Here is a 436526-nt window from a genome sequence, read left to right as displayed (position 1 = left end):
TCTCTCTGTAGCCTTATTCTAACTCCCCACTGAGATGGGAATGGTCCCTGAAATAGTCCCAGTGGAAATAATGCGAGGCAGCAGTGGGCTTGCAATTGGTCTGCACTCAGAAACAGTGATGAATAATCCATCGGACATAGGGAGAGAGGTGTGTGGAGGAGGGTGCTGAGGAGGGATGACAGGAATGCACAAAGTCACATACACAATGTCTTTGACAAGGGAAATCCATCACTGTACACACTCTCCCTCAGTTAATGTTTTTTCTTCTGTATCTGTACCTGACAAATATTGTGTTACTGTTATAGTGTTTGTTTATTTGGGTAACTGTATAAGGATTGCTTCAAAAACAACATTGGTCAGCTCTTTAGCATCAATTACAAAGTTGTTCATCTGAAAATTTGAATAATGATAATTCATTTTATACTCTGTAAAACATATTCACTCAGTGGGACAACATAACAGTGCAATAAAGCGTTATACCGTACTTACATCTAGTGTACTATTTATTATATGTTCCTTTATATATTCATCTGCACTGACTGCAGTCTTTCATGACACACAACTCTCATAAAAAAAGTATCCTCAGCATCTCATGATTTACAACTTTGAATGCATGTACTTGGAAATATTTGAGTAATAGATTGTTCATGTTTAATAATAGCCTGTCTTCGGGGACATCCATTCTGCTTTAATAGGTTGAATATTTGTATAAATGAGAACTTCTCAAAAGATAAGGTACTTACAGAGAATTGCTTAGAAAAGGATTGTTCACAATATTACATAACGGTTAGTTAGCACTTTGCAAATAACAGCGTTTCCCAAACTAGGGGTGGAGTCGCCTGATTTGAAAGACGTAGCGATTGGTTCATAGAACCGCTGTTATTTCAGATGTGGCTCTGTTGAACTTTTAAGGTTTCAAATATTATGACCCTGTCACTGAAAGATAATACTCTCAGGAACACTGGTTGTAGGTGTCCTGGAGTGCAGGCAGTGAGCACCCAATGATGCGTTGGGCTGAGCGTACAACCTTCTGCAGTGCCTTGCAGTCAGCGGTGGTAGAGTTGTCCGACCAGGCCGTGATTCAGCCCGACTGTAAGCTCTTGATGGGGACAGGGCGAATTTCTTCAGTCTCCAGAGGTTGAAGAGTTGTTACCGTGTCTTCATCATCATGGTGTTTGTGTGGTTTGACCATTTCAGCTCATTGGAGAGGTGTACACAGAGAAACTTGAAGTTTTTGACCATCTCCCTGTTGAGGAAGATGAGGGCGTACCCAACCTGGTTCCTCCTGAAGTCCACAATCCACAAATGTTTTTTGCTGACGTTGAGGGAGAATTTGTTTACCTGGTACCCCACCATCAGAGTGCCTACAGTACCTCCTCTCTGTTGGCCGGCTCATCGTTGTTGGTAATGAGGACCTACTCCTGTTGTGTGGGTATATAGGGAGTACAGGAGGAGACTGAGAACGCACTTCATGATGGATATCATCTGGGCTGGCAGCCTTGTGAGGGTTAACACACTTGAATGACTTGCTTACGTCCTTGTAATTGACTGCAAGAAGCCCAGATAGATATAGTATTTCACAAAAACACAATAATTTCAATTCTTGATTACATTGGTATATGACTACATACATCTATTTATGTGTGGGAACATTTAGGGAACAGATGGTCGTTGATATGGGCGATATAAGAGCTGGTACCATCAGACTTTTAGTTCTAACTTTTAAATGCTATGGCAGGGTTCTCCAATAGGTGGGCCACGGGCCAAATTCGGTCCGCAGGTGATTTTATTCGGACCCCCATGTTTTCACAAATTAATTGTATTTTTTTTAAATGAATAATTATCATTGTTGGACATTAAAGACTAAAATCACCAGGAAATCAGCTCAAATTTAATTGAGGAAATCTGTTCAAGTATTCTCACACATAAATAGAGGTGATTATATAGTGTCCCAATTATAATCAAGAATTTTTGTCAAAAACTATATCTGTTTATGCTTCTTGCAATCAATTTGCTCAAGCAAAAAAACTGCCACCGCCTGATTGTAATTGGGGAACACTGCGCCAGTAGTGTATTTTGAGCCTCATATTTTTAGCAAAAAATAAAATGTAAAAATAAACATTTTTGGGGGGAGATTTCCTGTTTTGTATGTTATTTTGGCATTAATACGTGTCACATATCAGTTTGCAAACAATGTAAAAAAATATATATATATAATTGAGTTAATAAAGCCGCATACAAATATGGTGTCTTCTTTGTTTTCTTGAGTAAGGCAGCTCCAAAATGCAGGTGTTTCAGTGCTTTCTGCAAGCCAGCAGAAAATACATAGAGTCTAAGGGTAGAGCTCGAAAATTCAAGCCCCTTGGGTGCTACCATAGAGATAGATTAGAAGTGCCCATCCAAGAAGGCTCAAGGTCATTGGCCACAGATAAAATTATGTCAAATCACGTGATATCTACAGTAGCTAGGATAGGACTGATCATGTCAAATCAAACTTTATTTGTCACATGCGCCAAATACAAGTGTAGACCTTACCATGTAATGCTTACTTACGAGCCCTTAATTAACCAACAGTGTAGTTCAAGAAGAGTTAAGAAAATATTTACCAAATAAACTAAAGTAAAAAATATTATACAATTATAAAAAGTCACACAATAACGAGGCTATATACACGGGGTACCAGTACCGAGTCAGTGTGCGGGAGTTAGTTGAGGTAACTTGTACATGTTGGTAGGGTGAAGTGACGATGCGTAGATAATAAACAGCGAGAAGCAGCAGTGTACAAAAGAAATGGGAGGGAGGGAGAGTGGTCAATGTAATAGTCCGGTAACTATTTGATTAATTGTTCAGCAGTCTTATGGCTTCGGGGTAGAGCTTGGGGCTCCGGTAGCGCTTGCCATTCGGTAGCAGAGAACACAGTCTATGACTTGGGTGACTGGAGTCTCTGACAATTTTATGGGCTTTCCTCTCACACTGCCTATTATATAGGTCCTGAATGGCAGGAAGCTTGGCCCCAGTGATGTACTGGGCCGTATGCACTACCCTCTGTAGCGCCTTACAGTCAGATGCCGAGCAGTTGCCATACCAGGCGGTGATGCAACAGGTCAGGATGCTCACAATGGTGCAGCTGTATAACTTTTTGAGGATCTGGGGACCCAAGCAAAATATTTTCAGTCTCCTGAGGGGAAAAGGTTTTGTTGTGCCCTCTTCACGACTGTCTTGGTGTGTTTGGACCATGATAGTTCGTTGGTGATGGACACCAAGGAACTTGAAACTCTCGACCCGCTCCACTACAGCCCCATTGATGTTAATTGGGGCCTGTTCATCCTGCCCTTTCCTGCAGTCCACAATCAGCTCCTTTGTCTTACTCACACTGAGGGAGAGGTTGTTGTCTTGGCACCACACTGCCAGTTCTCTGACCTCCTCCCTATAGGCTGTCTCATCGTTGTCGGTGATCAGGCCTACCACTGTTGTTTCATCAGCAAACTTAATGATAGTGTTGGAGTCGTGTTTGGTGTTCCTTTTGTCCAGGTGGGAAAGGGCAGTGTGGAGTGCGATTGTGGATCTGTTGGGGAGGTATGCGAATTGGAGTGGGTCTAGGGTATCCGGGAAGATGCGGTTGATGTGAGCCATGACCAGCCTTTAAAAGCACATGGCTATCGATGCGAGTGCTACGGGGCGGTAATCATTTAGGCAGGTTATCTTCGCTTCCTTGGGCACAGGGACTATGGTGGTCTGCTTGAAACATGTAGGTATTACAGACTCAGTCAGGGAGAGGTTGAAAATGTCAGTGAAGACACTTGCCAGTTGGTCAGCACATGCTTTGAGTACACGTCCTGGTAATCCATCTGGCCCTGCAGCTTTGTGAATGTTGACCTGTTTAAAGATCTTACTCACATCGGCTGTGGAGAGCATTATCACACAGTCATCCAGAACAGCTGGTGCTTTTGTGCATGCTTAAGTGTTGCTTGCCTCGAAGCAAGCATAAAAGGCATTTAGCTCGTCTGGTAGGCTCCCGTCACTGAGCAGCTCGCCTCTGGGTTTCCCTTTGTGGTCCGTAATAGTTTTCAAGCCCTGCCACATCCTATGAGCGTCAGAGCCGGTGTAGTAGGATTCAATCTTAATCCTGTATTGATGCTTTGCTTTTTGAGAGCGGGATTTCTTATAAGCATCCGGATTAGTGTTCCGCTCCTTGAAAGTGGCAGCTCCAGCCTTTAGCTTGAAACAGATGTTGCCTGTAATCCATGGCTTCTGGTTGGGATATGTACGTACAGTCACTGTGAGGACGACGTCGTCGATGCACTTATTGATGAAGCCGATGACTGAGGTGGTATACTCCTCAATGCCATTGGATAAATCCCGGAACATATTCCAGTCTGTGCAAGCAAATCAGTCCTGGTGCGTTGCATCCGCGTTATGTGACCACTTCCGTATTGAGCGAGTCAATGGTACTTCCTGATTTGCCAAATGGAGGGCGGGGGAGAGATTTGTATACATCTCTGTGTGTGGAGTAAAGGTGGTCTAGAGTTTTTTCCCTCTTGTTGCACTTGTGACATGCTGGTAAAAATTTGGTAAAACTGATTTGTTTGCCTGCATTAAAGTCCCTGGCCATTAGGAGTGCCGCTTCTGGATGAGCATTTTCTTGTTTGTTTATGGCCTTATAGAGTTGGTTGAGTGCGGTCTTAGTGCCAGCATCGGTCTGTGGTAGTAAATAGACTTCTACGAATAATATAGATGAGAACTGTCTTGGTAGATAGTGTGTTCTACAACTTATCACGAGCAATACCTAGAGACTTCTTTAGTATTAGACATTGCGCACCAGCTGTTATTGACAAAAAGACACACCCCCACCCATCGTCTTACCAGACATAGCATCTCTGTTCTGTGGGTACATGGAAAATCCCGCCAGCTCTATATTATCCGTGTCGTCGTTCAGCCACGACTCGGTGAAACATAAGATATTACAGTTCTTAATGTCCCGTTGGTAGGATAATCGTAATCGTAGGTCATCAATTTTATTTTCCAATGACTGCATGTTAGCAGGGTAGAATGGATGGCAGAGGGAGTTTACTCACTCGCCTACGGATTCGCTATACGGGCTCAAGGCGAGACCCAGATGCAGACACACGAGGCAGATGGGTAGAGTCTGTGTTGTTTATTTATAATCCAAAAGGAGTAGGCAAGAGAATGGTCGTGGACAGGCAAAAGTTCAAAACGAGTTCTGAGTCCAAGAGGTAAAGAGTGGCAGGCAGGCTCGATGTCAAGGCAGGCAGAAGGGTCAGGCAGGCGGGTACGGAGTCCAGAAAAACAGGCAAGGGTCAAAACCAGGAAGACTAGAAAAAGAGAATAGAAAACAGGAGCACAGGAAAAACACGCTGGTCAACTTGAAAACATAAAAAACGAACTGGCACAGGAATGACGGCAAATGACGGCGATTTGGGCATGTTCCCGTGAGAGCAATATATACTTCTCATCAGACTCGTTAAAGGAAAAAGCGTCTTCATGTTCGTGGTGAGTAATCGCTGTTCTGATGTCCAGAAGTTATTTTCGGTCATAAGAGACAGTAGCAGCAACATTATGTACAAAATAAGTTTTAAAAAGGCTAAAAAACAAACAAAATAGCACAATTGGTCAGGAGCCTGTCAAACGGCAGCCATCCTCTTCGGGGCCATCTTAGTCAACATCATACTTTCAAAATTCAAAAGGCACTCGCACATCTGAGCTACCTTTTGTTGCAGGTAAAGTAAATAGGTTAATAGGTAAAGCCTATTAAAGAGCAGTGATACTATCGGCCTCACGGCCTTCGACAGAGCTTTTGTCATTTTTATTAATTAGCACCCTTATGTAGACCTAGCCCCACCCATATCTGTTCCATGCATCGAATGGGGTAGGAGTCGAGGGAAAACAAATAAGTGCTACCAAATATAACAATATGCATTTCATAAATATTTTAATAAAGTGTGCATATAAAACGTATTAAACACACATGTAAAACCACAATGAGGACATCGACCTACCAAGAAACATCTTATTTAAAAAAATCTTAGCTCGCAGTCATCATCGTGAATCAAGTCGACAATCTACTGGCAAATCCTTTTTAATCCTTGTCATATGAAGAGAAATAATGAAGAGAAATTATAGATAAATGAATCAGTGCTCATTGGCCATTGGACATAAACATTACACAACAAATTGAAAATTCAACAATGAGTGGTTTGGAAGGAATCAGTGGCTAACTGCAAGCACTGCAAAGCAATCATTAGTTTGCTATTCAGTGGAGTCTAAGATTAAGGGTCTCTTTTCCTAGTTTAAAATTCTAAACATTCAACATTGACCATGCTGTCAATGAAGCATGATTTGTGCTGCACTCAAAACAACTGTTAACTCGGAACTGCAAAATCAAACTTTAGTGAGTTCAAGACAACTGGAAACTCTGGAGAACTGGGAAAATACAACTTGGAATTGTAAATCCAGAACTCAAGCCTCTTTCTAGAACTACGACCTGAAGATCACTGACGTCATCATGATTCAACCTTTTTTTTGTGAGTTCCCAGTTGTCTTGAAAGTGCCATAAATCCAGAGAATGGCAGACTTTGATGACAAAGTTTGATGACAAATTTGCCCACGAAGTACCGCTGCGCCACCTTCCTGTTCAAGTGAGCACAGCACAACAAGGTGAGTCCAAAATGTATTGTATGCTGCTGCATAAATGATGTAATATGCCAGGGAGATATATATACTGTAGCTAAGAAAGTAATACTAAGTGTATGTTGTGTAGTAAGCTGTTAGTAGTCCATGTGCCTCACCCTAATAATTTGGTATATTTTCACCTATTAATTTTGCCTACTGTTCTGACTTGGTGGTGCACAAGTAGCCTATAACCTGTTTTTGAGAAATGTAATCATCGAATATTGTAAGAACTTTCATTGTCTGCTTATATGCCCCCTTCATTTACGTTTCTGACTTTGTGTACAGTGAGAACACTGCAAGAACGGCCCATGTTCTGAATTCTGTTGCTGTACATTTCAAAAGTGATGAACAAGTAGGTATATTGACTAAGTCTGTTCTAGCTCGCTCATTAATGTGTTCTCAGCTGATGTAAGAAGGGCTTTATAAATAAATTTGATTTGATTAATCAAAATTACGGATTGCTTCTTATCCGCTTCTCGTCCCCTTATGCCATAGTTTGTACATCTCAATTGTCAGTAGAAACCAGATTTGTTTAAAGCAAGTCAACCATATCAGCTATGTTTTTTTAAAACTGTTTCGCTGCCAGACAAGGCTCCGCTGATAGCCAGGTGTAGCAGTGGTAAGGTGTTGGGACTCTGCTATTGGGACAGCTTTATGTAGGCCCTAACAGTTTGTGGGCAGCGTTTGTCACCATTATAGTGCAATGAATGTATTGTTTAGTGTTGTCTAGTGGCTTTGCTGGCATGCATCCCACTTTTATTTTGTAGCCCCACCAAGATTTACATGCTAAAATCGCCACTGTACTGCGCTGCGTTATGGGCTACCAACTCAGTTCCAATTGCATCTGAAACTTGATATAGAGACATTGACATAAAGCTTAAAATTAATGTACTATTTTTTGTTATTTTTTTAGTTATAGTGGCTGACACGCACTCCCCCCCCCCCAGTGGTCAAATCTGGGGTGGTTCCATATCTATATCTTTTGAGGGTACATACTGTACATCTACCTCTGCAAAATTTGGTGCTTATATCACAAAGTCCACTTTTGAGCCAACATTTTTACCACTAGTATACAAAAGAAAAACAATTAATTCCTCCATATTAACACTGAAATCATGGTAAATTGTAGGGGGGATTGTCAGTAAATAGTTGTGCTTTTAGGGTTAAGTGATATACACTGCTCAAAAAAATAAAGGGGACACTTAAACAACACAATGTAACTCCAGTCAATCACACTTCTGTGAAATCAAACTGTCCACTTAGGAAGCAACATTGATTGACAATAAATTTCACATGATGTTGTGCAAATGGAATAGACAACAGGTGGAAATTATAGGCAATTAGCAAGACACTCCCAATAAAGGAGTGGTTCTGCAGGTGATAACCACAGACCGCTTCTCAGTTCCTATGCTGGGCTGATGTTTTGGTCACTTTTGAATGCTGGCGGTGCTTTCACTCTAGTGGTAGCATGAGACGGAGTCTACAACCCACACAAGTGGCTCAGGTAGTGCAGCTCATCCAGGATGGCACATCAATGCGAGCTGTGGCAAGAAAGTTTGCTGTGTCTCTCAGCGTAGTGTCCAGAGCATGGAGGCGCTACCAGGAGACAGGCCAGTACATCAGGAGACGTGGAGGAGGCCGTAGGAGGGCAACAACCCAGCAGCAGGACAGCTACCTCCGCCTTTGTGCAAGGAGGAGCAGGAGGAGCACTGCCAGAGCCCTGCAAAATGACCTCCAGCAGGCCACAAATGTGCATGTGTCTGCTCAAACGGTCAGAAACAGACTATATGAGGGTGGTATGAGGGCCTGACGTCCACAGGTGGGGGTTGTGCTTACAGCCCAACACCGTGCAGGACGTTTGGCATTTGCCAGAGAACACCAAGATTGGCAAATTCGCCACTGGCGTCCTGTGCTCTTCACAGATGAAAGCAGGTTCACACTGAGCACATGTGACAGACGTGACAGTCTGGAGACACCGTGGAGAACGTTCTGCTGCCTGCAACATCCTCCAGCATGACCGATTTGGCGGTGGGTCAGTCATGGTGTGGGGTGGCATTTCTTTGGGGGGCCGCACAGCCCTCCATGTGCTCGCCAGAGGTAGCCTGACTGCCATTAGGTACCGAGATGAGATCCTCAGACCCCTTGTGAAACCATATGCTGGTGTGGTTGGCCCTGGGTTCCTCCTAATGCAAGACAATGCTAGACCTCATGTGGCTGGAGTGTGTCAGCAGTTCCTGCAAGAGGAAGGCATTGATGCTATGGACTGGCCCGCCCGTTCCCCAGACCTGAATCCAATTGAGCACATCTGGGACATCATGTCTCGCTCCATCCACCAACGCCATGTTGCACCACAGACTGTCCGGGAGTTGGCGGATGCTTTAGTCCAGGTCTGGGAGGAGATCCCTCAGGAGACCATCCGCCACCTCATCAGGAGCATGCCCAGGCGTTGTAGGGAGGTCATACAGGCACGTGGAGGCCACACACACTACTGAGCCTCATTTTGACTTGTTTTAAGGACATTACATCAAAGTTGGATCCGCCTGTAGTGTGGTTTTCCACTTTAATTTTGAGTGTGACTCCAAATCCAGACCTCCATGGGTTGATAAATTTGATTTCCATTGATAATTTTTGTGTGATTTTGTTGTCAGCACATTCAACTATGTAAAGAAAGAAGTATTTATTAAGAATATTTCATTCATTCAGATCTAGGATGTGTTATTTTAGTGTTCCCTTTATTTTTTTGAGCAGTGTATATAGTATATTTTAATTTACTACTGTTTGTTTGAGTGATTATGCCTTGGACCTCTCCCTATAGACGAAAGAGGGGAATGACAGGATGAAACTCACATATTAACAGAGGATGGTTCCCATAAAATTTTAGTTCAGTGCCCTTGCTTTGCTTGGAAGTTTAAATCAGGGCAGAAGAGCGATCAGCCCAAAAAATGCTCCTCTGTTCTTCTGTCTGCTTCGCTAGGGAAGTCGCCAGTGCCATTGGACAGGACAGGAAATAGGATTGGAGAGCAGAAATAGAAGCGCACACACATCACAATGAGATGAGGGGAAGACAGAAGAGTACCAAATCTACCAACTCTGTCTCGTATTCATTATATTCCTAGTGCTGTCCAATTGCCAAAAGACAGATACACAGAGTAAGAATGATCATCATGAAAATAATTGAGCGAGAGACAAAGAGTCAGTTGAGCTTTTAATATAGCTGCTTCTCTCTCCATGTTGATAAATAATGCAAAGCAGTCAGCAAATTCGGATTTAACGGATGATATTGACCTTTTTGGAGCGGAGGGGAGTGGTATAGACAGAGGGAGAGGGAGGAAGACAGAGGAAGACGGGGGAGGATGTGGTGGTCTGGTGGACATTGCTATGCAGGAGAGAGAACAGGAGTGGTCAATACTTTTGGGATTGAGCAAAGAATCTTTGTCAGGCGGATAGGGGCAATCAATCAGAATTTTAAAACTGTAAACCATCCATCTATTATTCAGGTCTCTGACCACATCAGAACCTGAGAAACACCAGGGAAAAAAACAGGGTAAACTATTCACTCTCTCTCTCTCTCTCTGCAGGATGCTGTATAGGTTAAGATAGAACATTTATCGTTAGGGACTGCAGTCTCATTTCTAATGTCACATCAGATTGTTTGTGCCCTTTAACAGGCTGTTTGTCAGTGCCGATGGTTTACCACTAGTCCAACACAATTCATAACATTCATTGACCCTATAAAAATATAGGCTTTGCATTGCCTTGCCCAGTTGGATGGGAAATTGTTTATCCAAAAGTCACTCATGTAGCCAGTTGAACAACAGCTCAGCAAAAAGCGTGAAGTATAAAAAAATCTTTAATTTCATCCTAAAAGTTTAATAGGGAAACCACAGATGAAGGTTTAGTTACCATACTCTTTGGGAAAACCTTTAGCGATAGTGGTCTCAACCTAATGTAGCACATGTATATAGCGCCATTCTGTGGATCTATCTGGTAAAATGAAAAACCATAGCAATGTTATTAGGTTATAATTCCCAATAAGCCTAATCAGCATGTAGGCTTAGCTAACCTATTCTGGTTTTGTTGAGCAACATTCTGAGTTATAGGCTATAGGTCTTTACACCAGATCACATTTCAAGTAGCTGTGACATAGACCTTGCAGCATCAAGAGAAAACAAAATTCAGAAATAAATGGAATTACCCACCTCAACACTTAATAATATAAAATATTATGAGAGTTAGTTAGCAAGACAATAACTTCAGGTATGCCTCTGCTTGGACAAATGCAAGCTAGCCACACGTTTTCCGTTTGCTACGCTGTGCTGATCTCCGCCATGTGGATAGAGGGAAATCGCCACACAATGCTACACATAAAGAAACATATCCATATCCCATATCCCTTCGGAAAGTATTCAGACCCCTTGACTTTTTCCACATTTTGTTACATTACAGCCTTATTCCATAATATATATATTTTTTTTTTATTAACAAAACTTCCTCAAGCTCAACAGTGCTAAGAAAGTGAACAATTATCATCATCTGGGGAGTGGAACTGTGTTTTTTATTGCAACATGCTTGCTGTTGTTAGCCATCTCTTTGAAAATAACTTGTGTGTGAAACATTATTGCATTTAAAGTGGAACTGACAGCATTTTAGCAACATGAAATGTTATTAATATCTGTTAATATACACCCCCAGGAAGAATATTAAACTTTTAAAATGAAATTCTGACGAGCGACTACTTAGATATGGTCAATTTCATATTTCAATAAATTCTTAGAATATATATGTACACTAAGGCATTTCTGAAAATTCTGTAGCAATATAGAGTAGGAAAGCGGCTGTGCGTTTGGACAATTAATAGACACTGCAGTAAATAAAACCAAATAAAACCATCCAGGATCGGTCTACATAGACCGGTGCGCTATAGCCAATCAGAGCTACAGTAGGCCTTTATACAAACAAGCCATTTCCCACATGGGCCTGCCATCCTTCACTATAAACTGGACTGTGTGTTTACAGGCAGTTGCAACAGTGTGACTTAAGATAATTAGAACGCATACTCCAAAAGCCACAAAATACACCTGAATAGATTTCTGCAAATATGTAAACCCCCCCGGAGTCCTCTTACATTTGGGAACTTTACAGCCCCATTGATCAAACAACCCTGAAAAGGTAATCTCTCTCTCCCTCAGCTATGAACATCAAGATCAACAACTAATGCTTTGTGATTGTGTAGGCTACTTTGTGCATGATTTCTCTTTTGATAAATTGAGTAATGGTATACCTCCACTAAACGACTTTGATACGCATCAGTCGAGATTAAGAAGTGAGTATACGCAATGCCCACTGAAAAAAAAGGTTATACTTGTGTATAGCCTCCACTACACCACTGACCCTTTGTGTTTTACAAAGAGCGCACTTTCCTACATGAGTACGCTGGTATTATGGTTCCTGTCCTTTCAGAATTCACAACCTGTCACACACTGGAGGCCTATAGGTTCGCCACTGCGCAAACATGTCTATAATAGATGTGAAGGCTGTTAAGCTACTGTTTCATTATATTTTAAATTAATGTTTCAAGAAAGGAGTGTAGATATTTATGCGCTGACTGAATGGAGAGTACATATGTATCAGGCACCGAAACAAGACAGAGACACTCTATGAGCTCTCCAGACCTAATACAACACTGCTTGTATACTAATGTCTGTCTCCCTTGTATCAAAACCACAATTCCATAACCTCCAAACAACCCAATGGGCTCTGTATCTGTGCGTGTGTAATAAAATCAAGTATTGGATTCCTGCTCCGCCTCCTCATTCCTCTCATATCCTGACTGATGTACCATAGCGGTAGCAACAGTCCTGAGCCTAACTTACAGTCCAACTTAGGTTAATCCTTTTCTTCATGGTTCTTCATCGTGGATAAGACTGCTGCCATGGAAGCAGACAACCTACCAGATGTAAATGTAGGAATCTTCCCCAAATGCCATCAAAACACACACAGATCAGAGGTATGAAGAACTCTTCACCCTCTTTCAATACCAGTTACTGCTAGAGATGTTAACAGACATCAAAAGTAACATATGACAAGACCCAGCATGCAAGCATCCAGACAATACAGGCAAACAACACAAGCCTGCAGAAAAATGGCGACCTCCTGGAGTAGCAGGTACAGTGGTCATCACCCCCATCAAGTTCCCATCCTGTTCAGCCTTTGGTTCCTCCCAGCCCCCCTCATGTAGCCAGCGAACCAAACTCTACCAAGCATGATTCTCTTGCGCCGATCCAGGGAGCCACCAATCTGGGTCACCTATCAATGTCCGGTCTAAGATGTCATCCCAGCTCCAGCAACCAAGCAACCTCCTTTAGTGGCCAGAGAGCCATGACCTCCAGGCCTTTCTCCTGTGGCAAGAGTGCTACCAATTCCAGGTCTACCATCTCCAGCGTGCCACCTCCGGTCCTCCACTCTCCAGTGGTCAGCATGCCACGCCCTGGCCTTTCATCTACAGTGACCAGTGTGCCCTTCAGGCTCCTCTCCTGTGGCAAGTGTGCAACCTCCAAGATGCCCTCTGGTGGCCAGCATGACAACCCAGGCCTTCCTCCTCCAGCTGGCAAGACAAACACTTCACCTTCCTTCTCCTGTGACCATTGGAGCATGCCGCCCTACTCCGGAACCTCCACCCTTGATGTTTTGTGGGACAGCCAGGGACTATCGACCAACTCTCCCTACGGCTCCCTGATGGGGTGGCCTTTATAGCCTTAGACCCGGTAACCAAGACTTCCTACCCCATGTCCGCCCAGTGGCTCACCTGCTCCGTCTTCGAATCCATCCCAGACCTTCCATCCACCCTCGGTTCCATGACCCTTCTATAAATAAGGCCTGACCTCTGCGATTTCCCTTCAAAAATAAAAGTCCTGCAATGAAGATGGTAAATTGTACAAATCGTCGAAATTCATAACATTTTGTTAGCAGTCTTAGAATTTTATTTAACAATATCAAAAAAGGAAAAAAAAGTTAATAGGCTTAAGAGCAAAAATAATATTATAGCATGGATTATATTTTTAACAGCGTTAAAAGTAATGTTAATTTAAGATGATAGCTCCTTGAATCTCTCAATTAATCAGAGACGATAAATGCTGGCAGGCAGCACTGCCGCAAAAAAAGATGTTGGCTCTTATATGGCAATTACTTCACTCTCTCCCAATTCACTAGGGGATACAAGTACTATTACACGTTATAACGTTAGATTAGACAATGAGAATGAATGGTGCTAGTCAAGGAAAAACTGAGGACAAATACACTTGACTCTAAAGTATAATCTCAGCTAAAGCCCAAAACATACAAATCAACAACCTATAAATGTATTGATAAAAGTTAGTTTGTCCTAGAGAGATTTAAACAGTTATCAAAACGTCACGCCAAGGTAAGCCTACACAAAAGTGTTTAAAATTCCCTATGGGAAAAATGAATGGTGGAAAAACTATTGGAACCATTTCCCTGTTTGACTGCTAGGTTTTACGGATATTATGACTCATAATGTGGTACTCTATAGGCCGTTGTCATTAAAAAATAATGATAATAACAATAATCTAATGATAATAATATTAACAGTCATAAATATTGCACCGTACATAATCAATTGTATGTCTATAGAACCAGGGTCCAGCCTATTCACTAGAGTCCCTAGCATACAAAACAGATGAGTTTGCTTGGGGCCCCTGGATGCTATATCCCTGGACACCATGGTACAAATACAGCATTCTACAGGAAAAACTATTGATTGTGTCCATAAAACCAGGGTCCAGTCTGCACTTTTGTACTGTCTGTCACTTTAAGTCTCTGCTGAATGACTAATTCAGGACTGTATCATAATTAATTACAAAGGAATAAATTAAATATTTTAGATTGCTCTTTGTTTTCTTCCAGTATTAAATAAAACGCCATTCCATACCAGGCTTGCACTCTTGGCTTGCCCTATTATAGAGGTGCCATAATACCAGGTGATTAGGCACAAAGCTAAATGCAAAACAATTGAAACAATGTGACCAGTAGTGTTATTAACTGACCCGCATGGCTGTAAATGACCTAAATTATCCCAATGACGATGAGCAGGCAACCACGTGACGCAAAATGACAAGAGTAAACGCGATTGGTCGACAGTCTGCTGGGCGGCACGCTAATACATGATATGTTTCTCCATTCAATTCCCGCTGGGAATCTTATCTCCTCCTTTTCTAACATCTCTGCTTGTTTCTACCCGAGGTAACGCGGTTGCTAAACTAGTCGTCACGCAATGGAGTCGAGAAACCGGCCTATTTTTCTCGAAAGTACGTAATGTCACGATTTGAACGCTGAACACTATATTACAGAGGACAAGTTAATTATCTAAAATCCTGGAAAATATTTGTATTGTTGAGTTTTTTTGTTCGTGTTGGGTTTTTGTGCTAACTCTCAATTTGACTCCTTGAGGGAGAGCTTTCCTTGTCGGTGTGTACCCAGAATGCATCGCGTAGTCCATTGACAGTGTACGGGCAACATACACAACACAGTGTGCGTTATTACGATTCCCAATCTCCTGTTGCAACCTGGTCTCAACAGTATTTCGTATTGTTCTGTAAATCGGAGATTCGTACGATATGTATGGTGTATATATTATTTGTGGGTATACATCACCCATTTCATATGATACACTACATGACCAAAAGTATGTGGACACCTGCTTGTCAAACATCTCATTCCAAAATCATGGGCATTAATATGGAGTTGGTCCCTCCTTTGCTGCTATAACAGCCTCCACTCTTCTGGGAAGGCTTTCCACTAGATGTTTGAACGTTGCCGTGGGGACTTTGTGCACGGGGGCATTGTCATGCTGTCAGGCTGAAACAGGAAAAGGCCTTCCCCAAACTGTTACCACAAGGTTGGAAGCACAGAATCATCTACAATGTCATTTTATGCTGTTGTCTTAAGATTTCCCTTCATTGGAACTAAGGTGCCTAACCCGAACCATGAAAAATAGCCCCAGACCATTATTTGTCTTCCATCAAACTTTACAGTTGGCCCTATGCATTCTGGCAGGTAACGTTCTCCTGGCATCTGCCAAACCCAGATTTGTCTGTCGGACTGCCAGATGGTGAAGTGTGATTCATCACTCCAGAGAATGCATTTCCACTGCTCCAGAGTCTAATGGCAGTGGGCTTTACACCACTCCAGCCGACTCTTGACATTACGCATGGTGATCTATTCTGTGAGCTTGTGTGGCCTACCACTTCACCCCGCTGTTGCTCCTAGACGTTTCCACTTCACAATAACAGCACATACAGGGCTCACAATGGATCAACATGCGCAATGCCAAGTGTCAGCTGGAGTGGTGTAAAGCCCACTCCAGCTAGGCTCCTTATTCCATAAAAAATCTGCCGTTTCCAGCTACAATAGTAATTTACAACATTAACAATGTCTACACTATATTTCTGATCAATTTTGTTATTTTAATGGACAAAAAATTTGCTTTTCTTTCAAAAACAAGAACATTTCTAAGTGACTCCAAACTTTTGAACAGTAGTGTATCTGGGATCTAACCCAGAAATGTAGTTTATGCCTATAGCACTGCGATGCAGTGCGTTGTGCCACATTGAAAGTCACTGAGCTCTTCAGTAAGGCCATTCTACTGTCAATGTTTCTCTATGGCGATTGCATGGCTGTGTGGTCGATTTTATACACCTGTCAGCAACAGGTGTGGCTGAAATAGCCAAAGCCTCTAATTTTAAGATGTGTCCACCTTTTCAAATCAAATCTAATCAAATGTATTATATAGTCCTTCGTACGTCAGCTGATATCTCAAAGTGCTGTACAGAAACCCAGCCTAAAACCCCAAACAGCAAGCAATGCAGGTGTAGAAGCACGGTGGCTAGGAAAAACTCCCTAGAAAGGCCAAAACCTAGGAAGAAACCTAGAGAGGAACCAGGCTATGTGGGGTGGCCAGTCCTCTTCTGGCTGTGCCGGGTGGAGATTATAACAGAACATGGCCAAGATGTTCAAATGTTCATCAATGACCAGCATGGTCCAATAATAATAAGGCAGAACAGTTGAAACTGGAGCAGCAGCACGGCCAGGTGGACTGGGGACAGCAAGGAGTCATCATGTCAGGTAGTCCGGAGGCATGGTCCTCCAAGAGAGAGAAAGAAAGAATTAGAGAGAGCACACTTAAATTCACATAGGACAGGAGAAGTACTCCAGATATAACAAACTGACCCTAGCCCCCCGACACATAAACTACTGCAGCATAAATACTGGAGGCTGAGACAGGAGGGGTCAGGAGACATATATGCTGTATGTTACGAATTACAATTTGTATTAGATGTAACGAATTTGCTAAACGTATGATATGTTACGAATTCTAGCTAGGTGGCTAACATTAGCTAGCTTGCTAACATTAGCTAGGCTAGGGGTTAGGATTATGTTTAGTAGTTGGCTAAAAGGGTTAAGGTTAGGGTTAGCTAACATGCAAAGTAGTTGCAAAGTAGATAATTATCTAAAATGCTGAAGTTGTCCATGATGAGATTCAAACTCGCAGTTTTTGGGTTGCTAGACGTTGACGTTATACACCTGACCAGCCACCCTACTTTTGTTTTTGTTTTATGTAACCATACCAAACATAACATACTGTATCATACTTTGAAATTTCCCGGATTAACTTTAGTATACTACGTCTAGTCTATGAGACCAGGCTGCATCCAAAGTATATCTGAAACAAACCGAGGAGGTCGTACTTACAAAGAAGTTTACAGGGGAAAAAGGTGGTCCCACAAAAAAAAACTGTTTTATGAAGCAAACTACCGAGCACTTCAATCTGCTGTTTTGCCACCGCCTTTACCCGCGAAATAAAGCCATAAACTTGTTTCAATTTACTCCGAATGTTATCAGAGACAGACGATTGAGTAGTATGCTATGTTTATTATCAACTGGATTCAACTTTGAAAAATCCGAACCAAAAAAATGGAGAGAACAGCTGAGTCCTGTTGTGGAGTCTTGCTGTCGTGTGTAGCTAGCTAGCTAACTTGGATATAGCTACGGTGAGATTTTGTTGTTTTGATGCTTCAGAGTCCAGAACAATATGAAATGTACTAATACATGGGTTTTGTTAACCAACAGTTTATGATAAAGGATAAATGTCCCTTTTTAAAACAATCAATCAAGATAAAGTGGCATGGCTGTCAACTTACTCACGACCTTTTATCTCGCAAATTGTTTAGATTCCTACCACAAACAAATGTACTAAAACAAAACTTTTAGGCCTACAGTTTTAGTGTATGCTACAGAGGAATAGGCAACTATCGTCGGCATTTAGGTTTGCTACATTCATCATGGCGGACAAAGTAACCTTGTTGGCTACACCGCCCCAAATTATACAATGCAGCCACAAACTGCAACAATGTAAAATTTTCCTCAAATTGGGTTGGATTATAGATTTGATACATGGCGGCTGTTGCCAATGGCACGATTTTCCTAGTTTGCAAGGCCAGTATAAGATGTAGCCAGGCCATAGAGAAAGCTAGAAGACTCTGGTGCCCAGAAGCTGTAGGAACCTAATATGCCACAAATTACTTTTTAATTTCAATGACAGTTATATGTATGAATCTGCTTTTTATATTAATCACATGTATTTACAGGGTTATGTATTAGTTTCTAGGGAACAACGTGTTTCAGAAGTAGCTAAAATTCATATAGGCTGTTTCTCAATCGTTTTTAAAAATCAGATTTTCTGGTACTCCTAAATTGTATGTTGTGCTTTTTAACGTTGGGAGCACCAGTGCTACATATGAAAAATGTCCATTTAGAGCCCTGCTCGTGAGCAAACCATCCATAACTGCAGATGGCAGTAAATCGCCAACCTTGGCTTTATACCTGTTCAAAGAACACACTACAGGTGTATGCACCCTTTCAGTTTGTTTGTCAACTCATTGAAGTAGTAGAAGAAGAAAATGTACTATTTCAAAATTGAGATGTCCTCAATGGCGCTGCCATGCTCCTACAGATGCTATAGTGGGACAGATCCAATAATGTGACGTCTGAGACAAACCTAAAGCATAAATGTAAATTAAGCTGGGGGGGCCAGTTGATGGGATGCCTGAATCGTTATTTAGCCGTATGTCAATACATGTATGCAGACTTTCTTATCGACATTCTTGGTATGCCCGATTTTTATTTAGAATCTTTACCAGAAAAGAGTTGATTCTACTAACATAATTCTTATTTTTTTTATTTTACCCCGTTTTCTCCCCAATTTCATGGTATCCAATTGTTTAGTAGCTACTATCTTGTCTCATTGCTACAACTCCCGTACAGGCTCGGGAGAGACGAAGGTTTAAAGTCATGCGTCCTCCGATACACAACCCAACCAAGCCGCACTGCTTCTTATCACAGCGCGCATCCAACCCGGAAGCCAGCCGCACCAATGTGTCGGAGGAAACACTGTGCACCTGGCAACCTTGGTTAGCGAGCACTGCGCCCGGCCCGCCACAGGAATCGCTGGTGCACGATGAGACAAGGATATCCCTACCGGCCAACCCCTCCCTAACCTGGACGACGCTAGGCCAATTGTGCGCTGCCCCACGGACCTCCCGGTCGCGGCCGGTTATGACAGAGCCTGGCCACGAACCCAGAGTCTCTGGTGGTACAGCGCCCTTAACCACTGCGCCACCCGGGAGGCCCTAACATAATTCTCGATTTAATTTTTCATGCCACACCACTTCTCAGTTTAGGTAGGAAATGTGATGCATTTCCACAGCACACAAAATAGGCCTATGTGCTAGGCCTATATGCTACTAGGCTATATTTGGTCAAATCAGTCATCTTTTAGGGTGTTGAACTTGGTATTGAACAATGATTTATTTCAAATGTATCATAACAAATATATTTTACTCTGTATTCTTTCTTTCAGAATTTCCCAATTTTCATCAGTCCACTTCTGTGTGGAGAAGCTATTTTCTGAGTGGCCTGCCACACTGATTGCCATTGATAAAGTTGGTTCAGTGGGCCACTGCAGAATTTTGTCAAGAGCATTGGCTGTCTGCTGTGTCTTGATGCTCTTCAGTGCCTGGTTGTTACATGGGCGATGAAGATGTCCTGCTGGTCAGGATTGTGATGTGATGGGGTGCAGGACGAGCAAGGTCCTCCCTGAGCCACCTGGAGATGTCCAGCTAGACTTGGTCAAAAAGGTGGAGCCTCCTAAGACCGACATCTACAAACATTTCATCCGAGACGACGGCAGTGGGAGTAAAATGGGAGGGGAGAAAACAGGCTCTCTCTCTCCACAAGCCCAGGCAGCTTTCCCAGCTACCCGGGCATCCCCGGGTACAGGCCAACCAGATGCCTCAGACCCATGCAGAAACAAGGTAGCCAAGTACAGAGCCAAGTTTGACCCACGGGTCACAGCCAAATATGACATTAAGGCCCTGATAGGTCGCGGTAGCTTCAGCCGGGTGGTGCGAGTGGAGCACAAGAGCACGCGTCAGCCCTATGCTATCAAGATGATCGAGACGCGCTATAGAGAGGGACGTGAGGTATGCGAGTCAGAGCTGTGTGTCCTGCGTCGTGTACGCCACACTAACATCATCCAGCTGATGGAGGTGTTTGAGACAGCTGAGAGAGTGTACATGGTGATGGAGCTGGCTACAGGAGGAGAGCTTTTTGACCGTATCATCGCCCGTGGCTCTTTCACAGAGCGTGATGCTACACGTGTCCTACAGATGGTACTGGACGGGGTCAAGTATCTACATACACTTGGCATCACCCACCGTGACCTCAAGCCTGAGAACCTGCTCTACTATCACCCTGGGGCGGACTCAAAAATTATGATCACTGACTTTGGGCTGGCCAGCACTCGTAAAAAGGGGGATGAGTGCTTGATGAAGACCACTTGTGGGACACCAGAGTACATTGCCCCAGAGATCCTGGTACGGAAGCCATACACTAATGCTGTAGACATGTGGGCTCTGGGTGTCATTTCCTACATTCTGCTGAGTGGAACCATGCCCTTTGAGGATGACAACCGCATGCGACTCTACCGCCAGATCCTCAAAGGGAAGTACAGCTTCTCTGGGGAGGTAAGCATCTATGACCTCACACACTCTCTTCATCCATTTAGTTTCTGATTCTTACTAATTTGCTTTGCTTCTCAATAATTCTACAACCCCTATCGAGCACTCCTCCCTTGATGTATTGAGTGCACACTATCTCTCAAAAAACCCTCCTTTTCAGCGGTTACATTTGCTTACGGTTGGCTCCATGTGAACTATAATCCTGATGCTGTGTTTTAACATTTAGAAACATCAATAGTCATTCCTTTCAAACTGGTTTTCGAAACATATGTTGATATTCGGTTATTTGTTGGTTTGTAATTATTTGAATTCCATTTTTTTTCTGTGGGATCAATGCACAGTTTATTTAGAGATAAATCAGATCAAGACGGAACTGTGCGGAATATGGCTGAGCGAGGACATGGATAATATACAGTTGGCTGGGTTTTCCATGCATCAGCAAGACAGAACAGCTACCTCCGGTAAGACGAGGGGTGGTGGTCTGTGTCTATTTGTCAACAACCACTGCTGCGCAATCTCTAATATTAAGGAAGTCTCCACACTATTTACCAAGAGTTTTCATCTATATTTTTCGTAGCTGTCTATTTACCACCACAAACTGATACAGGCACAAAGACCGCACTCAACAATGCTGTATAAGGACACAAACAAACAAGAGAATGCTCCCCCAGAAACAGTGCTCCTAGTGGCCGGGGACTTTAATGCAGGGAAACTTAAATCCTTTTTACATCATTTCTACCACAGGAAGAAAAAAAAACTCCATACCATCTTTACTCCACACATAGAGATTTTTACAAAGCTCTCCCTTACCCACCATTTGGTAGATCTGCATAATTCTATGCTCCTGATTCCGGCTTACAAGCAAAAACTGAAGCAGAAAGTACCAGTGACTCGCTCTATACAGAAGTGGTCTGATGACGTGGAAGCTAAGCTACAGGACTGTTTTGCTAGCACAGACTGGAATATGTTCTGGGATTTATCCGATGGTAATGATGAGTAACACCACATCAGTCTCCGATTTCATCTATAAGTGCATTAAAGACATCGTCCCCACAGTGACTGTACGTACATATCCTAACCAGAAGCCATGGATTACAGACAACATCCTCACTGAGTTAAAGGCTAGAGCTGCCGCTTTCAAGGAGCGGGACATTAACACAGGACTAAGATTTAATCGTACTACACCGGTTCTGATGCTCGTCGATTGTGGCAGGGCTTGCAAACTATTACGGATTACAAAGGGAAACCCAGCTGCGAGCTGCCCAGTGACATGAGCTTACCAGACGAGCTAAATGCCTTCTATGCTCGCTTCGAGGCAAGCATCACTGAACCATGCATGAGAGCACCAGCTGTTCCAGATGAGTGTGTGATCCTGCTCTATGTAGCCGATGTGAGTTAGACATTTTAAACAGGTCAACATTCACAAGACTGCAGGGCCTGATGGATTACAAGGACGCATACTCCAAGCATGCACACATACCACCCCAACAGATCCACAGATGACGGAATCTTTATTGCACTCCACACTGCCCTTTCCCACCTGGACAAAAGGAACACCTATGTGAGAATGCTGTTTGTTGACTACAGCTCAGCGTTCAACACCATAGTGCCCTCAAAGCTCCTCACTAAGCTAAGGACCCTGGGACTAAATACGTCCCTCTGCAACTGGATCCTGGACTTCCTGACAAGCCGCCCCCAGGTGGTAAGGGTAGCCAACAACATCTGCCACACCTCAACACGGGGGCCCCTTTGGGGTGCGTCCTCTCCTGTAATCCCCATTCACTCACAACTGCGTGGCCACACACGACTCCCAACACCATGAAGTTTTCCGATATCACAGCGGTGGTAGTCCTGATCACTGACAATGATGAGACAGCCTACAGGGAGGTTGTCTTAAACCTAGCAGTGTGGTGCCAGGACAACAACCTCTCCCTCAACATGAGCCAGACAAAAGAGCTGATCATGGACTACAGGAAAAAGGGGGCCGAGCACGCCCCCATTCACATCAACGGGCTATACTGGAGCGGGTCGAGGGCTTCAAGTTCTTTAGCGTCCAAATCACTAACACACTATCATAGTCCTAACACACCAAGACAATCGTAAAGAGGCCTCAACAAGGCCTTTTCCCCCTCAGGAGACTGAAAACATTTAGCATGGATCCTCAGAGCCTCAAAGTTCTAAAGCTGCATCATCGAAAGCTTCCTGACTGGTTGCATCACCTCTTGGTATGGCAACTGCTCGGCATCTGATCGCAAGGCGCTACAGAGGGTAGTACGTATGGCACACTACACCACTGGGGCCAAGCATACTTTCATCCATGACCTCTATACCAGGTGGTGTTAGAGGAAGGCCCATAAAATTGTCAGACTCCAACCACCCTAGTCATAGACTGTTCTCATTTACATTTACATTTTAAGTCATTTAGCAGACGCTCTTATCCAGAGCGACTTACAAATTGGTGCATTCACCTTATGACATCCAGTGGAACAGTCACTTTACAATAGTGCATCTAAATCTTAAAAGGGGGGTGAGAAGGATTACTTATCCTATCCTAGGTATTCCTTAAAGAGGTGGGGTTTCAGGTGTCTCCGGAAGGTGGTGATTGACTCCGCTGTCCTGGCGTCGTGAGGGAGTTTGTTCCACCATTGGGGGGCCAGAGCAGCGAACAGTTTTGACTGGGCTCTGCTACTGCATGACAAGCGGTACCGTAGTGCCAAGTCTAGGTCCAAAAGCCTCCCTATCAGCTTCTACCCCCAAGCCATTTGACTGTAAACAGTTATTCAAATGGCTACCCGGACAATTGGCATTGATATTTATATATATGGAGCACATTGACTCTGTACCGGTACCCCCTGTATATAGCCTTGTTATTTTATTGTTACTTTTTTCTTACCTTAATTTATTTTTCAAATTTAGCAAATATTTTCCTCCACATGGAGCCTCTGACTGAGTCCTTTGCTGCTATAACAGCCTCCACTCTTCTGGGAAGGCTTTCCACTAGATGCCACGAGCATTAGTGAGGTCGGGCACTCATGTTTTGGCCGATTAGGCCTGGCGCACAGTCAGCGTTCCAATTCATCCCAAAGGTGATCGATGGGGTTGATGTCAGACCTCTGTGCAGGACAGTCCAGTTTTTCCACACTGATCTCGACAAACCATTTCTGTATGGACCTCGCTTTGTGCCCGGGGGGCATTGTCCTGCTGAAACAGGGAATAAATCCTTTAGACTGTCATTGTATGCTGTAGTGTGCAGATGTTCCTTCACTGGCACTAACAGGCCTAGCCCGAACCATGAAAAACAGCCCCAGATTATTATTCCTCCTCCACCAAACTTTACAGTTGGCACTATGCATTCGGCCAGGTAGTGTTTGAAGGGGTGTCCACATACATACATGTATGTATATATGTAGATAATTTTGTGCCTAAAATACGCGGTTAAATACATTTAAAATAATAATCCTAATCTTTTGCATCTCTCAAATATTGGACAGAAACTTCAGAACAAACTTCCTTTGTAAAACGTTTTCTTTTTTACTATCTGTTGTTTTATGTAGTGGACCTGTTTTCAATGTGTTTCTATGGGCTAATAGCAGTAATGCCAAATTCAATTATTTATTTGTCTATACCTTAAGGGGTCTTACAATTCCAAATCAAATAATTTGGTATGACCATCTTAAAACAATTCCATTTGATATAAGATACGTTCCTTTTGTTTCCAAAACCGAATCGATTGTGATACGTTAAAACGTTCTGAACGAGCGTCTGGGATCTTAACAATACTCGCCAACCACTGTTGTTCACTTCATACTGAATGCATTACATACAGTTGCTAATGTGTTAGCCTGGGTTTAATTTTAATCGAAAACATGTCTATGTTTTTCTGGACTGTGCACAATTATTTCAAAACAAACCCCCAACGTTTCTTTGTGATGTTAGGCTGGAGTTCCTGGCAGCAACTGCAGTATGTGTGTGCGCGTAAGGGCCTTCTTTGAATCAGACAAGTTCAGCTTCTCTCAGTGGGGGTAACATACATGGGTGTAGCTATGCTTCATTTTATAAAGGCCAAACTTTAATACACATAAGTGAATTTGTCCCAGTACTATTGGTCCCCTAAAATGGTACAAAGAGTGCTGTAATTTCTAAACGGTTCACCCGATATGGATGAAAATACTCTCAAATTAAAGCTGAGTCTGCAATTTAACCTCACTTCAACCTAATTCTATAATTTCAAATCTAAAGTGCTGGAGTACAGAACCAAAACCAACAAAACATGTGTCACATTCCCAATACCTTTGAAGCTCACTGTATAACTATGTTGTATGATTTATGAATGGCAAGGATATATGAGATCAACTTTTCATTCAGTTCGACACCTTTTGTAAACAAGTCAAGCTTGCTGTTCGTCAGTCAAAGCACAGTAAATAATCTATGCGCCACCACTCCGTGGCTGCATATGAAACATGGCAAGGTCCAATGGTAGCCTTTTTTTCTCGCTGGCCCACTACTGGCTCAGACATGGTGTAGTTCTTAAATGCAATGGGGTCATGCAGTGCCGATAGGTTGGCACGCTTTCTCTATATATTTGGTTATTAGGATATGTATTAAAAAGTATGGATGGGCGCGGTTATTCAAAAATCTGAATGGACATTAGTATTCATTTTTTAGAAGAAATACAAAATATAGGACTATTTTAACAATGAAAAGGCTTTGTCTAAAACATAAAACAATTATGTGACATTGCTACATAGCCTACAACAATAGACCATTACATTCCACATTTTTATAAAACAACAGTTTTATGACAGTTTATTATGAGTAGCCTACACACGTTTTGCAGGGTATGGCTTGTTATTGTCGGTCAGTCATTGCAGCACTACAGTCAGATGCTACATGTGTAGCAGTTAAGTGGGAGATCCATAATCAATGCAAAATGGAATAAACATTCCGGAATTAAATTGGCTAAATGAGAATGTGTAGTCTTCAATGATCAACCAACGGTTAGGCTGTTTATGTGAATGGAGTTGTTGTAGACAAGGATGGGGAGTGCAGCAAAATAGCCTCAATTAGCTAGCCTAGCGTCAATCTAAGATCTAAAGAGGAATCAACTGGCACGGGTTACTAATATAGCTAGGATTATACCTTTGGCTGCTGGACAATAAAATAACGTTGAAAACCAATATAACATGAGAAAAATGCTGTTTTCAATTATATATTAAAAGTGTTTATGAAATCATTCCCTCAACATTAATATGGTTGTATTTTGGCTAGGCTACTTTGAAACGAGTTAAGACGTGCTTCATGGTTAACTAGTTTCAAAATGCTGACCACCTCCGCTCAGATTCAAGGATGAGTGGTGTGCGGAACAGGCATGGTCCTTCGCTCTCCACTCTTGTGACCATTTGAGCTGAACGAACTGTGCATCGAGTATGTCGACAGAATCAAGCCTTTAGATGTTAATATTTATTATCTTTTGTTATATTTATCAAAAATGACTGGCGTTTAGCCTATATTTATACAATTAAGTCTCATTAAAGTTTGGCTACATTGTCTGGCGCCTCCCTCATGTCAGTATAAGTTTGGACATAAGTAGGTAAAATACGCACATAGGCTTTTTATTTATTTAATTTTAATAGTTATAAGAACAAATTCTTATTTACAATGATGGCCTACCCCGGGCCAAACCAGGACGGCACTGAGCCAATTGTGCACTGCCCTATGGGACTCCCAATCACAGCCGGATATGATACAGCCTGGATTCGAACCAGAGACTGTAGTGACGCCTCTTGCACTGAGATTATGTGCCTTAGACCGCTGCGTCACTCAGGAGCATTTTTTGACTTTAAAAAAAATGTACTTGTCCATTTAGACATCTTATATCTATATTCTTCTTGTCCAACAATGTATTTTACTTGTATCTGACCAGCGTTATTGTCGAGCCCTGTTATGGGACATGGAAATGTATGCTCTATCCCACCGTGTAAAGAAATTTGACTGCTCATACACTCAGATACAGAGGTACCGAGAGGCGGGACAGACAGCAGACTTCCCTGTCATTGCTCACTTTGTTACTGATAGGCGCCTGTCCTCCTATCAATAGAACACTAGAAGATGCATATTGTTCATTCTAGCGGGGGAAGGCTCCACATTCTTTTTTCTGACTACCGAATTGAAAAGTAGCATAGTTCATTTAAGTACAAAAACTGGCGAGTCGGCTGTAAAGCCGACAGCCGGCGCTAGTGGAAAACACTGCGTACAGTATAGCAGTGTTCAACCGCAGCTGCTTTACATTCTGTTGCCCACCTGTATGTATTGTTCGCTATAGTTATGTCCCAAAATTCAGCAGGTATCCACAAGTGTGCTAGAGAAATGGACTCTGCCACTTGATTACTTTCACTGAAAATGGATTTGACCCCCCCCACTAGTACATCATATAAAGCCTTAATTCAAACCATAACAAATTTTGCAGTTCCTCAACATTTAAAGCTCTTTTTCCATCTCTTCCTCCCTGCTCAGCCATGGCCCAGTGTGTCCAACCTGGCGAAGGACTTCATTGACCGTGTGCTGACAGTGGACCCCAGCGAGAGGTTGACTGCAGGCCAGGCTCTGAAGCACCCCTGGGTCGTCAGCATGGCTGCTTCATCCTCCATGAAGAACCTGCAGCGCTCTATCTCCCAGAACCTCCTGAAGAGGGCCTCGTCACGCTGCCACAGCACCAAGTCTGCCCAGTCCACACGCTCCAGCCGCTCCACCAAGTCCAACAAGGCTCGCCGTGCTCGGGAGAAAGAGCTGCGTGAGCTCAACCGCCGCTACCAACAACAATACAATGGCTGAGTAGTAGTTACATGGGCTGTAATTTTGACAAACTTGTAATGTTGCAGGTCTCATTGAGACCACAAGCAGGGACTTATCAGCAGTGGCCTAGAACAGCACTTCAGCTCAGCAATAACTTCAACATCCATCCTAGGCCATTGTGCCACTGAGGCAGTAAACAAAACATCCTCAGATTTCACTATTTTTCCTAGATTCCTATTTCCTCAAGTTTCTTTCCTGTCCTTGTGTGTCTCCTCATATTTATTTATTGTTGTCATGATTATATTGTTTCCGTAGAAATGGTCACTTGAAGCTGTCCATCTAAACGGATCTGTTGAACAGAATTCAAGGTAATGAAGGTTTAGGAAGGGATGTTGAAATGCTTTTCCAACACTGATTCCTAATTATTTGCTGTGAATTTATTATGTTACAAGAACAGTGAGTTACTTGTTTTGGTGGAGATCTATATCTGATTATATCTTGATTTGGACAAAAAATACGATGATACTTTGTGCTAAAACACAAGTATGTCAATGAAGGCCAAAATAAACATTGATTTATTTAATTTTGGTTTAGAAGTCGTATATCCAATCTTATTGTATCCCGACCAGTTGCTTTCATGGATTGCAAATTAAGTCTCTTCCTTGCCAGGATTCAGTTTTTGCAACCTGTCCATTCATGATTTTTTTCCCCAATTCGTTCTGGGATTCTTTTTTAACTGTGAGCTTGAAAGTCTGAGGGAGGTTGACTGGAAACTAAATAAGGACGGATGATCCAGCGCTTTTGCATCTGTTGTTGTGAGGATTGATTAGGCTGAAACATTGTCCTGTCTCTGCACTCTCCTGCTCCTGCTTTCTGAGATGGACAGCATTGTTGTAATGAAGTATACACGTCAAGTGATGTGTAATTTAACAAACTGATGGAGAATAGATCAAATAAATGTCTAACTGATGGAGAATAGTCCAATGGTTGAAAGCTCAGTATTCATAATTTTTTTTGTATCAAATATTTCTTTCCAATTTGTTCTGAGTAATGCAGACATCTCATGTTTTACTGTATTTTTTATTTTTTATAAATATTTTTATTGAACAAACTATGTAGTTTGACAACAACTAAATTTGTGCTGTGGTAGATGCTTTGCCAGTCGTAAAGCCCACGGACGGCTGTTGGGAGGAGAGACCAATTCAAATCTGGCCTTTCTGCACTATTGTCAAGTCTTAATCAAGAAAAATGACCATAAAATTATAGGATTGAAAATAAATCTTATAACTATTGCTTTGGTCTTTTAAATGGAACTCTTCAATGTTTCAGAGATTTTATTATTTTGGGTGTACCTTGTTATAGCCTGTGAATGCACTTATTTAAGTAGTGGTTCAAGGGACTGATCTCATTTAACCCACAGTACCATTTTGAGGGGTCATCCAATAGTGTTTTGAGGGGATTAATCAAAATACTTATACCTCTGTTTTTTGTTGACAGGCTTAATTGTAGGTTTTGTATATTAATTACACATGCTCTTGTTAGTTAGCTCCTTTTGTAGTTATCTTTTTGTTCTCCCCAACCAAGACACCCATATTAAGCGATCGGTTTGATTTTGTCATATAGACTATGTACTTTTGAGCAATTTCCGGTGAGAAGCGCTGGTATTTTAAAGTTAATTTTTCAAAGATACTGGAAATCCAACAGAGCCGTATCAGCTTACCTCAATCTCTCATTTGGTAATTCTATAATGTTACATTATTCTCCATCTTCACTCAATCGGTCCTACTGCTGTTATTGTTTTTTTTTTTACTTGTTGCACAGTAATGTGCAGTGGTGTCTTCCCCCCACATACTTGGCCAACTGCACCCTCCCCCTCCCCCCTTTTGTTCTCTGAACAGCCTCAAGTTGTCATGGCATGGACTCTAAAAGGTGTTGAAAGCATTCCACAGGGATGCTGGCCCATGGTGACTCCAATGCTTCCCACAGTTGTGTCAAGTTGGGTGGATGTACTTTGGGTGGTGGACCATTCTTGATACACAAGGGAAACTGTTGAGCATGAAAAACCCGGCAGTGTTGCAGTTCTTGACACAAACCGGTGCGCCTGGCACCTACTACCATACCCTGTTCAAAGGCACTTAAATCTCTTGTTATGCCTATTCACCCTCTGAATGGCACACATACACAATCCATGTCTCAAGGCTTCAAAATCCTTTATTAACCTGTCTCCTCCTCTTCATCTACACCAATTGAAGTGGATTTAGCAAGCGTCATCAATAACGGATCAAAGCATTCGCCTGGTCAGTCTGTAATGGAAAGAGCAGGTGTTATTCATGTTTTGTACACTCAGTGTATGTGAAATGCAGCACACATTGGTACCATGCATTTTCAACGCCACAGAACGAATAATGCCATGGTTTCAGTCACTTGTTGATTGATTGTTTTTGTAACATCAATGCCTTTTATTTTTAACAAAGGTTTGGTTTTAATGCAAACATGGAATTCAAAATTATTTTTACATCCTGAAAAAACTGTCTAGGCCTGAAGTGGAGAAAATTGTAAAGTGTGTAATGTGTGCCAAGTCAATGATTAACCAAATAGTATTTGCAAGAGATCTTGCGGAATGTAAACATATTTTCCGAAAGTGTTTCCTTTCACCTGTTCTATCTGTATGACACATGCTGTTGTCTTTTTCGGAAGTAGCCAATTCAACACTGTTTCCCGAATGCAATTGTTTTTAATGTATTTTTTTTATGTTGTTCATTTGTGTTTAAATGAGTGATAACACAATGATTCTTGTACATTCAGTTTTTTTTAAATGGTGAACTGGTTCAGTGAGTCATGTTTTATTTGAATATGACAAATAAACAAACTCGAACCTGACAACTTTTTTTGTACTAATTAAAAAAATGATAATTCTTAGTGATACATCCTTTGAAAAAAGTACCAGCCATATGTTCATACCAATTTGAAAGGAAAGATCCCTTTTTTCCCACTGTGTATCATATGCTTTGTCATGTTTCCCAGTGTTTTGATGGATTTGGCATCATTATGGTCTTTCCCCTATGTGAGCCCTATGCATTTTTTGTTTGGAAGTCCTAGTAAAATACACTACATGACCAGAAGTATGTGGACACCTGCTTGTTGAACATCTCATTCCAAAATCATGGGAATTAATATGGAATTGGTCCCCCCTTTTCTGCTTTAACAGCCTCCACTCTTCTGGGAAGGTTTTCCACTAGATGTTGGAACATTGCTGTGGAGACTTGCTTCCATTCAGCCACGAGCGTTAGTGAGGTTGGGCACTGATGTTGGGCGATTAGACCTGGTTCGCGGTCGGCGTTCCAATTCATCCCAAAAGTGTTTGATGGGGTTGAGGTCAGGGCTCTGTGCAGGCCAGTTAAATTCTTCCACACTGATCTCGACAAACCATTTCTGTATAGACTTTGCCTTGTGCCCGGGGGCATTGTTATGCTGTAACAGGAAAGGGCCTTCCCCAAACTACTGTTGCCACAAAGTTGGAAGCACAGAATCGTCTAGAATGTCATTGTATGCTATAGCGTTAAGATTCCCCTTCACTGGAACTAAGTGGCCTAGCCCAAACCATAAAAAACAGCCCCAGACCATTATTCCTCCTCCACCAAACTTTAAAGTTGCCACAATGCATTCGGGCTGGTAGCTTTCTCCTGGCATCCGCCAAACCCAGATTCGTCCGTCGGACTGCCAGATGGTGAAGCGTGATTCATCACTCCAGAAAACACATTTCCACTGCTCCAGAGTTCAATGGCGGCAAGCTTTACACCACCCCAGCCGCCGCTTGGCATTGCGCATGGTGAACTTAGGCTTGTGTGCGGCTACTCTGCCATGGAAACCCATTTCATTAAGCTCCCGACGAACAGCTCTTGTGCTGATGTTGCTTCCAGAGGCAGTTTGGAACTTGGTAGTAGTGAGTGTTGCAACTGAGGACAGACGATCTTCAATAACAGAACTTACAGTTGACCCGGGGCAGCTCTATCAGGTCAGAAATTTGACGAACTGACTTGTTTGAAAGGTAGCATCCTATGACTGTGCCACATTGAAAGTCACTGAGCTCTTCGGTATGGGCCATTCTACTGCAAGTGTTTGTCTATGAAGGTTGCAGGGCTGTGTGCTCGATTCTATACACCTGTCAGCAGCGGGTGTGGCTGAAGTTGCCGAATCCACTCATTTGAAGGGGTGTCCACATACTTTTGTATACACAGTATAGTGTAAATGCCACCAATATGACAAAAGGGTTTTGCTGCAATGTATGATTAAGTGTTTTCCTTATGTGTGGATCTTGTTACATGTTTAATTCAATTAACTGAGAAGTTTAAATACTTTTCACAGACACCAGGTTCTGTTTTCATTTATCAAGTTGTGTTGATGGGTATCGTATTTAGTGAAGATATTTTACAAATGGGCTCCACCACAGTCAATAGGCTGCTTACAGTGCAGGAAATTGAGCCACTGGTATGTTTAAAGAGGACAGACTATAGACTATGGTAACTTGTTATTCAACAACCCTGTCCTTAGATAGCCTTCTAATCAGATTTAACACCTACTGTCTCTTACTCAATTCCAATCAAAGCACTATTGAGAGAATTCTGTCTAGCTGCATCACCGTCTGGTAAAACAACGACATGCCCTCGACCGTAAGGCTCTACAGATGGTGGTGCTGGCTCAGCACAGCCATCGAGGACGTCTACATCAGGCAGTGTCTGAGGAAGGCCAGGAAAATCTGCAAAGACTTCAGCCAGCCCAGCCATGGACTGTTCTGCCCACTACTGTCTGGCAAGCGGTACCGGAGCATCAGGTCTCAAACTAACAGGCTCTGAGACAGCTTCTACTTCCAAGCAATAGGACTATGAACAGCTCATCAAGAGCTGACTACCTCACCCATCTGTACTGACTCTACCTGCACTGACTATATACACACTACCCACACATCCACAAACACATATACTAATACTCCCGCACCCCTCTACACACACACAGGACTACATTACACAAATGCCACCAGAATCCCTTTCATTGATTGGTACTGATACTGACCTTGCATATAGTGCATATTCTAACATGTATTTATTGTATTCTCATGTGTACTTTTTAATTATTGTGTGTATTTCTTTTATATGACTTCGTATAACTGGATTGTTGAGGATCATTGCATCTAAAAATCCAAGATGCTGTGAAATTGTGAAACTGCTTTTATCTCATTTACCAGTTGCTGTGAATCATGCTGCATGTTAACTTGATAGACTAGTGTTGATAAGTAGTTTAAATGTAGCCAATAAATAATTTCGATACAGTGTATCTGTATGTGATGGTGGTGGACTCTGCATTCTGCATCCCTGATCCCATCGAATATGCATAAATAGTATACAGCTGTAGCCCCGCAGCAGCCTGTGACTAAAACTAGCCTGTCCCGAATATCATGGATATATTGGAACTAGTGGATATATGGAGGCTTAAATAAACTGACCTAGTGAGATATACATGGCGGAGGCTCAATCAAGCTAGTCATATCGACTACTTATGGCATTCTCGCTGGTATCAAACGTTTAAAAGTGTTAATAGGAGACAAAATGCGGTTGGACCATCAAATAATTGGCATATACATAACGCTTACAGAATTTTTACATGGGAGAGGCTATTGAAAATGTAATCAAAGCCTATTGGATGAGAACTTGTTTTTAATAAACATATATGTACGGATCTCGTCGGAATGAGTGGACCAAAGCGCAGCGTGGGAAGTGTTCATGATTCTTTATTTACTCAAAACAAAAGACTCACGAACGTCACGTTATGCAGGCTTCACAGAGCTAACAAAAAACAAGAGCCCAACAAACACCAAAAGGAGAATGACAACTTATATGTGATCCCCAATCAGAGACAACGATAAACAGCTGCCTCTGATTGGGAACCACACTCGGCAAAAAAAAACAAAGAAATAGAAAACATAGAAATAAAGAAACTAGAATGCCCACCCTAGTCACCCCTGGCCGAACCAAAATAGAGAATAAAAGCCTCTCTATGGCCAGGGCGTGACAACATAAGAATCTCTAACTGACTTTTTCCAACATAACATAGGTACAGCAGATCCTCTTGTTGTATGGGACAATTGTGCCTTTAGAGGCCATGCAATTCAATACTCATCTTTAAAACAAAAGCAATTTAGGTCAAAAGAGTTCATATTAACAAAAGAAATAGAAGGACTAACAGTACAGATACAGTAGATAGCAATAAAAACTGTGCCATAGAGGCACAGAATAAGTTAGAGGGAAGACAAAAACAAATGGAGGAACATATTCAAGAAAGATCAAGTGTAATATCTTATTCAAATCAAACAAACTGGATGCAATATGGGGGAAAATGCACCAAATAGTTTTTTAATCTTCAACAAAGATATGGCACCCAAAAATGATTTATAGAAACTTGTTACAAATGATGGAGTCACTCATGATTCACCAAACAATATTTTGAAAGAGTACTTTAAGCATATATTTTTCATGAATTATATGGATTTTTTTTCTATTTATAATGTAAAATTAATATCTGTACAGAAAGATTCATGTGAAGGCCAAATTACAGAGGGGGAACTTCTTGATGCAATTAAAGCCTTTAAGTCCGGCAAAACTCCAGGGCTGGATGGCATACAAGTTGAGGTGTTCCAAACCTTTTTTGATGTACTTAGAGGACCGTTATTAGCATTTTAACCACTCCTATAAACATTTTAGATGATCAGATACTCAACAAGAAGGTCTGATTTCTTTACGACTGAAACCGGCCCCAAGTGGTAAATATAAAGACCCATTTAAAAAAATTGGAGGCTCCTTACACTTCAGTGTTGTGATGCAAAAAAATCTGGCAAAATGCATAGCGCATGTAATTAAAAAGGTACAGTATTGTTGGATATTATTCATCCTAATCAGGCAGTTTTTTTTTACATGGACGATACATTGAAGATAGTATAAGACAAGTACTGGAAACAATAGAACACTATGAAAAATCCAGGAAACCAGGCCTGGTATTCATAGCTGACTTTGAAAAGGCTTTTGATAAAGTACAACTGGAATTTATTTATAGATGTCTGGAATATTTCAAATTTGAAGTTATGTATAGTAACCCTAGATGTAAAATATTAGTATTCAACTGTTAAGAGGAGTAAAACAAGGTTGTCCACTATCGGCATATATATTTATTATGGCCATCGATATGTTAGCTATTAAACTCAGATCTAACAATAATATCAAGGGGCTAGAAATTCAGGGCTTAAAAACAAAGGTGCCATTGTACGCTGATGATTCATGTTTTCTTTTAAATCCACAATTTGTATCCTCCCACAGTCTCATAGAGTATCTAGATACTTTTTCTAATGTCTCTGGATTACAACAAAATTATGATAAGTGTACTATATTACATATTGGATCACAAAAAAATAACACTTTTATGTAGTGTACCAATAAAATGGTCTGACAGTGATGTGGAAATACTTGGAATTCATATCCCGAAAGAAAGAAATGATCTCACTACAATACATTTGAATAGAAAGTTTGATACCATCTTGCTACCGTGGAAAGGAAAATACCTGTTTATTTGTGGAAAAATCACCCTGATTAACTCTTTAGTCATATCCCAGTTAACCTATTTGCTTATGGCCTTGCCTACACCTAGCAACTTGTTTTCTAAATTATATTTGGAACTGCAAGCCAGACAAAACTAAACGGGCCTATTTATGTAATGAATATGAGTTCGGAGAGCAGAAATGATAAAATATTAAAGCATTAGACCTCTCACTAAAGGCTTCAGTCATACAAAAATGATACGTTATAACTTTTGTAGCATATTAGTAAGAATGTCTCACCCCTTGTTCAATAATGACCTTTTTTCCTCTATTCAGATGGGAACCTCGCACTTTCGGTTATTTGAAAATGAAATAATCTCCAAAATAACACTGTTATTTAAAAGGCCAGCATCCCTGAGTTGCATCTTCACTGTTGACGTTGAGACTTGTGTTTTACGGGTACTATTTAATGAAACTGGCAGTTGAAGACTTGTGAGGCGTCTGTTTCTCAAACTAGACACTCTAATGTATTTGTCCTCTTGCTTAGTTGTGCACCGGGGCCTCCCACTCCTATTTCTATTCTGGTTAGAGCCAGTTTGCTAGGCCAATAAAGAGTGATACAAATTTGTACTTCAGTTAAAGTTGGCTTCTTAGCATTCATTCCCATGGTTAACAACTGTACTGCAGAAATATAACTTAGATCACAGAGAATAGGTGTGGTGGTGGTAGCTGCAGAGAAGGTTTTTATTGCAGAAGAGTTACAAAGTTTGTTGAGCGAAAGAGTCCCTTCCCCCAGGCATTCAGCCTGGAGTAGGATCAGTTAGGGTCAAAGAAGTGGAATGGGGTGGTGTTTTTTATTTACATTTTGTATTTTTATCAAATAGTGGTATATAGGTGTAGGGTTAGTTGGTGGTGCAATAGCCCCCCTCTACACATTTTGTTTTTGTATCACAAAATGTAACGTGATCGACCACACACTCCCGCACAGTAGGTGGCAACATGCACAAACAAATGTGCGAACGCCATGATGTGTTGTTGCAGAATGACGATGGTTAGCTAGCGGAAAAAAACATGGTTAGCAAGCTAGCTGAACGTTAGTGTTCTGCGGCCGTGAAGTTATTGGTTTTGTTTGAGACCAAGCCAGTTACCTCACCACAAAACGTCATACAAGATTATATGAAATTGCATTATTCATGCTGGCGTCAACCACGTTAAAGGTGAGTAGCTAAATCTGTCTGCCAGGTAAAATTATATCTAAGCTAGCAGGATACTGGCTGGCGTACGCATGTGTTGAAATGTAACGTTAATAGCTAGTCTTTTAACGCTAGGTTAGCTGCGTTTCACAATACGAGATAAACAGTGGTGTGTTGACATTGTCGGCTACTGTGGCTAGACAACTTGCTAGTTAGTAATCTAATTGCGAACAAGCTAGGCAATTGAATGTATTTTATCAACATGCTACAATATCTGACTATCTATACAGCATAACACTACCAACAGCGTGTTTTTTTAACGAGTGCGTTTAGCTAGCTAACGTTAACCGGCTAGTTGCTTTGTTAGCTAACTAGCTAGCTTTTTGGGGGAGGGGGCTGACTTGAACACTACCATTATTAGCCAGCTATCCATTATCATGATGATGCTAATAGAGTTAGCTAATAAACAACAACAAAATATAGCTAGATAGCCTGTGTTGCTTGACAATATATTAAGGAAATCTCCCAAAACGTTTGAACTAGACAAACAACACATTGTTTGCTAGCCTAATGTTAGTTATACTCACACTTGCCACTTTATTTACATCTGCTTCTTGTTATAGCTAGCTAGCATATCAAAGATTGACGTTGATACAGGTAGTATATAAAATGTCATCACATTGGAAAATGCTCAACTAAGCTGTACGTTACTAGTTGCCCATCAATCTATTTTTTTTTTATCGAACAACTTCACCATAGTTATGTTGTTGAAAATAAGACTGGTGTCCCGGTTCATTTGCTAAGTAAAGTTCGGAGTCATATGGTTTATATATATATATATTACACACACGCATACATTTATTTTTGGTAACCATGTTAAAGGGGGTTGATCTGCTGTCCAGAGAGGTTTGGTGGCGTTTTCTCATGTCAACGTTATGTTGACACAAGTGGTCCTGTCAGACTTTACAGCCCTAATTTACATCCGCAGACCATGTTCCCAGCCGGAGTCAGAACTAGTGGTTTGGTTTGGATCTCAGAAAGGCACATCTGGTGTGCACAATGGGAGGGAGCTGTCCATATTTTTCTGGAAGAGAGGCTACCTTAGTGCCACTATCTAACTGGCGTGTATTCATTACGGAAAACGTTGGGCCAGTAACCGAAAGGTTGCTGGATCGAAACCCCGAGCTGACAAGGTAAAAATCTGTCGTTCTACCCCTGAACAAGGCAGTTAACCCACTATTCCCCTGTAGGCCGCCATTGTAAATAAGAATTTGTTCTTAAACTAACTTGTCTAGTTAAATAAAGGTTCAATTTAAGAACCAAATGTTAGCAAACAGAGCAAAACAAGAGTTTCTATGGGACAAATTCAGGTGGAAACCTGACATTGAATTGCATAGAATTCTACATCGGTCAGAAATGAGGTTTTTAGAGGTCGACCTCTATAAGCCAGAATGTTGAATAATGTACACAATATAAAAATAAATGCATGCATACTTGCGTTTACATGGTTTCTGTGCAAACTTATAATGCGCTTTGAAAAGTTGATGTAATTATACTTTCCTGTGGATATGTTGTCTCACATTCCTACCGCCAAAGGAACAACTGCACGGACAAGAGGTGAAATATACTCTTATTCAACATTCAGGCTTGTAGAGGTCATGAGAGGAAACTTTCCTGATTCAAATGCTAATTTCTGCCCGATGTAGAATTCAATGCAATTCAAGGTAAGTTTTTCAGGCAAGATCTCTCTTTGTTTAGTTCCTTGTTTCCTTTTAAGAAATGTTTTGCAACAGAATCTGCTGAATGAATACACCACTGGTCCATGCCTCAGGCCGTCGGAAGGATATTATACCCCACCTGTCCAGGGTCTGTTATTGATGGGGTGGGGTTTTAAGGCTGCCCCTGACCTATCCTAATGATTGCTGATTTTCCCCCTTGGGGCCAAGCCTTTGTGGCTGAGTTTGCGTGTTTCGGCATTCCTCCAGATTTATAGTAGACTCTGTGCGAGAGTGGAGGTCCTCTCCCTGAAAACGGCAGTGAAAATGGTTAAAATCCATTTGACCAACCCATTCTGAATTTATGTTGCCTTGTAACTCAATACTGAAATTACATTGTAGACACTAGTTACCTTCCAAAACTACATAGAATTGAAGTAGATGGATTTGATTAGGGAAGGGAAAGCATCAAGTTGCTGAAGTATGTGTGCATTAGGCTAGATTTGATTATGTCCTGTTAATATGACAGTGTCTTCCATTTCATTCCAGGTATTTGAGGAAAATATCTGCAGTGGAACTCTAGGCCAAACACCCACCTTCCTCATCAGCCTTTGGATCTCCTCAGTGTGTAAAAATGTATCCTTTGATAGTCGCCTGGCTGAAGGACTGATCTACACGCTGGACTTCAAAGATGGAGAGGAAACGCAGAAAGAAATGAAAAGATCAGGCCGTGTGCAATGAAGACATCTGTGAGCTTTGGGCACGAACTGCTCTGTTGATGGATGATTGCCATATCAGCATTATTTTTGTCTTGTCATATGTTAAACAATTGCCCCTAGCTGCTAGGAAGCCTGCTCTGGGCTTGGAGGGATAAAGACTATTTCTGATGGGTGGTGAACAGAAAATAACTGCTTGGACCATGACCTTGGTGCGTATATGTTTCTCGCTACTAGTGGCCCTGCTATGTGGCAGGTTGCCTCTAGTGGGGACAGAGGGAGGAGATGGGACCGCATCCACCTCCACTTCATCTCCCAACCCTGATGGGAATCACAGTTCCAACTGCTCAAGTCTCACTGTGAAGCTGGAATTCTCCACCAAAGTAGTTGAACATGGTAAGTGCTGTTGTCTATTTGTATTTTTCAAGCTTTTACTAGAACACATTTAAAGCATTGTGAAAGTGTAAACAATAATTGAAACAGACTGATGGATGCATATTTCCTCTGTCAGCCACAGTATGTTTGAGAGATTTTTAGGTCACACATGATTTGTTTAAGATGATTGCCATTTATGACATGCAAGTCAAGTGTATTTTTCTCTTTTATGGTGTTTAATGAATTACCACCCATCGACCACAGACCAACAACACAATGTGAGCCTTTGCAGGATGATCACAGTCAAGCTTTTCTACACTACTCTACCTGGCTGGAGATGCCAGGCTTGGCAGGCAAACAGTGTTGGGGTATTTAATGGCTGTTGTCCCAGAGAGTACACAACCACCCCTTTTCCCCTCCTTCCTCTTAAAGGTCCAGTCAGAGTAGTCTGTCTGGATGCTTGTCTTTGCAGCCCTGCTGTGGACAAGGCTGACAAAACGCCATGCCAGAATATAACGTGATAGTTATTGTCCCCTTAATATTGGCCTGCGGCTGAATGTGTCCTTTGTGCTACAGCACTTTTTACGAATTCCTAGTGACCCAGTGAGAGCCGTGCATTGTGAAACAGTGCGAGAGGTCATCATGACAGAGTGGTGGGGCTAAGGGGTCAAGATTATTTGAAGGACCTTGTGCAGAGTCAATAAGGAATTGTTTTGTGTTTTTTATGTCTCTGCTGTTCCAACACATACAGTACCAGTCAAAAGTTTGGACACATCTACGCATTGCATGGTTTTTCTTTATTTTTTTTAACGATTTTCTACATTGTAGAATAATAACGTAGACATCAAAACTATGAATCATGTAGTAACCAAGAAAGTTTATTTTATATTTAAGATTCTTCAAAGTAGCCACACTTTGCCTTGATGACAGCTTTGCACACTCTTGGCATTCTCTGAACCAGCTTCATGAGGTAGTCACCTGGAAAGCATTTCAATTAACAGGTGTGCCGTAACCTGTGAAACCCCCTTCCGCTAGCGGAACCCCTCGCCAACAGCCAGTGAAATTGCAGGGTGGCAAATTCTAACAACAGAAATTTCATAAATCAAATTTCTCAAACATAGAAGTATTAGGCATCATTTTAAAGATACAATTCTCATTAATCCAGCCACAGTGTCTGATTTCAAAAAGGCTTTACAGCGAAAGCTCCACAAACGATTGTTAGGTCACCACCAAGTCACAGAAAAACACAGCCATTTTTCCAGCCAAAGAGAGGAGTCACAAAAAGCAGGAATATAGATAAAAATTAATCACTATCCTTTGATCTTCATCAGATGACACTCATAGGACTTCATGTTACACAATACATGTATGTTTTGTTCGATAAAGTGCATATTTATTAGAGGTTGACCGATTTAATCGGATTTCAAGTTTTCATAACAATCGGAAATCGGTATTTTTGGACGCCTATTATTATTATTTTCTTTACACTTTTTATTTAACTAGGTAAGTCAGTTAAGAACACATTCTTATTTTCAATGACTGCCTAGGAACGGTGGGTTAACTGCCTCGTTCAGGGGCAGAACGACAGATTTTTACCTTGTCAGCTCTGGGATTCAATCTTGCAACTCTACGGTTAACTCATCCAACGCTCTAACCACCTGCCTCTCATTGCACTCCACGAGGAGCCTGCCTGTTGCACGAATGCAGTAGAAGCCAAGGTAAGTTGCTAGCTAGCATTAAACTTCTCTTATAAAAAACAATCAATCATAATCACTACTACACATGGTTGATATTACTAGTTTATCTAGCGTGTCCTGCGTTGCATATAATTGATGCAACGCTGGGGGATGAATTAACAAAAGCGCATTTGCGAAAAAAGCACAATCATTGCACGGCTGTACCTAACCATAAACACCAATGCCTTTCTTAAAATCAATACACAGAAGTATATATTTTTAAACCTGCATATTTAGCTAAAAGAAATCTAGGTTAGCAGGCAATATTAACCAGGTGAAATTGTCACTTCTCTTGCGTTCATTGCACGCAGAGTCAGGGTATAAGGCTCGTATTTCTGTGTGTTATGTTATAATTAAGTCTATGATTTGAAAGAGCAGTCTGACTGAGCGATGGTAGGCAGCTGCAGGCTCGTAAGCATTCATTCAAACAGCAGTTTTGTGCGTTTTGCCAGCAGCTCTTCGCAAGCACAGCGCTGTTTATGACTTCAAGCCTATCAGCCCAATGGCTGGTGTAACCGATGTGAAATGGCTAGCGGGGTGCGCGCTATTCCCCTTGCTCTGCACGGTCCGCGGCTTTTGTGGAGCGATGGGTAACACTGCTTTGAGTGTGGCTGTTGTCGATGTGTTCCTGGTTCGAGCCCAGGTAGGTGCGAGGAGAGGGACGGAAGCTATACTATTACACTGGCAATACTAAAGTACCTATAAGAACATCCAGTAGTCAAAGGTATATGAAATGCAAATGGTATAGAGAGAAATAGTCTTATAAATACTATAATAACTACAACCTAAAACCTCTTACCTTGGAATATTGAAGTCTCATGTTAAAAGGAACCACCAACTTTCATATGTTCTCATGTTCTGAGCAAGGAACTAAAACGTTAGCTTTTTTACATGGCACATATTGCACTTTTACTTCTCCAACACTTTGTTTTTGCATTATTTAAACCAAATTGAACATGTTTCATTATTTATTTGAGGCTAAATAGATTTTTATTAATGTATTATATTGAGTTAAATTAAGTGTTCTTTCAGTATTGTTGTAATTGTCATTATTACAAATACATTTTTAATTTTTAAAATCGGCAGATTAATTGGTATTTTTTTTGTTGGTCCTCCCAATAATCGGAAGTTGGTATCGGCGTTGAAAAATCATAATCGGTCGACCGATTTTTTTATATCCAAAAATCTTACTTTACATTGGCGTGTTATGTTCAGTTGTTCCAAAACATGCAGACACATCAATTTACAGAAATGCTCATAATAAACATTGATAACAGATACAACTATTATACATAGAACTTTAGATAAACTTCTTAATGCAATCGCTGTGTCAGATTTCAAAAACTTTACGGAAAAAGCATACCATGCAATAATCTGAGTACGGCACTCAGAGCCCAATCCAGCCAAAATAAATATCCGCCATGTTGTGGAGTTAAAATGAGTCAGAAATAGCATTTATAAATATTCACTTACCATTGATCTTCATCAGAATTCACTCCCAGGAATCCTAGTTCCACAATAAATGTTTGATTTGTTCGATAAAGTTCATCGTTTATGTCCATATACCTCCTTTTGTTAGGGCGTTTGGTAAACAAATCCAAACGCACGTGCAACTCCAGCGGACAGGTCGGACGAAAAGTCAAAAAAGTTATGTTTCTACGACCAGTAATATATCAAACGAAGTATGGAATCAATCTTTAGGATGTTTTTAACATAAATCTTCAATAATGCCCCAACCGGAGAATTCCTTTGTCTGTAGAAAAGCAATGGAACGCGAGGTAACTTTCAGATGACCGCACATCACGAGCTCGTGGCTGCTGGCAGACCTCTCACTCATTCCCCTCATTCAGCCGCCCTTCACAGTAGAAGCCTGAAACAATGTTCTAAAGACTGTTGACATATAGTGGAAGCGATAGGAAGTGCAAGATGACCAATATCCCACTGTATCTTCAATAGGGGCTGAGTTGAAAAACTACAAACCTCTGATTTCCCACTTCCTGGTTGGATTTTTTCTCAGGTTTTTGCCTGCCAAATGAGTTCTGTTATACTCAGACATCATTCAAGCAGTTTTAGAAACTTCAGAGTGATTTCTATCCAATACTACTAATAATATGCATATATTAGCATCTGGGACTGAGTAGCAGGCCATTTACTCTGGGCATGCTTTTCATCCAAAAGTGGAAATGCTGCCCCCTATCCCAATGAAGTTAAATGTTAATATGTGGAATGTATTTCCTCCTTATTAATGCGTTAGAGCTAGTCAGTTGTGGTGGTAAACAGAAGATGGCCCTATTTGCCAAAAGACCAAGTCCATATTATGGCAAGAACAGCTCAAATAAGCAAAGAGAAATGACAGTCCATCATTACATTAAGACATGAAGGTCAGTCAATCTGAAAAAATTAAAGAACTTTGAAAGTTTCTTGAAGTGCAGTCACAAAAACCATCGATTGCTATGATGAAACCGGCTCTTATGAGGACTGCCACAGGAAAGGAAGACCCAGAGTTACTGCTGCTGCAGAGGTGACACTGTCTGTGATTTTTATTTAGATTTCAAGGAACACTTAACCAGCATGGCTACCACAGCATTCTGTAGTGATACACCATCCCATCTGGTTTGGGCTTAGTGGGACTATCATTTATTTCTCAACAGGACAATGACCCAACACACCATCAGGGTGTATAAGGGCTATTTGATCAAGAAGGAGAGAGATGGAGTGCTGCATCAGATGACCTGGCCTCCCCAATCACCCTACCTCAACCCAATTGAGATGGTTTGGGATGAGTTGGACTGCAGAATGAAGGAAAAGTAGCCAACAAGTGCTCAGCATATGTGGGAACTCCTGTTGGAAAAGCATACCAGGTGAAGCAGGTTGTGTGAATGCCAAGAGTGTGCAAAGCTCTCATCAAGGTAAAGGGTGGCTACTTTGAAGAATCTCAAATATAAAATATATTTTGAATTAACACTTTTTTGGTAACTAAACTCAGCAAAAAATAAACTTCCCTTTTTCAGGACGTTTCATCCAAATAACTTCACAGATCTTTGTTGTAAAGGGTTTAAACACTGTTTCCCATGCTTGTTCAATGAACCATAAACCATTAATGAACATGCACATGTGGAACGGTCGTTAAGACACTTACCGCTTAGACTGTAGGCAATTAAGGTTACAGTTATGAAAAATTAGGACACTAAAGAGGCCTTTCTACGGACTCTGAAAATCCCCAAAAGAATGATGCCCAGGCTCCCTGCTCATCTGCGTGAAAGTGCCTTAGGCATGCTGCAAGGAGGCATGAGGACTGCAGATGTGGCTAGGGCAAAAAATTGCAATGTCCGTATTGTGAGACGCCTAAGGCAGCGCTAAAGGGAGACAGGACGGACAGCTGTTTGTCCTCGCAGTGGCTGTGGGACAGGTACAGGATGGCAGCAACTGCCCGAGTTACACCAGGAACGCACAACTCCTCCATCAGTGCTCAGACTGTCCACAATAGGCTGAGAGAGGCTGGACTGAGGGCTTGTGGGCCTGTTGTAAGGCAGATCCTCACCAGACATCACCGGCAACAACGTTGCCTATGGGCACAAACCCACCGGTCGCTGGACCAGACAGGACTGGCAAAATTAGCTCTTTACTGACGAGTTGCAGTTTTGTCTCACCAGGGGTGATGGTCCGATTCACGTTTATTGTCGAAGGAATGCGCGTTACACTGAGGCCTGTACTTTGGAGCGGGATCGATTATGGAGGTGGAGGGGTCCGTTATGGTCTGGGGGCGGCGTCACAGCAGCCTCGGACTGAGCTTGTCATCATTTCAGGAAATCTCAACACTGCGTTACAGGGAACACATCCTCCTCCCTCATGTGGTACTTTTTGTCAACCAAGACTGTTCTTATTTGCTTTTATTTCTCAGATTTTTGTTATTTGCTTCTGCTCAGTGTTTTGTGATAATTCCAAAGAACTTCATGGTCTAGTTAATTGTTATTAAAATTGTTTGTCAGTCAGAATTTACAGGGCTTTGTAGAAAAGTTGTATCTCTATTGCATTGAAGATGGCAGAGGAACTGGTAGTACAATGCAGCACTGTTTTCTTGTTATCGGAGAGAGGTGCAGAGTTGAAGGGTCACTGGGAGTTTAAAAACAAAACTAGAGCAGTGATGGGCAACAGGCGGCCCGCGGATCAATTTCCAAACCCTCCCCAAAATACAGTTTTTTTTGGGAGGGGACTCAAGTCGGTTACTGTAGAATACACAAGATGAAATTTTGAAATTTGGATGTGAATCAGCAGTTTCTCTCATGTCATTCACTAATGGTCACTTAATTAGCCCGTGTCAGCTAAATATTTTTAGAATGGTCAGTTAGTGTAGCCAGCTATCTAACCTTTTAATAATCATGGTTGAATTACTGATTGGGGCGCCCCCATTGATTTTGTAAAGGTGTCTTGCATGCTTCCCAGCCGGAAGAGTTTGTGCATATATTATGACAACATTTTGACGTTTTTGTTAGTTTTTCTGGAGGCACCCTGAAGTTTGGAGCCAAAGTCTATGCCCCTTTGTCAGTGATTGGTTAACAGTAGGGATTCTTCAATAAAGTCTGTCATTCAACGAGAGATTACTTGTTTTTGTAAAATTGTGCCACTAAGATCTCCTCTGCAAAAAACGTCAAAATTAATGACAGATTTCTTGAGTTATCTTAGATTAATTCTGACCATTTTGAGGAAGTGTATGCTGGCTATGGCGTCTCAATTGACAAATGGTAGTATTGCCACTTTTTTTCTCGTGTTTCAAGCGAAGGTCTTTTGATGCTAGAACCGCCTGGCCTTTCAGCCTATAAGTACCCACTAGAGAACGTACCTGCATATCCATTAGATGCATATCAACCTGCAAGGTGTAGCATATCTAAGCAAATCTAATCTAGCAAATCAATGCTTGATAAATAGTGCATAAACTATTATAAAATATTATAAAATATTAATTACATATTTGTGGAAATGTATAAATAACAATAGTTATTTGTTTTAATAGTCAAGGTTTGGTTTTGTATAATTCTACGAAGTCCTAGAAAAACAAGCCTATAGCCTATTTTAATTCCCCTTACAATAAAAACATTACAGTGTAATTCATTTGATCAACTTTATTCGTGGGTTTGATTTAGTCATTAAAGTCCAGTTACAGCTTCTTTTGACAAAGTAGAAAAAGATATGATCAGCCAGGTGCATAGGTGAAATTATTCTGTATTCCTAAACAAAGGCACCAGTGCATGAACAATTGTAAAGGATGAATTGTATAAATAAATAGCATATTTTAATTATGTTACTAGTTTTTGCCAAGTAGCTAGAGCAATGCTGCTGCACGAGTGGTCATGTGCTGAATTGATGGACAGCACGGATATTCTTGGTAAAAGTCAAATTTGGAAATAGAGCTGCACCTCTTGAATTCAGTTATTTGACAAAGGTAGGCGTAACAAACTGCACAATATACTCTTTCTGAGACCTGTATAGAAATCTCAATTTTACCTGCATGTGACTGAAGGAGGATTTGATAAAGTGATGATCCTTTCCCTGCATCTGTAAATTACAAGGTGCGCGTGCCCATCTCTTCATGTACAATTTAAGAACTGAGGCCTAATGTTGTCACTCAACAGATTGTCAATTTATTCTTGTCTATAGGCTAATTTGTATGTGTGAGATTAGTTTCGGTGTAGTCTCGATGGGCCGGCTGTGTATGTGTGAGATGAGTTTCGGTGTAGTCTCGATGGGCCGGCTGTGCAGGCTGACTGGCATCATTTGTTTCCAGCTCATCAACTTGGATAGAGTCAAGGATATGTTTTGCATTATTCTGAAGGCCTTTTGCAACACAGCATGTTTATTTTTCCATTACAATACATTCCATTAGTAAGAGTTACAGTAAATAGAACAGTCCTGTAACAGCTTCTTTTTACATAGTAAAACATAAAAGAGAATGCTATCAACCTCTAAAGCGCACGACATAAAAGAGAATGCTATCAACCTCTAAAGCGCACGGTCAAATGAACAAGCGCAACGCTGATAGATAGGCATAACACAAACTCATCATTACACTGTCTTTCTAAATTGAATTAACCTCTTCACCCTCCTTATCATTCAGTTAGGCCCAATTTAAATACAATTTTGAAGTACGGTGCACAATTTTCAACCATTTGTCAGAGAGAGAGACACATTAGCGCCTGGCTGGGTACCAACATCCTACAGCACATTGTCTTGGCGGGTTAAGTTTGGAGTAGGTGTGAAACAACAGCTAAAGGCTCTAAATACTTTTGATTTAAAAAAATCTAACATGAGCAGTGTAAAATACAAACATTTAGGAATAGTCAGGAAAAGAACAGGACAGCTTTTTTGGGGTGGGCTGATTTAAATGTTATTTTATTTACAAAATCAAATGTCAGTGGCCAATGCTGTTTCTAGTGTAAAGGGAGTATGCGAGCACACTCGTTCGGTTCAGCTAGCTGACTTCGGCTAGGTGCCAGCCAATCTGAAGCATGCTGACGCCTTAAGTCTATCTCACTCCGATATCATATTAATATGGCATAAGTAATGGCAAAATGTGTAGAATTGTAAGAAATTAGTTGTAAAAAAAAATGTCAATCTTCTCGCTGCCCTATGGCAAAAGTTGTACAATTGTGTTAAACTTGTTTTAAAAAGGCAACATTTTCTCTACGGGGGGCCCAAAAGGCTTGGGCAGGCCCTGACTGCATGTGTAGGTACACAGCCCTGTGAGCCACTGGTGAGTAGAGATTTCTTTTGTGGCCCCCGCCGCCATCAAAGTTGCTCATTCTAGAGACAAGAATATTACAATGACTGCAATGTACAAAAATCTCAGGGATTACCAATGGAGTTATTCCAGTTTTACCTTTATCTCTCTCCCCAAATGGCAATGCCACATAAATCTGTTGACATGGAATCTCCCACAGCTGGCAGCGCAACTGCCATGGAGATACTTAACGATTACCATGTTCTCTCCTCTTTCTACAGAATACATTGTGGCGTTTAATGGCTACTTTACAGCCAAGGCACGCAGCCACTTCATCAGCAGTGCTCTGAAGAGCTCCGAGGCCTTGGACTGGCGGATTGTGCCCCGGAAGAACCCAGCCAGTGACTTCCCTAGTGACTTTGAGGTGGTGCAGATTCGCCAAGCCTCTCACAGCAGCCTGCTCACCCTGGAGGACCACCCTTACATCAAGAGGGTCACGCCCCAGCGCAAGGTGTTCCGCACACTCAATTATACACCCGACTGTGAGTCTCTGTCTTTGCCTCTTTATAGTCAAATATTTACACATGTTTTGCTCAGCCCTGCTTTTCTTGTTTTAACTGATCCACATATTTTATGCTTTTGTCTTCTAGATGGGTTGGGTGTTTAGAAACAAACCCGACGCATGCGCAACTATGGGGCAAAACAGACAGGACTGGCTTAGATTGTAAACTATATTTTGCCTCCGATGTTTATTGAAAACATAAATAAAGTTACGCAATAAGCACTTGTCTCTCAAATACATCGTTAGACGTTGGTTAACCCGACGCATGCGCAACTATGGGGCAAAACAGACAGGACTGGCTTAGATTGTAAACTATATTTTGCCTCCGATGTTTATTGAAAACATAAATAAAGTTACGCAATAAGCACTTGTCTCTCAAATACATCGTTAGACGTTGGTTAGCCAGCTAGCAAATTTTTGCCTTATTAGCATATGTGACATCAGTCAAAACACCTCAAAACAAGACATGGATCAAATGAGCTGAAACGAGCCACTTATTATTCACCACATGGCAGTTTCTTGTTATTGTTGCTAGCTATCAGGCCATTCAGAACCATAACACACGGCCTTCTGCCCTTTGGAAGTGTGCATATCATTTTTGTGACTTTGTCAGCTAACCCGTCTCTGGACCATCCCCATATCCCCCATACGTGTGTTGCCTTTCAGTCACGTTTGACCACTCCCCCCAGTCTCTCCCCCTTGTAGACTCACCATCTTATTGTCCCTAGATTGAAACTGTTTCATGAAACTGTTTGATCTCACACACGTCTGCTCACCAAACTGAACCCCACACACTGACTGCTTTGTCAGAGGTAAATGAGGTGAATATTTTATCCCCGCTACACAATAGCTGTAGTTTGGTCAGTGTGTCTTTGTAGTGCTCCAGGCCGTTTCAGTGCTCTGTTCTTCTGTGTTGTTTGGACGCGTTAGACGTTTAGTAGGGATCATATATCTTGCAACACACCCCCTGAGTACTAACCAGCAGTAGGGCAGCTCCAGACTAGTGGGGGTCTGGCAGAAAGGAGAGCTCTGTTTGTGCCTGCGGGTTGGTAGAAGCACTCTCTCCTAGGATGAAAGAGTGCTATGTCTGGGCACTTTGGAGCCCCCCCTCCACCCCAGAGTATTTTTTATTTAACTAGGCAAGACGTTTAAGAACACATTTTTATTTAAAACATACGGCCTACACCGGCCAAACCAGGACGACGCTGGGCCAATTGTGCGCCGCCCTATGGGACTCCGAATCACGTCTGGTTGTGATACAGCCTAGTTCAGTTCCCACTCACCACCATAATGACCATGCTACACTACAAACCAAGTACCACTCACTGCCACCAATTTAAACATTATCTAATTGATTTGGGGTATTGGAAATGAACTAACTTAAAATTATCTGAATTTTACAGCTTGACTGCCCGGCTTCATTTGGAGGTGGTAATAAATATGATTGGCCATCACTATTGGAGTGACTGTAGGAGAATTGCGGAGTTTAATGTACACTGATCAAAAATATAAATGCAACATGTAAGGTGTTGGTTTCATGAGCTGAATTAAAAGATCCCAGACATTTTACATACGCACAAAAAACTTTCTCTTATTTTGTGCACAAATTTGTTTACATCCCTGCTAGTGAGCATTTTTCCTCTGCTATAAGACAATCCATCCACCTGACAGGTGTCATATAAAGAAGCTTATTCAACAGTGTGATTGTTACACAGGTACATCTTGTCCTGGGGACAATAAAAGGCCACTCTAGAATGTGCAGTGTTGTCACATAACACTGCCACAGATGTCTCAAGTTTTGAGGGAGTGTACAATTGGCATGCTGACTGCAGGAATGTCCACCAGAGCTGTTGCCAGAGAATTGAATGTTAAATTATCTACCATAAGCCACCTCCAATGTTGTTATAGGGAATTTGGCTGTACGTCCAACTGGGCTCACAGCTGCAGACCACGTGTAACCACGCCAGGACAGGACCTCCACATCAGGTCTGAGACCATCCACCCAGACAGCTGATTAAAATATGGGTTTGCACAACCGAAGAACGTTGTGAACAGAGTGCCCCATGGTGGGGTTATGGTATGGGGCAGGCATAAGCTACAGACAAGGAACACCATTGCATTTTATCAATTGCAATTTGAATGCACAGATATACCATGACGAGATCCTGAGGCCCATTGTCGTGCCATTCATCCGCCGCCATCACTTCATGTTTCGGCATAATAACGCACAGCCCAATGTTGCAAGGATCTATACACAATTCCTGGAAGCTGAAAAATTCCCAGTTCTTCCATGGCCTGCATACTCACCAGACATGTCACCAATTGTGCATGTTAGGGGATGCTCTGGATCGATGCTCCGCCAATATCCACCAACTTCGCACAGTCATTGAAGTGGGGCAACATTCCACAGGCCACAATCAACAGCCTGATCAACTCTGAGGCAAATGGTGGTCACACCAGATACTGACTAGTTTTCTGGTTCAAACCCCTAGCTTTTTTTTTTAAGGTGTCTGTGACCAACTGATGCTTATCTGTATTCCCAGACATGTGAAATACATAGATTAGGCCCTAATTTATTTATTTCAATTGACTGAAATCCTTATGAATTGTTGCATATTTTTTTTCAGTGTAATTAGACTTCATAGAGGAGCCATCAGCAGCTCTGTCAGTGTCACTGAGCAGTTGCCAGTGAGAAGAGGACTAACTGTTACTGCCGTAGGGCCATTTCACATGATTAGATCAGCGGTGCTTGTTAATTGCCCACCACCATCACCCCACCACCCCACCACCATCACCCCACCACCATCACCCCACCACCATCACCCCACCACCATCACCCCACCACCATCACCCCACCAACATCACCCCTCTCTTGACTCTGATTATTGTAGTGGTCTGGTCGCTGTTGAGTGAGCTATCTGCTTTTGAACCCAATCATGTTCAACAACCTCATGTATTCTGCATGATAAACTCAGTACAGTAGCTAATCATCATCCAGATTCAGTCAGAAATCACTGTTTGGCGTATTCTGTAGATCTTTGATTTGAAATGAAAACAGCAGATTGCTTCACTGCATACAGGATCAAGATATTCCACATCACATTGGGAGCTATCCATCTCGCTCAATATTGTGCACACACCAATGTATAACTGAATGTTTGTTTTGCGCTCCTGGGCTTTACATTGATTGTGTTTTTTAAAGATCTTGTTCTTGATGTTTTCCTCTCGTCATCCCTTCTTTTCAGTGCCGGATCCTGGGGCAACCTGCAACAACGACACCCGCTGGACCCAGAAGTGGCAGTCGTGGCAGTCGTCCCGTCCGCTGCGCCGGACCAGCCTGTCTCTGGCCTTCGGCTTCTGGCACGCCACGGGCCGCCACTCCAGCCGGAGGCTTCTGAGGGCCATCCCCCGACACGTGGCCCAGATATTGCAGGCAGATGTCCTCTGGCAGATGGGATACACCGGTGAGGACAGACACTGTGTGTTTATCTGGTTGTCTATTAGTGTATAAACACTTGTAGGCTGCAGGTAGCCTGGTGGTTAGAGCGAAAGGTTGCTGGATCGAATCCCCGAGCTGACAAGGTAAAAATCTGTTGTTCTGCCTCTGAGCAAGGCAGTTCCCTGGGTGCCCACTGTTCCCTGGGCGCCAAAGACGTGGATGTCGATTTATGGCAGCCCCCCGCACTTCTCTGATTCAGAAGGGTTGGGTTAAGTGCAAAAGACACGTTTCAGTTGTGTGTTTCTGGGTTTACACTAACATGTCTACTGTAGCCTGCATGTTTCTAAATATCTATATTCTTTGTGTGTAGGTTCTGGGGTGAAGGTGGCTGTTTTTGACACAGGACTCAGTGAGAAACATCCACATTTTAAGAATGTGAAGGAGAGAACCAACTGGACCAATGAAAAGACACTTGATGATGGTAAGATAATGCTCTGGTCAAGATTTCTGGTAGTGCTTAGTGATGGGATTTGCTTTTGAGGAGGAGTGGATGTCTATTTGTGCTACATTACACTACATTTGGTATCTTTTTCTCTCTGCAGGGCTGGGTCATGGTACCTTTGTAGCAGGGGTCATTGCCAGCATGAGAGAGTGTCAGGGCTTTGCCCCAGACTCTGAGCTTCACATCTTCAGAGTATTCACCAACAATCAGGTGTCATACACCTCTTGGTTCTTGGATGCCTTTAACTATGCCATTCTGAAGAAGATTGATGTCTTAAACCTCAGCATCGGCGGTCCAGACTTCATGGACCACCCCTTTGTTGATAAGGTGATTAAAAGAAGATGCCCGAAGCTGTCTGACGCCGTTAACGTGTTTCCCACTCTGAATTGATCAAAATGTGTGTTTGTGTGTGCCAGGTTTGGGAGCTGACTGCTAACAGGGTTATCATGGTCTCTGCCATTGGGAACGATGGGCCACTTTATGGGTATGTTCTGACCTTGGGAGGAGAGGTGACGGCCTAGAGGACGTAGTATTGATTGGTGCAAGATACTGATTAGTTTGAAGAGCTATTATGAACCAAATATATGTAATCAAAGAGTTTTTACTGATGATACTTTATCCCTGTGTATCCTAGCACCCTCAACAACCCAGCGGATCAGATGGATGTGATTGGGGTCGGTGGGATTGATTTTGAGGACAACATTGCCAGGTTCTCCTCCCGGGGGATGACCACTTGGGTACGTCTCCCTCAACCCACAGCATAACCCTGAGTACCTTCTCACATGTCTTATCTCAGTGTATTCTTACCTTTCCCAGTCAGTGTAAACTGAACTCTGTTCCCCAGCCTTCCTGTTATCAGTCCCAGACTAGACATCTAACCCTGTGATCTGCAGCCCCCGTCTTTGCCATAGAAAAACACTGAGCTGGAGGAGTTCAATGTGCTCTGTGCTCAGACCTTGAAGCATGTGGCACTTCATAGCCTGCATTTTGTGGGACATATACTGTAAATGAGGAATGCAAACATTGTAGGATTTGTCCCATGTTCTCCTCTGTCACTCTTTCTCCCATACTGCCTCTCTCCCACTCTTTATTCAACATGATTCTGTCTTGTGTTTTAGGAGCTGCCTGGGGGGTATGGCAGAGTGAAGCCTGACATCGTGACCTATGGCTCTGGGGTGAGGGGCTCAGGGATGAAGGAGGGCTGTCGCTCTCTCTCAGGGACTAGCGTAGCGTCACCTGTGGTGGCAGGAGCTGTGACCCTACTGGTGAGGTAAGTCATTTCAACGACTACCCTTACAGCTGCATCAGCGTTGTTAAAAAATATATATTCCATCAGTCACCTAAGCATATGGCTTTTGAAATGGAAGGAGCAAAGGACACAGTTCCCAGGATGGCTGTGGAGGTGCAATGTTTACATAACCAGCGAATGTGTAACTTTGAGAAAACGGTGTTGTTGCTTGCTCTAACTCCACCACCCTTCCTGGCTGTCTACACCTCCCTTTCCCCTGGCCTCGCCCTATCATATGGTCTTATCTCACCTCCTACACAAGCACGCACACGCACTCACTGGAGATAACACTGTTGTTCCAGATGTTTTTCATGGTCTTAATCTCAGCCATCTTTGTGAGAGAGTTTCTGCTTTTTATCTGGGAGCAGAATAACGTCACCCCATAAATTGCACACCTGATACGGTCTGCCTCAGGTATGGAACTCTCAAAGTAATTTGCTGTCTTAAGGATTGGCTGTTGCAGGCCATACTGAAGCCATTATTACTTTAAGTGAAATGCTGAGACCTGGCCAAAGGGTGAACATTCTTCTGTAGTCTGCCAGCAGTTTACTGTCATGTTATGTTGAACAATAATTACCATTAAGATGTACATATCTCAATGGGTTTTCATACATTTTCTGTGTTCAAACATCAGCTAGCTTCAGCCCAGTAGCATTAAAGCATCCAATTGATAAGGTGGTCTAGTTCTTCAGTTTCTGAAATAGACCTTACTCAGCAGCATTTCTCTAAGAGACCATGAAAACCTAATTTGCAGTGTTAGTGACAGACTAAGAGTCCGGAAGGGCTGATAAATTGCAACAGTCTTCAGGTTCGATATGCAGTTACAGTTTAACGGCCAGACTGTACTGTCTGTGTATAAGTGGTCTGATGCTGTTGTGTTTCCCGTGGACTCTGTGATAAATGAAACGTCAATAGATATCCTTCACTTCAAAACAACAAGGACACAGACATTTAACAGAATCAATCTACTTTCCCTCCAGGAAAGGAGCTGACACACTTTCACTTTCTCTCTACACTTTTTATGTAGGTCTCTCTTAAGATCCAGACATAGTTTAATCCAGACTTCTCACGTCTCTTACAAATTGGTTTATTACACCTATCTCCATCTCTCTCTAAAACAACATCATCCCTCTCTCTTTCTCATAGCAAGCTGTTGAGTCAGATGGCCGCTCTTGCTTCATATGCCCTGTCTTCATTGAAACATAATGTAAAGCTAATGTAATAGTTGTTAACCCAGCCGTGTCCCTCCTACAGCACGGTGTTGAACAGAGAGCTGGTGAACCCAGCCAGTATGAAGCAGGCTCTGATCGCCTCAGCACGGAGGCTCCCTGGAGTCAACATGTTTGAACAGGGCCACGGAAAACTAGACCTCATCAGAGCCTACCAGATCCTCAACGGCTACAAACCCCAGGCCAGGTATTACACACACTCTTTACGCTCATCATCATAACACGCTCATCATCATAACACACACACTCTGCACGCTTGTCATCATAACACGCACACTTTGCACGCTCGTCATCATAACACGCACACTTTGCACGCTCGTCATCATAACACACACACTCTGCACGCTTGTCATCATAACACACACACTTTGCACGCTCGTCATCATAACACGCACACTCTGCACGCTCGTATCATAACACGCATACTCTGCACGCTCGTATCATAACACGCACACTCTGCACGCTCGTATCATAACACGCACACTCTGCACGCTCGTCATCATAACACGCACACTCTGCACGCTCGTCATCATAACACGCACACTCTGCACGCTCGTCATCATAACACGCACACTCTGCACGCTCGTATCATAACACGTACACTCTGCACGCTCGTATCATAACACGCACACTCTGCACGCTCGTCATCATAACACGCACACTCTGCACGCTCGTCATCATAACACGCACACTCTGCACGCTCGTATCATAACACGCACACTCTGCACGCTCGTCATCATAACACGCACACTCTGCACGCTCGTATCATAACACGCACACTCTGCACGCTCGTATCATAACACGCATACTCTGCACGCTCGTATCATAACACGCACACTCTGCACGCTCGTATCATAACACGCACACTCTGCACGCTCGTCATCATAACACGCACACTCTGCACGCTCGTCATCATAACACGCACACTCTGCACGCTCGTCATCATAACACGCACACTCTGCACGCTCGTCATCATAACACGCACACTCTGCACGCTCGTCATCATAACACGCACACTCTGCACGCTCGTCATCATAACACGCACACTCTGCACGCTCGTCATCATAACACGCACACTCTGCACGCTCGTCATCATAACACGCACACTCTGCACGCTCGTCATCATAACACGCACACGCACTGCACGCTCGTCATCATAACACGCACACTCTGCACGCTCGTCATCATAACACGCACACTCTGCACGCTCGTCATCATAACACGCACACTCTGCACGCTCGTCATCATAACACGCACACTCTGCACGCTCGTCATCATAACACGCACACTCTGCACGCTCGTCATCATAACACACACACTCTGCACGCTCGTCATCATAACACGCACACTCTGCACGCTCGTATCATAACACGCATACTCTGCACGCTCGTCTCATAACACGCACACTCTGCACGCTCGTATCATAACACGCACACTCTGCACGCTCGTCATCATAACACGCACACTCTGCACGCTCGTCATCATAACACGCACACTCTGCACGCTCGTCATCATAACACGCACACTCTGCACGCTCGTCATCATAACACGCACACTCTGCACGCTCGTCATCATAACACGCACACTCTGCACGCTCGTCATCATAACACGCACACTCTGCACGCTCGTCATCATAACACGCACACTCTGCACGCTCGTCATCATAACACGCACACTCTGCACGCTCGTCATCATAACACGCACACTCTGCACGCTCGTCATCATAACACGCACACTCTGCACGCTCGTCATCATAACACGCACACTCTGCACGCTCGTCATCATAACACGCACACTCTGCACGCTCGTCATCATAACACGCACACTCTGCACGCTCGTCATCTTAACACGCACACTCTGCACGCTCGTCATCATAACACGCACACTCTGCACGCTCGTCATCATAACACGCACTCACTTTACATAGTATTCACTTTACAGTCAAGTCACATCTAATGTTAAATGTTCACTCTTTTTTACTTTGAAAGGTTCTAGCAATGTCCAATAATCAGAACTCTAACCTGATCTCATGTTGATTTGATCCTGTTCTGTCTTTAGTCTCAGTCCCAGCTACATCGACCTGACTGAGTGCCCCTACATGTGGCCCTACTGCTCCCAGCCCATCTACTACGGTGGCATGCCCACCATTGTCAACGTCACCATCCTCAATGGCATGGGCGTGACTGGCAGGATTTTGGACAAGGTACTTTTATATAGAAGGCTTTGTGTCTCATGTCAAAACATGAATATACATTTATCTGACATGCTGTTTCTTTCTTGTGCCCTCCAGCCCATCTGGCAGCCTTACCTACCGCAGAATGGTGACCACATTGATGTGGCAGTCTCCTATTCGCCAGTCCTCTGGCCCTGGGCTGGATACCTGGCCGTCTCCATCTCTGTCGCCAAGAAAGCTGCATCATGGGAAGGGATTGCCCAGGGTCATGTGATGGTAACCGTGGCCTCGCCTGCTGGGAATAATGTGAGTAACAACAAGGATCTGTTTCACATAGTTACCTTCTCACCTTTCACTGTTTTTATGGGATTTCTGTAATATCACACTGACATCCTCTTATGTAGATTTGTAACCAGAGAGCATCATACAGTTTTTTAAAAAAGAAGCTATATTTGGATACTACTGTTAGAGTTAGCATGTGTCCTGGGTCAAAGGTCAATGTTCTGACCCTCATTATTTTCTAATTCCTCAGTCTGAGGTGGGTGGGGAGATGACCTCTACGGTTAAACTGCCAGTCAAGGTGAAAATAGTCCCCACTCCTCCTCGTAGTAAGAGGGTTCTGTGGGACCAGTACCACAACCTGCGCTATCCGCCTGGCTACTTCCCTCGTGATAACTTGCGCATGAAGAATGACCCGTTGGACTGGTGAGTTCTTCGGACAACTATTTACCTCAGTATCATTTTAGTTTTAAGAAAAATTATATTATATTATATTATATTATTATATTTAAAGAAGATTTGGCTATTTCAGGTGTACTGGCTGTTTGGGGTAAGTTGCCGTCTGTAGTGCAACTCTTAAAACGTGCCATAAGAGCAATTGGTGTCTTGATGTTGGTTTTGTCTGAATCATTTGTAGGAATGGAGATCACATTCACACCAACTTTAGGGATATGTACCAGCACCTGAGGAGTATGGGTTATTTTGTGGAGGTCCTGGGTGCACCCATCACCTGCTTTGATGCTAGTCAATATGGTGAGAGTATTTTTGCTCTTTGTCAGTTGATTCTAATCTAAAAACAAGTTAAAGTGGGATATGGCTTACAGCAATAATTCTAGTGCCTCTGCATGCATAGCTTATTGTTTTTCTCTGTCTGGTCTCGGCTGACATCTCCTGTGTGTTTAGGGACATTCATGATGGTGGACAGTGAAGAGGAGTACTTTCCAGAGGAGATAACCAAGCTGCGGCGAGACATTGATAAGGGACTGTCTCTCATTGTCTTCAGTGACTGGTACAACACCTCTGTCATGAGGAAAGTCAAGTTCTATGATGAAAACACCAGGTAGGTATTTCAACCCCACTGTGTAGCTCCCATTATATTCCCCTCCTGATCTAAATTCTTCATTCAAACATCAATGGACCGATGGGGCATCATGCCTTGTGATTATAGGGGGAGGCGGCAGGCTTGAGATTAGAGAAGTGGACCAGCAATCTGAGGGTTGCCGGTTCAAATCTCACTGGGGTTCGGCCACCCACTGTCGATGTTCCCTTGTGCAAGGAACTTACCCCCTAAACTTCTCAGTGGGTGCTGCCCTCTGCTCCTCCCTCTGCAACGTAATGTGCGTTAGTGATGCGTGGGTTGACTCATAACCCGCAGTCCCTGTAGTTATATTGTATTTCAACCACATAAAATATTCCCCTCAGGCAATGGTGGATGCCAGACACAGGGGGCGCCAATGTGCCAGCTCTGAATGACCTGATCTCTGTATGGGGGATGGCCTTCAGTGATGGGCTCTATGAGGGAGACTTCACCATGGCAGACCACGACAGTAAGAACACCCTCTGACACTCTTACACACCCTCATTCACTTGCTGTGTCACTCATTTTGAAATACATTGTGTAAATCTAGAAATTAATCAGATTAGATGGATTACTTCATGATATGTTATTTAGTGTAATGTTTAAACTCTTCTCTCTCAGTGTATTATGCATCAGGGTGCAGTATTGCAAAGTTTCCAGAGGATGGGATTGTGATTGCCAAGACCCTAAAGGATCAAGGTATATAACACACACTCACTGCCACAACACACCTGGCAGCTGTTACCATGAGGATGTTGCTGATTATTCCCCCACCCCTCCCCTCTCAGGTTTGGAGGTCTTGAAGCAGGAGACTGCGGTTGTGGAGGGTGTTCCCATACTGGGAATGTACCAAACACCATCTGAAGGGGGAGGTCGGATAGCCCTTTATGGAGACTCAAACTGTATAGATGACAGTCACAGGCAGAAAGGTAGAGAATCCACCTGCTGTTTCCCTTGTTATCTATTAAACTGTTTCTGAAATAACGGTTCGAACTCCTCTTCTGTGATCAGTTCGTGTCTGATTTTGACCATTGATGTGTGTTCCCCCCATAGACTGCTTCTGGCTGCTGGATGCTCTTCTGCAGTATACCTCCTACAGCATGACTCCTCCCAGCCTCATCCACTCCAACAGCAGGGTGACTCCTCCCACTGGCACCGACCGTCCCTTGCCAGAGAGACTGGAGGGTAAGGCTAACACTAGACCTTCAGTCATTGTAAATAAGAATTTGTTCCTAACTGACTTGCCTAGTTAAGTAAAAATTAAAACTAAATTGCTATGATGGCTAATACAGTACCTTTATTCCTCTCTTCCACAGGTAATCACCTATATCGCTACTCGAAGGTATTAGAAGCTCACTTGGGAGACCCAAAGCCCCGCCCACTCCCTGCCTGCCCTCACCTGTCATGGTCCAAGCCACAGCCACTCAATGAGACTGCACCCAGGTGTGTGCCAAATCACCTGTCAAAGTCCCTAACTCCTGTAGTGTTAATTTCCTTCTCCTGACTTTCCTCTCATTCTCTATCAAACAGATGGAGAGATTATGTTGAATAATGCCACTCTTTCTTAACTGGTAATCTCCTCAATAATGTTTAACCATGTATTTGTACTCTCCCTGGTTCTATTTGTTATCAGTAACCTATGGAAGCACCAGAAGCTGCTATCTATTGACATGGACAAAGTGGTGCTGCCTAATGTCAGAAACTATAGACCCCAGGTCCGGCCTTTGTCCCCTGGGGAGAGTGGAGCCTGGGATATCCCTGGAGGTAAGAATATATACCAATCAGAATGATCACTGACTCCAAATCACCTTACTGACCCATTTTGGGGAAAGGGGAAGTGCAGTTAAAAAGGTGATATTTCTTGTTTTTATACTTTTTCTTTTCACACTGAGGTCGAAGTAATACTTAGAAATTGTGAAAATGATTATGCCCTTTTTGTGTAAAAGCTGTTTGAAGAAGATACATGGAATTTCAGCCTGCTCAGGTGGGATGGATCATGACATCACAATGTGATCTGATTATTCTGACCAATGACCAGTAGTCTTTTATTTGCATATGTATCCGTCTACTTTGGAGGGGTAGGCAGTCTACCAGTGGTTCCCAACCTTTTTTGGTTACTGTACCACCAACGGAATTTTGCGCAGCCCGGAGTACTCCTGAAGTACCCAATCATGTGCATTTTACCAGTAAACCTATAGTCTCATGAGTCTTCTCAAGTACCTCCTGTGGATAGGCCAAGTACCCCCAGGGGTCCTAGTACCTCTGGTTGGGAACAGCTCAGACAATCCTATCCACCAATCAGGTCTGTGTATGTAAATGTATTTAATTGTAAAAATTAGGCTCAGAAAAATAACACATTCATTTGCAGTTATTTTCATGAAATAAACTGTGATTTATTAGACATAGTGATGATTTTTAAAAAAATAAATTAAAAAATTAAAAACTGCACGGGCTAAAATATGCACACAAACAGTTTGCATATTTTTTCAGTCTTGTCACTGTTAATCATTTTTGACAATCATCATGTACCGCGTGATGCCTCTGTGTGACTGACACTCCTGTTTTCTCCCCAGGTATAATGCCAGGCCGCTACAACCAGGAAGTGGGCCAGACCATCCCCATGTTTGCCTTCCTGGGAGCCATGGTTGTGTTGTCCTTCTTTGTGGTGCAGCTCACCAAATCCAAGAACAAGCCCAAACGTCGGAAACCAAGAGTCAAACGTCCAACGTACCTCCAGCAGCAACAGCAGCAACAACTGGCACCAACAGGCAAAAACCCTACAGTGTGAGACTGCCTTCCCAACCACCACAGACTATTGGGCCACAGCACACAAGGCCCAGAACTCTGGAAGACTAGCCTCCACTGAGGTGTTGACTGCATGTGTGCTTCTGCCTTTGAGTTGGGGCTGGTAGATGGCTGATTTAATGAGCAGTGTTTGTCTGACTTTGAAATGTGCAGCCAAACAAGGATGTTTCCCACAGGACCTCACCTCTTTCGCCTCTACTTTTCACAAGAGCTTTTCATTCCACTGACCAAATGGAGTTTGAATGAAACGTGTCTGTCCACTTTTTGTATTTATTGAATCTGTGCGTCATCCCCTGATTGGTTTCATCTTCCTCAAGGTCTTTTAAAGTCAGATTAGATGAACTGGATTGAAAACAAATTCTGATGTTTTGAAATACTTATTTGGAACTTGCTTTTTTTCTCTTTCTGTTCAGGTGATTATGGGTTGCTTAATTTGTTAATTCTTTGTTTTTATATTTTATATAATGAGCCCTGGTGAGGCATTCTGTTAAAGTCCAACTGTCATTGAAGTAGCTTTGGCAAACCTTTTCAAATATATCATCAATTAAAAAGCGTTAGCCTTGGGTCCCTTGTTCATTGTTGTATTGTGTGCCATTCAAAAAACACACAGCTTTCTCCATACTCTTCTAATGTAATTAATCTGTTAAAGTATATTGTGGAAAGCCACGGCATGCAAGACAATATGTCTAAATCTAGCAGGCGTTGTCAGGCTTTCAACAGTGTTCTAATGTCGAGATGACCCACACCATCTGTTGTCTATCTACTGCCTTCACCCCAAATGAATGGGAAAAATAGTCAGCATCTGAAATGATAATTCAATGGTGTATATCTTTCACATTCATTTGGGATTGAGCCGTGTAGCTGGGTGACTAGGATCTAATGTAGCATACAACAGATGGCTATGGACAGGGACCAGGCTTCAGGGGTGAACTATTACACATTTGTGGCAACTGAAGATTTATTTGGGACGGCTGTTGTTGATGGCACTGTTCTACAGCTAAAACACAGGATTAATGGCCTTGTCATGATCTAGCATGAGTGGTTCAGAAACTAACCTGATCAAATAGAGGTATTCTAAAGTGGAATATTCTTGATCAATGATCATATCAAATATTTTACCATAAAGTAAGTCATGGTCAAACACTATTCAAAGGATAACTCAAGTTGGGGTCATTGTTAGATATGAAAAGAGTGAATTCACCTGTTCTGACTTTCTACAGTGCTGCATTTTGATGAGTGTTTCTCATATCAGAATTTCAGTGTATGATCTTAGCAGTTTAATGGTATGGTAGTAATGCCATACTAGAGTTCCCACTATAGCCTCAAATTCCATTAGTTGTCTGAGGATCAGTCTCCTTGTCGACCATTTTGTCACCTCCTTGGTTGTGAGGTGGACTAATTCCATAAAAGGTGATGAGGGCCGAACGGTCCTGCTAAAGACCCAGCCTGATCCACTTTTTAATGGGGGTGAACAGCCTGTGAAAATGTCACTGATCCTTCTGATGACAGCCCACAATGTATGCTAATTGCCTGGAGAACATGGGAACTGACCCTGTAACCAGTTATCTGTGGTTAAATGGATTTTAAAAATATTTTCTTAAACGAGGTCACATGCCCCTCTTTTCCCTTGGAAAGTTCCCAGCAGCCAGGAAAAGGAGCCAACGATTTCTCCTCCTGACATTGCCGAATGTGACAGTCAGCAAACCTGTACCTACAGGCTTCACCACCACCACAGACCTGGCTACCCACACCCACCCTAGTGATGTATGTTGGGGAGAGTGGGGTAAGTTGAGCCATCTCTTGTTTCTAGGAAACTATACAAACTGAATGTGACCTAATATTTAGGAAACCATCGCATGAAGTGTGAATGAAACCACATGGAAAAAGTGGTTAGCAAGTTGGGGCCAAAGATCGTATTTTCACAAAGTCAAATGAATTTGGGTTATAGGTTTCATGATGCTTGTCTATTTTTATTTAACCTTAATTTAACTAGGCAAGTCAGTTAAAGAACAAAATCTTATTTTACAATAATGGCCTATCCCGGCCAAACCTTCCCCTAACCATTTATTTATTTAATTTCACCTTTATTTAACCAGGTAGGCCAGTTGAGAACAAGTTCTCATTTACAATTGCGATCTGGCCAAGATAAAGCAAAGCAGTTCGACACACAGCGACACAGTTACACATGGAGTAAAACAAACATACAGTCAATAATACAGTAGAAACAAGTACGATGTGAGCAAATGAGGTGAGATAAGGGAGGAAAAGTCAAAGGCCATGGTGGAAAAGTAAAACACTGGAATGGTAGATTTGCAGTGGAAGAATGTGCAAAGTAGAAATAAAAATAATGGGGTGCAAAGGAGCTAAATAAATATAGTAGGGAAAGAGGTAGTTGTTTGGGCTAAATTTTAGGTGGGCTATGTACAGGTGCAGTAATCTGTGAGCTGCTCTGACAGCTGGTGATTAAAGCTAGCGGGGGAGATAAGTGTTTCCAGTTTCAGAGATTTTTGTAGTTTGTTCCAGTCATTGGCAGCAGAGAACTGGAAGGAGAGGCGGCCAAAGAAATAATTGGTTTTGGGGGTGACCAGAGAGATATACCTGCTGGAGCGCGTGCTACAGGTGGGCTATGGTGACCAGCGAGCTGAGATAAGGGGGACTTTACCTAGCAGGGTCTTGTAGATGACATGGAGCCAGTGGGTTTGGCGACGAGTATGAAGCGAGGGCCAGCCAATGAGAGCGTACAGGTCGCAATGGTGGATAGTATATGGGGCTTTGGTGACAAAACGGATGGCACTGTGATATACTGCATCCAATTTGTTGAGTAGGGTATTGGAGGCTATTTTGTAAATGACATCGCCGAAGTAAAGGATTGGTAGTATGGTCAGTTTTACAAGGGTATGTTTGGCATCATGAGTGAAGGATGTTTGTTGCGAAATAGGAAGCCAATTCTAGATTTAACTTTGGATTGGAGATGTTTGATGTGGGTCTGGAAGGAGAGTTTACAGTCTAACCAGACACCTAGGTATTTGTAGTTGTCCACATATTCTAAGTCAGAGCCGTCCAGAGTAGTGATGTTGGACAGGCGGGAAGGTGCAGGCAGCGATCGGTTGAAGAGCATGCATTTAGTTTTACGTGTATTTAAGAGCAATTGGAGGCCACGGAAGGAGAATTGTATGGCATTGAAGCTTGCCTGGAGTGTTGTTAACACAGTGTCCAAAGAAGGGCCAGAAGTATACAGAATGGTGTCGTCTGCGTAGAGGTGGATCAGAGACTCACCAGCAGCAAGAGCGACATCATTGATGTATACAGAGAAGAGAGTCGGTCCAAGAATTGAACCCTGTGGAGACTGCCAGAGGTCCGGACAGCAGACCCTCCGATTTGACACACTGAACTCTATCAGAGTAACCTAGATGATGCTGGGTCAATTTTTCGCCGCCCTATGGGACTCCTGATCACGGCCGGTTGTGATACAGCCCGGGATTGAACCAGGGTCTGTAGTGACGCCTCTAGCACTGAGATGCAGTGCCTTAGACTGCTATGCTACTCGGTAGCATACAAAACCAAATTAGATAGTTTTTTTCATAATTTGGGGTCTATAGAACCAGGTATAAACAGAGCTTTAACATGCAATCTTTGTCCTGATCTTGTCCACATTCTGATTGTGTCCACATTTTCAGACCGGTGTGGTCACATTTTTGCCGACCAGTTTCTTGGGCTTAGTAGCCTCGTGCAGAGAACTTGTCTCACCATTTGGCACATCGAAACAACATCCTTGTCCCAGACATCTGGTCAAGAATTGGAAAACAAAGGGATATTGAACAGAGATCTACTGTATATCCGAATCAGTGGAGGCTGTTGAGGGGAGGACGGCTCATAATAATGACTGGAACGGAGCGAATGGAATGGCATCAAACTGTTTGAATTTGATTCTGATTCCTCTCCAGCCATTACCACGAGCCCGTCCTCCCCAATTAAGGTGCCACCGACCTCCTGTGATCTGAATCTAGGCATACATTTAAGATATACAATATACCACACCCATATTCCATTAGTTAAACTTTGACCTACCAGCACTTACCCCAAAGCCACTTACCCTGCCTCTATGCTCAACTTAACACATACCACAAGTTGTGTCGAAACCTCTTTATCCAGGGGGGGGACAAGCTATATTTTCATAACTGTTATGAATTCTGATTATTTCCAGGGATACACAACATCCTGAAATATACACTATCTTTGTTCAAACAAATACTATATTTCCCTAGTCGTAGTGACGCTAAATGTAAAAAATGGCTCACTGTCCCCTGTCTGTAGTGCTCAAGGACAGGACTTACATTCCATGAGAGCAACATTACTTTTTAAACCATGATTTGAAGCTATACAGTTAAACAAAAGCATGATCTTTATAAGTAATTCTTCAAAATCAAGGGGCATATACAGTGCCTTGCGAAAGTATTCGGCCCCTTGAACTTTGCGACCTTTTGCCGCAAGATATAAAACTGTATTTTTTTGTGAAGAATCAACAACAAGTGGGACACAATCATGAAGTGGAACAACATTTATTGTATATTTCAACCTTTTTTTTTTACTGTTGTGAAGTTTAAAGCCGGATTTGGATACAAAAAGATTTCCCAAGCTTTAAACATCCCAAGGAGCACTGTGCAAGCGATAATATTGAAATGGAAGGAGTATCAGACCACTGCAAATCTACCAAGACCTGGCCGTCCCTCTAAACTTTCAGCTCATACAAGGAGAAGACTGATCAGAGATGCAGCCAAGAGGCCCATGATCACTCTGGATGAACTGCAGAGATCTACAGCTGAGGTGGGACACTCTGTCCATAGGACAACAATCAGTCGTATATTGCACAAATCTGGCCTTTATGGAAGAGTGGCAAGAAGAAAGCCATTTCTTAAAGATATCCATAAAAAGTGTCATTTAAAGTTTGCCACAAGCCACCTGGGAGACACACCAAACATGTGGAAGAAGGTGCTCTGGTCAGATGAAACCAAAATTGAACTTTTTGGCAACAATGCAAAACGTTGTGTTTGGTGTAAAAGCAACACAGCTCATCACCCTGAACACACCATCCCCACTGTCAAACATGGTGGTGGCAGCATCATGGTTTGGGCCTGCTTTTCTTCAGCAGGGACAGGGAAGATGGTTAAAATTAATGGGAAGATGGATAGAGCCAAATACAGGACCATTCTGGAAGAAAACCTGATGGAGTCTGCAAAAGACCTGAGACTGGGACGGAGATTTGTCTTCCAACAAGACAATGATCCAAAACATAAAGCAAAATCTACAATGGAATGGTTCAAAAATAAACATATACAGGTGTTAGAATGGCCAAGTCAAAGTCCAGACCTGAATCCAATCGAGAATCTGTGGAAAGAACTGAAAACTGCTGTTCACAAATGCTCTCCATCCAACCTCACTGAGCTCGAGCTGTTTTGCAAGGAGGAATGGGAAAAAAATTCAGTCTCTCGATGTGCAAAACTGATAGAGACATACCCCAAGCGACTTACAGCTGTAATCGCAGCAAAAGGTGGCGCTACAAAGTATTAACTTAAGGGGGCTGAATAATTTTGCACGCCCAATTTTTCAGTTTTTGATTTGTTAAAAAAGTTTGAAATATCCAATAAATGTCGTTCCACTTCATGATTGTGTGCCACTTGTTGTTGATTCTTCACAAAAAAATACAGTTTTATATCTTTATGTTTGAAGCCTGAAATGTGGCAAAAGGTTGCAAAGTTCAAGGGGGCCGAATACTTTCGCAAGGCACTGTACTGGACAAATTACTGGATATATTCGACTGGCTGTAAGATCATCACAACTTTACAACATTTGGTTATAGTTTTGTATTTCGAAAAACATCATGGGCTACTTGTTGCTGCCTTGATTCACTTGAGGCCACCAGTGCAGATCAACTTGGGTCACTCAGGTCAACAAGCTCTCAATTAGATATTTATTCATGCTTCTCCAAATATATAATTTTGAAGTTGCTCCAAATGTCAAATGTCAGTGTTTTTTGACACCCCGGGTTGACAAATGTTTTTTAATTAAGTGTCCACCACTGGGATCGAATATACAGCCTTCTGGGATTACACCCATTCGCCACCCCCACCCATAACGCCCTATCAAAACCCAAGCCTACTTGATGGTAATAGTGCTCACTGTTGCTCCTTGTGGAATTTCCCGATGTCCTCAGGATGTGAATAAGCATCCAATTTCGAAGTCACTCTTGAGTGATCTGCCTGACTCATATCACCTATCTGAATGAAATATTGAATATTGAGCATTGACAGTTTGTTCACGTGGTAATTCATAAAGCGTAGACTCTTTTGAAATTGGAAACAAGTGGAGCATTGTTATCATTGGTTTGAAAACTTGGGAGACACCTCCACTTTCAACCCTCTCTGCTCCAGCCTACTTTCCAGTTCATGTTGAGCATATTCATGTGAATACCACCTGGCACGAGTTGCATAGGTTTTTCAAAGAGTTTGGAGCAAGTCTGACCAAGCATGGAAGAGTTGGCGAGAGAAAGCATCAGCTTGCTGGCCAAGCCCGTGCTCGATACAGATGGCCCAAGACTTGCATGTGTGGAAGCAGTTTTCCTCATGCTCAAATCTGCGCTTGGTGCGGGACTTCTCAATTTCCCTTGGGCTTTCGAGAAAGCCAAGGGAATTCACACTGCAGTCCCCGTGGAAATGGTTAGCGACTTTAGTGACCCCAACCTGGTCTCAGAGCATTTCGTATTATTCTGTACATAAATCCGAGACACTGTATTTTGTATGATATGTTAAGTTTAGTATGGTTACATAAGACAAAATGTTACTTAAGGCAAAATTGAAAGTAGGGTGGTTGGATGGGTGGACGTATAACATGAACGTCTAGCAACCCAAAGATTGCAAGTTCAAATTTAATCGCAGAGAACTTTAGAATGTTACCTAATTAACAACTTTATAACTACTTACTACTTTTGACCTACTTTCCAACTACTTAGCATGTTAGCTAACCCTTTAACCTAACTCCTAAACTTATAAACTTATATTGTATGTTTTGAACATTTGTAACATATAATTCGTAACATATCATATGAAATGGGTGATGGACATCCACAAATTAATACATACCATACGAAACGTAACATATCATACTAAATGTACTGTCTCCGATTTACATACAGAATAATACTAAATGCTCTGAGACCAAGTTGCTGACCCTGGTAAACAAAACATGTGTAGCCTATATTCCTGTTCTATAACTCAATTACAACCATCTCTCTTTTGAAGAACATATCAAGACCATTTCGAGGACAGCTTTTTTCCATCTACGTAACATTGCAAAAATCAGAAACTTTCTGTCCAAAAATGATGCAGAAAAATTAATCCATGCTTTTGTCACTTCTAGGTTAGACTACTGCAATGCTCTATTTTCCGGCTACCCGGATAAAGCACTAAATAAACTTCAGTTAGTGCTAAATACGGCTGCTAGAATCCTGACTAGAACCAAAACATTTGATCATATTACTCCAGTGCTAGCCTCTCTACACTGGCTTCCTGTCAAAGCAAGGGCTGATTTCAAGGTTTTACTGCTAACCTACAAAGCATTACATGGGCTTGCTCCTACCTACCTCTCTGATTTGGTCCTGCCGTACATACCTACACGTACGCTACGGTCACAAGACGAGGCCTCCTAATTGTCCCTAGAATTTCTAAGCAAACAGCTGGAGGCAGGGCTTTCTCCTATAGAGCTCCATTTTTATGGAACGGTCTGCCTACCCATGTCAGAGACGCAAACTCGGTCTCAACCTTTAAGTCTTTACTGAAGACTCATCTCTTCAGTGGGTCATATGATTGAGTGTAGTCTGGCCCAGGAGTGGGAAGGTGAACGGAAAGGCTCTGGAGCAACGAACCGCCCTTGCTGTCTCTGCCTGGCCGGTTCCCCTCTTTCCACTGGGATTCTCTGCCTCTAACCCTGTTACGGGGCTGAGTCACTGGCTTGCTGGGGCTCTCTCGTGCCGTCCCTGGGGGTGCGTCACCTGGGTGGGTTGATTCACTGTTGTGGTCGGCCTGCCTGGGTTGCCCCCCCTTGGGTTGTACCGTGGCGGAGATCTTTGTGGGCTATACTCGGCCTTGTCTCAGGATGGTAAGTTGGTGGTTGAAGATATCCCTCTAGTGGTGTGGGGATGTGCTTTGGCAAAGTGGGTGGGGTTATATCCTTCCTGTTTGGCCCTGTCCGGGGTGTCCTCGGATGGGGCCACAGTGTCTCCTGACCCCTCCTATCTCAGCCTCCAGTATTTATGCTGCAGTAGTTTATGTGTCGGGGGCTAGGGTCAGTTTGTTATATCTGGAGTACTTCTCCTGTCCTATTCGGTGTCCTGTGTGAATCTAAGTGTGCGTTCTCTAATTCTCTCCTTCTCTCTTTCTTTCTCTCTCTCGGAGGACCTGAGCCCTAGGACCATGTCCCAGGACTACCTGACATGAGGACTCCTTGCTGTCCCCAGTCCACCTGGCCATGCTCCTGCTCCAGTTTCAACTGACCTGAGCCCTAGGACCGTGCCCCAGGACTACCTGACATGAAGGCTCCTTGCTGTCCCCAGTCCACCTGACTGTGCTGCTGCTCCAGTTTCAACTGTTCTGCCTTATTATTATTCGACCATGCTGGTCATTTATGAACATTTGAACATCTTGGTCATGTTCTGTTATAATCTCTACCCGGCACAGCCAGAAGAGGACTGGCCACCCCACATAGCCCAGTTCCTCTCTAGGTTTCTTCCTAGGTTTTGGCCTTTCTAGGGAGTTTTTCCTAGCCACTGTGCTTTTACACCTGCATTGTTTGCTGTTTGGGGTTTTAGGCTGGGTTTCTGTACAGCACTTTGAGATATCAGCTGATGTACGAAGGGCTATATAAATAAATTTGATTTGATTTTGATTTGATCACTAACCATCTCCTCCTGTTTTTAAACTTAAATCAAACCAATTTAAACAATCCAATCTACTCTATCTCTACTAAATCCCATTACATTTACATTTAAGTCATTTAGCAGACGCTCTTATCCAGAGCGACTTACAAATTGGTGCATTCACCTTATGACATCCAGTAGAATAGTCACTTTACAATAGTGCATCTAAATCTTAAAGGGGGGTGAGAAGGATTACTTATCCTATCCTAGGTATTCCTTAAAGAGGTGGGGTTTCAGGAGTCTCTGGAAGGTGGTGATTGACTCCGCTGTCCTGGCGTCGTGAGGGAGTTTGTTCCACCATTGGGGGGCCAGAGCAGCGAACAGTTTTGACTGGGCTGAGCGGGAACTGTACTTCCTCAGTGGTAGGGAGACGAGCAGGCCAGAGGTGGATGAACGCAGTGCCCTTGTTTGGGTGTAGGGCCTGATCAGAGTCTGGAGGTACTGAGGTGCCGTTCCCCTCACAGCTCCGTAGGCAAGCACCATGGTCTTGTAGCGGATGCGAGCTTCAACTGGAAGCCAGTGGAGAGAGCGGAGGAGCGGGGTGACGTGAGAGAACTTGGGAAGGTTGAACACCAGACGGGCTGCGGAGTTCTGGATGAGTTGTAGGGGTTTAATGGCACAGGCAGGGAGCCCAGCCAACAGCGAGTTGCAGTAGTCCAGACGGGAGATGACAAGTGCCTGGATTAGGACCTGCGCCGCTTCCTGTGTGAGGCAGGGTCGTACTCTGCGGATGTTGTAGAGCATGAACCTACAGGAACGGGCCACCGCCTTGATGTTAGTTGAGAACGACAGGGTGTTGTCCAGGATCACGCCAAGGTTCTTAGCGCTCTGGGAGGAGGACACAATGGAGTTGTCAACCGTGATGGCGAGATCATGGAACGGGCAGTCCTTCCCCGGGAGGAAGAGCAGCTCCGTCTTGCCGAGGTTCAGCTTGAGGTGGTGATCCGTCATCCACACTGATATGTCTGCCAGACATGCAGAGATGCGACTTACTTGACATGTAATTTCATGTGCTGGTGAACCTTCTGAAATTGAGTGTTGGTGATTTTTTGGGGGAAAGGTCAAATTATTTCCAGTTTTTGCATTTTATATAGAATCAATATCAAGAACACCAGTCATTCTCTAGACTAGTGTAATAACTGATATTCACCTCTCTCTGACATTCCCTCTGGTTATCCCTTCCTCTCATCACTTTTATCCTTCATAGGCCTACTCTCTAATTCACTGATAAATAACATCTCTCTTCTCCCACTGAGCAACCTCTTGATTGTATTTTTATCCCTCCTCTGCCCCAGGTGTCCCCGGTGTTCCTCAAACTTAGCCTTCTCCCTAAGTTTGTTTTACTCACTGCTTTAGCACACTCTGCTAACCCTGATGTCCTTGCCGTGTCTGAATCCTGGCTCAGGAAGGCCACCAAAAATTCAGAGATTTCCATACCCAACTATAACATCTTCCGTCAAGATAGAACTGCCAAAGGGGGAGGAGTTGCAGTCTACTGCAGAGATAGCCTGCAAAGTAATGTCATACTTTCCAGGTCCATACCCAAACAGTTCAAACTACTAATTTTGAAAATTACTCTCTCCAGAAATAAGTCTCACTGTTGCCGCCTGCTACCGACCCCCCTCAGCTCCCATCTGTGCCCTGGACACCATTTATGAATTGATCGCCCCCCATCTAGCTTCAGAGTTTGTTCTGTTAGGTGACCTAAACTGGGATATGCTTAACACCCCAGCAGTCCTACAATCTAAGCTAGATGCCCTCAATCTCACACAAATCATCAAGGAATCCACCAGGTACAACCCTAACTCTGTAAACAAGGGCACCCTCATAGACGTCATCCTGACCAACTGGCCCTCCAAATACACCTCCGCTGTCTTCAATCAGGATCTCAGCTATCACTGCCTTATTGCCTGTATCCGCTACGGAGCCACAGTCAAACGACCACCCCTCCTCACTGTCAAACACTCCCTAAAACACTTCTGTGAGCAGGCCTTTCTAATCGACCAGGCCCGGGTATCCTGGAAGGACATTGACCTCATCCCGTCAGTTGAGGATGCCTGGTCATTCTTTAAAAGTAACTTCCTCACCATTTTAGATAAGCATGCTCCGTTCAAATAATGCAGAACTAAGAACAGATACAGCCCTTGGTTCACTCCAGACCTGACTGCCCTCGACCAGCACAAAAACATCCTGTGGCGGACTGCAATAGCATCGAAGAGTCCCCGCGATATGCAACTGTTCAGGGAAGTCAGGAACCAATACACGCAGTCAGTCAGGAAAGCTAAGGCTAGCTTCTTCAGGCAGACGTTTGCATCCTGTAGCTCCAACTCCAAAAAGTTCTGGGACACTGTGAAGTCCATGGAGAACAAGAGCACCTCCTCCCAGCTGCCCACTGCGCTGAGGCTAGGTAACACGGTCACCACCGATAAATCCATGATTATTGAAAACTTCAACAAGCATTTCTCAATGGCTGGCCATGCCTTCCGCCTGGCTACTCCAACCTCGACCAACAGCTCCACCCCCCCGCAGCTCCTCGCCCAAGTCTCTCCAGGTTCTCCTTTACCCAAATCCAGATAGCAGATGTTCTGAAAGAGCTGCAAAACCTGGACCCGTACAAATCGGCTGGGCTTGACAATCTGGACCCTCTATTTCTGAAACTATCCGCCGCCATTGTCGCAACCCCTATTACCAGCCTGTTCAACCTCTCTTTCATATCGTCTGAGATCCCCAAGGATTGAAAAGCTGCCGCAGTCATCCCCCTCTTCAAAGGGGGAGACACCCTGGACCCAAACTGTTACAGACCTATATCCATCCTGCCCTGCCTATCTAAGGTCTTCGAAAGCCAAGTCAACAAACAGGTCACTGACCATCTCGAATCCCACCGTACCTTCTCCGCTGTACAATCTGGTTTCCGAGCCGGTCACGGGTGCACCTCAGCCACACTCAAGGTACTAAACGATATCATAACCGCCATCGATAAAAGACAGTACTGTGCAGCCGTCTTCATCGACCTTGCCAAGGCTTTCGACTCTGTCAATCACCATATTCTTATCGGCAGACTCAGTAGCCTCGGTTTTTCGGATGACTGCCTTGCCTGGTTCACCAATTACTTTGCAGACAGAGTTCAGTGTGTCAAATCGGAGGGCATGCTGTCCGGTCCTCTGGCAGTCTCTATGGGGATGCCACAGGGTTCAATTCTCGGGCCGACTCTTTTCTCTATATATGTCAATGATGTTGCTCTTGCTGCGGGCGATTCCCTGATCCACCTCTACGCAGGCGACACCATTCTATATACTTCCGGCCCGTCCTTGGACACTGTGCTATCTAACCTCCAAACGAGTTTCAATGCCCTTCCGTGGCCTCCAACTGCTCTTAAACGCTAGTAAAACCAAATGCATGCTTTTCAACCGATCGCTGCCTGCACCCGCATGCCCGACTAGGATCACCACCCTGGATGGTTCCGACCTTGAATATGTGGACATCTATAAGTACCTAGGTGTCTGGCTCGACTGTAAACTCTCCTTCCAGACTCATATCAAACATCTCCAATCGAAAATCAAATCAAAAGTCGGCTTTCTATTCCGCAACAAAGCCTCCTTCACTCATGCCGCCAAAATTTCCCTAGTAAAACTGACTATCCTACCGATCCTCGACTTCGACGATGTCATCTACAAAATTGCTTCCAACACTACTCAGCAAACTGGATGCAGTTTATCACAGTGCCATCCGTTTTGTCACTAAAGCACCTTATACCACCCACTACAGCGACTTGTATGCTCTCGTCGGCTGGCCCTCGCTACATATTCGTCGCCAGACCCACTGGCTCCAGGTCATCTACAAGTCCATGCTAGGTAAAGCTCTGCCTTATCTCAGTTCACTGGTCACGATGGCAACACCCATCCATAGCACGCGCTCCAGCAGGTGTATCTCACTGATCATCCCTAAAGCCAACACCTCATTTGGCCGCCTTTCGTTCCAGTACTCTGCTGCCTGTTACTGGAACGAATTGCAAAAATCGCTGCAGTTGGAGACTTTTATCTCCCTCACCAACTTCAAACATCTGCTATCTGAGCAGCTCACCGATCGCTGCAGCTGTACATAGTCTATTGGTAAATAGCCCACCCATTTTCACCTACCTCATCCCCATACTGTTTTTATTTATTTACTTTTCTGCTCTTTTGCACACCAATATCTCTACCTGTACATGACCATCTGATCATTTATCATTCCAGTGTTAATCTGCAAAATTTTAATTATTCGCCTACCTCCTCATGCCTTTTGCACACAATGTATATAGACTCCCCCTTTTTTCTACTGTGTTATTGACTTGTTAATTGTTTACTCCATGTGTAACTCTGTGTTGTCTGTTCACACTGCTATGCTTTATCTTGGCCAGGTCGCAGTTGCAAATGAGAACTTGTTCTCAACTAGCCTACCTGGTTAAATAAAGGTGAAATAAAAAAATGAAAAAAAGAAATCAGTGGCCTGGTAATCCTGGGCTACTCCTCCTCCATCAGTGGTCAGAACACATACCAAGCTGTGGTGAAGGATGTGTATGGGCCTGCGATCGGGCAACTCTGTGAGGTCGTGTTCTCTTCAACCTCTTCATGATCTCTGTGGCTTTCCTGGTCATAGTAACGGACCAGCTGGAGAAATGTGAGTCATCCCCGTGACCACATGACTCTCTGAGATCTCTTGCTGAATTATGTTATAGAAAATTCCTTCCTGAACTATTTCTTCTGGAGCCTTTGAAATCATCTGAGTTTGTTTTCCCCCATCCTTCTCATTATGTAATGATGCTCATAGGAAATGGGTTAATGATATAGATTGTCAACATTATAACTGATACATGTTTCATGATGTCATTTATGTGTTTGTGTTGATAACTGGATTACATGAAGCAGACATGCCATTCCACTGGTAAACAGACCCGCATTTTGTCCTTATCCTCCTGTGTGTCTTCCTCATCCTCCCTCTCTCCATCCCTAAAGAGATCAGTATTCAGAAGTACATCAGGTGAGGTATTTATGGGCAGTTTAATACGGCATTGCAAAGACTACTTGGTGCATAACATTTCAATATTGACATGTCTGTTGCTGCCATATTCAATATCATGTTATACTCAAGCTTTTCCCCCTCTTTGAAGTATTTTAGGTACTCTGGCCGCTACATACCTAACAGTGGCCATCGTTCTGAAATATCACACGAGAGGAACGTGAGGTGCACATATCCACCCTCTACAGTAGTGGGTGAGTGCTTGTAATCCCAATTAATATGAGTAATTTCTATCTTTGTTATATAATCAGAGGTGAACAATAGATAGGAGTTTATGATAGGTCTATGTGCTAGGTAGAAAAATGCTGTCAAAGTTAAATGTAGCCTTTTATGCATCTAGGTCTGTGAGATCAGGATATAAGATGATATTTTAATAAAAGTAAGTTCTAAACATTCTGCTCTTGTTAAAGGTAGTTTAATTTTCAACAACATTTTGACTATTTGGGATTGAAGTCATGGCCATCAGCCGCCCACACATTGTAATTTGTCAGTGTGATTGACACACGAACTGTAAAAGACTGACATTGCCTCAAAGGTCAGACCAGGTACTTCAGAAAAAGCCTTTCCATAGTTTTGTTGTTGGCTCTCTGTAGAATAAGCTCTATGCCTTCGATGTTCAGCGTTATCCCGACCATCTGCTTTGGCTTTCAGGTGAGTACGGCTTAAATCATGTCTGGTTTTCAGAGGTTACTAGTGAGGTTAGATCATTTTCTTTATGAAGCCAATGCTTAAAGGTCTGGCATTTACCCCAAATTCTGGTCAATTGAGGAGCTGTCTGGAAACCCATCACAGTCCAGTCGAGCCTCAGGCTATCCTGCTCTTTAAAATGGCTAAGGAGAGCTGGTTCTCTGTTCAATATTTGAACATAGGTAAGATTGAAAATAAGTGTTATTTTCCACTTTTCTTCCAGAGGTAGTTTCTTTGTAATCTTCTGAGTAACCAAGGGAACACAGGAGGATGATCAGAAATGCAATTAAAGGGCAGTGGGAGAGAGAACTAGTGTTGTACGAACCATCCTGATCTCTCAAGCTTACATTCTATTTAGCTATCGGTTTAGCGAAACCAAACTTAAGCTTGCGAGATCAGGATGGTTCATACGAAGCTAAAAGAGGCCCACAAAGCCCAGCTAGCTGAGCCCCTGCACCCTCAGGCTGATTGATTACTTAGCTGGAGAAGAAAAAGGAATGATGGAGATCCTGAAGGAAGGTGGGATGGAGGAATGTTGGAGGAACATATTGATGAAACCTGGGAGAACTTTGCTTATACAATGTATACTTTTGCATTGGAAGCTTGTCTCAGCTCATGACAGGCTTTGACGTTCTATGAGCATTAACAGCTTTGGAGCCCCATACTATTGATTGCTTCTCTGGCTCTTACATTGAGACTAACTTGACACCAGAATGATTCAAAGGATTAATTGTTGGGGCTCTTTTTCCTGTGAGAACTGTCTGTGAAAATTAGAGCTATATGAGTGACACAAGTCTCAGTCTCAGGTCTATGTAGCCATGTTTATCTGTGCTTTGCATTCTGAATCTGCCATGTTCTGTTCTGTATCATTCTGTGCTCCAGTGTCACAAGGCTTGCACAGCCATCTACAGCAACATGCAGCAGCATGGAGAACAAAAGCCTGTCCCACTGGGTGTTCATCTCTGTGTTGTCCGTGTTCTTCTGCCTGCTCATCTACTCCCTAACTTGTGAGGCTCATCCTTTCAATACTCTATCTGATAGCACCAAGTGATTGTAGTGAACACAGCGACTATACGACTGCACGCTCTTAGAAAAAAGGGTTCCATAGTAGAACCCTTTTTGGTTTCAGGTAGAACCCTTTTGGTCTCCATGTAGAACCCCCTGTGGAAAGGGTTCTACCTGGAACCAAAAAGGGTTCTTCAAAGAGTTTTCCTATAGACCCAGTCGGTATTAGATATGACGTCGCAGCACTGCCCGCCTGTGGGGAAAACAACCTGTGGTTACCAAGGTTACTACTTTGACTCACAGCAAAAACATGACCTTTTTCAAACTCAATTTTCTTGTTGTCGAATTGTTTTACTAAATTACAAAACTACATTTTAGAGAAGTACCACATATCTAAAGGTTACTTTTCAACATTTCCTACTCCCTCCTGTTCTCGCCACTTAGAAAAAGGTAATATTGCAGGGCTTCCCTCATGCCCCTTTTCATGATAATGCTAACAGCCAAGTGAGTGAGTAAAAACAGTTTTTGCAAAAAGGTTCAATGCAGATGTGGGTAGCTATTTCGTTAACATCTTTAGCAGTTGTATGGTTTGGGGTTTGATGCTGTTCAGGGTTCTGTTGGTTCTAGACTTGGAGCAATTAGGGTTAAGTGCCTTGCTCAAAGGCACATCAATAGATCTTTTTTTTTACCTCGTCGACTGGGATTCTTAACAGCGACCTTTCGGTTACTGGCCTTCTGTGAACAGTATATCGATATTCGTCATTGTATTGACATGTTTGTCAGAAGTTTTAAAAAAAGAAGAAAAGTTGAATAGGAAATATGCTCTGGCACTTGTTTCGCTTGTCTTCATACATGTCGACTGCATGCTTTCCCAGAAATGTAAAGCAATCAAGCAACAGATTCATGGCTTATTTCAGTATTACCATTTTATTGAGTTGCATCACTCTACATTATCTAGAATTTCAACAACGTTAAGACTAATTATAGTACTTGCATCCCTGCAATAAGTCTCTACACTCAAAGAGAGAAAGCCATTTTACTGAAACATACATAAGTATAAGAATTAGTACTTCATTAAACATTGCCATAAAAGTGAATGTTCATTCTGTATGGCATTTTCTATTCATATATATTTTTGTTTCGTCTGTCCTTTATAGGAATACTATAAAAGAAAAATAAGAAACGCACAAAACCCATTGAAAATAGCATGGCTAAATACTACAGCAAATAAGTTACTGGACATTCATTTGAACATGCACTCAAGTGAGGGATAAGGAGAGAAAAAATTGATTGCACAGTTTAGGGAACAGCCAGGAATGTTCTAGAAATAGTATTGGCATTTTTTTTGTCTGGCTGGCTCTGACCTGTTCATACAGAACCCAACAGAAACAACGGATAAATAGAAAACCTTTCCAGTAGAATTTCCCCATGTCTGTCAACAAGGGATCCATGCACTTGCTCCATTCTGTAATACTGATGCTTAGGCTAATATAATGACCAAGGCGTGCTATTCATTATTGATTAATATCACAGGTGCATTAACACTGAGAAGTCCAGGGTTCTCTCAAGGTAAAGTGTAATGTGGCCTAGCACCAGAGATTGAACTGGACATGAGTTCATTCCATTTCAGTGGTGGTCCTAGTTATGATCAAAGGCAAGTAAACAAACCGTTTTATTTATTTTACAGTGCACAAGGACCGTATTTGTTATTACTTGATATTATCTGAGAATGTTATCCTGGGGAGGGAGAGTTTGATATTCCCCCATTGGTTAAGGACAGGCTTGCCATGACCTTCATGTGCTTACAGGACAAACAAAAAAATTCAATGGCAAAGTAGGTGAAATATTCCGCCCTCTAAAGGTTGATCAAGATGAGTGATTCATACATTATTCTTTATAGATAACATTCATATTTTGATCATTTCTAATACTCTCATACTTTATATATCTTAATCGCTATATTCCATTTATGTACATTGTGGTTTTTGACTAGGTCTCTGTTTGATCATGTTGATTTCAAGTTGGTGAAATTGGGGTTGGACAAAGTCGTCATGGTCCTAGATGTGCACAAGAGGTTCTTCTCTAACTGGGCTGGTGGGTGAACATTCTGATATATTTTCTGCTACTATCATTTTGCTTGATAGGTGTGTAAACATCTCCTTTTTGCTCAATTGCAATGAACATTGTGATTGTAAGATGGGGCTGTGCGTTAGATGTTTAAAATCTAATTAGTGTGTGTTTATGGGAAATCCTACCTAGGTACCCACTTACAACCTCAACCATATGCTGATGTTTAAGGCTTGAGATTGTGTTGGTCAAAAAGGGAACTGCTGCAGCAAACCAAGTTTTGCTACTTGTAGTAATTGCTTTTTCTTAATAATTTTGCACTGTATCACGAAAGACATCAATACAAATATAATTATAATATAACATTTTTTCATATAATTTTACTAGACTTTAACAGCTAATATATCCAGTGCTGATTCATACATGTACTTTTAACACAACGGAAGAAACAACCTTAACTGCTTGATAGAGACGAATGTTGAGCGTTCTATTAGTCTACCATTAGCAGTAGCAGGTTCATGTCTTTAGTCAAAATGGATGACATGCACGAGAGCCTCAAAAGCAGGTTAACAGTTCACGTCATTTCTACCATGACTTGAGGGTGAATGATATGATGAAGAAATGCATTGGATGGAGGTAATCTCGCTTTAATGCACTGTTCAATATTCACTGCAATTGACGCATTCCATTTTGCCTCAATATCAAACAGACACTGTGTAAACATGTACTTACAAAAGAGAGAAAGAGAGGGGTTGTGAGGGTGAGAGAGAGAGGGTGAGGGAGGTTAAGGTGGAGCTAAGGATGGTGGGTGTTGCAGACTCAGGCAATCTGGCCCCACCCCTGTCAGTCTCTGCTCAGGCTGCACCAGGCGGCTGCAGGGAGAGAGACAGAGGGGGAGTTCAGTTAAGACACAAGCAGCTCAGGAATACAAAAAAACAAGTCTATCATTAACACACTCACACATTGACACTCATCTACTGTTTCTCTGCTCAAATGTGATAATACACTGTGTAATATAATTCAAATGTAATGTCATACATTTTCAGGTTTGTATGGGGTAAGTCTATGACATAAGGCCTTATGCATTCATGCCAATAACAATAAGTCCACAACAATAAATATCAAGGTATGTGCTTTCCCTGACTGCTCCTGCTCTACATTGAACACATCTCTCCCCAGTAGGTTCCCTTGCAATTAAGGGCTCCCCATCCATCCCAGACACATGGCACTATGCCAGCATCCCTCTCCAACCTGGACTCAGAGCATTTCGTATTATTCCTACGTATTTCCCAAGACACTCCATTTAGTACAATATGCTACGTTTTGTGTGGTATGTATTAATTTGTGGATGTCCATCACCAATTTCATATGATTACAATTCATATGATATGTTACGGATAATAGGTAGCTAATGGTAGCTAATGTTAGCTAGTTTAGGAGTTAGGTTAAACGGTTAGGGTTAGGGGAAGCATTAGCTAAAAGGGTTAGCTTTAGGTGAAGGGTTAGCTAAAATAGTTAACGTTAGGAAAAGGGTTAGCTAACATGCTAAGTAGTTGGAATGTAGCAAAAAAGTAGTAAGTAAGCTAAAATGCCAAAGTTGTCTGTGATGAGATTCGAACTCGCAACTCTTGTTACTACGCCCACCCATCTACCCCGACCAACCACCCTCCTTTTGTTTTGCCTTATGTAAGCATCTGTCTTATGTATCCACAGCAAACGTAACATATCATACTAAATCGAGTGTCTCGGATTTATGTATAGAACAATATGATATTCTCTGAAACCTGGTTGCCCTCTCAGGAGACTAACCTGGCACAGCGACAGTGGACACAGCCTCGGGCTGGCACAGAGTGTCCACTTTAACATGTTGAAAGGCCTTGGAAGATGCAGTCTGGAGGTGTCTGAGGACAGAGGTGGAGGGCATAAGATCACACAAAGACAGACGAGGACATATGCACGCTCACTCACTTCTTCAGTATGCCCCATAGATTATATTGTGATTGTGATCAGTAAAATATTAATGAGAACATACAAGATAAAGATGCATTACAGCCTCAGCACATCCCCAAAATCATCAATAAGTAATTATGCTAGCCTTATTCTAGCTGTAGCTAGATTACGCTACTGCTACTCTCTGTTCATCATATATGCATAGTCACCATATCTACATGTACATACTACCTCAATCAGCCTGACTAACCGGTGTCTGTATGTAGCCTCGCTACGTTTACAGCCTCGCTACTGTATATAGCCTGCCTTTTTACTGTTGTTTTATTTCTTTACTTACCTATTGTTCACCTAATGCCTTTTTTGCACTATTGGTTAGAGCCCATAAGTAAGCATTTCACTGTAAGTATACCTGTTGTATTCGGCGCACGTGACAAATATACTGATTTTAATTGATTCTTGCTGCTGTAGAGTCACATACTGTACATCTGGTGGTCTGTGCCGTTTAAGATGGAGGACAATTCTTTTTTGTTTTTATTACAGCATATTGGATGACTGTCATTCATATTCCATTCACCCAGCTCAATGTAATGTCGATAGGTTTAGGCTACTACATTATATTCAAATTTTCCCTATACCCATCATGAGGTTGTTACAACCTAGCCTATAAATGAAAGTTTACAATATACTGTAGGTGCACACATGTCAAGATATTTTTTTTATGTGACAGACAGTGACACATGGACAGACAGTGACGTATTCAATACTGCCTGGCACACTCTTTCTTGCCTGCATCTAGCTGATCTAGGGTGTAATCATTAGTACAACCATTGCAAACTAGAGTTTCTATTGGACAAATTCAGGTATATTTATCCCTGTTTCATTCTGTTTGCTTCTGTTTAAGAAACGTTTTTCAACAGAATTGGCAGAATGAATACACCCCTGATCACACGTAAACACAGTTCACTTTCATAGCAGCCATGTTGTATTCCTTCTCGCATTTACGCACTCTCCTCCTCTCACCTTTTCCCTTCACTTGTGGACTTCAATGCACAACACATCAGCTGCGTGTGACCAAGCGAAAAAACCTTTCCATGCCAAACCATATAATAACCGCTACACACAGCCTACATTGTTGTCACCATATTAGCTAAAGTAACGTCATAGTCAACATAGCTAATATAATTAACGTGTTACTAAACATGTTACAGTCATTTGTACAGTATACAGTTAATAAGCAGTTTAGCAGTTACACCGGTGGGCCCCGGTGACAATAAATGAATAAAACCAAAAGCTTACCCTGACTTGGAAAAATCATAGTATTGTTTTGGATAGTCACAGTTAGCTAGCTAACATACATCCCTCTGTTTGAGTAGGCTAAACTGTCTAGCTGCATTTGCTTGCTAAGTAAGTGAAAGTGAAAATGAAAAAAAGACTAAATATCTCTCTCTTGCTTCTCCTTCATTTTTTTCAGAAATTAATTACTGTTTTTCTCTCTCTTTTGAGTCAACTACTCACCACATTTCATGCACTGCAGTGATAGCTAGCTGTAGCTTATGCTTTCAGTACTAGATTCATTCTCTGATCCTTTGATTGGGTGGACAACATATCAGATCATGCTGAAAGAGCTCTGATAGGTTAGAGGACGTCCTCTGGGAAGTTGTCATAATTACTGTGTAAGTCTATGGAAGGGGGTGAGAACCACGAGCCTCCTAGGTTTTGTATTGCAGTCAATATACCCAGAGGAGGACGTAAGCTAGTTGTCCTCTGGCTACACCATGGTGCTACCATACAGACTGCTTGTTTTTTCAGTTTTTAAAATTCTATTTAACCATTATTTAACTAGGCAAGTCAGTTAAGAACAAATTCTTATTTATAATGACGGCCTAGGAACAGTGGGTTAACTGCCTTGTTCAGGGGAAGAATGACAGATTTTTACCTTGTCAGCCATTGAGGCTACTGTAGACCGGAATAGCAGAACAGTGTATTTTATCAGTTATTTTGTGACGTGAATATATTTAATATAGTTTTATCTAAAAATTATAACTTTTTAAATGTTTCACTATTTTTATTTTTATGAAATTCACTGTGGAGGATGGTCATCCCCTTCCTCCTCTGAGGAGTCTCCACTGACCTCTACTTAACCAAAGACTGACTCCAGATGTTACCTTAGAATGAACAACAAAAACACTAAGCAACGATGGCTCTTCTGTATTCATCCACCCAATCATGTAAGAAATACAGACACAGTGCATAGTGAGTCTACACATCCCTTGCACAGTCTTCAAATTTCGCTGCCTTAAAATAAAATAAAAATAATAATTAGGTTTTTGTACTCCACACTTCCAAAGTTTAAGAAAAGGTATAGGATATTTTCCAAATTAATGATTTACATATTTTTTTAAAGGATGTCTTGATAGCATATGTCTTCACATCCCAGACTTAATACTTGGTGGAAGCACCTTTGGCAGCCATTACAGCTGCGAAACATTTTGAATAAGATTCTACCAACTTTGGGTGGTGGACAATTCCTGATACACATGGGAAACTGTTGAGCGTGAAAAACCCAGCTGCGTTGCAGTTCTTGACGCAAACCGGTGTGCCAGGCTACCATACCCTGTTCAAAGGTACTTAAATCTTTTGTCCTGACCATTCACCCTCTGAATGGCACACATACACAATCCCATGTCTCAATTCTCTCAAGGCTTAAAAATCCTTTTTTAACCTGTCTCGTCCCCTTCGTCTACACTTATTTGAAGTGGATTAAACAATTGACATTAATAAGGGAACATAATGTAGATTTCATCTGGATTCACCTGGTCAGTCTATGTCATGGAAAGGGCGGTGTTCATAATGTTTTGTACACTCAGTGTATATCTATTGTTTTTGTCAAAATTGTTCAAGCTCAGTAAATTTGGTTGGGAGTCGTTGATGGATAGAAATATTCAAACTTTGTCTCTGGAATGAGACTGGACTATTCAGGGACACACAACACCTATTGGAAAGCAATTCCAGTGCGTCTTTGGCATTAACATGTGTGTAATTTTCACGCTAAAAAAGAAAACTATCCCAGGGGATAGGTCTCTACAAGACTGATGCAGGGTTTCCTCTAACCTTTTTATCTGGCCTTTGCTCCTTTGATATTTATTTTTATCCTATCCCACAAGCATACCCATAACATGATGCTGCCACCAACAACAAAGTCATCCATTCTGTTTCCAACAAGGCCGCTAAGTAATACTGCAAAACAACCCGGCAAAGACACTTTTCGGCCTAAATGAAAAACTGCAGGCTTGGGGCACATCCAATACAACTGCAATTTCAAGTATTGTGGTGACAGCATCACGTTACGGGTATGCATGGGGAGTTTGTCAGGATCTAAAGAAATATGAAAGCAGCAAAGCCTAGTCAAAACGTTAGAGGAAAACCCACCTCTGTCTTCTGAAAACCTAACCCTGGGATATAGTTTTATTTTTCAGCAGGACAATTATAATTTTCAATGCCAAAGACAAACCAGAATGGCTTTTCCAAGCGGTGTTGAGTGTTCATGAGTAGTCCAGTCTCAGTCCTGACTTAAAATCTGCTTGAAAGTCAGAGACAAGGTTTGAATATCCATCATCCATCAATGAGCTTGAGTAATTTTGACAAAAACAGTGGATAAATGTTGCCCTAAGAGTTGTGCAAAGTTGGTCAAATCTTATTTACAATGATTCACAGATGTTATGGCTGCCAAAATATTAACTCTGGGGTGTGAAGACATACACAATCAAAACGTCTTTGTTTTGTTATATTTATTCCTTTGGAAAATGTTTAATACTTTTTCTTTAACTTTGAAAATGTGTAGTAGGTTGTGTACATCGGTAGAATTTTTGTATTTTATTTTTTTATCCCTTTTTAGATTACGTTTTAAAGCAGAAAAATGTGAAGACTGTAAGGGGTGTGAACATTGGACCTATGGGATTATAAAAACACCAATGAGTCAAGGTTCAGGAGATGTGGGAGAGAGAGGAACGAGGTCAAATCTGACACATATCTAGGTCTTACTTTTTCCACTCCTCCTCTCCATCCCAGAACTCATACACCACGAAGGAGAGTCCATCTGGCAGCCGCACTGCAGTCACACTGAGAAAGAAAGGAATAAAAAGAAAGATAGTAAGACATTGGAAAGTCAATAATGGGCAATGGACATTGGAGAACTATGAAATATCCTCATAGTTAATTGCCAATAAGCATATGTGGTAGTAGTTATGTGTGGTAGTTAAGCAAATAACCACTTTCACACCACATAAACCATAGCAGTAGACACCCATAGTCACTTGACTTCAGCTCCACTCACTTCCCACCCATTATCTTCCACTGGAGGGCAGTAGTGGTTCAGATGGATGAGTTGTGCCTCGGGTTTAGTGCAGTAGAACAGTTCTACTGTATGAGCTGGGTTTTATAATGGCTTCCATCACAGTGGAGCTCACAACTCCACTGGAGAGACTCCTGACATGTCTTATTGACCCGCTGAATGCTTCCATTATGGCTAGCAGCTCTCTGTTGGAGGTAACATCTATATTAGACCACTACATTGTTTCATTTGACGGGCAGATGCTGTGCAAGGCTCAACAATCACATTAATCAAACCAAAGAAAAATTTTGTCCAAGTCAGTGTGTGTCCATCTAAAAGAAAGCTGTGGACAGTGGGAGGTTGATTGAGTGTGCGTCTGTGCATTCATTTGTGTGCTTCCTTCCCATAACTTAGCCAGCGTTTGTGTGTATCTGAGACTGTGAGTTAAATGACTAAAAAGGAGGACATATTCTTATGGAGTTTGACAGGATGTATTAGTACCATATATAAGCACTTATAGTAACCAAGAGTAAAGAGATGAGAGGGAGGAAAAGAAAGTGTCAGACCTAGATTGTGGTGGTGTGAGTGAGACTAGAAAAGAGACAAGAAAATTGCCTATTCAGCAGCAGCAGTAGAAGCAGTACAGACTCAGAGCCCAATTCCTCAGTGATAAATTATTCACCGTCCCTACGTGCATTATGATGAGATTACAAAACGCTGCTGACAACATGCGGCCCATTTCCTGGACTTGGCTCCAGGGAGTCGCTCTGAAACGAACTGTAGAGCAACTAGTCCTTTTGAACTGAGTCTTACACGGCCTAAGAATCTGCTGCTACATTGATTCGCATGATAGGAAATAAGATACATTTGTACATTTGAAGTTGGAAGTTTACATACACCTTAGCCAAATACATTTAAACTCAGTTTTTCACAATTCCTGACATTCAATCATCATACAAATTCCCTGTCTTAGGTCTGTTAGGACCACTACTTTATTTTAAGAATGTGAAATGTCAGAATAATAGTAGGGAAAATTATTTATTTCAGCCCATTTGCGACCAAGCTTTAACTTCCTGACTGATGTCTTGTGATTTTGCTTCAATATATCCACATCATTTTCCTTACTCATGATGCCATCTATTTTGTTAAGTGCTCCAGTCCCTTATGCAGCAAAGCACCCCCACAAAATGATGCTGCCAACCCCGTGCTTCATGGTTGGGATGGTGTTCTTCGGCTTGCAAGCCTCCCCCTTTTTCCTCCAAACATAACGATGGTCATTATGGCCAAACAGTTCTATTTTTGTTTCATCAAACCAGAGGACATTTCTCCAAAAAGTATGATCTTTGTCCCCATATGTGCAGTTTCAAACCGTAGTCTGGCTTTTTTATGGTGGTTTTGTAGCAGTGGCTCCTTCCTTGCTGAGCGGCCGGTTATGTCAGGTTATGTCGAGGTACTTTTGTACCAGTTTCCTCCAGCATCTTCACAAGGTCCTTTACTGTTGTTCTGGGATTGATTTGCACTTTTTGCACCAAAGTACATTCATCTCTAGGAGACAGAAAGCGTCTCCTTCCTGAGCGGTATGACGGCTGAGTGGTCCCATGGTGTTTATACTTAAAGTACTATTGTTTGTACAGATGAACTGGGTTCCTTCAGGCATTTGGAAATTGCTCCCAAGGATGAACCAGACTTGTGGAGGTCTACAATTATTTTCCTGAGGTCTTGGCTGATTTAATTTGATTTTCCCATGACGTCAAGCAAAGAGGCACTGAGTTTGAAGGTAGGCTTTGCAATACATCCACAGGTACACCTCCAACTGACTCAAATTATGTCAATTAGCCTAACAGAAGCTTCTAAAGCCATGACATAATTTTCTGGAATTTTCCAAGCTGTTTAAAGGCACAGTCAACTTAGTGTATGTAAACTTCTGACCCACTGGAATTGTGATACAGTGAAATAATTGGTCTGTAAACAATTGATGGGAAAATTACTTGTGTCATGCACAAAGTAGATATCCTAACCGACTTGCCAAAACTATAGTTTGTTAACAAGAAATTTGTGGAGTGGTTGAAAAACTAGTTTTAATGACTCCAACCTAAGTGTATGTGAACTTCTGACTTCAACTGTACATGTCATCTTCTCTACAAAGCAGTTATTGATAAAGAAATATCCTCGCTTTGACAGCAGTGCTGTAGTGTACTTGGAGGTTTTGTAGTAGGCTACCTCAGAGCAAAAGATCAGAGGCTCTGTCCAACTAAACCCAGCTTTCTCTAATCTGCTCAACCCTATTTTCCACTCCATGGTCCCTTGTCACATGGAGATTCCTCCTGGTTGATGATGGTTGTGGCGAGGCAGAGGAGAACAGCGTGTCTAACAGGTTTATCCAGCGGCCAGACACCTTTCCCAGGTCTGATTGCCTCTTCAGCCCACATGCAGCACATCCTTTCTCTGTCAGATGGATTCTCAACCATTACTAACCTGCACACACCAGCACTCAGAGGCTCTCTGTCTCTCCCTATCTCCCTCAACCAAGGTCACTGTAATGTTGACTTATTTGTACTCTTTATTTCCTCATATCTATTCATGTTCTCTCCCCTGAGCTTCCTGCCATTATACCGGGGGATGGGTTTAGTACCTTGCTGAGCATTGTGACAAAACAAGCATTATGAAGGCACAGCCCATCACTCCAGAGATGAATATGAGGATTTGTAAAGGCATGACACCATCGTGTTAATAGAGAAATGTGTCAGTGCAGAAGTCACTGGAGTCAAGAATCAGTCTCTCATATTAAATTGTGTATTGAGGATTGCTAAAGTACTTGAGCAGGGTTCCACAAATAACCAGTGAGGTTGGGAATAGATCAGCCATAAATAAAACACACACAGCAGACAAAAGGCCACTATTATGAAAGATTGACAATGACAGATAAAGGGAAATAGGTGGACCCACTGGAAGCAGTCTCTTTGGGCAGAGACATTCTTCAGGTACTGCTTCAGGGCCTCGCAGAACTCTCCCAGCTGCTTCTGGGATACCGCCATCTCCTGACGAATCAGGTACAGAGACTGGGAAAGAGAAAGACAAAGGAAGAGAGAGGGGTTGAGAAAAAGAGGTAGATAAAAACAGAGAGAGGGAACAAAATCCATTATATCGTGTGATGGGAATGCTCTATGGAGTGCTTGCAGTGTGCCATATAACCATGGTATTGCAGATTACCATTTTTGCCAGGGCAGTTGCCAAAAGAAAGTCATGTTTAAGGCTAATCCAGCAATATCAAGTAGGATATTCCCACTGAATATCAGCATTAGGAAAGCGCTTAGGCATATGAAAGAGAACTGATTATTGTCATACCCCTCTCTTACTGTATAAACAAAACTAAATTGCATAATGTTTGTGCTATCTTCAGGTTTAATGTGTTATATCTAGGGACAGTTCATAATTTACTGGGGTGAGGGGGGTCCAAAATAGGGGAGGGTTGTCTAATATCCGGCTTTGCTGATAGCTAATTTATTGATGAAAAGTGTACTTACTTTGCCAGTAATATTTGGTTGTCCCACCAAGCTATCTTTTTTTATTTATGGGATCAGCAGTTTAATACGGGTATTCAAGTGTTATACAGTTTGTCCACAGTAAAGGAACTCCTCAGTACTCCTCTTTGATTGATATTGTCTCTGACAACAAGCTGCTGCTGTTGAAGCTGGTTGCCATGGAGTCATTTCCGGGGTCAGCAAGGCTGGATAGGGTAAGGGTCAGGGTGGCTGAGGTCTTAGAGGCCTGCTGGTACAGCTGGATCTTCTTGGTAATCTTTCTCTCCTTGGCTCACCTGTTCTGGAACCAGATCTGTACCTGTCTCTCTGAGAGGCTTAGGCCCAGGGCCAGCTCTGTCTTCCTCCTGGTGGTGATGCAGCGGCTGTTCTGGAACCAGATCTGTACCTGTCTCTCTGAGAAGCTGAGGCCCAGGGCCAGCTCGGTCTTCCTCCTGATGGTGATGTAGTGGCTGTTCTGGAACCAGATCTGTACCTGTCTCTCTGAGAGGCTGAGGCCCAGGGCCAGCTCTGTCTTCCTCCTGATGGTGATGTAGCGGCTGTTCTGGAACCAGATCTGTACCTGTCTCTCTGAGAGGCTGAGGCCCAGGGCCAGCTCTGTCTTCCTCCTGATGGTGATGTAGCGGCTGTACTGCCACTCCTTCTCTAGCTCTAGGCACTACTGGTCTGTGTACACCACACTGTACTTTCCTTGCTGGGCGTCTTCCCTCCTGTACTGGATGAATGTACATTGTGTCTGATTCAGTCGTACAAGTTTCTTCTCGTGAGTTGAGTGATGGAAGAGCTCCCGGCCCCGGAGGCAGGATGGATGTCAGATCTGGGGAATCACACGGTGACCACTTCTCCCGTGGAGATGCGAAGTAAGTGGATTTCCCCACTTCCCTGTCGTCTGGAAATGCGGGTCATTGATGCATGTGACGTCATGATAACCACTGAAATCTGTATATTGCATTAAGTTCTGACTGTTCAGGGTTTGAGTCGGGTGTGTCACAGAATTTGAGTACTTTCCTGTGTCTTTATCCAGCAAGTAACTCATGTACATCTCAATGAATGAACTCCTCTGCGCATGGTAATCAAAAACATTATAACACCAATTCTTTAGAAATTCCTAGAAATCTATCTATGCGACTTGACCTCCTGTAACCTACGACGCACCTGTTGACGCACCTTACCCCACTTTTAATTATTATTATTATTTATTTTTTAATCAACTAGTGGGTGGATCAGCTTTAATATTGTAAATAGATTGTGGCTTCTATCAATGTAATTGTCTGCATAATTTCCAATGTATATATTTATATACAGTACCAGTCAAAAGTTTTGTTTTTTCTTTATTTGGACTATTGTCTACATTGTGGAATAATAGTGAAGACATCAAAAAGACTCCTTGGGAGCAATTTCCAAATGCCTGAAGGTACCCCGTTCATCTGTACAAACAATAGTACCTTAAGTATAAACACCATGGGACCACGCAGCTGTCATACCGCTCAGGAAGGAGACACATTCTGTCTCCTAGAGAAGAATGTACTTTGGTGCGAAAAGTGCGAATAAATCCCAGAACAACAGCAGAGGACCCTGTGAAGATGCTGGAGGAAACAAAAAGTATCTATATCCAAAGTAAAACGAGTCCTATATCGACATAACCTGAATGGCCGCTCAGCAATTAATAAGCCACTGCTCCAAAACCCGCCGTAAAAAAGCCAGACTACGGTTTGCAACTGCACATGGGGACAAAGATCATACTTTTTTGAGAAATGTCCTCTGGTCTGATGAAACAAAAATAGAACTGTTTGGCCATAATGACCCTAGTTACATTTGGAGGAAAAATGGTGAGGCTTGCAAGCCGAAGAACACCATCCCAACCGTGAAGCACGGGGTTGGCAGCATCATGTTGTGGGGGTGCTTTGCTGCAGGAGGGACTGGTGCACTTCACAAAATAGATGGCATTATGAGTAAGGAAAATTTAAGTGGATATATTGAAGCAACATCTCAAGACATCAATCAGGAACTTAAAGCTTGGTCGCAAATGGGACTTCCGAATGGACAATGACCCCAAGCATACTTCCAAATTTGTGGCAAAATGGCTTAAGGACAACAAAGTCAAGGTATTGAAGTGGCCATCACAAAGTCCTGACCTCAACCCTATAGAAAATGTGTGGGCAGAACTGAAAAAGCGTGTGCAAGCAAGGAGGCCTACAATCCTGATTCAGTTACACCAGCTCTGTCAGGAGGAATGGGCCAAAAGGCTACCTGAAACGTTTGACACAAGTTAAACAATTTAAAGGCAATGCGACCAAATACTAATTGAGTATGTGTCAACTTTTAACACACTCGGAATGTGATGAAAGAAATAAAAGCTGAAATAAATCATTCTCTCTACTATTATTCTGACATTTCACATTCTTAAAATGAAGTGGTGATCCGAACTGACCTAAGACAGGGATTTTTACCAGGATTAAATGTCAGCTATTGTGAAAAACTGAGTTTAAATGTATTTGGCTAAGGTGCATGTAAACTTCCGACTTCAACTGTATCCTGAGGCTGCAATTATTGTAGCTGGGGTTTTTAACAAAGCAAATTTAAGGAAAAGGCTATCTAAATTCTACCAGCATATCGACTGTAGCACTGGAGAAACACTGGACCATTGTTACTCTAACTTCCGCAATGTATACAAGGCCCTCCCCCACCCTCTTTTTGGCTAATCTTACCACAACTCCATTTTACTCCTCCTTTCCTATGGGCAGAAACTCAAACAGGAAGTACCCGTGCTAAGGACTATTCAACACAGTTCTGACCATTCGGAATCCACGCTTCAAGATTGTTTTGATCACGCAGACTGGGATAGGTTCCGGGTAGCCTCAGAGAATAATATTGACGTATATGCTGATTCGGGTGAGTGAGTTTTTAAGGAAGTGTATAGCAGATGTTGTACCCACTGTGACTTAAAACCTACCCTAACCAGAAACCGTGAAGAGATAGCAGTATTCGCCAAAACTGAAAGCGATTACCACCGCATTCAACCATGGCAAGGCGACTTGGAATATGGCAGAATACAAACAGAGTAGTCATTCCCTCAGCAAGGCAATCAAATAAGCAAAATGCCCGCTTTGAGGATAATACAGTGCCACCGATGTGGCCCGCTACAAAGGTCTGGGGTTCTCCTTCTCTGTGGCCGACATGAGTAAGACATTTAAACGTGTTAACCCTCGCAAGGCTGTCGGCCCAAATGGCATTCCTAGTTGTGTCCTCAGAGCATGCGCAGGCCAGCTGGCTGGTGTGTTTACGGACATATTCAATCTCTCGCTATCCCAGTCTACTGTCCCCACATGCTTCAAGATGGCCACCTTTGTTCCTGTACCCAATAATGCAAAGGTAACTGAACTAAATGACTATCGCCCCATAGAACTTACTTCTGTCATCATAAAGTGCTTTGAGAGACTAGTCAAGGATCATATCACCTTCACCTTACCCGTCACCCTAGACCCACTTCAATTTGCTTACGGCCCCAACAGATCCACAGACGATGCAATCGCCATCACACTGCCCTATCCCATCTGGACAAGAGGAATACCTATGTTAGAATGCTGTTCATTGACTATAGCTCAGCATTCAACACCATAGTACCATCCAAGCTCATCATTAAGCTTGAGGCTCTGGGTCTGAACCCCGCCCTGTGCAACTGGGTCCTGGACTTCCTGACGGGCTGCCCCCAGGTGGTGAATGTAGGAAACAACATCTCCACTTCGCTGATCCTCAACACTAGGGCCCCACAAGGGTGCGTTCTTAGTACCCTCCTGTACTCCCTGTTCACCCACGACTACATGGCCATGCACGCCTCCAACTCAATCATCAAGTTAGCAGACAACACAACGGTAGTGGGCTTGATTACCAACAACGACGAGACAGCCTATAGGGAGGAGGTGATGGCTCTCAGAATGTGGTGTCAGGAAAATAACCTCTCACTCAACAAAACAAAGGAGATGATCGTGGACTTCAGGAAACACCAGAGGGTAGCACCCCCTTGTCCACAGACAGGTCAGCAGTGGAGAAGGTGGGGAGTTTTATGTTCCTCGGTGTGCATATCACTGACAAACTGAAATGATGCACCCACACAGACAGTGTGGTGAAGAAGGTGCAACAGCGCCTCTTCAACCTTAGGAGGCTGAAGAAATTTGGCTTGTCACCTAAAACTCTCAAACTTTTACAGATGCACAACTGAGAGCTTCCGGTTGGGCTATATCAGCGCCTGGTACGGCAACTGCACCCCCCACAACCTCAAGGCTCTCCAGAGGGTGGTGAGATGTGCACAACACATCACCAGGGGCAAACTACCAGCCCTCCAAGACACCTAAATCACCCGATGTCACAGGAAGGCCAAAAGTATAATCAAGGATAACAACCACCCGAGCCACTGACTGTTCACCCCGCTACCATCCAGAAGGCGAGGTCAGCACAGGTGCATCAAAGCTGGGACTGAGAGACTGAAAAACAGCTTCTATTTCAAGGCCATCAGACTCAAAGCCATCACTAGCACAGAAAGGCTGCTGGCTACATACAGACTTGTAACCATTGACCACTTTAATAAATGGAACACTAGTCACTTTAGTAATGTTTACATATCTTGCATTACTCATCTCATATGTATATACTGTATTCTATACGATCTATTACATCTTAGCCTATGCCGCACTGATATTGCTCATCAATATATTTATATATTCTTATTCCAGTTCCTATTTAGATATGTGTGTATTAGGTATTTATTGTGGAATTGTTAGATATTGCTGCACTGTTGGAACTAGAAGCACAAGCATTTCGCTACACTCGCAATAACATCTGCTAACCATGTGTATGTGACAAATAATTGATTTGAGTTGATTTACTAAAGGACACCAATATGAAGAAGAAACTTGCTTGGGCCACGAAACACAAGCAATGGACATTAGAGCGGTGGAAATGTGTCCTTTGGTCTGATGAACCAAATTTGAGATTTTGGGTTCCAACCGCCGTGTCTTTGTGAGACACCGAGTAGGTGAACGGATGATCTCCGCATGTGTGGTTCCAACCGTTGAAGCATGGAGGAGGTGTGATGGTGTGGAGGTGCTTTGCTGGTGACACTGTCTGTGATTTATTTAGAATTCAAGGCCCACTTAACCAGCATGGCTACCACAGAATTCTGCAGCGATACACCATCCCATCTGTTTTGCGCTTAGTGGGACTACCATTTGTTTTTCAGCAGTACAATGACTCAAAATACACCTCCAGGCTGTGCAAAGGCTATTTGACAAAGGAGAGTGATGGAGTGGTGCATTAGATGACCTGGCCTCCACAATCTCCCAATCCAATTGAGATGGTTTGGGATGATTGGACCGTAGAGTGAAGGAAAGGCAGCCAACAAGTCTTCAGCATACGTGGGAACTTCAAGACGGTTGAAAAATCATTCCTCATGAAGTTGGTTCGGAGAATGCCAAGAGTGTGTAAAGCTGTCATCAAGGCAAAGGGTGGCTACTTTGAAGAATCTAAAATCTATTTTGATTGTTTAAAACATTTTTAGTTACTACACGATTCCATATGTGTTATTTCATGGTTCTGATGTCTTCACTATTATTCTACAATAAGAAAAACAAAAGAAAAATGCTGGAATGAGTAGGTGTGAGTAGGTGTGTCCAAACTTTTGACTGGTACTGTATATGCAAAGGTATGTGGACACCCCTTCAAATTAGTGGATTCGGCTATTTCAGACACACCTGTTGCTGACAAGTGTATAAATCGAGCACACAGCCCTATAATCGCCAAAGACAAACTTCGGCAGTAGAATGGCCTTGCTGAAGAGCTCATTGACTTTCAACATGGCACCGTCATAGGACCTGTCCAACAAGTCAGTTCATCAAATTTCTGCCCTGCTAGAGCTGCTCCTGTCAACTGTAAGTGCTGTTATTGAGAAGTGGAAACGTCTTTGAGAAATGAAACCTTTGTTCCCAGTTGCAACACTCATTACCGAGTTACAAACTGCCTCTGGAAGAAATGTCAGCACAAGAACTGTTCGTCGAGAGCTTCATGAAATGGGTTTCCATGACCGAGCAGCCGCACACAAGCCTAAGATCACCATGTGCAATGCCATCACGCTACATCATCTGGCAGTCTGATGGACAAATCTGGGTTTGGTGGATGCCAGAAGAATGCTACTTGCCCCGATGCATAGTGCCAACTGTAAAGTTAGGTTGAGGAGGAATAATGGTCTGGGGCTGTTTTTCATGGTTCGGGCTAGGCCCCTTAGTTCCATTGAAGGAACATCTTAACGCTACAGCATACAATTACATTCTAGATGATTCTGTGCTGATAACTTTGTGGCAACAGTTTGGAGAATGCCTTTTCTTGTTTCAACATGACAATGCACCCCGTATACAAAGTGAGGACCATACAGAAATGGCTTGTCAAGATCAGTGTGGAAGAACTTGTCTGGCCTGCACAGAGCCCTGACTTCAACCCAATCGAACACCTTTGGGATAAATTGGAACGCCGACTGAGAGCCAGGCCTAATCGCCCAACATCAGTGCCTGACCTTACTAATGCTCTTGTGGCTGAATGGAAGCAAGTCCCTGCAGCAATGTTCCGAGATCTAGGGGAAAGCCTTCCCAGAAGAGTGGAGGCTGTTATAGCAGCAAACGGGGGACCAACTCCTATTAATGTCCATGATTTTGGAATGAGATGTTCGACTAGCAGATGTCCACATACTTTTAGTCATGTAGGTTATTAACACAAGAAAAGCTGGGCATCTAGAAATCCTGTTCTGAGACAATGCATTCTAACAGTCAATAAATACATTTAATATAAAGTGCCTTCAGACAGTATTCACACCTCTTTGTTATGTCAAGCCTAAAACAAATCACATAATAAGTTGCACGAACTGCAATAATCGTGTTTAACATGATAACTAATCTCTGTACGCCACACATAATTATCTGCAAGGTCCCTCAGTCGAACAGTGAATTTCAAACACAGATTCAACTACAAAGACCAGGAAGGTTTTCCAATGCCTCGCAAAGAAGGGCACTTATTGGTAGATGGGTAAAAATGTAAAAAGCAGACACTTAATATCCGTTTGAGCATGGTGATGTTATTACTGTCACTTTGGATGGTGTGTCAATACACCCAGTCACTACAAAGATACCGGCGTCCTTCCTAATTCAGTTGCTGGAGAGGAAGGAAACCGCTCAGGGATTTCTCCATGGTGACTTTAAAACAGTTACAGAGTTCAATGGCTGTGATAGGAGAAAACTGAGTTTGGATCAACAACGTTGTATCTACTGCACAATACTAACCTAAATGACAGAGTGAAAAGAAGGAAGCCTGTACAGAATAAAACAAATATTCCTAAACATGAATCCTGTTTGAAGGCCAGCATCCTGGAGTCGCAACTTCCCTGTTGACGTTGAGACTGGTGTTTTGCGGGTACTATTTAATGAAGCTGCCAGTTGAGAACTTGTGAAGCGTCTGTTTCTCATACTAGACCCTCTAATGTACTTGTCCTCTCGCTCAGTTGTGCACCGGGGCCTCCCACTCCTCTTTCTATTCTGGTTAGAGACAGTTTGCACTGTTCTGTGAAGGGAGTAGTACACAGCGTTGTACGAGATCTTCAGTTTCTTGGCAATTTCTTGCATGGAATAGCTTTCATTTCTCAGAACAAGAATAGACTGACGAGTTTCAGAAGGAAGTTATTTCTTTCAGGCCATTTTGAGCCTGTAATCAAACCCACAAATGCTGATGCTCCAGATACTCAACTAATCTAAAGAAGGTCAGTTTTATTGCTTCTTTAATCACCACAACAGTTTTCAGCTGTGCTAACATAATTATACAAAAGGATTTTCTAATGACCAATTAGCCTTTTAAAATTATAAACTTGGATTAGCTAACACAAAGTGCCATTGGAACATAGGAGTGATGGTTGCTGATAATGAGCCTCTGTACACCTATATTCCATAAAATAATCTGCCGTTTCCAGCTACAATAGTAATTTACAACATTAACAATGTCTACACTGTATTTCTGATCAAAATCATGTTATTTTAATGGACAATTAAAAAAAAAAAAGTATTTAAAAACAAGGACATTTCTAAGTGACCACAAACCTTTGAACGGTAGTGTATGTTTTGGAATGTGTTATCCATAGGGTATGGAATATGATGGGGGAGAACTCAGAGGGAAATTACAAAATTACACCGTTACCATGGAATCTGGGGAATACCCCCCCACCCCTTTTCAGGCCTCCATCTCCCCTTTCTCAGCTAGCCTTGCTCCCTTATCGATATCCCTCACTGTAATCCAGCTCAGTAAATCATTCCTTAATTTATTCAAACACATTTGCATATATTTTTATTCAGCTTTTCTTAAAACCAGATTAAAGGGCTCTGTCTTGGAGTGTTGATAAAGGAACCATACAGTGCCTAGAGGGACGATTCCCTTCCTGCAGTGGTACATCCCTTCCCACCATACTACACTCCAAATGAGCAAGGAGAGCTTTCTCCAAGGACTCTCTCTCTCTCTCTCTCTCTCTCTCTCTCTCTCTCTCTCTCTCTCTCTCTCTCTTGTCTCTTTCTCTCTCTCCCTGTGTCTTTCTCTCCATCCCTCATGGCACAGTGGTTATATCGACAAGGGCCATGATTTATATTCAGGTCTGCCAATCTGAAATAACGTTGTGTGTGGTCTAGGAGACTATTAACAACTGTGAAACAGCATTCTAAACCCTTAAACTTCTGACAATACACGAGAGCAACGAAGCATTCATTCTGACTCTCTCCAGATGGAGATAGTGTATGAGCACTAGTCACTCTCACAGTGAGCAATAACTACAGCTCACTCCCTCCAATGCTCCGATCCCTCACCACATTGCTGTTGAGTTTCACATTCTAGACCAAACAACTGGAGAGTGGATGAAAACGTTTATTACCCTGCTGCACTCAAGATTAAATAGGTCTGTCAGAAGTAACAGTGGTGCTACACACAATGTCCATTGTGCTGGCTAAAGTCAGGTCAGATAACTCTGGTCTGCAGCACTGGTCTGTCCCAGGTACATTATATCACTGAACTGGGTAATGGAACAAAAAATAAGTGTGCTCTGTTCTGTCAGGTTAGGCTATAGACTGGCCTTGGTTTTCCTCTCTGTAAAATCAGATAAACCCGTAAGTAATATGCGTTACCGAGTGCTACTTTAGGGCATGCACCCCCCAATTGTATGTCAATCAATGTTTTACCACATTGCCACCCACTCTAGGATAACATGTATAATACCTAGCAGTTTCTCAAGCAGGCAATCCATTTGTAAAATGGGAATGTTTGTCTCATTCAGAAAACAGCAAGAAAACTAGGCCAGAGCATGATTAGCTGTAGCACAGTAAGTTGGAAGCATTTTATTAAATAGGGACTAAGGCATGTCAAAGAGGTAATAATCAGACCCCAGTCTCATATATGTGTGACCAGGGGTGCTGGAGAGGAGGCGGAAATTACTGGAATGATTCCGTTTTTGCAGGGGATGGATTTGCATTAAGAAACATTGCATAATACACATACAGTAATGTACACATACAGTACCATATCAGTATCAAAATGCCATACAAAACTCCAGCACCTCCACTGTACATGCTTTTGTAAAAAACAATACTCTTGGCACTATCTTTCTATTCTTGATCGTATGCTGAGCTGATGGCTCACTTTCAGTAATGTTCACAGCACTAAGAGAAATCCTGCTGAGAGTACGGTGGGTCAAAAGGTTCATTCTTCTCTCCCACTTTAAGAATACCCATTGGGCTACCAATGTGCCCCTATTGAGCTTTGGGCGCACGGGCGCAGATGCAGCCCCACACCAGTCAGACCGTCCAGCTGACAGGTGAAGCCTGCTCTAATCCTGTTTGTCAGTGCAAATGATGGCTCTAGACACTAACAAGATTAATGGGTGAAAAGGAATAATTCAATTTGCTCTGATCCCTCAAGCATCAATAAGGCAGAAGACATTTGGAGGTAGGTTACGGGTGTCTTGGTTCAGGAGGAGCTGCCAGTGCACTGCTGCAGTAGGATCCTAGGAGCGAGTGGAGGCCGGGGAGCTGCACTGATGCTCAGTTAGACACACCAGACCAGATGTATTTTTCATCAGAGCCATCAGACCTATGATTGTCCCTGTGTGAACTGCCATCTCTCCATCTTACTCATACTGTCAGCTCTACAGGCCACTGCCTCCACATCTCATACAGTCATGCTGCTGAGGGAGAGATTTATAAATATATATATTAAGATAATCTATTTCAATAACCAGATGGAGAAACTTTGGCCTCTTTAATAAAAGAAAAATTATGAAAGGGTCATAAGAGCATAATACCATTTGGCATTTGGAGAGTATGCTTGTCGCAGACTACACAAACTGTAAATAAACATTTGAGTGTCTTCGATTTTGGTGAAGTACTTTATTTGATATAAAGAAGTTAGCTATACTGCAGGAAACAGTCCAGATTGTTTAGCAATTGTTTATATGGAAGCATAAGGCCATGCCAACAATATGAACAGACTATGTGCTTGCCCTAAGGTTGCAGTGTAAAATAACCCCCCCCCATGGGAGACACTTAAAATACATATTTTGAACTGAAGCACTGAATCTGACTACGGTACATTGATAGCAAAATATAAATGACATGCACTCATGCTCTTCATGCATGGAGACGAAAAGCAACTTTTAGACATGATTGAAATGGGAAATACATTTGAGATAACCTTGTTGGCTGCTTTCTACTGGAGAGGAGTTGGATATGAGATCCCAATGATTCCCTGTGCATGCGGGAAAATTCAGAATGGAGATGTGTCTATGGGGGGGTTGTGAGGAGTAGAGAGGGATGGAGCAGCGAGTCCTCCACAGTGTCACTGCTGTACAGTGTTCCCCTACTAGGCTCTCAGGCATAAAAATGCTACTTACTGCGCTGGCTGTGCCATCAGTGTCTGTTAGCCTCTGATGCAGGTCAAACCAAACTGTCTGCAATAAGAACCAAAACACAAGAACCACAATTGCATTAGCGTTAACCCTAAGCAGCACTGGAACAGGGGAACAGAGGAACCCTACTCTGCACTGCATAAACCCCTTTGGGCAGGTTTTTCACCTCACATTTCTTATTTGCAACTGTACAGAAGAATGTTTTAAAATTTCAATCCAGTGATTTCCTCTCTAGACTGTCACAACAGACTGAAGACTTGCTTTCATACTGTTCTGATGACTGACCCCGTCTCTCTCGCTCTCTAGAATCTTCACAGTAGCCACCAGTTGCAATGATGACCGCTTGGAAACATTCTTGGAATTCTCTCAACCAGCTTCATGAGGTAGTCACCTGGAATGCATTTAATTAGCAGGTGTGCCTTGTTAAAAGTCCATATTATGGCAAGAACTGGTCAGAAGAGACTGCGCAAATCAGGCCTTCTTGGTCGAATTACTGCAAAGAAACACCAATAATACACCAATAATATGAAGAGACTTGCTTGGGCCAAGAAACATGAGCAATGGACATGAGAGCAGTGGAAATTTGTCCTTTGGTCTGATTAACCAAATTTGAGATTTTGGGTTCCAACTGCTGTGTCTTTGTGAGACGCAGAGTAGGTGAACGGATGATGTCTGCTTGTGTGGTTCCCACCGTGAAGCATGGAGGAGGAGGTGTGGGGGTGCTTTGCTGGTGACACTGTCAGTGATTTATTTAGAATTCAAGGAACACTTAACCAGCATGTCTACCACAGCATTCTGCAGTGATACACCATCCCATCTGGTTTGTGCTTATTGGGACTATAATTTGTTTTTCAACAGGACAATGACCCAACACACCTCCAGGCTGTGTAAGGGCTATTTGACCAAGAAGGAGAGTTATGGAGTGCTGCATCAGATGACCTGGCCTCCACAATCACCGAACCTCAACCCATTTGAGATGGTTTGGGATGAGTTGGACCGCAGAGTGAAGGAAAAGCAGTCAACAAGTGCTCAGCATATGTGGGAACTCCTTCAAGACTGTTGGAAAATTATTCCAGATGAAGCTGGTTGAGAGAATGCCAAGAGTGTGCAAAGCTGTCGTCAAGGCAAAGGGTGGCTACTTTGAAGAATCTAAAATCTAAAATATATTTTGATTTCCTTAATACTTTTTTGGTTACTATATGATTCCATATGTGTTATTTCATAGTTTTGATGTCTTCACTATTATTCTACATTGTAGAAAATAGTAAAAATAAAGAAAAATCCTTGAATGAGTAGGTGTGTCCAAACTTTTGACTGGTGCTGTTATATATATTTTTTATAATATACATGTATCAGATGAGAAAATTGAGAAAAATATCAAGAAATTCAACAATACACTCCTGGAATACATAAACACATAATCACTGTATTGCTCATAAACCATGAGCAATATATTCATCTGGTTAGGAAGTGAATACAAACTGCAGTAACTAAGGTAGTCATGAATTCTACTTTTATTGCTGCTTTATGACCCCTTCATTACAGTTAACAATGGAGTTCCCTTCAAACCGTCAAACTACACCCCTGCCCCTATAATGGATTGTCACTGTAATGAGAGAAAGGCTTGCTTTCTATTTGAACAGACATCTGACTTGAATAATGTGACATGCTATATCGTTTAGCAAGCTAATATACTCACATAACTGTAGAGGAAAATGTTTCACTGCAGAGGGTAGTTATCACAAAGGATAATGTGGAAGGGCCTAATATTGCATGTGTAGACACTACATTTAATATTGCATGTGTTGACATGAGCGATCAAGAGCTCAAACAAGTAATCACAGCGATCTTAATCAGAGATGTAAAGCCCAGAAAAGGCACCACTGTATTGGAGAGCTACATTTCCCATCTCCCAGTCTTAAATCCAATCCAAAGTAGTGATAGGAGAACATGGGCTGGATCAACTGAGTCAAGTAACAATGGCATGAGCAATGCAGTCACTGTGTGTCCTATTATTCTGAAGTCTACAGCAGGCCGCATACGGACCACAACTATTGAAAACTGAGAAAATGTCACATTCTGTGGTGTTTCTGAAGTTACTCTCTGCTTTCCGGTGGGAGTGGAGTGAAACACTGTATTGTATAGCAGAATCCTTCCCACAAATGTCTTACTGAGTGCATAATGGTGCATGATGACTCAACGCAGATGTGTATCAATGTGAGTTTGAGATCCTGGAATTTTCTTTCATACAGAACCAAATACTGTAGCAATACGAGGGCTGCTTGTGGAAGAAAGCGGGCTGGTGCTCCAGTTGCCACGGTAATTGAGACCTTTATAATGACACAATGGGAAAAGGAAATTATGCTTCTTGAAGCAGCAGGCAAGCATTCTAGACAAGAGCACATCTGAGATGGGCCTGAGGTCACCTCTGGGTAAAATCATCCTGCAGATAATATACAATGACTAGATGGGACATGGCTATGAAAATCAGGGCCTTCAGTGTGTGCAAATTAGGCACATTGTTTAGGACTAGCAATTTAAAGCATATGTCTGCTTGTATGTGAAATCAAACCAAAAAAGTACATTCACTTGTGTAAGATTGGCTTTTTCCGTATGGAGATAGCACACAGAGATAGCTGAGGGAATTACTACTTTGATCTCATGAGGCAGTAGACAACTCAATTTGTGCGATGCATGTTAGTCATAACTGCATCCAGTAAACAAAATTCTCGCTCTGTTCTAAACCATTTTGTAATAATTGTTTTCACACCTGGGAATTTGAACAGTCCCTCTCCTATAACATGGATAATAAGCACTTGTGGCAAACAGCCCCGCCCACTGCTAATACATCTTTCCTGTGAGGGAACGTTTGTCTGCTCCCACCACAAACGTACAGTACAGTTAACTGCTTCAGGATCGCGCCTAGCACTGTGACTTAGAGGGTCTGCCTGGGAAGACTCAGAAATCCTCCCATTTAGGAATCTTTACTGGGATCTGACAGCTCCTTCCCTGTTCTCTAAGGGGTGCTTCATCGAGCGTGGAATAAACCCGTTCAGCTATTCTTAGCTGCAATAAGAACTTGCCTGCCTGCCAGAGACAACAGAATTAACTGGGGACTCCATTAGTCTACCATGCTCGCTGCCTACAAGACATGGGCAATGGGGAGAGACAAAGAGCAGAGCAGAGAGAGATGGATAGATAAAGAAAGAAAGAACAGAGAATGAGAGAGAGAGAGAGAGAGAGAGAGGGAGGGAGACAGAGAGAGCATGAGGAAAAGAGTAGGGGGAGGGCGAGCTAGTGAGTGAGAGGGAGAAGAAAGCTAGTGAGTGAGAGGGAGGGAGGGATAGGTGAAATAAATAGCTAAACATATTACAATAGTTCGTCAAGGCTCAATAATTCCTTCCTTTGTCTTTTTCTTTCACATCCCCCACTGGGGGAGAGAGAGCAGTAATAACCAGAGGAGAGGTTACTGGGTTTACAGTAATGCTTTCCTCAACACAACCTGAATCTCATCTCAGGTCCCTGTGTTTCTCTCAGCATAATTACTGGGAGGTACAGATGAGATGTGTTGTTGGAGATGTGCTAAAGAGGCACCATTGTATTTGACATTTTAGTAATTTAATGAGTTACAGGAGCAATTTAGGGTTTAGTGCCTTGCTCAAGGGCACATCGATAGATTTGAACCAGCAACCTTTCAGTTACTGGCCCAACGCTCTTAACCCCTAGGCTACCTGCCGCCCTGAAATGTGCTAGAGATCGGCCAGCCCTGTATTCTGAACATTCTACAGCGCAAGTTGCGCCAAGTATCTTATCTATTGTGTGGTGTTATTACTGCTAATGACCTTCATTGGGAGACCCATATTGATAAAGCAGATTTTGATACGGCAGAGGTGAGTTAACTAGCTGAGAACTGAGGCTGTGTTGAAGAAGCCAGTCATGACATCAATGAAAAGTGTGACCACACCACATGTGACTACTTACCAAAGCCAGGACAGATTACCTTTGTACCTGAATTAATGTAGAGTAGGGTGGGGGGTTCTTACCTTGTTCTCAAGGCGTCCAATCAGCTCAGCCAGTCGGTTGATCTGTGCCTCCAGAGTCTCTTTCCTCACTTCCACCACCCCTGATTAAACAGAGCACACAACACCTGACGCCAACACACTCCCAGCATTCAACACATTTTATGATAGCAATCATTATACAGATCCTTTTCTCCATAGTATATGAATATTTGACGGAAATAAAGAGTTCCAACCAGGTCTGATAAATAGGCAACTGCATTTGTTAATCAGGAAAAATCATGTCTATTCAAGGTTTGAAGTTGAAATATATTCACAGTGCCTCAGAAGAGAAGGGTCTTTATTGCTTGTCAGCTTTGTTTAGAAAGCAATAATACATTGTATTCTAGCGCACCTGGCTCTAGTCATTAGCTTTGCCGTTTTAAGTCACCCTGGATAGTAGTGTGTGCTGTAAAGGCCAGTAGAGTCAAATACACTTAGAAGCCCTGGAATAGGAGGCTTCATTGAGGCATAAATAAATATGAGACAACAATATTAATCATTCCATTCTTCTCCCCTCTATGTGATGCCACACAGCCAATTAGTGGTGGAAAATGGGCTTCCTGCTCTTCAAAATCATCACCTCTCGAGGTGCCAAGCCAATTAGAGGATGACACTTCCCCCTGTGTTGATGAGCCTACCAGAGAACCACACAGCTGAGGGGGGCTGCTGTGTTTTGGAACCTACCAGCTGTAACCATAGAGACATTTGAAGCAGGCACATTTGGTCAGTTGGGCTTGAATGGCAGTCCACGCTATTTGAGCAATGGTCTTTGTCAAATGCAGGAGAGCAGTCATTAGTCCTGACTAGCCATGCTAACGACAGACAGCCGTCTCCATGTGCAGCTGTCTCAGCATACTGTCTAACATATGGCACAGTTGCAGATAAGCTGTGAGCAAGGAAAATGTACATGACTCAGGCTAGGCTGGTGCCTGCACACTCACACACACAAGCACAAACAGACACACACTCTTGTCAAAATGCATGGGGGAGTGTTCCTTGCCTCAGGTAGCATTGCACAATGAACAATGGCTCATTTAAAAATAACTTTTCACCCAAGGTGTCAAATACTCCAGCAGATACAACACTGAATGTTTACATTTAGCATTTTCACTGGCAAAGTATTCTCTGATCAGTAAACAGAGGGCAGATACTGCTACCAGAATGTATTGCCTGCCATGATAAAAAAAAAAGATATATAGCAAAAGAAACAGTAGGACAAACAGCAAGAATAAATATATTTGACAAAAGTGTGAATGGGAGAAAGAGAATGAGAGAGGGTGATAGTGAGAGAAGAACAAGTGAATGTGAGAGTGAGAAACAGAGAGAGTCGGGCATAGGGAGGTATTGATCAATATTTTCTTTCTGGTGTTCTCAAATGACAGGCCAGACAAAGCTGGATCCAATCAAGGTCCTCTCCCCAGCCTCTGACAGCTGTAACACTGACTTTTATGGCCCAAACAGGACTATTTAAACTGGTGTCAGACTTAAGTGTTAATTTAACTGCAGTACAATTCTATAAAGACTGTTCCCTCTGGGAACCAAAGTCAGTTCAATGTCAACTAAAATTAATTTAACGTGAAATTAACAACAAAAAAATCACATCACAGGATTTAGGTTAAAAGTTGGGTGATAGAAATGTTGGTTATGTTGTCTTTGATTCAAAGAATTATTATTCATTATTTTGTTCAAATGATGTGGAAACAACATTGATTCAACCAATTTTTGCCAGGTGGGTTATCAAAGGAGAGCAATATTGACGGTTGGTTTTTAATTAATTGTTACAACTTGGCCAATGGAATATTTTCTTGTCAGGTAGAGTACAATATCAGGAAAGCCGCATAAGGCCATGTGTGAAAAGGCTAGCCTGACGGCTCACACTAAATTGTCTTTTTCTCTGTTGTTTGCTACATACTTTAGTCTGAGACTGCCACCGTTGAAGTCATTTTAAGTTCCTCGGCGTACACATCACAGACAAACTGAATTGGTCCACCCACACAGACGGCATCGGGAAGAAGGCGCAGCAGCGCCTCTTCAACCTCAGGAGGCTGAAGAAATTCGGCTTGTCACCAAAAGCACTCACAAACTTCCACAGATGCACAATCGAGAGCATCCTGTCGGGCTGTATCACCGCCTGGTACGGCAACTGCTCCGCCCACAACCGTAAGGCTCTCCAGAGGGTAGTGAGGTCTGCATCACCGGGGGCAAACTACCTGCCCTCCAGGACACCTACACCACCCGACGTCACAGGAAGGCCATTAAGATCATCAAGGACAACAACCACCCGAGCCACTGCCTGTTCACCCCGCTATCATCTATCATCCAGAAGGCGAGGTCAGTACAGGTGCATCAAAGCTGGGACCGAGAGACTGAAAAACAGCTTCTATCTCAAGGGCATCAGACTGTTAAACAGCCACCACTAATATTGAGTGGCTGCTGCCAACACACTGACTCAACTCCAGCTACTTTAATAATGGCAATTGATGGGAAATTATGTAAAATATATTACTAGCCACTTTAAACAATGCTACCTAATATAATGTTTACATACGCTACATTATTCATCTCATATGTATACGTATATACTGTACTCTATATCATCTACTGCATCTTTATGTAATACATGTATCACTAGCCACTTTAACGATGCCACTTTGTTTACATACTCATCTCATATGTATATACTGTACTCGATACCATCTACTGTATCTTGCCTATGCCGCTCTGTACCATCACTCATTCATATATCTTTATGTACATATCCTTTATCCCCGTACACTTGCGTCTATTAGGTAGTAGTTTTGGAATTGTTAGCTAGATTACTTGTTGGTTATTACTGCATTGTCGGAACTGGAAGCACAAGCATTTCGCTACACTCGCATTAACATCTGCTAACCATGTGTATGTACAAATACAATTTGATTTGATTTGATTTGATTTGGTGACGGGAGGCACGTGGGGTGTTGTAAAAAACAAAGTAATACGCAAATTGGATTGTCTTTAACCAATCAGAGTATCAAAGCCAATGACACATTTTCAAACTGCTGCTTTACCCACTAGTGTTCTGGCTCTGGCCCAACCCATTAGTTTCTGGACCAATCAGACGGACCCAAAAGTGTTCGCTTTTGTTGAAGGGTTGGGCAAGTACTCAGATCCAGACTTATTGTGGAGAAGAAACTAACATCCATGGGAGTGGTGTAGCGTTTGTCCGGAGCAAGGAGTCTGGGTAGCACAGGAAATTAAATGGCTACTTCATGATATACTGCTAATCAATCTCATAGCCCTCCTTCTCAATGCGCGTCATTCCTAAATCAATTAAGTCACTGAATACCTCTCAAAACCCTTCAAAAGTGGCACTTCTTTCTTACAACATATCATTTGTTACAGCAAGTGAGTGGAAGGGAGTATCAATAGCCTATGAGTATTCACAGTATGTGACTCAGTGTTAAGAAGCTATCAGAGGGTTTCATTACACATGGAGAGAGATGGAATCTATAGCAGGGAGGAAGAGAAGAGAGAGGAAGAGAGTGGCGATGGGTAGAAAACACTGCTGAACTTCAAAGGGAATTATTGGCCTCTATCTGTGTCACAAAAAAAATGGAATTAATTTGTGAGGCCATAGGCAGAAGCTCCAGCTTTGCAGTGGAGCCGTGGAGCCGTGCTCTAATTGAAATACAGAATGGATTCAGGGAAATAGGGATTATTTATCCCCATTGAAAAGTTACCGTTTTCAGCACTTATGGTCTACTTCCAAACCACTGGATACTTGCGTAATGCTTATCTACTGCATGCATGATGACGGGGCACTCTTTGTTTATGGCTTCTGTAACTGCTCTGAATGCTGTACGTTATGCAATCTGATTTAAATGGATTGATTCCAGAATCGACTTTGAGAAGAAGCACCATGAAACAGCTTACATTTCATTGTGGTTCCAAATGAAGGAAAACTAAAAAATGATGGTGTCTGGCATATACAATGGTTTTAGAAGACCATTTTGTTATTGCTACTGATAGCCATAAATATACTAGCTGTTTGTGCTTAAACCTTCTCTACAGTGTCTTGCCCCCGAACCAAAAGTGAGGGCTGCAGTGCAGAATATATATGCCTACTTGATCGATCTGTGTCATTGTATAGCCCCTCCCTCCCTTTTTCTGCCCCCCTCCCTCGGCCTGCCTCCCTTGCTCTGCCTCCCTGCCTCCCTTGCTCTGCCTCCCTGCCTCCCTCACTCTGCCTCCCTCACTTCCTCCCTCACTTCCTCCCTCACTTCCTCCCTCTCTCTGCCTCCCTCCCTCCCTTCTACTTCTCTCCTCTGTGGGAGAGCTAGAGCTGCCAGGCACATCTCCATGTTTCTGTTGATGATTGATTGAGATTGAGATAGAAAATGGGAAATAAATCACTCTGCCTGAAGAGAACAGAGTTTTTGATTTCCATTGCACTTGATTAATGCTCCCATGCTTCTCTTCAAGCTTATCACAAATGCAACCGACAAATGTGTCACACTTCATCCAGAAAACATTTACATTGCATTTGGTTGAGGTGACAAGGCTACATTATGCTTAAATGTGATGTGTCTCTGGGGAGACTAAAGGAGAAAAAAGTTGGAGTACATCACTCCAAGATGGCGTAGCAGTAAGTATAAGATGGCGTAGCAGTAAGTCGTCCTGTCGTGTAAATATCGTCTCTTTTTCGTTTTAGATATTTTTCTTCGCATATCTTTAAAAACATTTTGCTAAACCTAAGCTTCCAAATACTCTCCTGCAACCCGCCTCACCCAATGTAGCTACTTTTCCTAAAGTATTTATATTTACTTCGGAACCGGAACCCCTCAACTGAAGCTAGCCAGCTAACCACCAGCTATGCTAGCGGTCTTCAGCTAACCGGTCATCAGCTAACCTTTAGCTCGGAAAGCTCTCGCCAGTTCGAACAACGTGACGCTAACCAGAGCATAACGGACCTATTTATTTTTTTATCCCCGGATTCCCACCGCAAACGGAACATTTTTCAGCTGGATCTTCACAACTAGCTATCGAGCTAAACCGCAACCCTGGTTGATTACTCCTGGCTAGCGTTTCCACCCACGTAGCTTGAAGCTAGCCCGGCCAGAGCTCCTGTGCTCCTAGCATACTCCTGGGCTACAATACCCTGACCCACGACCGGTCTATCGATGTCACTGCATGAAGAGGAATAAACAGACTCACCCCATCGCGACGACCTCCAAAGGCTAACTTTCTAGCCCTCGCTATCTCCTTGCTTGCTAATTCGGCATGCTAACTGCTAGCTTGTTTAGCCCAGGTCCGCTAACTACTACCTTGTTTACCCCGGCCTGCTAATCTGTTAGCTTGTTAGCACAGGCCTGCTAAACGTCTGCATCGCCGCGTCCCAAACACGCAGTGGCCCATATGTACTTTCTATCTCATCCCGATTTTTAAAAATGTGTTTATACCTTCCGGAAACCTGCCTCACCCAATGTGATACGGAATCGCTATTATTCTACATTTTTAGAACACACTCAAGAACCTCCAGCTAACTAGCTACAAGCTATTTAGTCATTGTTAGTTTTTTTAACCTGGATAACACTCGCCAGTCCAGCCCCCCTGCCCCATCCACCGCTGCCCCCTGGACTCTGATCACTTGGCTACATAGCTGATGCATGCTGGACTGTCCATTAATCACGGTACTCCATTCTGCTTGTTTGTTTTATCTGTCGGCCCGTTGCCTAGTCAATGCCATTTTACCTGCTGTTGTTATGCTAGCTGATTAGCTGTTGTCTCACCCACTGTTTTAGCTAGCTTTCCCAATTCAACACCTGTGATTACTGTATGCCTCGCTGTATGTCTCTCTCAAATGTCAATATGCCTTGTATACTGTTGCTCAGGTTAGTTAACATTGTTTTAGTTCACAATGGAGCCCCTAGTCCCACTCCTCACACCCCTGATACCTCCTTTGTCCCACCTCCCACATATGCGGTGACCTCACCCATTACAACCAGCATGTCCAGAGATAAAACCTCTCTCATCATCACCCAGTGCCTGGGCTTACCTCCGTCGTACCCGCACCCCACCATACCCCTGTCTGCGCATTATGCCCTGAATATATTCTACCATGCCCAGAAACCTGCTCCTCTTATTCTCTGTCCCCAACGCTCTAGGCGACCAGTTTTGATAGCCTTTAGACCCACCCTCATACTACTCCTTCTCTGTTCCGCGGGTGATGTGGAGGTAAACCCAGGCCCTGCATGTCCCCAGGCACCCTCATTTGTTGACTTCTGTGATCGAAAAAGCCTTGGTTTCATGCATGTCAACATCAGAAGCCTCCTCCCTAAGTTTGTTTTCCTCACTGCTTTAGCACACTCTGCTAACCCTGATGTCCTTGGCGTGTCTGAATCCTGGCTCAGGAAGGCCACCAAAAATTCAGAGATTTCCATACCCAACTATAACATCTTCCGTCAAGATAGAACTGCCAAAGGGGGAGGAGTTGCAGTCGACTGCAGATATAGCCTGCAAAGTAATGTCATACTTTCCAGGTCCATACCCAAACAGTTCGAACTACTAATTCTGAAAATTACTCTCTCCAGAAATAAGTCTCTCACTGTTGCCGCCTGCTACCGACCCCCCTCAGCTCCCATCTGTGCCCTGGACACCATTTGTGAATTGATTGCCCCCCATCTAGCTTCAGAGTTTGTTCTGTTAGGTGACCTAAACTGGGATATGCTTAACACCCCGGCAGTCCTACAATCTAAGCTAGATGCCCTCAATCTCACACAAATCATCAAGGAACCCACCAGGTACAACCCTAACTCTGTAAGCAAGGGCACCCTTATAGACGTCATCCTGACCAACTGGCCCTCCAAATACACCTCCGCTGTCTTCAACCAGGATCTCAGCGACCACTGCCTCATTGCCTGTATCCGCTACGGTGCCGCAGTCAAACGACCACCCCTCATCACTGTCAAACGCTCCCTAAAACACTTCTGTGAGCAGGCCTTTCTAATCGACCTGGCCCGGGTATCCTGGAAGGACATTGACCTCATCCCGTCAGTTGAGGATGCCTGGTCATTCTTTAAGAGTAACTTCCTCACCATTTTAGATAAGCATGCTCCGTTCAAAAAATGCAGAACTAAGAACAGATACAGCCCTTGGTTCACTCCAGACCTGACTGCCCTCGACCAGCACAAAAACATCCTGTGGCGGACTGCAATAGCATTGAACAGTCCCCGCGATATGCAACTGTTCAGGGAAGTCAGGAACCAATACACGCAGTCAGTCAGGAAAGCTAAGGCCAGCTTCTTCAGGCAGACGTTTGCATCCTGTAGCTCCAACTCCAAAAAGTTCTGGGACACTGTGAAGTCCATGGGGAACAAGAGCACCTCCTCCCAGCTGCCCACTGCACTGAGGCTAGGGAACACGGTCACCACCGACAAATCCATGATTATCGAAAACTTCAACAAGCATTTCTCAATGGCTGGCCATGCCTTCCGCCTGGCTACTCCTACCTCGGCCAACAGCTCCGGCCCCCCCGCAGCTCCTCGCCCAAGCCTCTCCAGGTTCTCCTTTACCCAAATCCAGATAGCAGATGTTCTGAAAGAGCTGCAAAACCTGGACCCGTACAAATCAGCTGGGCTTGACAATCTGGACCCTCTATTTCTGAAACTATCCGCCGCCATTGTCGCAACCCCTATTACCAGCCTGTTCAACCTCTCTTTCATATCGTCTGAGATCCCCAAGGATTGGAAAGCTGCCGCAGTCATCCCCCTCTTCAAAGAGGGAAACACCCTGGACCCAAACTGTTACAGACCTATATCCATTCTGCCCTGCCTATCTAAGGTCTTTGAAAGCCAAGTCAACAAACAGGTCACTGACCATCTCGAATCCCACCGTACCTTCTCCGCTATGCAATCTGGTTTCCGAGCCGGTCACAGGTGCACCTCAGCCACACTCAAGGTACTAAACGACATCATAACCGCCATCGATAAAAGACAGTACTGTGCAGCCGTCTTCATCGACCTTGCCAAGGCTTTCGACTCTGTCAATCACCATATTCTTATCGGCAGACTCAGTAGCCTCGGTTTTTCGGATGACTGCCTTGCCTGGTTCACCAATTACTTTGCAGACAGAGTTCAGTGTGTCAAATCGGAGGGCATGCTGTCCGGTCCTCTGGCAGTCTCTATGGGGGTGCCACAGGGTTCAATTCTCGGGCCGACTCTTTTCTCTGTATATATCAATGATGTTGCTCTTGCTGCGGGCGATTCCCTGATCCACCTCTACGCAGACGACACCATTCTATATACCTTCGGCCCGTCATTGGACACTGTGCTATCTAACCTCCAAACGATCTTCAATGCCATACAACACTCCTTCCGTGGCCTCCAATTGCTCTTAAACGCTAGTAAAACCAAATGCATGCTTTTCAACCGATCGCTGCCTGCACCCGCATGCCCGACTAGCATCACCACACTGGATGGTTCCGACCTTGAATATGTGGACACCTATAAGTACCTAGGTGTCTGGCTAGACTGCAAACTCTCCTTCCAGACCCATATCAAACATCTCCAATCGAAAATCAAATCAAGAGTCGGCTTTCTGTTCCGCAACAAAGCCTCCTTCACTCACGCTGCCAAGCTTACCCTAGTAAAACTGACTATCCTACCGATCCTCGACTTCGGCGATGTCATCTACAAAATTGCTTCCAACACTCTACTCAGCAAACTGGATGCAGTTTATCACAGTTCCATCCGTTTTGTCACTAAAGCACCTTATACTACCCACCACTGCGACTTGTATGCTCTAGTCGGCTTGCCCTCGCTACATATTCGTCGCCAGACCCACTGGCTCCAGGTCATCTACAAGGCCATGCTAGGTAAAGCTCCGCCTTATCTCAGTTCACTGGTCACGATGGCAACACCCATCCGTAGCACGCGCTCCAGCAGGTGTATCTCACTGATCATCCCTAAAGCCAACACCTCATTCGGCCGCCTTTCGTTCCAGTACTCTGCTGCCTGTGACTGGAACGAATTGCAAAATCGCTGAAGTTGGAGACTTTTATCTCCCTCACCAACTTCACCAGCTATCTGAGCAGCTGCAACCGATAGCAGCTTTTATCCAAAGCAGCTGTACATAATCTATTGGCGTAAAGCGCCATGCTCTAGCCAGAAGGACCACCCATTTTCACCTACCTCATCCCCACAGTTTTTATTTATTTACTTTTCTGCTCTTTTGCACACCAATATCTCTATCTGTACATGATCATCTGATAATTTATCACTCCAGTGTTAATCTGCAATATTGTAATTATTCGCCTACCTCCTCATGCCTTTTGCACACATTGTATATAGACTCCCCTTTTTTTTCTACTGTGTTATTGACTTGTTAATTGTTTACTCCTCTGTGTTGTCTGTTCACACTGCTATGCTTTATCTTGGCCAGGTCGCAGTTGCAAATGAGAACTTGTTCTCAACTAGCCTACCTGGTTAAATAAAGGTGAAAAAAAACATAAAAAAATAAATTAAATTAAATGAATCTTCAGATTGAAGAAGCGGCTGGACAATCGACTGCAATCAATACAAACCTACTTCAATGAGAGATGTACATCAGTGTAGCATGTGCGTGACACATGGCAGAGGTCTGACCTGTAGCAGTGTTGATGTTCCTTGGGGCAACATCCTTGGCAGTACGAACTCTGTTGTTAGGAGGGTAGTCAGGCACTGGTTTTTCATAACGTTTCTCTGGAACCCGTGGACTGACCTTAGTGGGATACCTTCACATAGAGAGAGAGGGATGAGAGACAGAGAGATAAAGAGAGAGAGGCATGAGAGAGAGAGGGATGATAACGGAGGAACACAGTAAGTACAGCAGGCACATACACTATATATACAAAGTATGTGGACACCCTTTGAAATTAGTAGATTCGGCTATTTCAGCCACACTCGTTACTGACAGGTGACATTGTCAGTAGAATGGCCTTACTGAAGAGCTCATTGACTTTCAACGTGGCACCGTCATATGATGCCACCTTTAACAAGTCAGTTCGTCAAATTTCTGCCCTGCTTGCGCTGGCCCGTTCAACTGTAAGTGCCGTTATTGTGAAGTGGAAACTTTTACGATCAACAACGGCTCAGCGTGAAGTGGTAGGCCACACAAGCTCACAGAACGAGACCGCTGAGTGCTGAAGCGTGTAGCGCATAAAAATCATCTGTCCTCGTTTGCAACACTCACTACAGAGTTCCAAACTGCCTTTTGAAGCAACATCAGCACAATAATGGTTTGTAGGGAGCTTCATGAAATGGGTTTCCTTGGCTGAGCAGCCGCAAACAAGCCTAAAATCACTATGCACAATGCCAAGCATCGGCTGGAGTGGTGTAAATCAAACCGCCATTGGACTCTGGAGCAGTGAAAACGTGTTCTCTGTAGTGATGTATCACGCTTCACCATCTGGCAGTCTGATGGACTAATCTGGGGTTGACGAATGCCAGAAGAACACTACGTGTCCAAATGCATAGTGCCTACTGTCAAGTTTGGTGGAGGAGGAATAATGGTCTGGGGCTGTTTTTCATGGTTTCGGGCTAGGCCCCTTAGTTCCAGTGAAGGGAAATCTTCACGCTACAGCATACAATGACATTCTTGACGATTCTGTGGTTTCAACTTTGTGGCAACGGTTTGGAGAAGGCCAGTTCCTGTTTCAGCATGACAATGCATCTGTGCACAAAGCGAGGACCATACAGAAATGGTTTTTCAAGATCGGTGTGGAAGAACTTGACTGTCCTGCACAAAGCGCTGACCTCAACCCCATCAAACACCTTTGGGATTAATTGGAACACCGACTGCGAGCCAAGCCTAACTGCCAACATCAGTGCCTGACCTCACAAATGCTCTTGTGGCTGAATGGAAGCAAGTCCCCGCAGCAAAATTCCAACATCTAGTGGAAAGCCTTCCCAGAAGAGTAGAAGCTGTTATAGCAGCAAACGGGTGACCAACTCCATATTAATGCCCATGATTTTGGAATGAGATGTTCAATATTCCGGTGTCCACATACTTTTGGTAATGTAGTGTAGCTAGGAACCAGAGTGACTTTTGATTTGGGGAACTGCCAGTCTCAATTTCACACATAATGACATGACACAGCAGTGGCGTCCTGACAAGGACGATTAAGGCAGCCCCCCGCACCTCTCTGAGTCAGAGGGGTTGGGTTACATGCGGAAGACACATTTAATTTGAAGTCATTCAGTTGTACAACTGACTAGGTATCCCCCTTTCCCTTTCCCTCCTCCCTCGACGACTCACCCTGATTGGCTACAATGCTGCTCGTCAATAGCATCCACAGCACTTTCCACCGAGTTTAGCAGAGACTGGATCTGATTTGCTGATTCCTTCAACAGGAAGCGAGTAACAAATTGCTCCACGTTGGTCCCTCGCTCGTACACCTGGGGAGAGAAGAGATAGAGAATGAGAGAAGCCTTGGCACCTTTCTGCACATCTCCTGAACACATATCAGGTAAGTCCCCCTCTATGTCTTTCACTGCCTATGAAAGCTTCCCTCCTGCAGAGTGCTTTTTGCCAAATGCACATTTCAACGTTCCTGAGTGTTTAAGGGTTTGTCAAAGTTGAAGACAGACACTTTCGCTAAGGTTAAGAGAAAAATATAAAAAATAGGGTGATAACATTTAAGGAATTTTTAACCTGGCTCAGAACTGCACAGTCAGACAGATCTAAGGACAGTTTCTGTTTCAAAGGCAGTAGTCCGCTAGGATGCTGCCTTGGCCATACTCATCTATTGTCAGGTTAATTTAACTGGTTGAAATAATCAATATTCTTTCTGCTTTGTCATTGTGGGGAAATGGTCCGTGCTGTCAAACAAGCTTTATATTATTTGCGATAAACTTAATTGTCAGCTCTTGTAAGCAGACACACACTAAGATTATTGAGATAATTGGAACACTTTGTTACATCAGACTGATCATTTCTTATGACAGAAAAACAGGCCAAGAAAACAGAAAGTGAATATCGAATACCATTATCTCAGCAAATGTCGGCTGTAGGTTCAGAAACAGTTTTCATACTGGTATGAAAAGAAAAAGTGAGGCAACGTGCTGAATTTTTGTATTGGTGTATCTGGTGATTGAATACCAAATAATTAATATTTGTCACGCCCTGACCATAGTTTGCTTTGTATGTTTCTATGTTTTGTTTGGTCAGGGTGTGATCTGAGTGGGCATTCTATGTTGTATGTCTAGTTTGTCTGTTTCTGTGTTTGGCCTGATATGGTTCTCAATCAGAGGCAGGTGTTAGTCATTGTCTCTGATTGGGAACCATATTTAGGTAGCCTGTTTTGTCATTGTAGGTTGTGGGTGATTGTCTATGTTAGTTGCTTGTGTCAGCACATTTGGTATATAGCTTCACGGTTGTTGTTCATTTATTGTTTTGTTCAGTTTACTTCGTGTTTTCGTCATCCATTAAAATGATGCATTCACACCACACTGCGCTTTGGTCCACTTCTTATGACGATCGTGACAATATTATTCCAAGTCTGATCATCAAATATGAAATATGTATTTAAATGTGACATTAGAGAAGCTACTGAAGCAGTCTAATAGAACAGTTATAAATGTGTACTCTATTTGCACACTATGGACATTGCGGAGCTGGTATAGTAAAGATGCAGGCAGAATAGAATGGGCCTATGCATATATGTGAACAACAGCTGGTGCACAATATCTAAGGAAGTCTCGAGGTTTTGCTCGCGGTAGAGTATCACATGATAAGCTGTAGACCACACTATCTACCTAGAGTTTTCATAGTTTTCATCTGTATTTTTCGTAGATGTCTACATACCACCACAGACCGATTCTGAGCATAACCCCAATCTCATCGACGGGGCTGTAGTGGAGCAGGTTGAGAGCTTCAAGTCCCTTGGTGTCCACATCACCAACAAACTAACACAGTCCAAGCACACCAAGACAGTCATGAAGAGGGCATGACAAAACCTATTCAGGAGACTGAAAATATTTGGTTTTACAGCTGCACCATCGAGAGCATCCTGATGGGTTGCATCACTGCCTGGTATGGCAACTGCTCGGACTCCGACCGCAAGGCACTACAGAGGGTAGTGTGTATGGCCCAGAACATCACCGAGGCCATCACCTGCCATCTAGGACCTCTATACCAGGCGGTGTCAGAGGAAGGCCCTAAAAATTGTCAAAGACACCAGCCACCCTAGTCATAGACTGTTCTCTCTGCTACCGCACGGCAAGTGGTACCGGAGCGCCAAGTCTAGGTCCAAGAGGCTCCTAAATAGCTTCTACCCCCAAACAATAAGACTCCTGAACAGCTAATCAAATGGCTACCCAAACTATTTGCATTGCCCCCCCCCGGAAAGCTACTGCTACTCTCTGTTATTATCTATGCATAGTCACTTTAATAACTCTATCTACATGTACATATTACCTTGACAGCGGTGCCCCTGCACATTGACATTGACTCTGTGCCGGTACCCCCTGTATATAGCCCCGCTATTGTTATTTACTGCTGCTCTTTAATTTTTTGTTATTCTTATCTCTTACTTTTTTGGGAGGGGGGGTATTTTCATACTGCATTGTTGGTTAAGGGCTTGTAAGTAAGCATTTCACTATAAGGTCTACTACACCTGTTTTATTCGCCGCTTGTGACAAATATAATTTGATTATACAAAATGGCGCCGGAAGAAATAGCAGCAGCTTTACGGGCGCCCAACCAATTGTGCTATTATGTGTTTTTTTCGCGTTATTTGTAACTTATTTTGTACATAATGTTTCTGCAACCGTATCTTACTGCAAAAAAAGAGCTTTTGGATATCAGGACATTGATCACTCACCTCGGATTAGACAAAGATTTCTTCTTCAACAAGCAAGACGCACAAGACATTCTCCAAACACCCGACAGGGCCAACATCCCCATTATTTGCAAGAGGAACACCTGCTCTCTCCATGACATAGATTGACCAGGTTAATCCAGATGAAAGCTATGATCGCTTATTGATGTCACCTATTAAATGCACTTAAATCAATGTAGATTGAAGGGGAGGATACAGGTTAAATAATGATTTTTAAGCCTTGAGACAATTGAGACATGGATTGTGCATGTGTGCCATTCAGAAGGTGAATAGGCAAGACAGAATATTTAAATGCCTTTCAACGGGATATGGTAGTAGGTGCCAGGTGCACTGGTTTGAGTGTGTCAAGAACTGCAACACTGCTGGGTCACGCTCAACAGTTTCCGACGTGTATCAAGAATGGTCCACCACCCAAAGGACATCCATCCAGCCATCTTGACACAACTGTGGGAAGCATTGGAGTAAACATGGGCCAGCATCCCTGAATGATTTCGACATCTTGTAGTTGATACCCTGACAAATTTGTATTTGTAGCAGTACTCTTCCTGGGGTCCAGAAAAATGAAGGCAGTTATACAATTTTAAAAACATTACAATGCATTCACAACAGATTTCCCAACACTAAGTGTGTGCCCTCAGGCACCTATTCCACTACCACATATCAACACAAACTCCAGGTGTACATGAGTGTATAGTGCATAGTGTATGTTAATTGAAGCTGTCTGAGGGCAAAGGGTGGGTGGAGGGGTGCAACTCAATGTTGGGAAGGGGTTGCTAATGTTTGGTATACTCTGGTATACTATATTTTATGCACAGACAGAGACTATTTGACTGATCTAAGCAAAATGAGACACAAGTAGAGCAAAATATGATACGTAAAAGGAGTGCCTATCTTGCAATTCTATCTGTGTGTGGTTGCCCTTGTGTACTGCACTAATGGTCAGCCTGCTGAATGGTCCTCTAGGGAAGACAGACAGAGAGGTCCATTAGTAGTGTGATAGTAACACAGGCAGGGGGAATACTACAGTGTTGGCTCACAGGCCCATATTCTATTACACAGAGGTCATCTAGCACACTCAGGGAAGTGTGTGTGTGCAGAGTGCAGACTGTTAAAGGATGTGGGTTCAAAACCGTGCACCGTTAACAAGTTACGAGGTTCCTAGCTCTATGAGAGGGTTGAGGAAAATGACATGCATCTGGAGAACTGATTATTCAAATGGCAGGCTTGGAGAAATAGCCTCTAAATGCATGTGAATACTGTAGGGCTCATTTCACAAAATCTCTAATACAGTTCAGAGCCATCCATAAGGTATATCTTGTGTTGGGTGTACCTGTAAAATGAATGAAAGAGGTGGGTAAACCAGTCAAGGTTTTGTTTTAACTAATGGGATTGTTAAATATTAAATATTAGTGTGCAGTGAGTAGCAGGTAGCACCTGAGACAAAGCCCAGCCAGCCACCGATCCTATCACTGTTGGTCTTCACACAGGGAGAGAGAGATAATTAATAGATAACATTAAGCCTGGCTGCTGTGGGCTGATTAATGATGATGAGCAGTGATAGAGGTCTAATTGCTGCTCTGTGTGTGTGAGCTGAAGAGCCTGGTGAGGACTATGGTCTCTTTATTAACAGGGTCTCCCTCCAGGGACAGATACAGACATAGACAGGAAAGGTCTACGAGTCACTGTGTGAGACATACTGAGGGTTGAATGTGGTATGAGACAGAGAGAGAGCTGGATTGAGTTGAGTGATATTTGTTACTTTTATCCATTTCTAGACATAACCTCCTGGAAACCCATATTTTTACGACTTCTAAGATGACGTTGCCTGACGATTCCTTAATGATAATGTGTGAGCCGTAGCCTTGGCATCGTCAAATACTTTATTGGAAGGCCTAGCTTAAATATGATTTTTGCATATGTAAATGGTGTTGCTGAGAAACATATTGACTACTGATGTTAGGATACTATTAATTGGTTCAAGTCAGCTAACAGCGACTTTGGAGTCTGTAACTAGGAATGTTTAAACCTCAAACTAGTTAAAAAACAAGTTATCTTTGCATATTTATCTCCCAACAGTGATCACACCTTTGTCGGGAGGTTTACATACCAGCTGGACTATGGAGAGAGCGCAAGACTGAGGAAGGCTTTGCTGTAGAATAGGCTCTGCATAAGACTGAAAATGTTTAAGGAAAATCAATATCAATATTAAAGAATATTTCATTACAACCTGATGTCTGTTGTGTACTTAATCATTGCAAAACATCGTTATCATAACCTGAAATTGACGGATATATGGGAAGTTAGGCAAGGACGAAGTTGGACTTGTCACAATGTATTTCATCTATTGTATCATGAGGGAAAGTTCACAGGTACAGAGTGTTACACTTCACACTATCACGTTCTCGAGTGGCTGAAGAAAGGTTTGTCATGTTCTCTGGGTTTAAACTCATTCCCTGCTGGAGTCAGAACAGTGACAGACAGGTAAAGGTGCTGTGCTGCCTGCATCAGTAGAACTGATCTGGTCCTGCTGCAGACCCAGTTAGACAAAGCTTCCGAGAAAATGAAAGAAAAGATTCAATCTCAATCGCATTAGCCAGGCTTAAAAGCAGGACTCAGGACATAATCCAGTTATTCAGGCACTGATACAACCATTCAGCGGCTGCTGGATCTATGTTGTAGAGACTTTACAAGACTGGGATTAGATCTACTGCTGGAGAAAATGAACAGAGGAGATGAGGAGCCTCCTGTCAAAGAAGCCAATCATTAAACTGTCTCTTCTATTGTGTGTGTGTGTGTGTGTGTGTGTGTGTGTGTGTGTGTGTGTGTGTGTGTGTGTGTGTGTGTGTGTGTGTGTGTGTGTGTGTGTGTGTGTGTGTGTGTGTGTGTGTGTGTATGTGAATCCACAATGTGAAATGAAGTCTCTGTTATCTTCATCCACTTGCTGCAGATGTCTGTCATTCCATGGCTGTGTGAGTTTCTGCAGGAGGTCAGGCTGACCCTGTCTTGGGGAGTTGGGGAATAACGGATTACATGTAATAATGTAAGGGATTACAACAACAAAAACACGGTAACTGTAATCTGTTACATTACCAGCAAAAAGATTGTAATCAGATTACAGATACTTTTGAAAAACTAGATGATTACTTTGAGGATTACTTTTAAAATCAGAAACGATATTTGTGAAAAACAATTCTCACTGACATTCAAATCAGCATTGAAAATATTTTGTTCCACCATAGCGAGTTTTTTACCACAAATCAGAGACCACTATGATGACACACCAGATGTGTTTGATGCAAAAAAGCACAGGAATAGGCTTTTGTAGGCTAAAGTTGTAAGCTATGTCTTCCAATGGTGCGACTGCTGTTGGCATCCAAAGATTATCCAACTTGAATAAACACTTGGAGGTAAGGATGACAGCAGTGGTGTAGTCTACGGTTATACGGATATCACTTATTATTGATATCAACATAGCGCATTGATGTGAATCACACTGCTGCTCTCTCATTTAGCTATTTACGCCTTACGTACTGTGGTTGCTGTGGATGGTTGTTCACAAATCTAAATGTGTATTTGAACCTAATAATGGTTGAATTTGAGAAGTTTAAGCTGCCTATCAATCATTGTTTTTGAAACCAGTGGACAGCCAGTGAAAAATGTGATCTTGCAACAGCTGCATAGTGGATCCCAGCCTATGGAAGAAAGTGGGGCTTTTATTGCTCAATCTAATTCATGGTGATTTTTTAAAAAGTCCATAGGCCTAATGGACACATGCTCAAACTTGTACACTTTTGATATATTTAAAGGGGAAATCTGTAGTTGCTACATACATGTTTTGGATCACTTAGAAATGTCCTTGTTTTTGAAACATTTTCGGCCATTAAAATAACATAAAATCGATCAGAAATACAGTGTAGACATGTAAGTCGCTCTGGATAAGAGCGTCTGCTAAATGACTTAAATGTAAATGTAAATAACTATTGTAGCTGGAAACGGCAGATTTTTTTATGGAATATCTACATAGGTGTACAGAGGCCAATTAGAGTTGAAGTCGGAAGTTTACATACACCTTAGCCAAATACATTTAAACTCAGTTTTTCACAATTCCTGACATTTAATCATTTAATCATAGTAAAAAGATTCCCTGTCTCAGGTCAGTTAGGATCACCAATTTATTTTAAGAATGTGAAATGTCAGAAAAATACTAGAGAGAATGATTTATTTCAGCTTTTATTTCTTTCACCACATTCCCAGTGGGTCAGAAGAACACTTCGGGTAGCCTTCCACAAGCTTCCCACAATAAGTTGGATGAATTTTGGCCCATTCCTCCAGACTGAGCTGGCGTAACTGAGTCAGGTTTGTAGGCCTCCTTGCTCGCACACGCTTTTTCAGTTCTGCCCACACATTTTCTATGGGATTGAGGTCAGGGCTTTGTGATGGCCACTCCAAAACCTTGACTTTGTTGTCCTTAAGCCATTTTGCCACAACTTTGGAAGTATGCTTGGGATTATTGTCCATTTGGAAGACCCATTTGCGACCAAACTTTAACTTCCTGACTGATGTCCTGAGATGTTGCTTCAATATACCCACATAATTTTCCTTCCTCATGTTGCCATCTATTTTGTGAAGTGCACCAGTCCCTCCTGCAGCAAAGCACCCCCACAAAATGATGTTGCCACCCCCGTTCTTCATGGTTGGGATGGTGTTCTTCGGCTTGCAAGCCTCCCCATTATTCCTCCAAACATAACGATGGTCATTATGGCAAAACAGTTCTATGTTTGTTTCATCAGACCAGAGGACATTTCTCCAAAAAGTATGATCTTTGTCCCCATGTGCAGTTGCAAACCGTAGTCTGGCTTTTTTATGGCGGTTTTGGAGCAGGATATAGATACTGTTGTACCTGTTTCCTCCCGCCTCTTCATAAGGTCCTTTGCTCTTGTTCTGGGATTGATTTGCACTTTTCGCACCAAAGTACGTTCATCTCTAAGAGACAGAACACGTCTCCTTCTTGAGCGGTATGATGGCTGTGTGGTTCCATGCTGTTTATACTTGCGTACTATTGTTTGTACAGATGAACGTGGTACCTTCAGGTGTTTGGAAATTGCTCCAAAGGATAAACCAAACTTGTGGAGGTCTACAACTTTCTTCCTGAGGTTTTGGCTGATTTCTTTTGATTTTCCCATGACGTCAAGCAAAGAGGCACTGAGTTTGAAGGTAGGCCTTGCAATACATCCACAGGTCCACCTCCAATTGACTCAAATTATCTCAATTAGCCTATCAGAAGCTTCTAAAGCCATGACATCATTTTCTGGAATTTCCCAAGCTGTTTAAACGCAGGCTGTTTAAACTTAGTGTATGTAAACTTCTGACCCACTGGAATTTGTAATACAGTGAATTATAAGTGAAATAATCTGTCTGTAGACAATTGTTGGAAAAATGACTTGTGTCATGCACAAAGTAGATGTCCTAACCGAATTGCCAAAATTATAGTTTGTTAACAAGAAATTTGTGGAATGGTTGAAAAACTAGTTTTAATGACTCCAACCTAAGTGTATGTAAACTTCTGACTTCAACTGTATCAGCAACCATCACTCCTGTGTTCCAATGGCACATTATGTTACCTAATCCAAGTTTATCATTTGAAAAGGCTAATTGATAATTAGAAAATCCTTTTGCAATTACAGTGCCTTGCGAAAGTATTCAGCCCCCTTGAACTTTGCGACCTTTTGCCACATTTCAGGCTTCAAACATAAAGATATAAAACTGTATTTTTTTGTGAAGAGTCAACAACAAGTGGGACACAATCATGAAGTGGAACGACATTTATTGGATATTTCAAACTTTTTTAACAAATCAAAAACTGAAAAATTGGGCGTGCAAAATTATTCAGCCCCTTTACTTTCAGTGCAGCAAACTCGCTCCAGAAGTTCAGTGAGGATCTCTGAATGATCCAATGTTGACCTAAATTACTAATGATGATAAATACAATCCACCTGTGTGTAATCAAGTCTCCGTATAAATACACCTGCACTGTGATAGTCTCAGAGGTCTGTTAAAAGCGCAGAGAGCATCATGAAGAACAAAGAACACACCATCATTACCTGTATTAATGGCACCTGTTTGAACATGTTATCAGTATAAAAGACACCTGTCCACAACCTCAAACAGTCACACTCCAAACTCTACTATGGCCAAGACCAAAGAGCTGTCAAAGGTCACCAGAAACAAAATTGTAGACCTGCACCAGGCTGGGAAGACTGAATCTGCAATAGGTAAGCAGCTTGGTTTGAAGAAATCAACTGTGGGAGCAATTATTAGGAAATGGAAGACATACAAGACCACTGATAATCTCCCTCGATCTGGGGCTCCACACAAGATCTCACCCCATGGGGTCAAAACGATCACAAGAACGGTGAGCAAAAATGCCAGAACCACACGGGGGGACCTAGTGAATGACCTGAGAGCTGGGACCAAAGTAACAAAGCCTACCATCAGTAACACACTATGCCGCCAGGGACTCAAATCCTGCAGTGCCAGATGTGTCCCCCTGCTTAAGCCAGTACATGTCCAGGCCCGTCTGAAGTTTGCTAGAGAGCATTTGGATGATCCAGAAGAAGATTGGGGGAATGTCATATGGTCAGATGAAACCAAAATATAACTTTTTGGTAAAAACTCAACTCGTCGTGTTTGGAGGACAAAGAATGCTGAGTTGCATCCAAAGAACACCATACCTACTGTGAAGCATGGGGGTGGAAACATCATGCTTTGGGGCTGTTTTTCTGCAAAGGGACCAGGACGACTGATCCGTGTAAAGGAAAGAATAAATGGGGCCATGTATCGTGAGATTTTGAGTGAAAACCTCCTTCCATCAGCAAGGGCATTGAAGATGAAACGTGGCTGGGTCTTTCAGCATGACACTGATCCCAAACACACCGCCCGGGCAACAAAGGAGTGGCTTCGTAAGAAGCATTTCAAGGTCCTGGAGTGGCCTAGCCAGTCTCCAGATCTCAACCCCATAGAACATCTTTGGAGGGAGTTGAAAGTCTGTGTTGCCCAGCAACAGCCCCAAAATATCACTGCTCTAGAGGACATCTGCATGGAGGAATGGGCCAAAATACCAGCAACAGTGTGTGAAAACCTTGTGAAGACTTACAGAAAACGTTTGACCTCTGTCATTGCCAACAAAGGGTATATAACAAAGTATTGAGATAAACTTTTGTTATTGACCAAATACTCATTTTCCACCATAATTTGCAAATAAATTCATTAAAAATCCTACAATGTGATTTTCTGGATTTTTTTCTCTCATTTTGTCTGTCATAGTTGAAGTGTACCAATGATGAAAATTATAGGCCTCTCATCTTTTTAAATGGGAGAACTTGCACAATTGGTGGCTGACTAAATACTTTTTTGCCCCACTGTATCTGGAGCATCAGCGGGTGGGTTCGATTACAGGCTCAAAATGGCCTGAAACAAAGACTTTCTAATGAAACTCATCAGTCTATTCTTGTTCTGAGAAATTAAGGCTATTCCATTTGAGAAATTGCCAAGAAACTGAAGATCTCGTACAACGCTGTGTACTACTCCCTTCACAGAACAGCGCAAACTGGCTCTAACAGAATAGAAAGAGGAGTGGGAGGTCCCAGTGCACAACTGAGCAAGAGGACAAGTACATTAAATTGTCTAATAAACAATAGGCCTATAGGTAAACAATAGGCCTATAGAAAATGCAGCATATGGCATTCATTTTTCACATGTAAATAGCACTTTTCTGTAGTGCTCAGAGCATGCCATTTCACGAGCACAGCATTTATTTTTCAACTTGAATCAATGAGTCCTCCATGACAACAAAATCATAAACAACAGAGTAGGGCTGGCTAATAACTCTGGCTAATAGCTCAGGTGAAACAATTTGGCTAACCTAAACTTCCAAGTCCTATTCTTGAAGATTAAGGGGTATAACATTTATTGGAATGACTGGAATTCTGATAGACTTCAGTTTTCAATGTTAAATATCAGGGAATCGTATTATATGTAGAAGAAAGAGATGGGTTAGAAGAAGCCAACATAACCAACCTATAAAGTAAAATGTAACATCCATATATGGCCAGCTATGTAAACTTTAACATTGATTTATCCTGCAATACATGTTGTTCAATTGGTAACATAGATTTTTGTCTTCTTCTAATGCCTCTTAAGGGGAAAGTAATCTAAAAGTAACTAAATGTACTCAGATGAAGTTACTGAGTTTGGGTAATCCAAAAGTAACGTTACTGATTACAATTTTGGGCAGGTAACTAGTAACCGTAACGGATTACATTTAGAAAGTAACCTACCCAACCAAACTTGTTGTTAACTTGAGCCTCAGTGACCTCAGAACACGGAGAGAAACCATAGGGGGGCTTTTATCATCCCCTTCTACTCTACAGAAGCAGCAGTTCTACCAGAAAGGCAAGGGAGTAGTGCTGCCAGTGTGCAAGGGATTTCAATTTGAGATTACAAGGAGCTGGTCAAAATATTTCTGGAAAATAATTTGTGAAGCTGAATCAGTGTCCCACAAGATCGCATAATGATGACCCACTGGGCACACACTGTTTGAGTCAATGTTGTTTCCACGTCATTTCAATGAAATTGCATTGAACCAACGTGAAATAGACATTGAATTGACTTCCGTGACAAGTGGTTAATTAGTATTTCACAAACAGAACTGAATATAATACCCTAGCATTGTAGGCCTACAACATTACTGTTAAAACAAAAACACCTCATTTCTAGTGAGATTTTATGATGGTTAGCTGAAGCTGAATAGTCACATTTATTTTCTAAGGTGACCAAGTCTCAACAGCGTGCACCACTAGGCAGGATGTATGCTTCGATTGAAACAAAATACAAGAAAGACTAATAGCTTGTTAACACCATCTGCTCTAATTTGCCCACAAAAGAGTAATTCAAGAAAATCTAAATGCATGTTCCCGTGAAACTGATTGAGATCAGTCAAATGATTGGCATTGAGATGCAGACTTTCACTGGTAAGACTTGAATACTTATTATTTGGAAATGAGGTACCCTCAAACTTGGTGTTTGAGGGTATTAAAAATATAAACACGTATTGAGACAATACATGTGGGCATAAGCAGACATTGCAATTGGAAGATTCATTTTATTCATATTCTATAACAATATGCAATAGGCTACAACTGTATTTACATCTACAACAAACTTTTTACTTCTTTTATTTATTTATTTATTTATTTATTTTTTAACCTAAAAAAAATAGTACGACACCACTGCAGAAAGGAGACTTCTCACAATATAATTTGTCACACCTTCAGTGAAGATGAAACCTGCTATGGCCCACCATCATATTCGAAGGTTTGGGGATGAGAGGACTTAAAGGGCCAATCAGTAGTTGAAAAAATTACAAAGTGGACACCCTGCTTCTGTTTTGGTAAAAAGCTGATGGATGGGACTGGCTAAATGTAACCACTCTCAAATTATTAGACAGAGGTTGGATGCAGGGACTGAACATCCATGATATCAACATGATAGCTTCAAGCATGTTTTGAGGCTATACAGTGTTTGTTTACATTTACAATGTTTACAAACATTGGAGTAAAAGAGGCGTATGCTATTTTGGGTTCTGATGGGATACAACAGTTACACTAAGCTCATTAGATATTTTCAAGGTATATTCTTCAAGAATCAATGGGTATATATCCAAAAATGGATGTAGCAACGGCAGATTGTCCCTTTAAGGGATATGACAGAAATTATAGAAATGTTTGAAGCAATGTAGATATTTGGTACTCAAAGATTTTACCTCTAGGAGAGAGTCATATAGTGTAATTTCCAAATAAAGTATTCAATAAGAAAAGGCTAAACCTTTGACTGTCAATATGGGTAAATGACATACTGTACAGGTGTGGATCAAAGTACTGTAGATAGACTGCCAATTCACCAGAGGGGGATTCCAATAATGCACAAGCCAGGCCTCAAAAAACATTAAGAACACTACAGGCTCTCTTGACATTATCTCTGTGGAAGAGAGGTAGTTCTGCAGTTCTCTGTGTGAGGTTGGGACTGATAGTTTAGCAGGTGCAGAGTGGTCTCCAGCTGGGTTTACCTCTCTCCCAGTGAAGACCTTATAACCCACCATCAAGGCAGCAGGAGGTAACGACAAACAATGGCCCCAAATACCACCAAATGAGTCCTGTCCAGTGCCTAATTATAATCGCTGCTCACCGCCCTTTTTCCAGGTAATTTTAATCAGGGTTATTTGGAGGAATCACCATTAAAAAGGCATGGGATTGTGATAAGGCTTTTGTTAGGACAGTGGTGAAGGCTGGAAAACAAATCATTCTCTATGGGGGCTTTTTTCTATCGCCTTTGATTAAGACATGATGCAGCGCAGCTGTATCTCTGCATTCAGCCTGTGTTTCACGTGTGCCTACTGTACCCCCTGCCACAGAAGAAGGGTTACTGATGAGGCACAATGTAGATTGGCTAACTTAATGTCATTGCTGTAGTTATTTTGTCAAGCCAATGAAATAATGAAATGTAATGATGCAGAAGGACTGCATTCAGTAAATTCACTGAACTGACCAACTGCCTCTTCAAAAGGGAATAACAAGACAATATTTTATGATTGCATGAAAGGAGCTCTCCACTGCAGTGTGGTAAGTAAAGGAAGAAAGTCCATAAAAGTCCTACATGTGCACGGGCAAACTCCTCTGACAGTCTCCTCCAATTCACATGATGTGTATATTTCAGACAGGGATCACTTCAGGGGAATAACTGCCCACGTCTAACCAGTCTGCAGGATGCCAAACATTCTCCTGCAGCATTACTGAAGATGGGTGGAGAGAGTGAAGGAGTCTGTCTTGCTGACTGCAGCCTGCAGCCATATAGAAAATCCCCAGAGAGATTTACTGTAGAGCAGGAGGCTCCCAGGCTTAATGAAAGAGCTGTGGCAGAACTTTCCCTCCTCTATTAGCCAGGGATGGGCCGACCCACATTGTGCTGCTGTCCACCACATACATCCTCACCCTCCACTCCAGCCACTTTAATAATGGGAATTGATGGGAATTTATGTAAAATATATCACTAGCCACTTTAAACAATGCTACTTAATATAATGTTTACATACCCTACATTATTTATCTCATATGTATACGTATATACTGTACTCTATATCATCTACTGCATCTTTATGTAATACATGTATCACTAGCCACTTTAAACTATGCCACTTTGTTTACATACTCATCTTATATGTATATACTGTACTCGATACCATCTACTGCATCTTGCCTATGCCGCTCTGTACCATCACTCATTCATATATCTTTATGTACATATTCTTTATCCCTTTACACTTGTGTGTATTAGGTAGTAGTTTTGGAATTGTTAGTTAGATTACTCGTTGGTTATTACTGCATTGTCGGAACTAGAAGCTCAAGCATTTCGCTACACTCGCATTAACATCTGCTAACCATGTGTATGTGACAAATAAAATTAGATGTAATTTGCTGCTCTACCACATACATCCTCACCCTCCACATCCTGCTGCTGCTCTACCACATACATCCTCACCCTCCACATCCTGCTGCTGCTCTACCACATACATCCTCACCCTCCACACCCTGCTGCTGCTCTACCACATACATCCTTACCCTCCACATCCTGCTGCTGCTCTACCACATACATCCTCACCCTCCACACCCTGCTGCTGCTCTACCACATACATCCTCACCCTCCACATCCTGCTGCTGCTCTACCACATACATCCTCACCCTCCACATCCTGCTGCTGCTCTACCACATACATCCTCACCCTCCACACCCTGCTGCTGCTCTACCACATACATCCTCACCCTCCACATCCTGCTGCTGCTCTACCACATACATCCTCACCCTCCACACCCTGCTGCTGCTCTACCACATACATCCTCACCCTCCACATCCTGCTGCTGCTCTACCACATACATCCTCACCCTCCACATCCTGCTGCTGCTCTACCACATACATCCTCACCCTCCACACCCTGCTGCTGCTCTACCACATACATCCTCACCCTCCACATCCTGCTGCTGCTCTACCACATACATCCTCACCCTCCACACCCTGCTGCTGCTCTACCACATACATCGTCACCCTCCACACCCTGCTGCTGCTCTACCACATACATCCTCACCCTCCACATCCTGCTGCTGCTCTACCACATACATCCTCACCCTCCACATCCTGCTGCTGCTCTACCACATACATCCTCACCCTCCACATCCTGCTGCTGCTCTACCACATACATCCTCACCCTCCACACCCTGCTGCTGCTCTACCACATACATCCTCACCCTCCACACCCTGCTGCTGCTCTACCACATACATCCTCACCCTCCACATCTTGCTGCTGCTGCTCTACCACATACATCCTCACCCTCCACACCCTGCTGCTGCTCTACCACATACATCCTCACCCTCCACACCCTGCTGCTGCTCTACCACATACATCCTCACCCTCCACACCCTGCTGCTGCTCTACCACATACATCCTTACCCTCCACATCCTGCTGCTGCTCTACCACATACATCCTTACCCTCCACATCCTGCTGCTGCTCTACCACATACATCCTCACCCTCCACACCCTGCTGCTGCTCTACCACATACATCCTCACCCTCCACACCCTGCTGCTGCTCTACCACATACATCCTCACCCTCCACATCCTGCTGCTGCTCTACCACATACACCCTCACCCTCCACATCCTGCTGCTGCTCTACCACATACATCCTCACCCTCCACACCCCAAAAGATATCTCTCGTCCACACTACCAACATCTCTCTACTCCACTTTCCCCTCCTGCCTACAGTACATTGCACATCCTCACTACACCTATCTACCAACTCTCCCAACTTCCCTATGACCCTCACCCCCACATACCCCTCACCCACACTGTCCCATCCTCCCTACACCTGGCTTACCCAAGTTCCCTACACCCCTTCCCCCATCCTCCAGACATACCACTTACCTCAGTCTCTCATTGTCCCAACTCCATTTTCCACTTTTCTATTCTGAGGCAGACAGCAGCAGTGATGTTAGATGTTAGACAGTGATGTTTAATGGACTAGCACTCTTGATTTTATTTTAATCCTTTATTTAACTAGACAAGTCAGTTAATGTCTGGGAACGTGCGGAACCCCTCGCCAACAGCCAATGAAATTGCAGGGCGCCAAATGCAAATCAACAGAAATCTCATATATTAAATTTCGCAAACATACAAGTATTAGGCACCATTTTAAAGATAAAATTCTCGTTAATCCAGCCACAGCGTCTGATTTAAAAAAATGCTTTACAGCGAAAGCTCCACAAACGATTATGTTAGGTCACCATCAAGTCACAGAAAAACCCAGCCATTTTTCCAGCCAAAGAGAGGAGTCACAAAAAGCACAAATAGAGATAAAATGTATCACTAACCTTTGATGATCTTTATCGATGACACTCATAGGACTTCATGTTACACAATACATGTATGTTTTGTTCGATAAAGTGTAAATGTATATCCAAAAATCTCATCTTACATTGGTGTGTTATGTTCAGTAGTTCCAAAACATGCGGTGATTTTGCAATTCACAGAAATACTCATTATAAACATTCAAGTGTTATGCATGGACCTTTAGATAAACTTCTCCTTCTCCTTCTCCTTATGGCAACCACTGTGTCAGATTTCAAAGAAACTTTACGGAAAAAGCATACCATGCAATAATCTGAGTACGGAGCCCAGAGCCCAAACCAGCCAAAAGAAATATCCGCCATGTTGCGCAGTCAACATTAGTCAGAAATAGCATTATAAATATACACTTACCTTTGATGATCTTCATCAGAATGCACTCCCATGAATCCCAGTTCCACAATAAATGTTTGATTTGTTCGATAAAGTTCATTTATGTCCATATTCCTCCTTTTGTTAGGGCGTTTGTTAAACAAACCGAAATGTGTGCGTGCAAGTCCAGCGGAAAGGTCGGATGGAAATTCCAAAAAGTTATATTACTGGTCGTAGAAACATATCAAACTATGTATAGAATCAATCTTTAGGATGTTTTTATCATAAATCTTCAATAATGTTCCAACCAGAGAATTCCATTGTCTGTAGAAAAGCAATGGAACGAGAGCTACCTCTCATGTGAAATGCGCGTGACCAGCGCGTGACTGCTGGCAGACCTCTGACTCATTCCCCTCTCATTCAGGCCCCTTCATAGTAGAAGCCTCAAACAACGTTCTAAAGACGGTTGACATCTAGTGGAAGCCTTAGGAAGTGCATCATAACCAATATCCCACTGTGTATTCGAAAGGTGTTGAGTTTAAAAAAATACAAACCTCAGATTTCCCACTTCCTGTTTGGAAGTTTTTGCCTGCCATATGAGTTCTGTTTTACTCACAGACATCATTCAAACAGTTTTAGAAACTCCAGAGTGTTCTCTATCCAATACTGATAATAATATGCATATATTAGCCTCTGGGACTGAGTAGGAGAAAGTTTACTCTGGCCACGCTTTTCATCCAAAAGTGAAAATGGTGCCCCCTATCCCAAATAAGTTTTAAGAACAAATTCTTATGTACAATGACGGCTTACCCTGGCCAAACCCTAACCCATACGACTCAGGGCCAATTGTGCACCACTCTATGGGACTCCAAATCATGGCTAGTTGTGATACAGCCTGGAATTCAACCAGGGTCTGTAGTGACACCTCTGGCACTGAGATGCAGTGCCTTAGACCGCTGCGCCACTCGGGAGCCCTGAGTGATACTTCAACAGAAGTTACTACAGCACACTCTTGTTGGATAGGGACACTCAAACTACAAATAAAGGTGAGTACAACAAGTGATGAAGAGACAGAGAGAGAATCCTTGACACCCTGACCTATTTCAAACTGATTAAATGTAATAATAAACACACAAAGTGCCAGTCAAGCTATGTCCTATTCTCTCCCTTCTCTCTCTGGTGAAGAAAAGAGTTGAGAAGAGCAAAGATTATTCTAATCTTATTATTCAATTCACTAGTACTATTCATCAAGCTGTAACAATCCAGTCATCATTATCCTGGGCTGTAATTGGACCATATTGAAGTTAAAGATAGTGAGTGGTGAAATCTAATCATGAATCAGTCAATGTGAAAAGCACTGCAGATGAATTGGCTGGCTGATTCAGTACCCGATGGCCGTTGCTGATATACTGTAGCACTTAAATTCACAGGTTATGTTAAAATCAGAACACTGAAAAAGTATTAATCTCAAATGCGTAGGTATGGAAATTAGATTCAAGTAGCTTACATTACTGCATTTCACTATTGGGTGATAGAGTTTGTAGACTAGATTGTCCTAGCAGTGTGCTAGCAGCACAACAGCCCAACCACAACAGGGGGTGAGGAGTGCCATGAAAACAAAGCAAATCAACATCCCAGATAGAGGGGGCGATGCAGTGACTCTCCAGAGGTCACTGACCTCAATGAATTATAGATTACAGGATTTAATCTTTTTTGGTTTCTATTCCCAAAAGGAAATGGGTTCTTTCTCTCTTGAACAGGGGGGTGTGATAGGAACTGATGGAGAGAGAGGGTAACTGTGGGGTGCCCCTAAACAAATACAATACAGCCCGCAGCTTTATGGCTAGGCTGGAGAGAGAATTCAAACAGAATTATTTATTAAAGGTAGCGGGTAGGATTATGTGTTGTCGTGTATGGTTTATTTTTACAGTTAGTTATAAACCTAACCTCTATATCCAACTTTAAAACAAATTCTGCTTGAAATGGGCACATGTCTAATGAATGGTCTGCTGTTGCTAAATTTGGTGACATACTGTGGTAATGAACTTGATAAATAAATACATCTTTGATTTCCTGTGTATCCTCTGTGATCAGACAGGACTAGATTTATTTAACTAGTCAAGTCAGCTAAGAACAAATTCTTATTTTACAATGACGGCCTACCCCAGCCAAACCCTCCCCTATTAACCCGGACTCCCGATCACGGCCGGTTGTGACACAGTCCGGGATCAAACCAGGGTCTATAGTGTAGCCTCTAGCACTGAGATGCAGTGTCTTAGACCGCTGCCTCACTCTGGAGTGCATAACTACCTGCATAATTGGCCAAGGTAGAAGGTCCTCGATTTTGCTTTCATCAATCCTATATAAGAAGTTAATAAGGATATATGATATAAGGATAAACATGTACTATAATGTATGTATCTCAATGGCTCATTCAGACACATACATTATAGTGGGTGTTCGATGGCACATTCAGACCCTCAACATTCTCCTTGCAGAATCATACATGTGCTATTCACTGATGATCCAGGAATTCTAGATATGGTTTCATGCCATTCTCCATGCCAAGAGCTCAAAGTCATGTCAGATGCTGATGAATATTAAAATTCCATGTTTGCTTGTTGGTTTAGTTCTGAATCCGGGTACAGATGGACCATGACTGTTTAAGGTGTGATGATGGTACGATGGCAGTCTAAAACATCTAACACATAAGGCGCCTTTAGATATGATGCCAGGTTCATTAGCACTAAACATAGCTCCTAGTAGTCACTGGCAACAATCAATATATATTCCATGCTGCTCTCCACATAAATAGGTATGAGTTCTGACCAATTATTTATATATACACTAGATGACGGACAGGAGGCGCTGTTTTAAAGCCAACACGCCTCCATCTTGGCACTCCCCAACCGTTGTAAAAATATTTTGGAAGCTATAGAAAGGAATTTATTAATGTCTACATTTGTTTTTGCCACATTTATTCTGTTACATACACCTTAATGCATAATTTTAAAAATATATTCTGTGAGATAAACATAGAAATAAAAAATGAAAACATATATAAAAACATTTTCCTTAAAGTGTAATTTTTTAAAAGTTCTAGTGATACTGTCCCCACTACAACAACAAAAATAAATACATTCTGTCATTTAAACATTTAATTGAAATACTGTAGAATGCCATTCATTCCTATGGACGACTGCTCCTTCTGGGCAGTGGCAATATGGCCGCCTAGTGGCTTCAAAGCCTCTCTCACTGGCCAGTACATAGCATCAGCAATCCAGGTTTTATATACATCATTGATTCTGTCAGAGAGCAGAAGCAGCAGCAATCTACCCCAATAGAATGGGCAGTATTGGAGGTGATGAATCTTGCTATGGTTTATACCAGGGTGTTTGAGTGAATCCCTCATAGATTTACTGCTCAGCTATGTCTCTGTCTACTTCATATGGCACTGGCCACCACTCCCATCCTCCATGGAAGGGTACCGGGACAATCTCAACCCCATCTATATAATATGAAACAATGGAGGAAATTACCTGAACATGTTCTAGTTGGGAGTGACAGACATTACTCATGCATACATTATTTGTCTCTCAGATGTACCTCTCATTCCCTCTAACTAGACCAAAAAATCAATTGAGTGGAGAAAAGAAAGTAATGAGTGGGGTAGAGTAACAGGATATACTATTGGTGGTACCAACCGTCAAACTAGTTAAGGGAACAACAAAAGCTTCTGTCTATTCTGTACATACAATAAATTAGCCAACAGCATACCTAGCTGCGCAGTAACCTGTCATCTGTAAACTTATATTCAAATCTAACACTCACCACTAACTCTGTAATCTATATAGAAATTCAAATGAGCTCCCCAATTAGATTATTCAGACGTAGACAGATCTGTGAGAGCCCTGTGCACCACAGCAGCAGCACGTTCCTGAGGAAAGAGAAGGAATGAGAGAGAGCTTCTTCTGGATGTGCCCTCCCATGAGAAACACACTAACCCTGCCTTGAAGTCTAGCTTCCTCACTCCTTCCTCCCTCTATTTGCTCTCACTTTTACATTCCACTACATTATTCATTTACTGGGTGGAACTTTATTACTCAGAGAGCCAGGCTTAGACAGACACACACTGGGACCTTTGCTGATAAACAGATGTTAATGTGACAGTTGGTTGCATGACCTACCCATCAAACGACTTTCATGACAAAATCATTTACACACTGCTAATGAAATATGTCCAGAGCCTGAAGGATAAGGTCAAAACAGAGGCACTGTAAGGATCAATCCCTTGGCTTTCCCCTCCAACAACTCTAGTTTACAGCAAGGCCAGCCAGTGCTTCTTGATGGGTGCCTCCTCTGTTACCGTGGTTACACAGTAACCCTAGTCACCAGGTTTGATTATGCGAGAGGAAAGGAGAGCAGGTGCTGCTAGAGTGCACACAGGGCCATGGTTAATATCACATCACTGCTTCACAAACCAAAACACTCTGACTTCAACAGTAAACATAAAATAAGCAAGGTGCTATTGAGAATCTTATTTTCAGGAAACCTTATTTAGCACTATTTATGATCTCATCCAAGGAAAAGTAGTTGGAAAACAAAAACAGAAGCACTGAAGTGGACTTATCGCTGGGTTTGACCTGTGTGTCAGCATTGAAAACACACTGAGGCTACACTGTCCCTCGTTTAAAAAAGCATAAAACACTGAAGAAAAGATTGAGCATATATACATATATATATATATATACAACAGCATACCACCCTGCATACCACTGCTGGCTTGCTTCTGAAGCTCAGCAGGGTTGGTCCTAGCCAGTCTCAGTAGGAGGCACTCTTTCCTCTGGTCTAAAAAATATCCCAATACCCCTGGGCAGTGCTTGGGGACACTGCCCTGTGAAGGGTGCCATCTTTTGGATGGGATGTTAAATGGGTGTCCTGACTCTCTGAGGTCATCAAAGATCCCATGGCACTTATCGTAAGAGTAGGGGTGTTAACCCCGGTGTCCTGGATAAATTCCCAATCTGTCCCTCATACCATCATGGTCACCTAATAATCCCCAGTTTGCGATTGGCTCATTCATCCCCCTCCTCTCCCCTGTAACTATTCCCCAGGTTGTTGCTGTAAATGAGAATGTGTTCTCAGTCAACTTACCTGGTAAAATAACGGATTAATAATAAAAAATAACATACGCACTTCAATAGGGTTGTATAGCAATATGCTCTAACTATTGCCCCAATACAGCTATTCTTGTTTGACACTCAAAGAGTGAGGGGAGAACGGGGTTGGTTGTCTCACGAGTTGGTTGTCACAGTGATTATTACTCCCAATCTAAATGTGTAATAATTGTAGGTTTAAAATGTGTGAATTCTTTGAAAGGACTCATTCACCTGGTCATGTTAGCATGACAAAACAATGAGGTAAAGGGAATTTATGTTTCTTTCATAGGTGAAAGCAAAAAAATAGACATCTTGGTATTTTCTTTGTAAATGTTTGAGTTATGTTAGTATCCATAAATATTATGTTTGCTGAAAAGAGGAAAGGGAGAGATATATTTCAAACCAATTTCTGAATTTCTAGGTCAAGCCATGTGGTAACAAGCATCTTAATTAACATTGGGGGGAGTTGTTGGGGATGGCTGTCACATGAACTGTGGGATTGGTCGTCACTATCAACTTTACCACTGCCAATATACAATAAATCACAACACACGCACACATGCATGTGCAAACACACACACACACACACAAATTTACAAAAAAGGTACAATTATTTTCTCAAGGCATAAAATTCAGAAATCTGTTTGATCAAAGAAAGGCTATTTCTAAGACTCTGTTTGCTATATTGCTCTGTTTCCTGTTACAAAAGAAATAAGTTACTAGCAAACATTGAGACACCCAACCCCACACTCTGTGACATCCAACCCTGCGATGGGGCTGGTTGTCACAAGTGGACAGAATGTGTTTAATGGCTAATAACTCCATGTTGGAATAAGATTTAAGGATAAAGGGTCCCCATTTCAACCCAAGACCTTGGTCTTTCTCCTCATATTGAAAATAGTCTTGTAAGATATAATGATGCTGAGAAATACACACAAGAGTAAAAACTGTGACAACAACACTGGTCTCACCTACATTAGCAATGTTTTGGAATAGACTGGATAGTAGCTGACAGGTATCTCTCCCTCCTTCAGGGCATGGGAGTGGAGGAATACGACCTACCACATCAGTCAACTAACTCACAGAGATAAACATCAACAACAAAACAATTCAGAAATAACTCCCCTGCTGTGCAACCATGTCAGAGAGAGGGGCGCATTTATACATATGAAGTTTTGGGGAGATGACTATAGATACACTGGAGCTGCATGAATATGAACCTAGATCAATGACGTTTTGGGGAGATGACTATAGATACACTGGAGCTGCATGAATAGGAACCTAGATCAATGACGTTTTGGGGAGATGACTATAGATACACTGGAGCTGCATGAATAGGAACCTAGATCAATGACGTTTTGGGGAGATGACTATAGATACACTGGAGCTGCTTGAATAGGAACCTAGATCAATGACGTTTTGGGGATGAGATGACTATAGATACACTGGAGCTGCATGAATAGGAACCTAGATCAATGACGTTTTGGGAGATTACTATAGATACACTGGAGCTGCATGAATAGGAACCTTGATCAATGACGTTTTGGGGAGATGACTATAGATACACTGGAGCTGCATGAATAGGAACCTAGATCAATGACGTTTTGGGAGATGACTATAGATACACTGGGGAGCTGCATGAATAGGAACCTAGATCAATGACGTTTTGGGAGATTACTATAGATACACTGGAGCTGCATGAATAGGAACCTAGATCAATGACGTTTTGGGGAGATGACTATAGATACACTGGAGCTGCATGAATAGGAACCTAGATCAATGACGTTTTGGGGAGATGACTATAGATACACTGGAGCTGCATGAATAGGAACCTAGATCAATGACGTTTTGGGGAGATTACTATAGATACACTGGAGCTGCATGAATAGGAACCTAGATCAATGACGTTTTGGGGAGATGACTATAGATACACTGGAGCTGCATGAATAGGAACCTAGATCAATGACGTTTTGGGGAGATGACTATAGATACACTGGAGCTGCATGAATAGGAACCTAGATCAATGACGTTTTGGGGAGATGACTATAGATACACTGGAGCTGCATGAATAGGAACCTAGATCAATGACGTTTTGGGGAGATGACTATAGATACACTGGAGCTGCATGAATAGGAACCTAGATCAATGAGACATGACTGGAGGAGATACAGTGCCTTCAGAATGTATTACTTTTTCCACATTTTGTTGTGTTACAGCCTGAATTTAAAATTAATTCAATTTAGATTTTGTGTCACTGGCCCCATAATGTCAAAGTGAAATTATGTTTTTAGGAATGTTTACAAATTAATAAAAAATTAAAAGCTGGAATGTCTTCAGTCTTCAAACCCAACACAACAAATTCCTTTCTCATGGCAAGCCTAAATTAGTTCAGGAATAACAATTTCCTTAACAAGTCACATAATAAGTTGCATGGACTCAGTCTGTGTGCAATAATAGTGTTTAACATGATTTTTGAATGACTACCTCATCTCTGTACCCCACACATACAATTATCTGTAAAGTCCCTCAGTCGAGCAGTGAATTTCAAACACGGATTCAACCACAAAGACCAAGGAGGTTTTCCAATACTTTGTAAAAAAGGACACCTATTGGTAGATGGGTAAGAATAAACGTAGACACGTAATATCCCTTTGAGCATGGTGAAGTTATTAATTACACTTTGGAAGGTGTATCAATACACCCAGTCACTACAAAGATACAGGCACCCTTCCTAACGGAAGGAAACCACTCAAGGATTTCACCCTGAGGCCAATGGTGACTTTAAAACTGTTACAGACTTTAATAGCTGTGATAGGAGAAAACTGAGGACGGATCAACAAGTTACTCCATAATACTAACCTAAAAGACAGAGTAAAAAGAAGGAAGCCTGTACAGAATAAAAATATTCTAAAACATAAATAATGTTGACAATAAGATACCAAAAAATGTGGCAAAGACATAGACTTTATGTCCTGAATACAAAGCGTCATGTTTGGGGCAAAATCCAACACAACAAAGTACCAGTTCATATTTTCAAGCATGGTGGTTGCTGCATCATGTTATGGGTATACTTGTCATCAGCAAGGACCAGGGAGTTTATTAGGATGAAAACAAATGAAATAGAGCTAAAACACAGGCAAAATCCTAGATGAAAACCTGTTTCAGTCTGCTTTCCAGCAGACGATGGGAGACAAATAACCTAAAACACAAGCCCAAATATACACAAATAAATGACATCGAGTTTGGACTTTAATTGGCTTGACAATCTATGGCAGGACTTGAAAATGGATGTCTAGCAATGATCAACAACCAAGTTGACAGAGCTTGAAGAATTTAAAAAATAATAATGTGCAAATATTGTACAATCCGGGTGTACAAAGCTCTTAGAAACTCACCCAGAAGGACTCACAGCTGTAACTGCGCCAAAGGTGATTCTAACATGTATTGACACGGTGTGAATTCTTATGTAAATGAGATATTCTGTATTTCATATTCAGTAAATGTGCAATAATTTCTAGAAACATGTTGTCACTTTGTCATTATGGGGTTTCGTGTGTAGATAGGAGAGAAAAAACATCCATTTAATCCATTTAAAATTTAGCCTGTAACTACAAAATGTGGAATAAGTCAAACGGTATGAATACTTTCTGAAGGCACTGTAGATATTTTTATTTTACTATGCAAGTCAGTTAAGAACAAATTCTTATTTTCAATGACAGCCTAGGAACAGCGGGTTTAACTGCCTGTTCAGGGGCAGAATGTCAGATGTGTACCTTGTCAGCTCGCTCTAACCACTAGGCCGCTCTAACCACTAGGCCGCTCTAACCACTAGGCCGCTCTAACCACTAGGCCGCTCTAACCACTAGGCCGCTCTAACCACTAGGCTACCCTGCCGCCCCAGGTATATGTCAGGAAGAGCTGGTTCAAAGGGCTGCTACACCAGCTCTGCAGCTTTAAACGAGTCTCTCTACATTGCCATTTTAAACAATAGCTTAACCTCACCCTGCACTCCTGTGACATTGCCATAAAAAAAAACACAAAAATAAATAATCCCCATCTCTCAAGACGGTGAGGGGAGGGGAGGGGTGGAGAATAGAGAGGAGAAGATGAAAGTGGTGCACACGAAAGGAAAGAAAGGACAGAAAATCCAAAAAAAGAACAACAACAGGCCAGTGGAATAAATGTACTATTGGAAAACCTGCTGAACTTGGATGGTCACTTAGCAATATTAAACATTGTCCTGAGTGGATTCAGAAATAGAGTGTGTTTGTGTGTGTGTGTTTTTTATTTTTGTGTGCTGGGTCAAGGCTTGAATAAATAAGAGGATAATTACAGTAGCTCATTAAACAGTATGTGTGCAGGACGGACAGGAGAAGATGAGATGTGTTTAATGAATTCTCAGTTTAATTTTACTCATATCCTCTCCCAATGGGAGTGTCCATTAGTTATTTCCACCTGCTAAAGAGCCAATTAAAAATGTTATGGAATCATTTCAGACTTTCTTATTAGTATAACTGCTTTAAAAGTACAGGTGTTGGAATAGTCAACACACATGTTCTGTGTATTTATTTGGGTACATATTTGTATGTTGTCTATTTGGTTGTCATGGAGTCTGACTGTCATATGGGAATGGAAACTTTTACCCAAAGGAGTTACTGTATCTTTAGCTCATCATCTCGTCCCACCAGAGCCAAACCCATTCCCTGCCATTCAGATAATTACAGTGAATCCTGGTGGTCCAGTGCTGGGTCAGTATGTCAGCTGCAGGGTGAGGAATGACTGATCCCTGTTGGGGAGAGAGCTACCAATCTTTTCTTAATGACAGACCTTGACTGACCCACAGCCTCCTACCAGCTCTGAGGGAAGGATACAGACAGACACAGAAAAAAATCACATCACAGCAGTCTGACTGTACAGGGATGAGAGCAATCATTGTGACCTGCTTGTCATCAGCAGCAATTCAGCCCAGCAGTTACAATCCCATATGGTGGCGGCTCCCCACACTGCTACTGACATGTTCACAGGCAGCTCTAGAACATCAAGAGGCTAGGGATACATACAGGTATGTATAGCAGCTACATTTGGATATGGCTCAAAACCCTTCACTGACATTTCCATCTGTCTACTCCTTCGTGAAGTGGATTAAACTAACAACAATAAAGAATACATAAGAGATAACATGAACATTGCAGTGACGTCAGTATCTATACAATTAAAAACCAAATAAAATGTTTTAAGTGAGAATAGGCATTGGTTTGAAGCCAAAAAAGAAAGGAAACTCACATGAGCGCCACAATGCCTTTTCCACCCATGCTCAAGGTTTTCCAGCACACAGCTTTGACCTACCACAGTAGCAATGTTGGCATTGTACTTCAAACTATGTGTAGGCAGGTTGCTTAGGATTCAAACCTTTTCAAACAGACTAATTCATACTCTTAGAGGTGGTGCTTCCACAATAATGTGATTTGTACTGCGTGCAAGGTAAAGTATTGGATTCTTCACACACCACTGTAAGACATTATCCCATTACACTACCTTTTCATGCTGTTTGTGAAAGCAAGCTTTGCTTTTATACTTGCAAGACCATCAGGCTTGATTGAGCTGTGTCGTGTCTTTGGCCATGCCGGATTAAGTGATATGACATGCTATTCTATAAAATAATTTCTCCATAATTAATATCACCTGATTGAGCTAATCATGTAAATGTAATTAACTAGAGAGTCGAGTACCACAAAATAATATTTATAGAGCTGTTATCTTCCGAATAAACTCTTAAAGACCTAATAATATTTTACATCAATAGCAGTCAATATCAATCGTCGTCTTAATTCAGTCTCATCTGAAAGTTGTACATTCTTGGTTATCTGCACGAACCCTGGCTAACAATTTGAATCAGCAAAACAAAATTGGGTTTAATTATTTATTTACTAAATACCGAAACAATCACACAGAAATACACATACACATCATTAAATCATAACTTGATTACAAATGACGTCATAAAGGAAAACGTACCTAGTGGGCGGAACAGATATGACAGCTTGTTACACAAAAGAAAAGGGTCTGGGTTTGAGTGAAAGAGCGGGAAGACTGAGGAATAAAGGGTGAAGCTGTGCTATCGTAAATACAGTATCTTATGCATTCTAAATTACCGCTCATTTGGAAAAGGAAAACGCAATAAATATTTACTCTGAGCTGCACTTCGGTAAGTTGGTGGTAGATGGAAGGCCGTGTTACCAAACCGAGTCCTTTGAAGAATGTCTCTGGTTGTCAATTGAATACGTTGTAGTAACGTCGTTGGGTGATAGACGGGATACTCTGTCTGTTCCTTCCTAACCCTCGTTGCATCTGCTGTTGCTAACTCAACGGCTAGGAGGTATCACTTCTGTAGTGAATAAGAGTTCAAAGTTCATACCATTCGCAACCAAAGCCAACGCTGATGTTGGCTTCGTTCTGTAGTTATTATCTGAACTATTTTGACATAGGACCGTCGTCTTACATCCTCGGAACAGGAAGTTATATTGTCGTCAAGAGCTTATATAGGAAGGGAGAGGAGGGCGTGTTTGAAAAGTTTTATAGCCCATGTCCCTTCACAGGGAAGGGCCACTGATTGATTTTAGAAGCTAAAATCCCATTTCATCCCATCACAAATAATTTAATATTCAAACATTTAAATTGAACAACAATTCCATGTGAATCCGATAACTCTGATGCATAGACTTTCCACTGTAGATTTTATGTCATCTTATTATTGATGAGAATGACTCAGATGACAACCGAACTGACATCATATTCATTAAGTACCACCGCATATGTTCAATTGTTCGGATTACCAGAATAGAGTTCATTTTCCCCCACCTACTGATGTTCCCAGAATCTCTTTGTTAACCAAGGTTTTTGCAAATGTAACCTCAGTAGGGCGAGGAAAAGGGGGAAAGAGGTATTTATGACTGTCATAAACCTAACCCCCAGGCCAACATCATGACAGCTGTTTTGTCTTGTAGTAATGTGGTGCATGCCTGTATTCCTTAAACCTTTATATTAGCAAACATGTCATTAGAAAAAAATATCATAATTAACATCCTTTTTTGGTCAGCAGGTGCCCAACATAACAACAGGTGGTGTGTTGGACACAGTAGCTCAGATACAGTTGAAGTTGGAAGTTTACATACACCTTACAAATACATTTAAACTTGTCACGACTCCGACCGAAGGACACTCCCCTTCCCGTTCGGGTGGCGCTCGGCGGTCGTCGTCGCCGGCCTACTAGCTGCTACTGATAATTTCCTCCCCCTCCTTATGTGGTGATTGAGTGCACCTGTTTTGAATTAGGTAGTAGGCTTTATTAGTCAGCCGTGACCATCTGTTTTAGTGTACTTGTGTGCACGTCTATGGGTTTTGTGTTTTTCCCATTTTGTGGGTTTTCCCTAGACCGTTTAAGCCCCCCTGTTTGGGGGAATTTGTGTGTTCATTACGCCCTGTGTGTTCGTGAGGGTTGGCTTATGTTCGCCGTTTGTCGGTGCATTAAAATAGCACTCACCTGAACTCTCTCTGCTTCCTGCGCTTGACTCCTCACCCATTTCACTCAGATCGTTACAAAACTAAGGTTTTTCACAATTGCTGGCATTCAATCATAGTAAAGATTCCCTGTCTTAGGTCAATTAGGATCACCCCTTTATTTTAAGAATGTGAAATGTCAGAATAATAGTAGAGAGAATTATTTATTTCAGCTTTTATTTCTTTCATCACATTCCCAGTGGGTCAGACGTTTACATACACTCAATTAGTATTTGGTAGCATTGCCTTTAAATTGTTTAACTTTGGTCAAACATTTTGGGTAGCCTTCCACAACCTTCCCACAATAAGTTGGGTGAATTTTGGCCCATTCCTCCTAACAGAGCTGATGTAACTGAGTCAGGTTTGTAGGCCTCCTTGCTCGCACACACTTTTTCAGTTCTGCCCACACATTTTCTATGGGATTGAGGTCAGGGCTTTGTGATGGCCACTTCAATACCTTGACTTTGTTGTCCTTAAGCCATTTTGCCACAACTTTTGAAGTATACTTGGGGTCATTGTCCATTTGGAAGACTCATTTGCCATCAAATTTAACTTCCTGACTGATGTCTTGAGATGTTGCTTCAATATATCCACATAATTTCCCTCCCTCATGATGCCATCTATTTTGTGAAGTGCGCCAGTCCCTCCTGCAGCAAAGCACCCCCACAACATGCTGCTGCCAACCCTGTGCTTCACAGTTGGGATGGTGTTCTTTGGCTTGCAAGCCTCCCCCTTTTTCCTCCTAACATAATGATGGTCATTATGGCCAAACAGTTCTATTTTTGTTTCATCAGACCAGAGGACATTTCTCCAAAAAGTATGATCTTTGTCCCCATGTGCAGTTGCAAAACGTAGTCTGGCTTTTTTTATGGCGGTTTTGGAGCAGTGGCTCCTTTCTTGCTGAGCGGCCTTTCAGGTTATGTCGATATAGGACTTGTTTAACTGTGGATGAAGATACTTTTTTTGTACCTGTTTCCTCCAGCATCTTCACAGGGTCCTCTGCTGTTGTTCTGGGATTGATTTGCACTTTCGCAGGAACGCGTCTCCTTCCTGAGCGGTATGATGGCTGGGTGGTTCCATGCTGTTTAAACTTGCGTACAATTGTTTGTACAGATGAACGTGGTACCTTCAGTCGTTTGGAAATTGCTCCCAAGGATGAACCAGACTTGTGGAGGTCTACAATTTTTTTCCTGAGGTCTTGGCTGATTTCCTTTTATTTTCCCATGATGTCAAGCAAAGAGGCACTGAGTTTGAAGGTAGGTCTTGATTGAATTACATCCACAGGTACACCTCCAATTGACTCAAATTATGTCAATTAGCCTATCAGAAGCTCCTAAAGCCACTGCATCATTTTCTAGAATTTTCCAAGCTGTTTAAAGGCACAGTCAACTTAGTGTATGTAAACTTCTGACCCACTGGAATTGTGATTCAGTGAAATAATCTGTCTGTAAACAATTGTTGGAAAAATTACTTGTGTCATGCACAAAGTAGATGTCCTAACCGACTTGCCAAAACTATATCATTTGTTAACAAGAAATTTGTGGAGTGGTTGAAAAACAGGTTTTAATGACGTCAACCTAAGTGTATGTAAACTTCCGACATTTAACTGTATTTGTAGACGCTCACACCGGGGCTCTCAAGCAAGAAAGCCTGGCAGAAACCTTGCGTCATTGTGGCTGAACCACACTACTATCAGGACTGTATTGATGTTCTTCGGCGTGCCAGAGAATTTGGACCACTTTGATGCAACGGAGCACTCGTCTCTATCTACCCGGACTATGCCCCCAGCGTTACTTACGACCGTGCCGCTTTCAACTATGTCAAGAGTCTGCTCCGTGGACAGACCGACATTCGGTATGGTGTGTCTTTTCCTGACAGACTCCGTATAACATATTTCCAAGATCCCCATAAGGCGATGGCCTTCATAAAGGTGAACATTCTACCGAGGGCAGACGAAGCAAATGGCTGAATGTTCACCTATTTGTCGATTCGGGTAATGGACGAATGTGTCCACTGCAGACTCAGTCTCTCTTTTGTAGATACTGTATAGCGTTGCCAGTGGAATCAGTTGATATTGTAATTATTAGGTTACGTTAGTGCCTTATTTCTGGTGAGTCAATTCTCCTTTTGTTTTAACGTTTTATTCTATTTATCGATGGTACCCATATCCAGGGTAGACAAAGCACAGTTCTATTATTAGGTTACATCATTTCTTTAAAGATGTAGTTGCTACAAGCATTTCGCTACACTCACATTAACATCTGCTAACCATGTGTATGTGACCAATTTGATTTAATTGCTTCTTTAGTGGTATTGCTGTAAGATGTGATTTATACAATTATTTATACTTTCTTTTAAAACAATAAGTATTTCTTATTGATTTATTATGCATAACTTGTTTTAAATCCTTCACTATTTCAGCAGGGCTCTCTACTCGATAGGTTTAGTGTTCCCCACGACAAGCACATTATGTGCGGATATCTTTGTTTGGGGATTATCGGTTAACTTGTTCAGGTGACCTGACCAGGGTGGGTTTTCTTTTTCATACCAGACTTCAGAGTATTGTTTTTTTAATGTTTTTAATTCCCTCTTCAACTGACACTCCAGAGATATTGTTATCACTTGATGCTGAGAAGGCGTTTGATCAGGTGCAGTTTGATTATCTATTTTATACTCTCAAACAATTTGGATTCGGTCCCAATTTTATGCCCTGGATCAAAGTCCTTTACTCTTCCCCTATGGCTGCAGTGCACACAAATAATAATCTTCCATCCTATTTCCAACTTCAACGTGGGACAAGACATGGTTGTCCTCTATCCCCTCAGCTGTTTGCCACCGCAATTGAGCCTTTCGCCATAGCAATACGTAATAACACCACTATCAAAGATATTCGAAGTGGGGGCTTAGAAATTATAGTTTCGCTCTATGTGGATGTCATGCTATTATATATGTCTGACCTTTTAACTGGTCTTCCAGAGATCCAGGTTCTACTAAAGACATTTGGTCATTCACAATTTCAAAGAACTCTATAAAGCCAATTTCCCTCCCTTTATTGTTGTCTGAAACAGGATCTTGAATACTGGGATTTACTTTCTCTTTCCTTGGGAGGAAGAATTAACACTGTTTAAATGAATGTATTATGTACATTTTCATACTTATTTCAATGTATTCCTATCTTTCTGACAAAGTATTTTTTATCTCCATAGATAAAAGCGGATATCAGTTTATCTGGAACAAGAAAACCTCTTGGATATGTAAGAGCACATTGCAGAGATCTCATCCCCAGGGTGGTATAGCACTTACAAACTTTCAATATTATTACTGGCCAGCTAATATGAGAATCATTCTATATTGGATGACACAAATCCAAAAAGGTAGCACATTATTGTTTCTTAATGGACAAAAATGTACACGAGAGAGCATTAAATTATACAATTAATAAAAACTGTTGACCCTACAAATTTAGTCAATCTGATATTTCTTCAATCCAATGGTCACTTTATGGACACTATAGTCTTATTTTAATCCAATGTCTAGAATTTTAGCTAGGTTGGCGCAATAAATAGTCTTCAAATTCAATTTCTAAAGACCCTGTTAAAAAATCTGGTATCTGGTTCTCGGTAAAGGATGGATGACTAGAGGCGTGTGTTGTGTATCTCCAATCAAGTTGATTTGCATATTTTCATTGTGATTGGTGTCATATTGTCTTAGATATGATGGTAGGGAGAGCTTCATCCAATGCCTAATATAGACGTGACTACGTATCTATAATCAATAAAACCAAGGAAAGGCAATCTGTTTTGACGTATGATTTCTCTTTACTCCCATACATTGGGCGTGTAAACAAAGGAGAGGAGAGATGGAGAGGAGGAAAAGAAAGGAATAGAGGAGGAGAGTGCTGTGGAGCTCTGACGTGAGAGCTCTCTTATTGGGATCATTTGTTGGGGAATTTGTCAATGGTAGCTCTGGGGTTCAGCATGCAGCTGGGGACGGAACAACACCCGCCCTGGGTACACCAAACAAACACTGTTTCTGACTGACTGTCTCAATAGTCAACTGTCTCCATAGTAAATTCTGCACTCATTACAGCACCGCCGAGACTTAAGTTGGGACTTGCATGTAATACCCAGGAGATCAGGAGTTTTACAAATGAATGATCCTTTGGTATTTTATTAGGATCCCCATTAGTTGTTGTGAAAGCAGCAGCTACTCTTCCTGAAAAGAACAGCTCAAGGACAGAACTACATCAATATTTTTAAAAAGCCCACAGCCTACATATCAATACATACACACAAACTAACTAGGTCAAATAACTCAAGTTGAGTTATTATTGTATCTGTTTTTTAAACCAGAGTTCCATGCAATAATGGCTCAATATAATGCTGTACGCTTTCTTGATTTAAAACAATTTTTTTAACCTTTATTTAACTAGGCAAGTCAGTTAAGAACAGATTCTTATTTACAATGACGGCCTACCCTAGCCAAACCCTAACCCGGACGACGCTGGGCCAATTGTGCGCCGCCCTATGGTTTAAGTAGACTATGCAAACAATTTTGGGATTTTCAACACATTAAGTGATGCAGTCAGTTTCTCCTCAACTCTTAGCCAAGAGAGACTGGCATGCATAGTATTTAACCACATGAGTAATCTTGCAGCTTGACAGAGACAAGGTGTTAAAACTACTGTACCACTACCACTAGAAGGCAGAGATGTAAATCACTCCCTACTTTCCCATTAAACACAACTTCATTATTCTTATTTACCAAAGATTTGTGTGAAAGGTTAGGATGCATCCTGCTCCTGTTTATAAGTTACTTAATAACCACTTTTGAGAATTGTTTTGCATATTTAATTTCCATCCTAAAAAGGGATTACAACTGTCCCTCTAATTGATGTGCAGACTGTCACAGGATTCATATTTAATGAAGTGAATGTAAATATCACATTTACATGAATTATAGACTGTGAGTGATGGGACTCTCAATAGCTTCTTCTATAAACCAGTCAGGCGATCATGCAAACACCACATGGATTTGAGCCTGGGTTGTTCGATTAGCCAACATCAAATACACATCAATCTCCTGGGCTTTATTCGCCAGTGAGGCGAGAGAGAACACCTGACACACTCTCCAGGAGAAACGCCAAAATTGACATGATTGCAATCAAACTCAAGTGATGTGGAACTCAATTCTGCGTCCAAAGTTCAAAGGTAGAAAGCAGAACAAAGCTGGTTAATTCAAAGGGAGGGGTTAATGTCAGTCATTGAAGCCTGTCTAGAGGGTACACACTCAGAGGGAGATGCTATACGGACACGGTTGGTGCCCAAATTGATGACGTACAGTATGTCGTGCAGCTGAGAGTTGAGTATGGAGACGAACGGATTCGGTTCAGTCAGTGATGATGAGCCCTTCCCAGCTAGCTAGTTTATGCTGGCAACAACAGCAGCATGGCGCAAGTTAAAACTTGGAAAAGAAAGTGATGTTTATTTCAACGAAGTAGGCCTATTGATCAACATCTGGAGGTCACCGTGACATGCCAATTAGCAAATATATCGACAAGCCGGTGCGAATGACCACTACAACGATGTGTTGTATCGAGGTGGTTGCTGATGTGAGTTGCTACCCACTGGGCATTAGTTGAGTGGGAAGCAAGAAATAACTTGTAATATTGGTGGTAACTATCTGGATGTCACCGTGATACAGCCTACTAAATGGGTAGAGTTTGTGCTGCAAGCCAGCCACACAACAAAACGGGGCACGGTGTCGTTTGGTCCCACTTGCAGGAGTATACTGTATATCAGGCCAGGGTGACCGCGATTTTCCTTGAAAATGTACAACTACGGCAATAACGTCTACATTTTTGTGAATAACAAAACAAAACAACTACTCCGATAAACGGGACAATTCTGAACACTCTCCCAAGTCCCAACTTTGGCAGACAAGTTTCAAATTCTCAATGAAGTTTCTAGCCACAAACATAAACTAGCTGGGAAGGGCTCATCAGGACGACTGAATGAACTGACTGAACCGAATTCGTTCATCTCCACTCAACTATCGCTGTGCGACCATACTTCATCCATAGGGGCACCAGGCATGTCCATATAGCCTTTCCAATACTCAGGAGAGGGAGAGAACAAGAAAGTGTCAAATGTCAGCAAGCAACAGGATTGTGCTGCAAACCATGAGGCAGACATTTTAAGCATTATTGAGAATTTCACACTCCGTAAAGAGGGAAACATCAGAGCATAGCAGTCTGTGCTGCAAGAGAAGAGAGAAGAACAGGAACACGTGCTGTGAGGAAAAATAACTAAAGGAGAGAATGAGAAGATATAGAGAGTAGAGTATATAGAGTACCAGTCAAAAGTTTGGACACACCTACTCATTCAAGGGTTTTTATTTTATTTGTACTATTCTCTACATTGTAGAAGAATAGTGAAGACATCAAAACTATGAAATAACACATATGGAATCATGTAGTAACAAAAAAGGGTTAAACAAATCAAAATATTTGTTATACTTGAGATTCTTCAAAGTAGCCAAATAAATATTTTGATTTGTTTAACCCTTTTTTGTTACTACATGATTCCATATATGAACTTTTAACGAAGCACACCCGTTGATTGAAATGCATTCCAGGTGAATAACTCATGAAGCTGGTTGAAAGAATTTCATATCTCAAATATAAAATACATTTAGATTAATTTAACACTGTTTTGGTTACTACATGATTCCATATGTGCTATTTCCTAGTTTTGATGTCTTCACTATTATTTTATAATGTAGAAAATAATAAAATGAGTATGTGTGTCCAAACTTTTGGCGGTGTGGTGGATAAAAAGGTGGAGGAAGAGAAGGAGGAGGAGGACTTGACAGCGGTGGAAAAATGTTTTTCTATATTATCGAAGGTGTTCTTGTTGGTAATCATTCGGCTGCATTTAAACATTAGTGGTTTTCACCCGAAGCTCCGTGTCTCTCCTCCAATAAGTCCCGAGAGGCCACTGCAGCACAGCCAACCTTGTGAACACAGCAGCAGAAGCACCGCAACACCGTAAAAGGGGCCATACTGTGCATTTGGAAAGTTTTCAGACCCCTTGAATTTTTCACATTTTGTTACATTACAGTCGTATTCTACAATTGATCACTTTCAGCCATCTACACACAATACACCATAATAACAAAGTGAAACAGTTTTTTTTAGAAATGTTTGCGAATATATTAAAAAGAAAAAACAGAAATACCTTATTTACATAAGTATTCAGACTCGAAATTGAGCTCAGGTGCATCCTGTTTCCATTGATCATCCTTCAGATGTTTCTACAACTTGATTGAAGTCCACCTGCAAGTCAATTGATTGGACATGATTTGGAAAGGCACACACCTGTCTATATAAGGTCCCACAGTTGACAGTGCATGTCAGAGCAAAAACCAAGTCATGATGTCGAAGGGATTGTCCGCAGAGCTCCGAGACAGGATTACGTTGAGGCACAGATCTAGGGAAGGGTACCAAAAACAATTCTGCTGCATTGAAGGTCCCCAAGAACACAGTAGCCTCCATCATTCTTAAATGGAAGAAGTTTAGAACCACCAAGAATCTTCCGAGAGGTGGCCGTCCGGCTAATCTGAGCAATCGGGGGAGATGGGCATTGGTCAGGGAGGTGACCAAGAACCAATGGATACTCTGACAGAGTTCCTCCGTGGAGATGGGAGAACCTCTGGAGATGGGAGAACCTTCCAGAAGGATAATCATCTCTGCAGCACTCCACCAATCAGGCCTGTATGGTACAGTGGCCAGACTGAAACCACTCCTCAGTAAAAGGCGCATGACAGCCAAAAGGCAGCTAAAGACTCTCAGACCATGAGAAACCAGATTTTCTGGTCTGATATAACCAAGATTAAACTCTTTGGCCTGACTGTCAAGCATCACTTCTGACGGAGTAAAGCTGGTACCATCTCTACAGTGAAACATGGTGTTGGCAGCATCATGCTGTGGGGATGTTTTTCAGTGGCAGGGACTGAGAGACTAGGCAGAATTGAGGCAAAGATGAATGGAGCAAAGTACAGAGAGATCCTTGATGAAAACCTGCTCCAGAGCGCTCAGGACCTCAAAATTGATTGGGGCAAAGGTTCACCTTCCAACAGGACAACGACCCAACAGGACAAATCCAAGACAATGCAGGAGTGACTTTGGGTCTCTGAATGCCCTTGAGGGGCCCAGCCAGAGCCTGGACTTGAACCCGATCAAACATCTCTGGAAAGACCTGAAAATAGTTGTGCAATGCTCCCCATCCAACCTGACAGAGATTAAGAGGATCTGTGGAGAAGAATGGGGAAAATTCCCTAAATATAGGTGTGCCAAGCTTGTAGTGACATACCCAAGAAGACTCAATGCTATAATCGCTGTCAAAGGTGCTTCAACAAAGTACTGAGTAAAGGGCCTGAATACTTATGCTTATGTGATATTTCCATTTTTTAGTTTTAAGAAATTAGCTAGAATTTCTAAAAACCTGTTTTTGCTTTGTCGTTATCGGTTATTGTGTGTAGATTGATTAATTTAAAAAACAATCCAATCCATTTTAGAATAAGGCTGTAACGTAACAAAATGTGGAAAAAGTCAGGGGGGCGGAATACTTTCCGAAGGCACCGTAAATATTTAAAGAGTAAACTCAGCTTGTGTATCAAATCAAATCAAATCAAATCAAATCACATTTATTTATATAGCCCTTCGTACATCAGCTGATATCTCAAAGTGCTGCACAGAAACCCAGCCTAAAACCCCAAACAGCAAACAATGCAGGTGTAAAAGCACGGTGGCTAGGAAAAACTCCCTAGAAAGGCCAAAACCTAGGAAGAAACCTAGAGAGGAACCGGGCTATGTGGGGTGGCCAGTCCTCTTCTGGCTGTGCCGGGTAGAGATTATAACAGAACATGACCAAGATGTTCAAATGTTCATAAATGACCAGCATGGTCGAATAATAATAAGGCAGAACAGTTGAAACTGGAGCAGCAGCACAGTCAGGTGGACTGGGGACAGCAAGGAGCCATCATGTCAGGTAGTCCTGGGGCACGGTCCTAGGGCTCAGGTCCTCCGAGAGAGAGAAAGAAAGAGAGAATTAGAGAGAGCATATGTGGGGTGGCCAGTCCTCTTCTGGCTGTGCCGGGTGGAGATTATAACAGAACGTGGCCAAGATGTTCAAATGTTCATAAATGACCAGCATGGTTGAATAATAGTAAGGCAGAACAGTTGAAACTGGAGCAGCAGCATGGCCAGGTGGACTGGGGACAGCAAGGAGTCATCATGTCATCATGTATATATATAGTTTACAACAGTCATTAATTCCATCAACTCTTTAAGGACTCTAACCTGCAGTACTTATATATAGCTTGGCAAGCCCTGTCCTAGTCCTTGATGCCACCCTAGGCAAACAAAACAAATTGCCGCTTTCCTCCCACGCAAAACTAGAATAGTGTAGCTTACACTATCGGCTCGCCATATAATTTTATGAATGCCCATCCATGTGGTTGGCTTACCGTTTGTAAAACAAGCAGTTGCATTGGGTTTATTAGTCCTGATTCCTGTGACTAATCATTTTGGCTATTTAGGCTCTGCATCAGCTACCCAACCTTATCAGGAGTTATCCTGAATCTACAGTGCCTTCAGAAAGTTTTCACACACCTTAACAGGCATCCTTCTTAACTCAGTTGCCAGAGAGGAAGGAAGCCGCTTAGGGATTTCTCCATGAGGCCATTGGTGACTAAAACAGTTACAGAGTTTAATGGCTGTGATAGGAGAAAACTGAGGATGGATCAACAACATTGTAGTTACTCCACAATACTAACCTAAATGACAGAGTGAAAAGAAGTAAGCTTGTACAGAATACAAATATTCCAAAACATGCATCCCATTTGCAGTAAGGTACTAAACTACAAAAACTGTGGCAAAGAAATGTACTTTGTCCTGAATACAAAGCATTATGTTTGGGGTAAATCCAACACAACACATCACTGAGTACCACTCTTCATATTTTCAAGCATGGTGGTAGGTGGTAGCTCCATCATGTTATGGGTATACTTGTTTATGGGTGTGTTTATTTTCGGCAAGGACTAGGACGTTTTTCTAGGATAAAAATAAACGGAAAAAAGCTAAGTACTGGCAAAATCCTAGATATCCAACATCCTGCTTTCCAACAGACACTGGAAGACAAATTCACCTTTCAGCAGGACAATAACCTAAAACACAAGGCCAAATTTACACTTAGTGTAGAAAACGTTAGGTACACCTTAATATTCAGTTGCACCCCCTTTTGCCCTCGGAACAGCCTCAATTCGTCGGAACATGGACTCTACAAGGTTTCAAGCTTTCCACAGGGATGCTGGCCCATGTTGAGTCCAATGCTTCCCAAGGTTGTGTCAAGTTGTTTGGATGTATTTTGGGTTGTGGACCATTTTTGATACGCACTGGAAACTGTTCAGTGTAATAAATCAAAAACAGCAGCGTTGCAGTTCTTGACACACTCAAACCGGTGAGCCGGGCACACATTCCCATTCACCCTATTTTTTAAATTATTTATTTAACCTTTATTTAAATAGGAAAGTCAATTAAGAACACATTCTTATTTACAATGACGGTCTACCCTGGCCAAACCCGGACGATGCTGGGCCTATTGTGCGCCGTCCTATGGGACTCCCAATCACGGCCGGATGTGATACAACCTGGATGGCACACATACACAATCCATGTCTCAATTGTCTCAAGGCTTAGAAATCCTTAATTTTCACTGATTGAAGTGGATTTAACAAGTGACATCAATAAAGTACCATAGCTTTCACCTGGTCAGTCTATGTCATGGAAAGAGCAGGTTTTGTACATTCACTGGAATTACTTACCAAGACGACATTGAAAGTTCCCGAGTGGCCTAGTTACAACTAACTTGACACAGCTTGAAGAATTTAAAAAATAATGTGCAAATATTGTACAATCCAGTTGTGCAAAGCTCTTAGAGGCTTACCCAGAAAGACTCACAGCTGTAATTGCTACCAAAGGCCATTCTAACATGTATTGACTCAGAGGTGTGAATAGATATGTAAAAGAGATATTTCTGCATTTCATTTTCAATCAATTTGACAAAATGTCTAAAAACATGTTCAAATCCCTGAGCTGACAAGGTACAAATCTGTCATTCTGCCCCTGAACTGGCAGTTAACCCACTGTTCCTAGGCAGTCATTGAAAATAAGAATTTGTTCTTAACTGACTTGCCTAGTTAAATAAAGGTAAAATATATATATATATATTGAATTCAGGCAGTAACACAACAAAGTGGGTATGAATACACAATAAGGGGCATGAATACTTTCTTAAGGCACTGTATTTGCAAAGAGAATCCATGTGTTTGCAGGAAATGCAGAAGTATTTTATTTTTTCGCTATTATGCAGCTTGACATAAATTTAGGAATACAAACTTAAAATCACTGATTATCATGACAATTTAGCCCAGAGGGTGAAACTCCCGGACAGCAGTTGTGAGTAGCTTTTTCATTCCATATTCTCCATTTTACTTGGACCTGTCCTGTTTTAGGATATATTGTTTGATATAGGATACATTGTTTGATACAGCATATATTGTTGATATGTCATCTTCACATTGAAGTACATGTTTTTATTTGATTGAGTGCCAGGTTAGGCTATTTGATCTGAGAAACATGCATGATGTAACATGTCTCATGACAGGCTACAAAAAACGCCACATACCCATTCTACCATAGGCTACAGGATACGTGATTTATGTTCGATCATTTTTTGACTAAACAATGATGGAACGCTGCAGTGGTGTGTCTCTCCAACAGCACCCTGGAGAGACGCACGGGGCATGGACATGCTAAATATTTTGCGCCCCTGCCTTTGACAAAGTGGGCACTGCTTGTCACGGGGTGGTATCAACGCTCACCTAAATAGCCCATATGCCACTGGGTGAAAGAGATTGTCATTGTTTTTTGGGAAGAATTATGTGAGGTGTTGTCTTGGTCAGTTTAGCTTGGAATTTGCTGCCCTCGTCAATCTGCCGCGCTAGGCGGTTGCCTAATCCTGCCTAATGGGCGGGCTGGCCCTGTAGCTTGGCTCCATTAATTACAAGGACTGTAAACTGCACAGTATGCCCTGGAGAAAGAGGGCAGTGGTGAGAGCTGATACATAAAACAGCAGTTGTTCATTATAATGAGGAGAGGTAACTAGCTGCTGGCTTTGCGTCGCTGGATGCCCTGGAGCTCAGAGCTACAGAGTAGAATCATTAGGTTGAACCCAGACACAATGCTAATTAGAAGCCAGGAACAAACAGAATATGGAAGTGAAGCTCTGAAACGACAGGCTATATATAGCCCCTATCTGAGCTGCTGCCACACTAACACATTCGTTTACCACACACATCTACTGTAACTCCCAGTCCTATCTGCAGCACATGGGCTTTACTTTATATTACTGCTTTCAGCCCCCTATTGCTCATATTTGTCTATAAGAACGAACATCCTCATCTTAAGTAGGCTCAGCTCCAAAGAAACGTTTTCTGGTGTTGGATGAGGTGAGTCCCCACCTTGCAATGTAAACCACATTGAAAACTCATGCAAATTAATAATACATATAGTAGTACAGACAGGACAAACAAGCAAGACAGGCATGCCTACACACATCTAATAGCGTAGCATACCGGGTTGACACTCACCTTCTTGGTGAAGTCCATGGCTCTGAGGATGGACAGGTTGAGAGTCTCCAGGGAGGCCAGTACACCCTCATAGTCACCCATGTGTTTGACAAAGTAGTCTGGAAGGACAGGGGAAAAGACAGAGGTAAGAGGGGTACACACATTGGCCTTTTACTGCTATATCGGTTTACCGATATTATCGGCTGACATTGGCCTTTTACTGCTATATCGGTATCAGATGGTAATTCCACAATAGCCGGTATTCAATAAAAAGGATGAAAAAAAGGGAATCTCAATCTCATCTGAACACTTTCTGCAGTTCTCATGATGTGTCATTATTGTCACAATGTATGAAATCAACATTTGAAGCATAGTTATTGGACAATTGCTCTTTTGGATGAGAATTTATGAGAATTCAGTGTGGGAAAATTACATTTTTTAATTTCCCCAATCTAAAATAGTATATTGGCAGAATTATCGGTAAATTGTGTCCCCCAAAAATCGGGATCATATCGGATCCCAGAAAACATATAGGTCGGGCTCTAGTACACACAAATACAAATGCATACAGGCACACATACACACTTAGGAGACTACCATCTAGCTACGTGATTAATCAAGTCTTCGTTTGAATACTACAAAATCAGATATTCTACTGGGAAGTTTGGGATTATTGTGAAGCCAGAAAACTATACATGGCATATTGACTTCACAGATTGATTTGGTCATACATTCACATATACAATACATCCAAAGACACAGACAAACACAAGTAAAGCTCACAAATACACACACAGATTAATATGTTAATACTTACCACAGAGTTCCTTAGTGTCAACATTACTAACACACCACAGGTTAGTTAGGAGCAGCATAGGGAGAGAGAGAGAGAGAGAGAGAGGGAAAAGGCAGTGGGAGAATGTGGTAAGAAACAGGCAAGGCTTGCATGCAACACAACATGATCTATAACCATCTATATCTATATTGCTCCATCAGGGGGAGCAGCAGGTCCACAATAATTTGGCAAAACCCTAACCTAAATCTGTTCTCATGAATTCAGCTTCAGGTTATTAAATCTTTATTAGTTTTGTATCTTATTATTCTTTGGCATAGAAGATGCTGCTATACATCACTGATAAAAAAAATCTCTACAAAGGCGCAGTGTAGGAACCAGATTGATGAGGAGCAGGAATAAGGAGAACAGTTCATCTTTGCTTGCTGTGGTCTGGGCAGTCGATAAATCAGATTGGCATTAAATATTGTTAGGTTCTTATTTTGCAGAGTAAATAACTCACGGACACTAGAGAAGCTTAACCAAGTTTAATTATTCCCAAAGGGTCGACACAGCTGTATTCAGACATCACATTTCACACAAGCATTGATACAGTATTTAACCCTTTCTCCTAGGCTGAGTCTCCTCCTCCACACTGAACAGCCAATGCATCTCTGTTGCTAGACAGAACCTTAGTGATATCTGTTCTTCCTCACTTCATCTGACCTGACCTCCACCCCAAAGTGCTCACTCCTCCCCAACTCAAGGCTGTCATGGTTATTGATACCAGACTGTGTCTCTTCTCTTCCCAGAGGATCCCTGGTGGCTAACAATCACATATCCGGACATAATGTAAACGTTATACATCACCCTCTCTCCCTCAGTGACATTGTTTGTTTCTAAGATCTCCACCCGTCTCCCCTACACATTCCAAAGACATCTGACTCCTACAGATAACCATTAACTTCTGTTGTAATAACCATTCACTATCATCCCTCAGATACCATACTTCTGATCTATCATCTTTCTAGTATAGCAATGTTCAAAGCTTACCCAGAATCCAACAATAGCAAATGCTTACATTGTAAGTTAACGTTTTAAACAAGCCAATCAATTATCTCCCAACAGTAACTGGTTATACTTCTGAGTAACGAAGGGAAAGAAAACCTTCGGATAAAATCAAAATATATATGACATAAAAAGCATTTATTCATGATTAAAGAGAAATTGAGGGGAACAATCTTTTTTTTCAATCAATATTCTAAAGAGAGAACGCATTTAGTGTCTGAAAATAACAAGGCTGATGACATGGACGGTCAGGAGTACTGTAAAATGCCAGCCGGAAGGACAGTGAAAGAAGGTGAAAGAGAAAAAGAAAGGAGGGAGGAGATAAGAGGATGAGACCACAGGTAACACAGGAACTGGAGGACTGTCCTTACTCTGCAATTCTTTCATCATCCTCTCTCTCTCTTCCCTGGTGTTTCATCTTTCTCTTCATCATTCTCTTTTTCACTTTTTAATCAAGAGGTGTCATCAACAAAGGCCTGTCAGCTAAAGGTCACACCAAATCATATCAAAAGATCTTGAAAAGGTGGATATGACATTTATGAGTACAGATAAATTGTATACTTTGCAAGCAAACATATACACACACACACTCTCAGACCAGTGACATTTCCCCCTAAATGTAACACACTTTATTAGAACAGTCCTGATCATAACTAGAAAGCAGATTATGATCTACATATTGAAGATAATATAGATAGATAACACATACTATTTGAGATAGATCATGTAAAAACATGACATACTCTAGGGTTATTCAAAGGGTTCTCCTATGGGGACAGCCAAAGAACCCTTTTAGGTTCTAGATAGCACCTTTGTTTCTAAGAGTGACCCCATCCACTCAATTCCACCCTACTACTGTCATCCCTGCCCTATTCCTTTTTCCCTCTCATCTCCTCTCCTCTCTGTTCCCTCCCCTCCTCCCTTCTGCTCCTTGCTAAGGCATTGTTCACGGCTGGCTGTGCTGGTTCATTATTTAATGAGAGGGAAGCGCTAGACCTGGCAAACAGGGACTTGAGCTCAGCAGCTGCACTCGTCTCCTCCCTTTTACATAATTCAATCTGAAATGTGATTAAAGACAATGCACACAGTGGAGCAGCATACCCTCCTGAGGCAGCCTGACACTGAGCGGGGGAGAAATGTGGCAAAATACACACAGGCAGGGCAGGCCTACCAAACAGTACTGCATATATAATATATACACACCCCGGTAGGATAGATCCATTTGCTCACATATGCAGACACAAACACACACGCACGCACACATGCACACATGCACACATGCACACATGCACATCCTCTTTAGCCCTTATGTTAGTGAATAGGCTCCTGGCATGAAAAGAGGGACATAAAGGTCCTGGGATGCCTCAGCTATGGACAAAAGTAGACCGAAACTAGAGGATGACTTGTGATCGTTTCATATATCTCAATGCTATCTCCTCCCTGCACTCCAGACCCAAATGGGCAGGTCAATACCTCTGCTTCAGCAGTGTGATGATGCTCTCACCTTGTGTTATCTGAGTCAATGGAGTGAAACAGATTCTCCAGCTCCTCCTCATTCAGCGTTCCGTCGGAGAAGAACGCCTGGAACTCGTCCAGAGACAGCTTCCCATCATCTGCAGGAGAAGAGGAGAAGAGGAGAGGTGGAGACATCCATCAGGTTAACAGCGGATATAAACCATGCAGCTACACACCATGATCACTGTCATTACCACTAGGCTCATTGTGATAATATGTATACACACAGTGATCAATGAACATGGTCTTTATCATGATATCATCATCGCCATTATCACCGGAATCATTACCAACAATGTCATAATAGCCGTAATCATCATCGCCATAATAATGATAATCATCTTCATCGTCATCTTCCTCCTCCGCATCATGATATATCACAATCACCCTGCAGTCTTCCATCAATTCTGAACCATTATAGATTATGGTAAAGAATTTACACAATGCTCTGGGCATTTGCAAGCTGTAAGATCAACAAAGTGAAAATCATTTGAGAGGCCACCACTTGCAGAGCTTTTGTTACAGACCGGTCAGCTCTCTGCGGATCAGTAATTATTGATTCCAGAATGATGTACAGTACTACTACAAGGCCTGAACAGGTATCTGGACCTGGAGAGAGCTGGCTCCTGATCCATCAGGCTCCCACTGAGCCACTCTGGACTCAGTGAGAGGCCCTGCACCCAAGATCAGAACTAGAATTAGACTAAGACCCCAGAACCAGGCCAGGTCCTAGCCCTCAAACTTAGCCCTCGGGCCCAGCCCCAGGAACCAGACTCCAGGCCCAGCCCCAGGAACCAGACTCCAGGCCCAGCCCCAGGAACCAGACTCCAGGCCCAGCCCAAGGAACCAGACTCCAGGCCCAGCCCAAGGAACCAGACTCCAGGCCCAGCCCAAGGAACCAGACTCCAGGCCCAGCCCCAGCCAGGAGGACTCCAGTCAGCATTATTAGGACTACAGGAGTCTGTAGAGCCATGCTGTGGCCGAGCGCACCACGCCCTTGAAGCTGTTCAACTGGACTTTTGGCTATTGGAGCCATTATAGGCTCTAATCTCCAGTGTAAGAAAATGACTAACGTGCAAGCCAAAATAAAAAGAGTGGTTTTCGTTATTGCCACCTAACAGAACTATTGGGACATTGAAATGGAAAAGCTTTTGAACCTGGTCCTTTGAATTAAAACTGGCCCTCATTCTTGGCTGCAGCAGCACGTTCCTCTCTCTCTTTCTCCCTCCATCTCTCTCTTATCATCTCTTTATTTCTGCCCTCCTCTCTATGCTATTGATATCCCTCCCCTGTTCTTTCTCTTCTCTCTACCTTCATCATTGCTCTTTCTGTCCCCCTCTCTCTCTTCTCTTCTCTTCTTCTCTCCTCACTGTCATTTATCTCTTATTTGCGCCTGAGAGACATAGGCACTTAAGAGCTGAGTGAACTGCTGGAACAGAGGAGAAACATCTTTCTACTAAACACAGGCTAATCTCCACCTCTCTTCTGTGTCCCCCTGTCTCACCCTGTTTCCATATGAGGCAGGAGAGTCTCAGAACAGCACAACTGTACCAGCAGTTAATTAAACACTGACCCACTTTTACCGCAGTACTCCCACTAAGGAATACCATGCGCATGAAGAAGCATGCCAGCCCAGCCCTATCTTCTCCAAATTAGAGTGTGCTGGAGGATATGGCCACTACTGCAGCTCAGTGGGTACAGTGGGATATGGGCTGGACATCAGGTTCTGCTGTGGGCAGATCTCTGGTTCCAGTGTTATCTCTGTTCACCAACGGGAAAGGGAATAACATTCTCTGTGTTCCAGGCTGATAGGTGGACTATAACTCATACAGTATGCAAGCATCAGGATCTGATAAAGACACAGTACCCCAAACTGCATGAAAAGCTCTGCTCAGATGGTCACGTTTTTCCGATAGAGTTCAGATTAGATTCAAAGCAATGAAAAGACCTCATATCCAGTGGTGTTATTTTGTAATAAAATGTGATGTGCGTGTGGGGAAGAAGTGTGGGGAGTTAGTGAGGACAGACAGGGGTACATCAGACAGATGGGAAAGGTTCTGCTAATGTGTCTGAGTGGGCAGACGCAATACGGATGATACTATGCAGACCTCGCTGCTACAGATAAAAGGGATGCAATTAGCACTTTTACTTCCAGCAGGGCTCTCACATCCTGCACTCTTCCAAGAATAAGAACAGACACAGACTCTGTATTTCATTTCTATCCTTTAACATATAATTGTTGGGGTGCTGGGCTTCCTGGTTGTCATGGCAACCACACTCCATGTGCATCTCTCCCCTTTTCCTCTATTCGCCATCTTCCTCATTTCTAATGACCCAATCCAGGAAAAGGGTGTAGAGACCCATTTCCAGTGACCCATCTTTTCTCTCTTTACAATTCCTTTTTTAGTCCTAGACTAATTTTTACAGCTTTTATCTCCTGCCTGAGATGGTCTGTGCCATCAATTCAGAACAGGAGAATAGCCCCCTGCCCAAGCAAGATTACCACACACAGGAATATCTTCCTCTGATGGATTGACGGGACATTTCATTAGAGACAAAGCTGTGGTTGGGAGTGTCTGAAAGTGAAGGTGTGTGTGTGTGTGTGTGTGTGTGTGTGTGTGTGTGTGTGTGTGTGTGTGTGTGTGTGTGTGTGTGTGTGTGTGTGTGTGTGTGTGTGTGTGCGCGTGCGTGCGTGCGTGCGTGCGTGCGTGCGTGTGCGTGCGTGTGTGTGTGTGTGTGTGTGTGTGTGACAGATGAATCAACGGTAGCTAAGATGGGGAGAGGTCTGCACAGCCAAACCTGCCCTGTCTGCCCCGATAAAGAAATACACCAAACTCCCCGCAGGACAGATGCTCACCAACAGATGTTACCACATAAAATAATTTAGCGTAGGGGTGTGAAGCATACATCAACATACTGTATCATTAGTGGTTTTATTAAGTGTTGATACTGCAGACTCCTATAGTACAGAGCTTGGTAGAGACAGAGATTGAGTTTTCTATAGTATAAGTCCCATGTCTCCTCTGAGTGGCTACCATCTGTCATGATGGGAACAGGGGGGAGTGCAACCCTCATTACTGCATCCCATCCCTACCCTGCATCATTATGATCAGCAGCGTCACTGACAGGATCAATTCATTAACAATAACCCTATATTATTCAGATGTAATCTACACTACCCCTACTACATGTTCTCAGAGTGGCCTGGATGAGGCTGTGGTGAACGGATTAAACTGAACACCTCTGAGTTGGATGTCATAAGGTGAATTCACCAATTTGTAAGTCGCTCTGGATAAGAGCGTCTGCTAAATGACTTAAATGTAAATGTAAACAGTAGCACACAGCACAGGCAACCTGCCAATAGAAGCTGAGCACACACAGCTCTCCTAACCAATCGGATCCTAATATACTTACTAAGAAGTCAAACCAATCAATTCGCAACATACAAAATCAGTCAGCCCCAAAATCATAACAAAGGACACTGTGCTCAGACTTCCAATGGGAAATTTAACATGATCAAAGTAAATAACTTAACTTACCTCATTTGAACTCACTGTATATAGACTTTTTGTTTTCTTTTGTTCTACTGTATTATTGACTGTGTATTTAGTTTATTCCATGTGTAACTCTGTGTTGTTGTATGTGTCGAATTGCTGCGCTTTATCTTGGCCAGGTCGCAGTTGCAAATGAGCACTAGTTCTCAACTAGCCTACCTGGTTAAATAAAGGTGAAATACATTTTTTTTAAAGAATCCAGTACATTAAGGCTTTTTATGGAGATATGATGGGTGAAGAAGCTTTAATAAATGATCACCATTTCCTCTTATTCAGCGGCTAAGAGCTGATTCAAATGGCACAGACTTTCATGTAATCATCATCAATCAAGTAGATCAACAAGAGTCACTGCCCAGAACAAATATGATGTGTGTATGTGCATGCAAATATCCATAATGCTGTTTTAAGTAATTATGCTTTATAGTAAAAAATAGCAATGTGTCAAGTTGATGAAGATTGGTGCAGCGATGGGAGAAGGACTCTGATGGTTCCAAACACCATTCCATGGTCAGGGGAGATTTCATTTTCACGAATGATGTCTCATGGTCATTATGGTCAGTTATAATGTCTCATGGTCAATAATGTGGCTTTACAGTGCATTCTGAAAATATTCAGACCCCTTCACTTTTTCCACATATTGTTACGTTACAGCCTCATTCTAAAACTGATTAAATTGTTTTTTTTTTCACTCATCAATCTACACACAATATCCCATAATGACAAAGTAAAAACAGGTTTTAAAATGTTTTCCTCCATGGTGACGCTTGGCATTCAGGCCAAAGAGTTCGATCTTGGTTTCATCAGACCAGAGAATCTTGTTTCTCATGGTATGAGAGACTTTTAGGTGCCTTTTGGAAAACTTCAAGCCTTTTACTGAGTGGCTTCAGTCTGGCTTCCACTCTACCATAAAGGCCTGATTGGTGCAGTGCTGCAGATGGTTGTCCTTCTGGAAGGTTCTCCCATCTCCACAGAGGAACTCTGGAGCTCTGTCAAAGTGACCATCGGGTTCTTGGTCATCTCCCTGACCAAGACCCTTCTCCCCCGATTGCTCAGTTTGGCCGGACAGGCAGCTCTAGGAAGAGTCTTGGTGGTTCTAAACTTCTTCCATTTAAGAATGATGGAAGCCACTGTGTTCTTGAGGACCTTCAATGCTGCACAACACATCACCGGGGGCAAACTACCTTCCCTCCAGGACACCTACACCACCCTATGTCACAGGAAGGCCATAAAGATCATCAAGGACAACAACCACCCAAGCCACTGCCTGTTCACCCCGCTATCATCTAGAAGGCGAGGTCAGTACAGGTGCATCAAAGCAGGGGACCGAGAGACTGAAAAACAGCTTCTATCTCAAGGCCATCAGACTGTTAAACAGCCACCACTAACATTGAGTGGCTGCTGCCATACATGTAAAAAAATTATCACTAGCCAATTTAAACAATGCCACTTAATATAATGTTTACATACCCTACATTACTCATCTCATATGTATATACTGTACTCTATACCAACTACTGCATCTTGCCATCTTTATGTAATACATGTATCACTAGCCACTTTAAACAATGCCACTTTATATAATGTTTACATACCCTACATTACTCATCTCATATGTATATACTGTACTCTATACCATCTACTGCATCTTGCCTATGCCATTCTGTACCATCACTCATTCATATATCTTTATGTACATATTCTTCATCCCTTTACACTTGTGTGTATAAGGTAGCTGTTGTGAAATTGTTAGGTTCGATTACTCGTTGGTTATTAATGCATTGTCGGAACTAGAAGCACAAGCATTTCGCTACACTTGCATTAACATCTGCTAACCATGTGTATGTGACAAATAAGATTTGATTTGATTTGATTAGCTGCAGAAATGTTTTTGTACCCTTCCCCAGATCTGTTCCTCGACACAATCCTTTCTCCGAGCTCTACGGACAATTCCTTCGACCTCAAGGCTTGGTTTTTGTTCTGACATAGACTGACAACTGTGGGACCTTATATAGACAGGTGTGTGCCTTTCCAAATCATGTCTAATCAATTTAATTTACCACAGGTGGACTCCAATCAATCAATGTCAAGGATGATCAATGGAAACAGGATGCACCTGAGCTCAATTTCCAGTCTCCTAGCAAAAGGTCTAAATACTTACTGTATGTAAATAAGGTACTTCTGTTTTGAATTTTCTATAAATGAGCAACAACAAGAAATGTGTTGTGTTTTGTCATTATGGGGTTTTATGTGTAGATTGATGAGGATTTTCTTTTAAGTTGATCCATTTTAGAATAAGGTTGTGACGTCTCAAAATGTGGAAAAAGTCAAGTGGTCTGAATGCACTGTATGTTGAGTAATTATGTTATATATTTAATAATATAATATAGAATGTTGAGGGCACAAATTAGGTCGTATGGTGGTAGTTGTGCTGCATTATGGTCGTTTGCTGTTAAAAAACATATTTCACAACCAGAAGGTTTTTTTCCTCCGCAGGTTAAATGAAGTCTCTAAATGGCCTTTAGAATTGGCAATATGGAGGCATCTAATATTGTACTAGAAATGACACTTGGAAGTTGGAACATTACAGACCAAGGAGGAGGAAAAGACAGAAAAAGAAGAAAGGAGGAGGGGGGTGTAAATGGAGAGAATTTGAATAGCCCATCAATACACTGGACTGTAGACAATAATAACATCCCACGTTCTACTCCCACTCACTCAGAGGAGCACTAATCTAATAAGACACTCTTATTTCCTCAGAGGATGAAACATTTTCAATTATTTTTTGGTTCATGCTGTGCGGTGAAAATCCTTAGTCTGTGAAGCAGTGAAAGCATTTGAATACATTGGACTGGACATGCACTTTGAAACCAACAGACATGAAGAAAAATCCCTGGAAGGAAGCATTTAATTAAACCAGGCTACTGTTCAATGGCAGGTCTTCCATGAGGTAAGGGGAAGGATCGTTACACGGTTAATGAACATTCTGAATAAAACAATGTAGGATGTGCTACTCAATCAGCAGATACAAACCTCTATGGAGATATAATACACATGAGATAAGGCCAGGATCTGACCTTGGATTGGTTTTTCATTTCATTAAAGCATTCAGCCATCTGGAGATACAGTATGCAATTTTAGAGGGATGAATGTGACACCATGGTAACAGCGAGCTGAATGGCCTCATGGGAGAAGAAGGATTCCAGAGTGCTGTAACTAGGGGCAACTGGGCACTGGGAGGTTGGTGGGGAGTGGACATTCTAATAAAGTCAAATGAAAAGTTTCAAAGCTCTTCTACAAGCTGTCACTTCACCCTCAGACCTCACACAGTGTTCTTACTGCAATCCTCGATATGAGATTGACATCTTCAACAACCAGGGTCAGACTACTTTCTTGTTATCACTGTTGCATCATGCACTGTACTGTGCCAGTTTAAATTCTAAACTCTTCATAGTCAGAGAGAAAAATAAGTCTGAGAAAGCAGCCGAGGCAACACAACATATACAGTACAAAATTGGCAATGACATTGGTCTGTGGATAACGTGCTACAGACATAAAGTATGTTTACCCCCTTCCACCACCATAATTGCCAATTATGTGCCAATGCTGTTGACAACCCTCCCCGTGCCTCCCTCTGCCATTTTGTTGCCTGAAACTATACACCCTACTTGACCACTAGATGCACTTGGAATAAGGCGGGGAGTCCCCTCAAAGTCATTGTCTAGAGCAGGTGTTCTGACACTTTTTCAGCTCGAGACCCAAATGAGAAATTCACCGTCCTCCCCCAAATAGTTTATGAAACCCTGGACTAGAGAAAGGGTACAGCTGCTGCAATGAGTTCTTTCAACTTGACTACAGGCTGCCACTGCTGTACTCCTGTCTCCTGTAGATGTCAAGGCAATTACCGTTTGTTAGGTCAAGGTCTCTACATGCTGGGGGGCATCATTTGGAGGGACAAAAGTCTCCTTCAGTGATAAAAGTTGCTCCTGAACAACAGTGGTCATGGCCATGGGAGAAAATGAGAGAGAGGAAGAGGCGGAGGGCTGTTTTTCCTGTTTTTTTACCATTCTCAAAGGTTTAATTTTGTAACATCACACAGAATTCTGAGACACACACACACACACGCACACACAATTGTGTGATATCACACAGAGTTCTGAGAAACACACACACAAACAAACACACAGCAAGGCAGCCTGGTTAATTACCAGGCATCCAAATGTCATTTGGACAGAGACCCTGCTGAGCCCTGGCGCAGAGAAGCACATCACATCCAGCCATCCCCCATGTCATGTAATTGACACCATCATGACCGCAGCTCATTAGTGAGAGCACAGAAAGGGCAGTCATTAACAGAAACACACAGATAGATTACCCTCAGGATGGTTTACATACCTCGCCAAGAACAAACAGAGATAATCTCAACACTCTGACCACTTACCAGGCATGTCAATCATATTATTTATATTTAAAATCTTCCTTAATGTCATCATCTCATGTTAGCACTTCATTGACTGTCACCAACCCCTGTGCTCTAAAATAAATGTGAAGGATAGAGAGAAAGAGTTGATGATGATGAAATTGCAGGCACCCAAATCGACCAAGGCTGATTCTAACCGCCACCTTCAGTCTAACTCAGCCACCCTGTCGCCTCTCCTCTTCCATCCTGCTACCTGACACCCTTGGTCGATTTGGGTGCCTGCATGACTGTAAGCAGTGGTGTAAAGTACTTCAGTAGTACTTTCAAGTATTTTTACTTAAGTCATTTTTTGGAGGTATCTGTACTTTACTATTTATATTTTTAGCAACTTTTACTTTTACTTCACTACATTCCTAAATAAAATGATGTACTTTTTACTCCATACATTTTCCCTGACACCCAAAAGTACTCATTACATTTTGACAGGACAATTGTCCAATTCACACACTTATCAAGCGAACATGCCTGGTCATCCCTACTGCATCTGATTTGGCAGACTCACTAAACATACATGCTTCGTTTGTAAATGATGTCTGAGTGTTGGAGTGTGCCCCTGGCTATCCGTCAATAAAAAAAAAGAAAATTGTGATGTCTGGTTTGAGTAATAAGGAATTTGAAATGATTTATACTTTTACATTTTTATACTTAAGCACATTTTAGTAATTCCATTTACTTTTGATACTTAGGTATTTTTAAAACCAAATACTTTTACTCAAGTAGTATTTTACTGGCTGACTTTCACTTTTACTTGAGTCATTTTCTATTAAGGTATCTTTACTTTTACTCAAGTATGACAATTTAGTACTGTTTCCACCACTGACTGTAAGTCGCTTTGGATAAAAGTGTCTGCTAAATGGCATATATACTGTAATCTATGCCAGGACACACAGTGCAGTGCTGTAATCGTGTCGTATTGAGTGGTTTGTTTGTTCTGGTTAGTATGGTCAGAGAGACTATCTGTCTGTTTCTAAGAGGCTTTGAGCAGAAAGGTCCCATTGATGATTCACTCCTACACCTCACAGGAAATTGGATGGACAACTGGGATCTATTGCTTAATTTGAGTATGATAGTAAAATATAATAATAATACTACAGGCAAGCACTTATTTTGCTGGTATGCATGTTCTTATGCATACACTGTGTGTACTGTATATCTCAGAATGTATGCTACATGAACCTGTGTTCAGCACAGTCCCCCCGCAGCAACAACCAAATGGCTTCAACAACAGTTTTGCTGAATCTCGTTATTTCATAACGTCTCCCCTGCTAGCAGTCCTCATTCTCTTCCAATTAAAAAAGCACATAATTAAATGGAGAATCGTGATCCTTGCTGTGAGCGATCGCTGGAGAGGAGTTTCGGAAAGGGCAGTCTCTGCCCACTCCCTCCCCCAGGCTGCCAGTGACAGTACTGCCAGTAGGATGGCATATGATAGTGGTGTTAGGCTACGTAAATACTGTATATCCACCCTGCAGGAGGCAGAGGAAGACATTCTGAGATCACTGGTGAGACACAGGCATTTTACTGCGATATGAAAATGTCCTCAAGATACTATAAAAGGTTATATTCACATCAATGCATTTGAGATAAATTGCTCTGAGAATCTCAGTCACTTGTCTCAGTGGACACATACTACTATACTTGTGGATACTTATAGGGCTATACTATACACTGCCACATGTATACAACTCTCTTGCTACAGCTGGCAACCAAGCTTGCTACAGTAGGATGGTACAGCTGAGAGAGAGAGGCATAAGACGCAGGTTAGAGAGAGAAAATAGCATTAGCTATGATGGTTGAGTAGCAAATTCCATGAACCTTACTGAAAGCCACAAGAGCAAACATTTAAAGAGGCAGGCCTAAATGTGCTACCTAAAAAACACCACACTTGAGAGAACATCCTTAATGTCTTTATTTCTACATACAGTACAAGTCAAAAGTTTGGACACCAACAAAAAACAATTATTTGACTATTTTCTACATTGTAGAATAATAGTGAAGACATCAAAACTATGAAATAACACATGAAGTCATGAAGTAAGCAAAAAAAGTGTTTTTGAGATTCTTCAAAGTAGCCACCCTTTGCCTTGATGACAGCTTTGCACACTCTTGGCATTCTCTCAACCAGCTTCATGAGGTAGTCACCTGGAATGCATTTCAATTAACAGGTGTGCCTTGTTGAAAGTTAATTTGTGGAATTTCTTTCCTTCTTAATTAACTTTTTGTGGCTGCAGGATCAGTATTGAGTAGCTTGGATGAAAAGTTGCCCATTGTAAATGGCCAGCCCCTCAGTCTCAGTTGCTAATATATGCACATTATTATTAGTATTGGATAGAAAACACTCTAAAGTTTCCAAAAATGTCAAAATATTGTCTGTGAGTATAACAGAACTGATATTGCAGGCGAAACTCTGAGGAAAATCAAAACAGGAAGTGGCTTCTATTTTGAAAACTCCAGGTTCCATAGCCTCCCTTTGCTGGATTTAAAGGGATATGAACAATTTATTTTGAAAAATGAGCCAGAACGATAACATCGCGTCAAGTGGTCACATGAGTTTTGCTCGCGCAACAGAGTTTGGATAGGTATTGCTTTTCCCTCTCCTACTGTGAAAGACATTTGCTGTTGATATATTATCGATTATATATTTTAAAAACAACCTGAGGATTGATTCTAAAAAACTTTGACATGTTTCTGTGGACATTATGTAATCTATTTGGAATTCTCGTCTGCGTTGTCGTGACCGCACTTTCCTGTGGATTTCTGAACATAACGCGCCAAACAAACTGAGGTATTTTGGATATAAAAATTATCTTTATGGAACAAAAGGAACATTTGTTGTGTAACTGGGAGTCTGGTGAGTGAAAACATCCGAAGATCATCAAAGGTAAACGAATAATTTGATTGCTTTTCTGATTTTCGTGACCAAGCTACCTGATGCTAAGTGTACTTGTCGTGCGATCGATAAACTTACACAAACGCTTGGATTGCTTTCGCTGTAAAGCATAATTTCAAAATCTGACACGACAGGTGGATTATCAAAAGCCAAAGCTCTGTTTTCCTATTTTGCACTTGTGATTTCATGAATATAAATATTTATAGTAATATTCATTGAATGTAGCACTATGCTATTCAGCGGTTGTTGATTACACTTATCCCGTTAGTGGGATTGCAATCATGAAGTAAGCAAAAAAAGTGTTAAACAAATCAAAATATATTTTATATTTGAGATTCTTCAAAGTAGCCACCCTTTGCCTTGATGACAGCTTTGCACACTCTTGGCATTCTCTCAACCAGCTTCATGAGGTAGTCACGTGGAATGCATTTCAATTAACAGGTGTGCCTTGTTAAAAGTTAATTTGTGGAATTTTTTCCCTTCTTAATGCGTTTGAGCCAATCAGTTGTGTTGTGACAAGGTAGGGGTGGTATACAGAAGATAGCCCTATTTGGTAAAATACCAAGTCCATATTATGGTAAGAACAGCTCAAATAAGCAAGAGAAACGACAGTCCTTCATTACATTAAGACATGAAGGTCAGTCAGTACGGAAAATGTCAAGAACTTTGAAAATGTCTTCAAGTGCAGTCGCAAAAACCTTCAAGCGCTATGATGAATTTTGCTCTCATGAGGACTGCCACAGGAATGGAAGACCCAGAGTTACCTCTGCTGCAGAGGATAAGTTCATGAGAGTTACTAGCCTTGGAAATTGTAGCCCAAATAAATGCTTCACAGAGTTCAAGTAACAGACACATCTCAACGTCAACTGTTCAGAGGAGATTGCGTGAATCAGGCCTTCATGGTTGAATTGCTGCCAAGAAACCATTACCACAGTACACCAATAAGTAGAAGACACTTGCTTGGGCCAAGAAACACGTGCAATGGACATTAGACCGGTGGTAATCTGTCCTTTGGTATCATGAGTCCAAATTTGACATTTTTGGTTCCAACCACCGTGTCTTTATGAGACGCAGAGTCGGTGAAGGGATGATTTTCGCATGAGTGGTTCCCACCATGAAGCATGGAGGAGGAGGTGTGATGGTGCTTTGTTGGTGACACTGTCAGTGATTTATTTAAAATTCAAAGCACACTTAACCAGCATGGCTACCACAGCAATCTGCAGCGATACGACATCCCATCTGGTTTGCGCTTAGTGGGACTATAATTTGTTTTTCAATAGAACAGTGACCCAAAACACACCTCCAGGCTGTGTAAGGGCTATTTGACCAAGGAGAGTAATGGAGTGCTGCATCAGATGACCTGGCCTCCACAAATACCCGACCTCAACCCAATTGAGATGGCTTGGGATGAGTTGGACCGCCGAGTGAAGGAAAAGCAGCCAACGAGTGCTCAACATATGTGGGAACTCCTTCAAGGCTGTTGGAAAAGCATTCCTCATGAAGCTGGTTGAGAAAATGCCAAGAGTGTGCAAAGCTGTCATCAAGGCAAAGGGTGGCTACTTTGAAGAATCTAAAATCTAAATATATTTGGATTTGTTTAACACTTTTTGTTTACTACATGATTCCTTATGTGTTATTTCATAGTTTTGATGTCTTCACTATTATTCTACAATGTAGAAAAATAAATTGAAATAAATTGAGATTCTGTAATTGATAGAGCAGGGGTATCCAACTCTTACCCTACGAGGTCCGGAGCCTGCTGGTTTTCTGTTCTACTTGATGATTAATTGCACCCACCTGGTGTCCCAGGTCTAAAATCAGTTCCTGATTAGAGGGTAACAATGAAAAAAAGGAGTGGAACTGGCTTTGGGAGTTGATTTTGAGGGTGATAGACAATGGTAGTTCCCAATCAGATAATTACTGTAAAACAAACAAGTTTTCATCAGCGCAATGTTTGGTGAATGCATGGCTTTGTTTTGTCCTCAGTCCTCCTTTGAATGCTGTGTGTACTGATTCAGTGCTAAACAGCCATCTTCGATTCCATCCTCACCTCCTTGATCACCGCAACAGATTGTCTGGGCTTCTGTGAGGGTCATTAGCTGCCACCTAACCTCCATCAATCTCCTGCGCGACTCCAGGGCAAGGAAGCATGCAGGAAAGACCATCGCAGACCCCTTCCACCCCCTCTTCCACAGACCAAAACCTCCTTCCACCTGAACAGTTCCTTCCCCTGCACCGTGGCCCCCACCGTCCGGCCACCTGAACAGTTCCTTCCCCTGCACCGTGGCCCCCACCGTCCGGCCACCTGAACAGTTCCTTCCCCTGCACCGTGGCCCCCACCGTCCGGCCACCTGAACAGTTCCTTCCCCTGCACCGTGGCCCCCACCGTCCGGCCACCTGAACAGTTCATTCCCCTGCACCGTGGCCCCCACCGTCCGGCCACCTGAACAGTTCTTTCCCTGCACCGTGGCCCCCACCGTCCGGCCACCTGAACAGTTCCTTCCCCTGCACCGTGGCCCCCACCCTCCGGCCACCTGAACAGTTCCTTCCCCTGCACCGTGGCCCCCACCGTCCGGCCACCTGAACAGTTCCTTCCCTGCACCGTGGCCCCCACCGTCCGGCCACCTGAACAGTTCCTTCCCCTGCACCGTGGCCCCCACCATCCGGCCACCTGAACAGTTCTTTCCCCTGCACCGTGGCCCCCACCGTCCGGCCACCTGAACAGTTCCTTCCCTGCACCGTGGCCCCCACCGTCCGGCCACCTGAACAGTTCCTTCCCCTGCACCGTGGCCCCCACCGTCCGGCCACCTGAACAGTTCATGAACACCGTTGAACAGTTCCTTCCCTGCACCGTGGCCCCCACCGTCCGGCCACCTGAACAGTTCCTTCCCTGCACCGTGGCCCCCACCGTCCGGCCACCTGAACAGTTCCTTCCCACCGTGGCCCCCACCGTGGCCCCCACCTGAACAGTTCCTTCCCCTGCACCGTGGCCCCCACCCTCCGGCCACCTGAACAGTTCCTTCCCCTGCACCGTGGCCCCCACCGTCCGGCCACCTGAACAGTTCTTTCCCCTGCACCGTGGCCCCCACCGTCCGGCCACCTGAACAGTTCCTTCCCCTGCATCGTGGCCCCCACCGTCCGGCCACCTGAACAGTTCCTTCCCCTGCACCGTGGCCCCCACCGTCCGGCCACCTGAACAGTTCATTCCCCTGCACCGTGGCCCCCACCGTCCGGCCACCTGAACAGTTCCTTCCCCTGCACCGTGGCCCCCACCGTCCGGCCACCTGAACAGTTCCTTCCCCTGCACCGTGGCCCCCACCGTCCGGCCACCTGAACAGTTCCTTCCCCTGCACCGTGGCCCCCACCGTCCGGCCACCTGAACAGTTCCTTCCCCTGCACCGTGGCCCCCACCGTCCCGCCACCTGAACAGTTCCTTCCCCTGCACCGTGGCCCCCACCGTCCGGCCACCTGAACAGTTCCTTCCCCTGCACCTTCCCCTGCAGTTCCTTCCCCTGTGGAAATTCTGTGTCTATATATTTTGTCAGTATATTCTGTTTATCGTCTTTCTGTATATTCTGTTTATTTTGCTAACACCATTTCAGAGTCAAATTCCTGTACATGCAAATGTATTTGGCGAATAAAGCTGATTCTGACATGTTAACCTGAGTTTAGCAGGTTTATCATATGTCAATTTACATTCTATTATTTGGGACTGTTTATTTACTGTATGAACTGTAGCAGCAGATTATCCTCTTTGTGTCTTCATAGAATTAAAAATCCCCATGTGCTGTTCGTGTGTGTGATCTTGGGCTTAATACCTTAAATATTGGATCCTGCCTTCAATTAGTGGACTCGTTTGATGGTGTTTGCTAGAGCTGACTGTCTGCTTTTCGTTTGACAGACGAACGTTTCTCGAACGTAATTAGCTAGCCAACTTTAGCAAGTAGATTCCACTCAAATCAAGGTATAGTACACCTATTTGAATTTATTTCCCAATTAATTTGTCTATCAAGCTGCTGGGTTTCCCCAAGCCGTTCGGTGCTAACTGCTCATGCCGGCTAGAAAGCTTAACAGACGGCTCTGCAGTGCATCTATTTGGGGGCCAAAAAACAGAAGGCTCAACCAACCAACACGACGGGTTTCAGGCAGCGTAATAGCCAATCACAACACTGGACTGGCCAAGGGCAGGAATTTGATAGTTTGTCCTTCACGCCAGTGAAAGTGATGGATCTAAGGTTTCTAGACACGCACCCACTTTTAAGCCTGCCCCCCATCTACCAGAATTCCAAACCCAAAAGGTGCCAAGACTTGAGAGAGAGAGCAATTTGTGACTATTGCTGGTTGACAATTTAATGTGTTCAAGTGTATTTGTTACACATTTGAATCACGTTTCTTTTCTTACAGTTCTACAGTATATGTATAAGTTTAATTTCCACTCTCAACTGGCCTGTGCACTCGCAGGATCGTCCTCGGATTCCCTCAACCACATTTCTTCTCTCTCAACTTGTGCAATGATGTTTCATCTTGCTGGTACGCACCATCTCGCTCCCGTTCAACCTTTGAATCGGATTTGACTCCATACTAGCCAATATTGAGTCATATCATGAATGCTCAGAGAATGGATGTTACAGCTCACAGGGGGATGGATGGCAAAGCCTTCTTCTCAGTGCTAAGCTTTTCAGCACCTTAAGAAGGTTCAGGTAGAGAAAAAATCTTCAAAAGGGCATCTTAATTTTGAGCCTTTGATCCAAAATCCATACATAAAACCAAGACATTTCATGAAAATATCAGACTTTTTTAGTCTCTCTTCACTCCAATCAAAGCCTAACACATTTTCAGAATGTACTAGGATGTATCATTGGGTAATAATGTATGTTATACTGTATATACAGTAGCTATAAAACAGAGATAAGCAGTCTGCAAGGCAAGGCTGCTATAGAGTTTAGATAGGGAAAACCTGGATCCATTGCCTTCTATAAGAGTATAGGTACTGATTAAAACAAAAGGCTGCATGATGATTTTTCCCTCTCATTTACAGGGACTGTGGTCCGTAGACACTAAATGGAAAATAAATAAACCATGGTGCTGACCTAAGGTCTTGTCCAGTTCCAGCATCAATCCCCCTCAGAAACACCAAGCAACTCCCAGCCATCTAATCACTCCGCTGTCTCTCCTCTTCCCTGGTGTGGTCTGATGGGACAGGGGCCATTAAATCCCCTAGAGTATGTAAGCGCAGCACAGCTCCTGGATGGCTCTGGCTCACTCCCATAGGCATTTACTGAGAGAGGTACCACCAACGCATCAGTCAAAAATCCAAATTTCTCCAAAGTCCTTAAGGATGTTGGGTCTGTCTGAAAACACTGATTTGGGTTGCTCTTGATGTTCTGCATGGTTTCAGGGCATTGTGATTCAGGGTTTCTCTGTGTGTGATTAAACACTGCAGGGAGACAGACAGCTTTGGAGGAAAGTCAGAAACACACACTCTATTTGCCCAGTAGGCCTACCCACATCCCCCACTGAACACTGTGCTTATCACAAACCCAAACATTCCTGCTTACCGTTTTTTGATACTTCTACATTCAAAAACAACAGCGCCCTGTTGCTTATTCTGAGAAAAAAAATCTAAGCCTAATTAATCTGGATAGAGTACTGGAGAGAAGGGGGGAAAAACAGAACAATATTACATGGGAACAAACCCAAAGCTCTTTGCTTGAGGCCCAAAGTGTCACGCATTGGTCATTGTATTTTGTGTTTTTGGTATATGTTTGGGTAGGCCAGGGTGTGACATGGGTTATATATGTTGTGTTTCATATTGGGGTTTGTATTAATTGGGATTGTGTATGATTAGGGGTGTGTCTAGTTAGGCTTGGCTGCCTAGGGCGATTCTCAATTGGAGTCAGGTGATTCTTGTTGTCTCGGATTGGGAACCGTATTTAGACAGCCTCAGTTTCGCTTTGTATTTCGTGGGTGTTTGTTCCTGTCTCTGTGTTGTAGTCACCAGATAGGCTGTATTAGTTTCACGTTTCGTTGTTGTTTTCTTATATCAGTTATTTCATGTACCGCGATACTTCCAAGTCATGAGTAACCTACACGCTGCATTTCGGTCTGACTCTCTTCTTACAACAGACGAACGTCGTTACACAAAGTGTGTTTTAATTAGCCAGCAACTCCTGGCATTGGGTAGTGAGACTTCAACAGACCTGCGGGTGCCAAAATCATTTTCAAACACCTTTAAAAGATTCCTGCTGATTTTTGATCTTTCACAGTTGTTAGGTTCTGCTGCTGCATTGTCACAAGAGCTGTGTTTTAATATTCATACTAACCTCATTAACCTTACTATTTGTGACGTAAATTGAGTATGTAGTATGCTTATTGGTCATAGTATGGATATAGTTAGTATGCCAAAAGTTCCCGGATATCGTACTACATTCGCCAAAATTCTAAAGTATACAAACTGTGGAAACCAATTCTGTGCTCTAGGGCCCGTATTGCAATTCTTCCAAAAATGGGCGTGTTTTCACAACATTTTCAGATTTGAAGAAAATGGCGGAAAATATGCAGCCGAAGTCTGACGAGAGCGGATACAAATATAAGTACAAAAAGTAAATATTAATTGATTCAACTAATTATGATAAATGTTAAGAAAATGTTGAGCAATGTAATAAAAAAGTAATGACTTTTTAAATAAGTTATGTTACACGTTATGTTGGCCGACAATTTGTTTTGCTACACTAGCCTTACAAAGAGCAGAGCATATAATTACAGGAATTGCTTGTATGTACCGGTATGTTAGTTAATAATAACTACCTAACGTTAGTTGGCTACTAATACATCGAACTTGCCATATATTATATTATATTATATTATATTAACTAGATTCTATCTAACTAAGTACCCAACGTTTAATGCCTTGATTATTCACGTCATTCTTGGCTTAGCTAAGTGGTATAGTCATTGTTTGTTCTCAATGGACATTGTTAATAAAGTCGTAAGATGTCTAGCTAGTAATTTGTCATGCTAACAAGCTAGCAAGATGTTGCATAGCAACAGCATCGACTTCCAGTACACAGGCGAAGCGCTAGTACACTCAACTTAAAGGATACCTTTAGTTTACAGTATACTAAAATGAACTAATAGTATGTAGTATATACTCATTAAGTATGTAGTATACAGTAGGTTAGTATGGGTATTTGAACACAGCTAAGGTGTTTTTTGTTTCCTTCATTTGCTGGACGTCTTGGTTTTCGCTGAGCACTAAACTTCAGTGCCATAGCTCTCTCTCCACACTGACAATGTATACCATTGACAATGTATACAGGACAGATCAGCTTTCTCTATTTAAATTTAAACTTAACATTAGAATTATTTCTCAATACTGACGACGGATCAGCTTCTAGAGAGATATTACCACCTCTGGCTGCAAATATTGCCTAACCAAAAAAAATGCACTAAACCACCGATTTGGCACATCATTGCGCACGTTAGGCTACACATAATTAAATATATTGAGACATATTAGACAGTAGTCTACAAGTAGCAAAATAGAACTCAATTAATTGAACATGAGATGTATTTCAAAATGATTGAAATAAGCCTTTAGCTTACTGTATATATTATAATGCAGTCATATCTTGGTTTTTATTTGAAGCATATTTTTAAACTTTGCTTGTTTGTACTGTATAATTGCAAAGACGTTGGCGACTTTGTATTTGTAGTCAACTTTGTTCTGAAGCTATCGGCGGTCACAGAGAGACAGATAACCAAGTGATTCAATATTTAGCAGAGATCCTATTTGCATAAAGTGAAATGGGAGGGATATTTTTTTTATCTAACGACGCACTTAGTTGTTCTACGAGTGTTCTGAGGCAGGCGTTATATTATATGCGTTTTCAAGTGCAACGTTAACAATGGTTTTGGGATACATCTTGGAGATTTAACGATGCTCCTACGAAGGTTCTAAGGATGAGCTTAGCCTTAAGATGCTTTTGGGAAACCGGGCCCTGGTCTGGTCAGGGGGAAGAGAATGGTCTATCTGAGGCTCAAGGTCAGTGAGCAGATTCTATCATGCTGGGTGTTGATGCTGAATAAACCATGAGCACCCTGCGCTTCTCTTCCATAGTCTCCTCTCTCTCCTCTCTCCAGCCCTTTCCACTCTTAAGCACTCTCCCCAGCCTGACTGCAGGTTAATTAATAAATGAGCAAGGTTGGGACTGGCTGTTAGAAGAACACATGTTTACAAGTGTTCACAGAGGTAATGCTGCTCATTTAGATCCACCAATCACCATTACAACCACCATTCACCCTAGCCCAATACTGAAACCACTATGTAGGCAGAAGTAGAGAATATTGGATAAACAAACATCCCTAAATGACTGTTGTCTCCTTATCACCGTGAGTTACAATAATTATCTCAAGCTAAATGAGTCAGAAATCTACGGAGCATCACAAACAATAATTAAACCCCCAAAAAGAGGAACAAGACAAGGGCACCAGGCAGCAGGCAGCGTAGAGACAGGAATTTATCCTGCTGAGAGGAGAGGTGTCTGACAGGTATTCACACAGGGATGATGACAAACACATACAAGAGGGAAAGTCACTTAGAGCGAGGGTGTGCGAGAGAGTGTGTGCGTGTGTGTGTGTACACTTTGTGTATATCTTTGTTTATACAGTACACTTTATGGTAACTTTGAGAGAGAAAGACAGACACAGAGTGAGCGAGAGAGCGGCAGGTAGACAGAGAGAGAGAGAGAGAGAGAGAGAGAGAGAGAGAGAGAGAGAGAGAGAGAGAGAGAGAGAGAGAGAGGAGAGAGAGGATAATGGATGAGGTAGAAATGCATGGGTATGTGTGTATGCGCACTGTCCTTTCCTGACACTGGCGACAGCCCTGGTTCAGATGATGTTCTAACTCCCAAAGAGGCTCCTGAATAATAGATGATGCTGAACAGAGGACAAGACAGGGAGGAGAGTAGCAGCTCTATCTGTTCACTTCATCAGCTTCCAGCTCACCTGTGCAGCTCCCCAGCCTCTTCTGTCCTGATTCCTGTCCTATTTGTGGCCAGGGAAAGTAAGCGCTGTGATGGGGCAGAAGGAATCTGATCAGCCTACCCTGCAGTGAGGTGGCAAGTATAGAGGTCACCATGTAGGGACAGTGACCACTGCTAACAGAGATAACCAGGGCATGTACACAGCACAAACAACAGCAAATAGAGCAGACTTCAAGGTCACCTCTGTTAGCATTCTGTGCAGTTTCCTTTACTGCTGGGATAGAGGACTCACTCTATGGGCACATTTCTATCAGTAGGCTGGAACTAGAACAACTGCCGTTCTCTAAGCAACATGGCAACATGGCAACTGTAAATTACGGTGTTCCTCAAGGTTCCATTATAGGACCACTATTGTTTTCACGAGTGTTATATATTTTACCTCATGGTGAAGTCATTCGGAAATGACTTCACCAATTTTCACTGCTATGCGGATGACACACAGCTGTACATTTCAATGAAACATGGTGAAGCCCCAAAATTGCCCTCCTTGGAAGCTTGCGTTTCAGACATAAGGAAGTGGATGGCTGCAAATGTTCTACTTTTAAACTTGTTCTAGGTCCCAAGAAACAATGAGATCTTCTGTTGAATCTGACAATTAGTCTTGATGGTTGTACAGTCGTCTCAAATAAAACTGTGAAGGACCTCGGCGTTACTCTGGACCCTGATCTCTCTTTTGACAAACATATCAAGACTGTTTCAAGGACAGCTTTTTTCCATCTATGCAACATTGTAAAATCTGAAACTTTCTGTCCAAAAATGATGCAGAAAAATGTATCCATGCTTTTGTCACTTCTAGGTTAGACTACAGCAATGCTACTTTCCGGCTACCCGGATAAAGCACTAAATAAACTTTAGTTAGTGCTAAACATGGCTGCTAGAATCTTGATAAGAACCAAAAGATTTGATCATATTACTCCAGTGCTAGCCTCTCTACACTGGCTTCCTGTTAAGGCAAGGGCTGATTTCAAGGTTTTACTGCTAACCTACAAAGCAGTGTAGCCTAGTAGATAGAGCGTTGGACTAGTAACCGAAAGGTTGCAAGTTCAAACCCTCGAGCTGACAAGGTACAAATCTGTCGTTCTGCCCCTGAACAGGCAGTTAACCCACTGTTCCTAGGCTGTCATTGTAATTAAGAATTTGTTCTTAACTGACTTGCCTAGCTAAATAAAGAAAAAATAAAAAAATTAATTACATGGGCTTGCTCCTATCTATCTTTCTGATTTGGTCCTGCCGTACATACCTACACGTATGCTATGGTCACAAGATGCAGACCTCCTTACTGTCCCTAGAATTTCTAAGCAAACAGCGGGAGGCAGGGCTTTCTCCTATAGAGCTCCATTTTATGGAATGGTCTGCCTACCCATGTGAGAGACACAGACTCGGTCTCAACCTTTAAGTCTTTATCTAAGACTCATCTCTTCAGTAGGTCCTATGATTGAGTGTAGTCTGGCCCAGGAGTGTAAAGGTGAACGGAAAGGCACTGGAGAAACTAACCACCCTTGCTGTCTCTGCCTGGCCAGTTCCCCTCTCTCCACTGAGATTCTCTGCCTCTAACCCTATTACAGGGGCTGAGTCACTGGCTTACTGGTGCTCTTCCATGCCGTCCCTAAGAGGGGTGCGTCACATGAGTGGGTTGAGTCACTGACGTGATCTTCCGGTCTGGGTTGACGCCCCCCCTTTGTTTGTGCCGTGTCGGAGATCTTTGTGGGCTATACTCAACCTTGTCTCAGGATGGTAAGTTGGTGGTTGAAGATATCCCTCTAGTGGTGTGGGGGCTGTGCTTTGGCAAAGTGGGTGTGGTTATATCCTGCCTGTTTAGCCCTGTCCGGGGGTATCATCGGATGGGGCCACAGTGTCTCCTGTTGCCTCCTGTCTCAGTCTCCAGTATTTATGCTGCAGTAGTTGACGTGTCGGGGGGCTCGGGTCAGTCTGTTATATCTGGAGTATTTCTTATCCTGTGTCCTGTGTGAATTTAAGTATGCTCTCTCTAATTCTGTCTCTCTTTCTCTCTATTTCTATTTTTCTCTCTTTCTTTCTCTCTTTCTCTCATTGTCTCTTTCTTTCTCTCTCAGAGGATCTGAGCCCTAGGACCATGCCTCAGGACTACCTGGCCTGATGACTCCTTGCTGTCCCCAGTCCACCTGGCTGTGCTGCTGTTCCAGTTTCAACTGTTCTGCCTGGGGCTATGGAACCCTGATCTGTTCACCGGACGTGCTACATGTCCCAGACCTGCTGTTTTCAACTCTCTAGAGATAGCAGGAGTGGTAGAGATACTCTGAATGATCGGCTATGAAAAGCCAACTGACATTTACTCCTGAGGTGCTGACCTGTTGAAACCTTTGTGAATCCACCCCTCTAGAGTTCTCTCCACTTCCCAAAGAGCAGCACTCACTCTCTCTCTGCTTCTTTCCTCTTTTCTCTCACTCAATTTCTCATTATCTCTCCCTCATTCTCTCTCCCTCTCATTTCCTTCTCTTCCTCTCTCCGTTTGCATCTTCACTCTCTCATGAAAATGTCAGTAGCCTGTCACTTTGAAGCAGAACACTTCCCTCCACTCCGTCAGCAGAGTGATCTGTCTCACTAGATCTGTTCAGACGAGTGGAGACAAAACGCTGAGAGGCAACACACAGCTATACTAGCCAATGGCACAAATACTTTTCACCCTAGGATATAACATACTGTATGATGCAAACATTCCACTCACACTGAAACCTAAGGCAACACTAGGATCAAACCTCTCAGAAAAACAATTACTTCAACACTAAATCTAGTGACTCAAAGGCTGAAATTTGCAAACATTTCGTCATTGTGCTTCAATAAAACAACATTTCTGAAAACATTTCTGAAAACTTTCTGGAAAACGATTATATGATAGGTAGTGGGATACTCTCTGCAAGCCAGTCAAAAAAACAGAATTACAGCTCCACAACGATCTAGGCATGTAAATCACTAATCAGGTACACAGGCTTACACTCTCCCACAAACTATCGGTGCTGGTACAGCTTTTTCCTGTAATGCTGGATGGGAAACACACAGTGGGTTAGCTTCCTTGATCAGGGGCAGAACGACAGATTTTTACCTTGTCAGCTCAGGGATTCAATCTAGCAACCGTTCAGTTACTGGCCCAATGCTCGAACCACTAGGATACCTGCAGCACCAAAATGGCCAATATAGCACGGCTAAGTCTGTATCCAGGCACTCCGTTGCGATGTGCTTAAAAACAGCCCTTTGCCGTGGTATATTGGCAATATACCACAACCTCTCTTGCCTTATTGCTTAATTAATATGGATTGGCGTTCCGTCAACGGGACAGTTGTAAATCATGCAGCAAGTTATGTCAAGATTGCAGATTTGAGAGAAACAACAAATGTCGGTACATATAAGTGTCTTATATCGGCTGAAAGCTTAAATTCTTGTTAATATAACTGCACTGTCCAGTTAACAGTAACTATTACTGAGAAAAAAATGCCATGCTATTGTTTGAGGAGAGCTCCTAACCACAAAAAACTTTTTTTCTTCGCGATAGGTTTGATAAATTCACCTCTGAAGGTGAAATGTGTACTTACATTCTGATATCTTGCTCTGATTTATCATCCAAAGGGTCCCAGAGATAACATGAAGTGTTAGTTTTGTTAGATAAAATCATTTTAAATATATCCTAAAAAGATCCATATAGCATGCACGATCGATTTTGTATTTCCACTCGTTCAATTTGCAAAGAATAGAATCTGTGAAAATCTCACCCTAAATGTTGTTTCAATGAGTCAAATCACTTTCATATGTATTCCTCCGAGTTCCTAGAAGGTAATAAGACTTCACTATTTAATTAGGGGTGTAGTATATCCTATAGGACACCATATATGGTCAGAGAGCGACGCCTTCAAGACACATCGATGACGCGAGCGGCCATCACTTGAACAACTGTATCTTTGTCAAATGTATGTCGTAAAATGTAGCAACTAACCTTGTACGACAGCATGCCTTTTTATTTTGGACAAAAATTACAAGGATATTCAGAGTTATGAAGTTATAAAAACTGGTTGTTTTGCAAATGTTGAACTTATAATATGGCTACTAATACTTGGAAAGCTAAAAGTCCAAGTGTACAGATTTAACGATATTCTTGCAGAAAAATGGAATATGAAAACGAATCTCTCCTCCATGATTTGCCCAAATGTACCTGGGGACTTCACACTAAAAGTCTTGTTGTTCATTCATTTTTCAAGTTATCCATCTGAAACTTTGCACATACACTGCTGCCATTGTGAGGATACTATCAGAATTACAACCAGAGTGAAGGCTATAAACCTATGACCTTTCTCTTTGCATTTCAAAGATGGTGATAGAAAAAAAATGGTTGATTTTTTTTGTTGTATTTTCTTGTACCAGATCTATTGGGTTATATTCTCCTACATTAAATTCACATTTCCACAAACCTCAAAGTGTTTCCTTTCAAATACTACCAAGAATATGCATATCCTTTCTTCAGGGCCCGAGCTACAGGCAGTTAGATTTGGGTATGTCATTTAGGCGATTTTTATTTATTTAAATGGGGCTATCCCTAAGTTAAACTTACAGAAGGTAGAGAAATGTCTCCAAAAATAAATATGTGTTGATATTAGTTGTCAGGGGTCTTTGCTTCAACATTATTGTGTTTTGATGTATTTCTAATACCTTTTTCTGGAAGATGTTTTCCAAACTCCTTTTCCATCTGTTTGATCAGAAATCAAAGACATTACTTATGTCACATTTTTAAGATGTTTGTTATTATAATTTTTTATCTATGCCTTCATTTCCCAAAATTATAGACTCTTAGCTATCATTTGACATGCTCCGATGAACTTCACATGTTGGTGCTCATGGAAATGATCATAGGCTTCATTAGCAGGTGCCCTTTTGGAGGAGGGCAGGAAGGGAGAGGCAATACAACCTCTGACCCTTGTCAATCCATATATGGATTCTATTGAGGAGAGCTAAGGATTCTCTCTCTCCCCCTCTCTTTCCCTAATATACAGTACCCTCCCATATGTAACGGATTACAAAACAAACTGTAATCCATTATGTTACCAGATAAAATATTGTAATAAGATTACAGATACTTTGAAAAACTAGATGATTACTTTTAAATTCAGAAAGGATGTTTGCTGTTTTCTCAATGACATTCAAATTTGCAAAAAATGACCATAGGTCAGAGACCCCTATGATTACACACTAAATGTGTTTGATGGATTGTGGTAGAAGAGCAGGAATAGGCCTTTGTAGGCTACAGCCCAGGCTGTCTTCCAATGGTGCGACTGCTGTCGGCATCCAAATATTATCCAACTTAAATAAACGCTTGGAGGTAAGGAAAACAGCAGTGGTGTAGCATATGGGCGATACAGATATAACTTATTATTGATATCTAGGACACATAGCACATTGATGTGACTCACACTTCTGCTTTCTCATTTTGCTATTTTGCTATATTGTGGTTGTTGTGGATGACTGTTCACAAATGTAGTCCTATACTGTAGGTCAGTGCCGGTCAGTGCCATTTAAGTTTAGGGAGGACACTTTTTCTTAATGAACATGGCCTTATTTCTATTACAGCATATTGGATGACTGTCATTCATAATCCATTCAACTAGCTCAAATGTAACATGCTACAAACTAGCCTTCAAATTAAAGTTTATAACATAGGTGCACAGGTCGAGGGACAAATTGGTGTATTCAAGGTGACAGACAATGACACATTCAATACCGCCTAGGGTGTAATCATTAGTCCAAACAGTTGCAAACAAGAGTTTCTATTGGACAAATGTAGGTAGGTTAATCCCTGTTTGGTTACGTTTATAACAAACATTTTCAACAGATTCGGCAGAATGTATACACCCATAATCACCCGAACACAGTTCACTTTAATAGCAGCAACATACAAACAGCATCATCACTTTGCTCGTTGTATAATCCTTCTCCGCTCACATTTTCCCTTCACTTGTGGACTTCAGTGCACAACACAACAGAAAAAACGTTCCAAGCCAAACATTCATACCATAACCGCTAACCGCTACACACAGCCTATATCATTCTCACCATATTAGCTAACGTCATACTCAACATAGTCAACAGCTAGTAGAACTAACACGTTAGTAAACCCGCTACAATCATGGTACAGTGTACAGTCAGCAAGCAGTTTAGCAGTTACACCGGTGGGCCCCGGTGGCAATAGATTAATAAAACCTAAAGCTTACCTTGATTTTAAAGCGTTCCAGTGTTGGATAGGCTTAGCCAGCTAGCTAACATAAATGACATTCCTCTCTGTTCGAACTGGGTTTTGGAGTAGGCTAAATTAGCCAGCTGCAATAGCTAGCTAAGTAAGTGAAAGTGAAAAAAATGCTAACTCTTTCTCTTTCTGCTGCTTCCCCTTAATTGTTGACTAAATTAATTTGTTCAAAACTGTTCAACTATTGTCATTCTCTCTCTGAGTCAACTACTCACCACATTATATGCACTGCAGTGCTAGATAGCCGCTGATTATGCTTTCAGTACTAGATTCATTCTATGATCCTTTGATTGGGTGGACAGCATGTCAGTTCATGCTGCAAGAGCTCTGAAAGGTTGGAGGACATCCTCCGTAAGTCGTCATAATTACTGTGTAAGTCTTTGGAAGGGGATGACAACCATGAGCCTCCTAAGTTTTCTACTAAAGCCAATGTACTCATAGGTACCCAAAATAGCTGTCCTCTGGCTACGCCTTGGTGCTTCCCCAGAGAGTGCTGTTGAGGCTACTGTAGACCTTAATTGCAAAACAGTGAGTTTTAATCAGTTATTTGGTGAATATATATTTAGTATAGTTTTATCTAAAAATGATAACTTTCTGAAATTCACTGAGTAGGATGGTCCTCCCCTTCCTCTGAGGAGGAGCCTCCACTGCTATATGTGTATTTTAACCCTATAATGGTTGAAATGAAGAAGTTTAAGCTGCCCATCAATCAATGTTTTTGCCACGAGGGATGTATTCATTACAGAAATCGTTTACCATTTAAGAACCAAACGGAAGCAAACAGAGCAAACCGGAAGCTTCTATTGGACCAATTCAGGTAGATCCCTCCCCGTTTCGTTCAGTTCACTTCCGCTTAAGAAACATTTTGCAAAAGAATCGGCATAATGAATAGGCTACGCCACAGTGGACAGCCAGTGAAAAATACGCTCTTGCAACAGCTGTATAGAGTGGATCCCAGCCTGTGGAATACAAGTTTGAGGGAGTTACTTCTTTCTAAATCTAATTCGTGCTGATAAAAAAACTAGAATAATCCATAGGCCTAACGGACATATGCTGAAACACATACACTTTTGACTTAAACAGCTGCAAATTATCAAGCGTCACCAACAAAAATGTAAATAATAGGCCTATAGCAAATGCAGCATATGCAGCATACATTTCGGTAGTGCTCAAAGCATGAAATTCCCAGAGCAGCATTTCTTCAACTTGAAGCAGTCCTCCATGACAACAAAATCATAAACAACAGAGTAGACTAATTAGGTCTTAACGTTTGGGTTATGCTCAGGTAATACAATTTGGCAAATCTATATTTCCAAGTCCTATTCTTGAATATCAAGGGGTATTAATTGAATCGGAATGACTGGAAATCTGACAGACTGTTGTTTTTAATGTAAATATATAGCCTAATCATATTATTATCTGTAATAGAAAGTAATGGGTTAGAAGACACCTAAACTCAGCAAAACAATAAATGTCCTTTTTTCAGGACCCTGTCTTTCAAAGATAATTTGTAAAAATCCAAACAACTTCACAGATCTTCATTGTAAAACATTGTTTCCCATGCTTACAGAGGGTAGGGTAGGCAATTAAGGTCACAGTTAAAACTTAGGACACTTAAGAGGCCTTTCTACTGACTCTAACACCAAAAGAAAGATGCCCAGTGTCCTTGCTCATCTGCGTGAACGTGCCTTAGGCATGCTGCAAGGAGGCATGATGACTGCAGTTGTGGTCAGGGCAATACATTTCAATGTCTGTACTGTGAGACACCTAAGACAGTGTTACAGGGAGACAGGACGGACAGCTGATCGTCCTCGCAGTGGCAGACCACGAGTAACAACACCTGCACAGGATCGGTAGATCCGAACATCACACCTGCGGGACAGGTACAGGATGGCAACAACAAATGCCAGAGTTACAACAGGAATGCACATTCCCTCCATCAGTGCTCAGACTGTCTGCAATAGGCTGAGAGAGGCTGGACTGAGGGCTTGTAGGCATGTTGTAAGGCAGGTCGTCACCAGACAACGTCGCCTATTGGGACAAACCCAGACAGGACTGGCAAAAATTGCGAATCGCGGGTGATGGTCAGATTCGCGTTCATCGCCGAAGGAATGACCGTTACACCGAGGCCTGTACTTTGGATCGATTTGGAAGTGGAGGGTCCGTCATGGTCTGGCGTGGTGTGTCACAGCATCATCGGACTGAGCTTGTTGTCATTGCAGGCAATCTCAACGCTGTGCGTTACAGGGGACACATCCTCCTCCCTCATGTGGTATTCTTACTACAGGCTCATCCTGACATGATCCTCCAGCATGACAATGCCACCGGCCATACTGCTCGTTCTGTTCGTGATTTCCTGCAAGACAGGAATGTCAGTGTTCTGCATTGGCCAGCGAAGAGCCCGGATCTCAATCCCATTGAGCACGTCTGGGACCTGTTGGATTGGAGAGTGAGGGCTAGGGCCATTCCCCCCAGAAATGTCCGGGAACTTGCAGGTGCCTTGGTGGAGTGGGGTAACATCTCACAGCAAGAACTGGCAAATCTGGTGCAGTCCATGAGGAGGAGATGCACTGCAGTACTTAATGCAGCTGGTGGCCACAACAGATACTGGCAGTTACTTTGGATTTGACCCCCCCTTTGTTCAGGGACACATTATTCCATTTATGTTAGTCACATGTCTGTGGAACTTGTTCAATTTATGTCTCAGTTGTTGAATCTTGTTATGTTCATAAAAATATGTACACATGTTAAGTTTGCTGGAAATAAACGCAGTTGACAGTGAGGGGACGTATCTTTTTTTGTTGAGTTTATATAACCAAACCCATAAAGTAAAATGCAACATATATTTATTGCCAGTTATGTATAAACTGTAACATTGATTTATCCTGCAATATGTTGTTCAATTGGCCATATTCATTTTTGTCTTGTATTGCCTCTTCATAAGCAAGATGATATTTATGTGGATGAGTGATGTCTTCGCTAGCTGCAAAGTAAAAATGGATTATATTGTAAAAATGTATGAATGTTCTTTTAGATTTTTTGTCTTAATTGAAATATTCACCAATTTTGAATGTTATATTGTGTTAGTGCATCTCTGAGAGATGTTCTATTGATTCCCAGGGTAATTTCATGTTTTCATGTCTTCATGTGTATCTGTTCAAGCAGGCAGAAATCCGTCCAGTATGATATGGCACCGTGATAAAGTCTCTCTCACTACACAGAAAGTTAATAGGAATATGACTTTTAGATCTCAAAAACGTCTATCATACATGTCTGATTTCAATACTGGCCGATGTCATAACGTAGGAGGTTATCTTCTCTCCAATGAGCCATTGACCATATTTTTTGCGATATTCCAACATCGAGAAATGTGTAGTTTAACAGAAAATCCACCACATTTGTCCTATTTGTCTGCCTCTTCAGTCCAAGGTGCATTGCATGGTGCCGTTGCATGGCCATTGTGAATGTCAGACTCCACTCTGCGAGGCACATCGATCTGCAGGTTGAACATGTTATTGTAGACTCCAAAATTGATAATGCAGTTTGTTTAGGCGATTTTACAGCTACTGTAGCTACTTCACATGCTGATATTTACCTTGGTATTAATGTGTGTAGCTAACTACCATAGAGAGAGCATTGCATTATGGGTTTTGTAGTCGACTTGAGCTGGAACAGATTTCCACCAAGATTTTTACATGTTGCTACCAACTTTATTATATATAACGACAAAATTAAACATTTGTTCACAAGAAAGATTGTTCTCACATATTAGTGTTAGCAGTGTGTAGCAGATTACAGAAAGTCATCTCTCTCTCTATGTGTGTGTTTAGCATCTCTCTCTCGTTAAAACAGCCACAGAGCATTTCCCAGGAGAGGAGGGTAAAAATAGCACACACTGAGCTTGTTCCATACATCAAATAACAAGGATTCTCTTTAACTATGTGCTTTTGGCAGCTGTGGTCCTTTTCACAGTGATTAGCTGTTTTTCCCTTTGAAAAATAAATAGTTAGATTTCACCATTGCGCAGCTTATTCATGAACCCACAGGAAAAAGCCCATATTCCTCTGAGTAAAACAAAACCAAGGACAAATCACTGGTTTTAGAACACCAAATTATTTGGTAAATGTAAAGGGAACTTGCATTTACAGGATTGTTGGGTGTCCGTGCAAAAGGGTTACACACTCTTAAATTGCAAGAGATACAATTAACTTTGGTGTATTGACCATGTAGTGTATCTACTGTGTTAGTAACAAACATACACACAGAATAGTTAACTATTTTTAATATTTAGATCAGTCAGCACTTCTATTGCAACTTCGTATTTCGTCGTCCTAACGTAGTCTACACTGCTATCTGCCCAGCAGCTAGCCAGCTAGCAAACGTCCACCGTCTACCGAATAGCAGCACTGTAGAAACTATTACACTCAACTGAACGACTTGATTAGTGTAGTGTTAGCTAGCTACATAGTTGTCTTTGCTGTCTTCGTATCCAAGATAATTGTGTAGTTTAGAGCGTGTAGTCTTAGAGTGATTATCTTAATTTACCGAGGTTAGCTAGCCAGCTATTTGTCGTCCTTAACGTAGGAGACACTGCTAGCTAGCCAACAGCTAGCCAACGTCTACTGAATAGAACTTACGCACTCAACAACCCGGTCGCATTCCGCTTCGCTCCACAGGTAGTATCACATTTTCAATTCATTTCATTACAGCACAACGGTTTGATTTGTTTGATCGTAGCTAGCTACATAGCTAGCTACATAGCCGTCTGTGTATCAAAGATAATTGTGTAGTCTAGAGCGATTTTCTAGGTTAGCTAGCCAGCTATTGTCGTTCTTTTAGCATAACGTAACGTAATCAACACTGCTAGCTAGCCAGCTAGCCCCCGAATAGCAGCACTGTAGAAACTATTACACTCAACGGAACGACTTGATTAGTGTAGTGTCAACAACGCAGCCACTGCCAGCTAGCCTACAAAGTCAACAACGCAGCCACTGCCAGCTAGCCTACTTCAGCAGTACTGTATCATTTTAATCATTTTAGTCAATAAGATTCTTGCTACGTAAGCTTAACTTTCTGAACATTCGAGACGTGTAGTCCACTTGTCATTCCAATCTCCTTGCATTAGCGTAGCCTCTTCTGTAGCCTGTCAACTATGTGTCTGTCTATCCCTGTTCTCTCCTCTCTGCACAGACCATACAAACGCTCCACACCGCGTGGCCGCGGCCACCCTAATCTGGTGGTCCCAGCGCGCACGACCCACGTGGAGTTCCAGGTCTCCGGTAGCCTCTGGAACTGCCGATCTGCGGCCAACAAGGCAGAGTTCATCTCAGCCTATGCCTCCTTCCAGTCCCTCGACTTCTTGGCACTGACGGAAACATGGATCACCACAGATAACACTGCTACTCCTACTGCTCTCTCTTCGTCCGCCCACGTGTTCTCGCACACCCCGAGAGCTTCTGGTCAGCGGGGTGGTTCTCTCTTTCTCCCCTTACCCATCTGTCTATCGCCTCCTTTGAATTTCATGCTGTCACAGTTACCAGCCCTTTCAAGCTTAACATCTTTATCATTTATCGCCCTCCAGGTCCCCTCGGAGAGTTCATCAATGAGCTTGATGCCTTGATAAGCTCCTTTCCTGAGGACGGCTCACCTCTCACAGTTCTGGGCGACTTTAACCTCCCCACGTCTACCTTTGACTCATTCCTCTCTGCCTCCTCTTCTTTCCACTCCTCTCCTCTTTTGACCTCACCCTCTCACCTTCCCCCTACTCACAAGGCAGGCAATACGCTCAACCTCATCTTTACTAGATGCTTTTCTTCCACTAACCTCATTGCAACTCCCCTCCAAGTCTCCGACCACTACCTTGTATCCTTTTCCCTCTCGCTCTCATCCAACACTTCCCACACTGCCCCTACTCGGATGGTGTCGCGCCGTCCCAACCTTCGCTCTCTCTCCCCCGCTACTCTCTCCTCTTCCATCCTATCATCTCTTCCCTCTGCTCAAACCTTCTCCAACCTATCTCCTGATTCTGCCTCCTCAACCCTCCTCTCCTCCCTTTCTGCATCCTTTGACTCTCTATGTCCCCTATCCTCCAGGCCGGCTCGGTCCTCCCCTCCCGCTCCGTGGCTCGACGACTCATTGCGAGCTCACAGAACAGGGCTCCGGGCAGCCGAGCGGAAATGGAGGAAAACTCGCCTCCCTGCGGACCTGGCATCCTTTCACTCCCTCCTCTCTACATTTTCCTCCTCTGTCTCTGCTGCTAAAGCCACTTTCTACCACTCTAAATTCCAAGCATCTGCCTCTAACCCTAGGAAGCTCTTTGCCACCTTCTCCTCACTCCTGAATCCTCCTCCCCTCCTCCCCTCCTCCCTCTCTGCAGATGACTTCGTCAACCATTTTGAAAAGAAGGTCGACGACATCCGATCCTCGTTTGCTAAGTCAAACGACACCGCTGGTTCTGCTCACACTGCCCTACCCTGTGCTCTGACCTCTTTCCTCTCTCTCCAGATGAAATCTCCGTCTTGTGACGGCCGGCCGCCCAACAACCTGCCCGCTTGACCCTATCCCCTCTCTTTCTCCAGACCATTTCCGAGACCTTCTCCCTTACCTCACCTCGCTCATCAACTCATCCCTGACCGCTGGCTACGTCCCTTCCGTCTTCAAGAGAGCGAGAGTTGCACCCCTTCTGAAAAAACCTACACTCGATCCCTCCGATGTCAACAACTACAGACCAGTATCCCTTCTTTCTTTTCTCCAAAACTCTTGAACGTGCCGTCCTTGGCCAGCTCTCCCGCTATCTCTCTCAGAATGACCTTCTTGATCCAAATCAGTCAGGTTTCAAGACTAGTCATTCAACTGAGACTGCTTTTCTTTGTATCACGGAGGCGCTCCGCACTGCTAAAGCTAACTCTCTCTCCTCTGCTCTCATCCTTCTAGACCTATCGGCTGCCTTCGATACTGTGAACCATCAGATCCTCCTCTCCACCCTCTCCGAGTTGGGCATCTCCGGCGCGGCCCACGCTTGGATTGCGTCCTACCTGACAGGTCGCTCCTACCAGGTGGCGTGGCGAGAATCTGTCTCCTCACCACGCGCTCTCACCACTGGTGTCCCCCAGGGCTCTGTTCTAGGCCCGCTCCTATTCTCGCTATACACCAAAGTCACTTGGCTCTGTCATAACCTCACATGGTCTCTCCTATCATTGCTATGCAGACGACACACAATTAATCTTCTCCTTTCCCCCTTCTGATGACCAGGTGGCGAATCGCATCTCCGCATGTCTGGCAGACATATCAGTGTGGATGATGGATCACCACCTCAAGCTGAACCTCGGCAAGACGGAGCTGCTCTTCCTCCCGGGGAAGGACTGCCCGTTCCATGATCTCGCCATCACGGTTGACAACTCCATTGTGTCCTCCTCCCAGAGCGCTAAGAACCTTGGCGTGATCCTGGACAACACCCTGTCGTTCTCAACTAACATCAAGGCGGTGGCCCGTTCCTGTAGGTTCATGCTCTACAACATCCGCAGAGTACGACCCTGCCTCACACAGGAAGCGGCGCAGGTCCTAATCCAGGCACTTGTCATCTCCCGTCTGGATTACTGCAACTCGCTGTTGGCTGGGCTCCCTGCCTGTGCCATTAAACCCCTACAACTCATCCAGAACGCCGCAGCCCGTCTGGTGTTCAACCTTCCCTCTCACGTCACCCCGCTCCTCCGCTCTCTCCACTGGCTTCCAGTTGAAGCTCGCATCCGCTACAAGACCATGGTGCTTGCCTACGGAGCTGTGAGGGGAACGGCACCTCAGTACCTCCAGGCTCTGATCAGGCCCTACACCCAAACAAGGGCACTGCGTTCATCCACCTCTGGCCTGCTCGCCTCCCTACCACTGAGGAAGTACAGTTCCCGCTCAGCCCAGTCAAAACTGTTCGCTGCTCTGGCCCCCAATGGTGGAACAAACTCCTCACGACGCCAGGACAGCGGAGTCAATCACCACCTTCCGGAGACACCTGAAACCCCACCTCTTTAAGGAATACCTAGGATAGGATAAAGTAATCCTTCTCACCCCCCTTAAAAGATTTAGATGCACTATTGTAAAGTGGCTGTTCCACTGGATGTCATAAGGTGAATGCACCAATTTGTAAGTTGCTCTGGATAAGAGCGTCTGCTAAATGACTTAAATGTTAATGTTAAAATGTAACAATCATTGATTGAGAGAATGATTGAAAATTGCAATAGTTATCTGTCCCAAAACACAGGCACTCATCCTGCTTGCTAACTGTATGCTCACACACACACACACACACACACACACACACACACACACACACACACACACACACACACACACACACACACACACACACACACACACACACACACACACACACACACACACACACACACACACACACACACACTCACACACACATCAGAGAACACAAGAAGATGGCCATCTGGCTGATATGAAAACTGAGCTTTTTAAGTTGTCTCCTTGTTCATTTTCTTCTGTCTTGTCAAAGGCTCCAAGAGACGACAGCAGAACAAACAAGTGACAGAGGGAATGAGGGAAGCACTGGCACCAAACAAAACGCTGTACTAGCCTGGAAATTAACCAACACCCAAATAACCCACAACACTGGACAGGGTGGCTACCTTACTGAGAGGGCACAGACAACATGATAACAGATCAGTTTAACAAACAAAAGCACACTTACCATCCTTATCAGCTCTCCGGAAAATCTGTTAAGACAAAATAGGAGCTCTGCATTAGCGAAGGGTCACGTGAAAAGTGTCAAGACATGAAACATGATAAAACATGCCAAAAAAGGTCAATGATACCATAACACCTAAAAAGATACTAGCTACAGACACGGAGACAGTAAATAAGCCTGCCTGAATGGTTGGTTAAGAGTAAGTGAAAACCCAGTGTAGTCTTGTTTAAAAAGCCTGACCACATTGTGCACTCATGTGTGTAATAGCACAGTTAAGGCTGCAGGGTAGAGTAAGAAAAAGCATTCGTTTGTCACTGGAAAAGCAGTGTTCACACCAGTTTAAAACACTAATACATTTTCTGTAACCATTGTTATATCTGGTGGGGGAAACATATTCATGTGTTGTTTCTTTCTATGCTTTTGAAAGCGGTGAGTGCATTTCATCCATGAATGAGCTTAACAGTATAAAATACTGTAGGTGTTTGTCCTTTGTGCGTTTGTTGATACTATCTATTTGCTTCACCAGATTGATGAGCACTTGAGTAGTTTCAATAAAACAAATCAGGGGTAAATAATTGACCATGAAAATGGACATGTGACTTAGAGAACACACCATACATTACTACGGCTTTATTATGTGACTGCAGATGTTTGAAGCCTTTATAACGAGTCTGTGCCATGTTTATCTTTGGCATCTGAGGGTGAAGTAAGCTGAGCAAAACGTCTTGGGAACCATTTCAGATCAATACCACAATCTTCCACTCCACCCGAAAGGCACTGCTAGAGCACTATTGAAATCATTTAGAAGTGATGGTGTTTGCTGAGCTTAATCGTTTATTTCTTCTGCTATCGGATAATTTCTTTGCGATACAAAGATAAGGGAAAGGAGATCATTTTGAGATCAAACACAAGAGGTGGATGAAATAGTCAGGTTTGAGAGAGAGAGAGAGAGTGAGAGAGAGAGGGAGAGAGGGAGAGAGGGAGAGGGAGAGAGAGAGAGAGAGAGAGAGAGAGAGAGAGAGAGAGAGAGAGAGAGAGAGAGAGAGAGAGAGAGAGAGAGAGAGAGAGAGAGAGAGAGAGAGAGAGAGAAAATGATTGGGGAAATTAGATGGGGAGAGAGAAAGAATTGCAGGTTGACATTTATTGGGATGAGTCTTGTCCTGGAGGCAGAACTGAGAGATTACCGCTAAATGGGCCAGCTGCTAAATCAAAATTTGCTTCATTTTAGATTAGGGTTAGGCATTAGGGTTAGCAGTGTGGTTAATGTTAGTGACCACTCTGCAGAGCTGCCTCAAGAACAAGATTCATGATGTAAAACACTAATGTGCAAAAGAAATACAGGTACCTACTCTCCAGAAATACTCATCCTCACTGACACAACTAGAAAAGGTGCATTAAAATATTACATATTGTGCAAAATGTAAAGCACAATTAAAGCAACAGAAGTGGGGAATAATATGACAAAGGTGGCAGACGTTTGTGTATAGAATTGGCCAATTTTGTGTTGAGGGGCTTGTCTGATCATCCATTTGTCAGGCCTACCAGCATGGTGTCACATAATGTAGGTGACCCAATTTCACTTCGTTTCAGATATTTAAAAAAAACATATTTGACAAAAAAAGGGGACAAACACCAAATGCACACACTGCTCCTCTAAAATATATAGAATGAAAACGACATCAAAGAGTATCACTTACTAAGACAAGTATAAAACAACTAGAGCAGCTCAGTTCCCAGGGGCCAGGGTGTGGTTTGCTACTGTTATCCAGCGGTTGGAACTGGTTCAGGGAACAGAACTGAAAACCGTAAAATATTTTTTACAGAGGAACAGAACCGAGAATGAAAGTGATCAATACTGTTCAAGAACAGAACGGTTATTATGCAGCCTACTTAGCCTACTCAATCACTTTTTATAGCTACTGTTACTACAGGCCCCCTGGGCCATATACAGCATTCCTCACTGAGTTCTCTGAAATCCTATCGGACCTTGTAGTCATGGAAGATAATATTCAAATTTTTGGTGCCTTCAATATTCACGTGGAAAAGTGCACAGAACCAATCCAAAAGGCTTTCAGAGCCACCATCGACTCAGTGGGTTTTGTCCAACTTGTCTCCGAACCTACGCATTGCCACAGTTATACCCTGGAATAAATATTGTGGATCTAAATGTTTTTCCTCATATTCCTGGATTATCAGAAAACCATCTTATTACGTTTGCAATCGCAAGAAATAATCTGCTCAGACCCCAACCAAGGACTATAAAAAGCTGCACTTTAAATTCTTGGACAACCCAAAGATTCCTAGATGCCCTTCCAGACTTCTCCCACCTACCCAAGGACGTTGGAGTTAAAAAATCAGTTAACCTCCTAACCAAGGATCTAAATTTAACCTTGTGTAATATCCTCTAAAAACTAAAAACATTTGTCACAAGAAATTAGCTCCCTGGTATACAGAAAATACCCGAGGCCTGAAGCAAGCTCCCAGAAAATTGGAACAGAAATTACGCTGAATAAAAACAATCCAAAATGTATTTTTGATACAGTCGCAAAGCTAACTAAAAAGCAGCATTCCCCAAGTCCAAGAGAAGATGGCCTTCACTTTTACAGTGATGTATTCATGAACTTCTTCGACGAAAAGATCATGATCCTTAGAAAGCAAATTGCCGATTCCTCTTTGAATCTGCGTATTTCTCCAAAACAAATGTCTTGAGTTTACACAGAACTGCCAGGACCTAAGATAAATGGAGACACTCAAGTTTTTAAAATCCTGTATCTCTTGACACATTCACAAACCTTCCAGTTGCCTACTGGACCCGATTCCAACTAAACCACTGAAAGAGTTACTTGCTGTTCTTGACCCTTCTATGTTGAACATAATAAACGCCTCCCTATCCTCCGGATGCGTACCAAACTCACTAAAAGTGTCAGTAATAAACGCCTCCCTATCCTCCGGATGCGTACCAAACTCACTAAAAGTGTCAGTAATAAACGCCTCCCTATCCTCCGGATGCGTACCAAACTCACTAAAAGTGGCAGTAATAAACGCCTCCCTATCCTCCGGATGCGTACCAAACTCCTCCGGATGCGTACCAAACTCAAAAGTGGCAGTAATAAACGCCTCCCTATCCTCCGGATGCGTACCAAACTCACTAAAAGTGGCAGTAATAAACGCCTCCCTATCCTCCGGATGCGTACCAAACTCACTAAAAGTGGCAGTAATAAACGCCTCCCTATCCTCCGGATGCGTACCAAACTCACTAAAAGTGGCAGTAATAAACGCCTCCCTATCCTCCGGATGCGTACCAAACTCACTAAAAGTGGCAGTAATAAACGCCTCCCCGGATCCTCCGGATGCGTACCAAACTCACTAAAAGTGGCAGTAATAAACGCCTCCCTATCCTCCGGATGCGTACCAAACTCACTAAAAACGCCTCCCTATCCTCCGTGGCAAACTCACTAAAAGTAGTATAAACGCCTCCCTATCCTCCGGATGCGTACCAAACTCACTAAAAGTGGCAGTAATAAACGCCTCCCTATCCTCCGGATGCGTACCAAACTCACTAAAAGTGGCAGTAATAAACGCCTCCCTATCCTCCGGATGCGTACCAAACTCACTAAAAGTGGCAGTAATAAACGCCTCCCTATCCTCCGGATGCGTACCAAACTCACTAAAAGTGGCAGTAATAAACGCCTCCCTATCCTCCGGATGCGTACCAAACTCACTAAAAGTGGCAGTAATAAACGCCTCCCTATCCTCCGGATGCGTACCAAACTCACTAAAAGTGGCAGTAATAAACGCCTCCCTATCCTCCGGATGCGTACCAAACTCACTAAAAGTGGCAAACTCCCTATCCTCCGGAAAAACTCACTAAAAGTGGCAGTAATAAACGCCTCCCTATCCTCCGGATGCGTACCAAACTCACTAAAAGTGTCAGTAATAAACGCCTCCCTATCCTCCGGATGCGTACCAAACTCACTAAAAGTGGCAGTAATAAACGCCTCCCTATCCTCCGGATGCGTACCAAACTCACTAAAAGTGTCAGTAATAAACGCCTCCCTATCCTCCGGATGCGTACCAAACTCACTAAAAGTGGCAGTAATAAACGCCTCCCTATCCTCCGGATGCGTACCAAACTCACTAAAAGTGTCAGTAATAAACGCCTCCCTATCCTCCGGATCCAAACTCACTAAAAGTGGCAGTAATAAACGGATGCGTACAAACTCACTAAAAGTGGCAGTAATAAACGCCTCCCTATCCTCCGGATGCGTACCAAACTCACTAAAAGTGGCAGTAATAAACGCCTCCCTATCCTCCGGATGCGTACCAAACTCACTAAAAGTGGCAGTAATAAACGCCTCCCTATCCTCCGGATGCGTACCAAACTCACTAAAAGTGGCAGTAATAAATCCTCCGCCTCCTCACTAAAAGTGGCAGTAATAAACGCCTCCGGATGCGTACCAAACTCACTAAAAGTGGCAGTAATAAACGCCTCCCTATCCTCCGGATGCGTACCAAACTCACTAAAAGTGGCAGTAATAAACGCCTCCCTATCCTCCGGATGCGTACCAAACTCACTAAAAGTGGCAGTAATAAACGCCTCCCTATCCTCCGGATGCGTACCAAACTCACTAAAAGTGGCAGTAATAAACGCCTCCCTATCCTCCGGATGCGTACCAAACTCACTAAAAGTGGCAGTAATAAACGCCTCCCTATCCTCCGGATGCGTACCAAACTCACTAAAAGTGGCAGTAATAAACGCCTCCCGATCCTCCGGATGCGTACCAAACTCACTAAAAGTGGCAGTAATAAACGCTCCCTATCCTCCGGATGCGTACCAAACTCACTAAAAGTGGCAGTAATAAACGCCTCCCCTCCGGATCCTCACTAAAAGTGGCAGTAATAAACGCCTCCCTATCCTCCGGATGCGTACCAAACTCACTAAAAGTGGCAGTAATAAACGCCTCCCTATCCTCCGGATGCGTACCAAACTCACTAAAAGTGGCAGTAATAAACGCCTCCCTATCCTCCGGATGCGTACCAAACTCACTAAAAGTGGCAGTAATAAACGCCTCCCTATCCTCCGGATGCGTACCAAACTCACTAAAAGTGGCAGTAATAAACGCCTCCCTATCCTCCGGATGCGTACCAAACTCACTAAAAGTGGCAGTAATAAACGCCTCCCTATCCTCCGGATGCGTACCAAACTCACTAAAAGTGGCAGTAATAAACGCCTCCCTATCCTCCGGATGCGTACCAAACTCACTAAAAGTGGCAGTAATAAAGCCTCTCCTGAAAAAGCCAAACCATGACCTGGAAAATGAAAAGGTAATAATGAGAGACAGAGGAAAAGAATGAGAGACATGACAAACAATAAGCAAGAAAATTTGTGAGAAAGAGCGAGGCACAGAATGGTGGGAACAGGGCGAGAGAGAGAGAGGCAGCGTTCTCCCTGACTTTTTTCCTCATTAAGAATGGATGGATCTGTTTTCCCTAGGCAGTCACTGCTGTGTGGAGTAGGGGTGTGGAGGAGAGAAGAAAGGAGAATAATGGGGCTGTAAGAAATACTGTACAAAGAACAGATACTGTGAGTTTTCTCTTCTAATCAGATGGGTTTTCAATACTCACATACCTTTAAATATACAGTAGGTCCTGGAAGTCTCAAGTTTTTGCTATAACGAGTTAGAATACCTAATGATAAGCTGTAGACCATACTACTACCAAGAGAGTTGTCATCTATATTTTTCGTAGCTGCCCACCACAAACCAATGCTGCCATTAAGACCACACTCAACACAAGCAATAAGCAAACAAGAACATGTACATTCAGAGGAAGGGTTTCTCATGGCTGGGGATTTTAATGCAGGGAAACTGAAATCTATTTTACCTCATGTTTTACCAGCATGTACATAAGTACATTTTCATTTACATAAGTATTCAGACCATTTGCTATGATACTTGAAATTGAGCTCAGGTGCATCCTTTCCATTGATCATCCAACAGATGTTTCTTGACCTTGATTGTCATCCACCTGTGGTAAATTCAAATGATTGGACATAATTTTGAAAGGCACACACAGATAAAAAAACCAAGCCATGAGGTCAAACAAATTGTCCGTAGAGCTCCGAGACAGGATTGTGTCTAGGCACAGATCTGGGGAAGGGTACCAAAAAATATCTGTAGCATTGAAGGTCCCCAAGAACACAGTGGCCTCCATCATTCTTAAATTGAAGAAGTTTGGAACCACCAATACTCTTCCTAAAGTTCCTCTGTGGAGATGGGAGAACCTTCCAGAAGGACAACCATCTCAGCAGCACTCTACCAATCAGGCCTTTATGGTTGTGATCAGACAGAAGCCAAGTCTCTGATTGTCCTTGAGCCTGGAATTAAACCCGATTGAACATATCTGGAGAGACCTGAAAATAGCTATGCAGATCTGCAGAGAAGAATGGGCGAAACTCCCTGAATACTGGTGTGCCAAGCTTGTAGGGTCATGCCCAAGAAGACCCAAGGCTGTAATCTCTGCCAAAGATGCTTCAACAAAGTACGGAGTAAAGGGTCTGAATACTTATGTAAATGTGATATTTCCGTATTTTTTATTTTTTATTTCTAAAAACCTGTTTTTGCAGTGTCATTATGGGGTATTGTGTGTAGATTGCTGAGGATTTAAAAAATATATATATTTTAGAATAAGGCTGCAATGTAACAAAATGTAAAGAAAAAAGTCAAGGGGTCTGAATACTTTCCGAATGCACTCTCCACTGCTGCTACTGTCTATTAACTATCCTGTTCACTTTATCCCTACCTATATGTACATACAATAGCTACCTCAATTACCACCTACCCCTGCACATCGACTCGGTAGTGGTATTCCCTGTAAATAGCCATGTTATTTTATTTTTTATTCGTTGTTGTTATTCATTGTGTATTTATTCCTCATATTTTTGTTTTGTATCTTTAACTCTGCATTGTTGGAAAATAACATGTAAGTAAGCATTTCACTGTTCTACACCAGCATGTGACAAATATATATATATATTTAATATATATATATATATATATATATATTTAAATCCTGGCACATAGCAAGCAATAAATAATATTAATTAATACCATATGTTTGTCCTTCAAAAAGAGATAACATGCAATTAAAGCAAGTAGTAAAGTCTGGTATGGCTGAGGCTAAAAACGGTGCAAATGACAACAACATTTACATTTCATGGTCAATGATCCAACTAAAATCTTCTGTAAATGTCACTTGCTGGATCTATATGGACAGTTTAATTAAAAACCTTCAATAATCACCTCTAAGTCACTCACAGAGCTAGAATGTCCTAGAGCAATACACTACATCGACAGGCAAATGCAGAAGCAAACTACATTGCTAATACTGTATATCTAGTATACTGTATGAGGCTGCATTGTCATTCAGTGTACACTAGGTGCAGTCAAGACTTTATACAGTATCAGCTGTGCAATTTATTGTGAACTTAAAAGTGGGCTCAGCAGAGAATGTCTGGTTTTAAATGGCCACCCTGTACAACTCCGTCTCTCTCACTTTCATATACTGAGTATTCTCTCTCCCCTCACCTCACTCTCTTTTTCTCTTGCTCTCTCTCATGCGCGTGTGCGCACACACGCACGCACGCACGCACGCACGCACGCACGCACGCACGCACGCGCACGCACACACACACACACACACACACACACACACACACACACACACACACACACACACACACACACACACACACCACAGTCACACACACACCACAGTCACAGTCACACACCACAGTCACAGTCACACACACACACCACAGTCACACACACACACACACACACACACACACACACACACACACACACACACACACACACACACACACACACACACACACACACACACACACACACACACACACATACACACACACACACACACACACACACACAGTCACACACACACCACAGTCACACACATACACACCACAGTCACATTCACACACACCCACTAGGATACTTCTACTCCTCTGGTCTCCTATAATCAGTTTCCATGCACCACTTCTTTATCATCTTATCTGGGTCTGGGTCTTGGTCTAAAAGTGAACTAGTTTCTCTCACTCTCAGGTTTGTTTTATCCATTAAAGCAATATGTAGATCCCTAGAGAAACGAGCATCAGATACACATAAAGCAATTATGACTAATACTATGGCAACACTTTGACCTATTAAATCAACACTGCTGAGACCAACTTCAGCAGCCTACCCGACAGTGTAGACTAATTGCTGGGTACACTGCAAAATCATAATAAATTATAAAAAATAAGATATGACTGTCAAAGATGTGCTAGTGCATGGTAAAGACAAGATGTCTGACTATCAGTCATATATTAATCTATAGCTCTTTATAAGATTTTTAATTAAGACAACATTTAAAGATGCACTATGCAGAAATCCCTCTGCCATTTCCTGGTTGTTAATTTTCTAATAGTTTGCCTAATTTCAGTTTGTGACAAAACAAGCAAGTATAGTTTAAAGAATCATTGCACCTAAACCTCTTGTCAAATATATTTTTCACGACTAAAAATATTGTATTTTCAGCTGTTTGAAGCTGGTGTACAAAACTGAAGGTAAAAGACCAAAAACGTAACTTAAGAACAGGAAGCATAGAATTAGCGCACCTATAACATATCTACCACTTCTTAAACTTGATTTCAATAAGAATGACAAATCTATAAATCCCATTTGTCCGGGTCTCTCAAACAGTTGATCATTGTAGCTTTAAATTACTGTATATGCATGCTGTGGAATCAAAGGCCAATTATGTAACAAACTGCACACATGTAGGAGCATTTACATCTATTGATATCAATTTGGAGCATGGATAAAAACCTTTTTTGAATTGTTTAAAAAAAAATGTAACCTTTATTTAACTAGGCAACAAAATTAATAACAATTTATCATTTACAATGACGGCCTACCCCGGCCAAACCTGGACGACGTTGGGCCAATTGTGCGCCGCCCTACGGGACTCCCAATCACTGTCGGATGTGATACATATTCTAGGATGTATAGCCTATAAAACACCACTCAAATGTGGGGGGACGTAACTCTGAGTAGCCTATTTGATTTGTTTATGGGTGCTTAGAATTATTCCACTATTTATGGAAAATATGGGCCAGATAGGCCTACTGATTACAGAGAAACTTTATTTTCAAGATATTTATAGTGAGTGCATGTGTATTCAGAGAAGCTAGAATTAATGTACAGTATTTGCACAACATTGAGGATGATCTTTGAGCGTAAGTGCGCACTGAATTAAAATTGGACTTTCTCCCGCAAACTATTCCACCTCAGCTACCATATTAACGAATCATGTGCAGGTAAGATGTCTGGTAACCCTACAATCAAGTTAGCGATACCTACATCCAATATAACAGAGATGCCTTTCCGTGGCTCTGGTGCGAAGAACTGCTCTTGGGCAACCGACGCCTCCTCCTTCGCGTATTCCCGGGTAGAGATGCTTTTGTTGTCGCTCATCTTGGTGACTATCCAGCGGACGAGCCCGTCAATTGCACCGGGCTGGGCGCCGCTGTTTCCGGACTGTGCAGCCGTTGCTGACTCGCTGTCCTGGTCCACGGGTTTTGGGTGCTCTTTGCTGTCCTGAGCCCGGAGTTTCGGTTGTTCTTTTTGGAGCAGTTTATGGACACCGTCCCTGCAGTAGCGCGCTGCTTGCTCACACATCCTTTTGCACCGGAGCGTTCATGCTGAGCGCTATGGGGCCAATCCCTCCCTCCTCTCTTACATCATCATCGACCCTCCGAACATCTCCGAAAACACACCTCTCCTCAACATCACTTCAAACTTTAAGAGGGTTAGTGGACTATTCCAGGTGACTGTCTGTTGATGCCGTGGCAATATTCGATTAAACTAATGAGCATCTTGCCTGATACAGGTCTACTTGCTTAAATATATGAGAAGTTATTGTATATGTAGAAGTTATTGTAAAGAAATGTAAGTAAACGTGTTGAGAGACATTGTACAAAGTGGACTGAAGCATCATGAATTAAGTTAAAGAAAAGTATATGAGTCCTTACAACACTACCTCTAACAGATCTCTATCAGTTGTGGGGCAAATTAATCAAGTCACTAGCTAACTACGTTTCCATTAGGATAGTGGCATGGTTGAGTGGGGTGGTGTCACCCAGTGTATGTGGTTCATTAATTAAGCCACTGATTAGGCCCCCTGTTGCATTCATAATCTCTGCTAGATGAAAAGTTTGGCTGATGATGATCAGAGACATTGGGCCTCACCATAGAGCGCAGAATTCCCCACCTACATGTTTCATCTGAGCCCCTCTAAATTTTGAGGAATGTCCCTCATTACTAGTGTGTGATGTGTGCAACTATAAAGGCCCATGCAGGATAACCTTTGTGAGTTGAAAGACTCCCTGGTCCTGCCCTTTTCAGAGAGGTGATTAAGTCATTCCAGGCCCCTCTCTTTAATTAGCCAAATCCACCAGAGTAGGAAGAATGCTCTGCCTTTAGAAATATTTAGATATAATTATTGCCATTTTAATGTGTGGCATAAAACTGCATATGGAAATCCTCCACAGCAGTTGAGGAGGAACCCATTCTTAGAGGAAGTCTTGCCTCAGGCGACTAGAAGTGCATCCATCCGCCTCTGGTCTGACAGAAGGCCTGATGCCCATCAGAGCACAGCCAGTCAGACCTGGCTGGGTTACACTAAATGGATCTCAACAGGACTTCTGTTTATGTGACTCTGGTTACTTGAGCTTCATCTGCCTCCTTGCTACCCTACACAGATCAGGCAAACAAGCCCAATACAGGCAGCCCAGCATACACAGGCCTCTCCTATGGTCAGGCCCAGATAGATGTGATGCCCCTTAGCAAAGAGCTCGGAGTGTTCCATAGAGGAGAGAGAGAGCTCCTTCACCGGATCATCTTATCTGTCTACTCTGATTACAGTTCAGCTGCATCATAACTGCTAGCCAGTTTCAAACCGACAATCATAAACACAACACATGTCCTTTCTGTCAAAACTGTTCATCCTCTTCTGGTCACCGCCTTCTATTGAGACCGCACAAGATAGGGGTATCAAGAACAATCTGATCATATAACAAGCCCATCAAATAGACCCACAGGCTATGCAGTGGGGGTGGGAGGGAGACATACAGTGGGAAAGTGGTGGTTATTCCATCCATCCCTATTGAGCCGATAGCCTACACAGCACAGCCCACAGTACTAAGTTAGTTCTGGCAGAGGGACTGCTTGACACGGCAGAAAAGAAACAGGGGATTCATGATCCTGTGAAAAATGAAAGAACAATTTGAATTCCGTGGTTAGGAAAAAGAGCCAATATATGTACGTGTCTGTACAATGCCCTCCCACTCCCTCATTAAAGCTCTCCTACTCACCAGATTAAAAGCTCTGCCAGGAGACTTCAAACCCCTGCGCAATATTTAAATATGAAAGAATTTACAACTCATTGATTGAGAGAATGAGGGAAAATTGCAATAGTTATCTGTCCCAAAACACAGGCACTCATCCTGCTTGCTAATTGTATGCTCACACACACACACACACAAGCACACACACACACACACACACACACACACACACACACACACACACACACACACACACACACACACACACACACACACACACACACACACACACACACACACACACACACACACACACACACACTCGCTCTCTCTCGTTCTGACACACCTATTCAACTGCTGTTTATGCAAATCGAAACTCTTTTTATATTTCATGCATCTTGAACACCCATCCTGTTCCCACAAATGAATGTAGGAAGTCACTGGTGCTGACACATAATGATTGCTATTTGGAGGAGTAAGTGCTCTCCCTAGTGGCTCTGAGAGGGACATGATCTAGAAGAGATAAAATCCAACAGAGCTCATACGATAGACCATTTCTGCTATAAATATATTTATTATTTACTCTCACAATGTATAAATCTCCTAAGGCTTTATAAATAGGACAACAACACATTCTTATTTGTAAAATCAACAACTAAATGTGATTACTGTAGCCTACTGATTTAAAACACATTCAACAAATATGATTCTGTGCTAAAAGTACAAATGTAAGTGCAACAGAAGAAAAACACCCATCTATATGACATTTATTAGCTTGACATTTGCTTAAAACTATATCAGTGTGGAGTAAACATATTGTAGTATCAACCACATTGTGCATTGGACTGTAGATACTGTATAGAAGAGGTTCACCCTCCTCTAGGAGGTCTTGTCCCTCTGGGCCAGCTCAGGGCAGTAGCCCTTCAGGTAGAAGACCCAGGAGATGCTCTGGCCGTGGCCCTCGGAGCGCGGGCTGGAGATGGTCAGCTTACCACTGCAGGGCCCTCGGGAGCCAGGGGGAGGCCCCTCGAACATAACAAGAATGTTGTGGGTCTTCTTGGACCGGATGGTCTCCACGCCCTTCACAGTGAAGGATGGGCTGTCCACCTGGAAGGAGAAGGCTGTGGTCTGGACAAACACATTCTTAAAGGGGATGGACACGCTGGATCCGGCGCGGATGGTGAAGGGGCCCTGGGCTTTGGGAGGGGTGCAGCACCCAAAGAGAGGGAACATGTATTCTCCTCCAAACCCTGAGGAGAGGGTGAGCATGCCATGGATCTCTCCCAACTGACAGGGCTCAAAGTAAACCTCCAGGCTGATGTCTGTGCCTGCCTGGTAGCCAGCTGCAGCGTTGATGTTCTTCTCCACAATGAAGTCAGGACTGTCCGTCTAAGAGAGATATCATATCATCAGAGACATAATTTTATGATCATGCATTCCCCGAGATAATGAATTAAACCTATAATGGAAATGCTATAGCTTGTATTGTCCAACGTCTACAAGATATTCTATAAAAAGTACAATTTGTAGAGAAAGGCAGTAAGACAACAGATTTCCAGGTAACAGTGGTCATCAAGCATGAGCAGTGTGCTTGGATGTGTGGGTAAATGATTGCAGGTGGATCCAGTACCTTGCAGGCATACTCTGCCTTGACGCGGGAGTAGTTGGTAAACTTGGCAGAGACGGAGTGTCCGCTGCCCAGCGGAGCACGGAAGTAGAGCGGTTTCTCATGCGACGCTGGCAGGGCTTTCAGCAACAGCTCATAGTGGAAGTAGCCCAACTCTCCATTATGAAGAATGAGACGAGCAGTGGATTCGCCCGCACGCAGCGGCTGGTACTCAAATGAAAGAGTGGCCTGCGATTTAAATAAAACCAAACAAAAATGGAACAATCAAGCATTGGTTAGATACAGTGAATATGCTTAGGAAAAGCAATCATAGTCAAGATAATAGATGAAGTCAGGTGCGTGCAGACCCACCTTGGAGAGTGCAGGCGTAGAGAGCTGTGGAGGCACACTGACGTCTGGGCTGCGGCACTCAGCACTGAAGAACAGGCTAATGGGGAGGGGGTTCTCCACCCTGACAGAGGCAGAGGCTGTCTGGCGCACCGGAGTCACCATTTCTATGGTGCTGATGACACCCGGCGCTGTGGCCTTGAAGTTCAGGTAGTAGAACAGGTACTCCCCTGTAGACTCATTACGGAATGTCACCTGGAGGGCAGGGAGTAGAGGACAGGACACATATGGTTAAATACAAAGTCAACTTGGAAAACAGCTGCCTTTGGCATTCTTCATCTATGTGTAGGTAGCAGGGTAGAGTAATGATCTGGGTTTTGCAATCTAAACATACAGTACCTGAAGATAGATAGCATTCTCCTGTATGCATTTATAATGTAGATCTCCACTCACCTTGGCGTTGTACTGGCCCTCCTTGTAGGTGAAGAAGGAGACCTTGTAGTCCCTCTTGGCCAGAGCTGGTACATCCAGATAGTCCAGGCCCTTCAGCGACACAGTGCTGTCTGGCCTCTCTGGCTTCATGATCTCCACTACAGCACGGAACCTGCACACAGAACAGCTTAACACTGGCAGCTAAGAAAATTGTGGCAATGTATTAGGAGTGTAGTGTGACAGTGGTAGAATCAGTAAGAATCAGATAGACGTCCTGCTAAAGTAGTAGAATGGTGGTACCTCTGAGGTTTGGAGAGCCAGTTCTGGACGGGAACCATCTCAGTGTACTGGGTCTTGGAGGGCATCTCGTGGGTGATGGTGGCTACAGCCTTGGGGGCCTCAGCAGTGCCATGCAGAGTGTAGAGCATGCCTGTCCCATCTGGAAAGGAGAAGAATACAGAGCCCTGGAAGAGGCACAGGAGGACAGTAGGGTCAAGCAACAGAGACAAATCACAGGATGCATCTATAGTACATAATGCAATAATATGCTGTATCATATGAACATACTAAAACTAAAACTAAAATATGTTAATTGTCGGCAACAGTAATAATTTGCCATCCTATTCAAGGTTCTTCACACTACAAATATGCTCAGTCTGTTCTAGAGCCAAGAAAGCGCTGCAGTGAAAGTGTCTCACCAGGTGCTTCTTGCCATCGGCGGTCGTGACCATGGGTTTGTATGTGATCTCGTAGGCCTTGTTCTGCTGGTAGGGCTCAATGATGAAGGAGGGAGGGCCACTCCAGTGCTCCCCCTCCATCACAGGCTTCAGAGTCCAGCGCTGGTTGGTGCGGTTGGACAGGGTCAGTGACTGGATGTGCTGACAGCGCACCTGACACACAAAATGCAACACCTGTGAAGAATGAGACGGGTAGAGAAAGGGGAACAAGCGATAGGGAACAATCATTATTAAACACAGGTCTCATTTTCTATGCAGGTTTTGGGTTTATATTGTGCACATGCGTTGTATTAAAGAGATTTCCAAGCAGCCGTACCTCTTTGGTGACCGGGGGTAGGATACAGGAGCCTGCCAGGGTGAGTTTGATGGGCTTGGCTCCTTCTATAGAGCAGGGCAGGTCATCATATCTCAGCTCATGGCTCAGCTCCACAGGGGAAAAGGTCACCTCAAAAGGCACCTCCATGCCAGGGCAGATGTAGCCTTCTACAGGGGTGATGGAGAAGTCTCTGCCAAACCTCTTCATTTCCCACTGGAACCTGACACAGTCACAAGGATGGATACATCAATACAACGGATGCTAGATAATGGCCATTATTACCTATTGTATAAGTATGTAGCAGTAACATAGCATACGTTTACATTTTTATGACCATCAATAATAGGAGAGCATACAGTATCTAATAAAGTATTCAACTTTATCATTGACTGACATCGGTTCAATTATTTGAATTCCATATTTTTCGGGGGTTTCTGAGCTCAATGCGCAGTTTCTCTACAGAAATCAGATCAAGCCCCAACTGTGTGATGTAATATGGCGTTGAAGTTTCAAACAGGCCAATATTCTACAGAGTTTAGTGCAGAAAACGTGGTAATTAACTACATAATCCATTACGTGCCTACTTGTCCGGTCTGTGTGGGCCCAGAGATGGAGAGATGAGAGAAAAACGTGCGCTCGAGAGGGATAGAGAGCAGTTGCCTCGCAAGGTACACTACATGACCAAAAGTATGTGGACACCTGCTCGTCGAACATCTCATTCCAAAATCATGGGCATTAATATGGAGATGGTCACCAGTTTGCTGCTATAACAGCCTCCACTCTTCTGGGAAGGCTTTCCACTAGATGTTGGAACTTTGCTTCTGGGACTTGCTTCCATTCAGCCACAAGAGCATAAGTGAGGTCGTGCACTGATGTTGGAAGATTAAGCCTGGCTCGCAGTCGGCGTTTCAATTCATCCCAAAGGTGTTCGATGGGGTTGAGGTCAGGGCTCTGTGCAGTTCCTGATTCATCACCCCAGAGAACGAGTTTCCACCGCTCCAGAGTCCAACGGCGGCGAGCTTTACACCATTCCATCCAACACTTGGCATTGCACATGGTCATCTTAGGCTTGTGTGCGGCAGCTCGGCCATGGAAACCCATTTCATAAAGCTCCCAAAGAACAGTTCTTGTGCTGACGTTGTTTTCAGAGGCAGCTTGGAAATCGGTAGTAAGTGTTGCAACTGAGGACAGACTAATTTTACGCACTACGCACTTCAGCACTCGCCGGTCTGGTTCTGTGAGCTTGTGTGGCCTACTACTTCGCGGCTGAGCTGTTGTTGCTTCTAGATGTTTCCACTTCACAATAACAGCCCTTACAGTTGACCGGGGCAGCTCTAGCAGGGCAGAAATTTGACGAACTGACTTGTTGGAAAGGTGGCATTGAGCTCTTCAGTAAGGCCATTCTACTGCCAATGTTTGTCTATGGAGATTGCATGTCTGTGTGCTCGATTTTATACACCTGTCAGAAAGGGGTGTGGCCTAAAACAGCCAAATTCACTAATTTAAAGGGGTGTCCACATACTTTTGTATATATAGTGTATCTCTACCTGAAAATACATGATCTAACTGATTGATAGTTGGTATTCAGCAGTCATATACACTAAGTATACCATTAGTAACACATTCTTAATATTGAGTTGCATTCTCCCATTTGCCCTCGTCAGGGCATGGACTCTACAAGGTGTCGAAAGCATTCCACAGGGATGCTGGCCCATGTTGTGTGTGAAAAACCATCAGCGTTGCAGTTCTTGACACAAACTGGTGTGGCTAGCATCTACTACCTTACCCAATTTAAAGGTACTTAAATCTTTTGTCTTGCCCGTTCACCCTCTGAATGGCACATATATTTGCTCCCGAGTGGCGCAGCAGTCTAAGGCACTGCATCTCAGTGCTAGAGGCGTCCCACCAGGCCCTGGTTTGATTCCAGGCTGTATCACAACTGGCCGTGATTGGGAGTCCCGTAGGGCGGCACACAATTGGCCCAGCGTCCTTAGGGTTTGGCCAGGGTAGGCTGTCATTGTATATAAGAATTTGTTCTTAACTGACTTGCCTAGTTAAATAAAGGTTAAATAAAAATAAAAATAAATATACGCAATCCATATCTCAATTGTCTCAAGGCTTAAAAATCCTTCTTTAACCTGTCTCCTCCCCTTCATTTACACTGATTGAAGTGGATTTAACAAGTGACATCAATAAGGGATCATAACTTTCACCTGGATTCACCTGGTCAGTCTATGTAATGGAAACAGCAGGTGTTCTTCATGTTTTATAAGTATGCCTTATTTACTTAGAAGAACTGTTAAAATAGTGATGTCAGACAGCATAGAAAGAAGCTCTAGAGATGAGATGACTTAGAATGAAATAATAAAGTCATCAAATAAAACAAATGTAATATACACAACTGAAATATTTTATTAAAGTAAAGTAATGTGAATAAATGATGGTTATTAAGTGATAAGCAGTCACTACGATCATGGGACACATTTTTTTAATGCTGTGTTGTTACAGAATTCAACCCAGATAGTGCATAGTGCAAAACTAAAAAGAATAAACCGTGATTGTTTTTTAATAATTGAATCGAAACCGAATGAACCTCAAAAAGCACTAATCACTCAGTATTAATGTCAGGCTACCTGGCTCCGATGTCTCCAGTGTTCTGCATGATGATGCGTCTTGTGACCTTGCAGCGCTGAGCCACAGCTCCAAAGGGCAGGTAGTCCTGGTCTAGCTTGACCTCCACTCCCTGACAGCAGCCCTTCAGTACCAGCAGGGGGCGAACCGTGCCCAGACACTCAAACTGCAGCTCTGACGTGAAGGGAGCCATGCGCTGCCTGGGAGAGAACAGCACCTCCACCAGACAGCGGCCCCCAAACGGCTTCAGGGTCACCTCACCTGGCGGGTTCACTGACAGCACCTACGGTACAGGAGAGGAACACGTCTCATCACACTCACATCTACAATGGCAACCCCATGAAAAGGAACAGTCTTTTTGGCTCAACTGTGTTCTCTTCATCGATTAATTCTGAGCAAAATATACATTAATCTAGCAACTGTAACTGAGAGGGAATAGTGTCAGTGGTGTGGAGGTGGCTGTGAGGCGTACCCTGGAGTCCAGCAGAGTGTGTACAGTAGAGCTGAGTAGCAGGGAGAAAGTTAGAGAGGAGTGGCTGTTGTTCACCAGGGGAATCACCCTCCTGATCTTCTGACCAATCTGCAGAGCCCCCAGATTCACCAGCTTGTGTCTGGGGTCCTCAAAGTCAACCTGGTAGCAGGAAGTTCACAGGGGAGGTATGCATAAAGACACACACAAGCATGAACACACACACACGCAAGCTCCCACACACGCACTCCTCACCTTCATCTCAATGCCTTGACCTAGGATCTCGACCATCTGCTTGGCACAGTCATTGATCTCGAAGACCACTCTTTCATGGTAGCGCATGGCCTCCCGTGGGTAAAAGGTGATGGGCACCTCCATGGACCCACCAGGGGGCAGCACCTCTGGCTGGAAGCCCACCTCCAGGAATGGGGTGTTGGAGAACTGACAATCTAGACTGGAGAGGACAATAACCTGCTATGGCAGCTCCCTCAATGAGAAACACTGATATATAAAGTATGCCTTTCCCTGTAAGTGCAGTGAGGCCTTTTTCATTACATTTCATGTAGGTAGTTTGAGAGGAAATTAAATGGTCTGACAGCGAGCCTGATAATGAAAAAATGCTGTTTTGTTTAGGTTTTGAAGTTGTCGCTCAAACACAGGCAAAGTGCCAGACAACCTGTCAGCTGGTACCTGATCCCTCTCTCTCCCTTGTTGCTTATGATCAGTGTATGTGTGGCTGGCACCATCCCTGCACAGTAGATAAAGCTCATTCCAAAGTTGTGTTTCGAGAAGGAGAAATCCAGACCAGGGGCAACCGCTGAACCCAGGATGGAGCAGCTGAACACAGGCCCGTTCTTAATCTGAAGAGAAGTGAGAGAGAGAAAGAGAGACGGAATCATTTATAGATTGGAATCATACACACAGTAGATATAAGGAGGAAAAGGGAGAGCAATGATGCTAAGATGAGATGCTCACCTTGATGTTGAGGCCCACGTCTTTGAGCACACACTTCTGCAGGGGGAAGAATGTGACAATACAGCGGCTTTGTCTGCCCACCTCAACACTCCCCTTGTCTGTGTCCACCTTTAGGTGGCGCTGCATCTCCGCCGAGCCCCATAACTCATACTGAACATCCAGACTGAACTTCCCCAGGTTGGACACTAAGAAGGTACACAATGTTGTATCACTGAGCTCCACCTGAACAAGGACAAAAAGCAAAAGGAAGAGAACAAAATGTAATTATAAAACTCAAACAGGGCAAAGGGGAGAAAAAGGACCTCTGAATTTGCATGAGTTTTGTACTTCACACAACAAAGGCTTATAAGGGGAGTTCGGTGTATAATTAGCCTTTCTGTCTGAGTCTTAAGCTTTGAAGTGGACATTTCTCACTTGTTTGAAGTCCACCTGATGATAAGAGTTGCCTGGAGACAGCTCGGTGATGCCTCCCTCGGTGCTCTCACACTGCACACAGGCATTCATGCTGTAACCCTCTGCCTTGATGTTCATATTGAGGGGCTGGACCTTCCCCTTCACCTGGACCAGCAGGTTAAAGGTCACCACTCCATCTTGTGTCGGGGTGAAAGACACAAACACAGGGAACCTGCAAGACACCAGGAGAGAGGATGTTTTGTGTCAAGGGTATCACTCTGACAATATAGTAACTATAACTACAGACAGTCCCTCTTAGGCTGATACACCATTCTATTAAATTAGATTCAGTTGTATCACCGATGAAGTTGAGTTACACACCTGTCTTTAGGTGGCACCACCCCCTCCATGGGCTCCAGCTGCAGGCTGTCCAGGAAGGCCTCTGAGTAACGGGACGTTTCCTTAATGAAGAACTGAAAGGGCTGATTCTCTCCATTCAGCAGATACACTGTTTGGTGAGCCTTGTGTCCTACAGAGACATATTCACAGAATTTTTTTTGTCACAACAAATGTTCACAGGTTAAGACTGATGTTGTGTTTAGGATAATGTTATTAAGAATTATCTCATATGATAATGATTCTAGTGCAGTGGGTATTTTCTACCTTAGTTGCTTTATTGCACTTACCCACTAGCAGGTTTCCCAGGTTAAGATGGGCATGGTCCATGTAGACAACAGGCTCACTAGCTGTTCCAACGAGCAGGAAGGGCACAGACAGGTTCTGATCTGGGATCAGGAAGGTCCAGAATGACTCCACTGTATCTGGCTCCTGGGCCTGGAACTCAAAAGATACCTGCAGCGGGAAGAATTAGAGATTTTACAGCTGACATTTTCTCCCAGTAAAATAGTAAAACAGCAGAGAACAGGGTTCGCTGGAGCTGCATTAAAAGCAGTAAGAGTAGCTGACATTTTATCAGTGATCAAGGACCTCAAATTGAAGCACAATATACACAAGCCATACCTCTACTTTTTTCCCAGGCTGAATGGAGTTATTGGGTGTGAGACATTTGAAAGGGGAGGCACCTGCATCCTCACATCTCCAGATAAAGGAGTAAGGCTTGTTGGTGGGGTTTACAATGCTGAACTGCCTGTATGGGGGGAAAAGATACAATGAAATATACTATTCAAAAGTAGTAAACATGTTTTTGGCTTGAGTGATCAAGCTACAACCCACCTAAGGATGGAGGAGCCAATGCCCACAGATCTGAACTCTATGACCCTAGTGTTGGGGTCCAGGGGGGCCCTGGGCAGGGCCCCATGAGGACCACGCAGTTCTGGGTTACGTCTGTTTCCACTGATGTAGTCTGAGTCCTCCAGGTGGAAGTGGCAGTAGGGCAGTAAACTGCGACCACACACCACCATGGTGGGGCTCTGCTCATCTTTCAGGTTTGGGATGCTGTCATAAAACACACACATAAATACAATATTTGAGATGATGAAAGTGCGAAAGCACACATCAAAAATTCGCTCCGCCTTGATTTGTAAGTGTGTGTCTATGTTCCTAGTCCTGACCTGCAGACCAGCCTGGCCTCACACTCTGCTACCTCCAAGGGGGAGAACTTGATCCTGAAGGTCTGGGTGGCTCCAGGGCTGATGATACCCACACTGGGCTCCACGGAGAAGGGTGGCAGGTCTGGGTCACCCAGCATCAGGCATGACACGCTCTCCAAAGAGCTGGCAGGTCTCACCCCTAATCTACTGCTCTGACAGGAGCGAGGGCTAACGTCTGGAAATATAGAGCACAGATCATGTCAGTTACAAGGTCTGCTGATATACAGTACATACAGTATATTGATAGCATATTTTTACATTTTCCCTCAAAACCAGAAGACAGTGTCTGAAAGTTACCTCCATGATCAAAGTTGACACCTTTTCCATATCTGTCCATTAGGACCTGCCATGAGTACTCCAGCTTCACACTGCCTTTGTTCACCATCTGGAGCCTGCACACCATGGGACATGATGAAAATTAGAGGAACTAAAATTACATCATTTGTATTTCTGACTTACATATGAAAGGCACAGAAACCCAAATAGACATTAACTTACTGGAACATTCTGGTCTGATAGAGCAGTGTGTCCTTGAAGCGGATGGTCTCTGCGTTGCAGGTGAACTTAGCATAATCACACACAGCACTGATGCGCAGCTCCGTCTCCCTGAATGACTTCTCTACTACAGAATGGACTGGCTCTGGGTCTGTCTCAATCACCTGGGAACAGACAGGACACACACAATTTAATATTGAGCTCTCTATCAGTGTTTAAATTGAATTGCCTCTCATTCCTTCATGGGTCATTATACACATAAATACAGTGCAAGTAAAGCTTCTGGATAAATGAAATGTGTTTCCATTTTATAAATAGAAAAAAGATCATGAAAGATTCTGCTTTATCCCCGCTGTTTTATGACTGGGCGGTCAGTCACAGATATTTGGGTGACTTCACCTTCTTCTTTGTAGGCTGTTGACTGCCCACTTGTTTTCCAGAGTCGACCCACTTGACGGTCCTGAGGCGGTCGTCCCAGTCTGGCACCTGGTCCACTGGCTGCTGGAACACCACTCTGCACAGCTTACACTTCACAGGCTGGGCGATCAGCACCACGGGCTGCTCTGAACAGAAGGTCACGGTCACCTCCTTGGCACAGCCTGCATGGAGGTGGCCAACCTGGGGGGAGAAGGAGACTTGGGGGCCATCGGCGGGCCACTCGAACCTCAGCACGTTATTGCTGCTCAGGTTGGTCATGGTGAAGGTCTCCTGGTAGGGCCTGGACACGTCACAGTCTCCAAAGAACAGCAGGTCCCCCTTACCTGGGTACAAAATACAAGGGAGGGACACATATTCAACTAAGGGCCTGAAGTAGTGGAAAACATGCACACCTTTGCTGCATCATTCCAAAAAGCTTTGAGGCCTTACCATCTGGTGAGTACTCCTTTTGCTGAGCCTTGCTGTTGATGTTGTCCAGGGAGATGACATCATGGTAGCCCTCCCCCAGCAGCCGCACCACTGTCTCCTCATACTGGTTGTCCACCACTAGGAGGCGCATGTTGGCCTCGAAGCTCTGAGCCACCACGGGACTAAACTCCACCTCAAACTCCGCCTGCTGACCGCCTAACAGCACCAACGAGGCAGTGTGTGACATCTGTCTCTCTAAGGGGAGAGGAAGGATGGATAGGATGAACTTCACGGTTGAAACAATCGTACTGTACAGTGTCTCTACAGTGTCTCTGCTGGTTTTCTCATGGACCAGTTGTATACTGTACCAACCTGTCCCGGCCTCTGCATCTATCTGTGATGAGGAGATGTTGCTGCAGATGGTGTTGGGAGCAGCTCTCAAAGTGAACACCCCCATCTTATCCAGAAGATCAATGTGAATCTGCAAAGCAGTCAAATAATGCCAATGTATAAACAGCACTGTTCCAAAAACGTAATATAAACAGAGGATGTTCTCACCTGAGCGGGTACATTGACATCATTCTTTAGCACCAGGGGCAGGGTCTGGGCCCGGCCCACCAGCAGCCGTTTGAACTGCAGCAGAGGGTGTCCACGGCTGGTCCTCAGGACTGGTCTCAGAATAGTCACACTGGGCAGATTGCCATCACCCATCAGATCAAACACCAACACCTTGGACTTGGCCATGGGTTGTAGACTAGGAAATACAGGAGAGTGAATGATGAGAGAAAAGTTTACCCACACACACAGACACGCACACACAGACACAGACACAGACACAGACACAGACACAGACACACACACACACACACACACACACACACACACACACACACACACACACACACACACACACACACACACACACACACACACACACACACACACACACACGCAAACGGAGGTATGTACCTGGTAGCTCCCTCCAGGGTGGCCTCAAACACAGCATGGTAGGGCTGCATGGTCTGAGGGGCGAAGGTGATGATGGCAAAGGCATGAGAGTGACTGGGTATAGAAAGCCTGCCAGGCGTCAACTCAAACACCTCCGTGCTACGCACTGATATCTGTAACAGACAAACAGTCACTGTTCGCCCTGCTGCCTTACAGCCTACAAACACAATCAATCTCTGTTTCATAAACATGTTCATCAGAAAACCACCCATACCTTCGTAAGGACAGGTTTAACTGCGAGGCTCAGCTCGCAGGGCACCTTGCCGTTGTTGGTGAGGCGGAAGCGGGCTTTGGCCGGGCGACCCACCAGAACATTATTGAAAACAAATTTGTTCTCATCCTGGATATAGATGCCCATGGAATCACGGAATTGCTCACAGTACAACATGGTGCTGGTCTTGCAGATACGGTGCTCCTCAAAAATAGAGGCAATGTCTTTGTATGCAATCCCTGTAGAAAAAAACAGACATTTGGAAAGTGAGTCCCAATTTCAACATAAGCACTCAGGGCCAGGGGTAACGTTACATCACATTTCCTTCTCAACCATTGCTAACTCATATACACACCTGACATGCAGACTTCAGCTACAAGCCGGTAGGGGATACCGCCTGGATTGTCTGAGGGGTCTCGGTCAGTGATGTCCAGGGCCAGGCACTCCTGCCAGCGTCCTGCCTGCTCTGCCACACAGTCTACCGTGACCACCTGATGAGCGCCCGGCGCCAGGGTACCAAAACCAGGCACCAATGAGAACACGCCCATGGTGAAACGGGCCTGCACACCGGGGAAGAGAGGGAGGCATGGGGATGGGGCAGTGGTGGATTATGGATCCATATTCAAATGTTTATCTTCATTAAGGTCATTTACATCTGCTGAAGTTAGTTTCTAGGTATGTTGTAATACGAGGAGGAACTCTTACCAGAGTGGACATGCCCATGTCCTTCTGGATGGATTCAGTTCGCCGCACTTTGTTTCCAGTGAGGGGTTTAGCAGAGTGGTTCTCACGTGATGTTCTCTTCCCCACAATGCTGCAGTGAGACATAAAGAGGCATTCCATGACTTTGGGTTATACAGAGAAAGTGCTAAAATAGAGGAAGTATTAGGAGTGAGATACAGTAAGGTTAGAGTTCATAGTGGTGGTCATACCCTCTCCTCTGGGCAGGCTGTGGCAGGTCTTTACACAACCTGCTGATGTTGAAGCGGATCTCAAAGTCTCCTTTGTTCTCTATGGTGAAGGTTTGTGTCTTGCGGCAGCCGTAGACTAGTGGGCCAAAGTTAATGTCACTGGAGGGCATGATGTTGTATTTCGAGAAGAGGGACTGGACTGAAACTTTGATGGGAATGATGGCAATGGTCTCTCCACCCTCTGCAATATTTGGCTCAATCACCTTTGAGAAAAAGCAAGACACCTGTAAGGCACCAGTGGATACTGAGACTGAAACAGCACACTACTGAAACTCTTCACAAGTTTTATTGGTTGAGTCTACTAACTTGACAGCGCAGAATTGGTTGCTCTCGGATGGACACCTCCTTGTTGTGGCGGAACACAAACTGGACGCATGTGGGCCGGTCGTTGGGGTTGAGGGAGCCCTTCTGTGGGGTGATGGTGAAGATCTGGTTCAGGTCTGGCACGGCTGGGTCTGTGGCCTCCAGGATAAACCTGGGAAAGTGGAGGCAAAGGGAGGGCTGGTGGATAATGTGCTTAATATGGTAAAAAAAATGACATGATTAGCAGTTAGCTTTAGAATAGTGTATGTTTATTGATACTCACTTGAAAGCTATCTCATATTTGCCCTTGTTTTTCATGTTCACAGAAAGCTTGACCTCCTCAGATACTTTGATGGTTCCAAAGTCTAGACCGCCGTCAGCCCCTAAAAAACAAACACACGTATGGTAGATCAAGGGAAACACCATTCATTTCCCTTTCACAAACAGGAAAAGGAATTCATCCAAATCAAAGGGAGCTGGTAAAATGATGCATGTGTGAAAGAAACAAGCATATCTGTCTGTGAGAACTCCTGTAAAGACCTTTAGGGAAGGTGATGTCCAGAGCCACGTCGTAGGCCTCAGCAAGGATCTGAATGTTCTCTGTATGGACAATACCCAGGATGTTCTCCACATCGGACACCTAATATACACAGCAACACACAGACAGAAAGTCACACAACAACATGAGATAAACAGGAATAATGCAACATGATGATACCAATCATCAAATTAATTATCACCCAGTACTGTACCTCGAGGCGAATGGCTCTCTTCAGGTTTATGGGCTTCATGGCTCTGAAATGCATCTGCAAGCAGAACTCAGAGTGTGGCAGGATGATGCCCTGGTCCTGAGACACACTGAACTCATCCCCCAGCACCTCCAGCCCACTCAGCCTCCAGGCTGCAGGCAGCAGCGTGTTGTTACGCAGGCACAGATTCCTTGTGTCCTTCCTGAGATTCACAACCAGCACAGGGAGAATGGAGTATAGTGGCGAAAGGAAAATCAACAGAAAACTACCATGACAAAAACAAATTCCTCTACTTTGAAAATGACACGTTAAAAAGCATGACAGTAGTTCTGTACAATGTGGACTACAGCATTAATTAATTCCCTGACCTGTGCAGTAGAATCTTATCAAAATGCAGCTGCTTGCGTTCGATCTCGAGCTCGGGCCGGACCCCGCGACAGGAGAAGCGGAAGATGGCTGGCTCTGGGTTCTCTTTAATACAGCACACCACACTGTCCTCTATCTGCCCCGGGCTCGTAGGGTATGCCCACACTGTCAGCTCCTGCAAGGGCACAACATGGATAAGTGGTACTCTGTGATTACCATACAAAGTCTCATAACAAAATGTGGTTATTACAGTTGTATACTGATAACATGAAAAATGTATGGATGTGAAACTGTTCATTGATAATATTAGTGACAATGACACCTTCCTGGTATGTTTGACTACATTCAACTATGTTATGAGTAGTTCTGATTGGCTACTTGTTTCTCGTTGGGCTTGAGGGTCATGTTGGGAGGGTCCAATAGGTAGGTGGTAGCCTTGGTGTCATGCTGGAAGCAGAAGTGAATCTCAGCATCCAGTGGGGAGTTATTGTGTATCACCAGCCTTTCCATGTTCTCTGGATACTTCCTCTCTTTATACCTATGGCGCAGACAGGTAACACACAGACATACATCACACATGTTGTCCTCTATGGAGTTACAGTGAATAAACTCACAGAGTAGGTAGTGGAAAATAATCCTCTTACCTATCTCTGGTCTTCCCACAGAGCAGCGGGCCAAACTCATAGAGGCCAGAGCGGATGATGTAGGTCTTCTGCAGAACCTCATCAGACTGAAGGACCCTCTTACTGTGGGCAAACACCATCCTGGGAGAGACCAAATGACACACACTCAACACATCATTTACAGTGATAATAAAACATATATATCTATAATAAAACTTAGAACAGCTCTGACAAAATTTAGTTAAAGGCCCAGAGCAGTCAAAAATGTGATTTTCATGTGTTTTTTATATATATATATTTCCACACAATGAGGTTGGAATAATACTGTGAAATTGTGAAAATTATGATAATTCCCTTTTAGTGTAAGAGCTGTTTGAAAAGACAGCCTGAAATTTCAGCATGTTTCAGTGGGATGGAGTTTTGGCGTCTGGTGACATCACCAGGCAGTAAATTAGCTAATAGACCAATAAGAAAGAGAGTTCCAAACCTCTCTGCCAATAACAACTAGTTTTCCATTTTACCCTCCCACTCAGACCACTCCCAGACAGTCCTAGCAAAATTCTTATGTGAGAAATTGATCTTTGCTAAGCTATTTTTGTTTCTTTTTTACCATTTTAATTGAAAACTATCACAGTAAGATACTTAATTGTTACTCTGGCATTGTTTGTTATTGAGATAAAAACAGCTGCATTGGAAAAGCTGCAATATGTAACTTTTTGGGTGACCTGACCAAATTCACATAGACATGTGTGTTATAGATCTCTCATTCTAATTGAAAGCAAGTCTAAGAAGTGCTAGATCTTTTCTATGTGTGCTATTTCTATGCTCCCCATTCTTAAGATTTGGTTTTTAGTCTTTTACTGTCGGTTTTGTACACCAGCTTCAACCATCTGAAAATACAATATTTTTGGTTTATGGAAAATATATTTCACACCGGTTTAGATAGTAAAATGATTCTCTATACTATACTTGCTTGTTTTGTCACATAAACTGAAATTAGGCTAACTATTAGCAACCAGGAAATGGGGCAACTTCTGCATAGTGCATCTTTAAGTATAGAAATTGGTTCTATTTCACAAATGTCTTCTAGAAACAAATAACAATACTCACTTTACATCTTTGCTGATGGATGGATATGCACAGATGCCCCTACAGTACATTTCGTACCGTCTCTTTGTACCCAACAACTCAAAGTTCAGTGTTTGGTCAAACTTGCCAGGCAATTGGGAGTGGAACCAGATCTTCAGCGTCACCTCTCCATTGGGTGGGACATTCCAGCGGAATGTGGTGAGCCTATAGAAAACAACACATTTAAGTCACATTTATGCACATTAGTGTATATTCTTATGTAGTGTATAGATGATCTCACCGCTGGTTGCGGTCCTGCTGGGACTCCTGTTGGCAATGCTCAGTGTCAGATAAGGGAGTCACAGCGTTGAGAGGAGGGGAGCGAGAGTCATTGGACCTGGCCCCCTTTTTGGCTGGGGTGCGTCTCTTGTCTTTCTGACTCTCTCTGCCTGTGTCTGCCTTCTTCCCCCGTCCTTTGGTAGGGGTCACCACTTCTTCCTGTAAGACCCATTCAGTTAGACCCGACTATGATGAATAGCTTAATTAATTAAACCAAGAGAGGCTGCAGTGGCTCGCAGGTCTGTGTACCCACATCCATACCCACATGCAAATTTGTGAGCAAAACATTTAAGCAGTTTTAGAGTTAATTTCCTGCAATTCTACACATTCTTCCATGGAACGTAAAGAAGATTCAGCAATTTCATAACACATTTCTTGCAATTCTACACATTCTGCCATAGGGTGGAGAGAAATGTTTGCTGTTTTTAATATGATATCTAAGTGAGAGTAACTGACAAAATCAATGGGGAGTCCCCCGGGCGGTAATTCAACCATTAATAAGTTTAGATAGCTGGCCGCTATACTTACATACCAATCTAAAAATAATTAGCTGACATGGGCAAATTGAGTGACTGTAAGTGACTGACATAAGAGAACAACTGCTGATGCACAACCAAATTTTGAAATTGCACCTTGTGTATTCTACTATTCTAACTCTCAACAGTAAGTTGAGATCCCTACTGAGTTGGGCCGCCAGTTGTCCATCCCTGCTCTTGACATAGTGTTATTACTGTATCATCAATGGTGTTTTTTAAAGTGAGCAAGAAGTTTAAAAAAATAAACGAGTGAATATGGTGGCAATAGTGGTTTGATGTGTGAGGTTATGCTATTTTCCATGGAGGACCAATTATACCTTGACTGAGCCTTGAGCTTCAGCCTCCATGTCTGTATCCTTCTTCTCCCCTGTTGGATCCTCTGGAACTGAGGGCACCATGAAGGTGAAGCAACTAGTGATCTGCTGTGCACTGGGCACAGGCCTCTTCTTAGGGTAGGGGATGACAGAGAAGATAGTGGAGGGGGGGATAGGAGGGCCCTTGGGTCCCAGCCCTAAACCATCCAACACCTGAGGAACAGAGTAAGTTGACATCATCTAAAGCTTTTTTTTTATCAAAGATCATCATAGGGATAAAATATAAAATGAAGGGAGAGTATTACTGCAAGTATCTACTGTACCTCTTCAAGAGGGGGCAGTTTGTTGCTCTTCAGGATCTCTATTCCGCTAAGATAGTCCCTCCCGGTAACAGAAAGGAGGATGTGGGGCACAGTCTCAGGTGCAGCCTCCCTGTCCCCTCCCTCAGACCCCTCCACTACTAGAAGGGCCTGGCTAGGGGCTGGAGACACCAGCTTCACATCGGTGGCATCTGCCTTCAACTTCTCCTTCTCCAAGCGCTCCTTCTCCTTCTCCACCTTCTCCTTCTCCCGCTCTTTCTTGGTCTTCTTGCCGGAGGGGGCCTGTCTCTCAGGGACTACTTCCTCTGGCTCCTGGATGTTGTCTTCAGAGAACAGGGGCTGGAGGAGTTGACCCTGGGCTCGGTCCCAGAACTGTAGGATGTGGAGAAGCTGGGGCTGGCTCTGCTCATAGAGCCTGAACCGAGACAGCAGCAGTCGGTCACCCTCACTAGACTACAGGGAACAGAAGGAGTAGAGGAGTTTCAATTACAGGCCAGTTAAACAGCTATTAAATATGTTTTATTAATATGGGTGTCAGCTATTGTTTAAACAATATGAGGTACAATTGTAAAAGGAGGAAAGGAACTAGTTCATATTCAAAATATGTTTGTCACGTAATGGCTGTGCGTTCTTATGCTTCACTTGGTATTTATGAGGGTAACATACCAGCTCTCTCTCTGGGTCCTCGTTTGGTAATGGAGACTCATCCTGACCCCCTGCCTTGCCTTCTTTTGGCTTCTTCTTCTTGGGTCCCTCCTCTGGTTCCCTAGTGCTCTCTGTGGGAGAGTCTTTATACTCCTTGCCGTCAGCACAGGAGGACATTTTTCTCCCATCTTTCACCGGCTGGTCCAGTTTTGTCTCTGAGCGTAGGGCACTTGCAGACTGTCAGTGTAAAGTGGAAATAAGGGAGGAACACATTAAGAAATGTCATTTATTATGCTACCACTTCTCCTATGCACTGCAATGAGCACCATGTGATGCAGCTTTTTTTAAAGACATTTTTATTAGTTCTAAATAGGACAATCAACAATTACAGAAATACTATTACCCCCCCCCCCCAACTCAAAGATAAAGACAAAAACATAACAATCAAACATTAACAACAGAAAAAAGTCCTCACATTTCCAATAATAAAAATAAATAGCGATTATAATATGTAGTCACAGATAATGCTGATTACACTTCAGCTATAGCCAATATTCACACAAAATAATAGAGAATATACAGATATACAGTTCCAATGCTTCTATAATACCGTGTGACACAGTTGGCTGATCTGACGAAACACTGACCTGCTTTCCTCCAAGCTGACTCTTCTTCCCTGATGAGTCGTCCTTGGCAGGCTCCTTCTTGCCTTTCTTGTTTTTCTTTTTCATCTCCTCTTCTTCTCTCACTCTCTCTAGCTCCTCTTGTTGTCTCCTCTCCTCCTGTTCCCTTTCTGCCCGCTCTTGTTCCCTTTCACATTTACATACATTAACATTAGCTTAAACTCTACAATTACATACATAATTATTCACATTCCAGTCTGGTTAAACCATTCTCTCTAAGTCAGACACATTGCTATACCTAATATGTGCATAAGCATTTTTCATCCAATACCTGCGCTTTCGTTCTCTCAGTGCCACAAGGTGTCTGAGATCGATGCTCTCTTTCTCCTCCTCTGGCAGGGCATCATACTCCTCCTCATCCATTTCTTGCAAGCGCAGCTTCTCCTTCTCAGCGTGCTCTCTCTGTAAGACCTCTGTGACGGAAGGAGTGTTATTACCAGTCACCGTAGTAATTACCTCAAACTATTGTTTAGTTTAGCACAGCTCCCAGCTCCTTTGGCCTAGCTTGTCCTTACCCTCTGCCTCTCTCTGTGCCCTCTCCTTGGCCTTGAAGGCATAGTAGTTGTTGGAGAGATTGACCATGTAGATGAAGGATCTGTTGTTGAAGGCCTTGAGGATGATCTGAAGGGTGCTGCTGGGGGAGAGGCTGTACAGCGTTTCCAGCCCATCCATCACAACACCCCGGTGACAGTCACTCAGCTGCCAGGAGACAACACATACATCCCATTCATCATCAACACTCTCAAGGATCACACATGAGATTCATTGAGGGTCCATCCCAGACTAAGGACTGGGAGGCCCATATAGGCTCTGTGTCTCTCAGTACTGTATGTCACCTGCAGTCTCTCTGAGAGGATGTCCACTAGCAGTTGGTCTGGTAGCAGGCAGCTCATCAGGCCCAGCTCTCCCACCTGGCTCACACTGATGCTGAGCTGCCGGTGGATAGGGCCACCACCCTGCACAGAAAGCAAGCACTAATAAGAGGCATTACAAACTATGTCCTAGCTTTGATATAGTAATACACATTATTGTGATGATCAGGGTACCATTGAGGGGGCGGTGGGCTGTGATCCGTCGATCCTCTTCCCTCCCACAACACTGTTCTTGTTACGTGTAGAGATGGAAGAGGCTGGAGCTTTGGGGTCAATGACTTGACTGCCCTCAGCTGTGTGTTTGGCTACAGCCTCCACACTCAGAGTACCAGCACCCTGACCAGCAGGCCCCATCACCTCCACCACAGCCTGGGCTGTACACACACACACACACAAACATTACACCTACAGTTAGACAATTACAAACAAAGCATATAGCCTAGTTCGTCCACAGATAGTTTACTGTTAGGCTTTAATGCAATAAATGACCATTTGTTTGATACAGTTATCATTGGCCGAGAGAGTGAGACACACCAAAAACATCCTATCCATCAAGCTGAGACTCACCAGCCTCCTCCACCCTCTTCTGAGCATGCTCCATAGCAGCCTTGGCACACAGCTCTCGGGCCCGCAGGCCAGCAGAGGTCATCCCTGAGGACAGTGCCTCCAGCACTACAGCATCAATGTTCAGACACGCTGCACCATAGTATTTGGCCAGAGTCACTGCTGTGCCTGTTTTACCTGCACAGAGATATGTGCAAATGGTTGAAAGAAAAAACTGAGTGTTGAAAGTGTTGAAATCTTTTGGTGGATGTGCCACTCTTTACCTGAGAGGGGAGCCCCATGCACAATGATTGCGATGCCCCGGCGGTTTCGTGCAGCCTGGCCCTCAGGTGACAGGTCAATGCCCATGTGGCGTGCAATAGCTCTGGACACTGGGTTGACCTCCAGGTCCCCCACACTGGCAGTCCTGCTTTCCACTGTGTCTTTGATCAGGTCTGTGACAGAATGCAACATGATACCTGCTGTCTTTGATCTCTATAACTTTTACAGTGTCTGAGGTATCCTGTGGCAAAGTTGTGTACTGTGAGCAGTGTGAGAGCTGTTCAGCTATTCTGTCTGTTTCTTCAAGGTAATCTGTACTGTTCTGAGTGTTGTGATGTTAATGTTATATATTTGGTCTTGTTCAGTACCTCCACATGGAGTCCCATCCTTGGAGGGAGCTGCCTCTTTCTCCTCCTCCACGAGTCGTTCTGGAAGGGGTGGGGTGGCTAGCTCCTCCTCCTGCTCTCCCTTGTCCCCTGCCTCAGATGCCTCCTCATCTTTAGGGTAGCTAGCCTTGGACTCTGGGAAACCAGACAAAGCTCTGCGTCAGTGAGAACTTCCATTACAGATGATCCCAGATCAAATCAAAGCTTACACTGTAGCTCAAACTATGCCCTTTACACAGTAAGTCCCAGATCTCACCCCTATGGATTATACATGACCTCTAAATAAGTAAGCCATCAGTAAATATTAATCTACTGCTCTGCAGAGGCTCCCATTTTGTAGATATGTCTTATCCATCCTGATAAGAGATAATTGAACAGTCTGGTTGCAGAATGAGAGTGTGGTTCCACTGCAGAGCAGACCTACCATCCTCCTCTTCACAGTTATGTTCATTGTAATAGTCGATTATCTCAGGAGGTAGTGACTCTCCTGGGGCGCGTGGGGGCAACAGCAGGACGTTCTGGACATCATAGCCCTTCATCATACGCAGAATCTTAAGAAAGAGGGAGAAATTAAATCCAAACATTCTTTTTTAGTTCTTGAAAGGTACGAAAACAGAAACGGAACAAAGGAGATAACTTAATGAGTTAAAAGAACCACGTCTTCCAGAGTGCACCATTAGAGGCAGTCAATTGATTTCACCTTATCTTCCTCCAGGTATTTCTTGTCAAACTCCAGGGAGTAGAACTCAATGGGAAAGGGGCAGGGGTTCCGTACGATCACTTCAGCCTCCTCTCCAGCACTGAATGGCAGGGTGGGTCCCAGCTCCAGCACAGAGGAGGAGAACTCCAGCTGGGGCTCCTCTCCCTGCCCCTGGGCCAGCAGCAACATCCTCTGGGTGCTTTGGGCCACTGACACCACCAGCCTCTGGCTGTACGCCCTCTATGGCGAACAACACAGCCAAGATGACAGTTACAGTACATCCCAAGGAAGCAACCAGACACCATCTGCAGCCCAGCCAACAGTCTCTCTCGCAGTAATCCCTGTGGTGTGTCTTTCCCGGACTCTAGAACATTACTTAGACCAACAAGTCATGTACTGTAGAGGCTTCACCAAGCTTTTAGTTTAGTTCAGCTAATCTCCATGAGACACCATCAAGACTCTAAGGCAGCAGACCTGTCATTGGGGTGTGTGTGGTGTGTGTGTATCTGATGGAGGAGATCCATACTGTAGCAGAGAGAGATAATGCCCTCTGTGAGTCTAGTCTCTTATCTGTATCTCCCAGCTCAACCTGACTCCATCATTCATGAGAAAGATGAGCTCTGGAAATATTGTGCAAATGTGAACATGCAGTGTTAACAGAACAGACAAGAGACAGAGACAGGGTCAAACTGTTTCTGTCATTATGAGAGAACAGTGTTCCTTGTAGTCATGACAGCTTAAATATATTGAAATGTTATGGGCCCCTGGTCTTCCTTACCCCCTCGGCTGGGCTGAATTTGACCTGGACGTTGACTCTATCTCCAGGATACAGCACGCCTGTTGAAGGTAGCATTTCAAATACCACTGGAGGAGGACACTGTTCCAATCTGGCCTTCCGTCTCAGGTGGAGGGGGACATGTTTGTCAATCTACACACAGGCCATAGACACATATTCCTTGAGTTTTTAACAATTATTAACAGGTCATAAATAACAGAGATACAATATCTATACCCTAGACTAATTAGAGAATCCCAAATTAATAACTATGTGGATAACTTCATTACTGAAGAGGAATATATGTATCATGATGTCGGTATGTTCTGTAATACTAGGACGTCTTATTGGTAAAGATAAAGCCCAAAATATGAATGAGATGAGCTTGACTGCCCCTCATTAGACTCAGTGTGGGGCCTGGGGTCTATAATTATCCTCTGAAGACACAGGACAAGAAGAAAAATGAGCCAAAGCCTTGCAGCTAATGCCCTTAATATCCCATTTTAAAAGCTTTAATCCATCATAAAACACGAGATAATGAACAAAAATGCACTTAGTTAGCTATTTGTGTTAACGGTAACAGCACATCATTTAGGTTAAACACACTCTATTTGAAGGTCATGTTCTTTTTTACTCTACAGTGTTGCTGCCTACCGTTTGACTTATCCTGCAGTCAAATGACCAAATCGCCCTCTAGTGGCCTCACAGGTGGAATGTTTTTAATATGTTGTATTCATAAAATACAACGCTGAAAATCCGATGTTTCTATTTAAACGGTTTTGTTACATTTCAGTATTCTGTGATGTATATAAAGTGTAATATTGGGATGCAAACTCAAAATGTAACACATTTCAACTCTGTATCTAACATGGTACTTGTCTGCTTTTTCTAAGTCCATAACCATGTGTGTGAGGTGTATACTTTTGCTTCAAATTAGATTTTAAGACTACCAAGAAACACTCTGTGTGACCCTGATTTAGCCCACTGCAGTAAAAGGTTCAAAAGCACAAGTATCTAAAATAGCAGGAGGCAATAGAGTACAGTATATTGGTGCATAAGTTGGGTAGTGTACCTTCTTCCTGGGCCGTTGCTCCTCTGCGATGCTCCACTCACAGGGGACAGGCTCGGGGTTGAACAGCTGGACGGTGGTTACCTGACACAGCCCACACTGGATGCTGTCAAACTGCAGCGTATCCGTGGAGACTGTGAGGGAGGGCATGGTAACTACGGCACACAGATGGACCTGCACTACAGGGCCCCCAACCACCTGGTAATCACAACACACAGCATAATGACACCATGGCACATTCAGCCTGTTTGACTTTAAAAAAGATGGGTCTAAATATTTAATGTGGTGGAAAAACAATAAAACTTAAAATACACTCAAGAAGCTAAAGAAAATAAATAGGATATAATGAAGTAGAGAACTAAAGGTACAGTTTCCCTGCTGTACCTGTATAGGCATGACAGTGTTGATCTCCCCTAAATTCAGATTTGCTCCACGTGGGTCAAACTTCACTTCAAAGGTCTCAGTCTCACAATATGGCAGATTCTTTACTCTATCCAGCTCTACAACAAATCCTGGACAAAAAAAACAAATCTATTGTTAAAAATGATCCATAATATTCCCCAAACAGCCACACAGCTCCATATGTAGCTACTTTAAGGAATACTGGAGAACCTACCTGTGCCTGTGAGTGGGCGGCGGTCAGCCCGGAAGGACACAGACATGGGTCCAGTGTTTGTCACTTTGACTATGTGGTTAGGAACACTACCATGGATCACATAGCCAAAATCCAGTGTGTACTCCGGTAGGAGGAATCTAAACATGAGACACAATGAGATCCCACTTTCAGTAATGAGTCACATATACAGTATGCATAGCCATGGAGGAGAGATGGTGCATTTGCATGTGAGCCTACCTGCTAAGCTTCTTGCGCCACTTGCTAGTAGACGCAGGTGTGTCTCTATTACCCACTTGTCTGTTCTCAACAGCCATGGCATTCTGTTTCACCAAGAGCCTCTCTACCTCCATCTGCAGCAGGGCATCATACTGCACACAGAGAGACAGAAATCAATTTTCACACACATCTGTCCACACAGCACAGGTATCATGTCTGCCATACAAACTGAACATATTAGCTTTGTTTCGTCTTATGAAGACAATCATAATGGTGAGATCTATGTAAAAAAAAAAAACATTTTAATACATTTTAGAATAAGGCTGTAATGTAACAAAATGTGGAAAAAGTCAAGGGTCTGAATACTTTCCAAATGCACTGTACATGAATCAAGGTGAAAGTGCTGAGTGATTGTGATACAGTAGGTACTGACTGTAGGGATGTAGTCCTTGTCTGACAGGAGGCCATTTCCAGTAGCAGGCCGGCTGATGCCCACATCCCTCCTGTCCTCCTCCAGAGCCTCCTTGGCCTCCTTCACCACTGCAGTATACCTCTCATCATCTACACAATACAAGAATAGCGAGTTACACACTGCAACAAAACAGTTTTAGAGTATCGCGATAGACCTCCACAATGACCAAAGGCACATACTGAGCTCTCTGGGTAGGTCCAGGCACACCCTGGGGAAGATGCCCTCTCCTCTGAGAGTGAGGCTCTCTGGCTCAAAGAAAGCCACCTGCAGCTGGAAAGTCTTGTGGAAGACCTCAGGGACCCCAGGGAGATAGTACACTGAAAGCTTCTGCTCTGCATTCGCCTCAATGTAACCCTTTGAGTAATGAGAGACAAACAAAGGGTTACATAAAATACATAAAAATGGTATCCACAAGTTCATCTGGCTCTGCCAAAATCCCTTGAAAGTAACTCCATAAAGGGTGTATGTAGTTACACTAAAGGATTGGTAGAGAAAGCAGACTGTAAAAGGGAGGGATCCCCTGTGCTGTGGGCTGTCTCACCATTCTGGGGATGACCAGGGGATGTCCAGGCCGAGGGTCCTCACACACATCCTTCTCCCCCAAAAGAGCACTGAACTGAAAGCCCACCTTCCCTGTGTTCCTCAGGGTGATCTCTGCCTCGGCCACATGGTCAAACAACTGCAGGAGAAAGAAGGGAAGAAGAAGAAGAGCGGGAATGGATCCAAACAATGTATGCTGAACCCGCAAGGATAAGATTCTGCTGATTCACTCCTTTAAAAATAAAAAAATCAATAAGTCCTTGTTTGAATATCAATGACAATTGCCTTGAGTGCATTCATTGCATACCCAAACAGGGACGAATGAAAAACACAAGCAAAGAAAGCCAACACAGATATCTCTATCCTTCACAAGTGAACTGGACTCAACTAACACAGCCTCAGGGTGACCATAGTACAAATACCTGAAGGCCAAAGTCTATCTCTGTTCTGTTCAGGCTGTAGGTGACTACTGAAGCCTCTCCTTTGAGTGTGATTTCATATGTGGGGCCCTCCTCGACCTCACACAGAGCCAGAACCTGACCACTGATGTCAGCATGACCGTAAAAGGAGAAGGACACCAGCTGGCTTTCACCTGGCTGCAGCACCCCATATATAGGTAGGATATCAAACACCTGCATCAAGGAGAGAAGAGGAGAGACATATAAGGAGGTACACAGTAGGTCAGAAAAATGATAGACCGATAGAGAAAGGCAAGGACATATGGATAGAACAATAGTGAGAGGGTAGGGGATGCACAAAGGAATAGTTGATAAAGAGGTGAGAAACTTTGATACAATACTGTAATTCAATTCAACAATGTTCTCTGTTGGTCCAATGCAGCCATTTTATCTCAATATTAAATTATTTCTGAGTAACAATTAAGTACCTTACAGTGACTGATTTCAATTAAAATGGTGAAAAATAAACGAAAATAGCTTCTTAGCAAAGATCAATTTCTCAAACAAGAATTCTGCTAGGACTGTCTGGTCTGGGTGGGGAGGGAAGGGGGAAACTGAAAACTAGCTGTTATTGGCAGAGAGGTTCGGAACTCTTTCGTATTAGTCTATTAATTAATGTACCACCTGGTGATGTCACCATGGAAGGCCAAAACTCCATCTTACCAAAACAGAGAAGAAAGCTTATCAGCTGGGCACCTGATAGTGTGTACTGTACCTCCTCCACTCCAACACTGGGATGGTCCTTGGTAGTGCGGCATGCTGTGCCTGTGTTCTGATCAGTACTGTCTGGCCACTGTGCTGATGAGGTCCTGTTGATCTCCTGTCTGCTGGGGTTGTAGCTGCCTCGCCCCTGGCTCTTCCTCCCCTCTGTGATGAGAGTGAGGGTGACTGGAGCTGACAGGAGATCTTTGGGAGAGCCCTTACCCTCCTTAGTCTCATTCTCTTGGTCTCCCTTCTCGTCCTCCACCTTCTCATCCAGGAACAGTTTGGGAACCTCAATTTCCCTGAAGAATAAGTATATAATGTGTTATGTTATATCTACAGTATTGAACTGTAATAAAGACAACTCACTGGATATTTAATCTTGGATCAAGTAAGGGATCCAATTAACAGACACATTAACAAAGTAATCGGTAGCTACACGCATGGTACTTCCATGAGGTTAATTCCTTACAGAATGCTAATTAATTAATGGCATTTTAATAAAAATGCTCCAATGGACTGAAAACATATTTTGCAAGAAAGGGGACCGGACAGATGTTGCCAGATAAAAAATGAGAGACAGACATGCACATTGAGAGAAATGTAGTGAAATGGCGACATAGAGAAACACACAGATACATACAGAGATACAAAATAGAAGGAGACATGGTGATGAAAGAGACAAAGCAGGTCACGCCTGCAGACTATAGTAAGAGTAGGTGTTCTGAGGAGTAACAGCAGGGGGCAGTGTTGTATGGGGAATTCTATGGCAGTTCGTGCCACCAGCAAAGATAATGTAACAGGTTAAATTAATATACCCCAGAGGACCACTGTCAGGAGGAACCACCATATTTTGTCTCACTATACAATATAGGATTTTAAGCTTTCTATCTTGTCCAATTGCTCTCATTTGTAAGCATTTGTGTGTGTGTGTGTGTGTGTGTGTGTGTGTGTGTGTGTGTGTGTGTGTGTGTGTGTGTGTGTGTGTGTGTGTGTGTGTGTGTGTGTGTGTGTGTGTGTGTGTGTGTGTGTGTGTGTGTGCGTGTGTGTGCGTGTGTGTGTGTGCATGTATGTGTCTGTGCACGAGTGTGTGTATGTGCTGACATTCCATCACACTAATCCCCAGACACCTCAGAAGTTTCTGGAACAAATAACATTTCAATTACACAAAACTGTCAGCAGAGAGAAATGTAGATTTTTTTTTTTTATTGTTAATGTACCCCACGAAGCCCAATGCCTTTTCAAAGATTGTCTGAAGTGAAGACCCTCATGGGAGATGCCTGAAATTATTATACTCTGCTATAATTGGGCTAGATGCTGACAATCCAGTTCTTCAACCATTTGGAATTATTTCCAGTTAATGTAAAGTTACAAAAATTGGATTCCATATGCGGCCACTATCGTATGAAATAAGCCTGCTGTGAATCTCTGATCTCAAATATCTCTCTATATGTTGGCATGATGTAAATACATTATATTGCTCATTCTATTCAGATACAGGGTGCAAGTGCTGGAGCTTGGTGAACGGCAGGATCAGACCTGTTTGAGTCAACTCTGATGTCAATGTTTCTATTTTTGGACAGGTCCCATCGCGTATCCCTCTCCTCCTCATGTGTGGTCACTCTTCCCTCACTCATGTTGGTCTGCTCAGGAAACCTGGGGAAGTGAAATATATCAGCACCAAATCAGAAATGGACAGCAAGGCAAACTGTCCGTCAGAAACATATACACCATAAATCAGTTAGCTAAGCGGATGAAAATGGTACAATAATAATAGCAGGATCACCAATGATTGAATTACTGATAGGTATTTAATTAGCAGGTTGGCCTATGCATTGTATAAACCAAGTGAATATTGATAGGAAGGGTCATCCACTTCTAAGGGGGTGGGTCTGGAGAAATGAAAAGCAGGAGGCTGGGTGATAAATCTTCACTGGCCTGCACTTTAGCCCCACGTACAGCACTATTGATTCCTCTGAGGCAGGACATGGCAGCAGCTGAAGAACAATTAAAAACTATAAAAACTCAACAATACGCTGCCAGAGATTGGAGCTGTATTGACAGCTCAGATTTAACATCAGAGCCAACATGGGCATTGACTACTTTGAGTGCTTAGAGTGTAGTATTTTTTATTTTCTAGTTAACTTATAATAATTTCTACAATCAAATTATTTTGCAGAAAATCTAATATCTGTACACACTACAGAAACCCTGCTGTGATCACAAAAAGCAGGACATCATTGATATGGAGTCTATATATCTCGGTGCATAATGAACTGATATCTACTGAAGGCAACTCCATATTGTGGAGCTGCTTGAGGTTCATATTCCCTCAAAATAGATAGCTTGAAATAGTAGCCAAAGAGTTGTTGTGTAACAGATTGGATCCCTTCTTGACTGGTGTTAGGAGATTAAGGGAGTGTGGTGCTGAGTAGCCACTTCCAAGGACAGGCTTTTGGACTGGTGTACATTGTGTTCTCAAGATGGATCCAAGGAATGGCTGCCAAGGTAGAGATGTAGATGAAAATAGCAATACGTGTGCACCGTCAGTAGATCAAACTTTTTATTGAAGCGTCTCAGATAAATATTTTCCTGTTGGTTTCCTTAGAGAATGGCTGGATTTGGCTTTACTAAAGGTGCAATCATCTTGCTTTTCCCATCTCAGACAACTTTAAATCCATAATCCCAGAGGTGGCCATTCCAGTACAGTACAGTATGGTATGTGCTTACACATTTCAAACACACAGTTTACAGGAGTGGAACTTCGTATCAGCCTCTTAGGAGGAAGGAAAGTGGCTTGATGAGCAGTCTGATGCTCAGCATCTTTTCAGTTGAAGGGGAAATGAACAGCTTGATTAAATGGATTCTTAATAAGGAGTTCCTTTCCTCGGATTTGCCAGCGGCTTCTGCACCATCTGTCCCCTCCTGGAACTACATGAAAAGTGGAGCCCTCCTATGCCTCAATAGAATCTCAAATAAACGGTGGAACCACAATAAACAATATCCCCAAATATTTATAACAATATGCCATCCAATATAGGGAAGGTAATGAAGTGTTTAGGAATACACATACAAAGGTCAGGGATATTCTCTGCTTAAATCTTAAGTTTTCTTTCCCAGGGATGGTGGCTAAACAAGTCTAACAGTGACGTTGTTGAGGTGGACTAGGCTCTCTACCTGATATTGTACTGTAGCTGGTCGACCAGGAAGGCCCAGTGGTAGGACACAGACAGAGGGCTGCAGTTGGTCATGGTGAGCTGGTGCTGAACCTCGGTGTGGTTCAGTACACAGCCAAAGTCCAGAGCCGCACTTGAGAAGTGCAGGTTGGGGAAGTGGACCTCTCCCCTCAGGCCCACCGTGTCCTGCTGAGGATGGTCTGAGTAGCGCACCTCCAGTACCTCCTCAGCCACCCGCGTGATACTGTCCTGGCGGTATAAGGGATCGAAGCGTACCCACTGCTCCGTCTGCACTCCTACAGCCAGTACCAAAGTCTACCAACAGAGACATGGACATAATATGGTACCTGCCCCTCAATACTAGGTACAGATACCCACCTAAAAAATTTAAATAATCAAACGTGTCAGATTATGTTATATATGAACCAAGGCTATAATCCCTGCGATGTATTGTACAAGTACTGCCTGCAGAAAGATGTACCTTAGAAGTGACACATGTGTGATCACCATCGTGGTCAGACAGACCAAAGGGCTCAGCCAGAGTGAGCTGCAGAGAGAGGGCCAGAGACGACACATTCCTCAGGAGCAGCTTTTGGTAGAGAGGAAGCAGTGAGACACCTGGAGCCTGCAGTGGGGGCACCAACAGTCACACGTTTAGAATTCTAACACATAAACACACATTAGAAAATGAAAGATAAGACTGATTGGGAAGATGAATTAAATAAGTTAAGAGTAACTACTGGTATTCAATACAGTAAACTCTAGAGACTGGAAGTCAATTGACTATAATGCCCATATAAAAGCTGCCCTGTAGTTAATAACTTCTTAAAGGTTAAGCAAAGCAGAAATAACTCAATCTATAATCTCTATCCATCACTTTCTTGTGTGGGCAACACAATTTACAGCAGGCCTTATACATCTGCAATTCATTCTCAGCCTCTCTCCCTCCTCCTCTCAACTCTACTGCATTTCTTATCCCTTTATTTCTTGCTGTCTCTCCTTACCCATTCCTTTCCCCCCCTCTCCCTCTCCCTCTCCATTCCTTCCCCCATTCCATTTCCCTCTCTCTAATTGCTTTATCCCGGAGAAGTCTGCTGCACAAGCAGCCTGTAAATCTAGAGGAAAGGCTGTCAACACATAGATGAATGGGACAGAGTCAGATAAATGAATTCCACTGAAATAAATTATTATTTTTATTTCTGAAAGGCTGATCAGCAACAGAACCTGAAAGCAGCTTCCAGGAGATGTTCGGTATGTGTAAAAATATGCACAGGTTCAGCATGAAAAGGGGCGTTAATACAAACATTGCAATAGAGTTTGTGCTGGTGATAATAAAAGTAAAATAGTTTCATTATGATGATAGAGGTGACGCCTCATTCTTTCTCTCATTCAGAATTCAATCATTCTGATGATATGAGATGGAGAGTGCAAAGTGCTTTTTGCTATCCCCATAGAATCCTTGAAAATAGCTTAAACCCAAGTTCATCATCCAATAGGCATAATGTGTATTCAGGTTTAAGCATACTGCAATAAGTGGACTAATTTTGGATTTGAGCCGAACCCCTCTGGTCAACAACTTCCTCTCATGTCCACTGGGTCCATATATTATTGGTTACACTAACATAATCTGGGGCAAAGCTTTGTGCTCTGTCAGAACCATTGCCATCTTCACATCATAAATCAGGAACGTACTGGTGCAGAAGTATACAGTTTAATTTCCTTAGGAGATAATCACTATGATCCAGCTTCATGGAGCAATGGACTCCTGACACTGGAGCTGGAGAACATCGAATAAACACAATGTCTCAACAGAACTCAATCATTGATCTGCTGAACACTGAATGCCTTCAATGAACAAATGACTGATGTGAGGTCTAATGTTTCAAGCCAGTGTTTCCCATAGGATTTTTTTCAGCAGCGCTGACAGAGTTAGTAGGGGGGATGGGTCTTCCTGCGGGGCGGCGGACGGGGTCATCCTGTGGCATACATCTATACAGCTACATTATATATAAAACATTTTTTACAGTGGCGGCCATGATTTAGCAGTGATGGTACGCCGCTGCTAAATGCATATAGGGGAAACACTGCAAGCATTATGAAATATGTGTCATTGGGCATGGATGGCTACACCATGACTGTAGAAGCTTATGAGAAGAATTCCATGCACTAAGGCTTCGATGCACTTGCATTGTGAGCAGAGAGGCAGCAAATGTGGGTGATGGGTGATTGGTGTCACACACCTTCTCCACATAGAAGCTGAGCTGCTGGGAGGAGATGTCCAGGATGGGTGAGACAAACCGACATGTGACGTCCACTGTCATGATGCGCTCCTTCCCACTCTGGTGACCTAGGATGGCGTGACACACCAGCCTCTCTCGGACCACCTGGGTTAGAAACACAGGTATTCAGTTCACACATCCCATTAACTCAAGACAACTGTAAGAATATTTTAAGATAATACACAACACAGTGGACTAGAGGTCAATAGGGAATTAACGATCAATGGAAATAGCTGTTTTTCAGTTCAACATCTGTTTAGAATCTGTGTAGGGGTTTCAGTCCTGGACTCATAGCTACATGTGGCAAGTTCTCATTGGTTCGAATGGTCTATACATTGAACCTGAAACAGGATACTTGGTACTTGACCATTGGCCCAATTTTACTGCAAGGAAATCTAATTAGTTAACCACAAGGTTAACCACCTGAGGACAGAGAAGAAAGAACAACTGTCATCTACTTCCCAACATAACAACGTTGATTTTTTTTCTCATTGAATAAACCTATTTTTCTACCACTGATTTGCTTTGAGGCCTGTGTTATTGAAGAATAACATCAACTGCTAACACAACCTTTATACCGGGCAGTGTTACTTTGGGAAGATTCTACACCTTTATCTCTGTAGAATTCAACCTTGAACCCCCTGTGTCGTGATCTAATATGCTAGCTAAGAGTGCACTGACTGTATTTCACATGTTTGTTCAAATGTTAGCAAATGTTAATAACCAGCTGTGATTACGATCACCAAACACTGGTAATGCTCCACTAAATGGAACTGGTTTGGCTGAACAAACTGGAGTTCATAAAGGTATAATATGGTGAAACATAGTAGGTCTTGGGAAGAAAATGTAATAATTTATTCAAAGTTCAACAACTTTAGGTGTTGAGGAAGAACATTGTCGCCAATGTCGACTCCAACGCATTTTTTCCATGAAACACACAATGCATGATCCGCATAGAAGCATACCTACCGTATGTGTATCTTGAGGGAGTGTGTATGTTTCTAGATCTCAACTGAATATCTAGGTTGTGTCTGACAGAGGAGTGTTTTCAACCATTGTCTCATGTTCCCACCTTGGGAGAGTCAGAGGAGCCCTCCAGCACCATGTCGGCAGTGTGTCCCGGGGCCAGCTCCATACGCATGGGGTGCAGGCTGAAGACTGGCCCATCTACAGGTGGGGGTACCAGGGAGCTGCGACCCTTTCCCTCCCTGGTTGTGTTGGCGGGTGGGGGAACTCTTCGGCGAAACTGGGGGTACCCATCCGTTGTCCAGTACAGCTGGTGGGAGCGGCGACCTCGGTTGGTCACTCTAAAATGGTACTGACATGGACCAGAGCTGGGGATGAGAGGACAGAAGACAAGGTTTCAGGGGGAAAGAATAAAAATGATTTGAATGACTGACTTGATTGAATATGTAAAGTATGCACTTTCAGTATTTCCTCACTCGTAGCTATGCCTACCTGAAATGAGCTCCCAAGTCCAGACTGGGGGCAAAAGGGCGGTTGGTGACAATAGTAGTGCCCTTGCCAGTAGCAGAAAAAGGGATGGTGTGTGTTTCACTATTCTGGATGGACAGGTGCAGCTTGTCCTGGAAATGCAGGGTGTCATCCAGGTGAGCCACTAGCCTCAGCTCCAGCTTCCCCTGGGGTGGAACCTCTCCCTCACTTGGCTCCACCCGCCAAAGAGACCTGCTGCGCACCTGGAAAAATACAGTGGACCTCTGTTACATAGGTTCTAACATTTTAGGTGGTAATAGAAAAAGAATACAGTATAAAGTATGCAGTGAGCCAAAACAAATGCACGATAGATTCACTGAGGGGCTTTGTAAGAGTATGTTTGTAATTTTGATTAAACATCCTCAGGTTAGCCAAACACCCAGGAGGTTAGCCAAAGGCAACAACAGGCATTGAACCCTTTTATGATTAGGCCAATAGAGATCATATGTTCTATTAAACTCTATTATTGGCCCATTCTTACAGAGTGTCTGAGTGCTTTAGATTGAGAAATAAAACGAGGGCAGCACACAAGAAGCAATTTGACACCTTTAGCAGAACCTTATCTGGCTCTAGAGCCATGCAGTGTTTTAGAATGAGAGGCCATGTAGTAATAGCATGTCCGGGCTCCCTCCAGTCTCTTCCCTACTTATACTGTCTTATCTGTGGGCCTCTTGGTAGCCTGGTGGAGGCAGAGGAAGGCTGCAGTGGGGAAGCTCACTCGTCTATCAGTTTTACAGAGAATGTGAAGCTGCTAATTGAAACAATAACAGACAGGCTGAGGTTTTATCAGATCAACGGCCCAAAAGCTGTGTTGATATAGATACAAGGATCACTCCACTGTGCTTGTTTTTCACTAATAGCCTTCCTTCTAATTCAGTTTGAGAATTGGATCTTTATCTGAAAGTATGTTTCATCTAAATAAAAAAAGATGAGAAACCTACTTTCCCCATCCTATTCTGCTCCATTACAGATTTCTGATCGATTTGAATGAATTTACATTCAATAAGGAACTCATCTAAAAAGAAGACACATTAATCTTCTCTACAACCACATCTTCAGCCTTGTTCACATCAGGAGATAAGCCCAAAGTGCATCAGCAGCTCTCTATATCTTAGCTATTAGCTGAAAGAGGACTAAAATCAATTCATGCAGCAGCATCCTGATTGATACACATAGTGCTTTAATTGGGATATTCTGACTGAATCCAGCTCTGGGACACTGGATTGGGCTTTCTGATTGCTGATGCTTTATTTCACCACCACACTGGAGGCATCATCCAACTATCTGGATGCTTCCATGGACTAAGCAGAATCATCACAATTGACTGCCATCATGACGTTTGCTTTTGAACAGCAACCAAAGAACCTGAATGAGCTCAGTGTTTGCAGGGGCCTTATCTTACCTAACAAACTCGCTAGTCTACAAACTAGATAAGCAAGGGCAGTAATACTCACTTTTTTTACAACATGCAACTTCCTTACACTGACATTGTGCAATGCACTGGATTTAATTGGAGTTTCAGTGTGTGTTGGAGTGTGGAGGAGACCTTATTGAACAGAGCATGGTCTGCTGGAGACAGAAGATCTTAATGTTACTAGCAGTCATGTAGAACCAACCGATCATTCAGACATAAACATATTCTGTCAGCCTGTAAGACAGAATGAGGGTAGATTTGTAGGAAGATGTCTAGTCATAATGAATATATTCTAATAGACTCTCTACACTCTTTTGGAACCCAAAAAAAATGGTTCCAAAAGGGTTCTTTGGCTGCCCCCATAGGAGAACCATTTTTGGTTCCAGGTAGAACAGTTTTGGGTTTCATGTTGAACCCTCTGTAGAAAGGATTGGACATGGAACACCTGCAACCAAAAATGATTATTCAAAGGGTTCTCCTATGGGGACAGCCAAAGAAGCCTTTTAGGTTCTACATAGCACCTTTTTTTCTAAGAGTGTACACTACAGTGTATTTCATATTCACTTGCAGTTCAAAGTGGGATGTCAGCTCATTACAGATAGACCTGCAGAGAAAGGGGAGTAAACTGCCCTTGAAAGAATGATCCAGTACACCTCACATATAAGACACACGCTAACCATCCATGTGAGCGTTGTGTGAATTCTGGAGTCATCTGATATTTTTTCCACTAATTGGTCTTTTGACCAATCACATCAGATGTTTTTCAGAGCTGATACGATTGGTCAAAAGACCAATTAGTGAAAGAAACATCAGAATTGGTCTGCCTGTGTAAACACAGCCTGAGCGTCAGAGTTCACTTTCTCAGGCTTTATGTGGCAGAGAGCTAGTGAGAGATGAGCCGCCGGTCGATACAAAGGTGATCATGGAGGGGTGTCTTCGCTGAGATGGGGAACTGAGTGAAGAACAACCCAGCTGAAATTTCAATAATCAGTTCAGACTTTCATTAGAGAGGCTTAATAAAATTGATTGTTTTGAACCATGGCATGTCAAATGCTGCATTTAAACACAGGCAGCCCAATTCTGATCTTTTTTTCACTAATTGGTATTTTGACCAAGCAGATCAGCTCTGAAAAAGATCTGATGTGAAAGATCTAATGTGATTGGGAAAAAGATCAGAATTGGGCTGCCTGTGTAAACACAGCCAATGAGGTTTAGAATGGAAACCATTGCAAAACTCAGTAGATTGAACAGTATAGTGCAATCATGAACAGTCTAGAATATACTAATGACAAAGTACAAATAGAATGTATACTTTGTTTTGAAATCTTTCACATTATTTGCTATCCAGTATTACTTCCCACTGGGCAAAGACTGGTTGAATCAATGTTGTTTCCATGTTATTTTAGCAAATACATTCATTGTGATGACATTGATCTTTTTTAAAAAAGTAATCAATGTAAAGGAATTTCGTATTTCTTTTCACCCAACTTTGAATCTTAAGCCAATGACATGACGACAATTCTTTTGATTTCCTGTTGGATTCACGCTAGTTGACAACTCAACCAAATGTAAATCAAAACTAGATGGTGAACTGACGTCTGTGCCCAGTAGGTTGGCTCTTTGCCATGCTATCGATCGACTCTAATATAATTCTGGAAGAATCACCAACGATTGATGCTTGAAATTGCTCTATAAAAATGCCTGCCTTATCAACACACATCTCTTTAGCCTTGGAGGACAAAAGAGTGTTCGCTCATTTCCACAGCACTGCACTTTAAGGATTTAAGCGCAATCCAAGATACCATGTGTGTGTGTGTGTGCGTGTGCGTGTGTGTGCGTGTGTGTGTGTGTGTGTGTTTGTGTAGACTGCAGTACTAGAAGGCCCCAGCATAGCAGGGTTCCAATCAAAAAAGAGGCATCAAACAGAAATAGAGACAGAGCAAACACTATACTCAGTGGATTCATTAGTAACACAATGTACAGTATGTGTAATAGAACAAACCCACATTACTGTGTAAAACATCTTAAGGCGAGAGAAAACAAAGCCCCATCTATCGCAAAAGGTCTGCAGAATTAATTAATTGAAGACGATGAAATTCTGATTGTTATGTTTCTAATTTGTGCCTATTGGTAAAGACTATGAAGATTTAGGAGGACAGATGTAACACGGTAATAAAGGAAGGGTCATGGAGCAAATGTAAAAGTCTGATGAGTTGCTATTGGGATTAGATTGCACTGGCAGCCTGATATCCTACCTGGTTAAATAAAGGTGAAATAAAATAAATAAATAAATCCAGAAAGCTAACAAAGAATTCAACCAATTAACTAATTAATTACACAATGAATTAGGTTAGAAATTAATCAGAGGCAGCATGTATCAGAAAATGAGCAGAGGTAAACAGAGCCAATGGGAGAGAGAATTTAAGGGAGAGAGAATTTCCCCTTGTTAAGTTTGACCCACCATTTGAGCCACAAAGCGTGCTGGTATCGGGGACTGGTTTGAGAGCTGCAGTGTTCTGGAGACATCGGTCAGAACTGGTATGCTGCCAAATGCCACCTCTGTGGTCATCACATGGACTACCGGACCCTCCCCAATGCAGGACAGTTGCAGGTTCTATGGAATTCCAAGAAATTAGAGGGACCAGGGGTATAAATGCAAGGCTACACACACACACACACACACACACACACACACACACACACACACACACACACACACACACACACACACACACACACACACACACACACACACACACACACTAGCACAGATATGAACTCACCAGAGGAGGCTCCTTCTTCCCAAATATAGCAATCTGTGCAGTTTGTTGAAGCCTGCCAACAGTCTTAGCCCGCAGAGCCAGGGGGATGTCCACAGCACTGTGGGGCTGAATGACCCCTCGTGGGTGGGCACTGGAGTAGAGCAGAGACGGGTACTCCTCATACTCCTGGAGAGAGGGACCACAGACAGTGTTAGAGAAATGCCTGAAGCACTGAAACACCCAAACAGTAAGTGGCCTGATAAACTTGTCTGTCAAAGACAATAGAATGGCCCCTTGGCAGTGATCAAGGGAAGCCAAGCGTAGAGCAAAGACAAATGGATGGTAGAGAGACCAGAAAGTCAGAGACACTGAAACATTATAAAACAGTAACACTTCAAATCTAACCTGGAACAGAAGGCCATAGCATGCAGGCAGGTCACTGTCATTAGTAAGCTTCACTGACTGCTCGTAAGGGTAACTCAGGAAACATCTCTGGAACTGTAGTACTGGGGTATCCAGAAGAACATTTGGTATAACACACCTACGGACACAGACATTTACCCAAGCTTAATACACCACTCACCTTTTAGGTTACACACATATTGGCCTGCACAGTAGAATAATTATCCCTATGTGCTTACAGCTCTGGATGTCATAAGGTGAACGCACCAATTTGTAAGTCGCTCTGGATAAGAGCGTCTGCTAAATGACTTAAATGTAAATGTAATGTAAGCTCTACATTGATGTGTTGAGGTTATGAAGTAGTTTTCTATAAGGGGTCTCTGACATTGAAATGAATGAAAGGACTATTAATCATCTGCTCTGAATGAGGAGTTCCCCCCCTGATCATAAATCGGGACATTATTGTAGCTAAGAGGTGTGTTTTGACCCTGGATCTAGACCTCTAACCTGGCATTGATGGGTAGGGCCAGCACATCCTCCCCAACCCCTTGTACGTCCACTACTAAAGCCAGGCTGTAGCGCTGCACACTGTTGGAGCACAGAGTCACCTACAGATGGAGGTACACAGCAGACATACTGGTTAAACAGTCAAACATAACCATGACATAACCATGGCACCTCTACTGTGCTTGTTTGGCAAATCAGGGTTCTCCCCAAAGAATGTAAGAGAGGCGCTGCTCCAACTTGTGGACTGGCTGCACCACTATGTAAACATTTTTTTTTTTTTACTTATGTGTTATCATATAAGACCACTTTTTGCTCTAGATGGCAGGAAATGGCAGTTACAGGTGTTCATAAACTTCCGCCCTCTGGGCCTTCCCCCGGCCGTACTCAGCAGCACCACCTTCTTCAAATATCTGGGGGAGAACCCTGCAAATATATTTACAGTTTACACTACTTTTTTAATTTGCAATAATTTGCAATCATGTTCCTTTTGTTTTTTCTTTACACTTCTTGACATAGCCTATACTACATACAGTAGAACCCTACTAAGCTACTTTCATCAGAGGAAGTAGAGTAGACTGCATGGTCAAAGGTACCTGCATATGGGGAGAAACAGTTATCTCTGCACCATCCATCCATGAGTAACTTCCTATACTTTGAAAGGTTAGCCAGGGCCCGTTTTCTGGTCTAGGTGATGAAGATTATCTCCCTCCAGCACATTTGACTTCCCCTGACCTCTTCTACATACATTATTCTGGTCTTGTAAGAGATCTCATTAGAGCCCCGGAGTGGCACTGTGCTGTCACTAGGCTGGAGAGCAGAGCAGCATGCTGCAGACAGCCAGAGGGAGGGCGGCAGACAGGAGACACCCTATACAAAGCACCGAAGACAGCTGCACAGATTCCTTGATATGCCCATGGCGGGGCTGCTGACAGCTTAAAGTGATGGGAAAAGACCAAACAGTCTCCCATTGATAGGAAAAGACCAGCGTATGACACTCAGTAACCAGAGGCAACCAGAGCAGGCTGATGTAATAATCAGAGCTCTGCAGAGCCACAAGGAGAAAGGCAGCTTCCCCAGGCATTTATCTGCAACAGATTTTTTTTAAATTCAACTTCTCCACAGGATGATTACAATTACGCTCTGCCCCCCTCAGGGGCTATCATTGATTATATCCGTTTCGATCAGAGGTAATTAATCGAATGATTAGTTTATTCTAAATCTCAAATGAAAAACCTACAGCATACACTTTAGCACTAATTGGAAAGCTAGCTGACTCAGCATGACCCAACAGCACCTACATTTAATAACATAATTAAATGGTACTCTTCTACAGTGAGTACATAAGCACATTTTCATTTGAATAATGTTTGATTACTTTCTGGTAATGCTCCCTGCTCCTCTAACACACCTGGATGTCAACCAGTCCCTGAGGACGCACAGTTCCTGAGTTGGGTGTCAGGGTGAACTCAATGGGCCGGTCTGGTACAGTACTGGAGCTCCACTCTGTCCTACTCAGGTCTGACACCTGGGAGACACTGGTGATGCTGGAAGGGCCACTGCCATCCCCTGGAACCCTCAGCCCAAAGTTGATAGGAACCAGAGAAGTATTGTTCAGACTGCAGGTCAGTGTGTGAGGGAAACCTGTAGGAAAGGAGGGATAAGGAATGAAACAGAGAGCAAGCAATGTTACAGTTCTAAGGGTTAGTGCAGAGATAATTCCAAACACTATTATCTGATATACAGCTGCAATACCACAGGGCAACTCATAATCGAGACTTTGATTTATCTGTAAGGTTTTAAAATGTATGGTTTGTGTGGGGAGAATTGCCACACAAATAACCACTGAGATTAAAAAAGTGTCATGGTATACTTAAATATTATCTGTCTGCAAAGACCTTTGCTGTTATTGATCACAAGAAAAATGTGCATTCTAGCGTGGCTAATAGTGTGTTAGTCTCATTCTACAGTAAGCCATTTGTAAGCCATGCACATGCATGATGCATTGCAGGCAGAGAATTGAGTGGACCATAAAAATGTAGGAGAGATAGGCCTGCTCAAAATACATCCAATGCCAAATGTATCAACTTGGACAATTTTTGGAAGGGTCAAATAGTGTGTAAGGCCTATTTTAGGAGATCCAAAATGACAACTGTGGGAGTAAATGTGTGCAGTAATTGTTGCAAGAAGGTATAGGGTTCCAATACTGTTTGTATGGGACTATTACTGCAAAACAATACACATTGCCAATTATAAACTGGGTGGTTAGAGCCCTGAATGCTGATTGGCTGAAAGCCGTAGTATATCAGACCATATACCACAAGCATGACAAAACATTTATTTTTACAAATCTAATTACGTTGGTAACCAGTTTATAACAGCAATAACGCACCTCGAGGGTTTATGATATATGGCTAATATACCAGAGTTAAGGGCTGTGTCATTGCGTGGTGTGTAAGAACAGCCCTTAGCCGTGGTATATTGGCCATCTACCACACCCCCTCGGGTATTATTGCTTAATTATACACTGAGTGTACAACATATTAGGGAAACCTGTTCTTTCCATGACATAGACTGACCAGGTGAATCCAGGTGAAAGCTTTGATAACTTTTTGATGTCACTTGTTAAATCCACTTCAATCAGTGTACATGAAGGGGAGGAAACAGGTTAAAGAAGGACATGGACTGTGTATGGACTGTGTATGTGTGCCATTCAGAAGGTGAAAATATTTAAGTGCCTTTGAACAGGGTATGGTAGTAGATGCCAGGCACACCGGTTTGAGTGTGTCAAGAACTACTACACTGCTGGGTTTTTCACGCTCAAAAGTTTCCTGTGTGTATCAAGAATGGTCCACCATCCAAAGGACATCCAGCTAACTTGACACAACTGTGGGAAGCATTGGCGTCAGCATGGGCCAGCATACCTGTAGAACGCTTTTGACACCTTTTAGAGTCCATAACTGACGAATTGAAGCTGTTCTGAGGGCAAAAGGAGGTGCAACTCAATATTAGGAAGGTGTTCCTAATGTTTTGTACACTCAGTGTATATTGTGGGCTACATCTATTTCATAGACTTGCAGTAATGGTTGTTTATTTGCATCTGTCATTCATTGTTATGCTTGTGCTTTATACTGTAAATACAAAAGCAGTAGGTATTATCAGTGTGTCTCAAATGCACTGTTTGATAAATCTGCCCCCAAGCCTAACACAAGCATCTAGCGTGAGTAACAGGCATCATCAATGAGGATTAATGAAAAACAAACCATATCTTAACTCACCAAAGGACACATCCCCAAAATTGAGCTCTGAAACACTGAAGTGAAAAGTGGGGCCTATTACGCAACCCCTACAAGAGATAAAAGAGACAGGAAATACAGAATACATTTGTGCTGACCAGCAAGCATGAAGGTCACTGGGTAATGCATAATAATTACACTGGGTTGGGAAAGTATAGAGCAACTGAAGAAAAAAACAAGATCAGTCAATATCTTGGATGACAGCGTGGAAGGGTAATTCTGTAGTTTAAACACAACGTTAAGGGAGTCACTTACTCAAACCTAGAGTATGAAAATGTGCTAATAAAACATGTAAGTCAGGGAGAGCAAGTATTCAAGCATTCAGGAGACGAAGCATTCGGTGGATTAATGTAGGTAATTTGGTCATTCTCATGAAACTGTGATTTTCCATGAAATTTCCTCTCGGATCACTGAGATTAGGATCTGTAGTAATTTATTTAATTATTATTATTATTATGTTTTTTGATCAGATATGATGTATTTTACCACAATTTCCACAAATACCGTAACAATGCAACAATTCTCATTACCACAAATGTTTTCAAAGTCTAATGAAAAGACCTAAGTTAAACATAACTCTGAAAATAAAAATATTTACAAATAAATTATTAACATTTATTTCGTAATTTATCTCATTACCTTTAACACATAACCTTTATAGAATTTTTTTTGTCATAATCACTTGTGTATGTATGCATGTTATTTATGCATTTTATTTATGCACACATATTTGGATAAAGAACAAAAATCACACAATCCGATTTAAGCCAAAATTGCTAAATTAAAGTACAATTTTTCTTAATATTTCCTAAATATTGGTGGATTACGGTAATGATAAGCAGGTTTCGGAGATAAGACTACATGTTTTGATAATGAGTGTTGCATCGTTTAGCAAAATTTGACTGATCTCTATCAGAGATTCAGTAAGCCAACAAATCATCAAAGTGTGCCATTTGTTAATCCCAAATGACTTGCATGATACTAAAATCACTGATCTTAATGGAATTTACTAAAATACCCCTTATTTCAGTATAAGTAATGTAAGTACATGCACGTACAGTATTTTCAAAAGTCAAAAGTAGACTAAAACGTAACAAAGTGACAAAAAAAAATATCCAAGGTCTTTACAGGTAATATTGGTGTATTAGTACATGGATATTTATGGTTGTAAAGAATTTTATATATATTTCTGGATTGAATGGGTTCCTATGGGCAAAAAGCATAACACAATATGCCTATAAAGTACCTACTGTAAATACGTGCGATATGGACCAACATTTTTCTTGGGACATCAAACAACAACAGTATTTTTAGGCTCCCGAGTGGAGCAGTACTCTAAGGCACTGCATCTCAGTGCTAGAGGCGTCACTACAGACCCTGGTTCAATCCTGGGTTGTATCACAACCGGCTATGATCCGGGCCCGCCATAGGGAGATGCACAATAGGCCCAGCGTTGTCTGGGTTAGGGGGGGATTTGGCCGGGGTAGGCCGTCATTGTAAAATAAGAATTTGTTCTTAACTGACTTGCCTAGTTAAATAAATTAAAATTAAAAATACACTGAGTGTACAAAACATTAGGAACACCTGCTCTTTCCATGACCTAGACTGACCAGGTGAATCCAGGTGAAAGGTATGATCCTTATTGATAAATCCACTTCAATTAGTGTAGATGAAGGGGAGGAGAAAGGTTAAAGAATGATTTTTAAGCCTTGAGACAATTGATACATGGATTGTGTATGTGTGCCATTCAGGGGGTGAATGGGCAAGACAAAATATTTAAGTGCCTTTGAACGGGGTATGGTAGTAGGTGCCAGGCGCACTGGTTTGAGTGTGCCAAAAACTGCAATGCTGCTGGGTTTTTCACACTCAACAGTGTCCTGAGTGTATCAAGAATGGTCCACCACCCAAAGGACATCTAGCCAACTTGACACAACTGTGGGAAGCATTGGAGTCAACATGGGCCAGCATCCCTGTAGAACACTTTTGTAGAGTCCATGCCCCGACAAATTGAGGCTGTTCTGAGGGTAAAAGGGAGTGCAACTCAATATTAGGTAGGTGTTCCTCATGTTTGTACACTCAGTGTACTTAAGTGTGAAAACAGGTACACATGTCACAATGGGGGATATCCTCCTTTAAGTAGTGGGGTAACTCTTTGCTGAAACACAAATTGCAGATTGTGGCTTAAAGTAAGTTAAATGGGGTTTAAACATCCCATATTTCTTGACAAACCCTACTTAGTCAAATAACTGTTGTTTTATTAAAAATCTATACAATAGGTATTAGTGGTCCTAGTAAATAAATAAGTTACCAGCACAGCACACCCATTGACTATACATTACAATTAGCATATAATCAATACAGAAATTAAGGTTCTCATTACTGAAACGGCCCGAAAAATGACACGGTAATGAGACATTTGTGTTTCGTAATGAGAGGACCTTAGCTTAATCTGCAAGTAATAGGAGACAGATGTAATGAGTGAGCAAGCAATTGACCACATCACTAAGCCCATTCATACACTCCATGTTGGTAAGGTAATGGTTCTCTGACTTTTTCCCAATCTGAGCTTTTTAGACATTTTGGTCATGAGAAGGCACAGATGGGTAAAGGGGGCGTTTGAGAATAAGAACATCATTTTGAAGGCGGCGCACAATTGGCCCAGCGTCGTTAGGGTTTGGCCGGGGTAGGCCGTCATTGTAAAGAATAATTTTTCTTAACTGACTTGCCTAGTTAAATAAAAAAAATGGTTGAATAAAACTTTATTTAAAAAGCGCTTAAAGTTTTTTCAGGAACTTGAAAAGGTGGTATAGTAATGAGGCACATATCCACAGACACTGTGTTTTTACGTAATACATATTATAGTTTAATGTAAACTTCAACTAGTATACTATTTTTTATTATTTATGATTAAACTACAGTAACATATACCATGGCATTGGTATTCTAGAGTGTAAATTATTTCCCTATAGCACATGGTATATTTGGACAGTAGAATTCAATGGCAAAGTTAATTCTTCCACGTTGTGTTTGAGCTGCTTTTGAAAGCAAAAGTCGAATTGAAAACGTTATTGGCATTGTTGAATTCGATTTTTATCGTGGCAAGCTAGGACTGATGGTTTGGTAAACCAAGTCTGTTTGTTTGGTTACCTTGGAAACTACTGTAGCTATCTAGTAAACTTGCTAGCTACTTCAGTGGATGTTGAACACATTTCTACCCGCAAACGGCAAATGTGTTCAATTATAGCCACTGTAAAAAAGGGATAATCAACTCCGGGCTCTAAGCGTTCTATGGAAAATAATGCAACTCCGTGGAAGGTAAGTTCTACTCCATTAGCGTGTCGTGGAACACACCTTCCACGTCATTAATGACGTTCCATATAATGCATAACCCCTCGTTTATTATGCGTTACATATGTTTTGTTTTATTCAAATAAGTTATGTAAAATTGTATAAAATGATCCGAGAATTTAATCCGGACAAATGTTGGTAATGAGAATTTGGGGTGAAGATTTCTAAATTCTGGCGAAAATGTAAAATGTATTTAAAATTAGACAATTTGCCAAACACTAGACATCTTAGTCTTTCCAATGATATTTGATTTTTGCAGATGCTTCATGGTTTTGTAACAGACATGTTTAAAACTGGTTTCATGAGAATCACCCAGCTGCTGTGGTATGGGGTGATATATGTGTCTGGACATGCTCGCCAATGCTTTATCTACCGCAGTGGTGATGTACTGTACAGACCCTAACAAGACAATGATGGAGAGGTTGAGGACTGTGCTGGGATGGATGAGAGGGGTGATAGGGCGAGTGTTACCTAAACGTGAGGCTGATAGGTTGTGGGTTTCCCCCCACAGTGAAGATAAACTCCTCAGAGAAGACCCCCAGGGTGCTGGAGGAGAAGCAGACCTCCATGGCTTGGCAGGCCCCAGCGGGAACCATCCCCTCAGTAGGGCTGAAGGAGAAACACTGGCCAAACCCTGAGCTGGGAGGCACCAGCTTGAAGGTGGCCTCGATGAGCCCATTATTAGACAGAAGCACCTGAGAAGAGAGTGCATGGATGGATAGTGGAGTCAAATCAGGTTTAAACAGGGTGAGGGGACATTTGTAGGGAAAACCAAACTATGTAAATGTAGAATTTGATTAACCAAGCACTGTTTTCTGTGTGTTCATATTCTCACTTTTTTATTTAGCCTAATCAGAATTAATGTGTATTGTGACTGCAGTGTATATTCCATGGTCTTATCTATACTTGTTTGCTGGCTTTGGAAAGCTAGCAATACGCTAACAATGCATGATCCAACAGTCTTGTTCTGTGGGAACCAGTATCACAGTGTTTTACAGCAAGGATGCCATGAATGCACTAAAAACAAAAGGGGCTGACTGGGTAGGCATACCTTAAATAATTAATCTAACAGTGAATTCATAGAGAGCCTGCCATGTACTGTTCTATTATAAGACTAACAGTTATAACAATTATACTTCAATTACTCAATTACTCAAAAGTATGGGTATCTGCAGACTACCAGCAGCAATAATGTGATTTATTTTCATGTGAGACACATCTTATTACAGGGGATAATCACAGTGCTGTTATTTCTAGTACATCTCTATTTCCTGTCTAACTCTTCTGCACCTCCAACAGCTGGGACCTTGCACATTATGAGTATCATTTGTTGGGAGGGCTGATAATCTGGAACAAAGGTGTAAAACACTCATTCAGTGTAAGTGTAGAAATATTTGTGTCTTAGCTTTGTTTAATATTGTTAGTACATCTCCTAACTAAGGTTAAGTACCTCATAGCTGTGTTTGGAGCCAATAAAGATGGTACCCATGTCAAGGAGGTCAAAGTTGAATTGTAATTTGGGGCCTAACCCCTCCCCCTTTATCCGTAGTGGTAGGCGAGACTCACGGCCTAATGTGGATAACGAAGAGCACAAAGGCAGAGAATACAAAGACGGAATTAAATAAACAAACTGAATATATGTAAACAAATGAGCAGGAATCAAGCACATCTGCAGAACACAGGTGTGTAATGAAAACATCTAGACATACTGTACATTGCCCTTTAGGCAAAAATCAACTCTCTATGACTTGTGTTATTGAGGTCACCACCTGCCCATGAAACTCTGTCAGTCATGGAAATTAATGGAAATCTGACCTCCGGCACCGGAAATATAGATGGATACCAAATGCAAATCAACCAACAACTGCTTTGTCAGTATGAGATGATAGAATTATAATTGTGAACTAACACATGTTTTTTGCCTTATGGCTTGTAGGCTATATGATTTGACTATAATACCAGGAAACCACCTTTTACAAAATGCATAAATATAATACATTTTCAGGCCTTGTCACTTTTGATCAAATCCAAGGTGGGGCTTTCTCATCAATGCACCATTTTATTTCTGTTCATCATACTTCTGTTTGTAACATCAAACACAACTTAGCTAATACTGTAGTAAATACACGAGCCCTCTCTCTGATCAAATTACATCAAACTTCACCTGTGATGTCGCAATAGACCGTCTGTTGATAAATCTTTGCCTCCTGTGGTTTGAAAATTATGTTGACCTCTGAGGTGGTGTTTGGCCAAATGTCCCCCTCCTGCAGGTAACACAAAGGCAAAAGAGGAGGTAACTTTAAACAATGTGCATCTTACAGTAGCAACACGATTACTGAAATCCTGCTGGAGGAGAAAGTGGTACAGTCCATCATGTGTCAAATGTGTCAAGACAGTGTAGAGTAGCTAAATTATATACTTTTGATATATAATTAAAAATGATATATTATAATACTTCCCCTTATACACTTGTGATTATGCAAGAGCAAAGACAACTCAACACTGATGAAAGATATGTTTAAAGCTTCTGTCTAAATGATAGTGTCTGTCAAATAGATAAAGTCATCAAGTGGAAAATAAAAGCAGCTGAGTGCTAATGGATGTAGTACTTATTAGTTAGAAAGACACTAATGCAATCATAATCAGCAGAGCTCTGGAGAGCAGAAGGAAAAGTTTGCCTAAGGGTAACGGTGGGGTTCTGGCCTCACTCTGTGCTGATGGAGCACAGCTCTTCAAGGTGCTTTACAGAATATTTGGGTGCAGTTTGTCCCTGGAAAGCAATGCTTTTTTGGATGCCTTGCTTTTTTTTGGTAGGGAGGGTTGAGTTTGTTTTCCCCTCTGTTTTCCATCTCTCCGACATTGAGGCATCAAGGTCAAATGATTGTGAGAGTTCCCTTAGGACCTAGTGTGCTTAACAGATGCCTAGGGCGAGTTGGGTTTCGTCAGGATGGATGAGAGAATGAGTGGCTGTCTCCCCAGGGGCGTCTCAGCCCATCGGTCAGACTCCGAGACAGCAGGTGAAATCAGGTTAGAGGCTAATTAGATCCACGTGGCCATGCCTCTGACTCAGCAGGCAGTCTCCCACACTGATACTTCTCACACACACAAGAACACATGGCCCCTCATAAGTGCATTGCCACAAACAAAAATGGGGTTGAAGAATATGAAATGAAATATAGAAATATTCATGGGACTTCTATAGCTGCTGTGGAGCAGTGACTCACTGCTAGGTGGCAGAATTATAAGCAGATCATTTTAAATGTGCTTTAAAGGCTGCGGTTTGTCTTCCACCACAGCTGAGTAATCCACAGAGCCAGATCTGTCACTGTCACCTGAGGCTGGAGGTGTGACCAGACACCACACTGGGTTATAGTGGTTGGTACAGAATACTAGTACATGGTGTGGTGTAATAAAGTGCATCCATTAATTTAGTGTATAAAGTTTCCTTAGGCATTGCAATGCATACTAATGATTATTGAGGATTTTGGCATGCAAGTTGGCATGGCTACTGCTGTATAAGAAAATATGATGATATTTGAGAAAACTGTACCTTCAATGCACTGTACTTTGTGACTCAACACATACTGTAGGTTTCCTAGAGGAGGATCACCAGGAGTGATTATATCATGTAATTCCTCTTTTGTTTGACTGTGTGCGTGCACAAAGTCCTGTATGACAGGAAAATTGGACTCTACAGTGTATATCAAAACATTTGCTATCAGTACACAGTAAATTCCCTCCCTCCACCCCCACTCTACATCACACACCAGAGGTTCCACTGTGATGTAGTTGTCTGAGAAGGACAGTCGTTCCTCCTTCAGCTGCCTGCGTCGGTCCTGGAAGGTGCGTGAGAGCAGGGAGAGACGGTCACGTAGAGTGGGGTCTGCGTCACACTCTGTCAGGAACTGATCCATGTCATCCTCCTCCTCCCGCTGCAGTTCGGAACAGAACCTAGAGCAGAGCAGAGATACACACAGAGAGAGAGAGTATGGGGATGAGGTGGGGGATGGGGAACAGAGGAGCATCTGAACAGGCTACATAAAACAGCATTGATGTGGACTGATACTCAAATTTTTACGATGATCCATTAGCTAAGGGTCACTTCGGATGTTTGTTTACAGGAAATCAATGTCTGTTGACGTGTTGATCATGTTTATATTATGTACATCATGGAGATGAGTATGAACAGACATCCCACCTTAGCTTCTGCTGCTCTTCCTCCTCTTTAGTGGCCAAGCTCTTCCACTGGTAGTGGACTAGAGTATCACTCCTGTTCACTATGGAGACTGAACGTTGGTTGGCCATGGAGATGTAGGTTTTCTCCACTATGACAGAGTTCCTGTCCAGCCTCACATTCACGTCTGCAGACGCTCCATACAGACTGATGCCAACATCCTCCCCTTAGGAGAAACAACAAAGCCCAGACACAAACAGCAACTGAATTATTCAAGAGCACTGTAGCTGTCCAATATATTTATAGAAAGTCAAAAGTACATGTGGGTAGTTCTAAAATACAGACTTTTCCATTTATTTATTTTATTTTTCAGGACTTTATGATAAAGCCCCAAAATGTGATGCTATAGCTTAGTCAGCGTGCTATTATTGGTCAGTGCTTCATAATTGGTCATGGAGATGGCGCTGTTGGATTAGCATGACATGTAGACTATACTGTCTGAGCCATCCACAACAATAACAGAGTCTCTCTGGGACCCAGTGACATTAGCACAAGTCACATGGTTCCCACCGGAGCAGCCAACAGAATGCAAAAAAAAAAATACAATGCAAAATCATTGCATAAATCAGCATGTGGAATATGTAAATACCTCTAGCTTTTTGTTTGGCTAGTTTGGTTACATTCAAAGCAGAGCCATGGTGCTGTAGAAGAGATCCTGACCTTACCCTAATGAGTGAACCGAGAAAAAATGTAACCCAAAATGAAATAGGCTGGTATTCAAATTGCATCCTGAGTTTTAAACAGGCAGTAAGCACTAGGCAGCCATCAAACTTCATTAAGCAAAAACATGGTTCATGTTAAATTCAGAGTAATACACCACAAGTAAACACAATGTGACGCTGTGGATCATTACCCAATAAGGTGTATTATTCTAACAATTTTTCCACAACAGTATAGTCGTACATTACATTATTCGTATTTTCATCAAAACTTTTACAGAATGCTTAAATCAATTCAATCTGACCTCAGAGGAAGGCAGAATATCTATTTTTAAAATGAATATATTGCCACAGATAGTTCTATGCTTCCCTTGTCTCCCCTTTCTGGCTATAGGGATAAAATCCATAGTGTGGTTTCGAAATACATATGGTTATATATATGGCAAGGTAAGTGACCCTGGATAAAAAACTTACAATGAGGGATAGACGTAGGAGGACTATTTGTACCAAACTTTAAATTGTATTTCCAGGAACTAGCATTTTGTCCCATCCTAATTTGCTTTAGACAGGATTTTTCCACTCTCTGGCTGAGTATATAGAGAAAAATGGTGTATCTTATTCCCGTGTAAGAGGTGGTCTACACTGATACTGTATATCCCTTAAACAATGTAAACTACGCTTTGGTCCTGTTATTGCTCACACAATTTTTATGTGGCGCAAATTTGAAAAACAATGTAACTGGGAATCAAAATGGCATGCCTTGCGATCTGGAGGGCAGCCTTTTCCATCCCCCCAGTGGTCCAAATTTGGAATCCTTACCCTTGCCGATATCATGGACAGTAATGGTTTGAGAACATTCTAAGATTTGAAAGACACATACACATTAACAGCTATGCTGGCATATGGATTCCCTTGGGAAACCCAACTACCAAACCATCTAATGTTGGGATTTGTAAATAAATGATCTGGGCTCCCAAAAGGACTGATCTCTAATATATAAACAACTTTTGGAAAGCTCATATTCTGAGCTAGCCATTAAATAAGTATGGGCCACAGAGCTAAATTAATCTGAACATCCCTTTAAGTGGAACAAAATATGGAAAAATATAACTTTGGCATCCTGTAATCCGAACCATCAACTTTGTTTTGTTCACAGACTGTAAAACCAAGGAAAAGTGTAGGATGAAATTGGCCCAAACTCCCAACTGTTCACTCTGTCCCCTAAATCTGATGGGCACATTCCTTCATATGATGTGGACTTGCCCTGCAGTTAAATGCTTCCGGGACAAAGTTATAAAATTCATTACGAAGTGCAAATGTAAATATTTAATGTGTTGCATCTACTATGTTAATTAACGATGATAGCTTCTTAAATCTCTCAGTCAATCAGAGATGATTACTGCTGGCAGGCAGAACTGCTGCTGCAAAAAAAGATGTTGGTCCTTAGAGGGCAATCACCCCACTCTCTCTCAATTTGCCAGTAGATACAGTTACTATTAGAATTTAAAAGGTTTGAATTATAGACAGCAAGAATTAATGCTAGTCAAGGAACAATTGAGGCCAGGACAAATATGCCTGACTCCGTAAAGAATAATCTCAACTAAAGCCCATAACATACAAACAAACAATCCATGAAGCCCAGCACATATATACAAACAACATTTTAAATATTTTTTTTCTTTCTTTTCTTTCAAGTAGCTTGATACTGGGTAGCCTGGGTACCAGTCTCTTTAGCTAAAATTATACTCCTTGCCACTCCTTGTCATTGCGAAATAGACTGGCCTTCCGGCAATCTTCAAATAACATTCTATCATTAATGAGTTCTAGGATATCAGAGTATGTGATCCTGATTCGATAACCTATCATCCAACCACAATGTTTATGCAAATACACTGTATATACATTACACTATATACACAATGTAGAAAATAGTACAAATAAAGAAAAACCCTTGAATGAGTAGATGTTCTGTCACGTTCTGACCTTTATTTCCTTTGTTTTGTCTTTATTTAGTATGGTCAGGGCGTGAGTTGGGGTGGGCAGTCTATGTGTGTTGTTCTATGTTGTTGTTGCCACACGGTACTGTTTCGGGTTCGTTCATGTTCACGTTTATTGTTTTGTATTTTCATAGTGTTCAGTTTATATCCTAAAATAAAACTTTATGGACACTTACCACACTGCGCATTGGTCCTCCGATCCTTCTCGCTTCTCCTCCTCAGAAGAGAAGGAGGAATGCTGTTACATGTTCTAAAACTGTTGACCGGTAGTGTATACATATATATAGACGCTACAAGCTTGGAGCACCTGTATTTGTGCAGTTTCTCCCATTCTTCTATGCAGGACATCTCAAGCTCTGTCAGGCTGGATGGGGAGCACCGCTGAACAGTTATTTTCGGTCTCTCAAGAAATGTTCGATCGGGTTCAAGTCCGGGCTTTGCGCTGGGCCACTCAAGGAAATTCAGAGACTACTACTGCGTTGTCTTGGCTGTGTGCTTAGGGTCGTTGTCCTGTTGGAAGGTGAACCTTCGCCCCAGTATGAGGTCCTGAGCGCTCTGGAGCAGGTTTTCATCAAGGATCTCTCTTTACTTTGCTCCGTTCATCTTTCCTTCGATCCTTACTAGTCTCCCAGTCCCTGCCACTGAAAAATATCCCCACAGCATGATGCTGCTACAACCATGCTTCACCGTAGGGATGGTGCCAGGTTTCCTCCAGATGTGACGCTTGGCAATCAGGCTAAAGAGTTCAATCTTGGTTGCATCAGACCAGAGAAACATTTTTTCTCATGGTCCGAGAGTCTACAGGTGCCTTTTGGAAAACTCCAAGCGGGCTGTCGTGTGCCTTTTACTGAGGAGTGGCTTCTGTCTGGCCACTCCACCACAAAGGCCTGATTGGTGGAGTGCTGCTGAGATGGTTGTCCTTCTGGAAGGTTCTCCCATCTCCACAGAGGAACTCTGGAGCTCTGTCAGAGTGACCTTTGTGTTCTTGGTCACCACCCTGCAGTCTCTTTGGCAAATGACAGGAGTGGCAAGGAGTGTTAGCTAAAAAGACTGGTACCCAGTCTAGCCTGGTACTACAGTAAGTCCAATGCTGGAAAACAGTCGGTCTCTATCAAATAAGTATGTATACAGTACTCTACCTCTTCAAAAGATTAGTCAAAGAAAGATAGATGCACATAAACCATTATATAGGCCTCCTGGAACCATACATCCTTGGATTAGGCTATACAGTACTGTACAATAATCACATTATAACAAAATCACTTCAAAGACCTTACTATATAGGATTGGCTTGACAGTATGCCTCTTAAATAGGTGTTGCAGATAAAGTCAAAGTAAATAAGTCTTCATCAAAGTAAGATGAAGTACAAAATCCAGGGAAATAAGCTTTTTCTTTAAGACATGAATATCAATGTCACAACCTCATAAATCTATCCACTTTTCCTTTTATCCACCGATTTCTCTTGTGGAACACCAAGTAGACCTATTAGTGGTGTGACTGTGATATCTCGGTGAACAGCACTCTTTTGGGACCAAGGGACAACGCAAGGTGGGTGGGCATGCTCACTAAGGTAGTTGCTGCCCAGTTAAAGAACCTAATGTTGTCTCCGTAGATGATTAGCAGCATCACCAAAGCAAAGATACACTTAAAACCAGCACATATTAATGACGACAAGCCTGTCATGTGCAATAAAGCTGTAAGATGTGTCATACAAAAAATAAAGAATATAAAATAGGGGAAAATGGAGGGACCATAATTATCGCTGAGATCCTGATGCTATGACAACGGTTGATGGGCAAGAAAAATGTGCCTCTCTCCCCCACTGGTCGAGCCAATATCATGCTTTCATCATCTAATTTCCTCAAGAGATTAATTCTGCACGGCCATCAGTTTCCAGGCTACGCAGAGGACATTTTAACCTCAGCCGATACTGCTGTTGGAAGTTCTCCCTTTGATTGCCCATGCTGCATTTGACAGGAGACTTGAGCCCTCAGTGAACAGCTCTTGAAAAAATTCTGAAGATTCTGCTGGAGTGCTGCTGGTGAGGAGAGGGTCAGCAGAGCTAAGGGGTTAGGTTTATGGTTAGGGATACAATTAGGATTAGGGTTAGAATTATGGTTAGTGGTTACTGGTTAGGTTTAGGGTAAGGAGTTAGGGATTTGGCGTTAAGGATACTAAAACAAGTATTCCCAAGTATAAATAGAGAGGCATACAGTATGTGATCGTATCCCAATGTAATCAAGGTTTGAAATTATTCTGTTTTTGTCAGATACTATATCTGTTTGCGTTCAATTTGCAGTGTATAAAATATTTATAACTATATTCTGCCCTCCCGACCATCCACTCAAGGAAAAACCGGCCCACGGCTGAATGTAATTGGGGACCCCTGATCTTGCACTTCAAGAACGAGAGAGAGTACGTAGGTAGCACTTCTTGTCTCCTGTCAAGTAGAAGCCGAGTATCCAGGCAGGAGCAATGAAAGAAACCTGACATCTGTTTGCATTATTGTGTTAATTTTAGGAAATGACATAGCAGTGACTGGGGAGCTGGATTCATATATAGCTATTTAGTTGTCATATATAATCTCAGTATTAGCAGTCACACCCTTGAGCAAAGGAGCCTAATTTGTCACGCTTCGGCTACTATCCAATAAAATATACAATATGTAAATGTGTCCTAGATGAAGGCTACTAAAGGGCAAATTAATACACCAATAGATGGATTGATTAGAATAGATGGACACTGTATGTACAGTAGAATCACTGCTTAACCATCCCTGCAAAAATTTGACCATGTTTGAAATGACATGTTCATGGGTCAAAAATGTACAGTACTACTTGACAAGATACTCATGATTTGCTGCGTTCACTGGTTCCAGAGGGTAACTTCCAGAGCAGCTTCATCTGATGCATACATGAGAAGGAGACAGGGAAAGGTGCTGAATTAAAAATGATACAACCCTGATGGGCTTACAGTGAGTGGTCTTTTTAGAGTAGAGCACATTATAACATGTTAATGCTGCTGCCCTTCACTAGACCTGTGTGTGTATGTAGTGAGACAGCAGACCACCAAGCACCACCTGAGCCAAACACACACACACATGCGATTACACGCACACAAACACGCATGCACGCACGGATGCACACGCACACACACACACACACACACAAGCACACAGATAAACATGCACACACACACACTCAAATACTCCTCTGGCTCTTAATTGGTTTACTGTATCTCACGCAGATATAGTTCTCCATCACATTGCAAATTCACCTTTTATTAACTTGCAATTCTACCATAGGCGTGTCAAAATAATTAAGTGATAAAGGGGTCTACTCTAAATCCTCCATCAAATCTGGATTTCACCACAGCATAAAAACACTTTTATCAATCTTTAACACTGCAATCACCTTGGAATCCTATAAGGTCCCTTTGCCAGCACTATCCATCATCACAATCACAAACGTGGGACAGTTTAAGATCTTGAATTGAGCCAAAAATAATTGCACATCCGCTTACATTCCAAAAAGAAAACATATTGGGGTTTCCAATGGAGTTCTATCAATATCTCAAACCATTAGCTGGTATAATCACATAAACAAAACAAGACAGGCGTGTCTCCAGGGGCTGTCCATTCTAACTGGGCTGACGACACTGCTATAGGCAACAGATAACACCAGCACACCCAGCCATCCACACTCATACATCTGTTAATAGGATATATGCTAATTAGGGTGTTTTCCCTATACGCTAGGTGCAACCTGTGTGAAAGAGCAGAGATTAAAGACTGTGAATAAATGCCCCTGAAATGATTAACACTGTTTTACCATTCCTGCTGCAGGGTCATTACGAAGGGGATATTTTATTATTGTGTTCACAGTGAATGTATGGTAAACAGATTCATCCTTTTAGTTCCACTCCATTTGATGTAGTTGATTATCTTATGCAAAAAATGTATGTAATGTGAATGTGTGCATGCATCTGTTTCTATGAAGTACCTTACTGGTGTAGAGCAAGTACTTGTGTGCTCGCTTAATGCAAAGTGAGTGGGTCTATCGGTGGGGACTCTGGGGAGACATGTACACTGAGTGTACAAAACATTAAGAACTCCTGCTCTTTCCATGACATAGAATGACCAGGTGAATCCAGGTGAAAACTACGATCCCTTATTGATGTCACTTGTTAAATCCACTTCAATCAGTGTAGATGAAGGGGAGGAGACAGGTTAAAGAATCATTTTGAAGCATTGAAACAATTGAGACATGGATTGTGTATGTGTTCCATTCAGAGGTTGAATGGGCAAGACAAAAGATTTGTGTCTTTGAACAGGGTATGGTAGTAGGTGCCAGGCACACCGGTTTGTCAAGAACTGCAACGCTGATGGGTTTTTCATGCTCAACAGTATCCCGTGTTTATCAAGAAACGTCCACCACCCAAATAACATCCAGCCATCTTGACACAACTGTGGGAAGCATTGGAGTCAACATGGGCCATCATCCCTGTGGAATGCTTTTGACACCTTGTAGAGTCCATTTCCCAACTAATTGAGGCTGTTCTGAGGGCAAAAGGGAAGGGTGCATCTCAATATAAGGAAGGTGTTCCTAATGTTTTATACACTGGGGGTATATTGTATATGGTTTGTCCTTTGTGGGGGGAATTTTGGATGTAGATGATTGTAGAGTATAGATGCATGTGTACCATCTGTATAATGTTGCCATAAAGCTCCAAGGATACTGAATCTTGTCTAGCCAGACCTGTGCGGTGTAGCTGCTGCTTTATAGTTATGGTCTTGCACCTGTATGGTAGTGAAGAAACAGATCCTGGCTGTGGTCTCCTGCAGTCTTGGGTAGAAAGTCAACTGTCACCTGCATGCTCTCTCCAACTCCAATAGTTCCAAGAGGGGGCTCCACTGAAAAAGGTCTTGACAGAACAAAGGCATGGACAGGTAGAAATGGTTGGTTTAGCATAGAGTACTTGGGCTAGAACAGACTAAAGGCTAGAACAGACTCCTTTCATAGATCATCTCTCACCTGTGTGTGCTTAGCTGAAACTTGGCCTCACAGTTGCCAATGTTGCGCACCAGCAGGGTCTTCTGTGAGGAGCATTTCACAGGGCACAGAGAGAAGTGCAGGTGGTCAGGGAAGTCTAGGATGGCCCGTGCCCCAATCGCCCGGATAGGAACCTCAAACCTCTCCCTCTCTGTCACACAGATGAGCCTGTGGATGTAGTCCTGGGAGACGGGGGAGGAGAGGTTACTTTTTGAAGTTCACAAGGACAGGACAGCACAGAGGTAGACTTCAGATTCAACTTTGATCAATTTCTTATTGGATTCTGTCTCATGTGGTGCATGAAGGACATGTCCTGATCAACAATGTTTTGGAACTATAACACATGCAAAACCAAAGGTTCACTACTGCTCCAAATGTTCACATCTTGTCAAATATGTTGTTTTTTCAGGGGTCTGTCATCCAAACAGTCATCTCTCCCTATTGTCTCCATACAGATGAGTTGGCTGCAGGCCTGATTATGTTGCCACGGCCCCTGAATCTCTCTAACAACTACACTCTGTATTAATGTGCAAGCAGAGCAAAGCAGATTACCAGGCCATATTAGAGCCTGGAGAATGGCAGCTAATGGAGTGAGAGTAGGCGGTGGTGGAAACAATCCCTGTCATGCCCATGCTCATCAAAGCACACTCTCTGATAGAATTACAGTGCAGAGGTGCATTAACAAGGAATATGAGCTTTGACATTGATGTTTCACCGTGTTGTCATTACTGAAGAGGAAAACCTGAAGCATTGAAATCTTTCCTTCAGACCAAGGGTAATGAATGAGACTGGTTTCTTAACTAGGCCGACATTCCTTTCAGTAATTTTCAGAACATAAGAAAGCTGTTTTCTTTTGAAATCAGAAAGAGGAAATTTCATGAACAGATTGAATAAAGTTGGAATAAAGTTCGAAACACTTGTTTGCTTTGATCCATAGCATTAAAAGAAAAAGTAATAGTTTATTGCACTTTACAGTGTTCCAACTGTTTGTTAAGTGTGTTGCCATATAATTTTAATTTGATTTGTGTTGACAGTACCTTGTTCTCCTGAGGTGTAAAGAGGACACTGAATGTGGACGCCATCCCAGGGGCCACTTTGCTACACACATCCACTGGACTGACCACTTTAAAATACAGAGAGTCTCCCTCCACCACCTTCACCAGCCGTGGGATCTAAAGACCAGAAAGACACACACACACACACATATGCACATGCACGCACGCACATGAAACAAAGAGAGAGAGAGACAAAGAGAGAGAAAGAAAAAGAGAGAAAGAGAGAGAGGGACATAATGACTAACTCTCCACTTTCTTTGCAACATCCCTACTCCCTACTCTCCTAAGCCCCAAAAGAAGCTCAAAGACAACAAACATATTTAAGAGAAATAACTGCAAGAAGAACATAAGAAATTATATTCCTTTCCTTTGTTTTAAAAATATATATATTTCAACAGCTGGTGGCAGTTTGGCAGACCATACTAAGGTACAGAACTGTGTTCACTTTGGCAGCTATTTTAGATTTAGTTTTAGTCTCAGTCACATTTTAGTCATTTCATCCTTCTTAGTTTTAGTTATTATCAGTCGACTTAAACTCAGGATAATTTTATTGTAGTTTTAGTCACAGTCATTTTTGTCAAATATTCGTCAGTGCATTTTTTTCCCATGAAATAATTGACTTGTAACTTCCATCATGTGCACATTAAGATAGCCTTGTCCAACGAGGCCTACTATCCCCTCATATAGCTGGCACATTGCTATTATGGAAGATAGTAACCAATGCCAGCCATGACTTACCATAGGCTACATAGCCTTGGCAACAGGTTTAACAATTTAAGCGTACAGCTCTTTTCTCCCAATCATAACCTTGGGATGGGGCTAAATAACAGTGACTCGTATTTGCCGACTGCAAGAGCAGCAGTACAGATGAATAACAGCACACATGGGAAAATGGAGCATGTGATGTGATCAAAGCGAAAATAGCCAACATGAAAGTAAGAGAGTAAACATTATAGTTTTTAGTTGAGGTTAGTTACAATTAAAGTGTCCTGGTTCGCTGGCTATGCATCAGTTCAAAATATTTCTGAGTGACTGAAGAGACTGCCCGGAAGCTGTGTGACTGAAAAGCCGTTAATTCTGCCAATGAGAGGATGGCATTAAATATTCTGCAAAGATATGAATGCTTATGATTGGACAAAAAATATGAATGTCTAATTGAATGTCCATTAGTCTCATGTGGAATTCTAGTCTCGTCACATTTTCGTCAACTAAAATGAAAACGAATTTGTTACTAAAGTTATTGTGTTTTTCACGGCATCTCGTCTCGCTATCGTCATTAGTTTTCGTGAGGAAAAATAGGTTGTTGACAAATATTTTTCATCATAGTTATTGTTGATGAAATTAACACTGGAACAAAACAGTGCGTCACCAAATGCATCAATGTAAAAGTTCACTTGTGTAACTTCTGTTTGATATAAAAATCAGCCAAATGCAATACATCCTAAAAAAAGAGTTTGGGGTTTGGACAGGCATGCAACATAGTATATTTAGAAATGTAGAATTTAAATGGCCAATAAATAAGAGGAATTGTGGCTTTGACTCTACTGCCAATAACTTTTTCTAGGCCTATCTATTTGCCATCAACATGGGACTGCAGTGAGAAAGTGAGACATTTGACTACGAAGCTAAATCTTTCATATATTTTCTCCTTGCATTTTAAATCCAACTACTGTATGCATTACAGTCATGAATAAATTGAATAAAGAGGTTGTTTTTCTATGGAATTAATATACATATTTATTACAGTATGTCTACCCCATCTCCCTGAAAGGTAAATGGTTGGGAGAAAATATGTAGGTTGTAGACTACCAAATCAGTTGACACTATATAATCCTTTCATCACAATGCTTTTTGTTCAAACTAAAAAAAGACCTAATTAAAAAACACATAATGTAGTTACTAATGAGTTTCACTGTTCTGAAAGGATGAAACCGGTAGAAATAGTTGGTATTTGAAAGGATGAGTGTAGGGGAAAGAGAGGTATGTTATATATATAATATAATATATATATATATATATATGCCATTTAGCAGACGCTTTTATCCAAAGCGACTTACAGTCATGTGTGCATACATTCTACGTATGGGTGGTCCCAGGGATCGAACCCACTACCCTGGCGTTACAAGCGCCATGCTCTACCAACTGAGCTACAGAAGGACCACATGTTATTGTGTGAGGAATATTGCGAATGCACTGTAGCCTATAAGAAAAGGGGTAATAATGCACTGTAGCCTATAAGAAAAGGGGTAATAATGCACTGTAGCCTATAAGAAAAGGGGTAATAATGCACTATAGCCTATAAGAAAAGGGGTAATAATGCACTATAGCCTATAAGAAAAGGGGTAATAATGCACTGTAGCCTATAAGAAAAATGGTAATAATGCACTGTAGCCTATAAGAAAAAAGGTAATAATGCACTGTAGCCTATAAGAAAAATGGTAATAATGCACTGTAGCCTATAAGAAAAATGGTAATAATGCACTGTAGCCTATAAGAAAAAGGGTAATAATGCACTGTGGCCTGTAAGAAAAGGGTAATAATGCACTGTGGCCTGTAAGAAAAAGGGTAATAATGCACTGTAGCCTATAAGAAAAAGGGTAATAATGCACTGTAGCCTATAAGAAAAATGGTAATAATGCACTGTAGCCTATAAGAAAAAGGGTAATAATGCACTGTGGCCTGTAAGAAAAATGGTAATAATGCACTGTGGCCTGTAAGAAAAAGGGTAATAATGCACTGTAGCCTATAAGAAAAAGGGTAATAATGCACTGTAGCCTATAAGAAAAAGGGTAATAATGCACTGTGGCCTGTAAGGAAAAGGGTAATAATGCACTGTAGCCTATAAGAAAAAGGGTAATAATGCACTGTGGCCTGTAAGAAAAAGGGTAATAATGCACTGTGGCCTGTAAGAAAAAGGGTAATAATGCACTGTAGCCTATAAGAAAAAGGGTAATAATGCACTGTAGCCTATAAGAAAAATGGTAATAATGCACTGTAGCCTATAAGAAAAAGGGTAATAATGCACTGTGGCCTGTAAGAAAAAGGGTAATAATGCACTGTGGCCTGTAAGAAAAAGGGTAATAATGCACTGTAGCCTATAAGAAAAAGGGTAATAATGCACTGTAGCCTATAAGAAAAAGGGTAATAATGCACTGTGGCCTGTAAGGAAAAGGGTAATAATGCACTGTAGCCTATAAGAAAATGGGTAACAATGCACATAGCTGGGCCAGAGATTTTATTATGTTGGGAATTACTATTGCATTACATAGTAAAATTACTGTACCTCTGTGACTTCCACAATGCATTATCAACATGTGAAAGAAGAGACATAACATCATCGTTGATCAATGGTAACATAACTGAGAGGCAAGTTAAAAGCATATCAATCATTGTAGAGTTGTAAAAACATTGTTATGCCTTTTCATGTGTCGAAAACAGAACTTCTCCAGATTTCATGCACTTACACCTTTTTATAATGGACTGACAGTTACATTTGGATATTTCTTCTAAATCCTTGGTAGGTTATGCATTAAATGTATAGACTACGGCTATCAATATATTTCCTTGACTTATCTCTGACACCATGACAGGGTTTTAGGAGAGACATACTTTCTAACTGTAATCGAGCCCATTTAAATGATAGATCCATGCATGATTCAGCCCTTTCATCTGATTAATTACAGTTTATTGAGTGTTTGCAGTGGAGCACTTTTTAATGAAGAATCCAATCACATATTGGTGTGGCACATATGGGGTTGTAACTAATGACCAGTGGGCATTGTGTCCTAATAACGTACGCCATACAATTATCACTGGGAATTCAGATGGATCAAGAAAACCTCCAGAACTAACCACTCTCCACATGGCTGCTCGCTCAGCCTCACATCAACTTTCCACGCTTCCCTGGTACCCAAACCCGCCCTGCCCTACCTTGTCATTGTTACGGAGAATCAGTGAAATCTCATAGGTCTCTGAGGGCGTATAATTCTGGAACACAATCTCTGAGGGGTATGGCTGGAACATGGCCTGGTCCACATCAATGGTAGAGAACTGAGAACAGCACAGAGGAAAAGTAAAAAAGACAGGATTCTTAGGGTAGGAACAATAACATACTTTTTTGAGCAAGCCACATTGTGCCTTTAGTAACACACATATTACAAAATAATATTACATAATAATTATTACATAACAATTGCAATTGTTTAAGTTACATTAGATGGTCTCTACTACTACAGTAGGAGGTCACATCAGACAATGCTGACTAAGGGAAGGGTTCATAAACTTAATATCAATTCTGTCAAAATGACCTTCATCTCGTAATGATGATGCATTCTGTATTCTGCAACTGTGGAAATTTACTCCACACAATCGGCCAGCTTGTAAGTGAAAAAGAGAATGCCTTGATTTGAACCCCCTTCATCCTATTTGACTTAATTTTGTATACAATTTCAGAAGATGGGCTCTGATTTAAGGACAAGCTGGTTGGAAAATAATTATAACAACTATGGTTTTCCTTCACAGAAAATACAATCGAGTGATCGTGGCATGCAACTATGGTTTTCCTTCACAAAAAATATATTAGTACAACACATTCGACAGACAATATCTTCATTTTCATCAGATGATAACAGAAGTGCAATGCTATTCGGCTAGCAGCCACACAAGTAAATGAGCTTACAATGAAAAAGCAAGGTATTTTTTTCAAAAACGTTGCATGGCCATCATATTTCTAATGTTTATCTTAGAATTAATGTAGCCAGCTACATTTCCTAATGTTTTGCTGAAAGTTAATCTTGCACCAAAAGTACAGGAGAAAGGTAGCTACACATCTGCTCATAGAATGCCTGTTCATGAATTCTCATCAGAGTGGAAAAAATTAACGTTGGTCTGATGACGAGCAGAAATTACAATAAGAAGCATTTTAGATCTGCCTTTACAAAACGCTTCAAGATATTATTTCCCCCCACCCCTTCTTTTACCGCTTTTTCTCCCCAATTGGTAGTTACAGTCTTGTCTCATCGCTGCAACTCCCGTACAGACTCAGGAGAGCCGAAGGTCGTGAGCCGTGTGTCCTCCGAAACACAACCCAACCAAGAGACTGCACTGCTTCTTGACACAATGCCCACTTAACCCGGAAGCCAGCCACACCAATGTGTCAGAGGAAACACGGTACACCTAGCGACTGTGTCAGTGTGCACTGCGCCCGGCCCGCCACAGGAGTCACTAGTGCGCGATGGGACAAGGACATCCCTGCCGGCCAAACCCTCCCCTAACCCGGATGACGATGAGCCAATTGTGCACCGCCCCATGGGTCTCCTGGTCGCGGCCCGCTGTGACAGAGTCTTGACTCAAACCCAGAATCTCTAGTGGCACAGCTAGCACTGCGATTCAGTGCCTTAGACCACTGCGCCACTCAGGAGGCCAGCAAGATATTTCTTATGCGTTTTATATATTTTGTTCTATGTGAAAAACTAAATTCTGCATTAACGTGACCCCTGAGCCTAAACATATATAATATTAGACTAAAACATAATAATTTCAAACCTTGCTTACATTTGTATACAATCACATATACTGTATCCTTCTAGTATGTGTGGGAATACTTTGGAAATGTATTTATTTTTGCTCAGAAAACTTGTAGAATCACCAAACTCGGCCTGTAGGCCGCAAGTTGGGAAATCCTGTTGTAGTGCATTTGCATAGACTTTACCTTCTGGTGAGTGGTCTCAGTCATGTCTATCAGCTCTAGAATGCGTGGTGGGTGCATCGCATGTGTATTTGCCAGACGCTCCTCCGTAGATTGAGACATCTCTTGTGCAAAAGCGGATGGTGTCAACTACATTGAGAAAGGGAATTCAATGAACAGAATCCATGAGTGATCATTAAATAAAAATGTCCATTCTTGACCACAGACATATTCCTGGAATGTTATTATTCTCCCCTTTTAGAATAGGTCAACTCAAACACATTCTGCTTAATTTTCCCCATAATAACATCTCTCCATCAGTTAGTTCATTAATAAGTAAACATAGAACTGCACTCATTTCAAAGTCAGGGACACATTTTTATATATATATAAATGAATAATGAAGTAGGAGGATATATTCAATAATAGCTGCAAGTCATGTGTATATTAAAAACATACACTCCATATGAATGTACTCACTTTTTTAGGCATATCCTCTCTTCTAACTAGTTTGGGATTCCTGGGTGCCACCACTTTGCTCTTGAATCCCTCTGGTATTTTCAGAGGCAGGCTTGGCAGAGCCGCATGGGATGCCTGAACCTTGGAGGTGGGCATTGCAAAGTTGGATCTTTCTTTGTTTAGTTCATTTGAGAATACAGCGGATCCTGTTGAATATGAACACATTCATTTATTTAGAAATCAACAAGACAGACTCACTAAGAGTCTTTATTCTAGTAGATACACTACCCTTCAAAAGTTTGGGTTCACTTAGTGTCACGAGAATTTTCAATCCCAATGATAATAACTGACAATCAATAGCTCTGACCAATCCCTGAGATCTGTAAGACCATGGGTTTAATAACAATTAGTCAAAGACTCAGCTTATGCAAAAAGATAGTACAGTTTATTCACGACAACGTTCTGAAGTCCATTATACAAAGACATCCATTTTATAGCTACGCACATACTTCCACACAAACAGTAGGTATCCTACGCACATACTGTACATACACACAAACAGTAGGTGAGTTTTATCCTTCTCCATAGTTCTCACCACTGTTCTTCTGTGTTTACTTAGGCACACACACATTTCTCTCTCTCCCAGTCCAACCTAATTCGACTTGTGTTTAATACTTTAAGTATTCCTTATACATGCAACATAAACTATACTCGCTAATGGTTACGTTTCAGGGTACAATTATTGAATCATTATCTTTAAACATATCAATGATTTTATCACTTAGTAATGTCCGTGTTTTTTTAAGCCATTTTTTTGTCCATTAAAATAACATAAAATCGATCAGAAATACAGTGTAAACATTGTTAATGTTGTAAATCACTATTGTAGCTAAAAACTGCAGATTTTTAATAGAATATCTACATAGGAGTAGAGAGGCCCATTTTCAGCAACCATCACTACTGTGTTCCAATGGCACGTTGTGTTAGATAATCCAAGTTTATCATGTAAAAGGCTAATTGATCATTAGAAACCCCTTTTGGAATTATGTTAGCACAGCTGAAAACTGTTGTGGTGATTAAAGCAGCAATAAAACTGGCCTTCTTTAGACTAGTTGAGTATCTGGAGCATCAGCATTTGTGAATTTGATTACAGGCTCAAAATGGCCAGAAACAAATACCTTTTTTCTGAAACAACGCTGTGTTCTTTAGACTAGTTGAATATCTGGAGCATTGGCATTTGTGGGTTAAATTACAGGCTCAAAATGGGCAGAAACAAACACCTTTCTTCAGACAGTTCTGTGTACTACTCCCTTCACAAAACAGCGCAAACTGGCTCTAACCAGAATAGAAAGAGGAGTGGGAGGCCCCGGTGCACAACTGAGCAAGAGGACAAGTACATAAGGGTGTCTCGTTTAAGAAACAGATCTCTCACAAGTCCTCAACTGGCAGGTTCATTAAATAGTACCCGCAAAACACCAGTCTCAACATCAACAGTGAAGATGATGGCCTTCTAGGCAGAGTTCCTCTGTCCAGTGTCTGTGTTCTTTTGCCCATCTTAATCTTTTATTTTTATTGGCCAGTCTGAGATATGGCGTTTTCTTTGCAACTCTGCCGAGAAGGCCCGCATCCTGGAGTCGCCTCTTCACTGTTTACGTTGAGACTGGTTGGAGCTGCAAGTTGAGGACTTGTGAGGCGTCTGTTGCCGGGGGCGGGACACGAGCGCCCCGGGATGCGGGCACTGAAGGGGAGTTCGCCCAGGGCGCACTTGATCCGCCACATACACTTGAAACAAATCTCCAATCCGAAAATCCGAGTCAATCACCACCTTCCGGAGACACCTGAAACCCCACCTCTTTAAGGAATACCTAGGATAGGATAAAGTAATCCTTCTCACCCCCCCCTTAAAAGATTTAGATGCACTATTGTAAAGTGGCTGTTCCACTGGATGTCATAAGGTGAATGCACCAATTTGTAAGTCGCTCTGGATAAGAGCGTCTGCTAAATGACTTAAATGTAAATGTAAAACTGCAGCCAAAAATGCTTTCTGCTACTTAGATCAGTGAAATGTAAGCTAAACTGACAACGGAGTGAAGAGCAGAAATCAACTAGCAAGCAAGTCGCAGCAATGAAGAACGCGAAGGGTGGAGAATTCTGGCACATGGGAGATTTTCGGCACAACACCTGGATGTCTCGTATCCTACTTATACACTCGTAAACAACTTAAGCATTACGAAACTTCTATTCGATCAAATAAACCTCAATAACTTAGCAAATAAACCATTCATTTTTTGTTGACCAAATTCATCACTCTCTCGTTAATCGCCATACAAAAAACGAATTCATTGTGGGCGAAAAAACGAAACCTGCTTGAATGAGAGATTTCCCGCGGAGTTGGGCCTCTCTTCCTCCCTGCTGAAGTTATGTTACTTGGCAAGTCTGGTGGTAAACAGTGCTCAAAAGTAATTTATTTCGTGTTTTGGATCAATTACAGCCTGTGCGCAGAGATAACAGTAATTTATTATTATTGGTAACGAAGGTATATTGAATCCATCCAAATTTGTCAATATTTCGTCTTGCGTTCAAATCTGCAAACAGTACAATAACGTTATACTAGCAACCAACTAACGTTAGCAACTAGCTAACGTTAGCTATAAACTTCAGTAAATGTGTCTACATTATCAAGCCAGTTCAAACATTTTATATTCAGTTCTAGGTTCTTTATATTCCTACTAACCAGGCATTGGCATTTGTTTTTAAACTTACAGAATAGTCACCAATAGATGTCCCTCTCTTTCTCTCCTTTCAGTTTGTAGCGCATTTAGCCGTTACCATGGCACCGACTCTACGGGCGTGCTGGTTGCTTCTCATTGGTCACGTGGTCCTCATTGATCATTGGTCACGTGTCCAAAGCGGGAATAAAAGGGTGGGTTTCAATAGATATGATCAAAGTTAATAATTCTAATTGGGTATCAAGATGACAAATGTTAGATTTATCTAACTAGGCTTCATTAGTAGGCTATGTATGCATTCCTTTCTGAGCACTCAAACTACATGTGAAACAGTTTGGAAGTCTTGTTAGACAATATGTATGCTACATTTGGGGTATTAATCTATAAATTGTGGTGCCAGCATATTTGTAATGTTTGCTATCAAAAATGTTTAATGTTTCTTTAACAGTTATTTTATCCCAGTAGACATATGCATGAGTATGCACTAGGTAGTAGAACGTGTGAAAGATCATGAATAATAGAGTAGCAGACTATTTTGTCCTGAAGACCCTGATACCAGGGGATTTCTCTCAAAATGCACATGCCTATTCTGCATCACCAAAAAATTACAGTATGAGTCCAGGCCTAACTCCCTATGCCACATTAATTGATAAGATATCATATGTCAGGTTGAGTTAGAATATTACAACAGTGTAGGGAGTCAATCACCACCTTCCGGAGACACCTGAAACCCCACCTCTTCAAGGAATACCTAGGATAGGGTAAGTAAGGGTAAGTAATCCTTCTCACCCCCCTTCTCCCCCAAAAAAAAAAAGATTTAGATGCAAGTGGCTGTTCCACTGGATGTCATAAGGTGTATGCACCAATTTGTAAGTCGCTCTGGATAAGAGCGTCTGCTAAATGACTTAAATGTAAATGTAAATGTAGAGGTTTGACTTCAGCAAAAGGGCCGAGAAAGACCTTGAAGTAGCCAGCAAACTGCAATATTTCTCGATGTAGTCCTACACAACCAGGCCAAAACCTGACGTCTAACCACACTTTTTGCATTTCACATGAGTCAGAGCACATGGAGACATTCAAAAGAGTGGGCATATTATATTTATATTTTTTGGGGGGGATTACCCCCCCAGCCCAAATCATAGTTGACTAATTGAGGTCTCTGCTCTGAGTGTTAACCAAACTATTAACGTGGGTATTTTCAGTGTGAGAGCGTGGTTTCAGGTAGACAAAAGTTCCCCTTCATGCACCTTCACTGTCAGTAAATCATTGTTTTGTGGTTAAGCTTTAATGTAGAGTTGTGTATTATTTGTTCTGCATTAGTCATAGGATCCTTTCAGTTCCCTATGTTGTCAACGGCTAGCCCGCTGTCAGTGTCAGTCCTCAAGGTTTATTGCGCGGGTCAGTGAGCGCCCCAGTCTGTTAGACAATTGGATTAGAACAACGAGACCTTTCAAAGGAACCGCAAGTCCAACGACTCCTCCTCCGTCACGCCACCCTCCCATCACTGACCTTGTCCTACGAGTACCGTTTGTAGCTAAACGCTGTGGCTGACGAACAAACCATTTCTACTGTAGCTTTACCTCATCATCAGCAATGAACAAGTCATCCTCAAACAAATGCAGGTAAAATAACATATTGGTCTATATCGATGTAAAACGAAGTAAATGGCATATATATATATATATATATATATATATATATATATATATATATATATATATATAAGTGAACGGTTGTCCTCCCGATAGGCTACATAGTAGAGCCTATAATAATTTTCACAGTAACCCATGAAAGTTCTGCCAAAATGCCAGTTTAGGTCAGTAAAATCGTCATATCGTGGGTAGCAATGTGTCGGTTGATTAGGCTACATGAAATAGGCATATTTTCACATATGGCAAGAGATTATCGTGGCTCTATTTGATAGATATCAATACAAATAGTTGATTTACATATCAAAAATGTATGTTATTTATAAGGTTAACAATTTAAGCTTTTTATCTCCCTATCATTGTTAGTAACTAGGCTGCCTACATCCTCATACGTAGATACACGTTAGCGTGGGCAGCACTTAAAGAAACATGCTTCCTTTTCATGCAAACTCTATTCAAAACGAATTCAAGCATTGAAAGTAGCCCTAGCTTTTGCCAGCTCATTTGAAAGGAAAGGGACTCGCCGTTGTCTGTCAATAAATACAAAATGAGTGGCCATTGTGCGTGTTCATTGTGCGCCTGGTTCAGTAGGAGTGTGCATTCGCGCGGCTCTGTGGACCATCCTGAATGGAATGCGCTGATCCCGCAGCAGGCAGCAGCACCACGGACACCTCCGCACTGCGCTGCCACTGAATCATCCAATCCTGCTGCTTATTTCACTTGCTCACTGAGCCTTTGTAGCTCCCACCATTTTACTACAGCGAGCAGAAGGTTGAATTGCCACTATTTTCCGTTTTAAATCCAGCTTTATTATGAAGCGTATACAACCCATAAAACATGCCCTGCCGATATAAAAGTTTATGGTGACTGGAGGTTTATTGCTAACATCGAATAGGAGGATGATATTTATTTTTTTACTAGCAGAACTCAAACTGCCTTCTGCAGCTAATGTTTGTTAGAGTGACCTCTAGTCAAGTGATCTAATTGGGTTTATGGTAACTTATAAAAGCTGTGTAAGCCTGCTTTTAAATTACAGGACTTGCAATCAATCATTCACCCGATGAGTTTGCCGACAACAGTGATGTGTCTCAAATGAAGTCGATGTGCTTGTAGAGTTTGAATGTGTAGAAGTTAATTACATTTTGTTGAACTCACGATTCAATTTAATTCAAGTAGATAATCTCTCTCTCTCTCTCTCTCTCTCTCTCTCTCTCTCTCTCTCTCTCTCTCTCTCTCTCTCTCTCTCTCTCTCTCTCTCTCTCTATCTATCTATCTATCGATCTCTCTCTCTCTCTCTCTCTCACACACACACACACACACACACACACACACACACACACACACACACACACACACACACACACACACACACACACACACACACACACACACACACACACACACACACACACAACCAAGAGAGGGGGTTACAGGGTGTGTTGTGTCTGTGATTCTGTTGTTACCAGCTGTAGAAGTTGCTAAGATACTTTTGAAGATCACCCTTCTGTAATTGACAGGTTGAGCTCATCAACTAAGAAAAGTTACTATTGGTTGTGTTCAGATGAAAGGTATATAGTAACCTATCTCAGCTGAAACACATATTACCTTTGATGATTTAAATTAACGTCAGGATTGTGGGTTCGATTCCTGTGACCACCCATATGTAAAAATATATGCACAAATTAATGTAAGTCACTTTGGATAGAATCTTCTGCTGAATGGCATATATTATTATTATTATATTTCACTGAATAGCATGCACTTACTATGTTTCTTTCCTCAGTTACAAATATGAGGATTATAGAGAAACAGCTGATTGGTTGCTGTCCCACACTGAGCAGAGGCCTAAAGTAGCCATCATCTGTGGCTCTGGCCTGGGCGGCCTGGCTGACCTGCTGGACAACAAGACCGTGTTTCCCTACAAGGACATCCCATGCTTCCCCAACAGCACAGGTCAGACAATATCCTTATCCTGTACTGTCCCACCGGAAAATGTACAGCAACACTCTGTCTTCAGTTTGTACATGCATCATTACATCATCCTGTAGACATTACATACTATCTTACAGTGTTATGCTTAGTGAACACTTGACCAAAGCTCAATATATGTTATAATGATCATTGATAACTTATGCATTTAATCATTTAATGTTAGATAAGAAATATTTAGGTGGATGTTTTGAAAGTTGAAGTAAGAACACCAATCTTTCACTGTGACCCAGAACCAGACCTTCACCCAATGCTGGCTGCTGCTTCCTGTCCTTGGGACCTGACTGAAATATTTACATTCAGTAATTCTATAAAAATGCTCCACCTTTTTTTCTTGTTGCACCACTGCAGTACAAGGACATGCCAGTCAGCTGGTCTTTGGGGAGCTGCAGGGGAAGCAGTGTGTCTGCATGCAGGGCCGCTTCCACTTCTACGAAGGCTACAACATTGCCACAGTGAGCTCCACTCTCTCCACACACCAGAGCCATATCCTCATTACATTTTAATATATGTTGTGGAAGTGTAATTGAAATGCTTGTATATCCCATGGTAAACCTGACACCTGTTTTATGGGATGATATTTAATTTTAAATGCAGCTACTATATTCTTTCAAATGAGTAGTGAAGATACTCAATGATACTTCTCCAGTTTGTACTTTTATGAAGAACATAAGTCCCATAATGTTAGAATAACACAGTTAGTGTCTTGAGTTAGCTTTTAACCTCTGTAAAAGTAGCATACCAGGCAAGTTGGGTTAACCTTTGACAGTGTGAGTTGAATTTTCATCGTACATCTTTGGACACAATAGAATCTGCACTCTGACATGATAAGACACACACTCTACACACACCTACACATGGATGTTGTATTGTAAATATGTGATAGTGGAGTAGTAGCCTGAGGGAACACACTAAATGAAAACAGTGCAGGCTTGCTATTAAACATTTTTAGTACTGAGCATGTGATCTCTTATCTCTAGTTCTTCTTTCTCTCTAGGTGACATACCCGGTGCGAGTGTTCTTCCTGCTCGGGGTGGAGACCCTGATTGTCACAAATGCTGCTGGGGGGCTGAACCCCAACTTTAAAGTCGGTGACATCATGCTGATCAAGGATCACATCAACATGCCAGGCTTTGCAGGCCAGAACCCACTGTGTGGTCACAACGATGAAAGGTGAGCCTTCCATCACTCCTGGTTAGAATAGCAGTCTAGTATAGTCCCTTGATCTTTGGAAGGAAGGGTCATGTTGCACGTTCCTGCTGTCTGAGAAGCCTGATTACTGGCATTATATTACAGTAAAGCGCATGGGTATTATACTTGTGGACTTCTTGGATTGTACTTTATCCTTTACCTGACATTGAGGGTCTCTGATATGACACAGGACTTTATGTATCTCTTCAGGTTTGGAGTCCGTTTTCCCTGCATGTCGGACGCCTATGACAAAGACCTTTCTATACTGGCCAAAGAGACTGCTGAGGAGCAGGGCTGTTCCTCCTTCATCCAGCAAGGCGTGTACTGCATGGTGGCAGGTCCCAACTTTGAGACCATCGCAGAGTGCAGAGCTCTCCAGAAACTAGGCGCAGATGCTGTGGGTTAGTATGGTTCATTGGGCTTTATCAATGCCCTGAAATCTTTCAATAGATGTCCATTTCTTCTACAGAACTCTAGTGCTTGTCTTCTTTTTCACCCTCTCTGTGCTCTGTAGGTATGAGTACAGTCCCTGAGGTGGTGGTGGCTCGTCACTGTGGTCTTCGTGTCTTTGGCCTGTCTCTCATCACCAACAAGGTGGTCACAGACTACAACAGCCAGGAGAAGGCCAACCATGAGGAGGTACTGGATACCACAAGAATGCGCACTCAGGACCTACAGAGGCTGATCAGTAACCTGCTGGCTAAGATGTAGATCAGCCCCAGTCTGTCTGTGTTAACTGCCCAGGAACATAGCTACTGTAAGGTGATGTTATACAGAAAGCACAGATGCATATATTCTAGAGAAATAGCTAGCAGACAGATCATTGCAATCACATGATATACGTAATTTGAAGGAAAGGCTAGATCGCTTTAAATGATGTCTTATTTGTTTACATTTCTCAGCACAGAGGCTAATGCTAGTATTGCTACTTCAGTTTGATTTGACATTTTATAGGCTAGGATTTGTCTTCATTGTGTAATCTCTAAACTGAAGCACTGTAAAGAGGCATACTAACCAAACTCACCTCTTCAAAAAGGGGTTGTCCATATGGCTATAAAGTAATGTAATACTTGAAAATAATATATTCCTTTGAATTAAAACAAAACTGAAAATGCATCACACTGAAGTGTAAGATATGTAGCCTTCATGTACATTAATGTATTGCACAATTATTAAGTACAAATTAATCTCATGGTCAATGTGATCATGGGATCAAGCACTGAAAGACAAATCAATGGTCTGTATATCACGTGGACCAACAATCATTGTGTTGTTGCTCATTAGTAATGATTAACAATGTATATTTCTTCCTTGTTAGACTTATTATTCTACCTTTCTAGAATCCGACTGCTCCTTGATGGAGAGATCGCCAAAACTCATCATGGTTATAAGAATAATCAAATTTCTCAGAGTGATGAGAAGTAAAACTTTTTTTTTAAACTCTAACATACACTGAATATACCAAACATTAGGAACACCTTCCTAATATTGAGTCGGGGCATGGATTCTACAAGGTGTTTAAAGCGTTCTACAGGGATGCTGGCCCATGTTGACTCCAATGCTTTCCACAGTTGTGTCTAATTGGCTAGATGGCCTTTGGGTGGTGGATCATTCTTTATACACATGGGAAGCTGTTGAGCGTGAAAAATCCATCAGCCTTACAGTTCTTGACACAAACCGGTGCGCCTGTCACCTACTACCATACCCCGTTCGAAGGCACGTAAATCTTTTGTCTTGCCCATTCACCCTCTGAATGGCACAAGGCTTAAAATCCCTTCTTTAACTCTCCTCCCCTTCATCTACACTGATTGAAGTGGAGTTAACAAGTGACATCAATAAGGGATCGTAGCTTTCACCTGGATTCACCTGGTCATTCTATGTCATGGAAAGAGCAGGTGTCCTTAATGTTTTGTATATTGGGGACCAGTTATTTTCGTAATCATAAAAAGGAGACTGTTGTTGTCAGATGTTTTTCACAGTTGAGGAGTAGTAATGTACTGTATGTAAGAGATTAACTTCTTTACTTTAATTTCAGTTGACCTAAAATCGAATGTGTTTTCACATAATATACGGTTTAAAACCAGAAAATTACACTTATAAAATTGTGTACTGTTATTGTGAGAGTCACATGCAGTAAAGGCAAAACAATACTGAGCACCTTGAGTAGGAGGTTGTGTGTGTTTGTTTGTGCAGGAGCAATGTTAGTGTGAGATTACAGGTAGTGAAAATCCTTTGAATGGAATGGTTTATTACCTCTCGTTTATGTTCATATTGACTCATGAGCAATATGGGAAGAGAACAGTCTTTTAATGTGTTTCATAGAGTAGTACATTTATGTTATGCTTTGTTTTAAAAGGGCAAGTGGGCCTCCCGAGTGGCGCTGTGCCACTAGAGATTCTGGGTTCGAGTCCAGGCTCTGTCGAAGACCGGCCACGACCTGGAAACCCATGGGGCGGTGCACAATTGGCCCAGCCTTGTCCAGGTTAGGGGAGGGTTTGGCCGGCAGGGATGTCTTGTCCCAATGCGTACTAGTGACTCCTGTGGCGGGCCAGGCACAGTGCATGCTGACACAGTTGCCAGGTGTACGCTATTTCCTCCGACACATTGGTGCAGCTGGCTTACGGGTTAAGTGGGCATTGTGTCAAGAAGCAGTGCGGCTTGGTTGGGTTGTGTTTCGGGGGACACACGGCTCTCAAACTTCGCCTCTCCCAAGTCCATACGGGAGTTGCAGTGATGAGACAAGACTGTAACTACCAATTGGGGAAAAATAAAAGGGCAAGTGAGATGATTATCATCAATAATGTTGATCAATAAAAAGATCACGCAACATCCCTCCTTCCCATCCCTATCAGTATTTTGAAATAACTTTGTCACAGCACTGAAAACATACAGTTGAAGTCGGAAGTTTACATACACCTTAGCCACCTATTATTTAAACTCAGTTTTTCACAATTCCTGACATTTAATCTCAGTAAAAATTCCCTGTCTTAGGTCAGTTAGGATCACCACTTTATTTTAAAAATGTGAAATGTCAGAATAATAGTAGAGAGAATGATTTATTTCAGCTTTTATTTCTTTCATCACATTCCCAGTGGGTCGGAAGTTTACATACACTCAATTAGTATTTGGTAGCATTGCCTTTAAATTGTTTAACTTGGGTCAAATATTTTGGGTAGCATTCCACAAGCTTCCAACAATAAATTGGGTGAATTTTGGCCCATTCCTCCTGAGAGAGCTGGTGTAACTGAGTGAGGTTTGAAGGCCTCCTTGCTCGCACACGCTTTTTCAGTTATGCCCACACATGTTCTATAGGATTGAGGTCAAAGATTTATGATGGCCACTCCAAAACCTTGACTTTGTTGTCCTTAAGGCATTTTGCCACAACTTCAGAAGTATGCTTCGGGTCATTGTCCATTTGGAAGACCCATTTGTGACCAAGCTTTAACTTCCTGACCAATTTCTTGAGATGTTGCTTCAATATTTCCACATAATTTTCCTCCCTCGTGATGCCATCTATTTTGTGAAGTACACCAGTTCCTCCTGGAGCAAAGCACCCCCACAACATGATAGCCAAACAGATATATTTTTATTTATTCAAACCAGAGGGCATTTCTCCAAAAAGTGCGATCTTTGTCCCCATGTGCAGTTGCAAACCGTAGTCTGGCTTTTTTATGCCAGTTTTGGAGCAATGGCTTCTTCCTTGGTGAACTGCCTTTCAGATTATGCCGATATTGGACTCGTTTTACTGTGGATATAGATACTTTTGTACATGTTTCCTCCAGCATCTTCACAAGGTAATTTGCTGTTGATTTGCATTTTTCGAATTAAAGTACGTTCATCTCTAGGAGACAGAACACATCTCCTTCCTGAGCGGTATGGTGGCTGCGTGGTCCCATGGTGTTTATACTTGGTACTATTGTTTGTACAGATGAACGTGGTACCTTCAGGCATTTGGAAATTACTCCCAAGGATGAACCAGACTTGTGGAGGTCTACATTTTGGAAAGATGACTTGTGTCATGCACAAAGTAAATTTCCTAACCGACTTGCAAAACTATAGTTTGTTAAAGTGGTTGAAAAATGAGTTTTAATGACTCCAGCCTTAGTGTATGTAAACTTCCGACTTCAACTGTAGATCTAGACACATCAACATATACACTAAACATGCTCCAAAATGTGGTGAATGAAAAGGAATTTCCCATCCCCAATCCATTACATAATTCAATAGTTCTGCCAACACACTGTAGAAGTGGAGCTGAGATGAAATATTAACACAGTGAGCCCAGCAGCCTGCCACCAGAAATAAAGAAATATCTCCAAAGATGCTTCTATCTATGGCATACCATTGCAAATATGCAACAAAATGAAGACCAAGAAAATAACACTTTTTAAAAATGGTTAAGAACAACATTATGTGTCATACAGAGTACAATCTAAGCTTGATGCCCTCAATCTCACACAAATGATCAATGAACCTACCAGGTACAACCCCAAATCCTTAAACACCGGCACCCTCATAGATATCATCCTAACCAACCTGCCCTCCAAATACACCTCTGCTGTCTTCAACCAGGATCTCAGTGATCACTGACTCATTGCCTGCGTCCGTAATGGGTCTGCAGTCAAATGACCACCCCTCATCACTGTCAAACGCTCCCTAAAACACTTCAGCAAACCTTTCTAATCGACCAGGCCCGGGTATCCTCGAAGGATAATGACCTCATTCCGACAGTAGAGGATGCCTGGTTATTCTTTAAAAGTGCTTTCCTCACCATTTTAAATAAGCATGTCCCATTCAAAAAATGTAGAACCGGGAACAGATATAGCCCTTGGTACACTCCAAACCTGACTGCCCTTGACCAGCACAAAAACATCCTGTGGCGTACTGCATTAGCATCGAATAGCCTCTGCGATATGCAACTTTTCAGGGAAGTTAGGAACCAATATACAGGCAGTTAGGAAAGCAAAGGCTAGCTTTTTCAAACAGAAATGTGCATCCTGTAGCACAAACTCCAAAAAGTTCTGGGACACTGTAAAGTCCGTGGAGAATAAGAGCACCTCCTCCCAGCTGCCCACTGCACTGAGGCTAGGAAACACTGTCACCACCGATAAATCCATGATAATTGAGAATTTCAATAAGCATTTTTCTACAGCTGGCCATGCTTTCCACCTGGCTACCCCTAACTCGGCCAACAGCCCTGCACCCCCCACGGCAACTTGCCCAAACCTCCCCCATTTCTCTTTCACCCAAATGCCTTTTACATGCCCTCCAACACCACGTCCAGCACCATCTGGTCTCCCATCCAGGGAGGGACTGACCAGGACCAACCCTACTTAGTTTCAGAGGCAAGCCAGCAGTGGGATGCAGGGTGGTATGATACTGGTAAAATTTTGAGCATAATGGTGCATCGTGGTGCAACCAGTCTGCAGCGCCTCTCACATTCTTTGGTGAGAACCCTGCATAAACATGACTGAATTCCTATCATTCAAATCTATTTGACCACCACACAAAGGTTAGATTAAAAACCACATGTCTGGAACAGTGCTGTGTTATAACAGAGAAGGCAACATTGGCATTGCTATGAGCGATAGTGCTACATCACAGTATTTAATAATAATAATAATTATTATTATTATTATATTATTATTATTATATTATCACAGTATTTAATTTAGCCACTTGCAGGCGTGTAACAATCTCATAGTTTATTGCATGATATCATGATGTCTCTGGGAGTAAGCTACGGTAGATACATTGTGTTAATCATACATTGCACACTTTGTTTCATTTTGGGTCAGATGTCAGATATTGGTTTTGTTTCCTCCTGTCTTTTCCCTCTTTTCTCTTTTCCAGGCACATCTTCCATCCCTTTTTGCAGCCCCCCATCTCTCAAACACCAACTGCTACCAACTGCTAAATCATCCTAAAGATCCCAAAACCATTTTGGCTCACTACACATTAATGTCACTGCAACTATGTTCTCTCAGGCCCCATATTTCAGGGACACTTTCCAAGATCTCTATGTGGATAACAGATTTCAGTTAACAGTAAACCCATATGAGTCACTAAACTTGTAAATCACTCACAATAAAATGCGATAATGATTGATGAACGTGATACTAGTTTGGACAATATGTTATTTCTCTTCTAAATAAACACACAACCAAGCTAAAAAAAAAAACTGTGCCCATTTTTAGATCAAGAGGCACGCTCTCCCTGTCTCTCCTACCCAGATATCTCTTAACAACACAGACACACACACACACATTTTGGTGTAATCAGTAAATAGCAATCCAACTGTTGACGGAGAGACTTTTTTTACTCTCTTGCATCAAATGTTCGAAGCTACCAGAGGGAGAGTCTGTAAAATACAGTGTAATAATAAGAGAGGGATTTAAAATTATTTTGGGAGATTCCCGCCTACACACACACCAGTGCACCGTGGAACAACACACACTCTTTTGAAAGTTTGTTAAGTTTTTCTTTTTTGCTCATTAAAATCTCTAAATAGTAGAGGAAGAAAGAAAGAAAAGAGATACATGAGCAGCAGAGATGGGAACCACAATTGAAAACAACATTATCAGTCAGAGGCGGTTTTAATATGTATATGAACAACTGCTATTCCCTGTTTGCGTGTCAATCAATCTATATTCATGAAGGGGACAAAAACATTTCCTGAATAGAGAAAACCAGAGTGATAACCAAAAGAATGGAGGGGTGAAGGAAAAGAACACCAGTGCTATTGTCTTAAGGTCAATGCTTTAAACCTCTATGCATGGTGACAGCTCTCATCTCAGAATGATGATCTATCTGACCCTGTCTTGCCAATAAACGGGAGACTATTCCACTGTGAAAAGACCTGCGGAGGAAATAGACTGAGACATTGTTGCTGAATAAAGACTTTCAATATTTCCAAACCGGTCTGACAGCACTGGATCTGATGGAGGATGGGCCTGTTCAAATGGTATTGGCTGACTGTCTGTTATAGATCATATTAGCTAACCGCTAATTTTAGATTATGTTAGCTGACATTCCATATAAAGTTATGGGTTATTGAGCCTTTGTGACATTTAAATGGTGTCTGTTGCACTAAACATGTTCTCATGAGCCATCCTGGTTGGTGGGTGTTCCGCACAAAATAGGATACATTACATTGATGCTTCAGAGGGTTTTTTGTTCTGTATTGAGTCTCATAGTGGGGCGGCAGCGTAGCCTAGTGGTTAGAGAGTTGGACTAGTAACCAGAAGGTTGCAAGTTCAAACCCCTGAGCTGACAAGGTACAAATCTGTCGTTCTGCCCCTGAACAGGCAGTTAACCCACTGTTCCTAGGCCGTCATTGAAAATAAGAATTGGTTCTTAACTGACTTGCCTAGTTAAATAAAGGTAAAATAAATAGTCAGTGTCAGAGCCAGTGTAGTCCCTCTGCTTTATTCTCAATGAGGGTGTACAGTAATAAGCTCCCCAGTGGCCTTGAGAGGAAAACACACAGTATGTCATGAGGAGATAAGAGGAAGTGTGAGACTGCCAGGTTGATTGCATTGATTTACTGGACATATTTCTCAGTAACTGAATTCACAATTTTCACCACTAGTCATATTGTGACGCTTTGCCACAAAGCCAGGGCAGCTCAGTCCAGACAGAGTCTGGACTTATAAGTCATGGACTAGATTATTACAGCAAGGTGTGTCCTCATTTCTGAGCTCACGCCAGATATGTCATTCTTGACCTTTGAAACTCGATCTGCATGTCCAAGGATGTTTAAATGTATGTAAATGTATGTAAATGGTAATGAATGTACGTAAATTGTAAAGTATTTTTGTCTGTAATGTCTTTTTTTAATGTGTCGGACTGACTAGCTGTCGCCTAAACCAGATCTACCATTACCCTTGATATGACCACTCATAACAAGTGTGTTAAGATTTGCATGGTAAATGCGGTTTCATAATTGTAAAGGAATATGTTTGTTGGACGCTCTGGTCCTCAAAGAATTTCAGCCTTATCACTGAATCCTCCAGGGCCATATGAAATATAATTAGAGTGTGGATTTCTAATTAATCTGAATCCTTTCACCGAAGCCCTAGTAATTGGCATTAAAGCTGAGTGAGTTGTGCATGCAACAGCTTCATGCAGTGCAGTGGCTGTACAGCAGAAATAAGACTGCCATAATTACTACTATACTCCTCAGTCCTACTGCACAGACATGGCTCCTCCCTGGGCTCTGGTTCTCCTGACTGAGGATAATACCCAAGCCTTTTGGAAATTCCTTGCTACCAGATTCTCCTACTGTGATTGTAAACACAGATGTGTCCATGAAGTCTATTGAAAACAATTAAACACACAGTAAGGATTAATACCATTTTCACTGCCAATCCATCTTCGACATGCATGCACATTGACAATTAAAATAAAAGAAGGAAATTATACATTGAGGGAATTTGATGCACTTTCTGCACATGGAGCAATACAATTCCTGCACAGACTCTCACTGTGATTTACATAATTTAAACCAAATAGCCTAGAAATCTGGTTCGAGGTGGCAGAGTTCAAAACCCGAACAGCAACAGAAGGTTCAGTCCATTGAAGTTCTTTGGATGCATTCGGACTATTAATTAAATATCCCTATCCTCTCCGCATGATACCTCGCAGAAGCAGCCGAACACACAGACGAATGGATGTGTGGGGGCGTTGATATTGGTGTCACTGCGCCACCCGCATGGCTATATGGGAACTGCAGTCTCTACTTTGGTTTAAAAGCTCCGGCAGCGCGCAGGGTTGTTACAGTGTGGATTGTGGACCTACAGAGAAAAAGTTTGCACGGGATATTCTAGCGCACAGGAGGAAAAGTTGTTGGGAAGATGGCAAACAAACTACAGCAGCCTCCACATCTTCATCTGGCGGAATTGAGCGCCACCCAGTTCATCGACATCTGGAACCATTTCGATACCGACGGTCAGTACCGGAGAGCAAAGTTGTCCAAAATGTTACTTTGAATTTTACGCAGCATTTAAAAAAAAATAGGTATTGTTTCAAATGCAGATATAAATGTAAGCTAACATGTCGAATAGAGTAGGTTACATAGGATATAAATAGTCCATCACATATTTTGGTTTACAAGAAGAAAATATCATAGGCTTATCAAGGCTTTTCGTTTTTTTTAAGATGCAGCTTGGATATTAGGATAGCGTTATCTAAAAAGTGTTGTATATCATAACTTTTGTCCAAGATGAAAAATCGTACGGTCTAATCCGCTGGATGTTTTGAATGTCGATTTTTTGTTTTGTTTTGTGTGGAAAAGAAAAGAAGTGCTTGACAGTTAGGAAAGCAGCTAGAAAACTCCTGGTGTTACTGTTGAGATTGTTAAAAAATATTATTTATAAATAAAGGCAATTAATTGTGGCCACTATATTATATCCTTAGAAAGGTTAGAATAGGTTACTGTGTATGAATTGCTCGTGTAAATGTTTAATTTAAAAAGGTTGATTGTATGGATGCATGGCTTTTATTCTGTTATTACAATAATCCAATCAGATAAATGTAGTACATCAGTATTACAACGTACAGTCTGTTTGGCGGATCAATACGCATCTGACGGCTAGTCCATACCTCAGTGCACGGTGCGCTAAAGGATGGATGGGCGTGTGCCACGGTCCGTCGTCCATATAAAACATATGTAGCCTAACCACACAATAAGTTACACTTTTGTATAGGCCTTAGCCTAATCATTTATACAACCTAACTGAATACTGAAATAAACTAGCCATATTATCCAACTGTATTGCTTTATAAAGGATTAAACTAAATAAAAAAATGGATGATGGTGTCAGGACCCAGGACAGTTTCCATAGGCATCATCATTGATGGTTATTGATGGTTGGAATCCTGCTTTAGAAAGTTGCGTCTAAAATATAACAAAATGTTTGAAAAGAGGAGGAAGTTGGTCAATCAAATTCCTACTGTATACGTACATTTTCGGCATAAAAAAAGTTTGATTCAATAGTATTAAATTAGTGTAATTCACGATACAGATTAAATCCCAACTAAAACGGAGACAGGCTACTGTATACTTCCAGTATTATATGGTATAAAATGAGTTCTCAGCTCATTTCAAGCGCACGAGCCCACGCCCCTCCACACTCATTACCCTTCGCATCATCTGGGCATCCTCCCCCATTAATAGTGTTAACTGCCCATTCCGTCCCGACCAGTTGTTGAAGCGGAATGAGAATCCTCAAAACGCGAGGAGTCTCTTGGATCACTCACTCACTATACGTTCCCTCTGGGTGTTTATGTTCTCTGAGCGCAAACAGGGATTGGTGCTGTGGTTCCACCCTATAGGGCATATACTGCACTGTCTCTCTGGCTTGAGCATTTGCTGCAAAGACAACATGACATACGGATAGAGTAGGCCTACGGGGTGCTTTTCGGTGCAAATATGCCTAACGGGCTTGGCCAGATAATTTTGGATACCGATTTCGCCGTTGTCCATGGTGCTGAAATTATTAGGCGCACAAAAATGTTAAATTCATATTTTTGTTATGGAGAACACACAGAGTTACTGTATATACCTAACGAATGTGTGTCTGATATTGACATTTCAGGTGTGTATTATGATGCAGTTATAAATGTAAGACTTGACATGGTAGTGTAGTCCCGTTATAATGTACTATTTTGTAGATTCTGCATGGCTTCGAAATCAGAATCCACCAGTCTTGTGGGGATTAGGTAATCAGATAGTATTTTTGAACAGTTCATCAAATGTACTGGCACGTGAAACACATAACACCATAATGATTGCCAATGTTTCTCAGCATGTGTTAATGATATTAGCCTAGTAATTGTAAACTAATAGCATATCATTCTATATGTTTAAAAAAAAGACTCAAAATGGCTGATAGGATAAGATCATAATGAGAGGATAAGACATATGGGTCAAACTAAGTCCTATAATGCATTCTGATTGCATAACAGTAGAATGCTACTATTAAGTTGTTACATTCTGAGGGATACCTTTACTTTTAAGAATAAATAGGAAGCTAATATCAGGTAATGTTGGACATGTCTGTGGCCACAAAGTGGAACCTAAACCAATACAGTTGGCCACATTCTATTGCCACAATTGTTTAGACAAACATTCAGGATTCATTCATTGTGGATGGAAATTCTCCAATGAAATAGACCCCAAAAGCAAATGAGTAGATGATTGAAAGATCATGGGACATTGCATTACATACTCTGGGCTAGTGTACTGTATATGTCACATTATCATACACAGAATTCTCTGCAATATACTGTTGAAGTCAGAACTTTACATACACTTAGGTCGAAGTCATTAAAACCCGTTTTTCAACCACTCCACAAATGTCTTGTTAACAAACTATAGTTTTGGCAAGTCGGTTAGAACATCTACTTGGTGCATGACACAAGTCATTTTTCCAACAATTGTTTACAGACAGATTATTTCACTTATAATTCACAATTTCAGTGAGTCAGGAGTTTACATACTGTAAGTTGACTGTGCCTTTAAACAGCTTGGAAAATTCCAGAAAATTATGTCATGGCTTTAGAAGCTTCTGATAGGCTAATTGACATAATTTTAGTCAATTGGAGGTGTACCTGTGGATGTATTTCAAGACCTACCTTCAAACTCAGTGCCTCTTTGCTTGACATCATGGGAAAATCAAAAGAAATCAGCCAAGACCTCAGATTTGTTTTTTAGACCTCCACAAGTCTGCTTCATCCTTGGGAGCAATTTCCAAACGTCTGAAGGTACCACGTTCATCTGTACAAACAATAGTACGCAAGTATAAACACCATGGGACCACGCAACTGTCATACCGCTCAGGAAGGAGATGCGTTCTGTCTCCTAGAGTTGAACGTACTTTGCTGCGAGAAGTGTAAATCAATCCCAGAACAACAGCAAAGGAGCGTGTGAAGATTCTGGAGGAAACAGGTACAAAAGTATCTATATCCACAGTAAAACATGTCCTATATCGACATAACCTGAAAGGCCGCTCAGCAAGGAAGGAGCCACTGCTCCAAAATCGCCATAAAAAAGCCAGACTACGATTTGCAACTGCACATGGGGACAAAGATTGTACTTTTTGGAGAAATGTCCCGAGGTCTGATGAAACAAAAATAGAACTGCTTGGTCATAATGACCATCGTTATGTTTGGAGGAAAAAGGGGGAAGCTTGCAAGCCGAAGAACACCATCCCAAACGTGAAGCACAGGGGAGGCAGCATCATGTTGTGGGGGTGCTTTGCTTCAGGAGGGACTGGTGCACTTCACAAAATAGATGGCATCATGAGTAGGAAAATTATGTGGACATATTGAAGCAACATCTCAAGACATCAGTCAGGAAGTTAAAGCTTGGTCGCAAATGGGTCTTCCAAATGGACAATGACCCCAAGCATACATCCAAATGTGTGGCAAAAGGGCTTAAGGACAATAGAGTCAATGTATTGGAGTGGCCATTACAAAGCCCTGACCTCAATCCTATAGAACATTTGTGGGCAGAACTGAAAAAGCGTGTGTGAGCAAGGAGGCCTTAAAACCCTGACTCAGTTACACCAGCTCTGTCAGGAGGAATGGGCCAAAATTCACCCAACTTATTGTGGGAAGCTTGTGGAAGGCTACCCGAAACGTTTGACCCAAGTTAAACAATTTAAAGGCAATGCTACCAAATACTAATTGAGTGTATGTAAACGTCTGACCCACTGGGAATGTGATGAAAGAAATAAAAGCTGAAATAAATCATTCTCTCTACTATTATTCTGACATTTCACATTTTGATAACAAAGTGGTGATCCTAACTGACCTAAGACAGGGATTTTCACTAGGATTAAATGTCAGGAATTGTGGAAAACTGAGTTTAAATGTAGGTGGCTAAGGTGTATGTAAACTTCCGACTTCAGCTGTACATGCTCAACTCCAGCTTGTTGGTGCTTAAGGGATTTACTAACACATAGCTATACAAAGTTCATATTCATGATGATATTGGTAGGATTAAATCCGCACTATATGGAGTAAGTCATGTTTTCTGTGTAATCCCATCGGGAGGAGAAGCACTGAGAAGGTTCAGACAAATTCAGGGCTGTCACAAAATGCAAATCATTTAACATTACATTTAAGTCATTTAGCAGACGCTCTTATCCAGAGCGACTTACAAATTGGTGCATTCACCTTATGACATCCAGTGGAACAGCCACTTTACAATAGTGCATCTAAATCTTTTAGGGGGGGGGGGTGAGAAGGATTACTTTATCCTATCCTAGGTATTCCTTAAAGAGGTGGGGTTTCAGGTGTCTCCGGAAGGTGGTGATTGACTCCGCTGTCCTGGCGTCGTGAGGGAGTTTGTTCCACCATTGGGGGGCCAGAGGAGCGAACAGTTTTGACTGGGCTGAGCGGGAACTGTACTTCCTCAATGGTAGGGAGGCGAGCAGACCAGAGGTGGATGAACGCAGTGCCCTTGTTTGGGTGTAGGGCCTGATCAGAGCCTGGAGGTACTGAGGTGCCGTTCCCCTCACAGCTCCGTAGGCAAGCACCATGGTCTTGTAGCGGATGCGAGCTTCAACTGGAAGCCAGTGGAGAGAGCGGAGGAGCGGGGTGACGTGAGAGAACTTGGGAAGGTTGAACACCAGACGGGCTGCGGCGTTCTGGATGAGTTGTAGGGGTTTAATGGCACAGGCAGGGAGCCCAGCCAACAGCGAGTTGCAGTAATCCAGACGGGAGATGACAAGTGCCTGGATTAGGACCTGCGCCGCTACCTGTGTGAGGCAGGTCTGCCAGACATGCAGAGATGCGATTCGCCACCTGGTCATCAGAAGGGGGAAAGGAGAAGATTAATTGTGTGTCGTCTGCATAGCAATGATAGGAGAGACCATGTGAGGTTATGACAGAGCCAAGTGACTTGGTGTATAGCGAGAATAGGAGAGGGCCTAGAACAGAGCCCTGGGGGACACCAGTGGTGAGAGCGCGTGGTGAGGAGACAGATTCTCGCCACGTCACCTGGTAGGAGCGACCTGTAAGGTAGGACGCAATCCAAGCGTGGGCCGCGCCGGAGATGCCCAACTCGGAGAGGGCGGAAAGGAGGATCTGATGGTTCACAGTATCGAAGGCAGCCGATAGGTCTAGAAGGATGAGAGCAGAGGAGAGAGAGTTAGCTTTAGCAGTGCGGAGCGCCTCCGTGATACAGAGAAGAGCAGTCTCAGTTGAATGACTAGTCTTGAAACCTGACTGATTTGGATCAAGAAGGTCATTCTGAGAGAGATAGCGGGAGAGCTGGCCAAGGACGGCACGTTCAAGAGTTTTGGAGAGAAAAGAAAGAAGGGATACTGGTCTGTAGTTGTTGACATCGGAGGGATCGAGTGTAGGTTTTTTCAGAAGGGGTGCAACTCTCGCTCTCTTGAAGACGGAAGGGACGTAGCCAGCGGTCAGGGATGAGTTGATGAGCGAGGTGAGGTAAGGGAAAGGTCTCCGGAAATGGTCTGGAGAAGAGAGGAGGGGATAGGTTCAAGCGGGCAGGTTGTTGGGCGGCCGGCCGTCACAAGACGCGAGATTTCATCTGGAGAGAGAGGGGAGAAAGAGGTCAGAGCACAGGGTAGGGCAGTGTGAGCAGAACCAGCGGTGTCGTTTGACTTAGCAAACGAGGATCGGATGTCGTCGACCTTCTTTTCAAAATGGTTGACGAAGTCATCTGCAGAGAGGGGGAGGGGGAGGAGGATTCAGGAGGGAGGAGAAGGTGGCAAAGAGCTTCCTAGGGTTAGAGGCAGATGCTTGGAATTTAGAGTGGTAGAAAGTGACTTTAGCAGCAGAGACAGAGGAGGAAAATGTAGAGAGGAGGGAGTGAAAGGATGCCAGGTCCGCAGGGAGGCGAGTTTTCCTCCATTTCCGCCGGCTGCCCGGAGCCCTGTTCTGTGAGCTCGCAATGTGTCGTCGAGCCACGGAGCGGGAGGGGAGGACCGAGCCGGCCTGGAGGATAGGGGACATAGAGAGTCAAAGGATGCAGAAAGGGAGGAGAGGAGGGTTGAGGAGGCAGAATCAGGAGATAGGTTGGAGAAGGTTTGAGCAGAGGGAAGAGATGATAGGATGGAAGAGGAGAGAGTAGCGGGGAGAGAGAGCGAAGGTTGGGACGGCGCGATACCATCCGAGTAGGGGGAGTGTGGGAAGTGTTGGATGAGAGCGAGAGGGAAAAGGATACAAGGTAGTGGTCGGAGACTTGGAGGGGAGTTGCAATGAGGTTAGTGGAAGAACAGCATCTAGTAAAGATGAGGTCGAGCGTATTGCCTGCCTTGTGAGTAGGGGGAAGGTGAGAGGGTGAGGTCAAAAGAGGAGAGGAGTGGAAAGAAGGAGGCAGAGAGGAATGAGTCAAAGGTAGACGTGGGGAGGTTAAAGTCGCCCAGAACTGTGAGAGGTGAGCCGTCCTCAGGAAAGGAGCTTATCAAGGCATCAAGCTCATTGATGAACTCTCCGAGGGGACCTGGAGGGCGATAAATGATAAGGATGTTAAGCTTGAAAGGGCTGGTAACTGTGACAGCATGGAATTCAAAGGAGGCGATAGACAGATGGGTAAGGGGAGAAAGAGAGAATGACCACTTGGGAGAGATGAGGATCCCGGTGCCACCACCCCGCTGACCAGAAGCTCTCGGGGTGTGCGAGAACACGTGGGCGGACGAAGAGAGAGCAGTAGGAGTAGCAGTGTTATCTGTGGTGATCCATGTTTCCGTCAGTGCCAAGAAGTCGAGGGACTGGAGGGAGGCATAGGCTGAGATGAACTCTGCCTTGTTGGCCGCAGATCGGCAGTTCCAGAGGCTACCGGAGACCTGGAACTCCACGTGGGTCGTGCGCGCTGGGACCACCAAATTAGGTGGCCGCGGCCACGCGGTGTGGAGCGTTTGTATGGTCTGTGCAGAGAGGAGAGAACAGGGATAGACAGACACATAGTTGACAGGCTACAGAAGAGGCTACGCTAATGCAAGGAGATTGGAATGACAAGTGGACTACACGTCTCGAATGTTCAGAAAGTTAAGCTTACGTAGCAAGAATCTTATTGACTAAAATGATTAAAATGATACAGTACTGCTGAAGTAGGCTAGCTGGCAGTGGCTGCGTTGTTGACTTTGTAGGCTAGCTGGCAGTGGCTGCGTTGTTGACACTACACTAATCAAGTCGTTCCGTTGAGTGTAATAGTTTCTACAGTGCTGCTATTCGGGGGCTAGCTGGCTAGCTAGCAGTGTTGATTACCTTTGATACAAAGACGGCTATGTAGCTAGCTAAGAAGAAATTGCTAAGATTAGACAAATCAAACCGTTGTACTACAATGAAATGTAATGAAATGTAATGAAAAGTTATACTACCTGCGGACCGAAGTGCAGATGCGACCGACCGCTCGCTCCAACCCGGAATGTAAAAATGTTCATAAAGAAAAGCACCAGTGCATGAACAATTGGAAAGGATGAATTGCAAAAATAGTATATTTTAATTAGGAGTTTATGTTAGTAGGTTGTTTTCTTTGCCGGAGCAGGGGGTGACCACCCAGGGGACTGGTCATGTGTTCTTTGTTCATAATGACATATACTTGTTCTTCTGGTAAATATCATACTGGCTGCTTCCCCAGAGACGTCGCTACTCAGCCACTTGCAAATGTCACTAGAATCCACAGGCAAATTAATACACAGGCATTTGTAAGACATTTAAATCGTGACACTGATAAGAAATGCATAGTTGGTTTTTGTCAAAAGCCACTATAATAACCATCTCACTGGTGTTGCTTTTTTTAAAGCTACAATTTCCTTAACCATTAACCATTAGTCCTGGCAAGGGTGCAACTAGGCACAGATGGGAAATCCTCATTTATTTGAAGTTGAGATTACTGTATTGATTTCTTACACTTTCATGCCAGGCAGAGATTTCCCCATTGTCTTTTCAAATAACTGGACTTAAAAGACTTTGGAAGACGCAATTAGAGGCACAGAGAGAAAGAGAGAGAGAGATGGAGAGAGACGTAGAGAGACTGAGAGAGAGAGAGACGGAGAGAGACGGAGAGAGAGAGAGAGAGAGAGAGAGAGAGAGAGAGAGAGAGAGAGAGACGGAGAGAGAGAGACGGAGAGAGAGAGAGACGGAGAGTGACGGAGAGAGAGAGACGGAGTGAGAGAGAGAGAGAGAGAGAGAGAGAGAGAGAGAGAGAGAGAGAGAGAGAGAGAGAGAGAGAGAGAGAGAGAGAGAGAGAGAGAGTAGTGGTGCATTTCAAGACTGGGAGACCCCTTCAAGGGATTTAATTAAGCAATTTCCATGGTTTGGGTGCAAGCTATCTCGCCAATTACGTCAGCCAGAGCCAACTTCGCAGCATGTTAACCACCTGGACAACAAATTAGCTAGTTATAATGTCAGTCATTGAGCCAGCCATCCAATCAGCCAGTAAGCAAGATAAACTTGAAAACATTTCTGTAAAACAGGGAAGTATTGGCCTAATTTGCTATAAAATGTAAGAGTATGTACAATCTCACTTAGCACATTTCACAGTGGTCCTATACTGTATATAACATGGGGATATTTGATGCTTCACAGTCTACCTATATGTTAGATACAATCTTGGGATGATTGGTCAAATCACATTTTTTTTCTGTTGCAGGCAATGGCTATATCGAGGGCAAGGAACTGGAGAACTTCTTCAGGGAGTTGGAGATTTCACGGAAAGGGGCCAGAGTGGTAAGGGAATGATCCCTGGACCTTGACTAAAGGCTCAATTCAATCAAACATGTCAATGCAATGTTCATACAGTATTTCTGTTTACATAACTACTGCCATTATGGTATGTCTGAGGCCTATTCTGTCTCTGATGGGTCTATGTGGATGTTTTACAGTACTCAATCCAAAACTATTTTTTTTACATAATTTCTCTAGGGCTATTATACAGTATGCTACAGCAGATATACTGTAATGCTGGTTTGATTGAATTGAGTGAAGGAACGTGACATGGCTCTGGTCTTTAATTATAACAGAAAGTTGACGATGTTTGGAGTTTTATCAGGTGAAACCAAAGGACCACAACCTCTTGCAAAAACATATTTGATATAGTAATCTGTGTCATGTGAGTTTCCCGTACCAGGATAACAAGCAATGGCACAAAGGAATTCTACCAAAAATTGTTTACTGACAACAGTGAGGGTAGTGTTTTGATTGTTCTTTAAATCCAACAATCACATGTTGGCATCTCCTCACTAATCAAGGTTGTGGCCTATTCTGGTAGGTGGTTAATTGAGTTCCGTAACAAGCCCTAGAGATATGAACTCATGCCTGTAAGCTGTCCAGTCCGTCTAGGAGAGAGTTTCCCAAACTCGGTCCTCCGGACCCCAAGGGGTGTATGTTTTTGTTTTTGTCCTAGCACCACAAATGATCAAAGCTTGATGATTAGTTGATTATTTGAATCAGCTGCATAGTGCTAGGGGAAAAACCAAAACGTGCACCACTTTAGGTCCCGAGGACTGAGTTTGTACCACTAGCAGTAATTAAAATGTGACTGATTTGTCCAACCAAGTGCTAATTAATTATTCAAGCAACATCAAAATAAAGTTCTCCAGGGAGTTCTCCCACAGATAGAAAATATAATTTTGGGGGGGAGGAGTGAGCACAATAATGTTTCTGTCACCGCATCTTGTGTGTGTACAACAAAGGAATCAGAGAGCATCAGTAATCATGTTACATAAACTCCATGGAGCTGCATAAAGTCTGTGACTAGAACATGACAAGCCCTTTAGCTGGGGAGGGGAGGGTTGTCTGTTTAAGAGCGACAATCTCTGTCTGCCCAGTGTAACAACCACTAACATCTAAAACTAGCTCTGTCACAACAATGTGAGTGACCACAGCCCTATAACATGAGAGGACGGTTTGCATTAAAAAAACAACTGATCTTTACTGATGTTTATGTCATGACAAACTGTATTTGGATGTATTTGTGCATGTTTTACAGGACCCATCAAACTCCACTTTCAAAGAGAAGATGAAGGAGTTCATGCAAAAGTTTGACAAGAATGCAGATGGGAGAATTGAGATGTCTGAGGTGAGCTGACATTTTTCCATTTCCTATTTCAGGTCATTGAGGATTTGAATAAACCAGTGAGGATTATTCCTAATGATCTCAGACAGTTTGCATATCAATGCAGAAACAATCAGACATTATGGTAGATGTGTTCTGAAACTGTTGATGACTCGATGCTTTATTCAAGTAATCTTTGTCTAAGAGATAAGATTCTATCATCTAACACAGTATTTTTCACACTATCAAACACAGAGAAACAAAAGTTTTCAAATTTTTTCCCCCTCGTTAATCTTTCTTTCTTTCTCCAGCTCGCTCAGATTTTGCCCACAGAGGAAAACTTCCTGCTTTGCTTCAGAGAGTTTGTGGGATCCAGTTCTGAATTCATGGCAGTAAGTGGTGAAAATAGATGGTTTGAGTATTAAGAATTTGAAGACGGGTACAGGCTGTTTATGTGAGTTGTTGTGGTTGATAATATAGAGCTACTGTAATAAGGCAGAATGAAAAACAACAATTAGACACAGCAATTAAAACCAATAACAATCCAAATGTAGGATTCCTGGCCTTGCCCAAATCATACATAAATCATATTACTGAATTGCACTGCAATTACATTGCAAAAACAAATCATACTCAAAGATTATTTTTTTTCTGTCATACTGTATGTGTCCTCTGCCAAGTGGAAAGCCACAATCACTCACTCATGGAGCAGACAATTTCAGAGACACATGACAGCTCTGTCAGATTAGTCCTCATAGTGTGAATGGAGAGAGTTTGATTATCAGTAATAACAGGAGGGACCACCCAGTCACCCAATGGACACCCATTATGTCAAAGGCAGAAAAATTGAAATGAGAAAGAGAAAATGAGTATTTTTTAATCACCAGATGTGGCAGGGAAGGCTTTTAAAAGGATAGATTGAGGAAGTACAAACTTCTATTTTCAGAGTCATATATTATAGATGTGCTGCTGTAATTCTCCATAGACCTGGAGAGGGAGGGCATCTATCTTTGATAAGAGCACTTTCTGGAATCAGGGACAGCTGCTAGATTAAAACATTCATTAAAACGCAGTTCTCTCTCCTTGCCCTCTCAAAATGTGTAGGAGAACAGAATTGAAAATCTGGAAAGTATCATGAGAATCATAGTGTGATTACAGGAAGAAAAAGCTAACAATTACCAGCCACAGAAATTGGATATGATTTTTTTGTGCTCTTCCTCTTCTTTTAAAAATGTTCTGTCCCGCCAGAGAGTAATTAATGCATGTCCCATGCAATCCTATTAATGCAATCCAGTTCGATTGCTTTGGTGTCACAGAACATTAGAGTGTGCTTGATTGTGAGTGGAGGAATGAGGTGGCTCATTTAAAAAGTGATTGGTACTACTGTGGGAGAAAGTGATTGGCTATGTCTATTTTCTTTCTTTCTAATGAGTGTGACTTTGTATTTGCATATACAGGCATGGCGACGATACGATACAGATCGCAGTGGGTACATTGAAGCTAATGAACTGAAGGTATGGTTTCTCACTTGTTAACGTTTCACTGCAGTGGGCTAAATCAGGGTCACACAGAGTGTTTCTTGGTAGTCTTAAACAAATCTAATTTGAAACCAAAGGGGCTTAGAAAAAGAAGACACAAGTACCATGTCAGATACAGTTGAAATGTGTTACATTTTGAGTTTGCAACCCAATATTACACTTCATATACATCACAGAAGACAAAACCATTTGACATAGAAAAAACAGATTTTCAGCTCTTCTATTAATTATGAAATTATGAAGAATATGAATAACATTCCACCCATGAGTCATTTGACTGCAGGAAATGACTACCCATCCATAAGAGACATTTACAGTAGGTCCTTTTACAAACTATGGTAGAGTTCCAACCATAGTCAATAGTTATCTCTCCTTGTCATTCGATCCAGCTATAAGAAAACAAGGAGATAGATGCATCATTATGCTTTACAATGTAAATTAAGCTTTAGAAACCAACACCCAAATGCTTGCAGGTATAGTTGTTGTGTTGATGCAGTGAGGCAAATGGGGACAATGCAAATTCCTCTCTTCTCAGTGGCTGTCAGACGAGGACACTATACAAATCATGACTTGTAATACCACCCATTATGCTATTGTCTGAAACTGTAATTCATTTCTAAAGTATTTTCTGCTGTCTTATCAGCAGGGTCCTACTGTAAAACAAGCTGGTAGTGATAGATAACATTACCCTTTCTGTCAATAAAGGACCTGAGAAAGTATGTGATACCTCCAACTCTATGTAAGCCAATACTTATATAACTGACGGAAACCAATAACTGAGGCCTCTGGGCTAAAGTATAGACAAGCCAGGCTCGCTAAGGTCATAGGATTGTTTTTGACCTATTAGTCAATTATAGTTTATTCATATTTCTCCACTCCACAGGGATTCCTCTCAGACCTGCTGAAGAAAGCCAACAGACATTACGATGACCAGAAGCTTCACGAGTACACACAGACAATAGTGAGTCTTTTCAGTCTAAATTAATCCCTTCCTGTATTGTACCCAAGCCCTTCCTCACAGACTTATTTGAGAAGTAACCAACATCCTGCACCGCATGCAACCACAGGTTCTACATGCAACCCAAAGGGGTTCTACGTGGAACCAAAAAGAGTTCTGCCTGGAAACAAAAAGGGCTCACCTATGGGGACAGCCAAAGAACCCTTTTGAAACCCTTTTTTCTAAGAGTGTACTGTATGTAACTCTTGTCCCGTCAAGCTGGTGGTTGCTATGTGGTTGAGTGGTTGGGAGTGGGACTCACAATGTCCTATGGGTTGTGTGTTCCTACAGCAGATGTGCAAACACCTGTTTCAACCTCAAGGCCTAAAGCTTGACCTGAATTACTCTGGGGAGAAAACCAATCTTTACCAATCTTAGAGTTGACTTGCAACTTGTATGTACAACAGACTGCCAACAGAGGTAAATCAAAATAATAATGTGTGAAGAGTCAAACTTGCCGTCACAACTGCGGAAGGCCCAATGCTTTAATGTCTGAATGAGTTACAGGACAAAATAAAAACCCTCCAACCCAAAAAGGCCTGTGGTGTTGATGGTATCCTCAATGAAATTATCAAATATACAGTCAACAAATTCCAATTGGCTATACTAAAACTCTTTAACATCATCCTTAGCTCTGGCATCTCCCCCAATATTTGGAACCAAGGACTGATCACCCCAATCCACAAAAATGGAGACAAATTTGACCCCAATAACTACCGTGGAATATGCGTCAACAGTAACCTTGGGAGAATCCTCTGCATTATCATTAACAGCAGACTCGTACACTTCCTCAATGAAAACAATGTACTGAGCAAATGTCAAATTGGCTTTTTATCAAATTACCGTACAACAGACCATGTATTCACCCTGCACACCCTAATTGACAACCAAACAAACCAAAACAAAGGCAAAGTCTTCTCATGCTTTGTTGATTTCAAAAAAGCCTTCGACTCAATTTGGCATGAGGGTCTGCTATACAAACTGATGGAAAGTGGTGTTGGGGGTAAAACATACGACATCATAAAATCCATGTACACAAACAACAAGTGTGTGGTTAAAATTGGCAAAAAACACACATTTCTTCACACAGGGTCGTGGGGTTAGACAGGGATGCAGCTTAAGCCCCACCCTCTTCAACATATATATCAACGAACTGGCGCGGGCACTAGAAAAGTCTGCAGCACCCGGCCTCACCCTACTAGAATCCGAAGTCAAATGTCTGCTGTTTGCTGATGATCTGGTACTTCTGTCACCAACCAAGGAGGGCCTACAGCAGCACCTAGATCTTATGCACAGATTCTGTCAGACCTGGGCCCTGACAGTAAATCTCAGTAAGACCAAAATAATGGTGTTCCAAAAAAGGTCCAGTCACCAGGACCACAAATACAAATTCCATCTAGACACTGTTGCCCTAGAGCACACAAAAAACTATACATACCTTGGCCTAAACATCAGCACCACAGGTAACTTCCACAAAGCTGTGAACGATCTGAGAGACAAGTCTCTCTCTCTCTCTCTCTCTCTCTCTCTCTCTCTCTCTCTCTCTCTCTCTCTCTCTCTCTCTCTCTCTCTCTCTCTCTCTCTCTCTCTCTCTCTCTCTCTCTCTCTCTCTCTCTCTCTCTCTCTCTCTCTCTCTCTCTCTCTCTCTCTCTCTCTCTCTGCAGCTCAAGATGTTTGATCTAAACGGAGATGGGAAGCTGGGCCTGTCTGAAATGGCGAGGTGACTGTCAGCAACTAAGAAGACATTTTTATATTTCATGTGTGCCTTCAGCATCCAACACTCCTAACAAGTTTTTTAATGGAAATTATTCTCTGTTCTTCTCTTTTAAGGCTTCTCCCAGTTCAGGAAAATTTCTTACTGAAATTCCAGGTGAGGAGTATGCAAGAGGAACTGATAATCCCTTCAAACAAATGTAGTTTTCACAGTAATTTTGGCTAATAAACATACCAGCAACATGATAATTAGATATTTCCTAACACAATCATTAATTTGCTATTTAACTCAGTAAAATGATGGTGCTCTGTTATTTCCGAATGTGTTTTACAGGATATCAAGCTGACCTCTGAGCAGTTCAGTGCTATCTTCACATTCTACGACAAGGTACATTTAGAGATGTGATTGGATATTCTAAAAGGATACAGTTTGCTATAGAGGTATTTAAGTTGAACAAATATTTGCGTGCCGATGTCTGGACTAGAGGCTTGCTGAGAGGACTGGGGTAGACACTCAATTAGAAATGAAACACCGCCAGTGTATACATGATATGCATCAAACATTTACGTGCATAATTATTTCAGTGTTTGTTTCAACCTCCCCCTGCAGCTGAATCACTGGCAGCCGCTGTCACTGTTATGGGATTATGGGTAAAAAGACTGGCGATAGTAAGAAGCACACCAGGTCAACTGAAAACTAACATGGCTACAGTGCCAAACTGTAAATGCACAGAGCTTTGAGAAATAAAACCTTTTGGACAGCCCGCAACCAAGACAGCCTGTTTCCCCCACATTCCCAAAGAAACACAACACCACGGTATCTTCAGTGCCATGGCCCTTCCTCTCCATAATATCTCCTTATGCATTTAAAGTTATTGCTCTTGAGCAGCCATATATATACAAGACATATTTTGGATTCATGAGTGAAATGTCAAGGGGCGTTGTAACAGTTTTCGTCCTCCTCTTCTGAGGAGGAGTAGGAAGGATCGGACCAATGCACAGCGTGGTAAGTGTCCATAATATAATTTTAATGAAATATAACTGAACACAGAAAACAAAAGAATAAGAGAATAAATGGAAACCGACACAGTCCCGTATGGAGCAAACACTGACGGAAAATAATAACCCACACCCAAAATGGGGAAAACAGGCTACCTAAGTATGATTCTCAATCAGAGACAACGATCGACAGCTACCTCTGATTGAGAACCATACCAGGCCAAACACAGAAATACAACATAGCAAAAAGAACATAGACTACCCACCCCAACTCACGCCCTGACCAAACTAACACAAAGACATAAAAAAGGAACTAAGGTCAGAACGTGACAGTACCCCCCCCCCCCCAAAGGTGCGGACTCCGGCCGCAAAACCTGAACCTATAGGGGAGGGTCTGGGTGGGCGTCTGTCTGCGGTGGCGGCTCTGGCGCGGGACGTGGACCCCACTCCACCATAGTCTTGGCCCACTTAAGTGGCGCCTTTGGAGCGGCGACCCTCGAGCTGACCTCGTACTGGGAACCCTAACAGCGGGCCCCAAATAGACCGGAGACTCCGGCAGCGCCAGACAGGCGGGAGACTCCCCCAACACCGTAGTGAAGCGCGACTCCGGCAGCGATGGAGTGAAGGGCGGCTCCGGCAGCTCCTGACTGACGGGCGGCTCCTGCAGCTCCTGACTGACGGGTGGCTCCTGCAGCTCCTGACTGACGGGCGACTCCGGCAGCTCCTGACTGACGGGCGGCTCCTGCAGCTCCTGACTGACGGGCGGCTTCTGCAGCTCCTGACTGACGGGCGGCTCCTGCAGCTCCTGACTGACGGGCGGCTCCGGCAGCTCCTGACTGACGGGAGGCTCCGACATCTCCTGACTGACGGGCGGCTCCGGTAGCTCCTGACTGATGGGCAGCTCTGGCAGCGCCTGACAGACGGGCGGCTCTGGTAGCTCAGGACAGACAGGCGGGTCTGACAGCTCAGGACAGACGGGCGGCTCGGGCAGCTCAGGACAGACGGGCGGCTCTGGCCTGGAGAGAAATCCTGGAGGGAAGAGATGGAGAGACAGCCTGGTGCATGGGGCTGCCACAGGACCCACCAGGCTGGGGAGACCTACAGGAGGCCTGGTGCGTGGAGGAGGCACCGGATGGACCGGGCTGTGGGGGAGCACTGGAGCTCTGGTGCGCAGAGCTTCCAACACTCTACTCAGCAAAATGGATAGAGTCTATCACAGTGCCATCCTTTTTGTTAACAAATCACCTTATACCACCCACCACTGCGACCTGTATGCTCTATTCGGCTGGCCCTCGCTACATATTCGTCGCCAGACCCACTGGCTCCAGGTCATCTATAAGTCTATGCTAGGTAAAGCTCCGCCTTATCTCAGTTCACTGGTCACGATAACAACACCCACCCGTATCACACGTTCCAGCAGGTATATCTCACTGATCATCCCCAAAGCCAACACCTCATTCAGCTGCCTTTCCTTCCAGTTCTTTGCTGCCAGTGACTGGAACGAATTGCAAAAATCGCTGAAGTTCGATACTTTTATTTCCCTCACCAACTTTAAACATCAACTATCTGAGCAGCTAACCGATCGCTGCAGCTGTACATAGTCCATCTGTAAATAGCCCACCCAATCTACCTACCTCATCCCAATACTGTTTTTATTTTATTTACTTTTCTGCTCTTTTGCACACTAGTATCTCTACTTGCACATCATCATCTGCTCATTTATCACTCCAGTGTTAGTCTGCTAAATTGTAATTATTTGCTCCTATGGCCTATTTATTGAATACCTCCTCATTCCTTTTGCACACACTGTATATAGACTTTCTTTTTTCTACTGTGTCATTGACTTGTTTGTGTTATTACTATTGTAAAGTGGCTGTTCCACTGGATGTCATAAGGTGAATGCACCAATTTGTAAGTCGCTCTGGATAAGAGCGTCTGCTAAATGACTTAAATGTAATGTTAAATGTTATTGGCTTGTTTATTGTTTACTCCATGTGTAACTCTGTTGTTGTCTGTGTCACACTGCTTTGCTTTATCTTGGCCAGGTCACAGATGCAAATGAGAACTTGTTCTCAACTAGCTTACCTGGTTATATAAAGGTGAAATAAATAAATAAAATAAAATTATACGTTTCCCCTCTTCCTTCCAGGATGGAAACGGCTACATTGATGAGCAGGAGCTCGATGCTCTGTTGCGTGACCTCTATGAAAAGAACAAAAAGGTGAGATAATATTGAAGGTTTGGAGTTTAACTCTCAATTCCCCATAATGCTGAATCTCTCATTCTAATGCATCATTACAGAAGCACCTGTATGGATAAGGGTGTCTTGTCTTCTCTCAGGAGGTGGACACCAAAAACCTGACTGGCTACAAGAAGAGCATCATGGCCCTGTCGGACGGGGGCAAGCTGTATCGCTCCGAGCTGGAGATTGTGCTCTGCAGGGAGCCCATGCTGTGAACCCTGACAACCATCGCTGTCTGTTTTTTGACCTTCATGACCCTATCTGCCCATCCCCAGATCACACCCACCTCCAGCTGCCTGACGACTGTAACCAGGTGCATGTGCCGGGCATTCCCTTTATGAGTTTTGAATGAATGTGCACTGAGAGGCACACACCAGCTCTCCCTCACGACCCCTGTCGACACTCTTCCCTACAGACTGACGTTGCCTTCGGCTCAATCCCTAAACTCTACATTTAACAAAATGAATAAAGATAATAAAAGGTACTTCTGCTAATTATGATTGCAATGTGAACAGGAGCGGAATGAAAATGAATATAAGATGATTTATTCTCAATGCTTGGTTTGACTTTCCTCTTCTCTTTTTCTCCCAAATCCACCCTTTAATTGGGACTTGCGACAGCAAACGTCCCACTCTAAATCTTTGTCATACTTCTGACTTTTTATTAATGGAACATGCATAATGGGACTTGCGACAGCAATAATTATTTCTAACTTCTAGTTATTTTTAGAACGCTACACCTCTTACACAGTTTAAGCTAGAAACTTTAAAATGCTTAGACAGACCTGGAATAGTGTGCTATTATACAACTTTTTGATAACATTTATACTTGTTTAAACTATTAAGCTTTTTGTTTTTCTTATCCTCCTCCATCAACGTTCAAGGGATTTCCTCAACATTCTAAATGGGCCCATTGTGACATTATGACACCAGTAGTCTTTAGGTCATTATCAATAAAACGTCACACACAATAGGGTGCAGAGCATTCGATTTGGCTGCTGGGGGCCAAGGAGCCCTCAACTCCGCTAAAACCATTGACAACTGCGTGCCGGTTTCAAGGGATAAATGCTATAAGTATTTGGTTTTAATATAATCTCCTCTTGAAGAGAGAGCATAGTCAGATCTACACATTTCCGATTATCCCACGTTAAGCTGTATCATCAGAGTTATATAGAAAGTAACTGCATGTTTTTCATGATCAGTAAACATCAATCGATCATGTATGTTCAGATACATGAGGGTAGCCTATCCATTTGGCAAGTAGCTAGGCTAGCTAGCTAAGCAAACAACGTGTCATTTAGCCTTTCTTCATCAGAAATTAGGCTTTTGGAACGAGCTTTAGATCGGTAAGTCCTCGTCGTGGTAAAGTTGTCAGTTGGACTACTGTCATCACCCTATAGATGGCAAGCAAATCAAACAATATTTGGATATAGCCATCTAGTTTATCCCCTGAAAGTTAGCTCGTTAACTAGCCATATTCACGTGATGTGTTATTAGCTAGCTAACCAATTTGACGTTGTCCATCAGTCAATGTAGCCTATCATGTCTGTCAGCAGCAATCGTGATTTAACATTCTTAAAAACAATGTTGAAAAGGGGATAACGTTAGCTTACTTCGCTAGATAGGACTATGTTGGTTGGAGAAAAAAAGTACATTAGGTCCACTTACACACTATGTTTAGACAACTGTACAACATTTATATCAGTACGATAGCTTGCAAATTAAACATCAGCTAACACTGATCACGAAAAGGATGCAGTTACTTGCTGTATAACTCTGATGATAGAGCTAAAATGTGCGTAATTGTTTTGCATGGAATCATCGGAAATGTGTAGTTCTGACTATACTCTTCAAGAGGTGATGACATTACAGCCAAATAGTTAACATGTATTTCACAATTCCGGAGCCGGGGGTCTCCTTGCCCCCCAGCAGGAAAATTGAACGCTCTGCACCTCTTTGTGACGTTTTATTGATAAAGACGTATTCTATTCGGCGTAAACAATGTCGCTTTTGACACAATCAGCTACTCAGGCCACTTTCCCAACCAATTTGAAAAAAAACATAGCACATGAAATATCTAAGTCTGCTTTTCTGACATTCAAAACTGAAATTAGGACATAATTATATTCTACCAATCAAACGTACATGTGTTTCAGTAACCGAGGTTCCAACAAATTAGACAAAAACGCAGAGCATATGAAAACTTCCTCTAATTCTCTGTTTATCAAATCTGAAATCAGAACAGGAATAGCTTCTACCAATCATGAGGTAAAGCTGTTTAAGTAATTGTATCAACTGCTTTCATTAAGGAAAATTCCACTCAAAAACGACTGTATATTTTTGGATCTGTTTCTTTAGTCCACTGTTGATACAGTCCCAAAGTGTTTTGCATATCAGCAATCAAGTTTTCAAGATATAGAACTTTCAAAATGCATAAAGTGTCATGTGTTTTATGTCATACCATACTATCATACTGTGACACTTTCTGTATTTTGAAAGTTTTATATCTTGAAAACTTGATTGCTGACATGCAAAACAAAGACTATCAACAGTGGACTAATGAAACAAATACCAAAATATATTTTTGAGTTGTATTTTCCTTTCATCTAACTTCCCACTGGCATGTAACTTTGTTATTGAAAGCTCCCTGGTTACCACAGCAACATATGATTTCACTGAGCATTAATACCCCTGCTTTCTTAGTCTGTTTGAAGTGCCAAAATTATAATTTTCTACAGGTAAGAAGTAATAAACACATTAAAACCAGTACGCACACACACTCCTTCCATTGTCATAGTTTAAAGGCACTGAACCGATCACCGTCTGTGGCAACTTCAACAAGGATCTGCTATCCAGGTCAAGCAAGCCCATCTTGACATTGTTTCATGATAGAGGGTATGCATGGTTGATACAAGCTGCTACCACAGAAAAGAATACCAGGCTGAATCCAGTGTTAATTTCTCATCCACAACATTGCCTCCATTCAGGTGTGCTGCAGACGTACTACAGCTATCACAACCATGTGTACTGCATTTTCACTTCAGACATCTCTCAGGTATGAATCTTGACCAAAACATTGGTATCACATTTCACTGCTTGCATTAGTTCTTCCTTCATGTTAGTGTAAAAAAGAAAGTCAAAATACGTTGTGAAAGCAAAATACATTTTTAAAAGTTTACATGCTCATGGTAAAAAAAAACTAAACTACAATTGCATTTCAAATAATGATTATCAGATGTATGCTATGCACAGTTAACTTGTGTCCCCCCCTGGGAGCAGAGGGGCTCTGAAGGAAGGGGTTCCCCCTTTCTGGCCGGTGGGTCCCTCTTCCCATTTATCCTCCTCTAGCCCAGAGAGGATTTAATGAACATCCTGCTGTCGTCCAAATATGTTGTGAAAAAATACAGTTATGTCTTATTTAAAACTTCAACAATGCCTCATTACCTTCTGTAATCTGTTATTACAGTTGTCATATACTGTGATATTCAAGTGGGAGAGTGTATAAAAGTTTAGTCTGGATGTTTTTAATTTTTTTTTTTTTTTTTACCTTTATTTAACCAGGCAAGTCAGTTAAGAACAGATTCTTATTTTCAATGACGGCCTGGGAACAGTGGGTTAACTGCCTGTTCAGGGGCAGAACGACAGATTTGTACCTTGTCAGCTCGGGGGTTTGAACTCGCAACCTTCCGGTTACTAGTCCAACGCTCTAACCACTAGGCTACGCTGCCGCCACATGTAGTTATTTCTGATGAAATGTGTGATCTAACTGCCCCACAATCCAAGGTAATAAGGTTGATAAAGTAGTATATCACAGTAAGCAGACCGATTATTTTACTACATTTAGCTTTGACTATATTTAATTGATTAGCTTAATTAAAATGTTTTAAACTTCTTCCACTACCACAAAAATACTTTTAAAGAGTTAAAGCAAGTCCCACAAGTTTTCTTCATGGAAAATTACCATCTAGTTCGTCTATGTATATATCTGGTGTTTCATCCTTATATTATTACCCTGTTACATTTAGATTTTTTATGTTGCATTTTCTGGCTGATACTGTTATAATGAGGATGTGATAGAAAGCATAAAAAAATATATATTACGATTAAGATTATCTCAGTTATTTTGGGGTCTACACCTTACTCTCTCTCTACACCTCCTTGTGCTTGCAATTTACACAAAGAATATCTGGCATAGTACTCCGGTTGTTAAAAATGTTGTTGATAATCCATTAAATTGAATATTGATTTTGGAAAAAAGTACATCAATTAGTATTAATAAAGATTAAGTTGGTGTATGAGTAGCAAATAAAGAGAGCCCTGTCATTACCAGATATCAGGGAGGTACTGCAACCACACACAGAAACACTCACACATTTTTTATAATTACAAGAGAATACCTAGCCTGGTTGCAGTCTCTGTTCAGGTATTACGTTCCACCCCTTGCCACTCCAGTTTTTGGCAAATGACAGGAGTGGCATGGAGTGGAATGTTAGCTAAAAAGACTGGTAACCAGACAATAGAATACTTGTATAAATTCCTAAATTTCCTCTATCAGTATTTCTGAAGCACGACTTCATATTTCTAGTAAAAATCCCCTCTAATTGTGTGCAGATGCTTTTAAAACAAGTTCAATAATTCAGCAGTAAAACTTCCCTCTCACAACAGAGCTTGTAGAAATTCCTATCAATTAATAATCACTATTTAAATATTTAATTGAAAGCCATGTTTTGCAGGAAAAGACTGGCTTTTTTTTTATCCAATGTGCAATGCACAGAGATGAGCATTTGCGTTATGTCGTAGTAATTTCTATGAGATGCTTATTAACAGACCATATTAGTATACTGTATATTTTTTAGTCAGAGTGCTACCTCAATTTACTATCTGCATGGGAACCTCCCATCAAGGTCTCCTTTGGAAAGAGGCATTCCAAATTCATGATGACCATGTTTATCTCCATACAGGTTTCACATGTAAGGATGTCAATGAAAAGAGTGAACAAAAGTAACAATCTATCATTAAGATTCACATAGACGTGTTTTAGCTTTGTTGAATCTGCAATCACCATCCTGATCTTAACTAATAACTGATATTATGACTAGATATCAGACACATGGAGAGGAGAACAAGGGAGAACAGTTTCATACATGACGATACCTTTCATTATTTAAACATATATTGTATGAAAGGAAACTTGGTGTTTTATTGATGTACTCTTTAAATATAGCTCCTGTGAATTAAATAACTAATTGAATGGATGTCTCTGCCTAGATTCCCTACAGTATATCCACTGAGTGCCACACACACAAACACCAATACACACTCTGGTGACTAAGACATAAATACTGAACCTATTTACAAATGAGCCTTTTTACTGTGCAATATACTACAAAATAATGAATATATGCATAGGAGGCTGCTGAGTGGAGAACAGCTCATAGTAATGGCTGGAATGGAGTTAATGGAATAGTATAAACTTGATGTGTTCGATACCATTCCACTTATGCCATTCCAGCCATTAATATGGTCCGTCCTCACCTTATTAAGGTGCCACCGGCCGGCCGCCTGTGATCTACACATGGATGGTCCTGTGAGTAAAACAAACAAGTTTGAAAATCTTAATCTCAAGATGGTTTAAATAATGAAATACGTCCATATGTACAGGGAAGGGGCAAGCTGATAGACAGATGCAGGCAATGCCCAATTAAAACAAAACCATATTGGGAACATTTTGAGGCCTGGCCCAATTCCAGTGATAATCACTGAACCGGCACAGGACAACTAACAAACTGTAAATTAAGTCAATAATGTTATCTAACACTGACAACATGCCATCAGCACATGACAGAGGCATTTCTAAGCATCCCACTGCATCGTTGATAATTGCACACAGGCAAACCAGTCTTTATCCTAAGGGACTATCCTCCCACAAACCCATAATGCAATGTAATACATTTGCTATGGACTTAGGCCATCCCAACACATAGCTTCTTGTGTGGTGAGATACAAGATTCAAAATAATAATGGTGCCGTACAAAGGCAACAAGGAAATACAATAATATAACAGGAGTAGTCTATATTTTCTCAACTTCAATTATGTTTACACATTCATTGATTGTGGTATCAGAGCATTTCAATGCTATACTTACTCAAATCCATTCCATTTTCCACATAGATTGTAGATGACAATATTAAAATGGCCTTTTCATCAGACTTGCTGTTTCAATCAGAGAGGAAAGGCAGACTAATATAGAAGCAGACAGGAGAGGAAGTCGTGTGGGTGATGGTAAGCTAGAAATACAAGATGGAGGAAGAAAGGGAGAGGCTTCTCGGAGATAGAAGTACACTTACTCTTGCTTCACTAACCCTAACTCACACCTCACTTTTGCTATACACATCGGAATGCACTTAGTCCTTCCTGCATGAAAATGTTATCTGCAATTTCATCACTCAGTCATAGAAAAAGCCCACCAAACATCTCTCCCTTGAATTGAGAGAATCTCTACATTTATTGCATTTACAAACATTCCCACACATCTATTTCACATTTATAAACGATGGACTAATATTGCATCTAATATTCTATATCATAAGGATACATTTTTTGTTGTAAAATGGAGTGATAAAGCACTGAAAGACACTGCAATGACTGGACATGGTAAGCTACAGTAACCATTTGCATGCATTGGTAGAAACCTTATTTTTCAATGGTAACACTTTCAGTGAATGCAACCAACAAATAAAGCATTCCAGGTAAGGCTGTGCATGCTTGATTGCCGTTGGGACTGTGGTCTGTACAACCTAATCAATCTTTGAATGTGACATATTTAATGACAATAAAGAGCTGATTATCAACTTATTTAAGATGTCAACATTTATAGTAAGTACACTGGGTGGGCTAATAAATACAATAGCATTTACAAAGCCGTATGGGCTGTGGAATCTTCTGCATGGAGACCTTGTATTTGATAAACTACTATGGGGCTGTATTGCTACCAAGTGGCCAATAATATTTATCACATGCTACTCCCAAGCCTACAGTGCACTCAAAAAGACTGAACTCTTCTTCGTGGCGCTGTTGAGCACGTGGGGGTGTGCTGCAATTGACAGCATAGCTACGTAGTACAGTGTGTGGGAACTCGGGAGACGGTTTTCCGTGCGTGTTGTGTTGAGTACCAGCAATGGCCCTGTTGAAATCTAGCAAGATCATCTCTACGGTCGGGGTACACCCTCCGTTGGGTGCGCTCTCCATTCGTGCCAGGTAAGATGTGCCCCGAGAGAACTGCTTTATTGACTAGCTACCACGTTAGCTGACAGCCATAGACAACTAGTCAGTGCAGAGCTAGCTAGCAGACGAACGACCCTTTGTCTTTTCCCTCAACGGGAGCAGGTTGGTTGCTAGCTATCTCAAGACAAATGTACAACTAGCATGTTAGCTAGTTTGTTTTCGCAGCCATTTTCGGGTAATTAGCAAAGTAGCCAATGATACAACGTTAGGTAACTGATTTCATAGGCTTTGTGTGGCTGGTTGGCTATTTGCAACCTCGCCACCAACCAAGGTTGTTCAGTAGCTAGCTGCCAAACTGACCTAACGTTACTTAACTAGGATCCAACGATGTGTTTTGGCAGCTAACTGGTAACCAGATAGCCACAGCTATAGTAGCTACATGCAGTTGGAGGAGTTGAAACAGCTTTAGCACTGTTAGAAATATTGGACTTTAATGTGTAGCAAACTAACAAGGTCACAAAACACTAACGAGCTTAGCTGGGCATGCAGTGCTTTTCCCCCTCCACATGACTGGTCAAGCATGTTTCATTACTGTACTGCTGGTGACTGGCTGACCACTGAAAGAAAGGTAGGCCCATCAAATGAAGCCATTGATGCAATAGATTATGATTTAAGTGTATGTCAGAATGTCATCCTTGCAACATTAGTGGTTGGTTGTTGCTGCCACATGCATGCTGCCACATCCAACATTCCTGTGTGTGAAAGCAGACTAGCTTAATCAACTTCAGACTGTTAGGGGATTATCACCTAATTTGGATCAAATCCTACTTAGTGCAAAGGTATCAGACTACTTAATCGGGTGTAAATTGAGTTGATGCAAGTCTGTAATTTACCCTTTCTATCTTCTACGGGATGGTTCAATCGCCTTCCCCAACTGTATCAGCTCATGGTGGTCCGAGGTGCAGATGGGTCCCCCTGACCCCATCCTGGGGGTGTCAGAGGCCTACAAGCGTGACACCAACCCTAAGAAGATGAATCTGGGTGTAGGAGCATACCGTGATGACCAGGGAAAACCATATGTCCTCAGCTGTGTTCGCAAGGTGTGTAATCATTGCTTGATGATTATGATGATGATGACTCTCATTATAAACCTCATAACATGAGAAACAACCTAATTTTATGAGAGACTAAGTTAAAAAGACATCAGCCTAGCTGCTTACAATCACTTGGACACAGAGAACAACAGACTTTGGCTGGACATTCACCCTCTGTATTCTTAGGCTGAAGCTCAGATTGCTGCAAAGAAGCTGGACAAAGAATACCTGGCTATTGGTGGTCTGGGGGACTTTACCAAGGCATGCGCCAAGCTGGCTTTGGGAGACAACAATGAGGTTATCAAGAGTGGCAGGGTAAGTCGAGCCTTTCCTGGAACCTCAGACATCCTGATTCTACAGCACAGCTTTAGAAGCCTTTTTTTGACCGTTTGTTGTTTATTCCTTGTTCCCAGAACATCACTGTCCAAACAATTTCTGGAACTGGGTCCTTGAGAATCGGAGCCAACTTCCTGGTAAGAGCCCTGTTCCTTTTGCTTGTTGTTATTTTATTATTTTTTACAAATCCAACCTTCATCATGAATGCTAATGAATGAAAGTCTCTTCTTTTCCCCACTGTCTTTGTTCCTGCTCCCCTCCCTCAGTCCCGTTTCCATACAGAGGCCCGGGATGTGTACCTGCCCAAGCCCTCCTGGGGGAACCATACACCCATCTTCAGAGACGCTGGGATGCAACTGAAGGCCTACACCTACTATGACCCAAAGACCTGTGGCTTTGACTTCCAGGGAGCCCTGAATGACATCTCTGTAAGACATGGCACAGAAGCCTAATCTTCCCCTACCAATGTGTACACATTGTACTCTCCCTATCAATGTGTACTTAAAGTAACTGCTGGATTATAGATTAACATGTGTTAATGTTTCCTCTTATTCAGAAAATACCTGAGAAAAGTATCATCATGCTTCATGCCTGTGCCCACAACCCCACAGGAGTGGACCCTCAGCCAGAGCAGTGGAAGGAGATTGCTAACCTGGTGAAGGTAAACGCAACTGAATATAAAGTGATGTAGTAGGGTCGTTCCATGAAATGAGTGCCTTTTGCATCCCTTTGATATTTTAGGTAGAAATTGTGCACAAATATTGAATTTGAGAAGCCTGTTATATTAAATGAAGTGCCCTTTTTAATTTAGACAACATGAAAACAAACAAACCTGTCCCTAATTTTAAGGTCAACCCTGTTAAATGAACTGAACTCTCCTTTTAATATGGTAAAACTATTCCTTTAAAAATTGTTTTAAAAGAAACTTGAACATCTGATAGTCAAATCATAGTGTAAAAGCAGGTGAGCTGATTCTACTCTTTTTGGCCATTTTCTGTTTTTTTTTTGTGGAGGGAAACTGAACGGGTCGACAATAACACATCAACCCTGTTACCCATAGATTAACAGGCTAGAAATGTTTAACAATAATTTTGGGGTGATGAAGCTTTCATTCAATTGCCCCTCTCTGTTGCACACAAGTTTCTATCACAAGGGGATTTATGGCTGATATTTACGTCAACCCTGTTACAGTTTTAGGGGGTGGGCATGGCAATTGGTGCGGCTGGCCCATTGACGCTGCTGAATTTTAGAACACATTTTAGAGGCCCCTATCTTGGCTGTGTAGAATATTTAGCATTTTAAAATACATTTCCTGCAATTCGACACATTTCTCCATAGAGCGGCAATACTTCATTTAGCAGTTTTAAAGCTAATTTCCTGCAATTTTATTACATTTTCCATGGATATTGCTGTTTTTGCTTAAACATAAAACAAAATCAATACGGCTACGGAGAATTTTCCATTCTCCCTGACTGTCTAGATTTTAATTTGGTGATTGTTAGTTCTCAAAGATTATATTATTAAAAAGATTATAGGTCATAATCTTTTCTACATACTTTATATCTGGTTTTAGTCGTTTTAAGTTTACACTGAAATTTGTTTTTTTATTATGTTGAACATGTGCTCTTTATGACAATGTTAAAATTAGGTGAAACAAATGTTTTCTACTACAAAAAAAATGTATTAAATTGGTGGAACGACCCAGTAGCCAGATGAAACCTAATTATCCACCAACCAGGCCAAAATACAGTGCCTTCAGATAGTATTCATACCCCTTGACTGAATCCAAATTTTGTTGTTAAACTGAATTTAAAATGGATTCAATATTTTACCAAATTCTCACCCATCTATATTCAATACCCCTTAACGACAAAGTTAAAATATGTTTTTAGACATTTTTACAAATGTATTAAATGAAATACAAATATCTAATTTACATAATTATTCACACCTTGAGTCAATCAATATATGTTAGTCACCTTTGGCAGCGATCAGTGCTTTTTGAGGTCAGTTCGATTATTTAAAAAAATTATCACGGATTTAGATTATTTAGGTTGAATGCTGTAACAACACAATTAATAAAACTCCCATGATGATAGTGACTGCTCTTTACTGCTTAACATATTTCAGTTGTCTGTATTACATTTGGTTATTTATTTCATTCCAAGTCATCATCTCATCTCTAGAGCTGCTGCATATGCTGTCTGACAAAGTCGCTATTTTGTAGTTCTTCAAACTAAATAAAGCATACTTTTATGACTGCTGAATAACAGCTATCAATCACTTAGATCATGTATTTTCAGGTAGAGCAGGGTTCGCAAGTTGCTTGAGGTGCTTAAATGCCAGGCAAATGTAGATTCAACCCTGCCTGCAGGATAGATTTTTATGAATGGTTTTGCCAGACCCATCCAGGGATGTAGTAGAGGATAAATTCCGCTTACGCACCTTTTTATTTGTGAAATAGCATTTACTCGCATTTCTTTATTTAATTTTCATTTACTCACTTCTTATTGCATTCCCAGCGTTGAGCAACGCTCAGAAGGATTCTTGATCTGAGTTCTAATCGTACTTACCTTTGTGAACGAGTGGAATCATAAATGATTCATGTATGCTCGTTATGTTTCCTGCTCCCCCGGATTTGCCTTTTCAGCAGTGCATTCACTCACCACTCTGTCCGATGGGAAACTCCGACCACGACATAGTTCGTTTCACTTCTCGGCCTACCTCCGCTCAGACCTACTGTGGCAAGTGGTAAGGGAGACGCCGCCGACAGTGGTTTTTGTAGTAAAAAAAAAAAAAAAAAAAAAAAAACTTCCCTCGCCTCCTGCCGTGTCAACAGACATCCCACAAAACAAAAAAAACCTCACTCTATGAGAGTGAGTGTACAACTGGTAAATAGTCGATGATATTTCATTCTGATGTCTAGCTGGCTAGGTAGGTTAAGGGCTCTGGCTGTTAGCAAGTTAGCTAGCTATAACTAGCTGGCTAGAAGGGTGAAGTTAGAAGCTAACGTTGAACGGAGCCTGACCTCAGCAGGAGCAGTTGACTGAAATTAAGCTAGCTCTAATCAAAAGATTGGCTAGTATAAATTCTCATAACAAAATACCTTTTCTTTACAGTGAGTAGTGAGACAGACAGTGGTGAGTCAGGCTGAAGGAGGCAAAGCAGATACACAGAGAGAGGAAACATTGAAGCAAGCAGGCAGAGAGGTTAGTAGTACGATGGTTCCCCAACTCAGGGTCTGGGCCCCATGTGTTGTCCCCTTAAATTGAAATAGTGTCCCCTGAGAGAATCTTTAATTTTATCAAACACAATGTTTTTCTCTTCAAATGGGTATTGAATACAACATTCTATAGTTAACTACGGTTCTTTTACACTGTCAGAATTCACTTTCATGTCATGTTGGGACAGCCTGGGGGACCTAAAATGTAGTGAAATATTAAGATGATTTAAATATAAAAAATGTAATATCTACACCAGTGGTTCTTAACCTGGGTTCGATCGATCGGTTCGGCGGAGGTCAAGACACACATCCGACTCATATGATTCGTGATGACACGCCCCGCTTGGCCATCATTGGCTGCAGGTGATCACGCTACATTGCTTGGCCTATCTGTGCTGCAGGGAATTTGGTGCGCTCATTAGTCGACTTGTGACTGTCGTGATGGTACGTCTTGTGATTTCTTTCTTAATATTTTAATCCCTTCATACTTACTATGTCGAGCAAAAAAAGAAAGTGGTCGGACAAATATGTACAATATGGATTCACATGTATAACGGAACGTGATGGGAGTCAGCGTCCTAACTGCATGATTTGCAATGCCAAGTTGAGCAATTCTAGTCTAGCACCGGCAAAACTAAGAGAACAAGCTGCATGGAGATGGAAAATACAAGAACACAACGCTCGCTGAATTCAAGGTGAAGAGCCAGATTCGATGAAAAGGCTACTCTGCCTGTTCTCGGCTTTGTAGCCATCAACAAACCGATCCTCACAGCATCATACGAAGTTGCTTACCTGATCGCAAAGCAGGGCAAACCACACACCATTGGTGAAACACTCATAAAACCAGCTGTGTTGAAGATGGCGAATATCATGCTGGGAAAAGAGGCTGAAGTTAAGTTATCCCAAATTCCTCTTTCAAATGACACCATCAGCGACAGAATAGAGGACATGAGCAGACATCTTGGCTCAAGTAGTTGCAGATCCGATTTCAAGCCCGGCAAAATTCAGCCTTCAACTCGATGAGACCACAGACGTTTCTAATCTAAGCCAGCTTGCTGTATTCGTGCACTGTGAAAGACGACGTGATAAAGGAAGATTTTTTTTATTTTGTAAGCCTCTTACAACAACAACTAAGGCAGCCGATGTACAGAAACTTGTGGATGACTTCTTCAAAGACAACAATCTTTCATGGGATATGGTTTCTGCAGTTTGTTCGGCTGGAGCTCCAGTCATGCTGGGAAGAAAGTCTGGTTTTGGTGCGCTAGTGAAAGCCGATGCACCACACATCATTGTTATGCATTATATTCTGCACAGGCATGCGTTGGCAACAAAAACCGTGCCTCCAAAACTGGCAGAAGTATTAAAAATTGCAGTGGAATGCGTGAACTATGTGCGAACTAGTGCTGAGGCACCACATCTTCAGTGAGCTGTGTAAAGAAATGGGCTCTGAATTCGAGGTACTTCTGTACCATTCTAACGTTCGGTGGTTATCCCGGGGACAGGTGCTGAATCGTGTTTTTGCCGTGCGTGTGGAATTAGCCCTGTTTTTGCAAGAGCACCAACATTGTCATGCAGATTGCTTAAAAAATTCTGAGTTCATTCTCATTTTAGCGTATATGGCTGATATCTTCACAGCTCTCAATCAAAAGATGCCGGGCGGTGGAGTCAACATCATCGAAGTGGAGGAAAACCTGAAGGCTTTTCAAAAAAAGCTACCGTTATGGAAACGACGAACAGAGAACGATAACTTCGCAAACTTTCCCCTGCTGGACGACTGTGTAAGTAAGATCGAAGATGTATCTGGAATCGGAGACATTTCTGTACCCGCGGAACTGAAGCAAGCAATTGCCACGCACTTAGATGAGCTTGCAAAGTCTCTCCACGAATACTTCCCTACAAGAGAGTCATATCCAGCATGGGTGAGACAGCCGTTCACGTTTAGTGTTGAGACAACAGATGTCAATGATGAATACTTTGAGGAAATCATTGAAATTCAGTAGAGCCAGGTTCAACAGCAACTCTTCAGAACAACAACACTTTTAACGTTTGTGTCAGATGGTAACGTACCCTGTTATTGCTAAGAAAGCTCTGGAGATTTTCATACCGTTTGTAACAATATATCTTTGCGAGCAATCCTTTGAGGATGGACATAAAAACGAAGAAAAGGAACCGACTTTGTTGCGAAAATGACATGAGTGGCACTTGCCAAGGTGAAGCCGCGCATTTCTGAACTGGTCTCAAAGGCAACCGCAGTAAATATTCATTATTTTGTTTGTGTGAATCATTTTTTGATGATTTTGTTCTTTGAACACAGTGATGTTGATGCACGGTTAATTTTGTGCACCAGTGTTACGAATCCCTTTTGGCCCGACAGTCTAGGGGGGATGGTAATGAGACCCGTAACATAACTCATGCAAATTATTATTGTGACAAAGTAAAAGTGTGCACGAAATAACCACGACAACAGAAATCTACCGTCAAACTCTAGGTTTATTTATAAACACACGGTAATGGGGGGGAGCAGGAAAAGGGGCTGAGCTGGACCCAAGGAAAGAAACAATAAGTATACAAAAACACACCCCTAAGCTAGACTAGCCTACTTTAACAACAGCTAACTAACTAACCAAAAATACAGTGGGTGGTCCGCCCAGTTCTAACTAGTGTATTTAACAAAGTTCACCTACGGGTAGTGTATGCCCATGGGCGACTTGTCTTGGTTTCCCCTTTTTCCCACCAGCAACAAACAAATACCATAACCAAAAATAATACTCACAGGTGATGACAAAGTGCTATGAAGTGCTTTAAACAAAAGAGAGGTTTAAGACACAAAGCGAGAGTGAAACACAGAGACCTACAGACATGGCATTTACAGAGAGATTGAGCTGAGCTGAGCTCTAGAACAAACAAATGATGGGTTTTTTTAAACCATGGGGAAGGAACTGTGATAGGTCAGGAAATAGGAGGAGGTGTCTTCTGATTGATTGATTGGGGAGTGATGATTTTCACCTGTGAGGGGAGAAGGAGAGAAAAGAAACACACACACACAGGATACACACAGACACAGGATAACTGTATCCGTAACAACCAGTAAAATATATACCTATGTTTTTGAATTTGAAAAAAAAAAGTTTTATTTTTCCAATTAAGAAGGGTTCGGTGAATGCGCATATGAAACTGGTGGGGTTCAGTACCTCAGGTTAAGAACCACTGATCTACACTGAACAAAAATATAAACACAACAATTTCAAAATCAGTCAACATCATCAGTACTGACTTACCACTCATGTATGTAGTGAAACATATTGAATAGAACTTGTAAGGTAGTGATGAATAATAGTAAGTTAGTGCTTTTTTTTCATGTGGTTGTGGCGATATATTAATTACCACGTTTTATACACGAAACCATAGAATATTGCCCTGTTGGATACAACTCCCTACTACATCGCACAGTTCAGGCTGGATCTGATTTATCTCCAGAGAAACTGCATTTACACTACATTTAAGTCATTTAGCAGACGCTCTTATCCAGAGCGACTTACAAATTGGTGCATTCACCTTATGACATCCAGTGGAACAGCCACTTTACAATAGTGCATCTAAATCTTTTAAGGGGGGTGAGAAGGATTACTTTATCCTATCCTAGGTATTCCTTAAAGAGGTGGGGTTTCAGGTGTCTCCGGAAGGTGGTGATTGACTCCGCTGTCCTGGCGTCGTGAGGGAGTTTGTTCCACCATTGGGGGGCCAGAGCAGCGAACAGTTTTGACTGGGCTGAGCGGAAACTGTACTTCCTCAGTGGTAGGGAGGCGAGCAGGCCAGAGGTGGATGAACGCAGTGCCCTTGTTTGGGTGTAGGGCCTGATCAGAGCCTGGAGGTACTGAGGTGCCGTTCCCCTCACAGCTCCGTAGGCAAGCACCATGGTCTTGTAGCGGATGCGAGCTTCAACTGGAAGCCAGTGGAGAGAGCGGAGGAGCGGGGTGACGTGAGAGAACTTGGGAAGGTTGAACACCAGACGGGCTGCGGCGTTCTGGATGAGTTGTAGGGGTTTAATGGCACAGGCAGGGAGCCCAGCCAACAGCGAGTTGCAGTAATCCAGACGGGAGATGACAAGTGCCTGGATTAGGACCTGCGCCGCTTCCTGTGTGAGGCAGGGTCGTACTCTGCGGATGTTGTAGAGCATGAACCTACAGGAACGGGCCACCGCCTTGATGTTAGTTGAGAACGACAGGGTGTTGTCCAGGATCACGCCAAGGTTCTTAGCGCTCTGGGAGGAGGACACAATGGAGTTGTCAACCGTGATGGCGAGATCATGGAACGGGCAGTCCTTCCCCGGGAGGAAGAGCAGCTCTGTCTTGCCGAGGTTCAGCTTGAGGTGGTGATCCGTCATCCACACTGATATGTCTGCCAGACATGCAGAGATGCGATTCGCCACCTGGTCATCAGAAGGGGGAAAGGAGAAGATTAATTGTGTGTCGTCTGCATAGCAATGATAGGAGAGACCATGTGAGGTTATGACAGAGCCAAGTGACTTGGTGTATAGCGAGAATAGGAGAGGGCCTAGAACAGAGCCCTGGGGGACACCAGTGGTGAGAGCGCGTGGTGAGGAGACAGATTCTCGCCACGCCACCTGGTAGGAGCGACCTGTCAGGTAGGACGCAATCCAAGCGTGGGCCGCGCCGGAGATGCCCAACTCGGAGAGGGTGGAGAGGAGGATCTGATGGTTCACAGTATCGAAGGCAGCCGATAGGTCTAGAAGGATGAGAGCAGAGGAGAGAGAGTTAGCTTTAGCAGTGCGGAGCGCCTCCGTGATACAGAGAAGAGCAGTCTCAGTTGAATGACTAGTCTTGAAACCTGACTGATTTTTGGATCAAGAAGGTCATTCTGAGAGAGATAGCGGGAGAGCTGGCCAAGGACGGCACGTTCAAGAGTTTTGGAGAGAAAAGAAAGAAGGGATACTGGTCTGTAGTTGTTGACATCGGAGGGATCGAGTGTAGGTTTTTTCAGAAGGGGTGCAACTCTCGCTGTCTTGAAGACGGAAGGGACGTAGCCAGCGGTCAGGGATGAGTTGATGAGCGGGGTGAGGTAAGGGAGAAGGTCTCCGGAAATGGTCTGGAGAAGAGAGGAGGGGATAGGGTCAAGCAGGCAGGTTGTTGGGCGGCCGGCCGTCACAAGACGCGAGATTTCATCTGGAGAGAGAGGGGAGAAAGAGGTCAGAGCACAGGGTAGGGCAGTGTGAGCAGAACCAGCGGTGTCGTTTGACTTAGCAAACGAGGATCGGATGTCGTCGACCTTCTTTACTGCAATGTGCGCATTGAGCTCACAGGAAAAAAAACAGAACGAAATGGAATTCAAATCATTTAACCGACATTTGGTCAATTAGTTGTTTTAAAAACGGAAAAAATTACCGAAATTTAAGTTAATTGCTCAGCACTAGCAGTTTACAGCTGTGAGTCTCTAAGAGCTTTACACACCTGGAATGTACAATATTTGCACATTATTCTTTTAAAATTTCTGTCAAGTTGGTGGTTGACCATTGTTAGACGGCCATTTTCAAGTCTTGCCATAGATTTGCTAGTAGATTTAAGTGAAAACTGTAACTATGGCACTCAGGAATGTTCAATGTCATCTTGATGAGCAACTCTATTGTATATTTTGGCCTTTATGTTGTGGGTTATTGTCCTGCTGAAAAGTGAATTTGTCTCCCAGTGTCTGTTGGAAAGCAGACTGAGACAGGTTTCCCTCTAGGATTTTGGCTGTGCTTAGCCCTATTCTTTTTCTTTTTATAAAATAAAAAAGTCCCTAGTTCTTGACAAGCATATCCACCATGCTTGAATATATGAGGAGTGGTAATTAGTGATGTGCTGTGTTTGGATTTGCCCCAAACATAACGCTTTGTATTCAGGACATAGTTAATTTGTTTGCCACATTTTTGCAGTTTTATTTTAGTCCCTTATTGCAAACAGGATGCATGTTTTGGAATGTTTTTATTTTGTATAGGCATCCTTCTTTTCACTGTCATTTAGATTAGTATAGTTAACCCACTGTTCCTAGACCGTCATTGAAAATATGAATTTGTTCTTAACGGACCTGCCTAGTTAAATAAAGGTCAAATAAAAAAATGTGTAGTAACTACAATGTTGTTGATCCATCCTTAGTTTTCTCCTGTCACAGCCATTAAACTCTAACTGTTCTAATGGCCTCTTGGTGAAATCCCTGAGTGGTGTCCTTCCTCTCCTTAGGAAGGACGCCTCTATCTTTGTAGTGACTGAGTGTATTGATACACCATCTAAAGTGTAATTAATAACTGCTCAAAGGGATATTCAAAGTTGTTTGTTTTATTTTTAAAGTCCAGGGTTTGTGAATACTTTCTGAAGGTACTGTACATAACAAGTTATGTTTTTCTCTTCCAGAAAAGGAACCTCCTAGTGTTCTTTGACATGGCCTACCAGGGCTTTGCTAGTGGTGATATTGACCGTGATGCATGGGCTGTCCGTTATTTCATTGAGCAAGGCCACAACATTGTGCTCTCTCAGTCCTTTGCTAAGAACATGGGTCTCTATGGTGAGTTATGATAATTGCATTGGTCAAATTTGAGGATAATGTTTTGGGGGAAACAAAATACCATATTTATTATTTAAGCTAAGCAACATGCCTTGTGTGATGTCTTCAGGTGAGCGTGTTGGGGGCTTCACTGTCGTGTGTAAGGATGCTGAGGAGGCCAAGCGTGTGGAGTCCCAGCTGAAGATCCTCATTCGGCCCATCTACTCCAACCCTCCCATGAACGGGGCGCGCATCGCTGCCACCATCCTCAATACACCAGACCTGTACAAAGAGTGGTGAGTAAGTCATCCACGAAATGTCGTATTTCAATTGTCGCATAGCCAACATGATACGAGCCCAGTTGAGTGACGGCTATTCTCTCCCTAGGCTGGGGGAGGTGCATGGCATGGCTAACCGCATCATCACAATGAGGGAGCTGTTAGTGGCCAACCTGAAGAAGGAGGGCTCCACTCAGAACTGGCAGCACGTCATTGATCAGATTGGCATGTTCTGCTTCACAGGGCTGAAGCCTGAACAGGTAGAGTAACTGTTGCTGAGACTCTACACTGTCTCATAATATAATATAGTATGTGATTTCCATTGGGTTACTTACTTGTAAGGAATCATTGGATGAAACATCGAACGTGGCTATACTTATAAGTATCTGTCTAGATATTAAATAGCTTAATATGCAGTTGATGAGTCGTAATGAGTAACTATTCCAACTTGTGCAGGTGGCGCGCCTCACAAAGGAGTTCTCCGTCTACATGACAAAGGATGGGCGTATCTCCATGGCTGGCGTCACCTCTGGCAATGTGGGTTACCTTGCACAAGGTATCCATGCAGTGACCAAGTGAGACAGCTAACCAGGAGTCACACCGTAGTCACCACCAGAGGAAGGAGGGGCGGTAGCGTCAGACAGGAAAAACAAAACAACTTATGTAAATTAACCCTCTCCTCTGCTTTCCTTTAGGGAAAGAATCAAACATAATAAGATACCATAGGGTTATTTTATTTTTAATTTTCTGTTGGCATTGTCTAGATATTGTCTAGATATTGTATGTTGGACTATCTGTGACTAGGTTTTTAATGTGTGGTTCCCTGAAAAAATATCCATGGAATTCTTGAATCTTTTTTTTTTACCCTCCCTCAGACATGCATGCTGTGGTCATGAGCTCAAAATATCTTGTGTAAGTCATACTTGACAATGAAAACTAACAAGCACAATATCACTGTTTGGAATCATGTCTTATATTGCAGCATGTCCTCTCACTTGGCCTGAGCACACCCTGTCTCTAAGAACTGTGCTCAACTATTGGCTGTGATATGGAACACCAAAAGTAATAATGGTTAAGACATTTTTCTAGAAAATTCTTTACTAAAAATACTGGTTTAAGGTAATTGTATTGAAATGTGCGTCTAATTTATTAAGGATTAATTTACAAAACCTTTTTCAAAAAAATGTCAGGTGCTGCAAATTTTTGTTTCAACTTTAATGCCAGTGGAACCTTTCTAGGTGATGGTACTGGGGTCATGGCACTTGTTTTATGTGGGATGATATGTGCTGCATGGAGTCTCTGGTTGTGATGATCCGCCAGCCACAATGTGTGTTAAGGATGTTATTTTGCTGTTGTAACGGAAGAGCACTGTCTAACAATCAACAACTGCCACATCTCCCATGGATACTGTACCATTTAATTAAACTGATTATTTATATACACTACCGTTCAAAAGTTTTTTTTGTCCACTAAAATAACATCAAATTGATCAGACATACAATGTAGAAATTGTTAGGGTTGTAAATAATTGTAGCTGGAAACGGCTGATTTTTAATGGGATATCTACATAGGTGTACAGAGGCCCATTATCAGCAATCATTACTCCTGTGCTCCAATGGCACGTTGTTAGCTAATCCAAGTTTATCATTTTAAAAGGCTAGTTGATCATTAGAAAACCCTTTTGCAATTATGTTAGCACAGCTGAAAACTGTTCTGATTTAAAGAAGTATTAAAACTGGCCTTTAGACTAGTTGAATATCTGGAGCATCAGCATTTGTGGGTTGATTTCAGGCTCAAAATGGCCAGAAACAAAGACTTTCTTCTGAAACTCATCAGCCTATTCTTGTTCTGAGAAGTGAAGGCTATTCCATGTGAGAAATTGCCAAGAAACTGAAGATCTGGAACAGCGCTGTGTACTACTCCCTTCACAGAACAGCGCAAACTGGCTCAAACCAGAATAGAAACAGGAATGGGAGGCCCCGGTGCACAACTGAGCAAGAGGACAAGTACATTAGTGTCTAGTTTGAGAAACAGATGCCTCAAGTCCTCAACTGGCAGCTTCATTAAATAGTACCTGCAAAACACCAGTCTCAACGTGAAGAGGTGACTCTGGGATGCTGGCCGTCTGTCCAGTTCCTCTGTCCAGTGTCTGTGTTATTTTGCCCATCTTATACTTTTATTTTTATTGGCCAGTCTGAGATATGGCTTTTTCTTTGCAACTCTGTCTAGAAGGCCTGGATCCCGAAGTCGTCTCAATGTCAACAATGAAGAGGCGTGTTTTGCGGGTACTATTTAATGAAGCTGCCAGTTGAGGACTTGTGAGGCATCTGTTTCTCAAACTAGACGCTAACATACTTGTCCTCTTGCTCAGTTGTGCACCGGGGCCTCCCATTCCTGTTTCTATTCTGGTTAGAGACCGTTTGTGCTGTTAAGTTAAGGGAGTAGTACACAGCGTTTTACGAGGTTCTTCAGTTTCTTGGCAATTTCTCGCATGGAATAGCCTTAATTTCTCAGAACAAGAATAGACTGACGAGTTTCAGAAGAAAGTCTTTGTTTCTGGACATTTTGAGCCTGTAATCAAACCCACAAATGCTGATGCTCCAGATACTCAACTAGACTAACGAAGGCTCATTTTATTGCTTCTTTAATGAGAACAACAGTTTTCAGCTGTGCGCACATGATTGCAAAAGGTTTTTCTGATGATCAATTAGCCTTTTAAAATTATAAACTTGGATTAGCTAACACAACGTGCCATTGGAACACAGGAGTGATGGTTGCTGATAATGGGTCTCTGTACGCATATGTAGATATTCCATAAAAAATCTGCCGTTTCCAGCTACAAAAGTAATTTACAACATTAACCATGTCTACACTGTATTTCTGATCATTTTGATGTTATTTTAATGGACAAAAAACATGTTATTGAAAGAAAACACAAGGACATTTCTAAGTGAGCCCAAACTTTTGAACGGTAGTGTGTGTAATATATGCTGTATACTGTATGGACTCTTTTGACTCTCATTTTCAGGAGCATGAAAGGTGTTTTGTTGCTTGCACATTGCCGTTTACTCCCATGCCCCCTGATTTTCAGTGTGTACTGTACATCACAGGCTGCTGGTGGCACCTTAATTGGTGAGGACGGGCTCATAGTCATCACTAGAACAGAATAAATGAAATGGTATCGAATGCAGCAAACACATGTTTTCTATGTTTGATTCCATTTCATTCACTCCATTCCAGCCATTATTATGAGCCGTCCTCCCCTCAGTAGCCTCCTGTGGTGTATGTTTCTGAGGGGCCATGGAAAGCACAGTTCAGGCGCCCTGTAACACACTTTCCCTCAAAGCCAAGCACTGGTTTTTACTTTGTTGTGAAAGAACAAGATTAATGGTGGACTCCACCTTGTACATTATGGAATGCAGGGTCAAAAATGTTCTAAAGCATGTCAGTAGAAGCTTTGAATGGGTTTTCAATCTCCTGCTCTGAGGTTCCAGGACTCTGACACCATGTGGTGTCAGGAGTTAGAATTATTTTATTTTGCACATTAGGTGGAAGCATCTGTTTCTGTTCCGAATAGACACTGATTTTTAACTACTGTACCCCTGATATTTTTCTGGCCAACATCACTATCCACATTTGTTTCATAGATTCATTAAACCAAAGTTAATTTGAATGGTACAAATCTGACCATCGTGATTGTGCACTGTAATCTTCTGAGTTTCTCAGATTTCGGTAATGTCAGACCAGTGTAAGTTCTCTGTAAAATAAAAATGGTTGCACAGTTTGTAAATGTCAGATTCTTCCTTTTCAGCAATATATATGCCATTTAGCAGACGCTTTTATCCAAAGCGACTTACAGTCATGTGTGCATACATTCTACGTATGGGTGGTCCCGGGAATCGAACCCACTACCCTGGCGTTACAAGCGCCATGCTCTACCAACTGTGCTACAGAAGGACCACAAAGTGAACTGTATTAGTGAGAAGGTAAACTTGTCTTACCATAGTCGGGTAGGCAAAGGGATAAGGTGCTTTAGGCCTAATACTTTTTTTGAACTAAATGACTACACACATTAGGCTACATTTATTTTCTATGATGTGCTATGTAGGCCTACTGTTGATGTGGGTATTGCGCCCTCTGCCTTTAATTAGGTGACTAGGCTAAACCACTGAAGTAAATCTTTGTGTACTGTAGAGTCAGTAGTCACTACAGTGCATATGAAGAAATAGGCCAAAATATCTAATGGCTTTTCATAATAACCATGAGTTACGCTTAATTTTTGGGGACTAACGTTAAAGGTGACAGGACCCAGGCGAGGCCTCAGTCTGCAAATAGTGGAATTCTGGTGATGTGAGCTCTGCTCCGGGTAAGATTATTGCCAGAAACCTAGCACAAAGGCTGGAAGACGGCGAATGCATGCAGCTGATAATACACACTTCTACACTTCCCGTGGACCAGTTCATACATGACACATTCTCCATTCAGGCTGCAAAGGCGTTGATTTCCTCCTTAACTCGATTTAATGGCAAGAAGGTGGAGAAAAAAACTGGAGAAATATGAGGACGACGAGCACGCAGATGTGCTTCTCTGAGGGGGGTTCTGACAGTTTGTGCAGAAATTCTTTGGTTGCGCAAACCCATCAGCTGTCAGGGTGGCTGATCGCAGATGATCCCACAAGTGAAGAAGCCGGATGTGGCTGGTTGAACGTACTGCCAAATTCTCTAAAACAACCTTGGAGGTGGCTTATGGTAGAGAAATCAACATTCAGCTCTGGTGGACATTCCTGCAGTCAGCATGCCAATTGCACGCTCCCTCAAAACCTGAGACATCTGTGGCATTGTGTTGTGTGACAAAACTGCACATTTTAGAGTGGCCTTTTATTGTCCCCCGCACAAGGTGCACCTGTGTAATAATCATGCTGTTTAATCAGCTTCTTGATATGCCACTGTCAGGTGGATGGATTATCTTGGCAAAGGAGAAATGCTCACTAACAGGAATGTAGACAAATTTGTGCATGAAATAAGCTTTTTTGCATATGTGCATATGTGACTTCTTTGTAAACCACAAATTCTAAGAGGATATTCAATTATAATATTTTATTTCTGAGCAGTGAATGATCCAGTTCTTTATCTCATTATATAGAAATATTCCACTGTTATGTCTGAAAGGGTGATGCATTTTACGGCTCTCTTTTCCAATGAAAAGCATTTTGGTGTTATTACATAATATAGTAATGGAGAGTATTTATTTGCACTACCTGTCTTTAGAACATTTTGTAAGAATCCTGCAAAATAAAATTTATCCCATGTGTTATCCCCTATGACGAATAGTAGGAGTTTTTCTGATGTTAGATCAATCTGAAATACAAGTTGTACACAAAAGTTTTTAGAAAATGAGGAACAAGGAAGTGGATATGATTAAAAAAAACGTTTTCATCCGTATGTTAAGAATGCTTTAGTTTGCTCTTTAGTTATACAAACACTGTTAGGTAAATGCTGAAATAATTTAAGCCCTGTTTTATTTTATTTGCACTATCTTATCATTCTTCTGGCAGCTATTTGGATACTGCATGTGATAAACCTTATCTAACAGTGGCTTTGCAAATAGTGCTGGTGGAACAATGAGCCAGAGAGTAATGTGAAACCGTCTATTTACAAATGTCAAGGCTGCTTGTGGAGAAAGTACAATAAGACGAGGCAGTCTGGAAACTTCCTTAGAAACTAATCAGACCTGTTAAACCAGGTGGTGGATAGGCAGGTACTGATAGGATCAGTAAGTCATTTTGTCAGAGGATTAATGTATGGTAATGGAAACACAGGTGACAGACAGTGAATGGAGAGGGACAGACGGATGATGTCATATGGTATTAAGTCTTATTTTCTTACTTCACACATATCACATTGTGTTTAGTCTTTTGCCATAACTGTAGTTCTATCAGATGATGTTTGCCAGTGTGTCACTGTATATTTGTATCTGCCAATTGTAAATTAATGGACAGAATAGAGTGATTAAGGATATAGGGTGACTTTATTGATATGTACAGTGCTTGTACATTGTGTAATACTATGAAATGTTATTGGGGAGCCAGATGACATGATAGATATATTTAGTTTACTTATCTGATGTAATCTCCTTGTTATGACTGTTATAACAGAGTTGTTATACAGCAACACTAACGAAAAAATGTATCTCTAAAATGTAAATATGCATTAAGAACCTATGATGGGTCGAACATGAAATTGTTCAAGTAACATTCCATAGAGGAGACTGTGGTCTAAAGTTTGTTACTGGATCTCATGAATGTTGTTTAACCATTGAGAATTGCACCAATTTTGCATATACTGTAGGACACCAGGGTCAATATATGATTTGAATAGAACATTACAAGTGCTGAAATCATATGGCATCCTGCTCTGCAGGGTTTTAGATGGCAGAGAGACATGCGTGTCCTTCCCACTGTAGACCTGTCTATTGGGGACCTACGCATGCCCTTCAATGAAGAGGTCAAGTACTGTATCCTGGGAATCTCTGTAACCCTCTTCCTGATTGCTATGGGCATTCTGGTGTGGCAGTTATACCGCTACTGCTCACAGGCTCCAAAGGAACCTGGTAAGTTAACTAAATAAGTTATCAGTTGGTTGTTGGTTAAACCATATATGGGTCAAGCACCAACGTACAGTAGAACTGGATGGAATAATAATTAAAGTACTGAACATTCTTTATTGCAAATTCCTATATTTTTTGGATGCTGCTTTAATTCTCTATTCAATGCAGTGGATAACTTACTTTCATCTGATGGCAAGCCAGCAAAGACAGAAGACCTCTACATGGAAACCCAGAGGCCTAATTTTAAGGTTAGAGAACTCTATTACTTGTAACTATTAATTCCTTTGGTTTCTCACAAGGAACGCTCTCCCATCTTGTCTTATGTCTACACTGAAATATGGAGCAACAAGCTTCTACTATGATGAATTGCTAACATTCTGTGTGTATCTTTGCAGTCGTGCTGTTCTTGAATGGACGTAAATCAAACAGAGGGCTTATCTCAGTGAGTTGTGGTTTAGAGAACGCACTGAAATAGACAGTATGACCATATCTGTTCCCCAGGTGGAGAAGCTCCATGAAGAGGCACAGAGGTTGAGCCGTTGCCTGTACATGGGCAGCCATATGGAGCTGCCCGGCCTGGGGAACCAGCTGAAGGGCTCCCTGCGCTTCTCCCTCTACTATGACCAGCTGCAGTCCAGACTGGTGGTCACCGTCCTGGAGGCCCGGGGCCTGCCGGTCAGGGACTTCAGCCGCAGTGTGGACCCCTTTGTGAGGGTTCGGCTGCTATGGGCCAAGCATGATAATGAGGAGGAGAAGGAGGAGCAGTCCTCTCCTTCACTGCAGTGTGTGCTCCATGAGTGGCAGTCCCGTATGGTGAAGGACAGCAGCAGCCCTACGTTTGGGGACCAGTTCTCCTGCTCTATGGAGGAGGAGGATGTCCCTCACACCACCGTCAGGTTTGAGGTACATAACGTAGTGTTACATTGATTAGCTAATTAAATCAGATAACCAAAATATTGTCCTCTTTTCTGCAGGTCAGAGACTTTGATAAGTTCTCCAGGCATGGGTTATTGGGAGAGGTCAGAGTTTCTCTGTGTGATATGAACATCTCATACCCTCTTGAAGTACTGGAGGATCTACAGACACCACAAAAGGTGGATGATACACTCTATCTGGACCTACACTCCGCTACGTATTTATTTGGACAGTGAAGCTAAAACATTGATTTTGGCTTTATACTCCAGCATTTTGGATTTGAGATCAAATGTTTATGAGGCGACAGCTCAGAATGTCATCTTCTATTTTAAGGTATTTTCATACATACGTTTTACCGTTTAGAAATGAAAGCACTTTATGTGTCTAGTCCCCCAATTTGAAGTATTTGGACAAATTCACTTATAGTGTGTTATATATATATTTGTTATTTTTTGAACCCATCCACTCTTCGGAGGACACATCTTGTTTTTTTATTTTATTTTTCCAGCTTTTCTGCTACATACACAGTACCATTCAAAGGTTTGGATCCACCTACTCATTCAAGGGTTTTTCTTAATTTGTTTTACTATTTTCTACATTGTAGAATAATAGTGAAGACATCAAAACTATGAAATAACACATGGAATCATGTGGTAACTAGAGAAGTGTTAAACAAATCAAAATGTATTTTTGTTTAACACTTTAGGTTACTACATGATTCCATGTGTTATTTCATAGTTTTGATGTCTTCACTATTATTCTATAATGTAGAAAATAATACAAATAAAGAAAAACCCTTGAATGAGTAGGTGTGTCCAACCTTTTGACTGGTAAGAGTGTGCAAGCTGTCATCAAGGCAATGGGTGGCTACTTTGAAGAATCTATTTGTTTAACTCTTTTTTGGTTACCACATCATTCCATATGTGTTATTTCATAGTTATTCTACAATGTAGAAAATGGTAAAAATAAAGAAAAACCCTTGAATGAGTAGGTGTTCTAAAACTTTTGACCGGTAGTGTATTATATTCTTATTTACAATAAAAGTGACTCCAACTTGATGCAATACATTATTTAGCATTCATTTATATCGGGAAAAACATTATCCGAAACACAAACTACAACAAAAACTGAAAATGCATCGAACAAGTTTGTAGAGTCACACGTGTGATGTAGTCATTGTGTGCTAGGAATTTGGGATCAAATACTAATCATTGACTAAATTGAATACACTGTAAGTAAATTGTTCAAAATACTTATTCAGATGGGGGGACTAGATACATAAAGTGCTTTCACTTCTAAACAGTAAAACTGATACGTATACAGAAACCCTCAAATTAAAGCTGGCATTATGTACTGTCGCCTCATGACTTGCCTAGTTAAATAAAGGTTATTTAAATAAAAAATATAAAACGTTTGATCTCAAATCCAAAATGCTTCACTGTCCAAATAAATACACATGGGAGTGTATGTTCAAATGATATCAAACCTGTCGGTGTACTGTCATGACTTTAATAATACAGTATTACCATTTCCAGGACATGGTTGGAGAGGTGCTTCTCTCTCTAAAGTACCTCCACACCCTCCAGAGACTGGAGGTGGGTCTGCTGAAGATCAGGGCACTGTCTCAGCAAAGTGAAAAAGACAAAGGTGAATGCCACGTTTCTTGTGTGATAAACTCATTATTGAGCAGACGTTGCATACTGTTGCGTTGTAGATACAGGTAGGATTGATTGGTGATTGTTTAAAAAAAGTTAGTTTCATTTTTCTAGTTCGGTTGTATGCCCGGATCAGTGTCCTCTGCAACCAGTTTAAGCTGCGACACCAGAAGTCCACTGCTAAGACCCTGTGTGAAGTGACCGTCTTCAACGAAGTCATGATGTTCACCCTGCCAGACCCACAGATCAGGGCGTGCTGCATTGTGGTCTCTGTGTACAAGATCAATGCAGCCAGGAAGTCATCAAAATGCCTGGTTGGCCAGGTCACCTTTGGAAAGGGAAAGAGGTCAGAGGAGGAACACTGGTGTTTGATGATGCGATCATTTTGTCAGCCAATAGCAAAGTGGCATCCGTTGTTGATCTGAGGTCAGCCAGGCCCCCTACTTTGACTATGTTCTTGTAATGTACAGATGGTTTTCACAAAATCTAAGATGAAACCTCATACTCTTCCATGTATAGTGACTATGCAGGACAAGCAAATAGAAAGTGGCAACTTACAAGAATTTGTTATCTTGATAGATGTGTCTCGCCTTTAAACCCCAAGTCGAAGGTCTTGTGAAAAAGCTAAGGCTCAAGTTAAGTTTTTATTTTCATAATAAGTCATGTTTTTCTTTTGAAGTGCGAAAGAGGCTTGTTTCCGATACTTTTGTCTCTGTAATTGATTATGGTGATATCTTGTACATGTATGCCCCTGTGGAGTCATTATGTATGCTGGACACTGTGTACAATGGGGCGCTGAGGTTTATTACTGACTCTAAAGCGCTCACACATCACTGTATCCTCTATATGAGAGTGGGCTGGCCTTCATTAGCTCTTCGGCGATTACATCATTGGTATTTATAAGGCCATATTGAAACAGCTCCCATTTTTGTCCAACAGACAAATGAAAACTATCGCCTGTGCTCACTTGACTGTGTTTTGGTGATTGTGTCTAAGGCCCGTACGGAGAAAGGGAGAAAAACATTCCAGTTCCAAATTAAAGGAGCTTGTCCCTTTATATTAGTTAAAAGCTAGGTTAACACTATAATGGGAAATTATGGAAAGTTTTGGAAAATGAAGTGGGGGGCTGTCAATATTTTGACTCCTAGTTGCACCACACTTTCCCAAATCATCTTGCTGTTAAGTGTGTAAATTGGTGTTTTTTAAACTGTAGTTATTTGTGTTTTACGTTGTAAACGTGTCTGCAACTCTGTGTGCTGCTATTTTGGCCATGTCTCTATGGTAAAAGAGTTTAAATCATCTCAATGAGACCGAACTGGTAAAATAAAGGTAAAATAAAAAATGGAAATGTGTGGAGGACCAGGATTATTAACATTTAGTTTTTCAAGCTATTTCTCAAAATTGATATCACCTCTGTGAAATAGACTATGCTTTACTATTATACTATACTGAAATGTGGTAAATCATAAGTTCCAGCTGCTCACCTGATATGAGCAGTGCCTGATCACCTGTGAATATTAAACACTATATGCAGTAGGACACACAAGCTCACAGAACGGGACCACCGAATGCTGATCAGCTTAGTGAGTAAAAATCGTCTCTCCTCGGTTGCAACACTCACTACCGAGTTCCAAACGGCCTCTGGAAGCAACTTCAGCACAATAACTGTTCGTCGGGAGATTCATGAAATGGGTTTCCATGCCCGAGCAGCCGCAGACAAGCCTAAGATAACCATGTGCTATGCCAAGAGTTGGCTGGAGGGATGTAAAGCTCGTCGCCTTCAGACTCAGGAGAATTGGAACCATGTTCTGATGTGTGATTAATCACACTTCACCATCTGGCAGTCCGACGGACAAATTTAGGTTTGGCGGTTGCCAGGAGAACGCTACCTACCCCAATGCATAGTGAGGAGGAATAATGGTCTGGGGCTGTTTTTCATCATTTGGGCTAGGCCCCTTAGTTCCATTGAAGGGAAACATTAACACTACAGCATGCAATGACATTCTAGACGATTCTGTCCTTCCAACTTTGTGGCAACAGTTTGGGGAAGGCCCTTTCTTGTTTCAGCATGACAATGCCCCCGTGCACAAAGCGAGGTCCATACAGAACTTGTTTGTAGAGATTGGTGTGGAAGAACTTGACTGGCCTGCACAGATCCCTGACTTCGACCCCATCAAACACCTTTGGGATGAATTGGAACGCTGACTGCGATCCAGGCCTAATCGCCCAACATCAGTGCTTGACCTCACTGATGCTCGTGGCTGAATAGAAGTAAGTCCCCGCAGCAATGTTCCAGCATCTGGTGGAAAGCCTTCCCAGAAGAGTGGAGGCTGTCATAGCAGCAAAGGGGGGACCAAATCAAATCAAATCAAATTGCATTTGTCACATACACATGGTTAGCAGATGTTAATGCGAGTGTAGCGAAATGCTTGTGCTTCTTGTTCCGACAATGCAGTAATAGCCAACAAGTAATCTAGCTAACAATTCCAAAACTACTACCTTATAAACACAAGTGTAAGGGGATAAAGAATATGTACATAAAGATATATGAATGAGTGATGGTACAGAGCAGCATAGGCAAGATACAGTAGATCGTATTGAGTACAGTATATACATATGAGATGAGTATGTAAACAAAGTGGCATAGTTAAAGTGGCTAGTGATACATGTATTACATAAAGATGCAATAGATGATATAGAGTACAGTATATACGTATACCTATGAGATGAATAATGTAGGGTATGTAAACATTATATTAGGTAGCATTGTTTAAAGTGGCTAGTGATATATTTTACATCATTTCCCATCAATTCCCATTATTAAAGTGGCTGGAGTTGAGTCAGTGTGTTGGCAGCAGCCACTCAATGTTAGTGGTGGCTGTTTAACAGTCTGATGGCGTTGAGATAGAAGCTGTTTTTCAGTCTCTCGGTCCCAGCTTTGATGCACCTGTACTGACCTCGCCTTCTGGATGATAGCGGGGTGAACAGGCAGTGGCTCGGGTGGTTGTTGTCCTTGATGATCTTTATGTCCTTCCTGTGACATCGGGTGGTGTAGGTGTCCTGGAGGGCAGGTAGTTTGCCCCCGGTGATGCGTTGTGCAGACCTCACTACCCTCTGGAGAGCCTTACGGTTGTGGGCGGAGCAGTTGCCGTACCAGGCGGTGATACAGCCCGACAGGATGCTCTCGATTGTGCATCTGTAGAAGTTTGAGTGCTTTTGGTGACAAGCCAAATTTCTTCAGCCTCCTGAGGTTGAAGAGGCGCTGCTGCGCATTCTTCACGATGCTGTCTGTGTGGGTGGACCAATTCAGTTTGTCTGTGATGTGTACGCCGAGGAACTTAAAACTTACTACCCTCTCCACTACTGTTCCATCGATGTGGATAGGGGGGTGTTCCCTCTGCTGTTTCCTGAAGTCCACAATCATCTCCTTAGTTTTGTTGACGTTGAGTGTGAGGTTATTTTCCTGACACCACACTCCGAGGGCCCTCACCTCCTCCCTGTAGGCCGTCTCGTCGTTGTTGGTAATCAAGCCTACCACTGTTGTGTCCATTTGAATCAAGTGCACAAATATTCTTAATTTATGGTAATTGTTGCATGTCAGCATCACTAGAACCTTGAAGAAATCCATGTTTAGTAAAAACATTCACATATTTATACAGTCTCAGCTCTGAAGTTGGACTCCCACAAGCAGTTTATGTATGTTCATCCTGGTCCAGCGTGTACCTTTGTTGACCACATGAGGGTGCTCTGCTGTAACTTATTAGTAGTGATGAGCTTCGGCTATTTTCGGTGTGCCAAAAAGTCTCGGAATGCCCGTCGACCAGATTGACGCGCTGTCCCCACTATTTAATCATTTTGTAATTTATCTGCAGAAAAACGTTGTTTTAAGCTCTACATGCAGGGGTAGCAGTATGCCATTTAGGGAGCCAAATGAACAGCTCTTTTACCATTCAAAGAGCCATTTGTTCGACCCATCACTACTTATTGGTAATGCTGCTTTCAAGACAACTTGGAACTCGGAAAAAAACGAAGTCAAATTTTGACATCAGTGATTTTCAGATCAGCAAGTCGGAGCTTTAGAATAAAAAAAAAGTATTTATTTTTATTTAACTAGGCAAGTCAGTTAAGAACAAATTCTTATTTACAATGACGGCCTACCGAAAGGCAAAATACCTCCTACGGGGATTAAAAAATAAAATATAGGACAAAACACACATCATATCAAGAGAGACAACACTACATAAAGAGACCGAAGACAACATAGCAAGGCAGCAACACATGATAGCAGCACAAAACATGGTAAAAACATTGGGCACAGACAACAGCACAAAGGGCAAGAAGGTAGAGAATGCATCACGACTTGGAATTCCGAATTGGGTGATTTCCGAGTTCCCAGTTGTTTTGGATGAAGCATAAAGGCCACATATGCGTCATGTGTCACACGATTAAGGGTTGTTCTTTTGCACGACGCAACGCAGAGTGCCTGGATATAGTCATTAGCCGTAGTATATTGGCCATATACCACAAACTCCAGAGGTGCCTTATTGCTATTATGAACTGGATACCAACGTAATTAAAGCAGTAAAGAGAATGTTTGTCATACATGTAGTATACGGTCTGATATACCACAGCTTACAGCCAATCAGCATTCAAACCACCCAGTTTATAATCATTCATATATATATACACACTGTAGCTCAGTGGTTCTATTACTGTACTTTCCCCAGTTTACCAGCTACTGTATGTAGATAAAGGTGAAATAAAGGTGAAATAAATTATACATTATTTATTATCTAGTCAGTTCTGTCCACACATGTGTCTATAATGCTAAGACATAACTGTCAACAAGACTCCCATGCCAGACTATACAGCTATGACGGTAGTCTGAGGATATGCAATATTCATAGACATGTCTGGCTTTGCGAGATCAGTCATCACATATTCTATCATGCAGTGTTTGTCCTTGATGTGGCTGTGCTGCAACAATCATGAGGAAAAACTGAAATGTGGCAGCTGAGTCAAACCCCAACCTTACTCAAGACTAGAGAATGAAGAGCAAAGAACAATCAGAACAGAAGAGAGTTCTTTGAGTTCAGACTGCAACCCCAATACATGTCCATCCCCAATCACAAAATGAAACACCACAAAACTCCTCTCAACACTGTGAGCTGCTGATGTGAGATTAGCAGCCAGCTTGCATCTCACCCTTTCAAGGCCATTCCCAGGCAGTGCCCACCCCTTCTCCAGGGCAATGTGCTGTTAGCTGGCTGATACCCCCTGCCCACTATCTCCTCATTTGTCTGTCCGTGAACAGAGGCATGAGAAAATAAACCCAGAGACCTTGCAGTGGAAGGGGCTTACTGCCAAGCCTTTAGAGGGGCGGCAGTCTGCCTGCAATTACTGTCCACACTCTTCATGTTGTACAGCTGTTAGAGAGGGGAGATTCTGTCCAGTCTACTGAGGGGTTTACACAGTGGAATGCACAGTATGAACAGACATAATGCTCTTTAAGTGGTCATGCAGCTTTCAATCTCATAGTTCCCTTCTGTTTGAACAATGAAAAGTATCTCTCGTCACATTTGATTCAGACTGTAGTAAGGTGCAGTTAGAAAAAGTGCAGTTACGTCAGTCATTAGCTGCCCTGCCATTTGGTTTATTGCTCAGTGTGAAATTAGACGTAAACATTTAGCCACTGTTGTTTACCGCTCTACTAAACCTCCTGGGATCTCCCACAGTGAATACAGCTGAGAACTTCACCTGTGGCTTTATAGAAACGTAAATTGTGTGTAGAAAAACAAAATGTAAATTCCATGTGGTGTACGCTTGCTATACATATTCCGAAGGTGTATCACATCCGGTCGCGATAATAAGATTTTTTCTTAACTGACTTGCCTAGTTAAATAAAAATATATATTCCCACTGTCAAATGGCTCTGATGAAGTCAATAGTGTGGAATGTTGGGTTACATAGGAAAAGGTTGTGTGTAAGTTTATTGTCCTGAGTTTCAGAGCTAAGCTGTTTGAATTTACCATGTAGGATCATCCATTCTTAGTTTTTATTTAATTTCTGAAAACTAACAAACATGACTCTCAACAGGTGGGATATGAGTATTTCTTCTTTGTCAGAAGAAAAGACAATTACTCAAATAGTGACATTGAGTGTGGCACCATCGAAGTTGTGTGAAGTTCGTGTTGCAGCCATCTGACCTCAGCACAGGAAATCCTAACAAAGCAGAGAGGTCTCTTACCCGTCAGCCCCTCCCCCTGACAAATTCCACATTCCATGCGCCATCTCCAGACTTCTAAATTCTAGAAGTTTCCAAGCCCCTGACATACCTCAAGTTCCTGTGAGGACTACACATCAGTTCTCATTCTCACTGTTGTCCTGTCTGCTCTTATTTGTCCTCCCAGTTGAAATACAATTTACACACATTTGCATCTTTGAGTCAGCGTTAGAGACAAGCCAAAGACCCACCTCCCCCACAATAAAAGCTGTCTTTGGCTCACTACCATGTCTCCCACTCCCCCTGCAGTTGACACAACCTGGATCTTAGATGGTGACAAGAGAGGGAGTCCACGTATGCAGTTAGGAGTAACAAATATTAAGTAACTAAAGTATAAAACTACAAAGGAAAAATAACCTGTGAAGTGTGAAAGTAGGCATGTGAGCGGTGTGATGGAGATGCATGGATGAAGGTAAAATGTGTGTCAGTGTTAAAGGGTGCATCTAATCAAAAACATACTCAACCAGATCACAAGAAAAGTGCTTGTGGAGAGAGCCAGGACTGGGCACCAGGAACTTGTCTCCTAGTTGATCCCAAACCCAGGTGCAACTTGTCACCCCAACAGTTCCACCTGTCCCCAATCTGCAAATGAAAGCACAAACAGAAGAGGCAGGGAGAGTGAGTGGGCATAACATCCCCCTCCAATAAAAATCAGGGACTAAGGACTAGATAACAAAACCCACACAAATACAACTGATCAATAACCATAACTAATAAAGGTTCAGACAAAATTCGATACAAACCATAAAAGGTAAGAAGCCCACCGGATGCCCATGACACCAACCCAACCAAATCGACTGACCCCATCCAACCATGGTACCTGGAAGCAACCATTTAAGAGAAAGAAATGGAGAACGAGAGATAGGAGAGCAGAAGCCAGAGCAACAGGAAGGACAAGACCAAAACCTGTACAGACCACCAACCGAAAACCACATGCACAACAAAGGCATCCGAAGATCTATTAAATCGGTGCATGGGAAAGCACATCCACAACTTTCACACGTCGTACATCCGAATGGAACGCCTGCAGGAACAAACCAGCGCATAATCCTGCGATTTGGGGAAAGCATGGTGTGCAGGAAAAAGGGCACCAACCTGATCAACACAATCTTCCAGCCATGGGACTGAGTAACAGTCAGGTTGTCACACTATTAACCTTCCGGTAGTCAGTGCAAAATCAAAGAGAACCATCTGGCTTGTTCACCAAGAAACACAGGGAGGCCCACCTGGAGAATGGTACAGCGATTTCATTAACAGGCATGTACTTCATCTGAGTCCAGGTGACATCGGGTCTCCAATGACGCGCGATAAAAACGTTTAATGGGGAAAGCATCCCCAAAATCAATATCATGCACTGACAAATGTATATGAGAAGGTGTCAGCAAACAGACTGAAAATCAGGTTGGCAGGGTAGCCTAGTGGTTAGAGTGTTGGACTAGTAACCGGAAGGTTGCAAAGTCAAACCCCCGTAATACGGGTGTATTACGTAAGTTCCCCCGAATCCTATTGTTAAAACCTAGTTGTCGGTGGCATTGCTGCGGGTATTGTTACACTAGCGGGCACAAAGGAGGAACCAGCTCACTGGTAACCCCAAACCACAGATGTGCTCCCGAGACAACTGCTCTGGCCACAATCGCCACGCAAAAACAACAAATGACGCACAATGTTCTCCCAGTGGGGAAACACCACTATACCTAACCGGGGGAAAGACCATAGCTCTGATTAGTTGGCCATGATGGAATGAGGGACAGATTGGGAATTTAGCCAGGACACCAGGGTTAACACCAAGTTCCATGGGAAAAGTGCCATAAGTGCCATCGGTAAACCCTAGACACTGTCGTGCATGAAAAGCCCAGGAGGACGTCCATTTCTGAGATACTGGAACCGGCGCCCCTGGCACCAATGATCATAGTTGCTTAGGTCACTCGTTTGCCCATTCAATCGTACAGTAACTGAATGCCTCGATGCCTGTCTGCCTGCTTTATATAGCAAGCCACGCCCTTGTGACTCACTAACTGTAGGATCTAATGATTTTCGGGAACAGGGTGGTGTACCTAATAAACTGGCCACTGAGTGCATGTCACCATTTGAACGTGATCCATTAACCTGCCCCCAGAAAGTGTATGGTAACACTTTATTCTATCCACTGTTCTGTAAATGTCCCGCAAAAACGTTCCCGTGTCACGCATTTGGGCTTTTTAGATGTGGTCACCCTGGTGGAATTTCACCAGTGGAAACATTGCTACTGCGGCATGTTAACACCATCTTTTCACATGTGAGGAGAAAACATATTTTTACCCCAAATGTGAATCTGCAATTTCACATATGAAAGTGAGATTTTCACATATGGCATTTTCTTCCATGTGAATCTGCAAATTTGATTTTCACGTGATTGATTTTCATGTGAACTCGCAATTCCACATGTACAACATTTGATTTTCACGTGAAACTGCAATTTACATGTTAGGCGAAAACATGTTTTTATCCTCACATGTGAATAGTTGGTGTGAACTCAAAGTAATACATGTGAAAATATAGTTTCAAATGTGAACATGTGAAAACTGCTTGAAAATGTGATTTTCATATGTGAAACTGCAAATTTGACATGTCTTATTGTAAGAGCAGTCACACAGACTAATATTATTTCTCGAATCAGGTGTGTGCACTGAAATAATTTACTGCTTGATGTTTTCAATAATATGTTGTAAAATATTTTCATTGAATCCAGTGAGACACTCACAAATGCAAGACTACACATTTTCTCTTTGCTGTAGTATTTATACAATGCAGTAGAAGGTACAGTAAATGTATGCACTTGCAATAGTGGTACATTTACAAAGCACTTAACCCGTACTATTTTTTACAGTACATCGTTTCTTCTTTTATAGTATTTGCATACCTGTATAGCTAAGCAAGGCTAAATGTTTGCACAAAATAGAGTAGTTGGGTTCCTTTCACAGCATAAACAAATTTGGACACTCAATTCAACTATCCATAAGTATACAATATACATTATCAACAATATTCAGTGTAATGTAGAGGAGCTCCTTCTTACCATGTTTGATAATCAATTACATGTACATTTTATTTGATCACTGTATTGGATGGCAAGACATGAAATACACCAAGGATGTACTCAGAAATTTGAATGTGACACTGTCAATTACATTTGAAAACAGTTGGGTCAATTCTTATTTTGTCTCAAACTAATAATATAGCATGAAAGAGAGGTTTAAGGTATATACAAATATATACGTATACATGAGAATGGAATGTAGTTGATCACACAATTCTGTAGGAGCTGTGGAGAAAACAGGAGTGAGACATATTTCATAGGAAAGAGACAACTTTCTTATTATGAAAAATACTTATTTCATTTGAGGAAAAAATAGAAAAAGTTTATCTTAAAAAATAAACTGGGTCAGGAAAGTGCCACTAACCTCGCCCTAGGCTAATTGCATCCAAGCATTGGGAAGAAGTGACGAAAAAAAGTGACACTGACATTATACATAACGATGACATTTCAAAGTGAAGGCTCATAACGGTCTCAATAACATTGTAACAAGATGAAATAAACATTTTTACATAAAACGAATATGATGAAATACAGAATACAAATTCATATATAAAACATCAATAATTCTCACAGTTTGGTTATGAATTGGAAAAAAAGTCAAGTAAATATTTCCAGTTCCCAAACATATTCTAAAGATATCATTATAAACATTCAAAACCTCTACATGAGGATTTTTGTAACACCTTGCTAAGAGTTCTTCTCACAACTTCATCTACAACTGCTTAACCCAGCTGAATAGCAAGCTTTGCTGCTTGCTATTTCCTTACCAATGTATTATCCAATGTGTTCTTGATGAATATATCTGTTTAAATATCATTACTGGTTCAATGACATATTCAGAGCTGAAACCATTTCTGGGGACTGTGTAAAGTAAGAGTGAGTACAGAGTAGAGTTGTGAGGTTACCTTCACTAGTGTATTTCAGGTCACATTTTGCACATTATATTCACAGTACTGCAGGTGGAAAAAAATGCTGTTGGCCAGAGATGCTCCCATCTCATTGGCGGTTCTAGATATTTCCATATACAAGTCATTTTAGAAGAATTTCAGTTGATAAAGAATGGAGGAAAACGGAGCATGGATGCAAAGAACCAAACATAATCAATTGAAGTTGAGACACTGAGTCGACATGGCCATTTGGCTTATCACAGTTAGGTCACAGATTACTGGCTTTTCAATTAGCAAGGGTCATTGAGACTTCCTTTCTTTCCCACTATCCCAGTACATTTCCAAACAGTAATAGACTTCCCAGAGATGTAACTCAGACCTCCTTTCAGAATGAAGATTTTTATCCCGTCTTAATCTTTCTGATATTTTGTTGAAAAGACAAGCCAAGAACCAACTGTGTCCTGTGAGTATGTGTAATATTAGGAGCTTAATATTGTGTAAATACTGAGCAGCAATGCATGGGGCATAATTTAACACCAAACCAGATATTCATGGTTTCACTTTGGTCCATGCAATAACAACTGTAGTGAGCATTTCATTCCCAAAGCAGGGGATCACCATTAAGCATGGTCCTACACCCTGTCTGCATTCATTTCAGGTAAAGCGCTATTAATCCATTTATCTTCCACCTCCTTGTTACTATATGTGGTCCCTCACTTAGACACCCAGGCTCCGCTTCTGCTCAAAGTATGCATCAAACCTGGCCATGGCATACTCCTGTGGACAGACAGAGGAAAGAAAAATATTGGAACATTTGCACAGAATGGATTTCAGACAATAGATAAAGAGAAAGAAAAGGTATGTATACTGTATATAGTTCGGCATAGAAAGGAACTATAACAGAAATAATCATTCTCAGACACATTCCCAGTGGTTATCAGGTTGCCCTGACCATGGAAAATACTTGTGTATAGTTTCAGAGTCATCTGTGAGACAAAACATGGCAAGGAACACACTGGTCTTAGAATCTTAATTTGACCAGTATTGTCATAGCAAAATAAGCCTGCAGCAACAGGATAAGAAGGTTTAGTCCATAATGTGGCATGATTGGTGGTTAGGCTATTAGCTAGACAATAGTAGGATATATGAAAAGTCAATACTGTTAATATAAGCTCATCTAAATATCCTGTCTTAAAGATGTAGGATCTTAATTTGAAACAGTTTGCTACAGCAGGAAAATAATTCTGGAGCAACAGGAAATTATTATGTGGATTCTAATTATTGGACATTTTTTTGTAGGGGTTGATACATTTATTATTAGGACAAATCAAGTCAGACATTCCTTTTAAACCTCAAATACACAACACATTTGCATTTCCTGCTGTGCTGGGAAATTCTCAGCAACAAAAGAGTGATCAAATTAAGATTCTACATCTGTATATAACATACACCACTGGGAAAAACTTGTTGAATCAATGTTGTTTCCATGTCAACAAAAAAATTATATGTAATAATGTTGAATCACCGTGGAAAACTGATTGGGTTTGAAAAAAAGTAATCAATGTAAGGGAACTTAGGGAGAATGGCTGTTTTGTTTATATCACAAATACAAATGCTTAAAACAAAAGCATGACAACCAGATAATGGACACCTACCATGTACCCAAACTCAATGGTGGAGATTCTCGCCTGAATCATCGACCACAGACCCCAGAAGAAGTGCGAAGCCAGAGCAAACCTGTGTAATTACCAACAGGCAAATGTTTCAATAAAACCGCGGACAAGCACATTGACAGTATGGTCCATTAAACATACAGCTGGGTGAACTGAGCAAACCTTTGGTCCACAGCAACGGCCACATGGAAATATGCTATTTCATCACTACTGGACTGATTCCAGGATTTTATTTCCCAGGGAGCATTTTATAGTAACCAAGAGGCCCAGTCTTAAGGGTTCATTATTGTTATGATTTACTGCTGCTCTCTCAACAGGAGGCCATTATAAGTACTAAACCACAAGTATCCTCAGATTTGAAAAAAAAAAAAAAAAAAAAACAGTAAGTCAACTTGTCCTCATATGTCCTGTGTGGTTCAGTTGGTAGAGCACAGTGCTTGTAATGCTTGGGTTGTGGGTTTGATTCCCATGTGAGACCAGTACAAAAAATGTATGCACTCATAAGACACCCTGGATAAGAGCATCCGCTAAAATAAAACATTTAAATAATGACTCATGAGGTGTAAATACTGTGTGTCTGAGACACAGTGCCCCACATTCAAGAGGAATGCCTTGGGGCCCTTACCTGTTGACTTCCACAAACAGCTCCTCTTTGAGTTTAATCTGATCTTCAGTGCTCAGATTCTGAAATCCCTGGTCAGTCTCTGACAGGTAGCTTCCAATGAAATGCAGCTGCAAAGAGAAACATCAAGGTTATTAGATGGCTTTTTCCTAAAAAGCCACTCATTCAGATTCAGAGGACAAAAAGCCTTCATTTTGTCATCCTTACTCACCTGTTGGGCTTTAGTGGGATAATTCTTTGAGTTGACATGGAAAAATGGGAACTTGTCATTTGTGTAGTCATACATCCATTCACAGAAGTGGTTTCCTATGTCGAATCCCCTGAAAGCACACAATATGGAGAGAAAAAAACAACATTAACAATGACATCACATTGGTCACGTCAGCAGTCCTGTCTGTAACACCAGATATTTTATAAGCTTATTTTCACGAGAAAGGCGTGTGGAAAGCCCACAGGGTCGGAGTAACAAATCATAGGCCCAGAGCCTTTGTTTTTTTATTAATCAATTACACAACCAAGGCAGTGCCCCCCAGTTACCCACGTGGGCCCCCTAAATCCTCTACTCCACCATCTGATGATTAGTATAGCGGAAGTAGACTATCTACACTCATTGATAATGGGTTCCTGTGGTTGGAGGTTGCAGTAAAAAAAAGAAAATCTCTGCATCAAGGGGACCCCATAGGTATTGGGCCCCAGCCCCTGTATTATTCAGGCCCTGACAGCCCAGTACATCACTGGTACTCCCTGTATATACAGTGCCTACAGAAAGTATTCAGACCCATTTACTTTTTCAAAATTTTGTTACGTTACAGCGTTATTCTAAAATCGATTCAATAAAACAATTTCCACAATCTACACACAATACCCAATAATGACAAAGCAAAAACTGGTTTAGAAAATGTTTTGTAAAAAAACGAAAAACAGAAATACCTTATTTACATAAGTATTCAAACCCTTTGCTATGAGACTCGAAATTGAGCTGTTTCCATTGATCATCCTTGAGATGTGTCTACAACTTGGGGTCCACCGGTGGTAAATTCAATTGATTGAACATAATTTGGAAAGGCACATGTCAATATAAGGTCCCAAAGTTGACAGTGCACGTCAGAGCAAAAACCAAGCCATGAGGTCGAAGGAACTGTCCGTAGAGCTCCGAGACAGGACTGTGTCGAGGAACAGATCTGTGGAAGAGTACCAAAACATTTCTGCAACATTGAAGGTCCCCAAGAACACAGTGGTCTCCATCATTCTAAAATGTAAGAAGTTTGTAAACACCAAGACTCTTCCTAGAGCTGGCTGACCCAGCAAAACTGAGCAATCGTGGGAGAAGGGCCTTGGTCAGAGATTCCGATGGCCACTCTAATAGAGCTCTAGAGTTCCTCTGTGGAGACTGGAGAAGGACAACCATCTCTGCAGCACTTCACCAATTAGGCTATTATGGCAGAGTGGCCAGACAGAAGCCACTCCTCAGTAAAAGGCACATGAAAGCCCGCTTGGAGTTGACCAAAAGACACCTAAAGAATCTCAGACCATGAGAAACAAGATTCTCTTGTCTGATGAAACCAAGATTGAACGATTTTGTCTGAATGCCAAGGGTCATGTCTGCAGGAAACCTGGCACCATCCCTACGGTGAAGCATGGTGGTGGCAGCATTATGCTGTGGGATGTTTTTCAGCGGCAGGGACTGGACATCTTGTCAGGATCGAAGAAAAGATGAACGGAGCAAAGTAGAGAGAGAGATCCTTGATGAAAACCTTCTCTAGAGCACTCAGGACTTCAGACTGAGGTGAAGGTTCACCTTCCAACAGGACAACGACCCAAAGCAAACAGCCAAGACAACGCAGGAGTGGCTTCGGGACAAGTCACTAAATGTCCTTGAGTGGCCCAGCTAGAGCCCGGGACATGAACTCGATCGAACATGTGAAAATAGCTAAGCAGTGATGCTCCCCATCCAACCTGACAGAGCTTGAGAGGATCTGCAGAAATTAATGGGAGAAACTCTTCCAAATACAGGTGTGCCAAGCTTGTAGCGTCATTTCAAAGACTTGAGGCTGTAATTGCAGCCGAAGGTGCTTCAATAAAGGACTGAGAAAAGGGTCTGAATAGTTAGGTAAATGTGATACATCAGGTTTTTTTATTTATATAAATTAGCAAAACAATCTTAAAACTATTTTTTTATATTATTTTTATTTAACCTTTATATAACTAGGGACGGGCTGGGATTTTTTTATTTGAAATTTAGGACAAAACACACATCACAACAAGAGAGACACCCGAACACTACAAAAAAAGACACCACAGATAGCAAGATGGCGCCGATAGAGATCGCCTCGCTTCAAGTCCTTAGGAAACTATCCAGGAATTTGTTTTTTTATGTATTATTTCTTACATTGTTAGGCAAGAAAATCTTAAGTGTTATTACACACAGCTGGGAAGAACTATTGGATATACAGTTGAAGAAGGGAAGTTTATATACACCTTTACCAAATACATTTAAACTTTGTTTTTCACAATTCCTGACATTTAATCCTCGTCAAAATTACCTGTCTTAGGGCAGTTAGGATCACCACTTTATTTTAAGAATGTGAAATGTCAGAATAATAGTAGAGAGAACTATTTATTTCAGCTTTTATTATTATTTCTTTCACCACATTCCTAGTGGGTCAGAAGTTTACATACACTCAATTCGTATTTGGTAGCATTGCCATTAAATTGTTTAACTTGGGTCAAACGTTTTGGGTAGCCTTCCACAAGCTTCCCACAATAAGTTGGGTGAAGTTTGGCCCATTCCTCCTGACAGAGCTGGTGTAACTGAGTCAGGTTTGTTGGCCTCCTTGCTCGCACATGCTTTTTCAGTTCTGCCCACAAATGTTATATAGGATCGAGGTCAGGGCTTTGTGATGGCCACTCCAATACCTTGACTTTGTTGTCCTTAAGCCATTTTTCCACAACTTTGGAAGTATGCTTGGGGTCATTGTCCATTTGGAAGATCCATTTACAACCAAGTAAATCCTGACTGATGTCTTGAGATGTTGCTTCAATATACCCACATAATATTCCACCCTCATGATGCCATCTATTTTGTGAAGTACAATAGTCCCTCCTGCAGCAAAGCACCCCACAACATGATGCTGCCCCCCCTTCACGGTTGTGATGGTGTTCTTCGACTTGCAAGCCTCCCCCAAACATAACGATGGTCATTATGGCCAAACAGTTCTATTCTTGTTTCATTAGACCAGAGGACATTTCTCCAAAAAGTACATTCTTTGTCCCCATGTGCAGTTGCAAACCGTAGTCTGGCTTTTTTATGGCGGTTTTGGAGCAGTGGCTTCTTCCTTTGCTGAGCGGCCTTTCAGGTTGTGTCGATATAGGACTTGTTTTACTGTGGATAAAGATACTTCTGTACTTGTTTCCTCCAGCATCTTCACAAGGTATTTTGCTGTTGATCTGGGATTGATTTGCACCAAAGTACGTTCATCTCTGGGAGACAGAATGCGTCTCCTTCCTGAGTGGTATGACGGCTGCGTGGTCCCATGGTGTTTATACTTGCGTAGTATTTTTTGTACTGATGAACGTGGTACCTTCAGGCGTTTGGAAATTGCTCCCAAGGATGAACCAGACTTGTGGAGGTCTACAATTTTTTTTCTGAGGTCTTGGCTGATTTCTTTTGATTTTGCCATGATGTCAAGCAAAGAGGCACTGAGTTTGAAGGTAGGCCTTGTAATACATCCACAGGCACAGTCAACCTAGTGTATGTAAACGTCTGACCCACTGGAATTGTGATACAGTGAATTATAAGTGAAATAATCGGTCTGTAAACAATTTTTGTAATGGCTTGTGTCATACACAAAGTGGATGTCCTAACCGACTAGCCAAAACTATAGTATGTCAACAAGAAATTTGTGGAGTGGTTGAAAAACAAGTTTTAATGAGTCCAACCTAAGTGTATGTAAACTTCCGACTTCAACTGTAAGAGCGACGTCAACTTACCAACATTACGACCAGGAATATGACTTTTCTGAAGCGGCTCCTTTGTTCAGACCTCCACCCTGGACATTGGATCTAATCCCAGAGGCCGACCAAAAACAATGTCGTCGCCGCAGGAGAGGCAGACGGAGTGGCCTCCTGGTCAGACTTAGAAGGCGAGCACACCACCCTCCGCTTCCAAGCATTTTAGTCACCAATGTCCAGGCTCTAGACAACTTTGTGGGCGAAATTAGGGCACAAATTGCCTTCCAGAGAGACAGAGATTGTAACATTCTCTGTTTCACGGAAACATGGCTCACTCGGAATATATGTTGTCAGAGTCGGTACAGCCACCGGGTTTCTTCAATCGTCGCACCGACAGAAACAAACATCTCTCTGGTAAGAAGAAGGGCGGGGATGTATGCCTCATGATTAACTACTACTGGTGTAACAATAATAACATACAGGAACTCAAATCCATTTGTTCGTCTGACCTAGAATTCCTTACAATCAAATGCATTATCTCCCAAGAGAATTGTCTTCAATTATAGTCACAGCCGTGTATATCCCCCCCAAGCAAATACCTCAATGGCCCTGAAAGAATTTCTCCGGACTCTAAGTAAACTGGAAACCATATATCCTGAAGCTGCATTTATTGTAGCTGGGGATTTTAACAAAGCTAATTTGAGAAGAAGGCTACCTAAATTCTACCAGCACATTGACTGGACCACTGCTGCTGTAACTTCCGCGATGCATACAAGGCCCTCCCCTGCCCTCCCTTCGGCAAATCCGACCACAACTCCATCTTGCTTGTACCATCCTATAGGTAGAAAATCAAACAGGATGAACCCATGACTAGAACCATTCAACGCTGGTCTGACCAAATGGAATCCACGCTTCAAGACTGTTTTGATCACGTGGACTGGAAAAAGTTCTGGGAAGCCTCAGACAACATCGATTTATATACTGACTTGGTGAGTGAGTTTATTAGGAAGTGCATTGGTGCAGTGTTGTACCCAGTGACTATTAAAACCTACCCCAACCAGAAACCGTGGATTTGATGACGGCATTCTGGCAAAACTGAAAGCGCGAATCACCGCATTCAACCATGGAAAGAGGTCGGGGAATATGTCTGAATATAAACCGTGTAGTTATTCCCTCCGTAAGGCAATCAAACAAGCAAAGTCGCAATTCAACGGCCCAGACACGAGACGTATGTGGCAGGGTCTACAGGCAATTACGGACTAAAACCAGCCATGTCATGGACACCGACGTCTTGCTTCCAGACAAGCTAAACACCTTCTTCGCCCGCTTTGAGGATAATACAGTGGCACCAGCGCGTCCCACTACCAAGGACTTGGGGCCACCCCGCTCCTTCTCCTTGGCCGACATCAGTACGACATTTAAACGTGTTATCCTTTGCAGGGCTGGTGGCCCAGACGGCATCCCTAGCCGCGTCCTCAGAGCATGCGCAGACCAGTTGGCTGGCTGGTGTTTACGGACATTTTCAATCGCTCCCTATCCCAGTCTGCTGTCCCCACATGCTTCAAGATGGCCACCATTGTTCCTGTACCCGAAAAGGCAAAGATAACTGAACTAAATGACTACTGCCAGAGCACTCACTTCTGTCATCATGAAGAGCTTTGAGAGACTAGTCAAGGATCAAATCACCTCCCCCTTACCTGCCACCCTAGACCCACTTCAGTTTTCATACCGCCCCAACAGGTCCACAGACGGTGCAATCGCCATCACACTGCCCTATCCCATCTGGACAAGAGGAATATTTACGTAAGAATGCTGTTCATTGACGACAGCTCAGCATTCAACACCATAGTACACTCCAAGATTATCATTAAGCTTGAGGCCCTGGGTCTCAACCCCATCCTGTGCAATTGGGTTCTGGACATTCTGACATTCCCCAGGTGGTGAAGGTAGGAAACAACATCTCCACTTCGCTGATCCTCAACACTGGGGTCCCACAAGGGTGCATGCTCAGCCTCTTCCTGTACTCTCTGTTCACCCATGACTGCGTGGCCATGCATGCCTCCAACACAATCATCATATTTGCAGATGACACAACAGTAGTGGGCTTGATTACCAACAACGACGAGACAGGCTACAGGGAGGTGGTGAGGGCACTCGGAGTGTGGTGTCAGGAAAATAACCTCTCACTCAACATCAACAAAACATCGGAGATGATCGTGAACTTCAGGAAACAGCAGAGGGAACACCCCCCTATCCACATCGACGGGACAGTAGTGGAGAAGGTGGAAAGTTTTCAGTTCCTCAGCGTACACATCACAGACAAACTGAAATGGTCCACCCATGCAGACAGTGTGCTGTTGCGCCTCTTCAGGAGGCTGAAGAAATTTGGCTTGTCACCTAAAACGCTCAAACTTTCACAGATGCACAATCGAAAGCATCCTGTCAGATTGTATCACCGGTACGGCAACTGCACACCCTCAACCGCAAGGCTCTCCAGAGGGTAGTGAGGTCTGCACAACGCATCACCGTGGGAAAACTACCTTCCCTCCAGGACACCGACAGCACCCGATGTAACAGGAAGGCCAAAAAGATCATCAAGGACAACAACCACCCGAGCCACTGCCTGTTCACCCTGCTATCATCCAGAAGGCGAGGTCAGTGCTGGTGCAAAAAAACAGCTTCTATCTCAATGCCATCAGACTGTTAAACAGCCATCACTAACATAGAGGCTCACTTTAAATAATTCCACTTTAATAATGTTTACATATCCTACATTAATCATCTCATATGTATATACTGTATTTCATACCATCTATTGCATTTTGCCTATCCCGCACGGCCATCGCTCATCCATATATTATATATTTATTTATATGTTATATCTTATTCCATTCCTTTACACTTGTGTGTGTGTAAGGTAGTTGTTGTGAATTTGTTAGATTACTTGTTAGATATTACTGCACTGTCGGAACTAGAACCACAAGCATTTCGCTACACTCGCAATAACATCTGCTAACCATGTGGATGTGACAAATACAATTTGATTTGACCTAAGATAACATAGCATGGCAGCAACACAACATGATAACATGATAGCAACACAGATTGATGAGGGAAAAACAACAATTTAATAAACTGTAGATTAAGGCTGAAGCCTAACAAAATGTGGAAAAAGTCAAGGGGTCTGAATACTTTCTGAAGGCACTGTAGCTTCATTCTTATGTTTTATTTCTATTGTGTTTTTAGTTTCTTCTTCTGCACTGTCGGGAAAGGCATGTAAAGTAAGCATTTCATTGAATGGTCTACACTTGTTGTATTCAGCCCCTGTGACAAATAAGATTTAATTTGACTGACATTGTATTGCCACATGTATTCAGGATTATGATTCCTTGGGCTCTTTCCTTGCTTGGCCAAATGAAAACTAGACCTTCAGTAAAATGTTCCCATAGCAAAGGAAGAGACGTTCTCACAAAGGGAGTGAAAATAGGTAGCTCTTTGCGAAGGGAATCACAGTTGCTGTGGAAACCAGACAAAAGGAACAACTTGGAGGCTAAACTCCATTCCAACCGTTCTCTACCCGTGGCTGCGGCAATATGGGTCAATGTTGAAAACCTGTACAGTTCAAGCCCTTTCAAGCGAGCCACACTAGCTGCCAATGAACCCGACTTGGAAGAAAAACAGTGGGAAAACAAACAAAATGTGAGTCTAATATAGACCTCCTTGGACTTTTGTCATAGCGTACAGATGTCCATTAGACCTAATACTGTTTTATTATGAGCAACCAGCTTCCTAAACATGATCTATGTTTTACCCTAGACCCCCATACAATCAAAGCTTTGGGGAGGACACAGGAGATCCCAGTGAAACCTGATCCGGCTAGGAGAATGAGGAGCACGTGTGGTGACGTACAATGACCATGAGAGAGCCTGAGGGTCAGGACGGCAGGGGTGGGCTGTTTTGACGGTACTAACTTAGCTGTGAACCAAGGCCAACAACAGTGAAAGTCCTTTCCGAGAAATGGGGCACTCATGAATTCCACACTTTACAAAACAAACTCAATACTAAGTGGTACAGGAAAAACTACAGTAAGAGACTGGATGGATTGTTTGGTCTAGCTGGCTTGTTTACATGATGAAATAAGACTCAGAAACCCAGATGTTTTGGATCACAAATATGTGCGGCTACGTTCTTGTCTTAAATGTTGTAAAAAACATGACAAATACAAACTACCTGGGTAAATTCCTTCCATCCCTCTCTGTGTTAAATACGATTTACATTCTGCAGAGAAAGTGTCACCTTGGACAGACAGTGTTTACTGCTGGATCTAGCTCCTTTTCTGAGGAATGTGCCTCAGCTCTCAGAAACCCAAAGAAATACTGTACATTCAGTATACATGACTCGTCTATGACTCGGAAGTAAAGCGGATGATTACGGTAATAAAGGGGACGATTACAGTAATAAAGGGGATGATTACAGTATGCACTAGGGCCTGAGTTACAGACCTGTAGTTATAACTGCTGTATTCAAAGTCAATCAGCATGAGCTTCTGTCCGTCAGAGCCCTCACGACCACTGAGGAGCAGGACATTTCCTAAAGGATGACAGGAATAATTATTACATTACCTTGTATTTAAAATACTATCTTCACTAGCTTTACAGAAAGCAATACTATGCCTAAGATCCTTACCCTCTTGACAGTCATTGTGGCAGAAAACAACAGGGGAGTGAGTGGAGTCCAGCAAAGATCTACAAAGAAAAACAAGCCATATTTCAGCAGGTAAGAAGCAGAAGTTAGAATGCATTCGGAAAGTATTCAGACCCCATGACTTTTTCCACCTTTTGTTACGTTACAGCCTTATTCTAACATGAATTAAATAGTTTTCCCCCTAATCAATTTACACACAATACCCCCTAATGACAAAGAGAAAACTGTTTTTTAGGTATGAAATGTCACCTTTACGTAAGTATTCAGACCCTTTACTCAGTACTTTGTTGAAGTACCTTTGGCAGCAATTACAGCCTTGAGTCTTGGGTATGGCACACCTGTATTTGGGGAGTTTCTCCCATTCTTCTCTGCAGATCCTCTCAAGCTCTGTCAGGTTGGATGGGAAGCGTCGCTGCATAGCTATTTTCAGGTGTCTCCAGAGATTGGGTTCAAATCCGAGCTCTGGCTGGGCCAATCAAGGACATTCAGAGACTTGTCCGAAGCCAATCCTGCGGTGTCTTGGCTGTGTGCTTAGGGTTGTTGTCCTGTTGGAAGGTGAACCTTCGCCCCAGTCTGAGATCCTGAGCACTCTGGAGCAGGTTTTTTTTAATATAGTTTTTTTACGGATCTCTCTGTACTTTGCTCCTTTCATCTTTCCCTAGATCCTGACTAGTCTCCCAGTTTATGCCGCAGAAAAACCTCCCCACAGCATGATGCTGGCAACACCATGCTTCAACGTAGGGATGGTGCCAGGTTTCCTCCAGATGTGGCGTTTGGCATTCAGGCAAAATAGTTCAATCTTGGCAGTCCAGAAAATCTTGTTTCTCATTGTCTGAGAGTCCTTTAGGTGCCTTTTGGCAAACTCCAAGCGGGCTGTCGTGTGCCTTTTACAAAGGCGTGGCCACTCTACCATAAAGGCCTGATTGGTGGAGTGCTGCAAATATGGGAGAACCTTCCAGAAGGACAACCATCTCCACAGAGGAACTCTGGAGCTCTGTCAGCGTGACCATTGGATTCTTAGTCACCTCCCTGACCAAGGCCCTTCTCCCCCAATTGCTCAGTTTGGCCGGGCGGCCAGCTCTAGGAAGATTCTTGGTGGTTCCAAACTTTGTACATTTAATAATGATGGAGGCTACTGTGTTCTTGGGGACCTTCAATGCTGCAGAACATTTTTGGTACCCTTCCCCAGATGTGTGCCTCGACACAATCCTGTCTCTGAGCTCTACGTACAATTGCTTCGACCTCATGGCTTGGATTTTTGCTCTGACATGTACTGTCAAGGTGTGTGCCTTTCCAAATCATGTCCAATCAATTGAATTTACTACAGGTGGACTCCAATTAAATTGTAGAAACATTTCAAGGATGATCAATGGAAACAGGATGAACCTGAGCTCAATTTCGAGTCTCATAGCAAAGGGTCTGAATACTTATGTAAATAAGGTATTTCTGTTGTTTATATTTTTAATACATTTGCTAACATTTCTAAAAACCTGTTTTCGCTTTGTCATTATGGGGTATTTTGTATAGATTTATGAGGGGGGGAAATTATGTAATCCATTTCAGAATAACACTGTAACGTAACAAAATGTGGAAAAAGTCAAGGGGTCTGAATACTTTGCACCGAATGCACTGTATATGTCCACTAATTCACTGTTTACCCCCCAAAAAACAGAATGCCAAATTCCAACACATATTTCAACCACTCAGACAACAGAGTCTTTGTATGGAATTATTGGCTTATTATTGTTGACTGGATTCCACACCATTTTATTGGAAAACACCACGTGACTATTACATATCTGAATTACTGCATATACATGTAATCATGTCTGTTCCTGTGTGCTTAGTCTAAAAGGTGTTATGTACGTGATTCAGGAACCAGGGTGGCCTTACTTGAGACTCTCCATCTCCTGGGGCAGATTATAGCTCCTCAGACGGGCAAACTTGCGAATGTGTGACTCCCTGGTGAAGGTTAGTCTCATCACCTGGTTCAGGTACCTGTGGATAGGGGAAACATTAGGACAGTCAGGGTATGTATGGGATACAAGAAGTTGTAGAGTTTAAAGATAAGAGAGATATCACTATTTTATCACAGCGATGATGATAATGAACTTCTTGTCTATACTCGTACAAATGACGCATTATCTGTGAGGACAAGCAACTTTTTCTCTGTGATTTCCTTGAAACTATCCTTAGGCCACGAAGCAGGTCAACAAGTCAATATTTCACTCCGATAAGCTAATCCATTAAACAACTTATATGCCCTGTTTTAACTGTAAGTAAATACTGTAAGTCAATTCACTAGGCCATTCATAAAACACATAATCAAAAGGAAGGCAAAGAACATTCACTAAGTCTGTTATTGGCGTGTTTTATTCTTCAAATACTTTGGGAAACATACTGTTTCAATTTTAACATGTAATCAAATCAATTTTAACCCACGGAATTTGGTGTACCGTTTGTCACTCCTTTGCATTCCACACGTTAGTGCTCTACCGCTGCTTTCTCCACAAGCTCTATTTATTTCTACTTGAGGGCTATTGCATGAAATGATATTAGATCATTAGAGAGAAAAAACTATTCAATTACCTCTAGAATAAGGATGCAACGCAACAAAACGTGGAAAAAACAAATCAATTCTAAAAGCTTTAACAAGAGCAAGGTATTGTGTTTCATTTGAAAACAGCATCACATTTTGTAAAAGCAGAATATTTCAGGTCCTCCTAACCTCTCTGTTATTCTCAAACCAGGTGACTTGAGGATTGACCAACAAAAGCAAACTAGCAACCATTTTGTAAGAGGAGATATGTGTGATAGCTAATGTTTGTTTGGAGATTTCAGTGAGGTCAGGTTAGGCAAAGAGGGTTTACAGTTTCTATTGGAAATTGCATTATAAGAGACCAACTCACTTGTCGATAGTTCCAAACAGCCATTTGGGCTCCTTGTTGAAAGGCATTCTCATACCATGGAACTTGGCCATCTTCTCAGCTATTTCAGCAGATATGCTTGGCATGCTCAGCTCATCTGTGTCCAATTTGCGACTCTATTAACACAAAGGACATCAGGGTTTCAAGTCTTAGCTGAATACAGCTTGTCTTAAATCCCATCAAGCTGACAACTTTTTATGCAACAATAAACAGAGACAACATTATCAACTGCTGACAGGGTTGTCAAAAAGAATGGAGGATATAACTAGCTTCAATGCATTCTTCCCTCCACTCTGGCCACTGTCAACACTAACAGTTTAAGATCTTATCACAGCAGAAGCTGCTTAAAGGCCATTTGCTTGACCTCTGTGGTTTCTTGGTCTCCGAGGACTTTAAGTGGATAACTAAAACATCTTTACTGCTGTTCTAAAACTTTTATTAAGATGTACCAGTCAAAAGTTTGGATACACCTACTCATTCAAAGGTTTTTCTTTCTTTCTTTTTTACTATTTTCTACATTGCCAGCAGCATACCACCCTGCATACCACTGCTGGCTTTTTTCTGAAGCTAAGCAGGGTTGGTCCCTGGATGGGAGACCAGATGCTGCTGGAAGTGGTGTTGGAGGGCCAGTAGGAGGCACCCTTTCCGCTGGTCTAAAACAAAAAATATCCCAATGCCCCAGGGCAGTGATTTGGGACATTGCCCTATATAGGGTGCAGATGGGTTGTTAAATGGGTGTCCTGGCTCTCAGTGCTCACTAAAGATCCCATTGCACTTATTGTAAGAGTAAGGGTTTTAACCCTGGTGTCCTGGCTAAATTCCCAATCTGGCCCTCATATGGTCACCTAATCATCCCCAGCTTACAATTGGCTCATTCTTTCCCCTGTAACTATTCCCCAGGTTGTTGCAGTAAATGAGAATGTGTTCTCTGACAACTTACCTGGTAAAATAAGGGATAAATAATGAAGACATCATTCTGTCAACCAGCTTCACGAGGTGACCACCTGGGACACTTTTCTTGGTTACAACATGATTCCATATGTGTTATTTAATAGTTTTGATGTCTTCACTGTTATTCTACAATGTAAAATAAAGAAAAACCTTGTAATGAGTAGGTGTTTCTAAACTTTGGATTGGTAATGTACATCATACAAGCAAAACTGGTGATTCAGATAGAACATGACTATACTCTTGGTCTGTACCTATTTCAATTGATTAAATTGTCTAGCCTGAGGTGTGCGTTGAATTTTGCAAGATAACTCTTGTTAGGACAATGCCTGGGCAACATGGACATGGAATCAATTTACTTATCACTTCAAGCTATTTTTTGCCACTTTAAAAAGGGAAGATATTTAGTATGGTTAGGGCAGCAGGTAGCCTAGCAGTTAAGAGCGTTGGTCCAGTAACCGAAAGGTCGCTGGCTCAAATCCGGCTAAGTGAAAAATCTGTCAATGTGCCCTTGAGCAAGGCACTCAAACTTAATTGCTCCTGTAAGTTGCTCTGGATAAGAGTGTCTGCTAAATTACTAAAATGTCAAATGTATTCCCTTTGTACATACTGTAAATGAAACACACATCACTGAACAGAACATGCACAGATCCTACAGGTTTCCTATCTTCATTTGAACAATTTCTCACAGCAGGAAAATAATCCTACAGGAATTGTGGATAATAATTCATGTATAAAAATAAAGTATAATCAATATACTCTATGGATTATAATTAATGGACCTTTTTGTAGAGGTTGATACATTTTTTGTTAGGGGAAATCAAGTCTGACATTTAAAGTGGAAATATCAAACTTTAGAATACTTTTTAAACCTTGAATACACTACAAGTTTGCATTTACTGCAGCGCAGGATCATTTTCTGAGACAGCAGAGTGATTAAATTAAGATAGTACACCTGTACACACATACACGTACTCAGGCACACACAGGCACACAGTCGTGAATATTTGTTTTCTCTATCAATGATTATCACTCCACAGAGTCACTTACAGGGACAAACTGCTCCAGTCTACCCTGGGGGAAGATGCCATAGAGTTTGGGCCCAAGCTCCCGCTCTGCCAGAATGGCAAACATCACACTCTCCAGCACCATGGCCTCAGCACCCTGCAGACACAAAGAACAGAACGTTGTTAACTTCTATTGAACTTCAGGATTGTCAGTCACTGTTGCCACAACCAACCTTAGAAATTAGGAGGGAAAATTACTTAGTCATTGGTTGATGTTTACATGGTAACTGGAAGAGAAGACAATTAATAGGATAAGCTAAAAACGACTGCAGCCAACCTGTGGTCCAATGTTAGCTGTGATCTTTCATCAAGTGGGGGTTAGTAGGACAGAAACTCATTAAATTCTATAGGATTAGTTGAGAACAGCTTAGACAGCGGAAGCTGATGATGAGGCACATGACCGTACAACACATGAAACAAGCTTAGGCTGTCTGGAAGAGATAGGATCATTTTTCCAGGGATCTAGCATTCACAATTTATAAATCAATGATACACAGGTCCAGATATTTGAGTCATGAGAACTGTAAAATGGCTACCTCAAACAAATTACGTTCACAACTCTGTCAGTGATTTGGCAGGTATTTCATCCATCATGGTGGTAAGTTTAAAAGCAGATTTGGACCAGAAAGGGAAGAAGTGAGTTGCGTTCCACATGAGGAGAATAATAAAACAAGGGGCCAATTGTACTGAGAGAGGCAGAGCCTGCCAACAGCATCAATTAGTAATTGTGGCTGCTTAACCAAAGAAGATACCAGGGCTTTCAACTGTGGAGTAAAATGGTGTCAGGAGCAATTATCTGAGCCCAGAGCTCTAAAATAGCTAGAATTCAAAGATAGGCCTATACAGTCTGACACAATTTATTAGAAAAGTCTGTTAACTTACAGATAAATATATGTTGTTACTTAAAAATAAAGGGTTCTTATTATTGCATATTAATGTAGCTAAGTACATTAAAAATAATCGCCATTATTACACTTTATATACAGTACTATACAGTAGTAACCCATATAGCCTATAGGTGCATGGCCGCGGGAAAACCTTAGTGCTGCTTTTGATACCATCGATCGCCACATTCTTTTGGAGAGATTGGAAACCCAAATTGGTCTACACGGACAAGTTCTGGCCTGGTTTAGATCTTATCTGTCGGAAATATATCAGTTTGTCTCTGTGAATGGTTTGTCCTCTGACAATTCCGGTGTTCCTCAAGGTTCCGTTTTAGGACTACTATTGTTTTCACTATATATTTTACCTCTTGGGGATGTCATTCGAAAACAGAATGTTAACTTTCACTGCAATGCGGATGACACACAGCTGTACATTTCAATGAAACATGGTGAAGCCCCAAAATTGCCCTCGCTAGAAGCCTGTGTTTCAGACATAAAGAAGTGGATGGCTGCAAAACAGAGATGCTTGTTCTAGGTCCCAACAAACAAAGAGATCTTCTGTTGAATCTGACAATTACTCTTAATGGTTGTACAGTCGTCTCAAATACAACTGTGAAAGACCTTGGCATTACTCTCTTTTGATCTCTCATTTGACGAACATATCAAGACTGTTTCAAGGACAGCTTTTTTCCATCTACGTACCATTGCAAAAATCAGAAACTTTCTGTCCAAAAATGATGCAGAAAAATGAATCCATGCTTTTGTTACTTCTAGGTTAGACTACTGCAATGCTCTACTTTCCGGCTACCCGGATAAAGCACTAAATAAACTTCAGTTAGTGCTAAATATGGCTGCTAGAATCCTGACTAGAACCAAAAAAGTTGATCATATTACTCCAGTGCTAGCCTCCCTACACTGGCTTCCTGACAAGGCAAGGACTGATTTCAAGGTTTTACTGCTAACCTACAAAGCATTACATGGGCTTGTTCCTACCTATCTCTCTGATTTGGTATGTCCTGCCGTACCTACCTACACGTATGCTACGCTACGGTCACAAGACGCAGGCCTCGTAATTGTCCCTAGAATTTCTAAGCAAACAGCTGGGGGCAGGGCTTTCTCCTATAGAGCTCCATTTTTGTGGACTGGTCTGCCTACCCATGTGAGAGACGCAAACTCGGTCTCAACCTTTAAGTCTTTTCTGAAGACTCATCTCTTCAGTGGGTCATATGATTGAGTGTAGTCTGGCCCAGGAGTGTGAAGGTGAACAGAAAGGCTCTGGAGCAATGAACCGCCCTTGCTGTCTTTGCCTGGCAGGTTCCCCTCTTTCCACTGGGATTCTCTGCCTCTAACCCTATTACAGGGGCTGAGTCACTGGCTTACTGGTGCTCTTTCATGCCGTCCCTAGGAGGGGTGCGTCACTTGAGTGGGTTCCTGTCTGGGTTGGCGCCCCCCCTTGGGTTGTGCCGTGGCGGAGATCTTTGTGGGCTATACTCGGCCTTGTCTCAGGATGGTAAGTTGGTGGTTGAAGATATCCCTCTAGTGGTGTGGGGGCTGTGCTTTGGCAAAGTGGGTGGGGTTATATCCTTCCTGTTTGGCCCTGTCTGGGGGTATCATTGGATGGACCCCTCCTGTCTCAGCCTCCAGTATTTATGCTGCAGCAGTTTGTGTGCCGGGGGCTAGGGTCAGTTTGTTATATCTGGAGTACTTCTCCTGTCTTATCCGTTGTCCTGTGTGAATTTAAGTATGCTCTCTCTAATTCTCACTTTCTTTCTCTCTCTCAGAGGACCTGAGCCGTAGGACCATGCCTCAGGACTACCTGGCATGATGACTCCTTGCTATCCCCAGTCCATCTGGCCGTACTGCTGCTCCAGTTTCAACTGTTCTGCCTGCGGCTATGGATTCCTGACCTGTTCACCGGACGTGCTACCTGTCCCAGACCTATTATTTGACCATGCTGGTCATTTATGAACATTTGAACATCTTGGCCATGTTCTGTTATAATCTCCACCCGGCACAGCCAGAAGAGGACTGGCCACCCCTCATAGCCTGGTTCCTCTCGGTTTCTTCCTAGGTTTTGGCCTTTCTAGGGAGTTTTTCCTAGCAAATGTGCTTCATCACCTGCATTGCTTGCTGTTTGGGGTTTTAGGCTGGGTTTCCGTACAGCACTTTGAGATATCAGCTGATGTACTGTACGAAGGGCTATATAAATAAATTTGATTTGAAAATGTTTTGGGTTGGAGGTGCTGTCAAGAGGTATTTTTCTCTGCTCATACAGGAGTAATAGGCCTAGTGCACTAATTTGGTGGGAAAAAGTTTATTTTATACATATATTATTTTTTCTTGAAATATATTTTGGGGGATTTTGATTCATCAGCACCCCTACTTCCTGCGGATATGAACAGGTGCCCTTATCGACTGTAACGGCTATGAGCTGGCAGTGGTCTGTGGACTCTGACTATCGGGCAAGAAATTTGCTAAGTGTGCACTTCAAAGTGACTCAGCTCTTTCTGTCGGAAGCCAAATAGGAGGAAAATAAACCATAGTAGTGCTTTGCTAATGGCGTGTTGAATGCACATTGGACTGACCTCATATGACTATAGACATAGGGAAAACATTATTAGTAAACAGGGTTGGGTAGGTTACTTTATAAATGTAATCCATTACAGTTACTAGTTACATGTCCAAAATTGTAATCGGTAACGTAACTTTTGGATTACCCAAACTCAGCAACGTACTCCGATTTCATCCAGTTACTTTTATTGCAGGATAAATCAATGTTAAAGTTTACATAGCTGGCCTTTTCTTTATGGTTTGGTTATGTAGGCTTCTTCTAATCAATCAATTTCTACTACATATAATAATGATTAAATTATATCTTTACATTAACAACCAAAGTATATCAGAATTCCAGACATTCTAATAAATGTTGAAAAACAAGCTTTTGGGTGTAACAGTTGAACTAAACTCATGAGGCATTTCTAAGTTATATCCTTCAAGAATCAATGGATATATATATATAATTTCTGAATCCAAAAATGGATGTAGCATCTACAGATTGCCCCATTTAAGTCTATCAAAAGTGTGCGAGTTTGAGCATGTGTCCACTAGGCCTATGGACTTAAAAGAAAATCAGCATTAATTATATTGAGCAAAAAAAGACGCACTTTTCTTCCATAGGCTTGGATCCACACTATGCAGCTGTTGCAAGAGCACATTTTTCACTGGCTGTCCACTGGTTTCAAAAACAATTATTGATAGGCAGCTTAAACTTCTTGAATTCAACCATTATTTGGTTCAAATACACATTTGTGAACAGCCATCCACAACAACCACAATCCGTAATATCGTGACTACACGGTCTGCGAGCGTTGCAAAATAAATGTAGAAATCTATGTTATTCAATTATTGCACCCACACTGCTCGCGCATCAACGAGCGTCTGCGTTGCCAAGGGCTAAAATAGAAGTCCTTTCTATTTCTGACACAGATTGTGCTGCAATTCCTGCCTCTCCCATCTCCTCATTGGTTTATAGAAGCAGGTACCCACGTGCCATCTCCACATTGGTTATACCCACGTGGGTGATTGAAAGACGAACTGTGTTGCCGGTCGTCATGGTAATACTATGAAGATGCCAATCACCATATAAGTTCAAAGATGAAAAAGCCTGGAAGGAGGAGAGATGACTAGAAACGATTCGGTTGACTGTTTTATGTGTGGATTAATTGTCGGAGTAGAGGACCTTGTGCATTTCAGGTAAAATAACAACTCAATGTTTATATCCCAGGACAAATTAGCTAGCAACAGCAAGCTAGCTAAAAAGGACAAATTAGCTAGCAAGTGCAAGCTAACTAGCTAAATTGCCATAAATGTTTAATGCTTTTCGACCTGTCCCCAAATTAATGTAATTGGTTCAGAGTTTGTTTTTATATTTTAACCTGAGTGTCGTGATCGTGTTTGGTGTAGGGGGACAAAATAAATGTATGCATGATGGCGCACACGCTCAGCCGGTTTGAGTTCCGTGTAAGGCGCAAATAGCTAAATGAGAGAGCAGCAATGGGATTCACATCAATGCGCTATGTAGATATCAATAATAAGTATCGCCGTAGACTACACCAGTGCTGTCATCCTTACCTATAAGCGTTTATTCAAGTTGGATAATCTTTGGATGCTGACCTCTCACCTTTGGAAGACAGCTTGAACTGTATCCTACAAAAGCCTATTCCTGATAATTTCCCTTGATCCATCAAACACATCTGGTGTGTTATCATAGTGGTCTCTGACTTGTGGTCAGACTCGCTCAGGTGGAACAAATTTAAAATTGCGCGTTTTTTCAATGCTGATTTCAATGTCATTGAGAAAACAGAGAGGTGTCAACAATTTTTTTCCGCAAACATATTTTCTGAATTTAAAAGTAATCCTCAAAGTAATCATCTAGTTTTTCAAAAGTATCTGTAATCTGATTACAATATTTTTGCTGGTAATGTAACGGATTATAGTTACCATTACATGTAATCCGTTACATGTAATCCGTTACTCCTCAACACTAAGTAAATAATCACTGACAACATGGGGAACTTCTACAGTACTCATTTTTGAATGGCTTTCCCACTATTCAAAATAGAGATATCATCTTTAGGTCTATCCACTGTGTAGATTTCATGCCATAAAATGGGTGAGACCATAGATTTGTACATATGAAGCCATAATGATCCTTAGTGTGGCAGACCTATTAAAAACAACTAAGCCAATTTTAAACTCTGCAAGTATTCATATTCAAAACATTCACAGATGGGTTCTGCTCCGATGATATTAATAACATATCTCTGTGGTGCTGATGGATGCCAAATGGAAATCTGCTCAACCTGTTATCATAATCATCCTGACGAACATTGTGGCCTTGCAGCCTGTATGTAGGTCTACATGTACAATGCATTTCCATGTCCATGAAATCACTCTAAAAGTGGGTCAGCAGTCCAACGACATTTATTTTACAACCTATCACAACAGGTTGTTGAGCAAGGCTTTTCAAATTCAATTGGCTAAGTAGCCTAATTTTCAGGTTAATAATCAACAATGCTATCTATCATCCACATCCTGGTCTGTTGATGACCACTTTGTCGTGCAACTGTTCAGCACTCCATTCATCCAACCTTCCCCAGTATTGAAAAAAAGAAAAAGGGCTTTTTTTAATGGCTACCATTTCCTCTGTTGAAACTCAATATGCAGTATGATTTGTCAATTTAAATACATGATTACAACTAATCTGTGGAACAGAAAGTGATACAATGTGATGTCCCTTTTATCAGGATACTGAGGTCCACTGTGGGCTGTCCAGGTGTGAACACTACTATTCTGACTGCTAAATCACAATTCCTCAAAAACACTACTGTGGTCCACATTTCCTAATTAAGTGTGCTTGCTGAAAGTAAAGCACAACTTTAGAAACTGTTCATGCTTATTATAATAATAATAAATAATAATAATTTAGCTGGAACCTCTAGCGCCAAAACCGTAAAAGCTACAAACACCAAAACAGCTTTAAAACGTCCAGACTACCATTGGTTAGTGTGCTTGAAAAAAACATGTTGATACTACTTATACTTTTCACACTGCAACTACATTTGCATAAATCCCAATGCTTTTCAATGGTCATAGACTTGAATGGGGAAAATGTCCACCGTAACTAGTGCAGTCTGAAATACTGTCTTTGGAAAATTACTTCCCTGTTGTCACGACTTCTATCGAAGTCGAAGCCTCGACTTGTTCGGGCGGTGCTCGGCGGTCGACGTCACAGGTCTTCTAGCCATCATTGATCCATTTTTCATTTTTCATTGGTTTTGTCTTGTCTTCTTACACACCTGGTTTCAATCCCATTCATTACCTGTTGTGTATTTGACCCTCTGTTTCCCCTCATGTCTTTGTCAGAGATTGTTTGTATTTCAGTGTTGTGTTGTTTTTGTACTGGTGCGCGATGGGTCCTCGTACCCACTTTGTTTATTGTTACAGTTAGTGTTTGGAGTATGTTTTGTTTATTGTTATTAAATAACTCTCAGTTTGATTCTCCTGCACCTGACTTCCCTGCCACCTATACACACGACTCTGACAGAATCTCTGACCAAAAAATGAAGTCAGCAGGAGAAGGTACCCGGCCATGGAGGTGGAGGAGCGCGTCATGGAACACACAGAGATGATTGACAATCTGACCGCCGCCATGGATTGCGTTGTCCAGAATATGGACCGCTGGGAGAGACTGAGTTTTTCCAGTGCCTTCACCAGCACAACCGGGGTCTCCCCTGAGTGCCCCTTTCCCCGCCTGAACCCAGCAGGATCCATTTATCCCTGCCTAAGGGGTACGACGGAGATACTGCCGGCTGCCAGGGTTTTCTCCTCAAACTAAGCTTGTATCTGGCCACGGTCCACCCAGCTCCATCGGACCGTTAGAAGAGTTACGCCCTCATCTCATGCCTCACCGGGAAAGCCCTGGAGTGGGCCAGCGCTGTGTGTAGAGGAGGTTGCGGCGTTAGACCATTTTGAGGAGTTCACCCGCCATTTCAGGACAGAATTCGACCACCCACCCAAAGGCAGAGCGTCTGGTGAGCGCCTCTACCATCTGAGGCAGGAGACGAGGGGCGCACAGGAATTTGCTCTGGAGTTTAGGACCCTGGCTAACGGTGCTGGATGGAGCGACAGGGCCCTGATCGACCATTACCGCTGTAGTCTACGCGAGGACGTCCATCGGGAGCTGGTCTGTAGAGACACCACCATCAACTTCGACCAGCTGGTGGACATGTCCATCAGGCTGGACAACATGCTGGCTACTCGTGGACGTCTAGATCGGGATCTGGTTGTTCCATCCTCCCGCACCCTCTCTCCTGTACCCATGGAGTTGGGAGGAATGGGCGCAGGAAGACCGGAGGGGGTTCCCGCTCGAGCACCATATGTAGTCGCAGAGGTCACACTGCTGGTCGGTGCCGGGTTGGTTCCTCTGGGAATCAAGGCAGCAGGCAGGGCACTCTGGCGTCACCCCAGGTGAGTAGGCACCATTCTCATCCAGAGCCCTCTCTTGTAGATATGTTTGTCTCTGTCACTTTTCCTGAATTTTCCCTGCGTTCCCAGTATAAGGTGTTAGTAGATTCATGTGCGGCTGGGAATTTCATTAATAAAAGTTTAGTTCATAGTTGAGGGATCCCCATTGTAGCTGTGGATATGCCTTTCCCTATTCATGCCTTAGATAGTCGACCATTAGGGTCAGGGTTTATCAGGGAGGCCACCGGTCCTTTGTGTATGGTAACGCAGGAGGGTCACAAGGAAAATATTTGTCTTTTCCTTATTGATTCTCCTGCGTATTCTGTGTTGCTAGGCCTACCCTGGTTAGCTTGTCATAACCCCACTGTTTCTTGGCCACTGAGGGCTCTCACAGGGTTTATGTTGGTGCTACCATGGTGGAAAGTCCAGACCAGGTCTCCACCGTGCGCATTCCCCCAGAATATGACAATTTGGCAACTTAATTACCACCCCATCGACGGGGGGATTGTGCGATAGATCTCCTGGTAGAAGCTGCATTTCCCAGGAGTCACGTGTATCCCCTGTCGCAAGCGGAGACGGTGGCTATGGAGACATATGTCTCTGAATCCCTGCGTCAGGGGTACATTCAGCCCTCCATGTCACCCGTCTCCTTGAGTTTATTTTTTGTGAAGAAGGATGGCAGTTTGTGCCCATGCATTGATTATCGAGGTCTCAATAAAATCATGGTGAGGTATAGTTACCTGCTACCTTTTAACACCACGGCGATTGAGTCAATGCACGGGGCACGCTTCGTCACTAAACTGGATCTCAGGATGGCATACAATCTGGTGCGTATTCGTAAGGGAGACGAGTGGAAGACGGCATTTAGCATCAACTCAGGTCATTATGAGTACCTCGTCATGCCATATGCGTTGACGAATGCTCCATCAGTCTTCCAATCATTTGTAGACAAGATTTTCAGAGACCTGCACGAGCAGGGTGTAGTGGTGTATATCGATGATATCCTGATATACTCCGCTACACGCGCCGAGCATGTCCCTGGTGCGCAAAGTGCTTGGTCGCCTGTTGGAGCATGATCTATACGTTAAGGCTGAGATATGCTTGTTCTTCCAACAATCCGTCTCTTTCCTAGGGCATTGGATTTCCATGTCAGGAGTGGAGATGGAGAGCGACCGCATTGCAGCCGTGCGTAATTGGCCGACTCCCACCACGGTAAAGGAGGTGCAGCGATTCTTAGGGTTTGCCAACTACTACCGGAGGTTTATCCATGGTTTTGATCAGGTTGCTGCTCCCATTACCTCACTGCTAAAGGGGCCCCCAGTGCGCTTGCAGTGGTCGGCTGAGGCGAACAGAGCTTTTAGGCACCTGAAGGCTCTGTTTACCTCGGTTCCTGTGTTGGCTCATCCGGACTCCTCTTTGCCATTCATAGTGGAGGTGGAAGCATCTGAAGCTGGGATAGGAGCAGTGCTCTCTCAGCGCTCGGGTACGCCACTGAAGCTCCGCCCCTGTGACTTCTTCCTGCCGGAAGTCAGCTCTTCTCCTTGTTCGGCGGTTGACATCACCGGCTTTCGAGCCATCGCCGCTCCATTTTTCATTTATCCATTAGTTTTGTCTTGTTCCCTGCACACCTGGTTTACATTACCCAATCACACTACATGTATTTATTCCTCTGTTCCCCCTCATGTCTTTGTGTGTGATTGTTTTGTGTTACGTGTCATTTTTGACACACTATTTCTGGTGTGCGTTTATTCAGTGTTTTATATTCACAAGGTATGTTAATTTGTTTGTACTTTATTGTTGTGACTGTTTGCGCGTTTTTGCACTTTGTCATATTGGATGGAGGTTTCGACGCAGTGGCATCCTTCTGTTGGTTTCTCCTGCCTAAATAAAGTGTGCGCCTGTTCACAACTCTCTGCTCTCCTGCACCTAACTCCGCTCCCAGTACGCACACCATTGACAGCACCTCTATACAATGTATTAACAGTGTTCAGTGCCACAGTACCATCCGATGGGTACCACTTGCCATCCTTCTACCCCCTTTGTGCCAGGGCTACGGTCACATGACCATGGCACAGCAGGTGTGGAGATTTTCCACTTGAAGCTAGAGTTAAGACGACATTACTGTAATTAGTCATGTGAGTCTATATTAAAGTATGCCACGTTGCCCTTAAACCGTATTTAAATAACCTTACGGGCAATATTGTTGTCCATGTGAACCTAAATCACACTGTAATGAGAAAATGGCTACAAACATGCACACAGTTAAGAAGCAGTGAGGTCTATGAGGGGACAGACTGGCTAGCCAAGGTAGGATTAGCCTCTAGGATAAATCTGTGAATCTCATGCAAAAGATACTAATGGCATAGCAATGACAGATGAGTGACATGAACACATTGGTCGGATTACCCTCTCTTTATCTTGCTGTCATCAACTAACACAGGTGACCTCCATCCAAAGTGGTGACTCAACATGGCTATTTCTTAACACACTTTTATACCATCCCGTTTGGTGAATGGTCTGGCATTTTTCAAAGTGATCACTACGTCCATTGGCAATTACTAAAACCGTTCATGATAAACTAAGACTTATTTGATCAGACTCCAGAAAATGAATACAAAAACAGTCTTCAGGCCAGAAAAATTAAACATTGTGGGGATTTTCACAATCAGTTGGCAAATCTAACCAATAGTCTGGGTAGATCACCTTTGCCATTAGTTACTTACTTGAAAGAGATTTTCTTTGTTTGACTGTCTGGGCTCCCCCTTATTACAGGACATCTATCAATGAAAGAAAAAGCATGACCATGAGTTTCATGTACATTTTCAAAAGACTCATCATGCTACAGCATCCTCACAAAGAGACAATGACAGAGTACAGTATAGTCCCCAAGTTAACGGCCAAAAAGGCAATAGGAAAGCGCTCAGTGCCTTTTAAAGACCGACTTGAGATATTAAAGTCGTAGAAACAGAGAGATGAGCTCCATGAAAGGGATCTGTTATCTCCTGATCAAGGCAGGTGACATGAAGGTTAAGGTTTGGCTTCAACACCAGCTAGATCACTTACAGTATGCTCTGGCATAAAAACCAGATATTGGCATGGCTGCCCTATCTATAAACTAGCACTTTAAATATTTTCTCCTCTTTGGAAACCCAGTTACTCATGAATTTCAGAGATATTAATCACATTCGGTAGTTGATAAGACAATTCTAATTCCTCTGTAGATATGGTCGAAACATTTGAGAAAAATGTATTGTGTAATTTTCTGTAAAAATGGGCACGTTACTTTGGTGAAGAACATAGTGTTGCTCTAGCAACAGGTGTGCTAATATTGCACTGAGAACATTGGCATTAAAGGGTACCCACTGCCATTATCAATCAGAAAGAATCTCCTAAGCTGCATGAGACCATAATAAATAGATATTAATATTCAATTTTATTTGATTCTTACAATAATCTTTGTTGCTTTACATCTTGTGACTAATTCTACATGTTTAATTCATGGGTCTTTGTCCTCAGGTTCCAAATGGTGTATGACTTTTTATTAGATATGTGGCATGTCTCATTGTATTTTCTATTCTATAGTGTTACTTCAATTGTTTTACGCTAAAATGGTTTAGATCAGAGTTGTTGCTTTTGTCATTCCCATCCAACTAAAGGAGAATGTCAGCTTGACGGACTCTTGACCTGGATTCTCTGGTCATCTGATTTTAGCCAGGAGCTTATCTTGGAGTTGTCCTAACTAGCATTCCATCATGTGATCTATGAGCAAAGTAATGTGGACCTAATGACACGTCATCAGCAATGATATCCCCCTGTGTCATTTGGCAGTAGCTCATGACGCAAAAACTAAACTAGATTACGAAATGTTGTTATTACTAGTTGTTATAATTACTGTGCAACACCTCACATTTGAATTGCTGTCAGGTGAGCACCAATTTATTTATTTATTTGCAATGTGAGTTTTCTCATTTGTCTTATTTTGTATTACTATGTTATTTGACAACTTTTTTCCAATATGAAAAGGATAGGAAAGGTTAACACACAACCCCCCACCCTCCATATCTTCACAAGTGCATCAATTCACAAGCTGCCTTCCATAACAATGTGGATGAACTTTGTTGTGGACAATACCGAGACTTCAGGGATCTCATACTCTACCGTGTATGGTATGGTGGAATCACCTGGAAACAAGTGTGCTCAAGGCACGCTCCTTTTGGAAGGCCTACGGCAAAGAACATATGCATGTACAGCCATGGGGGTACATCACACCACAACAGCAGAAACACACACACACACACGCACACACGCACACAAACACACCCACAAACACACACAAGCAAGCGTACACACACACCAACACACATGTACACACGACTTGAGCCACCCATCATTTGGGTATTTGGCCGAGAGGGCATTTCAACAACAAGATGTTTGAGGAAGAAAATATCTCCTTCCCCTTCTGTCAAACCCCAAATTCCAGCAGCAAAGCCTAGACCACTGCTCAGCTTTCTTAGAACCTATCAGGGAATACATGTAGGCTGTGTTTTTCCTAAACTTTTACATAACATCACCATAACATGACCAGAAAATCAGGTTAATTCATATTGAACTTTTCAAGGGTCCAAGATTGTGCCTTTTGGTAGGCTACGTATTTAGCCTAAAGAACATTGATGGAATTGTTCAGTTAAACTGAATAGAGAATTCAAAGGACACACAACACATACAGTGGGGTCCGAAATGATTGACACCCTTAATAACGATGATCAAAAATGACCATATAAAATCTTTATGAAGGGTGTTTTTCAATCTTATAAAGGGTGTCAATAATTTTGAATTCCACTGTATATGGGTGCATTTCACTGAGACATGATAATGATCACCAGCTTCGTCAACGAAATTCAAACAAATAATATATTAAATGTATGTTTTATACACTGGACATTGTGTGACAAAAACATGTGTTTGGTAAGATATGACTGACTCACTCAACATTTCATTGTCTGTTTATAGATGTTATACACACCTGTAGAATAGCTCCATACAGGCGCAGGAGGACGTTACGGGGCTCATCAACTACACTGGTTTGGGTGTCGGGCAGGGCGCAGAGGAAGAGCTTGTTGCTGAGGCCACCTCTGTCACAACATTACAAAAAAAACAAATCAAGTTCATAGAAGAGTCACATTCCCCCAGGTCAATGAATGTGGCGGGCTAAATAACATTTTTGTTCTAGGATAAAGCCCATAAATAATAAGTGATGCTTTAAAGGCCAAATACAGACATTTTTATATCTACATCAAATCATTTCTGGGTAACAATTAAGTACCGTACTGCAATAGATTTCCATTCAAATGGGCAAATATAGCTTTTTAGCTAAAACTGTTTCTCAAGCAAGATTTCTGCTAGGACTGTCTGGGTGAGGAGGGAGAAACTGAAAATTATCTGTTATTTGCAGAGAGGTTTGGAACTCTTTGTTATTGGTTTATTAACCAATTTACCACATGGTTATGTCACCATTGGAAACCGAAACTCCCACCAGCAACTATCAGGAAATAACACTGGTCATTTTTTTGTGTAAGTTTCAACAGCTGTTGTACAATATGATATAAAACAGGCATAACATAATTTTGGGCCTTTAAATGGGCCTTTAAATTCAAAAACACATAATACAATCCCATATAGACAAAGGAATCGTTTTAATTTGAAATTACATTACTTAGGTTTATCACAGTATCATATTCTCTGTTTAAACTATCATACCACTGGACACCATGATATGGAGGACCAAGCATGCCATAATAATAAATAAATACCTAAATAAATGCACACATAAATAAACAAATACATGAATAAATAAATAAACGCACACATAACTAGATAAATAAATGGATGAATGAATGCACACATATCAATTAAAAAAATATTTAAATGAGTCACACTTTCATTCATTCATTTTATTAATTTAGATTATATTTTCATATATTTATTTCTGTATTTCTTCCTCCAATATGATGATGACGGGGTGTCAAGCAAATTTATGAATCTAGCAAACCATTGGTTAATCAATGTCACTGTCATGCCCTGACCTTAGAGAGCCTGTTTATTTCTCTATTTGGTTAGGTCAGGGTGTGATTTGGGTGGGCATTCTAGTTTTCTATTTTTTTGTTGGCCGGGTATGGTTCCCAACCAGAGGCAGCTGTCTATCGTTGTCTCTGATTGGAAATCATACTTAGGCAGCCTGTTTTCCACCTGAGTTTGTGGGATGTTGTTTTTGCACGGATGTAACAGTCACAGAGCATTGCTCGATTTAATTTGCCTGGGGTAAATTCAGTACAACAGAACAGTTATCAACATTTAATTAAACAGAAACGATACTGTACTGAATGATCAGTTGAAAAACGGTGTGATTATGGTGGCCCAGAGGGTGATTGTATATGGTGTGTTGCACCAGGACGCTCTGTTATAACCTGAACTCTGGTGAATTTGTCGGGAAACTTCCTCCAAAGAACTAATGGTTCCACCTCTGTGCCCATTGTAACAGCTAGCTGACCCAAGTTTCGATGCATGCCTCTATAACCAGGGTCAGTGTGCTAGCTTAGCATATAGCGCTGCCTCCTTGAACATTCCACTGACTGGGCTTCAATGAGGGTCCTATACCTCACCAACACATGTGACTGCCAGCTTGACAATGTGTGAACCGAATGAGCTATACAATAGGTACCAATTGGATAGCTCCATCTGTGACATTTCAAGCTAGCTGTGGAGTGAGGTTATGGTACGTTCTTACCTTCATTTAGCCCTTGATCATGACTCTCAGTTCCATTACATTACACATAAGTGTCATTGGACGAAGGCGTCTTCTGTATGGGGGAGCATTGTTAAGATTCGTCTGAACATTAAGATGTATTGCTTGCGGTACGGGTTTGGAAGCATAAGGACCTTATCTTTCATTTTACCAAGAAATATTTTTTTAAACACAAAAGGTTAAATTGACGCACCTTAATAGGGTTAGTGTTCCCACATGGTTATATCTCCATGTTACAGCACTTGTTTACTGAAAACAGATGGAAGACAAGAGGTTTACCACCTGTGATTATTAGATATCTAGCATTCTCCAAACAACAGCGTGTAAGTGTAATTCGGGAAGTGTAGTTTCATCAGATGGAGGCACCCATAGCTGTATGGATCTGTGCAAAACTGCTACAGTAAGTGTATCTTTTTTATTTGAATGATTATTTCTCGCTGATGAAAGACAAGGGCCATATGCTTCCAAAGCCGTACTGCAAGCAATGATTATTGATGTTTTTAAATGTTAAAACACAGCGTCCGGATTGTAGTTCACATGAGGCAGTTGTGGGCGAAGCTAATGGCTGAGAACTGTAAGGAGTTCACAAGAGCTAACCTCCGTTACACCTCCACACGGAAAAACAGGTAATCTGGAGAGGTGTTGTTTTCAGCAGCGTTAGCCAGCACTGCCAAGTCTCTGCCTGATTGCAGCCACCCTACTTGTCAGAAGAAGTGGGCTACTGTAGTTATCTACCGGTTGTAAATCTCTCAAATGTGTGTAGTTTGATTGTTTACATTTCGGACCATCGGACAGAAAAAAGCAACACACAGTGAAATTGATCAACCAATGGTGTGTTAGATACCACCCACAGATGTTTGATTGACACCCCCTCATTATCATATTGGAGGGAGAAATACCTAAATTAATAAATATATAAATTAATACAATGAATGTGTGAATAATTATATAATAGACTTGAATACATACAGATATGTAGAGAAAAATGAATGCAATTTGGTCAGTATTTATTCATTTCATTGCTCATTTATTTATGTGGAATTATTTATCTATTCGTGTGAGCATTTATTTATTTATAATTATGGTAGGTTTGGTCTTCCACACCATCATGACTAGGGAGAGAAAAAGCTATGCTATGCATTTGCAAACGCAGCAAATAACGGTTTCTCTGTGTAATGTATGAAAATTAAATATTGATAAGTAATGGTTGGGCTCAAAGATTATATTTACCTTATTAAACTGATTTGAAAATCCTCTTCTGTCACCGTTTTCCACGCACCGTGGAGAAATTCTTTGCACCATAAATATGCCTTGCGCTTCGTGTCCAGGTCGGGCTCATCCGGCCGGATGATGTCCTTGCATTCATCCTCAGTATCTGGCTGCACCTCAAGTGCGTTTTCAGTGATCAACAAACCCAACGACATAGAAGGGGAGGATGACACCCCGTTGATGAATTTCGTCTTCATGTTGTCTTAAAATTAATACTAAATAACCTACAGTTTGAATTAATTAGATAAAAGGAAATGTAGAATCAGGCTTGCTTCGACAAAAATACTCAGATTTGATTTCAAGCAATGTGTTTTTAATCAATCTAGAAAATATGCGTCTCGGGTTTATTCAAACAGCAGAGTAGACAAGACCGTTACATGTCAAGGAGTGAATCGACTGAAGAAACACTACTGGTTACTCCAGTCAATAGGCTGAAATCGACGGGGGTTGCACGGATTGCACGTAGGGTTTGCATCTAGACGTCATACTACCACACCCATTCTCTTTCCTCATTGGTTGGCACAAGCACGTCCTTTTAGGAGCAAAATAGAGACAGCCCAGCACCATTTCCCATGCATGGTAAAGGCCTTCTTGTAGCTGATCAGAAATATTATTTTGTGGTGCTATGATAAACCTGACCAAAATATTGTTTACATTAGGCTATGCTATGGATTATGCTATTGTTACCCAAGATTGACTAATTATCTTTCTCTAAAACAACTTCCACCTCAATGAGAGATGTGATTTTATATTTTCACAATGCATTTCCTACAAATGTGTTGACTATGCAATGTTTGTGCTGATCAGTGTGCACAAAATGGCAATTGAATATGGGAAAAGCTGAGCTGCTGAGGTGAAGTCTGTGTACCCAAGTAGACTTCAAATGCTATTTTGTCCCATTGCCCACTCTCAAGTATCGGTAGCTAGTATTCCATCCAATTGGCGACAGATTGGATATGATACATTTCAAAATGCTGTGTGTGAGGACATAGTGCAATAAAATATATTTTGCGCTAACTTTTTTATGTACAGAATTTAAAAAAACATTAGTTTAATGTGTTTCCAACGAATTTTCAACTCTACCAATGGTTTTATCACACACACTTGCCCAATCTGCTTTTGGTGCATGCTCTACAGACACGTTGCCCAATCTGGTTTTGGTGCATGCTCTACAGACAGACACATTGCCCAATCTGGTTTTGGTGCATGCTCTACAGACACATTGCCCAATCTGGTTTTGGTGCATGCTCTACAGACACATTGCCCAATCTGGTTTTGGTGCATGCTCTACAGACACGTTGCCCAATCTGGTTTTGGTGCATGCTCTACAGACACGTTGCCCAATCTGGTTTTGGTGCATGCTCTACAGACACATTGCCCAATCTGGTTTTGGTGCATGCTCTACAGACACGTTGCCCAATCTGGTTTTGGTGCATGCTCTACAGACACATTGCCCAATCTGGTTTTGGTGCATGCTCTACAGACACATTGCCCAATCTGGTTTTGGTCCATGCTCTACTGACACGTTGCCCAATCTGGTTTTGGTGCATGCTCTACAGACACGTTACCCAATCTGGTTTTGGTGCATGCTCTACAGACACGTTGCCCAATCTGGTTTTGGTGCATGCTCTACAGACACGTTGCCCAATCTGGTTTTGGTGCATGCTCTACAGACACGTTGCCCAATCTGGTTTTGGTGCATGCTCTACAGACACGTTGCCCAATCTGGTTTGGGTGCATGCTCTACAGACACATTGCCCAATCTGGTTTTGGTGCATGCTCTACAGACACGTTTGCTGATAAAGTGGACAGAGTAGGTTAAGCCTTGCCTATATGTCAAACTATGGATAAAAACATGACAATTGTCCCCCACAATGAAATCGGGGAGGGAACTATGGATCTGTTTTCATCCGTTAGTGTGTTCTTCACACGAAATATCTCAGACAGCACTGGCCCGATTTTGACAAAACTTCTCTTGCCAAAGAGATTCGGCATTTACAAAATTACATTGATTGCCCCATGGGGGGCGCTGCATCATTCGTGGGGGACGAAAGGTTTACTGTTGCATTGTTTTCTTTCTATAATTGGCAGCCAAGCACCGATCATCGTGTCACCAGAATCATTCAAATGATCGCCTACCCTCAATATTTATTGGAAATTAGCATGAAGCTCATCACTGTGCATGAATTGAAGTTATTAAAATAATTTAAATTCATAATAATTTATTGCACATGCCTACGAACTCTTCATACTTTTCCATGTCGTAGTAGGCTAAAACATCATTGCGTTTACTGCGACATTATGGTTTTTCTATCAATATTTGCAAATAAAAGTGTTTCCACCTAAGTTTTCGCATAATTTATTTCCCTGGGAAAAATTGTCGAGCATTTTGTTTTGTCGACGTTCGGAAATTTTACGGACAAATTTGATGTTTCCATAAGGCCGGTTATACACTTTTTTATGAGTCAGGTCATTCATCATCTTTAAAATGGTTGGATGGAAACATGGTTAATGTCTTTAATGTCTCACTAAAAAGGCTACATATTATTTCAAGACACCTCATACAGTTTTCAAAGAATGCAGGCGCAGCCATAAACTAGGTGTTCATCCAATTGGCAACATTTTTCGTGTGAATATTCTAGAATATGCATAAAGAAAATATACACAATTTCCTACCAGTGGTGTTTCCACGAAATTGACTTGTTGCAGATAAAAATCAGTGCGTGATGACGTTTTTCATGATCAATACTTAAAAATATGTATTATGAATCACTAACCTTGTACGTTTTGTCTTCTGTAGTTGTGTGCCTTTGTTTGCTGAAATCCATTCTTTTTCAATGAACATAATCAAATACAACCACCAACTATTTCCTTCTTAAGATTCAATTGGCACATGTACATTTGCACGGAGTTGCCATCTTAGAACAACTGCAATGAGTAATCTGTGATTGTATATGATTAACATTTATTGTAAAAGTGTGGATTTCACCAATGGACAAACATAGGTACAAGGTTAGCGTATTGACCTTGGACGAATCAATGTGGTCAGAGCTGAATTCCACAAAGCCTGGCCTCTGTTATACTCCATTGGTGGAGTTCACCAGAAGCTTCCTTCACAATGGAGTGGAGTTTAGTCAGATCAGCGAGTCATTCATCTGCATAAAATGTTTGGATTAAAACCTATAATAAGTGAATTAATAGGATATTTATGGGGGGCAGCTATTATGAATGTAATATTGTACCATCTAAACAACCATGAAATATATTATGCAGAAATCACTCCGTCATTGTCTGGTTGCAAAAACTCTTAATAGTTCGCCTAATTTCAGTTGTGACAAAACAAGCCAGTATAGTGTAGAGAATCAACGTACCATCTAAACCACTGTGAAATATATTTTCCATAACCAGAAATATTTGACGCCGGTTTACGAAAATGAAAGTAAGACGCAAAAACGAAACTTAAGAACGGGACGCATAGAAATAGAGCACATATTGCAGCTTTAACTCCGCATTGTTGGGATGGGCTAGTAAGCAAGCATTTCACGGTTAAGTCTACACCTGTTGCATTCGGTGCATGCGATTAATAAAAGTTTATTTTAGAAAGTTACAGAATGTTCCTTCCTTAGTTAAATACCACAAAAGAGAACGTCCCAAATAAACAGCAGCTTAGCACAGCAGGTCATGAAGACAAAACACTTGGAAGAAACCTTTAATTTGAGTACTTAAAACTGTAAAATAAAAACAAGCATTTGTGATTTGCATTATATAAACTACATTCACCAGAAATAATGACACGTTTAGTACAGTTTTTTTCTGAGGTAGAAAAACAATTAAACATGGAGATAAATGTTAAGAATGACATACATTAAGTTATAGAATGCACAGCCATATATATGAAATTCAACTGTAATTCTCAACATTATACAAGCAACTCAAAAGGGTACACTACATTACCAAAAGTATGTGGACACCCCTTCAAAATAGTGGGTGGATTTGGCTATTTCAGCCACACCCATTGCTGACAGGTGAATAGAATTGAGCATAGCCATGCAATCTCCATAGACAAACATTGACAGTAGAATGGCCTGTACTGAAGAGCTCAGTGACTTTCAACATGGCACCCTACACCTTTCCAACGAATCATTTAATTAAATTTCTGCCCTGCTAGAGCTTCCCCGGGCAACTGTAAGTGCTGTTATTGTGAAGTGGAAATGTCTAGGAGCAACAATTGCAAAGTGGTAGGCCATACAAGCTCACAGAATGGGACAGCTGAGTGCTGAAGCGCATAAAAATAGTTTTGCAACCGAGGAGATACTGACTACTGAGTTCCAAACTGCCTTTGCAAGCAACGGAAGCACAATAACGGTTTGTCAGGAGCATCATGAAATGGGTTTCCATTGCCGAGCAGCCGCACACATGCCTAAGATCACCAGGTGCAACGCAAAGCGTCGGCTGGAGTGGTGTAAAACTTGCTGCAATTGGACTCTGGAGCAGCGAAAACATGTTCTCTGGAGTGATGAATCACGCTTTACCAACTGGCAGTCCAACGGACGAACGTGGGTTTGGCGGATGCCAGGAGAACGCTACCTGCCCCGAATGCATAGTGCCAACTGTAAAGTTTGGTGGAGGAGGAATAATGATCTGGGGCTGTTTTTCCATGATTCAGGCTAGGCCCCTTAGTTCCAGTGAAGGGAAATTTTAACGCTACAGCATACAATTACATTTTTGACGATTCTGTGCTTCCATCTTCGTGGAAACAGTTTGAGGAAGGTATTTTCCTGTTTCAACACGATAATGCCCCCATGCACAAAGCAAGGTCCATACAGAAATGGTTTGTCAAGATCGGTGTGTAAAACTTTGACTGGCCTGCACAGAGCCCTGACCTCAACCCCTTCAAACACCTTTGGGATGAATTGGAACGCCGAAAGAAAGTCCCCGCAGTAATGTTCCAAAATCTAGTGGAAAGCCTTCCCAGAAAAGTGGAGGCTGTTATAGCAGCAAAGGAGCGACCAACTCCATATTAATGGCCATGATTTTGGAATGAGATGTTCGACGAACTTTTGGCCATGTAGTGTAAGCTTAATCAAGACCACAGACAGTAGCCTACGAATGACAGCATACAGTGACAGGTCCACCAAAGTTGTATAACTGACTTTAAAATCAACCTAGTATAACAAAAAAAATGATAGAGCAATTTAAGAAGTTGAGGCATGCACATAATTCACGCACAGCAGACAAAGTCATTCAGATGAATAAATGGTGAACAAAATAGCAAAGAAAACAATCTGATTTTCAAAGTGTTTGAATATCTACACTACCAATGCCAGACCAAATAAGTTGTAATGAATTTGTGATTGTTAAAACGGAGACTGAGAAGTGATACAGTTTGAGAATTGAGTGACTTTGTGAAATGAATAGAATAAAAATAAAATCTCTCTTCACAAACTGAAAAGTTAACATAATACATAATCACCAAGAAATTTTGATTAATGAAGGAATTATTAAAAATGGGTCAAAAGACCAGCTTTCCAGGAATCACTGGAAGTCAAACACATTTTCACAGACTTCCAGCAAGAAACAATTCTGTTCCTTTCAAACTCTCAAAACAATATATAAAACACATTCTTTTATATGCATGTATACACTGCCATGCGGACAAAAGCACATCAAGTGTGTTCCCAAAAGGTTCCATTCTTGTGAATGTCAGTGAAGCAAAATTGAGCATGTTTACCCCACAAACAAGAAAAGGCTTTAAATATAATTAACAATTGTACAAAATAAAGCTGAAGATATAAAAATAAAGGCCTACACATATGCTATGTAAAATATACACATTCTACTATATGAATAACAAATCAAGTTCCATCGTGTACAAAAATAGTTAACATTTTACAACAGCATGGGATTTTTTTGTTTTGTTGACTTAAATCAACTAGTCAAATAAAGATCCATAAAGCTCATGCATTGACTGTGCGTGACTGATTTTCACGTCTCCTTGATGCAATATCAATATCTATAGAGTCTTTACCAACAATGAGGCGGAGCCGTTTTGTTGGTGGAAGTGGAATGAAATCGTCAAACTCTTCATGGTCAGAGTCAGAGACGTCGTCTTCATCTTCTTCAGAGGAGGAGGACGAGTCTTCCTCTGTGTCATCATGCATCCCAAATGTTGCCACAGTCGGCCCAAAGACCTCCCCTGCTTCCCTCTCTACTATACCCGTGAAGGGCCCAGTACCATGGTGATACTGGCTGAGCCTCCTGCTGTCCTGCTCATGCTGCAGCTGAATATGCAGTTTGGAGGAGCAGATGTGGTCCACAGGACTGAGGCCATGTTTGGAAGAGCGGATGTGGTCCACAGGACTGAGGCCGTGTTTGGAGGAGCGGATGTGGTCCACAGGACCGAGGCCATGCTTGGAAGAGAGGATGTGGTCCACAGGACTGAGGCCATGTTTGGAGGAGCAGATGTGATCCACAGGACTGAGGCCATGTTTGGAGGAGCGGATGTGGTCCACAGGACTGAGGCCATGTTTGGAGGAGCGGATGTGGTCCACAGGACTGAGGCCATGTTTGGAGGAGCAGATGTGATCCACAGGACTGAGGCCATGTTTGGAGGAGCGGATGTGGTCCACAGGACTGAGGCCATGTTTGGAGGAGCGGATGTGGTCCACAGGACTGAGGCCATGTTTGGAGGAGCGGATGTGGTCCACAGGACTGAGGCCATGTTTGGAGGAGCGGATGTGGTCCACAGGACTGAGGCCATGTTTGGAGGAGCGGATGTGGTCCACAGGACTGAGGCCATGTTTGGAGGAGCGGATGTGGTCCACAGGACTGAGGCCATGTTTGGAGGAGCGGATGTGGTCCACAGGACTGAAAGTCCCATTACTCAGTCTGGCTGCATAAGAACTCCTCTTGGTCTTTGCATGATGGTCCTTAACAAATTTCATGCTGGTCTTTGTGGAGCTGGAGGACTTGACAGGGTCTGCATCACCAGGCTCAAATCTACTGCTGCTGCTGTCCCTTCGTCTCCGCAGGGTCAACTTGGGGACACCTGAGTTGTTGTTGGCTAGGATCAGCTGGGAATCATAGCGCGTAATCTGCTGTTTCTTCTTCCCCTTGCCAAGGTGGAGAAGCTTGTCTCCCGTAGACAGGTTGTAGGGCTCATGACCATCAGGCAGGCCTTGCAGCTCTTTCCTGCCATCAGCTATGTCTGTGGTGCAGGCTGTATGGTGCAGGTCTGAAACCTCCTCCTTGAGAAGGGATGCTGGTCGGAAAGAGTGCTCTTCCTGCTTTATCATTTGCTTATATCTGTGACAGTTCTCAGTCTTTGGACAGCTGATATCCAGGCTTGAGCTGTTCATCCAGTGACTGTCTGTGACACAATCTCCAAGGTCCATAGGCTTGGTCTTACTAACCACACTGCAGTGGATGGGTGGCAAGTTTGGTTCAAGTTTAATGTTGTCAGACTCCTGTGTGCCAACTGATGCTCTGGTTGAACTGCGAGTTCTGTGAGTGCATGCTAAACCATCAGGGCACCTATTAACATCTTTCACTGATTTCTGATGGTTTTCCTTCGCAGTATAGTGCTCAAGATCACCCCTTGTTCCCACCACTTGCACGGGCCCTTTCTTATCCATCTCTCTCTTTTGTGAGACCCTGTTATTGACAAATTCTGTGGGGTCTTTAAGGCACAAACCCATAGCTTCCACCTCAATGGGGCACTTGTGGGCAGTTACCTGACACCTTCTTCCTAACTTGAGCAAAGGCTTTATGGACTTTGATTTTAGCCTCTTTGGCACGTTGGAGTTCTTTGAGTGTCTTTGATTGAACGATGAGGTAGGGATAGGCATTTTGGACAGAGTTTGCCTGGTTAGAGCTTGTGAGTCACTGAGCCTTGTCACACTAGAGCGGGCTGTCCTCCCTACTGCTAAGATGTGAACAGAAAAGAAGAAATAACGTCAGAACATTCATTCAAATGTTTGAGAAACAGGACAACCTACATAAAATCATTGTAAAATTACAATGTATTATAATATTAGTATGCACCATAAAATGTTACAGTTCTTAACATTTTACGTAAGTGTTATAATTGTTACGTTGTTGTTACAATAGTAGCTCAGGAGTATTTTTTAGTTGCCATAAGATCTGCATTGACCCTTCTATTTTATTTTTGCACTGACTCTATGCATACTCAAACTGACACACCAACACACTTCATTTGCTCACACACGCACACTCAAACACAATCATCATACAGTATGCTGCTACTCTGCTTATCATATATCCTGATGCCTAGTCACCTTACCCCTTTACATATCTAACCCTACCACTCCAGTATCCCTACACATTGTAAATTACCTGACCATGGAACTAACACTTACTTACTTTCTCAGGTTCTTCTTATTTCTATTTTGTTTTTGTCATACTTGACTTCAATGTTGGGAAAGACTAATAAGCAAGACAGGTATTTCACTGTACTTATGCACATGACAAATACTTGATCTCGAAAATGTAATCTTGGCCTCCCGGGTGGCGCAGTGGTTAAGGGTGCTGTACTGCAGTGCCAGCTGTGCCATCAGAGACTCTGGGTTCGCGCCCAGGCTCTGTCGTGACCGGCCGCGACCGGGAGGTCCGTGGGGCGACGCACAATTGGCCTAGTGTTAGGGATGTCCTTGCCTCATCAGGCACCAGCGACTCCTGTGGCAGGCCGGGCGCAGTGTGCGCTAACCAAGGTTGCCAGGTGCACAGTGTTTCCTCCGACACATTGGTGTGGCTGGCTTCCGGGTTGGATGCGCGCTGTGTTAAGAAGCAGTGCGGCTTGGTTGGGTTGTGTATCGGAGGACGCATGACTTTCAACCTTCCACCTTCGTCTCTCCCGAGCCCGTACGGGAGTTGTAGCGATGAGACAAGATAGCTACTAAAACAATTGGATACCACGAAATTGGGGAGAAAAGGGCAAAAAATTCAACAACAAAAAATAAAATAAATAAATGTAATCTAGCTTTTTACATGCAGAAATAAATGCCTTTCTCCTACATACAGAAAAATCACTAATCAAATTCTTTGTATGTTGGTTATCACAGAAAATGTACTGAATTTCCTGGGGAAACTTCAGTGCAAGCACAACTTGCCCAGCTGCCATAAATGCCTAAATTGTCTGTCTTTCACTTAAACAATGGGGAGGAACCAATAAGATAAGTTTCAGGCTACTGGAATTCTTTGTATTTTGGTTGTTGCCCAATGGGGCAACCACAGAGCAGGCTCAACTTGTGTGACTGCTCAATTCACTTGGCCTAGTCTAGGAAATAGGGCAACCATTAATGTCAATCCCTGCTCAACCTCAAAGGTGCACTTACATGGATGTGTGTCATGATTTTCCTGAGAGTCTGGATCCATATTAGAGCCTTCCAACTGACTGCCAGAGCATTTGCTGTCTTCTAGTTTCTTCAGCCGATTGAGACGTTTGTCTGTCTCTCTCAGGCCATACATGCTGTTGATAATTGGAGTGGGTGTAGGCTGTCCAGTCTTCGATTTGAAAGCACCAGCACCTCGTCTGAAGGGAGTAGAAATTATAAAGATGTGAAATCTCAAAATCCTAGTCAATGTATGACTTATTATTCTACATATAAAGTAACGACAAGTTTGATATTTAAGCAAGAAATTAATGATACCTTTCACATGTGTAACATTCACATAGTTCATTATTTTCCCCAAAGAAGCCATCTCCATAATAACAGGAGATCTCTTCTCCGGGTTCAATATCCCCAAGAACCTTGACACAAGCTGTATCTCGCCCAGTGGAAACAAACTGTAACAACATATACAGAAAAAGGTGTTATTTATTTCCACAATTCACTTCCTTTTTACATATTACCTTTGATTTGCAGGCATCATTTTGACTTACCTTGCAATTTGGCCTGCAATCTGCAAAACAAGAAAACATTTGTTTAGTCTCTTAATACTGCTATTTTAATTATAGTATATGTGTGTTGAATGAGGCAGATCCAGTTGGTGTCAAGTTCATGGGTATGCATACCATGGTTGATGAAGGCTGCAGGTCCCAGCCACAGTTGAGCACAGTTCTTGCGTGTGGAGTACATCACACTGAAGTCATTTTCTCCATGTCGCAGTAACACACTTTCCTCATTCTGCGATAGCTCAGCGATGCAGCCCACCAGGTATTCTATCTTATCATTGGTTTTCCTTGGGATAATGTGAATAAGGAATATTTGAGTTTGTAAAAATGACTATATATTTAGTGCAACGTTTTGTTATAACTAAATGCAGACTACTACAATTTAATTTGGATACTTACCAGTCTTTTGTTGCTACAATTTTGGCTCCATTCTGCTCAGAGGAATAACGATTGCAAGGAAGTATTTCAAACCCACTGTTCGTTGCAAACATTCGTAGGTAAACAAAAACCTGCCAAAACACAAAAAAATAGTGTTAACATTTTCATTTTGATGGTTCATGCTTTTTGCTCAACAATGGATATTTCTAGATAACTTACATGCTCTTTGAAGAGTTTGCCCTGTGCCTTCGTCTTGTGCGGAAAGTGGTGTCTTGACCAGTCCCCTGCAGTCAAGGCATGGAAGGCCTTCTCAAGGTTGTCATGTTTTTTAAAGCACTCTAGCACCTCCTTCAACTGTCTATGTCGGTCCTTGACAGGTCGAAACCTAAAAGTACACCATAGACAGTCAATTTCGTAACTTTGGCTGCTTACTTATGCCCAAGTCATTATATGACAAATGTGTACAATTGTGAGCCAGAAAGAAACAAACCTCCGATTCATCTTATGGGTCTGGAAGCCGAGGTAGGGGTCCAGAATAAGGCTTGTAGTCAAGTCATCATTCTCACAGAGCTCTTTTGCAGTCATACCAGATGATGGGGTATGGCGTCTCTCTGCCTCTAGGGCAGAACTGCTGACACCTGAGGTGAGAGAGGGAGGAGATGAGGAGAGACAAAAAACGTGAACAATTAAACCATTTAAAAATCAGGAAAAACTGCAGTGTAATTTATTTATGAAGCTGAAAGGGGTCATTTATGGTTCTGTAATTGTGTGGTGAGCATTGCCAAAGGAAAGCACTTACGTGGACTACATCTCCTGCTTCTAAAGGAGCCCTTGCTCTGTCGCAGCGACCTGGCCGAGGTTATGGATAGATCACTGGAGAATCTGCTGCCATGCCGCCTGCCATTCAACACCATGTTCTTTGATTCCCCCATCTACTTCATTACGCCAGAGTCAGACGCATATACTCTAATCTGTGCTTGAAGATCTGTAGAGTGAGGATGAGGGGAGGCTAGCGTGGTTTAATCTTCTGTTGATATAGACAAGAATTTAGCACTATGCATTCTGGACCTAAACAAAGAAACAAACTGGTTTGAGAGTAAAGACTTGTAGGCAATGCACTTGTTGGCACTGTAAGCAAATAAATTAAGCAGAAAGTGGAGCTAGCTAATTCATGGTTTATCAAATGATGCCATCTTGTGGTTGCTTGTCAACTTTGAGTTTCCATAGCATTGCATTTCATCGTGGTTATTAATTTAGTCTTTCTCGAAAGGCAAAACAAGCAATGCACCTGCAGAAATAGGGTCGTGTTAGCCAGTGTAATGTGGCACAATAATCAATTAACTAATGCCTGAAAGATTATAAATGGGTAACTAACGTTAGGCTAGCATGCCAACACCCCCATGACTCATGAGGTCTGATTTAGAGTCTATGCGTTTTCTGGTTACCTAGCAGAGGCTTCACATCTAATTAAATAGCCAGAAGTTAGGATTGCATGCCATTAGTACTAACGTTACTTGCTCTGCTTTTGAAAGTGTGTTCTTCTCACTTAGCTAGCTAAATAATAACACGCGATTGCTACAGCAAAACATCACAACAACAATTGCTAGCTAGCTTGCTAACGTTAGTAAGCTAACATTGTTCCACAAAAAAAGTACATGAAATATCAGTAAAAAAAAGTGTCGCTGATAAGACAAACTGTCTAAAATACTCACTTTGTTATTCAAGCATTTGTACTATTACGTGATTCATCCTGCAATCCGAGATCTGAACAAATAGAAATACCATTAGTTTAAACGTCAGAGAAAACAAACATTTAAAATTGAAGATGGCGACCAGGCGAAGATTGGGGTGGGGGGGGCTTGTCTGGACATATACACATATACATTGTTTGATTTTACGGCAGCTTGTTAGATAAACCAAGGACTGCATAGTTTAATAACTGTTGTATTAGCTAACTTCATTGTTGTAGACAAAAAACATCATAGTACCTGGCGCTTTATAAATGCCATATAAATGTAAATAACATTAGCCTGCGCATTGCTTACTCAAACTTGAAACCCATGAACATTTAAGAATCTTGACGCGCGATTTGATGACGACATTTCCAACAACAACTCAGCTGTTAACCTTGTAAGCTAGCTGGCTAACCAATACTTTCTTTACATAAATTGTTCTTATAGACATTTATTCTCCGTAACCTATGTAATTAAACATAATTATCGACAAGAAAAAACGACCACGGTTGCTAGCAAATAGCTACTTCTCTTCCTTTTGTTGCATACAATCATTACAAGGTACGTGAAATGTATAACTAACTATAACGCTCGCTAGCACAACACACCAGTTGGTATTTAACTTTAGATTTAGAGCAGATTGAAAAACGAAACATATTTGTTCCATTATTTCGTTGCCACATCGATGACAAGCTCAACATTTACGATGTTGGTGTCATTTGTCTGTCTGTCTACAAGCACTCTTGCTACGGGTTAGCTACCTAGCCAGCAAATATTTAGCAAACGCTATGTATCGTTACACATTCTGTGGAATATGCGTGGTATGCAATTAATATAACATATGATACCAGTAACCAGACATGTATGCATTGGTTAAATTGTTTGGTTAAGAATATAATTTATATATTATACTATAACGTTAGATGATTACTGACAAACACTTGATTATCTTTCTCAGACTTGGGAAGAACTGGACCAGAATGTATATGGCATAATTAAATCAGACTTATCCTGGTGGGGATTTTGTCCTCCACCAATGAACACCATGTCCCCAAGGAAGAAGCTTCTTGTCCCTGTCAGTAGAAGAAGAATGGCAAAAGCAGGGGATGACTTATTTCCTTTCAATCTTCTGCCGGTGGAATGCCAGCTCCATGTGCTTTCCTTCCTGAGTGAAGTTGACAAGTGCAATTCTGCACTTGTATGCTCCAGTTGGAGTTGCCTTGTGCGATCAGGGAAGCTTTGGAGAGTGGCAGACTTTTCTCGCCGTGGGGTGATCCACCTTGGACAGGAAGGACTGCTGGTGTCCAACCGAGAGTTTGAGCGTTGGAAAGCATGGGTTCAGCACTACACCCACCACCTTATATCCCGTGGGGCAAGCCTGCTCACCCTAAAAGCCAGCTTTGATCTGGGGGACCAGTGCAACAAATGGGGGGAGCTTCTCTCCGACCTGCTGGAAAATGTCCACTGCAGGGATCTCAGTCATCTGGACCTGAACTGGACATTCACACTACTGGAACCACTGGACCTGCGGGTTGGTTCCAATTCCCACCACGACAGCATTACCAAGATCAAGATGGACCAGGTCACTAACTTTCAGGTGCTACTGGGAAAACTTTCCCACAGCTGCCCTCGGATCACCAAGATGCGCCTGCACTTTGACTGGTCTGAGACATCAGTGTCACTCCTTACTCATTTCCAGCACCTCCGTGTCCTTGAACTCAAGTACTTTTGGGTCTTCAAAGGAGTAAGCCCAAGCACTTTGCAGACCCTGACCAAATCACTGCCCAACCTTAAGTCCTTGACATTGCATATCCTGGTGCCACTCCGAAACCTTGGCATATCTTACACGCTGGAGTCCATGTCTCTAGAGTTCCTGGATGTATCGCCTAGTCGTGGTCTGGTCTTCTCCAGTCTTAATCTGCCAGCATTACGGGAGCTAAGGGCCAAAAAGATTGTCCGCGGCATTACTTTAGACCGTCGAACCAGGCTTAGGATACAGAGCAGATGGCCCTGTCTGTACCAGGTTCTAAGAGAGGGGACCCCCAGGCTACAGGCCCTTAACAATGAGCGACTGCTTCCTGGTTGGAGAGAGCAGAGTTACAGAGAGCTGTCATCTATCCTCCAGCAGTCCTGTTATTGTCTCCAACACCTGGACAGTTGGCTCTGGTAAACAAAATGCTGTTACAAGACAGAATCATAAGCTGTTGGAATTCAGTACAGCTTATCAGGAATGCAGCGTAGTTAGGCTAATCAGGGTCCATTCCAATGGTGGCTGGAACGTTTTAGCTTATTCCTTCACCATTCAATTGCACAAAAGGATTGTGTATTTGATTTTACCATCCATCAGACATTGTTAAATGTTTTTCTTAACTTATTTCTTAGTTTACTGAAGAAGCTGAATCAATCATAATGTTTAATTGGTCCAATATTTCTCTAAAAACAATACACATACTGTATATACAGATTTCATATTTCATATGCTGTTCTTGAGTGAAGGAATATAATGAGCCTTTAGATCTTCCACGATAAACATTTGCATTGATTCCTTGTGTGTGATATTGAAACAATAGTTCTCTGTCAAAGTAATTGTAATAAATATACATTGAATGTTCAGAATTTCAACTTATTCCACTCAATGGAAAATTGCCTTTGTGTGAAATAACAGGTTTACTTGACATGTTGTCAAGTATTTTTGGGGGGTCACTTGTTTGTAGGGTAAACAAACGCATATGTATTACTTCAAGAATAGAATTAGTGATGCTGCAGTGCCTCGCTTAACCATGAGGTCCTTATCCTTAATGTTTTTGTTTGACCATGAAGATTTCTCTCAATAGGTGTAATTTGCAACTGAACTGGTAAAACATCATCTGCGCTCTCATTAATTAGTTTGTAACCAGTAATGTAGTTAGGCCTATTTATGGAGGGTATTAGATAATGACATTCCAACAAATCATTGAATTGTATCCTGACATTTCCTTTTTTGTCATTGTTTTGTTGATCTAAAACTCATTTGCTGTGATTTTACAATACACCGGATCCATTAAAGGACCCATGTAAAGTTTTTGCTGCTCTATTTATGTTATGTGGTGTTGGGGGGAAAATCACTTGTCGCAGATCCAATATCCTAGAACGTTCCTTTACTTCCATTTTCATTATTTTTCTTTTTGAGGTAAAGAATGTGTGGTGAAGGGGGGCATTCCAAATAATTATGTCCTAAATCCCCTCCCCTAGAACACACCCTCCTCACACAAACACATGCTCCTAATTTCCCCTGAATGCATTATAATCCAGTGCTGGTGGGACACAGACCTGTCAGTGCACTCAGAGGTTGTATTGGAAACGGGTAAAGAACTCTTGAGGACTCAGAGGGCTGCAGCTCCTGCTGCTGTCCCACACAGCTGGTTCTATCATTACTTAGAACCGCGAGGATCAACATAGACACCAGAGGGCCAACATGCTTTTTCTCTTGCTTTTAAAGGACATTTTTTATTTTGAGAGGAGCTCACGCGATATAAAGTATGTATCACTTTTTGTGCCCTACACTTATTGAGAGGCGTGTGATGTTTGGGTTTCAAAGCATTCCCGTTTGAGGTTCACCTAACCCAGGGTTGATGGTATGAGAGGATAACCAATGCCAGATGTGTGGGAGAACAATCTGACTGATTTCATTTGAATGAATATCGACCTCTGCAAGCAAAGAGTATTACTGAAAAAGGCAAGTTCATGCTAAATCTCTGAGCAATAACTGGTTAGATAATCCCCATAGCGGTCTGCATGTTTATGGGAGGTCGGATAGAGAAGTAGAGCCAATTAAAGGCAGCTCAGTTCAGCTTCAAGTTCAGTTCCGAGTTCCAAGCTTTACCAACACAACAGGAGGCGGGAGGCTCTTCCAGAAGGACTGGACATGGCCACAGGGGTGTATATCTCAAAGTTCCTGGCCATAGCCATAATGGTGTTGACTGTCTCATCTATTGGTGGAATAATTACAATGATTATTGTGTATGAGAATGAAAGAATCAAGACACAACCTACAGCACCACCAACACCTAATTCCACTACTCCGTATCCAACTGGACCACCACCCAACATGAGACTCCCTGGAAACCTGATTCCAGAGAGCTATGACATCGTACTACAGCCTCACCTCTACATCGTGATGAACAACACTACCAATCAATCTCTCGTCTTCACTGGAAACTCCACTGTGTTTTTTAGATGTGTGGAGAACACCAAAACTATCGTCCTTCACAGTAAAGAACAGAATGTGACTGCTGTAAAGGTGACAGATCTTGACAAGGGAAAGATCATCAAAGTTAATAACACCATACTGTATAGTAATGAAAGCAACTTCTTAGAGATTGGACTAGACAGTGTTTTAGTCAAAGATGGGAACTACAGTCTCTTTACTGCATTTGAGGGGGAACTCCTTGATGATCTGGCTGGTTTTTACATGAGTTCATACAAAAAAGGGCAGAGCACAGAGGATGACACTGAAAGGTAAGGTTTTCTTTGATAACTGCTGAGACACTAAAAATATCAAAGATTTGTTGTCAAAATTATATGAAAGGAATGCTGTGAGATGGAAATGAGATTTGACTTGTATTAAAACCCATTTACAGGTGGTTTGGGAATGAAACGATCATCGTCGAACTTGATGAAAGGTAAGACTTGTACAAGTCTGATGTTTGCATCATCAATTGCATTACATAACTGGATTGATCACGAACCACCACCCTAAACAGTGCTCCAGTTGGTTAGAGCTTTCTCTGTCTGATAAAGGCCTGATTACGTTGCCAATTTACAAGTGATAGTGTAGTGACCTTTTGATAATAAGGTAAGCACACTCCTGAACCTTAAAGTTGAAACTTCTTGACAGGGAGGATACGTACTTCCCCTGTATCATCATGAGACACAACACTCTGTATGCCTCAACTGAAATGGAGGCACATCCAACGAAGGCCTGACATACAATGGGATAATTTGCCCCTCTGCCACCAATGTAGTAATTGAGGAGGACAGCCAGAGCATGGCTTGAACCAGAGACCTTGCAATTACAAGGCAGACACATTGCTCTACCTACCATGTCATTAGGTCAGACCTCTTGTTAGAGGCTGTTATATGGTTACATTTAGGAGTCTGGCAGGAAAGATAATGTGACTCTTTCATAAGTCCTCACAGGTTAGGTCAGGCAGTATCTTATTCCTTTAATATGCAGTGCTTCCTTGAAATGAATTAGTAGTAGTAGTGAAAACAACCTGAAACCACCTCGTCATTACACCTTGACGCATATTAATATGTGATCGTTTCCGTGCTATAAATCAGTGACCTGCTAGTTTACAGACCACTGTGCTTGAACAGAGATCAAATACAAAGTTCCTCATGGTTTGTATTCTATTGCACTCTTTCCCTACAAAAAACATGATTTGCTTACAGATGGAATTCCACTTTCTTAAAAAAAGACCCCAAAGTGGCTTCTTCAGCGGACATGTGTACAGATGTATACAACATGTCCCTACAAATGGGACTATATTTCTTTATTTCTTGTCATATCAAATCACCCAGCAGTTGTTCAGTCCTGGCTCATATTTATATGTTCAACTTTAAAAGTGTTTATTATAAAAAAGACCCCCTGGGAGAATGTTGCATATTTTTCCTCTGTTCACTTCAGCAACAGCTTTGCTTCTCATTCCTTGAAAAGATTAGGACACTCATTTGAGACAAATTGTTACTTCCTCAGTGGTTTTACAATTACAGTCCTGTATTGCAATAAATGTCCATCACAGTTCATACTGCAGCTGCATAGACATTGGAAGCATGGATCATTTGAAATACTGAAAGAAGCTAATTGAATCAAAATGAACTAACAAGTAACTATTGTCTGTGTTGTATTGCTGTTGTATTGCTGTTGATTCACTGTTATTCAATTCCAGTTGTAATATTTATCCTATTTTTCAACAAATACTTTCCACACAGATTCATCGCTACTAGCCAAATGCAACCAACCGACGCCAGGAAAGTATTTCCTTGTTTCGATGAGCCAGCCATGAAGGCTACATTTAGAGTCTCTCTTATCCATAGGCCTGGCACAACAGCACTAGCAAATGGGAAAATCATAGGTGAGAAGCACATTTCATACTATTGTCATACTAGGGAATGTTAAGCCACCTTCTAAAATGCGCCTCACATTCTTATGTACCCTTACAAAAAGGTTATAAAGGAATCCTGCAGGGAAAATCCTGCATAATACAGTATATATCCTGCAGGAATAAGAAGTCCTGCGGGATATCCCATAGGATTTTCGAGGCCACTTTACTGTTGGACAATTCCTGCAGGTACAGTGAGCTCCAGAAGTATTGGGACAGTGCCAATTTTGTTGTTTTGGCTCTGTAATGATACAGTAAATGATAAAATTACTATGAGGTTAAAGTGCAGATTGTCAGCTTTCATTTGAGGGTATTTTCTGAAATTACAGCACTTTTTGTACGTAGTCCCCACATTTTAGGCGACCAAAAGTATTGGGACGGATTCACTTATGTAGTAAAAAGTGAAGTATTTGGTCCCATTTTCATAGCACGTAATTACTGGTACATAATGTATTGTGTCATTTTGGAGTCACTTTTATTGTAAATAAGAATATAATATCTTTCTAAACACTTCTACATTAATGTGGATGCTACCATCTTTACGGATAATCCTGAATGAATCGTGAATAATAATGAGTGAGATCGTTACAGACGCACAAATATCATACCCCCCCGCCCCCCAAAAAATGCTAGAGGTTATCATGTCTTGGGGGTATGATATTTGTGCATCTAACTTTCTCACTCATCATTATTCACAATTCATTCAGGTAGCATCCACATTAATGTAGAAGTGTTTAGAAATATATTAGTTTGTACAATAAAAGTGTAAATGACACTGAAATGTAAATGACACTCCTAAATTACACAATACATTATTTACCATTCATTTCTATTGGGCACAAAGTAATCTGAAACACAACCATAACAAACAGCAAATGTATCCATCACATTTGTAGAGTCTCAAGCTTGGTGTAGTCATTGCGTGCTATGAATATAGGACTCAATACTGAACTTTGACTGCTTTAATACACAAGTGAATTTGTGTACTTTTGGTCCCCTAAAAAGGGGAGGACAATGTACAAAAAGTGCTGTAATTTCTAAACGGTTCTCCTGATGGAAGAAAATGCTCTCAAATTAAAGCTGACAGTCTGCACTTTAATCTCATAGTCATTGTATCACTTCAAATCCAAAGTGCTGGAGTACAGAGCCAAAACAACAACATCAAATTCACTTTCCCAATACTTCTGGAATTAGTCCGTCAGGAAAACAATATGCAAAACTGTATATTAAAACATGTAGACATACGTTTATGACTTCTCATTAAATCCATAATTTTAAATGCATTACTTTTTGTAAACAATAATTCAGAGATTATGAGGCTAATGCATGCATATACTGTGCCTTTTCTTTTGCTTATATTGAGTATTTACTGTAGATACTATTCTATGACGAGTGTCAAAACAAAACTATTTCCTTTCATACTATCAAAGTCTTGAAGTAATCAGTGAGTCTTTTTGATCCCTTTTAGATACAACCCTTGAGGATATCGATGGAGAGACCTGGGAAGTCACTCGCTTTCAAACGACTAAGAAAATGTCAACTTACCTCTTAGCTTTCACAGTGTCTGATTTCGATTCCATAGGATCTACACATGAAAGAGTTGACATTAAGGTATGTAGCTATAGTTGTTGAATCATAACTGCAGTAGTGCATTATATCAACAAAATTACTTGTGAAAAGGTTTGTATTTCACTAGCAATATCAAAGAAAGTTAATACTGTTGTAAATGACAAATTCTCTCTAGATTCCATCCAAACCGCTATACTATTTAAATGTATTCAGTTTAGACTACACTGCTAATTTTCATGTTAAAGATGTTTTTACTCACCAAATCATATTGATATGATACTAAAACTCACATTTTTATTTTCTGTTCGGTTTGTTGAAGACATATGCTCGACCGGAGGCCATAAAAGCTGGACAGGCAAAGTATGCTGCAAGTATCACTGGAAATATACTGGCGTTCTATGAGAGTCCTGGAGTATTCAAAATGAATTATCCTTTGAGCAAGCTAGGTATGTATGGCATGATTGCATCATAACAATGTAAAATAAGCATGGGTAAATCATAACATTGCAAGTGTTCAACAAAGATGAATTGTCATAAAATGCATCTAATCAATTTCATTCTTTACTCCATACATAACCTGTCTAAAACAATCTAAGAAGAATAATGATAATGTTGTGAAATTCAATTAAAATAACCTATTTTCAGTGGTGTAAAGTACTTAAGTAAAAATACTTTAAAGTACTACTTTTACATTTTGAGTGCTTAGCCAGACAGGAAAATTGTCCAGTTCACTCACTTATCAAGAGAACGACCCTGGTCAACCCTATTGCCTCTGATCTGGCAGACTCGTAGCACACATGCTTTGTTTGTAAATTATATCTGAGTGTTGAAATGTTCCCTTGTCTATCTGTAAATAAATAGAAAAAATCAAATGGTGCTGTCTGATTTGCTTAATAAAAGGGATTTTTTAAACTTTTGAAATTAAGTATATTTTTAATGACATTTTTGATATTTAAGTATATTTAAAATCAAATACTTTTAGACTTTTAATCAGGTAGAATTTTACTGGGTGACTTTCAACCTCTACTTGAGTCATGTTCTATTAAGTTATCTTAACTTTTATTCAATGATGACGATAGGGTACTTTTTCCATCGCTGCCTATTTTATGTCTACTTTAGATCAAATTGCTCTACCAGACTTCAGTGCAGGTGCCATGGAGAATTGGGGCTTGGTAACATATCGTGAGACAGCTCTGCTATATGAGGAAGGGGTGTCCTCCACATCAAACAAAGAGTGGATTGCCACAGTTATTGCACATGAGCTTGCCCATCAGGTATGAAAACTCAAAAATACTATTTCTAAATGTAATATACGCTACCGGTCAAAAGTTTTAGAACACCTACTCATTCAAGGGTTTTACTTTATTTTGACTATTTTCAACATTGTGTAATAATAGTGAATACATCAACACTATGAAATAACACATGAAATCATGTCGTAACTAAAAAAGTGTGAAACAAATCTAAATATATTTTATATTTGAGATTCTTCAAAGTAGCCACCCTTTCCTTGACGACAGCTTTGCACACTTTTGGCATTCTTTCAACCAGCTTCATGAGGTAGTCACCTGCAATGCATTTCAATTAACAGGTGTGCCTTCTAAAAAGTTAATTTGTGGAATTTCTTTCCTTCTTCATGCGTTTCAGCCAATCAGTTGTGTTGTGACAAGGTAGGGGGGTATACATAAGATAGCCCTATTTGGTAAAAGACCAAGTCCATATAATGGCAAGAACAGCTCAAATAAGCAAAGAGAAACGACAGTCCATCATTACTTTAAGACATGAAGGTCAGTCAATACGGAAAATGTCTTCAAGTGCAGTCTCAAAAACCTTCAAGCGCTATGATGAAACTAGCTCTCATGAGGACCGCCACAGGAATGGAAGACCCAGAGGTCCCTCTGCTGCACAGGATAAGTTCATTAGACTTATACCAGCCTCAGAAATTGCAGCCTAAATAAATGCTTCAGAGTTCAAGTAAAAGACACATCTCAACATCAACTGTTCAAGAGGAGACTGTGTGAATCAGACCTTCATGGTCGAATTGCTGCAAAGAAACCACTTCTTAAGGACACCAATAAGAAGAAGAAACTTGCTTGGGCCATGAAACACGAGCGATGGACATTAGACCGGTGGAAATCTGTCATTTGATCTGATGAGTCCAAATTTGAGAATTTTTCTTCCAACCGCCGTGTCTTTGTGAGAAGTGATGTGGGTGAATGGATGATCTCTGCATGTATATTTCCCACCGTAAAGCATGGAGGAGGAGGTGTTATGGTGTGGGGGTGCTTTGCTGGTGATGCTGTCTGAGATTGATTTAGAATTCAAGCCACACTTAACCAGTATGGCTACCACAGAATTCTGCAGCGATAAACCATCTCATCTGATTTGGATTTAGTATAATTTGTTTTTCAACAGGACCATGACCCAACACACCTCCAGGCTGTGTAAGGGCTATTTTACCAAGAAGGAGAGTGATGGAGTGCTGCATCAATCAATCAATCAATCAAATCAATAGTATTTATAAAGCCCTCTTTTAAATCAGCCGATTTCACAAAATGCTATACAGAAACCCATCCTAAAACCCCACACAGCAAGCAATGCAGGTGTAGAAGCACGATCAGATGACTTGGCCTCCACAATCCCTCGACCTCAACCAAATTGAGATGGTTTGGTATGAGTCGGACTGCGGAGTGAAGGAAAAGACTGTTGGAAAAGAATTCCAGGTAAAGCTGGTTGAGAGAATGCCAAGCTTGTGCAAAGCTGTCATCAAGGCAAACGCGTGGCTTCTTTGAAGAATGTAAAATCTAAAATACTACATGATTCCATAATTTTGATGTCTTCACTATTATTCTACAATGTAGAAAAAGTCAAAATATAGAAAAACACTTGAATGAGTAGGTGTTCTAAAACCTTTGACCGGTAGTGTATGTATTAATGTAAAGTGAACTACAATTAATTAAAAACATGATCTTGCATTGTTGTGGCATTCACTGTAACAGCACCTAAATGTGTTGCTTTCAGTGGTTTGGAAACCTGGTGACAATGAAATGGTGGAATGACCTGTGGCTGAATGAGGGATTTGCAACATATATATCCTATATGGGAGTGGATCATATTGAGCCAACATGGAACATAGTATGTCCCTAATAACTTATTAATAACTATATTTTTTTCTGCATCTGTTGCATCAGATCGCAAATTGTAATACTTCTAATAGTCTTCTTTTCATTTGGTCTCTGATTGTTTTGTTTTTTCCAGAAAGATCTGATTGTTCTAAATGACATCCAGACTGTATTTCAAGTGGATTCTTTGGCCTCCTCCCATCCTCTAAGCTCTAAAGAGGATGATGTTCAAACATCTAGTGACATCACTCAGCTTTTTGATTCCATCACCTACAGCAAGGTCTGGTTGTCACAGAGCCCCATGGGGGAAGAGAGATGATATCAAAAATGTTTATTTTTAACATTGTACAGGAATTTTCTATATAGTGATAGAATGAGTTAATGTAATGCATGAATATTAACATATCTTCACTCTTCAGGGGGCAGCTGTGCTGAGAATGCTGGCAGATTATCTGGACGAGAGGGTCTTTCTGAATGGCCTGAGAGTACGCACACATACGACTTTGTCCGTTAATGTGTAGGATGGCTTATTGTCAGTGTGTGGAACATCTATGTTGTATATTTGCAATTTTCCACATGGATGTATCAAAACTAATGGGAACTTTTTGTGTAAGTGTGTGTAAATACTATTGTTTCAAAATGTTTCAGAAATATCTTCAGGCTTTCCAGTACAGTAATACTGTACACAAAGACCTGTGGGAATATTTACAAGAGGTAAAAGCTGAGTTTTGCGAAGGCATATCAACACAAAAATAGTATATGTTATTATGTTCTTTCAAGCATGTAAAACTTATAGAATGCTTTAGGGGCATGAATACACTGAATAAAATGCTAATGACAAAAACGTTGTAGGCGGTGGACGAGGACAGCAGCCACATTAAAGTTGCTGAAGTCATGGACACTTGGACAAAGCAAATGGGTTACCCAGTCATCACCATCAACACCACCAATGGGGCAGTTTCTCAACAACATTTCCTCCAAAATCAAACATCTGACTACGAGTAAGTCCTGCACTTTGTTTAACATCACAGAGTGAGAAAACAAATATAACAGCTTTCCTGAACCACTGATTGTCCCCTCCATGTAGAATTAGATGCCCATATGGCTGACTTTGGATTGTTGCTATAGTAATGGATTGTTGTTATAGTACTCTGACAGACATTTCCACTCAACAGTTTTAGAGTAACACTTTAATTGAAATATAAACCATAACAGCATCATACTATTATCATGAATATGACATAATGAATGTCATAGGATGTCATTTTTCATACATCAGAAACAGTGATGACATATGTTGACATAACCGCTTATGTTGCTTACTCACCTAAACATTGTTGCTAAAATTGTTAGTTGTAACATATGTCATAACCATTTCCAATACATACAAAATGGCACTGCCTTGACATTCAGTTATGACATGTTTATGACAATAACAGTTATCATTTCAAATTAAGTGTTGCTATAGTATATTATTCCAGTTTTAATTGGATTACATTGTAATGAATTAGGCCAACAATTAAGTATTTTATTAGCATATGTGAATATAGCTGTAGATCATAATATTATGCCCATATATATTTTTAAAACTTGTTCTCTTTCATTAGTTTTGAATGGCATGTTCCAATCAGAGTGATGAAGGAAGGTGAACCAATAAAAATAGCTACACTGGATAAAAAAGGTCAAGGTAAGGAGTATTTAATTGAATATACATGTACAATTGTTAATATTTGTCTTAGTATCACCTTGAGTAACCTCGTCCCCAGGCTAATTGAGAGAGATGATCTGATGAGCTATATTATGTACAGATTCTCCATTATAGATAGACTGAACATGGCAAATATACTGTATAATGTATGACAATAGCAAACCCAACTAATGAAATGGTGCTAGTCATTAGTTCTGTCAATAAAAACCTAATTAAGGCACATTGTAACTCTCATGTTCTGAATTTGCTAAACAGTGCTGATGCCAGATTTCCTGTCTGAAGATGGCAAGTGGGTGCTTGCCAACATAAACTGTATGGGATATTTCAGAGTCAACTATGATCCAGTGAATTGGGATAGACTGCTCTCTCAGCTGGAAATTAATATTCACGTAAGTCTTCCTCATTTGTGTGGAACAGTGTTGTCCATACAGTCCAAGTCAGACACGAAACAGAGCACATTACATATGGCAAGTGCCTAGAAAACTGTGCCTGTGCTTTATCAAAGCAGCCTGTTGATCCAAAATAAACAATGTAGCATATTCGAAGAAGACTAGGTAATGTTTTGTTATGGTAAGAAATATTTGGAGAGAATGTGCTGGTCAAGGTTTTTGTGAGTACATTCTTCAAATCAAATGTACTTGTCATGTTAAGTTTACAGAAGGTTTAAAAGGTACAGGAAAATGCCTTGTGTGCTAGCTCCCTCAAAATGGCAGTACAGCCTCCTCAGTTGGGGTATCAATTTACTTTTGAATAGTAGATTGTGCAACAGCAATTTTTCTCTAGCTATATGTCAGTCGCTGACAATCACTGAATTAGCCATGTCGGGTAACCATTTTTTAATTGGTAAATTAGTCTAATCAACTATCTGAACTAGAAGTAATCATGGGCGAATATTGACCGGTCACGCAGGGCACGTGCCCAGGGGCCCTGACCTCCAGGGGGCCTCAATTTATTTTGTTAGTCACCCTCACTCAGATATAATTAACATGGCATAATCATGGCAAAATGTGTAGAATTGCAGGAAATCTGCTTCAAAGCTGAATGGGGGGGAAACCAAATCTCGCTTAGGGCCCCTAAAAGGCTAGAACCGGCCCTGTATACATAATAGGTTCTGCAGTATAGATAATGATTGTGCTATGTTAAGTATGACTGTATTTCATAGGCAAAATTGCCACGGGAATGGGGGGGGGGGATCTCCCCACAATATTCAGAACAGGTCGATTCTTCCCCCCCCCCCAATCAGTTTTTTTGTAGCATTTGAATACGTCATAAGCAATGGCAAAATGTGTAGAATTGCAGGAAATTAGCTTTAAAGTAGCTGCCCAGTGTTTCCAGATTTCTATGAAATATGACCTATAATTAATTACAATATGAGTGATTGTTTTCCTTCCAAGAAATCATTATTAACTATGTTAAAATGCAGATTTTCTGTGTTGGAATGGTGTGGGTGTACCCCAACAACAGAATGGTGCAATACCAGTCCTAAAAAATATTAATGCAAGTAGACCACTGATTAGCCAGCTCATCCTCCTCAGGAGGGTGACATCATCCTCTGAGGCAATGGCAAGCATTTTTTTTAGTTTTCACCACTGGACAATTACTTCACCCCATGGCTTTAAAACTGCAACATTTTATCTCAGCCTCATGACAAAATGTGTAGAGTAGCATTATAAAACTGCCGATTGTTCTATCTGCCGATCAGGCCCACCACTGTCGTGTCGTCTGCAAACTTAATGATGGTGTTGGAGCGCGGCCACGCAGTCATGGGTGTACAGGGAGTACAGGAGAGGGCTGAGCAACCCCCGGGGGACTCTTGTGTTAAGAGTCAGTGTGGCGGAGGTGTTGTTGCCTACCCTCAACACCTGGGGATGGCCTGTCAGGAAGTCCAGCATTCAGTTGCAGAGGGAGGTGTTCATACCTAGCGCCTTGAGCTAAGTGACGAGTTTGGAGGGGAATATGTTGTTGAAAGCTGAGCTGTAGTCAATGAACAGCATTCTCACATAGGTAATCCTCTTGTCCTGGTGGGATAGGGCAGTGTGCAGAGCAATGGCGATTGCGTCATCCCTGGATCTGTTGGGTCGGTATGCAAAGTGTTATGGGTCTAGGGTGTCAGGTAAGGTCAAGCTGACGTGGTCCCTGACCAGCCTCTCAAAGCACTTCATGAAGACAGAAGTGAGTGCTACATGGCAATAGTCATTTACCTCTGTTTGCTTGGGTAGGAGGGACAGTGGTGAGTACAATAAAGAATGCTAGACACCTGGCATGCATCAGATAATTCGAACCCCTCACCACAGATCACAGACCATGGAGCATGACACTTAAAAAGTCAAATAAGACAATATGCTAGCTCACTTGTGCAGTTTGCTTTAAAGACGCTCTCCAGCTTTGAATTTTTCTGGTTGAAAAACAATATAACAAGTATAAATACAGTAATATACAGTGCACGCACAACAAAATATATGTTTTGAGTAAAGTAATATTTTTTAAACACATCTGTAAACTTCAAGGAGTAGGACATGATGGTCTGATGTGACGTCATCGGCCTCCCTCTTCCTTACGGGAACAATAGAGGAGTACTAGAGGGGGAAAAGGAAAGGCCCCTCTTCCTTATGGGAACAATAGAGGAGTATTAGAGGGGGAAAAGGAAAGGCCCCTCTTCCTTACAGGAACAATAGAGGAGTACTAGAGGGGGAAAAGGAAAGGCCCCTCTTCCTTACGGGAACAATAGAGGAGTACTAGAGGGGGGAAAAGGAAAGGCCCCTCTTTTGCCATGTCGTACCTGGACCACCTATTGAGATGTGCCTTTTGTTAAGTAAATCAGGTGTTCAATGAGATGAAAAAGAGACTGGAGTAGGACTTTAATAATTAGAACTCATTTGATTTATTCTCAGGAAATTCCAATCATCAACCGGGGACAGCTTATTGATGATGCATTCAACTTGGCAAGGTAATCTCATCTAAGACTGATACATTCATGGACTTCCTTCAAAATGTATACTCTGATAAAAAAATGTTACACATCACAATGATTGAATTTTCATGGCTTGAGACCTTACGGAAATCATACTTTCTTGGTGTCATTAATATCCTCTTTGGATGGCTACAGTCTTCTTATATTATGTATTTTATTTATTTATCAAGGGCCAAACATATCAATGTGACACTGGCTTTGAGAACTACCAAGTACCTCTGGAATGACACAGAGTACATACCATGGGAATCAGCACTGAGAAACCTGGACTATTTCATTCTCATGTTTGATCGCTCCGAGGTCTATGGTCCAATGCAGGTCAGTCATCAAATCAAGATACTGTACATAAAAGTGCCCTTTTATCATAGCAAACTCTATTCCTACAAATGTAAATGACATATGAGTGTAATACAGTATTTTTTCCTATGTTATTTCCAGGCATACTTAAGAAAGCAAGTTGGTGGACTTTATCAACATTTTGAAAATTTCACCATGTTTTCTATGGTCCCAGAGAAGCATTCTGCACAGTGAGAAACATATTTTCATTGGATATTGCAACCCTCTGAACACATCCTCACTTTAAGCATATTATTAACATGTCATTATTCATTCCCAGGTACAACCAGATTAATGCCATTTCAGTCGCATGCAGCAATGACATTCCAGAGTGCCAAGAAATGGCAAAAATGCTCTTTGACAACTGGATGACAAACAAAACCAGCAATCGGTATGGAATTAGGTTTCATCAAGCCAACACGGCCAGATGCATGCTAGTTCCTGCTGTACTTATTACTGCATTTCACAGTTGAATGGGGTGGTCATATCATTCATAAAACATAACACACAACCTGAAATATGCATGAGATTAATTCAATAACCTAATACCAAAATGTTATATGCAATTTTGGATATATTGAGTGTATTGATCCTTTTAACTGTAATTACCAGATTCTGTTTCTCTCTTTGATTGTCCTCACTGCCACAGTATACATCCTAACCTGAAGGCCACCATCTACTGCCAAGCTATAGCTGCTGGGGGAGAGAAGGAATGGGAATTTGCTTGGGGCAAGTTTGAGAATGCCACCACAGCCACAGAGAAAGACAAACTAAGATATGCCCTCTCATGCACAAGGAAGATCTGGCTCCTGAACAGGTTAGATCGATTTCCGTCCGTACCACCCTTTTCGGGATATAAAATTTAGTTGCTGTTCAAAGACCATTTATTTGGCATTTCCTTCTCATCTTGCAGATACCTTGAGTACACTTTGAACCCTGACAAGATAAGAAAAATGGATGCCGTTTCTACCATCAGCTACATAGCCAGGAATGTGGCAGGACAAGCAATAGCCTGGAATTTTGTACGCGCAAACTGGAACTACATCAGCTTGGAGTATGTTTTTCTGTTGTTAAGTACTGTATATAGCAAGACCTAATGTTAAGACAAACAATCCAGAGGACCAAGTTCCTTTCCAACTGAAATAATGGAACCACAACTTATTAGCAATTATTTTGTATGGTGTTTCATAAAGTATAAAAATCACCTAAATAAACCTCAAGCAATATACCAATAAGAAAGGTGTAGACCCGTCAAACAAGTCAGGTACAAAGGTCTCCTTAGCCAATCAGAGGAAATCACCTCTAATTTATTTGTTTGGAGTTGCCAGTAAGTGGGCAGGACCCCATTTCCTGTTTCTGTAGCTTGAGGCAGCTTAATGTACACCCCCAGGACAGGATGCTCGTCTATCGCAGAGTGCCAAGCAGAGACGCATCAGGTCCCATTTTTACAGTATGACTCTGGCAGGGATTGAACTCAACCTTCCAATCTCATGGCGGACACTAACCACAAGGCCACTGAGTTGCCAGGCAGTCATCTAAATTGACTTCTATCAAACTGCTTGCTGAGCAAATATGCTCATTTCACCCCTCTCCTCCACTCTCCTCCTCAGGTACGAAGAAGGGATCATGTCACTTGGCAACCTGATTGATGGAGTGACGCAGAGATTTTCCACTGACTTTGAGCTTGAAGAGGTGAGCGTCTCCCTATTGGTAACAGGCAAGGCCCACAACGCTATCTGAGTCACAAACCTCTCCTCTGCCTTGAATGCAGTGATTGATTTTTAATGTCTGGGGATGAGAGACTAGGTTCAGCTGGTGGGAGTTGAGTTTTGAGTAATTACTGGTTTCCGCCCTAATTCAAACTTTTCCCTGATTGTTATTGTGCAGCTGTGGCAGTTCCTGACCGACCATGATGTAGAAGAACTGCATTTGGCAATCAGGGCCCTAGAGCAAGCCACTGAGAGAACTGAGGCCAACATTAAATGGGTGAAGGAAAACAAGCAGACTGTTTTGGAGTGGTTTAAAAATGAGTCAAGGCGAGAGCAGCTGAACTGAGCTGATAGGATGAGAAACAGATGGACCAGAGTGCCATGATTTTGAACACACCCTGTATTTGACTTGAGTCTTGGGGTGTATTAATTAGTCAGATTTTCAACAGAAACATTTTACTGTTTACTCTAAGAAGCAAATGGAAGCAAACGTAATCAAACGTGGAGGGACCTACCTGAATCTGTCCTTTAGAAACAGCAATGGTTTCCGTTGCATAATGTTTTGCAACAGAATCCAACGAATAAATACCTCCTTGATTTCATTCCAGTTAGATCTGAAAACAGGTTTTATACAATCAACATGCAATATAATCCTAAACTAAATGTATATTTCAATGTTTTTGTCACTTGTAATTCAATAAGAGGAGAAATTCTAATCAATTTTATTTAAACAAGTAACATTCCACCATTTCTTGTTTGAGACAATATTGTTTACACTGACAGTCACACCCAAAGAAAGCGCTTTCTCAGGTTGACAACTACAATTATTTTGTTAAACGACTATCAAACTACACAAAACTATAGCAATAAAATGTCTAACTATGTATTTGTAAAAATATGTATTGTCAAAGCATATTTTTATTTACATTAGTCATTTAGCAGACACTCTTATCCAGAGCAACTTACAGTAGTAGTGAGTGCATACATTTTATTTAAACAAATATATATTTTTTTAAATGTAACTAATTGATTGAAGTTAGATTGGTAAAAGGACTAGATTGAGAAGGGCTATTGTGTTTTTGATCTATTTTGGAGTATGCATGATTTCAAATCACCTACAATAGTTCACTTATTCTACTGTAGCCTAGATCTACAGTAAGTGGCTACTTCACACATTTACACATGCAGATATTCTGATTAGCGGGCAACGTTTACTACTCTACTAGTCAAAGCTATAACTCCATCCTTGCATGATCACTCTTACCCAAGTGATGGTTTACATTTTGGATGACACATCATTGGAACAACAACACCATCAAATACATTGCCATTAGCTTTATTACAAAGTTATTACAAGGTTAGCCTTATACATGTGATTTTTACCCTTCTACAGACAATGATGCATTTTCAATAGAGCGATTAGTAGAGGGGGTAAAGCATGTATGATGATTACCAAAGAGAGGCTTTACACCCCTATATCAAAGGTACTCTGCAATACCAAGATTTGTCAGCGTCTTGTAGAGTCTATATTACATGCAGAATAAAAAACAACATTAAAAATGAAACGCCTCACTTCCTCTTCTGTGTGCATATGCTGCGCAAGCAACGTTGGACACTGTGCAATTCTATTCATCTCCCCAAACATCCCAAGATAGAAATGGCAGTCAAATAGGGGTGACATTGAAATGGGGTGTCATAAAAGATATACACTACAGAGAAAAAGCTATAATTTATGTTAATTGACTAGACTGTAGATCAGGGATGGGCAACTGTGATGGGTGTGGGGACCACAAAAAATCAGAACTCATGAGGGCCCGCAGTTGCTCGCGGGTCTGCGTACCCACATCTTCCCCTTCTTGGCCCTCCTCGTGACAGTGGAGAGAATTGTTTTAGAGTACATTTTGTGCAATTCTACACATTTTTGCAATAGGGTGTAAAGAATGTTGCAGTTTCAAAACAAGTTTGATATACAGTACTGGTCAAAAGTTAACACCTACTCATTCAAGGGTTTTTCTTTATTTTTACTATTTTATACATAATAGTGTAGACATCAAAACTATAATACCAATAGGGCTATCTTCTGAATACCCCCCTACCTTGTCACAACACAACTGATTGGCTCAAACGCATTAAGAAGGAAAGAAATTCCACAAATTAACTTTTAAGAAGGCACACCTGTTAATTAAAATATATTCCAGGGGATTACCTCATGAAGCTTGTTGAGAGAATGCCAAGAGTGTGCAAAGCTGTCATCAAGGCAAAGGGTGGCTATTTGAAAAATCTCAAATATATTTAGATTTGTTTAACACTTTTTTGGTTACTACATGATTCCATAGGTGTTATTTCATGGTTTTGATGTCTTCACTATTATTATACAATGTAGAAAATAGTACAAATAAATAAAAACCCTTGAATGAGTAGGTGTGTCCAAACTTTTGACCAGTAGTGTAATTCTACACATTTTGCCATGGGACAGAGAGGAAAATTATTTGTTTTACAGCACATTTCCTGCAATTCTACACATTTTGCCATAGGGTGGAGAGAAATGTTTGCAGTTTTTAACATGATATCCGAGTGAGACTGACTAACAAATCTATGGGTGACCCCCGGTCCAGTAATTCGACCATGATACGTTTAGATAACTGACTACTAACTTACAATCTAAAAAATGTTCGCTGACATGGACAAATTAACTGACTATCAGTGACTGACATAAGAGAAACTGCTGATGTACAACCAACTATTCTAACTCACAACAGTAAATTGAAGAAAATAATTTCATCCAAGGGCCCATGGGCCACCAGTTGCCCATCCCTGCTGTAGATCATATCTGTGCTGTAGATATAATTTGACATGTTTTCCCAAAGATAACAAGGTTGAAAAGTTATCGTACATTGATTACCTAAATTATTCCCTATGTGATTACTGTAAACAAGGACTAAATATGTGTGGAAAGCAAATAAATTGTGCTTCAGAAATCCCCTGCTCCTCTTACACATCCCTCCTCATCTGCTCCCACGCCCTGTCCCTCCAACTTCGTTGCTGACATCTGAGTTGTTGGCCATTATTTTGTTTGTCCACGATGCTCCTGCCTTTTCGTCGCCTGCAAAATTGCACTTGGTTACTGTGCCTCCATCGACTTTGGCCAAGGAAACTGAAAGGGCAGATGACAACTAAGTAAACAATGCTGTTAGTACTAAGAGCTTGGAAATTCCACAGTGACAGAGTGGTGCTGAGACTCAGATTATTCACTTCAAAATGTATGCTCAACAAAAACCAATGACTGCAAAGTTAAACAAACCATACAACTCTGTGCACAAGGACAACTTTTAACATTTTGCACAGAAAATCTTACAAACATATTTACTTGAAGAAGAGTGCAGATGCAAAGTAACAGAATGAAGTCACAAACAGCACAAACTGTCATTTTGTTCCCAAACGTTGCATCTGTACTGTTCTTGAAGTGAATGTGTTTTGTAAGTTTTCTATGCATTGGAATCATTTAGGTAAGCAACGTACGTTTTATTTTTCAACTGTCATTTTGTTACCAACATTTGCATCTGCATGGAAATAGTTAAAATAAGTCCTTGTGCATATTTGGTTTGTTTAACTTTGACATCATTGGTTTTTGTTTGACATGTATTTTAACATGAAAACATGAGTTCTCTACTTTTCAAAGGAACATTGAACTTACAAATTAATGGGCAATAAAAGCTCATCACTAAGCTTAGGACCCGAGGACTAAACACCTCCCTCTGCAACTGGATGCTGGACTTCCTGACGGGCCGCCCCCAGGTGGTAAGGGTAGGTAACAACACATCTGCCACGCTGATCCTCAACAAAGCGTATTCCCCCTCAAAAGGTTCTACAGCTGCAACATCTAGAGCATCCTGACTGGTTGCATCACTGCCTGGTATGGCAACTGCTCGGCCTCTGACCGCAAGGCGCTACAGAGGGTAGTGCGTACGGCCCAGTACATCCCATGGACCAAGCTTCCTGCCATTCAGAACACCTATACCAGGTGGTGTCCAGAGGAAGGCCCTAAAAATGGTCAGACTCCAGCCACCCTAGACATAGACTGTTTTCTCTGCCACTGCTCGACAAGCGGTACTGGAGCGCCAAGTCTAGTTCCAAAAGGCTTCTTAACAGCTTCTACCCCAAAGCCATAAGACTCCTGAAAAGCTAATCAAATGGTTCCCCAGACCCCTCTTTTATGCTGCTTGCTACTCTGTTTATTGTCTATTCATAGTCCCTTTAATTCTACCTACATGTACAATTGAAGTCATGAAGTTTACTTCCATTTAGGTTGGAGTCACCACAAATTTCTTGTTAACAAACTATAGTTTTGGTAAGTCGGTTAGGACATCTACTTTGTGCATGACACAAGTAATTTTTCCAACAATTGTTTACAAACAGATTATTTCACAAATGATTCTCTGTATCACAATTCCAGTGAGTCAGAAGTTTACATACACTAAGTTGACTGTACCTTTAATCAGCTTGGAAAATTCCAGAAAGTGATGTAATGGCTTTAGAAGCTTCTTGGCTTTAGAGGCGTCATGGCTTTAGAGGCTAATTGACATAATTTGAGTCAGTTGGAGGTGTACCTATGGATGCATTCCAAGGCCTACCTCCAAACTCAGTGCCTCTTTGCCTGACATCATGGGAAAATCCAAAGAAATCAGCCAAGACCTCAGAAAATAAATGGTAGACCTCCACAAGTCTGGTTCATCCTTGGGAGTATTTTCCAAATGCCTGAAGGTATCACGTTCATCTGTATGAACAATAGTACGCAAGTATAAACACCATGGGACCACGCAGCCGTCATACCGCTCAGAAAGGAGACGTGTTCTGTCTCCTGGAGATGAACTTACTTTGGTGCGAAAAGTGCAAATCAATCACAGAACAACAGCAAAGGACTGGAGGAAACCAGTAAAAAAGTATCTATATCCACAGTAAAATGAGTCCTATATCGACATAACCTGCAAGGCCGCTCAGCAAGGAAGAAGCCACTGCTCCAAAACCGCCATAAAAAAGTCAGACTACGGTTTGCATCTGCACATGGGGACAAAGATCATACTCTTTGGAGAAATGTCCTCTGATCTGATGAAACAAACAGAACCGCTTGGCCATAATGACCATTGTTATGTTTGGAGGAAAATGGGGGAGGCTTGCAAGCTGAAGAACACCATCCCAACCATGAAGCACGGGGGTGGCAGCATCATGTTGTGGGGTTGATTTGCTGCAGGAGGGACTGGTGCACTTCACAAAACAGATGGCATCATGACTGAGGAAAATGTTGTGGCTATATTGAAGCAACATCTCAAGACATCAGTCAGGAAGTTAAAGCTTGGTCGCAAATGGGTCTTCCAAATGGACAATGACCCCAAGCATACTCCCAAAGTTGTGGCAAAATGGCTTAAGGACAATAAAAGTGTGTGCGAGCAAGGAGGCCTACAAACCTGATTCGGTTACACCAGCTCTATCAGGAGGAATGGGCCAAAATTCACTTAACTTATTGTGGGAAGCTTGTGGAAGGCTACACAAAACGTTTGACCCAAGTTCAACAATTTAAAGGCAATGCTACCAAATACTAATTGAATGTATGTGAACTTCTGACCCATTGGGAATGTGATGAAAGAAATAAAAGCTGAAATAAATTATTCTCTCTACTATTATTCTGACATTGTTGGTTAAGGACTTGTAAGTAAGAATTTCACTGTAAGGTCTACTACACATGTTGTATTCGGAACATGTGACAAATAAAATTAGATTTGAATTGACCATTGCCTTTGGTTTTCAGTCGAATGTCCTGGCCTGTTTCTAGTTCGACCTTGTCTATCTCTCCCTCTGGGTGCCAGAAAGTGTAGGTCCCACTGGGACAGTTTTTCCCTGTCACATTCACCAGATCCTCCTTGGTCACTAGGTTTTCCAGCTGGACCTCAGTGAGGCGGTCAATCTCTCCTCCACATCTGCATGGTGGTAGTAACCAACAGACCTCATGATGGGTATAGGGAAAACTTGAGTATCATGTAGTAGCCTAAAACTATCGATGTTACATTGAACTGGGTGAATGGAATATGAATGACAGTCTTCCATCATGCTGTAATAGAAATAAGGCCATGCTCATGAAAAAAAAAATGTCCTCCCTCATCATAAACGGCACTGACCGCCACTGGTATAACGGTCCATGCAGAAGTTTTCATCTCAATATGAAATAATTTCTGGGTAACAATTAAGTACCTTACTGTGACTGTTTTCAATTACAATGGTCAAAAAGAAACAAAAATAGCTTCTTAGCAAAGAGCAATTCTTCTAGCAAGCAAGAATTTTGCTAGGACTCTCTAGGAGAGGTCTGAGTGGGGAAGGGCAAACTGAAAACTAGCTGTTGAAAGGTTGGCAGAGAGGTTTGGAACTCTTTTTCTTATTGGTCTATTAACTAATTTACTGCCTGGTGGTTCCATCAGTCAGGCCAAAACTCTATCCCACCAGAACAGGCTGAAGTTTTAGGTGGTCTTTTCAAATAGCTCTTACACTAAAGGGTATTATCATAATTTTCATAATTTCACAGGGTTATTCCAACCTCATATTGTGGAAATACACTACATGTTCAAATGAGTGGATTCTGCTATTTCAGCTACACCCATTGCTGACAGGTGTATAAAATCAAGAACACAGCCATGCAATCTCCATAGACAAACACTGGCAGTAGAATGGTCCGTACTGAAGAGCTCTGTGACTTTCAACGTGGCACTGTCATAGAATGCCACCTTTCCAACAAGTCAGTTTATCACATTTCTGCCCTGTAAGGGCTTTTTCTTGTGAAGTGCAAATGTCTAGGAGCAACAACGGTTCAGCCACGAAATGGTGCTGAAGTGCATAGCGCGTAAAAAGCATCTGTCCTCGGTTGTAACACTAACGAGTTCCAAACTGCCTCTGGAAGCAACAACATTAGAGGAACTGTTCGTGAAATGGGTTTCCATGTTCGAGCAGCCACACACAAGCCTAAGATCACCATGTGCAATGCTAAGTGTCAGCTGGAGGGGTGTGGAGCAGTGGAAAAGCGCTCTCTGGACTGATGAATCACGCTTCACCATCTGACAGTCCGAGGGACGAATCTGGATTTGGCAGATGTCAGGAGCACGCTACCTGACCGAATGCATAGTGCCAACTGTAAAGTTTTGTGGAGGAGGAATAAAATGCCTCCCCCCTGCAGAAAGTGAGGTCCATACAGAAATGGTTTGTCGAGGTCGGTGTGGAAAAAATTTACTCTCCTGCACAGAGCCCTGACCTCAACCCCATTGAACATCTTTGGGATGAATTGGAACGCCGACTGCGAGCCAGGCCTAATCGCTCAACATCAGTGCCCGACCTCACTAATGCTCTTATGGCTGAATAGAAGCAAGACCCCACAGCAATGTTCCAACATCTAGTGGAAAGCCTTCCCAGAAGAGTGGAGGCTGTTATAGCAGCAAAGGGGGGACCAACTCTATATTATTGCAGTTGATTTAGGAAATAGATATTTGACGAGCAGGTGTACACATACTTTTGGCCATATAGTGTATGTATAAAACACTGAAAAAACATGTTTTGACTACATTGGGCCTTTAAGGTTGCCCTGCAAAGCCACTTACTTTTAACATCCAATTACAGTTATGAGATGGCAGGACAGAATAAATACAAAGCAGTAAACATGTAGAAACATAAACCCATGTAACCGCAATGAGGATCTTATACATTTATTAAGCAGAATATAAAACTGACATATCTGCAATTCAGGTCAAAAAATTATAAACTTAGTTTTGAAAATCCATTATTCTAGCCTTAGTCAACACCTTACAGTTGCTCAAAATCACAATTGACACAAATTATCTTGTATGTCCTTCTACAAATGACATACTGTATCAAACCCATGACCCGAAGTCTTCTGAGGACCATGTTCCATCTGTGCTCAGGTTTAATCTAATGTCCCAGTCCGTTTGGATTAGCACTCCTGTCAGCCTTGTCTGCCGGTGGCCTCACTCTTTTACTCCTGTGGTGATCACAAGATGCTGCATCACTGGCGGCAGCCAACCCATCAGCAAACCTATAATCAGGAGACTACTTGAAGGAAGTGTTAGGCAAGAGGCAGATAGTACAGTCATGAATACACATTACTCAGAAAAGTAGGCTAAATCAGATGGAAAATATTTGATTACACATTGATTCCCTAATCCATGTATACAAGGCGTTTTTTCCTCCTACATCTTAGAAATGGTCTAAATTACAAGATCCAGTGGTTGCTAAATTTGTTGTTATGGACCCCAAGTCACTAAAACACATTGTATGTCCAGGCAAAAGTTTCAATTTTTTCTCAAATGTTATTGTTTCGCTTCTTCTTCAATGTTGTTGGACATTGCTTCTCACTTGAACCTACAAAGACAACCCCACTTTACAAAGATACTTCACACTGAAAATGAATGAAACTAACATGGAAATAAAAAAGCTATTAAATCCTAACATAATATAATTAAACATAATCCTATTCACAAGCGGAATGCTTTCAAGGTGTGCTTTCTTGTCTTACAATTCAGAGACCATGTTATGTTTTATAGTGATGTCTGTCTGTCTAACATTAACACACAACGTTTGCCTTGGTGCACCCTGATTCAGACCTAGAAATGGCCTCTGTTTGTGTTGCGGTTGAGCCGTATGTTCAGCAATGTGTTCCATCTCTGGCGTCAGCCCCCAGGAACCTCCTCCACACAGAGCCGATCCCTTTGTTTCTGGCACATCAACAGGTATTTCCTGCACACTGGAGAGGAGTAGGAGACATACAATGGACAGTTTCCTGGAATTGAGACTTCCCAATTTGTAAAGAAGTCATTTCAACATCTATTCCACATTGGTTCATCATAATTTCATTGAAATGACTTGGAAACAATGTTGTTTCAACCAGTGTGTACCCAGTGGGCTGAATACAATATCACTGTGGGTTGAATGGGGTAACTTTGATGTTGTCCTGAATTTGTCCTGAATTTTCCATAAAGCATTTACTGTAAATCAAATCAAATTTTATTTGTCACATACGCCGAATACAACAGGTGTAGTAGACCTTACTGTGGAATGCTTAATTATAAGCCCTTAGCCAACAATGCAGAGTTCAGATTATTTTTTTCACCTTTATTTAACCAGGTAGGCTAGTTGAGAACAAGTTCTCATTTGCAACTGCGACCTGGCCAAGATAAAGCATAGCAGTGTGAACAGACAACACAGAGTTACACATGGAGTAAACAATTAACAAGTCAAAATAAGAGTTGTAAGAAAATGTTTGCTAAATAAAATAAAGTAAAACATTTAAAAACACAATAAAACAACAATAGCAAGGCTGTATACAGGGGGTACCGGTACCGAGTCAATGTGCGGGGGAACAGGTAGGTTGAGGTAATATGTACATGTTCATTGAGAAAACCTCACATTGTTAACATTTTGGAACATGGTGTAACAGGGTGGTAACAGGGTGTGTAAAATGGTTACATTTTATCTGAAAGTGTTACCTCAACATTTTTGAAGATGACAAGCTGGCTAGCATTATTTAAAATGTAGTGTCATCTAAAAGTGTGGGTCTATGTTTAAAGATCCATTAGGTTAGTCCCTTCCTGTAAAATAAAGTACAGCTAATGTGAACTCTACCCATCCTCTCCTGGCTCCAAGAAATCTTGTTGTTGTGCATCCAACCTATTGATAGCGTGTGCCATCTCTAAACTGAAACATGACTGGCAGCCCCAAAAACGTACCTGATTGCAGTAGCGGTGTGTGGGTAAAATCACTGAGGTAGCCAAGCCAGTAAAAAATACATATTGCAACCTACAGTACCAGTCAAATGTTTAGACACACCTACTCATTCAAGTTTATTTTTTTATAAAAAAAAAACAACAATTTTCTACATTGTAGAATAATAGTGAAGACACCAACACTATGAAATAACACATATGGAATCATGTAGTAACCCAAAAAGTGCTAAACAAATCAAAATATATTTTATATTTGAGATTGTTCAAAGTAGCCACACTTTGCCTTGATGACAGCTTAGCACAGTCTTGGCATTCTCTCAACCAGCTTCACCCAGGATGCTTTTCCAGCCGTCTTGAAGGACATTTTCTTGAAGGACACTTGTTGGCTACTTTTCCTTCACTCTGCAGTCCAACTCATCCCAAAACCATCTCAATGGTTTCAGATGCAGCACTCCATCATTCTCTTTCTTGGTCAAATAGTTCTTAGACAGCCTGTAGGTGTGTTGGGTCATTGTCGTGTTGAGTCATTGTCCTGTTGTGTATCGCTGCAGAATGCTGTGGTAGCCATGCTGGTTAAGTGTGCCTTGAATTCTAAATAAATCACAGACAGTGTCACCAGCAAAGCACCCCCACACCATCACACCACCTCCTCTATGCTTCACAGTGGGAACTACACATGCAGAGGTCATCCGTTCACCTACTTTGTGTCCCACAAAGACACGGTGGTTGGAATAAAAAAAACTCATTAGATCAAATGACAGATTTCCACCGGTCTAATGCCCATTGCTCGTGTTTCATGGCCCAAGCAAGTTTCTTGTTCTTATTGGTGTCCTTTAGTACTGGATGCTTTGCAGCAGTTCAACCATGAAGGCCTGATTCACACAGTCTCCTCTGAACAGTTGATGTTGAGATGTGTCTGTTACTCTGTGAAGCATTTATTTAGACTGCAATTTCTGAGGCTGGTAACTCTAATGAACTTATCCTCTCCAGCAGAGGTAACTCCGGGTCTTCATTTCCTGCGGCGGTCCTCATGCAAGCCAGTTTCATCATAGCGCTGGATGGTTTTTGCGACTGCACTTGAAAGAACTTTTAAAGTTCTTGACATTTTCCGTATTGACTGACCTTCATGTCTTAAAGTAATGATGGACTGTCATTTCTCTTCGCTTATTTTAGCTGTTCTTGCCATAATATGGACTTGGTCTTTTACCAAATATGGCTATCTTCTGTATCCCCCTCTACCTTGTCACAACACAACTGATTGGCTGAAACGCATTAAGAAGGAAAGAAATTCCACAAATTAATTTTTAACAAGGCACACCTGCTAATTGAAATGCATTCAAGGTGACTACCTCAAGAAGCTGGTTGAGAGAATGCCAAGTTTGTGCAAAACTGTCATCAAGGCAAAGGGTGGCTACTTTGAAGAATCTCAAATATAAAATGTATTTGGATTTGTTTAACACTTTTTTTAGTTACTACATGATTCCATATGTGCCATTTCATAGTTTTGATGTCTTCACTGTTATTCTACAATGTAGAAAATAGTCAAAATAAAGAAAAACCCTTGAATGAGTAGGTGTGTCCAAACTTTTCAATGGTACTGTATGTTGTGATAATTGCGTTGTTTGCTCTATAACTGATTCGTTCATACGCCACGTGATATACAATGCGGTGACAACAAAAAGACACACAGTAGCGGAATAAATTCAACTACACATTTGTTTCATCACATAAACCAGAAAGCAACATCTGTCCAGTGAAGTCCACAAAGCAAATATTGCATTCAAATAGTTATATAACAGTCAAGCAAGTTAGTGTTTTCAACAGTTTCCCAAACAACTACTGATTTAGAACCACAGAGTTACCACAAGTCAACACAAAGACAACAGGAGCACTGCCTCCGCTATTTCAGCACCACTTCAACTTAAACATCATCAATTCAACAAGGCTATATATGCTTAGTTTAATACGCTGAAAACAATCTTAAAGATACCAAAAACAAGTTAGTCCAATCAATGTTGCTAAATATCATGTGGTTAACCATGGTACTGATTTCTGTGTGTGTGTGTGTGTGTGTGTGTGTGTGTGTGTGTGTGTGTGTGTGTGTGTGTGTGTGTGTGTGTGTGTGTGTGTGTGTGTGTGTGTGTGTGTGTGTGTGTGTGTGTGTGTGTGTGTGTGCGCGCGAGTAAAATATATATATTTTTTACTAATGCTACTTGTAGACATGGTACTTGTAGACTAGTTTAAAGCCAATTCCATCCTCTCTTTCATGCTGCCAAAACAGTCTATGGCAATGTAATACAGGACACACTATTTTTTGTTGTCATAAGCTACTTAGCTAAAATGCTTGCTTGCCTGACATCCTCGCATGGGCAGCAATGAACCAGCTAAGTTAGCTAGCTAACTAGTTAATGTGAGCCTACTAGGCTATATCTAGGCTACATATTTAAGTTTAATTGTCTCAGGCCAGTGGCACAACATATTAATGTATGGTACAGAGAATTAAGTCAAAAACACAAGTCCAAATCCCCATCTCTATCCATGGTTTAGGAAAGGGCCGATGTATCAAGATAGCTACTGCAGGACATTGACGCAAGCAGACCAGAAACAGGCAAGTTTTTCTGAAAATGACGTTTTGCTAAGGAAGTGATTTGATTGGTCTGAAGCCAAATCCAATCTGGCCTCCTTTGTTGAGCTCAGCTCAACATTGATTGGCTAATTATTATTATTATTATTATTTTATCAAGGGAGGCTACAATGTCTATATAAGGGTGAAAATGAAAAATACTCATAAAAGCTCTGATGAAGGCCTTGAGGTCGATATGAAAAACTTAATAAAGAGAACTGAGACTAGAAAGAGCAGTGCGCGGGTTTCATCAAGTTATCAATGTTTGCTGGCATCCCTCAATCAAATGCTACTGTGGCAACAGTTATACATTATATTATTTTGGTCCAGACAGCATCAGAAACATGGGCTATACATACTGAGACAGAGGGGTGCTGTTTCCCTCGCTCAGATGATTTCTCCGGTGCAATTCAGCCACTTGCAAATTGACAAAAACAGAGATAGACAGATAAAGATAAGATCAATTATTTTGTATTTTTTTATTGGCCAAATATTCGGGTAAGCCTGGCTTTCCTTGGCATCCATGAATACACGCCACTGCCTGACTTTGTCCTAATATAAATTCAGCGATCTTTCCATGGTACAACCAGCATTGACATAATTGACCTTTGAATTTAATGTAATGAATTTCTAATTCTGACCCACCTTTAATCATGCTAGGGGATATGGTACAGCTGATTCCTATCACTTCCTCATTGGGGAAGGATGTTTTAGTCTGTCAGGATCTGCAGTGCCATACCTTTCCTCCCCCACTGAGTCCTCACGCACAGTGCCAAGAACAGGAAGCTGATAGCTTTGATTTGTGCATCCATCACACAGACTTCCTGAAAGAGCCAATTATACATTATGTTGCTTTGACAAAATGATTAAAAACATATGCAACAGAAAAATGTATTCCTCCCTACACTGTTTAGCTTTTTAAATGATTGACTTGAAAACAGGAATGGGATGATTGAATGTGACACTTTCCCCTAATTCTGTCTCACCCAAATTCAACATGTACAATACAGAGCCTTTTGTGTAAACCAAGAGCATACGGTAATGGTTTTGATTTTCACAACTTCCTGTGCAGCCTTACTATTTTCAATATCAGGTAACCACATAACATGTGTTGACATAGCAACACTCCCTGTTCTAAATAGAAATTGCGATGAGAATCGATGGGCATTTTCCTATGCTTAGAATTTGCTGATGCCTGACAAATCTAGTAACGCCTGGATTGGTATTTTAAGTATCAGCTAACCACATGTAATAGCAATTTGTCAATCGAATACACAGTCGATGATGTAACACTCACCCATTAGTTGTTGCGTCACCTCGCATTAGCTGTGAAACGGGCCCTTTGACTGCGTTTACATAGGCAGCCCAATTCAGATTTTTTTCCCCTCATTAATATTTTTTTGACCAATCACATCTTTTTCAGATCTGATCTGATTGATCAAAAGACCTGGCAGCAAATTGGAATCAAACACAATGCCTTACCTTTCTTTTTGATGGTGCAGAATCCAATTGCCTCTCCATTGTGCCATAGAATTTAGCCAAATTCCCTCAGAATTAGATCTCTTCCCCAACCTTTCCAAAACTCCCAAAATAATCTAAGCAGGAACAGTATATCTTTCTGTAACAGACTTCCCCTGTGAATGACCTACACATCTAAGCCATCCTGAACACATAGGTAAAAAACCCATTCAGTGGTTTAAAACCTCATTTGATGTATTTATGGGTATGGAGGGGCCTTTGCATGTTATTACATGCACCCTTTAGATGTCATAACCATGTAAAAACATAGCATTTACGGTATTATATTTAATATATGTGCACCTATCCCATCTAAACATGATCTGGATCTGGATTTGCTGGATGTCTTGAACATAATTTAAAGACCACCACTTTCCATGCACCTTCGAGAGCATCCTGACCGGTTGCATCACCGCCTGGTATGGCAACTGCTCGGCATTTGACCGTAAGGCGCTACAGAGGGTAGTGTGTTCGGCCCAGTACATCACTGGGGCCAAGGTTCCTGCCATCCAGGACCTATATACTAGGCGGTGTCAGAGGAAGGCCCAAAAAATTGTTGAAGACTCCAGTCACCCAAGTCATACTGTTCTCTCTGCTACCACACAGCAAGCGGTACCAGAGCGTCAAGTCTAGGACCAAAAGGCTTCTTAACAGCTTCAACCCCAAGCCATAAGACTGCTGAACAATTAATCAAATGGCCACCCGGACTTTTACATTGACCCCCCCCCATTATCTATGCATAGTCACTTTACAAATTACCTTGACTAACCTGTACCCCCGCACATATGTCCTTGCTATTGTTATGTCATTTTTGTGTTAGTTTTGGATTTTATATTTTTACTTTATCTAGTCAATATTTTCTTAACTATATTTTTTGAACTGCATTGTAGGTTAAGGGCTTGTAAGTAAGCATGTGACAAATACAATTTGATTTGAACTCTGAACTCTGAACTTTTGCAATACACTTGGATTACAACTGTGTAACTTGCTCAACTGTCAGCGATCTCTTAAGAGGATAAAAAATGTATCATATATCGGCTACTGAATATTCCAGCCATTTGTCATGCTAACATGTCACATTATGGGCTCACATTGCTCTCTTTTACCTTTGCTTTGTGTTTGGAATGTCTGGTTGGATTCCATTTTGAAAACTGTCAACTGGATGACAAATGTTATGCAACACTACCACCTTTTGGTGACAGAGAAAACATACATTGAAACCTTGATTTTTAGAGGCACTTCAGTACACAGCAATACACAATGCGTGCCTTCCAATCTATGATCAGGGCCTGGTCTCCCAAAAGCATCTTAAGTGTATGCTGGACCAAACCTGCCGTAGTTAAAAAATAAATGAATAAATAAATGGACTCATAGATAAATAAATAATGCACACATAATTAGATAAACAATTATTTAATAAATTAATCAAATTTTATTTAATCTTATTCATTTATATTATTTCTTCCTCTATTTACAGTACCAGTAAAGAGTTTGGACAACATTCAAGGGTTTTTTCTGTATTTTTTAAATATTTTCTACTTTGTAGAATAACAGTGAAGACATCAAAACTATGAAATATCCCATATGGAATCATGCAGTAACCAAAAAATTGTGAAACAAATCTTCATATATTTTAGATTTGAGATTCTTCAAGTAGCCACCCTTTGCCTTGATGACAGCTTTACACACTCTTGGCATTCTCTCAACCAGCTTCATGTGGTCGTCACCTGGAATGCACTTAGTGTGCCTTTTAAAAGTTAATTTTTAGAATTTAATTCCTTCTTAATGCGTTTGAGCATTATATAAAGCGCGTTTGATCCAGAAAAAAACAGCTTACAAAAACACAACGTCACTACAAAATATTTCAAAAGTTGCCTATAAACTTTGCCAAAATATTTCAAACTACTTTTGTAATACAACTTTAGGTATTTCTAAACGTTAATAATCGATCAAATTGTAGACGGGGCAATCTGTGTTCAATACAGGAATGAAACCAAACCAGCGCCACTTTTCACGTCTTGCGCAACTCACAAAAGTGTTACCCAGTTCCTAGTTGGCCTACTTCTTCATTGCACAAAAGAATAACCTCAACCAAATTCCAAAGACTGGTGACGTCCAGTGGAAGCGGTAGGAACTGAAAACAGGTTACTAAGAAATATCCCTTGGCAATGACAGGTTAGGGAACAGAGAGAGGCAAAAACAAAAATATTCTGAACAGTTAGTCCTCAGTCTTTTGCCTGCTACATAAGTTCTGTTATACTCACAGACATGATTCAAACCGTTTTAGAAACTTCAGAGTGTCTTCTATCAAAATCTATGAATAATATGCATATTTTATATTCTTGGCATGAGTAGCAGGAAGTTGAAATTGGGCACGCTATTTATCCAAAAGTGAAAATTCTGCCCCCTAGCCCCAAGACAAATGTGGTTTGAGACAATAGAGATGTACAAACTATGTTATAATGGAACAACAAGTGGATAAGAGGCTATCCGTAATTTAGATTAAGTCATTTATACGTGGTCAATATAACAGACGTAGTCAATATAACTATTTGTTCAGCACGTTTGAAATGTACAGCGACAGAATTCAGAACATGGCCCGTTCTTACAGTATTCTCTGTGTACACCAAGTCAGAACCATAGGATGAATAAAGGGGGCATAGAAGCAGACAATGAAAGCTCTTACAATATTTGAGGATTACATTTCTCTAAAACAGGCTAAAGGCTACATGTGCACCATCAAGTCAGAACAGTAGGCTAAGTTATGACGGAGGAAAGGGACCAAATTATTAGGGTGAGGCACATGGGCTACTAACAGCTTACTATGCAACATACACTTAGTATTACTTTTCTGGCTACAGTATAGATATTTCCCTGGCATATTACATCACTTATACAGCAGCATACAATACATTTTTGGACTCACCTTGTTGTGCTGTGCTCACTTGAACAGGAAGGTGGCGTGGCAGTCCTTCATGTGGGCTCTAGAAAGAGGCCCGAAATCCAGACTTGGAATTTCGAGTTGGATGAGTTGGACCTTTCAAAATTATTTTCCATATTTTCCCAGTCAGAACTAGTTTTATCCAAGTTCCCAGTTGTCTTGAACTCACTGAAGTCTGAGATTTCCCAGTTCTGATTTTCCAGTTGTTTTGAACGCGATTGACAGCATGGCCAACATATTCAAACTTTTCTGGCCCATGGTGTTACCCCCTCATTTTTCCTGATATTATCCAATTGGTAGTTACAGTGGCTTGCGAAGGTATTCACCCCCTTGGCATTTTTCCTATTTTGTTGCCTTACAACCTGGAATTAAAATGGATTTTTGGGGGGTTTGTATCATTTGATTTACACAACATGCCTACCACCTTGTAGATGTAAAAGAAATAAGACAAAAAAAATGAAAACTTGAGAGTGCATAACTATTCACCCCCCCAAGGTCAATACTTTGTAGAGCCACCTTTTGCAGCAATTACAGCTGCAAGTCTCTTGGGGTATGTCTCTATAAGCTTGGCACATATAGCCACTGGGACTTTTGCCCATTTCTTAAGGCAAAACTGCTCCAGCTCCTACAAGTTGGAAGCATTCTGCTGGTGTACAGCAATCTTTAAGTCATACCACAGATTCCCAATTGGATTGAGGGCTGGGCTGGGCTAGGCCATTCCAATATATTTAAATTATTTAGGGGCTTCTTAGCAAAGGGGGTGAATACATATGCACACACAAATTTTACATTTTTATTTTATTTTTTACATTTTTGAAACAAGTTATTTTTTTCATTTTTGATTTCACTTCACTTTTTTTTATTTGACCTTGAGTTAACTAGGCAAGTCAGTTAAGAACAAATTCTTATTTTCAATGACAGCCTAGGAACAGTGCAGGGGCAGAACGACAGATGTGTACCTTGTCAGCTCGGGGGTTTGAACTTGCAACCTTCCGATTACTAGTCCAACACTCTAACCACTAGGCTACCCTAATGCAACAAAATAGGAAAAATGGCAAGGGGGATGAATACTTTTGCAAGGCACCTTGTGATCTTGTCTCATCACTGCAACTCCCCTATGGACTCAGCAAAGGTCGACAGCCAAGCCGCACTGCTTCTTGACACACTGTCAAACTGATGACTGAAGTTAGCTTGCAGGCGCCTGGCACGCCACAAGGAGTTGCTAGAGAACGATGAGACAAGGACATCCCAGCCGGCCAAGCCCTCCCCTAACCCGGACGATGCTGGGCCATTGGTGCACCGCCTCATGGTTCTCCCGGTCACAGCCAGCTGTGACGCAGCCTGGGATTGAACTCATTGTTGAATTTGCAATTTTCAACTTGTTGTGTAATGTTTATGTCCAACGGCCATTTCTCTTCATATGACAAGAATTGAAAAGGATTGCCAGTAGATTGCCGACTTGACGCATGGTGATGACTGCTTGTCTAGCTTGATAGGTAAGATTTTGAAAGTATGATGTTGACATGATCAATCAAAGCTACAGTAGATATAACGTGACTTGACGTCATTTGATCTGTGACCACTCAAGGGGAATGAATTTAAATTTTGCAGTGATATAGTGTCCCCATAAGTGACAGAACACTGAGCCAATCATGGCGCAACTAGAGAACATTACCAGCCCCTACGCTCTGTATTCTATGCTGGCTGCCCCACCACCACAGAAAGTATTGTATTGCGATAATCTGTCACGCCAGCTCCCACACTCCCTCTCTGGCGCCAGGCTGCCCTTCGTTACGCACACCTGTCACCATCATTACGCGCATCGGCGCTCATTGGACTCACCTGAACTCCTTCACTTTGTTGATTGCCTTCCCTATTTCTGTCTGCTCCACAGTCTGTTCCCTGTGTGAGCATTAATGTCATTATGTTTTCATGTCCAGACGCTGTCCTGTCCTGTTACATGTCTGTTGTTAATTAAATGTTCACTCCCTGTACTTGGTTCTCGTCTACCAGCATCGATCCTTACAGAATGCTGACACCACCATACGAAGCATCAGGGAGGTTTTTGTTTTGTTGTTTTGTTGGTGACATCGGGTCCGGGTGCCACCGCCGATGGAACCGACGGTGCCTCAGCTGGCTCGTCAGCCTTTCACGCCTTAGCTGGCTCAAGAGGTTTCCCTGCCCGTTTGGGTCGGCAGGTTCCCATCTCATGTCATGCCTCAGCTTGCTTGTCGGGCTCATACGCCTCAGCTGACTCATCAGGCACCTATCCCACGTCATGCCTCAGCCAGTTCATCGGGCTCCCACACCTCAGCCGGCTCGCCAAGCTCCCATGCCTCAGCGGAATGGTCAGGCTTTCAAGCCTCGGCAGGATTGTCAGGCTTTCACACCTCAGCCGGATCGTCAGCTCCCATGCCTCAGCCAGCTCGTCGGGCTTCTACGCCCCAGCCGGCTTGGCCAGCGCCCATGCCTCGGCCAGCACGTCAAGCTCGCCCAGGTGGGATGCCGGGTGGTGCTCCTAGAGGTGGTGGGGGGTACTGTCTTGCCTGCTCCCGCTCTCCCTCTCTGGCGCTTGAGGGTGCCAGGCTGCCCTTCAAGACGCACAATAGCGCGTTGTTTTTTTCATGTCCAGATGCTGTCCTGTCCTGTTCCATGTCCGTTGTTAATTAAATGTTCACTCCTTGTACTTGCTTCTCGTCTACCAGCGTCGATCCTTACATAAACGTGAATGCTGTGACACTCATCTTTTCCCATTGACTGCAATGTATTCAGAAAAAGGTAAATCCTGTGACATTCATATTTTCCCGTTGACTCCAATGTATTGAGAAAAACATCAGCTACTGTGACAGTTTACCTTTTTTCAAAAACATGCCAGGATGACATTTTCAGTATGTCAATAAGCTGCTTATTAACGTTCTTCAAGAATACAGGCAAAATGAAATGATTGACTATGAAAAATGATTTTTTCCCCTTGTCATGACATGTTATATGTTTGCTAACATTTGCACATTGCTAAATTATCTTTATGGAGTCAGATACACATTTGAATAGGCTAATTGCACATAAGTGGTTTAAATAATATGAAAATATACAAAATAGAACCCCACTACGATAACATGCAATTTTTCTTTTGACAAAACAAAAAGGAGAACAGACGAGGTACTTGAGCTAGCTACCGAGCTAGCATACGAACTCAGTAGCACCACTGAGTGTATTTTACTATCTGTATTTTTTCCCCTCAATATATTCCATAATGTGTAACATGTGCGCAATGATGTGCCAAATCAGTTATTTGGCGCATTATTATTGGGTAGGCTAGAAAAGCTGCAATATGTGTAGCCATAAATGTGATAATATCACTCTAGGAACTGCTCCATCATCAGTATTGTGGAATAATTATAATATTAAGATAAGATTTGAATGGAGAAAGCATGTCTAAGATTAGAGATTCTATCAGTAGGCCTATCAACACATGCTGCAATGACGCATGAGTGAAAGTTCTCCCTACATGGTGTTTTGGGAAACACATGTAAGTTGATTGGCTGTTATATATCACTATAGGAATGATATATTGTTAAAATACTCTAAGTTTAAATTCCATTGCTATCAGGGAAAGGGAAACCGGGCCCAGATCGTTATCATACTGATTGTGGTCCTGCAATGTAAAACTCTACTTCTGAATTTGTAGAGCGCTATCAGATCTGTATCAGGACCATGTTCATTAAGGAAACGTTTCAGAAAGTTGCATTCAAAAATGAGCCGACGTGATTATTCTACATGTCAAAGAGGCATGTTTGTTCTACATATATTTCTATCTGAACTTAACAAAACGTTACGCAACTTTCATTATGTAACAGGGCAGGCGCCTTTTCTCAATTAGATTTGCTCAACTCGTGTGTTCTCTCTCCTCCGTCCTCGGATATTGAGTTCCACATATTTATTCCAAAAGTGAAACATAAGCCAAAACAATAAATTAAATAAACGAACAACAGAAAGTCACTACCTGGTGCACAAACACAAAATAATATCCCACGAACACAGGTGGGAAAAATATCTACTTAAATATGATCCCCAATTAGAGACAACGAATACCAGCTGCCTCTAATTGGGAATCATACAAAACACCAACATAGAAAACATAAACTAGAACACAACATAGAAATATTAAACCAGAATACTCCTAGTCACGCCCTGACCTCCTACACCATAGAGAAACAAGGGCTCTCTATGGTCAGGACGTGACACTCGCCTCCTTTTGAAAAAGGTCAAAGGTAATGGTCGAGAGGCAGTGAGGAGAGAGGAGAGGAAGAACATGGAAGAAAATGCACTTGTATGAAATGAGAAGCTCCTCCACTTGTGTGTCATCAAGCCAATTACGTTTACTGGGGTGTATCACCCCCAAAATTTAAAGTGATACAAATTAATAAGTTGGTTGTGAAAGACAATTCATATTGTAGATAAAATGATAAGTCCCATATAGTTTTTCATGTGTGCATGCTTTTCTCCTTCAAAATATACAACATCTGATTCAAAGGGGGTGTGTAAAATATCAAACAATTAGGAGGATACACTTGTGCTTGTGTAGGATACACTTGTGCTTCCCCACTAAAAGGAGGCCATTGAGGAGGGGAGGACCGTCTTCTGTTTGCCTACTAATGAATTGACACACTCCTCGACCAATTGACCACTTATCGTTTCTGAGTCACGGAGGAGAGAGGACAGAGGAGAGAGGACAGACTTTTGTCCAAACGAGAAAAGGCTTGAGTAGGATCCTTCATTTTTGTCAGTGTTTCTCTTAGGACCCTAATTAGGGAGGGACAGGTCAACAAGTATAAATCTGGAACAGACTCTTTTCAAGCCATTTAACCTGGTGGGCGACGCTACAGTGCCTTGCAAAAGAATTTATCCCTCTTGGTGATTAATTAAAAATAAACAAAACTTAAGAAGAGGTAGGTGCAGGAGAGCAAGGAATTCCAGTTTGCACAGCCGTTTATTTATAAGTCCCAACCCACCAACAACAGGTGGGAAAAATGACGAAACACACGGAGGAGAAATCTCTACTCCTAACACAGTACCAATGGTACAATGACTGTGAGGGGAAAACCCTGTGGCGCAAACACGCACCCCTAACAGAGCTCACACAGCAAAATAATCCCGCAGAAAGACTAGCAGGCAGCAGAGGTTAATAAACCCACCGAAATTAACTAATCAGACACAGGTGATAACAACAACAGACAGACACAAACGAAAAGGAAAAATGGATCGGTGGCAGCTAGTAGGCCGGCGACGACAATCGCCGAGCACCACCCAAACAGGGAGAGGTGCCACCTTCAGTGGAAGTTGTGACAATCCATAGGACCACTTTAAGCTGTACACTCCACAGAGCTGAGCTTTACGGCAGAGTAGCCAGAAAAAAAGCCATTGCTTGAAGAAAAAAATAAGCAAACACGTTTGGAGTTCGCCAAAAGGCATGTGGGAGACTCCCTAATATAGAAGAAGGTACTCTGGTCAGATGAGACTAAAATTGAGCTTTTTGGCCATCATGGAAAACGCTATGTCTGGCACAAACCCATCACCTTTCATCACCCCGAGAACACTATCCCCACAGTGAAGCATGGTGGTGGCAGCATTTTCATCGGCAGGGACTGGAAAACTGGTCAGAATTGAAGGACTGATGGATGGCGCTAAATACAGGCGCTAATATTTCAGTCTTCCAGAGATCTGAGACTGGGACGGAGGTTCACCTTCCAGAAGGACAATGACACTAAGCATACTGCTAAAGCAACACTCGAGTGGTTTAAGGGGAAACATTTACATTTCTTGGAATGGCCTAATCAAAGCCCAGCCCTCAATCCAATTGAGATTCTGTGGTATGACTTAAGGATTGCTGTACACCAGCTGAAACCATCCAACTTGTAGGAGGTGGAGCAGTTTTGCCTTGAAGAATGGGCAAAAATCCCAGTGGCTATATGTGCCAAGCTTTTAGAGACATTCCCCAAGAGACTTGCAGCTGTAATTGCTGCAAAAGGTGTCTCTACAAAGTATTGACTTTGCGGGGTGAATAGTTATGCACGCTCAAGTTTTCAGTTTTTTGGGGGTCTTATTTCTTGTTTGTTTCACAGCAAAAAATATTTAGCATCTTCAAGGTGTAAATCAAATGATACAACCCCCCCCCCCCCAAAAAATCAATTTTAATTCCAGGTTGTAAGGCAACAAAATAGGAAAAATGCCAAGGGGGTGAAAACTTTCGCACGCCACTGTATATGTCACGGTGGATGTAGATTTCAGCATGCATACGGATGCACACATTGTGGAATCTAGTCAACACTTCATGACACAAAATCCTAACATCGCTGAGCACCTCACATTAAATGACAGTCTTTCCTTTTGTTTTTTTGTCTTGTAATGGATGTTACTGTTTCATCGGGCATCTACAAAGATGACGTAAACAAATGTCATCATGTTATGTTTGCTATTTCAAATGATTTTGTATTCAAATTTGACATTGTTTAAGGTTGCGAGATACCATTCACGCAAAGTAAGGGACTGTAAGGGACTGTACAATGTGTGTGTAAGTATGGCTCCAGGATAATATGGTAAAGTTTTCCTCATGTATAGGCCCTGAACAAATAAATAAGACCAAGGACATCCAAAATCCATCATATTAAAAGTTTTTAATGAAGGCAGAAACACTGATACCAAATTCATTTCCTTGAAGAGGGAAAAGTTGTCACATTGGGAGAGACAGAGAGAGAGAGAGAGAGAGAGAGAGAGAGAGAGAGAGAGAGAGAGAGAGAGAGAGAGAGCTTCATCAACTTTTTTAGATTTTTTAGAACACCGATAAAATAAAATATGCTAACTGTGAAACATTTACATTATAATCAGCAGTTCACATGATCACATCACAGCGGGTGTCTCCAAGAAGTTGATTGTGAGCTACCAGTAGCTTGCAGCCCACCTATGAGAGGTTCACCAAACAATTCTGAAAGTACATTACATTTTTACCACCGCATACTGCCATGAACAAATCTCACAAGTTGATATCAGACACTTCAAGCTCCCAGTTACTATCTAATCCAGTGGAGGCTGCTGAGTGGAGGACGGCTCATGATAATGGCAGGAGCGGCGCAAATGAAATGGCATCCAACACATGGAAACCATGTGTTTGGTGTATTTGATACCATTCCAATTATTCCACTCCAGGCATTACCATGAGCCCGTCCTCCCAAATGAAGGTCCCACCAACCTCCTGTGAACAATTTCGGGATATTCTCCCATTCGTCTCTGCAGATCTTCTTAAGGTCTGTCAGGTTGGATGTGGAGCATTGCTGCTGGGTTCAAGTCCAGGCTCAGGCTGGGCCACTCAAGGACATTCAGAGACTTGTCCCAAAGCCTCTCATATGTGGTCTTGGCTGTATGCTTAGGGTCGTTGTCCTGTTGGAAGATGAACCTTCACCCCAATCTGAGGTCCTAAGCACTCTGGACCAGGTTTTCATCAAGGATGTCTCTGTACTTTGCTCCCTTCATCTTTTCCTTGATCCTGACTAGTCTCCCAGTCCCTGCTGCTGAAAAACATCCCCACAGTATGATGATGCCACCACCATGCTTCAACGTAGGGATGGTGCCAGGTTTCCTATAGACGTCACACTTGGCATTCTCGTTCCTCATGGTCTGAGAGTCTTTTAGGTAACTTTTGGCAAACTCCAAGCAGGCTGCCATGCGCCTTTTACTGAGGAGTGGCTTCTGTCTTCACATTCTATCATAAAGGCCTGAATAGTGTAGGGCTGCAGAGATGGATGTCCTTCTGGAAGGTTCTCCCATCTCCACTGAGGAACTCTGGAGCTCTGTCAGAGTGACCATTGGGTTCTTGCTCACCTCCTTGACCAAGGCCCTTCTCCCCTAATTACTCAGTTTGGCCGGGCGGGCCGGTTCTAGGAAGAGTCTTGGTGGTTCCAAAATAGAGGCCACTGTGTTCTTGGGGAACTTCAATGCTGCAGAACATTTTTGGTACCCTTCCCCAGATCTGTGCCTCAAAACAATCCTGTCTCGGAGCTCTGCAGACAATTCCTTCGAACCCATGGCTTGGTTTTTGCTCTGACAACTGTAACCTTATATAGACAGGTGTGTGCCTTTCAAAATAATGAACAATCAATTTAATTTACCACAGGTGGACTCCAATCAAGTTGTAGAAACATCTCAAGGATGATCAATGGAAACAGGATGCACCTGAGCTCAATTTCGAGTCTCATAGCAAAGGGTCTGAATAATTATGTAAATAAGGTATTTCTGTTTAAAAAAACAAACCAAAAATTGCAAAGAAAATGTTCAACCTGTTTTAGCTTGGTCATTATGGGGTATTGTGTTTAGATTGGTGAGAAAAAAAATATTTCATACATTTTAGAATAAGGCTGTAACGTAACAAAATGTGGAGAAAGTAAAGGGGTCTGAATACTTTCCAAATGTACTGTATATCATTTGTATTTATTATTATTTTATTTTATTATTTATTTTATTTCCCCCATATATTTTTTGGTAAATGTATATATCCATACACGCATGCATACATATACACATATATACATAAACATACCTATATAGTCATACATACTTTTTAAAAGAATATACCTTTATTATTATTCCCTGCAAACCCTACCATCGATCCCCCAATTGGAGTGAACTAATAAACACTTTGGCTGTTACCTTCAATTTATACATCTTATACACATTTTACAGACACAGCCTATTTTACAATAGTTATTTTTTTGTTTGTTTTTAGTCCTTCCTCTATTTCTGATGTCCATCCAGTTTGATTTCTATTTGAAACTGTGCTATTTCACAAATGTTCTGAACCTATATACATTTTACAGACCCTACATGGGTTCTACATGTTTTATCTTGTTATTAGTCCCACCCTTCAGCTCCATTCAACCCCTCCCATCTATCTCTCAACATCATCCATTTTGGATTTCTATTTGCCATATATTTTTCAACTGTGCTGTGATGCTTCACAAACTAATTGAACCTTTCTTTTCTCATAGCTTCTACAGATTGTAAATGAAAAATATATATTTTTGCTAAAATAATTATTATATTATTGATTGATTGACTATGGCTTTTCAAATCACCCAGTATTGCAATCTGCAGCGTTAGTTCTAGGCAAATGTTGCAATTCTTCAGCCATTCCTGGACCTGTGACCAAAAACGAGCTACATATGGACAATACCAAAATAAATGATCTAATGACTCTGCCTCCTCAGAGCAAAATCTGCAGAGCTGGGAAGATTGTATACCCCATATATATAACATTCTATTAGTTGCAAGAATTTTGTATAGTAATTTAAATTGAAAAATTCGAATTTTTGCATCCGGCGTTGTTTTGCGTATCAATTCATAAACCATGTGCCATGGAACGTCGAAAATCTCTTCCCAACTATTTTGCAATTTATATGGCACAGCTGTCAGTTTTTTGGTCCTTAAATGAAATTGGTATATGTTTTTAGTTATCACACTTTTTTAAACCATTTATGTTCTTTAATACAGGGCCGACATACAAGTTCCTTACCTTTTTCCCCTTCTACTTGCCTCTTCCATTTTTGTGGTAATGCTGCAATTAATTGGTTGTAATTTTGGGTAGAGCAGACATTTCCACCAGTCCTATTTATGATATCATTCACAAAAATGATACCTCTTTTAAACATTTCTTCGAAAAAAAATAATATTTTAATCAATTAGTTTATTTGAATTTAACAAAAACATTTGTTGGATTATATGTTCTGTCTTTTCAGGTGGATTAAACTGAAATTGAAACCAACTTTCTAAGGCTTATTTTAAAAATTAAGATATTTTGGAGATGATTTCCTTTTCAAACAATCGAAAGTGGGCCGGTGTAATCTGAATAAAGGGAAAAAGGCCCTTCTTGAACATAGGATGAGACATTCATACCAATTTACTAGAGAACCAGTTTGGATTTAAGTATTACTTTTGTATGACTGATGCCTTTAGTGAGAGGTCTTAATGCTTTAATATTTAATTAAATTTTATCTGGCTTGCCGTTCCAAATAAAACTGAATATTTTATGTTCATATAATTTAAAAAGCATGTCACGAGGTGTATGCATAACTACAAGCAAATAGGTCAACTGTGATATGACTAAAGAGTAAATCAGCGTGATTTTTCCACAAATAGACAGGTATTTGCCTTTCCATGGTAGCAAGATCTTATCTATTTTTGCTCACTTTCTATAAAAATGTATGGGAGTGAGATCATTTCTTTCTTTTGGGATTTGAATACCGAGTATGTCCACATCTCTGTCAGACCATTTTATTGGTAAACTACATGGTAATGTAAAATTAGAATTTTTTAGTGATTCAATATAGTACATTTATCATAATTTGGTTTTAATCCAGAGAGAATAGCAAAAGTATCTTGATTCTCTATTATTCCGTGGAGAGACTCTAATTGTGATTTTAAAATAAAACATGAATCATCAGTGTATAATGACACCTTAGTTTTTAAGCCACGGATTTCTAATCCCTTCATATTATTGTTTGATCTAATCTTAACAGCTAACATTTCGATGGCAATAATAAATTGATATGCCGATAGTGGACAACCTTGTTTTACTCCACTAGAGAGTTTAAAACATTCTGAGATGTAGCCATTATTTACTATTTTACACCTAGGGTTACTATAAACAACTTTAACCCATTCTATAAGAGATTCCCCAAAATTGAAATATTCTAGGCATTTATATATAAACTCCAGTCGTACTTTACCAAAAGCCTTTTCAAAATCAGCTATGAAAACCAGGCCTGGTGTCTCCGATATTTCATAGTATTCTATTTTTTCCAGTACCTTGTATTTATAATTTGCAAACTTTGCCATGAAATGAGCAGCAGCAGTACAGAACCATGGCTAGACCAGAACATCAGACTGCACAATCCTCACTTGCTAGATACGAAATTGAAGGGGAATTACAGATTTTTTAAAAAATGCATTAGTTTTCTTCCAGACCTAAAAAACGTTTTTCTTCTGGTGTGATTTAAGCATTGGCATGGACTCAGAACTTCCAATGTTGTTGTTTCTATGAAAAATTGTAATTTTGAGAGTCAGTAAACAGCAAAAAACAGAATTTGGGAAAATATAAAATATCATTTTGGGTTCTGCGCAGGGGGAACAAATCACAGATTTTATATTTAATACCCCCCCCAGTGTTTTCTATTAACCGTTATCTTAGAAAACCAAAAGTAAAAGATGCAAAAACTAAACTTAAGAAAGGGAAGCATAGAAATAGGGCACATAGAACCGATCTACTGCTTCTTAGACTTCAATGAGAATGACACACATTTCTATGTGAATTTGGTCAGGTAGCCCAAAAAGTTAAATATTGCAGCTTTAATCTGATTTTGTTAATCGAAAAGCAAATAGAGCCGCGACGCTTGGTTGGAACATTAACACAGATCGCTTACAGTTTTGCAAGCATATCGACGAGAAATAATAATAATAAAAAAGGTGACATTTATACCTTTAGAGGGTTAAGGTTTCCCAAATGGCCATTATTCCATGTTACAGCGGTTGCTTACGGAAAACAGATGGAAGACAGAGTGGACTACCTGTTCTACTTAGCTATCTGCGTCATCGAACACCTGTGTGTAAACGGAAGACGGATGCCACAAAATTGTTGTCACTGAAAAATTGTTGACTGCAACTATGTTAACACTGGTTTAAAAAATGTACAGTAAGTGTGTATTTTGCATTTCTGAAATGATTTTGATGTGATATTAAAGTAGAGGGATTTATGTTTCTAGAACCGTACCACTGCAATTGAGAATTGATTCACATTTAGACTTACACAGTAATTATGACAACTTCCGGAGGACGTCCTCCAATCTATCAGAGCTTTTGCAGCGTGAACTGGCATGTTGTCCACCCAATCAAAGGATTAAAGAATGAATCTAGTACTGAAAGCATAAGCTACAGCTGGCTAGCACTGCAGTGTATAAAATATAGTTGACTCAAAGAGTGAAAAAGACAATAGTTGAACATTTTAGAACAAATGTATTTATTTAAAAATTAAGGAGACGCAAGAGAGAGAGAGAGCAAGAGAGAGCACTAGCTATATTTCGTTCTATTTTTTTCACTTTGACTTTCACTGAATGCAGCTAGCTAGTTTAGCCTACTCAAACACCCAGCTCAAGCAGAAAGGGATGCTGTTAGTTATCTGGCTATGGCTATCCAACACTCGAACTCTTCCAAGTCAAGGTAAGCTTTTAGTTTTATACATTTATTGCAACCGGGACCCATCGGTGTAACTGCTAAACTTCTTGCTGACTGTACACTGTACCGTGATTGTAGTGGGTTTACTAACGTGAAAGTTCAAGTAGCTATGTTGACTATGACGTTAGCTAATATGGTGACAATGATGTAGGCTGTGTATAGTGGTTAGCAGTTATGATATGAAAGTTTGGCTTAGAAAGGTTTTTTCGCCTAGTCACAGACAGCTGATGTGCTGTGCACTAAAGTCCACACGCAAAGGGAAAAGGTGAGAGGAGGAGAGTGCGTAGATGTGAGAAGGAATTATACAGCAAGCAAAATGATCATACTGTTTGTATGAGGCTGTTATGAAAGTGAACTGTGTTTGCGTGTGAACAGGGGTGTATTCATTCTGCCGATTCTGTTGAAAAACGCTTCTTAAACGTAAGCAAACGGACCAAAATGGGGATAAACATACCTGAATTTGACCAATAGAAACTCTTGTTTGCAACTGGTGGACTAATGACTGCACTCTTGATCAGTTAGATGCACGCAAGAGTGTGCCAGTTGGTATTGAATGTGTCACTGTCTGTCACATTGATTACTCAAATTTTTCTCTCAACCTGTGCACCTATGTTGTAAACTTTCACTAATAGGCTAGGTTGTAGCAACCTCATGATGGGTATAAGGAAAATCCGGGTATCATAGAGCCTAAACCTATCGATGTTACAATGAGATGGGTGAATGGAATATGAATGATAGTAATCCAATATGGCTTAATAGAAATATGGCCATGCTTATAAACAAAATAATCGTCATCCCCATCTTAAATGTCACCGACCACCACTGCTGCATACGGGTCTGAATACCAACTACTGAGAGGTGCTTAAATCAAATTGGCCTAAATTACTTTAAATGTGCACTCAGAATACTAAAGGTACATGATGTAGTTAGGCATAGTGTTTAAGTTACTGTTGGCAAGTATGGATTCAGTGACAATTATCCATTAACATGCCCCAGATTTTTGGGGGGATTATGATTTCAGAACTGTAATTTTTTTTCTCTCCCAATCATAACTTCCTAAAATGTATTTTCTCCTGCATGAGTGCTGTGAAGAAAAAACAGCCACTCATTAGCATATGTGACACGCTGGTGGTAAACACTTATTTCCACTTGAGTGCTAGGAAATCAAACAAGTGGTGGTCAAGGTAGGTAGGCCATGCCGCCACTCTTTATGAGAAACTGTTTACAAGGATTTAACAAATGCAAGTGGACAGGCAGGTCAATCACTGGAGACCAGGGATAATTATGCAGGGATGACTCATCATATCTGCAGTCTGGGTGGCCAGATATCCTCTGCTTGTTTTTTGTAATATTTCTCAGTGAAAGGCTTAATCTCTTTGATACAGTTTGATTTTCTGATACAAAGGTTCTGCAGACACGCAAACAAATTACCAACATAGAATAAAGTATTTATATTTTCAGTCATTACAACCAGAACTACTGTTTAACCTTTAATGAACTAATATGACCTTGGAATATTTTCCTTTAAAAACTACTTCTACCTATTTGTGAAGATTATTGCAGCCTCAAAAATCCTCCAAATCGAAGTGTTTGGGCCATGCTACAAAGCTTCTATACACCTTTTCACAGGTTCTAGTTAGGATCAAAAGAACAAAGCGAGAGTAGCCTAGATTTATGACTGATTGACCATTTGGTCTATTGGCTTGCAATAATACTTGCAATACAACAGGGTTTCAGACAGAACAGACTCTGAAAAAGCTTTGACAGAGCAACACAGTCATGTACCCAACACAGTTTCAAATACCCTAGTATGAAGGTGCATTGTCCTCAGTGGTGCGTCAATACTATCTTTGAAGCAACAGAGGGCGCCAGTTATAAAAATTGTGCATGGACATAGCTCCTTGATTGCATGGCATAGAAGTGATCTCGACATATGGCAAAACAATACTGAAATGAATGGTTTGCAAATGTTTATAGGAGCAGTAGTTGACAGTAACATCAGTAGTGGTGGTATAATAGGGGCACAAGAGTGCCAGTAAAATTGCTTTCATTCTGTGTCTCATTCGCTGTGTTATTCTTTTGGTTTAGAGGCATCTTTAAATATATATACAGTTGAAGTTGGAAGTTCACATACACCTTAGCCAAATACATTTAAATTAAGTTTTTCGCAATTCCTGACATTTAATCCTAGTAAATAATTCCCTGTCTTAGGTCAGTTAGGATCACCACTTTATTTTAAAAATGTGAAATGTCAGAATAATACTAGAGAGAATGATTTATTTCAGCTTTTATTTCTTTCATCACATTCCCAGTGGGTCAGAAATGTACATACACTCAATTAGTATTTGGAAGCATTGCCTTTAAATTGTTGAACGTTTCGTGTAGCCTTCCACAAGCTTCCCACAATAAGTTGGGTGAATTTTGGCCCATTCCTCCTGACAGAGCTGGTTTGTAGGCTTCCTTGCTCGCACATGCTTATTCAGATCTGCCCACATATTTTCTACGAGATTGAGGTCAGGGCTTTGTGATGGCCACTCCAATACCTTGACTTTGTTGTCCTTAAGCTATTTTGCCACAACTGTGGGAGTATGCTTGGGGTCATTGTCTATTTGGAGGACCCATTTGCGACCAAGCCTTAACATCCTGACTGATGTCTTGAGATTTTGTTTTAATGTATCCACATACTTTTTCTTCCTCATAATGCCATCTGTTTTGTGAAGTGCACCAGTCCCTCCTACAGCAAAGCACCCCCACAACATGATGCTGCCACCCCTGTGAAATCACGGTTGGGATGGTGTTCTTTGGCTTGCAAGCCTCCCCCTTTTTCCTCCTAACATAATGATGGTCATTATAGCCAAAAAGTTCTATGTTTGTTTCATCAGACCAGAGGACACTTATCCAAAAGTACGATTTTGTCCCCATGT

The 436526-nt window shown here is 42.0% G+C and overlaps 12 protein-coding genes, 1 long non-coding RNA gene and 2 pseudogenes across 22 annotated transcripts; 10 read left to right on the top strand and 5 right to left on the bottom strand.

Moving 5' to 3' along the window:
- Positions 1 to 17274: 17274 nt before the first annotated feature.
- Positions 17275 to 32884, top strand: pskh1 (protein serine kinase H1). Its single transcript, XM_035798619.2, has 3 exons — positions 17275 to 17756; positions 19625 to 20789; positions 27297 to 32884. Exons 2-3 carry the CDS (start codon positions 19833 to 19835, stop codon positions 27612 to 27614), a joined length of 1275 nt encoding a protein of 424 aa, XP_035654512.1. The 5' UTR covers positions 17275 to 17756; positions 19625 to 19832; the 3' UTR covers positions 27615 to 32884.
- Positions 32885 to 36185: 3301 nt separating this feature from the next.
- Positions 36186 to 61527, top strand: mbtps1 (membrane-bound transcription factor peptidase, site 1). Its single transcript, XM_035798618.2, has 22 exons — positions 36186 to 36374; positions 38615 to 39177; positions 47889 to 48149; positions 51415 to 51633; positions 51979 to 52089; positions 52211 to 52437; positions 52527 to 52594; positions 52745 to 52847; positions 53229 to 53380; positions 54653 to 54814; positions 56686 to 56830; positions 56918 to 57106; positions 57333 to 57505; positions 57717 to 57832; positions 57983 to 58139; positions 58502 to 58626; positions 58779 to 58856; positions 58946 to 59086; positions 59211 to 59342; positions 59474 to 59600; positions 59791 to 59921; positions 60731 to 61527. Exons 2-22 carry the CDS (start codon positions 38952 to 38954, stop codon positions 60943 to 60945), a joined length of 3258 nt encoding a protein of 1085 aa, XP_035654511.1. The 5' UTR covers positions 36186 to 36374; positions 38615 to 38951; the 3' UTR covers positions 60946 to 61527.
- A 5768-nt stretch (positions 61528 to 67295) lies between these two features.
- On the top strand, positions 67296 to 76723 carry LOC118400849 (putative sodium-coupled neutral amino acid transporter 8; annotated as a pseudogene).
- Positions 76724 to 77585: 862 nt separating this feature from the next.
- Positions 77586 to 204813, bottom strand: necab2 (N-terminal EF-hand calcium binding protein 2). Of its 2 annotated transcripts, XM_035798616.2 has the most exons (13): positions 204396 to 204811; positions 194974 to 194998; positions 160026 to 160134; positions 157499 to 157524; positions 156703 to 156800; positions 114871 to 115010; positions 113220 to 113347; positions 103579 to 103658; positions 99521 to 99577; positions 87971 to 88083; positions 84736 to 84813; positions 80554 to 80645; positions 77586 to 79616 (listed from the first exon to the last, which is right to left on the bottom strand). In XM_035798616.2, the coding sequence occupies exons 1-13, from the start codon at positions 204711 to 204713 to the stop codon at positions 79588 to 79590; spliced, it is 1293 nt and encodes a 430-aa protein (XP_035654509.1). In that variant the 5' UTR covers positions 204714 to 204811; the 3' UTR covers positions 77586 to 79587. The 2 variants fall into 2 exon arrangements, with proteins under 2 accessions (XP_035654509.1, XP_035654510.1); XM_035798617.2 differs by lacking the exon at positions 99521 to 99577 and having other exon boundaries at positions 204396 to 204813.
- LOC118401257 (homeobox protein CDX-1-like) lies at positions 88092 to 93078 on the bottom strand (annotated as a pseudogene).
- A 2126-nt stretch (positions 204814 to 206939) lies between the features above and the next one.
- On the bottom strand, positions 206940 to 273696 carry hydin (HYDIN axonemal central pair apparatus protein). 2 transcript variants are annotated; one of them, XM_035798611.2, is made up of 85 exons: positions 273586 to 273696; positions 270844 to 271028; positions 270388 to 270513; positions 268608 to 268727; positions 264660 to 264794; positions 263605 to 263804; positions 263370 to 263494; positions 255879 to 256080; positions 255448 to 255631; positions 253845 to 253944; positions 253131 to 253249; positions 252152 to 252375; positions 248315 to 248382; positions 246448 to 246680; positions 245040 to 245140; positions 244536 to 244671; positions 244152 to 244316; positions 243830 to 243982; positions 239919 to 240157; positions 239533 to 239794; positions 238422 to 238565; positions 236663 to 236806; positions 236183 to 236496; positions 234545 to 234661; positions 233019 to 233307; positions 232268 to 232477; positions 231847 to 231984; positions 231485 to 231659; positions 231267 to 231394; positions 230855 to 230985; positions 230618 to 230754; positions 230386 to 230513; positions 230005 to 230199; positions 228936 to 229085; positions 228158 to 228397; positions 227882 to 228008; positions 227440 to 227592; positions 227074 to 227244; positions 226814 to 226987; positions 226421 to 226620; positions 226211 to 226348; positions 225890 to 226073; positions 225646 to 225787; positions 225339 to 225501; positions 224713 to 224928; positions 224050 to 224499; positions 223730 to 223939; positions 222839 to 223035; positions 222580 to 222762; positions 221491 to 221610; positions 221225 to 221384; positions 220849 to 221021; positions 220484 to 220682; positions 220272 to 220371; positions 220015 to 220114; positions 219735 to 219903; positions 219390 to 219631; positions 219163 to 219271; positions 218813 to 219017; positions 218461 to 218696; positions 218208 to 218359; positions 217797 to 217992; positions 217611 to 217719; positions 217260 to 217493; positions 216792 to 217153; positions 216396 to 216556; positions 216195 to 216289; positions 215859 to 216072; positions 215521 to 215742; positions 215308 to 215434; positions 214974 to 215139; positions 214669 to 214816; positions 214309 to 214519; positions 213895 to 214116; positions 213610 to 213779; positions 213175 to 213373; positions 212923 to 213081; positions 212453 to 212733; positions 209820 to 210039; positions 209465 to 209677; positions 209067 to 209230; positions 208788 to 208938; positions 208359 to 208589; positions 208011 to 208235; positions 206940 to 207769 (listed from the first exon to the last, which is right to left on the bottom strand). In XM_035798611.2, exons 2-85 carry the CDS (start codon positions 270976 to 270978, stop codon positions 207260 to 207262), a joined length of 15330 nt encoding a protein of 5109 aa, XP_035654504.1. In that variant the 5' UTR covers positions 270979 to 271028; positions 273586 to 273696; the 3' UTR covers positions 206940 to 207259. The 2 variants fall into 2 exon arrangements, with proteins under 2 accessions (XP_035654504.1, XP_035654505.1); XM_035798612.2 differs by having other exon boundaries at positions 226211 to 226330.
- On the top strand, positions 251415 to 253174 carry LOC118401255 (uncharacterized). Its single transcript, XR_004829212.2, has 2 exons — positions 251415 to 251647; positions 252192 to 253174. It is a non-coding gene; the product is annotated as an uncharacterized LOC118401255 (long non-coding RNA).
- A 1235-nt stretch (positions 273697 to 274931) lies between the features above and the next one.
- pnp6 (purine nucleoside phosphorylase 6) lies at positions 274932 to 280543 on the top strand. The gene is made up of 6 exons (XM_035798610.2): positions 274932 to 275173; positions 276984 to 277153; positions 277541 to 277644; positions 278187 to 278362; positions 278591 to 278781; positions 278895 to 280543. The coding sequence occupies exons 1-6, from the start codon at positions 275145 to 275147 to the stop codon at positions 279089 to 279091; spliced, it is 867 nt and encodes a 288-aa protein (XP_035654503.1). The 5' UTR covers positions 274932 to 275144; the 3' UTR covers positions 279092 to 280543.
- A 6599-nt stretch (positions 280544 to 287142) lies between these two features.
- LOC118401251 (calretinin-like) lies at positions 287143 to 305872 on the top strand. The gene is made up of 11 exons (XM_035798609.2): positions 287143 to 287329; positions 296010 to 296086; positions 297348 to 297437; positions 297725 to 297805; positions 298871 to 298927; positions 299835 to 299912; positions 301613 to 301668; positions 301779 to 301818; positions 301996 to 302049; positions 304810 to 304881; positions 305001 to 305872. Exons 1-11 carry the CDS (start codon positions 287236 to 287238, stop codon positions 305115 to 305117), a joined length of 816 nt encoding a protein of 271 aa, XP_035654502.1. The 5' UTR covers positions 287143 to 287235; the 3' UTR covers positions 305118 to 305872.
- Positions 305873 to 311974: 6102 nt separating this feature from the next.
- LOC118401250 (aspartate aminotransferase, mitochondrial-like) lies at positions 311975 to 325036 on the top strand. Its single transcript, XM_035798608.2, has 10 exons — positions 311975 to 312159; positions 313070 to 313226; positions 313407 to 313535; positions 313634 to 313693; positions 313823 to 313984; positions 314113 to 314217; positions 323187 to 323337; positions 323447 to 323612; positions 323704 to 323854; positions 324051 to 325036. Exons 1-10 carry the CDS (start codon positions 312080 to 312082, stop codon positions 324171 to 324173), a joined length of 1284 nt encoding a protein of 427 aa, XP_035654501.1. The 5' UTR covers positions 311975 to 312079; the 3' UTR covers positions 324174 to 325036.
- Positions 325037 to 329288: 4252 nt separating this feature from the next.
- Positions 329289 to 334122, top strand: LOC118401249 (synaptotagmin 1-like). 3 transcript variants are annotated; one of them, XM_035798607.2, is made up of 7 exons: positions 329289 to 329457; positions 330014 to 330203; positions 330402 to 330448; positions 330702 to 331103; positions 331175 to 331294; positions 332651 to 332762; positions 332885 to 334122. In XM_035798607.2, the coding sequence occupies exons 1-7, from the start codon at positions 329455 to 329457 to the stop codon at positions 333193 to 333195; spliced, it is 1185 nt and encodes a 394-aa protein (XP_035654500.1). In that variant the 5' UTR covers positions 329289 to 329454; the 3' UTR covers positions 333196 to 334122. The 3 variants fall into 3 exon arrangements, with proteins under 3 accessions (XP_035654500.1, XP_035654498.1, XP_035654499.1); XM_035798605.2 differs by having other exon boundaries at positions 330369 to 330448; XM_035798606.2 differs by having other exon boundaries at positions 329297 to 329457; positions 330022 to 330203; positions 330369 to 330448.
- Positions 334123 to 341999: 7877 nt separating this feature from the next.
- Positions 342000 to 375358, bottom strand: LOC118401248 (choline kinase alpha-like). Of its 3 annotated transcripts, XM_035798603.2 has the most exons (12): positions 374851 to 375354; positions 371842 to 371950; positions 369542 to 369595; positions 358892 to 359005; positions 356876 to 357009; positions 355860 to 355964; positions 353949 to 354007; positions 353765 to 353852; positions 345523 to 345631; positions 345315 to 345421; positions 344672 to 344753; positions 342000 to 343793 (listed from the first exon to the last, which is right to left on the bottom strand). In XM_035798603.2, the coding sequence occupies exons 1-12, from the start codon at positions 375084 to 375086 to the stop codon at positions 343734 to 343736; spliced, it is 1257 nt and encodes a 418-aa protein (XP_035654496.1). In that variant the 5' UTR covers positions 375087 to 375354; the 3' UTR covers positions 342000 to 343733. The 3 variants fall into 3 exon arrangements, with proteins under 3 accessions (XP_035654496.1, XP_052330926.1, XP_035654497.1); XM_052474966.1 differs by lacking the exon at positions 369542 to 369595 and having other exon boundaries at positions 374851 to 375358; XM_035798604.2 differs by lacking the exons at positions 371842 to 371950; positions 374851 to 375354 and adding an exon at positions 371000 to 371828.
- A 3224-nt stretch (positions 375359 to 378582) lies between these two features.
- Positions 378583 to 387307, bottom strand: LOC118401244 (histone-lysine N-methyltransferase KMT5B-like). 4 transcript variants are annotated; one of them, XM_035798599.2, is made up of 11 exons: positions 387226 to 387307; positions 386893 to 386944; positions 385980 to 386165; positions 385671 to 385818; positions 385400 to 385565; positions 385202 to 385311; positions 384923 to 385089; positions 384791 to 384810; positions 384558 to 384694; positions 384243 to 384439; positions 378583 to 382813 (listed from the first exon to the last, which is right to left on the bottom strand). In XM_035798599.2, exons 3-11 carry the CDS (start codon positions 386110 to 386112, stop codon positions 380847 to 380849), a joined length of 3045 nt encoding a protein of 1014 aa, XP_035654492.2. In that variant the 5' UTR covers positions 386113 to 386165; positions 386893 to 386944; positions 387226 to 387307; the 3' UTR covers positions 378583 to 380846. The 4 variants fall into 4 exon arrangements, with proteins under 4 accessions (XP_035654492.2, XP_035654490.2, XP_035654491.2 ...); XM_035798597.2 differs by lacking the exon at positions 387226 to 387307 and adding an exon at positions 387169 to 387187; XM_035798598.2 differs by lacking the exon at positions 387226 to 387307 and having other exon boundaries at positions 385980 to 386207; positions 386893 to 387046.
- Positions 387308 to 387325: 18 nt separating this feature from the next.
- On the top strand, positions 387326 to 389965 carry LOC118401247 (uncharacterized). Its single transcript, XM_035798602.2, has 2 exons — positions 387326 to 387474; positions 387872 to 389965. Exon 2 carries the CDS (start codon positions 387950 to 387952, stop codon positions 389081 to 389083), a length of 1134 nt encoding a protein of 377 aa, XP_035654495.1. The 5' UTR covers positions 387326 to 387474; positions 387872 to 387949; the 3' UTR covers positions 389084 to 389965.
- Positions 389966 to 390231: 266 nt separating this feature from the next.
- Positions 390232 to 406036, top strand: LOC118401246 (aminopeptidase N-like). Its single transcript, XM_035798600.2, has 21 exons — positions 390232 to 391410; positions 391533 to 391574; positions 392887 to 393029; positions 394525 to 394667; positions 394945 to 395071; positions 395745 to 395899; positions 397647 to 397760; positions 397884 to 398027; positions 398167 to 398232; positions 398396 to 398461; positions 398600 to 398748; positions 399355 to 399434; positions 399711 to 399844; positions 402347 to 402402; positions 402597 to 402744; positions 402865 to 402953; positions 403043 to 403153; positions 403412 to 403579; positions 403676 to 403816; positions 404373 to 404454; positions 404650 to 406036. Exons 1-21 carry the CDS (start codon positions 390818 to 390820, stop codon positions 404815 to 404817), a joined length of 2919 nt encoding a protein of 972 aa, XP_035654493.1. The 5' UTR covers positions 390232 to 390817; the 3' UTR covers positions 404818 to 406036.
- Positions 406037 to 436526: the final 30490 nt, after the last annotated feature.

The sequence above is a fragment of the Oncorhynchus keta genome, chromosome 22 (genome assembly GCF_023373465.1).
Source record: "Oncorhynchus keta strain PuntledgeMale-10-30-2019 chromosome 22, Oket_V2, whole genome shotgun sequence".
NCBI lineage: Eukaryota > Metazoa > Chordata > Actinopteri > Salmoniformes > Salmonidae > Oncorhynchus > Oncorhynchus keta.
The sequence above is the reverse complement of the archived record's forward strand: the minus strand, read 5'-3'. Positions and strand labels throughout refer to the sequence as shown.

Excerpts from the sequence above, each read along its gene's own strand:
- LOC118401248 (XM_035798603.2), bottom strand. The coding sequence starts at position 375,086 with ATGAAGACGAAATTCATCAACGGGGTGTCATCCTCCCCTTCTATGTCG. Across the intron at positions 369,596-371,841 it reads TGTATGGAGCTATTCTACAG|ATGTCCTGTAATAAGGGGGA; the intron begins GTGTGTATAACA and ends TTTCATTGATAG. Across the intron at positions 345,422-345,522 it reads ATCCCACTAAAGCCCAACAG|CTGCATTTCATTGGAAGCTA; the intron begins GTGAGTAAGGAT and ends TTCTCTTTGCAG.
- necab2 (XM_035798616.2), bottom strand. The coding sequence starts at position 204,713 with ATGTGTGAGCAAGCAGCGCGCTACTGCAGGGACGGTGTCCATAAACTG. Across the intron at positions 157,525-160,025 it reads ATTGACTCAGATAACACAAG|TAATGTTGACACTAAGGAAC; the intron begins GTGAGAGCATCA and ends GTGGTGTGTTAG. Across the intron at positions 88,084-99,520 it reads CTGATGGCACAGCCAGCGCA|TCTCTGTACCTGATTCGTCA; the intron begins GTAAGTAGCATT and ends TCTCTTTCCCAG.
- LOC118401247 (XM_035798602.2), top strand. The coding sequence starts at position 387,950 with ATGAACACCATGTCCCCAAGGAAGAAGCTTCTTGTCCCTGTCAGTAGA.
- LOC118401249 (XM_035798605.2), top strand. Across the intron at positions 330,449-330,701 it reads CCCAGAGGCCTAATTTTAAG|GTGGAGAAGCTCCATGAAGA; the intron begins GTTAGAGAACTC and ends TCTGTTCCCCAG. Across the intron at positions 331,295-332,650 it reads ATCTACAGACACCACAAAAG|GACATGGTTGGAGAGGTGCT; the intron begins GTGGATGATACA and ends TACCATTTCCAG.
- LOC118401244 (XM_035798599.2), bottom strand. The coding sequence starts at position 386,112 with ATGGGGGAATCAAAGAACATGGTGTTGAATGGCAGGCGGCATGGCAGC. Across the intron at positions 384,695-384,790 it reads ATTGCAGGCCAAATTGCAAG|TTTGTTTCCACTGGGCGAGA; the intron begins GTAAGTCAAAAT and ends ATGTTGTTACAG. Across the intron at positions 382,814-384,242 it reads AAATCATGACACACATCCAT|CAGTAGGGAGGACAGCCCGC; the intron begins GTAAGTGCACCT and ends TTCACATCTTAG.
- LOC118401246 (XM_035798600.2), top strand. The coding sequence starts at position 390,818 with ATGGCCACAGGGGTGTATATCTCAAAGTTCCTGGCCATAGCCATAATG. Across the intron at positions 403,580-403,675 it reads AAGATCTGGCTCCTGAACAG|ATACCTTGAGTACACTTTGA; the intron begins GTTAGATCGATT and ends CTCATCTTGCAG. Across the intron at positions 404,455-404,649 it reads CTGACTTTGAGCTTGAAGAG|CTGTGGCAGTTCCTGACCGA; the intron begins GTGAGCGTCTCC and ends GTTATTGTGCAG.
- hydin (XM_035798611.2), bottom strand. The coding sequence starts at position 270,978 with ATGCCCACCTCCAAGGTTCAGGCATCCCATGCGGCTCTGCCAAGCCTG. Across the intron at positions 226,349-226,420 it reads AGCCCACCGCCCCCTCAATG|TGCTTGCTTTCTGTGCAGGG; the intron begins GTACCCTGATCA and ends GCCTCTTATTAG. Across the intron at positions 224,500-224,712 it reads AGGACCCAGAGAGAGAGCTG|TCTAGTGAGGGTGACCGACT; the intron begins GTATGTTACCCT and ends TGTTCCCTGTAG.
- LOC118401250 (XM_035798608.2), top strand. The coding sequence starts at position 312,080 with ATGGCCCTGTTGAAATCTAGCAAGATCATCTCTACGGTCGGGGTACAC. Across the intron at positions 314,218-323,186 it reads AGATTGCTAACCTGGTGAAG|AAAAGGAACCTCCTAGTGTT; the intron begins GTAAACGCAACT and ends TTTCTCTTCCAG. Across the intron at positions 323,338-323,446 it reads TAAGAACATGGGTCTCTATG|GTGAGCGTGTTGGGGGCTTC; the intron begins GTGAGTTATGAT and ends TGATGTCTTCAG.
- mbtps1 (XM_035798618.2), top strand. The coding sequence starts at position 38,952 with ATGGGTGGTGAACAGAAAATAACTGCTTGGACCATGACCTTGGTGCGT. Across the intron at positions 39,178-47,888 it reads CACCAAAGTAGTTGAACATG|AATACATTGTGGCGTTTAAT; the intron begins GTAAGTGCTGTT and ends CTCTTTCTACAG. Across the intron at positions 52,848-53,228 it reads CCCGGGGGATGACCACTTGG|GAGCTGCCTGGGGGGTATGG; the intron begins GTACGTCTCCCT and ends CTTGTGTTTTAG.
- LOC118401251 (XM_035798609.2), top strand. The coding sequence starts at position 287,236 with ATGGCAAACAAACTACAGCAGCCTCCACATCTTCATCTGGCGGAATTG. Across the intron at positions 287,330-296,009 it reads GAACCATTTCGATACCGACG|GCAATGGCTATATCGAGGGC; the intron begins GTCAGTACCGGA and ends TTTCTGTTGCAG. Across the intron at positions 302,050-304,809 it reads TCTTCACATTCTACGACAAG|GATGGAAACGGCTACATTGA; the intron begins GTACATTTAGAG and ends TCTTCCTTCCAG.
- pskh1 (XM_035798619.2), top strand. The coding sequence starts at position 19,833 with ATGGGGTGCAGGACGAGCAAGGTCCTCCCTGAGCCACCTGGAGATGTC. Across the intron at positions 20,790-27,296 it reads AGTACAGCTTCTCTGGGGAG|CCATGGCCCAGTGTGTCCAA; the intron begins GTAAGCATCTAT and ends CTCCCTGCTCAG.
- pnp6 (XM_035798610.2), top strand. The coding sequence starts at position 275,145 with ATGAACAAGTCATCCTCAAACAAATGCAG. Across the intron at positions 277,154-277,540 it reads ATGCTTCCCCAACAGCACAG|TACAAGGACATGCCAGTCAG; the intron begins GTCAGACAATAT and ends GCACCACTGCAG. Across the intron at positions 277,645-278,186 it reads AAGGCTACAACATTGCCACA|GTGACATACCCGGTGCGAGT; the intron begins GTGAGCTCCACT and ends CTTTCTCTCTAG.